Source organism: Lipophrys pholis (assembly GCF_963383615.2).
Source record: "Lipophrys pholis genome assembly, chromosome: 14".
In the NCBI taxonomy this organism is placed as follows: Eukaryota; Metazoa; Chordata; class Actinopteri; order Blenniiformes; family Blenniidae; genus Lipophrys; species Lipophrys pholis.
The window spans coordinates 12,459,890-12,978,172 of NC_137633.1; the positions used below are offsets into that span (position 1 = coordinate 12,459,890).

The following is a 518,283-nucleotide window of genomic DNA, read 5'->3' on the forward strand; positions in this document are numbered from 1 at the left end:
GCCCCATCTCCACAAAGAACAATTTGAGGTTCAACATCTTAATTATATGTATGAGCACTGTTTCACTATACAATTCAGTACAAAGATGTATGAATATATATGTATTTTGTATATCCTAAATATATACATGTTGTACTGCTTCCTGTATTTTCGCTTATCCCTTACGTGCAACGTAAAACTCGAATGTAGTTCAACCCATTGGCTGTAGCTGTTCTGAGTGGACTCATCATTCACTGACCCCCTACACCCTCTACAAAACCATGTAGTACGTCTTAACTGAAGTTTTTCTTTCAATTGATGACCCATCTGTACATCTAATAGTCAGCATTTACCTGCGTTTGGAAGGTCTAACATGACATAATGGACCAAGGAAATAACCATTTTGCACATTCAGTTATTTTTTTTATATATTTTTCACTGATAGAGGCGCCTAAAAGGTGAATAATTGCAAAAAAAATAAAATCCTTCATGCTCTGCTTGAATTGCAAGAACTTATGTTGAGACGCCCACGCACCGCCTGAAACTTGCAGTAAGGCACATTAGCAAAGCAGCTCAATAAAGCTGAAGCACTTGTGACTCTGGTTTACAAGCCCTGGCTCACTTGTAATTGGGTACAGTGAACATAAAGGGGCCAATTACAAAAAAATGCAACAAAGTCAAGTTTTAACTTTGCTTCAAAACAAAGAAAAGAAACTGCCACTGTGCCTGTGCCTTGAGATAATCAGTTCTAAATCTGCGAGGGGAAAACGTTAGTGGACATTGTTGTTGTGCCAAGTCAATCCGTCACTGTCGAGCATCTGTGCAGGGCGGAAAGTTGTGTGTGAAAAGAACGGAGCTCAGCAGGAACAAAGCCCCACAAAATAAAGTAGACGCAAAACTTTGGCTTTTTCCTGCAGGAACTCGACATTCTTCTGCGGAGCGGAGATCGCCGAACAAGCTTCCATCGGCCCTCTGCGCCGTAACATGGGACCGAGTTGCATGTGAGAAATGGAGCAGAATGAACATGGCAGAAGCTATCTCACACAACTGGCATTAATATTATATTAGACCACGCCGCCAAAGGACCAGATCAGTGTTGCTCACACTCACGCTCGTCGACGTCTATTACACGGTAAGTGGAGCACTTCTTATGAATATTACACACCTCTCTGTGTTAAAAGCTCTCTATCTGCGTGACATTGCTGGCAAGCTGCTCCACAGCTGTCAAACCAGGGTTGGAAAGTGAGAGAGAGGGTGAGGAGGTGCAGAGTGTAACCGTGAATGAGTGTGCGTCTGAGTTTGTGTGTATGCCTGTGTTTGTACAACATGGTGGAGAGGAAGGGCGGGTTCTTCTGGATGGAGCTTGTCATCACCACACAGCTGTGAGGGACAGTATGACCAGTGTGTGTGTGTAGAGCAACATAAGGCATCTTAGCATGTTTATGAATATCTCACGGTTCTCCATGTTTAAAAAAACATGTGTGATAATTAAATCATTGCCGTGTCCTATATAGTTGCCTGCTACAATCCCAGAAGCACCACAAGACGACAACTGCATATTACTACACTGCATTATCACAAGTGACGTCCGAACAGCAAAAAATCCTCTGCCGAGATTGTGATACCTCGAAACGTTGGTCGAATGGCTGACATACAAAGCGCAGGACCTATTTTTGGCAGCCATGCTTTTTTTTACTCCCTGCTGTGTCTGACAAAGAGACTGATACGACTGTAATGCCACCAGCAGCAGCAAGCGAACTTGGATTAGTGGAACCACTTGAAGCAGGTGGAGACGGTAAAGCTTCCTCAAAAGTAACGCAATCCTCCGCCCGGTGCGTCCTAAGGTGACTCATTAAGGCGTTATTATGTGCCAGTTGCTAGGCAACCATCAGAAAGAAAGCTTCTGCCCCCAGCCAAGACAAAGTTGAACATCAAATACCCCACCCCCGACCCCCTTTTGTTGTATTTCAGTTTCAGTGGAAATGAATGAAAAACAAGATGTAAAATCCTGTTGTTACCTTTGGACGGAGCCAAGATATTTATTGAAGCATTAAATACTGCAGGGAGGGGAAAAAAAAAACTTGTTTAGATAAATAATGATTTGAGTTCCGTTTGAATTTGCTGAGGGGATCTACAACACCTCGACATATCGGCTCTTCTGCTGAATTGTTTTTATGAAGGAAAAATAAAATCTACCCCCTTCACACAGAGAATAATATACATGTTCATGAATGTATTTTTAAGTTCAAATATAGCAAAGCCGCCTTTTTTCAGGCATCAAAAGCAAAAATCCCAATAAGTTCAGATACGCCATGTATAGTCTCATGATCTAGTTTCACATTAAATCGTCAATGGCAGACTTTTTAAAAAGTCGATTTTGTTTCCAGCTGTTATGATCCAGAGACAATGAAAAACATGAATAATTGATTTGTCTCAATTCATTATAATTCAACCAACTATTTGTTAGAAGAAGCGGCATTTCAACTGAAACTAATTGTGATGGAGTATCGAATCAATGAACAGACTTACATAAATCCTTTTCATTTTGTTGTGTTCTATTTAGTATTTGATGAGTCTGATGGAAGAAAGGAACTTTTCTCAGGTGGACTAAAAAAACCATCATATTCTGGAGAACCAAAAATGAAGCACAACTATATTTTCTGCATTTATATCATAAAAGTGCTATAATGCCAGCCTTAATTGAGATACAGGTCTGCTCCCACTGGTTTGGCACTAAAGCTTTTAGAATAAAGCTCTCTGACATACACATTTAAAAAAATGTGCTTTCACAAAAATCAATATCACTGTAGTTTTAACCAGCAACTTCTCCTTTTGATTATGATCTCCTATCTGGAACGGCAAACAAAAAAGGCATGCTGAGAAACATCCCTCTTTCTGGTTCCTTCTCCAACTGCACAATGAGGGAAAAGAATCTTCATCATTACAGTTGAAGGAAAACCCACCCTGACTGTGAAAAAACAAACAAAAAAACAGCAAGTCAAAAGAAGCTTTTTTTAAAAAAAAAAAAAAATTTGCTCTTGAATGTACACAGAAACAACACAAGTGATTCTTCTTTTCAGCTCAGGGTTTAACTTGAAAGCTTTAGCAACAACCTCCACCATTTCCGACCCTGACCATCAACCTTACCCCATGAAGGTTTTGATGATCATCCTCAGAGACGACTATTCATTCAGATTTCCATTCCTGGAGGTTCCCAACGTTCACACATGCTTGGGGGGAAAAAGAAGAAAAAAAACAAAAAAACTCACTTTATTCACACACTTGCAGTGCTCCTCACCTCTCCTTGGCACCTCTCCTCTGAGGCCCGTGAAGGCAGCTGGCTGTGAGAGCAGGTCTCTGCTCTATTAAAACCAGACCTCATCTCATCTGCCATCTATTCCACTGTAAATACACTCTGCATGTTCACACTGCACTCTCCTCTCCTTGAGTGCTTTGACCTGTCGTCCTCTCTGCTCCGGCAGCAAAGCATACATTAGGTTCTTCAAGGCTGAGTATCCTTGAGCCATTATAAAGTGCCTTTTTTAGTGCTTCTTGCAGACGTATCCTGCTTATATCCGACAGCTCTGGCCAGCTCTGACTCAAAATGTGGCCATAAAGGACTTTGGGTTCTTCATTAACAGTCTTGAAAGGTATAAAAGAATGTAATTTACTGTTGAATTGACTCTCGTGAGGAAATATTGGCTAATTTGAATTATTAAATGAAACACAGCAGCAGCACAATACAACTCCTTCAAGTACTGTGAGATCTCAAGCAGCAGACCAAAAAAAATAAGCTCCACAGTGTTTTTGCCACCTTCAATAGATGGCTTATTTGCCTTTTTATTGATCCCTGAACTCCATTAACTTTAATAGCGTTCCGATCATGCTTCATAACAGGGTGTTTCTGCCTGTGTAATTTCACCATAATGTCTGCACCGATGCTCAGTCAAAATAGTGAATGTAACGCCCTATGAATCCATTTAGTAGACATCCAGCCCAACAAAAGGATGTGTCATTGACGCCGTGCATCAAAGAAAATAAATGTAGAATGTGAGGACATACAAAACCACACATTAAGGAGAATATTGTTGTGTTACTGGCAAGACAGCACGATGTCTGCAGAAGTCAAAAATACTCCGAGATTAAAGGATGAATATCTTCAAAGCAGGTAAATGTCGGCTTTAAAGGAACAAGTGGCGCTCTGCATGCTTTATATCACAGCATGTGCTCACAATGTGTTTTGGAGGCACATATTCATGCAACATGTGCTCGTGGAAAGAAGCTACAAAGAAATAGTGAAATTTGGCACATTGCACGTTAACAACAAAACTATAAGCAGCCTTTATTATGTGAAAAGCTCTGCAATAAAAAAAGAGCCAATTTTTCAATATGGAAAAACAGAAGCATGTTTTTGCACAAATATGGACCTACACTAGTCAATAGTCATGATTTGATTAGACAAAAAGCCCATCAATTTGAATGGTTTTCTCTTTTGAAGACGCCCAGTGCCACAATGACAGCATTTGAATTTGACTTCAATTGACTTCATTCAATTTCTTCTTTTTCAAACTGAGATCTATATAGAAAGATACAATTATTTATGTACATATGCCCGATTGATTAAAAGTTATTGCTAATAAAATAATTTGGACCCACAAAAAACACAGATTTTAGCCTTTAAAATATATTATGTATGTATGTATGTATGTATGTATGTATGTATGTATGTATGTATGTATGTGTTCACGTCCTCAGAACATAGGCCCTTGTACACACAGCTTTTACCACTGATACACTTTGATATACTATTCAACCTAACAACCAACATATGGACCAAAAAAAGATTTAATAAGACCCTCTTTGGGAGGTTTAAGCTCCTAAAGTAAAATATTGCACATTTATTAGAAATGAATGGGTGAGCCATACTGCAACATAAGCTAGTGAACATAAATGAAATGAGAGTTAGCGCATCTTTCAATTTAGAAAAAAAACAATATCCCACGGAAACATCATTTTTAGGTTGTTAGCAGTCATAAAGCAACAGAAGAGCCACAAGCAGCTTTTGCAAACATCTGTTAAGTGCTACTTGCTAAAAAGAGGCTCCCAGTGGTTGAACGGACGCGTCTCAACAAACAGGTGTTCACAGGAGGGAAAAGGGGTTGGCTGTTTGTTTAAGAACATTCTGTTAGCTCAGCCACAAGAGAAGAAAGAAAAGGACATCGGCATTACTTAGAAGATATTACTTTTATCCATTTCGATGTCTGGCAACCAGTGTCATTAACATTTTATAATGGTACCTTTAATAGAAATGTCACACTTTAAGAACAGTGGGCTCCCTTGTCCTTGAACAACTGTAAAGCAAGGAGGAAACCTATCTGTGTGATTTATTTTATTTTAAATAAAGTTGCTAGCACAAGTTCGTATTAAAATGAAACACGTGATTTGTGCACAACAGCGCAATCAATATAAATTTTCATTTAAACGATGGTATGGGACAGCCTCTCCTTAATCTTCTCTCAGACGAACAAATTACAACAACGTATTGAACTGAAGGGGAAAGTGCTTGAGTGAGGTTGGGACTAATCTTATTTTACTATGGGACATAAATCCCCGAGGTCTCTGGATGTTCCTGGGCTCATTCGCTGCAGTTTTAAAGGTTAAGAGCCCCCTATAAATAAGCAGGGCACCACATTAAGTTTCTGATCAAGATGAGGATACACGAGACCCTTGAGCGCTGTTGGAAGGTGTCATGTTGCATAAATTCCCTGACTAAATTGACAGCAATTACTCCGTAATTAGTCTGCGGAGACAAAAGAGGCGTGATGAGGGTGAACCATTTCTGTCAGTTTTAACACGCCGTCGCTGTGTGATGCTGTGAGGTGCAACCTACTTGTGTCAAATAGTGAACCATTTGTTTTGGTGTGAATGCATGCAAACAACCCAGCACGTTTAACGATTATAAAGTTTTGCTTCATTAAACCCACTTTTGCTTAGTATGTTTTGGGGATTATGGCATTTTGTAAACGGTTGTGTTTGCGCAGGTAGAACATTTGAAGTGGGAGACAATTACCAGCATCATCAAACATCCTCCTGTTTGTCTCAGAGGTCTCTGGTCATGTTTGTAGATGTGGGAGCTGAGAGATAGGTGCTACACATAGCAACTTCAGCGAGGGTGTTATATATATATATAATTAATTTTTTGATTTTTTTACCATCGCTACTCTTGTTTATGATGACTTTGCACCGAACACACTCATTATAGCGATCTGGAGATAGGCCAGCAATGGAGGGTAAATGATCAGGTTGTCAACAAATCCTCGGCTTTATTGTGTGTTAGAATATAAAGGCAGTGGTTAGAAGAAGACATAAGGGCAGTTTTCTATGCCGCATGTAGCCCCAATGTGTTTTGTTGTAAACTTTCATTACTGCCGTGGAATTTCCTCCTGGATCAACTTCAACACACAATATTTAAAATGCCAACGCTGCAGGTGTGCTTCACTTTCTGTTTAACCTCCAAGTGAATGGAGAGCGAGAATTTAGCTTAAAGCTTGTGTGATCATCCGAGTACCTTTGTTGACCTGTGGGATATACTGCAAGCCCACGTCTCAGCACTTTATTTCTATTTATTTATACCCAGTCCTCATAAAGCCAGGATACACAACAGAACTACTAAATTAGACCCGGGGGAAAGAAAGTCCTTTTTAATTTGCAGGAATGGAGCATTATTTTATCAAGAAAGCTGAATCAAAGTAAGATGTTTTTAATAGAGAGTTGGAGCTTGGGGTCTTTTCTGTGTAGTAGTTGTACGTTCTTCCTGTATGCAGATGGGTTTCCTCTGGTTTCCTCCCACAGTCCGAAAGCGTGTTTTGAGTTGATCAGTGACTGATCTGTAGATGTGGAAGCGAGTGTGTGTGATTGTGTTTTTGCTCTGTGATGGACTGGGGACCTGTTCTTGGTTGGTACAGCGATTTGTTTTCCAATTGCCAAGGCTGGCCATTCAACACCCCCCCTTTCAATCTGTTCATTGGGCAAAACACAGAACCCTGAGTTATTCCCAGTCATGTGTCTTACACATGGCAGTCGGAACCAGTGCTGTTTGAGTGTGTGTGACGGATCATGTGAAAACATGTTGAGACTCCTTAAGTAGTGAAATGCACTATATACAGTAATTTACCCTGTCTATACCCATAGTCAGCTGGGATTGGCTCCATAACACTGTGTTGGTTAAAGTGGTATGGAAGCAAGATGAATTGCATTGAAACGCCATGCTTTTGGACTTATTCCATTTCTAGTCTCAGGAGATTGTCCATCCATCCATCTTCTTTCCCGCTCATCCAATTCAGGGTTGCGTGGTGCTGGAGCCAATCCCATCCTACTGTGGGTGAGGGCAGGGTACACCCTGGACAGGTCGCTAGTCTGTCACAGGGCAACCACACACATTCACATTCACTCCTCGGGGCAATTTACTGTCACCAATTCACCTCGCATGCATGTTTGCATCTGAGTGTTCCCTCATTATATTCGCCTTTAATGTAGTTCATAGATTTTTAATCTGTAGTCTCCAAAGAGTGGTAATCTCCACTCTGAATTCAGAATGTAACATTGAAAACATACATATCACACAAATTAAATTAGTTAAAATGTACACCTTCATGTCTTCATCAAGGTAAATTAGAGTACCATCACACAGAGAGAAACACAAATATTCACAGAATGTATGTCATGAAGGCCTATTCCTCCTCTGCAGCTCCTCCATGTCCCTTGTGGTCCTATCAGAGAAGCAAATTTGTATCTGTTCCCCGCAGGGCTGTAGGAGCTTCCTTGTCCTCGCTCGCACCAACTGGCCTGAAACACTTTCGACACACTGCGGTCTTTACACTCACTCTGTTGGCTAGTTAGCCTTGGTCCAACAGAAAATCTATATGAAGAAGTGTGGGACCGAGAGAGAGGGAGAGGTAAAAAAAATCAAAAATGACGGAGGGCCTTTAAACGCTTTGTTGGCCATTTGCTTTGCTCACAACTAACGGCGAGCAGTCCACACAGAGGCGCTCAGAGGGATGATGATGATGATTATTACTCCTCTCCTTGTGGAGGTTTGGGATGACCTTCTCTGTCCATCCCCTAGTGTGCTGCTGCTGCTGGGGTTTGCTGGGCTGAACCAGCCAGAGGGCAAGCAGGCCCCACTGAGGCGGCGTGATGGATGGGACGCACTTATATATGGAGGGGAAACTCAGCGGTTTGGTTTGTTGTGGGTTTGGTATATGTGATTATGTATGCGGCACAAAAGAAAGTGATTTAAAAAAGGACAGGGTGAGGTGAAGTGGACCAGTGGTTTTGACGCGTGCTCTAACCTTGACCTTGCGTGTGGGCAGAATAAGACTAAACTGGTTGGTGTGTGTGTGTGTGTGTGTGTGTGTGTGTGTGTGTGTGTGTGTGTGTGTGTGTGTGTGTGTGTGTGTGTGTGTGTGTGTGTGTGTGTGTGTGTGTGTGTGTGTGTGTGTGTGTGGAAGCATAGCTGACAGGGTTTTAAAGGCCAGAGGATAGTCTCACCTTGGCAGAGAATAGGTTGGACACAAGCCAGCCTCATCTTCACCTTAATCCCCTTTCCTCGTATATCCTTCACAAGACCCAGCAGACACGGCGGCATATTTCACTTTATGACCTGATCATATTTCTGATAAATCTTCAGCATTACACCCCAAAAGAGCTCAGTGAATATCACCCGGTGCGAATGCGCAGAGCTGGTTTGTGACCAGCACTGCCACCTAACCCCTGTTGATGGCACTATTGAGCTTCTGGTCCCTGCACTGCTATCTTAAGCCATCCAGTGGATATAGGCTCGAGCAGCCACCAAAACTACAGTGCAGCCCCCTCATGGCAGGTTCCTGCTTCCCCAGCTTCCCGCCTCCACCCACCCCCGGAGCGCTGATGGATGTGCTTGCCTGCAAAACTACTTATGAAACACTTAACAATAATAATGTTGTTATTTCTCATTCACTATTCCACGGAGCTTCCATTTAGTCTCTCCAGCTGAAGCAGAAGGTAAATGACAAAAACCCACAGTTGTCACAAAATGCCATATAACTAATATAAATGGTGAAAACACGCAAAACAGTGGCTGCATCCATATTCCGATGGCAGCCGCTGCTGCCATGGGTGCAATGTAAACACGGGCACTGTTGAATGATTATGCATGGAGAGTAAAACTGAGGAATGCATGAAAAGTAGAGGCATGAAGGAGTGGGAAAAATACAGATTATAATGTGTTTTTGTTTTTTTCTCTCTCAAATGGGTCGTATCCGTACATCTGCTTCTTAACTTCATTTTCTATCTAGGTTTTCTTTGCATTAATCAAGATGCCTATAATCAAAAAAGAATAAAATCCTGGGTTAAGATGAAGGCAACATTAACTTCACCTCAACAGTAAAATCAGTATCTTTTTCTGTTGTAGCCAAGTATTTTGATCGCAACTATTCCAAATGAGCAATCTGATTATTCAAAATTATGCTGCATTAGTGAGTATCAAAAGAATGTTTTGTCTGGTGCAATTATATAGATCCGCCCCGGCAGTGGGCACATGTGCATTATTAATGTCTCCATATTACAGTGTTCTGCTGGGGTAAACAGCAAAGTTGTGCTGCAGAGAAGAAATCAGATCTGACAAATATCTTGTTTGTCACTGAGGCAAGCTTTCAACACTCACTAATCAAAGATGGAGGCTGAGCCGGAGAGGCAGGCTTTCTTTCCAAACAGGCAATTTTCCTCTTGCCTTAACCCTTACCCTGACCCTACCTCTAACCTCCACCCTGTCCAATACCACGGACAAAGAGCACATATTTCATGTGTTCAATCATTGTCGCTGACGTTATGGCCATTGGCTGTGCTGTCAGGCGTGACTATATACTGGCTAACCCTCAGGTCCCCACAAACACAGCGACAGCAGCCCCTCAGCCGCCCACAGTGATAGCTGCCTGGGAAATAGAAGTGCAGCTACCCTGTGATCATTCCAGGAGCCATCCTGCCTAACAGCTCTGGGCTTTATGGCTCCGCTGCTTCTGGTGATTCACACTCTGTCATATAGTGCAAGCACAGCTACACGGACAGACAGATTCATGGGGACACAAACACACACGTACACACCTATGCACAGCACCAGCCGGGCTCACATGCTGGTACATTGACAAACAAGGCACATTCCTGCACACACAGGGAAACAGCCTATACACAAGACACACCACATCGGAAAAGAAACCATCAGTTCAGCACATACTGTACACCAAACTTTAGAGGACTGTACTTCTTCAAGCTGGTCTTACAAGAAAATTGCGGTTTATAAGAACAAGAGTCTTGTTTTTGCTGTTCTGGATGGCAAAATCATTAACGATGCATTCAGACTATTACAAATCCAGACAATTTCCCCCATTATTCAAACTAAAGTAAATGTTCATATCTTTTGTCTTGAACAGTTTTGGACTTATCATTCATATTTTCCTAAAAAGGTCATATAAGGCTTTTTAATATTCATCTGAACCTGGTTTGCATGAGCTCATGTCAGATTGCCACAGATTCCTTCATATGTGCAGGACAATGAGGCTGTGTCAAATTACAAGCACTTGATGCTGCAAGCCAGACTCGTCACTTCTCCAAGGGAGGTTCTTAGAGTGCTGCAAATTATTACCATTATTCATTTGCCTCCGATGTTTGGAATAATGTAATTTATTTAGAAAACTGAGATTGTAGTGTTCTAAAAATCCTGATATTGTGAATCAGAAAACTGTGTGGTTAAGCTGGTGGTACATCCACTACACCACAGTTCATTCATAATAGCATAACCTCATACAATCCATTACCAGTGCTGTATGTACAAATCATTATAACAGGTGAAAAACCTTTTTTTGCCGTAAAAATAACATCAAAACATCTGCTTGGGCGTTGCATTGTGAAAACAAAACCAGGGGTCCTCAGAGCCGCCTTGAGTTTACCAGAGGAATCCAGACCCGAAGTGGGTGGGGCGTTTATTACTTCTGGTCGGCAACTCTGAAAAAGGCTCATAATTACAAGCCCCCAGGCAAGTGAAAAGCTGCATTATTAGGGAAGGAGGAGGAACGTAAATAGCTAAGACGGCTTGTTTCACACAGAAAATTAACAGAAGGCCATGAAGGGCCTGTATTTTTTTTTTTTTTATAAATAATCATTTTGAAAAACTATGAATCAAGAAATGGTAGTGGAATCTGAAAACATGGAAAAATGTACTAAAATAGTAGTCCCTCAAAAAATATATTAAATAACAACAACAATTTCTACTACTACTCCTACAAGTAGTAGCACTAAAACCCAATCAAAAATAATAAGAACTTAAAGTGCAATTATTGTTATCTTTTTAGTTCAATGCTAACATTAAACCGAAAGCAATAGAAGACAGAGACTTGAAGATAACGTTGAAATCAATAACCAACTTAAAATTGTCTCAAGAAGATGCTTCTGTTATATGAGCTGTCAGTTCGTTCCAAGCCACAGGACACTAAAACAAAATGCTGCTCCACCGTGGGGTTTGGATTTCAACTGTGGCATATTGAGAGTCTTCTGTCGACAAGCAGTCAGACGGGCATAGAGGAGGACGGCCACGAAACACTTCAAATAAAAAGAACAGAAGGTGCGTCAAACTGGATTTAAAATGACAAGAATAAATCATCTATCATCATTACTGTACCACCTTCTTCTTTCCGTATTTTCCCTTTGCCAGTGGATTATCTTCCAGTTCTATCTGTCCCCTGTATTCTCCTTCCCCTCGCCAATCTCCTGCATGTCCTCCCTCACTGCATCCATGAACCTCCTCACTGGCCTTCCTCTTTTTCCCTGTGCAGCCATCATCTCTCCTACGAACATAACGCATGGGTCCATGAACATCAAACATCTGTAACTCTGCCACCTCCATTTCAGTTTCTTGTCTTTTGGTCAGTACCACCATGAGATTCACCATATCCGGTGACTGCAGAAAGTGTGACGTAATCGCACATCAACGTTGAACTGCAGTTGCAGAGAGCTTGACCTCAGTGACACGGTGATGACAAGTCATGCAAACCAGATTATGTGATATATATATTGCTTCGAGTTCAGTTCTCATTCCATCTGCACTGGGAAGCCAGCTGGTTAACCATGGAATTTGTGTCCAGGTTCATAAAAGTTTAATCACAGAAGCTTCGTTTGCTTCACTGACTGAATTCATTCTGAAATTTAGGTTCGACTGAGCCAACAAAAAAAAAGAAAAAAAAAAGAGTGCGGGAGAACAGAAATCACCCTCTGCACCACTTAGTATGGAACACTCCAACACATTTGTACATCTCACACACATGCAGTCATATCCTCTAGTACACACTGTCTCCAAACAAATACATTTACTATCTAAATAACTCCAAAAGAAGCCAAACGCATGAATCAGGAAAGCCGTACTGAAGTGTAATTTTCTCCCTCACACGCGTCTCTCGGGATAATTCTCGTGTCCTTTCTCCTGCACAGATAACACAGATGTCCCGCCACTAGTTCAACATCATGTTTTAGTTGCCAAGGGAACCTCACAGCAACTTTAAGATCCCATTAAAATCAGCCAAGACGGGATAAAGCAAAAAAAATGAAAAAATCAGATCTAACAAAATCCCTCTTAACCTTTACCGGTCTCTCCCTCCCGTTCTCACCCTTCCTCCCATTCTCTGCTTCCCCAGACTGCTATTCAGATCCACCTGTACCTCTTCACCTTCATCAACCTGCATATTTTTCTTTCCATTTCCTCTGTTCCGGCGGACCATTATAACTTCTCCCCTCGTTTCTTTGCATCCCTAATCCCTTGGCTTTCCCCTCCTTTTTTCTCTCTCCGGTGCTGTTACTCCCTCTGCTCACATACTCTCTAATACAGTCCCCTTCTACCTCGCGGCTATCTCACTGCTCCCGTTTCATCCCCTCCCTTTCCCTTCATCTCTATCCCTCCATATACTCAGAGATGGAGTGGATGGACCTTCCCCGTCTATCAACCCCAGCTATGACATTTTATCCCTCTCATCCTCTCCTCCATCCCTCTGTATCACCCCCCTCTCTCTCTCTCTCTTCCTCGCTCACTCTCTTCAGAATCCCCCCCCCTGGCCATTTCCCTTTGAATGCAGATGTGAGCCACTGCATAAATAGCATAGTGTATATTTTCACTGAAGCTCTGCTGATTGAAGTCCAGCCATGACCAGCGCACCGCTTATCCCACCGCATCCCTTATCTCGGCCTGGCGGCTGTAGAAGAACAGTATCCTTCACTTTGTGCTTCACTGTGGATGTGAATGAATGATGCATTGTGATCTGCAACATCAAAGTTGTGTTGTTTAATTCATACATCTACATTATCTGACTGCCCTTGGCGTGTGTCAGAAGAGAGTGCAGTTTAGTGTCTGGGAGCAGGCCGACGCTGTCCTGCCCCGGCCACTGTCACACTGATGTATGGCCGCAAATTACGGCGATAAAAGCTTGATGCTGCTGCTGTTACCAGTCACTCGAATGCACTTAATGCAGAGTGGGAGGGAGAGAGGAAGAGGGAGCCGGCGTGTGCGTGATCCATTGCATGCGCGTTCGTGTTTGTTATTTGGAGTTACGAACTGTACATCCGTCGCCGTCCCTTCGGGAGGCCACTACAAGGTAAACTGAATGTATCTACACCTGTCAGAGTGCAGGTACAGTCTGCGTGTGCATCTGGTGGGATAATGGGATGGCTGCTTGAGTGAACTTTCTCTATCACTCGGCGTGCCACCACCGACAATGTCAGCGAACAGTGTTTTGTCAGATGTTAGAGCTTTGAGCGATGTGTAATTCTCAGTGCAATGACAGCAAAGACTGAGATGACTTTGAAGAGATGGAGGAGAGGCGAGAGAAGACGGAAGGGGAAGTTATGAAGATATGAGGAGTGAACGGGAAAGATGACAGGTAAGCAGGAGGACGGGGGAGCATGGAGGACAGGTAAAGATGGAGGGCGAGAGAGACGAGGGAGATAACTCCCCCCCAAAAAAGAGCAAAGTAAGCAGAAGAAATACACAAAAGAAAAGATGGGGAGAGAAGTTCTCGGTTTGAAGAGGAGGAGTTATAACATGCAGTCGATCACTTTCTTCAGCGGTGTAGCGTAGGAAATCATGAGGACAAACAATTCTTTCTTTATTCTCAAATTTTGTACAGGAGAATGTGTCTTTTTTAAATAAGACAAAAGAATAACAGAAGAACTTGTAGATCCTGTGGGAAATTCAAACTGTCAGCTGCTTCTATATATTAAGATTAAATACATTCCGAAAAGAATTGCTCAGATCAAACGCAATAAATGTAACTCCAACAAATACACCCTGCACAGTCAGAAAGGGCCACAAATAAGAATAGTAAAATATACCCACATAGAAATAAACTAACTACTTCAAACAAGAGCAATCTGAGATTTCTGACCTACGCCAAGGGTAGACATGGACAAAGGGAAATGACATTTATTCCACATCCAGATCGACTGCCTTCATTCATTTAATTGTTTAGTTTGGTGTTCCCATGATTTTATTTCATACTTTGACAGGACACAAGATAAGACAATATTCTTATCTTCTTCCGGGTTATCAGCCGAACCGAGAAGTCTGGCTTATTGTGGAGTTTCACTCACGAACTTGTGGCTCGTGTCTGCTGCCGAGCACCAGAGCACAGAAGGTAAACACAAACTAGACTTCCCAGAACGCAAAACATGCTATGACTACATTTCCCAGAATGCATTTGTCATTTAAAGTGACAGGCTAAGTGTCTAACACGTAGCGAAATAAAAAAACATTTTAACGATTATTTTTGATCTGGATCATCACCAAAATTGAATGGGTTCTGACAGAGCCGGAGCATTTTCAAAAAGTTCCACCTTGGGGGCTGTTTTCAAAAAGTTGTGTTTTCGGTGGCTCAGACCACCGCTGTTGAGGAAACAGACACCCACAACACAACAAAGGTGTTCCGTCTTCTCTTTAAAATGTTGTGTAAATACAGCGTTAAGTACAATTTACATCATTTCATTTTTCAAAAGTGTACTAATATAATAGATCATTTCTGTGGTCAATGAGTTCATTCTGCTAACAGTGCAAATCTTTGCTTCACATTTATATTTGTTTTACTTCCTGTTGGGTTTATATTAGACCTTAATATTCTATACAGGTACAACATTACTTTCCCAACAAAATAAATATTGTTTTACAAAAAAACTAATTAATTTCAACTTTCTAAGAAGTCTCTTCCTGTCTTACCTTGGTACTCACCTGTCTTGCACACTTGTTCTTCCTGCCTGTCCTCCCTCCAGGTGTGGGATTTTTCCTAATCTGATTCACCTGCGTCTTCCCCGCCCAAGCGTATATAAACTGTCTTCACTCGGCTCTGTATACCATATCGTCTCAGTACCTTTTGTGTCTCGACAGCAGACGTTCGATTTATTTGAACCATACAAATAAAAGCGCTGATATCCATGAGGCTTTGGGTTGAGCACGATCACTGATTAAAATAGAGAATTTTGTGTGTCTGGCAATTTTCTGCAAAGCTGTTGCTCTCCTGACGTTGACACACGATCATTTGACTTGGGAAGTCGTCGGCGGACTGAAAGAACTACACTCTGATTTCAACTTTGACTATCTCAGAACATATTACAGAGGATGTTGGCTAAATGCACTGAACACGTACGTTACAGAAATGGGTGATGTGGAGGAGAGAGGCGAGGCTGCAGCTGCCTCACTCTCTGCAGGGCAGTGTGGAACACAGGAAACATCCACACCAACAGTACCAGACTTTGCTTTTTTTTTTCAAACCCAAAAAACGTTCGGCCGCAATGCATTTCAGGGTTGGATGGTTTGCTTGATGCTGTATTGGAAGCCACAGTGTGTTTGAGCTTAAGGATGAGCTGAATACATAAAAGATAAACCTTGAAAAAGATATGGACTAATGATGGCTGAGTCAGCGATTTTTCTTTTTCTTTATCTTTTCTTTTTTTTTAACACATAATGATATGTTTTGTAATTGACAGAACTCAACTTTGTTCTTTCTTTTTCTTTTCTAAATCCCTCTTGTGCGAACAGGTGTTGCATCCAGTCGTCTGGCTCTGACTGGGTCCTGCACCTGCAGCCATTCAGCCCAGTGACTGGAGCATCCAGGCCAATAGTGTCAGCGGGCCAATAGGCTGCATTTAGGCGGTCTGTCAGTATCTCAGTTATATTCTTTTCTTTTAAAGTTGATTCAGTTCTTTCAAGTCTAAATATTTCTATTTCCCTCGTTTGTGCATTACAATGTTGTTGTTTTTTGCAAATGTTTCCAATTATCATTCAATCTTTTTTGCAGCTAATTTAATTTCAGCTTTTCTTTGGCCTTTCTTTCATGATGGTAAGTTATTATACATCACCGTCCCATCTAATTGTCTTTTAACCCTTTATGGCCTATAGGAAAACACTCATGATACATGATATCATATGAAGGTTGCGTTCACAGATGCAGCTAAAGGTGCAGTATGTGACCAGAACAGAAAGTCTTCTTAAAGCCTCCTGCTCTGTTCGTCGCTGCAGACAGTGCCATCCATATCAATTTTGGCTGGCACATGGCGGAACGACCAATTGTTTCTCATTTTATTGCTAAGCTTGTCTATCTAATGTACAGAGACGAGGGGCATGCATCTAACCCTTGGAGGGAAATTGAATGAGTACACCCTAAAATGTTCTGGTGAAGAACAAAGAAGTAAGTACATTCCGACCGCACACCTCCAAGAGATGCATGTGCAGGGTGAGACTGTAACTCTTGATGGATGGCATTTTCTGGTCTGTCTTAATGCGTGTGTGTGCAGAGTTTCAGCTTTTAACACAGCTTTGACCAAGCAATTGATTTTCCCTGGCGGTCTGTTGGGATCTCATTTGAGTTTCCAAATCGTTTAATTTGCCTGAAATTACAGCCAAATCCCCAAGACAACAGCCTGAGAGAGAATGATTCTCAGACCAAATCAAGGTCTTTCTACGTGAGCGCAACTTGAAAACAAACACCGGAGTCCATTTTCCTGGTGAACAGCCTGCAGATACATCCCCACATTTATTAGACAAACCACTGAAAGTCTTCCTCCTTTACTAACTTGATATTGAGCCAAACGGTGTGACAGCTAATTGCTTTACTGTATGTAGTGGTGTTTCATGTGGAGAATGCTAAAGACAGTGAGTGCGTGCGTGCGTGCGTGCGTGCGTGTGTGTGTGTGCGCTCTACAGCAGTGAAGTCCCTGCTTCTTAATGGTCCTGTTTTTTTAACTGGCTGGATCTATGATGGGTGTGTGTGGCAGAAAGGTGCAGAATATCAATGAGGAGAGCCGTTTCCATAGGAATGACTTTATCAGTCCAAGCCCACAAATCAACCTCTATCTCTGTGCAATTTCAATTTAATGAGCTCAATTGGAATGAAAGTTCAGAAACAATATTGCCAAAGCAATTAGGTAAAAATGGTTAGTGTATCATTTGGGTAATAATGAGACATGATAGCAGAGTAGGTTCCTCTCTGGACTGTGTGTGTGTGTGTGTGTGTGTGTGTGTGTGTGTGTGTGTGTGTGTGTGTGTGTGTGTGTGTGTGTGTGTGTGTGTGTGTGTGTGTGTTTCAGCGATATAAAAAGGACATATTAACAGTGGGAATATAGAGAAATCTGGACATGCTCTTGCACGTCAAAGATAAATTGTGTCGTACATTTATTGATACGAGTCAGATAAAAGCTTTAAAAGAAATCCAAAGATAAAAACAAGTCACATTTACATCAAATGAAAAAGAGAGTAAATACAATCATGTAAGAATAAAAACTATTTCCAGTGAAGTAATATGTCAGGCCATATTTAATAAATGACACAGAAGTGCTACAGAGAGCAAAAAATCCATCAAACGTGCAGTAATGGAAAGGAAATTTAATTTAGATTGGAAGGTTAGATAAGACTACAACTGGCAGTGCTTTTAATAAAAAAGGTTGCAACATTAGATGGAGTCTGCAACAATGTGATTGTTGTGCAGTCGAGTCGTACACAACAGTCCGGGAGCATATTGAATCTTTGAGCTGAGAGTTTTGTGTGTTCTTCCTTTGCATTTTCATTCAAGTTATTACACTTTTAATTGTATTTTTTAATCGCTTATGCACTGAAAGTTTAATATCAAAACATAGTGATTATAAAGAATAATGATATTTTGTTCAGTGTTCGTGTTAAAACAATATCAAAGAAATCCAAGTATTTTTAGTTTTTTTTTTATTTGTGACACGTGATTGTGGAAAAAATGCTTCAAAAGCTTCAGTCTGTGATGCAACTTTAAAGCTTTATATCATTAATAAAAATAGGATTTTCTTATCGTCACAGATCCCTAAAAGAACAAGTTGGTTCATTTTCATTGTCTGTCCTATGAGCCGCACATGAAATAAATTCACAGCACTTCCACTGAGAAACAGGCTCACTTTAAATCTCGACAACATCCACACGGGGCGCAGAGCTACTCTCTAAGCACATTACACTTTTCTTGGCCACATGTGAGACAGCTCATGTAGAGCGATGCGGCGCCATCCGGGAGTCGACGTAGCCCCCAACACGGAGACTTTATTAAAGACACGACAGGTGACGGAGGTCCAGGAAGACGGGCCCTGTGGACTGAAACACAATCCAGTAATACACACACACACACACACACACACACACACACACACACACACACACACACACACACACACACACACACACACACACACACACACACACACACACACACACACATGCAGGCGTACAATTCTCCATCTCCCCATCTCTCTATTCCTACATCCCTTCACACTCATTGATTGCTTTCATCCTGTAATAACCTCTCAGGCCCGCCACTTCCCTCCTCTGACTGCCATTGTCTCTCTTCAATCTCTTATCCTCCGCTGAATTTTATTTTCCTCTTTTCTATCGTTCAAATCTCCCCCAGCCACCTCCGTCTATTCTTCATTTCTTTTCCGTGCTCTTACCACCTTGTCCTCATCTTATATCTCGCCTTCCTCCTCCTTATCGTTCTCATCCTCTCAGCTCTACCTCTAAACCTTCTAAACCCCCCCTACCCCACCACCCCCACCTTTTCTCTCTCTTCCCTGGCCTTTTCTACCATTCTCCTTTGGTTTCCATCTCCCTCGCTCTGCCTTTCTCTCTGTTCTCGGTGTTGCTGTAAAGGTCAGGTTAGCTCAATGAATAAGCTGTAGATTTATGATGCTGCCATCTCCCAGGAATCACTGTGACCAGGGCCAAACAAAAACAACACCGCAATAGACCGCAATAGATCGCTGGAGCCCCATTCAGCAAACGCAGGGGTTATTAATGAGGCTACGGGCCGGTGCACTAGAGGTTGAGGGAGTGGTTAAAGCCGTGGGTAGCGCACACACACCGATGCACCTACACACACAATCCTACACACATGGCGCACATAGCAGGAGGAGCACTTGGACCTTGGATTGGTTGTTTTTTGAAAATTCTCAACATTTCTCAAAAACATATTTTTAAGGCAGGAAACAAAAATAAACAGACTTGCTGAATAAGAAATAGTGGTGATACGCTGCACCGGCATACTAACATGAAGCCGTCCAAAGCAGGCAGACTGCATCGTACAAAAAAAAAGTGTTCATATTAACACGGCTGAGAGTGAATGGAAACCATTAACGGCTGCTTTCTGAATCAAACATTTCCTGACCACCCGGCTAAAGTCAGAGTTCAAGAGTTTTGGCTTTGTCAGACGTTGCACCAGTGCACGCAAGGCAGTTTGATTAAAAACAATTCATTATATATATTTTTTCATATATATTTCACTTGATATAAGATAAATAGTGCTTTGCAAAGTATTTTCATGCGTCATCTGCATCTAAAGAGTTCAGCCCATCTTGTCCTGAGAAACAGATTTCCCTGAAATGCATGTTTTTGGGCCATGGGAGGAAACCGGAGGAAAGACAAACAAACTCCACACAGAAGCCCAGACTCAAACCAGAGACCTTGTGCTGTTAGATGAGCGAGCCATTGTAAACAAATACAAAGTTGTGTTGATTAATGCTCGCCTCGCTCGCCTCGCCTAACAGACCTTTGAGGGAAACAAAGGAAATTAAAGTATAAATGTGAGATATGCCATATGTCTAAACGCAGCATCGTATGCCTGCAAACACAGAAGCATATTTCTGGCGGCCCAAACAACCAGATACACGCTGATGATGAATATCAAGGGAGAAAAGGGACACAAGGTTCGAGCATCAGCAACAACTTACTGAATAAAAACATTAAAGGAAAAAACAAACTAAAAACAAAATTTACATAAGTCAGTCTTATCATCCTGTGTGGTTCAATCAGCCTCTGCAAATATTAACATCTTTTTTCCTAACGCCAAGCACTGTGACAGACTGATGTCCTGGGGATATGGTCAAATGTTCTGCTCACTATATGCACAAAGGGATAAAGCTATTTGTGTGCATAAGAGCTTTTTTCGTAATAACATACAACAGATTAAAGTCTTAGTGTTGCGCTCTGGGAAAGATTTGTGTTCCCTCTGAACTCTTCTATTATAAAAGAAAAATACATGTGATTTTCTTTGACATTTTCATCCAGGATTTCACTTTCCTGTCCAAAAAGTGAATGTTCCTGTCTCTTCTGACGTCCACCTACACATTTCTGGTTACATGTCGTTGCAATGTACTTTTAACAATCTGTTGAGAGCTGTATCACATTTTCTCCTCACATGCGTTTCATTATAAATGCCAGATTTTTTCCTTTTTTTCTTTTCTCAGAAAAATCTTTAGAAGTCCGGACAGATTTTCCCAGGTTCTTATGTAGTTAGGAGACGCTCAGGCACTCAGACAGATAAAATTACCCGTCTCCACCTTCCGCCAGCCTCATTACTCCCCTCTTCCTCACAATTTCCTCGGCCCGGTCCTGCACCCATCGCTACCCTCCAGCCTCCCTCTGTGGATATTTTCACTCCCCCAAGTGTTGGGTCACAACGGGGTCAACCTCCAGTCAACAGTCTGGATTAAAATTTCAGGAGAGCTCTGATGCATATTTCATTGTTCTATGCCCTCTATCCATCATGCCATTTCCTTCTGGCTGCCTGTCTCTGCTTGCCTCGCCTCTCCAGCACTGATCCCTTCTTCAAATGTGTCCATCTCCAGACTGCGGGCCTCTCGGCAGCTAAATGCACTCATAATGCAGGAGTGAGCGACGTGCTTATACACATTAAGACTCTCTTACTGTCACAGTGATAAATAAAAAGTAGCTTACAAGATTCCCTATTCATTAATTTGGAGAAGAAATGACAGTACTAACAGTAAAGTGGATTCAACAGACTGCCTCTCATCTTTGAAGGCGAGGTATTAGAGTTAAAACCTGCAAAGGTTACCCAAACACAAAGTGGAAAGTAAACAGCTTTAGAAAAAAAGAAGAAAAAAAAAGAGTCATGCAGCTGAGGTGAAAATCTTTTCTCAATGAAGCTTTATTGTGTCGGAGCACAAAACAAGGTCAATTGAAATCAATAGCAAATGTTTCAGTCCCTCAGTTTTTCATCAGCCTTTCAGATTCACAGTCGCAGGTCACTTGAATATGCCAAAAAAAGAGAAAGAAACGCAGCCAATCAGCCATCCTTTCAGTTAAGTAACAATAGACACAACAATACTACAGTAGCTCCGATGTACGCTGTAGCAACCTGGAACATACATAAAGTGAAATTTAATAGAATAACTGCAGGCTGTAATGGTTTAAAATGATGGATTAGGGTTTCAGAGTTATACTGTCAGAAAGTTTGCAAACAAAACTTTGTGATCATTTGAATCAAAGGCTTGTTGGACAAACGGTTATTGGGGGCTGCATGGTGGTGTAGTGGTGACCAGTAGTACAGACAAAGCATCCAGAAAGTATTCACAGCACTTCAATTATTTCCACATTTTGTTATATTTTGCTTTATACCAAAATGGCTTCAGGAAATTATTTTTTTTGTCACAATGCTCCACATAATGACACACACAAAATATGGGGAATTGTTTATTTGTTTAAATTCATTCAAAGAAAAAAGAAGAAGAAATCATGCATACATAGTCAGTCTTCACAGCCTTTGCTATGAAGCTCAGCATTGATTTCCCTCCTTCCCACCTGTTTCCACTGATCATCCTTCAGGAGGTTCTACTGCTGAGTGTCAGTCCACCTGTGGACAATTCGGTGGATTGGAGATGATTTGGAAGCGCTCACAGCATCTATATAAGGCGCCACAGTTGACAGTGCATGAAAGAGCACAAACCGAGCATGAAGTCCAGTGGATTGTCTGTTGACCTTTGAGACAAGATCGTCTCAAAGTACAAATCTGGGGAAATTCCTGCTGCCTTGAAGATCCCAGAAGTCTCTGGCAGAGTGGCCAGACAGAAGCCCCTCCTTAGTAAAAGGCACATGGTGCCTCGCTAGTTGTTTGACTCACAAGCCAACAGAAACAAAATTCTCTGCTGTGATGAGATAAAGATTGGACTCTTTGGGGTGAACGCCTGGTGTCCTGTTTGGAGAAAATACAAGTAATAAGAAACCATAATGATCCCAATAAAATAAAACAAACACTTTAGTTTGTCAATGTTGAAATCCTGTTTCCCGTCAGCTGTTTCTTATCAGGTCTCTTAGCCTGTTCCATCACTTTTGATTTATTTATTCAGTGGTGGCTGGTGGTGAATTTCTTAGGTGGAGCTCTTCATTACTATTCAATTTCAGCCAATGTTAACTTGATTTAAATATGGTGCATTTGCGGACCACATTACAACAATCTTGTTTTTTTTTAGATTGAGAGAGCCACCCAGTGATGAATTATTGTACTTTTAAACACATAGTGAATTGAAAGCACTTATGAAGATAAACAATTTCTGAACATATTTGCAAACAAATACAAGCAGATGTTAAATGAGTCCTTTTTTGAAAATTCTACTGACTGTAGCAGCAATATAAAAAAAATAAAGAGTCATCATTGTCTTCATCGTCCATCCTTTGAAATGTCTGTGTGCTCACCATTGTTATTTTTTTTGTTTTATAGTGTATAGATGGATGGATGGATGGATGGATGGATAGACTTTATTGTCTGCCCCAATCGGTGACACAAATGTACCTTTGACAAGGCCCCAAACAATAAAATTCAACACATATTCAAAAGATAAGACTCAAGTATGGACATAAGGAATTGTTAAACCATTAAAAAAAAAAAAAAAAAATATATATATATATATATATTTTTTTTTTAAAGAAACTGGACTATACATATATATATATATATATATATATATATATATATATGTATAGTCCAGTTTCTTATTTAATTTTGGCTAGAGTGGCTATTACATTTGGGATGAAGGATTTTTTTGTAGATGTTTTTATGGGCCAGAGGGACTTTGAAGCATAATAATTCTAAGTAATTGGAAGGAGTGATGGACGTCTTCTGTGATCAGGGCAGCTTTCCTGATCACAGAGAAGGTTGTACAGTTCAGGGGTCGGTGTTTGTGGTGAACCAATGACTTTGCTGGCCTGTTTGACAATACGAGAGAGTTTTGTTTTGTGTTTCATGGAGAGGGAACCAAACCAGGATGAGATATTGAATGTAATTATGGATTCGATGAGTGACGTGTAAAGCAGGGTTAAAATGCCTCCTGAGTTGTGCTTTTCTCGAAACGAAATCAGTGTGGTTCGCAAACCACAGGCTGGTTCTTGTTCTCTGCACTCATGTGTGGTTTCATTACCAAAACAAACAACAGCAGCCACTGGTGGCCCAACATGAGAACTACACAGTTTTCAGCTTTCCTGGCGTTTCCGTGCAAACAGGGATTGTCTTCAAAATGTTGCTGTGTAAACAAAAACACAAAAACAATACGTTTTTTGTTTGAAACGGTTTCATGTAAAGGAGCCGAAAAGTTCTCTTCTTTGAAAAGCCAGAGACATTCAAACTTCTCTTGCCCCACACTGGGCATCTTGGCTGCAGATCTGCGTAAACAAATTTTCACATCATATCGTTGTTTAATGGTCATTTGAAATAAGTTTACATTCCTTATAGGATCATCAGAAAATAACAGATTTTGTGCAAAGCTAATATCCATAAACATCAGGTTAGAACTAAATAAATAAAAAATGAGCAGGTAGCTGAAAACAACCTTATATATTGTCTATACAAGGTTGAGTTCATATTTTTTTCATGTTTTTAAACTGAATAATGCACAAAATAGCATAAATATATGTAAAAATATACAAGATTTAAAACTGGAGAGAAAAACAAAAAGAAAATCCTAAACCCACGACACAGATCCCAACAGCGGACAGACCCTCACTGTGGACCCCTGAGAAAGACCCTTGACAGCCAGCAGCTCCCCAGAGCGCCATCCTGTGGCTGCCCACCGATGGGTCAATTCTGTAAAGAAGTTTCTCAAAGGGGTTTAATAAACTATGATTAATTTAGATACAGACAGTATAAGTGCTCCTACGCCTGAAATGTGGAAAAGTTTTGAGTTTGTTTTTTAGCGGTGTGTGTGTGTGTGTGTGTGTGTGTGTGTGTGTGTGTGTGTGTGTGTGTGTGTGTGTGTGTGTGTGTGTGTGTGTGTGTGTGTGTGTGTGTGTGTGTGTGTGTGTGTGTGTGTGTGTGTGTGTGTGTGTGCGTGCGTGCGTTGACACTGACTGCCACGTTTTAAATAAGCCTCATTCTCTTGATGTGTAAAATAAACATATTTCAAAACAAATGGAGACGTGACAACTGCAGAAATATATTGGGAAACAAAACAAAAGTTCAAATCTTTTGAAAAATATTTTGTTTCCCTTTTGTGATGTTTAATTGGCAGCAACTTCCCAAAGTCAGCCGCCATTTGACTGATGTCTCTCAGCACGCATCACTTCTCAATACCAAGAAACGGCACAGCACAATGACATCTCGCATATTAATGGGAACAATGTCTGTGAGTATTTTCACTGTATCCTAACACACATTAGACCACCTCACTTGGCTGCCTTTATTTGCAGGAGAGCACAAAGACTGGGTGAGGTGAAACAGCTTGCAGAAGATGCAGCCACATTTCCATGGCCATCTTGTCACTATTATTGGAAAATGGCCTTTGTCTCCTAACTATTAATAGATGGTAATTAGAGCTGCTGCCTGTAAATGGTCTACAGAAACAGTCAGGCATTGGAGGTCCTCTTTATTATTCATAAACTCAAATTACTATAAGTGTTGCTATTAGTGTTGTAACTGTAAACCGCTGCTTACAGTAACACAGCGCACTACAAGAGTGTGTAATACTGATGTGGTATTTAGTCTAACCAGCACTATAGGGGACTTTAATAGAAATGTAAACTGATTTACACCTTAAAAGAATCCGGATTTCTGGTGTTTAGCCCGAGTCTGAATGCAGAAGGCATAGAAGATGGTGAAATGAACGATTTGAAGGTACTTGTCAGAGTAACAATCTGTTTCCAAACATTTCTGATTGCCTGAGAGGTTGATGTGAATACCATGGCTGTACGCTTCAGAGGAAGAATGGTGTAGGAAGTGATTGCTGGACATAAGAGCTGGCGGCCAGCGCGGGCTAAAGTGGGTGAAATATTTCATGTGGAGGCTGAAAAGCAATGTGTGACCTCAGCTGGCTTGTGGACGTCGAGGGTCGTGCTTTTTCTCCTGTTTAGTTGAGTGGGTGAACCTCTGGAGGGCAGGTTGCATTTAGCAAGGCTAAACTAGCTGTTGATGGTTAGAATATCCCTCCATTAATGATGGTCGTGTGTGTGTGTGTGTGTGTGTGAAATGTTTTATTAAGGAGAAGCAAAAACAATATAACAAGTAAAACAACAACTTACTGTTGCTCATGAGTAATTCATAAAGTGCTATAATGTCAAAATTGGTCAAATAAGTCATTAACTCAGGAACGACTAGGGTTAGAAGTGAGCCGTTTCCTGTTGGCCTCAGATATGGTTCCCGCAATGCTGAATATATAGGAGCACATCGAGTCCAACGTTTCTCTCACTGACTGCCTATATGGTAGAATAACTGCATGTTGGTGACGTGGTGAGCATCCAACAAGACAGCGATTTGAATTTGGACTCGGGGCCTTTCTTTTCTTTGTTGAGTTTGCATGTTCTCCCGGTGCATGAGTAATGTATGTAAAGTATTTAAAGAGTCTAAAAAATGTATGTATGTGTGCATGTTGCAGTTTGCTTCAGGGGATCAGGTGAGGAGATAACCACATGCTAAATTATTTGTACAAATATAAATGCAATGAAAATGCAATTCCCTTTGTAGCAAAGCGTCTGTATTACAAGACAATAGCTTGGAAAGACTCATTTGACTTTAAAGTAAAGCATGCTGTCGATTGTCACAGGTTAGTAGTGAAACTCAAACTTCTTCTCGGTTGTGATTTTTGACCGAATACTGTACTTCTTGGATTTTATTTTGCTATCGGTATCAATAGAAGATGAAAAAGGACCGCAGGAAGCTTGCTCAATATGATTTTAGATGTAGTCCTGCACTTGGCAGGCGACTTTGGTGGGGAGAATTAAAGCTATTGCTTGTCCTTGTCTAAACATCAGCACTGTTTGCCTTTAAGCAAGGCTCCTATGGGTGCCGAACCGTAGTCCCACTTTGCTGCTGTGATGGGTTCAAAGTAGAGGACAAAATCTCCCTCGGTATAACCGTATATATATATATATATATATGATCAATCAGTTTCTTCTACTTATGGTTTTTCTACTAAAGCTTCATTTATAACTGTGATTAGTCTTCATTACATTCAGTTCTAAAATGTGAGTCTCATTAAAATAAATGGGTTGATATCTATTCCTTTTTTATCATGATTACCTTGTCAAAAGTTACAAAGAACAAGGGATTCTGGGAAACGTGCTTGCGTGCGTTGATCTTGGCCCTGGGTGCCCTGTTTTTCTTTGGCCTGGGTTATTGTCTTATTAAAGTTGGATGAAACTTGTGGCTGGATGGATGAATGAAAATCCAAATTAGACAGAAGAAAATTGGTTTACACAGTTCCTCATCCAGGCAAAGAAGAAAGAGAAGTTGATAACCAGAGCTTGACTTCACTCCTATAGGTTCCCATGGCAAAGAGAGAGTAATGTCACTGTTAACGTGAAATTCGTCTTTGTTTTTTTCCATTCCTGAGGGCGGAATTTCACCGTTAGCTTTCATTTCCAAAGGATTAGATTCCCTGTGGATTTAATTGTGATCGCCTAAACCTTGGTATTCTCCTGTCTAACTCTGTCTCTGCGGGGGATGGGGGGGGGGATTCCACCTCAGTGGTCTTGTCTGTCTGAACCGCAGCAATGCTCCCGTTTACCTGAGCTGCACTACTGTCTGCTGCTTTCTAGTTTCTGTGTGGCTGAACTCTGGCTGACCCGACAGTAGACTGCTTTAACCCAGCGGTAACCCCCTCATCCACTTGTCTCATCACCCCCACAAGGTGGAACCCGACCGCACGCACTCACACTCACACCTTCGCAATGTGCACACCCTACATACACACACCTCTAATTCATTTCAGCACCACGCTTGACTGGCAGAGTGAATTGCCTCGCACTAAATAAAGTTCTCATCCATTTTTAATCGGTTGCGGAAGAAATGAAAGAAGAAAAAAAAGGAAAAGAGGAGGAGGCAGGATATATTCAAGCTTCAAAATACAGTACACAAACAAACAAATATGAAAGAATATGTATGCAAGCAAGAGCCTCAAAGCAGCGTGCGGTGGCTTCAGTCAACAACACACACGCTGCTGCAGGGGGGGGCTCATGGCAGTCAAAGCATATGGCTGTTTAGAAACTCTGCTGTTTATGAATGGAAATCAGTCTGCAGATGTTTGTTTGTGTCCAAATGCTCCTGTGGAGCGTATTCATTGTCCATGTTGTAATAGTTTTAGTCAGGCCAATAAGAAACTTGTGTGTTCACAGGTTCATTTCTCACCTCCCTGACAAGCGCGTCCAAGTATGTGTCAAAACATCCAAACGGATCCAAATCATTCAATCACAGCTTTGTGAGGTCACCCGCCGGCCACCGATAGCGCGGTGATGATTTCTTGCTGTGTTGAAGACGGACGCTGAAAGGTTGAAATCTGAAAATATAATCATTCGGTCCATCGTGGGTTTTTATCTGGGAGGCCTGCTCTATTCACCGAAGCCTATTTTCCTTTGTTGAAAAACCTATCTGTGCAAGATGCAGCTCCTGTCATTTTACCGTGCTCTAAATCATTTGTGCTCTCCTTTCTCAACTCACTCTAAGATGTCATCCAAAAAAACCTGGGAAAAAAAGAAAACATTATCTTTTTCCAGGTAAGATGTCGTCAAGCCACTACATCTTAACTTGTCATTACTTTTACAAAGAAGAAGAAGAAAAAAACATGATCGGGAAACCGAAGCTCTTTGCTCCTGATATAAAAAAAAAAAAAAAAGCCAAGAGTCTGATATTTAAAAAGGGAAGCAAGCACAAACACATTGCTCGACAAAGAACGCCAGAGACAGTGTAATGGCAGCAGAAGCATGCATTAAATAAACATTACAGCAAAATGACTCCTAAGTACAAACGGTAATGTTACACATGGTAGAAACTCTGAATGAGTCGCCCATTAGCTCCATTGCAAATTTGTCTCCTCATTGTCAAATAAGAGGCCTCACAGAAGAAAGAAAGGACAAATGATTGCTGCGCTGTAACAGGATGCCAGTAATAGGCTGTGAAGGCGTTGTAGTAATGGTGTCGCAGCCACACAGCCTTTCACAGTTTTCTGTGTGTGTGCGCGCATACGTGGACTACTTCCCAAGTCTAAAAAACATGAATTCTGTGTGCATGCTCGTGTCTGTGTGACGATCTACAGTAGATATGTGTGTGCGTGCTCCTACTGAGTATATTTGTGTTTGAAAGTGGCACTAAGAGTATTACATGGATGAGTGCTCCACTTGCTCCCAGCAGAGCTTTTAGACAACTCGGTATTCGTCGTTTTGTCTTGTAACACACCAGTGCACACGCACCAACACCTTTCTTGGGTCACTGTGAGGTTGTTGTCGTGTGTGTTTCTGTGTGTGAATGTAGGCAGTGGCACGTTTCAGCTACAGGAGTGGCGTCCCGACCGTTGCTGCAGAGCGGTCAATCGGGGGAAAAGTACCAAAAAAAGTGGGACAGACTGTAACTGAGACTCCTTCATTAAAAAAAAAAAAATCAAAGTAAACATAATAAAAACAGCTCATTTCCAAAATAGTCTAAGAAAAGAACTCCTGTTGTGATCAATAGATAAGTGAAAACAAGCTTCGACTCTTTTCATCAGAGCTTCAAGGCCAAATTTGAAGTCGTATCTGTCCGATGAGGAAAAAAAATGTTTGCATAAAATTAGATCAACTGAACAGAGTTGGCAAATAATAGTTCAAATGTAATGAAGACACTTTACACTTTTCAAATACAACCAAAAAATGCTTCATACAATCGAATCCTCATAATGCTGCGTGTCTTGATTTGTTTTGTAAAAAAAACAAAGGTCTGAATGTGGTTTAAATAGTTTTTCTTTACATTTATCTTTCACTTTAAAGGTCCATCCATCTTCTATACTGCTTCATCCCAGACATGATTGCAGGAGGGCTTCTGGAGCGGATCCCAGCAAACTACAGGCAAATGCCGGGTACACCCTTGTGTAGTAATGGTGATGTGAGCGGAGGAGAATGTTAAAAAAGATAAAGAGAAGCACTTTGTCCTCCTTTGGAATCTGCAAATTGCCGTTTTGGTGCAATGCGGGTGTTGCGTTAATCTTCATGTAACTTTCTATTATTATAGCAGCAGTCACACAGCGCAGTGCAGTGAGACACCGGTTGTGAAATTTCTGAAGATTAACGCCGTCTGTCTTCGGTCGCACAAGCATGACAATGTCTGTCTGAGGAACCCCCCCCCCATACTGTTCAACTCAAGACCACAACAAAAGATATTGTCATTATTTCATTTTTCTGTCGTTTGTCTGTAGGAAGCCAAAATCACACAGAGTTTGTCCACATTGTGGAAACTCCAGAAGTCTAGGACAAGCGTTTCTGGTACAGCCAATTTCTAAGCTGTCATATTGACCATTGTTTTTTCCACATAATATTAGAACCAAAGTAAACAATAATCAGTTGGAGTTTTTGCTTGCTTTTCATCGAAATATTGGAATAACCTTGCTCGTTATAATTTGCTAATAAAATATTGTGGAATGTTACCTGAAAGTCATCTTATTTCTACTAAAGATTTACGTATACAATATTATTTGCACTTCTTTTACTTGTATACATCAGATAAACAGAAACTGAGGAGCAGAAAGAGTTTTGAAAATGTGTGAGAAACTCACATTTAAAAGTAAAACTGTATGAAGAAAAGAGAGAATGCTAAAAGCACAATGGACGGCGCTGGAAGAACAAATTCACAGAGGTTTCTGGAACAGCAGCTGCTCATCGATGGAAGTCTGTGCAACGAAACATAAATGCGAACCATATATCTGTGTAATTTGAATGTGTATATACAGTATATATATATGACTTAATAGCCCTAAAATGTGGTAGTTCCTTATTAATTTCAATTCAATTCATTGGCGATATTAATCTGGCATCCAGACTGATACTTGAAGTTTACTTAAAGAGGCCTTAAGTTGTTTATACATTCAAAGACTGCATTATCTGTATGGGTAGAAATTCTATTATGAAACAAATTGATACCTCACTATAATCCAAAATACAAATTCAGATTCTCAGAGTTTCCCCAACATGCTTCATTGTGTTTAAAAAAAAATCTGCCCAGAATTTTCTGCAGCTCAATCCAGACAAGACAAGAGTGATTGTGTCATTGAAAAGTGAAAAATCAATCCAGAAATCTTGGTGTAATTATTCACTCAGAACTGAAATTTAACAACCCCTTAAAAGCTATTAATAAATATGCCGAATACCACCTGAAGAACACAGCTAGAATAAAGGATTTTCTCTCTAAACAGGAGACAGAGAAAACCTGTTCATTCCTTCATTGTCAGTCGACTAAAGTACCGTGATTATATTTTTACTTGGCAAAAAAAAGTCTTAGCAGAAACAAATCAATCAGGCAGTTTCACCTTACAAACACTAAGAAACTGGACCATATCAAACCTACACCCCCTCACACACACCTGGGGTTCCATCCTCCAGAAACCAGTGGGGGGGCGTGGCCGGCCTGACAGACTCTGACAGATCTGTCAGGGCGGTCACCTGATATAGACCGACACGTCATCACACGTCAGATGACGCTCTGAGGAAACACGTCAGCAGCAAGGTAAAATCTTTCCTGCCTCTACCTGTCGTTATAAAAGAGCATATAATATAAGTGTTTGCCCCAGTTTCACACATGGTGGACTTTGTCTCTTAAATGTCCTGACTGGGAGGGTTAATGGGGGGATTTTATCCTCCATTATATTAAAAGCAGCACTTTTGCTTTGGCAAATTATGGGCAGATGAGAAGCGAAGAAGTCTGCTCCCTCTGTGAGTGCAATAAAGCCGCCCACCAGGCAGCCTCTTTGGGATTACGTCACATTCAACAAGGTACCATAGTTCTCTGTGCAAAGAGCCGGTCAATTAAGTCACTTGCAAAACTGTGAAACTAAGAAAAAAAAAGGAAAAAGCTCCATTTTACGGAGAGGAAATCCCCAGCGTATCTACACCCGGGCAAACAGCTTTCTTGTTATTGTTTAATCAGGTATTAGCAAGAGAGAAAAAGATAGGGAAAGAGGAGGAGAGCAACAATCACGTTGATAACAGAAAGTAAAGTAATCATCAAGCTGCAGGCTTGATGGGGGAAGGAAGCAGAGTTCACCAACTTTTAGCTCCAGAGTCAAAGTCCTGCAAGAAGACGCATACATGGAGACAGACCACATGAGACATAACGTTTGTGTGAAGGCTCAGAAACTGTACGTCCATAGGCAAGCAGATGCTTTTGCTTCAAATAGTGCAAATGGAACTGCTTTTATTTTGTCCACAAGGCGCCACTATGTTAAACCAATGCAAAAAACTCTACCACTGCACCATTGGCTAAAATGGCACGTCGACTCCATGTTGAAACTTCCCTCTTCAGAAGTTGAGGTTCATATGGTGCTTGACCCCATTTTCCAAACGCGAAAGTTTCCCATAATGCAATGCAATCATCTCAAATGGTTGCCGATCTTTGTCCATTTAACAGTGTGTTGTGAAAGTTATACCAGCCAATGGTTTGTCAATAATTAATAGCTCCAGCTTGTCCAGTGGGTCCACTGATGTTTTTACCTGCCTTGTAAACAACTCGGAGTGGATTTCAAACTGCAGGCTTTGTATAAATTCTCCATCTCTTGTGTCACTTCAGCTGCTCTGACTAACTGCAGGCCACAAACCAAACTGTCAGGGTCAGAAACACCAGTTTCATAAGAGAAACAGCAACGTTTACCTGAGGCGCCTGTCATTGATACTTTATTAATCCTGCTCTTTCTTTTCAAATGCAACCTTATACATACACACACACACACACACACACACACACACACACACACACACACACACACACACACCTTCAACAAAAATCTCTCTTAAGAATTTTTGCATGACTATGACTGTGTTGGGGTTTTCTTTGTGTTCGGCACATGTGGTAGGTATGGGCTGGTTTCAGGGGAGTACCATTCGTAAAGTCTTTCATCCTTGTGTGTACCCTCTTGTTAATTGATCTGAGTTGAAACAGCCACTATGCTGTGTCAAATTCATGATTAAACACATTCTCCGCCCCGAAAAGCATCAGCCAGCGTCGGATAAAATGGAATATTTAAGCTTTCAAGCCACTGTCACACCATGCAGAAGTTCCCTAATGGAAAAGCACCAATTACAGATGGCAGCAAAAGCAGACTTCAACCCATGGAGAATCCTCCATGTTTTTTTTTTTTTTTGAGATGGCAGGAAATTCAATGCAGGTCCTGAGAATGGTGCCTTTTAAAATGCTCGAGATAGATTAAAATGAATAGAGAATTCTTGCCCTTTGAATGCTGATTAAAATGAATTCGAAATTGCTTCTCTGAATGTTGTGCAGCGTACAGTACCCCGACCGAAGCTGTTAATATTTAAAGAGGGAGCTGTGTGAAATGCAGAGCCAAGGGTGGCTCGGAGAAAAAGGGCAAGGGCAGCGCGGGGAAAGAGGAACGGTTCGAGGGAGAGGGAAGACAGAAAGGAAGGCAAATGGGGGAAAATCCTCGTTCACGTCTGCAACAAGAAAGACCAAGAAGAGAAAGAGCCGGAGAGAAGAAGAGCAATGCGTCCAGCCGCCGTTATTCATTTTCATTTGAACCTCTGAACCCAAAATGACTTCCCATGGGTAGAAACAGCTTGTCAGCGCTGTGTGTGCGTGTCAGTGAAAGAAAGACAAAGAGAGTGTGTCCACGCTTACATCAGCAGTTCAAACCCCTCATTTCACCGCCTCAGCACCCCTCAGTATTGCACCCTGTTCTCTTTACGCCCCATCTCTTTCCTTCTATTTCGCCTCCACCTGGACACCACCCCGCTGTGTCACCAGGACGGCTATTTACTCTTCCAGGGCGACGCTGAAAACACTTATTTCTCTTTGTCGGCCTGAAGCTTTCTCATTGGCCTTTCGTCAGTCAGTGAGCCTGTTTCGACTTATCTGGCGGGGTTCTCGACTGGATGTCAATCAGCCTTCTTGTCACACAGTCAGTCTGTATCGCAGACACGCATCCTGCCAGCTTAGCTGTCAAGTCTGTCTCGCAGTTTCTGAGCCAAGTGAAATAACATAACTAACCTGGTCTGGGGTTTGCCTTCAAGTCTCAGATTCTTGTTTACGTCTCTGTGACGTCAGGTTCACGTCCCTCCCTCTGCTTCTGACTCAGGGTTGTGTCTTCTCTGCTTGAGGTTTCTGCACACTGTGTGATTTTTAGCTTTCTCATAAGTGAAAAGCTTGCAACACTGTGCAGCATAGATTTTATAAACTTGGTTACAATATAAAATTGACTACACAATTGTCACTTCACACTGAACCACAACTAACACTGGCTACTACAACCTTCAAGACATAGAAATAATAATGTTTCCTCAATGCACACCATTAATACAAAATAAGCCAAACTAAAAAAGAATTGGGTCATCGTCTATTCACATGGTGGGAAAAAGCTCCGATATTGATGCACTTGCTTTAATTTAATTGTTGTATCTTTTGGATTTTTTGCGCACTGACCTTTGCCTGCTTTTTGGCTTAATTCTCAATAAACCTTTTCACACTGATTACTGTACCCGCTTAGCTCCTTGCATCTCTATTTCTGTTGATATATCTAAGGGTGTGATCATATTTGGTCCTATCAAACAATCCCTGGTATGATTGCTGTGTGCCGTCGGAAACTGTGAGACATCCCAATGCCGTCATCCTAACCCTTTCCACCCTGGTGCACACCAAACGACAAGATCAAATCTACCTGAAAAGTAGCTTCCAGTAGGTTTGATTGAGGTCTCAGTGTAACACGTACCAAAAAAAGCTGTAATCAGACCAAACAAATAATATGAAGGCCTTGTGAAGAACCATTTCCTGACAGTTTGTTGTTGATGTGCATGTCTGAGGAATTCTTGCTGCTGTTTTTAATTTGTTTTGGGACGTTTTATATGTTAGTGAGTTATTCATAGGGATGCAAGAGTCAGCGATGCCATTTAACGTATTCCTATTTGTCACGTACTCGAAGGAAAATGCGAAACTTTCATTGGGTGTTGGGTATTGATTTACAGGACATTGCTCAGAGCCACTGAAAACCACATTTTTTTAAGGTGGAACTTTTCGAAGAAGCTCTGTATCTGTGTGAACAGGGGAAAACGCAACTTTTATGAAATGCTGCTAGTGGGCATGATGCACAACAGCCCTAGTAAATAATTGTTCTGCACATGTGCAAGAAACCTTTCTGAAACCAAAACAAATTTGGACAAACATTTTGTAAATGGGGCTTTGGTGATTTATTTTGATGCAGGGCAGGTTCACTGTCATGCAGCCGCCTGCCTCTTGTCAGATCTACAAAGCCGTCGGAGAGTTTTTTTTTAACCACCAGTTTTATAACAGCATGGCTGTAAGCGAGAGAGAGGTCCTGTTGTCATAGTTTGTCAGCGTTTTCACCTCCAAAATTAAAATAAGACTAAAGGCATATAATCACTCCACTCGAGCAACGAGCAACAACATGCATTTGGATACAATCAAACCTTGGTTTTAGAGCTTAATTCATTCATGGAAGTTGGTCTGAAACTAATCATATTTTCTCCAGCTTTTGACAATGCCTTCTACCTTCTCCTGTGACTTACAGGTGAAATATGAAGAATGAGACTGACCGTATTACCAGTGCAGTTAGCAGTGCTCCTTCACTGAGGGCTGCGGCAGATGTGCACAGTGTGGATGTGATACCAGCTGTTGCTGAGCAACATGAACGACAGCAGAGTCAGTCTGCAGCAACCGGGGCATTGATGGGTTCCAAAATGACGTTCAGGAAAATGAAGTGAAGAAAACCAAGGTTCGACTGTATTACAGTGGTGTCAAGCTGCCGTCCTCGCGTCCTGCATTTGACCTCGTTCACATTTTTTTTTTTTTTCAAGGAAAGTGTCACGTTGACAAAGCAACGTTTCGAAAACAATGTCCGTTTACACAGCAATGCCAGAAACTCTGGAAATGATGTCACAACAGCGGTGCAGCATCTTTTAGTCTCATGTTAAAAAATACCAGTGTGAGCTCAAAACCAACCCCACCCAAGCACAAACTTTACCCTCCATTTTCAACTTCGGTTCAGAACCAGGAAAGTGCATGGAAAAAGTGGACGCCGCCTTAGATAGTTTTCCACGAGAATACCGTGAAATATTAAAAGAGTCGATGAGGCCCAACCTGCTATCAAGTTTTAGGCTGAGATTGATTATTTGTGTTTGGTGTGATTTTGATTTTTTTTAAAAAAAGAAAAAAAGAAAAAGCAAGGCAGTGAAAGCAGGATCAACGTGTACTCTGGTTCCAAAAATTGGCGAGAGTGATATTCCATTCCTTACATTTTTAACGATTCAGCTATAGACTTTCCTGAAGCTGCAGCACTTAACCATTTATTGATGGTGAAATATCTTTTGTATGGACTGTGAGTGAAGTATCATTAATAATGACTTTCAGGGAAAATCGGTTCTGTTCTGGCAATGAAAAGTAACTCACCAGCATTAGGGCTATATGGACTAGAGGAAAGGAAATCTGCACTGAACCACCCCCAGACAAATCATACCCCAGTGGCATTGTGTGAGCGTTGCTGCAGGGCTGAAGTGACGTTATCAGAGCATGCAAAGGAAACAAACTTTCGTTAAAGGTTAAAGTTATCTTATACAATCGCAAATGTTGAATGTTGTTCTGCACGCTAATTTGAGAACAGAGGCGTGCAGCTGAAGGCATCGGTACGCTTTGAAGTGTGTGTGTATAAAACATCTTTCTGACCGAATAAGACGCGGCGAGAATGATGACAGAAAGCAAAAACTGTTTCAATGTGCTCATAAGCATCTCGCTATTAGATTGACTTGAAAAATTGAGAACATTTGTTAAACCACCTGGACTTTTGTTCATGGGGATTTCATTCCATTTCATTTCAACTAACATCTGGATGAATAATTAGAGGACCACCGTGAGAGCTGCAAAGCTGTTCCACTTATATCAGCATAATAAGAGCTTTTCAATGGCCGGCCTTAGTTTTTTAGCAGTGTTGATTGTGTTTTAGGTTGAATGAAATTTTTTTCGACATATATAACACATACAGACTCACAAGCACATGTATTGGAAAAATAAAAAATCCAATTGTGGGTGTTTCATGATCATCATTTTGATGATAAAATTCCCAGTCTTCATCTTTAGTCTGAATCCCCATCCCACCTTCTAGCTTCTTAAAGTCCTCTTTGTGTTAATCAGTTCAGTAATCCCACTTAAACTGCACAGTTTGAGACCCATCAATTGCCCAATACAGCATGAGTTATGAAACATGTAGCTCCCATACATCTTTATCATCCAGCTCCTAATGGCACTCCGGGTGTGTGTGTGTGTGTGTGTGTGTGTGTGTGCGTGTGTGCATGTGTGTGTGTGTGTTTGTGTGTGTGTCTCGATGCGGTCGGTCAGTGATGTGCAGCCAAGTGTGTGTACGTCTGCGAGTTTGCATCCTTTCATAATTATTTACAAGGTGTAGGCTCGTGCGTTAGTTGTGTGTGCGTCTGCCTTCATACCTCATATGTCTTCATTTCACTCTCATAATTAACAATCCAGCTTCATAGATGCTCATCCTCTGTGACAAATGAGGTCTGTGTTGGCCATGACCTAATCGAGGTCCGTTGTCTGTTTAAATGCTCCAGGGAGAGACGCTGAGAAATGGGTCGGGAGAAGGAGAGGGATAGAGGACTGAAAGTGCTTGTGCTGACCTGTGCGGGTTATTAAGGCCAGGATTCATGTTATTGTGAACCCCACAGAGAAAAGACTTGGCTTTGACTCAGAGGACATTTGGTAGAAATAAGGAGGCTGGGATGCTGCTGGCAACGTAGCCGGCCTGTTTAATCTTCCCTTGATGTTATAGGTGCACTGTTGATGCTGTGATAAACACAAAATCCAGCTCTCAGAATGGGCTCTCTCAGCTCCTGTGAGATTTCATTTAATCATATCTTTTCATCTTTTAAGTCTTCTAATGTGAACACCAATTTACACAGGCTAAGGTTGAGAAACAAGGTTGGGAAAAATAAACAATTTGCAAAGGTTTCGGTTTTCTATATGGCTTTGCACTCACTTCATCTTCCACCTAATGAAAAGTCCAATTTTTGCAGCCTTTCAAGCCTTTTAATTGCTTCTTAATGCATTCGTTGTCACAAACATACAAGTTTTCCTGTGTTTGAAACCACAGTGCAGCAGTTTGCATTAAAGTCTGGTCTCCATGTTATATTTAGCGAAGTTTGATTTGACTGAATTGTGCGAGTCGCTTCCCCGGCACTAATGAAAATCAAGATGAAACTGATGATGGAGGGGAAATGTAAGACTGACAACTGTTGAGACGCAGGGATGTGAAGATAACAGGAAGCATTCGGCTCCCCTGTCGAGAAACATGTCGGGGCTCATAATGAGCTTTCCTGCCTCATATGAAATGAAAACGTGCCATTATCACAACTCGATCACTCTCACATTACAAGGGAAATTACAAGGTGCACCGAAAAGAGAGCGGGAGAGGTGTTAAGTTGAGGACATGCAATCATCACAAGACTACCTTCCAATTTCCAGAAATATTGTCTGCTTTATGTGTGTGCCGCTCCCTTGAAATGGGGAAGGGTGTGATTGTATTTCCATTCATATTAAGGCGGAATCGTTTCGAGACAAACGTTTCCTGATCACAGTGCCGATGAAAAATCCATTATTAGCTGGAAAACTTTTGTATTGCCCCCTGCAAGAAAGATAAAGTTTGAAGATGAAACACTGCCACATGTAATTACCATAAAATTCAAACAGTGCATAACTAAAAATAGACGTGATAAAAACCACGGTTATGGATAATATTTTTTGACAGGACCACTATAAGGGGAAGCAATGTGGAGAGCCATTTGTTGAGTTGGACGGTGTTTAGCTCTTACCCCTAGCTGACTCTCCACGGTCACTACATCATGGACGTCAATATGAATTATATATTGGCGTCAGTCCCGCCAGCTTTGATCTCAGCCCCACTTTATTTAGCTTATGATGATGAACCTACAGGAAACTCATCAGCACGACCAGAATGAGCGGCTATAAATGTCTTTACAAGGTCACAGAGTGATCCTTTTTAATTTGACGGCATTGTTAATTTCTTTCAGTTAATATCATTGGGCAAACTAATATCATCGGACTGGCCTCGGGGGGGTCCCTATCCCCTTTCATGGTCTTAAGTCCATAAAATAAAATAAAAAAAATATAAAGACAGTGCTGGCATGAAAAGAAGTGGGAGCAGTGAGGCATACCACAAAAAAAAGAGACGGGTTGGGACAAGTACTTCAAGCAGAATATAAAGATGCAAATTAAACAATACGTGCAAATGAGAGCAGCCCTGAACAAAATGCCGAACAATGATTCACAATCACAAATAAAAAGAGTTGTTCACAGAGGAAAAAGGTTGCATTTGACTTTGTGTCCTACAAAAACTGCCCCATCCCCCAGTCCCACCCCCTCTGCTGCCTCAGTGATACCAGAAAGAGGTGCAGGACCTCTCTGCTGACCCTTAAAAAAATTTTTTTTGGAAGAAAAGGGATTAGTTCTGTGTGTTTTGGGACATTGGGAATGGTCCAGAAATCAGCTACCAGGTTCCCACTCAGGCAATTAACCAAACGACTGTGGAGAACATGGAGGGCTATCAATCACACGCATTTAGTCAGAGTCCGGCGTGAAGATGTGTCTGTGCAGTTACAACACGTCGCACTGTTGACCGAGTAAATCAATCAAACATTTCTGTGATGCAAGCAGGAGACAAGTTTAAACTCTGAATCACTTATCAAGTTGACATGTACCTTGATTCACAGCATTGCTCAGGGTGATGATGCATCACTTGTTTAAGCTTCAGCCGTTCCGCACGCACACGAGTCTACTTTCTGATGTGCTACTGCGTCCCATGTTTGTGCCGTCAAGCCTGCACACACTGCAAAATAATTGCAATCTGCATAAACTCCTTTGCTCCCTGTAATGAGGTCTGCGACTGCATGAATCTATGGGCGTCTGCGCCGGTTTCACTTTGTAGCATCTCGACTGAAATGGAAGATGAAAAGCGCGGAGGCTGGGGGCTCCACGAGGAGAGATGGTGGTGTTTAATCAGGTCCTTCGTTCTTCTTCCCCTGCTGTGATGAGCGCTGGGCTTTATTTCTGCTCCTCCCGTCTCCTCTGGCATGCCTCTGTTGCCATGGCAAAGCCACACTTATTCTCATTCCAGGGGCATTCTGCTGATTCTGTGCCCAGCAAACACCCAAAGACTCACACATGCACCAGCAGACGCACACGTGAACGCTCGCCACCACGAATGCAGAACCAGTGACATACAAATATTTAGCAACCGGGACGGGTCTGCCATCTTTCGACTTGCGCTCATCCGGAGACTTTGACTTTCACACTGACTTGGAAACCCACTGGATTTCGCTCATTTTTAGTTTTTAACCTCCTTCCACACACACCCAGGACTCTAATCAGCAGCTGTGTGAACAGCAGACACCCTTCATGTCAACCTACCTCAATCATCTCATCAAAACCTTTATCATTTTATTACGAATATATATATTTGTTTTTCTGGAAACTAAGCAACTTATTATCCAAAAGAGTGATGAACAAGGGATGGTATTTTATAAGTTTATACTTCCTCTCATTTCCTTTTGAATGTCTTTATAATTTAAGTATCATGACATAGGAGCTGGTTTTTTTTTGTTTTTGTTTTTTTAATTATTATTATTTTAGATTTGAAATAAATAGTTTGTTCCTTTATGCATTGGGAAGAATCACTACCAGGAAATGAGTTTTGAATTCAGTAAACTGGCTCTGGACTGGCAGGATGCAGGGACGAGGAAGCCTTTGCTGATCTGTGTGAAGGAGATTTATCACAAGTCATGGGAAGGTTGAGCTGACCTTTGTTTACCTCCTCACTGTCTTCTCTGATCATGCCATCGCCAAGAATCAGATTAAAAGGTCAACTAAGTGGGGAAAAGGTTTTAAATTAATTTCATTGTGATAGATTGATAAGGACATGGCAAAAAAGGGGAAGTTGTAGTTCTGAAGGGCGACAGAACTTCATTTGTTTTGTTTTTTCCTTCCCTCCTTCAACAGAGCAGATTATATTGGCTTGTTCAATATCTGTCAGGCTTTATCGTGACACAGTTATTAGATTCAGGTGTATTGAAATTGGATGACATTCAAAAACGTGCAGGAGGCCGTCCCAGACCACAAGGACTCACCTCTGCTAATCAACAATTCCAACACAAGAAACTAACATTATTTTACATTTAACTCCATGTTTCAGGTCTATTAACAAAGTTCAACCTGCATTCAATCACTATAAATCCAAGCTCATCGATAGAAAAGAAGTCTCAATTCCTCCTCTACTTATATTTATTGAGTTTATTCTCGCAACTCACTGAGAAACATGAATTAACCTGAAACTTAAGGTATTTCTGCAAGTTAACTCGGCAAGATAGATAGAATATTTCCCAGCATGTTTTTTCCTGGTTCATTTTTTAGAAGAAAAAAATGAATCCATAATCTGTGGGGAAAGAGTTTATTTATACAGTTTCAAACTAAGTGTTGAAGGTTAAAAGAAGTCAATTGAATAGGTGATTGTAAAGTCAAATAAAAGCTAAAATGCTATAGGATGTCTGGATTTATATAACTGTGAGAGTTGAAAACAATATTTCAATTTCTTTTTAAGTTAATCTCACCAATATACAAACATCACATTGGGTTTTTTTTTTATAGCTTGGGGAGTAAAAATTGGTTCTTGATGTGAAATATGTGGATGTTTGGCAGTCAAGATAAAAAAAAAAAAATGGAACTTGGCTGAAAAAACATCATGCATGCATAACGTAAGAATGTGAGATTATTATCAAGTGCGTAAATGTGAAATTCAAACGGGTGAGACTCATAGCAGATGCACATACCGCATGCGCACACTCACACAACCTATAGAGTACACACATCTACTGTTTATCATATGTAAGCATGAAAAGCCGACAGCCTGAGGCCTCCTCTGACTTGAATGCAGATTCATGCTTCAACCATCTGTCAGCTAACAGCTCTCCATGCTGGCTTCGTGTGTAATTTGGAAGCTCGCAAGCCAATATGGCATTACGTCACATCATATATCTGATACAGGCCACTGCCAAACTGTATTTCTCAGGCTAAATAGCCCCATTCTGGGACAGCCCCCCCCAGGCATCTGCCCCTGGCTTTGGAGCTCTGTCAGACAACAGCAGGGATGGGAGGAGGTTAAGGAGGGTTGGAGGAGACACTGGCAGAGAAACAATAGAGAGGGTGGGGGGAAAGCATGGCTGCGAATGAAACGGCGAAGGTGAAGACGAGGGCATCTGCATCTACTTTATGGCCAGGTGCAGCGTGGCACCTGTATTAGATGCCAAGAAAGAGGAAAGGAAAGCAGACGGGCACAGCAGAGTCCAGAGGTTGACGGAAAAAATAGGAGGAAACGGCTTTGAGAGATCAAGGTGATAAATAGGTGGCGACAAACTTTCTATCCATTAAAACCAGCGCAATGTTTCAGTTCCTCATCCAGACGGGTGCAAAGCAACATGAGTGGTCATGAAAGAACACAATAACGGAGCGTTCATGAAGCTGAAAACCTGGAAAATTATCACTTGGGAAATTCCTACTTCACAGTTGGTTCAGAAGTCAGCCATTCAGAAAGCTGTAAAAAAAAAAATAATACATTGCTGGCAATATAAAGTAACAGGCAGGCACATCATTTTTTTTAACCTTCACTTTAACACATGGAAATACTCCAAAACTGTGTATGCAAAGCTGCTGAAGTTTGGCTTTTGATTTTTTTTCTTCCAATAAGTTTGGTTTGTTACAAATTCAATATTAGGAAATGCCATGTCAAATTTCCTGAGTAACGTGGTTTTTCCACTGTGAAGTCAGAACTTTCCCACTTCAGAATTACTCATGAAGACGAGATTAAGGTAACTTGTTGACTGGAATAATCATTTCAATTGTCAAACTGCATTAGTACCAGTACTAGTAACAGTATTCAGCATGTCACATCCTCCATCTAGATAAAGGACATGTTTTGTTTTCTGATTGCAATACACTGACCATAAAGTGACTGGGTAGAGATTTAACAGAGGTAAATATCTTTTTATTATTGATATTGTGTGTTTCACAGTGAGAGTCAGTTCAGGTGTTTTTCAACCCAAAATTTCTGTGATGTATTTATGAACCCTCTTTTTGCATATTCTAGATGAAACATGTCAACCTCTTTTTTTTTTCTTTTTTTTTTTTCGCCTTTTTCTTTTTTTTTACCAAAATCAAACTACAACCAAATACTCATATTGATTTAAATGTTGTTGTTTTGGGGTGGTGTCAATTGTTTCCCTATAGGAGCCAACTGCCAGTGTTTGCATTCAGATTATTTACTAACCAGCCACTAAAGCTGAGGGCTTATTGAGGTTTTTGGCAATATGGATGGATGGATGGATGGATGGATGGATGGATGGATGGATGGATGGATGGATGGATGGATGGATGGATGGATGGATGGATGGATGGATCTTCTTTCAAAAAGCTATCATAATCCCAGGCAGCGTCCTCTCCGTTTCTCACACACAATGGTAGTCTGTTTCCAACGTGTCTCAACCTGTTTAGTGAGTTCAGCGACAAGTGAAACAACCTTTAACTTTTATTTTCCGGCATCTGTTTTTCCCATGGCTGACTGGTGATACATCAGTGTTAATTTGATTTCTGTTCATCTGCCTACTGAGTTCACAGAGAAAATTGGTCTGCCAAATAAGCACTGATGGATGACTTACCTTTCCTAACAAGCACAGTGGTGGCAATCAGGTGATAATCATTTATCTATATTTTAAAATCTCTGAGGCAATATGGAAAAATCAAAGCATGACAAAGAGACTCAAAACAAACTTTCTGCTTTTGTGATTACCCTGGCAGAGATCTGGGAATTAGGTAGAGAAGCTGTAAGTCTCGTGAATAGAAATGGAAAACTGAAGGACACGGAGACTCTGAACCTGACGGGGCAGAGGAAGAGGGAGGACGATGAGTCAAGGACAGGAGCAGAAGGCCGTGTGAGAAGAGAAGCAAGAGGTTAACATAGAAGAGAAAACCTTCATGTAGGAAAGCTCATGTGTAACTTAAAAGAGATTTGAATTGTAAAGAAAACGTGGCATTTATATTAGCATCCACATTACCGGATCTTTCTATATCTTCCAAGGCTCTGCTGCCACAGGAGAGGCATGTAATCTTGTGTTGTCTCGGTAAACTGAACATCAGCTTGGTCTATTTTTCAGCCCCTGTCTCCGTCGTGTGCACAAATTAGCTAGGGTCAGTCCGACTGAAAAGAACCCCGCCGTAAATGTTGCACTCATTGTTCATTGAAGAGAGAAAGCCAACATCAAAACCCTGGTGCACACGAAGCAAGCTGATTAACCTGTTGGATAAAACCAGACAACAACAAACTGTTGTGGTTGGCGTTATACGTTTCTGAACAAAGGCGTCTAAACAGATGGAATACAGGAAATTTGAAATTTTGTCAAGAAACTACACTGCAGGTGCGAACAGTGGGAAACGACATTCCTATTGAAATTAAGACTAGTGGCCTAGTCTAAATATGGAAAACGCTCATAGAATTCTTTCCAAATTTAGGACCATTTATAGTTATATAAAAAAAAAACATTGTGTGTTTTGAGAGGCCTTTGAAATTTTGAATCCCAATTTTCAACAATCATACTGGACTTAAAGTCCAAGACACAAAGCAGTAGTTTGGAGGTTATTCTGGCTCAACACGACAAACCACACTGGTTTTGCAAGAGGACATCTCACCTATATGATACTGAAGCATTTTAAAACTTCTCTCTAATCTCCCACTGTCAAGTGGAGGGGGGTCTGTCATCTGATAGCTCTATAGACGCAACTAGTCACAAGTAGCTGCATGAGAGTTAAGCAGCCTTGAACGTCAATAACCAACCAACCTTTCAGGCGCTTAATAGTGAGGGGTGACACTAAAAACTTTTTAAAATCATTTTTATCACTGGGGTCCTCTCTCAGTCTGAAAAAAGACAAGATTCTTGTAATGTGGTTTATAAAGGCACTGTATTTAAATGAAGTAAACACTGGCTGAAATTGAAGAATAATGATGGTCGCCAGTGAAAATAACTATCTTAAAAATGAATGCTTTAGATTAAATTACGCATCAATCACACAAGCATCTCAATGGATAAATGCATACAAATATTGTCTCAGGTCTTCGTGGGTTTTATGAAAGTTATTAAAATAGCCATTCAGCTCTTTTAGATCATACAGTTAATGAGCACACTGGATTTAAATCTGCTTGTAATGTCGAACTGCTTTTGTTCCAGTGATTGTGTGTAAAAATGTTTGAGTGACCATTGTGGAAGTTGTAAAATGTTCTTGGGAGTGTTGGCACATATGCTTGAGTGTTTTCCCACCTGCAGGTTTCCTCTCGACCTTCAAATATCTTCACATCATCTCTTTTCTATAAGCAATAAGTTTTAGCACTGTTGTGAAGAAGATGGGATTCGGTTTGCTATTACTGCAGATTTCTGACCAACACAAGCGGTAGATGGGCTGCATCTGGTTTCTTTTCTGCATTGACTGGATTAGAGCCCAAGTTTGATCCAAAACACGGCAAGTGTAAAATAACGCATTGAACAAATAACTGCAGCAACAAGGTGGGGACAGCTGTTAGTGGGCGTGCACAAACAAATCTCAATGAGGGCAAAACACTGCAAACAACACTTTCAGATTGGGAATGTTTGAGCAGCGCCAGCTCTTGTAGGTTTAGATGATATTAAAACAGCATGAAACCAGTAATTACCTAAATCACATCCTTCACAGATATGTCAGAGTCATTATCTACTATAGTGTCTCCGCAACCTTAATTCACTTCAGCTGAGCAACTTAGCAGGTAGCTGTTACCAACAAAAAGTCAAACGGCTGGGATGTTTGTTGTCCAGGACCACTGCCTGTCTCAGATGCCTCTTCACGTTTAGAAACAGGTGGATTTTAGGTTCATGTTAATTTATTTCCATCTGTTAGTTTTTGAGGGTTTGCAGCAAGTGACCAGGAGCTGCCCATTTACCTGAACTTGGGACTTCTACAACAACTCGTCTTTGTAACAGAGACTTCTGAGGTTACAGCAGTATATGAATTGCACCATTTTCTAATCTGACTGACCCCAACAACCAGAAACAAGAAAACTGCTCAGCTGAGAAATGGGCCATTACTGTTTCTGTTACCGTGGTTCTTTATCAAATCCTCAATAATGCATAGAGGAGCAATCAGTCTGGCCAATGAGGGAAACACATGCTGACAACAGGATGAACCTTACCCCCCGGCATTTTGAAACACGGGTTCAATGTCAACATGCGGTGTGATTCTGCGTCAAAAATAAACCCATGGCGTGATGTACAGCTTTCCATGAGCGCCGGGTGTTTGTGTCCAGAGGGTACAGCAATGCTCATGTGGGGTAATAAATAGCTAATGTACACACACTCTGTTTGCCTGCTGAAATGGATATTCTTTAAACAAACAAATAGGCTTGACCTGCACCGCTGATGGATAGACAAGCGCCACGGGGTGTAGTTACTGGAGAATAGGCGCCTCTGTAAGTGATGGCTTTAACAGCAGCTTAACAACGCTTAACAAATATAGGCTTTACACAACAGCCAGGTTGCATAAATAATTCCTGTTGACCTCCGGACACTGACAGTTTCTGGTGAGCGAGTGTGCTTGATGCAGACACATGCATGGTTTCTCATTATAGGTTGGTCAATACATTGATCAGCAATCAAAAAACAACTCAATTTGTACTTGTAACTGCTAGCAACACATGCACAGAGCCGATATTCAGCTGTAACAGGTCTGCCAGCTCATGAATACAATGATAATTTGTACCACTAGAGGCCTGGACTATTGAGCGGAGACTCATTTACCTCGCCGTGTTGACAGGGAGGGCGCTCGATGTGTTTGTGCAGATGTTTGTGTGTATGTGTCGTTCTGTGTGTAATCATGCACGTGTGGGCAACTGGGACCCGGTTGACTCTGCCAAGGTCAGAGAAGGAAGCTGTATTCATTAAACAGAGCCACTGATTGTGCATTCAGAAGAAAATTTACATTGTGTTACTACAATGAAGACGTAACAATAGACAAAATGATACAGATGTGCAGATATTTCCCAGGCTCAGTGTACTGGAGGGACAGAAACTTGTGCTTTTTACTGTATAGCCTGCAGTCATCATCCTCTTTGGATTCAAACACAAATGAAACTGAGCAGTAATTGTTGTGTGTGTTTTGTTTTTTTAAATATTTACTTTTTTTTCATTTCACAGTGAGAAAACCAAAGCTGTGACCTAACTCTCAAGTTGTGTGCCAATATGGCGCTCTGAGTCTTCACAGAGGGTACACGTTCAACTCTCTTGTCAGAGAGAAAATTGGCCAATCTAGAAAAATAGTGATGTGAAAACTACTTTTGTAGAACAGACTGTGCTGCCGCACCATAGAGAGTGATGGAAAGAGAAAGAAAGCACTATTATGGCCTATGAGTCCCATTGTGGGCAGATGAAGAGGCTGAGAGAAAGAAACATGGTTTATCAATCTGGTTCAGGACACACACACACACACACATACATGCACAGTGACACACACAGAAATGCCATGAAGATGAACTGAGTTAAATGGGGAGGGGGATTGCTGGGTCCAGTAGATTAGAGATGAGATGAGGATCAGGGCAAGCCGATAAAGGATGGGCTGTTCTTTTCATCAGTCTTGTTCGGAGCTGAGTGTGACGAGGATAGAGGGACGGAGGAAAGGGGGGGTGCCAGAAAGGGGCAGGGTGGTAACAAGAGAAGGACAGGAAGGGAGGAGGGGGTGTATAGGCCAGGGGCCGACATATGGAGAGGTGGACGGAGGGACGGAGAGACAGAAAGATGAATAGATAGAGCGTGATGGAGAGATGATGACGACTACTTCATCTCAACCACAGATGAAAAGGTTTGGTGCAGTGAAGCCAACTCAAGGTCAGGCTAAAGAAAGAAAAAAAATAACGACGAGTCAGTGAATTAACATCTAATTCAAAATAATCCCATCAAGAGTCTTTTTTTTTTTTTTAAATCAAATCTCTTTTTCCACAGTCACTTGTTTCTCAGCACCGTCGACATTTTTTCCCATCACATATCTTCCTTCCCATGGCCTAACTCTTTCCCACACTTATATAGGAATGAAAAACTTCTCTTTTAACCGACTCAATGGCGTGTTTCATTCTTATCAGCCTCCTCTGCGGTCGCTCTGCTGTGAAAGCTCGCCGCTGTTCTGCTCCGGCGAGAGTGCGGAGAGGGCAGGGGGGGGAGTTCCCAGGTCCCCTCTGCCTGCCGCCACCCCCCTGCCCTGGGGGTAAACAGCAGCAACTCCACCAGCAGGGACTTTTTTTTTTTTTTTTTTTTGCCACCCAGGCCTCCAAACAACGGCTGTAAACATGCACAGCTTTTTTTTTTCTTCTTCTTCTTCTTTTTAACTAAAAGTGCGCTGGCTCACCCTCAAAGGAAAGCCGTATCAATAAATCTGTTTTCAAGTGACAGAATGAATGGGTTTGTTGTGGTTTTCACTTGTGCCGTGGACTGATCTTCAGAGACCTAAAATGAGCGTCGAATACCCTCTAATGATAAGGGGGGGGTTTGAAGCTGATAAGTTGATTATGCGATGGGGGCTTCTTCTGAGCGGTCTTTAATTTGCTCAAGCAGAAAAGAAAAGTAATTAATCTCAAACGTGCAAGATCTCTCAGGGCCTTCAAAAGCCCACTAAGAGTGGAAATCAACAAAAACAGTCGGCCTTATTGTGAAAATTTGTTTATTAGCTTAATTGCTTGATTGTCTAAGTAGCTGAAGTCTGAATCAATCTTTCTTTCTTCTGAAGCGTGACTGCGCTCTTCCTGCCAAATTTGCTGCACTACTGCCGATGAAGATGTGACAATTGAGCCAAAAATGCATTTGACATTTCAACAAGGTTGATAAGTTGTCCATGAAGTAAGTCTTTTGAGCAGCTGAAAGGAGGAGAAAGGCAGAGCTGAAATACACATGATGACCTAAAAGAGATTAGGAGATATTTAAAAAAAAAAAAAAAATAGCAGATTTCTTTTCCTGCTTTTAATCATTTGTGCTTCCCTGCTGGTAGTTCAGTGTATCTTAAAGTGAAATATCAAGCAAGGTGATAAATGACACAGAAGTGGACGCAGGAAAAATGATGTGATGAATTGGAGGATAAGACGAAAAAAGAGGAAATGGAAGAAAAAAGAAGAGGAGATGATGATGGGAGAAGGTTAGGAGAAGGAGGATGGTGGAGGCAGGATGTATGAGAAAGAGATAAAAGAGGATGAAGAAAGGTTACAAGCGGGAGGGATGCAGAGGGGACAGAGCCAGGCGGGGACAAAGGGGATGAAGGAATAGACCAGAGAGAGAGAGAGAGAGAGAGAGAGGAGAGAGAGCAGGAGGACGTCCCCCCCCCCGTTGTTTCTGACCAGTAAAGCTTTCATTACACTCTGTGCGATAACAGCAGCTGGAGATCGTCGGTGAAATCTAGACTACTCCGTTATCCCACCGCTTCCCGTATAACAATGCTGTTTACTGCTGTATCGCTTTACCCTAACAGTAACCTACCTCTTCAAATTACACCCACGGAGCACAGGCGCAACGGCGGTGCCACAATGGAAGTCATACCTGATAAGGAGACGCGACACACCGACACGCATACGGAGCAGACACACAGCAGTAAAGAGAAACTTGCAACTGAAGTCAAGCCAAAGAATCATTCAAACGACTTATTTTTTCAAGTGGAGGCTTCAGTTTGCACACAGTTCAGTCCAGGATTACTTTTCTACTTTTGAATACAGGTCACTCACTGAATGCATTTATATGGACGTTCCCGTCACATTTTTTTTTTTTTTTAAATACTTTTTTTTTCAGCAAACATGGAGGTGCACATATACATAGATATACATGGATACATGTTCTCATTCCCACATTTTCATGTTTTCTTGGGAATGGGTATTCACTACATAAAATTGTAATCATACTAAAAGTCCAAGTAAATTAATGGTCAGTGAAGCACATCTTCCCACAGTTATATTCATTTTCATCTGTAATCTTACTGTGATCTTAGAAAAATGAGACATTATTAAAAAAAAGTTTATACTGTTATGCTTGAAGCATGCAGTTCAGGTCAAGCGGCTGTTAGTCCATTTTTCTTTTTCAATTAGGAAATTGATGAAAGTTTTGAAATTATTTCCAGGTATAAATTCTGACAATACACATGCTGATATTCCAATAATTCAATCACAATATGTGGAATAGCCCCAAACATTAAACATGTGGCGAAGACCACAACATACAGGCACTGAGTAACCTTTTGTGGAAGATCTGGCACGCCACCACGGTGCCAGATGGCGCCATGATGGAAGACACAGGGCTTGTTCCTATTCAGCTGTGAAAAGAGTAAATCCACGAATCCACTTTGTAAATCCAACAATTGTAGGGTGGTGATTGCAGAGGCAGGTGTAGCTGGTAATCCTCATCTCCACATCTGCAACGAAATTAATCAACGCTTTGATCTCATGAGCCGAGTAAGTAAAATTAATCAGACCAGGCTGTTCTTCTGAGGCAGATTGTCACAAATCAGCTCATTGTTTGTGGGAATAACAACGACCATGGAAGAAGGAGACTTGAGACGTAGACATTTATTCAATTCAAAACAGCTTGGGAACCTCCAGCAGATTCTTGCTCTGGTGATATCTAACAACAAACTTAAATCCCAGGGGCTGATGTTACTTGACATGGCCGATATGATGTTAACAACAGAAAACAAGGGGAAGGCTTGATAATAAATGTGCATTTGTGAAGTGTAACAATCAGTTAACATCCCCATTGGTTGACTCACGTGATGAAGAGTCTGTCTCTTTTTCTCAGCGGCACAGCTTGAGGTCATGTTGCTTGTTTTTTATTGTCACGTTAACGTTGCAAAATGGAAATCAGGACCTTGCCAACTGGTGACTATCCCAGTTCCCAGCGGCAAGAAAACACAATGCTGCTGGATAATGAGTATCTGGAGACGTGGTTTACATGTCCTCACCTGCTGCTTTCTACTTGTCCCCGAAGAATCAACAAAATCAAATCAATGAAAACCTGTTAACAGGTAAGTAGAGACGATCAGTGTTTTCTCACTTTTTAATCCTTTTCTGAAATGTTTATTGTATTATGAAGACGACTGGACATGCTCCCAGAGATATTTCAGTTCTCATTGTTTAATTAGGTGCTGGTGAAGCCTTTTCAGTTGTCTTTGTGATGCTGTCAGACATAACATGACCTGGATGACTGAGAGTCTTCACAAATGAATTGTTGCGAAACAAACTTGTGATTTAACTTTATGTCGACTTTAGGTAAAGAACATGTCTAATCTTGTCCCAACTGCCTCATCTCACCCGAATATAAGGGGGTATCTGTGATACTGGTAGAAGTATTATCCCGGTAATAAAATCCCGCCATGTACCAGCACATACAGTCATCAGTGGCAAATCCAGTCCTTCCTGTCAATCTTAATGCATCAATTTTAGAGTGATGAAGGGAAATCAATGTGGTGGTTTAATAGGAATAAAAACATAAAAAGTACTGACGGGACTCCCCAAGCATGCGACCAAATGTGTCAGGAAGCAATATATCCTGAAGAAAACTTGGTCACTGACTAATGCAGACGTTTGCTTACCACTCTGACTCACTCAACTCCTCCATGACTCTCACGACCCTCACCACCTCACCCTCACAGTGATGGCTGTGTGTGTGTGCTCCCCTCAGCCCACACTGAGAACAAATAGACAATCTGTTAGTGGGTAATGAACATGCCATGAAAGCAACATTTCTGAAAGCACCGTATAGAACATAAATGTACACATCAGATACTCATGAATAAACTGCATTACAAAGTAATGAGGGGGCGATTTCACACATGGCTGATGTCATTTAATGAGCAATTGAAGCATCTCCCAGACTTGGATGGCCATAACACTCTGCAGGTACCGAAGGCAGGCAGAATGAAAAGAGTTCACTGTAATGTAAAGCAATGGAAAACACCATTTTCTCCTTTCAGAACAAGTTGCACAGTCCCAACAGAGACTCCTGCAGTAGGGATGCCTGTCTGTGTGTGTGTCATTATTCCTGCACAATTATCACTGCATGCCAATCAAATCTGATATGATTGGTGAGCGTTGGAGTATTGGCTGGTTTCTCCAGCTGTGGGTTTGAGCTTTGGATCCTGAGCTCAGGAGCTTTGGCTTTCACGGTCTAACCACCATCACCTTGGGGCCCATTCACAGCAATGATGAGCTCTGCTTAAGACTTCAATAGACATTCATCTGCTCCTCATTCAACACACACACACACACACACACACACACACACACACACACACACACACACACACACACACACACACACACACACACACACACACACACACACACACACACACACACACAAACGAATATACTCAGACATGCATTAAGCCAGTGTAGGGGAAGATATTCTCACTCACATGTAATTTACAGGCGTGTGTGTGTGTGTGTGTGTGTGTGTGTGTGTGTGTGTGTGTGTGTGTGTGTGTGTGTGTGTGTGTGTGTGTGTGTGTGTGTGTGTGTGTGTGTGTGTGTGTGTGTGTGTGTGTGTGTGTGTGTGTGTGTGTGTGTGTGTGTGCGTGTGTGTGCCAGGATGACATGGCTTTGACTACATTTTCCACACAGCAGATAAGGATCAGAGGCGCCCTGATAGTAGGAATTAGGAGCAGGGATCCCATTGATCTCTAATGGACCGCTACAAGCAGTCTGAGAGCCCATCAGTGTATCCAAGGGAAACACAACCCCATGCGTGCGTACACACACTTACACGGGCACAAGCACACACACATGCACACTCGCACAAAGCAAATAAGACAGACACACTCACTTGTGTTATAAATGCAAGAAATGTTTCTGCTGGTATTAGGTTACACGGCCAAAACGCCCCCGGAATCAATGATGAAGGCTTAATTACGGCGGGTGAGAGATGAGACTGTGTGTGTGTGTGTGTGTGTGTGTGTGTGTGTGTGTGTGTGTGTGTGTGTGTGTGTGTGTGTGTGTGTGTGTGTGTGTGTGTGTGTGTGTGTGTGTGTGTGTGTGTGTGTGTGTGTGTGTGCGTGTGTGCGCTTGCTCATGCACCAATACTTTTTGCTTCAGAAAATGAGAATCAGAGAGAAAGCTATTGTTTCAAGGCTGGAAGTTTAAGTGAAACTGGAAGGTCAGTGGACGAGATTGCTTGGTCGTCCCAATCCGCAGCCATAAGACAGAAGACAGAAAATCGAATTACCCTTTTCCCTCTCATGCACACGCATACACACAGTCATGCACGAGCCAAGAGTAAAGAGACGGTGAAAGATGGCCTCCCAAACGTCTTGATATTGTGTCTCTTGTCTTTCATCGCAGATGAAATGAATGTATCCCTCCTGCCTCTCTCCTCCTCGCTGCTCCTTGCTTTCGCTTGTTTTCTGCCCTACTGGGCACATCTATTACCCTCTGATGAATGACACTGAGAATCGTATCTGTGCTTACTACTCTCACTGTACAGTGTCAGCAATTCATCCAGCGTCTGATCCTCGGGGTTGTATGATCTGCTTCAATAGGACTGTCTTAATCTCTGCAGGACCAATTATAAAGGCATTATTGGAGACACTTTTCACAGGAATGTTATATTCAGTATCACCAGTTCCTGGTTTCTTTCAATGGCCAGTGCAAGTACGCATTTAAAAGATATTCACTTTTTTCATCAGTTTAACATAGTGTAAAAAATAAGTTTGACATTTTTTACTCAATGTGATTTTCATTTTACCAAGGTGTCTCCTGGGCTGTTTTTCAAAACAAGTCCTTGGGCAAAAATTATAATCATTTTAAAGGCAACTCACTTATTGTGAAATATAGGAATTGGGTAATTTTTGCAGCAAGTTGGATGAAAATAGTGACACTGTTCAGATTTACATGTGACAATGAGCTTAAAACACCAAAGATAACAGAACTCACCTAGCGTTCCCCCAAAAGCTTAAATGATAACAAATCACATTGAGTTTGTTTAATATGCACAAAACTACAACGTGCAAACAGCAAGCTGCCTTTTCCTTTGAGCTCTCTGTCTGATTAGAGGTTGCACGCTGTTCCCTGGCTGATTTCTTTGTCATTGTAAACTGCGAGACAATAAAGGCAAATGGGAAACGTAACCTTGGGCTGGTGACAAAGTGATTACTCAAAGTAATAATAATCAGTCTGTTTAAAAATACTTCATCAGATGGAAGTCTAAACAACTGGAAAACTACTTTATTCCACAGATCAGATAACTAATTCTCCATTCTTCTTGTGTCACACTTGCAAGATTTCGCTGCGGCCAGAGCTGGTCAGACTTGAACAAAAGGAATTTACCGGCTGACAAATCAACTCACCAGTTCTCATTTGAAATTATAATATCCATATATGTTACGTCAGCGCAATTTAATAGCTATTGAAACCACTGGTCAGGACTAAAGGCTCCTGAATGATCTGAGCAGATTCCCAGCTGAGCGTCTAAGTGCTACTTTTCAATTCCAACTTCCACTTCTCCTCCACTTTCCTCTAAAATTACATTGACATGACATTGTGATAACCCAGTACAACAATAGAAAAGGCTAATTATGAGTGTTTAAGCTCTTTTTGTAATTAGCCAAGTTGAAGTTTTTTACAATTCATCCTCAGAAGTTTCATTCTTACTCCCATGACACAAATGGCAATAGCTGGACCCAGATGAACTTAAGATGATCTTCACGCGCTTACTGAGCCTGCCTCACTGACTGAGAGAGTTCACATTGCTCCGATGATGGAGTTAAGTATACATGCAGTTTATGACAACCTGAGTCTTGCTTTGGCAGTTCTTGCCACCATTCCTATCAGGAGTGAGACGCTTGCCTTGAGCAGCTTAACCAGGAAAACACCAGCAAATGTGACAGAGGAAACCTTCAAAAGATAACAAAGCCAATTATTCTCTGTTCGCTGTAAACACACAAATTGCTTCACTGCTTCAAAATTAAACTTAGTTACAGTTTTGTCTCAACGTGCATATCAATTTTGTTGACACTGACATGTTTTACACTGACTTGTCAGATGACAAATGATCCGGATGAGATTCTTAGTTTCATAATATTTTCTACAAGACCATCTATCCATCTTCTAGGTCACTTCATCTTTTTCCAGGTCACGGTGCTGCAGCTGATCCCAGCTGTCTGTGGGCAGTGGCAGGCTACTTCCTGGACAGATCGCCAGTCCAGCGACTGTTCATTTGGCAGCACAGGAATGTACATTTTCCTTGTTCAGCGGGAGACATCATTGCACTCTGGAAGCCACTTTCGGGGACTCAAATTGTTGTTGTGTAAACAAAGAACCAAAACGCCACCAAAGATTTCTGTTGTCACTGGAAAATGTTGTTACGTAAATGTGCTTCACAGCCGCCACTTTTCCTCAAATGCGTTTTGAACTGTGTAGGGCAGGGGTGTTAAACATCAGGCCAGTGGACAAAAACCAGACAAGAGGCTCCAATCTGGCCAAACCACCAACAAATTATTACAATTTCAAAGAAAACATAGATTTTTTTTTTTTTTTAAACAAATTTCCTAAGAGCAGCAACACGACAGAACACTGAGACCCGAGCAGAGATATCGGTGATTCTGCCATGAAGGCAATCAAAATAGCATTCGTTTTAAAACCATGGTGTCAAGGTGAGTTTAGAAAATAAGAAAAAAGTTTTTAAGACATTTCACTGAGACGTATCATTAAAATCAGCTTCATGTTGAGATTGTAGTCGTATTTGGTATAAGTTGTTTGGTTTTGTAAAAATATGGGCTTTTTCTTTTATCGCGTAAACTCTGTGCCACAACAAAGAAAATCTTTAAAGTTTGAATTTAAAGGTTATAATGACAATATTCTACCGATCTGGCTCACTCAAGAGGAAATTGGGCTGAGCCCCTGAGCCCCTGAACTAAAATGTGTTTGCTATCCCTGGTGTAAGAAAACCAGAGTGGCACACGGAGGACACACAAACTCCATACATAAACTCCCCCAATCGGACTTGAACCAGGGATGTTCTTGCAGTGAGGCAAGACCAACATTCGGAAGAACACATATAAATCAAAGCAGCACCCACTTTATGAGGGTGACTGATTTTAACACACAAAAGTAATGGCTGTGAGTTAGGAATTATCATAACGTATGGGCGGATCCTCATCTTGATAGGACCAGTCATATTTTCTTTATGTGTTAATGGAGGAATCACAAGAGGTCGAAAGTACTGAATTCCATTTACTCACTTTACTGTGATTGAGTATTTTTTCTGTGTGTGCGTGTGTGTGTTCTTGTACTATTTTGTCTTTTGGGAACTTGGCACTTGAACTTTTGTACATCATAATAAAAGAAGTGCATTGCACTGTACTTTTAATCCTATCTGAGTACAGCTTGATTCGATAGTTTAATAGAATGAGAGTGATATGCTCCAGCACTATTTATGTGTCAGGCATCATGGAAGCTTTTTGCCCGAATCAAAGCTCTCTCAAGAGGAAACAGTTGAAGGTTTATTTCTTGTCATCCCAATGTCATCACCATAGTAGGATGAGATTAAACACACGGTTGCAACGTTACAATTACTAAACTACAATAAACTATTCAAATAACTAACTTGACTAACGAAACACAAAAAAATGCAATCACTAACAACACTACAAGACCATTAGAAACCATAATAATGGCATTTAAAGTCCCAACAACCTAAACTCCCATGGTGCATTGCAGCACAACAGTTCAGTTCTTACAATAGGCTCGGCGATCGCCACACTATAATTTGACAGGTTAAAGAATGACACAGTTTTGTCTTAAAAACATGGTGATGGTGCGTGACACAAGTGGTTGATCTTTGGATATTTCAGGAAGAGTACCAGCATTTTAACTGTTAACCATTTTGAGTTGTAGATTTACAGTTTCACTGCCATTTCAATTTAACTTGTAAAGTTGTTCCTTTCATTAAGAACAAATACTTTTAGATTTATGTCCCATTGTCTTACTGGCGCTTCTCAGGAGAGACCATTTTCCCGCTGTCAAAAAAGTAAGAAAGTAACTTTAACTCTGAGTACATTTTATATGAGCTATTTTAGATTTTTTTTGTTTTACTTGAGTAAATTCTTAGACTAGTGCTTTTACTTGTACTTGAGTAAAATGTTATCAAAGTAATTGTACTTTTTACTTGAGTAGAATATTTTAGTACTCTTTCCACCCTTGGGAATATCTACAAACTGTAATAACTTGGCGTGTTTGGAAGTTCTTCTTATAAGAAGTCAAAGATGTCCGACCGTGTCACCTCTGCTGATCCCCATCTCACTGGGTAGACTTTACTCTTCTATAGTTTCCCAATGACGGAATGAGTGACTTAGCTCTTCTCAATATGTTGAACAATAAAAACAATATCAAAGTTGCAGTGAATCATAAATCTCCTTGTGGGCATAAAACACTATTTAATCACCTCGGGTGCCGCGACACTTCCCTGTCAGTATCTGACCGTATTTTCACAAGAGCTCTGGTATATTTAACTACACAGGTTTTACAGGCGACTGAGCGAAGTTGGGAGCTGCACTGCTCTGTGGTATCATGTGTCTTTATGAATTCATAAAACAGGGTTATTCTAATTAGGCATCTGTTACATTCTTTGGCTATTATTTGTCGCTCAACCTATTGATGACTTACAGCCACCCTGACCTGCTGCGACTGTGCTGCACTTTGATCATCATCAGTTCTCATGCATCTCGTACTTGATCTGCGCCTCAGTCACTCCCTTTCATTTTCAGTCTTTTGCCACCACTTTTTCTCTGTGAGCGCCGGCTTAATTGAACGCGGCAGTTGTCTCCTTTTAATTTCAGAGCTTGCTAATGTCATTAATAATGTATGGATATTCTAATTAGAATCTGCCCCAGTCGCTTTACAGTGTAAACACTATTGATCATCTGTTAATTAAGTTTTAAATATCATTGACGCGACGTGGAATCGGAGGCAAATATGAGCATTCTCATCAAGGCCCTTTTCCAGGCAAGCGTTCAATGCTCAAAATCATACACTAATTAAAAAAAACTGCTGATCCATTCGGAGTTGATATTTTTTTGTCCCCGAGTGGTGCGACACACCACCAATGTTACAAAAACACACAAACAAGCAGTAATTTACACACATCGCACCCAACATACAAATTACAAAACGAAATAGTGCTTGTCGTTCAGTCAGCTGTACGTTGATGATGGAAAAGATCAAGGCAAATTTACAGACGTTGCCATGAGATGCAAGAAGCATCTAAAGCGATCTCGCTGTTGTGCCTGACAGCTGGTCTCGCAACACTGAAGGATTAGTTTCTGATGCAATAAGAAACGTTAGCACATACTTGAAGATCCATGATGCCACATGCAAACCTACAGAATAAACATCAATAAAGTCAAGCATAGAAGTGCCCACAAAACCCCCAGAAAAACAAAGGGAAAAATGATCATCGCGTGTGTACAAATACACACAGACACAATCACACATGCTAAGCGCAGGCAGTTAAAGAAGCTAAGAAGGAAAAGGCTTTCATGGGATGCATACCAATCAGGCAGGTACAGATGGCAAACTCAGGGCTAAATGCACCCCAAGGGCCCGTCTGCTAGTGTCTGTGTGCGCGCACGTGTTTGTGTGTGTGTTGGTAAGTGAGGTGGAGTAGCGTGTGGCAAAAAAAAGAGGAAAAGGTCAAGTGCTTGTCATATTGCTGCTTGCCACTCTCTCTTCCATGACTCAATAGCTGTGTCTTAATTTTTCTTTCTGTTCTTGCTTACAGCTCACACTTTATCTTTCTAAAACACGTAGACATGCCCCAGTGTAGCTCAGGGCCCTGTTTTAATGGTCTAAGTCTAAAGCACTATTGCATCCGTGTGTGTGTGTGTGTGTGTGTGTGTGTGTGTGTGTGTGTGTGTGTGTGTGTGTGTGTGTGTGTGAGTGTGAGTGTGAGTGTGTGTGTGTGTGTGTGTGTGTGTGTGTGTGTGTGTGTGTGTGTGTGTGTGTGTGTGTGTGTGTGTGTGTGTGTGTGTGTGTGTGTGTGTGTGTCCATTTCTGCTATTTTAAAGGCAGTTTGCATATAAAGGTTGATGCGTGGTTGAAAAGGGCTGCACACATTCTCAAAATTGTTAATTGATAAACCTAATATCAGCTAACTTTTCAAAGTGTAATTCCCAACGATGACAAAAAGCAGTTAAAAAGTAAAAAAAATAAACTAGACAAACTAAAAAAACTAAAAAAACAAAACAAAAGATGACACCAGAAAGGAGACACACCAACTCTCCTGAGAGGATCTGGCTTTTATGCAGTCTGAAGAGAGAGGCCAGCTGCCTCCAGTTGCCTGAAGATCCCTCTTATATAGCCAACCTGGGACCTGTAGCACCTGTGATGAACATAAATTACACCGCAACAACAACCACAACCCACACAGGCTCCCAGCAGGCCGTGAGGCCGTGGCAGCATGATGAAAAGGACAGCTGGAGCTCTGAACTGAGGACAGCTTTTGTAACATATAAACTGTTTCTGTGTGACAGCTCTGAAACACAAACACTCAATCATCTGCTGTCAGAATATACCTGATTCTGTACTCATGTTAGGAATAGGTATATAAGGGCATGACGGCTGTGACATGTATAAATGCACACTGCCTCACAATCTGCATTTTCAAATAACCTGAAAGCGACTCCCACCTTGGCAACTGATAATATTACGACCACTCCTTTGGTAGTAGTTGTGAATCATCTGTTGGTGTGCAGGGTACCATGCACTCTTGATGCATGAAGTTATATAGCCCCTGTTTTCCCTTGTTAAATTTTATGGCACAGAAAAATGATTAAATGCAATTATTCTTATAATTACCTCAAGTCACCAACACGACTGTGTAGCATACGTACAAATTACATCGTGTGGACCAATCAGAGCCTTCACTAACCGGTTTACATTAAATTCCATGTTGCAGTAATAGAATAACGTATTTGTCCCACATAATTTGCTCACTCATGCATAGCTCATTTCTCTCTGGTATGAAGAATTTAACTGCTATCTTTAGTTTAAACTGATATTGTGAGGAACTGTTAGTCTTTCAAATAATGATATCTGGCCCACGTTGGGAAAGAAAAAAAAAAAAGAACAACTCTGCTTTAAGTAATAAGAAATCAACTTGGCACCGACTTACAATGTGTTTTTACTTGGTCACTACCAACATATCTTCAATCTATTGCTCATTTTCACCCAAGACTCTCCTGCTGCAGTACTCCATTTAATTTTGAACAGCAAAAGTAGGTAACTCTGATCATTGTGAGTGCCAGAAAAATGTCATCCAGAATATTAGAGGGTCAAGCACTTGTACATGGAAGACTTATGAAATCTGTGGCTAATTTAATTTACAAAACCATCGAGGAGTTACATTGATTAAGTCAACGTGCAAGTGTTGGTAAAGCAAGTTCGTAAGGATATTTAGAACAATTCTCAAGGGTCAGAAATGAACAGGGGCACAAGTTTCCTGTCTGAATACAGCATGAACACCAGGCAGGACAATGACTGCTGCGTCAGTCTGAAACTTGCAAACACATTTTATTTGGGTTCTGCTTGGTGTAAAAGAGAATTCTTGGACAGACGGAAAGTTGAACAGTAAACCAGTGTACCAGTGTATTTATTTTCTGTTATTTCTGTCTAATTACCTCACTTTGACACGAGTGTCCAATTACTCACAGGAACAATAAAGGTGTGACTGTAGTCCCAAGTAGGTGCAACAATGCTAATATCATCAGGAAGGCCGTTCCAGCTAAACAGAGAACAACAACACGACCCTGGTAGATTTTTAATTAGCCAAGATAATGAATGTAACCTGGGAGGATTTACCTTCGCAGCGCACGGCTGCTGCGCTGTGGCTTCGGGCCTCCAGCGCGTCACCAAGGTAAGCAACAGATTTCCCAAATCAACAAAGCGTTCGGAAACACACATTGTCTCACACTGTTCATGAACATCCTGAAGTGCTGAAACTCCCCCGCTTGATGATGATCGCAGTTGACAGAACAACCTAAGGACAGACACAGTTAGTCTGTGGATGCTGATTGAATGAGAGAGACACAGCTTTCATGTCACTTCATTTGTAATATGAGCGAAAACCTTGGACTTATACAGAGATAATGTGTGCTCTGGTATTTAAAAAAAAAACCACGAAAGAACTGATGTGAACTCCGGATGTGCAGTTCAATCACATGTGAAGGTTTTTTCAATATCAAAATCATATGAAAGAGTTAGTCAAACCAGTGTGAGGTGGTGTTCTCTGAACATTTATAGAAATGTAAATGGACTCACCTGCATAAATACACCAATCAGTCATACCATTACGGCCATCTGCCTACTGCGGCGGCTCCCTGCTTCCCTTTGCAGCGACTTCTGCAGCTATTTCAGCCACAGTAGCTCATCTGTTTGATCGCTTCTCACATGCATCAGCGAGGCTTCACCGCTAATGACCCTGTCGCCGCTTCACCACTTTTTACTTTCCTTAAGACTAATTTTGATAGATACTGACTACTGCAGATCACGAACACCCCCGGGAGACACTCTGACCCAGTCATCAAACCACTACAATTAAGATACCAAATGTTCTGCTTCTGAACACATTTCACAGTGTCAGGGCAAAGTGAAATGGTTAATCACCTCACCTGGCAGTGGCCACAATCTTATGAGCCATTAGTGTAACATCATTGTTTATACATTCTTAACATTTCAATAGACAGTTACTGGTGATAATTGAGTCTTCCCACTCCATTATCAAGTCATTCTAGTTTTTGTTAAGACATGGCTTGAATTTATGTCAAATACCTGAGAAAAAAAGAAAGTTGTCTTTATCAATTCTGGTCCACACATTTCACAAATTGTCTCATTACTGTTTTCAAAGCTGAAAGAAGCACTGCACGCTTCTGAGCTTCTGGTTGATAATAAACAACCTGCCTCGCAGTCTTTGAATTGGTCATTTTGGTGCAAATAGAGTGGAGGCATCTATACAGTTGAGGTTTGTATTGGTGGAATTGATCCTCCTAAAGTCATGAGACTGCTCTGTGGTGAGCAGTGAGATTGCCTTGATAATTATTACTGAAAACACCTCAAGTTATTGGTGTTTAGTTTCTCTCTTTAATATTGTCCGCCAATGTCCACCAAGCAATATTTCATCAATCTATGTATCGGACGCTAGCGCTCTGCCACTTAATGACACAAACTATACAACAAATGAAAACAAAGACTCTGTGATTTTGAGAATCATTTTGAAGCAAAATCCTCATAAATCGGCTTGGTTTAAAGGGCGAATCATTTTTTGCTGTTATTTATTGACAGAACAGAATTCCACAAGTGAGTACTTTGTGTTTTAAAGGTATTAGAAGGGGTCCTCCATGAGTGGCAGCCATGAAGCATGTGTTTGATATCCATGTGGTATTTACGTTCTTCCATGTCCTCTTGTGATGAACCTTTGTGGCGCTGCGCTCCATCTCCGCCCCCGATTCTGCAACTTCACTCATCTAATTCACAGCCGATGTTTGCCAGTGCTGCTCATTCCTCGCCCTCCATAAGAGGACATCCCGCTTCCACACGGCATTGTTTTACGTTTGTGTAATTTTTTTTCTCAAGGTCGCATCTGAGGCGAGTTGAGCAGCAGTTTATAGTTGCCAAGGAGACGAGCTCTGACAAAGCGGATGGGAACAGCCGTGCCGTACAACAACTATTTTATTCAGTTTGTGGCACGTTCTCAGGCATGTCCTCCACGAGGCCTTGTTCCATTATTTCCCTTATGGTGGCGTGTTGAGATAGAGGAGGCAGTTTCATTATTATCTCTTGTCTTGAATGCCATTCGGCACAAAGGTTCTGCTCCCTTTCCGTGCATGACTCTACCACTTGAGGTCGGCATGAAGAGATGATATAACTGAGCTCTTTCTGTTTTGGCGCACACTGCCGCAGCTTCCGAGGGCGAAGTGGTCACAGTGAGCGGATCCTATGTGAGAGGATGGACCAGACCCCTTGTTTAAAAAGCAGTGGTGTCACAGTGGAATGACACTGTCTCGTCTTATGCGTTCATTTTGTTAAACAAGGCAGTTAAATGTCAGATTTTCCCTTTAAGAGAGAGCTCTGGCCTTGGGCACTGGGGACATCAAAGCACCCAGAAAAAAAGCCAGTAATCTGTTGCACGCTTATTTGAAGACCACACAGACTCTGCAGTCCTCCAGTTATAGCTTCTCCCCCAAAACTTTGCCAACGGACTAACTTACTTTTTGCAGAACTTCTTCTTTGAGTAAAACTTTTTCACTTTCTGCATGTTTATCACCGCCCATGAGATATTCAGTATGTTTAATTGTACTGTAAAACTATACAGTTTCTCCTCATTCTATTGCAAACAAAGATAGAATGATATATCTGAGGTTTCAATAAGCTGTTTTGACACAGTGTTCAGTTTGTCTCTTAAAAAGAAATACTACAAAGTTAATCCAAAAAAGTTCGCATATTTTAAATTATTTTTTAAAAAGTGAATGATTACACTTATAACTTACTTAGAATGTGTTAATTTGTGTAATTTTTTCTTTAAAAAAAAATGATTACAGTAAGTAGTCATTCCTGTAAAATGAATGGAGTTTCTTTAGTAAATATAAAGTAAACCGTTTTTTAAGTAACTCTTTTAAAAAGTAACTAGACTAATTCAATCATCAAGTTCCACTCAGCTTTTACCAATTAGTCAAATGATGATGCTCTTTAATCTGGCTGTTAGCAGTTTAAAAAAATGTATTGCTATTAACTGATGACAGTGAAAAGAAACCAGTAACATCTAGAGACACGTCACAAGTACTCTGGATATTACTCACAGTTGGACGTCTTTTACATTTGCTGTCAAGAGGACAGACTATTGATCTGCCCTAATTTTTTTTCAATGTTCCACGGCTCACTTCTTTGAAGGGGTCATGTTTTTAGTGAAGGTCGTTGGGGCAACATAATGATGGTTTGACAGCATAAATGAGTCAGGTCCACATTTAGGTAAGGCAAATTTATTTGTATTCAGACACCGTGCTTGACAAGGTAAACACATTAAAACAAAGCAAATAAGAAATGCACAGATAGGGAGAATACATTAAGTAAAAGCTTTATTGATATAAATCAAATTTTGCTGCTTCACCTGGTTTGCTTTACCCAGTGTTATATTTAAATAGTATACAGTACCTGTTGGTGGGAGTTCAACCTGATGCGGACTCTGGTAGGTAGACAGGTTAGCTGACCCTGCGTTCGAATCAGATTAAACATCTTCAGAATAATCCCGCACCAACCAGGCAGAGTATAAATTATCGGGGAGGTCAGTGTGAAAACGACACAACAAAGTTTCTTTTCAATAGAGACATTTGCTTTGAACAGTGATAACTCGAGGTTTAGCTGGACAAAGATGCAGCAGCTCTGCAGCTCTGAAACTAATGACTGACCAACACTTCACACACTGTGATTGCTTTACGAGTATCATAATTGTAATTAGAGACTGATTGGCAAAGTGGTGGCACTGTAGATATATATCACCCTTTAAAACCTGTTATTCAAAGTGCGGGTGGTTATAAATAACTGAACTACATTGGGGTTCAGTTAATCAGTTAACATGCTGTCTTACTGTAATGAAAAAATGTGAAGTGTTAACATATTTTTGAAACAGCAGGTCTTTAAGACCAACCTGCCTGTTGCCACTTTCCCGGCGTCACCTCCGTGTTTTGAGTTTTTTTCTTCCTCCATCTTTACATCCAAGTTGCTGTCTCCGCATTAACAGCAGCATCTGCTTAACCTGACAAATTGAAACTTTGCTCTTTCCTTTCCTGGCCTGTTTGATGACAAAATCAATAATGGTGAAGGGAGGGGAAGCTACATTATATTGCCTGCGAGAGCATAAGTGAAGAGATAACAACTTTTCCTCCCTCGCTATTTTCCACGAAGGCTCGGCGGACTGAGGTGTGAGCGTCTCATCGATTGGTGATGTCATTTAACCACTGCAGCATTTCCCGATGGACTTGTAGTTCTTATATTAATTTTTACTGATGCTGAGAAGGTTTGTGTCTCATCAGACTGGTATGTTTAATTAGTGAAGTCATGTTACGCCATCTCTTTTTTTATCAGTGGCAGCTATTGGCTATTGGCTATAACTGTGAGATTGCAGTTACTTGATTAGATCTAATCTCATGTTTATTTCATTTAAAACTGTATCGTTGCATGTTTGATAATATTATCATAATATAAAAGTTGTTGTTGTTTATAATATTCTGCGCGTGTAAAATCATTGAAATACACAATTGAATAGACTGAATCATGTACCAATGCTTCTTTCTTACGTCAGTGTGCCATAACTCTTACCAGAAGTCATGGTTGTGTAGTGGGGGTTTGCATGTTCTCTCTGTCTCATTGTTTATTGGTGACCCTGAATTTTCTGTAGGTATGAATACGAGTGTGCGTGATTGACTTTCTGAACCTGTCTCGGGTGTACTGCACTTTCACCACCACTTGTTATCTCGGCTCGGCTCCAGCGAACTGCAACTCTGAACTGGACAAGGCGGTATAGGAATGGATGGAAGAACGGATAACTCTTAATGATGTGGCTCGGGCTTGTCTGAGTGTTGCCATCTTTGAATTCCACACATCTTCTGTGCAGATCTAAAGGATATCCAAGTAACATTAAGAATCCCCCGTCATTTTTCGTGTCTGACCAAAAGTAAATCCAAGTTAATTAGTACTGACATTTCCAACATAGGACGTCTCTGTTGATTGTTGTGCTGTCTTAACCAATCACAACTAGCTGACATTAATTAATTCCCTTAATATCCAAAGTAAAAACCTAAAGGCTCATCAGATTTTCTCAGTGCAGAAGCAGACATGTTATCCAGAGCTCATTTGTAAGGCAATGTATCATGCAGCTTGTATGTCGTCCTCTTGTGTCTCACTCCTTCTTCCCCTTTGCAATTATTTTCTATTGCTCTACCTTTGCATTTGAGTCCATCTTAGCAGTTGTTTATATGGCATATCTGGTTTTCGTTCATTTGTGAGTCTGGTGTTGGGACCCGGTGCTGACGGAGGGGGCTGTGATTGGTCCTGTGGTTCAGCAGGATACCTGTTGTGGGCTGTCTGGTGACACCAGGCCAGTCCCACAGAAGCATAAGAGCTTAATTATTCTGTTAATGCATCATGACTCTGTGAGGGGCTCAACCCCGACTTTCCAGCCCCTCCTGTTGGTCTGCCCAGCTGGTTTGGTTTGACATGTGTTGTTGCTTCCCTCTCCGGTGGGTTTACACGCTTCAATGCCCTCTTAGAAGTTCATCAGTCATCCAACTGTCAACAAATACCCCAGAATTTCCAATGGCATTAATGTGGATTGGTATCTCTTCACTCAAATTACACTTTGAAACAACAAAATGTCTATATTACTTTTCAAACTGAATAGTTTATTCTTGATGATGAGGAAAATATTTTCATTGTGGTGATTATTTCTGAAAAATACATTGGACTGATTTCATGTCATCTGTCCAACTCCACATTCCATTAACTTTACATTTTACATTCATTCTCTTCAACTCAAATTTACTCAAACAGGTTAATCTGCTGTCCTGTCGCCCACCAGTAGGAGGGGCTGTTGTTGTGGTATCAACGTAATCCTTTAATTTCCTCTAAATGTCCTCACCTCTACCAAGGCAAAGAGTGAACCAATAATAAATGCAGGCATTCTCAAATTTCCCCATCTTATCTCAACAGTGAATCTTGGCTTTATTGCACGTCTCCCAGAACACAAACACAACTTGCCAGCACTCCTAATCTCTGGGTAAAAACAAACGCTCTCTCACAGAAAAGTTGCTGGGGTTGCAGATTTGACCAGGTGAGTGAGTGAGTGAGTGAGTGAGTGAGTGAGTGAGTGAGTGCTATCTCTTGTGCCCCAGCCGGAGCAGGTTGACATAGTGCTGAGATGCATGGGAAAGAGAGTGGCTTTCAGTGCTTGGGGGCTCAGACGAGCATGGGGCAAAGCGAGTTTGACAGGAGACATCATAGACAGAAAAACAACAAGATTAGGAGTGACCCCTCCCACTCTTGTCCTGCTCTCCAGGGACCGAGAGCAGAATAAAGGTAACCCAGGAGCTTGACCCGGGGCAACAGCCAAAAACAAATTGTCAAACCCTTCACCATCATTTCACCTTGATTATAGGAGCCGATTCATCAGAGATACAAGCGACGCCTCTTTGATGTCATGTGCTTCATATGAAAACACATTTCATATTTGCCTGCTCTGCCACATCAGATTTAACATCTGTTCATTGTAATCACAATTTGAATCATGGCAATGAGATTGATCATTAGATTGCTGTTTCTATAACAAACAATGATTTGCCTGCTTTGTTGTAAAAAGGACATTTACATGTGTCCAGGAAAACCATGTTGAAACACCGTTCTTGTTTCAAGCAGTCTTGGGAACCGGCCCTTAGGCTCCTGCACCTGTTTGTGAACTGAGAGATCGCAGAGCAGCAATTCTTTTAGATTCAATGTTGTTTGCGATGAGGTAGAAAGGTTGGGGGGACCACTGGATGATACATCATATTAGTTTTTGATTAATCAACATGTGCTTTTCATGAAGATCATTGTGCCACGCAGCTAAAACTGCCCATTCCAGAGAACATCTTCAGATCTCTCCCTCCTGCTCTCCTCTTCCTGCTGCTTTTACTACTGAAAGGCACTTCTATGTCTAAAACATAGGAGAGGCGTCACTCCTTAACTCTGCAACAGCAACGTGTTGCCAATTAAACCTTATGCCCTGACTTTACTGAACAATTGTTAGTGTTCGGCAGACAAATGCGACGACATATCGTCTGGAAATTAAAACTAATCTGCTTCACAAAGGTACCAACCCATCTGCTGTTTGCAGGTGAATTCTGCATCATAAGGACAGAAAGAGCCGACATTAAAGGATGAAACAGAAATGTTGGCAGGGAGTCTTTTGTTTGCCACAAACACTTCCTGTGGCAACTTTTCCAGCACCTTCTGCTTCAATCCCAAACAGTCAGAAGATTGCCAGGCCTTGCATTTACAGCCTGAAGTTGTGTACATTCAAGACGCCTACAAGAGATTCCTGTGGTACGACCAGAACAGCAAACACATTCGCTGATTAGCATTAACGTCACTGCCACTAACAAGTGAAGTGGACACTGATTTTTCTCTAATGTTTGTGGCAACAGTTGGTGGATTGAATATATCAAGCAACAGTTGAATGTTTGGCCCCATAGCTGATGTGTTAAAAGCAGAATATTTGGAAAGAACTGGAACAAGTTAAAATAAAAAAAACAAAAAAGGACATCTGAGTCAGAGCAAAACTACAGCATTGAGAACAGTGTGGTCTGATCCAAAAGATGAACTACTGTGGCCCGAACCGCTGCAGAAGTTAGTGCTAATTCTCATGGAAATGTGTGAGAATTCATTAAGCGTTAAGAGGAATTCACACGTTATTAGGCAGGTGGTCACTGGAGATGGCTGGTGTGTGAGCGGTTGCGTGTGTGTATTTGCGCGCGTGCATGCGTATGTGTGTGGATTTAGTGACAAGGCCACGTTACCACCAATTATTATTCATGCCGTTTTAATTACAGTATCTCTGGCTGACGAACAATAACAGCCAAACGGTGAGATGTGTTTGTGATAATAAAACAACGAATGACAATAGTAGCCAATGACCATCAAAGATTATCACAACATGTCCAATGAGTTTGGAGATACTAAAACCCGAAAGTAAAAAATAAAAATACAGTCACATAAAACCATGAGAAACACAACCCCAGTATAGATTATAGATATTTACAGATGATGGGCATGTCATTATGAAGTGGTTGACAGTGACCAGATATCGAAATGAACTCAGCAAATAGATCAGCCAAAGTTGAAGAAGTCAAAGAAGAACAAGAAGAGTAGGAAGAGGAAGAGTACGAACCTTGGGGAATCAAATCAAAGTAAAAAATAGATGCATTCAGTCATTCTGCCTTGCACTAAATTGAATGCCTCACCTCCTTTTCACTCCAGACATTTCACCGCAGTTTCTTGGTCAACACATGCTGAAAGCACTCCCCTGATTCTGCAGCTTAACTTCTCCATCATTCTAGCTTATTATGAACACCACATGCATGTTTTTATCATTATTGTGGTGAATTTTCAGCAGCTTGGAACTACACAAACAGCCTATAAAATGTATGAAGTAATTAAAAGAGTGGCAGGAACTTCCTCACATCAAATACATTAAACAGTGAAGACAGAGCGCCTCTGAAGTCTGTCACATCCTGTGTCTGGTCCGTTTACAGCTCTTTGGTCCGTGCTGCCTTCAGACATCAATCGGACTCTAATTGAACCACTTCAGAGTTGGTTTGCCAGCGACAAAGACTCACTTTTCAGCAGGGTAGGCCCACTTGTTTGGTGTGCACCAGAGGGAAGATTGCAGAGGTTCCACCTCCGCAAATGGACTGCTCTTACGTGGAGAAGGCAGCAGGGTGTGCATTAACTGGACCAAATGTGACACCGTGTGTCGACCTGAGCCTTTCTAGAGATCAACAAAGGACTGTTTAGTAACACCTACTAAATGACGTTATGTCCCTGTAAAATGTGAATGAAATGTTGATCATTTACTCTGTTGTGTCTGTCTTGAAGCAATGAAAAAACGGGATCAATAACCCGACAAACATGAAAACGCATAAAATGGCACAAAGCCCTGAAATCTCACATAAGGCCTGAACATTGTGCTTTATGAGACTTGCCGCGACTCTTAATAGGCTCTGACCGTGTCAACCTGGGTGGTGTGTGCCTCAGTTCAGCAAGTCTGTGTTGCCCCCCCCCCCCCCCCCCCCACCCCCCCCACACACACTGTTCATCAGCCAGCTGTCTATGAACTCATCTCCTCACATCACCTCACGTCTTCTCCACATTACCTCTCCACCTTTGTTCTCTCGCTCGACAGAAACCTCTCGTCTTTCCGCCTCACAAACCAATTATCCAACTAACTGACTGTCACTCCTGTCCCCAGACACCTTTCTTAATTCAATTCATTTTTACATCCTCACGTCCACTGTTTACCTAGTATTTATCTGGCATTTTTGTCAAACAGATGGTTCACTGGTTATGTAACACATTTATCCATGTAAGCGTGAATATGTCAGAAGTGCTCTGCACATGTTGGGGCTGAATTCAACATTCTCCCTCTCAAAGGAATCACAGTGATCCTCTTTGTAGAGGAGGCAATGGGAAATTTTATCAGGTGCAAGCAGAATCTGCCGCCGTTGTCACTCCAGTGAGCCATGGGCATTTCATTTCATTTTATTTCGATGAGGAGTTTTATTTGAGGGCTAATACAGAATAAACATATGACTTTGCCCGTGCCCCAACTGTCAATGAGTGCAGAGGGGAGGTGAAAACCAAACAGCAGAAGAGTCACTGAGAAACTTTTCTTTACAAGAAATCAACATTTTTAAGTGCTTTTAAACTTGCTGTGGAGAATAAGCATATTTTAGTATTTTTGTGGACTTAAAGAAATGATTCCCACTGATATCAGATTTTTTTTTGTTTTTTGTTGATTTTTTTTGTAAGTTTTTTTTTTCAAATTTGCATCCCAACCAACCGGAAACTTGGAATGTGTGTTCAAAAAGATATATTATCAGGAAATCAATAAAATATGACATTTGACCTAACAGCGGGTTCAATTACTATTTTGGTCTAACATTGTAATAAGAGGCTCCGGTTGTTGTTGTTGGGTTTTTTTTAAATAACATATTGTCTACAAAATCATGTTTTATACAGGTATGGGCTGTTTCCATTAAAGCAAATAATTTCTTCATAAAATAATGTCATGTGTGGTCACTCTCTGGCGTCCTTGCTCCCGTCCTGTCCTGTGCCCCTCATCGACTAATGACCTTTCCCTCTGACAGACAGATGACTCCATTTTACCCCCTCTGTGCAGGTGTCACAGGGATGATGAAAGAGAAGAGGGACGCAATAAAGAGATGAAGAGCCGAGCAGATTGCGGCAGAACACGGGTGGAGAGGAGCGAAGCCGAGGTGACGGACTGACGGATCTGTAAAAACAGACAGGGAGGACTACTGTTTGTCACTCTGAACTGCTCTTTGAACAAAACAACAACTTTGTTTACAGATTAAACTCTCGTTGGTTCGAACCTATGACACCTGCTGCATTGTGTACAAGACTTGACATTGTCTGTGTCGCCTCAGGGTTCAGTATTTAAACTTTTTGAGCTTTAAAAAAAATATATATTTTAATGAAAATTTGTGCTTAGTTTGCATTTAGTCATTATCCGCACCGACGAGGATATAAACACTTGTATTCAATCTTTGTCTTGGACGCTGCACTAATCGATATGAAATGTGGTGCTTGAATGAACAAAGACACAAGAAAATGATCAACTTGTTCAAGGCTCCCCACAGCTGTGAGCTCCTTTCAGCTCCTCCTGTATTTTGATAAGAAACTCTCTTTCAATGCTCTCTGTCTGAGATTGATCAAACAAATGACTTGGAATTGAGGTCATTCTATAGTCTGTTTAATTTTTTACAAGTCATCTTCTTTAGATAATGTTTTTGATAGGATTTTTCCATCTCAGCTGGAAAAAAACTAAGTTTTCTTGGAAAACAATTTAGGGCCTGTTTCTTCTTGACATTTGTCTCAAATAGAGGCACATTTGAAAACAAGAAGAATATTTTATATTGGCTTCACTGGGTTTTTGGCGCCTCATCGCAAAGTACGGAATATTTTCAAAATTTCCATATTACCAACAAAGGTTACAGATATAAATGGCTGTCAGCTCAGTTAACATAAAGTGAAAGGTGCCCTCTGCTCACGATTGTAGAATCAATATTAACATCTAATTTTCTGGTTTTCCATTTCCCAAGATCCCCAGACCTTGATGGAGGCTGGAGCGACTTAATCAGCAGTTTAAGGAAAACACTTCTGCTCCTCTGGATGACAATGAAGGACAATAAAGACAGCGGCTGTAGGTGTAGCCGTGTGACTGGAGCCCATATGAGCCCATATTTACATTTCAGTCAATAGAGTATTCACTCATCTGTTTGAATGACCTTGTAAAGTCAGTAATCCCTGCTTCACAATGAATAAATACATAAACAATGAAATTTTCATCTGCTCACAGTGACTCATTCCGAAGCAAAGTGAGACACGGCGAGAGGAGAGAGGTGTGTGACTTAGATTTACCGTAATTCACAGACTGATAAGTGATTGCATTCTCCCACAGAGTGTAAGGGACTACTGTTTGTTACTATAGCCTAGCGACCGGAGCAATGGCCAAGCCATATTGTACCGGTGCAGCAAATCGCGAGGTAATAAATGCGACTGACCAGCAAAAAAACCCTCAGACGCATGTTTTGTGTGTTTCACGTTCATGGCACAGAGTTACCTGAAAAGCTATGCATTTTGTGCGAGAGACACTTTCCTCCACATCAGTAATCGTGGCAATCCTGCAGAAGACAACAGCAAAGGCTACTGCAAGTTTCAAAGAAAAATAAGAAAGAAAAAAAAAAAAAACCTAATAGAGAAACCCACTTCTCGTGTGCTCTGCCTGCCACCTGATGTTTTATTCAGCAATGAGTTCAGTTCACTCCTCTTCTCTATAGTGATTTATATAGGGCCTGCTTGAACAAATGAGGATTTTTTTTTTTTTTCCCCCTCCTCAATGCAAAGACTAAGACAGAAGGAGGAGAGGGCTATTTGCAATTTGGAACATCAATAAAAATGCAAATAGTGGGAAACCATTTCTCAGCTGTGACAATGGAGGCGTTGTCACTGCGGCGCCCAAAGACAGCGAGACGGATGGACCCACCCGAGTCCACAACCTAGAATTCTTTATCTTTAAACTGAAACACTCAGACTTTAGAGAAGGGAGAGGGATTTATTTCTCACTGCAAGCAATGCTTTTCCCTGAAAAAATAAAAAAATAAATAAATAAAATTATATGTTTTTGTACTCCATGGCAGTGACTCTTGCTGCACAAGAGCGGATGTTTAGTTAACCTCGTGGCGGAGGTGTCAGGGTTGACGTGAAGAGCAGGCCAAGGTCTGTCAATCAATCAGAGCTTAGAGATATCTCTCTGAGAAAAAAAAAATAATAATCTTGAAGGGCTAGTTTGCTGAAAAAGACAAGCTCACAGCGGGAGTGTTGCACTGCAAAAAGAAGCAACATTTCCAAGGTGAAAATGGTTCACTAGTCAAACCTGTACGGGCCATGTGCGTCAGTTCTCATCCTAAAATCAAAATTAAGTTGGTGCAGGTACACCTGTACGTGGCACAAATGTCACACAAACTCCCGGTGAGATTTGGTTCAGATTTGCCCGGAGTGTGATTGCACGTTTGCACAATCATTTCTTCAGGTTTGTACGACAGCCACCAGATCGAATTCCACATTTTCAGTGCAGACAATTGTCTTGCAACATACCAACAAATGCACCACAGAAGACAACAGAGAATGTATGACTATGGAAACACTGAGTCAGTCACCGGGAAAAATGTTGTGATCACACATCAAGTAAAAATGGACTTTTATGCATTTCTGAGCATTCCTGTTAATGCCGTTCGTACAGGTGTTACATTTCAACCGACTGTTGATCTGTGCATCAATCAATTATTGATGAAAAGGGAAGATAACATACATGTGAAAACATAAAAAAAATAAGAAAGATATTAAGAATGAAAGATATTAATTCAAGAAGACTTAAAATTAGAAGAAACACAATTACAAAAGAGACATAATGAAAAAAGGAGAAAAAAAAAATTGGGATCACGTGTTTAGTTTTACAATGAAATCTATCTCAATCTAATATTCCACATAATCTCCAAATCTTTGTTAAACCTGCTTGATGTTGAGTTTCTCCAGTTTCTCATTCGCTGTATTTACTTGGTCACTTTTTGGTCAATCAGATTGAATTCTTTCCGATTAGAGGACAAGATTGGCCTGTTTACACGAACACTGAGTAAAGTAAACGCCATATTGGGCCAGTTTATATGCACCAAGATGTCACCCGATTAATTTCAGTGGATCAATCCCATAATCCTTTGCACTGGGGCGTTTGTGATTTGTGACATGAGCACAGAACCCCGCAACAGGCTTTCCCACACCAAGATCAAAAATTGATTTAACCAGAGTTATTACGCTTGTGGGGCTTCTTTTTTCCATTATTCTTTAAAATTCAAACATCAAAGACACCTTCTCTTAGTACAAAGTATGATCAGGAAGAGACGAGCACGGAACGATTTTTACGTGATGTGGCACAAATGACTCCACGACCTGTCCCGCCTCCTAGATGTCTGTGTTTTGAAAAACCACAGGAACGTGTACGCGGAACTGACGTCACAGACATGAACACGAAGCTCCGACTGTAGGAAATAACTGGATGAACTGTTCACACTGAACTACACCACTCCCTCCGAGTTGATCGAAATGTCAATCAGATGGTACAAATATGATCAGACGGATGTTTTAATATGAAGCAAATTCAATCATTTGATTTGTTTTCTTGTTTGACTCCAAAACCCTCAACAGTGCGTCCCTACTGAGGCTTCATTGATGTCTTCATCACAGGCAATCCTCCATCAATGTCTCCATGAGTCAAAAGCAAATGGACGCAATGTTGGTCTGAACTGCTCATCCAAACAGAATTACGTGTCTGATCCTTCATTTTTCTCTTCCTGACGCAGGGACAAATGTTATCCTTTTCTATTGATATTTCTTCTACAGCAAACGTTCCCAGAATGCGGTCCAAGGATTTGCCTGCCCTGAGGCTGTTAGAAAATTATACTTGCGCCTGTCGAATAAGACATTTTCGATCATTCAAAGCAAGTCGGGAAAACTTGCTTTTCCCGACTTGCTTCTAATTTGTGGGCACCTGCTTTTGTTTGTGTTAGTGTCCAACAGCGTTGGTCGTAATGTTCAGGCAGATCAGTGATCCAAGAAGGGGTTCAAAGCTTTTCTCAAAGACGGCCTCACCCTGTTGGAACCTACAAGAGATGATTAGCTGGTGAAAAAGTAAAAGAATTGAATAAAATCTACTTTTTTTTCTTCTTGCACAAACTCATCTATGTAATCAGGATGTGTTGTTACAACTCCAACTGGAAAAGTCTGCTTGAGACTTATAAAGTAATGTTAGTTTAAATATCAAGCTAAGCCAGGGATAAAATCTATAAGCAACAGCTGTCAATGGTGGTGGAGATTACCCAGGAATAAAAAGGAACAAAAATGTTTTTGGTTTTTTTTTTTTTCCTTCTTTTGCCAGCAATCAAAGACCCATTGTTTGGAAAATATGTGAAACCTTGCAAGTTGCAAAATAGGAGAAGAGCAAACACACAGTGTCTTTCAGTAGTTGTTATCTTTGGCACGAGCAAAGCCAACAGACATCAGCCACACAATTCATCAGTCACTCAGCGAGCCCTCTCACTCTCACAACGGCCGAGAGATTTCACCTGTGGCACATATGGCAAAATAAACAAACTCATTACTTTACAATAGAGACGCTGCATCAGCTTCTGGGCTCGAAGCGAGCAGCTGCCCGAGAACAGCAGGACCTTCAGGCAGAAGCATTAAAACGCATGTGAAGTCAATGGGAGTTTTTCTTTTCCCTGACTTGGTGTTTCTATGCTGGCTGATTCTCCCCCTGAGTAGAGTAAGTGCACAGGTAAGCGTCCAGCTTATTGGTCGAGACTGAGATGGAAGAAATTCTTGATCAGCTCTGACGCACAGGCCAATGATTTTCTTTTTTTCTTTTTTCCCTTCTGTGTGACTTTGCAAACAGAGAAGCAAACGTGGTTGTTTCTGAGCATGCAGACACACACAAAACAACCAAGTAAACACACACACACACACACACACACACACACACACACACACACACACACACACACACACACACACACACACACACACACACACACACACACACACACACACTCCGATGCCTCTCACTGAGATCAAATGGTAAATACTAACAGTCAGGTGCAAAAGTTCCCCACTTATCCTGTTATTCCAAACCACCTGTCTACAAAGTTCCCAAGGGTTTTTTTTCCTGAATATTATATTCCTAAGCAGCTTAGCAGACATTAACTACGACAATGTCACGACTCGAACATCAGCTCTGAGAGCTCGCGCTGCTCCCCACGGTGAAACCTTCGAAAACGTCAGAGCTTTTTTTGACCAACGGAGGAGTTTAGAGATTATGTATATCCTTGTTCTTTGACACAGATTTTGAAGCTTTTTTCCTTGTTTATCTATTTATGTCCTTCTTTCACTCATCTGCTTGTGTTTGTGTGTGCGTGCATGCGTGTGTTTGTTTTATATATGCAGATACAATGTGCACACACTGCATACGCATAAACTACAAATCCTGCGAGGATGCCACCTTTCTGTTGTCACAACTGTGTGTGTGTGTGTGTGTGTGTGTGTGTGTGTGTGTGTGTGTGTGTGTGTGTGTGTGTGTGTGTGTGTGTGTGTGTGTGTGTGTGTGTGTGTGTGTGTGTGTGTGTGTGTGTGTGTGTGTGTGTGTGTGCACAGGAAGAAGTGTGAGTACTCACTGGTTGGCAGTAATGCAGCAGAGTTTAAACAGAGTGAATGATCACTCTGTTTATAAGGATTTGATTGCAACCCAGAAACCAGGCCACATTCTCCGTCTGTCAGCTGCCAGCGAGCAGCCTGGCGTCAACATTTTATTCCCTGAAACTCTGCCTTTCTTCTTCCTCCTTCCCCCTCCCCCCCCCCCCCCCCCCCCCCCCCCCCCCCCTCTTTCCCAATTCTTTTCCCCAATCCTCAGTCTTTCTCATCAAATGTATTTATTTGTTGCCTCCTCTCCCTCCCTTCTTGTGCCGTATGTGTTGTGATTTCCCAGGGAAGCCAGCGGCGGCAGTAGACGCCCACCTTCCCCATTCAAAGTCATCCACACGTGCTTTAATACACATGCACAAACAACCGTGCATACATTTATGCAGACGCACACGATTGCTCTGTGGGGAATACCTGGGAATTACAACATCTGCGTATAATCATTTAAATATTTGTTTACTTTGAGCACGCAGGTCCTCAGAATGTGGTAACAGAAGTTTATGAAACCAAATTAATTGTGTGCCAGTTCCCACGAGACACTTAAAACACACAGCGCATCCCAATCAGGTACAGAAGATCAGAGTGTTAGTCCCCCCTGACCTGAAGGAATGTTTTCCACTGTGTGTATGTGCAGCAGTAAACCGTGTGCGTGTCTGTTTGTGTGAGTCGGGGTGTGCCTTCTCTTGGCACGGAGCTGTTGTTGCATGGGGGTGATTCAAATGTGTTTCACATCCACAGATGCTCCAAAGATTCTGAAATTACAAATGATGAATTTCCATCTTTATGCCGTTTAGTTCGACACGTGTCATCGCACTCACTGAAACTCTCGCTGAGAGGGAAATCTCAAAATATGTCAAACAAAACATAAGTTTGATGAAATGTACCGGTTGTGAATTATGAAGCAAACATGAAGGAGGTGTTACATTGGAGGGAGACTTCTATTATTGCAAATACTATAAAATAATACAAGATTGCAAACAGTCGGTGCAGGTCTTTATCTTTATTCTTAAGTACCAAACCTTTTAATAAATTAGAAAATAACAAATTGGTACTCTGTGATGGAAAGTATTTCACTAATCTTTTCCTTATGTTAAACCAAACAAAATAGTATACAATAATACATTTTTCAAACCTCTTCTACTACAATCAATTTACCTGCTTCTTCTATTGCTGCTTTTTTTTTTTTTTTGGTGAATAGTTACTTTTGTTCTTTAAATAATCTCCTGCTTGGTTTCATTTTCTGCTGCATATTTTTGATCATGTTTAGTTAAAACTCTGCTGTGTAGCGTGTTCTATTTGGCAGCATTGTGCTCGCGCTGTCAGTAAAATACGGTAATAATGGAGGTTTTTCAGATGTACTGTAGCAGATTTCTGTCACCATACAGTGGCATCGACTGGAAAAGTTTATAGTATAAGCCACTTCTGAATATAAGTGGTATGACGAGCCAAGCAACTGGAGAAAAAGGTCAACTTGACCGATGTGTCAAAAGTGACCAGTCAGTCAAACTCCAGTAAAACCAGCTGAAAAAAGATGCGTCATACAAAACCACCAGATGGGATTTCTGATTAAGGCGGAAGCACATTTCAGAAACATGTTAAAAGTATGTTTTAAAAACCTACTTACCCCAAAAGACAAAAACAAACTTTCATTCTGGGAAATACGGTAATAAATCTTTTTTTTTTTTTTTTTGTCAAATAATTGCATTTTTCTTTCTTGTTTAAAATATTAACATTGCATCATTTGAGTTTACGGTGTGATCATTTACTGCAGATAACAATGAATTTACAATATACGCACCAAAACAAATAATGAATGTGCAGACAGTTGTACAGTATGGTTTTAATTTCATTCCTAATTTGTTTTTGGTCCTTCATGAGCCCATAGGGGGCAACTAAAGGGCCGTGCAATGCCCAGGTCTTTTCAACACCCAATATCTGAGTAAGGAGCTCAGAGGGGAATATCGGTGAAAGGCATGGCGCTTCTGGACGGGTCACTAGTCCTTCACAAGACAAACGCAGAGAGACAGAAAACCACTCACACACATATGCACCTACGGTCAATTTGGAGTGTCCACTTCAGTAGGTTTTCTTTAAAAGCATACCTTTAGATTGTGTGAGTAACAACAGAAAACTCACAGGGGCACAGAATGAATGTCAAAACTGTGTCCCGAAAGTTCCTGCCTCGGAACTGAAGCCTGAGTGTTCTTGCTGTGAAGTGACAGCGTGAACTACAGCAGCAGCGAGTCCACGTCAGCATCAGGACGTGGCTTTTGTTCTGTAGTCAAGACTGTTTATAATGCACTAATGATTCACAGAGGGACCGTTGTTTTATTATTATCCATTCCATTTAGACTGAAATCTGTTTTGATGTTTCTGAAGGATAATTCCAATCAAAAAGAAAAAAAAACTAACTAAAAAGGTAAAGCTAAAACAAATCACGGGTTTCAGATGTGAAGACGAAAGTGCCACATTTTTGACAGAAACAGTTGTTTGGAAGCAGACCGGCAACTTTAAGAGAAGTCAGTAAGAAAAACTCATTTCACAGCTTCACTTCTTGTTTATTTATTTGTTTCCCTATTGCCATACACAAGAAAGCAGCTGCCTATGTGCAAATAAGCAAAGCCTCACCTCTTCTGGTGACAACGAACAGACTCTCATGAGACTCTGAAGTTCCTCCGCTACATATGACAACAGAGGTTAAGCTGATATTGGTTAACAGCTAATGTGAAATACAAACTAACTTCAGTTGACCGCAATGGCCCCTTGAACATTAGAAAAATGATTACTTATAGCATAGCGAGGTGCAGAGTAAGTTGAAATCTCAGAATTTAACAAAATGATCAATTATTTCATGGAATAAATACAAAATGTTCACAATTTTTCCAAAGACATACGTGCAGTTTGATCACGATAACGAAGAAGAAACAGAAGTTCTACTCCAAAGGCTTACCGAGACACTATGGATGGATAGCATGTGTAGATATTTAGCATAGACTGAGAGCATAGCAAGCATACATAGAGGGCATAGATAAAAGTAAAGCCTAATAACCATGGTGTGATTCCCTAATGTGTTAAATAGCAATCATAGATAGAAGACAACGAGCAAACATAGAGAGATAACACAGATACATAGCCAATAGATGGCATCAATAGAAATAGAGCCATTGGGTAATCTATGTCCAAATCTAATGCAGCAGGGGGTTCTACCCCACCTCTCCTCAATCCATCCATCCTTCTTCTAATATCAATTAGAGCAGATTGAAATTCAAAATCCAAAACAAAAACAGAACATTTCGATTGGTGAAGCACTTCAGATGAATCGTCACAATGAAGGTTTCAAAAAAGTGGAAGTCAGATGAGTAGGCTCTTTGAGTTCAAGTTATTTTATTGTTTTAAATTGGTTCTTGCAATGCAATCACCCCACAGTCAGCAGATGTTCAGACGAATGTTCTAACTTAACACGCCGTGTTATACAAAAAGATTTCTCCATGGCTCATATTTGTTTTAGTGTGTGTTTTCGTGTTTGTCCGTGCGTCTGCACAAGTGCTCTCGTGTGATTTGATACGAGTGATCTGGACATACAGACAACACTTCCACAGTGTTCATGCTACATATACACCTCCATCGAGTTGAGCAACAAAACACAGAGGAACCCACTGGGGCTATCATCCACTCCTACAGAGCCAGAAATAGTCCTGCATCCCTTCTCTGCTGTCTCAACACAACATTGATATACGAGTTAGCTGTGATGTGTGAGGTTAAGTACAAAGACAGTTGATGCTGACGGCGGCTCATGGTGGGCGAGGGGGTGCCGGGTGGGCAGGTATGCAGAGAGGAAGAGGTTAGGAGAGTGGGTGTCCTAAATGATTCATGCAAGCTACTCCCAGAACGGCTGCTGCTGTACTCAACATCAGCAGTGGGATATGATAGCGCGCGTCTCTTGATGTACAGAGTTTTTCACTGCGCCCATGCTGGAGGGTTCAAAGTTATCGATTTGGCCAGAGAGTTCACCCGGAGTAGGTGTTCCAGATACCTGGCCCACCGGCCAATTTTATTTTTACACGGCAGTCGGACCATCAGTCTACCCGCGCAGTGGGATATCACAAAAGGAAGCCTGACTCCTCTCCCTCCTGCTCCATTTTTTTATTCATCAGCATTGTTTCCCACCTCTGCCGTCCTTTCCTGCTCTTGTTCACCCTGCTGACGCCTTCCAAGGCCATGCATGGTGCCAGATAAAGAATGACAGAGTTGGGTACACAGGGTAGGCTGGCAGGATCACTGTTTATGGACGTTTGAGCCCAGTCTCTGAGAAAGGTAATTTCACGCTTGGTGGCACTGACTCCAGTCCCAACGTTGTCCCTGTGATTAATTAGGCTTTTTAAACGAACAAACCAGGAGCCAGGTGAAGATGTTAATTATCCCGCCGTTATGCAGATAGAATATAGTCCTGAGTCTGCAGTACCACTTAGCACATACATACACACACACACACACACACACACACACACACACACACACACACACACACACACACACAGAGAGACACACACACGAGCATGCACTCACAGACAAGTCTATATGAAGAAGATGAGGCGAAAAGAAGGAGACTTCTCAAATCATTTGCAACATCAGTGCCGTTACATCTGTCTGAGTAAACTGGGTTCACCTTAAAACTCACTGCAAGCATCCTTACATCATTAGAAAAAGAGGCGACACCACTCTGACTTAAACAACATCAGTAATGATCCAAACTCACAACAAAGTGTCATCTCGGAGCCATCCGGAGAAACAAACAAGCATTATTTTATAACAGCCTTGAAACCTGAATCATCCACTCACAGTCATCCTTATTATATAACCACAAGAGATATAGAGGCTATGTATAGACTCTGTGTGTGTGTGTGTGTGTGTGTGTGTGTGTGTGTGTGTGTGTGTGTGTGTGTGTGTGTGTGTGTGTGTGTGTGTGTGTGTGTGTGTGTGTGTGTGTGTGTGTGTGTGTGTGTGTGATGTTTTTCTTTTTTTTTCCAACAGATTAAATTTTGCAGCTTCTCTTATGGATTTTATTTGAATCAGGAAGTTCTTGCTCCATGTTAGTTTCGGAAAACCACCAACTTTGCAAACTGCATCTGCAATTGGAAACAACTTGATCATGTTGTCACCTAGTGGGGGTCCAGGTTGGACTTGGGGCGGGGGTGCAGGGTGCAGGGTTTGGGTGCACTGACATCTCGTCCACGACAAATTTTCTTTCAGCATGGTTGATTTGAAGAATTGGATTTCAAAAGTATATCTGATACATTTGGAAGGATTATTAAGTATATTTGACACAAACACATGCCAGTGTATTAAGGTCGATATTATTGTTTATTTTTAGCGTCTTTGATATGGCAAAGAGAGGATTTGTTGGAGCATAATAATCAGCTTGATTTATGAGTTGAATGGCCTTCTTCTTCTGAAGTAAAATAAAAAAGAGGATCAATGCTTCCTTTATAATCATTTCCCCATATTTCCACACCTTACCTCAGATATGGAAGAATGGAAGATTTAGCGAGTTATATAATAAGTTGATTAAATTTTAATCTAATACTGAACTGATTTTACACATTTTGCCAAAACTTTTTGCTCATTTTGACTTCAGGATATGTATATACGGCTTCCAACTGAGCAGTAATTCCTAAAAATGTGTTTACATGCACTTGTTCAATTTTTTTACTATTAAGAGAACGGTAAACAAAGAGAAACAAAGCAATATGATATTAAACTAAATATATATAACCTCATACTAGATGTATAAAAAATATATAAAATATCAATTAGAAATAACAATATGTAAAAGTACATCGAACAGGATTGATTTTGTCCAGGGTTGCCGTTTTGTGGACGAGTTGTCCTACAATCCAGGGTTTGGATTTCTCCCCTTATATAAGTGTGTGTTTTTCTCCTGGGATTCTGCTTTAGTCCCACAGTCAAAAATATATACACTTGAGTCAAATGATTATGTTAATGTTCATGTATTTCTTTGCCCTGTGCTGGATTTGTTGGTCCAGGGTGAACCCCCGCCTTCACCTGAAGTCAGGTGAGATCAGCTGCATTCGAGTACAGAAGATGGTTAAACCGATACTTCCAAATCAAATCATTGAGCACTTTTAAAATTTGGATCTGTAGGAAGGACCCTCATGCATCAGATTAAGTCTTGAGCTTGGCATCTGACAATTCTTGGAAAAAAAGGAGTAGAATAAACAGACTCTTTAGCTCAGGTTGGATCCAGGGAGACTGAAGCTGCTGTTTCTATACATGTTTCTATGTTCTCGTTTGTCCAAGTTCACATTTCACAGGACTTCCAGTCCTCGTCTTCCATCCCACATTACCTCGTCTGTTTGACCTGACTCCATAGCTTTGAGATTCGCCCGCTGACAACTGCTGCATTTGTGTGGTTCATTTCTGGAAGTTTGTAGGCTTTCCTTTTAAACTCTGCTGCAGACCAAACAATTGAATTGAGTTTGAGTGAAAACTAAGTCCCGCAAACGAACTTTTTGTGCAGTTTGAATAAAGTCTGATTGAATTCTGAAGGCAGTTTGGACCAAAGACCTCTGAATGAGCCAATTACAGAGTGTGGAGGGCTTCTGAAGCATCACATCTGTCAAGCAGATCATCTTTGAAGAGCAATATTCACAACTTCCTGCCGCAGTTTTGACTTTTATATTTTCTGGAGAATCCATAAGAGTGTGTTTAGTGGACAGCAGTGAATTGGTTGTCGGTTCAAATCTCGGCCATGTGGACATTGCAGGTTAATTGGTGACTCTAAATTGCCCGCAGGTGTGTTTGTGCGTGATTCTCCGGTTCTCTGTGTTTGCTCTGCGGTGGAGAAGCAAGCTGTCAGTGTGTATCCTGCCTTCACTCAGCTGGGATGGCTCCTGCACCCTGCGACCCTGAACAGGATACAACGATATAAAAGATGGATGAATTAATATTCTAAAGAATGATGGTGAGTTTTCAGCTGGTAAAACTATCAGTTTATTCCTGTATTTCATTGTATTTAGCCCAGCACTGACGCAGTAACATTTGTCACAGAATATAAGTCACAGCAGCTGTGAAGTATATCTTTTGTTCATATACTTTTATTAAGCTGGACCACAAGAATTCTGGCCAACCCGATGAGGGAAACGGGCCAACATCAGTTGAATTGTGACCCAATGAAAGTCTTTTGATGTTTCCTGGCTACATAAAAACAGCCACACGTTTGGTACCTCTCCGTTGCATGGAGCTATCTATTCTCTTTTGTGTTTGAAACTTCAACAATACTACATCACACAGACGGGCAACACAGCCCTGCAGGGTGTGAGTAGCAGACATCTTCTAAGAGTCGTAGTCAATACCAACAACTTAAGATATGTCTGCCGTTGACGTCTCAAATGTCAAAGAAGTTATCTCTTGTACAAGAATTTAATATGCGCTCATTCCTTCAATATCATCAAGTATTGTATTTCCTACCTGTCTGAGGCTGATCGACACATTCACATTCTTACTTTGTACTTGAGTAAGAAGCTGCTGATGACCAATCTCTGAGCAGATATGACACACACACATCAATTTTTCCTTTTTTTTTTTTTTCCTCCTATTTTTAGAGAGGACATTATTAAAAAGAAATAAGAATAACTTTCAACTATTTTGTTACAAAATAAAAAAAAAGATCAATTAAAGTTCTACAATATAGTCTAATCCAAACACAACAACAGGTTCAAGCTGTATATATGAAAGCAACTGACGTTAAAGCTTTGTAATGAGGGTTTAGCTTCCAAAACTTTGAGAAACTCCGATTTTTACTTCAAACTGGTTTGCTAAATGAATCACCAAGTCAACCGTATGACTCTGTATGAAATGTCAAAACGCACTATGGCGTTTTGACATAAAAAAAAAATAACCTTGAACCTCAATGTCCATGTGAGTCATGATGTGGCAGAACCCGAACTTTACAGAAAACAGCAACTTTGGAGGCGTGTTTCCTAACTTCAGTTACACACACACACACACACACACACACACACACACACACACACACACACACACACACACACACACACACACACACACACACACACACACACACTCCGGGATCAGCTGTGCCTCAAACATTTTGTCAAATTTACTCTTGCACAAAAACCATCCGGGCCGCCTCCCAAATCAGAGTTTGGACGGGTCGGAGAATTCTGGACTTAACCTCAGGCTGCACATGCATCATTGAGGCTTCAACTCCACAAAGTGTCCGCTCACAACGGGCATCTCTCAAGACATGCAACGCCAAAGATGAAAACTCCAACACGGTGGAATGTGCACCTTTCAGGAGGCCAAGTCCGACACGTGCCAGAACAGACCGAGTTCAAAAGGCAGTAAGCTGCGAGCTCGCATGTTACCACTGACGGCTGACATATACAAGGAAGAGAAGAACCGAGCTTCTGTATCAATTTTCTGGCAGCCTGTCAGAAAAGCCTCCCGCTTACGAGGCCACAGTTTCTTTCAGTCCATATCCAACTTGTCTTCACACGCGAAACCCTTTACAAACCATTCATCTGTCGCCCTCAGAGTTTGCTTATATGAACCTACACGGGGTGCAAATTGCAAAGCTGCGACGCCATGAAAAGGTTTTCCCTTTGTGCCGTTTTTAGACGGCATGAAAGGCTGACTGAGTTACAGCAAAACTCACAACACTTGTTAGTCACACATGCGTACACGCAATCGTATCCAATCTTTTTCAAATTAGAAGCTGTTGTTTCAGGGTAAAAGGTGTCTGACATTTGATGCATGCTCCTGCAAAAACACATTAAAGACACCAAAGGTTTGGAAAGATGATTTTGAAAAACAGTTTACAAAGTTCTCATTTATGCAGTTTGTTTTTTTAATTATTATTATTGTAGAATGTGCCTGCAAGTGTCAAAAAGAGTCAATACAAAAACGGAAGTTTTTTTTTTTTTTAGGTGCTTTCAGTTTTGCCTAATTAAAGAGTTTGATAAAAGGAGGACATGCGAATGAACCTGAAGCATGTTTTTTGAAATACTTTTAATTTGCTCATCTCGTTCACTGACCCATGTACCAGGTTTTCACACAAGCTTGATTTAATTCCAGTGCTCGTGTACAAAATATCAGTGTAATAATTAAAAACTGATTAATTCTTTATATATAGAGCCATTCAGATCCTCTGCTGAAATTGCAGTATTCTCTCTCTCTCTCTCTCTCTCTCTCTCTCTCTCTCTCTCTCTCTCTCTCTCTCTCACACACACACATCAAAGTTAATCTAATTTTGAATAATAAGATTTTTACTGAATAATCTCATCAGAAGCACTGGTTTGTGTGTAACAATGTGTCATTGCTTTGCTTAACAACATCAGTGAAATCACTTCATATTTGACATTGCGTATTTATTATTTTCCTTTGTCAGGTTTACTGCAGGGGAGTAAAACTCGAATCAAATACCTCACAACTTAAAAAAAAAAAAAAACACAGAAAGAAAGAAAAGAAAACAGCCCACAGCTCTAATGAGCAGGTTGTCTGATCTCGCCTCAATCAGTCCGACTGCATCTCCAAGAAAAGGGAATGTGGGTCTTTTTTTAGAAAAACCCAGAAACTTTATTACAGCGCTTTGTGTCCGCGATAAAAGAAACGGAATTCATTTTGAGAGTGTGAAATTACCAAACAACATGCGAAGGCTGTTTATCCAGCCGTGTACAGTAGGGTGACCTTTCCAAACGCGTCCAGCTGGCAGTGGTGTGCAGCTTGAAGTGTGACTCGGCTTCTCTCAGTGGGAACCAGCAGCGAGCAGACATCAGACAGCCTATTAAAGACTCAATTAGATGTTCTGCGTATTGGATTCCTGTGGCTATCTGTCCTATTGAAATACCATTACAGAGAAATGGAGAGGGGGGGGAAATGAGAGATAAAGAGCAGAAGATAGAGACAAACACACACATGCACACCCGGGCACGGAAAGGAAGAGATAGAAATAGAGAGGCTGATAGAGACGCAGAGGGAGAGGCTAAATGAAGCGCCTCTGGCATCAAAGAATGATTAGAGCTCGGCCGATATAATGTGATCTCTTGCACACATAAGTTATGGCCTGGGTTTTTCTCATGTCGCGGTACAAAAGCAGACATTGCCGATAGCCGGCTGGTAATCCAGTAATGCACCGTAAGGATGATACAGACGTTCAATTCAATAAGAGCCCTGCTGATTTATTTTGTTGACTGAAAACGAATTAGCGTCGTATGAAAAAGCGTGTGCACACGTAGCACAAGATGTGAAGGTGAAAAAAGAGAATCCATCCAACCCCAAGACAACATATGTATTATCAGTGTGGAAATTTCGCAAAGTTTAGGGTTTTTTCTCTCTATCACACCTTTCTCCCCGTCTTTCTCCCACTTTCTTTGTCTCTATTTATGTCCTTTAATTACCACCTGTCCATCACTCTGTTGTCAAACTGCAACTTCCCTGTGGACATTTCTTTTTTTTTGTTTTGTTTTACTGTTTCACAACATACTGTAGGTGTAATCAAAGCGTGAGCTTTTTCATACAGCCAGGCTTATTTCTTAGTTGGTGTTTTTAAATCGTAGTGCTACATTTTGGAGGAGGCATGTCCTTGATCCAATGTCGCTGGCGTTGCAATGCGGTATTTGTCATTATTGACAGTTTACTACGTTACTTGAAGAGCAACAGGTGGAGAGGAAATGTGATGCGTGAAAAAACATTTGACCATTTTCATACTGAAATTTACTCTATAAATGTGTCTTACAAGTTCTGAGCTATGAATGTTGAATCTTCAACACAATCTTCTTGCTCCTTGGTAGTGGCTATGGTTGTAAGCGCTTCTTAATGACGTGTGGGGGACTCGATCCAAATATATGAATTGCATTTTCATCCCGTCCCAGTGTTTGACGCGAGAAGCAAAATTCCTGTAATTTAAACTGTTTTTTAGTAAAATGACTGTCTCGGTTATTGGACTTTGATTGAATATAACACCCAGAATAACCTTTGCATTAGCGGCGAGGTGATAACAAACACCTAAATTGCTTGGATGACACGGAAACACTTCGTTGTGCTCTCGTCCATGCTTCCATCTAAAAATTCCTTAAACTGACATTTTCCATTCACTGGGCCGAGCAACGTGCCCTTGTCTCTTTCATGGATCACGTTGGATGCTACTGTTCTTTGCTGTTTCTGCATAAGTTTTTGTAGCGTGAAGTGTCTGACGCATCGGTATGGTCGGTATGCCAGGAACTGAAAGCAACTTTCTCCGGTGTGCTTCGAAATCAGAGTCTGACCTGGTGTTAACTCTTTAAGGTCAGCTGATGCAACTTTCTATCATTAAGGCCTTAAGATTTTTAGGACGTTTTCAAGTGAAAGTGGATCGCTTTCCTTTCATTTTGGGTCTCGGTTTACTCAACAACTGCCGAACAAAAGCCGAACTTTTGGAAAATGCTCCGTCTTCATGGAAACGGGGAGAATGCAAGTTGTTTTTTTAAACGCTGCTCCTGCACATGTGCACCACGGCTATAGTAAACGGTTCTTCTCCACATGTGCGAGAAGATGAACAATAACAACAATGGCAACCTCCAGAGTGTCATGGCTCCCGGTCCATATTCTCGAAGGAATTAGACGTTTTTTTTATTCGAGTCAATCATAATAGCTGTCCAACATAGTTGACAACTGCTCTACAAAACAAGCAACAGCTGCCATGAATAAATCAAAAGTAAACAAAAGAAAATGATGAATTTTGAAAATATGTCAAGGTAAAGGCACAATATTTATCCATTTATCAAAAATGTGCACTCAATTTAGTGTAAACTGCACAGGTTCGTTCTCCCTTCTTCGCCATTATATCGTCTTCTTTGTTCATCACTTTGAGAGAAGCCTGATTACATCCACTGCGACTCGTTGTTGTAGAACAATAGAGCTTGAAAAAGTTGGGACACAAAAGAAAACTCAAGCTCACACTTCTTAAGATCTTTCAACCTTCCTGCTCTCTATGTTGTGTTGCTCCGCTCCCCTCCTGCCCCCTGCTTTAACACATTAAGGCTTCCTTGTTCCTATAGCAACCCATGCTCATCTCTCTATCAGGGTGTATATACATAGCCAGTCTCCGGGGTATTCGTTCTCCAGCCCAGCAGAGATATTAGCAATTATGTGCTTGTTAGGAGTGGGCTGGAGATAAGAAAGATGTGTCTTGTGTCTGATTACTTTAGCTGTGTGTTCCTGAGAGAGGACGTCCTCCGGGGGACAGTGCCGAACTGCCTTTGCCAGTTGCAGCCCTCGTGGAAATATTGCACTTCTTCTGCCTGTATTGGATTATTCATGCATGACATATTGAGTAAATGGGAATGTAGAGAGCTCTTATGTGAGGTAATAGTTGTGACCATTAGGCAACCTCCGCCCTCTTAATGTCTTTTTCTCTCTTTTTAGACAGTTTAAACATGCATTTATGTGCACCGACACTCCACAGGCTCTGCTGTGTGCAAAAGGGAGCGACGGGAGTTTTGGTGTAAATCTTTGCTTGATATGAATAAGGGGGTTTCAATTTCTTTGGAAAATTCAAGGTCAGAACATCACATGGAGCGCTCACAGCAATCACACACGTGCCAATGTGCAGACACACATACATGCACTTTAACTATCAAAGCCGGCGCTATGTGTTGATGAGACAGGAGCATGAGAGCTGTATGTGCATCGCTAATGTAATTCCATCTCACCAGATGGCCTGTTTTTTGTTTTTTTTCTCACCAAAAAACAGATTTTTTTTTCTTCCTTTTTATTCTCCCTTCTCCTCTCATCTGCTTCCTCTTTGCTCCTCCTCCAGTCGTCTGCACCTATTGTTCTCTCCCTCTCTGGAGCCAATCCTTCACACTCTCTTTCCTCTAAACTGTCTGACTCAGTTTTCTTCCTGTATTACATTTGGAGCTTCACCTTTGCTTCTCCATTGCTCGTTGTCGTTATTCTTCCACACAGTTTTTTTTTTTTTTTTTTGTGCGAGTCATTGCTCTCTCTTTCAGTTCCCCCGCTCCTCCCCATCATGTGATCTTAAGCGAGGCTTATTATCATCAATCAATGGCGGAAGTTCTTACACAGCAACTCTGGCTCCAGCTGAGTATTCTGCAATGCTGATCGGCTCACTCAGAAACACGCGGTGAAGCCCCCGCTCGGTCGTTATCTGTGTGGCTGTTTGATCAGTCAGATAGAGTGCGTGTCAGACATTACTGACTGACATGTTTCCTATGCTCAGGGCTTCCCTCCAGAGGCCCGTCGATCAGAAAAGCTCATTTGATTGAACGGATGCTACGGGCTCGGAGCACAGGGCCCAGCAGAGTGATAGCTGTGCTGATTATAATGCACCGCAGCATGTGTCAAACACACCAGCGACACAGTGGGATGAATTCCAAAAGCAAGGATGGTGCTTGTCCCCTTTACCTGCTGCCCTTGAGCAAGCACACGTGTCAGAACTCATTATCAGCGGAGCAGGAGAATCAACCGTGAGAGGGGTTTTCTGTTCTCTGGCTTGTCGTCAAGAAGCACCATTAGGGGTTGTCTCGTCAAGGGTACAGTGAAGGAGGCTTTTGTTTTGGATCGCAGCCACGCATCAGAATATTCAGGGGAGATGGGGGATTTGAGTAGATTTCCTTTACACAGCAGAACAAGGTGGGCGATAAAGAGATTTGCCTCTTTTACTGCGCCTTGGCATTATCAGTCGAAAAATGTATTTTGGTTGATATAAAAAAATAATAAGAATTTTAAAACGAAAGAAAAGAAGAAATATAGAAAAAAGGAGACTCCAGTGGCCTTTTTATTATTTACCTCTTGAGCTTTCCAAAATAGTTGTAGTGCTTTCTTATCAAATCTGGAGTGTGAGCTCCTTTACTCAACATCCCTGCAGAATTACCAACAAACTTCACGAGTTAAGTGTTGAGTTGTCTTGTGCTCTCATTCTGAATAAGCAAAATAAATTTTGAAAATCGAAAGCAGTTGCCAAATGTTTGAATATTGTGACTTTTCTCTGACGCTTTACCTTAAATACGAATACCCGCATAGGCATCTGTGTGTGTAATCTGCGTTTTCTACGTCCAGATTTCCATCTGTTTTAGAAAGTGACAGAACGTTGCAGCGCCACCATGAATTCATTGGGGCACTGTTGAGATAACTGTTTTCCAACAGTGGCTCTATGGCATGGTTTGTGGTGCTCCAACAGTCTCACAGACCACCACTTCCTCTGCCTCTTTATAAACAGCCACCTACTCGGCTGTCTCCATGTTAGTTATCGTTTGAGCCGTATAATAAATCTCAAACTTATCATTATTGCAATAATAGGGATGCACAATATACATATCGTAAACACTGAGCCATTATGAGTTACATTTCTAGGCCCTGTGCGTTCGTGCTCTGTAAATTCAACGTGACAGAATCTATTGTAATTAACTCACAAAATGTGTCCAGTGAGCTAATGCTGGGGGAAAATTAGTGGCAAGAGAAAGAGCACTGTTATTTGGAATCTCATAGCAGAAAGATGCTAATGTTGATCACTGAAGTGCTTGAATTTATTGGGAAATTGTGTCGCATATCATTTGGTTTTATCTATTATCCTGCAGCCCTGTTTATTGTTGACTCTCTTTTTCTTTGTAAGAAATAATCTAACTACTCTTGATTTTGGTATTTGGCTGGTGTGTTCATTGAGAGTGGGGTTCTCCGGTGGATTGACTGCCCATTTTAATACGATGGACACACGGAAATCTCTGAATATGTTTACAGTTTTCTAACTATAGTTTTCTGCTTCTTGTGTGTATGTAGAGCCTTTACTGAATGCATTTTCTTCTCATAACTAAACCTTGGAGGAGCGTGTCATAGCTGACTCTGGACTTTCATTGTGTTTACAATTTACCCTCCAAGGAAACACATAGACTGAAACAATATCTTTGTTAATCCATTGAACAGGAGCAGAGGTCTACTATTAATGCTTGCCACATTACTCCACCCCCATAAATCAAATGTATTGTTCAAAATGTAAAATCGTTGTTATCTAGACCTTCATCAGACCTCCCTGTCTTGCCTCCTCTCGTTCCCTTTTGTAAGCTTTATTCGCCTCCGATTGCTTCCTGCGAGACTTGAGCTCATTTCATACACTGTGCACAACTGTTCGACACTCCTTACACATTAATGCTGGAATTTACACTCTGTAGAGCCACAAGCGAAACACATTTATGTACTACTAATTTGGTTTTTTTCCGAATACGTGCTGGAGAAAAAAAAAAACAAAAGCCATGTGGATTACAAGCCACATTTTTAGCAGTCCAGGATATTTTAGCTCTTCATGCTGCGTGGGCTCAGCAAGGATTTGTGTCATTGTATTCAAGGAATAGTTCAACAATTTGCAGAACTCATATTTCATTCCATTCATTTAATCCAAACAGAGATAAATCTCCTATTATATACTTGTTTGTTCAGAACAGAAGCTGAGAACTGTGATTTTTGAGGATGACACAACTGGCAAACTCAACAGGATGTCATCCATTTGCTTTAACAAACGCAGAATATTACCTTTAATGTTGCACGTCAGCAGTGAAAGGTTTTATAGAAATAGTGAATTAGATGTATGCAGACTTGTATGATAAGTCAGGCAGTTTAGAAAATGTACTGTAGTTGACAAGATGAAAAACTAGGCTGGAAAAAAAAAGTCCGTTTTGTTCAAACTGTAATCAGCTGAAAAGCGTTTGAACTATTGAAAATTTCCAGTATTCAGTACAACGATCGCTCAGTAAAATAAACACATTAGATGTATTCTAGTTGCAAGAAGGGCAGCTTCGTATTTCCAGCAGAACATGTTGTATGCATGAGTATGAATGTATGCACACTCATTCTGTCTCTGGAACATATATAAACCAAGACACACTCTCCAGCCACAACATATCACATATGAGCAACTCAATGCATAAAGGCATGCTCGCTGCTACCTTCTGTAGTCTGAATTAAACATCAGAATGGAGAAAACACTTTGCTTCAGATAGTTTTAGCGTGGCACGGCTGTTTATGACAGACAATGCTGGTATGAGTCCACAAAGTGCTGATCTACAGAGATTTTCTGTCTCGGGCTGAAGAAGAGCCATGCAGTGAGCTGCAACTATTGAGGCAGAGATGTCTTGCTGATGCTTCAGGTCAGAGGGGAATGGACACTGGGTTGAGATGACAGAAAAGGCAACTGTACCTCCAGTAACCACTCATAACGACAAGGTTATGTAGGAGGGCATCGCTGGATGTACAATGTAAAGCATCAAAGCAGAGGGGTTACAGTGAAATGGACCACCGCTGTCAGCTAATAACAGGAAACTGAAGTTATGGGGTCGCTAAGAGTGGAAAATAGAAGATTGGAAAGATGTTCCCTGATTTGATGATTCTCAATTTCGCAGTGAGGAAACATTAATTCAAATGAACTTTCTTGATTCGATTTGGGCCCTTTGGTCGCACTTGTTTTTGTCAACCCCACAGCCCTGCTGTGTATTGCTGCTGTTTTATACTTGTTCATCCTTTTTCGACCACAGTGTGCCAGCCTTCTGATTGCTACTTCTAGCAATAATTTGCCATGTCAAAAAGATCCAGTCATCTCAAACTGGTGACTTGAACATGGCAATGCATTCATTAGACTAAAATGGCCTTCACAGTCCAGACCGTGAGCCCAATGCAGCACCTTCGAGAGGTGTCTAGGTCACTCACTTCAAATATGAGCAGCGAACAAGAAGCGGCCATTGTGCAACGTTGTCATGTCAGACTGAAAATCTCTGAGGAATGTTTACAACACCTTCTTCAATCAAAGGATGAACTGGGACGGCAGTCCTGAAGTCAAACGTAGGTCCAACTTGTGGCTGGAAAGGTCAGCCTCAAGTCCATAAAAACACATCCACATGTGCATCACCTGTGAACATGTGAGCGCGAGTGAATGCAGACACTCTGACACTAGATACACACACACACACACACACACACACACACACACACACACACACACATAGTCAAAGGAAGCCAATCAGTGGAGTCTGTCATGGCTGAAGCAGAGAGCCAGTCACGGCTCTCCCTGAGGCCAGATGAAAATATATGAGATGTACACTCAAAGTTCACTCTGAAATCCCCCTCGCTCGCTGTCACTCCACATGAGTCATCCCATCCCTCTACTCCTATCTTTATATTTTCCCCTCAGACACACCTTTACATGAAACACACTAGTCCATGCAGGCGCATACATACACATATCTTGTTCATATGCCCTTAAGAACATCAAATTGACTTGTTCTCTTCTCACATAACAAACAAATCAGCTCCTTTAACCCCTAACATAAAATTAAAATACAAACATGTAATCTCCTGAAAAATCAACAATTTTCCTTATGATTATCTCAATATTTGTCCCACAGAGACAAGGTGGAGTCAAGTTGATAGTATAGAAGAACAAGAACACGGGCATGCAGCCTTGTTTCGCTTTCATCTGAGGACATTAATTTTCTGCAGACATTTATAAACCCCAACAACTTGTGTCATTCTAACACTGTTTCTCACCTTAAAACATGTCTTTGCTGGAAAATGCATGGATTTTCCTCGTGGAGGTGTCGCACGATTTGTCGCGCACGCGCACGCGCACTTGTTCCAGTGGTAGAATATTTCTGAGCCAACACAGAAGAATCCATTGTATTTCCTGCACATCTTTCTTACTGTACCTGGAGACGATCCTGCATGCCTGAGCCCTTTTTAATATTCTCTTTCTCTTTCCTGGCTGTCTCGTCTCTCTCACCGCCTCACTCCATCTCCTTTATTTTATCTAATATAATAGGATAATCGTGTCAGTGACCCTGACTGCACAGAGCTCTGAGGTGATAATGAAGATGAAACAAAGTAGTTTACATAATTCTGTTGACCTGTCAACTTTTGTGTGTGTCTGTGCTCGTGTGCATGAGTGTGCGTATTTGTGTGTGCACTACATACCAGCATTTCCCTTTTAATGGTATATAATGTGTGACCTTGTGTCAAGGAGTTATCAGCATTTTCCTACTTAAGCCAACTTACCTGAATACAAAAGAGGTCTGTTAGACCAGGGAATACAAACACAGGGTAACCCCCTCCCCTCCTTCCCTCCTTCCCTCCCTTATCCATGGGTCTCTCCCTCATGGAGTGTGTGAGAATTAGCAAGGTTGTTTTTCAGAGCTGCATAGTTTCAGGCTATTATAGAAGCAATACCACCCAGGGGATGGAGGCATTATGAGTATTGGAACAGCTAAGAGCCAAGAAACAGATGAGATCTCCCCTGACTCTCTCTCTATCCATGCTTCACGCTGCTCCTGTGGGCATCCAGCCTCCATAAACATACATGCTGTGAAAGGCTATTGTGAGATTTACCCAATACCCCCGAAACCGCGCACCTCCAAGACTAATGTTGTTTAATACATTTGCGGCTTTGGCCGTACATGTGTGTTTTGTTAAGTAGAGAGAAGCCATGTCAACACATTGCTTCGGTTCAGTTATTTATGTAGTTGGCTATGCAGGCGGCATATTTTTTTTAAACGGTTATATATTTATGTCTGTGATTGAACGGTAGGCATGCAGTCTGTTTTGAGAGGCTCTAATATAGTAGGATCAATGAGCGGTTTGTAGTATTATTCTGTTAATTTTACTTTATTTTTTTTAATTGACTATTCTTTCGAATGCACAGAGGCAAACAAATGATATAAAATACTGACATTTAATCATTGTCATTTTGATCAAATGTCTCAATATCTCCAGGTATATCTGTTTGATTCATGTCTATTTATCTGCGTCTAAAATTCCTCTCGTACGATTCACCATCATTGGTAGACCAGATACACTGAAATTTTTAATGTCTGTTGTGGAAGAAAAAGGGCTGTTCTGAAAGCAATGAGATACACAGATGCAGAGATTATAGCCCAAATGACATAAACTTAGATTTAATAGCTATTGTGGTATACTACCACTGCACACCATTTCATTTCCCACATGACAGCTTACACATTAAACAAACCTGCTTCTTTATAGTGACCTGCATAACAGCAATTAATAAAGAATGGGGAATTCAGAGTTAAAAGATTTGTGATTTAACCAATACTTTCTTACATGAGCAAGCAACTAATGACTTAAGTTGTTCAGTAATTGATTAATTGAGCTTCATTTGTAAAGTCTTTCAGAGAACATGTGCACAATTTGTCCCTGTAGCTTTTGAGAGTTCCTGTATTTGTCTGCTGTGCTGTCCTCCAAGTCGTTCCCAGTTCCCCACGCTCCGGAAATTACCTGATTGTCAATTTTGTCGTCACTGTTCCCCATTCAACGATCTTCTGCCTGAGTGTCCAAAGCCAATCAGCTCTGCTACTTTTCCTTTAAAATTCACTGAAACCGCTGACGTGCAAACCACCTACTCTTCTTTTTTATCCACTCTTGCTTGCAGAAATTCCCTCAGTTCCAATTTTGTTTTTGTTTTTTTGGATACACAGAAATTCTTCGGCACAAGCAAACATCAAGCAATGTTAGACAGACTACCCACAAAGTTTAAATGCTCAGATATGCCTTTCCAAGCATAATGCGGAAACTGTAGCAACCCTCTAATGTTCAATACATTTAGTTTTACACCTTGTTATTAATTGAAAAGAAATGTCCAATGCTGGAAGCTGGGCCGGCTTTTTTTTTTTTATTATTATTACCAGAACTTTTAAGGCCAGCAGTAACCATTTGCATACTTTAATCAAGTGGCAGCTTGCAAGCCAATACCTTCTTTCCAGCATGTCCTGGTGGACCCGACAATGCCAACGTGCCAGACGCATCAGACAACAAACCCCCAGGTGGCGAGCAGCTAAGAACAGCAGCAAGCGAACAGATGTGATCCGTGAAACACATGAGTTCCCACCACTAACTTTTATCCAAGGAAACACACTTACTGAGCCTTCGACTTCAGACAGGTTTCCTATATCTTCCACCTATTCCATAAGATTTTATATAAACCGGAGAAAGCAGCAATGAGAATCATACCTCATTGAATCATTGAAAAAAACGAAAGTGATTCGGCCAGGCGGCAGATTGAATTTTTAACAGTGACATCCTGAATGCAGTTTATCAGGTCCAACTCAAGCTAAATCAGACGACACATATCCCAGAACCTTCTCTCCACGGCTAAGAAAATTATCTTTAGAGTGACATTGTGGTTTAATGCAATTTAGCTGCACTGAACCTTTTGACTGGAGATTGGGGTGAGATTGGTGATTGGAGGAGTTTCTTTAAATTAAAAAATAAAATAAAAGTTTAATTCACTTCACAACTGTTGGGAACAAAGCTCAACTGTCAACGTGTTCAGCCTGCAAACGACCCCATAGTTTGCCACCCACAGCTTATAAAACCATGCAGAACTAACCACACACTTGACAAACACCTCCTCACCTGACCACAGTTTGTCATGTTTCATTCTGGAGCTTTTAGCGGCAAATACAAATGACAACTCTAAGCAACTGTTTCTCTCGTTCTCTCTTTCTCTCTCTCTCTCCCTCTTTCTCTCTGTCGCTCTCTCTCTCTCTCTCTCTCTCTCCAATCTCTGTAGGCTATGAACTGGAGAGGGTATAATTTATCATGAACATGACAAATTACTTTTGGTGGTGTTGAGGAGTGAATTGGTCGACCGTGTGTGTGTGCGTGTGCGTGTGTGTGTGTGTGGCACAGGGTCTATAAGATGATATGCAGCATCTTGGCTCTGCAAGGTTGAAGGTTGGACTAGATTAGAATTACTGCTTTGTTTTTGATGTGCTGCTGCGTTAAGAACAACTCTGGTCACATGCTGCGGTCACAGATCACAATCGGCCTGCATGCTGCACAAGCATCGGTGTGATTTGCATCTCGCCGTGTTGTGAGAGCCTGCATGTGCTGCTGTTGCATTATTGTGCTCATTGCCTTTTGTCGCAGGCCCATAATAATACGTGTCTGAAAATATATCCCTTAAAATTGAACAAACACAGTGAGGAAAGTGGTGCATTAGAAACCGTTTCTGCAGACTTGAAGAGATAGTATCTTTATTATTCTACGGCTTTCTCTTATACATCTTTACATTACCCAAAATGGAACTCAAGTACTGACATAATCCAGCAAATGAACGCAGCTCCGCTCCAAGGGCCGAGTGAGCTCACGTCTTTTTTTATCTCCACCCCTTAAGATTCTTTCTTATTCCAAGTTGTATTTGGGACTGACGTCAATACAATCACCAGGGACTTTCCTTAGCTCCCTTTGGATTTCGACTTTGATGTGCAAAATCAGCACAGTTCCCCTCATTTAAGCTAAATAAACCATTCAAAAGAAGGCAGTGACTTATCTGAAGAAAAAAAAAAAAAGCATAGCAAAGCTTAAAAACCTGGCTGTTGTTCTTGATCCGTGCAAAGTTGGCATTTTCCAGACTGAGGAATGTGAGAATTGTATGTCCATGCATGTGTCAAGCCTGAATGTGCTTATCTGCATCCAGTTGGGCCGCCTATGTTTTGGCTTTCGCAGCAGTTCTTATCGTCCTCTCTCACCTATCATGTGTTAATCTTTCCCCAACAGGTGTGTGCTTTTGTTGTGCAGATATCGCTTTTTCCATACGGGAGTGTTCAGCTCCATAACAACAAGGAGTTCCTGAGGAACTAGCTCTCCAGTGCCAACATAAACAGTTCAGATATGAAAACCACAACAGAGGTCAGGTTGAAGGGATAATAAGACCTTTGTGATGAAATACACTGAAAGTCTGCTTGCCCTTCTCCCAAAAGTTTCATTTGAACCTTTTATACAGCACTCACTAAAATGTGTAAATAGGATTGTTGGGTGATATTTGTATTCTTCAAGTCTTTAAAGACTAGGTTCTCCTATTAATGTCAATTGCACAATGAAATCGCTTGAAAAGTGGCAATTCACACACATTCTTATATGAGCGTTGTTCTAAATTGGCTTTAGTCCTGCTTCAAGAGTCTTCCTGGACTACAATACAATGTGTTAGTTTGGAAAAAAACAAACTAAATATGAGTTACAAGACTTATTGGTTGTATGTTTAAAACAAGGTTTTCTTATACATTCTAAAAAAAAAAAAATCTTTTTTTTTTTTTTAAGATGAATACACTAGCTGGGAATATGAGAAGCTTTCTTGAACTGTCACAACAAAGTAGTGTTTATATCCGGTTTTAATCCACTCTGCACATATCACACGCACACAGTGAAAACACAGACATGCACCAATCACCAAACGTGGTCACACCCTCAAAGGGTTAAGTAAATACTGTGGCAGACAAGAAGTAGAATAATCCTATATAATTATGCCAAAGGAAAATTTTTGTTTAGTATTGTAGACAGTGACGTACATTCAGAGGAAATGAATATACAAAATGTGCACCAAAGGTTTTCTTGATTTTGAATTGAAGGAGCTGTCCTCAAATCTTTACTTTTCAGAGGAGAATTTGAAGTTTTGGTCAGAGGGCAGCATTTTATTCCAGTTAATTCATAATTTGCTTGCTGCTGATCCTTTGGATTGATGTGAGAACCCTGAAAATGTTTTTTTAAAAAACATCTTCCCATTTACTTTGCTTTTATTTTCTTCTGGTCACAGAGAGTTTCCAAGGTCCTGTTGAGTTCAATAGAAATTGAAATAAATATTTTCTGGGGACAATTCAGCCAAACTATTCAGCACAAAAATAAAAAAGAAAGCAGCGCCAACAGATATCGGCACACCTTTTATTGCTTCCTCAAACAAGATCCTTTTTGTAGAAGTGCAAAACATATTTATGCATTTTGCACAATTACAAAAAAATAGTGTTGTCAAACTGTGAAAGCAAAATAAAATAAGCAATCTAGATCCGAATACAGTGGTCTAATGTTGTCTAACTGTCAAACTTGGCAGGCCTGTTTGGAAAATTAGCCTCAGTTGCCTGTTCTCAGCTGTCACTACCATGTTGGAGTGGTAGCCAGAGTGGTTTTCTACAGCTGTGGCCAATCTGCTTCGAGGCTCACTGTGTTGTTCAATCGTCTGCATACCCCAGTTGTAGTCTGGGGTTATTTTAGTTGCTGTTGCTTTCCTGTCATCCCAAATCACTCTGGACACTCTTCCCTGACCTGTGGCATTAATAAGACATCTTCACCCAGAGAAATGCTGCTCTTTTGCAAACCTTTCTCTGTAAACCTGAGCGGCAGTTGTGCAGAAATCACCCATATCAGCAGTTTCTGAAATGCTTGGACCAACTACCACTCGATTAAAAGTCACTGGAATCACGAGTTCTTCTCACTCTGATGCTCCATCTAAAAGTCATTAAGTCATCCAGACCATGTCTGCAGGTTTAAATGCATTGTATTGCTGTCATGTAGTTTACTAATTAGATGTTTGCATGAAGAAGCAGTTTAACAGCTGTAATTAATGTTCTTCAAGTTCACAAAGATTTATGAGGAAATGATATTTCTGCATTTAGGAGCTTTAAGAGAGCTCATATAAATACTGTACATGAGCACAAACAAACCTCCGATCAATATATAAATATACAATTATATCTCATATATGATCATGGCACTTTGCTGATGTAATTCATCACTTTGAACCTCAAGGCTCATCAATCTAACCTCCAGGTCACTGATAAAGACACATCCCATTGATGAATATATAGTTTTTGATCAATTTACTAATTATTCATCGTTAACTATGTTTAAGTGCTGAAACTTCATTTTCAAAGTGCATACGTCTCCTCGCATTAAATTATGTATTCATTATTTTAACTTTAAATTATTCCTGGTGACAATGAAGGGGGGGGGGGGGAGATTACATATTAGGTCCTATAAGAAAAAGAGCACAATTATTTGAATGTACGAATCCCAACACTCAATAACATCTTAGGTAGTTATTGATTCATCCCAATTAAGACAGAGTTTACGATACTATATCGAACATTATCACATGTTTACCTAATATCATGCAGCACTATATAAAAGTGTCTTTTAGAGCTATTCATATTATTTTGAATTGAATTCCCAAAAATATCGTTTGAGCAGTTAATTTGAACATGAGCACTCCCGCAGAACAACAAACGCTCTTCTCACAGCTAATAAATTTCACTCTTACAAACACACAAAAGGTATAGGAAGCAATGTGTTGGGCCAGAACCTATCAACACCCGTCGCTTTCTCACCCAGAATGGTGGCGGTGGTGGTGGCGGTGGCGGTGGTGGGGGTCTGAAGCATGAGGACAGACAGAGAGGAGAAGGATCGATACTCCAATACTCCCCTGTCTGCTCCACTGGCCCTTAACGTTATTCCACATCATCGCAGCGGACACAAAGAAGACAAATGACTCCCATGCCAGGTACATGGGATTGGTGGAGGGGAGGGTGGGAGAGGAGGTGTGATGGAGGGTATTTGCGGGCTGATGGGACACAAGATGTACTGTATGTCCCTAACATCAGTGCTGACAGTGACGATGTCTTTGCAGGCTTGACAGCGCGAGCGTGTCGCAAAAATCAGAATGACAGGAAAGAGCCTGACTCTGCTAAAATAATGTGGAGGAAGATTGCCTGCGAGAGGCAACTTAAAGCATATGACCCAGAAATGAGAAGACAAATAGACAAAGCAGAACAGACCGTGCGTCTTTATCAACTGTGTACCGACGCTGGAGTTGTGCAAATTGCACCGAGTGCCACAAAACCCTCGAGGGGCGCGTATATATACGTGTACACATGCATAGACACACTTCTCCGCACACTGAGTCAGATCTCTCCCCTGCGGTAGGTAGATGGTTAGATACTGCAGGTAGGTGAGGAAGGTTGGAGGCTTGTCGGTGATATGTGACAGTTCAGAATGACAGACTGCGTGCGAAGAAAAGGTGCAGAAACAGTCGAAGATGGATGAAGGGGGGAACGTTCCCTTTGTACCACAAAGAGGCCTCTGTTGTTTTTGATCTGCGCTGACTTCAAAGTGCAAAAGTCTGTTTTTATTCCCAGCAGAACTCCTTCTGTTGCCTTATCACACATCTCATTTGTGGGGCTCCAGACAAACAGACAGCCGCACGGGGTTGAGGGCCCTGCTAGACTGCGGTTTGACAAATTAGATTCTGCAAGTGATTGATGCTGAATCAACAGCTGTAACACAGTTGAGATGGAAGGGTGGCTTCAGAGGAAGGGGCTGGATGATGTGAGGGAGAATTAAGGAAAGAAATGAAGGGTGGACAGATATATGAGAAAGGAAACCCAAAAGACCGGATCAAAGAAAATGTTGCGCAAAATTTGCATCTTTCATGTCACCAGAATTCAGCCAGGCAGAATGGCACCCATATTTATTGACAATGTCAGATCGCTGTTGTAATTTGTGGGCCGGGTCTCAGGGGCGTTTTGAGCGGAACTTGCAATAAGATTTATCGAAGCTTGTGTGTTTGTGCGCGAGTGTACGTACGTGTAATTAGAAGTTATTGAAATGTGGGGTCCCTGCAGCCCAACTATTACAGCTAAATCAATATTAATCAAAAATGCAACTGAAAGAGTGACGCATAAAAAATGCAAGAAGATTTAAAAAAATAAAAAAAAGTTGGAGTTAAAATGAGGAAGAAGCAAAGAAAGACAGAGAGATGTGAGACACTTGGAGAAACGGCAAAATAAAGAACTTCAGTATTAAATGGTGAAAACTGAATTAAAAACAAAAGAACAAGAGCATTGTCTATTTGATGCAGCTCTTTTTAATTATGTGGCCGTGAAATTATTACAATATGTGGATTTTCTCATTAGGGCGAAGAAGATCTGAACAAAGTTTTCAACATTCAGTTCTTTCCCTCTGATCTTTTACTTTGTCTTCGTACCATTGGCTGATACCACAGACGGCATGGTGATCAAGTGGTTAGTTCTGTCCCAGATTCGATCTGGGCCAGAGCCTTTCTGTGTGGTGCCTGCTCGGGAGTTTTGTTTTTTCCTGCCTCTACTGTTGCTTTCTCCCACAATCCAAACACGAGCTTGTCTAGGAAATTGACGACTGTTGATTGACTGTAGGTGTGTAAGGTGTGATCTCCCACCTCCATCATCAGTCTCTCTGTGTTAACCCTGGGTCAGTTCATAATGTCTAAAACTATCACTGTGTATGGGCGAAGGCAAGGTACAGTCATATCCACACCTATGTGTAATTTTTGAGTCACCAATTGGCCTCAAATGCATGTTTTTAGATTCTGCACAGAATCTTCGTCCGTGAGACGAAGGTGTTAATCACTACATAACCTTGCTGCCTTTGTCATGAATGTACAATTTAAATGGTGAGAGATGAATAACTATGTAAATGCAGGTCTAACGGTCTGATCTGGGGCGATATGTTTGGTACATTTACAATAAAGTTTCATATTGCTGAAATCTGTTTCGTGTGTACAGCAGAGATGGCCTACCGGTGGCTGGTGGGCTGAATGGAACCCTCATCCCGATAGATTCTGCAATTTCAAAAGATCACCAAACTATTAATTGTGAGTGAGTGTGGTAACCTGTGGATTGACAACCTAGTCCTGGGTTTACTCTGCTCTGGCCATTAGTTTGCTGGGATGGGAACCAGTGACCTTGAAATGGATAAAGGATGGATGGATGGATGGATGGATGGATGGATGGATGGATGGATGGAAGGAAGGATTCACAAGTAATTGGTAACATTACTTCCTTTTCCTAGCTTTCATAACTTATAAATCTTTTTTAGTTCGAGGTGTTCAGTCACAATTTGGCCTTCGTGTAATGTGTTTGTATTCTGTCTTCAGAAAAGCGAATTTGCAACAAATTTGTCAGAAACGCAATTTGCCAGTCCCCTTTCTGTTGCTGAAAAACAAAAGTGAGAAGACAGTGAATATGTCAAGGTGCCACCTAAAGAAATCATGATCATCAATAAAGAGTGACTGTAGTTCATCTGTCAGGGTCATTAGGAGTTAGAAAAAGCCTAAACAGCATTGCGGTAAACTTTTTGGCGCATTGCTTTTCCACCGACAGAAGATTACTGACGTGTGTGAGTTGTGGGGAAAATCAGAGAGCTTCTCAAACTCAACACGTTGAGGAATGTAGCGAAATTCTTCAAAGATACAGTCTTCAGTCTCACCGTTACCTGCTTGCTTTATTTTTCTTACTTTTTTTTTTAAAACAAGAACCCCCACCCCCCACCCCACACCCACACCCACACCCACACACACACACACACACACACAGTGTGTGTGCGTTGCAGCTGTGACAGGGCCAGCTTTTCTGGCTGCTTTATAGGGCAAGCGGACAGAGTCTCGTTGCCAAGGTCAGACTGACAGAATGCATTATGGGAGAGTAATTCATGAGTTTACAAAAGAGTGCATTTACACATTCAGTGCAGTCTGCAGGCTTCGAATGACTCAGTCATATCTAAAGGGTGGCATCTACAGTACAGTACGTAGCCATTGAGCCATTTCCGTAAAGCATACGAACACCTGCTCCAGCGCGAGATTGTTTGTTCACACGCGTGTTCTGACATTTGGTGCAGCGTCTGATTAATTATCTTGTATAGCTTCGCATGGAATCTGACAGGTGTTCGTGATTCCTGCAGGGTTAGAAAGATGGAAGGATGACAGAGTAAGACCCAAAGGGGGGGGTGGGGGTGGAAGTATGCAATTCGTGGAGTTGAAGATGAACCCAACCTCTCCAGAATATCATGTGACAAAGACTGCGTGAGCAATGTCGGAAAGACACCCCCCTCGCTTGTTTGGAGCAATTATCTCCATTCCAATCAGTGTCGATGAATGAATATAATCGTCTGTAAACACTAAACACGCCTCGACCTGGTTTAATGAGCGTGCCGCACACATAAGTACACAGACGACACTGAAGTGCACGCGCCGGCCATTAATATTGTCTGCCGACACCGAGGAGCGTTACCAGCCCGTCTTCCCACAGCGCTGCCGTGTCTCCCTGCAGAGGGAGGGGAATTGGGGGAAGTCAAAGCAGCCAGGTTGTTTGGTTACGATGGCCCTCAGCACCCCTGTTTCAAATAAAAAAAGGAGCAGCTGCACTTTTGTATTTCTTTCCCATGAAGAACACTTTAAATCTCGTGTCATATTGTCTTGACTCGGCAAGTTTCTGAATCAGTAAACAAAAAAACGTCTATAAGCTAAGTGGTCTCCAGCAAAGCCTTTTTTTTTTTTTTTAAACGAAAAAACATAAACACTCATTATTCAACAGAATGGTAATCCAAATAAAATCCACGTTTTCCCTCTTTTAAAACTTTTTGCCACATCTAGAGGACTTTTCCAACAGATGGCGTTTACTCATCGAGTCGGTGAAGTTGGTTTACCACAAGATCTAAGAGTGACGTTTGAGTAACGATAATCTCTCAAGCCACGGGTAGAATGCAGTTTGTGCACGTGTGAACGTCTCACAGTCTGAAGGCGATAGTATGAAATGTGTTTTAACACAGGCTTCAGGGGAAAACAAGTCGAGTGGCATCCCAAATTTGACGAATGAAGCCAGAATTCATCTCTAACTTACGACGCGTTCGACACTGAGTAGAGGAATCGGTTCTTCTCCTCCATTTTTTTGGCAGGAAAACCGCTGACGATGTCGTGAAAATTTAGTAGAGTGTATTCAGGCTCATCCTGTTTTATCTACTTCCTAAAGCCTTCCTCTTCAACTGAGCGAAGTTTAGTAGTTTTTTTGTTTTGTTTTTCCCAACACAGCCTGCACGCTACCTTTTTTAAGGATCTAGATGAAAGTACTGCCAATCTGTGCTGTTTCAAAGACTCTGTAGCCACAACTTGTGGCAGACAGCTCCATGACAGTTAACTGCTCTCGTATATGAATTAAACACTAATTGGTTAAACAGACTAATATTTGTGGCGCTGATCAGCAAGGAGGAATTCATTCTTTACCCACTGATAATCAGAACATGATCTGTTTTGAATAAATCTGCAAATTTCGGACAGTTTCTGTGCAAAGAGTCTTTTCCTTTCGGCATCGTTCAAACTGGTTTGCTTTATAGAATTTAAGACCATTTGAAAAGTGAACGTCCACATAACTTCATATTGCAAATTGGAACGGCTATCCAGGTATTCTTTAATATGTCACATCGTGATGACAATACAATGAAGAGGACTATAAATGTTTAATGCCACCCCAGAGAGCTTTTGGACCACTGCGGCGATGTTTAATGAACACGTCTCTTTTCTTTTGCCAGCACATGCTTAAGAACGTACATGAAAACCACGAGCAATTCTACTGATTGCACAGCATGATAGCCGCTGACATAGTAAAAGGTGATAATTTGCCGTTAACAGAGATGAAGAGGAGACAATGACTTTCAAGAAGAGTTTGCCAGCGATCTTGTGGAGAAGAAAACCCACTCGCTGTGTTCGTTAAACCTTGGAAATGGTATATCTCAGTGAGAGACCATGAACGTATACAAACTGGTGATTGTTTACAACAAAACATTCCACAGAGGACCGCAGAATAGAGCTATTTTACAAAGGAGCGTTGGAAACGTTGTCATTTTGCCTGAAATCGTGTCAGGAAATTGTTTTCTTTTCTACATGATTCATCTCCATGAACTGACGTTCGTCTGTTAAGTTTTTCTGTTTAAGCGAGCAAATTCAAAGATTTAGTGCAAGGTAAGCCAAACAAGACTTTTGCTCGACAGCTGATTGCAACTCGGGCTGCCACCACGAGAGCCATTTTCACGTCAAATCTTGGTGAGTTTGAGGACCAACCTCGGTGTGGCAGGCGAGATGTGAATAAGGACCCATTTACACAACATTTTCAAGTAAAAATTTAAAACTTTTCTTGTGTTTTGGGTGTCAGTTTACACGGTCCTCGGAGGCAACTTTTGATAACGGCTTCAAAGATGCAACTTTTCGAAAACACTCAGACTCTGTCTCCGTGTAAATGGGGGACAACGGAACTTTTTTTTCAACGCACCAATTCTGCAACTTTTCTTAAACACCGCTACTGCGCATGAGCTCCACGGCCGTACTAAATCGTTGGGTAAATGGACAATAACAGCCATTGTTAATGTTTATAGCGTATTGTTCTCTGCATGCATATGTGTATGGTTTCATTACAGAAACAAATGACAGCACCCTCTAGTGGCCCTTTTCAGTGTTTCTGCCATTGTTGTGTAACTGGACGTCGTTTTCAAAATGTTGCCATGTAAACACAGAACTTTTCCGAAACAAAAAACGAAGGAACAATGTGTTTCACTTGAAACGTTGTGGAAAAGGGGCCTGACTGTCTAAAGAATACTTTTTTTCTTCTTTGTTTCATTTAAGAAAAAAGTCTTTCCCAAATAATCCACAAGGGAGGAAATATTTGCTTCATGTGTGTGTGTGTGTGCGAGATATATTTATTATTTATTGTTTATATTATGATTGGATGCTAGAAAGAGCATGATTTAATTGTAGAAACATTAGTATTTCCCAGCATGAGTACTGGGAATCTCTGAGAAAAGATTTTAATTGCATGATAAAACTGCTTTGGAACTGAATGATGAAAGTTGGACAATAAATATAGTGATGACAAATTAAAAGCTATAAAAGGTGTATGATAAAACTGTGACTCTAATCGGTTAGACGGTCGTAAACAATAAATATGGGAGGACTGTCATCCTCAAAATAAATGGCATGCAATTTGCACATAGTAGTTTGTTGACATCCTCTTTTACTGCTGCTTCGGGTGAGAAAAGGCATGTGTGGGATGAAACTCGGTGTTTAAAGTGAACTGCGTGAGTCTCACGCTCAACGCATCAAAGATTTCTGTGACCTGGTTACACTGCAATTCAAGAGTGTTCTTCAAGAGGCTGCTGAGCGGTGCAACGTTTGACGCCGTCACCTCAGAGTACGAAGGCGCAAACATGCTTTCCTCTGTAGAGTTTGCATGTTCTTTAAGCGTTTTGGGGGATTTCTTTTGATATTCTGAGTCCCTGTCAAAGACATGCGTGTGCTGTCTTTTTAGTAGATCTCAGACAAGTGATTGCAAACACACAAGCAGAACTCTGTGTTATCACGGTATAAAAACTAAACACCGTCTACCGCTACAGCTACAGTGGCCTTGAGCTTTCTTGCGAGGATCTGCTGCACAGCTCAGTGTCTCTATGCAAAATTATGAGACGAAGAAGTGGGTTAATGTTGTGAAATGAAGAGCTGAGGATTACCTCCTACACCTGCATCTGTGCCGCTAACTTTACGCAGGGTGGTTTTACTTTCGCAGCCTTGTCTGCCGTACCTGCTAAATGAAACGACTCTCTCCAAAGCCTTCGTCCTCCCCTACAGGCAACATCTGGCTCTATTGTCAGAAGTAGGTGTCCGCCTCACACTGCGAGGGACCGCATGTGCATCTGATCGCCACTAATTCTGTGTGCTAATTAGGTGACTTGCTTACTTGTTGACCTGATTTATATATTTGATCTTCACGGTTATAGATTTTGGTCTCAGTAGTATGCACAACATGAACATTTTCAGAGCAAAAACACGGCAGGTTCTTTCAATATTTTGTTACCTCATCATTCAGTTATATATCTTCAGAGTTTATGATGATAAAAGACGTTTCCTTAGACTGGATTTAGATTAGGGGTGTCAAGTATTGGGCCATTGGGCAAAAACTGGCATGCAAGAGTCTCCAATCTGCCCCACCAAACCACCAAGCAAATGGTCAAAATTTTTAAAAAAAACAAGTGATTATTTAAACACATTTCTGAAGAGTGGCGGAAACAATATTGATAAAGTTGTTACACTGGCCTTAGCTTCAAAGTGATATTGTCTGGGTGAGATTTTAAAAAACATGCATAATGCAAATGTTTGGGGAAGTTTTATTTTTACATTTTTGGACATTTCACTGTATTTTGCACCAGAAGCTATCATTGAACGTGGCTTTGTGTTGAGATTGTAGTAATTTCCGTACTAATTGTGGAAAATACACACCAAAGACGAAGGAGTTTAGATTTAAAGGTTATTATGGCACCATTTTACCAGTCTCGTCCACTCAAGATGAAATTGGGCAGCATGTGTCCCCTGAACTAAAATGTGTTTGGCCCCCAATGATTTAGATCCTCATTCAGAAATTTAGACATCACATTCCATGTGGGTGTTCTAAATCAGGGGTGTCAATAGGCCACATACAAGTCAGTTCTATCTTTATAGAGGTTGACAAGAAAAACGACAGCACACAGCATATAAATGATAACTGCTCCATTTATTTATTTTTGTTTGTTTGTTTTTTAACAAAACCTAATATTAACCGAAACTTAAGAAAGATAAGTGCGATCTGGAGCTGTATCTCCCAATGTCTTTTTCTTCAGACTGATGTCAGCAATAATGTGTTGCTTCTTTGCCTTCATGCTTTCTGAAACAGCATATTTTTACGAGCCCAACCTCGAACATAGCGGCCACCTCCTGGGGACAAATCAGGAAGAGCCGTTCATTTTCTCATCGCATTCAATGAGTTCTTGGTACTTTTTACACAGTGTCATGTTTCATGCTTGGTTTGAGCCTCTGTTCTAGCTTTGGCCCGTGGGATGTATATTTCACGCTGTATGTTTTGATCAGGCGACGTTTAAACCACTGGAAGTTTTGTCCATAAAAGCAGCAGATGTTTTACAAGTGAGCATTGTCAATATGAGGAATGAACCACGAGCCTCGCCATTTAAAGCCACATGGTTTTGTCCTTGAAGGAATCTAAAGTTTAATGGGAACAGTGAAAACTCATAAATCATGTGACTGAGTGCTTTGGTTAGTTGAACATCATGCAGGGATCCCATCGTCATAACGTTTCAACTTGAACAAAAAAAGTCTTTCTTTTATCTTTGATCCTCCGTTGCCAGTATCAGCTACTTTTTGGAGTTTATGTCATGTTTAGGCAGCATGGCGGTTAGCACTCTCACCGCACAGTAAGATTATCCCCAGTTTTGGGAGCCTTTTTTAAGTTGAGTTTGCATGTTCTAGCTTCCAACCACAATCCAGAAGCACTGGTTTGATTGGAGATTTCAAACTGCAGCTGAGATAACGTGCACGTGAGGTTAATTGGTGACCATAAATTGCCCTAAAGTGTGAATGTGTGTTGTTGTCTGTCTCTGTGTGTAATGAACTGGTGACCTGGCTGGATGGATGGATGGATGGATGGATGGATGGATGGATGGATGGATGGATGGATGGATGGATGCACTATAATAGACGGACAACCTCGCCTCAGTGCACCTTGCCTTTTGCCCATTCTCAGCTCGGGGAGGCTCCTGCTCTTGTTGCCCACAATTGTGAAAAATGGGGTGTAGAAATTGGACTGACATGCATTTCCTTCTGAAAATCTGTCTGAACTGTTTTCTTTTGAGTTTTTTTTAGTGGTGTTTTATGAAAATGTACTGTACGTGCTGCTCCCAGACACTCTATGCGTCTGCTTTTGATATTTATGTGTGGCTGTCTGACACAGTAATAACAATAATAACATGAGACCCAAATAAAAAATCACTGCAGTCCATCATTATGAATGAAAGGGAAGCGATCAGGTGCTTTACAATAAATAACATCTACATCAGTGGCCGATGATGAGAAGTCATCATCATCTTGGATGAGGATCTGTCCTGTGACGCATTTTTCACCTGTTTAGAATGCAGTGTTATCGGCTGGTTAACCACCCACTGCCAGGCTTATCTTCCCTTCCTTCTCAGCTCTTCTCTCTATCTTTAGACATGCCTAGCAAACTGTTTCATGCTCTGTCTCCTCAATGCCTGAGAAGCCCTCTCCCTCTCCCCTCTCTCCCCGTCTCTCTCTTTCTCTCTGTCAGCCCTCCTGTAGAGAGAGACGCTTGGCTCTACCATTACCTCTTCCTAATGGAAACCTGTTTTTTTTTTTTTTTTTTTTTTTTACCAAGCAATATCCCACCAAAAAAATCTCAATTTCAGCAAATCTGCGTCTTCTGAACGATCAACTCTCAACTCACACACTTCTACAAGCCTGAACACTTTGTGTGTTTGTGTCTTCGTGTGTTCAGCATATTAGCAGGTTGGGTTCAGGCGGAATCGTGTTGGACCAATTAGACGCTTTCCAAAGTAGACAGAGAGACGAGAAAGAAAAGGTTAAGAATATCTTAAAGGCCAATCAAAGTCATTTCCTCATTTTGTGCGTGTGAGCGTGCACGTGTGTATGTGTGAGTGATTGTCTTTGCACTATGGTAAGTGTACGGGGGTGGCTGAGTGTTGACATGCAGAGCACAATGCCTCCATAAGCAACAGGATAATGAATGCATTTGGGCTACGTTCAAACACAACGAGCAAGTCTGTTTACTCTTTTAACAGACGTCGTTCCATGTTTTTCTAATTTCCCTTTGTAAGTGGCCAACCAGGTGTGTTTGTGTGGGTGTGTGTGTGCGTGTGTGTGCGCGTGTGTGTTGGGGGGGGGGGGGCTTCAGTTCAGAAGGGGCCCGAGGCGGCCGTTCCTCCAGGCTCACGCCGAGGATGGCTCACATTTTTACCCCGTTATCAGAGCTCCTCTCTGGGCTGAGCCTGGCGGGAGAGCTGGCTGCCTCACCGTTCCTCCAGGCAAGACAGATAGCAACCAATCACTGGCACCAAAGAGACCAGCCCACGGCTCTCTGTGCAGACTCACATTAGCATATTCAGGTGTGTGTGTGTGTGTGTGTGTGTGTGTGTGTGTGTGTGTGTGTGTGTGTGTGTGTGTGTGTGTGTGTGTGTGTGTGTGTGTGTGTGTGTGTGTGTGTGTGTGTGTGTGTGTGTGTGTGTGTGTGTGTGTGTGTGTGTACTAATCAAAATGCAGTTGAGAAGGGCTGCTTAGTGTGCAATGTGTGTGGGCTTACCCTGAGCTTAATTCCGTAGCGTTTGATCATATTTGTTTACTTTTGTCGCCTTTATCATCTGAAAACTATACATACGCACACATTCCAGCACACGCACGCACGCAAACACACACACAAATCGACAAAGCTTAATCACAGCAGCCCATGTGCACACTACATTCACTGGTGCTTCTCATCTATCTCATAGCACATGATTTATGTGAAAATTATTTGTGGCTACAAACACACTCACGCCAGGATGTGCACACGCTAACGCACACAGTCCGTCATCGCATTTATGACAGCGGGAACACTGTGCCAAGGGGATATTGGACTTTCTCCTCAGTTATCAATGTTTCGGTTTTGATTGATGACCTTTATTGTAATTATTTATTGAAAGGCAGGAATAGGATAATTAGAAAAGGTCTGGAGGGGAGGAAAGTGCTGATCCAGTGGGAATTCTGAGGAGGAAACCGGAACGCTGAAGGTGATAAAGTTCACAGATCTCCTCAGAATTCCGTGTCAGCGAACGAGGAGGAGGGAGGGAGATCTGCAGGAGGAATCAATGATCAGAGCTAATGGCATACTAATGATGTAACTACTCATCCATAAAGCACAGGCGGGGGAGAGGGGGAGGAAAGTGGAGGGAGGGAGACAGCAAGAGGTGGGGAGAAAGAAAGAAAGAAAAGAAAGAAGGACAGAAACATTTACTTTCTTTCTATCTGTATGTGCAGAGAGACAAATATTATTGACAAACAGGGGTCATAAATTGACCACTAATCAAAACAAGGCAGAGACACAGTGAACCAGAGATCACGCTGGAAGGAGAAAAACAAGAGGAAAATTTAAATGTGCTATTTTCACTCTGCTGGAGGAAATAGACTGATCATCAAACAAATGTGTTTATCAAAGTCAAATGCCACGTATATGTCAGCAGTTAAATGGCATTTTATCTTCTATATTGCACATTTGGAGCTGTAGTTATTTCACTGTAATCACAAATGTGATGCCTATGATTTTCCCTCACGCCATTACAGATTCACGTGATTATTAAAAGTGGGGACATAAAATAAAGTAATGCAGATGTCACAGCTGGTCTCGGAGCAATCACTGGCGGAGGTCATGACTTCCATTTTTCTTTCCTCTACTTGCAATAAGAAACTGAAGCAGCTCTCTGCACAACAGCTCATCTCAAAGCTGGCAGGCTAATGCATGACACTTTTGAAACTACTTCCAAAGCATTAACTTCTTCCCACAGCAGTTAATGTGACATAATGAGTCTGCAGCATGTTCGCAGGTCTCTGAGGCTGCAAACAGAGAGATAACTTTGTACGGCGGTGATGTAAACATGCTGATGCTTAACAGGCTTAGTTTGCCATGCTTGTAATGAACCAGACAAACCAGTTTGAAGGCTACTTTGAGCTGAATGCCATTAGAATGTCAACATACCGACACTTAAATGTTGTATGTTTGTGCGTTCATGTGCATTTTTTTAAATTTCTAGGACAAGCTTCAGTCTTGAATTACCAATTGTTTATCACTGTGAATGGAACTCTTTGAAATCAAGCTCATTTTTTATTCTTCTGCTAAGGAGTTATATATCCTCATCGTGGAAGATGGTATACCATCCGAAATATGGCAAGTGGGTTGATAAAATGAAGCTACAAGTGTTTTGGTGTTTGATCATGCCTTTGGTTGTTGGTATAGTTGTGTTTGGAGCAGCCAGTATAAAGTGTTATGATGAAAAAAATGTTTTATAACTGAAAAACGTATCAGAAGCTGTATAAATACAATGTCATCCACTTGTATGAGGAGACCAGAGGGATTTGTTAAATCTATAAATTTACATCCATCCATCTTGGGACCACACTTTATCCAGGCTGCAGTCACATGGAGCTGGAGTTGATCCCAGCTGACACTGGGCTAAAGGCAACACACACCCTAGACAGCACATCAGTCCATCATAAGACTAACACGAAAGGACAGACAGTCACACTCACAAACACATCTACGACTAATTTAGAGCCGCCAATTAATCTTACAGGCATGTTTTTGCGTTGTGAGCTGAAGCCACAGCGTCCAGTAACCAATTTACCATTCTACCGATGGTCTCAGTTCTGATGAGGGCGCGCACACCAGCGGCTGGTTTAAAATGTCTACTTAATGAAACAAATTGAGTCATTTGGCAGTTTTTACTGTATGGTAAAGCAATCTTTTCTGGACACTAACTCCAGATTGGTTTTGAATTGTCACCACAAATGCACTGCAAAAATTACATTCATTCATATTTAATCCCAGATTGTTTGTAGAGGCAGGGTCACCAGTCCATCACACACACTCACATTTGCATCTCGGGTGTAATGGTGATTTGGGAGTGTCGCCTCAATTGTATGTTTTTGGACTTTTTTTAAATTAAATTATTAAATTAGACATTTTTCTTTCCTTAATTCACTTAAATCCATAAGGAGGAGGTGCTTGATCGTTATTGCATACCATGTTTGTGGCTGGTGAAAGGAGACTAGAACTCAGATCGCCTCATTTTGAAATGTCAAAATTTAAATTCATGCAAGCAATTTATGAACCTATATTTTTCTTTTGTTGGTTAAAGTGCTTTTCTCTTTTTCTCTTACTCAAAGAGTGAAAATAAGAGAAGATGAGTGAATCGAAAACAGTGGGCCCCTATAAAATGCAAACCCAACTGTGGATGCACAACAAAATGAGAAGATATCTGTATCTATAATGCTTCCTCAACGAGACCCATGGTGTTCCACATAGCTGCAGAGAAGCTCATTCTGGAACAAAGTAGTGGACGTTTCATTTACAGATGCTGCCATCCACAGAAAGAAAAACCAGCCAGAGAGGCTCTTTAAAGAGCAGATTGTGTTCATGATTCACAGGGAAACATGTTTCAGCTGTTGCCCTCTTACAACCCTTCTGTGTCATCATTATCTTTACATGGAGCAACTGGCAATTAACAAGCAATCATAACTCAGCCTAATTAGATAGGAGCCAAATTGCATAGGTGACCTGTGAAAAAAAAAAAGTGACTCATTTAATAGAGCAAATCAATTCATATTCCTTTCCTTTTCTTTATTTATAAGGACAATATTAATTGTGCCAGCTGGCCAACGTCCAACTGCAATCCTTTGGCATGTTGTTCTGAAAAACAGACGGAATAAGAGACACGTCCAATGCTGAAATCACATCGAGTGTAACGCAATCAACATTTTCAAGGTGGCAAACAAACACACCAAGGCAAGGTCTCGGTGCAGGCGTGTCAGAATGCACTGTTCAATCACGACAAATATACACTGCTAAACCTTATTTTATCATTCAAGGATGATATTGATTAATTCGGATGAAACTGTCTTGAAATGTCAAAAAAAAAAAAAAAAAGTCTGTGTTGACGTGAGGATATTTTTCATTATTGGATTAGATTTTTTTTCTCTACTGTCACAAACATTTGTATCATTTTGACGTCACCACAGTGAAAGAACAAACATTGAACATATTTACTGCTCAGTTTACAGCTAGTTTACCTTATTTGTGTGCAGCATTTGTCACGTCGGTAGCAACTGTGAGAGGAAAGCCTGCATGTCATGTGTCTGCATTGCTGCCACACTAACACTAGAGGTATGGTTAAACGCTGCCTCAAGCCAGTAGCAAAGAATTTATTTACTTTTACTGCAAACTCACGAATGCAAAATGATGACAATACACAATGAATTTGTGCGAATTCCTTAAAATATCACCGATTGAGGAATTTATTGGGGATCTGCCTCCTCTCTGCTTTATGTATTTCCCTTTCTGCTGAAATGTTTTTATCTCAGGAGAATAAAATCTATCTCCTTCTTGCACTGTACATTGATATCAGTGCTGCTCGTTGTCGAGCTTCGCAAGTGAACTTCGCAGTATAGAGCCAAAGATCATGTGTGTGTTGTGTAATTATGGCCTTAGAGTTTGTTTGTTTTTTGACTGTGTGAGGAAACCGGAGGGAAAACTTGAGAATGAACAAGGAGACCATGAAAACAAACGCCACAAAGAAAGGTCCGGAAGCTCAACCCTTGATACTATAAGGGAAGAACTCGAACCGCTGCAGCACTGTGAGACCCGCCAGTAATAGTTAGTCTTTTAGTGGAAATAACACAAAATAGTGTATGATAGTGTTTGATGATTTTCAATGGTTTGACAAGAAATAAATATAGCATCTCTCCTTCACAATTCACAACAATAAGTTTTGCAAACTGCATTTTATCCTAATTCAATAGATTTGAAAAGTTCAACATTTTTATTCATATGGGCCATGTCTTGTTAGTGCGGAATCCAGCGGAGTGGATTTCTTTCCAACAAGCCTTATCGTATCGTGACGCTTGAATAGACTTAGAAAAAAACACCTTCTTATCCTTGCCGTAATTCCTATACAAGGGCTGAACTTCGTTGAAGCTTTTGAAGAGCCTAATAAGCACATTTCAGTTATATTCATTCTGTTTATGCAACATAGACAAAGCAAAGCATGACAAATAGTTACAAGCCGGTCTATGTTGTTTTTTTTCCCCCCCAGAAAAAACCTCCAAACAGAAACTTCTATTATGTGTTAAAAGCTTCCCAGCATTAACTAAAGCAGCGACGTCAGCAACCACAGGATCACCCCAAACAAACAACCACTGCAGGGCACACCACAGTCCGCAAGGTCACAGCTTTTCAGCATCAGTTATCTGCAGCGGGGTCTGTGAAGACCCCTAAAGATGTCCAAACTCAAATCACAAGGCCCAGTAATGCATACACATGACCAGCAAATGTGATTTCTGCAGCAGAAAGCAGCTTATTCATTTTGTTGACGTTCAAGAATTCGGTTTATTGCAGACAGGTTAAGCTATTTGTCATTTGATTTATTTGAGTGTGGGGCCAGGCGAGGAATCTATTTGTGATGCACATTTCAGTAAAAATGCTATTCAAATGCTTTGCAAGAACAGACATGAACTTTACAAGTGCAGAACAAGAGCAAAGGTTATAGGGTAAAGGATTAAGCAAAGCACTGGATAAACAGTTTAAACTTTCTTGGAGAGTCAAATTGATTGTCTTTAAGCGGACGCACAAACAGCTTAGTAAAGCCAAAGGAAATAGACATATTTGGATAATCATGGGACACATGGTCACACATTGGTCCTCTGGTTGGAGTCCAGCTGGTAGACTTACTGTGTGGAGTTTGCATGTTTTCTCACGATCTCAAAACATCCCTATGAGGTCAACTGGTAGTTTGAAATTGCTCCTATGTGTGATTGTCTGCCTCTCAGCGTTTGCCCTGCAATTGACTGGCGACCTGAGCAGGTGTTCTCTGCCCTCACTCAGCTGGGATCTACTTCTCATAGCGGATGGAAGATAAAACATTTATAAATCTCAGCCTGTTGAATGACAATGTATTGCAAAAACAGCACAGCTCCTGTGCAAAAGGTTTGTGGGAACCGTCTTTGAATATGGCATGTGTGTGGGTTTATAGAATACATGTATAGAGCTTTTATACGGCTTTGCCCAGTTTGGGGTCATTGAGTGACGGTCATTGAGTGGGCGGTCATCAGGCTTTAAAAGGATTCAATATACACAGTGAATCAAAAGGCCTCACAGCCTTTTTTCTTCTCGCACTTTGAATCATTTTGAATTTGCCAATAGTGGTTCATAACTTGTAGTTGGATGACGAACCAGATGTTCCTGTTCTTTGCCTGATCAATCGGTGTTTAACTGTCATCTGATTGCTCCCATGCTTCATATTGACAAAGGGACATCTATCAATGCTAATTAACTCCCTCTAAAGAGAGAAGGAACTCCCTTTGGGTATCTGATGGCACTCTACTGCTACATGTGCCCCCTGCGTTCTTTCTTCGTTTGACTGGAGAAAAGGAAATGAACACGAGGGGGAAAACAGGAACTCCCCTCATCTGGTTCATGAAACGTGAGAAGGATGTGGTTTACAGATGATTTTAAGTGGTGAGCAGTGGACTGATGGAGCAAAGATGTAACCAGTGCAGTTATTGCAACTGAAACTACACATGTGTGAAGAAGATAAAGGATGAAGTTCAATTGAAAACCACGGACCAAAAAACATCTGCTGGCTTCCAGGTATAACACACTGCCCACTGTAGGGGGGCTGGTAGGATCCAAACTGTTGCAGTGAAGTCTGGTTTGTGGTCAAAAATCTCCATTCTGTACCTCAGCATAACATTGGTTAAAGACCTGATCTAAATCTCCTATCTGTACCGATTTGCACTAAAGCGTCTTAAAACAACAACCAAAATGTTGATATTGATTTTAATTGCACGTCTAAAGTTTACAAGTGGTCTTTCTTTTCTTTCTTTTTTTTCTTGTGACTGAATCAATGAAAAATGCATTGGAAGTAAACAACTGGTACTTGAATCAGGCCCTTTGATTCTTACTGAACCACGGATTTCATCCTGTCACAAAGCAAGCACTAGCCTAATCTCGTCTGAATGAAGTTCACCCCGTGGCAATAAAGAGGTTCATTTTCTTTATCTCCAGGGGTACCATAGTTTTGATGATTTCCTTATTGCTTTCATAATGAAAAAGTGTAGCTACTTGCTGTTTTATGAACTGGGACACATTATTTTTTTTTTAATAATATGATGATTTCACAGACTTTAGACAGAAAATAGTAGCAAAACACTAAATTAACAATAAGATTTGGACACCCTCCCATGCCACAATATAGTAAATAAACAGAAATGAAGTATAAACACAATAAAAATCATTAATTTCCTCTGAAACACACTTATCTCTTCAGGAGTGGGAGGTGAGATGAGATGAAGACTGCAACAAAAGAAAATCACAGAGGTACACCCATTACAGACACGGCAGTAGCACAATCACAGTCTTACACCAATATTTTTTTTTCCCCAGTTCTCTGTATGAATGCTTACTTCCTGAATAGCGTGCCTCCATACCAAAACAACTTTTTCTTCATTTTGTTTTATTCTTCCACAGCTTTTATCTGACTCTCTGTTGAGGGAAGGCGCATGTGGCTGCCTCAGTAATGTGACATTTAGACAAATTCACAAGACATACTGGCGGGATTCTCCCCCCACTGCGCGCGAATGTGTGCAAATGTCTGCAAATACGCCTCTCTGTGTGTGTGCTGAGTGTGTGCTGCAGCTCTCTGTGTGTGAGTGGTATTCTTTTCTTTTTTCATTTCTTTTTTTAATATGCATATGCGAGTTCTTAAAATGGAGTTGACAGTCTACCTTAGTGTGAGAGGTACAGCCTTTGCTTTAGATGCGCACGCACGCAAGCGCACACACACACACACACACACACACACACGCTGCTTCTGCATTTGGCACTACACACTGCAGCCCTTTTGATGTGGCTGCTCTCGGTGGTGAAAACAGCATTTCTCTTTCAAAATCTGCAGGACCCACCTGTGTTGCTGGACCAGCGGCTATTATCTCTTCGCAACAACATCAATTCAGTACTTCCTGCTTGTCTTTTGCTCACGCTCCCCACTGTCGCCACAAAACTCCATAACCAGATCAGTCTGGATGTGAACCCTGAGCAGCTTGAGACAGACGCTCATGACGTACAGGCAATGTGAGCAGGCTGGAAACATGACAGCCTTCTGGGTATTTTGGTTTTATGATTGTTTTTTTTTTTTTTCGTTTTCTTGTTTTCTTGGTGGCTTTTAAAATCAAGGTTACCGTATATCCACAAATGTCTGTTGCAAACTAAGTGACTGAAGTTACACCATTGGTTGCACGCAATCCAATTTATAATACTGTTCTTACTCCCTACATGGTCCAACGTTTTACTATAAGTTTGAACCAAATAATCTTCCAGCTTCCAATTTCTGCTGCAAGGCAGCTTTTGAGAAAAGGTTAGAAAACATGAGACGCTACCAAGCAGCAATATATCACAAACGGTATAGAAGTACACTGCAACGAGGGGGTGAGAAGAAGGCAGGCACTGAGCAGATGGAAATGAATTTGGATACATCGATAGAGGAGAGACGCATTGCTATGAAGTTAGGATGGAGAGGAACGGTTAAAGAGGACACCTTAACCCCACCGAGAGGAGGGAGAAACTTTACCAAGGGAGAATTTCGAGGAAAAGAGTGAGTATGTGTGCGAGAGGGGGGCAGCCAAGTGTACCGAATCCAAAGTGTTCGTACCTCAATCAGCGAGAGTTCAGATGGAGGGTGACACAGAGTGTGGCAAACGGGGATGAGGAGGAGGAGGAGAGCGATTTAAAAAGGAAGGAAATAAGACGGACCAAAGCGGGCGTCTCTCGGGTTATTTTTCATCTTTTGGAGTCAATTTTACTCTATTGCGTGTGGACTGTTTGTCCTCGATCACACCGCTTCTGAATCATACGCAGGAAAAGAGGCTTGACAAAAAAAACAAAAAAAAAAAGCATCATGGGAGAGAATTTAATTTCTCAATCTCCAAATTGATTTAAAGGGAACCTACTGCAGGCTACAAACTGACCCCTGAATACGGCTTATTGTGCGTCTGCCGCGCGCTGTCAAACAGACGGGATTTCAGATGAGTGCAGAGTTATGACCTGACCATGCTAAGATGATAAGATGATTAAATATCTAATTCACTTTAGATCATTAACTTTAATCTGCTTATACTTAGAGGCAGAAGAGGCAGCGGGGGGAGGGAGGGAGAGGCGAGGAGGGACTCGGCAGTCTGGCTCGCCGATTCCAATATCCATCAGTGATATCGTTATGGTTCATCTGACTAAATGAAGAAAACGAATCAGGGAAAAGAGGAAGAACTTAGGAAGAAATACATCCGGTGTCAATAGATTGACTAGAGCCTTCATCACCATGAACCGTCTCGTGATTTTTAGGTTATTTTATTTCTCAAACAACTGTTTGAGTAGATTGTGTGGCTTGGTGAGGAAAAGTCTAACCACTTTCTAAACTGTGACTTCTTCATTAAAACCACCAAACAGAGCCTTGAATATTGCTAACTAAGATAAATGAGTGTTTCTGTGTAACAGCTGGATAATTTAGTCGTAAAGGCAGATTGATTTGAATTATATGTGATGGTGAGAGTGCAAACATGCAAGATTTAAGAGTCAACTGCTCAACCCTGCCTGCTCGGCTTTTTTTTTTGTGTGTGGGTTTTTTTTTTTTTCCCTTTTGTGAGTTTTATTCTCCATCAGTGGAGCTCGAGATCCAAAGCTGTTCTGAACTCGGCTGTCACAAATCAGACGTCACAACTTCACTCCAGCCTTTTCAGAAACATCCTTGAAGGATTGAATAAACATGTTGCTCACTGACGTGCACACCACAATGATGCAACTCTCATGAAAACTGTTCCCAGTTACTGATACTAATTTTGGACAGATTTCAAAAAGACTGTCAGTAAGAGACCATTTAATACTAATGTCTGATTCCTTCTGTAACATTTTGCGGCGTGTCCTCTTACGCTCGTGTCTCCATCCATCCGTTTGTCTCCTGGAGCAGGAGCCCATTCCAGATAATGAAGGGCAGAGGGAAGGGCAGACCTGGAACATGTCGTTAGCCAATCACAGGACTCAGAAGGACACACTCTAAAGAGGGCAATTAACCCAACATGCATGTTTTGGGATTGTGGGAGTCGACCTTGTGAAGCAACTCGGAATGTTATAATTGACTGATTATGTAATGAAATCGTAGGCATATAATGTAATAACTCAAATATTGGCTTTCAATTGCTGCTCACATTGAGTAAAAAGTGTTGAATTATCGGCATTTCTACCTCTTAGATGAAGGTGAAAATAAACTAAAACACAGGGTTCTATTTATAATTAATTGCTTTCTTACACGTCCTTCCTCATAGATAGATAGATAGATAGATAGATAGATAGAAGAAGAGATACTTGAACAGAAACCCAAATGCATCAAGTTAAATTTGTTGCAGGATAGGATGTGGCAACAATATTAGAATAACTTCTTGGAAAGCGTTTGTGCGAGAGGGAGTGATGAAACAATCTCAATTGGAAAATATCTCCCACTGAAAGAAATTTTCCAAACTTTAAATTTATAGATACGTACTGATCTTTATTTTCACTTTTCTTAAAAAAAAAAGACACCAAACTAAAGAGTAGCCTGACATACCTAATCATTATCAGCGCTTTCTGCCAGAGTCGCCCCTGTAAATCACTCAGAATTACATGTTTGATTTGGCCTCAGGTTTTACACCAGATATATTTCCTGTGGTGATCAATCCAGTGACCTTCCATAACCTCAAATCACAATCTTTTTAATCGTAGCATTCATCAAAGCTAACATAAATGATAACCACGCTAGAAAATGTGATAGTATTCAGACACTGGATCGGGGGAATATTTCTATTTTAATAAACGCAGTAAGGTGCAGCATGTTGGCAGTACTCATATATGAAACTACTCGAGTGCCGCATCACTGATAAGGCAGTGCTGCAGACATTTGTTTCCTTGTCCAGAGATGATACCTTGGCACGTTGGTCACACGACTGAAACCGAGCTTCAGTTACAATGTGTAATCGGCTGATGGCAGAGAGACAGCACTGAAGCCAGATTCCGCTGCTATCTTTGGAACGATCCCATATTTACCGATCAGTCAAGCCAATAATATGCAACTGACATGAGGCGGAAGTTGAGTTAGAGGGCAGGAAGGAGGGTGAAAGAGATGAAACGGACTGAATGGGGGGAAACTTGGGAATCTGAGGTGAAAACCACCAACAGCACAGTAATTACTATCCATTTATTTCAAAGGAGATAAGCGGTGTGACAGAGGATAGTGTGGATTTCTCTCTGTGAGAACCCGATGCCATGTGGCTTCCAATCAAAGGAAGTACAGACGTGGTGAGGGGAGAGAGAGAGAGAGAGAGAGAGAGAGAGAAAAGAAAAGTGATAAAAGAGACAAAGGGGAGATAGAGATGGAGGGAGTAAGGACGAGAGAGAGTGAGACCGTGTGAGGTTACGTGGCTTCCATTAGTCGTCCGTTGTCTTCCAAGAACTGGAGCAGCAGCTAGATCAGATTGCACTCCACTCAAACAAAGAGCTTTGGTTATTTGAGTCCTCTGCTATTGTACCAGCTAAATTTCCCAAGGCAAATGTTGACAGAGAAAATTGATATTGAGCGCAATATTATTCTCCACCGATCGCCGGGCATTTCCTTCACAAGCGTCGGTATCTGTGTCTGCACCGGGTTCCTCCACTTTTTCCGTCAGCCTGCAAAAAGAAAAACTACCTTCTGATGATTCTTTGGCCTGTCACCAAAAAAAAAAAAAAAAAAAATCATCTGTACCACAAAAACACCACTTATTGACACGTTTGCAGTATTGCTGACCTCAGTTTATTTGATGCATACGTTTAAAAAAAACAAAAACAAAAAAAAAACATTGCAAGTATTTCTGGCATGCCAAAGGCATAAATCAATACACTGAGCAGCCGATATGCAGTGGGCAGTGGTTATGCACAGCATTTTAAATAAACCCTTAATCATTAACAACTGCCTTTCAACGTGAGATCTAATTCCCCAGAGACACATGTCCATGGACTTTAATCCCTCAATTTCTGAGGGAGAATTAAGCGTTAAACCGACTGCACCCATGGAAAACATATGTCTTCTAGTAACAAGTTCATGGGTCAACCTGTCACTGGGAAATAACAACCCTGCAGAGACATTTACAGTTCACACACGCACAGGCACAGAAAAATGTCAACACTCACACAGAAGAATGTTTGGGCAGGGCCACGCAGATGACGTGGAGAAGATTAAGGACACATCTGCAGGCAGAAGTGTTGGTACGCATTGTAAATAAACACACACACACACACACACACACACACACACACACACACAATTTCCCACCAACCTTCTCTTAACTTAGCCCTAACTTAGCCATAGCATTCACAAATTTGACTTTTAAATGTAAGAATGGACCAGTAGTTTGTCTACTAACAGAAGGTAAATCTGTTAAATAGCTTATACAGCTGAACATGCACATTATGACTAAAATTGCTTTAAAATAAATAAAAAAATAAAACCTAAAAAAAGAGTTTAAACAGTTAGAATAGCCAAATATGGCTATAATTAAAAGCTAAAATGGTTAACACTTTTAAATAAATGTAAAATAAAAGGTAGATAATTCTGAAGTGTTTATTTAAATTTTCATGAATGCAAGAGAAACTGCAATTTTTAATACTATAATAGTAAATCGTGTTGACTGGACTTAATTCGATTTGCTTTGAGGTGCCTCCTACCTGAACAAACCACAATACGCACAGACATGGTGAAGCCATGGTTTTGAATTTATGACCTCTTTTTGTCAAAAAGGTTGCCACCCTTTGCTACAGTCTAATCCTAAACTTAGTCAGACTTAAAAACAAGTCTTTATCTTAAAAGAATATATCATTTTTTTTTTTTTTTTATCTTCTATATTGTACAGCTCAAGTTCTCTTTGGTCCGTGGCAATAAATGCTTTTGTCTTCTAGCCCTTAGTCACTTCCTAAACCTTGTCTTTACCTAAAATAGTTACTTGACTTTTCTCACAAGGATGACCATTGCCCATAATGCAATGCAGAGGTGGGCGGTCCTATGGGTGTTGCATGTTTTCATTGCCTTGCTGCTTGAATACACCTGAATTGATATTTTTTAATTTTTTTATTATCAGGAAGCTCTGCAGAAAGCTCAATAATGAGTCAGTCATCACAATGTGTTGAAGCAGAGTCAAACTACTTTTAAAGCGGGCGATAAAACTGTTTGGGGTCCAGCGATCTGACAAGAACTTTGTCTGAAACATGCTAACACTTACTGTGTGTGAGGTGGGAAAGCTCCCTGTCTGCCTGCATTAGTGATGATCCTGCTTTGGCACAGCCATATTTCTGACTTCAGGGTTATACACTACTTTTTTCTTTTTTCTTTTTTTTTTTAAACAACAGATATTTATGGTCCCCTGAGCCTGAATCCTAATGGGTTTGGTGTTTCTCCCTGATTTTTCCTCTTGCGCCGCCATAAAGCTATAAATACAGAAAAGGCTTTACTCCATGATCACATCAAACCCGGAGGCGATACATCTGTCATAAAAACCTGTCAGACCGCTTCACAGAAAGATGGAAGGAAAGAGAGACTTTACATTTTTATGCACTGTATTACAAGCAAAAGTAAAAGGTTCAGTGAGCCCATGATGACAGATAAACATGGGCACAATTATACTTCTGTAAGTAATTAGTTTCATTATGTGTTTGTCACCGGGTGGGAAAAACTGCAAGGGGGGAGGCTGATAATGAAATTATGGCTGATCTGACACCAGATCCACACACAATCATTACGTATAGACGTGCAGAGTGACATGGAAGCTGCCCATCAGCCATCACTCACATGAACGCAGCACGAGCGTCACTTTACAAGCATTACTGACGGCAGAAGAAGTCAAAGCACTTTAAGCAGAGCAGAGTTACACACAAACATTAAACGTGTCATTTCTAAGTCCCTTGTGGCAAAAGTCATCCGATCAAACAACCCCCCCCATACTTATACTTAAGTTACATAAAGCGTATAAACCCCCCCTCACATATTAATTTCGAGTGAAGGGATAAGTTTGGAGGAGCCCATTCACATCCTACTGTGCATACACACACATTCGCACAAACTGTATGAAGCACTACACAACTCTGCGCAAATCAGTATGGCACCAGTACACACACAAAAGTACACAAAGTTGAACCTAACGGCGTGTATAAACACACTTGCATGCATCCTCTCAAACGCCTTCCAGACTGAGGAATGTAGGAAATACATGGCGCCCAGTTCTGTTAGGGTTTTTTGGTGTTGTTGGGGGGGGGGGGGGTTTATATAGTTTGCACGTCCCCCTAAGGCACATCCAAAGAAAATATTTGTGTCTGGAACACTCCGAAAGGTTCAGGGAATAATTCATTTCAGGGCTTCATGATGAAAACAGATTGCTAATTCTTTTGACTTCATTTTTCTCCTGTTTACTTCGAAAATAGAAGAAGAAAAAAGAAACAAATACACTGCTGAATTCACACAAAAAGAAAGCGAGCAAAGAAAATTATTTGTGTGCGTGTGCATGTGTGCATGTGTTTGTCTGTGTGTGTCTGTGTGTGTCTTTCAGTACCTTCCTGTTCTTGTTTTTTCTGTTTTTCTAGTTGTTTGCCCTGCTTGGTGGCTGAAAGGGAAATAAAGCAAAAGCAGACGGAGCGTGTCTGAACGTGTGTGTGTGTGTGTGTGTGTGTGTGTGTGTGTGTGTGTGTGTGTGTGTGTGTGTGTGTGTGTGTGTGTGTGTGTGTGTGTGTGTGTGTGTGTGTGTGTGTGTGTGTGTGTGTGTGTGTGTGTGTGTGTGTGTGTGTGTGTGTGTGTGTGTGTGTGTCTCAGAGCGGACATTCAGGGCCTGAGAGGAGATCCCTACAAATCCAGACAATGTCAAGATAACATGAACTACATTAATGAATCCTGTTTGTCTTACATCAACAATATAACCCGTTCTGATCTTCTGATTGGCTGCGGGGTGTTTAATAATACAGTCATTCTCATGACTTTATTTTGTAAATCTGACTTCTAAACCTAATTTATCCAACCAATCCAGCGGACTGAGTGAAGACGGTGTTCAACCCGTATAGGTCACCAATCCACCACATTTGTCGATTATACAGTTACATGCACACACACCCACCCTAACATGCAACTTAGAATCATCAGTTCCCCTGTCAGGCATGTCTTTGGATTGTAGGAGGAGGCTGGTGCACCTGGAATAAAAAAAACAAAAACAAACTTGCACAACTTGTCCGTATGATTGTTCGCTCCTCTCTGTTTCTGTCTTTTCCATTTTCCCCCTCATATTCTCCCACCCGGTTTCTTCCTACTTTCATTGCCACCCTTGCCTATGCTTGTGCGTGAGGGATTGTTGGGTCTTACACTGTGAACGGACCATGCTATAAATATGTTACGCTAAACATTCAAAGTCCTCACAGAAAAGACCCCATATGCAAAAGCAAAACTCCTTTCTCATGCAAATATAATGTGCATGCTGTACGTGTGGCCATGGAGTTGTTGACATCATGTCTTCCATTCAGCCACCTGCCGGTACCCTTGACGGGTCATCCGCCCGTCACACTCATATCCAGAGAATTTGACGTTCACACTTTCTCACACTTTTTGGAATCACAGTATAGATGGAGGCAGGATCACCTGAAGATAACATGCAATCTCAAGCCAGCCTTCTGACTGTGATGTGACAGTTCACCAGTAACGCAGCCACTTCTGTATGTAAATGAATAGAACACTTGTTATCGTAACGTCTCGGGAGCATATTCACCCATCCATGTTCTCTACTGCTTTGTCCATCTTGTTCATCAACCACAAGCGCCAAACCCAGGGAATCCACTCACACATTTCACTCCTACACACAATTTCGAGTTTAGAATGACAATCAGGTATTTGCACTGTCGGAGGAGTCCGAAGCACCTGGAAAGAATTACATAGAGAGGACATGCAAACTCCTGTGATGTTCTTTCTGTGGGACGATAGTGCGAATCATTGAGTCACTAGCAGCCCGGCCTTTTCATATGTAAATAAATACAATGTGTGACTATGCATTTGCCATCATTTGTCACCCACGCACCTTTAATTTCATTATCACAGGGGCAAATGTCATTAATAAAATGGGCCTAAAATTTTCTTGAAGTATACTAGAAAGAAAGAGATACATGGTATGGCTGAAAGACACTGAAGCAGGACATAAAATGCTCAAAGCCCCTGGAAACAGTGAGGAAATATCCATCTAAACAGGATCATTATGCAAAGGCAACAATAAACTGGTTCTGATGATAAACAGACTGTCATATCTCTATACCCGAGCCAGAGGGCAACACACTCTGTGACATCCATCTTCTTTAAGTAACGCTGCTCATAATGGTGCTGCGCATGGTGGGAGCAAAGCACACGCACGCATACACACACACACACACACACACACACACACACACACACACACACACACACACACACACACACACACACACACACACACACACACACACACACACACACACACACACACACACACACACGTAGACTCTCACAAAAATCTCCCAGTATTTAATACAACTGGGTAATGCCGGAGGCAAGGCAGAAGTCAAAATCATGAGTGTGTTTAACAGCAGTGTGACAGGCGAATGCTGCTTCGGTGTAAGTAAAGAACATGTAAATAAGCCGGCTGAATTATACAAGGCTGCGACCGCCTCACACATGTGCACTGCCCTCACGGGCTCGCATCCAGTCGTGCTGGGATAATCTTGAAGGGGGGGGGTATCTGTCCAAACCGGAGACAAAGCCAGGCAGGAGCTTTATCGTGCGACAAATGTGTCTAACTCATGCGACGCGGATGTAAATGTTGTGTTTCGTGAAGTCATGGAGATGCACATGTGGTGTCCACAAGGCTTTGGCAAACTGAGGCGGAGCAGGATGACAGAGGTGGAGGCAAACGATGTAAGACAAGAAGAACTGAAGACTTCATAAATGACAGAAACAAAAAAGAAACCATTTCTGAACATTGTTTGAAGACACTCAATAGACCAAATAATGCGCTGATTAAAGTACCTTGATTTTTGACATCAGTCCAATTCAGCGTTGGACATCAGAACTTAATATTATTCACACTCAAAGTTAATCCGATTTATAAAATAGGGAACCGACTCACAAGCTTTCCTGGACTATAATTGTACACTTTTGGCACATAACTGGTTGGCTATTTCAAGAAAATTCAGAAATAAAAAATAAATGCAGACGGAAGGGCTCATCTGAACACCAGCATTAACTGACAATTCTGTTCTACAGATTTTATTCCTGAGAGACAATGAAATTTGAGGTTTTTTTGTGTCCATGTGCAGTGGACTTTCTTGAAGAAGCTGACGCGGCAAATGCAGCTGAATGAAAAGCTTGTGTCATCAAAATGTTGGTCCCAAGAAAATCTAGGTTTCCCTCGTGAAGGGCTTATGAGTGATGCCTTCTTTTATTTCTGTTTGTTAATGAATTTGCTTAATAAATGTAGCTTGTTTCAATTTTCTCTGATTGTTCCTTTACAATTTCACTCCTCTGCAGAACATAAGGACTAGAAAGGTCCACTCATGTATCACTCACCAATAAGAGTATTATATCTATCTAGAGATAGACAGATAGATCGTGTCCTTCTGACGGAGTATAAACAAAATGAAAATGTAAACAAAAGATAAAAAATGTTTATTCACATATAATTTGGAAAAAGCTTCAAAGGGTGTGAAGAACCTCACGTCACTCCAGAGCCTTGAGTTGCAAACTCCCGGTATAGAAAGTTGACATCTGTAAAAGTGACCCAATTTATGTGTGAAATAAGAAAGGAATTGAACCTTCGGCCTGCTTCATATGAGGCGCAACTGCCAACCACTTCACCGCAGTGCAGCCCAGCACATATGCAAACACAACTAATTGTTTAGGTGCAAAAGCGCCGGCAGGCTTTCACACTATATTTTTGGACTTTTTAATAGTTGTACATCTGTTTTTCTAATGATTTATCAGCCTCATCATTTTCCACTTCTCTTCCCATTCCTCCTCAGCAGGTGGGATGTAAAGCGCCGTCCCTCCCACAGCAGCAACCAAACACCAATCAAGTCAAACGTTTTTTTTTTTTTCCCATCAAGTCAGGCTGTTAAAAGTTGTAAGGTTTGAGAGGATGATTTCATCTGATGGCTGAACTTTACTGTCACATAAGAGATCCATTACATTCATTCACATTCATATACCGTTAATAAATACATGCATGTCCAGTCACATCCAACGGGGTTTGAAATATGCGTATGAAGTATAGATTTTTGTTTTCTCTTTTACTCACAAGTGTAAACTATAGTTTACAGGATTTTATTTATTTATTTATTTATTTTCTGCCATATAAAGATCTATAACCTAAAAACCACAGCTAGTCCATTCATCTTTTTTGTTTTATTGTGGGGGGGGGGGGGGAAAGGTGTGAGTACGAGGTTATGACAAGGTTCAGACTGAACTGAATATCTTTTTTACGAGACCCGAACACGTTGAAACTTTGAAAGAGAAATAAAGGCAATTTCAAGTTTGTGTCATTTCTTATGATGACTCCAGGTTCAGACTGCAGTCTCGTCTTCAGAAACGATGGCCCCAATTTGCAGATGCAATTTTATTCTTCCTCTGAATTTTTTGTTGACAGGTGACTTGTGTTTGCCGAGGATCTGAAATCCCGTCGGTGGGAGTGTTTCGTTTCAGGGTGACGCTGGCAATCGTCGGTCACTTCTCAGGGCGAGTGATTCCTTTGCAGCGTTCCGGGGTCGTTTCATGAATTCGCCATCACAGCCTGGATTTCACCAAGTGTGCGGAATCATGTGCACCACTTTTACTAAAACAGTACAATCTCCACGAAAAAAAAAGACGGCAGCTAATTTGAGGGAGAAATGAGATTTGATTGTTTTAATATTTACACGTTTGTTTGTTTGTTTTTTTGCAGGATAATAGTTTCCATGCACTCGCACATATTAGGTAATTGCAAAACTTCGTCATTGTGCCGTTAGTGGAAATTTTCTATTTTGGTTTTTGGAACGCAATATGAGCATATGTCTCTCACTGAATTTTTTTTTTTTTTCTTTTCTTTTTCTGAGCAGAGATGATTGTGAGTGAAAATCCCAGCAGATCAGCAGTCACTGAAATGCTCCGACCAGGCTGTCTGGCACCAACAACTAACCACGTCATGTTCAAAGTCTCTTAAATCACCTTCCGTCCCCATGGTCATGCTCGGTTTGAATTTCAGAAGGTCGTCTTTGCCTAAATACACTGATTTCCTGCTTGGCTGAATGTTTTTTAATGAGTATCTGAACAGGTCCACACAATAAAGTGAGTCTATATGCTCAATATTAGACAATATGTTCAATGTTTAGACATTTGAGCAGTGTTTGCAGAAGTCAGTTATTATATTTGTTTGGCAATATATGCTCATAAATTCAGTTACGTGCCTTGTGTTAAGTCAGTTCACAGATTTTCTCAGATATAAAAACAACCAAATTTCCCTAGAACATGTTCAAAATTAGTTTGTGTTTTGGCGCTAAACGCTCTATTTTACGGACAACCAAATTCAGAGGGGCCAAACTCAGAACTGTCAGATTTGACCATGTTGTCAGCATTTCTACGAGGGTGATAAGTTCAGGCAAACAAACGAGAAAAAAAAAAGGACGGGGCAACGGTTTGGGCCTTATGTTTGACACCCAAGCAGCCAAAGAGTTGAAAGGTGTTACTTAAGTGAATGTGAAAACCGTGCACACCTGGGCCGACCAAAACTCCACCGTGCATTAATTACAAGATGGCAGGTTTCAGGAGGAGGATGAGCTCAGGCCCTCAGAGATCCTGCTCCGACTGGGAAATCACGGATTCCGCGACTGTGGGTAAGCACACAGGCAATTACAGCCCGACTAAACACACATCACATCATCAGCCCAATCCACTCAAAGTGAAAAATATACCCTCATCCCTCCCCTAACCTCATTTGCCACCAGTCGCAGCCAAATGCAGTTTTCACAGCCCCAAGCCTGCTGATTGGGCTGATCTGACTGATTGAGCCTCATTTAAACAAGACATGTGGGAATCTGGCACTGCATTTACACCGCGCAGCTATTTTACTCTGACCTTAAAGAGTAAACAACTGCAATAACACAGATGCATTGAAATAGGAGAAAAGGCTCCAGGAGCAAGGGGAGAAATAAGAGAAAAGGCTGTAATGGAGCCCCACCCAGCACTTAAAACACGTCTCTCTTTTCCACTAGTAGATGTGATTAGTCAAAACATGTTCGACAGTTATCGCCCCGGGGAATCACGTAAATGCTCCTGACAAGTTAGTCTGCAGCATGGGAGGAGGCGCAGAAGAGGAGGAGGAGGAGGAGGAGGAGAGGTGCTCTTTGCTGACCACCAGCGGGAGCAACGCGAGAAGCAGCGCGAGCCACCGGGGCTGCTTGATCTCATGGATGTCGGACTTCTTTTTTTTTTTTTTTTTTTTTTTTTTTTTGCTTTCTAGTAAACGCGCGCCAGTTTGACAAACATTGTAAAGTCCAACAGTGGATAAAATATTCATTTATTTATTTATTTTTCATTTTAAACCCCCTTATTGGCTTTTATAGCATGTTCAGCTAATTTCAAATAAAATTCTGCCTCATCAATATTGGTGCATCTCGAAAAAACAATGGAAGAGCTATGGCCATATGCTCACATAATGAAGTTTGTATGTTCTCCCTGAGCATCTGGTGCTCTGGTTTCCTCCAACAGTCCAAAAAAAACAAAAAAAAAAAAAACATGCATTGATGACCCAAAATTTGCCATCAGTTAAACTGTGTATCTGTCTCTCTGACTTTGTCCTGTGGTGGATTGGAGATCTGTCCAGATCCTTTTGTAATTTCTACTTGAAAATCGTGAAAGTCCAAAATGTATCGTAATTTGTTTTAACTGAATAACAACAATTCAAATCTTCTGTGAGTGTAGAACAGACAAAAAAATTGCTTTTCAGTGATATTACATTTTTTTGAGATGCACCATACCTGCTAAAAAATAAATAAATACAAAATAAGGGATTTTTGCTGCATTCATGAGCGCTCTGAAAGTAGGAAATGTTCTGGCAACTTCCTGCTAAAAGTGAGAAGTTTCAGAAGCTTATATGATGCCACTTTCTGGAACAGCATTTGTGTTTAGAGAAGTTTTCGTTCCCGATAATGTTGCACTATGTAATTCTGTTTATAGTAAAGGCACGACTTTTAACTACCAAAAACATAATCTGCATGTGTAGGAACAACTTCATGTGAAAAATTACGTTTGTGATTTATTTTCAGATCTACATGAGTCATATATACAGCTGAGCACTGTCAAACTAGGAATTGGGAAGTGGCATGTTTCCTGGAGCGCCCAGAAGCTGAAATGTGTCACTTGTTGCAGCAATAATTGTGCATTGACATGAGAAGTCGTATTTCCTTGTGATATATGATATATTCAAGCAGAAAATGCCCGACTTCATTGTTTATGATCAATAAAGACTTTATAAGCATTATCTTATCCTTGCGCTTGCTCATATGAGTCACGATTACGTTTTCTGCAGATTTTCATAGAGTGAAGGTGTTGTGAGGAATATTTCTTGTCGTCAAAGATCCTTTTTGTGGGATATTCAATAACCAGAAATATGAAATAAAGCCTTTCATGATGAATGATGCCATTCATAATGAGTAAACTTTATTTCAGTTTGAATGGAAGCTGCCAGACTTAACATCAGACACCTACAAGTAAAAAACCAGACAGTCAGAACACACAGGATTCTCATTAGAGTTGTTATATGAGAGCCATATATGAAATTCAAGACTTCAAAGTAAGAGATTTGAATGTATTATAAGATGCACGTTGTAAATTTTCTTACTTTATTCCATATGGTAAGTCAATTTCTATCTTTAAAAGGGCCGGGCAACTAATTTAACCAAAGGGAAATGAAAAATGATCTCTACTATTGATCGCGAGACATAAGTTGACTTGTATTTATGCTCAAGATTTATCTCTTTATATAAAGAAGTTTGTTTGTCTTACATGATTTTTAGGTCCTACCGTTCCTCTGGGACACGTTATCGCCAAGTGATTGCTGTTGAAGAGGCTGACAACTGGCCGACAACTGACATTGTAATATGCGTTAATAAATACGCTACGGAATATATATAATCTTTTGAAAACAGCAAAACAGACCAAAGAGATACAATATTTAACTAATTATAGTTTTGAATAATCCAATAAAGTAGATTAAATTCACACAGGATATGTTAGAACAGTGTTCACAACCCTGTTGTCACATGTTATAAACAAGCAGTGCACTAAAATATATTATTATATGGAAACTGAAGTGCTTTGTAATTGTTATTAACTTAGATAAAGAAACTAAATAAATGTGGAAGTGACTATGTGACTTATAGAAGGTTAAGATCAGTCCATAGTTGAAATAAGAGTCAAGTAGCTTGTACTGGCGACTCCAATTACAGACGATCTGTGCGCTTGATGTTTTGATTTTAATTAGTTTTCGACTGCTTCATCTCAGCATCACTCACATTCAGTTTGACTTTTTTGAAGACCAAAATCTAATTTCTTCCTCTTTGTGGCGCCCAGATCCAGCCACTGGTCTTTGATCACGTTATTATTTCAACATATTAGGGCAGTCTGATAAAAGAACAAGTCATGCAGGGCAAAGTGGATTTAGCAGCTTCGCCTGCATGATTCTACTCCAACTCACATTTTTTAACCTTAGGTAAATATTGGCTTATGTCAACTAATGTAAGCAGATTTTAGTGGCTGAAATGCCTTTGTCTGTTTGTTCACATGAATCTGTTCTGTTTACACTGCTGTTAAAATGAAAAATGAACATTTCAGTGGGTTTACAAAGTGCTCAGGGCTCTGGAGTGTAATTAGTGTTTGTAACCACAGTGATGGCCCCAGTGACTCACCATGGGGGCAGTTTGGAGGAAACTGTGCTCGACTTGAGCAAGTCCAGTTTGAGTTGCTCAATACACGGCAAAAGATCCCCCAACTTTTGCATTAAGCATTGTTTCACAACATTGTTGCAACCTCTTTTTAGGCCACACTTTAAGTCAACTTCATAAAAAAATGTACATTATTTTATGTACAGCCAGGCTTATGGAGGATATCATTTTTAGAAAGTTCAGTCTTTAAAAACGTAGATTTTTATTACTTTTTTTTCTTTTATCGAGTCCACCTTTGTTTTACCAGGTAGGTCAGTCGAGAACCAGCGTTTAGTTCAAAATGAGGAGTTACTTTGCTGTCTTTTATAAGATGACATGACATGACATGACCACTAGTGGGCGTTGTTGTTTGTTTTTCTAATGAAACCACACACACCTGTGTACAGAGAAGAATACGCTATAAACATTAACAATGGTGAGTACACAGACGACAATGTTGGATTCGGAGTAACTTTCAACCACAAAACCACCAAGTGCCAGTGGAATATTGACTGAGAGTAATCCCACTCCGGATGCCGCCATTGTAGTTAGTGTCCATCTACTCGGGCATGTGCACAACTATTTACTATGACCATAGAGAACATGTGCAATAGCAATGTTTCAAAAAGGTGTGTTTTCCCCCATTTCCATGGAAAAGGAGGCCCTGTCCACCTATAGGCCTGGCATATGCACTACATCGTTTTGAGTTGTTTTCGTGGCGTCGTTGGATGCAGATATTTCCTGCACTGATGTCGTGTGGACGTAAAACTTTTTATAAAGGACGTGGAGAAAAAAAAGATAATTTTGGTTCTTGTGGACAAGGCCTTCTAAATATGTAAAACAATAACAACAATAGCAAAACTTAAAAAAAGAAAATATAAGTACAATGACTTAACATTATTTACATTTTTACCAGAGTAACGTAACAGTATTAGCCATTTAAAATCTATTTATAACCTTTAAAAATAGATTAAAAATAAAACTTTCCTGACATTTTGGACCATAATTACTTAAGATAATAGTTATGTTTTTCTGCACTGATTTATTGATCAGCAAATGTAGAAAAAACGAAGATTAAATTCCAAAATTTGCAGTACAAATTGCCAAAATGATCACATAAACAAAAAATATGTGAAAAGTGTTAATAATGACGTAGGAGAGTTATAGAGCACGATACTGGTGGGCGGTGTGGACAACCAATAAATTAAAACGACTCCCTCCTTTCACTTTGAGCAGAGCGCGAGAGAGAGAGAGAGAGAGAGAGAGAGAGAGAGAGAGAGAGAGAGGGAGAGAGAGAGGGAGAGAGAGAGGGAGAGAGAGAGAGAGAGAGAGAGAGAGAGAGAGAGAGAGAGAGAGAGAGAGAGAGAGAGAGAGAGAGAGAGAGAGAGAGAGAGAGAGAGAGAGAGAGAGAGAGAGGTTGAAAAGGTAGTCTCTTCGCGCTGCATCCTGGGTAGCGGGTACACAGCTCCGCCGTGATGCAGTGAGTCCTGCGCCGTGTTGACTGGAAGCTGAAGTAAAGTAAACGGGGGAGGGTCTGCCGCTATCCGGGGGGGGGGAACTGCTTTCAGCTAGTTACAATGCGTCTTTCACGGTGTTGAGCGGGTCTCGGAGAGCCATGAGCCAACTTCGCCGGTCGCCTCCAAGCGGAATGAGCCACTCTTGAACCCCGAAAACGAGTCGTTGTTGTCGGCGGGGGAGAGCGAGCATGAAGACGCCGAGCGCCGCGCTCCCTGCTGACGGCTTGACTGGGAAATGGTAGCGTGCCGTGGGGACCGCCGCACTGGGAAGGACCATGGTCGAGAGGAGCAGCAAATTCTTGTTGATCGTCGTCGGATCCGTGTGTTTTATGCTGATTCTCTATCAGTACGTGGCCCCAGGGGTGATCAATTTCGGCTCCCCGCACGGGTACTTCGCGGAGGAAGACGAGGGGGACATCTTCCCCACTCCGGACCCCCACTACGTTAAGAAATACTACTTCCCCGTCAGGGACCTGGAGAGGACGATCGATTTCCAAATCAAAGGGGAGGACGTGATCGTGTTTCTGCACATCCAGAAGACCGGGGGGACTACCTTCGGACGGCACCTGGTCCAGAATGTCCGTCTGGAGGTCCCCTGCGACTGCAGACCGGGCCAGAAGAAGTGTACCTGCTACCGGCCGAACCGCAAGGAGACCTGGCTCTTCTCCCGGTTCTCCACCGGCTGGAGCTGCGGCTTGCACGCCGACTGGACCGAGCTCACCAACTGTGTGCCGGGGGTCCTCAACAAGAAGGAGAACAAGCAGAAGAATCTGAGGTAAGCCCGGCAGACGTGTGCATCCCTCACTTTAGACCATGTGCAGATGTGGAGGCTGTAAGCAGTGGTTCAGTCAGTCTGCAGCAACTTCTCCTCCAACAATTCTGCTTCATCAGTTTGACAAGTCAGGCAAAGATATGCAAGGTGCAATAAGGTCACTGCAAAACTTTCCAGGCTTAGCATGTCTCCATGCAACTTGAACTTATTTCATTTAGATGTGAAACCATAAGGACCCTTTTATAAATGATTAACTACTCATCGTCACTCTTGCACAGCCTATACAAATTATTTTACTCATGTATTGACAAGGACATTTGTTCACATAGATATGTCAAAACTCCACGTGACTTTGGAGTTATTTTTGATCCACTTTGCTCTACAGAAGTGTAATCATGAGGCAGACGCAGGCCAAACAAATCAAAAGGCATTATAATGGTGTGAAAGCGTCATGACTGAAAACCACAAAGACGTTTACACAAGTCCCAGCAGCTCGTTTAATCACATTATCTCATCGCTATGTTTATAAAATCTTCTCTGGTTGGAATGAGGATTTCACATGAAAGAACAATGGCACTGATTGTGTGCATCTCTGTGAAATAGTGACTTGTTATTAGATAGCGGGTGGACAAAGGTTGATTGACGCTTCCACACGGCGCTGTCACAAATACCTCAGGAGCTCAGGAGTGCTTCTGACAATTGTTGATAGGTTCCTGCATCCCACTGAATCACACACAAGAGATTTGGCAGAATTTATTTCGGGAGAGTGTAATACAACCGGCCAACATTTCCACCGTGTAATAATCCCTTGCTTTGACTGCGAGGTATCCAGACGCGATGCACATTCTTATTAGGTTATAACCCATTTCTCCTTTGCCGCCTCCCCATTGTTGTTGCCCACATATTGCATCGCTCACGCAGACGTATTGACGACTGGATCAACTTCCATTTCACTGCACCCTTGTGGTTAACGGCTATGCTTGTTGAATGGGTTCCGTGTCTTTGTATTGCCTTCGGTTGCTCAGTGTTTTATTTTGGCTATAGATGATCGATAGGACAAAGAGAGTTCAGAGATGTGTGTGGACTTGTCTGTCTGGCAGTCGGGCACGCTGGAGGAGTCAGGCCAGCTGCTTTGCTTCCCATGGATGCTCAAACTGGGGATCAATGCTGCAGGCCGGGCAGGGCTGGGCCGGGCTGGCAGGAGGGGGAGGAAAGAGGGGGACCCTGCAGGGGTTTGGCTCCGCTCTAATCCGGGTGATTATTACCACTGGGACACACACACACACATACACACACTAGCGCTGGTATTTGCTCCTGGCGTCAGTCCTGACTCCTGTGGTTTCCCCCCGGTCAGAGGTGATAACGTGCTCGACCATTCTGCATGGTGAGCTGAGATATCACAGTGGACGCAGGATAAACGGCCTTTCATCACTTTGTGAGCACCGTTTCAAAGCTCATCGTTGTGTGTGTGTGTGTGTGTTTCTGTGTGTGTGTGTGTGTGTGTGTACCTGAAGAATCCACAGGAACTAAAACAGGCAGCGCGGATGAGAGAGGTTTAGGTATATACACGGGCTGGGTACGAGCGCAGCAGAGAGACGATCCCTTGCCTCAGGTGTAATCGAGTATCCGATCACTCCTGACAGGAGAAACAAGGAACTGTAAGCTTAATAAAATCCTGAAGAAAAACAATGCTGCTCCCTATTACGTACAGCACCACCTTTCAGTAGGAAGAGTGGGGAATCGCTGAAATGAGAGTCTCCAAAGAGAAGGCGAAAGCTCTCTCTCTCTCTCTCTCTCTCTCTCTCTCTCTCTCTCCCTCTGCCTCTTCCTCTTCCTCTCTGTCACAGCAGTTTGTTCCTTTTTCTGTCTCATTGCCTCTTTTTCCTCAATATGTGCTTTTGTCCTCTGTCCTCATTGTTGCCTCCTCTACTGCCGTTGCATTGCACAAACGCTACAAGCATTTCTCCTGCGGGCAGCAGCGGTGTGGCGGGCAGGCCAAAGGAAGTGTGAAAAAGATAATCTGTGTTCGCAGAGCAGCAGCGAGGGACATCTCGGCGCAGCCTGGCACGCATAGCTTTCAGATCAGCTGTGAATGTTGTCAGTGTGGTGGAAAAAAACAAAAAACAGTATGTGACACGCCATACATCTGCTCACTTCCTTTTGGACTTGAATCTACCTGCCGGAAACAAAAGGGAGCAAAAGCATTGGCCTGAAAAGGTTGGACCGTACGGCTGCAGCAGCAGCAGCAGTAGCAAACCCCGCGTTGGGATTCAGCATCTCGCTCTGCAGCTGTGTTCCCAACCGGCTGTCAAGTGGATTTTACACAAACGTTTCAAATTGCTGCAAAAATAAAATGTGAATTAGGACCATTTCCATCATCTGGAAGGAGGCACATAAATACGCCTCTTGGCTGTCAGGAGACACATATCTGCACGGCATGACGGTGGAAATCAAGAATAGCTCGATATATTTTAAAAATATAGCAATAATGGGCAAGTCGCCAGTCATATTAACTGTGTAAGGAAATTGCAGAAGTCCATCTTGGTTGGTAAATTCGGTCATTTCAAACCATTTTTTTTTTTATTATTTGGTGTCCTTCAGAGGTCACCCTCCAACTTCAAGACATTACAGTGAAGCCAAACAATGGCAACAATGACCCCAACATCCCCTCAAAACAAAAGAAATGGGTGTTTTCTTAAGCCCTCTCTGTGCATTCTCGTGTAAATCCAATTCATGATAACATCAGAGCAGACAAAGCACCCCCCCGACCCCCCTCGAACACGCATCAGGATCTTTGGCGCACCCCCAAGGGACTCCCACATTTTGGGTGGGAAAGCCCTGATTTAACTGAATCGTCACAATTATATCGTTTCTTTACCTTTTTTTTCTGGTTGAATTGAAACAAATTAGATACAAAAGTGGTTGAAACAAAACAAAAAAAACAAAAAAAAAAAGTTAAAAATCAGAAAGCAAACCAATGAATAACACAATAGCCATTTCCAAGTCCGGTCTTTGGGGTCGGCATAATTATCGATTGCGTGTCCCAAATGTTTCTTCTTCAGGAGAGCACACCAGCAATTGTTTTGAAACGTCGGCGCAAAACTGTGGCAAATTGTGGCACAGCGACGCTACGATGGATTAGGCTCCGTTTGGTTTTGTGACAAATGTGTCAGCTTTAGAGGGAGGCGCATTAGGAGGGAGCGCGAGGCAGCGGCGAGATGAATGGTTGGTAATGGGAGAGACAGGTCTGCCTTTGATTGGTGATTAGATTAGATCGAGATGAACAGTGGCATTGTGGGAGACAGAAACTCGCGCATCCAGCCGAGGAGCACTGTGGGTTTGTCATTCCCCACCTCCTATATCAGTTTTAAAGTTCCTTACGGATCCCGTGGGACACACTAATACACACGTTTGCTGGCATGTAATAGTGCAAACACACACTAATGAGTGTGTGGAGCAAACAGACCTTAATGCAAGGCCCAAGATATGGAGCCTCTAATTGGTTAAGGAGGTTTCTATCACTTTACTCAAATTAGAGCCACATACTCAGATGGGGGATACCATCTGTCCTGTGCAAGTGTGTGTGTGTGTGTGTGTGTGTGTGTATTTGCACACACACACACATCTCATGACTGTGTGTGTTTAATCCCAGTGTGTCATAGAGCATCTTAGTAAGCAAAGTGATGGGGCTAATTTTATTGCCGCGATCTCGGGTCCTCTCTCAGATCACTTCCTTTTTTTCTTTTTTCTTTTTTTTCCCCCCATCTCTCTCTCTCCAGCCTCCTCCTCCCCTCTGCTTGCCTCTAAAACACTTTCCCTCCCTCTCCCAGCCATCCTTTCCTCCCTCCTTCCGTCCGTGATGGTGTCACTCTCTAATCAAACAGCAGGCTTGCTTTCCGCTTGGTGGCTTTATGGCTGGGGGCTCTCTCTCTCTCTCTCCCCGTCTCACTCCCTCACATTTCTCACTCTCCTCTTTTCTCCCTCTTTCCATCTCTGCCCCCTTGTCTTTCTTTTCACTCCTTTTTGCCATCTTTCTATCCCTCTCCCTCCAAGCGTGACTACCGCATTAGAGGAAATGTCTTTTCATGGAAGATTTGCTGCAATTTCCAAAATGGCTGCTTTGCCTAATGGACAACTGCCTTGGTTCTAATGAATGATTACATGTATGAGTATGGGGCAAAAGGAAGGGAAGGGGTGGCAGCAGCAGGGGAGGGGGGGGGGGGGGGGGGGGGACAGACAGGGACACAAGAGAAGATGGAGGCGACGAAGAGCAATTTGAGGAAGAGGATGGTTGTGGGACAAGAGAAGAGCTGTCAGGGAATGATTGAAAAATAAAAGATGGAGGGGTGAAAACGTTTAGTTTCATTGCTGGGGAGGGGGTTAGTCAATTAGCACGGTTGTCAAGCACTGGGCATTACTCTTCTTTCAATAGGTCTGTTTCAGATTCACAGCACAAATCACTGCACCCCACGGTGTGTGTGTGTGTGTGTGCGTGCGTGCGTGCGTGCAAGCAAGCAAGCAAGCAGATGCGTATGCATGTGGGAGCACAGCATGATGCCATCAGCCGGCCAGCACAAATCAGAATCCAGATGAACTCAAGGAAGCCGCACAGGCCTGCCCAGCTGATTGGCATGTAATACGAATGTGTGTGTATGTGAGTGTGTGTGCAAGTGAGCGCACACACACACACACACACACACACACACACATTCATATGTAGTCAGGGCAGGTCGGTGTTAATCCAATCAGATTAGCCGGGTTTAAGCGCTGGCGACTAGGCGCTCCAAAGCCGGTTAGGTCCGCTCATCCTGCGGCCGCAATTGCACCACGTTCCAGCGTTCCCAACAAACATTCCCACATCCCTCCCAGCCGGTTCTTCCCTTCTCGTTTACTGGACTCAAATCGCCTTAAAGCTTTGCTGAAACCAACCTCCATTGACCTAAAACCCGTACCTGCCTTACTGCACCTGATTTACATCGAGCGTGTGAGAGGGTAACATACAATCACGAGCAGAGAAAGACATGTTTCAATTTATTCCTGGAGGCACGTTTGAATTAATGCTTAACTTTTTAGAGGACACAGAATAAATGAATTTGAACTGCGGTGAAGCTTTAGTAAAATACCAACCATATGCTGATGTCTGAACGAGTAGACTATAAAATCATTTCAGTTATTACATTTAGTTCTTGCCTTTCTGGTCCGGCGAGTCCAGTTGTCACTTAAGTAAAATGTGCACCCTGATAGCAAATAAGCATTTTAGCCTCCGTGTTACAGTTTGTTTATGTATACAAGTTATTACCAGATCAAAGACCTAGTCATTCCTGCTGAATTTTTTTTTTAGGTTTAAATTGGTGAAATAAATCAGTGATTTCCAAGAAAATGCAATCCTCACAGGATTCCCCATGTGACATCCAAATCTGTAAGGTCGTGATATATATATATATATTTTTTTTACAGGTGGCTATGGTTTGAAATGACATCTACACTGTTGCTTCCCCATGTTTTAAAGAAACTTGGATTCTGGATTTCAGAAATCGTAAACAACTGTACATTTTGATAAAAAAAATTGCTTCTGGGTATTCACGGGAGGTTCAAGCCCCGATTCGGCCTGTCTGAGGATGTGTCTAAAGGCAGGACATTGAGCCAAACGTTGCGTGGCAGCCAAGTCGCCACTGGTTTGTGTGATTGGGTAAATGTGACTAACAGTGTAAACTTTGTACTTGAGACTGCTGAAGTAGACAAAATGCTCTTTATAAGTAAAATCGTTTCACCTGCACATATTACCGTAGAATGGTAACAACAGTACTCAACCTTGAATGGATTTATATTGTGTACTTTATTAGATAATGACGGTGTGTTTGACTCTTGGTAAGATCTTAATCAACATAAATTCCACAACACCGGCTTTTAGTTGTAAATTCTTTGTTTCCATCGCAGCAATTTCTAATGTTGTTTGAAGCCAGGTGCCAGTGGATGAAATTCATTCGTGCATTAGTATATTACTCCCTCAAATGACACCCTACCCGAGACTTCAGCTTTAAATTGAACACCTGATTAGCCTGCTGAGGGCAGATAATATAGCCGAGCGAGTGGCCCTTCAAGTTGTGTGCTCTGTTCCTCACAGTATAGTGAAAGCATGGTTGACTTAAATGCAGTCTCCCGCATAAAAGGGGTGAGATATGACCCATATGCCTTTTTTTTCTTTTTTCTTTTTCTTCGGTAGCTTCAGGCGAGTGTTGACAGGTCTCTCTCAGCAACACCATTGCTTCCTTTTGAATACAGGAGTTCAACTGAGGTTCATTCTCAGGTCATCGTAATGTATAACACAGCCTCACAATTCAGAGAGAATATGCGGATACCTCGCTCGGGCCCCCTCGCAACACACACATACACAGGGGCTTTAGGTTTGACTTGATGGCATCGGGTGCGTCTGCAAACCTTTGTCAGCAGACGACAGTGTGGCTGTGGTCAATCTGTGATGCAAAATGGCCTGATTGAAACTAAACTCTTGGTGTCTTGCACTGTAGAATAAACATTCCGCTGAAACCATCCTGAGTACAAAGCAGCACGGTCAAGTTGAGTTCAGCTATTGTGGCCATTGATTTGCCCCAGCTGTTTTACCTCAACGTCTTGTGAGGACAGGATGAGGCGAGGGATCTGCTTGACCGCTGACGACTTGTCTCCACCGGTGGTCTGTGAAGGGTTATCGGAGCTCAGTCTTGCAAGCTTTCTCTATCGATGAGCTGCTATGGATCGGAGAGGCTTTTTCATTGATTGATAAAACTTGAATGATGCTAACATAGAGCAGAGTCTGTCCAAACCGATCTGGACGTACGCACAACAAAGAGGACGGACGGGGAGGGAGTGAGCGAGCCGGGAAAGAAAAGCAAGAGTGATGTGTTTCTTAATCATTACACAGCCTCTGTTACTGTGTGTGTCACTCTTCCTCTTCCACCCTCTGCTGCCGACTGTCAAATGTCAACCCCCACCGCTGCCGCCAAAGTGATTCCGCGGCCCTGTGGACAAATAACCGTGCGGCAAATGATTAGCAGACATTTCTATGGCTGGTAATGAGGGGCGTTACGCTGGAGCGGCTCCGCCAACAGGATTACCGCCTATTGATTATCCCGGGCTAGCATTAGCTTTGCTAGCTATAACTGACTGACTGATTAGTGCGCATTTCTATAGTGTTTAATGAGTTGTACTGCGGAATGCTATGGCATGCTATCCATGAGAATGGGATTACAGTCTATTAATCAGACAAGAGGCTTGCAGAAGTCATTAGCCGGCCCCGAGGCAAAGTCAGTGCATCTGTGGCTGATCCCGGATTCTAAATCGGGTTTGGCCTTGTCTCCGTCGTCTGCTCTCTACCCGCGTATCGACCCTGAGTGGCTGTCTTTCTTCCACCAACCTCACCCCGTGATACCTTATTCTTGATGGCAGCACTCATCCTTTCCCTCCTTCGCATCCGCCCCTCCTGCTATGGAGGTGCAGAAGGACAGAGAGAAGGACGCCCCCGGGGACTGCTCTCTGCATCCATTTACAGCACTGTCTTCTCCTGTCCCTGGATGTGACAGGTCCAAACAGGATGTGACCCAGGACCTCATCTCTCAGTCTCAGCGCCCCTCATTTATTTGGCAACAAACAATAAATGCTTCCATTTTCTGCCTGCGTGTGTTTATGAATAAATGCAACTATTCACCAAACTTGTTTGTGTGTGTCTGTGTGTGTGTGAGAGAGAGAGAGAATGGGAGAATGAGGGATGGCTGAGGGAAGCATGTGAATGGCGAAGAGAGGCTGACAAGCGTGTTAATTGAATTGTGGGAAAAATGCAAATCGTGTACTGCCTCTTTGAATTAGGGGGAGGAGTTTCAACTGATTAGGACTGTCTCCTCTATGTGTGCACACACACACACACACACACACATGAAGCATGCTAACTTTTTTACCATATCCCCAATAGAGAGTGAATGGTACATGCCTCCCTCCATCATCGTCATCATCCTGTCTTTTCCATAGTGCCATCCCAGGACGTGTGTGCGTGCATGCGTGCGTGGGTTCGACCCGACGCACTAAAGTGCTGATGCCATTCATGGAAAGACGGAGTGGCAGAGGGAGGTGGGGGGTAGAACACTGAGATTCCTCGTTCTGCTACACTTGGTTTGTCTGCTTTGCTCGAGGGCAGAGCTGTAGATCACCAGAGTTGCTCCTTCTTGAAACTGCACATGTTCTCAGAGAGCGTGTCTGTCTGCGTGCCCTCTGCCTTCATTTGTGCACTCAGGCAGGGTGTTGCATGTGTCCCTCTGTGAGCCGTGTGAATGTGTGGCCTGTGTCATCTGTGTTCACAAGACTGTACATTGATTTGATACGTGTGACTGTGTGTGTGTGTGTGTGTGTGTGTGTGTGTGTGTGTGTGTGTGTGTGTGTGTGTGTGTGTGTGTGTGTGTTTTTGGTGTGTGTGGTTAACTCCTGATGAAACACATCACTGTTTTCTTGCATTGCTCTGCGTGTTCGACTGTTTCTCATTTCTCACCGTGACGTAATCTGACAAAGCCTTGTTTGTGTGTTTTCAACTGTGAGCGTATTCATATGATCACATATATTTTTACAGAAAAGCAGGAGAGAAGATGGCAACAATTTTAATGTTTACTTTGACCTCACAGACAGAAGTATATCTTCAGTTGAACAGCTTATCTTAGGAGGTAAAACATTAACCAACACAACAATGAGTGTGTTCTGAGGTTTCACACTAAAACAAAGTAGCGTCTTTTGGTTTGAATCCCATGAAATTCAATAAGGGCTGAATTGTAGCTGCTTAACTATTTCTTTTGTCAGCTTGGTTTATATATTTATTTTATGCTGAGAAAAATGTGGTCACTTTGTTTAATTTCCACAAATGATCCTGGTACACGCGATACAAGATACTAAATCTTACTCGTTGAATGATTGTTTGAAGATTAAATCTTTTTGAGTCACACACTTCACTGGGAGATTGTTTGACATATCACAAGCAAAAATGTCTGAAGTCCACAGGGGGCAAAAGTCTCACGGAGTGGCTGTACATATGCGTTATGTAATAGCTCTGGAACCAAGAACCGAGATCTATAGCAGACTCTTTGGCTTATATGTGTTTAGCTTGGAGCAGTCCTATCTCCCCCTGGAGGTTTTTAGTCTGAACTTTAATATGGAGCAATATTTGAGAGTTTTTCTTTCAGTATTTGTCGTTGTCCGTGGCTCTTGACTCCATGAGGACCACCTGAGATGGGGGGGGGGGGGGGTCTGAGACGTTGCCTGTTGTGAAGTTGTCAAACTATATTTTCAAGTGTCAAAGAAACATAAGATAATTGCCGCAATTTTGTACAGACTTGTCATATTCCCTCTCGTTTGTTTTTACATGTATTTTGGGCTTCTGCTTTCGTATTTCTGTGAAAACGGGTACTTTAATCTTTGGCTTCACTGTAATGTTTAGTCGAACCAGATCAGAGGAGCCACAGATTTCAGAGTGGTGAACCTGGGTGACTGTCTCATGTGATTATGTATCACAAATCAGACCACCATTTTGGTCTTTCAAGAAAACTACCAGTCCTTTGGCAAATCTGCTGCTCGACACACTATATTAGCATGTGAGGTTTGTGGAGGCAGGATTTCATTTAGTATTTCAGTACAGTTCGCTGAATTTGCCACAGGCAGTTGTCTTTACATTCAATTTCCAGTAGCGGTATAAAACGTTGTGCGTCTTCACTTACATTCGCGGCTAAGCGGCCGACCTGGCAGGACAGCAGTTGACTCAATTTGTCTGCTCACCTGGAGCTCTCCACATGGAGAGTTGTAGAAGGCAGACTTAAGAGGTAAAAAATAGGACAGGTTCTCCTCGGTAAGAAGCAATTGAGAGAGCGAGGGGAGTGTCGCCCGGCTGAATAAAGGTCAGTGTTAAAGCTAATCCACTTATACTATTCTTAGTGTCTCTCCACCTCTTTGTCTCTTGCCGCTCTGCCTCCCTGCTCCTCCTCCTCCTCCTCCTGTTCACCCCTCTTGACTCCGTCGATCTGGGCCGCGAGTACGTACAGTTCACCTTTCTCTAGCTTTCTCTCCGCCGGATTTCTTCCTTCTCCCCCTTTCTCTCAGTGAAAAAAGAAGAAGTTTTATTTCTTCATCCTCCCTGCCACCTCACTGTCATTTTGGGTCCCTGGTGCGTGTCGGCTTCCTCCAGAGAAAGGAAGTGATGTGTCAGGATGTGCCTTTATCCGCCAGTGATCTGATCTGATGTGAGATTGAGATAAACACGGTAGGAGTGTAGTGTTCTCTCTCTCTCTCGCCCTGGGGAACTGTACGACAGAGAAGCCCTTATTTTTCCCCGTCTCTTGACTGCTTTTTCTCCTCATGCGCGCAGACAGAGAAATCTGGTGGTCTTGGGGTGATTGCCAAATTACAAAGGAAAATCAAGGAATTGTGTGTCTCAAACCTGCTCAACCCGTCACTTCCTTGAGAACTTTGTTTTGATATTTAATCCGAGGCGTTTAGGAAGTCGTTCTGTAACAGTCAGCTCAGTAGTTTGATCCCTCATGATATATGATATGTCTGCCGACAGCCTGGTGTTGTCTGTCAAAGTGTCTTTGGGGGAAGAAACTAAATTACCGCCTCCTCTCACTTTTACACCTTTAGAATACTTTTATGTGAGATCGTCCAAAAGGCTGAATGCAGATAAATCGACTGAAATGCTTTTAGGGGCTTCATGGCATGGAAGGGGGCAGTGTTGTGACATTCACAGGACGGCTGCACAGAAATGAAAAGATATCAATATTTTAGATTTTGCCCGAGGTTGCTCTAACAAGCACATATATTGGAGGTTTCGAGTTTAATAAAGAGAGAAAACCCAGTCCCACGAAGGCTGCTCTAGTTTTAAGTCACTATAGTATCTTAGATTTGAAAAATCCTCTATTTTCTAGTCAATGCACTGCCGAATGTTTCTCACATAGTTTGTCAACCAACCCTCAGAATTAGGGAAGTTTCTTTTTATATTTGGCCTATAAGGTGATGTAATAAGCATTAGTTCAAGCCAGCCTTAAAAGGTCATAAAGTTTAAAATATCTAAAGAAGTACATTTTTGTGTTTTAATCTTCAGTGTGTTTCTCAAACCAAAGTTATGGTATGTCATGTCTAACCCTAACGAAATAAGTTAAAGCTTTTCAGAAAAACATAAACTTTTCTATCTGTTTTGTTCTTTAGTCCAACAATGAATGTCTGGAATGCTTTTTCTAGTGTGTCTAAACACATCTACTTATACTTTTGCTGGTTGAACAGCACAAAAGTAAAATGTGTCATTACAATTGCCTCTACCTAAACTCCCAATTAATTTTGGGGTCGGCTCACAACATGAAATCTCCTTTAAAGGCCAGATGTGCTTCTAACTTAACCAACATACCAATGATGTAACATGCATGCTGCTGTGAATCGGTCTATATACCATAAGCAGACTTTATAAGTAGTTGCACTCGCCTCTTGGAGTACGCATTACTATTTAAATAATGCAACCGTAAAACACCAGTGAAATATTGTACCATTAAGCAAAGACCTGGTTTCTGTTGGTCGATTGCTTTCAGCTGCCTCGAGATAGCACTGCACCTTCCTGCACCTTATTTTTAAGCCCAATGTTTTCATGGGTGCTCAGGTGGATGTAAATCACTTCTAGTACTTAAAATGAGCACGGGGCAGGAAGATGTCTGTATCTATTCTAAATTAAAATTCTTAAGTCATGTAGTACTCTTTGAGGATTAATTGCAGATATCTTCAGCAGGTGGGATTTCCATCCTCTGATCACCATTAAGCATCAGAATGTGTCTGATCATCTTGCACAGTGTTTTGAATGCTTTTCTTGTGCGCCCCCTGCTACTCGTAGTCAGTTGAACTAATTAGAGGCATCAGTCTTTTTGAGGTTATTGGCCAGTTTAATACAAAACGGAACAAAACCATCACCATTGTGGCCTAGAATGTGTAATCAGATGCATGGAAACCAATCACATGGAAATACTTAGGAGCAATTTGTCATGCGCCAGCATAGTTTCAGCAGCAGAAAGTCGGAGCCCCAATAGAGCCGAGGATGTAAATTCCATGCTTACGACAGACGAGAGTTATCCTGCATCTTTGAGTTGAGCAGTGGATTATGTGCACTTTTTTTTTTTTTTCACAGCCGATTCTCCTCAGTGTGTTGGAAAATAAATAGAATCTGCCCAAATAGTGATAAGACATGTTTTGGTAGATACATGAGGAGGCAACTGCACTGACTAGTAACACGGAGAGATATTTTTAAATCATCTAGTTTTGGTTTTTTGCTTGTTGTTTGGACTTGACTTGGCTGAGAATCCCCCTGCCTAATCACTCGACAATTCAAGCCAAAACAATAACTATCAAACAGCCATCTGAAAGGCTGCTTGTCACCCTGCTAGGCTCAGAATTTCTTAAAATGTGCTGTAAAAAGCCAGGTTGCTCAAAAGTTTGTGTAAAGGGTCATGATCTGTTTAACAAGATCCTGGAGGTATTTAGAGGTGAACGTGTCATTAAAAGCAAGACGTGTTCTGAGCTTATGAGCCATTTATGCTGAATTTAAGCTTTTTAAGTAAGAGAGACACAGAAACTGACGTCTTTATATACGAGAAGTCATTGAGGTTAAGGGACAGAAAAAAAAATCATTATGAGTAAGCTAACTCGTATACACAAAGAAATATGTCTCGGTTATATGACCAAAAAGACAATTGCTTGCAGAAGGCCATAAAAACCAAAAACCCGACTGTAATGCGAGGAGCACAACAAGAAAACCCCCTGGATGTAATCTAAATAGAGTTGCGCTTATTATTTAGAAAAAAACAATGTCGCCTGTAAGCAATCTGTTATCCTGTGTGTCCATAGCAATGAAGGAGTGAGGGTCCAAGTATTTAAGGCCCATGAACACTCAAAAGAGGCACTCCAGGCAGTCCTTGTAGTCCAAAGATGTCACTCCATCACTGGGCTTGGTTATTTCCTGCTTGCGTGATTTGGCCTTTTTGCATCTCGGACACCACAATGCAAATGCTGAGAGGCACTCATGCAAAAATGCGGACCATGCTCTCTCTCACACTCTCCCTTTCTGCTGCACACATTTCACCCCCGTCCCCTACAGACTTTATGGATGTTCGCTGTTTGACGTTTTCTCTTGTTGAATGCACCCCCCCCCTGCGTGTTTTTCTCTTCCTCCCTTCCTTCCTTTTTCTCCGTTGGCTCTCTACCGTCTTTTGTCCGGCATCTCTTCACGCTTGACCAGCCTTGCTGTGACTCTTGACTTCAAAGAGCTACTTCATTCATCAGTCACTCATCAGCGAGAGAGGGCCATTCAGCACTGCGCTAAAAGAGAGGGAGGGGACGAGCAGTGAGTGTATAAAAAAGAGGGGGAACGAGTGTATGAAAAGAGGGCATGAGAGAGAAAGAGGATCCGATCTTGACCGGGGGGGACCCCGGGAGTCACAAAAGCCCAAACGAGACACACTCCCACACATCCACACACACTCACCCAATCGTTGTCACCACTCCAACACACCATCTCACAATTTTTTTCTTTTTTCTTTCCTCTGCCCGGTGGTGTGCAGATGCCCTATACATGATCTTGTTTTAGTTTTTTTTGCATCCCATCAGTGTCTCACCTTTCCTTTTATTCTTTTTTCTCGAGCTGGCAATACAAAGGGGTGTCGGGGCCTGTTCCTTCCTGTAATCCCTGGCTGCACCTGGGAGTGTGCATGAGTGTGTATTTTGTTTTTGTTTGTTTTTTTCAAATCTTTTCCACACCACCCACTCCCCAGTATTTCTAAATCTCACCTTCCTGTGTTTTCATTCCCGTCTTGCTCACTGACATTCTCCTGCTTTTTTTTTTTTTTTTGCCATTCCTCTGTATTTTGAGGTGGCTGGCAAGCCAGTTTTCAGGTCAGTGGGAATTGCTATTGCCTCCCCTCTCAGCTGGAGTCTGGCTCACAGTCAGCTGCACACAAACACACTCTCACACACAGATATGCACACTTATTGTTCATCCTGCTCTCTTTGCGCGAGTGGCTTACAACGGACATGTGCCTGTGTGGTCTTGCGTGCGCGCGTTTCCCTGCTTGTAAAAATGCGTTCTCTCGTCGGTGCGCCCGATGCTTTCTCATCCGCCGTTTGTCTGCTCATTGTTCCGTCCTTTTATTTGTGTCTCTCCCACAAGTAATAAGTCATAAATGAAAGTCTGTCACGCTCTGTGCTTCGCTCGCCCCGCGCTGTTTTTGGAGTTCTCCTTTTTGTATGAAGGAGAGAAGGTTTCTTTTATGACTCATCTTGATTATGTGTGGGTTTGTGTGATTGTAACCTCGCCACCAAATTCTGCTTGTTCTAGATTTTATTTTTTTAGCTCAACAAGCAAATTTTGATGTGAATGAAAAATAGCAATCCATCTTCTGTACCGCTTAATTCTATGAGTACACCCTTGACAGGTCGCCAGCCCATCACAGTAGAAACACGGAGACCGACAACCTCACACATTCCCAATCACATCAAGGGGGCAATTTCAGGGTCACAGAGCGAGCAAAGTCCACATCGGCATTTGAACCCAGACCTTCTCGCTGTGAGGCGAAGAGCGCTAACCACTGCGGCTCATAGGAAAATATCTGTTTATGTAAATACCTTAATGTGTCTCATTTATGCTCCTCCCCCGATCCTAAAGCTGAAGTGTCAAATGGCATTTTGTGGGGGATAAACCAACACACACTCCCCAAAGAAGTTGCCTTATTTTCCTGAAAACATCTGCTTTTCAGAGTTGTATGATCTGATTTACCACCTAGAAAATAGCCTCTATCCAAATCCACTTCTAAGTATTGTTCTTTATTGGTGGCAGACACTGTTGTGTGGAGTTTATATCACCTCACACTTTGGCCTAACAAGAGTGTCAAATAATCTGAGGCAAGAATTCACCCACTGCTATTGTGAAGGTAACACAATGATTGGATGAGCTTGTATAATCTGTACAAGATGCAGCATGAACTTTCTGTGCGCAATTCTTATTTTTCAGTGTGTGCTGACACCGTACTTGACAAGTGTTAATTGTGCTATTGCTGTGTGTGAGACGTATTCTTTGGCAGCAATGTTTTGTCCTTTTTTTTTTTTTTAAAGGTGTTTTGAATATACATCCACTCTTGTGGAGAGACACACAAGAGACAAAACATCCAATTGTTGATTGGAGCGACACGGAATCCAGCTAAACTCATTCAAGTAATTAAACGGCTGAACGCGCTGAAGAAGCTTCAAACATATTGACATGTTGTTGTTGTTTTTTTCCTCTCTGCCTTTTTAAAAGCCAGGGAATCGAAAACAAAGAAGCGAAAATTCAACCTACTGGGAATCCATCAGAAATTGGCAACAGATTTGACGTGTCCACACACTGCAACGTTTGGATTTTGGGAGTCAAATACCGTGTCCGACAATCGTTATTTGGAAAAGCTTCAACATCGACGGCACACTTGCCTTGGTTTTTATCACACACCAGCGGCCTCAAAAAGCTTCCCGAGAGCAGGTGTGGAGGCATGATTCACAGGTCTTAATAAAGCAGAGGAGGTGTGGGATGGCTAATGAAACACCTCGTCATTCACTTGTGTTTGTTACGCCGATTGCTCGAAAGAGAAAACTTGTATTGAGCTGCGTTGTGTGTAGTTGCACATAAGGTTGTTTTTTTTTTTCCTTCCAAAGTTGACAACAATATCAGTCATTGTACAAATTACCTGTAAGTACTCTGTCAAATGTGGTGAGTCAGTCTAGTTCTTGTAAGTCCGTGACACGAGCTGCAGACCTGCCCTGGCATGCCTCTGCAATACACAATTGCCGACTTTCACAGATGCGCACATATAACCCCGGCCCCAGCAGAAAGTGGATATGAAAGCAAAGAGACTGCGAGAAAGCTTTGTGAAAGTGCTGCCAGAGGAGGGAGTTGGTCGAGTGGGATAATTGCATTGAAGTAGGCAAACGGAAAGAAAGCGCTGGGGAGATGGGAATGATGGAGTGAATAGTTGGAGGTTAAAAAAAAAATTAAAAAAAAAAAAAAATGAAGAAGTGCAGTAAAATAGAAGAAAACAGAGGGCGAGAAGGTGAGGGAAAGTATCTCTTTGTCTCCCCCTCCTCCTCTGATGGAATGTTAATCAGTGTAAAGAGGTCAACCCTTTTGGTGTGTGTGTGTGTGTGTGTGTGTGTGTGTGTGTGTGTGTGTGTGTGTGTGTGTGTGTGTGTGTGTGTGTGTGTGTGTGTGTGTGTGTGTGTGTGTGTGTGTGTGTGTGTGTGTGTGTGTGTGTGTGTGTGTGTGTGTGTGTGTGTGTGTGTGTGTGTGTGTGTGTGTGTGTGTGTGTGTGTGTGTGTGTGTGATGGGGTGAAAAGGTCAGACATGGTGCTCTGGCCTTTTGGAGACTTCGCCGCAGTCTTCCTCACAACTTTCTTCACAACTCACCGCCGGCCACAAAATGTCCATAAAACGACTCATTGATTCCTTTAATTCGATAGTTTTGATAAAGTTACTATGATAGCACAACTCTGCATGTACAGTCTTGTTTGACAAACATCCGTTTTCCCGATGACGGTAAAATCTCCTGATCTGGTTTTCCCCCTTTTATTTGTGAACTCCTTATTGGGCAAGCGGCTGCATTTGGTAATTCCCAGATTTCTTCATGTTTTTCCAAAATTTGCATTGATGAGTTCATACAGGCGTTTTTCAAAGTGAGGGACAGGCCATCGTGCGTTTGTTCTTTATGCGAACATCATAACAGTAGAAAGTCCTAAAATAACCCCCACAGCAACCTGAGTATGTAAACGAGGGACCTATAAATGGTTATCGAGCTAATTTACTTAATTCTCAAGTTTCTTTAGTCACTCTTTATCAAATGTGTCGGTCAGCTCCTTTTCACATGAGGTTTTCATTTCCAGTTCTTCCACGGCTCATGCATGTTCCGTAGTGCGTTGGCAGTTTGGTAGCGTTGGCGGGTGCCACCCAGCAGGTTTCAAGTCATCGGACAGCTTAAGCATCAGAATGTGTCACCGCAGAGACGATTCAGAGTACATGATCTTTTTTATAATAGTTTCATTCAACAGGAAAGTCTCGGGGCAGTGATTGACTCGGGCTTAGAGAAAAGGCGATTGCGGTATTGACAAAACCATCACTTTTCCCCCTCTGATATGTCTGCACTGACTCTCGAAACCAAGCTTCTTCTCCATCACTCTGAAATCCTACCAATACACAACGACGGGATGAAAGTTCAGTTGTGAGACGGTGCATCTTAGTGTTTTCTTGGTGGAGATAAAGTAAAAGGCTTTTTTTTTTTACCAGCATGTATCTTTGTTTGCTGGTCAGAAGAGTCTTCACAGCACCAAATTGACTTGTATGGGAAACTGTCTGAAACAGCCTTTTGCTTTGAAAAGGGAAGAAAAAAATTAAATAAATACAGCCTCAGATGATTTGAAATAACGGGAGTCTGTATTGAATTGGCTTTTTCTTTATATGATTCATCATGCAGTCCCAGCACAGAGGCTGATTTGAGACTTGAAGGTTGCAGTTATGAGAAACTATAAACAGAAGTTATCTTCTGTCCGGGTTCTGTATTAACTTTATTGAAGCACTGAAGGACGGCACCTACAAACACCAATATAAGGCAAATTCAGTATTGGAATCAATTCAACCATTACTTTGTAGGAACAGTTTTGTTTGCTAACTTTTAGTAGACCAAAAAAAGTTTTCCCGCACAACAAATGAGAACAAGCAATTATAAAACCTTCTACACTTTTGTTGTGTTGCAGCGTTTTATCCATTGTGCTGGAAGTATTTCATCCAATTCAAAAGAGCCACATTGTCCCGCGTTTTAATCTGGAGGCTGGATTTACTCAAGTTAATCTTCTCTCACCAACTCATTTCACTCCTTTCACAGCGATTGTCATATTTCTTGGGTCACTAGTCCGATGTGCAGTGCCAGTTTGTGTCGGTCTACTCAGCCGAGGTCACTTTTACAACTAAATCAGTCGGAGTAGCTTTTTTTTTTTTTTTTCCAAAGCGAAAGCGTGTTTTCAGTTTATTGGTCCGTATAAGAAATCGGGCCGTGTAATTTCACTTGGGAACAAAACAATCAGACCAGGACCTTGTTGGGGGGGCGGGGCTGGCTCAGTTCGTCTCAGTGCGCCTCTGATGTGAGAATCGTTCGGAGTGCGGTTCAGATCATCGTGCCGGTCGCCTCTGCCAGACGCTGAGCCTTGAGGATGAAACACAAGTGAAAACGTTTGCGATGGTTCAATTAGTGCTCGAACTAACCGTATTGTGAAACCAAGAAATCGAATAAAATGGGATGAGGTAATTATACTGAATCTCATTTCATAAATAGTGGGATAATCCTTTGTTGTACATTAGGACCACATCAGGCTAAATTTGTTAGGGGAGTGTGGTGATCAGTGTAGTGATCCACAACCACAGCAGATGCTGATGCTTCATGATTGTCGAGCCGTTAAAGAAGTACAGGAATATCTTAGAGGAACGAGGATCAGATGGGCTGGTTTTCTCCCCTTCAGTCTCCGAGGAGGTTTTAGAGTTGAGGTTATAAGTAAATTTGAAATGCACATGGCTTGTTATTAACTTAAAAATGAGACTAGCATATGGTGTGCACACACACACACACACACACACACACACACACACACACACACACACACACACACACACACACACACACACACACACACACACACACACACACACACACACACACACACACACACACACACACACACACACACACACACACACACACACACTTCTGTCTTCAGTTACAGTTCTTCTGCTTTTGTGTTTTAAGTCATAACACTGGCCAGCACTGAAAATCTTTTTATAGGTAGCAAATTGTGCTTAAAAAAAAAAAAAGAAAAAAGCCAACCTTAGATTTCATTGCTTTAAACTCAATATTTGGAAGAGAGAAAAATTCAATAACAGTTTTTCATAGTGCTGAAATGGTAAACGACTTTAGCTCCTTTGTGCAGGTAAAGGTAGCAATGCTGGTCTTTCATGAATACTTAACTTGTTTAACAGTAAAACAATCTGGTGCTCTTTTGAAAATTCTTTGTGATATTCATCAGGTATTCTCAGATTTCAACTTCTCGGTTCCCGAGATGATCTTTTGGCGTTAACTCTTCAATTGTTGGGGCCCTTAAGTCTCCAGGCGAAATGAGACTGTATCACCATCGTTTTCACACATTTGGCTTTTCTTTAAATTTCATTACACATCTGTTCAAACTGAAAAAGCCTTTGCAGTGGTGGCATGATATGACGTAACTAAGTTATAACCGAATATGCACCACGACACCAACTTTAAAAAGCTGCATACAGCATGTCCTTTGTTTTGGTTTTACTTTAATTAATACTGTATTCAGTATTAATTAAATATTGTTTGTAGACTTAAACCCATCAGTAAAATGGGGGATTGTAATCATCATGTTAGAACCTCTTTACTTTCCATTTTATCCTACAAAACTGCATTAGACACACTGGCTGACATTTTTGGCCGTAACACCACCTCCGTTGCTCCTTTATTCCAGTAACTTTTTCCTCCTGAGAGCAACATTATTGTGAACATACTCAAAGAACATGTGCTACATTTTTCTGTCTTTTCCACCTGCAATGTCTCTGAATCATGGTTGCACCATATCTTTTGTTGTAATTTGCAACTTCTCCATTTTGCCTGTTTTCTTTGCTTTATTTGATTTTAACTGAATAGTTTTTGATGTGATGAACAATGTTATTATAAATAAGGTGCAACTGTAGAGGCACTAGATCCCCCCCCCCCCCAAAAAAAAGAACTATTGTAGTCTTCTTAACTTCACTGAATAAAGGCAACAACTTCTTCATGCATAGTTTCATTTTGTCCTTGAACCGTATTGATACCAGGTCTGTTTTTGACAGTGTTGCTCTGTTCCCCCAAAAGCCTAACCCTGTTGCTGAGAGCAATGTTATCATAACTACATTGTAACAGAAGAGGCACGACCTGAACGCTTTTGAAAAACAGCCACTGCCGTCTCTTTGCCTGTCGGTGTCACTAAACCAAAGCCACAGTTTGTCTTTCATTCCAAGTTTCAGCTTCTCGGTTTTGCAGATTTCTTCTCTTTTGCTATATTAGGTAGTGACCATTATCGGTTGTTGTGTTAAATCTACCAATGAGGGGAAAACCGCTATCGTTGTGGTCTGATTTTCTCTTCATATTGTCTTTACGTTGCATTAGATACACTGGCTGAGGATTTGGCAGTGTTGCACTGCTCCTGTGCTTCTGGACCGCGGTAACTTTGTTGCTTAGAACGACGTTATCACAACGGCGTTGTATCAGAAGAGGCGCTACACGAGCGCCGTCAAAAAGCAGCCACTGTCATCGGGTTGACTCCCTCCGACGCTGAGTCAAGGACACATGGGCCCTTTCTCTTTTGCTTAAATTTGATGTTCTTCACGTTTCATCACCATCTGCTTATCGTGTTATCTGTCAGTTACATCAGGTACGCGGCACAAAACTTTGGCAGTATCGCTCTGTTCCCAAGAACCTCGATACTAGTAACTGCTGCAGAGAACAATCTTATCGTAACTATGCTGTAACAAAGAAGCCGCTATGCCCATGACAAAACCTACACATACACCAAACGAAGTCCGCTGGTCTCGTCTTCAACCTCTCAATTTAGGGGATTTGCCTTTTTTTTTAAATTCAATATTGTTTGTAGTCTTAATTCTACCCGTGAAATGACGAAATACCGCCATCAGTTTGGTGTCATTTCCTCTCCGTCTTATCTTTAAACCACGTTAGATACACATGCACAAACTTTGGCAGTATGGCCTTGTTCGTTCGCTCGTATATCGTTTTAACATTTGTTGCTTGGAAGAATGTTATCATCACATAACTGAGTTGTAGCAGAAGCGGTGCTACATATTCTGTTTCAGAAACCAGCCGCTGTCGCCTGTTTGACTCCCCCCAGTGTCACTGAATCAAGGCTACAACACGTCCTTCGTTTCAAACTCGCGTCTCAAGCAGATCTTTGTGCCGGGGCTTAACCGCATTGGCCTGATAGTAAATGTTGCATTTCAATGCGTTAATACATATGTATGACCATACACGCGTTCGCTGTCGGCTCTGCCACATCTCCTTTGATTAATTTAACTTTGAGGTGAAAGTGACTCCGTCACGCGCTCGGCTACACCGCCGAAAACTCACTCGTACACACACGCGGTTTCCACGAATGGGATGTGGCCCGTGTGGAATAAGAGATGCAATCGCTACCTCTTTGGCTCTGTTGTCTCTCTCTCTCTCTCTCTCTCTCTCTCTCTCTCTCTCTCTCTCTCTCTCTCTCTCTCTCTTCTGCAGTGTTATTTAGGGTCTCCCTCTCAGTCTCTCCACATCGTACCTGTGCTCACTCTTGTCATCTCTTCATCTCTCCATCCCTGTGTGCATCTCTCTCCCTTGCTCTTCTGCTCCTTCCCATCAGATAGAAGTCGACAGCTGCCATCAGGCTTATTTCAGGCACTGGCACACACATGTCTGCCCGTTCCCTCTTCCCTTTTCGCGCTTTCTCTCCGTTTGTCACCATCTCCGGTAATTTCTCCCTCCTTCTGTTTGAGTCCATCTGAAAAGTACCTGCGTGTTTGTGTGCATGTGTGTTCTTGGGGTTCCATTTACTTTATAGAGTCAGAGTATTTAAGTATTTTTTTTTATTTTTTATTATTATTGGGACTGGGAGCATGCCACACTTGTGGGTGTTGACCTACCTTGCAGATCCTGAAAAAATAGGCGCCTACAATGTTTTACATGGTTAAAATGTGGCATTATAGCTAAGGCTTCAAATAAATTCTAATTACACGTTCAAGTCGAGATAGATAAAATTAGGTTGAACAGCTCGGCATCCAGTCAATAGGAAGCTCCCACAAAGATGTTTCCCGGAGCTTGTGTGTGTGTGTCCAACCGAGCTGGATTGCCTTCTGAAGCCCTCTTTGGCCTTCCACAGTAGAAGATCTGGACGAAGACCAAAGCAAACTGGGATTCACTCCTTTACCACTTCTTCCTATCTCCCCCTCACTGCCTCTACCTGTCCATCTGGTTGCCCACTCCAGGGAGAGGATTTCTCGCCGCGTGTTTGTGTTTCTCCCCCAGAGCGTCAGCCTCTTTGAGCACACATCTCTCATTCATTTATAATGAGATGTCAGGCCTTTTTGTCCCTGTGGCTGCACAGACTCCCTGCTTTTGGCATGCTGTTTCTGTCAATGCCAATGTGTCTGCGTGTCTGCTTGTCCGTCCCTCACTCTCCTCCCAATTTACACATCTGTCTTACCTGTCCGACTGTCTGCCGGTCTACCCGTCATTCCTTTTGTCAAATAAATAGGTCATCCAACTATCAATTTGTTCTTCTGACTGGCCTTCCACCATGTCCATCTTTCCAACTCTGTGTCGCTGTTGACACCCCCCCCCCCCCCCCCCCCCCCCACTCGTCAGTCTGTCAGATTAATTCTTTTGCGACCCATAAATGAGCCAAGGCTCGGCATTTTGAACTATTGATTTCAATCTAAGTGACTGCTTTGGGATTTTAGTCAATCGAGTCATTGTTTACACATTGTCACTCTGGTCTTAACAAGATTGCAAATCCTTATGCAACCTTTCCTCTTTGTTTTTTTCTTTCATGGCTGCCCCTTCATCATCCCCGACTTGGTCTTCTTCTCTGGAGCAGGTAAGACTTTTTTTATTTTTTATTTTTCGATTTGTAAGACTTTGTCATTTCAGTTGTCACAAGACTCAAAACTTGATGTTGGGCCGGTTTGTTAATTTCCACTACCCTTGTGATTTTCCGCACATGGACACTGTGTCCTGTGGACCGAACACACACACACACACACACACACACACACACACACACACACACACACACACACACACACACACACACACACACACACACACACACACACACACACACACACACACACACACACACACACGCACACATTTATATGTCACACCAACTTTGTTAGTCTGTCATGCACTCAATCACAGGTCACACACAAGCACAGTGTGTTGATTTACTAAACTAGTTAAATGTTAACACAACTTTGAGGGGCTGAAGGTCTTTGCACCTGTGTTTATTCTCCTTCACACTTGTGTGTGTGTGTGTGTGTGTGTGTGTGTGTGTGTGTGTGTGTGTGTGTGTGTGTGTGTGTGTGTGTGTGTGTGTGTGTGTGTGTGTGTGTGTGTGTGTGTGTGTGTGTGTGTGTGTGTGTGTGTGTGTGTGTGTGTGTGTGTGTGTGTGTGTGTGTGTGTGTGTGTGTGTGTGTGTGTGATCACCCCCTTTCGGGACATTTCAGCTCCCCCCTGATGGGATTGGTCTCTTCCTTCCTTCAATTCATGCCGCCTGTGGGACTAGTTTTGTATTTGTGTGATTTCTTTATAAGTGTGAACATTGTGTAGTCCGTGCTGGTGTGTGTCATCACCTGCAGGATGTTGTTTTCCCTGAGCTGTCTCTTGTGATCTTTTTTGCCTCTGAAGCACCTCTTCTCTAATTTCCCCATCATTCTGTATTCTCTCCATCCCCTCTGTTTTTTTTTCTGCCATCCTCTCCCTCTAGTCCCTTATCTCTTCTTTGCAGCGGAGCCACGTCCACAGTGTGTGTGTGTGTGTGTGTGTGTGTGTGTGTGTGTGTGTGTGTGTGTGTGTGTGTGTTGCTCCCTGGTGCAGTCAAGAAAGGTGTTTCTCCACGTTCCACCGCCCACTCATCTGTTTTGTCCAATTCATTTTTTGTTTTTTCTTTCATTTCCTTTCTTCCTCTCCTGCACTTCTCTCCAGGTTTTGCTGTTTCTCCCCTTCACCCCGCCTCCCTCTCTCCAGTGGTCTTTAGTTTTACAATCGAAAATCTGTGTTTCCAGCTGAGTACTCCACTTCCCTTCTTCACACTCAAGTGTGTGTAAACTCCTCTGCGTGGATTCACTGAGTATTTTCTCAGTCGCAAAATTGCATCCTGGGTGGGAGAGATCTTTCAAGCATGGTCCCTAAATAACAAAATAAAGGAAAACAGTCGATTGAAGGTGCTTTTTTTTTTTTTTTTCCATGTTGTTTTAACGGTGTCTTGCAGTCAGGCCACTTGCTGCTCTTAGTTTTTAAAAATTCTGGACCAACATTAAAAAGAAAAACAAAATTCACACATATACGTATAAATAGATTTTCCAAAGCAGCAACAACAAGAAAAAACTCGAAGATAAAACAAAATGCGATGGTGAATCTGGATAAAATAACTAGAAGTGCACTATTGTGCTAGTGAATAAGCTTAAAATTGCTTTGTGATGGAGATGTGTTTCATTTCACCCAAAAATGGTTTGATCCGCAAATGCATATTTTAAGTTGTGAGCTTGACAAAGTGTACCAGAAGATTGATGAGAGAAATGCAGTAATAGCTTTGTCACTGTTTAATTTAAATAGTTAATAAAGAAAAGTATTCACGTCGCTACCAAATCTCTGAGACAAAACACGGGCTCTGAAGCTCACAGGAGTAAGTTCAACGATGCATTTTATATGTTGCTGTTAATCTGCCGGTGCAGCATCTACGTCAGTGTTGCCGTCCTTCGTTTTTCATTCATCGTTATGTAATTGAAAAGGTTCTGCACGTTCATGTGCTCTAAAGATTGTGGGTCCTCTAAAGACAGAGAGCGGCCCTTCCCTGATTCAGACCACCAAGCGTCTCTGGTGTTTCAGACGGCATTGCTGCTTTTTTTCCGCCCGTTCGATCCACTAATGTCAGTAGGAATCGATCTTGTTCTGCGTCTTTTACTGTTTTCTTTCCTTCGAATTTTTTCTATTTAACTAACCAAGAAGGCCAACAAAATCCACCCAAACTATTGAGCTTCCATCACCACTGCAGCCAGCCGGAGTCTGTTGCTCCGCTCCCCAGCCTAGCAACCAGAACACAGGCGCAGAGCTATTTAATTGTCTCGGCATGTGGAGTTGGGAAAAGAACGGTCGCTGATGGGGAGCAGTGGAGACTTGGAGGGGTGCTGGACTCCTATCCACAGATATTTTGTCTCCCAATTGTGCTTTCTTGATTTTTTTATACATTTTTTTACCCCCACTTGCCTTGTTCTGTACCTACTGTACACCCGTAGGGAACCAGAAGAAAGGATGACCCAGATAGGGACAGAAAAGAAAAGGGGGGGAAACAGAGGGGTTGTGGAAGTAAAATAGGTGTAAAAAGTCGAATTAAGCGGGGGAGGGTGGGGGGAGGACGGGGAGCAGTCGAGAAATTTACTGGCGACACCTGCTTCATGTCAGTGCTCTGTCGAAACAGACACATTCATTCCTCTTCTTCATCTCCCCTCAATGTGTCGTCTCTTCTGTGTTTTCTCCGTCTCCGTTTTTTCCGCCGCTTGCGAAAAGAAAGGATGAGGGAATAGGAGGGGACAGACAAGAACATGTCGCATCCCGTGTGTGTGTGTGTGTGCGTGTGTGTGCGTGTGTGTGCGCGTGTGTGCGTGCGCGTGTGTGCGCGTGTGTGTGTGTTTCTTTTTAGAGACAGATTCTCAAACAGCATTATTAACTCATCTGTGTTTTACATGAGCCACCTCCCATTCTGAGACAATGCATGTGCACACACACGCACACACACACGCACACGCACGCACAGAAAGCTGTGCAGTGCATCTTGACAGCTCCCCAGGCTCCTATCCTGGAAAGGCGAGACAGGAGAGCAGCGGAGCATGCTGGGATAGTAGAAGACCCGGACGTTCATCTCTGAGCCCCCCAGCTCAGTTAATACTTAATGTCCCAGCGCGCACGCACACTCAGACACACAACCAGTCACACATAGACACACACTGCTGTTACGCAGAGCCAGCTGCATTCTAGAGAGTCATAAACATTTCTGTGCACACCCATACACAAAGGACGTATGCTCACACACACACGAACACGCGCGCACATTCCTACTATATAAAATATTCAGGAGACCATGAAATAATGATGAACATTGATGGAATGAAACTTGCTAATTTATCTGGGACCGGCTCCTTCTTTTGTTAGAAGAGGACGACAGACAGACGCAGACTTGGTTACACACTCACTCACACACACCTTTCGCGGAATTGATCGCAGCAGGAGAACAAAAGTGACGGCTTATGGGCACCAGAGGGACATTTTCACCAACTGAAGTGTGCGTTTATATATATATATTTTCTTTTTCAAGCATCTGTCCCGTTAGATGCACTGATGTGTGCGAGTGTGCACATGCTCACTTAGTACATATCATAGTGGCAGCATTTGAATTTTACAGTGGTTTGATTGTAAGTATATGCTGTATATATATGCGTGCCATGTGTAAGTAGGGCAGCTGTCCTGCTTCCCACAGTGCAACAGCCTTAGCAGTGAGTGGGATGTGCAGCAGCATTGCTGTAAAGATTAATAATGCTGGCTGCCGTTTGTAGCATTGAGATAGAAGTTTGGTAATCAGTTAATTAAATCAGCTAATTAAATCAGTGTTTGGAGGCGAGCGTGTTTTTCACATTTTGCTTTTGTGAATGGTTACAAACAGTGGGAGGGAGATGGTGGGACGGCTCGAGCGAGGGGAATATGAGGCCCCGTTGAAAGCTGGACGTCTTTAACGATAAGGCCACAGGACTCCGCCTCTCCGCGTGCAGGACGGCCAAGGTGTGTGCACTTGGCTCTGCACATACGTTTGTGTAAGAGATGACATGAGTTCTTGTGTGGTCATGTGTACCTCCATGGAAGTGCATGTTTGTACATGGGTGTAAGTGCCCCTGCACACGTGCACATATTCACCGAACATTATTAGCTCATCTGGACTTCGTTCTGCTCTTGTGTGTTTAACTTTAAGAGTTTCCAACAGCAACAACCTTACATCCCCCAAGTGGCAAATTGTAAGCGTGCATAGTGCACAATTTCCACTGATGTCAGCGTTTGCATGCGGAATTACCTTATAGTGAAAGTTGTTACACCGAAATGCTTTCCCCTATAACAACCAGCATTAATGCTGTGTTATCCGCTGCTGATTGTGTTCTTTGCTGTGCTCAGCTGTCAGATAGCTGCCGAGGTTAAATAAAATGTTTCCTCTTGTATTCATGACTTGCAATTTAGACAATTACTTGAGTAGCAAGAGTTGAATTACTGTAAACTTCACATTTATTGCCATTTTCAAAACACAGCTAAGAGCTTTAGACAGCAGTGAGGAAAGAAAGCCATTAAGATTATTGGTATAATGAGCTGAAACTGCTACACGTGAATAAAAAGCACAACTGCGGGAAAATAATATGTGGGCACACAGTCGGAATAAAACCAAAACTAAATCATGTGAAGGCTTGCCTGTGATAGCGAGTGAATCCAAAGGTGGCACTAATTTTCCCAGCCTCAGCTCCCCGGGCAGTGTGCTCTAAAGCCTGAGAGTCCAGACACCACATCTCAGCCCCAAGGCTTATTACTTGCTGCAGTGCCTTCAAACTACAGCACATTAAGGCTAAGATAGCAGAGTTTGTATCAGCATTACTCGGTGATTCTATTCGTCATGACTCAGGGCTGTTTGGAGAGGTAACAAGCTTGGACGTTACATGGAGAGGGAGTTCAAATTAAATTACACATCCGGCGTGCAGCAGCAAGGCTTTTGTGCGAGCATCTGCCTGCTGCAGCTCTTGTACCTGGGCAAGCTTGCACACGTGACATCGATTCACTTCGCGAGGTCTCATCCACCGGAGCTCTAAAGAGTGGGGTCCCCCGCCGCTCGGCAGATTGGCACTCCAGATCTCTGCTTGTGTCACCCTTTAATCTGTCCCCCGCGTCGCACAATAATCCCTCCCCCGCCGACCTGCGCTGACAGGTGGAGGTTGCAATGGGGTGTCCTTGACCTCCGCTGCACTGCGAAGCTGGCGTGGGACTAGATCAGACCAGATCAGACCTGACTCTCTCTGCGTATGCGTCTATCTCCGAGCCGGAAAGAGCTACAGGTATCAGAAAGGCTTTTTGGGGATTTTTCTTCTCCCAACAGTGAATGCTCTGAATCTCACTGCACCTTGTTTGATGTGTGCACATTTTCAGGCAGGATTTCAACTGATTTAAGTATATATTTTATATCCATATATTGCTGTGGGAAATGTTGGCACTGTTGAAAAGTAAAAGCTGATTTTATCTTTTCCATTAGTCAAGTGGCAGACTGCAGTGGATTTTGTGTTTGTCCTGGCCAGCTTACAGTTCTCGTATGAAACCGTGGATTCAGTCGTTTGTAAGATCACATCATGTTTTTCCAGGAGTCTCGTCTGGCAGGGACTTCCATCTTGCTGTCAGTGTCAGTCAGTCGACAGTAAGCAGAGTAACATAATGCAGAAGTCTTCTGAAAACACTCAGCCCTGGCTCAGAGAAATAACAGTAACACAGCTGCTCGGGCAAAACTAAATTAAGACGTCATGTTTACTCTCTCAGACCATCTCACTGAGACATCTCTGGGAGTTGTATTTTATGATGTATGGAAATGAAAGACTGCTGCTTATTCCTCTTTAAGGCACCCGGATATTTTTATTATTGCTGACTGTGTTAAGATCAATATAACGGAGAGGGGCAGCATTTTTCAGCAGAGCACCCAGCAGTGAGATCACATGAATCCTTTAGCCAGACTCACACATATTGAGCGATTCCCATTGCTGCTGAATAGCAGAAAGACAAAAAATAACCAGAACAGATGGACATTAATGTGTGAAAATGCTTTTCAGCATTTTTCTTTTTTTTTCTTTTTTTTTTTTAAACAACACTAATTTTCTCATGTTAAAATCTTGTTACTCTGGGGTTTTGCCCGACATGGAATTCGATTAACGTTTCCTGCTCAAAAGGATGACGAGTGAGGGGCAGAGAGGAAGCCCTGAATTTGTTTTGCACACATGTGGGACTGTAGCTTCAGGGTGGGACGCAGTCATGATAATAAACATTGGAGAATTACACCACGTTAACTTATCTGTTCATTAAGTTAAACAAAAATGACCGCCGCCACCACCCAGACTTGGCCCTCAGAGTCCACACAGTTATTTACTCAAATTAAAAAGTTCATTCTGAGAAGCGGTGGAGGAGGCGCCGCACAACGTACAAGAATAAAATGTTGTTTTATTGGGGCAGCAGCAGTCAAGCTCTTCCACTGTACATGTGCATGGGCAATTCTGAAATTAATTTAAAGCCTTGTCCTGGGGCTCGGACTGTCAGCATTGTTATCACTCACTATGATTCCACCTATAAAACTGAATTATTGTGTTAGTGCTTCTGGAGCTGGACTTTGACTCTTTAAAAAGGAGGGCATCCAGTTGTGAGGCAGACAGGCTGATGTTCCAAACATAACGGCAATTATACCACTGACTACATTTCACAAACTATACAAGAAATGTAAGCTTAGATTCCACACATTATGAGACTATAATGGGATATCATATTAGAGCAGAATACCAAAGTTGGGCTCGATTTCAGGAAGTTAAATGTGTATGTGAAAATGTTCATTCAACGGAAATCTGAAAGCAAAGTTGGACTACCACACCATGATAAAGCAATTGAATTTGGACCCACTCCTGCATATATACAATCAGACTGGACCTGCAGTCCAAATCTTGACCATCAAGCCGTGCAACATGTAAAAACATATACTGGAACTCGGCCAAAAAAGGCCGGCTGACTGCAAACCGTGTCAATTGTCAGGCCTCTGGCTATAGTTGTGTTCTGTGATGTGGTAGGTCAGTCGGAAATAGCCCAATATCGACAAGCTGAGAGAGTGCAGATCATTACTGAGTTTTGCAGTGGAAAAGTTATTCCAACAATATCGATTACACTTTTGTCCACTTATGCCGGGACAACTAAAACAGTCCAGTTAATGAATAAATTTGATCGGGTGGAAGAGTTGAAGCTGTGGTTAGTACTATTGTCTCGCAGGAAAAAATGATCCGATGATGCACTGGTGGCCAACGGTTGGGCCGATCCGTGTGGAATTTCCATTTTCTCTTTGTGCATTTGTGGGTTTTCTTTAGATATTTCTTGCCAAACCCAAGAGACATTCTTGTGAGGTTAATTGGTGACTCAAATATTGCAATTAGGTATGAGTGTGTGGCTGTGTATCTCTGTATAGACTGGCACCCTGTAACCCCATTCTTGATAAAGCACATAAATCAAATCGATAGACGTATCTTAGAATAATTTTTGCAAAGGAATAATTCCGACATTAATAAAATGTGTGAAAGCAAGAGTGGGGTTTTGCGCGTTTGTAGGCTTGGAAGGAGAACAGGCTGAACTCGAGATGTCCAAAAGGCAAACACAAAGAAGAGAAGCAGCTTCCTCAGAAGTGAAAAGCTTAAACTCGCTATCTCTTTATCTATGTGCTTGAAAAGAATTAAAAGCAGTCCCCTCTGAGTCTCTAATGCTAAGTGTGCAATGCAGTGCTAAGTAAGGGCAGTACTTCCAATCGATTGAGTAATAGATTAATTACCTAATAGTATCATCTCGGGGGGGGGCGGCTGCTGATAAAGATTTGCATTGGCTACATCAGTTACATCTGCTATTACAAAGAATGCGCCTCATTTTCCAGCCTCTGTGCACTGAATGTGAATGACCACATATAAAGAAGATTAATAAATCCAAGCCCCGTCGAATAGAGAGCAAATCCAGGGAGGCATTGATGGCCACGAGCAGAATAAATGGGAAGACTGTCCTTCAGCTGGGAGGCCTGCTCACGTAATCCCCCCCCTGGAAAAGGAGCATGTACGTGTCCTTGTGCTCAGCACTTTCAGGCTCTCAAGATACCTGTAGATATCATACGCCACAGTATTTCTATCTCAATGCTGTGGGCCATAGCTGTCTCAGCGTCAGACCCAGAGTCACCCCTGGAGAACTGAGACTACCCTAATAATCACATAATAAATGCCAGCAGCTCAAAGGCTTCAGGCTGCACGATAGACTGGAGCTTTTTAAACGTCTCCTGCAGGGGTGATTAGTGACGTGGTCATCCAGTCTGAATTCTCAGACTAAATGTCTGCTGCTTGAGCTGAGGTGTCCTTGTAGCTCAGTGATCGATTCAAATTTTAATTATATTGCTCTCTTCCTTACCTCAGATGAGTCCTTGCTCATCCTCCGAGCTGTGCATCATTGAAACAAAAATAACTTGACAAAATTAATCCTCGGATAGCTGTTTATTAATCCCCCTACCTCAACTGTTTTTACTTGAATGCTGTCCATCAACTGTTTCTTACAGAAGATAAGGATTCAATTTATTTGGTTTTATTAAATTTACTGGCGCATTGTGTCCATAATTGTAGGCGTGTCTATAAGTTGAGAAATGCCGGATTTAGACTTTGTACAGGTTTGTGCCAGACTGACCACTCTTATGTGTTATGTTCTGTTTGTCGAGGCTTTAGCACTTTTTATGCCTGTCTGCCCATTTTCATTGTGTCTCAACAATCTCTTTGTAAATACCTTTTGGCCTCTTTTTGCCCATAGTTTATGAAAAACAAAACCCCATACCCTGCTTTAAACCTCACTCTGGGTCTCTGTTGTTGCCTCAGTAATTGCAGGAAACCCTGTAAAATTCATTAGCATCGTCTTCATCAGCAGACCCCCTGGCGCTGAGCTATTGTTTTACTTCCGTCACCCCCGCCTCTTCTATTTTTCCAGCTGGCCCTTTTCCCCTTACAGGCTGCATCCAGTCCGATGGCTATGGATTTGTAGTCGATGGCGTCCTGTAGTTCTGTATTTGTGGTCACTTTGTTTTAACCCTGCGGTCACCTTGTTCACGATATAGACCCCTTGTTATCATGGGATTATTAAAGAATGAATCAATTCAGATCACTGGGAGATTTTCTGCGTGTGTCGAACTTGAGCACGGAGCCACATGTGTGCAGGGATTTGATGTAAATTCCATAGGTTGTAGCGGTGCAGTTGGTTGTGCAGTTGATGGGGAATCCATGTCTTTGTTTTTGAAGCTTAAGTTTCAAGTATCTTCTCTCCCTCTACAAAGAACATGATGTTTATGGTTTTGCCATCATTCCTTTCACCAGTAATGACTTCAGTCTGAACTGTCACTATTTAGTCTTAGAAATAAACAAGTGAACAATTTTGTGGCACCTAAATATAGTTTTCAGTTTTATAGTAGTTTTATAGTATAGTCCTGAAGTTTCTTCATTTTTAGCAGTAAGTCATAACTATCATGAGGTCTCGAGTCGGGGATACTACTTTGTACTCGGCTACTACATTTGATTTGAAACCGTTAATAAGTCATAATCTTTATCAGAGGTCAATTATTTTAGTGTTAACCCTAAATGTTTTGTGGAGCTGCCACGTTTGCTCAAAATGGAACTAAGTGGAATGAAAACTACAGGTGGCCATCATAAACCTCTTTATTCACCATAATTTTATTAATGAACAGATTAAAGCTGCCTGGAGTCCCTGTTAGACACTTTCCAACATGGTCGATGTCTGAAGATGTCAAATACGGCTTTATACTGTTGGGGTCACACTTCTGTCGCCCTAGTTAGGTAATTATCTTTGTTCTTAAAAGTGACATTTTGGTCTTGCTTTAGCATGATAAAGCTAAATATAATGATTAGCTTTATGTGGGCAGGTTTTACTTTTTGTGTCTCCAGTGTAATAATGTAGTTTTATTGGTAATTCCAATATCCAATAACTCAACAATGACACCCGTTTCTCCCAAAATGGCATTGTCATCAGTTTTTGTCCACTTGGAAAAGTAGACTAAACAGTACAGTAGGACTGTATATGTCTGTATTTTGCTTGTTGTGACCATATAATATGAACAACTTGCTTGTTTAGAATTAAACATCCCTTTCAGTTGCTCAAAAATGACCTGGGGTGTAAAGGCATGTATTTGGAAGCACAGTTTTCTCATCTTTCTTGTATAGTTGGGTTTGATGATGCCATGGCTGTATTGAAATTAATGCCAACTGTGTTTAACAGTAGCTTTGTACGCTAAAGAACCTTTACACAAACTATTTAAACTCTTGCTTTGACCGGGTGACTGATGAGGCATTGCCTTTTAAATATTCATTGAATATCTAAAAAGTAAAAATCGTCTTGCTCTTTTGACCCGTACGGTAATTACACGAGTATTGTTAGGTTTTTTGAAAAATGGTTATTTTAGACCATTTTCACTATTGACCTATAATGACCAGATGATAAATAAATTATAAATGATTTATTAGTGTGTTTTTCTCCCCTGTGTAACATGTCTTCTTATCCATGAAAACATTAGATTTTTATGTTCACCACATTTATTGTATTGACAGTTTCCCAACTGTAACACATCGGGTGCTTGGTGTTACCCTTTAGAGTTCGCTCATCAATGTTTTTTTTAAAAGTTTGAATTTCACCATGGAAACAGTCATGACAAAAAACAAAACATCACTCGATATGCTCAAACAATCTGAGGCTCCCACCTTTGGATGACATTGTTTTCCTCAACAGCTGGTTCCACAGCCAGATATGACAGAAACTGGCAGATTTCATTGCATCTGGCTTCCAAATACCATTTTCTGTTGTCATGTGGTAGCGTTTGAGATGTGATACAACAGCAAGCGTTTGTTTCTTATTGCCAGTTGTGAATGCCCGTGATGTGTCTATCCTAAAGTTCTTCCTGTGTTTTCTTTATACTGCTGCCAAATGCTGATTGAACATGCGAGCAGAATGGAATGGAACAGATTAGAAACCTACAGTAGAATTCTAATTCTCTCCATCTAATGGCCTACAGTAGAGTCAGAGTAATGTGAAAAGGATTAACGCTGGGATGAATGCACGAGAGGAGGGAGAGAGAGCCTGAGATTACAATGAGAGCTTTGTTTCTCCCACTATCGAGCCGAGGTTTCTGCAAGGATCCATTATTCTTGCTTTGATGCTGCTGTCTCAATGAAAAGTAGTTGGCGGCGATGCATTGTTTCAACAGCAAAGGGGATATCACTGCAGTGGTATTCAGCATAATTTAGCCTACCCCTCCTGCCTCCCTCCCAACACACACCCCTAACTCACTCTCTGGCTGCTTCGTTGTGACTCTGTGCAATTACCTGCGGTGCTAAATCAGAGCTTGACAGCGGTGGCTAAATATGGAGCTTCATGCCCACCTTCACCTTATCAAACTTTCAGTGGCTTGCCAGGCAGAAACCACTCCAAAAGGGATGGAAGCCCCTGATAAACGCCCCGATTACCCAGGACGATGATTGTCGTGGGCACCGTTTGTCAGCTATATGGGTTTTGGTTGTCAAGGAGCAGATTGTCACAGACCGAGGAAGTGTGGGACAATTAGAAGATGCGTGATTTATGCCACGTGATAAAAAAATAGAGCTGCTGCACTGTTTGGTGGGTGTCAACCCATCTGAGCTCCACAATCCTCAGCCGTGCGTGCTCCCATGTGCATGCAGTCGGACGTGTTGATTTGTCAGGAGTGTGACGGATATTCCTGGCTTGGTGCTTGCTACATCATTTCCCATCAGTTCGCTCCGCACAGATGTTCGACCGTACTCGCCCGATCATACACTCGTATGCATGCACGCACACACACATAGCGTGAAGCACTCTGTGCACATCCCAGCTCCAGCTGTTCCAGCAGTTAGAGGGACATGGTGGATGCTTCTATTATAGAGCTGCAAATCCCTACAGAGGTGGAGAAAAGAGATGGAGTGAGTGATGGATAAGGAATGAACCGAGAGAGATGAACAATGACCCTGGTGCTCCAAGGAGGGAAGCAGGGATTGCGCTCTGGCTCTGGCAAGTCTCAAAGCAGACATTCTGGACATTTCTGGATCCAGCTTCAGAGGTCTTAGTCAAAGTGGAGGGGGAGAGGTACACACAGCGGAGGCCTGTGGGGGTTTTGAGGAGAGGTCTTGGATCGGGTGATGAATGCTGGCGGAATGCTCCAGGAATGTCGGACGGGGCTTTTTAGAGGCGGCCTGCTCAACAAGGGCAGATGTGGCCCCAGGGGAAATCACAGGATCATCATTCCACCACTGCTTACCTTTTTCCCTCCAACACACACACACACACACACACACACACACACACACACACACACACACACACACACACACACACACACACACACACACACACACACACACACACACACACACACACACACACACACACATTCCAGTGGAACTTTCTCCGCTGTGCAGCCATCAAGGGGGAAAGTTTAAGGGAGAATTTAACCTCCAGCTGTGGAGCAGTGGTTAACTCCAACCTTTACAGATGGTTTTATTTACGTTTTACAAGGATTTATGTTTGCTAGTTTGAAGCTCCTGCCAGCTGCTGGTAGTACACTGGAGGTTAAATGCTGCAAAATAAACTAGAGGCTTGGCAAAACCCTTGCACAACAGCAGCACGCCTGACCTTTCCAGAAGTCTATATTTTACTCATCCAGTCCCCCTCCTGTGTTTCACTGTCCCATCACTACTCCCAAGGGGGCCGGGTGTGAACTGAGAGGATTGCGGAGGTGGATCGACCCCATGCTTGTCAGACAAGACAACATGGCGTAGGCTAGACGAACAGACTTCTCCTGCAGGCTTTTGTAGCGATTAACTTTCCCTACATGTCTTGGGGTCAATCTTTTTTCAGCAGTTAGTAATGTTTCCTGTTATACGGGGATGAACCAGTGTGGGTGGATTAACAGATAATCGGCAGTGGGAAGACATGGGAAAAAGACACAGGGAGCTTTCAGCATGGTGACCCAGTGTGGGAGGTATGCAAGCAAGCTCTGATAAGGGCCAGACTGCTAACTGTTTCTTCCAGTTCCTCCTGAATGCTAATCAGGAGGAGCAGAAGACAAGATTGGCCGGTTTCTCTTATTTTCGCCATGCAGCGTCTGCCGCTTCCCTCCCCTATCCATCTCTTGTCCTCTCCTTTAGTTCTGTTTTCCTCTCGTCTCTTTCCTTTTCCTTTGCTGCAGACTGAGCCCAGATAGCTGTTACAAGGCTTTGTCGATTTAGCATGAAAATGAGGGCGAGTACTTGGCTCCTCGGTGTAGACATGTTTTCTGTGTGTGTTGAGTGTGTAGTTGACTCACCATATGGAGGAGCTTCATTACCATAGTATATTGTTCCCTTGCCACATGGTCTCCTGTGTGTTTTATTCTTAATACTCTCTCTTATAAACGGCACGTGAACATAGAACCTCTTCACTATGACCTCTACACACAGCATGCCCCCCCCCCCCCCCCCCCCCCCCCCCCCCCCCCCCCCCCCCCCGTTGCCCCCCACTATCACTGCATTTGATCCGAGGATTTGTTTGGGATTCTCTGGGATTCGCCCCGACTCTCATTTTATCGATGTGCCTGTGCGCTCTCCTGTACATGTTTTCTCTGGCTGGGCACATGAATATAATTGCATATCAGCCTCCTCCCACGCAGTCTTTGATATCTTCCAAGAAGACAAAAATGTGTATTGTTAGTTTTAGTGAGGATATAATGTGCTGCCACACATTTCCACACACCAATACTATTACTGCGATGCTGACATTCCATTCACTAATATCCGCTCCAAAACATAGGACGTGGCTGTTACAATAAAAGCACAATCCTTTTGTTCAGTGCAGTGTGCAGCATGTTGCGCTTTGCAAGGTGAATCAAACTGAAGGCGAAACCACATGCACACCGTTCAAACCAATACTGTGACAGATGTTTTGTTTTGTTAAAAGCCTATAGCATGATTTACCTTGATGGGTGTGATGGTATTCGTGTTGGGATGAACACATGAGGAAAACTGACGACAGTTCTCTCATAATAAAGCAGGGCGTCATGGTGATACTTCATCTTATCATGTTATGACATTTCTCTTACATTTTGAATTCCACAGTAATGAGCTATAGTGCTCCATTTTCCTGATTGTAAAGGCTTTACCGCAGTAATTATTTTTGATCAAGCTATGCACTGGTCAGTCCTAATATTATGGCACCTGTTAATTGGTGGGATGTACTTGGCTTCATCTAAACATGTTCTCAAAGTGTCTGTGTAAGAAGTTAGGATAGAGCTACTTCAAAACCTGTTGGGGTGTTCTAGCAGTCAGTATCTATGAAAAGAGGCGAACTATTAAGAGATTCATGGCGGCCATGGCTCATTGTTGCATGTAGTCCAAGTGTGACTGCACTTGAACTTTCAGGACTTAAAGGATGAGCTGCTAACGCCTTAGAAACACATGTCCATGACCCATGCCTTCATGGGTCAGAGTTGTTTCAACAATAAAAGGGGGACCAAAACAATACAATGGGGGTGGGAGTGTTTAAGTTTGCAGTCATGCTTTTTATTTTAGCTTATAAATTCAACCTATAAACCTGAATGCATTAATGATTCTACATATAGCATATCATGAGAAACACTGATATTCTTAAATGTGCATTGTGATATACATTTCTTGGCCACATTGTTTAAGCTTTCCCTGTAATAAACAGTACTTTCAGGAAACACCCAATCTGTGGCAGAATATTTTGTGTATAATATCTTTTTTCAAGGTTTTTCAAGACAGGAAGTCAAATGTTACAGCATTGAACAAGATGGTGTTACAGAATGGAGAAATTCTCTCCTCTGCCAACGAAAACAACCACATGAGAGCCCATACTTTTAACTCTCGCTTATCATTGTAGAAAGTGATTATTTGAGTCAGTATCTGGAGGCAATATTTGTCAATCTATTCATCCATCTTCTCTAAAGTATATTCCAATTCAAGTTTGTGGGACTGGAACCGATCCCAGCTGATTAAGGTGAAGGCAGGGTCATCAATTAACTTCACGTGCATATTTTTGGACTATGTGAGGAAACACGAGTACCGTGAGAGAGAAAAGAAAAAAAAAAACACACATACCCACACAGGGAGAATTTGCAACCTCCGAACAGAGAAGACTCCAAGCTTACACTGCAACCAAGAATTTTCTTGCTTTAGGGCGGAAGTGCCAAACATGGCAGAACTGTATGGCCGGGGAATATTAGTTTAAGATTTTAAGTTTCCCCAAACTTTAAATTCTTTCAGCTTTTTTTTTTTTTTTTTAAGATCTCTTGAAAAAAATTCTAGTTTTACTTTCATTAATCACAAAAGAAAAAGACGAGCTCTTGGCCGGTGGAGCTGAAAGTTTTGCTTGCACACGACACCATTTTCTAGCTACTTACCTATCTATCTTTTTTCCTTTCCTAAAAGCATGTGTTTTTTTGGCTTTTTCCCTGTGCTGAGGGCGAGTTGGTCCTCTGGCCATTAAAGACAATATTTATTCAATTTCTACTCATCTTTCTTTTCCCCTCTTGAAGCAGCACTCTGGCTTTGACCGTTGGCCTATGTTTACTTTCATTTTACAGTGTAAGATAAGCCTGTCATCTGTGATGTATACTGTTATCCCATCAGGCTTTAACTTGTTATTTTTCTCTTCTTTTGCAAGAGAATCCCAGAGCGGGGGCTCGGTCTATGCCGACGGAACTGCAGCCTTATGCCAGTTTAGTTCTATAAGGCAAACGGGTGGATTTCCTGCCAAATCCAAACAGGTGGCGTAAATTGTGAAAGAAAGGCGCAGTGGATGCTGTCAGACGCTGCCAGGTTCTAAATTAATTTAGCATTGATTTATTGATGTAAAAATGTTCCAAATGCAAGACATTTACATTTGTCGTGCGTGTTCACTTCTGACTAAACCTTTCTGGGTGGGGTCCTGGGCTCAGTTTTTTTTAATAGTTACTGAGGACGTGAATGCCTCTTGGAGCTGTAACACACATTCACACGCGCACGCACATGCACACACACTCGCCCTGCATGTACACTGTGCGCCGCTGAGTTGAATGTCAGGGTTTTGATGCTTGGTAAGTTTCTTTCCCGCTCGCTTGCTGAGGAGCATTGCCAGGCGGACAGCTGCTCCAACTCCACATTCCCCCGCATGTGATCCCAGATTGGAAACTCAAGGGAGCGTCTGCCTGGGATATACTCGCACAAACACAAACACACACACACACACACACACACACAGTGAAAAAGAACACATGTACTCAGAGGCCCACATGCACCGGCTTACACACACACACACACACACACACACACACACACACACACACACACACACACACACACACACACACACACGCACACGTGGGAGGGGGGCTGGAGAGCTGGAGAGGGTAGATGTCATGGGTCTTATAATAGAGGGATGCCCTCTTAAGCCGCTTCACACCAGAGCCCAGAAAATCAAACGGTCATATCAATGAGCAGCTCACCCTAAAAAAGAGGAGACAACAAATCCCCCCTTTCGTCCTCACATTTCTCTCCTCTTTTCTATCGCTTTCCCTCCTTTTTCTCCCCGTGCCTTTCCTTTAGAGCAGGTTTGAAGTTTGGGGGGGGGCTGTCAGATGCAGCTTTTCAATTATTTTCAGTATCATGCCTAATGCTTTAAGATGGAGAGAAAAGAGAGAGAGAGAGGGATGAGACCAGAAGAGAACGTAGTATCTGGCTGGGCAGAGCCGTTTGTGTTGTTCTAAATGGAGATCTAATTCAATTTCGGCCATGTCCAAAGGCCAGGTTCCTTCACTAAAAGCCTGCTTGCATCAAATGCAAACACATCTGTTTTCTTTTTTTTTTTTAATCCCTTTCTTCTTTTCAGTCAAAGACAGGAACATCAAAAAGGGCTTGGACTTTGATACCCCCACAACCTCACATCATCTGTTCTTTTTCTAATTTCTCTTAAAAGGTTATTCGATAACGGCGCTTTCTGCCGCCCTCTACGTTGGATTTTGTGGAGAATTAACAACCTTTTGAATCTCTGAATGCACAGTCAATATGCACCCAACAGATGGTGTGTGGCTCCTCTGCTTTCTCTTTCCCCTCTCGCTTTTTATCCCCCTCCCTCTGTACTACTCGGTAACAATTTGCCACTCTGCGTATGTTAGCTGCATGTTGCTCGCCACGTGATTCTTCTGCTCTCTTTCTCTCTTTGTCGCAGATGTAGCCTGAAATCACGTCTGTCACACTGGCCTTAATCTCGGGGTTAGCAGCTGCCAGTTGATTGTGTGCGTGCGTGTGCATGTGTGATCTTGTGTGAAGAATACAATGAGCATTTAAAATCCCCACAGTGCTCTGGTCACCTGAACGTGTAAACGTCTGTTTTAAGCCACTGGTCAGTTCATGATTAAATAACATCACATGGCTTCTCACTGTGAGGAATAAGCACTTTCTGCGTTCAAGATTTGTTTTAAAGTCAAAGCCGGACGTCGAGGTAAATACAGCATAAAGTCAAAGGAAAACAAATATTTCTAGGAAATAACCAATCTTTCTTAAAACTCACATTTTAGATTTTTCCTCACTATTATTATTTTTATCAGGTGTGTTTCAAGAAAACTAATCAGGACAAAAATGATTTACCACGAGGTTGTTAAAATAACAAAAGCTAATAAAAAAACGAAGAAAAAAATGTTATAAATGAAACAAAATACAATTACTCTTCCATGTTTTTCACCATTAATTTTATTATTGTTCAATTATATTGTGTGGTTATTTTAGCATCATATCTTCCATACAAAAAAAAACTATGCGTGAACGCAACAAGTTGCGGTTCTGGGAGGAGTTGTGTGTCAAAATAGTTGTTGATGGTGGAAAATAATGTCCTCAAGTGTCCTCTGTTTGAAAGCATGACTTCAACAGCAAAACAAAACTTGCTTTATTATACTTCCTCCAATACTGCACTAGTGGGAGACTGCAGGAGAGAATCTGGAGCTCCTGGGAATGCCTTTTTCAAGCATGATTCATTATTATTATTATTATTTATTTATTTATTTTTACTTATTGTTCACCCTAAAAACAAATGCAACTACTAATTACTACTAATTATTGCATCCATCCATATTTTACACTGTTTCAACTTGCGCTTATTTTTGGATATGAAATCCAGAGTACCTGGAGAAAAATCGGGCACGGGGAAAACTAGACAGAAAACGACCCAGCCCGGTTTCAAACCTTCACAGTTCAACTAAACATAAAAATGATGAAACAGAAACTATTGCAGGTATTCCGACACAATCGCAATTGTTGATTTTAGATAGATAGATAGATAGATAGATAGATATAGATAGATTAACTTTTTTAATTCAGACGGATATTCAATACCTTGTCTGTATGAGTCTATTGAGCTACTAAATCATCTCTCAGAACAATACATCCAACTGCTCCTTCAAGAGGAGATTGAGCCAGATTGAAAGTGAGAAAGGAGTAATTGAGGACAGAGGGAAGGAAAGAAGTAAGGATGCCACAGCCTCGCAGCTCATTGGAGGCGGAGCTGGTGCTGTAAGCTTGAGTTACACTGAGAGACAATGGGCTTCTTTCACCCAACTCTCACCCAGAGACACACAGAACACAGCCTTTCTGTCTCTATAACTGTTGTTGCTCCTGTTGCACAATATTTGGCTCTTCTTATTTCATTATGCCCCCCTCACGCTCCTGCTCTCCTGTCTCTACATCTAGCACTGGGTTGAAGATTCATGGATCCCTTGTTGGTGTGTGTGTGTGTGTGTGCGTGTGTGTGCGCGCGTGTGCGCGCGTGTTCGTGTGTGCAGTTTCTTGTCACATGTATCTATGCTGTACCATATGATTGCCTATGATAACAAAGGGTAATTTTAGCTGTGAAATCCCTCTGACATTGCGTCTCCACATTGTGGCTGCATAATGAGAGAGAGCGGCGAAGGACAAAAACCTGGGGAATGTCATCTTTATTCCGTAATTCCCTGGAATTTTCTTTCCCATTTTCCCTCTCTGCCTCACTGCCAGTCCTTCCCTCCAGGCAGTGCTCATTAGCCCCTTGGCCTTCTCTAAACAGGTGGGGCATGTTTGGCTCAGCCCTCCGACATGCAGTCAGGCTTAATTGGGCTTGGAGGACCCCTTAACCACACACACACACACACACACACATGGGTGCATGCATGCGTCACTCATATAGTCGTGCCTCCTTCCTCCCCCTTCACACTTTTCCCTCCATTCTTAAAGAGCCAATTGTCCCCGTCCTATTCCCCAGGGTGGGGTTGTGCTTCCTGGGCCGGACAGAGTAAATCCAGCTCCAGGCCTGTCTCCAGGCTTGTCTCCAGGCCTCGCTGACTGACTGACCTCCTGGCTGCCCCTTCGTATCTCCCGTCCTTCCTTTCTCTGTGAAAGAAGATAACAACCACCACCCATGCAGGCTCCATTGATATGCATACGTGTCCCTGAAATGTCAACGGGCTGCCCCCCCCCACCTCACTGTTACCTCTCCTCTACCTCTGTGTGTTCATTTCATTTCATTTCCTTTTTCTTTTTCTTTTTCTTTTTTGTGCCATCCTTGGCTCTTTCCCAACTAAACTCTTTGTGTCTTGGTTGCTGGTGATTGGAGGTTTTTTTTTTCTTGTTGGAGCAATATCCCCCACCCCCCCACCCCCCTTTCTGCGTTTCTTACGTTTGCTTTTCAAGGATGCTCTAAGATGGATAGTTATCCTCATGTGACTCCGCTCTTTTGTGTTTGTTTGTGCTGTACCTGTGCATGTGCTCAGCTCTCTGGGTAAAAACGTGAAGCATCGCCGTACCTATCAATGTCTGCATGATTACAGCCACAACTGCCTGTTAAGATTTTTTATTTTTATTTTTTTTTCCTCCCCTATTTCTCCCCTTTTTCCTGGGCAAACACTTCACGCTGCCTAGACAGTGTGTTTTCTTCAAAAGAAAGAAAAATCCCGTTTTTTTCTGCCTCCTGTCTTTCTCCCAGGCAAACACATGTGTATCCTCTCCAACAGTGCTACTGGCTCAGAGATATCTCATTATCCAGTTTATTCATACAAACAAATGGCTTCTTTTTTCTTTTTTTCCTCCTAATACATAACACACAGATAGCCACTCAGAAGAGGGGTTAAGAAACTGGTGTGTGTGTGTGTGTGTGTGTGTGTGTGTGTGTGTGTGTGTGTGTGTGTGTGTGTGTGTGTGTGTGTGTGTGTGTGTGTGTGTGTGTGTGTGTGTGTGTGTGTGTGTGCCTTAGTGGTGTTGCGTAGGGCAGGTGGGGAGGTTTGAATGTTAAATGCCTTATCACTCCAATTTCACACTCTCGCCTCCAGTCACGCACTCACGCACACACACACATACATACAAACACAATGCACACTCACAGAAACACCCTGTTGCCTCCAGTCTCGTATGTGACGACTGATTAACGGGGAAACGGGGAGGGGGGGGGTGTCACACACACACACACGCACACACACACTAATCCCAGCCAGAGGGGAGTTTTTTTGTGTGTGTGAGTGTGTTAATGAGTGTGCACGACTGCCTCTGTAATGGGGCCACCTGTCTCCTCATTAGCCTCGTTACCCGGCCTTTTAATTGCCCCCAAACTCTGCGTTGTGTCTCCTCCTGCCTCTTCTCCTCTTCCTCCTCCTCCTCCTCCTTTCTCTGGTGATTTCTCCTCAACGTGGTAAATGAACTGTGGGGACATATCAATAATCTGACATCACCACATACAGAGCGGATTATGTCATGACCTGCAGGTGTGCTCATTTGTGTGTGTGCTGTGTGTGTGTGTGTCACGGGGTGGGGTTTGTGTATGTGCTGCATACCCATATGTCGGTGTATTTGGAAAGTGATTGCTTTGACCTCAGTATCATGACGCTTGTGAACATGATGCAGGATGTAGGGGATTTATATGTGCAGTACCCACATACATGCTGAGATATCGGGTTGATCTGTCTTACCTTGAACAACCTAAAAGCCCCCCAACCCCCCCTAATATCCTCCTTTCTGGCTCATATTTCCCTTGCTAAATGGCTTGTGTACCGCGTGATTATAAAATCTCTGAATCTCCAATAACACTGTGCTCATACTTGTAATTATTAGTCTTAGCTTTGCAAAACTATACCAGATTGTTTCATTGGATTTTCTTTCTTTTTTTTTGTCGGGGGGGGGGGGGGCTTAGTATATGATTCCCATTTTATTTATTTCATCATGAGTGCAAGTATTTCTCAGTTGCTGAGAGTCCCCACCAACATCCTCACTGTCTTTATACTCTCATTCTTGTCCTTTTTTTCTTGTACCAAATTCAGTTAATAATCACTGCTTTATTACTTTGGGACACAGCTCGAGCCCAAAAGCAAACCTAGTACCAAATCTGCAGTTATTCCTCATCATTTGTCTTAAAAACGGAAGATAAACTGAGATTTTGAGGGGGAATTATATTTTCTGAAAGTCGTGCTAATGCGTTCAGCTTTTCCAGCTGTAACTTCTGTTCTGCTCACATGGCGACATGAGCTCAATGTCTCATATTTCACAGATTAGGCATATCCGAAAATGTCATTTCATCTAACAAAATGGACAAACATCAAGAAAGTCAGTGCTGTCTGTCAAATCACTGTAAATATCACCTAGAGAAAGGTGTGAATAAATGTGCGCTTAAAAGTTGACTAATGTACCGGCTCATCTGTAGAAAATAGGAGACAACATTTAATCAGATATCAACAGAATAAGTGCATATTAGGATGCTCATATTCCAGAAATGTTTGACAGTTATACTAAAATACCCATCGCATAATCAATCAAACAAAGTGAACTCGGGTCATCATACTTTCCTACTCCATCAAGTAAACATAACTTTGAATTGCGAAAACTTGAAAAATGTACAGTGATTACTTGTGCAACCCTCCTTGTCCTCCACCCATCTCCGTCTCAGCAAATCCATCTTTTCCCCTCCCTCCCTCCCTCTGGTTCTCCGGGCCTCCTGTCAGACAGCTCCCTGGGCTGTTGCCAGTCAAGTTACATGAGAGAACAGGCGGCCGTACATTCCTACTGAACATAACTTTGCACTCAGGGGATTCCCTCCCTTGTCTCACTCTCATTCTTCTGCCCTGTCTTTGTTTTTGTCCATTCCCGCACTGTAACGTCCAGCTCTGTGAGCCGTTGGCTACACTTCCATCCTCTTCTTGCCTCTGCTCGCTGCCCCTCTTTGTCTGAGGGCCACTAAAAATAATGCTTTGTTGGTGCTGAAATTCGATGAACCATGCTCCGTTTTGCACTCATTACATTTGCCGTTTTTCACACGCTCTCGGTTATGCTGTCCCCCTTGCATTGCCAACTTGTCTTTTTTTTTTTCCTAATGTGACAAACCTGTAACATGAAGAGATGAGCTTGAGTGGAAGGACTCCAAACTTTATTATGATTGAAGAAACCTCACTGTGAAACGACCAGACCACTCCCTCCACTGACATTGCAACTCCACTGGTAATCTTCGATGTCAGTTGGTGTTATTTTGTAAGACAAGCAGCCTATACGACGCTCAGAAGTCCTCACAGTTCCCCAAAGCCAAGTCAACAACTTTTCTTAGCTTGTTTTGTCCGAGAAGTAAAGTTCAAGATATAAAAAGAGTGAAGACGCAAATGTTCGCACTTTAAGAAGGTGAAAATGAAAAGAATCGCACAGATAATTAATTCTCAATTTCCTGTTCGGATCCATTCATTAACAAATCATGAAGAGTCTCAAGTTGTTGTTTGCAATAGGCTGGCGCCGTGGGTGGCAGTGGTCAGCAATGTGTCCTCACAGCGAGATGGTTTGGATGGAAATCCAGGCTCAAGCCTTTCTTTGCGCCGTTCACATGTTCTCAATGTGCATTTGGACATAATCCAGAGAATAACAGGATCTTCTCCCACAGCTACTAGCCTGTGGGGTTAAATATTGGTCAACAAGGCCTCTACGCTTTGTGTAAAGTGGATTATAAGCCATTCCATTATAAATCTACTTATCCTAAAGCAAGTATAGCATATGAGTGGATGAAAAGTTTCTGTATTTGTGTAAGAATCAGACTTTGTCGAATCTTATTTACGCATTGATTCAGGCAGTCATTATGAGAACTTGTTCCCCAAATCAAAAGTGAAAAGTGCTGGCAAACCACCCGTGCCAAATATTTGTCTCGTAAAATTCAATTTATAATTATGTAAGAAGCCACAAGTGTTTGGGGTTTTTTTATGCTTGAAACTGTCAGTATTAAATTAAATTTTGCTGTGTGGTTTTCGTACAAATCATGCAGCCAGTCACTCAGTTACTCATTTCAACATTATTAGACTGAAGTGGTGACATTTCTTCATTTCATGATAATAAAGTGTCTAATAAACAGTGACACACTGGATTGATATGATCTGATTGAGTTGTGAAATAATGACAAGTTGTCTCATAAAAGACATGATTCACTGCTTTCTTGTGCCTGATATTGGGAAGGGAATATTGTTTGGACTTTTTTTGGATGTGTTGTTGGGCAAAACTCACTTTCTTTTGGAAAAGGTCAAGATAAGTGATAATTTTTCTACATTTTCAACAGAAATAAATTACTTGCTTAACAACTCATGAAAATGACTGTCTTACTTTAGTACTACCAGTCGATTGTACTGCAATCCACAATGATATTTATCTCATAATTTGTACTTTTACAAAAGTTTTTGATGACATTGTACTTTTGTCTGTCTTCTATATGCGTTTTATTCGGACTTGAGCCGACTACTGACATTGAGTGAAAGGTAGGCCTCTCCTCCGACAGGTTGCCAGTCCATCACAGGACTAACGCAGAGAGACAGTCAATCACCTCCCCACACAAACACACAAGCATGTACATCTATCCATCCATCTTGTATGCTACTTTGTCCAATTCAGGGCGTCAGGGTGCTGGATCAGGTCCCAGATGACTGCGGGTGAAGGTAGAGTAGTACACCCTAGAGAGAGAGAGAGAGAGAGAGAGAGAGAGAGAGAGGCAAACAGGCACATTCACATGTGGAAGAAAACCCAGAATAGAAAGCTCAATCCAAAACCTAACAATGCCACTAATATCTTACTTTTTTTAATTAGAGTGAAGGTTCGACACTTGTGCCCCACGGTGGGAGGAACCCTGGTTTGATCTGGTGCTTGAGATCTTTCCTGTGTGCCGTCTGCATGGTCTCCCCGTGCGTGCATGGGTTTGCTCTGCGTGTACCAGTTTCCTCACACAAGATGTGTATGAGGTGACATTGTTGTAGCAAGACATGTCGATGCAGAGACTCAGTTCTTTCACTCTCACAAATAAACTGGCTGTGCTAGTTATACTTGTATTGATGATGATGATGCTATTCTAGCCTTCTGATGTGTGTAGGGCTGTTGGTCTGTTGGTCATGTTGGCATGAAAGGTGTTTCTAATATTGTACATCAGACACGCCTCTGACTAATGTAGTTTGGTTCTCGCCAGCTTTAAACCAGAATCTGTCATGTGTTTAAGTTTAAAATAATGCTTGACTAGTCAAAATGAATACTATCATTGTTTGAAGAATGAACTCCTGACGTGGCTCACTGTCCACGTAGCGGTTTCCTGCGTATGCAGTCGTTTCTCTTGCCACACATCCACGAGTCCACTTGAGACGAAATGTTTTGCTATACAGAAAATGTGTACAAGTGGAAAATATTCAGAAGTCGTAGCTACTTGGCGAGTTCAGATTTTCTTTTGCTGCGAGAGAACAAAGACTTTCCGCCTGTGTCCTCATATTTAACCGCACTCTGTTGGATGCTGGCTGCAGTCTGTCGTGGCCCCTTTTCTGTCCCTGCACTCCAACACTGTCGCCACTGTCTCCAGTTACTCCCCTTCTCTCTAACTCTCTCTTTTCCTTTTCACCCCGTCTCTCATACGTCTTCTGTGTTTAAAGTCCAAATTGCCGAGGCAGCCTGCCTGAGTCCCGAGGCTGTTATTGATCAGCTAACAAAGAGAGCGGCGCGGGGAGGCAGAGTGAGCCGGGGCAGGCAGAGACGACGCCGAGAGAGCTTGTCTGAACCGGAGGGGTCTATTTCTGTCTGTCTCGATGCGTCATTATGGGCCAGAAGACGCTCAGGATACAAGGGATGAGATGACGGATGGTTAGCGGAGGAGGGGAGAGCAGGAGTAGGAGGCAGGGCACAGGGTGAGGTTTTGTCTTAAGGGGGAGTGGGGGGGGGGGGTCACCTTTTCAGAGGGACTGAGAGGTGATCGGGGCCAGTTTCAGTCTGCCGTGGGTGTCTGTAGCCCGAAGCCTGTCAACTCCCAAACTGCTCTGTTTGTTGTCTGATGCATGAGGTCAACACACGTTCACCCCGACAGTCTATTATTTTTGGCCGGCGTGTGTATGTGTGTATGTGCGTATGCGTGCGCGTCTGTCCAAATAATTGACGTGTATTACGGCACAAAAAAAGGGGAACGGGAAGGAATTACTAGCAGCCTCCTAAAAATTCAAGCCCCAACATGTTGCTCCTTGCTCTCCCTTTTCTCAGCACACACAGGCCGCAACCACACACACACACACACACTGATATCATCTGAATTTACAGCCAGCACATTCCTTGGGTCCAGTCCTGCCTCTGCATACGGAGAGGGGATATCAGGGCTTTCCTTGGGAGTTACACATGCCTCAAGATATCTGCTGAAAGGTGTTTCAGTTCCCCTTATTGACAGCAGTTTGTGTTATAGCTTGAGTTTTTAAATTAAAAAGAAAAAAAATGTCTTTAAGCTGGTTGTGACTGGAATGTGCTCATAACATTTGTATATAACGTTTGTATATAATGTAAAATGTTCACCTCAGGGAACTGATACTGTCTGTATCTTTAATTCTCCCCCACACATTTACAAAGCCAGAACCACATCCAAAGGCATGCTGTGTATTTTCTGTAACATAAGTTTCACAACTTCCACAGTACCACAGTATTACTATGGTGGTCGCTGTTAGCACAGTCAAACGACTGTAAACCAGACAACAAGGATATAAAAGATTGATGGATGAACTTACCAACAGATTATAGGATGTATGGGGGTGTAAAAAAAAAAAAAAAAAAAGCTAAGCAGTCTTTTGTTCATTGTGCACAGAATCACTAAGAAAGAGCTTGTATCAGGATGTATCACTTCAAAAAACCTGTCACATCCTGTTTTCGGTCTGTTTTCGAGCTCTTTGGTCGGTGCAGCACTCATTCTCCATTTGAGTTTGCTTGTCAGTGTACCGAAGTCTGCTTTTTTAAATAGACCTGCCCAATTTTGCACAATGGGGTTCGGAGTGTTCACACTCAATTGGAAAGTACCAATTTAGCGCTCGTTTCATGGTTGGTTTTAATCCAAACAAACTTGACGAGAGTAAACATACCCCATATTACCTGTTTGTGTGGTCAGCTGGAATTTTCTTAGTTTTTCTTTCTTTCTTCTTTTTTGTTCTGTCTGACGTCTGTTCAATGTCTTTTGTTCTACCCTGTGTACTTGAACCACCTGTGTGAAAGACTTGCTCTCCTTTGTGTATATGAAATGAATGTTGGTAGAAACTGGAGAAATCACACGTGATTTGTTCCTGGTCTTTTACTTAGCTCGCTACTCCATATACAAACAGCTATGATGAATTGGTTCTTCTGATTTGTTGCTTTTTCTGCGGTTGCCAACCTTCATTCAGATGTCCTGATGAATTGTTGGCACATTTTGGAGTCCAGCAGTGATTTTTATTAAACAAAAAAAAGAAAAAAACATAACCTGCCACCAGTGATGAATCTCACTCTCTCGATATGGATTTGAATATTGTCTGTATTTGCCAATTGTGGTTTCAGTCTGGCACAGTTTACTATCTGCGTGATTGAACTTCGTTCTCCCAGGTGACGACCGTGTGATGTTTCCCCCCCCCCCCCCTCCCCTTTTTTTTTTTTTTACTCTTTAAGTGGGTTCAGGCTCCATTTTTAGAGGTGGGAAAGAGCTGTGTTGTTGAGTGGATCTGGTTTCAGCAAACATCCGTGGACTATTAATAAATCATGGTTGTTCTATGCAGTGTGGAGGGTGGGATTTTGGCGTCACTCTGTTTGTCTGTCTGAGTGCGCGCATACTGAAATTGTACAAGCAGCGCCGGGATTCTTTTCAAACAAGACTTTTTAAACTTCTCCTCACTCTTGGGAGAATGAACGACTTTGTACCTCTTGTATATTGCAGCATCAAACCTCTCCCCGCATTGTTTGTGCTTCGACTAGTCCTCTTGTAGCTTCATATTGCTTAATTTGCACAAAATCCAAAACAGTAATCAACATATGTGGAATGCAAACCTAATCCTAATTGATGATTCTCTTGTTTTCAAAACCATTTACAAAACAATACCGAAGCGTTGCAGGAAAATTAAAGTTTGCAGTGCATCCTTCAAGACATTACTCAAATGTTTTGAGATTTTAGCAGAACTAATTTGCTGGGAGGGAAAAAGCACTGTCATCAGACTCTGAGGGGGAGAAAAGAGAGGAGCAGAAAGTGCACTAACAACAGAAAGGCAAAGATATAAACTGAAGGGAAGGAGAGGTTAAAGAGGGGAGGTAAAGGTTCTAGAAGTGGTGATTTGCGACGCGCAGGAAAAGGGCACTTTGTTTCCCCCCCCGTCCTGAGCTCTTGAGAGCCCATAACAAGTCCAGGCGCTGTGTGTTTCCTCTTGATAACGCTAACCAAACCTCGGATGTGCTCAGGTCAGCTTCTGTGGCATGACTGTGAGGCCATTAGAGGGCTGATTGTGGCCATCTCTCTGTTTTAAGCTGCTCCGATTTGTTTAAGTTTGTCTATTGTCTAACTAAAATGGTGGAGAATTACAAATAAACAACATTTCCCAACTTATTATTTGTGCACGTGAGAAAAATCTGGCGCCTTTTCGTATCTGCAAATGAAAAACCCACGATTGTGGACAATAGGGTCAAAAAGTCTTCCAAACGAGACGGAGTTCTGTGCTTGTGTAACATGTTTTCTGGTTTTAACAATCAGACATTTGGTTTGCTTCTTCCTGCACGTAAAGCGTCGGGATTTGAATTTAGTTGTAGAAATCAGACATGGGGGGGGGGTAAAGACAAAAATGTCCTTATTCAGTTGCAATCCTGACAATAGCTTCATCACACCTCTCTCTGCAAAGCACTCGCTTTTTTTTTTTCTTCCTGTCAGCATACTCTTCACACCAGATAGGATGAATCAATAAGACGATAAAGCGTCAGCCGATTAGTCGACAAGTTTGATAACTGAAAATGCAATTTCGAGGGCTTTTGCGAGAGGTGTTAAAGACATTCCTCCACTTCTCTTTTGCTGATAACATAAAAAAAAAGGGAATACAGGGGGAAATTTTAGGGGAAAAATGTATCGCACGTAAACGTAGTCTGCAAGAGGGCCCCTCAAGGTGCTGTTTCCAGACTGCAAATTCCAGCGCTCAGCTCGAGGACGATGTTCTGAAATCTCGACAGTGAGAGATTGAGCGGTGCGCATTAGCTTTGAAGTTAATTTGACAAGTGTGCCTATGTTTCGACTGTAAGCAATATCACCTGGGGGAGGGGCGTATCGGCTGTAATGTTCAGTCATCTCATCGTCTGTGTGTGAGGAAGTGTGAAAGAGGAAGCGTGCGTGTGTGTCCGTGTGCGTGTGCGTGTACGTGTGCGTGCGTGTGTAGTTTGAAACGCCATTACCTGGGGATCTGAGTACACGGCCAGACATCATTAGGCTATAAGGCGAGAAAGTCTCCACGGCACCAGTTCTGCAGTCTCCCTGACCCAGCAGACACGAGAGGCTGGCATGTCGTTTAAGATCATTTATTCGGGTTTGCATGTGTACCCTTGTGTGTGTGAGAGTGAGGGAGCGTGTGTGTGTGTGTTATTTATTTATTTATTTATTTTTGCCTGGTAATATGCCTGAGCCTTCATTATAGCAGGAGCCATAACTTTGATAAATCACTTGGGCTTGGGGCCCTCACTGCTTTCACAGTATTAGAAAACTAATTGAAATTCTCTTCCGCCCCCTCCTGTCTCTCTTTTTTCACTCTCCCCCATTCTCTCTCTCTCTCTCTCTCTCTCTCTCTCTCTCTCTCTCTCTCTCTCTCTCTCTCTCTCTCTCTCTCTCTTCACCTCGTTCTCCCTCTTCCCCTCCGTTGCGAGGGCCAAACAGTGCCATGTTTTTTCAGGGGAATGGAAGCCAAGAGGGGGAAAATGTCATCACTGATTTAATAGGCGTGTTCTTACTCAGAAGCACACATCGGCCTCACACACACTCACACGAAAGCACACACACTGCACTCTGGGGAGTGTTAGGAATCCTGATAATGTCATCATGGGAATCTCCATAATGTACCCCAGTCTCCTGCAGGCTCCAGTTTGACTCTGCCTACTCTGTTTTTGATTAGATGGGTGGGGGGGGGGGGGGAGATTTTAGGTTTAGGTTGATTGGATTTAGAGTTTAGATACTTGTTTCTATGGCTGTGATCCCCCTGCTGTCACCCGGATTGAGGGTCTGTTTGGTTCGTTGCCTGGGATCTCCCAGCTGCCACTGGATTGGAGCTTTAGTCGTTTTATTGTCCGTGATCCCCCTGCTGCTACTTGATTTGTTTCGTTTGCAGCAATCTCCCCGTGCTGCAGCCCAAATTGAGGGTGTGGTTGTTTTTTGTTTTGCGCAGGATCCGCCTTGATGGATTTTGTTTTGGAGCAGTTTTAGAGTCCGGGATCTCCTCTGGCTGCTGGATTTAGGGTTTGGTCGCTTTATGAGGCTCCATCTCTCAGCTGTCAGTAGATTTAGAGTCTGCTTGTTTTGTTGTCCAGGATGTCCCTGCTGCCGCTGGGTTTCCGTGAAGGGGTTTAACCAGTTTTTAATATCCAGACACTGCTACTGTTTGCGTGACACTTGGGGCTTTGCCTCCACACAGCAAACCCCACTCCCCCTGCCCAGTGAGCTTTGCAGGGTGAAGCCAAAGATTTAGCGATGAAAGGAGAGAATCTGTGTGTGTTTACGTGAGGCGGCTTGTGTGAACCAGGCGATTTCGTGGAATCCTGTCAGTACACAAAATTCTCTCTGCAAACATTCCTCTGACGCGATGCAAGCCCAGGAGACGAGGGCAGCACATGTGCTTCGGACAGGCGGCGTGCGGCTGTTGCCTAGATAAATCTATACATCACACTGCAGGCGCATAGTCACACATAAGAGCGCGCACTCACAGGATGACTGTGTGCGCGACTAATGAGGATGTGTTGATTGATTAGACTGCAGTAATTAGCCGGTGTATGAAGGCCTGGAAAGGTCTCGGCTCTGGTGGGAGCGTCCCCTCTGGAGGGACATCGAACTGTGCTATGCACCATTACATTACACACACTTGCCACAGAAACGGTCTCATCCAAATCTCAGATGCGGGATGAGTCATCTCTCTGAGGCAGACCTAATACTTGGTGCAAGTGTGAAGCAAGAGGAAGGATGTTTGCTGTGCGCCTGTTTGTCGTAAGACACCAGGATGTGTGCGATGCAGATTTGTGTGTTACACCATGAGATGTGCTTGTGCCAGCAGCTTCTCTTCCCGCTCAGCATGGCCCCAAATGCTGACCTGAGACTTGCACATCAACTCTCTTCCTATTTTCTTTTCTCCTCCTTCTCATTTGCTTTGTGACTTCCAGTGTTCTCCACAGGTTCTGTGTGCACGTCACAGAGCGGCTTCTCGTAAATGCAAATAATATCGTGCTAAGTGTGACAACCTCTGTCTTTAGCCCCAAGCCAGGGGGCTGTAGACTGAGCTGCTGTAGCAAACCATTGCATACACTGCCACCACATGGGCAACTGTGGAATCACATGTACATTTAATGAGCTTGTTGCTGCACTTCTTGAGATAACTTTGCTCATCTATCGGCACTACTTGATCTGTACAAAAACATTGATTTAATGAAAGCAGCAAATTCACTCCTCTCATTATGGACACCTCTTTAGCTTGAATTTCTTAAATGCATCAAAGTAGAAGTTCTTACCCTTTTAGATCTATTGATTTTGCTTGCATCCCTTTTTCTTTGCAAACAGTTTGATGATTTGTTAATGTGAACCTTTTTCCCCCCCTTCCGTTCCTCTCTTTTACCCTCGATTCCCCTCCCCCGTCCCTCTCTTCTCCACACTTTTCTTTGTTTCCACAAACAGAAAGTTCTACTACATCACCCTGCTGAGGGATCCCGTTTCTCGCTACCTCAGCGAGTGGCGACACGTGCAGCGGGGAGCCACGTGGAAAACGTCACTGCACATGTGCGACGGACGCACCCCAACGCCCGAGGAGCTGCCCTCCTGCTACGAGGGGTCCGACTGGTCGGGGTGCAACCTGCAACAGTTCATGGACTGTCCCTACAACCTGGCCAACAACAGACAGGTAGAGAGGAAAACACTCCCAATTCTGCGGCGGTGAATCAAAAGAACAATATAACTGCACGGGAGCTGTGTCGCAGGCTTGTGATAGAGAAACCGATGCAGTGATTAAAAATAGCCTCGTGGAAAAGGAAAGAGCGCCCGAGTCCTCTGCCATCAGACTCCGTTTTTTAGCCATTTGTGCTAAAAACTGTGCTTTATGGCCCACTCTCAAAGAGCAGCTGATTTCAGCTATTTATCACAGCTACCCAGCCAGCCAGCATCTCTATACGTGACCTGACTACTCCGCTGTCTCATTGACTTCTTTTTTATTTTATTCACCATAAAGATTATTGTACAGACACTGTCTGGCAGTACCAGGGAAAATTACATCTGTGCTGAAAACAGATTAAAGCTTAAAAATGTAATTTTGTCTTCTGTTGCCGTTAAAGAGGGGGAACTTGAATTCGATTTTTATTTGATTTCTTACATTCAGACGGGAAAACTGAATGTATAAGATGACAGCCTTTTCCTCCGTCTCCCAAACACAAACGCACATTTTACTCGTACACAGGCAGGAGTTCGCCTGCTGGCCATAAACACCTCAAATTCACACCTTCTTTTCTCATGCTATCTCAGTCTTCCACCTCAACGTGTCGGTCGGCTTATCTCATCTGAGCCTGAGGGTGTTATTACTCAGGGTCGTATGACTTATAAATGTGGCACATACACACACTAACTTGAGGGCTCGTGATGGACCCGGCAGGCAGGCTGAGGTGCACACAGTGTACTCTTGTGAATCCAAATTGATGGTGCGTTCTCTCCGTTACTTTACTGTAAAGGCCCCTGAATACACTCTGTGAAGAGTTTGGAAATGGCTCCTGGATCGTGGACTCATAATGGACAAAAGTAGCAAATTTTGCGATCATTTCATCGTCCTTGATTCATTCATTCTATGTAAAGAATATTCCCAAACTAACCGGAGGGGGGAAAAAAGCTGCAAATGAACCAGAATTAGTCCAAGCCGGCTCGTTTTCATCTGTTGTCCCTGGCCAGTTGTTAAAATTGGCAACGTGAAAATGGAATTAGAACAAAACAAAATACATAAACAGACTACATACTGACGGATTCCTTGGCTGATTCCATATTATATCCAACAAACAATAACAAATATATTAAACAAACCAATTCAGTCAAAAAGAATCTGTCAGTACCGAGTAAATCATACGGAAAAATCCTTTCACAACAAGCTGCGAGTTAAGTGAAAAAGAAATGTTTACAATAACTGTGTTTGCATGTTTGTGTGCTACGTTGTGACGTTAATGACAGTGGATTTTTATAAATATTCTCTTGTAATTGTCAATCTCTGGAAAATGAACGTGAACCAGTAACAGTAGAATGTACTTTGCATCTTTATAAAAGGGATGTCTATTTATTTACTTAAACTTTTTTAAATTCAGTCCAGCAGATCAAAAGTATGATTTAGATATTAATCATTTCATCATCACTCCCCGAGGGTCAGATTGTGCCCGAGTAAGTGTACTGCAATGATATATCATCATTTTATAAGCCTGTTTGTGGGATTCGATAAAAGAAAAAAGATTAATTAAGGTCTGTGTAATTAATTAATTGCAATAAATCACATTTTAATCTTGTCTTAGTATTTGAAACAACGAGCACCAGTTTTCAATACTCAGTGATTCTGGTAGATGTATGCGAGTCTATTAATTATTCATTAATTCATCATATTGCTTTGGTGATATGCAAATGCTTTGTTGCATATTTTGCACACAGCCAATGCTCTCATCAACACTTCCGTCCAACGATTTATTGAATTGAATGTTCCTGTTTACCAAAGAAACATTTGTCACTCACTGGATGAGGACGCACCAGAAAGAAGAACGGAGGATTGGCAGACTGCCACTGTATTGAGGGCTCTCTGTTGGCCCTAACCACAGCGATATCAAACCCAAGCTTCCAAGTCGATAACTTCCAGCATTTTTTCCAGCACTCGACCGGCCCGCCTTTCACCACCTTTCAAACACGCCCCTCTGGGCTCGCCCTCGAGCCCCTCGGCCAAATCAATGTCTTGGCCTGGCCCCGGCAGGGTAAACAACATTCAACATCTTATTTCGGTTATTAACAAGTAATAGATCTGCATGCATGGGTGCTCAAGTATGATTTGTAGGCTGGAAACTTAAAGGAACCTTTTTTTCAGTGCGCTGGGAAATGGTCCTTGTTGGACTGTCATAATAACACATGATGAAATGAGTGATTTCTTTTAGCACATCATTTTTTCCCAAATAATAAGTTCAAATGTAAGTGTTTAAAAGTAGGTGTTTATTCAATTATTGGTCCCTCCCTAAAGCCCTTTACCCCCAAACTGCTCAATGCTGCATCACAAACGGCATCTAATGTAAAACACAGCAAGAGGGTCCAGGTTCAAATCCCGGCCAGGGGGTGGATTTCTCCCCGGTACTCTGATTTCCTCCCACAGTCCACAAACATGCACGTGAGGTTAATTGGTGACACTAAATTGCTCATGGGTGTGAATGTGAAAGCTTGTGTTGTTGTCTTTTGTTGGACTGGTGATCTGGGATGGATGGATGGATGGATGGATGGATGGTGTATTGTGTATTGTGTATTGATTTTTGGAAATGAATCCAAATCATTTTGAGTTTAGATGGTTAATTCATCTCTAGCGAAAATAATTCTCTGTTAAATGGTTGATGAAGATGCCCGTTAGTTGCTGCCCTGACTCATGTTTCATCATTTATTCACAAGGCAATCTTTCTCCTTTGCTTAAGGAAGCAAAATATCATAATGGTGCTCATCAACATTAATAAGTGATAAGATAGACAGACTCCTTCACGTTTATTTTCCTGCCGTCTGCAGGTGCGAATGTTGGCGGACCTGAGCCTCGTCGGCTGCTACAACATGTCAACGGTGCCGGAGAAGAAAAGGGCCCAGCTTCTCTTGGAGTCGGCCAAGAAGAACCTGCGAGACATGGCCTTCTTTGGCCTGACGGAGTACCAGAGGAAAACCCAGTTCCTCTTTGAGCGGACCTTCAGGTTGCGCTTCATCAGGCCTTTCATGCAGTACAACAGCACCCGGGCAGCAGGGGTGGACCTGGACAACGCCACGGTCAGTGCAACATCTCGCTCACAGATAAAATAAAACCTCGAGAGTAATTTACTTACTATCTGACACAAGACATGATAACAATGACAAAGTCATGTTAATTAAAACTTCAACTACATTCTCAGAAAGACTATCATCATGTAACATTGAAATCTATATTTTTTAATATTGACATAATAAGAAAGATTACCTGAATGAAATGGTGAAAGAAAAGAAAAAAATAGGAAGAGAGGAACCACAGAGTGGAAACACTTTGTTCTTATATTGCTGTGAAATGAGTTGGGACGGACTGTCGCCGTTTAAAAACAGCAGCTTCAAACATGTGCTTCACACTTTGATTGGTTCAGTGTGGGAGTTCTTAAAACTCAATTCCCAGATAAAGAAAAAGAAAGCAAAATATCCTCCAGTGCTCAACAGACTAGTGATTTATACATCAAACTCAGCTGGGTGGTGAGAAAATAAAGTATGCACAGTAGAAAGAGACACCGCGGAAAGGTGCACCAGTGGTTGTTATCGCCAAAACAGGAAAGTTTGGCTCTGCTCCTGTCAGACTCCAGCCTGAGTGGCCTTTTGGATGAAGACGGGTGTTTGATTCAACAATCATATCCAACCCTCTAAGAGCCTGTGAATGAAATGAAAGGAAATCAAATCATTACATCAGCAAGTTTTCACAGAGTATTTACTTGAGACTTTGCCGCAAAGCCACTGGAAGCCCATTCGTGGCTTCAAGATCCCAGCAAGTCGTTTTTGATTAAAACTGGTTGCTAAGTTATTTGACGGCCGCTTTGTGAAAGATGACATCTTTGTGATGAGGACACGAGCCGCGCGCCGTCTTCCTGGCGTTGTGCCAGCGTCCCCCCACGCCGCTGATCAAACATCTCTAATTTTTCCGACATCAGTGCTGCATGTCGCTTCCCTCTGTTGTTGTGCGTATCACTCACAAATGATATACAACCCTCCATCACAGATTTCAAAAGGGATTTTCCTAATTGAAGACATCTCCTTCTCCGCGCTGGATTCAGGTTCAGCAGATTATACAGTCCAATGAACCCATCTGCACCACCCATCCCAGCAGATGACAGGTTTTGTTCACTGTCTTCAAGTTCAGTCTCTGCAGAAGCCCCAATAAAGCATTGATCCAAATGCCGTGATATCAGGTGTTTATGCAGTAACCACTGCGAAAACATAATCTACATACCTGGGACCTTTACCTCCGGTCAGGCTGATGACGTATAGAAAAGTAAAGAAGAAAGAAGAAAAACTCTTTTCGAGCAGCTGCATGGTTTTATAGACATGGCAGATAAGATACGATACGGCGAGTCGTCATCCAATCAGATATGTTAAATCCTGCAGAACCCCAGAGTTTCTGAACTCTTCAAAAGAACTACCGACCAAACAGTGGGTGAAGAATTCAAAATTTTAAGAGCAACAACCTCCAAAAACAATTTTTTTTTACAATGACGGGGTCCCAGCAGGTCCTCAAAATGTCTGTGAATACAATAGAGCCGTCCAACAGTCGCCATGATTAAAAATAAATTTGTGATGTGCGACTGGTTTTCGGGGCAGTTCTGAAAGTCCCGACCCTTTAAGGTTGGAATTCCCGCCAGCTTGGAGCAGTCTGGATCTCCATTTGAAAAGGCAGTGTGACGTGTAACTACAAGCAGTATCTTTAATCACCGTGAAATAGTCCAAAAATGTCTCATCCATGACTCATACGCACAGTTTCATACCGTAGGAAGTCACTTTGTTCTTGTGACTAGAAAAAGGTGCTTAATGATTTTATTTATACTCGAGTGCAAAAACAAATTATCTGGAGGCGTCCATATTGTTTCTCAACTTGCAATGTTGTGATCCGCGTGAAAGCTACAACCTTTTTTTTTTTTTTCCCCTGAGAAATTGACGCAATTCCTCTTTTCTGGATTGAATACAACTGGAACCGTACTGGTTCACTTTTTCTTCCTTCTCTGCTTTTTGTCTTGAATCTGAAAATGGAAACATTTCTTCTCTGCGTGAACCTCCGCAGGTCCAGCGCATAGAGGAGCTGAACGAGCTGGACATGGAGCTTTACGACTACGCCAAGGACCTGTTCCAGCAGCGTTACCAGTTCACCAGGCAGCAGGAGAGGCGGCAGCAGCGCATCAAGAACCACATGCAGCAGAGCCACCAGGGCCTGGGGCTGGGCGTGAGCCTGTGGCCCTCCCGCAGCCGGCAGAGCCTGGTGTCGGCGCTGGAGGACGGAGAAGGGGAGCGGGAGGAGAGGGAGGAGGGCGAAGAGGGCGGCAGAACGGAGGAGGCGGGCAGCAGGCTCCCCACCGAGGACTACATGAACCAGATCATCAACCGCTGGTAGCAGCAGAATGAGAACAAACAGACATGCATTTGTAATGTGAAAATACACACACACTCACACATATTTACATTTACAGAAAGCGGCGGCTGCTTCAGCGACCCAAAACTGACTGAAAAACAGACTTAACCAGGGAGCCGGGCTGCAGGAATCAGTGTCCAAGTGGTTGTGCTATGGAAACCTGAGCTTGATTGATTGCATCGGCTCACAATATTGAGGTTTGCCCCGTTGTTATTAGCGCCTGCTTGCCCTCCCCCCCACCCCCCACCCCCCCCTCCCCTCTCACCTCCCCTCTGCGTTTCGTTGTCTCTCCCATCATCATTACTGACTGAGCGGAGGAGAGATATTTTTAAAGTTGCTGACAGCCGAATATCTCAACACCTCTCCCGCCTCTGCTCCTCCTGTGTTCCTTTCGTTCTCTGTGGCCTGATATGGAGCATGAGGAAATCAAATTACGTCTGTGAATTCCCGCTAATCCCTGCAAAACGGACCGGTCTGCTTCCTGGACGCTCCAGTTTCAAAGGAACTGGGAAAAGTGTGAAAGTGTGCCGACGGCAGGGCTGAACAAAGAAGCCGGTGGGAGTACATGAGAGACTGAGCTTGAAAAGGAAGGAAGAAGGAGAGAAAAAGTCTGACTCGGTTGTGTAATAAAAGCTTTTTCTGCTTTAAAAAAAACAAAAAAACAAACAAAAAAAAAGTCGGCCATTTCAAACGTGAACACGCTTCAGTCATGAAATCGTGACATCCTCATTCTCATTTTAGGATGATTTCAATTGTATTTTACTTTTTTGTTTATGCTTTTTAAAAAGCAGAATTGTAATAACACTGAGACCAATATTGCTGCCTAAAGAAAAGTGATTCCTTTATTTCTTTATTATTATTATTATTTGTTTTATAAGTCAAAGGTAATGGATCGGATTGATTTACAATGGACCATAGCCATTACTGAAGCCTCGCTTCGAGGGGGGGGGCGGGGGGGTCTTTTTTTTTCTCTTTACTGTGAAAGGTTCCCAAAGCTGCTGTCACTTAAGGAGTTCATTATTTCTCCTTTTCTCCCTGTTTTGTGGGTCTTGGTCCTGCAGAGAATGACAGCCAATTACAGATCCCAACCTCATACAGGTGGGAAGCAATCAAAGGCAGGGAGAGGGGAGGGGATGGGTGGGGGGGGTCTGCTATAGGTTGTTGCCAGGAACTGTGCAGCGTGAGCAGCAAGCGCTTTGGGAACCTTAACTCAGACAAATGCCTAAGATGGGAGCGCAGGAACTACTGGTCACCATGGCAATGTAAGTCCTTAATGGCATTTTTCAGTTTCTCCCATTTTTATTTTCTTTCTTTTTCATTTTTTCCTTTTTTTTTTCTTTTACCCCGACGGCGTTGTAAAAGCAGCAGTCTCATACGAGCCGCTGTCTCACCTGCTGAAAGGGCACCCGTGGCGTCGGTGACCTGTAGTTCCTCCGAGCGAGTCGTGTGTTGAGTCGGTTCACCCTGAAGAACGGACAGGGCGAGGTAGCAGTGCCTCCACGTACTGGGATCATAGTCTACATACATATTGCCAGATATTACGTCTGCATTATACTACAGTAATTTCTCTGACTACTCTGTGTGCGTGTGCGTGTGTGTGTGTGTGTGTGCGCGTGTGCGTGTGCGTGTGTGTGTGTGTGTAAATAGTATGTACAGTATGCCTTTGATTGGCGTATGTGTCTGCCTTTGTAAATAGTGTGCCTGACTGACAGAGGATGGTTGATGTGAATGACTGGTTTCATGACCAATTATTTTTTTCTTTTTTTGTTTCTTTTTCATGGAGGGAGGAGTAACACAGTTTCTCCCGCAGCGTGTCACTGCAGCGTGACCATCACAGGGATGCAAGCCAATAATACCCCCCCCCGCGCTCCCTCTTGTCCTACACCATTTCTTTCTCCCTTCTCTAGTCTCCTTCCCATTACGTGTGCACAAATCAGGACAGAATCACTAAATTCACCTAAAGACATGAATTACGTTTTAATGAGGGAAGAGTTGTCAAGTGACTTTTCGGTTATTTCTTCTTCATGCAGACCATCTGAAGTAATCGAGTTCTTTTTTTAAATTTTTTCTTATAATTATTATTCTCCACCCACAGCTCAAATCCTCTGATGTATTTTTCAGGCTCCAAGAAGGTGAGCCGTTTACCTGGGAAGATAAATTACTACCCCCCCCCCCCCCCCCCCCCCCCAGTAGACCTGACGTTTTCCCACAGACTGTACTGGATGATTGGCACTTGTGCCAGCAAGCAGGAAGTCTGTGAAAAGCTGACGGTCGCCGTTCCAGATGTTGCAATAGAACGGAAGAACAAAACCTGTTTTTGTAACGCAGGTCCAAAAGACAAATGGGCTCAACATGCCGAAGCAAGGCTTCCAGTCATATAATCAGTGTTTTAAAAATTGTGCCCACCTTATATAAAAATGAGGCGAGACTGTGAACCACAACTGCTCAAGGTCCAGAAGTAGTCGGGTCCATCCTGTTGTGTTGCTGCAGTTCCAGCTGGGGAAAGTCACAATTGTGAACATTTCTCTGAAAGAGAGAGAAAAAAAAAAAAAGTGATTACGGATTTATGAGTTTTTATTATTTCCCTAAATGACTTGCAGATTTAATTGGATGCAATACGGGATTTCAAATGAGTTTGATGAATCCCCCTACCCTCGATCTACAAAACAAAGCAATAAGAAGAGGAAACCAATGATAAAGAGGAGAGGAGATTGTATAAATGGGACGGGAGGAAGACTTGTCACAGAAGGATCTAATTAAACTGAATGTAGTCCAGGTTCAACGTCATTACTCAGAGGGTGCATGTGACAACAGGCTGCTTTGGTATTCGGATAAATAACAATGCAATCCAATTTTAAATGTGGACTTTTTTTTTTTTTTGGTCAAAGGAAGACTAAAAGAAAAAAAAAGACAAGTTAGCTGCACTTGTTAAATTTCAGCTGATCATTGTGGCTCCTCCGGCTGCCCTCCGTTTGATGATCTTGAAGGGTGATTAATGAAGGGGTGGAGGGAAGAACGAAAGATGTTGGGACACATCCAGAGTCAGTATGGTTTTGGGTTTTATTGTTTGTTTGTTTTTTGTTGCCTTCTAAGTAATGTAACGGGCAGAAAAATGGATCCAGAGAGAGAGAGAGATCTACCTTTTATTCACATCAACTGTCATTGTTATTCTTGAAACTGGGGACTTAAAACAAACAGCGCAGCTCCAGGCAGTTTGCCCAAAACATTTTTATTTAATTTAATTTTTTTTTATCTTTTGCAACACTCCATGTTTGGGCTCCACACCAAGATTTATCTCTATTAGTGGTCAAAGATTGACTACAAATGCAAATCTCTGTTTTGAGAGTATTTTATTTTCAGTGTTCCAGTTTTAAGTGACCGACAGGCTTCAAGTGGTCCTCAGAAGAAGAAAAAAATAATGTCCCAGTACCTCAACAGTGTGTAAGAAGAAGAAAAAAAAACTCGATCCTTTAACTGAAATGATTCCAGAAATGGTGGCTCTGCTCAAATATTTGGTGTCTCACCACGATGTGTATCTGATGTCTTAACAGCATTTCTTTTTGTGACAATGAAAGCAACCCAGGTGTCGCTCGAGCACCATCCCATGCTATTTTTTAAAAGATGTGTTAAAGAGAGTGTGATAGAGACTTGTTTTTTTTTTTTTTTTTTTTTTTTTGATTTGGTGTGCAGTCTGTCTCTGTCTCTTTCTGTATGCATCTCTCTGGGTTTTTGTTTCTTATGATTGCAAAAATGAATCATCAAGCCACCAATTAAAATATTTCATTTTTACAGACCTGGCTGTGTTGTGGTTGTCACTGCATGTCATTAATGATGTTTCCTGCTCTGTCAATCTCTTCTTCTTCCTTTTTTTTTTCTTCCCTTTTTCCATCGAAGGGACCGTACCGCATTCATTTGAGACACACACAGCGATTTTATTTGACAACTTGTGTGGGTGCTCTGCCCTCAAGGTTTCTTCACTCTCATTCATAGAGTAATCTGTAACTAGAGGACATCTCTACCGTTCGCCTACTCTAACCACAGGACCGTGACCCCATAAAGAAGTCTGTCCCCCTCCTCTAATGACGGCCTCTGTCCTGTCAACAGTGATCTACAGCCTAATTCAATCTGCGGACACCCGAGGCCCGACTCACGCCCTCGTATGCGCACAAACACACTTCCTGCTCTGCGGCGGCAGGTAGGCTTTCCGGAGAAGGAGAATGGTAACTTCAGGCCGGTATAAATATCATTCCCTGTCCTTGGCAGATCATACAAAGGAGAGGGAGCACAGCGCCGGCCCTCACCTTGTCTCATCAAGACGCCAGCGAACTTCAACTTTGGCCCCTGCAGGCACGGCGGAAAAATAATTTGCCCGGACAGTGACGGGCTGCGGCGATTGGCTGAGGGGGATCAAAGCGGTCACACAGCACGGGCAGGAGCAGACGTGCAAAGGAGAGGAGGAATCAGAGAGGCTCTTTATGTAGGACACGGGGAAAGAGAGGCTGCATTTTTCTTCCCAACATATAGCGAGAGGGATCTTTGGGGGGGGGGGGGGGGGGGAGAGGGAGGGGAAAAGGAAGGGCTCTGCAGCTTCTCTGGCAGCTGGTAAATGGTGTATTAGACAGAACGCAGTCTTTAATCCTCCCCGTTGCTCTGGGTCGCTGTCATTTCAAGTGCAGCTGGACTATACAAACAATAATGGCTCAGCTACTGCAGAGGGCTGCACAGCTTTTGTTGAGCCGAAACATGCGAGTGTTTGAGAGAAAGTGCTCACTGGCTCCTGCTGCGGGAGTCGAGTCCTGAGTGATTGTATGGACTCTGGCTGCAGTCCATTAATAGGAGGTCAAACCGGCTGCAGGGCCTCATTGCCGATCCTTTGCTTGTTTCATGCAAACAAAGAAGCTCTGGCATTATTATTGCTTATTTTCAGTGTGGAACTCTGTAGATAAATTCATATTGAGTGCCTCCCTTACGTGCATCACAGTGAGGCCATTGTAGTTCTGGAGGCTTGCCCTGTTGGCGCTGGCGCTCGCACCAGTCACGATGGAGTTTGTTCTTTTGTCTCCTGTTGAGCCATTTCCAGCAGTGGCCAGGCTTAGACCTTCCTCATCAAATATTCACCGTGGAAAAATCTCTATGCACAAACAATTTGCAGAGTTTCAATACCACGTTTTTGTCAGGAAATAAATGCAGAGGGCAGTGAGAGAGTGCAGTCCACTGCGGGAGTACTTTTTTTTCTTTTTTTTTTTCTTCTTCGGCAGTAAAATAAATATGATTAGATGGGACATCTGGGGCTGCGATCTGACCTTCCGCTCTGGGCCTGGCTAATCTCCCAGGTCAACACCAAATCATCCCTCATGATATCACAGGATTGAACACAATCATTGAAAGTCTCAGGCAATGCTCTGCTGACTCCCACCAGGAGGAGTCCGATCTGAACACACCCTCACAATCCTATTACGGTCTAAAATGTGTGTTCATTGTGTGTGTGTGTGTGTGTGTGTGTGTGTGTGTGTGTGCGTGTGTGCGCAAAGCTGTGAGCCAGGAGCTCATAAAGACCTGATCTGCTGCAAACTTATTAACCTCAACACAAAAAGTCTGCTCAATGTTGATGGAGAAGAAATGAAGCAGGATAGAAACCCTGGGTTGGGGCCAGACATGAAATATACGGCTGTCGGCGTACTAAATATTCCTTTATTTACATGTTGTGACATTTACACGCACAAGGAAACATAAAAATGAAAGTCAAACACAAAACATTCATGTATGCATGGCTGTTAACAACGCCAGCGTAAACAAAAGTGCCCTCCTCTCCAGCTGTATTTAAGGCATGAGCTCGGACCAGCCCCGGTGTTTGGTGGCTGTAACGTGGTGAATTAGCTTCATGTTAGAGACCCCGGCTGACCCCCATTATACAGTCAGGGACACATTTAATTAGCAACAACTCACGTGAAACGACAAAATGTATTAATATTAATGGAGGTTTAATTGAGGTCATTTTGGTCCCCCGCCGAGGCTTTCAACCTCTAAAATGGCTGATGTGTGATAGTGCGAGGAGAGAGAGCCCACCGCCCGGGTTCGCCATTTCGAATGTGACCCCGGAGAAGATGACAACCGTCTCCCATAATTCATCTGAAGATGTCACCTTCTTGACAGATGAACAGGCCCCATGGGCAGCCTCGGTGTGTGTGTGTGTGTGTGTGTGTGTGTGTGTGTGTGTGTGTGTGTGTGTGTGTGTGTGTGTGTGTGTGTGTGTGTGTGTGTGTGTGTGTGTGTGTGTGTGTGTGTGTGTGTGTGTGTGTGTGTGTGTGTGTGTGTGTGTGTGTGTGTGTGTGTGTGTGTGTGTGTGTGTGTGTGTGTGTGTGTGGTCAGACTTAGTGATACTAGAGGGGACTCTGTCCTTTTGAAGAGTTGATCGGTTCTTTGTTCTCTGACTCTGTTTAATCAGATTTAGAAGTACCAGCAGGGACAGTTTCCTTTTGACGATTCGGTCTGTCCTCACCATGATCAGACAGATTTTTGTGATGGCATGTGTGTGTATGTGCGCACGTCTACATGTGTGAGGTGTCCGCACTTGCGCGTCAAAGTGAAGGTCAAATCCAACAGGATAACTAATGTCGGTGCTTTTTATATAATGTTAAATCAAACCCTGGAACTGCTCCCTCTGGAGGATCAGCTGTCCAATTTAATTTAGGCTGCAGAGCGAGTAAATGAAAAGGCAGGACCCATGTCTCTGCACCCTGGGAATCTTCTTTTTGCCGAGACCACACAACAGGTAGACAGAAGAGTCTGGCACATTTTACCAATATTTTCCAAAGGGACAATTTCTCCTCAAAAGGTGTCACACGGTCTCAAGGTAAAGATTTCAAAAATAATCCCAGATGTACATTGGAAAATAAAGAGGATTTAACTTCAACACTACTGTTTTTATTACCACATGACAAACACTTTTAACCAGGGGGACAGCTTTGTCTTATTCCAGATGCAGGATTTATTTCCCATGGCTATCACACAGTGCATAAAGCAGACCTTATTTCCCCTGAGTTACTATTTAAATTAATACCTGCTGCCCCTTAATAGTCACCATCACCATACTGTTGCATACACATGTAATTACTGTTGTGGTTTCTATGGACTCCAGTCCCCTATAAAGCGGTGCTTCCAAGGCTTTTTTCTTCTTCGAAACACCCCTCGGATTGCCTCTAGAGGTTGTTGATAACTACGTACCTCCACCCCTGATAGTGAAGCCAAACAATAGCAGCCGCGCCTGTTTTTACAATTGACAGATTTAAGGCCCCTTGCCGCTATCCAGATCTGCTGGAAAATGTCTAAAAAGTTTTTTTTCATTGTTGTTTCTTCGACATGTACAAATGTATTGATGAGAACCTGATACAAGGCAAAGCCTCAGGGTCCCCCATTGATCTATGATGGCCACAAAAAGGGTCCAAGACCCCAACTTGAGAACCACTGCTTTGAAGTACAGCCCTGATGTTGTATACATTTATAAGATGTTCTAGGGCAAAAAATTGAAAATAAAATCATTGGACAATGTATGAGGAGAAAGACAAAAGGGGAAAAAAAAGACTCTTTGGCTTGAGCCCAAGGTGAGCTGTCTTGACTGTCAACATCACGTTCTACCCACTTGGGTCATACAGTGTTCAACGTTAATTACTCACATTATGAATCGCACACATTTGCACCGTCTGGACCATGTTTGTGTTGATATCCATTCTTCTTATTTATTTTTTTCAGTTGATACACAATACACATCTGTACATATTGCAGAGAGTGTATTCCTTTTTAATTTCCTTTCCTTTTTTTCGCACCAGGAAGCAGCATATTTCCATTTGTTGTTTTCTGCTACAATCCCCCGGTTTGGGATCAATAAAGTACATCTATAGGAAACTTGTCTGTATTAATGAGGTCCTGCTGGTTTTGAAGGTTTGTGCTTTCATCCAGGGCCTTGACTGCAGAGCACCAAATCCCAAAGTATGTACATCTGTAGCAGCTGGAATACCAACATACTTTTGTAAGTTACTTTTCAAAGAGACCGCTGTGGTTCACCTCACAGGTTATGATAAGAAAGGAAGATTAACATTGATGAAATAGGGAGGCAAATGTCAAGCACTCATCCTGTTTTTCTTCAATTTGAGGAATTTCTTTAACAAGCACCCACTAACAATCTGATGAGGGTAGTTTGGGTTATGAAAGGTTTCTGCTTCGTACAAGATTTCAGCTGTTTCTGCAATTTCAGTCTCATTTGTGTGAGTTTTATCACATCTCTTTAGATTAATGACAAAGACAAGAAGGTGTCAAAAAAGTGAATTGTTTTGTCAATTATTTCTAAACTCATAATATATCAACCCAAACAATAAAATTTATAGAAGGTGTCATTTTCAAAATGTTGATTGTGATAACAGTGGATTTCAGTTCAAATAAAATAGCATAATAAACAAATAAAAAACAAATGTTTGCAATAATTGGGATTTTTTTTTGTGTGTGTTAGTAAATACAATTATAAAGCACAAAATAAAAATGGTGTGAAATGTCATTAATGAGAGGAAACACTATGTCACATCTGCAGATCAATCTCACTTGAAATCAACAACATATTTCTGATGGGAACATCAAAACCTTTCTTCATATTTTACACAAATAATGTTAATGCACATTATTTTCAGATTCCTCCTTTAGTTCCTTCAGTTTCAGAGCTATGGACTCTTCCCTTTTGGGAAACAAGTGCTGCCAAAAACAATCCATCCTTTATACTTACTTTAGGATCATGGGGTACTGGATCCATCGTCAGGTGATGTTTGATAAGAGGCAGGATACACCCCGAACATGTTGGGACACTCACAAACATGCAGGTTGAATCACCAAATAGCCATGCACAGGGAGAACATGAAAACTCTCGTAAGAGCCCTGAATCTGCAATCAGACTGGGGTGATTTATTCGTGAAGCAGGAGTGCTACTCACTACACTGCTGTGACGCCTTAAGAAATAACGAGAATTTACAATTCAATTAATTTGAAATTGTTTATCCTAGGTGCTGAAAGTTTTAATTGTTTGACACCATTCCACCGTTTACTCCAAGCATTTTTGAGGGTAAATACTGTGCACATGTTTACTTCTTTTTCTAATTATCCGTGCAGTTGGAAAAAAGGTTATCTAAAAGTAAAGTGGATTTAAACCAAGTTGGGTTATTTTTATTCAATTTTAATTTGTTTTTTTTTTCCGAAGCCAGCTTGGAAGCCAGAGGTTAGGCAGGTAAAATAATTGCTTTTTAAGGTTTTAATTATCTTTGGGTGAAATGAGCTGCTTTGTGGTCAGGTCACGTCACAGTGTTTTTGCACAGGATGTCAGTAGTTTTGAACAGGCAGCGATGTGGCCGCCTAAACCCGCCTGACAGGACCCTCCCTCTCCCAGTAGATCATGGATGCAGGAAGCTCCAGAGCCGGCTTCGGTGAGCACGAATCTCTCTTTATTTGGACGTTTTCATCGCTGATGAGGGCTGCACTGAAGGCGGAGCATTGTTGTTTAGCGGAGGATATGGTATTACATTCACGTGGTGAACAGGAGCCATCTAAAGCGTTTAGTTTCTCCTTAATGCGGATGCAGTTAGCTGCTGTGGCTAATTTAGCTAGCGTTGCTTTTGAGGTGTGAGTTTTAACGTCTTACAGAGTCTGGGGGAGAAAGTAACGGACTATTACAGCTTCTTTACAGCAGTGCAACCTTAACATATAGTGAAGCTGGTAGGATAAAGCAGATAGCTCACGATTGGGGCTAAAGTGACAGCTCTGGGTCGTCATTGAAACGGTGCGGATGTCCAAAAGCGAGCGCTCATTGGACGGAGGAGACACGCTGAACGCTCCGATTGGATGAAACCCTTTGTTTATGGTCAATGTTGATGTCCGGCTAGTAACAGGTATTAAGCGGATCGATGAGGTTGGCTGCTAATGTTATTTATTCATTTATTTAGATTGAATGGGAAGTTTGTAACTCTTTCTCAAAAACATGGTTGCAAAATTACTTGCTTTCACTTTGAATCCAACTCACAATGTTAAACTCAAAGACCAAAAAAAAAATAAATAAATAAATAAATAAATATATATATATATATATATATTATTATTTTATTTTTTATTTTTTTTCTTCTGGCAAAAGGAGAGTTATTTTGGATTTTCCAGCACATTACACCTGAGCTTCAGTCTCTGCCCCAGCTGCCTCTGTGTCAGAGGGTTTACTCCAAAATCTTACTTATTGTTTATGAAACTTTGAATGGTCTCGGGCCTGAATACGTCTCAGATTTACTTGTAGAATATGAAACATCCAGACCACTGAGGTCCTCGGGAAGAGGTTTATTAAATGTCCTCGGAGTCAGAAGAAACAAGGTGAAGCATAATAGTTCCTCACTTTTCGAATAGACTTTCCTCAACACCTGAATAATGCTGACACTCTCATTTCTTTTGAATCAGGCCTTAAAACACTGTTATATGCACGGGCTTTTCAATATAAATATAAATATAAATATATATATATTTTTTTCTTTTCTATTCTATGATGGTGTTCAGGCACTCGGTCCAGTTGCTATCATTCTGAACAGCCACTCCTATCACTCAAATATTTACATTAACTGCTCTCCATCAGAGCAGAGTGTCATGTGTTTTTGCCACATTGCTAAGCTCTACTCAACATACTTTCAAATTATCAACAGAGAAATTCTATTTTGTGTTTGTCTTTAATATCCCACCCCTTAAAAAAAAAAACTTGCATTATCAAGTTTGAACTGCGTGACACGTGAGTTCATTATTTTCTGACTGCAGAAATGAGATGAAAATTAAAGTCATGATATTTACATCAGTTGGCCACCTCACTCACTTATGTAAATAATAATGTTTACCAATAAAAACATTTTGAATCAGGAAAACATTACGAATGAATTATGAACTCGGAGCTTACTTTTACTATTACAACAATCATCAGTCGGATCACTATTGCAACAATCATCCGTCGGGTAAAACTAACCTGCCTCACGACGGTCTAAACCCAGCTCGCGTTAAACTGAAATCTCTTTATAGCATACTCTGAATTTAAATGTTTGCAGCTGCACATCAAGACAATGTTTTCCCAATTAATTTGGAATAGACTGATATTGCTTCTGTTAATCATTCAACTAAAAAATAAACAGCTGCTGCTTTGATAAAGGCTTAATACTGTCATTTGTTGAGGAAAAAATAGTGAAATATTCAATCTTCTAAAGTAAAAATCAGTTGCTGAATAACTGTGTATGACCAAGCACCTTAATTCTGAAAACTGTTGTAAAACTGTAAAACTGAAACGCTGAACTTTGTTATTCTATAATGTGTTTATAGAGTTGTTGCAGGCAGAAATTCAGTTGTGATTATGAGGAAGAACGTTTTTAATAGTAAACAGGTAACAAATAAATAGAGCTAAAGCCTCAAAACCCAGGTGACCCCCTTTGCAAAGCAAATGCTGACTATATTGGATTGATTCCAGAGAGAAACTGTAGCTTCATCTTGGACTGAGGAGTTTGTGTGTTACAGGGACTGCATGGCGCCATCTTTGTTTAGTTGGAAATAAAATGTTCTTCAAAATAAGATAGTTTAGATTCAGCATTGATAGATTCTTCTGAAGACTGCCTTGATTTACAAGCGTCTCCAGTGAAAACCGATCAACAGATGCAGCCTTCTGTTCATATTCAGCAGTGATTTATTCAGATAAAACAAATGTAAACACTTGCACATTCAGTCATACAGCTACGAAAGAGGATTTGGCAGCCTGCCGTGGGTGAAGGCTTCAAAACCGTGTTTGGGGTGTTAAGCAAATTAACAGTATCCTACTGTGTTTGGCAAGTTTGTCATGTTTGGCGTCACTGCTGGAGCACCATCACAATGTTAATAAGGACATTTTGTGACACTGGTATGTATCAACCATTGAAGCCAGCGGCAGATGTCCCACTCTTGTGTATTGCATGAATCCAGACCAGATAAGATACGTGGAAGGCAAACTGCTGTATTTTGGAGATGCTAAAGCCTAGTTGTCTAGTCGTCACTATCTGGTCACACTGGCCCATTTTTGTGCTTCAAACACATCACCCTCGAGGGTAAAGAAATTTCCTCTGGCTGCTAATATATATATATATATTCTCTCCACTGGCTGTCATTGATCATAATGTTTTGAAAAGTTGGTTTGCATGTGTCTGAGGGCGATTGGAAAAAAACAAGTCAGCATAGTAACACATTGATCTCACTACAGAGGAGACTTGATTCTCTTTGCCCGTAGGTGGGAACAAATATGTGCCGATATCACTATTGGCAGTCGGCCCAAAGAGTTTGAAAATATGGGCATATCGAATATTGGCCGCAAAGAAAAAAAAAAAAAAGAAAAAAGAATCCAATATTGTGGCCCCTGGCTTAAAGCTAAATGCTGTTTACTTGCTGTGCTGAAGAAGAACCCATATTGAATTGTGTCGAGAGCAAAGAAAATGTGTTTTAAATCTCGGGGGGGGGGCGAAGAAAATCCCTCCTTTCCCCCTGCTGCTTAAATGCATTTATTTTGGGGTATATATTCCTCTTTGAATTGAATGAGAGGTTAAACGGATAGATCGTTGCAGGCTGTGCAGGTTCTTTGTTCCCTTGAGATGCATTCACTCTGTTGACGTGAATCACACCGACTGACCCGACTCGGCGGCATCGTTAAGGTTTGCATGCTAACTGGTTTGCGTGTTGCTTTCAGCCGCATCATGTGTTCTGTTTTCTCTGCAAACGCCGCTCTGTTTCCTTGTGCAGTCCTGCATCTCATTACCCATCTCCGCTCCCCAGGTGTAGGACTGAGGATGTGGCTCCTGTGCGTCGTGCTGCTCTCGCTGTCCTCCGCAGTGTCCGCCGGCGCAGACTCAAAGGCTGTCACCACCACTCTCGCAACCAAATGGGCTGATACTCCTTTGCTGCTGGAGGCGAGGTATGACTCCGCACTGCTCAAGAGTAGCTGTGTTTTGGCCGCAGTACATCTGACATTAAATTTGGGAAGCAGATAATAGATAAATCGATGTCCTGAGGGTCATTAGAGAGACTCTCCTCTAAGTGAGTTTAAACCTCTGTCGCGCTGACGCGTCCTTGAGCAAGAGGCTGAATGCTTAACAGCATCAGATGCTGTACAGTTCGCTGGAGCTGACACTGTTCTCTGACTTTGGCAAGTGAAATGAAAACTTTTCCTGCCACAGTGTGTGTTGCATGCACGGTTTATGAAACTGCCACCTTTGTATTTTTTTTCTCTCTCCTTCTCCTCCTCCCCAGTGAGTTCCTGGCAGAAGAGAGTCAGGAGAAATTCTGGGACTTTGTGGAGGCCAATCAAGACATAGAAGGAGAGCACGACGGTAAAGTGAAACACTTTCAGACTCTCCAGAACAGATTTCACTTTTAGTGTCCGTGCTGTGAGCAGCTGAATTTATGATGCGTTTGCAGCGTCTTGGCAGTAATTGCAGTGTCAGTGTTTTGCCCGAGCACTCGAGCAAGCAATAAGACAAGAGAGAGATAGCAGCAGATTGTATTTTGTTCTGCTGCTTTGCATGATCGCAGCATTTACACCATCTCTAATATGAAAGTTATGTCTAAAGGTACAATTTTGTAATGTTAATTGTAAATTAATCAGTGGTGGGGCTTGATTAAAAACAAATTAGGGGCTTTGTAATTAATGAATCACAATTTAATTGCTTCTCCGAATTAAAAAGAACATTCAACATGTTTTAAGTTAAACCAAATTTGTTAAACATTTGAATCAATAATTAAACTTTTTTTTTTTTTTTTTTTAAACTTCCATTGTTGCAAAAACAATATGTGTTGTTTGAATATAGCTTTAGGATTAACCATTGTGTTATTTCGGATGTTATATTTAAACACAGATAGCCATGTCCAAGCTCGCAGCTACATATTTAGAATATTTAAAAGACTTCATTGATTTTTAAGCCCTTTGCTACATTTCTTGCATACGACTGTACTCTTATCCATAATTTCATTTTACTTATTTTTTTTTAAACTGAAACTTTCTGTATCCTGAATCACGTTGTTTATCCTTCTACACGACTTAGCTGCGTTCCACGCAGTGCTTTGTCGTCTTGCATCACTCTGCGCTGACGCGTCGGCATGATCAGTTTGACCCTGATGCGCTGAGAAAGGTCCCTTGTTTCGATTGGAAGAATAAAGCATGCTTACGTATGTTACTATTTTTAACACATTAATATTAAGTTTAATGTAATTAATGGAGATCGACATGTTAAAGTCCCAGCCCTAAAATAATATAACCTCAACGTTTTGGTGCATTAACAGTTTGTACCACTAGATGGTGTGTTGAGTCAAATGACAGAAGTGTTTTTTATATGACACTGCTGTGTAATCAAAGTGATTATCGGGTTTTACATTTACTCATTCAACTTAGTTTGGACCACCAATAAGTGCTGTGTGGTAAAGTTTCTTAGTCTTATAAGTATTGAAGAGGCTGCTGCCTCTTTATTACAAGTTGGACCTTTTCTGCTGAATGTTATGTCATGTTTCACAAACTTTACCTTTTTATGTGCGCAAGAAAAATTGATTCAAATGTTAAATTATGCACAGATATTTTATTTAATTGCTGTGTAATCAGTTTACTACTGTGTGGTAAAAAGTGTCACATATATAGGATATTAGGCTGTAAGAGCCCCACTGTTATCCTGCTTCTAAGTCTTGTCAGTGTGGTAGTTTCTTCTTTGTAATATCATATTGTAAAAAAACTAAACTAAGAAATTATTAAAATACCCCCCCCCCCCAAAAAAAAAACCAATCACAATATTCACAATACAGATGGTAACAGAGGAACATCCACATGGATTAAGGCCAAAACCTTATCATGTATATGTCACGAGTGGGAAGGCTTCAGTTAAAACAGATGTGATAAGAGAGGCTACAATAAGGTCTCTTCTGCTTAAACTTTTATAGCTCAATCCCGTGGAGTCATTTTTCTTGGTGATCATTAAAAAACAGCGTCCAAATAGCCTGTTTGTTTGTAGTTGCTTTTGATTTTCCTCATTTTGCAATCATGTAATTTAAAAAAAAAAAATGTTCTCCTCAATTCTCAAACTTAATCAGTAAACCAAAACCAAAATAATCCATGAGCAGGCTGACCCTTGTGATTTCCTCGCACAGACACAGATCGGGCCTACTACGAGCTGATTGTCAAGAAAGCCAGCGCCCTGCTGAGCGCCGTCCAGCTGAACATGCTCAAGTTCGCCCTCTCGCTGAGAGCCTACTCCTCCACCGTGTACTCCTTTCAACAGGTAACAGGACGGTTCCGAGAGTTTTGGACAGCTCACGTCCACGTGTTTATGACTTTGCCCTTCTGTTATGTTTTCAGATTGCGTCCACTGAGCCGCCGCCCTCTGGCTGCTCAGCTTTTCTCAGCATCCATGGAGTGAAGACATGCGATGTAAAAAGCTTGGATGCACTTTTAAAAACTGCATCTGAAAGGTAAATATAAATAAAGTGCTGGAGATCAGGTGGCAAGGGGGGAGTCAGAATTTCATAGATGATGCCATGGTTTGTCTTTCAGACCGAAGCCGTACCTCTTCAAAGGGGATCATAAATATTCGCAATCAAGTCCAGATGCACCTGTCGTCATTGTTTACGCCGAGTTTGGGACACCACATTTCCAGAAGCTTCACCAAGTCGTATCATCCAAAGCCAACGAAGGCTCAGTGACCTATGTGCTCCGCCACTACCTGGCTGTAAGTGATTCACACGCAAGCACCTGTTTCACTGTGATCCAGCGGACACCGTCAGCTTTGTTTTTGTTGGCTTTTGTGTTACGCCTCCGAGTGCATTTTAGTGTGCAAACTTGTTCTCCCCAGGTCGGAATTTCATGAATAATAAAGACTTCACTTTTATAGAAGTCATCAAACCGAGAAAACATTAGTGCAGGCGTCAGAAACGTAGTTATAACAGCAGCTCCTCTGGTTTAAAAAAAACAACAAAAAACCAGCAGAGCTTCAGAAATCACAGTATATCATTTACATATGAGCATGCGCCTCCACTCGAGGTGGAGCTCCATTTGTAGAAGTTGTCAGACAAACTATCAACAAAAAAACCCAAAGAAGTTTATGGAGTCGTGCAGCCTCACGCCGATCTCCTGCCTCGCTGGTTTGGCTCCAGCTGCCTTTGCTGTCACGCTCTGTTCCCTCCTGCTCGTCCCATAGTGTGTCTCCCTCACTGCTGATCACCAAACCACCATTCACTGTGCACGCCTGACGTCTGACAGCCTCAGTCTGTTCTGCTAATCACATCCAACGTGTTCCTCTTGTTTTTGAGGCTTCCGCGCTGGTGGAGATCGGCAATCTCGAGATAACGTGAAAAAAACCTTGTTATGTTCACACCAATATAGTAATATTATCGAACGAGCATCCTCTTCCAAGCGACTTACTAGATTTTGACACAAGTGAAGTCGTGGATTGTTACAGTCTGAATTGTCGTAATCTCCACAGGGACGTTCACAGCTCCGCGACACACTCTCATCCACTTTTGCTCGAGCACACTTACTCGTCTGCCGGCTGATTTTGCATACACTTTTAGAAATATTTGCCGGCGATGACGGCAAAAAGCCGCTGCCTGAGGTGGGGAAAGACCAAGTTGGTCCCTGTTTTCATGAAAAGAGTACAGCAAGATAGATACCTGAGTAAGAGAAAGTATTTTGACACGAGTTTTTATGAGGAAATCAGAATTTCTTTTTTTTTTTCATGGTAGAAGTACTGCTTTTCTTGTAAGCAGACATTCATCTGGTTTCGCGCTTTAAGTTAGGCTCGGGGCAAATCAGAAAACAAATGGAACAGATGCTGCCAACTCGCTCTCGACGACTCAAATGACGGCAGCTATCAACAATTTACTCTATTTAAAAACAGTTGTGTTTGAGCAGCGCCCACGTGCAAATGTACTTTACGTACGTGTTGGTAAACACACGACGGAACGATTATGTCAGAGCTTCTTGTCTTTTCTGTTATCTCCATCTTTTTGAGAAAAAAAAAACCATTCTGCATTTTAATTGAGCTTCTCATTTACACCTGGGATGCAATGCACGTCTCCACTTTTCACAAGTTGGATGTTAGATTGCTTCTCCTCTCACATGCAAATACAGTCAATAAGTTTGTTTTTTTTCCCTCCTCTGATTATGCTAAATTATGCTCACCATCTGTCTGTTAAGCACGAAGTCCCCGGCTCTAGAAAGGCTGTAACACTTAACTCTTCCTCTTTACTTGGTAGCTGAGGGGCCAACGAGGGGACAGTGAGGGTCTTCAGTACTTAGCAAGCAACAGCTGCTTGTCTGCACTTGAGAGCTGTTGCTGGAGTGAGCGGGCACATGTTCATAATACAGAGGAGTTTTTTTTTTTTTTTTAAAGAAAGCCAACGGAGCCTTTTGGAATTCCAGAAATATTGTTCAATCTTTCGTCAGTGCAGCCGCAATAAAATGAGTTTGACAGCTCGATTGTAGTCTTACAAGCTCAGCAGTGTTTGTGCCTTTTGACTGCGTTTATGCAGGTATTCAAGCTTTCTTTGCATCCTGCAGCAGCCCATCGAGGAGTTTTGAGCGCTTGCGACACAGAGAAAGACGACTTCTCCTCTCTCATCTTTATTTATTTTATTTCTTTTTATACTTTCTCTATTTCCCCTCCAGAATTCAAGCGAAAAGAAAGTCTATCTGTCTGGCTATGGAGTGGAGCTGGCCATCAAAAGCCAGGAGTACAAGGCCAAGGATGACACACAAGTCCAAGGTGTGCGCTCCCACAGAAAAACACGCCGTCAATGCACGCTGGCATACGTTAAGGCCGTCCCAGAGGAGTCCTGATGTGAATATCGAGCTAATTGATTGTGGTTTCAGGGGCGGAGGTGAACGCTACGGTGATTGGAGAGAATGATCCAGTGGACGAGGTCCAGGGATTTCTTTTTGGCAAACTGAAGTAAGTCACTCGGTGTCAGGCCACGATAAAGATTCAAAGCTTTGGATTTGCTCCAGGAGCTGCACTCGCTCAATCTATGCTCTTTTTTTTTAATTTTGTCCCTTCTGTCCTTTTTTTTTTTTCCTTTGCAACTCTTCATTCCCCTGAAGCACTGACCATATCTCTGCTAAACTAACCTGAAAAGGGCTAAATCAATCTGGATGCGACTACTCTTTTAATTAGAAATGTAGTCATGTAGCAGTTGTGTTTACACTTTGTTGTCCTGCTTCCCTCTCTCTCTCTCTCTCTCTCTTGCTCTGTCTCTCTCCGTCCCTCTCTTACCAGGACGATCTACCCAGAGCTGAAAGAGCAGCTGAAAGAGTTGAGGAAGCATTTAGTAGAAAGCACCAATGAAATGGCACCTCTGAAAGTCTGGCAAATGCAAGGTGGGCTTCCTTCCAATTCGTCTCCTCCTCTTACAAGCATAAGCAATTTTTCTGTATTTTCCTGTCGATGAAAGACCGAATTTGTCAATACAAAGTCGCTATCTGTAGAAGTATCACTTCATGGCATCACACTTGTCATAAATAATGGTACAACAGACAGAAACAAACACGTCCAAAGGGATAGAGCCAATATCCTGACAGGCTACCGAAAACAGAATGCGAGGCTCGGTCATTTTATAGTTACCACCTGTGGACATTATTTCTATCACTTAACCTTTAGGGAATCAATGTTATGATCACATAAATACACCTGCGGGGCTCAGACTCAGTTCTGTGTCTATTATTTTCGTAGCAATGACAGACAAAAGACAATTATCTAACAGTTGCAACCCCAGGTCCTCATTCCCATCTGAATCAAATTAATTCTCCCTTGACCCAGAGACCTTCATGTCCCCACAATTTCATTAAAAATCTGGTCAGAGTAAGTTTTAGAGATACCTTGCCTATTTCCAAAACGAATAGGCACAATGAAAGCTTCATTTTCTTTTCTTTTTTTTTTTTCTTCTTCATCATTTTCTGCACATAAGAGATTATTTCGGTCAGCCTCCCTGATCCCTTGCATATGATGTCGTGTACATATGATGCCAATTTAAAAGGAAGAATCAGAACGATTGTTTTTTTTTCTTTAATAAATGAGTGCTTCCCTTTTTAGTTGTTTTAACTTGAAAGTTTCCATTTGAAAATGAACATAAAAAGTTGCTAGATTCCCAATTTTCCTCTACAAGATCATGATGACGCTGAGTGGCTGAGGTGTGTTTACCATACATCTATTGGTAATTGGAACACGTAATTAGAACCCGGGGTCTCGTATCTTATAACTCCAGACTCCCTCCCCCAGGTGACCCAACCAGCAGTGACCATTCCCAGCTTCAGTTCAGGAGGCATCAACCGATCTCTAAGCCACAGCCATGTTGGCGGCCTTCTCTGCAGCTTTGAAGGTTCTGCTGATGGTTTTACTCTTCCGTGCCTCAGTGGTGCTCAGGAGGCTGTAGGTCTTCCAGAGTGATCTATCGGCAAAGCCTTTGCTCTTCACTTGAGTGGCCATACACCCGAATGCAGCAGGCCATCACCGGGTCTGTGTGTTTTTCCTTTTTTTTTTTGTGCTGGCGTCCTCCAGCCTGTGGATTTTTTTTTAGGGGGGGAGGATAGCGCAACATCTGGCCAAGACTCTTGTGTGTGATGTCTTCCGGTAACTTGAGTTGTTTCCTTGGGTTAACCCTCTTCTCCCAGTCATCAGAGTGTTCTCCACTTTGAATAAATGTTTTGTGGACTCTCGGCTCAGCTTTGGCGGCGTGCAACACCCACCTTGAACAAGTCCGAGTTGACGCCAGGTGTGTGCACACTGCAAGCACAGTGACTGGATCGCATGCAGAAGATGTCCTGGTACCTGGAGGTCATCCCAGGAAACACAATCTTAAACTTTTCCATTTCTACAAAACACTAGTACACAGGATTATCAAAATCAAAATCCCAGGCCAACTCTACAAACTGCAAGCAAATGCTCTATTATCTACTTACATTACTGTATTTGATCTCCTTTATATATGTGGTTTGAAACATCTGGAATACTGACTGCGTCACACATGATTACACTCTGAAAGGTGGAGAATCTGCATCACTGTGGAAGCTTCTTCTTTCTTTAGGTTGATTTATCTTGTTTACACTTTGATCATAAACAAAATTAATAGTATCTCCTGTTGCTTTTCCAGTGATGTATTTCTGTCAGTAAATCGAAGTAATGGAGTCGACCGCGGTCTTCGTGATCCCCCTGCTCCCTAATATCTTAAAGATTTGACAGCTTCGTCTGCTGCGACATAAAAGCTTCATTGATTCGGATTGCATCAGCGATGATTACATCATTTGTTACATATTCAAAGTTGTAATTTAGACGCTTTAAGTTTTATCTTTTTTTTTTTTCCTCTCTCTTCTTCTTGCCCACATCCTCCCGCAGTAACTGGCTCTAATTGTTGCTGCTGTTTGTAGCTTATCCCTGTTTATACAAAGCGTGCATGAATCATTTTATTTCTGTCCTGAGGTGTGGTCAACATGTGAGCGCGGCTGCTTTGATTGTGGTGAATAAAGCGCGCGAGGGTGGCGGCGGGAGGTTGAGCTCGGCTGTCAGGCCATCACGCAGGCGTCTGTCTTTATCTTCTAACCCACTGGGGCTCATTAGCTCAGCCTGTTTACAAAGAGAGGGAGACCTCCAGGGGCTAATAATCACACAGGCTACTACACCATTACTGAGATGCTCGGTGCATCGAAATAATCCTCGCCACAGCCGTCCTAAAGCTCCGTAGGCCCTTTATCTCTTTCTCACACAAGAATGCCTTCAGAGGCTTGTGTATACTTACCACAATAAAAAAAAATAAAATTAAAAAATGTTGTGACGTGTGTAAAATGTAAACAACAGGATTTAAAGATTTGTACACCATATGTTTAGTTCCAAATAGGATATTAAACATGTCATGACAGATTTGAATTATTTTGATCAGTCACTCATGCTAAAAAAAGTTAACAAACAAAAAATGCAAACCTCTCATGCATCACCTTTTATACCTATAATGTCTCTAAGTCTGCATGAAATGCTTGTCTTAGACTTTCCTTCGTTTTGAAAAGTTCACATTAAGTCAACTTCAGGTGAAGTTCTTCCTGCCCGCAAACACGTATTCCCTCATGACTCTTTACACGGAAAGAGTTCAAAGATTCATGTCCTAGGACAGTTTATATATTTGCCCGAAGTCCAGATTTCTTTCTTAAATTAAATGAGATTGAAAAAGGTTCCTTTGTTCACATCAGCACTTTTTCCTCCAACAGGGTTGTCAGACAGATGATTGTTTTCTTTTTATTTTCTGTTTTGTAAAATTCATTTTTTTAGCAGAAATCCCTGCATTCCTCTGTACTGATAAAGTAAAAGATGAACTCATTTCTCTTTTATAAGAATGCCAAATAATACAAACATTTCCAGTAGTGACATATGATTTAAAAGTCACCAGGTAGATTACATAGTTTTTAACAAAATAAATAAATCTAGAGGTACTGAAAATACTGCTCACTTACAGTGATGTCAGTTTTTGCAGTTGATTACTCGTATCACTTTTTATTGGACAGAAATGATTGGTAATTAGATTACCTAAAGCATCTTTTTAGCGTGTCTTATGTGTTCAATAATTCACAAACACATTAACGCTTGTAATTGGAGTAATCGTGAATACGTTTGAGTTTTCTGTGCGTTTCAAGTGGTGCAGGTGTTTGGAACGGCTCATAACAATCTGTTTCATCTCTCTTTTTTATTGCTATGAACATGCTGATACTCCAAATTCGATTCTGATAAGAATTATACTTGCTAAGCATCTGCTTATTGGCCTCGACTCCAGTTTGAGTCGTTCGCAAAAAAAAAAATCACTGCTGTGCTGAGGTGGGAAGTCTCGAGTTTCCAGCATGAGTCCTAACTCTCTCTCTTAAAAGATGAGAGAACCGTTGCAGTAACAACCGGGGTTCTTTTTATTTTAGGCTTGGTGTTCGTGAAATTTGAGCCCCCTCTTCATTTAATACAAGTACAGACACTGACAAATGCTTTGATTCTTCTTCTCTCTTCTCCCTTTCATCGTATCCTCTTGTGTCCTCTTGTCTTTCCTCTTCTCCTCACCGCTTTTGTCCGCTCAACTCGTTCCCACTCTTGCCCTCTGCGCCTGCCTACCCATCCGCCCACCTTTTCTTTGATAGATCTGAGTTTCCAGACAGCGGCTCGCATCCTCGCCGCTCCCGCTGTTGATGCCCTCAATGTCATGAAAGACCTCAGTCAGAACTTCCCCACCAAAGCCAGGTAGAGAGAAAACACTCCCTCACACATCCCCGGCTGCAAGTCGGCGCTCGGGGTTGTGTGGATATCGACTCATCTGCAGGTTCACAGCTCAGTCGGCTCCTTATTTTTAATAATTTCTTTTCAGGTCCATCACTAAAACAGTGGTCAACGCCGACATCCGCAAAGAAATCGGAGAGAACCAAAAGGTACATGTTTGCAATTTATCTTTAATTTCTTCAACAATCAGCCATGTTTTTTTTGTTTGTTTTTCTTCTACTATCACGCAAACAGATCATCATTATATTTTACATTATGCTGGGGTTATTCTTTTTTTTGTACAATATGTTTATTGAATTATTGCACATATAGGAAAAAAAACTACCAAAATGATACAAAAAAACCCAACATTTAAGGCTCTTAGTACTAATTAAACTATGCACTAAAGCAAAGCAGTTTTGTGTGTGGTCTATCATTTCTTTGTTATAACAAAGATTGTTGGCAATAAACCTTGTAGCTTGTTTATTTCCCTTTTTCAATAGTATCACATTTTTTAACATGCATCTGTGGGATGAGCAGCAGAGCTCTGAATGTGGGTTGTACCAGTGAAAGAGTTGCCATATCTCAGCTGATTCCAATTTTCCTTCCCTGTTTTTTTATTTGAATATATATTTATATTTGACTGGTATAACAGATGAGAGAAGCAAACAAAACAAGTTGGGGGTTATATGGCATAATTGTCTAAACCGCTAAAATCCACAACATGTGATGGTAAAAACAGTGCGTAGCTCCGTTCAGATAAACCGATTACTTGTACAACATGTAACTTTAGCTGATTGTCGCCAAATGTGTTGCAAAAAGTAAAATTTTTATCATATGCTGGTATTTTCAGTTGGTAGTTGGAATCATTCACTCTGTGATTAATAACTTCTTATCCCATCCTATTTTTTGACATCTAATCTGCTCATGGTCACCGGCTAAGAGAAGTAGTGCTCAGGAATATTTTTAGTTTAGCCGTCTACCAATATAATCCAATAAAGAAGAAAAAGAAATGAAAAAAAAAAAGAAGGAAGAAAACAAATAGTGTTATTGCATGCAGCCACAACCGTAGGCCCTCAGCCTCTTAGCTTTTTTTTTGTCTTCGGGGAAATATCTCAAAATGAGAACTGCCCTTCCTGTTGTTGTTTTGCTCTTCACCTTTTATTACGTGATAAACTGTAAACAGCATCTGACTTGAAAAGCGTTCACTTTTTGACAATGTGTTTGGCTTTGCTTTGCTAATGGAATAGGTAATCACCCCATTTTCTTGTCAGTGGTTCTATTCCCCCCCCCCCCCCCCCCGACTCTCCCTGCTGACGCCGTGCGTGCATTATCTTGGTGTGCAGGCTTGAGTTTGGGTGGGTGTTGGGGTGAGCAGACAAACATCCTAATTACCAAATCAGTGATTCATTCAGCAGGCGCACCGAGTCCTGCAGCGAGAAATGATTATTGATTGAAGGAGTTTGGACACGTGCACTCTCGCGCGCACGTGCACGGACACACACAACGATGCCGTTTAAGTGGGATGAACAATATTTGCGTTAATCATGTCTTTTTGTAATTGCAGTGTTTGGAGTATGATTAATCTGATGTCTTTGTCTTTCTGTAATGAGATTTGACGGCAACCAGAACGACTTTGAGCTTTCCCTTTTACTTGTGCACGCACGCAGAAAGTCGTAGTTTCTCACACACACACACACACACACACACACACACACACACACACACACACACACACACACACACACACACACACACACACACACACACACACACACACACACACACACACACACACACCCTTTCTCTAATAATTAGATTTGTTTAGTGTGGGGTTTGATTGCTCTAAACAGAGTGACTTTGAACAGAGCTGTCAGTGCTTGTTTGGAGCTGTCAGCGCGCCTCGCTGCAGCTTTGTGTGGACTGTTGCTTCTAGTTTTATAGTATAATTAACTGCGCCGTGGCTGGCTTTGACGTTACGTGGCGCACGGTGTGGCAATCTGCTCGGTTGGCGCTTAATGGAGAGCTGAAGGTGTTGATGTGAACATGATATTTAGTCCCAATTGATGTTTCTTTCCCTGCACAGTATTTCAAAGGAACTCTGGGGTTGCAGCCTGGAGATTCGGCCCTCTTCATCAATGGCCTGCATATTGATCTCGACACACAGGACATCTTCAGGTACTCGCACTTTATTTTCATTCAGGTGATAAACTCTCTAACTTTCCTCTCGTTGTCATTCTGACACAGAGATGTTGCAGCCTACAAATTCACTGAGAAAAATCCTCCTTAAAATGAAGCAAATATTCCTATATGTTTTTTAGATGACCATGCAACCATTGGTACATACTATCTGTGACCACTAGATGGCATTTTATGACCCCAGAATGCTGCTGCGGTACCTGTGTCTTATTTTCACTGAAACTACAGACGTGTGAAGGATTTAGACTTGAGGCAGGTTCTTGGATGAGCCTCCCTCTTTGCTTCCTGCAGCGTGTTCGAGGTGCTGCGCAGTGAGGCCCGGGTGATGGAGGGTCTGCGCTCTCTGCAAATCGAGACGCCGTTCATTCACGACATCCTGAAGCTCAACGTGCAGCCTTCTGACTCCGACTACGCCGTTGACATCCGCAACCCTGCAATCAGTGTAAGAACACACACTCGGATATCCCGCCCCAGCAGGTGATCTCGACTCGTACAACTGAACAGTTGAGGAACATTTTGTGGGATTAAATAAATATACTTAAATTGTTTGTGAAACTTTTTTTTCTGTTGTTTGCTTGAGTAGCCAATTATATGCCGACTTCGCCCCGTGTCCTTCTCCTCTTTCAGTGGATTAATAACCTGGAGACAGACCACAGGTACAGCTCGTGGCCTTACAACGTGCAGGAGCTGCTCAGACCAACGTTCCCTGGAGTCATCAGGCAAATCCGCAAGAACTTTCACAATATGGTAAAGGAATAATTAACCCCTTGTGTTGTAAACAGATCTGAATCCAGGTGCACTCCAAAATACTAGAAAATATTATATTTTGATCAAATTCTCTTAAAAGTGAAATGTACCTGGCTAGAAATGTTGCATTAAGACTCGATATGTTGAAAATGAAAAAATAATAACATAGATAAGGGAATGCTACTTTTTTTTTTAAAGAACAAGTAACTTTCGTATAAAACTTTTTTTTACCAACACGTACGTGTCTGTTGCAGGTAATCATCCTGGATCCGACCCAGGAACACGCTGCTGAGCTGCTGGGTGTTGCGGAGATGTTTTACACCAACAACATCCCTCTCAGGTTGGTGTTTGTGTCATCAGGGCGGCGGTAGACTGTCACTTCTTCAGATTGATTCTTTGGAATATTCGACCGTAGCTACTAGTTTGTCTGTGGCAATTAAACTTTACAGGCGCTGAAAACTTAGGATACAATGGAAAACACAGTTTTCCCATAATTTAATTCAAACTGTGAACCTTCCATGTATTTTAGATATACTGCACATGAGCTGCGTTATCTCATCATCCTTGATGATTAGTGAGAAGAGCTCCATTTTTCTTTTTCTTTTTTTTGAACCAGAGGCCATAATTATTCCAGTCTTGTTCGCTGAGATTGGCTTTATGTGACTGAAATTCTGATCAGAGGCGGTGTTGTAACCCTGTTTATGATCTGATCAGAGTCCATGTGAACAACACATTTATTATTTCCCACTGTCGGACCTTTGTGCTCACGTCTGTTACTTCACCCTGTGAAACTTCGGACAGTGTTTCTAGAATTAAACGTCATCTCTTCCTGATGAGATTCTGAACATTTTTTTCGCTCGACTTCGAGTAAACAAATTTTTCTTTACATCAATCTGATCGCTTTATTTAGAGTTGATGTAAAGCTGAGCTCTCAGTTGATGAGAATTCAATCAGATTTACGGCGTGACCGAAGATCCATGTAAATGCAGCTATTGATATTTCATTTCTTTGGATGCACCTGTATGTGTTTTTTCTTAAGTTTAACACACAACATAACATATTTTTTCCCACTCCAGAGTTACTGCACAGAGCAGAATACTAAAAAAAAAAAAAAAAAAAAAAAGATCCCCTAATGCAGCCGTAGCCAAACGCCATGTGTAGTTAAAATCCATTTTAATTTAGAAGTTTTGTCAGGCACTTTTGGAAGACCTTTTGAAACCTCGCCGCATGTGGCATCTGGGGAGGGTCAGTTTGTTTGAATACTGATGAAGCAGGCAGCACTCACGCTGCATTTCAACCGATCTCCGGACACTTGTCTGATCCGTGTTTGTGTTTCAGGATCGGGTTTGTGTTCGTGGTGTCCGACGATGACGACATAGACGGTATGCAGGACGCGGGCGTGGCGCTCGTGCGAGCGTACAACTACATCACGGACGAGGTGGACAGTCAGAGCGCGTTCGAATCTGTGTTGTCGGTGAGTTCACCGCCGAAAATCATCCAGATCCGACTCCCGACTGCTGGGAAGCAAAAGTGCAACGCCACAAGAAATATTGTGCGTCTCCCGCTGATCCCGCAGATGTTTAACCGCGTGCCAATCGGTGGAAAGCTGAGTGTGGGGGACGTGGTTAAAGTTCTGGAGAAAAGGTTTCCCTACGTGGAGGTCAGCAGCGTCCTCGGAGCCGATTCAACCTACGACAGCAACAGGAAGGTGAGTCGGGCCTGAATGTGGCATCACACTTAATAAACATTTGAACGTTTCCATAAATCGTTGTTTTCATGACACGTGTTTCCATATTTCAGTTATGAACCAGTTCCCACTGCACAACAATAAATAAATGAGCAGTGATGTCTTTTCTTAGGGACCCCCTGCAGAGGAACTGAAGTGTTTAGAGTAGCAGATCATTGTTCTGTATTTCTTTGACTTGCCCTAAATATATATATATAAATAGTTTTTAACCTCATTACTAAAATGTGTAAACGATTGCTGTGTTACATATCATTTGACTTTTTCATCTGTAAACACTTCTTTTACATCAGATCCCGATTTTGTTTTCGCCTTTTTTTGTGGTGTTTTGTATATTTCAGCTGATAATCTTTGCTCATTACTTAAGTTGGTTTTGGGTTGTGGCTATTTCTGTCCCGTTTCATTTGAAGTGCTGCTGTAATTCCTTTTAGAAAGGATCAGTAAAGTTTTATCCTCTCTAAGCTATTGTTGACGCACAATAGGCAGATAAAAGAACAATTACGGAGCCCGAACATCAAAGTAATACCGAGATAGAGGATTAACACAAAGGAATAAATGCTTCTCTTGCGTCTCTGTACGAAATATCAACCTACAGCTGATCAGCACAGAGAATAAACCTGCTTTTCCTCTTTTGTTCCTCATGAGAGTGACAAATGATAAAAAAAAAAAAAGGCAAGTGAGATTACAGAAAACAGTGAAAACGTTGTTCTCAGTTTTGAACCTGCTCACCGTTAGACTCTGTTTCTACATTATTTATGTTTATCCCAAGTGTGCCTCATGCATTAGTAAAACGGAGCTCGTTTGGTTTCTGTACTGATCTCACCAGATGACACACGGTAAATGAGCAAAGAGATTTGAAAGGTTTCTGAGGTGAAGCGGTTTAAAATAAATAAAATGCCAAGGAAAAGAAAATATATATTTTTTTTCTTTTTCTTTGACCTCCTGAAAACAAATTCCAAAGAGTGTGAAATGCTAACGCAGTACCCGCAGACCCAGTGGATCAATACAAACGTAACTTTCCAGAAAACGTCACCATTTGTTGGAAAATGTATTTATTTGAAACAAGCTGAGATGAACATTAATAAATATTGTATGGTCAGATTGGTATCGTCTGCTCTCCACAAACACTCATGGTTGTTGTCATGCAGGGTGAAGCACACCGCCCTTTGTGTTACTCTGCAGCCTTCAAGTGGTTTCAGAAAGATTGATGACCCTGGGTATTTTATATGTTTAGATTGATCTAAAAACAGACCGTCACACGAGCCTAATGGTTCAGGTGCGTGGTACACAGCCCGGTGTTTGCATAGTTCTGTAATCACATTTTCATTTCGTTGTTGTTGTGGGGGAAAAAAAAAAAACATCTACCCATTGATTTTTGGATCTTAAGTGCCATGAAAAGACTGATGGTGTTGTATAAATAGAGCTGAATTGAATTGAAAATCCAAACTGAGTAAGACTATTTTTGTTCTTGTCTCTTTCAGGAGGGACGGGCGTACTACGAGCAGACGGGAGTGGGCCCCCTGCCCGTCGTCATGTATAACGGTATACCGTTCCAGCGGGAACACCTCGACCCGGACGAGCTGGAAACGGTCACCATGCAGAAGATCCTGGAGACCACCTCCTTCTACCAGAGAGCTGTTTACCTGGTCAGTAATCGCAAACCATAGCTAGAAATACCGCATGCGCACACACGTCTTTCTAGTTTGAACGTTTAATGCTAATATGACAAAAACGGTCCCCGTGTGTGTTTTGCCGCCTAATCCCTGGTTTTTCTAGTTTGGTGAATCCAGAAGCTAATCCATCCTGAGTCCATTCATTAAACCTGAGTAGCAAACACAACAAACTCTGCAGCTCTTGGTATTTACTGGGTAGCTCAGTGACTCAATGCTGCCCCCTGATGCACAAAAGTGGCATTGCTTAAATTGTGCATCCTACACCTTTTAAGTTTTTCAGGCAGTGAAAACAGTAAAACACTTTTTAACTCATTAATACCAGTACTGTACCTCTCTAAACGTACATGCAGACCAGTTCATACTGTATCTGAATACTATACTGGCATTTGATTTTGTACATGCGCATTTGTGTTTTTTAATTTGCGCGATCGATGTAGAAGCAGCATTTATGAATTATAAAATGAAAAACAAAAAAAAATATATTTTCACATAATTCCTTTCTTTTAACTAAAGTTTTCGAGAAGGTTATTTTGTGCCGAGACGCTGTGCAGGATGTTCATGATAAGTTAATTACCCTCTCATGCAGGATGTCTGTGAGCATGCCATCTGTCATTTTAACTCTTTTAATGTCCAATTAGAGCCAAATGTTTGAATTTGTATTTCCAAGCCATATAAATGCACCGACCAGTCGGCAATTTAGTCACTCCAGCAGTTTTGCTCCTCGACGTGGTGTTAGTCATCACATATTTTCTCCTTTTCAAAGTCCAGCTCGAACTGAGACTTTCAGTCAGTACGCAGTCGATAGAAGCTGCAGGGGAAAAGCTCTCACCCCCTCGAGAAGGCTTCTTAAACTGTGACTTCATGTGTGGCGGGCAGGCAGAGAAAGACCTCCTTCGTCACTGTCAGCTCGGCTTGAACGGTGAACAATGTCCAATCCGACACCTTCTCTTTTACGTCCTGGTTTCTACCTGGTTGTGGCTCCTCAGGGTGAGCTGGCCACAGACCACGACGTGGTGGACTTCATCATGAACCAGCCCAACGTCGTTCCTCGCATCAACTCCCGCGTCCTGTCCACCAGCAGGACCTACCTGGACCTGTCCGATACCCGTGAGTACACGTCACCAGTGGAAACAAAGCCTGTTCATTAATGGCCGCATGAAGAAAATATGGAAATGTGTTTGTGAGTTTGTCACACCACAGAAAGTGGTGTTTCTTTACCACCCAGTTCGCTTTGATTAATTCAAAAAATAAATAAATAAATTCATAGAGAATATAAATTTAGATCTAAAAACTCGTGGGTGTCTCGGGTTATTTGCTCTCAGATTGAGGTGGCAAAGTAAAAAAGTTACACCCCAAACACCCATCAGCTTAAAACCGTTTAGCAAAGTGATGCATCGACTATATTGGGACATTTTGATGATCTCCAACAAGCATCCGAATACATTTATGCTTCCTGCCGCACACGACCTGAACTGTTTCTCCTTCTGACATTTGTTCCGACCCCTCACTTGTTTTGTTTTTTTTTCTACTCTTCTGTTACAGACAACCACTTCATCGATGACTACGCTCGCTTCTCCACCCTCGACACGAAGGAGAAGAGCACTGCTGTGGCCAACAGCATGAACTACATGACCAAGAAAGGTACACGTCATGTGATTCTTTTTTTTTTTTTTTTTTACTGTTTTTGAAGATAATGTAGCCATCTTCAGGCCTGAACTTCTTATGTGCTCTCCCTCTGTCCTTTCCTCCTCTCCTCCTCCTTCTTCCTCGTACTCATGTGTTTTTAAAATCTCCCTACATCAGGGATGACCACCACCAACCGGCATGGTAATCACCCTTTTACTCCACGGTTTTATTCCCTCTGCTCCTCCTCCTCCTCCTCATCACTTGATCTTTTTATTTTTCTCTGTTATAACCACATTGTTGGCAATGTTTAGACGTGTTTGTGAATCCGCCACCACTCCTCCATCTGTGTTGCATTTCCCAGTGGACACAAATGACTAATTATGCATGTGATAATTGTGCTGCAAGGTCTAAGTCTAAATAGTAAAATGTGTTTACCTAACAGCTCACTACGCTCTAACATTGTTTTTGTTTTTTTCTTGAGTTGTTAAAAGCATGACAGTCGTAGGAGCCGCATGGAAGGGAGACGGTTAAACATGGCAGAAACTTTGGAGGGAAACATTTGCAGCGCAGAATATGTAAAGGCTCATAATTGTCTTTTTATTTCTTACAGCTCCGTGTAGAATTTATTTTCCTACGTACATTTATTAAGGTTAGCGTGATCTGTTTGCCTTGGAAGCTCACTGAAAAGCACAACCATCGACTCTTCCTCTTCTTCTGTGGTTCGTAGATGACGGCTACATCCGTCCCGTGACTTTCTGGGTGGTCGGAGACTTCGACAAACCCTCAGGACGACAGCTCCTCTATGATGCCATCAGACACATGGTACAAACAGGCCGCCTTGTTGTCAAACTTTGTAACTTGTGTCAGAGTTTGTTTGGAACGGTTGTAAAAGTATTTATACCCCCCCCCCCATAAATTGGCACAAAGAACCGTCTGGTATTTTTTAGATTTTCAAATGCATAGTCGATGGTTATTCTGAAAAAGATGTGTTTGGTGTTTTCTGACAACTTATTTTGTTTAGAAGTTACTGCACCCACCCAATAAATAATCTTAACCCCCAATTAAACCACAAGTTGACATTTTAACAAACCGGAGGCAGCCGGAGGAATTTGAACCACTTTTAAACCTGATTTGAATCGTCGTGACAGAGTTTCTGTTTTATTGCTGAAAACACACATGTGAACGTGTGAACAACAGCAACTGTTCAAAGTACCTTGAATTAATTTAGTTACTTTCTAACTTGGTGTTTCACACCATCACCTTCACAAACGTCACGTAAAAGTCCAAAACATTAACAGATCCGGTCAACTGATCAATGTGGCTGCACACTTTTGACAAATGCGCACCGTGTCTGGTTTTCAAAAAGTGAAATTTATTTGTTTATTTATTTAAAATGATTCATTCCAGGCGTTTGACATTTCAAACGTGTGCAATCACATATGTACAGTGACGTAGCTAAAGCTTATATATTCCATATACAGACATACATATCTATTTCCATATATAAACTTCATATTGAAAATATAAATAAATAACTTTATATTTTAGAAAAAAAAATACTCAGACAAAGCAGATTATATTGGAGTTTCCACATACATCCTATATCTAATGCCTGAAAAGGGGTAGGAAGAAGTAAAACGTATCTAATTCTACCTCTTCCCCAATATTCCATTGTGATATTATAGAATTATCTTTCTTTATTGAAAATATAGTTGTATATATGTAAGTATATACTGTAAGATTATCATCTAATGTAGAAGACAAAATAAATATATATATATATATACACATACGCTATTTACACGTATACATATATGAACACACACATCTCTCTCTCTCTCTCTCTCTCTCTCTCTCTCTCTCTCGCGCTCTTATTCTGCAAAACAATCATAATCCACCTCCAATAGGCAAGTAGTTCATATACATGATTAACTACAAAACAAATTGCATGTGATGTAATTCTTCTCTCACCCAGTTTGATCAAATGAATAATTTGGAATTGATGTCATTTAACATTTGTGAGTTTTTAGCAGAAATAGTCTTAAATCTGTTTAAATAATCACTTTGATCGTATTTATCGTCTTTTGTCTGCGAGAGTTTTGCACAACAGGAATTAAACTCTCCTGTCAAATACAAATAGTTTAAATCGGTGATGATCGCAAACGAATGTTTTGAGCTTGTAAACACATGTCGGGGGGGAATGATGACTGAAGTTGTAAAATCTCCACGAACAGAAAACCAGCAACAATGTCCGTCTGGGGATGATCAACAACCCGTCGGAGAGCCCGTCTTCTGAGACGAGCCGCGTGGCGAGGGCAATCTGGGCCGCCATGCAGACGCAAACTGCCAATAACGCCAAGAACTTCATCACCAAGATGTCGAAGGAGGAGACTGCCACGGCCCTGGAGAAGGGCAACAACGTGGGAGACTTTTCTGTCGGGGTGAGGACGGAACAGACTTGGTCCTGCTGAGGAAGAGACATTTTCATTGTCGGGCAGATTGAAACGCCTCCACGTCCTCGTGATCTACCCCCGACTTTATCCTTTCTATCAGATGGCTTATAACACACAGATATAATACTTCACGCTGTTTGATAAGCAGCCACCACTTATCATAGGACCTTTAAAAGATATGAACAGAGTGAAGCTAAACAGTGTAAAGTGATCACTGCACAGGCCGGTGTCGGTGCAGATCTCCTCCATCAATGCTGCTTTTTACCCAAATGAATCCTCTGTTGGTTGCTGAGAGATTTTCCTCTTCAGGCAGAGTGATTCACCTCCAACGCACTCATGTTTTATTCCTAATATCTGCTTTTATCAGCTGCCTGCAAGTGATCTCTCCTTCCTCCAGGGTATGGATTTGTCGTCGTTCAAAAGTGCGTACGAGGGTCCCAAATTTGACTTCCTGCTCTCCCACGCCGCGTACTGCCGAGACGTGCTCAAACTGAAGCGAGGACAGCGAGCGGTTATCAGCAACGGAAGAGTGAGTCACGGCTCTGCTTCTTATTGTTGTACAGGACTTTAAAGTTCCACTAACGCCGAGCTGCATCGTGAGCAAATATAGCGTTCTTTTCATGAGAAGACCTGCACACATTCCCACGTTCACCGCCGCGGATCTTTGGGTATTTTTACTGCAGATCATAGGTCCGCTGGAGGAGGAGGAGGTGTTTAACCAGGACGACTTCCTGCTTCTGGAGAACATCATCCTGAAGACGTCCGGAGAGCGCATCAACAGCAAAGTGCAGCAGTTTGGGATTGAAGAGGATAGGTATTACACCTCATTCTCACCACTCAGTCTAACCTTTTTCTTTTCTTTTTTTTTTCCACGCTCATGCGGCTACTTTGCAGGTGAACTTTTTCTGATTGAGTATTTCTGAGTTAACTCCCGAGTTCCTTTCAGGGCCAGTGACCTTGTGATGAAGGTGGACGCTCTGCTCTCCTCGCAGCCCAAAGGAGAAGCCCGGGTTGAATACGGCTTTGCAGATGACCGCCACAGGTACTGGTTGTAATTCTCGCACATAATTTAGGGAAGCAAGCCTATCTTATTCCATGTGGAGACGCTCTGTGGGGGATGGTTAAAAAGTCCATTTTCCTCCTGGAATGTAACTGCGTTTGTGTTAATTTGAAAATTTGGAAAAACCAGTTCATCTTGGGGGAACGGGTTATAGCGTCTGACATTTTCACCTTAAAACTGTGAATTATTGAAATCAACTTGTTTTCCGTGGACACACACACACACACACACACACACACACACACACACACACACACACAAACACAAAAAACAACTTTTTGTTTACTTGACTTCTTAATTGATTTGCTGTTTTTTTTGTTTTTTTTGTTGTTGTTGTTTTTTGCAGTGCTGTGAAGATCCGCCCGAAGGAAGGAGACGTTTACTTCGATGTTGTTGCCGTGGTGGATCCAGTGACCAGAGACGCACAGAAACTCGCTCCACTCTTATTGGTAGGCTGACGGCGGCGTCCCATCAGATTGAGGGATACGTCCTTCGTTTTTCCACTTACACTTGAATTCATCAGGTCCCATATCGGCTCTAGTTACATAAGTAATCCGATTAAATGCTGATCCGATTAGAGTCGCATCATGTAAATACTTCTGATCAGATTGGAGAAGGCGGAATCGCGTTCCTCACCATCTGATCAGTTTCCACCTGCGCTTTTTGGACCCGTGACATCACAGTGCAAAGCATTATGGGTTTGAACTGAATCGGATAAACTCCCATTCGGCGTTCATGTGAACGGGCCCGTCTGATCTGTTGACTGGGAAAACTTCAGTAAGGTCGCTGGAGAAAAGTGAACGCCGCTCGCGATCCCGTAAAGCTTCACTTCTGATCGGTGTCATGACCCCTGCAGGTCCTGAAGCAGCTGGTAAACATCAACCTGCGGGTCTTCATGAACTGCCAGTCCAAGCTGTCAGAAATGCCTCTGAAGAGGTGAGCAGACACACACATTGTTTTCCTCCTCAGGTCTTCCAGGAACCTCAGTTTTCACTTGAAATATCGGATTCAGCATCTTGGGTTTTTTTTACTCTCGATGAAGCACGGAATCGGTGAAATGTTATGAGGCTGTGTTGATACATGAAAAACGTGATTTGACTTGTTTGATGTTTTCAGTCACACTATAGATGGTTTATAATACCATCTCAGGTTAGACAAACTAAAGGACCTTGTTTGCATTAATCAGTGGCAGAGAGTCCGCCTGCCGCAGGAAACAGAACTTTCACATGCAAATTAGTTTTAAAATTATTCCAAGACATTTTTTTTTTAAACTTTCAGGCATATCTAAAGTCATCTCTGAGCTGGAAGCAGTTTGCAGAAGTCGTGGAAATGCAAACTTTGTGATCGTTAAACCATTCATCTCTGTCACTTTTGGACTCGACAGTTTAGGATCCGGAGCAGCGTGTGCTCAGTTTTCACCCCCACAGCCAGAAGCAGCGTGAATATATTTTAAATGATTTCATACTGCAAAATAATTTTTGGGATTTTCTTTACCTCAAGGAGGCCAAATTATCTACAAACAGAACAAGAGCATGTACATAATTGAGTTTGTAAAACTTCAGAAACATCCTAAAAACTACAGCTGAAAATAGTTTGTCAGTTTTGATTCATTGAATTCTTTAGTTGCTTAAACTTCACTTTCTGCTTAAAAGTCTGATTTGTGTTCATTTTAAATAAGTGTCAGTACAAAAGAATTGTTGAATTGTAAAAGTAGAATAGTTAATAGCAAAAAGATTATCTGTACACAAACTGTATTTATAATGTGTTTGTTTACGTGAGTTTTATGTCTGTTCATTTATTTAATCCCACTCCGGTCACATCAGTCAGTATTTACGAAAAACCATACTTCTGTAACTGCAGTTGAATTGATAGCATTTCTATATATATTTGAGCACATTTCCATTCATCTTGTGGTAAAATCTTTCTGTTGGTCATGCTTGAGTTCAGTTTTTTTAACTTAAATATCACTATAATTATTTCAGCTTTATTCCTTTACTGTGCATACATTAAACCAAAAAGACTTTTATTGTCATTATTTTCTTCTTCTGGGGAATTTAATAGTCTTTGTATTGTTTATATGGGAAAACTATCAGCAGCTTCAGTCCACTCAGGCACAGAAAATCTTTTTTATTTGTCATTTTCTGTGATTCAACTAAAATATGGGTGCCAAAGGCATAAAATACTAAAATTAAGTTTTCATGATTACTGAAGCCAAAAATCTTCAACAAACAACTTCCAGAAACTCTTGTGAAAGGACAAGAGTTTCCCTTCACAACATTGCCATCTAGTGGCTGTAACGTACATTACACTGTAGTGGTTGAGCGGGATGAGGCCAAAGCAGTTTGGATTGTTTTATTATGACAATTTAACCACAGATGAAGCTCAAACATGCAGTTGCAGAACCGGTTGAAGTTTAAAATCCAATTGATTTGTGGCTATATAAACCAATTACATCACGTAATTAATAATTTATTAAGGACGTGTCACTTTTTTGTCATCAAAGCTGTAAATTGGAGGGAAATCAATCAGGATGATATTTGTTCTGTTTCCTTTGGGATCTCCGCTGGTATTTAACATTGATGTGCAATGTATTGAACAATATTAACTCAGGACATGGAGCTTTTAGACTTCCTTACCCCCATGTCTTGAAGGATTTAGAAACAGCCACGTGTCATGAAAAGATGCGTCAAAAAAAGAGATTCTAACTTTGAAACTAAACTTTCAGTATCAATCAAACACTTTAACTCTGATAGCATTCATTTAGTCAGTCTTTGTATTATAATAAGTTAGAATAGCAAAAGAAGATCTAACAACAGAATCACACAACGACCACAGATAAAAGTTTTATTTTTTGTTATTTGTCATAAAAACTTATTTTGGTGACAGAAGTGAAAACGAATTAAATACACTTGAGAGGAAAAGGATTACTTCGAAGTTTATACAAAAGAGATACAACTTTTAAACACCATGTTTATGATAATACATGATACTACTTGGAAAATATATGTAGGAATGACTTTTTTTTTTTTGACATCATTCTCATGGCTGTGAGACAGAAGAGATTCCTTGTGACTGCACTTTATTATTTATGTAACTTATAAATATATTCTATGACTGTAATGTTGTCGCTGCCGCAACAGATATTGTTGTTTTCTAATATAATGAGAAAAAAAGGCTAATTATTATTTTTAGGAGTGGCTTTTTTCTATTGTGGTAAAGAAGCTTGTGGTAAGGTTGAGTCCTGCAGGCTTGAGATGCTTCAGTTTTCGCGGCGTATTTCTTCCTGTCCTGTGCTTGGCGAGTGGCAGGAATACACGTGGGGGGAGAAAAAAAATTTGTGTTTACCCAACCCATTCCCTCCGAGGTGTCGCCTACTTTTGCGCTAAATCTGGAGGTACAAGACGTCAGCCGGTGTATTTCACAGACCCTCCTGTTCTCCCTTGCAGTTTCTACCGCCACGTGTTGGAGCCGGAGGTGGCCTTTCAAGCCGACGGCAGTTTCTCCCCGGGCCCCCTGGCCAAGTTCCTGGACATGCCTCAGTCTCCGCTCTTCACCCTGAACCTCAACACTCCGGAGAGCTGGATGGTGGAGTCTGTGCGCACCCGCTACGACCTGGACAACATCTACCTGCAGGAGGTACGGCCCTGCCGCCACTGAGGCGTTCTGCGGCGCTGAGCTCTGGAGCCTGTAGATCTTTGTCCCGCTGACAAGAGAGCGAGCGTCAATGGACGCCGTCCGTCTTACGAAGGACACTGACCTTTTGAAAAGGTTGTGTGATCATAGATGTGGTATGAACGGTTTCACTTGATTGCTGTTCTCCAGTTAAATCCTCTCTTCAGACAAGTGAAGGTTGAGTTCAGCCTCAGCAGCTCCGAAAGCTTCCACGCTCTCTCACTAGTGTCAGTACAGTGTGTGTGTGTGTGTGTGTGTCTCGTGTTTCCAGGTGGAGAATATCGTGGCGGCCGAGTACGAGCTGGAGCACCTGTTGTTGGAAGGCCATTGTTTCGACGTCAGCTCCGGTCAGCCACCGCGCGGACTCCAGTTCACCTTGGGAACGGCGTCCGAGCCCGTCATGGTGGACACCATCGTCATGGCCAATTTAGTAAGTCGATGCTTTGAACGTCGCCGAACGCAACAAAAGCACACGATGGAAAAATGAGATTAAATATTACGATACCCGTCGTTACAATACCACATGGATACAACAGCCCCCCGCTCTGCCCTGCAGGGCTACTTTCAGCTCAAGGCCAACCCCGGCGCCTGGATCCTCAAGCTGAGGAAAGGACGCTCCGACGAGATCTACAAGATTTACAGGTGAGGCTGTGGGAAGGCAGCCAGCCAGCCAGCCAGCCAGCCAGCCAGCCAGCCAGCCAGCCAGCCAGCCAGCCAGCCAGCCAGCCAGCCAGCCAGCCAGCCAGCCAGCCAGCCAGCGCTCCTCCACAAACTGAACTCTGTTTGAATGTTTTCACGATGGTCTCCGTCTTCCTTTGCAGCCACGACGGCACGGACTCTCCTGCGGACTCCGACGATATCGTGGTGGTGCTGAACAATTTCAAGAGCCGGATCATTAAAGTCAAGGTCGGTCCAGCTGAGCTGAAGAGACGCCCCAACACAGCCAGCCAGCTTTTTGATTTGTTAGTTCCAGACGAGTCCCGAATGAAGACGGACTGAGAGCAACACCCCGGCTGCTCAAGTCTTCATGTTTCTCTTAAACTGTGACGAGGCTCCCGTCTCTGTGGAGACATTCCGTCTCCCAGCTGGAAATGACACAGTTAAAATCATACGGCCGACTTTAGCGTCGTCACTGCGGCACCATGTTGGACCGAGCAGTTAAAAGGACAAAAGACACATTGAGACTTGGTGTCTCTCTCATGTGTCACTGAACAACTACGGCAGCATAAACATCAGATTACATCCAAAATACATACGTGTAATATACGTGTGTTTCCAGGTCTGTGGGTTCGGATGTGAGAAAAGTAGATTCTCCTACTGTTTTTGTTTTTTGTTTTTGTTTTTTATAAAGTTGTTTTCTTTCATAAACTTGTCAATCCGAGCCTGAACGGAGGAAAACTGAGGATGAAGACTGGCTTTGAATTGTGTGTCCGTCAGGTCCAGAAGAAGCCGGACAAGTTCAACGAGGAGCTGCTGAGTGACGGGACGGAGGAGAACGACGCCGGCTTCTGGAAATCTCTGGCCAGGTACGCTGATGCTTTACCAACACGTGAAGTGCTTTTCATTCTTGTTCCTGCCTCAGTGGCAAGGTGCAGCGATTACTGCATTATCCTACATGGCCATTTCATTTTTTTTTATTATTATTTTCTATTTCATTTTATTTGTTTTGCGAGTAACTCGTCCGGCGCCGCTGGGAGCACGGACTCAATAAGCTCATCAAACGTGTGGAACGTTTGGGAAAAGGTTGCTCTGATTTTTGTTAACGATTCGGCAAAGCGTTTCTAAATAAACTGTGAAAAAGTGTCTCACACGGAGCGGATGGGAGAGGTACCTCAAACGAGAGCCGCGTCTGTTGCCATGGAGACGCTCAGATCTAAGGAGAGAGACGCAGGTACACCAAAGTTCCTCTGGAATTCTCTAGTCCCCTCCTCTTTAAGTAAAGAGTATTAATAAAGCGCTTCTCACTGACATAAATCACAAAGTGCTGAACATAAAACAGGAGAACTAAAATAAAAATTTCATAAAATCTTTAATCTGCAGAGAAATAGATTCGCTCATATGAGCAGTTGCAGGAATTAAAAAAAAACAAAAAACATTTTTTATCATCATTTTGGGGATTTTCAGCCTTCTGAGCCGTCGGATAACGACATGTTCTGTTTTCATCTTCCAGAGGATTCACAGGCGGCGGAAAAGCAGAGGAGCCGAAGCAGGACAAGGACGACGTGATCAACATCTTCTCGGTGGCCTCGGGGCATCTGTACGAGAGGTTCCTCAGGTGAGCGTCTGAGATGTGACCAGACAGCAGAACGTCCTGCGGCGCTCCAACCTCTCCCTCTCATGTGAACAAAGTCTTGATTGATTCCTGTGTTGTTCCCCCCACCCCCTCTCTCAGGATCATGATGCTGTCAGTTCTGAAAAACACCAAAACTCCCGTCAAGTTCTGGTTCCTCAAGAATTACCTGTCTCCGACTTTCAAGGTAGCGTCTTTTGTTGTTGTTTTTGTTTTTCCTCCCTCTCTGCCTCTAGTCTGACTTTTAAAAAGCAGACGGCGTCTCGTCCGGGCTGCAGAGATTCTCGTCTCTGTTGTGGAGTTGTCAAGATGTGATGTTTTTGTGATGTGTGTGTGTGTGTGTGTGTGTGTGTGTGTGTGTGTGTGTGTGTGTGTGTGTGTGTGTGTGTGTGTGTGTGTGTGTGTGTGTGTGTGTGTGTGTGTGTGTGTGTGTGTGTGTGTGTGTGTGTGTGTGTGTGTGTGTGTGTGTGTGTGTGTGTGTGTGGCGCTCTTGTCTTCTCTCAGGAGTTCATCCCCCGCATGGCGAGACAGTACGGCTTCCAGTACGAGCTGGTCCAGTACAAGTGGCCGCGCTGGCTACACCAGCAGACGGAGAAGCAGAGGATCATCTGGGGCTACAAGATCCTCTTCCTGGACGTGCTGTTCCCGCTCGCCGTCGACAAGTTCCTGTTTGTGGACGCCGACCAGGTCCGTTGGTTCACAGCATATTGGGTCATATTCAGCTGTAAATTCGGTGTTGTGATTCTACGTTGGTCTCCCCGCCTGCAGATCGTGCGCACAGACCTGAAGGAGCTGCGTGATTTCGACTTGGAGGGAGCGCCGTACGGTTACACGCCGTTCTGCGAGAGCCGGAGGGAGATGGACGGCTACCGCTTCTGGAAGTCGGGCTACTGGGCGAGCCACCTCGCAGGGCGCAAATACCACATCAGGTAGGCGGAGCGCTCAGCCGCCGTGCCACAAACGGCGCTTTTAGCGTCAGATACCTGGATACCTCACACGGCGATGCTGCTCCTTTCATTTTTAATTTTTTTAAAAATTTTTATCCATGTGTGACTTGTGTGCAGCGCTCTGTACGTGGTCGACCTTAAGAAGTTCAGGAAAATAGCTGCGGGAGACCGACTCAGAGGACAGTACCAGGGGCTGAGCCAGGACCCCAACAGCCTCTCCAACCTGGACCAGGTGGACCTCTCGCCCGTCTCTCACACTTTACAGTCTGCTTGACTCCAGGAACAATGTCTCCTCTTATATTACAGATCTGTCTGTTTAGTTCACGTTACCGACGAGTCTGTGGCTTCACGACCCTCCAAAGTTAAAGTCAGAGTTTTCTGGCCTCACCAGTAAATCACTAATAAATCAATCAGGTTCTCAACAGGAAGTGTTTTGCAAAGAGCAAATCAGTTGTGGCCTTGGAGGCCTCATCCGCAGGACCAAACCAAAAAAACTGCTTTCCTGTTTTTCATGTTGTGGAAACGATTTCGTCCCAACATGTCATAACTGGAGCTTTATGAGTTGTGAAATTCTCCAGGTTCTTTTTCCCCATTTAATTACTTGTTGTTTTCTTGTTCTTGCAGGATCTTCCCAACAACATGATCCACCAGGTGCCCATAAAGTCTCTTCCTCAGGAGTGGCTGTGGTGTGAGACGTGGTGTGACGACAGCACCAAGAAGAGCGCCAAGACGATAGACCTGGTAAAAACACTTCACCTGTGTTTGTGGGCTTTTTTTTTTTTGTTCTGTTGTTTTGTTTTTTTGCAATGCCCCTTAATGGCCACCAGAGGGCAGATGTCTATTTTGTGTTTTTGAATGCATATGGGAAGTTGCAACAGTAAGAAGAATTATACACAGAAGGGTTGATGTTCTACCAGTTGACACTGTTGAAGCTCCTGTTGTAAAGGAACAAAGCAAGTTTTTAAATGTTTTTAAATTATAACTGCTGTCAAACTCCACCGAGTTCACTGAGAAGACGTGTGATCGCTTTCATCGCTCCGTCTTTGTTTCATGTCAGTGTAACAATCCGATGACCAAGGAGCCCAAGCTGCAGGCGGCGGTGAGGATCGTGGCCGAGTGGACCGACTACGACCAGGAGATCAAACGTCTGCAGACCCGAGTGCAGGAGGAAGTGATCCGCACGCCGAGAAAGACCAGCACAGGTATCCAGAAAGTCCCACACCTGAAACCAGTCCCGCTTGTTTTTGAACTCGGTTTAGATTCGATCCTTTGAAGCCGTGAAGCTCTTCTGTTTCTACGTTCGATGACACGCAGCTCCAAGTGACCATGAGTGTTTGTGTGCTCGTGTCAGAAGGCCACACGGAGCTGTGAGGATCCACCGGGACGAGGCGATGAACGCTCGCTGCTTGAAGAGAAGCCTCTCCGCTGACCGACCGACCGACCGGGTCCCGGTGCTGAGAGCTCCAAACCGCGTCGTCGCTGATCTTTTTTTACAGGTTTATGTGTCTGTGTGAGTGCAACCAATGAGAATGTATTATTGTGAAGCGAGTCATGATTATAAATTGTATTTTTTTTTTTTATTCCAAGAGATGGACATGAGTCTGTTAGTTTGCACTGATTGGGGTTCTGGTTCTGGTTCTGGTTCTGGCTGTGGTTTAAAGCACAAAGGGAAAAAGAGGACATGAGATTAAATCATACTGCAGGTTTCGCCCTCCCGGTTTTTCTTCTTCAAACTTTTGGACCTTCCAGGGACTTTCACTCGCTGGGTGGACCTCTGACAACTTCTCACATGTTTCGCAGTTTCTGGGGAAAGAAATCAAGATCAAGAAAAAAATAAATAAAAATAAACCTCCAGTTTTCCTCCCCGTTACTGCGCCTCTCAGGTCGAGATGCCTGAAGCTTCTCTGGGTCGCCACACAAAGTACGAAGCAGCAGAGACAGTGTGTGTGTGTGTGTGTGTGTGTGTCGGACAGCACACAATCAGAGGATTTTCTGTTTCTTGTAACATTCATTGTTTTCCAATTTCAACTGTCAACAACAACAAATTCCTCAATAAAGAGACGATCCAGTGTCCACTGGTGTGTTTTCCACTGACGCATCTGCAGCCACAAATTACAAACAAAAGCAGTTTCTAAGTTATGAACGCATTTGATGCTTTTTAGTGACAAACGTGTCGAACCTGGAACGATCAGGAAACTTAAAATTGGGAAAACTGCTTTGAAGTGAAACAATAATAAAAAAGAAAAAACTACAATGGGAAAAGGCAAAGTTGGTTAAACCAATAATTATAATGCGTAAACTATTAAAAATTCCATTAACTAATTACTTCCCAAAGCATTGAATTGTGGAGGTTTGGAAGGTTTCAGACTTTTATTGTGATCCATTTGAAAAAAGGTTTTACAAAAGTAACATTCAATTTTTACATCAATTCATTAAAAAAAAAAAAAAAAAAAATCACTTAAAATAAGGTTTCGATACAACAAATTAAAAGGTAACTAATGGCTTCTATAAACAAAGTGAAAAATAATATACATGTAAAATGAATGCTACAAACATGAGGACAAACTGAGGGGGAGGGGGGAGGGGGGGGTTACATGAATTCAAATTAAAACAAAGACAATGGCATGATTGTTTTCCTTTTGTGGGACATCTGGTCAAAATTACCAACAGAGCAGTTTATTTTATTGCAAAACGAATCCCACATCATCTGGAGTCCAACTGGAATGTTGAATGACAGAAAGCGTCCCACCCCCCAAACCACCCCCCCACTCACACACAGACACCCGCTCGAGGGGGCCGATGATTTGTTGCATCCGTTTTTCTCGATCACGATCATGTGGCTTTGATTCAAACGACACCGGCAAAGAGACGAGAAACAAAAAGCAGAATTTACACATTTAAAAAAAAAAAAAAAAACGGCTAAAAGGAGAAAAAGACTTTGTGTTTCTAAACGTGGACGAGCGGCCGACTCGTGAGGACAAGATGGGACATTCTGCTCGGAGGCTGGAAGAAGTTGCTCTTTTCTCTTTCTTGGAGTGGCTTGCATCTCGTTCCCGCCAACAGCGGCACTGCTGCCCCGACGCTCCGCCCGTGGGGCGTGCGGCGCCATCAGTTGGCTGACAGTGTGAGAGAACCTGTATGGCTGTGTGGGGGTCGGCAGTCGTACCATCGACATAAAGACAAACGTCCATAAAGCATCTCAGATTTTCAAATCTGAGCGTGGTTATGACGTGGCGGCGGCGGCGGCGGGGGGAGGTGGTGGGGGTGAGGGTGGGGGTGTTAGTTCCTAGAGCAGCAGCTGGTTAGACGACAACCTTCAGACCTTCCGTTTCTCGCTGCTGATAGAAAATTAAAATAATACAGTAAAAATGCTGAACTGCTCCTTTAAAAAAAAAATAATAATAAAAAAATAAAATAAAACCAAGAGTGAAGCAACAGGTCGGCGGACGCCGCGCTGCGTCAGACAAAGCGCTCCGTTTCATCTGAACTGTCCCAGAGAGGTTCAACCACTTCCTTCTCCTCCTTCCAGAAGATTCTCCTCCTCCATTCACAAAGTTTTCTCCATTACAGTTACATCTGCAAAGCTTAAAAAACACATGCACCTCCAGCATTTTATACAAGAGTACTATACAAAATAAGGCATTTCATTGTGTTGTGAGTGTTAATGTGTGTGTGTGTGTGTGTGTGTGTGTGTGTGTGTGTGTGTGTGTGTGTGTGTGCGTGTAAGTGTGTCTATTTACGAGTGTGTACATAGCAACCACATTTTAATGTTATTTCATTTTGCCCGCCTATAAAAAGACTGCAAAAAACAAAACATAAAGTCAAGATAACTCTTACTTAAAATATATATATTTGTCATATATATTTACGTATATATTCATATGTAAAAAATAAAAGAAGAAAAAATTAAAAATTAAAAAAAAAAAAAAAAAAAAAAAAAAAAAAAGGTAAGAGAGGGGAGAGAAAAGCCCAAGAGGTCCCTGTGATAGGCCAGTTCTCAGAGCGCACGCTCACTCCAGCACCTCGCCGGGCGCCACGGTGACCAGCTGCAGCGGGATCTCCTGATTGGCTACGAGGTCGTGGGCGGCGGTGGCCTGGAGGATGAGCGTGGTGCCGTCGGCGGTGATGACGGTCTCGGTGGTGGGCGGAGACGTGGAGGAGGGGACGCCGCCCTTTTTGTTCTGGTGAGTCTTTATGTGCTTGGCCAGGTGGTCGCTACGCATGAACCTCTTGGAGCACTCCGTGCACACGAACTTCTTCTCCCCTGCGAGGACGAGCACATGGTCAGAGACCCAGCATACCAATTTCACACAAAATATATTATCTTGTTTCAACAAGGACAAAACTGTATTTTCTATTAGTAAGAAAATGACAATAAAGGCACGATAAGAAGGAGCGCTCTGGCCTCACTGTGGCGCTCAGTGTCCAGTCAGGACTCTGTGTGCAGTTTGCATGTTCAGCAGGAGCGCTGCTCGCCTCCCACTGAAGTGATTCTGTGTGTGAGGCGGTTTTAAAGATGGACGGACCCTCAACAACTCCTCTTGAGCGGTGCAGTAATGAAGATTTACCAGAGTCCCACTTCTTCCCACACTGATAAAAGTTATTTATTGCTCTGTCAACAAAACAGGTTTAAATTAAAGCGGCGCTCGGTGTGAAACGGCCAAAGGCCACAGCGCCTTCCTGTTTCGGGTGCACGTCGTTTCTAAACAAAAGCGGGAATATAAGTATGCGGAATACTTCTCACAGGTTCGGTTGTTTGCTTTGATCAGGTGTGGCTGGCGTGGAGCCAGAGGAGCAGCGAGCTGGTTCAACAGCTACAGAAGTGAAGCCGATCGGTTTGATCGGGTATGAAGCAATGAACCGGCGCCAGAGTTAGATCACGGCCATGAATGGCTGGATGATGTTTTCTTCTTTGCAATCATAATGTTTGTACAGCTGCAGAAATGTCACTAATTCCTCGGGGGGATTTGTCCCCTGAGGGATCAATCAAGATCAACCTAATCTAATAAGCGTGCGCTTAATGTACAAAAATGTTGTTGTGCAGTGAATGTTTCAACTCCAAAGGCCCCTGAGAGGTCGAGTCATCTCTGTAATCCTCCTGTTCACCTCTGGGAGTGAGCAGGGAGGGTTTAGGAGAGCGTCTGACCTGTGTGTGTCCTCCTGTGTCTCTGCAGCTCGTCGCTCCGGGTGAACCTCTTCCCACAGAACATCCAGTTGCAGACGAAGGGTCTCTCCCCGCTGTGCCAGCGCAGGTGAGCTCGGAGGTGAGACGTCTTCCCGTAGACTTTCCCGCAGCCGGCGATGTGGCAGATGTGCTGCTTCTTCTTCCCCATGCCCGAACCCCTGTGAGACGGACACAAGGAGTGAGTGAGCGAGCGAGCGGGCAGAGAGAGAGACGCAGGGTGGTCGTGTGCTCTCGGACACTCGCCTTCCTCCGGACTCTTTGCAGTTGGGACATGTGCAGGCCACTCTGCGCAGCCGCTTGCCCTCCCCGGTCGGGGTGTCCATGTCCTCGTCCCCCATCTGGACGCGCAGGTTGTTCAGGTCGCTGGGATTCAGCGTGGAGTCGCCACTCAGCTGCCACTCCTCTGAGTCGGGCTCCTCTTTGATCTGAATACCTGGAAGAGACATTCGGAGGAGGAAGTCAGAGATCCAGGTCCCAGAGATCTGCTGGGAAAGAGGAGCAAGAGTGTGTGTGTGTGTGTGTGTGTGTGTGTGTGTGTGTGTGTGTGTGTGTGTGTGTGTGTGTGTGTGTGTGTGTGTGTGTGTGTGTGTGTGTGTGTGTGTGTGTGTGTGTGTGTGTGTGTGTGTGTGTGTGTGTGTGTGTGTGTGTGTTCGTACCACACGGACTGCCTGTGTCGTCGCCCTGCGAGTACTGAACTCCAGCCTGAGTGACGGAGTTCACGGTGACCGTCTGGAGGTTGGGCAGGCTGACCTGGCCGCTCTGGCCTATGGGGAGCGTCTGGACGGGGGCGAGGGTCAACTGTTGGGCCTGGCCCTGCCCCTGGGGCAACTGGAGCCCCTGAAGAGACTGGACACCTTGAACCTGAGGAGAAACGGGATCGTTGCCACCGTTTGGAACAAGTCATGTCACTGCGGTGACCTGTGACGCTTTGAGCCTCTCACCTGGAAGGTCTGCCACTGGATCTGTCCCGTGGCGGTGACGGTTTGGGCCTGGATGAGGAAGGTCCCCGGGTTGACCAGCTGCACGCTCTGCAGGGTCTGACCTGCATTCATGTCCTGGCCCTGAGCCACCTGGGCTACCTGGGCCTGACCGTCCCCCGACAGGTGCAGGATGGGCTGCGAGAGGGTGGAGGCGTTGGAGGCCGACACCTGCAGGAAGGTGGATTTCACGCAGAAAGGTGTCCATGGTTAGAAAGCCCCGCGGGGGAAAGTCTTCTTCCGACATGGAAACCAGTTTTGTCAGACAGGCAAATAATGTGGACACGTGACGCTCCGCTGCTACAAACCGACTGCACGTGAATTCAAAACTAAATGAGCCGAACGCATCAGTGAAAACTTACATCACATGACAAGATGTGACCTTAAAGCTGTGGCTAATAGAAATATAGAATTTGTTTGTAGAGTGAGAGAGCCTTCTGTGCCTTCTGTGTTTGCGGCTTTTTGCGCCTCAGGCGATCGTGACGACGACGACGACGACGACGACGACGACGACGACGACGACGACGACGACGACGACGACGACGACGACGACGACGACGACGACGACGACTCTCAGAGGAAGCTGAAGACTTCACCTCAGAGGACTGGAAGACTAATGAAGTCAGGAGCTTTTTACTGATTATCAACCAGGCTGGATCATTAAAAAGACTAAAGAGATTAAAGTCATAGACATCTGCAACATTATCCTGTCAATCCTTCAGTCAGACTGGATCATTATTATTTAACAAATAATCAATAGAATCAAGTGTTTTTCTCCGGTTTGTTCATGCAAAGAGTTATGAAATGTTTACCTTGTGACTGACACTATATGAATAAAGGTGAATTTCCTTGAAAACTCAAAAGCTGCCATGAAGAAAGCTCAGGAGCCAGTAAATGTTTCTGACATAGGAACCTAAAGGTAATAAGAAACGTCACGTTTGCTTTGTGTTTCAGCTCTTTTCTTCCACAGCAGATCATCTCCACGCGGGTTTGACCGGATTAGGCCGAGCATTTGTGGGTCAGGGGTCACGCTCAGGAGCCACAGCAGAGGGAGTTGAACCAGCAAACTTCCAGTTACAAGCGAGCCTCTCTAGCCTCTTGAACAAACTCAAGGTTTTTAAAAAGCGCAGCAATTCCTTTGTTACTGGATTTTATTGGTTATTGTAAATGAAAAATTCTCATTTTGTACCAAATGTCACCAAACATTTGCACCTGTTCTTGATTTCCTCTTCGCATTTTGTCCGAAATATGAGTCGCTTTGTATTTTAATTTGGAAAACATGGATCTTGCAGACGAGCTGGAAATGTTTCAGCTCTTTTCCCCGATTTACCGAGCTTCGATTGCTGTGAAAAAGTTTGAGTGAGCACTGTCCATTAAACAGAGCAAAACATTTGGAAACTCCTGTGGCGGGCCGCCAAGGGAAGATGACAGTTTCTCATTTACATCATAGAAAAGATTGTTTATACTACGAAACTACATCGTATATTTATAAAGAAGCCCAAAAAGCTAGATTTTATTGATCACTCCTGTGCATCAACTTTTTGTCTAAAACTATTCTTCCATATCTTATTATTCTGACCTCTGATTTGTATGACTGTTCAGTAAATAAAATGTCATCAAGTTTTAGCTCATTAACATAAACAGCTCTGCATCTTAAGTACTGAACAAGTACAGATGTTTTGTCTCGGCTATATTTGCAGTGTGCATAGAAAAGTGTGTGTGATGGAACGTGCAAAGAGGGAGGCCGACCTGGATTTGCTGCAGGTGATTGTGGGAGTTGTAGTTTTCCGAGGACGAGGGGTCGGACACGCCTGCAGACACGGCGGTGGCCTGGGTGAGCACGCCGGTGCCGTCGATGGTCTCGGGCAGATGGGAGGAGTTAGACGAGGAAGTGGTGGTTGGCACGTAGAGCTCCTGGTTGGCGTTGGGGTCGCTCACCGTCACCAGCGAGTGCTTGGCGCCGGCGCCCTGGCTCTGACTCTCCAGCGCCTGGCTGCTCATGATCAGCTGGCCCTCGGGTGTTACGCCCGTCGCGATGGGTACCGTCTGAGCTGTAGTGAGCCCTAACGACTCCAGATCCAAACTGTTTATTGGGACGAACGTTATGTTGCTCGACAGCCCTACGGGCAAGCCCCCGGTGTACGCCGAGCCTCCAGCCAGCGAGACGCCCTGGATCTGCCCCGCCTGCGTGAGGAGGTCTGTGGTCGTCGTCGAGGTGCCGCTGATCCCGATACTTCCCTGGCTGCCGTCTTGGAGGAGATGGATATGTCCCGAGCCGTCGTCCAATCCCTGTGTGGAGAATCCTGTAATTGTCCCATCTGCGTTTTGGATTTGGGGGATGACCTGGAAGACGGGGCGAACTCTTTAAACGCAATCCTTACTTTGACCTTCTTAATGTCTGAAATGTTGTGATTGACTTTACCTGATACTGAATGCCTGACACTCCATTCGCTGTAGCCTCAGTCCCAGAAGCTGTAACGTAGATCGGCTGGCTGGGAAGGTTCCCAATAGGGAGCACGTACTGCCCATTGGATGTGACAATCCCCGAGTTTGGAATGTGAACGACTCCCTGGTCCTCCTTCCCGGTGGAGACGGGGGTTAACACTTCCCAGCGGTCCGAGCCCGTCAGCTGAATGGCCGACATGTCTGTCGTCTAGGGGGACAATTGGCACTAATTAACAAGGACAGATCACACTTCAACCTGGAGACAGCAATTCACCTCATGCCTGGATAAAAGGAGAAGGAAACGAGCTGCCTGGCTATTGTCTGCAAAACTGTTATTGAGCTGATTTATCAAAAGCCCACCCACTGTTGAACTTCTACACAGGCAGAAGAAGAGAACAGAGCAAGTCGTAAATGACACCAAAAGACGGAGACCTGCCCAAGTGAAGCGTTTTACGACAGGATAGACGGTTCGGATTGTGTCTGTATAAGACGAAGCAGTGCATGAACGTGTTACACAGTTCCACACACACTACAAAGAAATATAGAAGTTAATCCATTCATCTTCCGTACACACATTATCCAAGTTAGGGTCACTAAGGCAGAAGTATGTACCAGACAACAGGGTGCAAAGATGAGACAGCATCCAGGACAGGGTGCAAGCACCGACACACACCGACAGTTCAGACCCAACGACGCCCAGATACATCATGTCGGTTTCATTCACAGACTCTAAGCATAGCACTGTACGCATGAAAACATATATGTTTTGAGGAGTAGTAACCGGTGCGGGTTTGCCAAAGATTAACTAGAATAGGTTTCAGTCTCGGCGACACAAACATATAATAAAGCAGAAATAGAAGAGAGATGCAGCGGTGAAGACTGGTTTCCTAGTGAGATGGTCTGAAGTGAATGTGTGTTTGTCCTGTGATGGACCTGCAACTGTGTACTCCCTAAGTTGTACAAAGTGGTACAGCATACGGATGGATGTGAGCAGGGACAAGGAAAATCCTTCAATACTTCTTATACAAGTTTTGTTGGGTGTATTCCTGATTTTCACATAAAATAAAAGATTAGTATAAATGCACAAAATCAGTTCACTTACAAACGGCTAAAAATGCCCTTGCTGATAATATGCTGGATTTAAGGCACCATAACACAATGACTATAATTTAAAGGTTAAAACGGAATGCATAATTGTACAAGAACTCCACCTCAAATTGTCATAATTCAACCAGCCTGGCAACGTGTACTATAAATAATACAATGGGTATTAAAAGCAAGGCTGCATATCAGGGCAGACATTTAATATCAGCCTTTACTAAGTGTTTGCGGAAGCCAGCCCTAATTATCCTCTGTTGGAGTGGATCACGGAACAGATTTGTGATCTCGTGAAGGGGGTGAGAGGCAGATCGTGATGGAAAGAACAAATGATCAAACATCCAGAGGACATGCAGCCAGCAGCAGCCGCAGATAGCAGGCTGGGAGCTCGGTGTGGGGGATGGGTGGCTATTACAACACAATTGAACGCCACTTGTTCCGATTATGTGCAACCATATCCCGCTACACTATCGCAACCAGCGCATCCTCCGAGCCAAGACACGGCGGCTATCTTCCAGCGAGCCGACCCGAGTGACTGCCTCCAGTGTCCTACCCACTATGGGCGGGTTTTACGGGGGTAAAGTGGGTGGCCGTTATTGAGGGGAACACAGGAAGTGTACGGCTTTCACCCCATGCCATCAAAATGTTAAAACGTGTGAACTTCATCCTCTCAAAATCACAAGCAAGAACTCGAAAGCGAGCGAGAAAGACGAGCAGTGAGATGCGGGGGATACCTGTGTCTCCGCGGCGCCGCCGGCTTGCAGAAACTCGCTTTGACTGCTGTCCACGTCCGCGGACGCCATTTCTCCTTGTTTCAGAGGCTGCTCTGGCGCTAGCAGGGAGAGAGGGGGAAACTCAGCAAAACTCTGTAATCTTCAACTCCTGCCTGCCAGAAACGCTCGCAAAGCATCCCCACTCTCCAGTCCGAAAGGAGCCGAATGTGAAATGCAACTTTGCGGCGGAGATTGTCGGGCGGTTCGGGCCCTGGTCGACTGTTTACTTTGTGAACTCCGCGGCTAGCCAGCTAGCTCGGTCAGCTAACCATATCGAGCTAGTTAGCAGCGGAGCAGAGATAAAAAGACGCAGCTCGCCGCGCTGTAGCTCCACAAACTCACCGAGTAGTCGCGCGCTTCGATGCCCTAAATGTTTACGTACCAGTCATAGCGTGATTGGTAGTAACCGGGAGGATTATCGGATCAACTGAACTCCGAACATGATTATTTTATCAAAGGCGGGCTAGTGTTGATCGGTGAATTCGGGTCGATTTTTTTTTTCTATTTTGATTGACGGTGCGGGAAACACAAAGAGGCGGGACTAACGCGCGTTCGCCGACCAATTTGCATCACATTACAGGAAGTCCCGCCCTTCTTCTCTGAGGCGATTGGCCAATCAGGGCGCTGCTGAGCTGTGATTGGGTCAGCCCCACGCCAATCGGATTTTTTAACAGCGCGTTGTGTTTCCTGTTTGTTGAAGGAATGCAGCTGTCGTGTCGAAATCCCAACAGAGTTACCTGGAAAAAAGCGCCTTTTCTATTCAAATTACACACCAAATTTCAGCCAGAGTAACGACATATGACGAAAATGTATGTGTCTTTGTTGCTGGTGTAATTTGTTGTTTCTATTGCGGCAATTTTACACGTAAACGCCTGTGTTTGGTCGTCTAAGTTATGAGTTCTTAGGCACTGTTTCACATATCTTGAGTCAATTACTGAAACCTCAGCTCCACAATAGTTGGTACACTTTGTACAAAATGCTCTAAAAACCTAAACATATCGAGGGGACATCATTTAAACTCGAAATATAGTAGACGAAAATAACTACAACTCAACAGATGCATTTTATTGCAAAGGTTCGTTGAAAACAGTCTAATTAAAACGTTCCCGTTTCAACTTAACTCAGGAGTGCCTAACCAGGACCGATTTCAAGTCGACCGCAAGGGGTGTGGAAAAAGAATTAAAATAAATTGGGGTGTGTTTGTTATATTTTGTATCAAATGTACACTACAGCCTATCGTAAGTCCTTGCCAGCGCACCCCATAGACATAATAGGGAGTAGACGCCGCACAGGCTGCCGCGGAGCAGGAAATACGGCCGCCATCTTGGCCCGGTCGTCAAGTCCGTAAACACAACCTGCAGCAGCAGAGAATCCAAGACACCAGAGCACCGTGTGGAGTATTTCTGTACAAATCAGCAGACTGTAGAAAGCAGGGCTCGGGGGATTACTTTTCACAGGTAAGATGGAACATTACTATTGTTTGAATTTTGCGAATATGAACCTATTGTTGTGTATTTCTGTCCACCGGTGAACTTATAGCAGCTGCCATGAGTTACACTTTGTTTAAATCTTGTTCACCTGCTACTAGTCCAACTGAGACTTTATAATTCACATGTTCCACAGACTTTGATTACAACTGACTCAAGAATGTTATTGTAGCAATAAACCAAATATTGCAGGTATAACATTGACCAGCACATTTTACCAGGTGACACAGGCTGTATTGTTCACATGTAATTCTTTCACCCTAACAGAAGTAAGATTCCTCTCATGTCTCCTCCTCCTCACTGACTGAGAAACACTGATATGTGACTGTAAATAGATTGATACAAGCTCACTCAGTTTCAGCAGCTTTGGTTTATTATCAACATATATGCATCAAAATAGGGGTTTTGTTGAAGAAAAGGTTGTAAGAAATTTGAAGGAAGAAAACAGCAAAGAAGGAGATAAAGCTTAATCTCCTTTTGAAAAGGTTTTTGTTGTGACTCTCAAATCTCCCGCTTTCATTTTGAAGGTTTCCCAAAGACAAAGATTTGAGGAAGAAGAGGGAGGAGGCTTTGAGGAGGAAGGATTCACTGAGTGAGTTCTGTGGTTTGCAGGGAACATTTCATACTGGAGGAGTTCGTCCTCCATATTCATCTTCCCCTTGTGGTCACACACACACACACACACACACACACACACACACACACACACACACACACACACACACACACACACACACACACACACACACACACACACACACACACACACACACACTTTCTTAATAATACAGAAAGATATTTGTAAGTAAAACTATGGAGTATTTGATAAGTTTTATTTCTTCCTTCGCCTATTCAGGCATGTTAATTACATATATGAGGTATGTACGTGTCTATGTTTATATGGGTGTGGGTACACTTATAGATTATTTTCTCAGAATATATTTTCATAAGGTATCGATTTATATTATCATCATAGGCTGTATATGTATGTGTGTATATGCAGACTATATGGATGTTGGCAAGTATGCGGTTGTACACATGTGAAGTGCCATATGTCTGAAATGAACTAATAAAAAAAAATCTAGATTTTGTTCTGATTGATAACATGTCTATTTTGTTGTCTTATATATGGGTTTATAATGTATTCATATTATTTTTTCAACTTATTAAAATGGCTGAGTAGGGCACAATCTGCTTCATATCTTTCTGTGTGTGTCTCTCTCCAGGTTTAAATGATTTCAAAGAGAACAAAGAAAGTTAGACCATTAAGCAGTTTACATTCAGCACTCCATCCTCTGTTGAGATTTGTGTGACATGAAGAAGATTGAGAAACACAGAAACCAAAGTTCTGCTTGTTTCCTTTTATTGAAACATGCATATTGCGAAAAATGATCTTTATATCTTGGGTCCCTTCAGGTTAAAACAATTTGATCCACAATGTGAGAACTTCTTTGACAAGTAGATGAGACATTGTTATTGTGGAGGCAGTGAGGGAAGGTCAAACAGAGTACTTTGAATATGTGCAGTCTTGAAAATCCACAGTGAAGCACTGTTGTTACACAGACCGAGTTCTTAATACGAAGTGCCTGGATTCCTTCTCACACCAGCACAAAGCAAGTCAATAAAATCAGTTTTACGCATCACTGTTCATGTATTTGTCGAGGCTCTATCAGGGAGACTTCTTTATAAAATATTCCTGATACTCAGAACACAATCCAGTCCAGCTCCAAGTGAAACACTGATGACCTTCACTCTCTCTGAGAAGCAAAACAATCCTTTTTAGAACACCACATATTTTTGCATTTTCCTTGTTAACACCAACTTGCATCATAAATAATGGAAAAGCATAAAATGATGAATGAAAAATACTGAAGTTTAACAGTAAACTTCACCTGCTGCAACCGTTAAGATTACAACAGGTGGTTTATGAATCATCTACGAGCTTTGCACTGATTAAAATCTTACCTAACCACTATAATGACAAATGTCAGATAAAGACCGAAATGCAGGAATCAGTCAGGAATTAAAAGAAAACCCAAAAAAATCCCTTCCAACTCAAAAAATACCAAGGAAAACTCTTTAAAATGAAAGAGTTGTGGTGTAAATGATTAAAAAGGCCTCGTGTGTTCAAACACAATCATGGAAAAGCACTGCATACCTTTGTATTCTGTTTTCACTTCTGGTAATATTTCCATCAGTTACACTTCTTCCTTGATGTAGAAAAGCTGAAACATGATGAACTAAAAACGAAACGGATTTCTTTTGAAGATCTGAGGGATTAATGTGAATGTAATAATTTCAGTAGTGGAAAAAAAAAAAAGAAGCCGTGACAACAAGTTGATGCTTTGTACTCGGAAAAGGATAAAAACCATCACAGTGCAACACTGGTGGAAAAAAACTGAATCGTACTCGAGTGAACTCCCCGGAGATTGTGTGGGCCTCTATTTCTTTTTGGGTGCGTTGGGTGTGTTGAATTTGAAAAAGATAATGTCTCCGTCCTCCACCACGTAGTTTCTGCCCAGTTGCCTGTACTTCCCTGCAGCCTGGAAAAGAAGTGCGAAAACAAAGATGAAAAAACCACAACGATGACCTTTGGCTCATTTACCAGGACGCGAGGCGTTAGTGCCACAAATTTAACGGCGCAGTCCTTCTAAGCTTCCGAGCAGCCTCGACGCACACACCAACCTTGGCGGCACTCTCACTGCCCTCCTCTTTGAAGTCGCTGTACTTCATCACCTCGGCCATGATGAAGCCTTTCTCGAAGTCGGTGTGAATCTTTCCTGCAGCCTGGGGAGCCTTGGAACCTTTCTGTTGGGGGGACAACAGAACATCCCAAAATATATCAACACAATCCCACCTTAAGGGGGTTCAGCGCAGAGAAGAATACACACGATAAGGAGCTCGGAGAAAAATCAGATCTCATAAAAAGCTTTAAAGCTGTAAAGCCTTGAAGCAAAAAGCCATGAGATACTAAAAATCTGTCTCGTTTCACACGGTCCCAGCAGCCTGGTCATTTTACTGGTGAGTGGGCTGCTTCCAGAACTCCTTCGTCTGTACAGCAGATTAATATTTAGTGAAGTGGTGCAATAATGACAAGGGAAATAACCTGCAACCTGTACTTGAAACTCCAGATATAACTGATGTGTATAGATCAGTAATAAACAATGTTTACACTGCATGTTAAGCTGCTCTGTAATGGAGCCACATGGATTAGAGGACAAGCAATACCTGGGAAAAAAAGTGAATCTGGTTTAAATTATGAATTTGAGTTAAATATTTCAGGTGTTATGTCATCGCTCACCCTGATGGTCCATGCTCGCACTTCGTCCGGTCCCGCTGTGAAGAAATACTCCAGCTGTAGCGCCGCGTAGCCGGTCTTTATCAGTTTGGTCAGAGAGCTACAGGCACACCAGAAACAAACGTGAGCAGAGATGACCACGTTTAAGCTGACGCATCAGCATTTAAAGCTCAAGTTTCTTTCAACATTTAGGGTGATTTTACTGCATTCATCAGATTCTCGTTCACACTTTTGTAATTTTGTGGATTTGCAGCTTTCAGCCTTTGTTTCACGTCTACAAACCATTAATTAAATTTCCTTCTTATTGCTGAAAATAAATCTTTAACAAGTCTGACCTCTGTGTTTTATGTTCTTCGCAGAATTTATTCCTCTCGTCCTCCTCCATGTCGAACAGTTTGGACTCCACAGCGCCACTTATAGGAATGACCAGCGAGCCGGGATCATGAGCATCAACCCACTCCTTGATTTTTGCCAACCTGAGACCAACAAAAGAGATGAGCTATTCTGAATAAACATGAAGCACAACCAGGAGCTTTAGTCGGTGAAAGGAGGATGCGAACGCACCACTTGTTCTTTTTCCTGATGTAGTCCTTCTCCGACAGATTAACCAGATAGATCATAGGCTTGGATGTCAGAAACAAGTATTTGTTCAGCACCTCGATCTGTGGAGAGAATTTGAAAAGCCATTAGTCTCAATAACGTTTATAGAACTGATGAAAAAGCTACCAGACATCGGTTTTTACAAAAACATTACATTTTAAACTTAGTTAAGCGTATTCTGCCACTGTTGAAAGGATAGGAGTACAGCCAATAACCACAAATCATATGATATGGTTGGAGAACGTTCGGTGCCCAGATACTCGTCACCACAGAAGTCACTGAGATTTCTGCAGTACGACTGTTGAGATAAAATTCAGTAGAATGTAACAAGCTTCTCATTTCTGACAAGTCTACAGCCAGAAACTCAATATAAATCCAATCTGAGTAGATATAATTGCATCCATTGGATGATTATGTAATAGTAAATACACAAAATGAAAGGAGGAAGTAGAAGCTTACTAAGACAAACTTGCCTATCACATGTTTTTTGATGAAGTTCCTTTGAAGACCGTTTGTTTACTGTAAATATCCAAACGCTCAACACCATTACTGCCGTTTTGTGACGAACGATAGTCTGAATTGTTTTGTTACATGTTAGTGGTTAGCACTCCCACCTCACAGCAAGGTTAACATCAGTTATGGCGGCAGGGTTCAAATTACAGAAAAATTAAAACAATTCAGCAAAGAGTCTTGACATACACAGGTTCCTACAATGCAGTAATCTGGATTACACACACATATATATATATATATATATAAATAAAGCTAGAGTCTCTGGGGCTGTTCTGTGTAGTGTTATTATCAACTCTGTTGGTTTTCTCCCCTGGGTACTACACTTTCGTCTCTTAGTTCCAAAACATGATATTTGACGTTACTTTCAGACTTTAAATTTCCTGTAAGTGTGAATCTGAGTGTCTCTGTGCGTTTGCACTGTGATGGATTACCAGGGTGTAATCTGATTCAACACCCACACTCAGCTGTGATTGAAGAAGTGTCTGATAGGTTAGGTTAGAAAATTGCGAGACGACGCCGCCGCCTGTTGAAAAACTCTCTCTGCTCTCATCTTTACCTCCTTGTCATTCCAGTCGAGGTAGAATCGGATGTGTTTCTTCTCCTCGACCAACCAGGTCTTGACCTTCAACATGATGTCCTGAGGAAAATCAATCAACAGATTACTGAGCTGAATCTTCCTCCTCCAGCAGAACTCGTGGAAAACTCTGGCCTTACATATTCAGGTTTGAGTTTTTTGTCTCCGCCCCTGACAGCAGTTTTCTCCAGCTTGTCAATAATGGGAGCGATCATCTCCTCGTCTTTTAGCCGGAGCTCCTCGTGAATGATCTCAATGTCCCTCACTGGGTCAACGTTTCCCTCCACGTGGATGATATCCTCATCATCAAACGCACCTTCAAAAAAAAAACCCCACAAGAATCAGCAGTCTGGTATTATAAGAATTCAATTCATGAATAATGAAGAAAAACAAAAACAAAAACAAACCCACATATGGCAGAAAATGACTTCAGTTTTAAAGTGGAACAGTAGATAATTATACAAAAGTTGCCAGTTTGTTTTTGAGTGCATCAAGAAAGTGACTGGTACGTCTCTTTATCCATGGACGCATATAAAAAAAAAATTAAAACGGACATGTTTCTGTTTTGTTTTAACAGTGACACTTCTGTAGATTCTAGATTCATTACACAAACTGAAATAAACTCCTTTTATTCCTCAGGTCTTTAAAGAGATTCTAGTCATTGTGTTTATTTACTCACGACTTTGTCCACAACAGTTAAATCAATAAGCAGCTACTGTAAAATGAACAATTTCAAGATGTCTGAAACCGTTGATAAAATTCTATGCAGCTGTTTGCTAATTTTTTTAAAATCTTATTACACTGTGTATAATTGTTTGTGATAACTAAAGTACTGAACTTAAACCAAGCTGCTTCATGACAAGTTATTGGTCAGAGAAAATACTCAGCACCAGCTTTTCAAAGTAGTACTTTGAAGATGTCTTTCCAAACAATAAGCAAGCATTTCCTTAAATATTGATTAAAATATTATGAGCAGGAGAATCACTATAGTTATACAACAATGCAAGTTCACAGAACATGTGCAATCATTTATTTCATTGTTCAATTATAGTTTCACAACTGAAATATTTGCTAAAACCACATTGTGTATGATTTTATTTTTATGTTTTTACTTGCACCATGAAAAATCTCACTGCCAATATAACAAACGATTGTTTAAATCTCCTGTGTGTTGGCCGCCTGCCTTTGCAGTGAAACTTTCTACCACAAGGCACATGTAATGAGTCATTCTCAGATCTCCTAAATTCTCAGTCCAGCAAAAACAAGGAGGAGTTGACATTTGTAGAGTGGCAATAAAAAGAATGGCGGAAGATTTAAACTCGCCAGGCAAAGTTGGGCTCACCACCGCCATCCAGTGGACAAACATCGAACCACACCCATTTTCACTTGCATGAGTTCAGCTGTCTCAGACAAATAATGAGCAATATAATGATCACGGCTTAAAATCTTTGGTGCTAGCTCATACAGTGAGACTGCCTGGCCCCATTTCCAAGCTCCCATTTTTGTCCAAAATTTTGGAGAAAATTTTTTTTATTCAGATGAAGTCATTCTTGGATGAAGATGAGATCCCTGAGGTTTTTCAGTCTGGTTTTAAGAACCTCCACAGTACTGAGTCAGCTTTATTAAGGGTTTTTAATGACATTTTAATGTTGAATGATTCTGGCCATACTGTGGCTCTGGTGCTGTTGGCCCTAACTGCTGCGTTCGATACAGTCGACCATGAAATCCTCCTGTATCGCCTTGAAAATCTGGTTGGCATTCGGGGATGTGCCTTAAAATGGTTCAGATCCTATTGAACAGGGAGGAGTTTCTGTGTTAAAGTTGGGGATTGTGTTTCCTCCACAGCCCCCCTGTCGTATGGAGTACCGCAAGGGTCCATCCTTGGTCCTCTCCTGTTTTCATTGTACCTGCTCCCGCTAGGATCTGTTCTCCATAGATTTGGGGTGTCATTTCACTTGTATGCTGATGACAGCCAAATCTATGTGCCCCTGAAGCGTGAGAATGCTTTCAGTGCCACTCAACTTTTGGAGTGTATTGAAGCAATCAAATCCTGGATGTCTGCTAACTTTTTACATTTTAATGACAGAAAGACTGAAGTCCTCCTAGTGGGGCCGAGCACTTCTGGTACTGCCGCCCTGGTGAACCTAGGATTGCTGACACGGCGAGTTTTTTCCATCTGAGGCAACTCGCAAAGATAAAATCCTCACTTTCAAAACATCATTTTGAAATCCTGATTCATGCTTTTGTCACGACACGGCTGGACTATTGCAACGCCCTGTACACCGGCATCAGTCAGTCCTTACTGACACGCCTGCAGCTGGTTCAGAACGCTGCAGCGCGCCTTTTGACTGGCTCACGAAAACATGATCATGTTTCACCTATTCTCTTCTCTGCACTGGCTCCCAGTACAATTTAGAATTGATTTTAAAATTCTGTTATTTGTTTTTAAATGTCTTAATGACCTTGCCCCTCGATACCTGTCCGACCTGCTCGTGTCGTACTCCCCAGCACGTTCACTCAGGTCAGCTGACCAAGCGTTGCTTTCGGTCCCCCAGACGCATCGCAAACTAAGAGGAGACCGAGCGTTTTCTGTGGTTGGTCCCAAACTGTGGAATGAGCTTCCTCTGTTCATTAGACAGGCTGACTCCCTTCATGTTTTTAAATCACATCTCAAAACACGCATGTTCTCTCTGGCTTTTAACCAGTGTTGAAGTTGACTTTTACTGCTCTAAGTGTATTCTGTGCTGCCACTGTATTGTTGTATTTATAATTGTATTTTTATATTGTTGTACAGCACTTTGGTCAACTGAGTTGTTTTTAATAGTGCTTTATAAATAAATTGGATTGGATAATGTACTGACGGTGTCTCAAAACTGGCAATCGCCCCCTCACTACACTGCACACAGCTGCTGTGAGCTACAACAAGAAAGACAATCAAATCGACAGCAAGCAGTGCTGCACCAAAAACAATCGTTTACTGATCATCATGGAGATAAATACACCCGTTTTTCCCCCCTCAGTGACAAATGTCACTGGCACAACTGAATTATTGGTTCACTTCACTTATTTACCGAGGGGATTAGTGGCCTACAGAGATGACATACAGAATAACTTTATTACAGTCAGATATACTGTTGTACACAAGTTTATGAAATTGTATACGAGTATTTACAGACTCTACCTTTAAATAAATTCTACTTATAAAATGCGTTCCTGCGGTACAGCTGATTTCATAGGCACCCATCCTATTGGTCTCTCCAGGCCTAAAAAAAATAACTTGACTAAAATCCTTTAAGTGAGCCAAAATTGCTTTAGGAATCAGCCGAGTGTGAGCTGAAGCGACTCCGACAACTCACGAGTCATGTGGAAGATGCCGTCACAGGCACTGATGTGGGAAAGGAAGGCGTTTCCGAGCCCCTGTCCTGAGTGCGCTCCTTTCACCAGACCAGCAATGTCCACAACATTCAGGAAAGCAGGGACTTTACTGGAGAGACAAAAACAAGAGTCTGTGAACGCAGGGTCAACTACAATTAGCAATAGAAACACATTGACAACACTCACCTGGCTGGTTTGTGGTACTGACAGAGGAAATCGAATCGCTCGTCAGGAACAGGCACCCTGCTCTCGTTTGGGTCGATTGTGCAGAATGGGAAGTTCTCTGCAGCGGCTTGGCTTTTAGTCAGCACATTGAAAAATGTAGATTTGCTGCAAAACAGTGGGCAGTAAAACAATCAGGCTTGATTCATTCACTTAGTTCCTCTATACAACTTCTAAAAAGGGTTATTACATACTCATTGCAATTTAGACATTTTGTCTCACGTCCTAGAAGAACGTTAGATCCTGAATATAGGAATAATTTAATTCAATTATTTAATATGAGTAAGATAATTTTTTCAAGATAAGTACTGTAAGCTTTGAAAGTATTAGGTTTGGGGGTAAGACATATAGAATTGTTTATGCACATTTTCACATACATTCACAAAATCAGTCAAAAAGGTTGACATGTCCTTGATTGCATTTTGACTGTTTGCAAAAATTTACAATTATGTCATCAAGCAATTATCTGATTTAGATAAAAGAAAAAGAAATTAACATTTCCCTCACAAATGCTAAACCAGTTTTCTAAAACATTGACAAAATAAGTCAAAACAAAAGCACTACATGTCCTAAAATAGTTTTATATTGTGAATGAAGTTTTGAGGCTCCACCGTGGTATGGTGGGGAGAAATCAGGCTTCACAGTAAATCTGGGTTGGACTTGGGGGGGGTCTTTTAATGTGGCGCTTGCATGTTCTCCATGTGAGTGCGTGTGGTGGAGGAAGTTTCAGGCACTCCGATTTCCTTTCACAGTAGAAAAACATCTGTTCAGGTTAAGTTCGTCGCTCTTAACTGTTCGTAGGTGTGAATGTGGTTGTTGTCTGTTTGCAGTGTGATGGACCGGTGGCCTGTCCGAGGTCCACCTCCATCTTCAGCTCCAGAGCATCCTCACCCTGAGTTGTGAAAAAGTGCTACAAAAGAGGGATCCCTCTTTCAGATCTTTCCTTATTTTGCGGATATATGAAGTATTACATCAAAGTTTGAGTAAACTTCACACAGGGTACCTAAAAATGCAATTAAGCCACATGACCACACACCAAACCTACATAACATACAGACCACCTACCCATCATGCACACGACTCAATGGATCTCCCCTGCAGCAGTTTAGAAAGTTTAAAAACCATCTTGTTTTGGGCACATACTCACCCAACATTGGGTAACCCCACGATTCCAATTTTCAGTGACGTTCCAAACCGTCCAATTAATGGGGGCTGTTTCGGGTCTGCCTTTTTTGGTGGCATCTGCAAGAATGAAATCAAACCGTTTTATATTGTAACATCTGTGTCAACCTGTGCCAAAATAGGTCTGAGAGGACCTATGTTCGTATATTAGTCGCTGATTAGGCTGTGCTGAAAACGTGTGACTTCACTCATTGAAACATGCTAATGCTATCAGGCGGCTAACTGACACCGCTCCTCCCGACTCGAGAGCTAAAATAACACAGTGGACAAACGCTGCTGCCAGAGTTTAAGACGGCGGAACCGGAGCATGGAAGCTTCCACACACACGGAGTGACTCCTTGGCTACCTTTAGGTTTGTTTGGAGCCTGTGGGCTGCGTACGGTCCACTCCTCGTCGAGCTACCCTCAGCGGCGGCTCCACTGGAAAGACAGGCTGAGAGCAGGGCGGAAGTACTGTGACGTCGGCCGTCTGTGATTGGTCGGAAGAAAAGCTGGACGACGCGTCAAGTGAAACGACAACTAAATATGAAGCACGTTTATTAACTCAGCTTTATACTCAATTGCAGAACCAATATTTACGTGGTATTTTTTTCATGAAATGTTTGATTACGCTCACTCCGTCACGTGAAAAAGTAGAGGGTGGTGGTGGTGCAGGTCCAGGAGTTAAAGGAGTCATATTGTTTCTTGCCCCAAATCCAGCTTTTCCTTGATTTTCAATCATTTGGATATGGCTGCTGTGTCCGTGTGAGCTGGACTGACTCGTCCATACAGCCCCATCTTGTGAAGAGGAGGAAGTACTTCCTCTCCTGGTGCCATGTGCCAGAGCAGAGCTGCTGAATTGTGGGAGGGTCAACGGGAGGGCCTACCTTGATTAGGATTGGCTAAACCCCGATGACGCTTTATAGAGTTTGATTTCTGATCTACTTGTTGGAGAGCAAACATTTTAAAAACTGAAACAAGCCAGGGAGAGAGAGAGATTACATATTTTCTTCACTTCTGGGGCGCCATCCCCAGGTATGGGGCTGTATATTACCTTTGGAAAACCATTAGAAAGTGAATTTTGCATAATATGATGGCTTTAAAATAAAATCCATACACATTAATTTACAGAATATAGAATAAATGTCAAATAAGTAGATACATGTTAAGGCTCGGCAATAGATACTGAGAGAAACGGCTCAGGATTGACCATATGCTTCTCTGTGAGTCCACCAAAATCAATACATCTTTTACAATAATGTACCTCATTTTCAAGATTTCTCAGCCAAGTAGTGTTTATTTTTCAGGATCCCTATTCTTCCTGGCGTCCAGAAAGTCATCCCTTACATAATGCTCATATAGATTACCCTTGAGATTCATTAAAAAAACATCCAATAAGCATAGAAATGACCAGTACCGATATTCACAACCAAAACAGAAAAAAAAAAATCATTGTGGCTTTTAACAAAATCAGAATTAGATCAAACACAATTTCCTTATTCACAACTGCACTTAAAGTGTAGTGATTTGTGGGTAAAATACTCCAGTGTGAAAAATCTCTATAGAGAATTAAAAACTGCTTTATTCAAGCTTCACTTTTTCACCAACATAGGAAAAATAATAAACAGAAAGTGTGATTATATCAACACAATCCTGCCTTTCCTTGTAACTACAGGTTTTATTTAACAGAGGGGTCATTTTGCCAAGTTTTAAAGTGACAAGTCAGTAGTTTTGTTGAATCCACTATTCCTCCAGGGAGGTAATAAAATTTATGACAGCGAGTAACTATGCTGAAGAAATTAGAATTTGAAGCCAAATGATTTGAATCAAACTCACACTTTGTATTTCAAACCCGGCTAATCCAGACTGTGGTTATAAAGAGCCTGAATGTTTAAGCCGGTAAAATTTGAGTAATGGAGCAAAAACTCTAATCTGTAAAAGAGCATCGAGTTTAATGGAGAATTGAAGTATATAGACATTTCAAGACTTAAAAAAAAAGGTCATCTTCTTAAAGTAAATTGAAGTTCCTGATAAGAGCACAAAACCAATGAACTTTACAGAAGAAAACACTGATGGACCGCCAGGGAGTCAAACATTTTATTGCTGAAATACAACCAAGAAAAACGTACTTTCAACTAGGTAAAACGATAAAAACAGAAACATGCCATTTAAAAAGGTATTGAAGAGGAAACTAAGATTTTAATAGTTTCAGAAGACCCCCACACACAGCAGGCAAATCATGACACAGACAGAAATTCCTGCCGATAAAACAAAGTGTTGAGCTAAATAAGCCCAACGTTTCATTTACCACTGCCAAGCAGACATGAAGAAAAAATAAAACAACATAACGCACATTGTATGCAGATCTGAATCACAATTTAAAACCCACCAATTCACATTTCCGGCTGAAGTCTTCTTCTTGACACTTGCTGCAAACTTCCAAGTAATCCATTACTCACATTGCAATGCTCATACAAAACTTTCCTTTCCAGATTTTTTATTTTTTTTTGTTGAATGTTTGATACTGAAAAAGATTCATCACATATATATTATGGTCAAAACATGAAGAGAAAGGAGTATCCGATAACACTCTTCTCTTGCTGCTCAGTAGTGACCTGAAAGTGAAATGACAGGATAAGAGATTAGATAATCTATTCTGGTGACCAGGTGAAGGTTGTATACAATGATACTTCAGCCCTTTCAGAACACTTGTTGAATTATTTTCATATCGAGTGTTTTCACAACGACTCTCAACAGTTTAGAGAAAGTATTTCTTATATACGATCACTCACAGAATAAAGAGTAAAGAGTTGTTAAATAGATTTGTTGTTGTTTGATGAGGAATAAAAAAAGGTTCAAACATACGTGGTGAGTAGGATCGTGATCGAGATCGGGAACGGTACCCTCGACTATAGTAAGGGGACGGAGATCTGCGCCTGTGGGGAGGAAAGTCACACATTTGAATGGTTTTTAATTGCTCGTCAAACCAGACTGAATCTCTAAATGTTTTTAAATGGTACTGATGTTGCTCAGTTCTGGGAAATAAAGGCAACAGGAGACAGAGCTCACTTGTATGAACGGTACTCTCGATCGTCGTAACGGTCATAGTCGCGATCGTAACTTCTCTCATAGCCCCGGTCGTGGTCCCTCGGGAAGCGGCGTGATCCACCGCCACCGCCGCCGCCACCGCCACCACCACCGCCGCCGCCGCCGCCGCCGCCACTGAAACCACACAAAGATTACAAAAGTTTTATCACCATTGCAGACAGAAAAACAACCCCATGTGCTGTAAAAGTTAAATCATACTATGTGGGCCGTCCCATGTAGATTCCAGGAGTGGGGGTGTGGGCACGCTTGGTGATAGAAAAGTCCACTCTGATCTGACGCCCATCCAGTTCCATTCCGTTCGCACGCTCCTTTGCCTAAAACACAGTAAAGACTTTAACTCATGATGTACTGATTTTTGTATCCTTTCCTTAGAAGAGTACCAAAATTAGATTTATAGTCACATCTCTACTGGATCCTTGTTTATGTCAGCAAAGAATCCAAACATCAATTAGAAATGAGTAAAGAAAAAAAAAAGTAAAATACAAATATATAAAATTACTAAAATATTCAGGCCTTCATGATATACAAATGATTTTGTGCCAGAAGGTTTGCAAAAATATCATATGAAACCGTGTGTTTTTCTTCTCAATCTTACCTCTTTGGAGTCCTCAAAGTTTTCAAAGTAGACAAATGCAAAACCCCTTGATCGTCGTGACTGCTGGTCATACACTATGTTGACGTCAGTGAGGGGGCCGTACTTTGAGAAAACATCCCGCAGGTCCCTCTCAGTGGTGTACAGGCTGAGACCAAAGACACCCAGACAGTTGTTGGGATCTGGGTTGACCTGTGTGGTTAAAAAGAGCAAAACTCATGAGTGACGTTTTCTAGAAATGTTAGGCTGTGTGTTAAAGACTGAAGAAGTTAAGTGCTACTTTATTATGAAGTATACTTTGCTGAAAGTTACTAGTGTGTGCATTATACTCTGTTTCCAATGTGTCTGCGACGAGTTGACATTGGGGAGCGGCTATGGCTTCGACGCCGACGGTCATCGGAGCTGCGGGATCGGCTCCTGGAGTGGCGTCTGCGGGAGCGTGAACGGGAACGGGAGTAGTGCCTACGTGAGCTTCTGTGAGACCGAGACCTGTGGACACAAGTTCCACAAAAGTTTTCTCGGGTTAAATAGTTGTTTTTAGAAGTTCTTGTCATCACACAAACGCCGGAACTGCAGTCTTACCTGGATTTGGACCTGGATCGGGACTGAGATCGAGACCTGGAACGGCGTTCTTTAGAGCGTTCAGGTGAATGCCTGGTGGATTTCACCGAGCCCCGGAGGGAGGCACTCCTTGAGCCAGCCCGCGAGTCCTGAACAAATTGCACACGCTGAGTTGAGGAGCGCGCTGGGGCAAACAGTGTCTTGCAGTAAAAATACAAGTTCGGGAGTTGACATCGCTCACTGCCAACATGGCCCTTTCGTAAGGGTTTCACCATACTTATGCATTTAGCAGGATTGAAAAAAGTAATTTTTTAAATATTGCACATTAAAAACACAAGATAGAAATTAGCTTAGCTGAAATCCACAAAATCAATTTTAAGAAAAGAGAGATTGACCAGTGATGTGGCTGATACGAAGAGGAGAAAAAAATTGAGCATGCGTAAGAGAAAGCAACAGGATGACAAGTAATAACATAGCAGGCTATTAGGAAATTACTCATACCCTGGTAAACTTCTGATCTTAACTTCACAACTTCATAACAACCCTTCATTTCTTCTTTCTTCTGTTTGAATTTATGACTTCTTTCTCTTCCTCTTCCCCCATTTACCATTACAACACTAGAAGCTGGGGACAGATCTGGATCGCTTCTTTTCAGCATCCCACACATTAGCATGCATCAACACCATCAGCTGCAAACAACAACAACTTCACATCTGAAAGGTCTTCCGCCTTTTTCTTTCTTCCAACCTCTGCCTTAACAAAGAACAAACAGGAATAAGGCATGTTGGCTTTTTGAGAAAACCAAGAGGCACAAAGAAAAACAACAAAGGCAGCAAAAATTATTCTCACGTTAGCTTGAATAAATGACATAAAAATGAAACATTAGGATAATTAACGTGAACTTGTTTAAAGGCTACTGAATGTGATGGTTAAATTTAACAGTAGTGACTATCAGCAAGTTCAATAGTCAGAAAAATAGTCAATGATCACTAAAGATGAAGTAACGTAACCGGTGTTTCAGATTAACTGGTTTCCCTGTTAACTGGTGACCGACTTCCTTTATCGCCCGTCGTTGCTGCTTGTATGCACATGTTAAAACAAGACTCACACGAGGTACGACACTTAGAAACATTATTGTAAATGCGGCGTGCGCCTGAACAGCAACAGATTTTGGTCGGGTTTTTTTTCTTTAACATCTACTGTCTCTAGCAGCAACAAAGAACGCCAAAGGAAATCCGCCACCAGTTAACGGGGAAACCAGTTAATCCGAAACGTCGTAGCAGTCTTTAACGGGCGCTAACGCCCCCGATAATACATTTGCGTTCAACAGTTTTCATTTCAATGTATCAACAATTACAGTCAACTTTTAAAGTACACATATTTATCATGTATATCAAAAATAACGGCTCGGTTAAACACATTTTTACTCGATGCAAGCCCTACAAAGCAGCTAACTGCCAAGCTAACTTCTGGCGAGACGCTGTTTTATCTTAAATTCGAAACTCACCTGCTCTCTGTAATCTTTCTCGTTGCTGCTCATTTTCACTCAATGAGAGGTGTCTTTAAAACGAATTACTGTGCGGCGCAGATGCGATAACGACTAAATAATCCGTTTGCCGAGCGGATGAGTGCTAATGCTAGATAGGAAAAAACTATCACGTTGCCAGTCGGAGGAGCGACTTCCGGTTCCGCTCCGTCGTCGGACGCGGGACTTTCTGTTTAGCTGCAGGAGTTCAGAGAATCACGATCTGCGAACAAAGAGCGCCGTTCGGAAACCCGAAAGCTAGTAAGCTGGTCAATCTTGCTTGCTTTGGAAATGAAAACAAATTATGGGGTTAGTGTGTTCAATATTTCAATTCTGTGGAAAACCATTAAAAACCCAGTGAAACAGTGCACTACCAGGAGGCCCCTGGAGGGATGATTTGATCATTAATCTGTTTTTCAGGTCAATGATCGGAATCATGCAAGCTGAAGGACTAACCCTTCTACAGGTAGAGGTTGTCCTTGGCCATGGGAGGCTGTTTTAATTTGATTCCCTGGACAACCACATGCTTTGTAAAATGTAAATAACAATGTGCCATGATTTGTAAATTGTTTTCAAGGTATCATCAGGTCAATGAAGTACAACGACAAGCTATTTTATGTTTTATGATTCACTTTAATGGGTTTTGAAAATATACACTTGTACACTTTTTTTTTTTTTAAATAAAACTGAATTGAACTGATTTAACTCCCATTTGTTGTATTTTCCAAAGTGTTTACAAGCCTGTGTAGCATCCTTTGCACAATGATATAGGTATTTAATGCACTTCCTGATACACTGCCGCCTGAGGGGTCAAAGGTCACAGCCATTCAGTGTCGAGTTTCAGGCTTGCCCCCTACGTTCTGAGTTTTCTCTGTATCCTCTGAATCCTTTAATGATACCCTGGTTGTAGATGCTGAAACCACGCTGAAATAATTTGAATTCTAGCAGAAGATGTCCAAGTGTCTTTCTTTCACTAGTTGTTTACGAGCTCTGCAAGCTCATAATTGTATTTACATTCAATTTAATTTACGTGTTCATTGTAAAAAAACAATTAAACGCCACATTTAAGAGAATTGGCAACTTTCAAAGGACAATAATTTCACTTTGATACTTTTGGAAGACAAAATGTATTTACAATTTGCCAGCTATGTAACTATTTAAAATTGTTTTCCAAGTTGCTGGCTGCTTCACGCAATATATATACACGATGGTGTTTAAAACAAAATCACTGGCTACTTCCTGCTGAATAAACACAGAAATGTGCAAAGATGACGACTTCCTGTATAAAGATCCCGTGACTCTGTGGGTGCATCCGAATAGTCCCTATCTCCTTTCGTATCCACTTTTTTTTTTAACTTCGTGGATGATGTCACAGAGTTAAGGAAAGGTGTTAGGAGACTTTCTAAAGGAGTTAGGGGAAAGGTGGTCATGTTGTTTAGACAATCGGACTGCACTTCCACTAGGCAATGTAATAATAATAAGAGCAGCGCAGGTTAGTGACGTCTGCTGTGGTGAAAAAATAAAATCTTCTGAAAATGGACTACAAAAGGCACATTTATAACACTTTGCCCTGTGCCTCTAACCACTGACATAATCTCAAATATCACAAGGTTTCAATTGAAATCAAACGACGAGGTTACGAGGAACAAAAGTGAAATGGCTGCCAGGTGAATAATGAATGCAAACTGACAATAGGTTGTACAAAACGTTTACAGTGTTCATTTTACATCATCTGCATAACATTCAAAGTTGGGATCTGGGTTTTAGATTATTTAAAGTTTTTCAAGGCATATTATTCCATTGGTAATTTACATGATCATTGTGAGTTTACCTGAATGCTCAGATGAGCGGGTCCCTTTAAATGTCACCATAAGGAATTGTGGGGCAGCATGATCTTGTCTCCTTTGGTAATGGATGCATCAGTGTTTCCTCGGCTCAAGAAGGTTATAAAGGAAGCATTGAGCCGCCTTTCCTTAGCTTATAGGGAATTCAAATGCTCCTTATCATGGCTGCCATTTAAACACTTCGGGGGTTAAGGAAAAGTGGATTCGAAAGGAGGTAGGAGGGACTATTCGGACACACCCCCAGTGTCAAGAGAAATGGAGGAGCAGTAAAGCCCTCTTGGGACTTCACTTCCTTTTTTGTTTTTTTAAAGACACCAGAATTTATTTATTTATTATTAAGAGATCATTTGATTGAGGAATCGTCCTAAAAAGATGACCGTTTTGCTAAAATACTCGGGGATCAATAAATATTTCAGCATCCATTCATTACGGTTAACTTGAACTGCAGGCAGTAATTTTTTTTTATACTTTTCACTTTCCTGTAAAATAATTCTCAGTTCTGCTGACAACGATCTTTCTAAAACTGTTTCGCGAAGACTATAATACTTCAGCGGGTTTAAGTTGCGTTGTCTCATTGTCAGCTGGTCATTACCAGCCATAAATAATCTCAAAGTCACAATCTTGTCATATAAGATGCTCACTATAAGAATTCATTGAGTCACTTTTCAGTCATAATTATAAAACAAAATACTTTATTACAGACAGGAAAACAAATTCAGAGTTTCAAACGTAAGCACAAGCATGCTTGAGTGTACAGTAGTTCACTATGGAGTAAATGATATCGTAGCTCTGTAGCAATCCTGAATGTTCTCCTCCAGTGAGGTCATTGGAAAAGAATTCACAGCTCTAACAGCATTTCATTGCAGACTCGAGGTAACAACTAATTTTACTCCACTCAGAGGAACAAAACTACACACACACACTCCAAAAACACATTCTTACTCAGGCAATCCATAAATAAAACAAACTTGTTATTCATCATCAACAATCCTCAATCATGCAGTCCTTGTAAGAAAACTGAGGAGGTATATTAATTTTCAATACTTTACAGAGAGATTAATTAGGCTTCTTGATGGAATATTAGTGTCGCTATTTGTCATTCATACTGCCTATCACATTTGGCAGCGGTAACAGCCAAAGTGTCACCGTCCCACAACAGTCAAATTCAAAGTCACGCTTCTTAAGTCTGCTGCTGGGTTGTAAACGACAGAGTAACTTCCCAAAAAACAAGACATGCTCAAATCAGAGCGAGGATGATGAAGGCACTTCAGGCAGAACTTCAAACAATAAAACTTAATCCAAAGTTAACATAACATAAGCCATTCAGTCAGTAGTGCCAAAGTCTGTGTAGATAAACACTTCTCACAGACCAATAATGTCTCTAAATACAACTCAGAGATTAAAAATGTCCCCGGCAAAGAGACGGAATCCTTTCTTAAGACTGGCGACGTCTCCAGATGAGTAGAGGGAGACTGTGTCACATTTCAATCTGAAGTTCACTTCTTTGGCCCATTTCTTGTTTTCGTCTTTCACACAGTCACTGTACACAGAGGCTGCTCTCGTAGACAAAGTCACTGAAGCGTTACAATTAATTGGAGATTAATCTTATAGTAGCTTCTTATTGAGGATTTCCCACATCATCAGCTTTCTGAAGAGAGGCATGTGGCACTGTGGAGAAAGATTTACTGGTTAACTGCAGTTTGTTAATACAAGAGTAGGAAAAAAATATATAATTACCATAATGACATGCATTTGTAAACTCGGACATTTAATTTCAATGAAATCTATTGGGAAGTGTGAAAGTGGTGGTCACTTGCAAGATAAAGGGTGAATTGGAGTTACAAATGGCTGCCATATTAAGTCTACGGATCAACAAATAGTGGGAACGTGTTGAGATACAGCACTATACACGTCAGCCCAGGAAGACACCAAGCAAGTGAAAGCTGAAGAAGATAGGTACATTAACATGCAAATATTGAAAGTAAAAGTGTCAAACACTTCCCAGAGAGCCTCTGTCCTACATGTTTCAGGTCTTCGTGTAAAAGGGTCCAAACACATGCAGGACAGAGGATCTCCAGGACTGAGGTACAACACCTGTGATTTTTAAAGACAAAAAAAAAACCTGGAAATCCAACTGAGAAGCTCGAAAATACTACCCACGGTTACTCCTCATGCTTACTAAAAATCATGTAAATCTTATTTTTTTAATTACCCAATGGAACCCTCCCTGCTATGCTTCAAAATTGATTATGTAGCAAGTACCTGTTTAAAGGTGAGCGGCCTCCCTCTTGCAATGTAGTCGGCATATTTACAGGCAAAAACACCACAGTCACTGCCATTTTTCTGTTGAGGGATTTCCTATAGAAATGAGATCATGAGTCTCACAGTCAAGAGAACACATAATGGTTACATCAGGGGCTTTCAAAGTGTTTGAGGATGGATTTCCTGACAGAGCTTAAATTACATTGTGAGCCCTAAATCTCACGCTGGTACAGAGTCTCATGATGAACAGTATTTTTTGCATGATTGCCAGAGTTTCTAATGTATTTCATATAATAATATAGTTAATGGCTGTTGGATCTATAGGCAACAATAAAAGCAGAACTCGACTTGTACTTGTTAGATGTTGTTCATTTTGTATTTCTAATAGGCTGTTGTAGCGATCACATTCATGGTTTCGCACTGAAGCATATTTAATTTTGACCATTTATTCATATTTTGCTGATATTTAATTGATTCACAAAACTGTATCTTGAATAAAAATAAATATATTTTTTAATCCTCCACTTATTCTCAATTCTCAGATGTTTGCTGTGGCTGTATGACACCCTAATGCTCCCTGGCGCCCCCCAGTGGAGGTCTGTCCCACACTTTGAAAAGCCCTGAGGTGTGTAACGTTCAGCAGTCTGACTTACTGAAGCCCTGAAGCTTCTCACAGTCCATTTGGTGCTGTCGAGCTCTCTACCCTTCTTTGCTTTGTGCTCCTCTTTAAGATAAAGTCTGAAAAAAACAAACAAATATGAGACTAATAATCAAGTTAAAACGAACACAGAGAGAGAGAGAGAAAAAAAAAAGTTCCTGGTGGTCAGACTGGAGAAAACTGGACTCACAGTAAAAGACTGCAGATGTCATCATGTCTCTGTCCCATCGAGTCAAACGACTTCACCGTCTTGGTCCTAAAATCTATCACCTGAGAAGAAAATGTTGAGAGTGGCTAAAAGCAGCAGCGCTTCATGAAGAATACCCAGCTGGTCAAACACATGGAGCTGAAGACAGAAATTGGTTCTCGGATAATATTTTGGGGGAAAATGGCCTAAAATGGAACGATGATATATTTACACTTGAACCAAACAGTGTGAACTCACAGCCAAAGCCCAGTGGACCCCGAGGTGCAGGGGGACCAGGATGAGATCGAACACAAAGAGGTCGACGGACTTGGTCCAGCGCTTCACGGCTCCGTGTCCTCCAGGTTGTCCCGCTCCTCCACCCTGAAGCTTCGGGAAGAAGAAGGTGCTGAAGGAGTAGACTCTGAACTGTCCGGCTTCGCCACAGCAGCGCTCCATGACCAGGGAGAGGTAGAAGTTCATCACCTGAGAGGAAAGAGAAAACAAGATACACCATATGAATACATAACAGACCAAATATTCTTCTTTCCTAAAACTCCACTGCTTGTAATTTTGAACCTAAGAAAGAAATAAAAACTGGACAGATAATCCATATTGTAGTTTGGTCCACTTTTGCATCCATTTCATTGTTTGTGTGTTTCATGAAGCGCAAAAGGGGAAGTTTTACGATAAAGTGGAATTGAATTCATTGGTTGACTTACAGATAAGCACAACAACAACACCACAATTGTATTAAGACACATTCTACAAAGCTAATTTTGGGAAAGTGGGTCACACAAACACTCGCAGTCCATCAATCACAGCCACCAAGCAGACAGTGGAAATCCTTTTAGGCTCCAAAATAAAATCACACTCACGATCTCACCTCATCGTTGAGCCAACCTCCTTCCTGCAGTGTGGCCAGGTCTCTCTGTGTGATGCGAAGCTTGAAGGCTGCACTGAGAACAAGGTTGGGATCACTCTGAGAGAGCGCCGCACCCACCTCCGCTGCCATTCCCTACAAACAGTGAGCGCAAGTCAACTTCACTTCTCGACGACTACCACACTCAGCTGGACAATAATATCACAGAGTGCAGATGAAGTAGTTCTACAGCTTTCAAACATGACGGTGTATCTTAAACAACGTGGGATGTCACCTTGGTCAGCCGAGGAATGTCCTCATCGCTGTGCCTTGTATGTGCAGAATGTGTATCTGGAGCGATGACGGGGGCGTCCACAAGATTCAGACGAGTCGCTACTTCGGTGGAAAGGTCCAACTCCGCCGTTTGCTTCTGCTGCAAACCAGATCAACCGATTTGACAAGAAATTAAAACTTTGTACAAAGAATTGGGACTAAATTAAAGCTTGGACACGTGAGGAGGAAGAGGAAGCTCCACCTTTGTGCATCTGACAGGTTGTACATCCTCAAAGGTCCCACTGACCGGCTTGGTGAAGGTCAAGCCCCACCTGGAGACAAATTACAAAAGAAGAGGAAGAGGACATGCACTCTAAGACCTTTTGAAAAGCAGAGTCCACTTCCAAATGCTTTCTGTAGTAATTGGAATCAAGTTCAATTCAAGTCTGAACACAGAACACAAAGAGCTGCCGGCTGACACCACAATACACCGGCATGCATTACATTTACAACAACACACAGTGCTGTGTGGTCCAGTGCATGCATTTTATTTGACCTATTTTAGTCCAAAGCGGGTTTTTTTTCTGCTCTGACAGCAACACTGAGCGACACACAAATTGAAAAGGGATACGACACCAACCTGTCCTTGGGTGCAGATCTGTTCTTCCACGTAAAAACATTCGGCGTGGCTGAGAAGCAGAGAGCAGCATGTTAGAATCATTGAAACCCGTTTATGAACTGAATGAAATTCAACCAACTTTGAGGCAAATCTATCAGAAGACTATCAAGTAATAAAAATCAATTACATCAATGGTATTTTAAAGTTTATTCAAAACAGTCCTTACACACTCATAAATTGTAGGACAAGAATAGACTAAAACAAGAGTATAAACTGACAAACAGATGTTATTTGCAAACTTAATCTGGGCCTACAACTGAGAAGTAACAGCAGTATTTAACAATTAACACCATGAATTTGTCAATCTGCTCATAGTTTATACGAGTAAAAAGTGTCCCACCAAGGTGCAGCGTCTTTCTTGGTACTGATTCAAAGGTTTTTCCTGAGGCAGCAGTTTTATGATCAACCTGTGACAGCGGCTTTCTGGAAACAAAGAGAGAACAAGTCAGACTAATCATCTGAAGTTTCTGGGTGCAATTGGCCTTGAAGCTGCTTTTAAAAGCTACGCATTAGGATGAGATGTACTTACTCTTGTGGCTTGGTTTGGTTGAAGGGGAGTGGTTGGCTTTTGCTGTATTTGTCCGTCACCATCTCCAGCAAGCGCCTGTAATGTTCCTTATCATTTTCCTTTATGGCCTACAGGAAGAGACACACATGACCAGTGCAGGTGTTACATCCAGATGCCAGCTTCGAGATAACTCGCTAAACTTTCACGGTGCAAATGTGCCAATACTACATGCATCTAAAGTTAAACCAGATGCCATTACTCATTTGTTTTTGAGTGCAAATGCATGATGCGATTTATGCAAATGATGGTGCAATTCACCTCTTCCACTGTCAGACTGGGCTTCGAGCAGCGGCTATGTCCAAAGCTATTGTAGACGAGGTCAGGGTGAGCTGCTCCTATCCTAACCGCAGGCCTGGTGGGCAGCAGCGGGAGGGAGCTTCTCCTCTCCCCATCCTTCCCTCGTTCTGACAGGCCTGTAGGGGGCGCTGCTCCACTGGAATTAAATAAGAGATAAGAAAGTAGGCAATGGAGTTTTGTCAAAAGCTGTCATTCATATCATTCATTCCTTTTTATTTCAGACATAAGTGAACACAAAATAAATTGAAGTTGAAACTCTAGATAAAAAGGCGTTTGTAAAGGGGTAGGAGGAAGCAAAAGCGTATTAAATGCCCTCTTCAGTCAATCTATTTGCAACCAATCACATATTCACAAAACAAAACAAAGCAAGTGAGTAAGTATCGGATAAGTAAGCAAGTTGTCCCGGTGAAAACAGCTAGTGGATAGTTGCCTCTTCTTCCCTACACCCTGTGAACACCACTTGTTTGTCATGACTGAATCCGGAGGACGGAAAACTGAAACAATCCATTCGATCACACACCTGTATTTCCTCATTACAGGTAACGAGCTCTGGAAGAGATTCTTCCCACCCCTCTCATTTACTCCGCCAATGGGTTTATCTGGGAGCAATCAACAAAGGGAGGACAAGCACAGGTGATGGATGACTCCACAACAAAGAAAAATGTTGGCGACACAAAAGAAAATAAAGGTTTAAAGGTTTTTCCTCGAGGATTATCTTCCCTCACTTACCCATTCTCCACTCAGTAACGTTCGGCCGTGAGGTATGAAGCTCATCTATGCCCAATAAAGTCACAGCCTAGTAGTGCAAAAGAGAAAATGGATGGTCATAAAATACAAAAAGTGCTATGCAAACACTATGTGAATGATAGCAGCACCCACCCGCGTCTCCTCGTACAGCCGGGGCTTCACACACCTTGTGTTCTGAGGTTTACGCAGCCCGAACAGACCTGCCACTCCAGCCACAGTCTTCTTCAGAAAGCTGATCACTACATCTGAATAAGACAACAACAGCCAGTCACATTTGTGTCACAGTGTTTTAGGGGAAAAAGAACAACAACCATCAAGAGGCTTTTAGGATTCTGAACAAACCTCGCCGAGGTCGTTTCACCTCGACCTGTTCATTCTGGGAAACACTGTCTGCAATATGCACGCTGCAACAGAGGAAAGCAAGGTTTGAGACAAAAGAGAGCATTGTCCTCTTCTCACTCCTGCAGTGCTACAAATATGTCCACATATAAAAAAAACTCAGATTGTGCCTCTCAATTTAACAGGTTACAGAAAAACAAGTGCAAACTGAAACTGTTGTCTTGGTTTACATGTACGTGTGTCGGTTTTCTCCAGGTATTCAGGTTTCCTCCAACAGTCCAAAAATATGCATGCAAGGTTAAATGGTGACCCTGAATTGCCCTTAGGTGTGAATGTGAGTGGGGTTGTCTGTCTCTGTGTTTGCCCTGTGTTGGACTGGTGACCTTTTCAGGGTGTATCCTGCCCTAGCCCATAATAAACCGGAGTCGTTACCCTGAACAGGAATAAGCGGTATAGAAGGTGGATGGGTGCATGACTAAACAACCTCTTTAATCTTTAATTCTGCATTAGTTTATATGAAGTACATCTTATATCACATATCTCAAGTACTACCACTAATTACAAAATTATTTGTACTGATATCATTTTCTCAATTTATTGTCCGTTGTCATTATCATGGATTTAATTTAGAAAGAAAAAGACACCCGTAACTGTTAAATATTGCAAAATAACCGGAAAACCTATGTTTTACGTAGTACTCAATATGATTGAATAAGATTTCCTTGGGGTCTTTAGACCAAATTCTTCCTTTAGACATCATATCGTACTCATATGAAGAGGTCACATTAACCATAACACAATACAGGAAAAAACTTTAATAGTACTATAATTTTTAATAGTACCATAATTTGTAGTACCATTTAAAGATATGTAAATTTATAGTTCATCTATATTAAAGTTAAAATTTATTTAATTTTGCTAACTACCTTTGGTTTTTAATTGATCAATAACAATAATTAAAGAAGTAATTTTAAAGACTGAAGACAACGTCAAACTAAATATGCTGGGAGCGATCCTAATGTAAATAATACGGACTTTTAGTTTGATCAAATAAGTTTGTTTATTCAGTTGCTGGCAACAACGAGTGAGTTAGTTTTATCTGTCCAACATGATATGTAATGCTGATGTTTACAGAGGTTGACGTTAGCTCGCCTTTAAGCCGTTTAATAGAGACAGACAACAAATCTTAAAATAACCGCGGGAGGACGGTGCCGTGACGTCTGCTTGACTGTAAACTGTTCATAAACCTTCCGACCACCACGGACCACCGACCTCTGGTAGCTCCGTTTAGCCGGTCTGCTGCCGCCCTCCTGCCGCCGCGGTCCCGCTCTCACGCAGGGAAGCGTCGGTATCTCTCCGTTAACGTTGCCGTGCGAGGACCACTCGGCAGGGTTTTGCCCCGAAACGGGCTCAAACAGCGATGAGAATCCGTCAGCTATCCATTCAAACATCACAGACAAATAGGATAAAATGGAAACGGGGTCCTCTACGCGGTCCAGGACTGATCTTGACGTATAAATAACGATCTACGACACACCGACTCCCGTTGCCTTAGCTTAGCATTAGCGTCAACGTGCTTCGAAGCGCAGGAACGTGCGTCACCCCGTGTTGACGTTTCACGGAGTGCGAGCGTTATGTTCCTAAGCAGGGTCCTGGTGGGCGGGGTTTCTGCGCGTACAGCCGCTTGTGAACCAGCGGCGTCTGCGCATGAGATAAACAAACGCATCGGTGACCCAGAGGCCAAAGAGCGTCATGTGCAGCTCGGACTCTGATTGGCTGAAACTGCTCCGCTCAAATACCAATTCTCGTTACATAAGTACGACCTGAGCTGCTCCATCGCTCGCAGTCTGGGAAATGCTGAGAAACAGATAGAAAAACATTACAATCTCAGTTTCAGACACTCGAAATATGACTTAACTCAAACGTTTCATTTCCATAAATATTTTTTGCTTAATTATGCTGTAATTTCCCCTTCAATTTCATCTCAATGGGTTGTCTCTTACCATAACTTTATCTTATATATTGAATGAATATGCGTCAAGACGGGGACGTTCAATAACTATCAATATGGCATATTTAGCAAACAGTTTTTATGAGCCAATGTTTTGTGATGAAAATTTCAAAAAGTATATACTCTTAATTGGGATAACCAAGAACTTGAGTCTCAATAAAACAATGCCAATCAATCGTCATTTTTAAATGTACCATGAAACTGAATTGTTCTTTCCCCTCCCCTAAATTAAACAAAATCAAAAAAGTGGTAAAATGCTCACGTTTTGGTATGCAATACTCATGTTGTAACAACAAAGTCTTAATTTTAAAGTGGTGGCATTTGAGCTCTGTAGTTATTTTCTTTGAACCATGTTTTGATTATTCATATCCCAGACTGCTATATTTGATCATTCTCTAAATTATTCTTGTTACATTATAGGATTTGTTTGAATAGATAACGCCCACATGACACTTGTTCCCACACATTCTCAGTGAATTCCACACAATCAAGATTTAATTGTCAGAAGAACTTCATCTGTACAGGATCGACATCATGTGTGCACATTGAGACCCAAAATGAATCCAGTCTGGCGAGTAAAAGCAATTAAAATATTTATTGACTTTGTAGAAACAGATCATACAAAAATGCATATGATTCACATTTGTGCAATGAAACACCTACTGATTACATTGATGTTTGAAATCTGTACAAACACAATGAACACAATGTGTACTATTTACATAGCACAAAAAGATCGAAAACAAACATTGCAAAAATAACAACAGTACTATTTAAAATAACCAAAAGCATTTGTTCTTCCAGCATCTCAGGAGCGACCTTCAAAATACTGAGTTACAGGGATTAGAAAAATGACATGACAGGTATAAAAAATAACTTATGTGTTTAAAAAAAGAAAATGACATGTAATCAATTTTCCAAAGCACGTGTAAATCTGGACACGTTTCTACATGGAGGATAAGGCATGGACAATTTCATAACGAAATGCAGGCGGGCGACATTCAGGCTTTCAGTGTATGGACTACTTGGGGTCGGGCTGGAGGGAAGACGAACCTGGTGAGACACAAAACACAAAAGCAGCATGTAAGAAAGAGGGAAAAAAAAACCCGGATGATTTCTGGATCGTATAAATTTCAAATACAAAAACACCACTACTATTGCTGTCACTTAAATTTGCATGAGGATTTTATTTATTTTTTTTTAAATGCCAGGGAAATGGCACAAATTATTAAATACTTTTAAATTTTAGTCTGTTTTCTAAAAGATCATGTACCTTAATTGGCACTGAAATTAATGTACAAGGATGTCAAATAAATAAAGCTACTACTTACAATATCTAAACATTTTTACAAACAAGACCAATAGTTCAAAAATGTTTAACCAGCCAATATAATAAAACTTACTAAAAGTCACAGAATGCCATGAAATAATCAAAATACAGTTATGTTATCTTTTTAAAGCCAACGATAAGAAAAAAGGATTTTTATTTATTTATTTTAAGGAATCCACTGGCAGGGAAATTGTAGTGATATTTCTCTCCAAGTAGCTTAAAAGTAGTGAAACACGTTGGTCATAAAATTGAGAGGAAGGGAAAAAACATGTTTGCAAGATGTGAACAGTATAAATACAGCAAACCATAAAATATAAGAAAATTGGAATTAGGCTCAATTAAAAGGCAGAAGTAAGAGGAAACAAAAGAGCCATGTGAAATGCTCGTGTTAAAAAAAAAAAAAGCAATTACACTCGGGTCATGAGGTGTTGATGTTCTGCAGGATTTTGTTGATTTGACCGTTTTTAATCCACAGCAGTGGCTCGGGCTCGATGTAGCATAGCAGCCACGTTTCAGCTGAGAAGACGACTTAAACTGATCGATTTGAGAGGAATATAGTATATATTTGGCGGCCTTGCACGTAATCGGTATTGATAGTTAACGATCAACGTGTCAATCAAACCTGCAGCACATGCACACTCCAGACCAGAGGGTCATCACCTGTAACGGCCGCTGAGAGCAGTGACGGTACACCATGCTGCTTTATTGTTGGTGGAGTGAGCGTGCTACGCTCACACTCACCTGTGCCGTACAGGTAAAGGGGCGACAAGCAGCTCAGGTACAGCCACGTCCCATTTTCCTGCAGCCAGCGTTGCCGATACCCAATCATGTCAGGGGAACAGGTTGGTCGTATCCTCCTTTCCTCGTTAGGGGGCGGGGCTAAATGAGACTCCCTCTCTAGGTTGGGAGATGATGGAGCACACAGGGCTTGTTGCTTTTTGCCAGACACAGTCCCACAATGCAACAGATCACCCAAACCAAAAAAATCTGATTCTGTTTTGTGATAAAATGAAAAATAGTGACTTAGTGGGACTTGTGTTTAATACGGAGACCAAACTACTCAGCTGGATCGTAGACAAAATACTGAGTCAGATTATTGGAGCCAGATTCTTGCCAACATCAGTGAATATGAACGTTTTTCATATTCATAAGAAACTGCCTTTGTAAGACAAGAGCACTTGAAGCTCTTCTACTTTGGTTTGTTTACTTGGCTGACGTGTAGTCGGATGTCAGTATAAGATAAAACAGGTGCATCTAAAAAGAATAGAATATCATGGAACATGAAGTATTTTGCAAGTTATTTCTACATTTACAATATAACTGTAGAAATATAATATTTTATCAATTGATACAAGCTTACTTGTGATAATTGTGGCCCCTAATGAAAATTTATGTTTTGAAATACTGTGTTCTTGTTAAGACTTTACAGTAGAAAACAAAATATCTTGTACCATTTCACCTAATGTGCAAAACATTTAAAATATAAGGAAGTACCCCTTTTTGAATAAGTTATGGCAACACAATGAACTTTTCTATTGCATTCTAATCGTTTGAGATGCACCTGTAACCCCAGTGGACTGTACCATCTCCCAGTGTGCTGCAGGAATGGAGTCCTCAAACCTGGACGCATAAAACGTCCACTTCCGTCATCCTGATTTCAGAAGGTTGCACAGTCTGTGCCAATTCACTGCTTTTATTTCGTAACATCCAATAAATACACAACTTATGGTAGTGACGTTTTTATGTTTTTTGAATCAAGTATTTGGGGACAAAAGCCTGAGTGAAACTACAGAGGCTGTCAGACATTAATTGACCCTCAGTTTGCCGTCCAATCAGAGGAAACCCAAACTTTACAGACTTTTCAGTTTGTATCAAATTCATAACGTTAAATATGCAGCAGGTTTTCAAAGCATGGGGTATTGAGTTTTATTTTCAAAAATTAAAAATCCAAGCGTTATCCAAGCTACCCCCAGGGAAGGCTCGCCCCACATGACAGACCAATGGCTCATAACGTTTGTAAAAGGGGGCTGAAATTAAAAATGACAAGCGGTGATTTGCTCATTCAACTGCAGAGTTGGAGGTTTAATTTTTCGGCTATTACACGTTAGAGCTCAAACTTTCACACAGGGATTATTGACATGAAAGAGTTTTAAATGGACTTTTGTATTCAAGCAGTAAAAACTCTTGAGTGGCTTTTTGTAAAGTGACTTTATACAGTCTAAAATAGCACGTCATCCCTGCAGCATTCAGGTTCATGTGCTCAGAAACCAGTAAGCTGTGTGTGATAATACTGCAGTGTGAGCTCAAATCCTACATCTTGAAGTGCTGGACACCATCACCACAATATTTGCTTTGTAAGAAGAATGTTAAAAAAAAAAACACAGACTAGTGGAAAGTTCCTATCTGAACCAGTAAACACAACGCTGAGCATGCATCTCGTGAAACACCAGGAATTGAGTTGAGTGCACTATACAAGACAGTGTCTCTTAAGTCATCCTGAACGGCACTCACCTTGTAGCGCTCCGCCCAGACGCTGCTGGACTTTCTCTAGATGATGGATGTATTCTGTCAGTGATCGCTCGGGATCCTGAGCGCATGCACTCGAAGCTGCAGCCATACTGGCTAAAGACCTGCAGCCAATTAAAGTAACACAATTCCATTCGCCAATCTTTAATATGGAATGATTTATTTTAAAAGAAATGTTTTGAACAGGGAGCACAAACCTGTTGTGCAATCTGAAGGGAGATTTGCTGGGAGGTATGAGAGCTGAGACGGTCTCTCTGTGGACGGCGACGCCGTCTCTGCTCTGTGGGGACTCAAGATTTGATCTTGGCTGCTGCTGTGGCCTTAAAACCTCTGGTTTGTGCCCTGTCGTATGAAAATTAATTAAAAACCCACCGTTCACATGTACACAGTGACCTTCTGCTAATAAACATTATGTCCACAGAGCTGACCTGGAGCATGTCCATTGACAGATCCGGTTAATGAAACTCTCCTGATTGCTTTTTGCCATTTCCTCGTCAGGAATCTCATCCTGCAATTAGAACAAAGAAAATTTCAGAGATGCATTTTGTTCAAATTCTAAACCACACACGGACAACAAAGCCTTTCGCATACTCTGTTAGCTTCTGAAAGGACCACATGAATGTGCAACATGTCCGCCAGTGTTTCACGACAAGCACACGTGCACATGAGCAGCTTTTAGTGCTTTTAGAGACAAATGCAGACATGCTGAAACAGAAGTTCAGTTTAAAGTTGAAAATATTTTTGTTCATTTCCATTAAATTAGCAGTTCTAATTCTCTGACTTCTCCTTGTTCCGTTTCTGAAGCTTTTGAAGCTTCTGTGGTCAAAACTGCTCGGCAGTAGAATGAATTCATCATCGTCATAGTTCATACCTCGACACTGCGATGACAACTCGAACCACAGCCCTGAAACGTCCGAGGGGTCGGCGCTGGGACGAGGGAAGGGGTGACGGTCGCGCCCCCATTCGAGCAATGAGACACAGCGTGGCCTGCTCGCATTCCTGGAATCCTCCCAACAGCAGCAGCAGGTAACGCTTCTGGTACACCAGAGCTTTCCTGAAGCTCTCAGCACGCAGGTAGCGCTCATACAAACGCTGCAGCTGCAAAATGGTACACAACTATGAGTTCTTTTAAACCGAGTTGTTTCTTGTTATACGCTACCCTATTTTTAATCCAATCCCAAACTTTTTCAGAATGCTTTTTGTTCTGACAAATGTAGAACATGCAAGATAAAATAGGAAAAAGAAAACAATGTTGATGTTTCACGATGTAAGGCAGTTTGAATTGCCTTTTCGCTGAAATTTGCCATTTTAATAAATTCACCTTGCCATACACAGGTTCTAAATGGCATGGAAAGCTGGTGCACAAACAACTAATATGACTACTACATAAATCATTCATCATGTGTATGTGCTCCTTACTGACCTTGCTGTTGCTCATCACATCAGCGGCGGGTCTATTTTCTGTTTCCGAGGTGACCTTGGCGAGTTCGTTCTCAGTGTGCCGCAGTTGTCGCTCCAAGCCGGTGAGTTTAAGTTTGAATGAGGCTCTCTCCTGTCTCAGTGACGTCACACGCTCCGTCAACTCGGAGTTCTTCTTCACCAAGGTCTCCAACATGTTGGACGATGAAGTGGATGGCTTCTATGGTGAAGAAGACATTTCACAGTGCATTTATCTCATTAAACAAGGGGCATCATCACAAATTTTGAGCCACCACAGTGACAAATCCTTCAAGTACCTGCTGCTGCTGAGGGCTGCTGGACAGGGTGCAGTCAGGCTGGATGAGAAGCGGAGAGGATGCAGCTTTGTGCGGCTGCCCGCTCTTCCATTCCGACAGCCTCTGTGCAGCCATCTCCCTCTCATCTCGCTCAAGCTCTGCAAGAGTTTGCTGCAGCTCCTGCATGCGCCGCTGGTCCTGCTGCCTCAACAACTCCAACTCGCACTGAAGTCAAAAAGGCATATAAATCAGGGGTCTGTGTGTGCATCCAAAACTATCTTACAGTTGTCTAAAATAAATATATTACAGGGGGCGAGCATAGCAAAAACATTTGTGTCGATTAAGTCTTACCAGTTTATTATTGGTTCTTTCCTGTCGTCTCTCCCTTTCCATCTGCTCTTGCCTCCCCTTTCTTTTCTCTCTCTCCCACTGCTCTTCCCTGTCCCTCTCTTTGTCCTTCAGTAATCGGAGTCTCTCCTTCAGCTCTGCGAGTTCCACCCCTTGGCGTCGAGACTGCTCTCGCTCCACCTCTAGTGCACGGTTTGCTTCCCGTTTCTGATCCTTCAAAGTCTCCGCAGCAACGCGATGCCTGGTGGCGGCCTCCTGCTCTCTCTGGAACTCAGACCTCCTTGTGCGTTCCTCTTCTTCCCATTTCCTTCTGCTCTGCATGAGCTCAGCCCTCAGCTTGTCTGTCACAGCAGCCAGGTCCTCTCCCTGCCGTCGCTCCTGCTCCAGCTGGGAGCGCAAGTCTGAAATGAACTTTGCATCTCTGCCAGCATCAGCTTCGTGTCTGCGGCTGAGCTCGTCCACCTGCCTGGAGAAACGGTTCCTCTCTGCATCGAGCTTCCTGCGAGCATCTGCAAGCTTGGCGTGAACATCGGCCGATCGAGATTCCACTTCATTCAGGAGACATTCAAGACGGGTTTTGTCTTGCAAGCTGAGCTCTTGCAGGTGGGCATAACGCTGCTGTTCACCTTCGAGCTCCTTATGGGTGTCATCTAGGCGTTTCTCCAGCAACACGCTTCGAGACTGTTCAATCTGCAGCTCTTGTTTCAGATTGCTGTAGGCCACTTTCTCCTGCTCCACTTGACCCTTCAGAGACATGACCTCTACCTTCTGCTTCTCAGAGGACACGTGTACAGCCTGAAAAGGGAGAGGAGTTATATTTCAAGGTTAAATAGGTTATACTACGGATCTTTAAACAGACGCATAGTAAATCTATAGGGGTAAATAATTGAGCATATACAGACACATAAACATTAAAAAGAGAGTAAGTCTTTAAGTCATTGTCTTACCTCTCTTCTTTCCTCGTCTTCTCTGTCTTTACAGAGACTCAAAGCTCGCTCCTGCTCCAGTTCTTGTTGAAGCTCCTGGACTCTGGCTTGTTCTCTCCTCAAAGCTTCTTCACACTTGTCCACAGTGAGCCTGAAGAACACCACAATCAATACTAAACCTCATTTTCAGTCTCGTTATATTGGATGTTGTACTTGGGTGAGAACAAGCCAGGCACATCATTCATTAAGGTGTTGCACTGGTGAGTCATGTGGGATTATGGGAACATTTACTTATAGAAATTCAAATGCAGCCATGCCGTTACAGAGAAAGGGCTTTTTTCGTGAGTTATATACATTGTCGAGCAATGCAATATACCTGAGTGACAACATCTTATTCTTCTGCTCCTGCTGAGTATCGTGAGCACATTTGAGTTGTTTTTGGCTCTCCTGCAGCTCTGTTCGCAGCTGGGATTCGACTTGTCCATCAGTCTGTGACACTCTGTGCCAGTTATCATGACCTCTGTTGTCGCTCTGAAAATAAAGAATGTCATGAAGACACCTTCAAGCCAACTAAACCATAAGTGAATGGATGAAGTTCAGTTTTTCTCATCGTTTTAAACTCAAATAAAAAAAAAAGGTTAAAAGGCCATATCTATTAGATTGGGTAAACATAATCTTGAATGATCTGAAAGAACATTCCGTTTAATGCTTATCGTCTTGAAAGGTATTTTCTGGAAACTCACTTGTGTGTGACTCTGTGCCATTCGACAGAGCAGCTCTCTGAGAGCGATCACCGTCTCCTGCAGTGCTCGCTTCTCCTGCTGCCAGCTCATGGGGGGATGAGATGAAGATTTATCCTGGTGGTCCAGTGGAACAGAGCAGTCTTCAGAACGATGCTGCGACTGACTCAATGCAAAGGTTTTCAAGTCTGCAACCCGTTGTTGGGATGAGGGAGGTACACGACGCTGGGACAGAGTGAGGATTCTGCAGCTCTCTTGATACACTTTCTTTAGCAACTCCTGTTAGAAGATGAAGGGACCAAGTAAGATTTAAGCTCACTGATGGACAAAATAAAAGGCAGTCAGTTTTATGTGAAGTCTACCTGAAGCTCTGGTGACAAAAGGTCATCGCTGTAGCTCATGCTGCCTGCAGCACTGTCCGTGTTCGCTGTGGGATTCATTCCTCTACAACGTAGATACTCAATGAACTGGGCATCCAGTCTTTCAGTGTGCTCCAGCTCCACTCTCAATCTTGCACCCAACTCTGAACTGACATCTGAGCCACAGGGAAACAAAAGATTTACTGCAAGTGAATTTCCGTATTACAACCAACTTTAAACCAATTCAACTTTTTTGGGGGGAGTTTGAGACTTGGATTACTGAACATATTTAGATAGAAGCAGTCATATGGATGTCAACACTCACTGCTCCCATATCCATCACTAGCCCATTCTGCTGGTGACAAGGAAGAAGTGGAGCCAAGTGGAGATGGGGGTGCTGTTAGGTCGTTAAGTCCTTCCAATTCTCGCATCTAAAATAAACATTTGCAGAGATGAAAGAAAATTTAAGGCCGGAAGCTTGAGACACATTACGGATGTTAATAATATAGCATCTATAAAAAGTGTGAACTACATACTTTGTCAGTGTCCAGTGAGTCGATCACAGAGAAGTTATCAGAGATGGACACAGAGACTGGAGAGTGTGTACTCTGTGTGGCTGGATCTGGAGTGATGGTTCTAGAATATGAAGGCTCCATTACTGCCCTGGGAGAAGTTTTGACCTGGTGAAGGTCTAGGCCGGTGCTATTCAGCACACTGAGCTCAGACAGACGAGAACCGAGAATGGAGGTGTGGAACCGCTCTGGGAGTCTGTCCTCGGAGGTTTCGAGCCTCCTCAAAATCTCCGGAGAGCTCAGGGAGACTTCATCGCGGGAGACAGCCACAACATTCTCAAAAGCTCTTTGAGGAATATCTGATGGTGAAAAAAGATAAAACGTGTTGGTTGCATCCTCATTGACTTTAAAATAGATGATCAATATCACACAAATTGGTTAGTCTAAGTCATAAGCTTACGTATCTCAGTATGTTATCTGCAAATGACTTGTTTTGTTGAAACAAAACCACTCAAGCCTTTTGTATACGGTATATTTTAGAATTGATGTTTGAATTGGCCCCAAGCCAGACCCTCCCCTCTCTCTACCAACAGAGAAGGAAAGATTCACATTCTTTTACATCCGAGCTGCTGATAAGAGGACTCTACATAACATCAACAATCTATATGCCAGCAGAGATTCGGAGTACAGAGTCATTCAGTACATACCCTTCTGTGGGTATTCCTGAAGGTGAGAGTGTGTGTCCTGTTGGTGCCACCGTTGTCGGGGCTGCTGTAGTTGTCTTTGTTGATAAGCTAGTTCCTCCTCCTGCACAGCCAGGTGGTCTTGAAGCCTTCGAAGCTCTGCCTTCAGTCGCTGGTTGTCCGTTTCCAAGTTGACAAGCGCCAGGTCTTTGGTCTGGCACAAACGAGTGACAACAAAAAAAATCCATCTGTCACCCTGAAAGCACTTCAGGCGCAGCAGATTATCTTACAACTTCACAAAGCTAATATTCTGCTCCGATGATCATACCCGTCCTTCTTCCTGCAGTTTTTCTGCTCTTTCTCCGCTGGTGCTCAGCCCCTGTTGCACTGCAGTCAGCTCGGCACTCAGACCCTCTTGTTCTGCCGTCAGCCTGCTGATTTCTGCCTCTTTCTCCCTCAAGGCAGCGTCGGCTTTAGCAAGGGTCACCTCCGCGTGGGTCTGACAGAAAGGGTAACAACCACAGTATTAGCAAGTGTAATCACAACTGCACTTTGTAAACAAGAGGACTTTAATAACTTGAATCAAGTGATTTCTTTGCAATACAACAACATCAAAATTACATATGTAGTACACGTTGCTTACAGCTTATACATATGTAAACCTTTCCATATACTCTCAAGAATTACAGCAGTGCATTCCCATTGCATTTCCCAAAAGCAGCTGCGGACGAGTTAAAACAAAGTTCTACAGAATGTAAAGCTGCAGCCCAACCAGTACGCTACAACCTCCATGCTCTACTTAACCCCCTCCCCCCAAAAAACAGCACCTTCTTACCACATCCTTCAAAGGCAGAAACTCCCCCCGAAAAATAAAGTGCAACAAAACTTTAGAACGACAGTCTAAAACAAATTTTCCTCCTCCTTCCTCATTTTAATGCCACTTCCTCTGCGTGAGTAAGATTCTGCTGTCTGACTGCTGGAACACGTCATTACAGCGACGCCCCCTAACTATAACCAGATGTGGTTCAGCCTGCAGCCACCAACAGCTCCCCGCAAAGAAAAAAGGCAGAAACACCAGAACCCGAGGCTTTTAGGGGCAGTAAGACATGTAAATACAATATATTATAGCAGCAATGTTTGACTTTTTCAAACTGATTTTAGTTGCTAAGTATTTAAAATGATGATTAAAAAAAAATTATTTTAACAGTTTTACCTACATCTTTTATATAAAGGTAAAAGTGCAATTCAAAAAACAATGAATAGCGGAAAACTGTCATACAATGTTTATACATTTGTGATTGTTAAAGTGATAGAGATGAATCTTTTCTGAAAATGCAGTTACAGCCTAAAAAATAAAACGCTGACATTTGATATTTTGGATGGGAGCCAAAAGAAACAAATTTATACTAAAAACAAACATTTAGACTCACCAACACTTCCTTTTGAGCCTCTTCTTGGCTGGTTTCCTTTTCATTCAGCTTTATTGTCAGGTCCTGAATCAGGGCTTTCATTGAAGTTGACTCTTGTCTTAGCTTTTCAATTTCCTCTTGGAGACGAGCCTCCCTCCTTCTGAAAGCCTCTCCTTCAGCGGAAAGCTCCCCCTTCACAGTCTCAAGCGTTTTAACCTTTGTCCGTTCGACAGAAACAAGTTCCTCCATGTCCACCACCTCTGCACGCACCTCCTGGACTTGTCGCTCCAGAGTGAGACTCGTTTCTCGAATTACCTCGATTTCCATTTTCATTTCATGTTCTTTTGTTCGGAGCGTCTCAACCTCTCTCACTCTGTCCTGTTCTTTCTTCTGCAGTTCCAAAACCAGAGAGTTCAGCTGATTTTTCTGCTCATTCAGGGTACTACTCTCCTTAGCCTTGACCTTTAAACTCGCTATCTCTTCCTCTGACTGTTTCCTCATCGTCACCTCATCTTCTACCTGGGATTTGACCCCCTCCAGCTCAGCCTCCTTAAGGATGAGCAGACCTTGGAGTTCCTCAGATTTTTCTCTCATGGCTTTCACTCTCTTTTCAAACTCCTGACCGTGGCCTCTGTACTCTTCCTCCTGGGTGAGCAGTAATCTTTCCAGCCCCTCTTTTTCGGCCACGGCAGTCTCCAGCTGACTCTGGAGGGCTTTGAGATGAGACCGAAGAGAACGAGAGGAGGAGAAGGAGGAGGTGTGAGTCAGACTGAGCTCGTGCTTCAGGCTATTGGGCCCGGCCCTCCTCTCCTGCTCCTGGTCAGCACAGTGGTGGGGCTCAGGGCTGGGAGCAGGTGAAGGATTGATGCTGTCTCCATCCTGAGAGTCACTGACTTCGTACAGGTTGGGGCCCGACGTGGCCAATTCTGCCTGCAGTGTACTGATGACCTCGTGAAGGCGCTCCACCTCTTCCTGTTTGTCCTGGCGCACTCGCGTCACTTCAGATTGGAGATGTTCCACCTTAGAGCGAAGATCCTCGAGCTCAGCTTCCAAAGCCTTGTGTCAGATAAAGAGTAAATTAATACCTTTCTGTAAAGAAATTAGTTTCATCTTGTACATGCACACTCCATCTGCCAAAGTGTTGGATACATGCCTTCACACCCACACTGTTGTTCCTGCCATTCTCCAGCTCTTGTTCCAGCCTTTGGATTTCACAGCTTAGGTGGTCAATTTCTTGGTTTTTCTCCTGAAGAAGTGCTGAGGGGAGGGTCTCGTCCTCAGTTTCCTCCGTCACCTTCTGTACTTCTTTGTCCTCCTTAAGTACAGTGAGGACAGACACATTGTCCTGCAAGAAAAGATGTGCATACCAAATAATGTTAGTGTTACTAAACTGAGAAAGTGAAGATCAATTCAAAGTACTGAAGACTAAAATGAAGGGATGGAAAGTACAAAAACAGCCCCAAAAGACAGCTGCTAAGGAAAAGGTCTCAAGGTAATTTGACCTTTATACTTTTATAACCGAAAACGGCAAATAATCACAGCTAATTTGAAATTGCCTTCAACCGCTTTATATGGCATTGTTACAAATCTCATGATTAGGTGCATATTAAATAATGTGAAAAAGGATTAAATACACCGTCTATTACACATTTTGAGCCAAGAAAGTGGGTCTCACCTTCAGGGCTGCAATCTGCTCTTGAAGCTCACTAACATGCTCTGCGTTTTTATTTGTTAGAAGCTCCAGCTGCAGTGTGAGGTGTTTGAGCTCCACCTCTTTGATGCTCAAGTTGCTCTGCACGTTTTCCAGTTGGCCAACCAAGACATCGACCTGAAATGTAATAAAAACATTGCTGAAGATACAATTACGGGAAACTGATGGCGTTAAGTCTTTATTCAATAAGTGGAGGGGTGGCAGTGCAGTCAGAATAATTAAAAGAAAAAAAAAGCAAATCTGGATTTTCATACTTCTCCCAAAAGGTGGCACTGCAGTCAAAGGTGTTCATCTTCAAGCACAATCTCTTCTTAAACACTGACCTCTTGTTCTTTGTTCTGAAGACTTTGCTGAGCAGCGTCCACAGCATCCCTGAGCTCTTGGGTGGGGTCACGGGCATTGTCGTGGTAACAGTGTCTCGTCTCATCCACTTTGGACTGCAGGGCTGAGATCTGAAGCCGATTGGACAGCTGCTGCTGCTCCAGCGCCTGCTTATCCTGACCGAGAGAGGATAAGTGACGGCTTGAGAGAAAATCAGAAGTGTGCACACTGACATGTTACCGAAACTCAAAGAGGTTCTTACTTGTGTGAGCTCCTGTTCTCTCAACTTTGCTCTGTGCAGCTCTTGTTCAAGTTGACTGACACATCTATTGCTCTCTGCACTGCTGAGCAAGGCTTGCTCCAACTCCCTGATACGCCCAGCTAACTTGTCTATCTCCTCATTCCGCTCGTCGAGATCGCGCTGGGCTTGCTGGTTGGCCGCAAGCAGAGAGGCATGCTCGTCGGTTTTATCTCTAACAACAGCTTGAAGGCTCTCCACCTGTGGAGACGGGAAACATTTCCAAGTGTCAGAGTTATATTCTCCATAATATTGGTTTTGCCAAAGGGAAGATTACACTGAAGAACTTTAATGACACAACACAAAGTCAATAATTGAAATCAATTGTATTTACAAATGATGATTCTTTATCATCATGAAATATTTGGTCCAATAAGGATTAAATCAACATTACTATAGCAGCTGGTCACCCGCAACAAATTGGTACCATAAAACAGCAAATCCATGCTTATGGGGTTGCCATGTTGGCTACATCTTCTGCCCACTTCAGCAATATGCTTTTTTTGATGCATTAAAAAAAAAAAAAAAAAAGTTGTGTAGTTAAAGTCCTTCTGTACACATATTTAATGCTAAACAAGCCATTTCCAGTTCAGCAGCCACGGATGCAAACACAGAGGTTGTCATTTAGGAGAGTAGCGATGAAAAGACGAAAGACAAACTAAATGTGAGAATATCTAATGAAGATTAACAGATGGATGATGAAATGGGAATGAATGTTTAACTCATGTAAGGATGATTGTGCAGAGATAATGATGCAGAGCACACACCATGCAATAGAATCAAAAGAGCTAAGAGAAGTATGGTACAGTTAGATGTCATACCTGCAGAACCAAGTCCTCAAACTACAGCAATCCAAACAGCACGGGGATAAACACATGGCAGTGGTCAGACAAGCATTCATCACTTCAACCTCGGTAAGTTGTACCACAGTCTTCAGTTAATTGGTTTATGATCCAATTACCAACACAATCACAGCAGATGCATCAAAAGCCAAGAGACCATACACAACAACCTTTTACCAACTTTATCATAGTTTTCAATACAAGATTAGTGAGTAAAGTGTAATAGAATATATTATTCCAACTGCTTCAGAATTCATATGTTAAACTGAACATGCATTGGTGACACTATTCGTAACGCCACCGCTACTGGATTCAATCACAGTGCGTTCATCAAGTAAACAGAGAACCATGAAAACCAGATTCAGCTTATGGCTTGATGCCTCTTTTCCACAAAGAACGCTGTGTAACCGAATTACAAAGAGAAAACCGAAAGAAGGTGACGGGGGGGCTTACCCTGCTTCCTTTGTTATCTCCAATGTTTGTCTGTCTGAGCTGAGCCTCCAGCCGGCGGATCTCCTGCTGGAACTCATCTCGCTCATGTTCGCGCTCCACCGCCTGCTCCTATTTGGTGAAGAAATTATGTAGAAGTGTTGTTTATCAAGCCGCAGCATGACAAATGCTCTTATACTCTCAAATAAATCAACCAAATAAACATCTCAGCTGTTAAGTCAAATGAATGTTCAGCTAATAAGGACCTTTAAAGAACAACTAGTTGTGTTAGGAAATATTTAAAAGTCTTGTGTTTCAATTGAAAAGCACGCACTTCTATGAACTGCCGATCGTGTTTCAGCTGTTTCTCCAGAGCGTGGACATGCTGACTGAGGTCCTCAGTGTGAGTCTTGTGCTGCAGCTCTGCCTCTAGGCCTTTAGTTTCCTGCTCCTCTAGTTCTCTTTCCAAGTGTCTGAGGCGCAAGGACAGAGTCTTGTGGTCTTTCTCTGCCTGCCGCTGCAAATCCAGCCTGTCTCGGGACAAACGCTCCGTCTCTGTCAACAAAGCTTTTGAAAAAAAAAAAAAAAAAGAAGCTTAGGTTCAGAGTATATGCAACCATACAAATGTTGGACGTCGACAACACATAAATGTGAAGAGTAATACCTACAATTACACATCTTGTGTCAAAAGATTGAACATGACACAGCAGCCATAAAACACCTTTAACAAGCTAATGGTAATGAAGGTTTTTAAACAGCAACCACACACAGCACTGCAAATTATACTGCATAGCCATCTTCCTCTTCATCACACACACACACTCATTCCACACTCTGACCCACAAACCTGAGTCAGGATCTAAATTGAGCCAATGGCCTACGGAGAGAAGGCACATCTGAGCACAAAGACATTACATAAGTGTACGGTCAAGATCACGTCACATTTTCGGGTGACACATTCACATTGGTGCCTTTCACACACCTTTCTCTCTGTCCCCAAGTCCAGCTGAGAGATGTTCCTTCTGACGGAGAAGAGTTGCGTGCTCCTCGCTGAGCTCTTGATGCTTCACTCGGAGGCTCTCCAGCTCTGCGGCGAGGCCCTGCATCTGGTGCAGCTTCACCTTCAGGTCCTCCAGTTCCTCCACCAACTTCTCTTCTTGAATTTCCTTCTGCTGCAGAGACTCCTCAAGGACGGCCTTTTCAGCCATGTACCCTTCACCTAGGCCTGAACGCAACATCATGAAAATGCAAGATCAAAACTAAAATGCATTTCTTATTCTCATGCTCGGCCTAAAGGCGAACACAGTTTCAGAGTACAGACGAGCATTTGTAGTGAATGGAGCATAAATGAGTCACTTTATATATAGCAAATGTGTGTATAGTGCTCACCCTGCGCTTTGTGTAGCTCCAGCTGGAGTTGACTCTTCTGCTTGGCCTCCTGATCAAGTTGCTCCAATAGGAGCTTGTGCTGCTCAAGGAGCTGGGTGGAGTCTTCCTTGCCTTGAGAGAACTTCTCCTCTAGAGAAAGATGGACGTGGTGAGTCTGTTCCAGCTGAAGACGGGTGAAATAAATTAAAAAAAAAAAAATATTACACAGCTGAATACACCATAAAGACGGGATGAGTGCAGTGTGCGGACATTCAAATTCTTCACCTGTGTATTGGCTTGGCTCAGAAGATCCAGCAGTGTGTCTACTGTGTGCCGTAATCTGCTGCATGCATTCAGAGTAGCCTCTTCTCCTCCAGGATTGATCTGAGTATCTGAAACCAGCAGACTCTCACAGAGCAGGTGGGTCAGCTCCAAGTCCTCTGAAGACAAGTCTGCAGCTGCAACACCTGAGAAAGAGCGCATCAAAAACATTTAGAAATAATACAAAATATTCTGAGATGACTCATGAAATCTGAAGCACAACAGACCTGAATCTTTAGCATCTTTGTTCCCAGCAGAGGTTCTCTGTTGGGTCGCTTTCGGGTCCAAGGTTTTGGTTCTGGCACTGATCTTTTGTCCAATCAGCTCTTCTGTGGCAATGATGCTGCGCAGCATTTCAATTAGCACCTTTTTCAGCTTATCATTTGCATGGTGTAGTCTGTGCCTAGGATAAGAGTGACACAACAGATTTATAGAGAATTTGGAAATGCATTGACAGAAAGTTAAAAAGAGGATTCAGACTAGATTATTCTTAATATCATGCTGCTCATAAATGTTCCCAAATATTTATTGTATCATAATAAGTCTTAAGTCACTGACTACAATTTAGCAACTGAAAACTTACTTCACAAAACTAAATTAGTTTTACATTAATGGGGCAATTTAGTGTAGATGACATCACTTACTTTTCCTCTTTGGCAATCTGCAAGTCATCTGTGAGCATCTTCAGAAGGTTCCCGCCCTCCTGACCCTCTCGTTCCCTTCGTTGAAGGAGGGTGTCGAGGGTCTCCATTTCTGCCCGTTTACCTTCCAACTCTCCCTGCAGACACCCGACTTCGGCTCGCAGCTAAAAACAACCCAAAAACAAAAATAACACGTTATCATTTTAATACTACCAAAATGAAGAGACACCTATCCCTTTACTCTCACATATTGAGTAGAAATTTAAATATTCTCTCCTCCATTGTGGAGTGTGCAAAACTCACCCACATGTAAAAAGTGAATTACAGAAAGGGCAGGGGTCATAAAGATGGCAAAGTTGATTAAATTGAAAGTCAAACATGACAATTAGAAAAAGCACAAAGACACACCGATATCCTGTTTGAAGCATAGAGAAATAAACTTTACAAATACTTTTTGATCTTTCTCTACCTAACTCTTCATTACAAAACCTCAAGTCTTTGACCGTTTTGGTTCACATCAGTACTCAATGTGAAGAGTCACTGATAGTGAGAATGCACAGCAAGCTCACTTTATCCAGAAGTCACAACCCAAAGCCCACTCAATGCATCCTTCTGTAAAAGAAACAAACTCACTCCTTTTCCTTTCAAACCAATCCAAATCTCTCAGACACACCGACTGTAATCACCACGCATCCTTGGCAGTAAACGCGCAGCTTAAAACCAATTCAGCGCAGCAGCGCTGAAAGCCAACTTCTGGAATCACTGCCATGTAATCAAGAGTAGGAGTTGTACAAGATTTATTCCACATCTGCAGTTGTTCTTACCGTTTCCTCTTCATTCGCTCCTTCTCCTTTCACTATATCTTCCCTCTCATTCTCCCTCTCCCTCCCGCGTCGGCCCAACAAACACGTCTCTTGCAGCCACCTGCCTCAACTAAACAATGATGTCACCATGACAACAGTACCCTCCCAACCCCTCATAAGCTCTCCTTACTAACCTCGTGGGGACATGGAGAGTGAATGTGCGTTATCTCGCTAAATATTGAAGCTGGGCAGGAGCCATGGAAACTAAAATATACAAGCATTTATACAGATGGATTATTGGTGTAAGAACTGGTGGAAGCTGCACGTTTATGAAATAAATCTATTGCAACAACGGCCTCTTATACACCCATTATTCTTTCTCCAGGGGGTGTGAACATTAAGCACATATTTAAGTTTGCTTAACAACAGCAATAATCATAACACTACTTCTTTCCATCTTCCAGAAATAACAGAATTTGATATAGTGCAATATAACAGGGCAACCAATTGATACATTATATTTGATCATTTGAGACTTTACTTTGCACTTCTATCGAACTAGAATTTGGACGATACATCCAATTCATTTAAATTGATTCAAGGTCACTGTCTTCTTATGCAAGAACAATCTGACTGCAGAATACTTAAATATACAAGATGTGATCATCTTATTTACAATATACCAGATGATAGAAGGGTATGGGAGAAATATAGTCATTATATAAATACACTTCAGTCACTCTTAATTCTTACACTTTCAATATTTGGCATACGCTTAGCTGCCCTGAAATAAAAAATTACTTCCCAAGCTCGTTTTCTTGAAACAGGTCACATCACATTCAGTTTTTTCAGAGAAAAAACAAAGCTAAAACACATTGCTTTTTCTTGTACCTGGGCCACCACAGCATCTAGTTGCTGCAGCTGGGCAGTGAGCTGGCTCATTTTGGTGGTGTAGCTCTGTTCCTTTTCCTCTTGTTCCAACTTGAAGCTCCGCCTCAGGCTTTCAAGCTCCGCCTTCTTCTGCTCTTCAGACACAGTCTTCAAAGAAAGCAGTGATGGGAAGACAAAAGAAAAGACATAGATGACCTGAAAAAAGCTGTCGCGCACTGCAGGTTCCCTCAACCATTAGATCTTTTGCAGCATTTCCCTGGCGTACAAGCCGGCTCCCACATTTCAGCTGGGCAAAAAGCTAAATGTCTGAAAAATAAAATCACCTTCAAGCTTAAAACCTTCTGCATCAGAGGATAAAAAGCTTAGATCCATCCCATTTAGCCACTGTTCAGATGGTGGCAGCAATACAAATACATGCACAGCCCAGCAGCATGCAGCTCGAGAGAACAGAGACAGACGGACGTGAACACTTCTACATATATGATGGTGGGATTATGAGAAAAGTGGGTTTGAATAAAGCTCCAGTGGGACAGGTTCCAAAGGGGAAAAAAATAAAAAATCCTTAGGAATGAACTGGTGCAGCTGGAGCTTAGAGAGGGCAATGCCACCCCTCACACACACACACACACAGCTCTCAATAATCCAGTGCGATTACATAATCATGTCACACACACACACAAAAAAAATAAATAAATAAATAAAAAAAGCCAGCCAAAGTTAAATACATAACTTCCAAAATCATAAACCATAACTGACAATAGCATAGTTACCTCAAAATCAGTTTCAAATTTGTCTAATCTCATTAGAAAATGATAAATAAGATTGCTTAATGAAATCATTCCAAAGTATGTTCGTTTACCTTAAGCTGATTACTTCGGTGATGCAGACGCTCCTCTGATTGGACTTTGAGGAGCTCCACCTCTTCTACAAAGTGTTGCCTTTGCCTTGACGCCTCCTCTTCAAGCTCCCTGCGACATGCTTCCAATTCCCGCGCAGATATGCCCTTCAGTTCCTTCAGCGAAAATAAGAATTGCTTAAATGCCAGTGTGCGGTCGGTAAAATGCTCACAATTTCGGTGCTTCTGGGGAGAAAATCCAAATAAATACTGTGCCTCAACACACAGACATGCCATTATAAAGGATGAACAATGACTCAGTGTAATCCGTCTTCTAATGGGCTCTAAGAGTCACTGAGACAAGAACTGAGTTGCAACCATTAAAAGCAACTCACATTTTAAAGCATGGGATGTTCACTCACCCAGTTATGCCCAAACAAAGATCACGCCGACTGAGGCAACGTGATGCTTATTCATGTATTATACTCATACCTGTAGCTGGAGTTGATGCTGTTTCATCAGTTTCTCTTTTTCAGCTGTGGAGGTGAGTGAGAGCTCCTGCAGAGCCATGCTGTGGTGCTGCTCCAGGGATAAAACCTGAGGCGGAGCACAGGATGTACAAACACCACGACGAGAAAAGGCGAAATTAAAAAGTTGGCAAATAGACTCCATACATCTTTTCAATCCATCAACACAAAACTCAAATCTTGAACTAGATAAGAGAAAACTGTGCTGCTAGTTGATGTGCTCTAAACAAAAATATATAAGTCACTAAAAATTCTGACACTAGAATCTCAAATGTGATGTACCTGTTGTTTCAGTGTTTCTAGGGCGTTGCAGTGGTCATTATCTAAGGCCTCTTGCAGAGCAGTGAGCTCAGTCTACAAGAATAAATCCAAAAAGTACATAATTAATATCCACTTTCATTTTTTATTCGTTTGATAATTGAAGAACTTCTTTGGTAGGCGGCCAGTGGTCTGAAAACCAAGTCTTTATCTCACCTTGTGCACATGGTTAAGCTCTTCAGCCATGGCTTTGAACTTCTCCATGTGTACCTGAGCCAGCTCTTTTCTCAAGTCCTCTCCGAGACGCTCAGTTACTAGTTTGTGTTCGGAATTGCAGGAACTCAGGTCCTGACGATGATTCTCTTCAAGCTGAACCAGTTCATCGCGTAGTGTCTTAGATTTGAAAACAAAGAAAATAAGAAATGTATACAAGCTGGGAAACTAACATTAAAAATATATTTTGAAAGCCTTTCAAGAATCACCTAATGGTATTAAGGATGTTTTATACTTTGAGTTTTGTGTCTTACTTGCACTTCTTTCAGGTATGTGGCCTCCAAAGTGTCCATATTTCCCAGCATCCTCTTTTCAAGTTCATCCCTCTCTTTCTGGTGATTGAGAGTCAGTTCTGCTTCTAAAGCCTCCAACTGACTCTGATTGGTCTCCTGGAAAACGGCTTTCAAACTTTCAAGGTCTTTCTTTTGTTTGGAGTTGAGGGCTGCCTCCAAGGCAACAAGGTCAGCGTTGTGCTTGGACTCGAGCTCAACCGTCATAGCTGCAAGCTGATCTCTGTGACTGGCACTGAGTGCATCGAGTTGTGCTTTGTGTTTGGCATCGAGTGTGTCCATTTCTTGGGAGTGTTTGTGCCGGAGCGCTCCTCTCTCATGTTCCAACTCTGCTTGGTGTTTATTTTCTAGCTCTGCTATAAACACTTCAGATCTCTCGACGAAACGCTGCTCCAGTTCTTTTTTCTCCTCTTGGAACCTGAACAGACAAAACCCAAGTACACAAAATTATGAAAGTTTTCAAAAAGGGGTCTAGCAAGTCATTCTTTCCCCCCACAGACCTTTTATTGTACGTATATATGTCATACATTCTATCGCATGTTGTTTAGGTGCAGTGGTGATTAGTCTGTACTGTTTGGACCAATACAGTAATGACACCGAGAATGCCATTCCTCTATTCAACATTTGTTCATCAGGACAGAAGTTAGAAAAAAAAAAGAAATCTTGAAAGTAATCTGAAAGAAAGATCCTCACATTCTAGATGTTCTTCGATGAAACAAAATGAATACTGGAAAATGTACTTTACTAGATCCCTTCCTACTAAAACATCCATTTTATGGTTCTCATCTGATTCAGACCTCACCTTTCTAGCGCTTGATGTAGCCGCTCCTCACCTTGCTGCTGAAGCACAGCAGTAAGCTCCTTACATTCTAAAAAGACAAAAGAAATAAAATCTGATGACAAAAAAAAACCAACTGAAAATAGACAAATTGTCCAAAAGCTTGTGATCTGAGTGACATCTGACAATCTAAAGGAATCTTGTTGACTTACTGTCATCGTTGTCCAGTGTAACCTGAAGAGAGTTTAGTTTTTCTCTTTCATCAGAAAGGGCTTTTTCAAGAAGTGCCTTCTCTTTCTCCATCTCCTGGTGGAAGTTCGACCTCAAGCCAGACATCTCAGTCTCATGTTTCTCCTTCAGCCTCTTCATGTCCTGCTGCACAAGCTTCTTCTCTTGGTTCAGAGCTTCCTCAAGATGGATAACCTCCTCGGCAAACTCCCGTTTCAACTGCAGGCAGTGACCGGGAATGCGTTAAAATACCATGATTTTCCAAAATCACACTGCATTATAGAATGTCAGTTTTATGTTCCTCCATTATGTTTTTAACCTTCTTGGTGTTCTGCATTTCAGCATCATGCTGTTCAGTCAAGTCAGCCAGTCGACTCTCCTGGGTGTGGATGGTGGTCATCGCTGTCTGCATCTGTTCTATGTGACACCACGTCCTTTGTTCAACCTCAACCTGATCCCAAAAAAAGTCACCAAGGCATTACATTAGATAAAATAAGTACCTTAGAAATTCAATCCCGATGCCGAATGGCAATGCTTCAAAATATGCCTTCTCACCTCAACCTGCCGTGCTGCCTCTAAACGGATTTTGGTGAGATCTATGACAAAGAATAAGTAGTCAATAGATAACTCATCAATACCAAATGATAAACCTGTAGTTTTACAAAATGACATAGGATGCACACCTCGCAAATGGCTGTCAGAAAGTTTGGCTCTGAGCTGCTCAAGGTCCAGGGCATGACGCGTCTTCATCTCCTGGAGCTCCTCATAGTAACGGTCGGTGAGGTCCGAGCGTGCCTGATGGACAAGTAACACAAAAGAAGTCAAAGAGTAGAAGACATTCTGTACCATGAGCAAAATAATGAAGGAGTTGATTATTGTTCAAGCAGCTGACCTGTCGGAGCTCCTCCTTAAAGGAAAGTGTCAAAGACGATTGTAAACTGGAAATGTCCTCAGCATGTTTCTCGTCCAGGTGAAGCCTCAAAGTGTCAAACATTTCCTGTACAAAAATAAAATGCGACTCAAATATGAGGTAAGAAGTACCTCTATGTTGTTTCGAACTTAGAAAAATTCAAACTTGAAAGCAGCTCATCCATTATAGTACATCGTTTACCTCTGGTGTTTCATGCTCAATCGCTGAATGATCCAATTTTTCCTTTATATCGTGAGCCGAAGACATTGTACTGAAACAGAAGGACAAAAATATAAATTCTAGACTATAACTCATGAATCCTATTTTACATGTAGACTAACAGACATACCTTTCATATGTGGTTTTGAGCACCGACTCCTCCAAGGCACCTTCAACCAGCCTCAGCTGCAGCAGAGCAATTTCCTCTCTGTAGCTCTCCTCGGCTGCACACAACCGCTTCTCAAAATACCTGGACGAGTAGAGCGAAAACATCATTACTTTGGTGAAAGGACACAGCAACAACAGGCTGAGGACACTACAAATAGACCTCACAATGCATTAATATGCAATAAGTTGTGTTTGTATTGTCACTTCTCCAGCTATATAATCTAAATAAACCCAGGCGAATTGTCAAATGTGCAATCAGTGAGTGCTTCTGTTTCTTTTATCGAGATAACTCCAATATTACTGTGTGTCGTACAAATGTGAGACCTTGTCTCCTCTTAGAATCCAATCCACGATTGGATGGTCATCCCGATGAAATCCTATAGGCGGCTACAATGGTGAGTACGAACATGGGTGCAAAGTTCTGTTTCCCTGCTTTCTGGTAGTGTTCTGAACTGTCAGCCAGGAAGCTAGATGTTTTTTGGGTTTTTTATGTGTAATTTTCATAATCATGTCAACAATGACAGGATAGAGATGTGAGGGTTAAAATGCCAGTTTGTGCTCTCATACTTTCTCAAGCTTTCCATCTCAGCCTCATTCTGCTCTTTAATTTCTCGTTTTTGTTCGTTAAACTCAGTTTTCAGGCGTTCGATATCATCAACGCGAGATGTGCGGGCAATGAGCTGCTCTTTAAGCTCTGAAAGAAAACAGAGTGAACAAAGAGAAAAAGTTTAAATCTTAAGATTCAAATCAATTCAACAAAAGCGACTGCATCAAATCCTACCTCCCAACTCTTGTCGGCTTGCTCTCATGCTCTCCAGCTGGGTCCATAGCTGACCTATTTCTAGTTCTGAGCTCTGCTTTTGTGACGACATCTCCTCCTGGAGGCGCGAAACCTGGCAGCCAAAGAGCAAACATGACCATCGTGAAAAATGAACTCATTTTAGACGTCAGTAGATGTAGATCCTGTGATTTGAGACAGGGAATAGCTCTAAATGTAAATACTGCAAGTGTAATGGTGAACTGACTTCTTGCTGCAGTTGATGTTCTTTCTCCTGTAGTTGTCGGGCTTGCTCCTCCTTCTCCTCCAGCACAGTGTTATGGCTAGAAACCAAGTCCTCCAAAGAACCTGAGAGGAAGGAAAGCATTAGAACTTCAAATAATTTATGGAATTTTGAAATCACATATATGTGCATTAAAATCTGGAGACTGAAATAAAGAGTGGTCCAAAGATGATGTGGGTTCAGTTGTTTTGTCAGCATGATTGTTTATCATGAAATATTTTAATCCAGTGGCGAGAGATCAACAATTGGTTTTATCCAACTGTGGACTTTGTACCTGTAATGATTGTAAAACATGTCCAAACAAGGAAAGGGAAGCAACCTACATTTAGCAGCAACTCTGTCAGCCAAGGCTCGTTTCAGCTCCTCTTGTAGGTCCTCCAGTCTGGCTCGAGTTTTCTGCAGCTCCGATTGAGCTTCAGCTAAAGCATTGTTTGTCTCAGTGAGAGAGGTCTGCGCGCTCGCAAGTTCTGTTTGTGTGTTTTCAGCTTTACTTTGCCATTGTGCACTAAGAGTCTGAAATCAAACCAAGACGAATAGAAAATTTCAAAAAGTTGCAATTAGGTAAAAAACTATTCCTTATTGAAAAGTTCGGAAATATGGAATTGTAAAAAGGCTTCACCTGTATCTCTTCGGCCTGGATTGCCTTCGCCAAAACTCTCTCCTCTGCAACTCGAGTCTCCCACTGCTGCGTCAACTCATCTGAACACGCAGAAGAAAAAAGGAGCAGTTACCAGGTGCAACCATTGTGCATGCTCTACTTTTAATAATGATGTAGTAAACGATTATGGTCAATCATCCACGGTCAAACCAAATGTACATGCTAAGCGTTCTGCGTAGGCTAATGACACCATGTATACAAATAAAACGTCTGCACTAACCCATTTCTTGACTATGCTTTTCAACCAGCTTGTCCTGCTGCTCCTGGTTCTGCTGTTTGATCAGGTCCAGTTCCAACTTATGGTTGGCCTGAAGTTGTGCCGTTTCCAGGGCCAATGCGTCATTCATGGAGGTCTGGAGCTGCGTCACATCAGACAGCTCCAGTTGCTGTGCCGTTTGGATTGCGGTCATACTGAGGCGCAAAGATTCAAGCTCCAAGTTCTTTTGAGTCTATAGGAAACAAACCACATGGTGAAGTTTTTGTCACTGTATAGACGAGCTGAATTACAGTGAAGTGGCAACAGACCTTTTTTTATTTTTTTATACTACATTTTGAAAGAATTAAAAATCGGTAAGTAAAGAGACAAAATGATGTTGCCGAGGATGCGTTTGTATTTAATTTACCTGAGCTTGCTGCAGTTCCACCTGGTGAGCAGCCTCCATGCATTCCCTCAGCTCTAATGTCACCTCGGTCCTCAGCTGACTGAGCTCCTCATCGTGCTTGTCTTTCAGCTCAGACACCATCCTCTCGTGCTCTCGCTCCGTTACCTGAGAGTAACATGAAGAAAATGACTTGCATAATTTTACCCTGTCCAGTAAACCTTCTGAAGAACTTCAGTCTTAGCGAGAAACATTGAAGATGTACTTCATTATACCTGTTTGATTAGGCAGAGCTGTCGCTTTTGTTCTTCTTCCATGCTGGCCTGCTGCTCCAGAAGCTCGTTCTCCAGACGAGCATTCAACTCTGAAACCTTGATATTCATCCAAATTAGTATTGGAAAATTTTTTTTTTTAAAAAATCATATGTATGCTAATGATTAAACAATCACTTAACACCGGATATTAAATTATGAAAAACACATCAGTGAAATTTGTAAATTCCACCTCTTGCTGATGTTTCTCCATCACGTCCTTCATCTCCTGCAGGTGAGATGTCTTCAGCCTTTCTATAGCCTCCTGAAGAGTCAGGGCCTGCTTCTCCATGAGAGCCTCCTTCTCCTTCATTTGTGCTTCTAACAGATGTCTCACATCAACGAGCTCTTTGTCCTTCTCCTGCCGCTCATACTCCCACTTCTCCCTCTGTTCAACCAGCTGTAATGATTTCGGGTTTCAGGCTCATGACTCAATTGCAACATCAGAAGAACAGAACCAGCCAAATGATAATCTTACCTCAACATCCTTTTCTTTCAAAATGTTCTCAAACTGTTCAAGCTCCTCCTCGAGGACTTGCTCGATTTGCTTCATCTGCTTGTCCATCTCCTCTTCCTTTCTCCTGTGCTCCTCCCTCTCTTGCAGAGACCGAGCATGGTCCTCCTCCAGACTGGCCAGGTTTTGTCTCAAACGGGAGATTTGGGATTCCAGCTCATTTTTCTCTTCTTCAGCACACTCTACCCTCTTATAGCTCTGTTGGAGTTCTTCCCGCAGCTGCTCCACTTCTGTTTGGACATGTTGAACTTGCCCACGTGTAGTTTCAAGCTCCTTCAATAGCGTGTCCAGCTCGGTCGTCTTTTGATGCAACAGGTTTGAAGTGGTTTTATGTCCCATTTTTGTTTCCTCGAGCTCTGACAGGAGACGTTCACATTGGATCTATTAAAAAATGAGAGGAAAAAAAAAAAGATATGGCTTAAACCTTTCATGGAACTTTTTTTCCAATGAATGCATAGTTTCCATTTGAAGTCAAGCATTTAATATTTAAGAGGTTGTTAATAAGCAAAGCTGCTTAATATATCTGTGTACCTGCAGTGTTTGCAACTGGTTGTCATCTCTGGATAATTCTGGGCTCTCTTTGGCAGAAACAGCAGCCTGCTTCATCTCCTGCAGAGAAGATTCCAGCAGCTCCCGCTGCTCATGTTGTGAAGAGAGAGTCTCTTTCTCCTGCTCCTTTGCCAGTTTATCCTCTTCCTCTGATAAAAATGTGGCAGGGACAAGCAGGGAAGTGTCATCCATTTCTCCTGTCAACATTAGTATATTCTCCTTTCCTCTTCCCTCCAATAAGGCACCAGTTTTGTTCTTAACGTTGTCTTGTTCTGCGGCTTTCAAGCTCGTCTCCTCCTCAAAACTTCTCTTTGCTTTTTCCTCCTCAAGCTCCCACAGAGCTTGTCTGAGCTCCTCCGTTACTTGAGACCACCTGAACAGACAAAGGAGAACAACATATTCTAAATGAAACATCAACACAACACTTATTAACCCGAGTGAAATAGCCATTTAAGTACCTACTCTAAAATATGACCATGTTTTTATTTAATATAAATATCTTGACACTACCACTGTCACTCGCACAACAAAAAGCAGGAAGTTACCATTAGTTACAGCATGTTATTTACATTAGGTAAGCAGTTTTTGGGAGGGGGGAATTATTATTATTTTTATTTTTTTTAATTTCCCACTTTTGGGGATTTCTTTCCCCACCTCAAGTCTGATTGACTCAAATTGGATTAAAATATAAAAACTAAGCTATATTAAAAATTAGAGTTGAATACTTTCAACCTTGCATATAGACTAGTGACAGTATGCATCTAGTAGGTCATTTTTAGAACACTGCATATTTTTAAATAAATCCAATGAGACATTCAAACAGTGGTTTTTAAAAAAAAAAAAAAAAAACATTCAAAATGTTAAACTTGGTCTTCCCTATACATCTTTCATATAAATGAGATGGCAATATGGCTATCTTCACTAACTTTAAAAAACTTTTAATGGGTCTTCAACAACAGCTTTAAAAACATTAAATTCAAAATATGTATCCAACAACCGCTCTATGAAAGGGTTAAAGGACAATATAAGAAATAGGAGCACAAGAGAGCTACATTAAAACAACATTAACTAGACAAAATGAAGCATTTCAGAATTGAGGCGACAAAATGAGAACTACTTTGTTGGGGTTAGCCACCAAAACAAATTCTTTACCTGCTTCTTGCCTCCTCCAGTTCTTCGGCACTTTTAACAACTTCCTCCTTCAACACATTCAGGTCCCGCTCCTTCAGAGCCAGCTCGTCTCGCAGTTCCTCACACTGCTGAATCAGCAGTTCTTTTTCCAAACTGGTTCCATCATACCTCTGCTCTGAGTTTTTACTGAACTCCATTTCACCAGAGGTGGAGTTGTGAAGCCACAGAGATGGGGCCTCGGACTCATCAACAGGGATAAAATAATGTGAGCCAGAGGTGTTGTGGAGGTCGTCTTCTTCATGGACTCGATTTGAAATTGACAACAGAGGCTGCTCTCCGAGCACTTCACTGTTCAGCTCAAAACTGAAAAGATGGATACAAAGTCAGTATCAGGGATTAAATTATCAGGCTGCAGAATAATAAGGTCTATATGAAAAAGAAAGTAGATTTATAACCTGTGTTCTGCTGAAATGTCCAGCTGACTGCCGTGTTCAAAGCTTTCATTCCCCACTGATGACTGTGATTGTGCAATGGGAACCGACGACAAGTAACGCTCCATCAGAATATCACCAGGCATTGATGCATCTACACCATCTTGATCAGCTTCGCTTTGCAGATTAGCTTCTTCTACACTGATCGTCTCATCAGAGCCAAAGCCGGCTTTTGCTTGGTTCTGCTTATTCTTGGACGCTTTGAGACTGATAACTTCTTCTTCTCTGAACTTTAGTTCCATCTCTCTCTCATCCAACAGCCGCTTTATTTGCTCAACCTCCACTCTATGCTCTTCTTTAAGCCTCATCACCTCCTCCTCCTGCTGCTTCTGTCTTTCCTCCTCAAGACCCTTAGCACGGTTGGCGGTGTCAACCTCCTCACTGAACTTGCTGATGGCATCTTGTTCCTCCTGCAGCCTTTTCCTCAGCTCCAAAACCTCCCTGTTTAGTTTCTCCTTTTCTTCCTTGTACTGCTGCATTGCAAGGCACTGGCTTTGGATTTGGCTCAGTTCAGTCTGGAGACATTGCAGCTGTGCCTCCCTTTCTTCCCTCCCTTGCTTCTCCCTCTCTAGCAAAGAAAGCACATGTTGGTTTTTCTCAATCTCTTCAGCTAATTCGGCAAATATGCGTTGGCTGTTCTTCCTTTCCTCTTCGAGCTCAGCTCTCAGCTTGTGCAGGACAAAATCTGTCTCAGTGCCGATACTTTTAGCATCTGACAGGGAGACAGGGCTTGTACTTCCTGAAGTCTCTGGCGGGGCATCCTTGTGATTTGTGTTTGCATGCTGGGTAGAAAGTCCATGTTGTGGCTGTTGTCCATGACTGTTCACAACGTCTGCTCCAGATTGGCTTTTGAGTCGCTGAAACCCTTCACTGGTCTACGACAAAAGGCATTGATGGGATTATAAAAATGCAAATGGAAAAACATTCCTTAAATAACTACAAACCCTGAGTGGTGCCACATATTTGATTGTATTGAGCAGCACTTACTTGATGGAGTTGTCTCTGCAGAGCCTGAATCTGTCCTGTGAGTGACTGCGCCTCCAGCTGTACCTGGTCTCGACTAGCCAGTGCCTCTTGCAAGTTGGAGCTGAGCCTGGCAATTATTTCATTTCGCTTCTCCACAGCCTGCTGTAATTGCTGCAAGAATAATAAAAAGGGTGTGCCAATTTTATCAAATCATAGGTGGAAAAGAAAATCCCTGTGTGGCTTAACAGAATCAAGACAGATGTATAAATATTAAATTAATCAGTATTAAATATACATGACTCTTCAAATAAAATATCAGAAGTTATTAGAGGAGAAAACAATTGAAAAAAAACTCATGGTTAAACCAAATTTGCATTCACAGTTTGCAAACAATGTACAACGTTTTCAGGCCTTGGAAACACCTTCATATTAAGGGAAAAATTGCTGCAGTTTCAGATTGAAGCAGTCATGCAGAAGAGGGGAAAGTCACATCCCCCAAGCTTTGTTGATACTACAAAAATTCACAAGTGTGCTGAATCAAACACAGAGTGTGTGTACATAAAGGCCACTAAATTATAACAAAAGCCAAGTAGAGTTTTGTCAATCACTACACAGAACATTAAATTACTTCAGTGTGCTAGCAGAGGATTGGAATAAAATGGACAAAACCAGTTCTGCCAGTAATCTCACGTCACATAGACCAGTCAATATCACATACAAAGGCACAAAAGATGGCCACAATACACATGCGGCCCTCTCCTGATAGACCATTGTGCAAACAATTAAACGTCTCTACCTTGAGCTGCTCTCTGTCAGTGAGCGCAGCTAGCTCCTCATCTCTCAAGTTTTCTACGGGGGAAGGACTTTGCTCTGGGGTGAGGCGTTGATCCTGCAGTTCTTCATTCTGGTGACCCTCGTATTTCTCTGGGTTTTGAGCTCCCTGCAGGATTGAATCACATTTTATTTACATTGAAATTTAACTATGTGAATAAAAAATATCAGTACAAAGTACAGCCATGTTCCAGAAAATATTTTATTTGTTGTTGGTAAACCCTCTCTGAAAGAAAAGAAAAAAAAAAGAAAGAAAAGCAAAGCAATAAATAAATGCCATAGTTTATCATGAATGGGTTGCTATGACAACCTGGCCATCAGGCAGTATGATGGCAAGTGACACATTTCTGTACGTTTATCAGACAGGAGGTACTGACAATGTGCAAACAACATGAGACATATGCTCGGAGGTCTGGTGACGTGATCCGTTAAAATGTAGTACGGTCACGGGGTAATTAAATATGATGAAATCAGAAGTCTCATTTCAAATGGTTTTCTTATAGACCACACTAGTCAGAATTATGCCTTCATCATAATTCAATAACCAATGCATGGCTGATCCCTGTGTAAATACAAATTTACCTCATGGGTGGTCTTGAGGTTAAGCTCTGAGGGAGGAGCTGCTTCTACGTGGCAGTCTTGCGCCGAGCTGTCATTCTGCGAGTCATTCGGGCCCTTCCTCTTCTGCGTCTTTTTCGGCGCCCTCTCCCCGTCGCTTTTCGCCCGCTTCTGTCTGTAACTAGCAAGCTGCGCAGGAAGGACAGCGAGAGGTAGATGGACACATAGGTCAGGACCACGGAGCACCACCACACTACCAGCATGATGATTCTCAAGGAGCACAGGCGAGAATAAACTGAAGTTCAGAGTTATCTTTCCAAAGTAGCGGAAATCATAGAAAGCATTCAAATTATTAATGTGAAACAACAGTTAGTCCAGTGTGCAGGGAGGAAAGAATTGAAAGTCCTTTTTTTGATTAGTCAGTTGTCCTTTAAAAAAAAAAAAAAAAAAGCCGAGCCAAGTTCAAAAATCAAAAATAGTATCCAAGTTCAAAATGAGGTGACGGTGCTATATATTCTCAAATCTCCAGAGAACTATAGCAGGCCCATGAACGTGCAGATTTTTGCGACACAGATTAGAAACATCCCTTTTGAACGGACCAGAAACAGAGTAAATTAAAAACACACATCTGTCACTTCATTAATGGCATTTCAACAGGCTGAAAAATACAGACAGATGTGGACTTGAGCTTTCAAAAACAAATTGAAGGCACGGAAGCATAAAACCCAAGGACCAGAGTCTGAGGTATTCACCTGAGAAAACTATATCCACAAGAGAAAAGCATAGTTCAGTATTTTGAGTGCTTTAATTCCAGAACGAAAGATAAGCAGTAAATTAATCCAAGCTGTTCCTCTTTGAAAAACACTTTTATTGCTGCCTCTGTCTCCAAGCCTGGTTCTTCTTTAAGCAGCTTAAATCAGATTACAGCAGTTCACATTGTCAGATGTTGATGGAGAGCTTCATGAGGGTCTCTGTCAGTCAGTTGCTGTCTTTCTTGCTGCTGGTTGAATCTATAAATTCTTCCTTGTGATGGTAGTTCCTTTATCATGTCCTGGTTTAGATCTTGAAGCCTGCAAGCAGCAGCACAGCCCGAGGTCTCATCCTAAAACTTGCCACCAGAGCCAACGTGCAGAGCAGAGGGATCCACAAAGTCTGGATAGGGGATGGTATCTGTCTAGACTGAGGAAAGAGGGTGGAGACTGGGAGATGTATCCACGCGCAGAGGAGGAGACAGAGCTCTGTGGGTGTGGAGAGCAGCATCACATTGTGTGTGCTCAATTCAATTTGAGATTACAAGGCCCCCGGAGACCTACTTGTTGCTTTGTGCGATGAGTCACATACATGCTTGACAAGACTGTGTGTGCATGTGTGGTAATGTTTGATAATGTGTAACGTGCCTGACCATCAAGCCATATAATGGGTTTGATTTGGATGCATCCACAACCCAACAATAATCCATTTTTACTAATGGGACTGAGTGAAAACTTGTAAAAACAATTGTTCCTCTCACCTCAAACTGGTGTCTTTACCATACTCATTGTTTTATTTAAAACCCTACACATCCTTCGTTTGCCACTCTTTTCACTGCCTCTGCCTGCCACTAAATGCATCACAACTCAGAAAAAATATCAGCCAGATGAGCCGTGTTTAGCCCAAGGCCACTTCCGTTCCACTGAAAGTCTGACTAACTGGCTGGAGCTTACAGAAAAATCAGAGACAACTGGCTGCTGCACCCTGCTACTGTGTTCAGAAACACTAAGGCAGGGTCATTGCATGCTGCTGTGCTGAATGTGGGTCAGGTGTTTGCCCCCATCCATGTGTGAACTGAATTTCTAGACATGTGGGCTCCTTTCAATGTGGGAGAGAAATCAGAGCTATTTGATGCAGCAAACAGAGCAAGGGAAACTGACGGTGCTGTATTACCATAGCAACATCATCCATGTGAGATGCAAGCACAACATATTCAACCTCATTAAATCCCATGGGCACACTGCACCACCTGATGGCCTGCAACCAGCATGACAGTGCATGGAAGGTGAATTTTCACTTCAGGCATTCAAATTTATGATGCAGATTCTTCAACGATTCAGCGTAGTGACAGTCCAAATTATAAATCATTACTCAAAGAGAAGGAGGATTGATCAACAGCAACCACACCATAATGCAGAAAGGCAGTAGAGAGTAAAAACTTCCCCCCCCTTTTTTTTTTTTTACAAAAACAATTGGAAGACAGAAAGAAAACAAAGATAAAAGGCCCAAGCACCAACAACATCTCGACAACATTAAGAAGCTATGCCAGTCATCACCCTGTCTACTTACCGACTGGCTTCCAGGTATGTTGGGAGATTTCTGTCGTGAGGAATATAAATATATCAGCTTCGGAAAATGACACATGCTTATGTACAACTCTGGGCTGCGGCTATTACATAAACTAGCTACTAAGAACATGTGACCCAATTCTTAACCTGGTTGTCAGCCAATGTGTATTGTGAAGAGGTCATTGTTAAGTATTGACCATTACTAATATGGCCTCCAGCTCAAGTAAAATGACTGGTTTTGGTTTTCTGTAATGTCAACAGCACACTACCAATGCTCAGCCTGGATAAATACTTCATAACCTCGCCCCCTTCTCATAAAGAAATATTAAAGAGGTTGGCAAATGTAACAAATACAGTTGAACATCACCTGCCTAGAAAAACTATAATAAAGAGACATGTCACGGCGAAACAACTACAATTACCATTCCCAATAGACCATGTCCGTAGGTTTATGTATATTTTGCAGTGACAGATATAATATTGCAGAGTAAAAACAAATCCATCTAAAAGACATTGAATTGAGACTTGAGATGGAGTCATAACTAAGCGTTTACAGACTAATCAGCAGATCAGTGTAAAATGAATTGATATAGGTTGATGTTGGAAGATGTACTTTGGAATATTAAATCATGCGTATCCAATAACATTCATTGACAACACCTGGACTACAAACTATCGTGACTCAAAGACAGTAGGCGCAAATCGCTATCTAAACGAACTTTCAAAAATAACTAAAAAAGTTGCCCCAGAGTTTACAAGCAGATAAAGGTTTTAATAATTAGAGACTTTCGTGACTTTCAGTTGATTGCACGTAGTCGCCACTTAACACGCTCAACAAACATTACTTTGTAGCATGTTACATCCAACGACAAAGAACACGCGGGGATCTGCACACAGATTGGCTGCTATGGGCCGGGCAGACGGACTCCAGGCAACGAGAAACACACGATATTTTAAGAGGTGGGTGTAGTTAGCAGCCAACAAACGAACGCTGGGACAAAAGAGTTCGCCAACTGCTAGCCGCCAGTATTAGCATGCCTTGAACGTTAGCAACTAACCTTAGCTCTCCCAACGTCAATTTTCCTCCGCCGTTCATCTTCATCCATGACTCGGCTTCAATGGAGTCTTCAAAAGTTCAGGACATATGTCCAAATTCGGCTGAAACGCACAGCAAGTGTCGACTTTAACAGTAAGTTAGCTGAAGGAAAATCTTTGGGCTGCCCTGAACACAACTGTCAACAGATAATATTCAGTATGGCCGCCAAGGCAGCTTAGCTCCGCCCTTATCGAGGTGCCGTGGGATATAGATCCAATCAGAGTGCGAGGTCATAGCGCTGTCAGCCAATAAGATTCACGTTTCACCTCGAGTTTCCCGCATAATTCAAAACAGACTCCTGCGTCTTGTCCGTCTTTCAGCGCTGGCTTTGATTGGCAGCTCTTACAGCCAATCAGAACAGGCTAAGCCAATGCCATACCTCTTGTGTTTTGAAAGTACAGAAGTAAACAGAGGACTTTTCCTAGCTCAACAATATAGCACGTAAAGGTTTTAACTGCACTGATTTATGATTTTTTTTTTACTTGTGAACTGTCTTTCAAGAAATGTTTTTCATGAGGGTATCAAATATATGGCTCTGGAGCCAAAACGTGCTCCTCCACAGGGTCCTGTAGATACACGGCTCTATATATCAGTGTCAATAAATGATCACAGCCACTTATACTTGCTTAGTGAGTGCATGAAGGTAAATAATGAGTGGATGTGGGCAGAACTCTACAACTTAACCCAGAAGAAAATGGAGGTAGTTAATTGTTTTTGGCTCCAAAGAGGAAAGCTTGAAAGTTAGTGCTTGTGTTGACTCCATCACTCCAAACACCAAATCAAGGCAGACAGCTGGGTGTAATTTTGAACTCAGACCTTAAATTCAACAACCACATTAAGACAATAACAAAATCAGCTTACTACCATGAAAAAAACGATGCAAGAATTAAAGGATTTATGAAAGAACAAGATTCACAGAAACGTGTTAATGCATTTATTGTAAGTCAGCTGTTACAGTTGCTGCAGTTCATCCAGAAGGCTGCCATGTCCCCTGTGGTCCTGCCCCGACCTGGAGGGCCCAGGTCGTTTGACTCTCACAGTGCATGTCTTTGCCCGGCACACACACACACACACACTCAATTGTCCTTTACAATATTTCTTCTCACAACAAATTTCAAAAATTGGGTTTCCAGGACAGTTGCCGAGGAAATCATTTTTTTTGTAAGGCCACATGTCAAACAGGGTGCAAGTGCTGTACATCATCATCATCATCACTTTAGCCCTGCCCCTACAGCGCCACATCTGCCTCCTCTAAACAACTCAACAAACCCACCAGGCTCATCATCAGTCCCAGGAGGACCCGCAGAGGGACAAGTGCCTTTGTCTCATCATGCAACTGCATCTGTTACACCCCCACCACTATAATGTGCATCCTTTATAGATATTAACAGTTGCTGGCTACCTGAATCAGGAGATTTGGAGACAGCATCAAGCTAATTTCTTATTCATAAGCCAATAGGGGACACTAAACGACAGAGACAGAGAATGCTTGCAAAAGATACTTGTATTGCATGTTGTTACCCAGAAGAGCATTGGTAGACTTGTTCATCTGTAATGAAAGGTATTATGTGTGGAAGTTAACTTTATTTTTTAGCTATACATAAGTGAAATAGTGCAGGACTTTAGAACTTTCAGAAGATTTGGTCATTTTTGGCATGAATTCTTAATTCAGTCTCAAAATTCAAAGAAAAAGTCAGAATTTTGATTGTAATCTCAGAATTCGCAAACTGTCTGGCTAAATTGAGAAAAAAACTAAAAAAGTGTCATAAGTCAATTCCGGCTTATGAAACTTTGGGTGACACAACCAAAGAGATTACATTTATGAGCTCCCACCATTAAATTGGACGAGCCAGCATAGTCATAGGAACAGCATGAAGTGTTGAAAGCACTTGGATTATTTTGAGATGCCTCTGATCTAGATACAGTAGAATATGAAAATTCTGACTTTAATCTCAGCAATCTGACCTAAATGTCAAACATTTGACATTACTTAATCTCAGAATCCAATTAATTCAAGGTATTTTTACAAATTCAACCCAGTCTGTTAGAACTTCTGGGAGGAGGCTCATGGGCTTTTGTACCACCCCTCCTAATATGTCATTTTTTTCTCTGTGAAAAATGTCATGTTTTTCCTATATTATTTGACAAGTCTTGATAATAATACTGAGAAAAAAAGTGAGACTTTTGTGGGGTGGTCCTAATGCTCTTATACCGTTTCTCTAAAGATATCATAAAGACTTATCTGAATGTGGCAACTAATTTACCAATTCAAAGGAAATGAGAGTAACACATGGATATGACTGTATTTTCAGGCATTATTTATTTTCTTTCAAAATCTTGATTTGCTTTCAAAATCACATATGGTTAGGAGATTGTAAAAAAAAAAGTAGACTGATCCAGTTACTGTTTTAATATAAATTTAAATATTTGAAGTTTTTGTTTATTGCTAGTTATTAATTCATACATCTCGAGTGTGTGTGTGTGTGTGTGTGTGTGTGTGTGTGTGTGTGTGTGTGTGTGTGTGTGTGTGTGTGTGTGTGTGTGTGTGTGTGTGTGTGTGTGTGTTGTCTGTATGCCAAGAAGGAATCTGGATTAAAATCAGTTTCCAATTATCACTTCTGTGTATGTATAGACTCTTTTTAACGACAGGTAAATGCAGGAAAAGTTTTTTACCTGGCGACATATTTCGGCTGCGTTTGCAGCATTCCTCATACCGTGTGGGAGAGGAAATTTAAATTTAAGAGTATGAAGATGTATAGTGTGGGGCACGTTGGATAGAGTAACTCCAGGATACACTGTTGCTCCATCATGAATTTATTTGTAACTTAATTTAGATTAACAATGCATGTTAAATTTCGATGCCACGTGATGAAACGTTGAAGAACGGACGTGAAGTGTCGTTTAATAGACCTCACAGTGTTACAATATTCGTCATTTGAATAACTAAAACGGGTAATTGCGTTTTTATTTCAAACATAGGATATCACAGTGGAAAAAAAGATGTTCGCCCGAACAGGGACTTGAACCCTGGACCCTCAGATTAAAAGTCTGATGCTCTACCGACTGAGCTATCCGGGCTCTGCCACGCAACTGCGCAATGTCATTGAAGAACGTCTGCCATAACTTTTGTTGGGCTCGACGACGACGTTCGTAGTTCCAATTTAACTAAAAAATTGTACTCAAGTCGATCAGATAGGCAGCGAAGTCGATTCAAGCTCTAATTTCTCCTGTTTCCTTTTTCCTTCTCCGACTCCCTTTCGCCCTTTTCCCCTGGAAAGACAGATAATCGTGTGATCCACTATCTCAGAGGACCAATGAGAAGACCAAGACATATCACATGGCTTTGATTGACAGCTCCTACAGCCAATCAGAACAGGCTGAGCCAACCCATACCCCTTGTGTTTTGAACGTGAAGAAGTAACTGAGGACTTTACACAGCCTAATAATGAGTGGTGTTTAGATAAAAGAGGATGTACAGCAGGTTTCAGCTGTACTGATGCTCATTTTGCAAAGCAATTTACAATTTTTATTATGGCCCAAAGTCGCATTCCGTGCGTATCACTAAGCTTAATAAGAGGTGGTGAAAATTTCTCTTAGTAGCTGGGATCGAAATGACGACCCTTGCAATCACAGCTTAACCTTGAGCCAGTCGATCACAGGCTTTGCCTAATTTTTGGAAATTTAAGAAACAAATTGCATTGAAGTGGATTGGAAAGGCAGCAAGTCGAAAGAAACTCTCAGTTCTTTATCCCATTTTTCTCCTCTTTCCTTGTCCTCCTTTTCACTCCCCCCCAACAGACTCATGTGATCCTCATATATTGATCACAGAAAAGCATAGTATGCACAAGTATGACAACACACAGAATCATTGTATTATCTTTAATAGGTGGATTTACAACTGTACAAAATTGTATTTTACAAACTCCCAACAACGATTTCCAATAATATAACGAAACCAAACCAGATCGCTGCATCCTCAACCGCGATATCAGTTTGAGTTTTTCCTTCATCCAAGTATACAACACACAACACATCCCTGATTCCCAACTGTCAATCATCATGGCACTTCCCTTTGATAAATAAAATAATAAAAAAATATGTATATCGAAAAATATACACACATTACACACAGTCCATGTTAAGTGACACCCTCTGCTTTGACAAATTACTAAAGTGCATCTTGGAAGAAATTGGTGAAAGGATAGAGAAAGTTTTGCCATGTTGTGGTGAAGCAGTATCTGGCACAGTGCACTAATTCTACTGGGGATTTTTCTACTTTTGGTCGTCGGAAGGATGAGTAGATTATATTCATGCACTTGGGTCTTTTTGTGTGTGCCAGAGAAGTCAATATTACATGCTTGAAACTGCCTTGTTAGTTTAATGAACCCTAATGAAAAATAAATAAATGGTGAACAGACAATGAATTAAAAAAAAAAAAAAATGCATGTATAATGCAACTCTGGTTACCAGCCACATAACACTGGCCTAACTCCAACGATAGTCTGTTTTAATTTGAAATATACCATTTGGCTGCTGCAAAATAGTCTGAAAACATTTATTTACACAGTGCGTGGGTGTGCATGCAGAATACCATGATGTTCTGTACAATTTATCCTTCAAACAAACATCTACCTGTGCAAACACAACCAGATTGCAGGCAAAGTTTAGTAGTTCAGCAAAAAAAAATAAAAGATCCCCTTGGAAAGCAATGAAGGCAGAAAAAGTAAGATCTAATGTGTGAGTTTTACTCGCATTGAGACTTTTGATGGTGGAAAGAGGCCAAATGCAAGCTAAAGTACAGAGCACAGCATAGGATTCAAAGCTCCTTACTATTGGAACAAAAACATATGTAATGAAAATCTCTGTTATCAGCATATTTTAAACACATATTCGTGAATGCTTTTCTTGTCAAAGAGAATGTTCTCGTGTCATCTGATTATTTTTTTTTTTCTTCCGATGGTAATGGACTAAGCAGTTCTCCAAGAGTGCTGAAGGTTTGTAACACTTTCATGACACAATCTTTTGGTTCTTAGAAATAACTTAATGCTTTAGGTCCTCTGCTGATGAACAGTGATATACCCTGTACCCATGAACACCACTGTTGTTTATTGGCCAATGGTGACGTCAATCGAAAGTTGTCAAGGTGGTTTCAGTACTTTAAAAGACCATGTGACACGCTTCTTGCCCATTTCCATTGTTGTCTGACAAATCAGATGGTGGCAAAAGGTCCATTGAAAGATGAGGATGTGTTTAGTGAGTCATAGAAGATGCTTTTTCACGTGACTTTGTTATGTGACCTGAAATGGGAGAAAGAGTACAAACCAGCGTTTTACTTGCAGTGCACACAGCCACACTGATATTGTCATTTGAGTTGTGTAACAAACGTTCACCTTGTGCATGCGAGGAGGCATCTCATCCTCTGAGCTCTCTTCTGGAAGTGCCTCATGGTGTCGTGGTGCAGCTTGACCCTCCTCCGCCCATCCTCCCATTGGCACATGAGCAGACCGGACAACTTTTGCTCCTGCTCCAAGTGAGTCTAGAAGAAAAGATGCAGATGTTCGGAGATGAAAGGTGAGAGGACTGTAGCTGTAGATTGATGTGGATTGTACCCGTCAAGATACTATACAGTAATTTGTCTTAAAGTTGATCTAACCAGGTTGTGTGAATTTATTGAGGAAGACTATTCACTTAGTTAAGATTCATATGATGTTTTGTATTAAAGGGGACATATCATGCTAAATCCACTTTTTTAGCCCTTAAATGCATGTTGTTGTATATTTAGAGTGTTTAGAAGTACAGAAAAGTTCAAAGTAGTCTCTTCAGGTGCTCCGTTGATATCTTTATATTCTGTTTTGGTCATATTTTGCGATCGGTTTCGATTTTTCTATTCTCTATTACGTTTTTTGAACAATGACGTCACAGTATTCTCAGCGGAACTGCCAAATTAGGACATCGACGTTTCGAGCAATCCGCCATTTTTGTTTCTCGCTGCGATTTTGTAGTCCAACCGAAGTTACGAGAGGATAAGTCGAAATGTTCGGTTGTTGGATGTAGTAACCCACAAGCTTCGTTACACCGTCTCCCAGCATCAGAACCTTTTCGAAGTGCCTGGTTGAGTTTTATTTTTCACAGAAATGTACCCACATCTGTGGGTAAGGTCATTTTTGTGTGCGCGAATCACTTTAAGGACGACTGCTTCAGCAACCTCCGCCAGTATAAAGAAGGATTTGCCGAAAGACTTGGTCTGATTGAGCGGTCAGTTCCTTCTATCTATGGAGACGACGAACAGAGCACTTCGGTAAGCTGTATATAACGCTAAAAAGTGTGATGATAAGACGTCCCTGTCATTGTTTTGTTAGCATTAGCAGTTGCACCGTCTTCATATGTTAGCGCTGTGTGCTCGTTTTAGATTATAATGTAACTTCTGTGTTAAATAGTCGTTGTAATACAGGCAGTATTGTAGTAGTGGGCATGGATGGAGAAGTTAGTGTAAATATAGTAACACACCATTGCGTTACATCCATATGAAGACGTTGTTCTGTAGGTGCATCATCGTCATTTTCATCTCGCTCCGCCGGGTCCGACTCTGGCTCCAACATGTATGGCTGGATGGACAAATCTTCCGTTGTTGACATTTTGTAAATAATGTGTGAATATAAAGTTTCTGCGCCGCTAGATAATTGTATCTGTTCTATCAAACTACAAAGATGGCCGAACAGGGTGACGTTGAACCGAGTGTGACCTCTGCAACCTGGAGAGGAGGCGGGGTATGAAGTGTCTCATTTGCATTTGAAGAGACCGCCCCAAAACGAGTTGCTCTCAGAAGCGCATCAGAAAAGGGGTTGAAAAGGGGCCTGTGGAGCTCTAATAATGAGGAATTCAGACCCAAGCATTGCAGTTTCGCGTTGTATAGACCACAACTGTATGATTTATATGTAAAAAGGAAGGATTTAAAAGCATGATATGTCTCCTTTAAAATATGAATAAAACGGGAAATAATAGTAAACAAAACCTGTGGAGGGTCCACTGTGCCGCCGTTGACTGCTGCTTTGTTTCGCCCCCTCCTGGCGCAGGATGGTATTGCTGGTGTCTGAAGCCGAGGAGGGAATGGTACTCGGGCTGGGAACCGCGTTGGGGAAGGTGTGTGAGCGAGGGAAATTCCTGGAGAGAGGGTTTGGCTCGCTTCTCACTTCATCAGGGACGCTGTCACTGCTTTCGTCACTTGCTTGTCTGTGCCATGTGTGGCGGGACAACTCGCCATGGGCTTGCTGCTTGTGGAGCTTTAGGAAGATGAAAATCAGGGTAAGTTACATAGAAATTCAAGACCAGTGAAATATTCCTAACACCTCTAACATGCATATTCACATTTACCTCATGCATGTAAAGTGCATGGATGCTCATCTCAGTGGAAGCGTACTCTGATAGCACCAAACTGGTAAGCTGACCCTCCCATGCACTGCTGCCTGAGCTCACAGTGCGAGCATCAGTCCTGCAGGGAGAGAAAAATGTGGAGGAAATTGCATAAGAAAACTGGATGAGGGCATCACGGTGAATATTGTTTGGAGTTAAGACAAATCAAAGTGACCGTTTTCTTACCCGGAGCCTGCCATTGATTTGGCAGTGTGTCCAGTGCTCCTGTGAGCAGCACTTAAACTCCCTCTCAGGTGAAGACTGGCACTGGTTGGGGAGAGAGAGCGCAAGGCAGACGCCCCCTCACTCAATCCAATGGCATGATTGATCAGAGAGCAGTCGCGGCCAAAATGAACAGAAGCCAGCGTTGAGGGTCCTCCCAAGAGGTTTGCGACCAGACTCCGAGGCTAGAAGAAAGGGCAAGGTATGAATTTATTTCTACCCGTAAAGATGTAGACAACTTCATTTACACTTGAATTTCCCCACAGTGATACTTGAGCGTCAATGTTAGTTTGCCATCATACTTCCGACTCCGAGAAAGACATTGGATGCATCTCTGAAGGAGCCGCTGTGGCTTCTCTGTGCACTCGTTCTTTCAGCTGACTGATGAAGTGAGTGGTCTCCCGAGGAGGCTGCCACTGAGGGTTGGTTATGGCAAAGTGCATCAGTGATAACTCCGTCTTTCCGTCTTCGGCCTGTTGGTAAATCGATGCCTCCGTCTTCCCCTCAGACATCCACTACAAAAGTAGAATCAATTGTCAATTAATTAAATCCAAATCATGCCACACAGTCTGTGCATTCATTCTCACAGTACGTGTCTAGAAACTGTTTGTGTGGCTACTGTTGTTGTGGCGCTTGCTTACCGCAGGGTGTCCATGCTGCCTGATGTCCATCTGGGCAAAAGAGCAGGTGTCTCCTACCCCAACCACCTCCACAGTGAAGTTCCTGAAGAAATCAATGATCTCCAGAGACTTTCTCCTCAGACAGAAGATAAGGATGATGGGAGTCACCAGCGGACTTAGCAGCTCCTCCAGAATACACACCTTGATAAAAAACAAATTGGAAAAGTTAAACTTTACAGTCACTGGAGCAGAAATGTGTTCACAAGCATATCAAAAGTTCAGTTAATTGTTTTAAAGAGAATAGTTTGAACTGAAAATCCTTTGGTGGAGCGTGAACCTATTTCCTTGACGAGCACCAACATAATGCTGGTATGTAGTAATGACACCAAAACATTACTTTTGTGGATAGCCATGGACAGAGATCTGTTATATTTATTTTCTCTAAAAGACAATAAGTGTAGAATTTAACAGAAATGAAAAAAATTCAAAGAGAAGTCACATACATTTGAAAAATAATTGATTTGATGAAAATTATTTTTAAAATATGTGAGAATAACTTATACCTGAAAGGTTTTTTTTTAACTTTTAACTTTTTCTAAGTGTTATCAACAATGGCTTTTTTTCCAAGGGGCTGCATGGCCATGTGGTAAATCGCACTTTTGTCTTACAGAATGGACGTGATTTTAATTCTTCAGCAACTCTAAACAATAAAAAGCAAATGTATTCAAATCTTATTCAAATCGTTCCTCCTTACTGCTTTGTACTGAAAGAGCTGGGAGAACTGGTCTCGGGTCTCGTATCTGTGCGCATTGCCCTGCCAGTGGTCGGGCATGTAGTGGATATGAGCCAGGATGACCCGTAGCAGCTGCTCAGGACAGAAGACCAAATGCTTATCAGGAATAAATGACCTGCAGAGACAGAGAAAGACAGACACGGGTGTGAGAAAACTGAGTTTTGCATCTTCAGCTCCTGTCAGATGGGACAAACAGGGTAATGACAGGTTGTCATTGCAGCTTTACAAACTGGGTACTCTGACTGAAAGAACTGAATGAAATCAATTCATTGTGTGCTATAACCCTCAGCCGTAGCTTTGAATGACTGAATTATCTAAAATTGTTTGAAGTAACATAAATAGATTAACCTACTTAAATTATGTACTTGTTAACAGCTTAATAAACCAGACAGAATTACAATGAAGGGATTCAAAGATGTGTATTTACTCCTGAATGGAATACTTTCCCTTTAGAGTCAAAGCAGAGTTCAATGTCCGAAGCTACTTATGAAGGGAAAACATCTTACATCCAGAGCGGTGAGTCAGCTTCCAAAGAGTATCAGAGGGATTATAACTAGCTTTAAAAGTGCAGTAAAAATGGCTCATGGTTAATGTTTAATTATGCATATTGTTCTACACAATTTTATAGCTGAATCAAGTTTGTGTAACTGAAGTATCTGTTGCACCGTATATTTGAAGCAGCAAGTGGGTGACTTGTGATGTATTTTAGCCAAAGTTTACATAAGTGCAGTGATGAGCTGCAGCAGGCTTCGTCTCACTCCTCTGCTTCCTCACTTTATTTAACCATGATGGAAACAGACCTCTGCACTTTGCAGTGTTATTTTAACAAATTCTGATATGATCGTTTTGTGTTTTTGGATAACGTGGAGGAATATAGTATTTCCAACAACTGATGCAGGAATAATGCAACTTAATAAATTTGTTCTTTCTTTTGATTTTGTTTGTGTTTGATCCAGAACTATATTGCATCTTCGCTTGATTGAATTTTCATACGAAATAAAGGCAATTGATAAAAAGGCAACCTGCAGACTGTGATGCACACTCCGAGCAGGGTGATCGATGAAAGAACGTGTTCCACTGCAAGAACATCCTCGTCATAGATGGTCAGGGCGATGAGTACAGCCAGAAGAGAGCCCGCGAAAAAAGCTACATTTTTAGCGAGCACAGTCAGCAGTGGTGAGAGGAAACAGTTCATATACTTGGATGCAGCCTGAACAAAACAGAAACAAAGGAAAAAAACTATGAAGAAATAAAATAAATTGCAGAAAATATTGTGCTGTCATGTGTAGTACAAAAAAAGATCCACAATATTTGACAATTTTGTAGCGATTATCAAATTGCAAGGACTAATCTGGTGTTTGAGCTTTAGTCAGGATTTATGGTTTTCTTAAGGTTTAATGGCTATAAACTTTATTCCTGAGGGGTGCACTGACCTTGTAGCCTTTGCTGAGGCGGGACATGAGCTCATGGTCCAATTCGTTGAAATGACGCAAATAGCATCGGCCATAGAGAGACCAACACCTCGCCCCAAGAAAACCGGGCTCTCGCTTTATAACCTAGAAACACATAGACGCCGTCACATCTTGTGCCTACAAGTGGAGATTGTTTGGTGTGTTTTGGGTGAGCGCGACAGATTTACCTCCGTGTAACTGAAGAAGGCGTAAAGAATCTGCCACACCAGAATGACTGGACACAGCAGCAGATTGGCGATGCCAATCCACAAGATGCGGGACGCGAGTCTGTCTGCGAGCTCCAGCCTGTTACCTCCTCTCTTATACTCCGGTTTTAGACTCCACTCATTCTCAAACAACGAGCCTACAGTGTGAAAAAAGGGGTAAAACAAAAAATTGGCTTCTTTATAATTGCTGCAGCAGAAGTACATACACATTTCCACACAATAGACACATAAAACAGACACAAAACAAATAAATATACCTGGCCCCCAAAAGAAGATGAGTTCAAAATTATATTTTAGACCCCGAGTGTAAAACACACTGTCCCCAAGAACAGGAAGTCGAAATCGCACAGGAAGGAGTGATTTGTTCACCATGGCAACCTAAAAACACACAGGAAGAAAGTCTTATTCATACGGTCGCCCCATGTCTTTGGATCCGCGACTAACTTTATCAGATATAAACAATGCAGTTATCAGTGGCAGCAGCTCACTGCTGATGAACGCACCATGTAGTTTTTGAAGCGGAGGATGCGATGGTAGACATCGAGCTCCGTCAGTTCTTTTTTATGGATGCAGATCTGATGTTCCTTCTGGATCTCAACTATCCTGGCTTGAACCTCTTGCCATGTCGCATAAGGTAGCTCGGACTGATGCACACAAACACAGGTCGGATTGTAAAGTTAATAATCGACCGATTTGATGAATCATTCCGATGTATTTTTTTGTGCATCTCACCATACTCATCCTAAGGGCGTTGATGTAAAACGATCGGATCTCCCAGTAGCAGCAAACATTGTAGATGAATTTGATCAGCCGATGGAGCCAAAACACCCCAGAGATTATCAGCACGAAGATCACAAATGCGTTGCCTCGGATACTGACAGAGAAAATATTTAAGGACATCTGATATAAACAGGTTTTATATTGCTTTATCCTGAAAACAAACACAGTGGAATTGAATGCGTTATTTGCATTGTCGTTTCCACTCTCCCACGCCAAATGTACAAGGCACTTTCTTCACTTGCAATCAATTTAAAATTGTCTTTCAAATAAAAGAAAATCAAAAATCAAAATGCAGCACATTCACCAAACAGAATGAGACTCACTGGGCACTGCAGACTTCCACGGGGTAAATCGCATCGGGCAGCGTGACTTTAGATGAATTCGTGTGATTTACAAGTTTGTTGGCAAAGAGGACGTCATAATCCACACAGTTAGCGAGGAACACCGTGAAACCAACCACAAATAGCAACTGACTGTACAGAGGAGAAAAAAAGAGGGAGAAGGCACAGATTAATAGTAAACAAACATGCTATTAGACACAACAAACAGAAATATATGATTGATACATACACCAGCTCAAAGAGTTCTCCCAGTAACATACAGGTGAATCCATTCTTCTGATGTAGATTATAAATGTAATGGACATTAAGGAATATCAGAATTGCATTTGAGGTAGGAAATTACTTTTGCACTTTGATATTCACTGCACAATAAGGGAACACACAATTCGCTTGGTAGAGACAATCACAAGAAAACACACAAGATAACCAAACAAAAACTACGCAAAAGGATATTCTCTGGAAAAACAGATCCAGGTTCTCTATGTGGTGCCACTGAGCTGCAAAAGAGTCATTTCATATTAGTCATCACTTTGCTGTCAGGAGGCAAAGCGGCCACTATAAAAAATATTGCGGTCTATTTGTGTCACTTACATTTGGACCCTTCTGGCACATGCATCAACAGGTTCTCCTCTCCAGGAGGAGAGTCATTGTAAGACGCCTCGAGCGGCTGATACTCTGTGTCAAAGTGTGCCATGGTGGCAGCAGCTTCAGTCTAGGTACAGGAACAGGAAGCTCAGCCGATTGCTACAAACTGGAGAGAAGAGGGGAGGGGAGGAGGGTTGATGTGAACATTAATGACCATGAGATGGTGAGGAGGTCATAGAACTCTGGTATTCACATACTATACATTATGTGATTACATTACAAAAGTGTCTTGTCTTGTAGTACAAGGTACAGCATGCCACAAAAGAATTTAAAATTAATCTTGCATGTGGCTTGATGTGGCTTGACTCCAGCCCATCTGAAAGAACGTCAAAAGTCAGGACCAGCAACAGAGCAGCAACTCAGCAAGTCTGGAGCGACAGTCATGCTGACAAAGAAATCTTTCGGGTACATTTCCCCCATTTGATAATAATAATAAAAAACATATTAAAATGTAAAACATTTCCAATCAATAGTATATCTGAACTGTCAATAAGATTGTAAAACCATTTAAAGAAATCCACTTGATAATGCAAACTATTTAGTTAAAAAAAAAATAAAGCTATAAGCTGTGAGATTTGACAGACACTCCCTTGCACTTTTTTGCAGAAACATTATTAATTATACAGTCAAATAGTCAAAAAACAATAAAGAAAAGTTTAGAAAATTTTACTTTTAAAGGAATTCGCCAAATGCCCTATAAAAAGGGGAAACAAAAGAAACCCTCACAAATCATCTGATCTCCAGTCATGTGGCTAATTTTAATATAGTTTGAACAGAAAAGCCCTGCTTTGTATCTGCTTGTGTTTACAGGGTGTGATCTTTATAGAATTGCTCTGTGGATGTGCTTTGAGTGCAGATTTTTTTTATTATTATTAAGAATTTAAGTGAATGTCTGCTCTAGTCAGTGCAATTAAATGAGGTTAAAAAGTAAAGAAATTGTTCAATGTTATTTACAACATCATCACATCTTGAATACGCATTTCCACTACTCTTCAAACCTCTGAGCTAACAGGTAAAATAAAACAAATATGTCTTTTGTCAGCTTACTTCCATGTCAGTGCTGCAGATCCCATCCAGATGGGCAGGCAACATTTCCAGCTGCAGGAGGAGAAAAGGACGAGTTGTTGTTGTTAAATCGGACTCCTTCTCTAATGTAGGACTCCCAACAACGAGAAGACTTCCGTTCACAGCGTTGAAACGTCAGCTAAAATGTCAGATTTGTCAGGTAATTAGCAGAGACATGAACACAGGAAGCCAGAGCAGGAGGAGGACTGGTCCAGGTGTTGTTGTTGTCGTGTTATTATGACAGCACAGGCCTCCCTCGCCCGGAAAAATAGTATGACACCTTTCAGCGCCCGCAGGGCGAACAAGCCCTTACCGTGTGGCCCAGCCGCCCCCGCTGTGTCAGAAGGAAAGACTCGGCACTGCTCACAGTTTTTTCTTGTACATAACGACCGTTTTATTTTCGTTTCCTTGCGTGTCTGAGTGACAAACGAGCTAGTTTCATTTTCGCAACAGCTATCGGTGGGGCGTCCGTCACTGCTCACGGACAAGGACGACATCCAATCAGAATGCACGGCTTTTCTGACAGACAATCCCAGTAGCCAATCAGGTTTGTAGAAAGGCGGGCTCTATGGACGCACAGTGGGATGGGCAGAAACGCCCTGGATGAGCCGCTGATGCCTCACGCGCCATTCACGATGTTGGTATAATTACACGGCAGTTTACTACCACCGCCTGGTCGTTTCTAGTAGTACTACTGTCATGTCAGAGAGTAGTGCAGCTATATGGATCCACTCCACGCTCATTACAACAACGATGCTCTGTGAGAGATAATTTCACTGCATATATAACATCAGACTACTCTGATGCCTCATCTGCAGGTGGTTGTAAAGTACATACCAACTTCAGGGCAACAGTAAGGGGTCGACTCGAGAAAAAGGAATACATGATCTAAAATAAAACATTTTCAAAACTAAATGATAACTGAACAATAAAACAGGCTATAGTTTAATATCACACGTTTGACAAAGTAGACATTTTCAAGCTATATGAAGAGAATCACAGCTATTTTAAAAGGTAATGTTTGTATACCCAGATGTCAGTGTATTCTTCTAATTGTCAATGGATCCCAATGAAAATTAACAATAGTATATTGTATTATGAAATATTTTAGGCTATATTAGTATGATTATATAAGGAGGCATACTGACTTTTGTTTGTGGTAACTTGTTTTTGCTGACAGTGCCAAAGATAATCCCCTTGTTCATATTTAATGTTTACATTGCTTAGTTACTGTTTGCATGAAACTGACAATATTCTTAAACCTTGCTTTTATTACATACTTGACTGAATATTCAGACTGAATATTCAGGTAAGGATGAAAATTGTTTTTTAACATGCTAGAAACTTACCTGTAAGTGAAAAGTCATTATTCCTGGATAAAGTCTTGAAACACACTTTTTACATGATCGCTCACATTCACACCTCAGCAGACGGGTGTCATACAAGGCGCTCTCACACCTTTAGGTGAAATGTGGGGTTTGTTGTCTTGGACAAGGAAAAATCAGCACATTACTGTAGTGAGACCTCATTCAGTTACATTTTGGTATGCATTTTCAAAGCGTATCACATATTGAATCCAAATATAAAAATAGTAATTAAAACATGGGTAAAATGTCTGTCTGCCTACATGTCCCTGCTTTAATGTTGCATTCGTTTTTAATGAAGAAATGATATGTGGGTGAGACGTAAGCAATGCAAGATTTCAATGCTCTTTGCCAAATGTTGGGTTTCTGACTAATTGTCCTGAAGCTATATTGTGGCTGCAGGATGTTTCAATGATCCTACAGTGAATGAGGTGCAGATGCTGACTCCAGAGAACAAAAGTGATAAAGCCAAGCTTTCCTTCTGTTGCTGTACAAAGCGATGAATATTCATATATGACTGTTAAGCCTCTGGAGAGGCAGCTGGGCTTTTGTTCAGTGTGTCACTGCATTTGTTACACTATTAACACCACTGACTATGTTTGTGTGTGTCCCCTGAGTATTAAGCATAGTAATGATGATTTCATTAACCTAACCCCCCCACACAAACTGTAATTGATAAGTAAGGAACTGTACAGGGACCACACAGATGTACAAGATCCAAAAACAGATAAAGTCATTATCATCTGCAACTTTTCTATTTTTGCATTTACATTTCATCTTTTTATCTTCTCATTCACCTCCACCATTCTCATCCATCTGATATAATAAATCCTCTCTTTCTCATCAGATGAGACTTTAAATGGGCAGGGGGTGTCTTGAATCAGGAGGGAATCTGTGTAATCCAACTACTATTGTGATCTGGGCAATTTAATCTGTTCTGATTAGGATTAGGATTTTTCAGATTAATCTGGTCTGTCACAATGAATTTCAATAGCTGATAAATACTAAACTTTAACTGAGATCCACCGCTGCCTCAAACTGTAACTGTGCGTCTGCTGTTACACAGCTTTTACACCTTCATTTGACTGTATTTTAGTCAGTCAATAATACTTGATGATGGAGTTGCATTTGAGATGTTATAGATGATTTGAGAAAATGGAGAGAATTTTTTTAATTTATTATTATTATTATTATTAGTCTTTTACAGTTTTTTATGACATCACCATGAACATGTAATGAAAACCAATCCTAAATTTATTACACGTGCACAACCACCAGTATTTGCATTGGGCTGCAGGCAATAGCTCACTGATAGAATTACCCTCTTGTCTGTTGGGAATAAGGGGAGGGGGTTGCACTGATGGCTAATTTAGACCAACGATGTAGCTGTGCAACCAATGGGTGGTGCTCTAATAGTGGGATGGGGGGTGGGGAGTGGCTGGTGGGGGTGCTGGGATGATAGTTTGAGTGGGGGCAGGAGAAAGGGAATCAGGATGAAGTCATCTCTGGGAGTGACTTAATTAGATCGAGCTTCTTCCGGTACATGCACCCATGTAAAATCAGCACAGCAGGTATAAAATCTCCACACCAGGGCATTCATGATCCACACTGGATGCAACACAACACCCCCAAACCCCCCTTTAAAACACAAATCATTGATTGTACTCCTGTTTCTGCTGGTAGCCCTGGGGCAGTCCCCACTGCCTGGCTTCCAGTAAGTGACTGGATTAATGTATTGGTATCATTAGCTCAAATAATGTTGAATCGTGATCGGGCTGTTTTCTATCAAATGATGACACCACAAGAGCAAGGTGTTAGATTATGAGTTTAACTGTTTTCTGCCTGAATGAGCTGTTTTCACTGTGAATCTTCCAAATGACTATTCAAAAATAAAATCTTTGTGGAGTATTTACAGCAGAGCTTCAAACCTCAACTGCCATTTTTGGTTGCAACAGAACTGCATTGAGTACAAAAAGATATAAGAAGTTAGGGTGCAGTCAATCCATATATTCAGAGACAGAATGTACAATATTTTCTCACCTTTTCCACCTACACAGAGTTTAAATGAGCTATTCTTGTGTTTAAAATCTTCATTGGTTTCATGTCATTTGTAAAATAAAATACGGGATCAAAATACATTACAGCATGAAATCAATTTCTAGTCTGTGTTTTATTCATATGGTGATGATTCAAATCAAATAGCAGAAGATTAGTGATTGAGTGATTATTTTGTCTTGTTTTTTCTGGTGCATGAGTTTTATGTGCAATGAAAAGAAACCTGAAGAAAGACTGAGGATGAACGAGACCGACATGAAGGGCAGACTATTTTTTGCGGAGCGGGATACAATGCATTGAAGGGCACAAGTATTAATCACACAAGCACAATAAGCCATTAAAAAAAAACTTAGCTCAGTGAAAAGTTAAAGAATAAATCTCTTGAGCAGTGGTATCACAGCAGAATGGATGAGGAGAGAAAGGTCAAACTTTTAATCATGATTTGCTCATAATAGCTTTGTTAAGACTTTCTAAACTTAACACTTTTTATGTAAAAAAAAAAAAGGCTTGTTTATTTTTACATTTATTTGGTCCCTTTTTGTGTTTTCTCAGAAGGGACTTCACTCTGTTGCAAGGGCGATAAACTATTGAATGAGTCATTCAGATTGAGTGACATCATACAATATATGTCACTGTGTGTGTGCGTGTGTGTGTGTGTGTGTGTGTGTGTGTGTGTGTGTGTGTGTTGGGCGGGGGGGGGGGGAGTCCATGAACCATTATATCATTCTCTGTACGAGTCCCAGTAGAGTGCACACAGACATCCGACTATATAAACTGTCCTTCAGAAGGACTACACCACCTCAGCACAACTTCCTATTTTTACTACCATTCTGTATTTACCATTAGACTCACATATGCTTTTGGACAGATTATCGTAATTTAAAAGTGTATTAATTATTTTCACGATAAACCCTAAAATGAGAAACAGAATTGGTCTTTCTGAACATAAATATCAACATTACTTTTACTTATCTGACAGCAATTCCAAAGTTTGACTGAGCAGATTTTATTGTTTTTATTGTTTTCATGAGTTTCAACGTTAAAGCAAAAAGCTCTTCTAAAATCAGTATTTCTTCCCTGACTAAATAATTTAACTGATGTATTGATGAGAACCTGACTGATCAAATAGAAATGAACGTTTCCATGTGCTGGCAGAGAGTCAATATTGGTAAGTATTTCAGAATATATAAAATCACAGTGGACAAATACTCATAATTACATTTATGTGTGTTTGATGGCCTTGGCTTTGAACTTTGTGTGAGTTTACCAGTGTTGTGTGAGTTTAAGGTTGAAATGGTAGAGTTTTTCTATGGGTGTATTGACAGCTCTGCTTCAGTTGGATGCATAAATCCATCGACTTGATGCGTTTTGTCCGGTCTGCTGGTGAAGTAGCTTCAATCACTGTGAGAGGGTGATGGGTTTCGCCCTCGCATCCCCTTCCAAATGCATCCCGTCCTTCAGATTTAATCACAAACTGTCTGTGATTATATAGTTTAGCAATAGTAAACTTTGTCTGCTGACAGATAAAAAACTTTGCTCATTTAAACATGTTTGATATCATTGAAGTAACCCCTCAATGCTTTTTTTTAGTCCATGTATCAGTATTTATAGAGCTTGTTGATAACCAAATTTTGCCCTCGGGCCCTCTTTTGGATTGCCCCATTTCACCAGTTAACCAGCACAGTGTGAGGTTGATGAGTAATCTGGGCATTTTACCCTGATTAGCTTTCCACCGCTTCCATTCATCACATCCTCTCAGACAGCCATAAACAGATGTGTCTGGAGCAAGAAGCCACTGGAGAAGAGTGGCCGGGAGAGAAGGAGGGTAATGAAGAGATTTATGGACGCTCTGCTCATAAAACTGATGGACTGTGACATTGTGAGTGATTCTTATTAGAATGTCCAACACATGACAGACACACACACGTTTGCTCATGCACATACAATTTAGATACATGCAGTAAAAGAAATGCTTATTAGCAGTGAATACATGCATGTTGATTGCATTGATTTGTACACATGCAGACATTAAAACTCATGCATCAGGGATGGGAAGGCTCAGCTGGAAGTATATTCTACCCTCCACACACACACACACACACACACACACACACACACACACACACACACACACACACACACACACACACACACACACACACACACACACACACACACACACACACACACACACACACACACACACACATCCAGGGTAACAGTAACAACAGAAGGAGACATCAAGGAGAAATGAAAGAAAAGACAGAGCATTGTGGGCTGATGAGTAAGCAGAGTTCTTCCCCTGCCTCTCACAGGAACCAAAATACATCCCATCATTCACCAGTGAGGGTCACTCAGTCCTAGTGTTGTCATGGTAATGACAATTTAAGACCTCAAGCTTTCCAGTGTGTGTGTGTTTCAGTGTGAACGTGTTTCTATACACGCATCAATGTCAGATGAGAGTCTGTGGGACTGAAGGATTTGAACCCTATGATAAGGAAAAGCAGTGAGTCTCCACATGGAACTGGACTCTGGGACATTCACAATACATCATGAAAAACATATTCCCATGTTAAAGCGGTTGATTTGTTTGACACTTATTAAACATAGGATCAACAGGATGCATCCATAACTTATTTTATTTTGTGTGTCTGTATATGATTGATACATGCAATCGGAGTAATCTATTTAAGACAATCAGTTACAGTTAGGAGTTTTCTTTCCCCTGGAATTAAACTATATCAGTCCTTCAGAGAAAAGCCTCATTAAACTTTAAAAGAAGCAATCCTGGGAAAACAGCGATCATTTGAGCATCTATTATCATTTGTAAGGACCGCTATAGACAGCCTAATCACATTGAAGATGCTGTAACCTCTGTTAGTCCTGTGTCAACAAACTGGCACTGACATTTGAAAGCTTGTTATTTAACCATTTCACAGATTTAAAATACCAAAGTTCGCTGGAGATGAAATATGTGTGAATTATGTTTGCTTACATAGATATACTGTATCCATCCTGTAGCCCCCTTCACTGTATGATATCTTATGGTGAGCCAATGTGAGAGTCATGGTGTGTGGGGCACAGCAGATCAGGTTTAATTTCATGAAAGTATTTTTAGCCTGTGTGGATATGTGTATGTGTGCTTATAGATGTCAAGTATATAACCAGGGTGCTATTTGTGAAAGCAGAGATGGTGAGTGTGTAGTCGGACAGACATATACACTCTTCTCACAGAAGTGGGGCTCTTTTGTTGGATCTAGCTTTTGAACTGTCTCCCTGATGAAGATGGAGTGTACAGCTAAATAATACTTCCAAGCGGCCATATAGAAGGCACGCCCCACCTCCTCTGTACCTCCAGGGCTCCACGAGGGAGCAGGCTGAGCTTTACAATACTTTACCCCAGAGAGGCCTCAGCCTGCTGGGCTTCTGATGACTGCACCTGGCCCCTGCAGCCCCGGCCTCTGAAGGGAAGAATAAAAGCCCACACGATCCACATCACATGAACCAGCTGTCTGTCTGTTTCCACCTCCGTCTGACAAACTGTTGTCTTTGGGGACATGAAGTGTTAATCTTTGTGATTTCAAGGGCTTTTCCCTTAACTCTTCTGGTCATGTGTGTGCATGGGGAGATATCATCTTTTACTCTGCAGCAGCACTGACTGGCCCTGTATTCAAAACTCTTTCCATACAATGAAGGCCTTTTTTTTTCTTCTTGGTGGAGAAATGTTACCTCTTCCTCTGTGTGTTTGCACTCTGGTTTTTTTTTAAAAAATATTTGGATTTTAGATATTAGAGCATCTTATTGGGCAGTTTAGGTGCCCTTTATTTCTTTTTAAAAAATATTTTATATTTAGACTACCTAGCCTATAACACAAAGTAATATAGCCACCAACAAATTAGTTTACACTCAAGGATGAGCCCCCTCCTCTCACAGATCTTGTAACACACCGTGCCTCCCAACTGTCACACTGCATATGAATTGTCTCATATCACTTATACATTTTTAATTGAAAGCCAGCCTTCAAGTGTTTTTCCCAGTATAATCTTTTTGAATTGTTGCTATCCAGAGCCAATAAAACGTAGAACTCTTCTCATTCTAGTCTAGTTCAATTTGAAATATCTAGTGAGTTTTTATATATAGTCTGCAACTGTTGTAACTGTTAGACAAAGTTTAGCTCTAAACACATTTCAAAATCTCAATTTGTGACACATGACCCAAAGTGCATGAGTACCAAGAATAGCAGAAACACTTAGTTTATTCAAGTCCAGGGAAAAACAGGGTTCGCTAGGAATCAGTCCAGAGAAGCAAAGATCTAAAGATGCAAGATGGGTTTATTAGTAAGCAAGGGTAAACACAAGATCAGGACAAACTTGGAAGAGGTAATTTCAAATAAAAGGTGGCAAGGGCACAATCTGGCATAGACTTGGTGAGCTCAGAATCAGACACCAGCCTGAAACAAAAGGAGAGTTACTAGGGAGCGTAGTCAACCACAAGATGTATTGTCAATACATATAACATTGGAGGGGGGGGGGGGGGTAGTAAACAATAGATGACCACAGAATCAGCTACAAATTAGTTTTGTTTTTCTAAAATAAAAATCTAAATTGTCTTACCCTCATCTTATTTTTTTTGATTTTGATTTCTTCTTGGAAATGTAAAAAAAACCCTGGGAAAAAGTTTCACCTGGACCCCTAGAAATACCACTTCCTAGTTAGACATGTGCATCTAAGGAGAGGCAACCAGGGGAGCATCCTAACCAGATACCTGAAGCACGTGATGATGATGATGAAGAAGATGATGAAGATGATGATGATGATGATGATGATGATGATGATGATGATGATGATGATGATGATGATGATGATGATGATGATGATGATGATGATGATGATTACTTTCTAATTTTTTGTAGCAGTTATGGAGAAGGCTGATTCAGTAATATTTGTCAGGCAAAGTAAGTTGATCTCGTTTGTGTTCTATTACAATGGACTTTATGTTTTGAAAAAGAATTGGGAAGCTAAACTGTTGAGTATATTATGATCATGTAAGGAAACGTTAGTTGTAAAAAAACTGAAACCTTGTTTCTTTCTTCTTTTTTTTTTTTTTGCAGTAACAAGCATTTGAGGATCGACACCTGTAAATCTGCCAAATCAGCCGCTCCCATCTGTCATGATTGACTGAAGCAATTGCAGGAGTATTTGAGACGTAAATCTTTTTATTTCTTTCCTTTTTTTTCCTGTCAAGTAAAGTATCTACATGTTGGTTCACCATAAACAGTGAGCCCACAGCTGTGCTTATGCTTTGCTTTCACATCTGCATGTGTGAGCTGCTGTAAACGTGTGTTTTGTATTGGAGGAAACGGTTTCTGCACCTCCCCGTCGGTGTGTGTGCGGTGGGCAACGTCAAACACGTTCTGCCCCCGGACTGGTCCTGTCTCAACCCCACGTACCATGCTCACAAGCTCACAAGCTCACACACACACACCCACACATATACATGCGCGCTCGCGCGCACACGCCCCTGCACAGACGCTCACAATACTCACTGACACACACCGAAACAAGGCAGACCTGGAAAACCGGGGCGCTTCAATTAGCGCTCCTCCGACGGATCCCGGCGTGGACATTTTTAATGTTTCATTACAGCAGTCTTGGATTTTTCTCATGTGAGTTTTCTTTTTGCGCATAGAGCCCGGACGCCGCCGAGGTGTGTTTGAGCAATTACAACCTTTTCGGATATGAAAAGCAACGCTCGTTGAATGGGAAACAGCAGCACGGACTCACCGCTACCTTTCCCCCATCTTGACAAACACGCCGAGCCGTCGGTCGGTGAGATTTGCGCACCGGAGACCGGAGCCGGTGTCTGCGCTCTGCCGGGCCGGGCGCGCGTCGCCAGGGAGGTGTAGGCAGGATGGAGGCGTTTTTCACAGAGGTAAGCCATTGAGGATATGTGTCACTGTTAACAAACTAAACATTAATGACAGACTAAGCCTTCACGGCGTGATAAAGCCTTGGATTTGCACTGATGCATGTCTACACAGCGTGATGCTTTTTACGCTTTTTCTTCTCGATTCACTGCGCGTGCGGTTATGGCAGGTGTTGCTTTGCCTCCCTCGTCTGGATTAATTCCTCCTCAGACCCAAAAGGACCACATGAAATACTTAGGCCTTTATTGTGTCCCACGTATATGTGCATATTTGGTTTAAAAAAGAGAAAGACTTTGATTATTTCAGTATCACTGCAGAGCATCAGGGCCCGGCTGCGCGCCTTGGTGAATTAATTTAGAGCAGAGCCGCTAAAAATTGGCCAAACGAAAGCTGACACGGGCTTTTGCATCCATAAGGCTCTCGGATTAAAGCCAATCTGTTAAACGAGGATAGACCGTACTGGCCTTCAGCAGCAGCCCTCTCACACCATGCTACTGTGAAGGGACCCTTTCATTGCTCTTTATTGCGCTTTGAATGGGATAGGGATGGGATCATGGATGGGTATGGGCCGGTACCTAAGGATGAAGGAAGGGGAGGAGGAGGAGGGTGGATAAGTGGAGTGTGGAAGGAGGAGCAGGATGAGGGATAACTGGTTTGTGTGTGTGAAGGTAAAATGAATGAGTGAGGCAGAAAGGAAATAAATGAACTGCTGTCCTAATTAAATGCTAGGTGAATCAGATAATTAATTCAGCAGCCACTACCGATGGTAAAGCTTTTCACATGTTAGGCTTACATGTTTTGCTATGGCAGACTCAATCTCATGTCTCCTGTCGGACCCAGAACGGTGGCCACACGCCTCCTATGTTGCTTTATTTCTTTTCCATACATGGCAACCCCCATCAAGGGATGCAAGCCTACTACCACTCCCTGCCTTCATTTGCTTTTTGCTCCACACTTACAGGCTGTGACACAGACACACTGACACACACCGCCTCATGGACCTCGTCTTGTCTACCGACAGTGATGCCATGTATCTGTGCTCTCCAAGCTACTTATCCTCCCCCATCTTAAGTTAATCTGATATGGGTTTAAATGCCTCTCACATTGGCAGTGATGTCATGCCACTTATTAGTGTGCATGTGCATGTGTTTGTGTGTATAAGTGTGGGCATACGTGAGTATCAGACCCTTTGATATCATTCCTGCCCATGCAAAATCCTAATTTTCTCTTTATGTGAGGGACAGCCAGTTTTTTGCTGAAACATTTACGTGTCATACACTTCAGAACTAGCATCCAACAACTGCATGAAAAGCATGACAAGCCTTGCAACAACCAGTTCTCTTGCTCCATTTCCCCTCATTCTGTATGTAATATATTGATCATAGCATTGATTTAGGGACCACCATATAAGCAGCCCTGCAGCCCCACAAAGCACAGACACCGAATGATCAAAAATGGAATGACTTATTGGGTTAAAACGTTTGGGCCAGCCGTCCTGCCTGAGCTGCTCATTTGATAACCAGAAAAACGACTTAATGCAGTGTGGAGCTGAGTAATCAATCCACTTGGGAGGTGTTGGTCCCACGTCCACTTAATTTCAATCTCTCTCTGACCGTCTTTCCATGTATCACTCTTGCATCCCTACATTCCTACATTTATCACTCCATCTTCTAAAACCGGTGCGTGAACAGCTGACCTCTCTCTCTCTGTTTCTGTCTCAACCCAGGCAGAAAACGTGATCGCTGGCCAGCCAGCCAAGCATGAAATGTCAGGTGGCATTAGGCTACTGTATAATCCCCTCATATTCGAACTGGGTTGGTTAGTTGTGGAATATGGGAGTTGCAGTGACACTATGTGCTCTAAATACAAACAAAAATCAATCCCTCTCTCGACACGGACGCCAAAAAATGAGCTATGAAAGGATATTACTGTTGATACATTGGAAGTGGCAGCAGGAAAAATCAAAAAGAAGATCAACAATATTGCCGGAAAATTTGTCACGTTGATCAAGGATGAATTTCCTGAACTTACTCCATCACATATTCTCTCATTAAACCTGTGAAATAATTATTTCTACAATTAATTCTACAAAAAAATAAAGGTTTTTGAACCTAAAACAGAGAGAGCCACAAGCAGACATCGCTCGATTCATGGACAATTTTAGAAAAACCAATAACACAATCATGGATGTTTTGGACAAAAGCGAAAACTGAAGTGCCCGGAAAAAACCTACAGATGAACTATAAGAACATGTCCATCCACAAACTAAACAAAAAGCCCCACAACCACACTACATCACAGTGTGGACACATTTAGGTAGCAAAAGTAGGTAAAACATGTTTTGGAAAGTATTCGTGCAGTTTCATTGGAAATATCTAAGTCTTCTAATAAAAACTGACCATATCATGTCTTTGGCTTCTATCTCACTATTGTGCAAATAGTTTAAGACACACAAAAAAGAGAAAATATGCAAATTAAGAAGGTTCACCAATTATAAAAATTTGAGTATAAATCCCATCTGATGTGTGTCTCTAAACTTGCTCAACCATCATGCAACATTTTCCGGATGAAACGATAAATTACAATAGACACATCAATGTTGTGCAACAATTGCACAACAGTAATTCTAAAATAATTGTTTTTTTACTCGATAAAGAAGGAGTCGCTCCCCATTCAATTTGGAAACATTCAGAATGTGAACTATGTATCTGTGATGCTTTGGGAGCCACACAAGGAAATTGCAGGCCTGTGCAAATATTTTGGAAACTTGTTTTCCTTTTGTGATTTGTCACAATCCAGTGAGATTGAAGCTTTATATTAAAAGCATGCAACATCTGGTAGTAAAGAGTTTCCCAAGTTAGGAATAGAGAACTTGTGAATGGGACACATGTTTGTGTGACTGATGGAGTTGCACTAAAAACCATCTGCATGACCTTGTGTGCAAACGGCACCTGTGCAGTGTAATATATGTTTCTTGCACCTTAAGATACTGAATAGCTGTGTAGTTTTATGTGTGACTGAATGAGATGGATGACATGTGGTCTCAGGGGGCTATTTTGCATTGGAGTTGATGTGTGTGTGTGATATATTTGGACTTGAATTGCAGGTGCACAGCAGTGATGAACCGATAACCGCTAAGAGACAGACAGGTGTGACTGTAGAAAGAGCAGCTTAGCCATCTCCGTGTCTGAATCCAATCTCATTTTCTCTTTTTGTCCTCCATGTCTTGCTCAGTGTTTCTCCTCCGAGTCATTTACAAGCAAAATAAATCTTCATTTACGACTCTGCAATTTGTTGAGTGGCCACAACATCCCATACAGTGAGCAGTCGTAAGCTTTCTCACTTGGATGTTGATTTTTCATGCAATGCATTTGCTCTGTAGTAAAAAATTCTGAATCTGGAAGCATTGTGAGTGGGTGTTTGGACGTACAAGCCACAAAAATTGTATCTAAATGCATCAACAAATATCCAAGTGGTTAATCTTCCTAATTGCAGTTTGATAATATTAAGTGTCATGCGATTTAAAAAAAAAAAAAAAAAGTGTTCCTTGTGCACAAATATGTTTGTGTTGAAAAAACAATGGGCTACATTTGGTTGAGCAAATGAACTGTGTCCTTACATTGTTGATTTTGCGTGAAGTGCATAATGCAGGACGCTCGTTCAGTGGAGGGAAGGCAACAGTCGCTGGAGATGTGTGACCTATATTCAGCAGCTCCAAACACATTTGTTCTGCTCAGGAGCTGCATCAGCTTTGCTTCTCTGTCTCTCTCTCTCTCTCTTTTCCTCTTCCTCTGATACTCTCTCCCTCCCTGCGGCCACTCTCTTGGTGCTTCTCCATCTCGCTCAACCAACCACTTTCTCTGTAAGTCTCCCTCCCCTTCCCCCTCTTTCTTTTTCTGCTTCTTTTCCCTCCTCTTTTTCTTTTCTTCTTGTCCTGCTTTCGTCTGCATGTGTAGGTGTGAGGATACAGCTCTAGTTAAATCGCTTTTACGCTTTTTTTTTTTTTTTTTTTTTTTTATTACAGTGGGTGAATCTCCTAGAATCCTACTCTCCCGTTAGAAAATAGCTGAGATGAAATTGACCCACATTTCAGGAAGACTTAGGTGCCACGACTGGCTAGAGAACAACAAATATTTATGTTGGGACCTGTCACCGGTCAGTGTGAGTTTGACCATGTGTCTCTCTGTGTTCTCCCTGTGATGGGCTGGCGACCTGTCCAAGGTGAACTCTGCCTTCACCCATCGTTGGCTAAGACAAACCTGCAACCCTGAACTGGTTAATGTGGTACAGAAGATGAATAGATATTTCTTTGATAAAGTATGAATATGCTTGGGGTTCTGGGTTAGACTGTACCCTGTTGCATGACTTAAATCAGCTTTTATGGTTGAAACTACTGATTATACTACACATTTATTTTACCATTAATTTAATCAAATAATTAGTGCACTGTTTGGTACATGCTTCCTCAATGAATCTCAATGAATAGCGTTACAGATTAGTAGCGAATTCATAAAACTCAATATGACATTTTCCTATTTTATTGTCATTACTTAGCAACATTCCTGATCTCATTATGTTGACGTTTTAATGCTATGACAGACAGAAATACAAGAATCAGTGATTTCCAGAATCATCAATCACCAAATTAGGGGCAAATTAAACATGAAGTATTTGAACTTTTTTTTTTTTTCATTTAACAAAATAAAGAGCAATAGCTATATTGTTTTTTCAGTTAATGTTTACTTCATAGAAAACTGCAACATAAGTAAATATGGTTCGTTTAGAGACTTTTACATGATAACAAATACATTACCATGTTTGATATTTATCAATGACCAATAAAACGCTGCATCTGATATAAATGAAGACATTTCCTGGTATAGAACAACAACGGACAGCATATCCCACAATCCTCTACACCCAAAACCAACTCCCAGCATCCTCCGATGCTTCAAGGAGGAGAGGCTGTTTCCATGGTTGCCCTGTTTCCACACTGTTGCCGTGGAGCCTTGTTGCCAGGGTGTTGTTGGGGGTGGGGGTGTGCGACTGTAGTTTAATCCAAGATGAGAGAGAATGTGATAATTAGCAGACTGCTCAAAGAGGTTTTGCACTGTAAAAAAAAACACATAAAACACACACACACACACACACACACACACACACACACACACACACACACACACACACACACACACAATACCATTAACAGCTGCCTCTATCTGCAGCCTTTATCCTTTTTTTGTAACGTGGCGGTTGACTCTGATCAGGGTTACTTTGGATAAATCACTCGTGTTTGTTTTTGAAAGCAGGTCAAAAGGTTATGAGTCCAAAGATTCAGATATTACAGAATAACAATGAAGTACCCAAATATAAAACCACACAAAGCGTATTATAATTCAGAGCACTTCTGTATCAGCACAGCTGCTGAGTGAGGGAGCTTCGACCCACTGACTTCTCTGTGTATGTGTATGAATGCCAAATGTGTTTGTAAATTGGAGGAGATGCTCTCTTGGTTGGAAAAAAAATGAACTGGGAAGCTAATTATGTGGGTTAAAAACACAATAATCCTAATTAAAGCAAAGAGTGACCATGAAATTCTTCATCAATATAATTAGATTTTTCCTCCAGGGAAAGAAAGAGTCTGGACCAAAAACAACAATCACCTGGAGATAACCTGCAGCTTGAAAGAAGGTGTGACGTTTAGAATGTTGATACGTTCTTGAGTAATTCCCTTTGCTTAACACAGAAATCTATTATTGGTTAAACGAGTCGGGTTAAGTTCAGGTGATTGCATACAATATCAGCGCTCAGAAAGGAAACTCTTGTGATTGTTTAATATGGCTACAAGATGTTCTTGAATGCTTTAAAGGTATATGGTCCCATTTACATGTGCACACTGTGTTCTCATCTACACATACTAGGAGCTGCCATGGTCCAGTGCCCAGGGAGCGGTTGTATTCAGGGACTCTGCTCAAGGAACCACACTGATAAACTGTCAAGCAGTGGGATTCAAACTTGTGAACTTTCAACCCCAAGTCACCAATCTCTAATCTCTAGCCTGCCGCTGCAATGGCCATGATGCCATTGGCCCTCTGATGGCTCCAGCCCTCTCTACCTCCATTAGATAAGCAGTAAAGAGTATGGATGAGTATCGATGGAAGCAGAGGAAATAGCTAATGAAAGTATGTGTGTAGTAGATACAACTTAACGCTGATCCCAGATAGTAATGGGCGAAGACGGTCATCCCGGTGAAAATCCATCACACACAACATGAAAACATGCCTTGATCCAGGGATATTCTCACTGAAAGGCCAGAGTGCTAACCACTGCACGCCCTATCACAATATTTCTCTTGTTCAATATATTTCTGACATGCAAAAGTGAAGAGTAAATATTTTATGTGTTTAACGGTTCCACTGAAGCTTTTACATAGATTAATAATACATGTATATTTTAATCGATGCCATCTAATCTATGTTGCATGCAAATTTGAATGCTGAATTCCAAAATACTAAAAATGTCTTAAAATGTATAGATCCTTCAAATCAGATCTCTTCAGAAATATATTTTTCAGGGCAAAAAGGGCTCATAAAAAAATTAAAATGAACAAGGACAGAGAACAAAACAGTGTGGAGTGCTGGAACAATATGCTTATTAGACAAAACAAACATAACAAACACTACAACCTTTATATACTTAATTAGTCCGATTAAAAGGAAAGGGAGCATCCACATGGTGAGCTGTCATCCCCAGGTCGAGTCTGCTGGATTGCCTTTCTGTGCAGTTTGGATGTTTTAGCTGTGCAAGTGTGGGATTATCTCTGAGTATTTCACCCACAGTAGAAAAATACAGGTTTTAGGTGAAATGGTGACTCTAAATTGACCGTAGGTGTGTTTGAGTCTGTCTCTGCGTCAGCCCTGTGTTGGATTTTTTTCCATGGTTGATGGTCATGTAAAAGATTAGAAGGGAATGAAAGAACATGCAGTGCTACTATTAAGAGTAGTGGAAGTCACTGTGTTGATCCTGTCACCTGTTTCCAAAGAGTGAGTGGCAGTATGATGGTCACCAGTAATTTCAGGGTCCTATTGATTGAAAAAGGTTAGTTGAAGAAAGAAATTGTATTTATACACAGTGTGGGCATCAGCAATGTGCATGGTTTGAAGAGTGACACAGCTCCCTCTGATGGGGTCAGTTCATAAGCCGTCATATAAAGCTTTGGCTCGATGTTTACTGATAACCTAAAAAATATGAATTTTAATTTGTTATTTAGGTTGGTTTAATTATACACCAGCTTTTTGTTTTGTATACTTGCTGCATTGCATTTAAGCTGTAACCTCTTTCAGGGACAGATGTGACTTTTGTGCAAGTGGGTGACAGACGTACACACACACGCATACACACACACACACACACACACACACACACACACACACACACACACACACACACACACACACACACACACACACACACACACACACACACACACACACACACACACACATGTTGTTGCACTCCTTCCAGCTGCCATAATCTGCTGAAAGCCTCGCTGTCCTGATTGAATTATCACCTATAATGGAATATTACTGACACAGTTTAGGTCCATGAGAGCGGCTGGCCTGGCTGCACTGAGGCCACTGATCAGACAGCTTCTTCTTAATCATGTCAGAAGGAAGATGGAAGAGCTAAAATTCTCTTTATAGTTACTTCATACCTTTCATGGAAGGCCACAGGGGTTTTCCGTTGGAGTATTTATGGCTATGCAACATGCCACTGAAAACTAGTTAAAGAAAAATCTAAATACCTAGTTGCAAGCTTGATATTAAGTTCACTCACATACTCTTAAATGCTCTTTAGGCGTGAAATAGGAGTTCCTGCTGGTTTTAAAACTCTGCTTGATCCAAAATGTTCATTTTGTTCATAAATGAGAAGAGTAAGTTCGCACAAGCGGTGTAACTTGATAGAGACAGAAATGTTTATTGTTGTCCTAAAAGCAAAGTCAATAAGGTTGATGCCTTTAGAGGGGGCGAGACATGATAATTATGAGACTTAAATAGTCAGACACAGCTTGTTTGCAGGAGCTGCATCCAAGCAGTAATGATACCGACCTGTAATCATTGTGCCATGAAAAGTTGCGCCTCAAACTGCTGGGTCGAGTTGTCACTTTTTTTTCTTTACGTTTGTTTAAATTATGTCACGATTCAATATTGTCTTTGATTATAATCCATCCATCTGTTTGTGCTGCCCTTATCCAAATCAGTATCACAGGGGGCTGGAGCCAATCCCAGCTTGCGATGGGTAAAATGTAGGATACACTCAGTCTATCCAGGGCAAGACACAGCAAGACAGCAAGCACACACTCACACTCACCTCCGCTCAATTAAGACTTTTTCCCCTATTACCAGGAGTACCCACACAAAACCCATGCATGCACAGGGAGGACATGCAGACTCCAACACTGGACTCGAACCACTACACCACATGTAGACACAAATATGTAAATTGATTCAGAGGTTTTTTTAAACTTTATTTCATGAAATTATTTTTCAGTGTAAGAAAATGATTAAAACAAACCAATCATTAAATAACATATTCACACCTACAGGCAGATTAGGTTCACCAAACAACCAACAACTACTGTCAGCTGTTTAGTGCTTCCCACTGCACCATGGTATTGCCACTTAGTTTTTAAAGATGCACAATCAAATGTCAGTCTTCGCTCTGTTTTGAAGAGACTTTCAATCATCCTCAAGGGTGAAAAACAGCGACACAGTTTGCTTTATGTAGAAGTAAATATACTAGTTTAAAGAAAATGTGGTAAAAGTTGAAGTACAGGTTTAACTTCTTTATTTAAGCAAAATGTATAAAATACCCTACATGTTAAAACAAGTTAAAACCGTTCACATTTACTGTGTTGATTTGTTGCTATGTTGTGTATTTAAGTTGATACCGGTCTTGATGATGAGGAGACACGCACTGACAAAAATGTAAATTCAACTAAAAGAATCAAAGCTCTAGTTAAAACATAAGCTCTTCAATATAGAGATTATTTTGTTAAAATGTAAGAAACAGCAGTAAAAGTATAGCACAAATACTGCTCAATGCTGGTTCCCTACTTCAACAGGGTAATGCTTTATTTTTGAATGAGTTTCACTTCTAATTGTTGCCATTTACATCAGAACACGTTACATAACAAGGCTGGAAGAACCATATACCATCGATTATAGTTCAAAACTAGCTCTCTGCATGTGATTGTCAAAGACCATAATGGCTCTCCTCCTCTCACCTGATTAACTCTCCTAAGCACTTACAACCACTCTGCTACCCAATATCCATCAGTATAAAGAGCGCAGAAGCTGTGTGGGTGGAGGACTGGGGGCTTTCCAAACAAATATGGTGGAGTGAAATATGATCTCTTTTTCTGGAATTAAAGTTAAAACTGATGGAGGATAGAGTGAGTGTAGGCAATAAAAATCTCATGTACGTGTGTTAGGTGTTGTTTGAATAGTGTTAAAGATGTAGCTTGATGAAGTGGCAGACAAACATTTGAAAAGGTCTATGTTGACCTCTGACCTTTAGTCTCTGGAGACGCTCCGGTGCCCTCCCGCCTCCACGCTGCTGTTTAGTTTTCTACCATTAGCTGCTGACCAGTCAGCTGCTTCCATCATCATTTATTCATACGTGTCTTGTTTCTGTCACTTTGTGTGAACTTCAACCTTCTCCCCTCTAACATTTTGTACTCTGGATACTTTTGACAGATTTCAGTTCCACTGCTCATCTTCTCCTTTTCTCAGTCTCTCTGGCTTCAGTCCTTGATTTCGTTTTCTCCTCTGCAGCTGGAGCAAACACCTCTTCCTCTCAGAAGATGGTGTTAAACACTAGAGCTGCATAACATATTTCATATTCATTGTAAAAATCAAGGAAAATGACCAGAAACATACAAGTCAATGAACTCATTCACCTGTGTGTGTGTGTGTGTGTGTGTGTGTGTGTGTGTGTGTGTGTGTGTGTGTGTGTGTGTGTGTGTGTGTGTGTGTGTGTGTGTGTGTGTGTGTGTGTGTGTGTGTGTGTGTGTGTGTGTGTGTGTGTGTAAAAACAGGTCATTCACAACTGCTGTAAATTAGGAAAAAGAAAAGCTGTTCATTATACTATCATGCTGGATATTATTTCAGAGCATAATGAGCTCCTGCTGTTGACATCTGTATGCAGCACTGCTTGTGTTTGTTTCTTTGAGTTTTGCTTACAGATGCTCGGTTGAGCACCACGAGTTGAGTGACTGTTGAATGTGTATTTCTCTCTATAACATGTGTACGCCTGCAGACATGGGCCGTATGTACGTCTGCAGTGAGGAGTTATCTGTGTGCATTGTGTTTATTGGGGTGTGAGAGTTTCCCAGCGGGCAGGTGGGGGTCTTTCAGACGCTGTCTCCAGGGTGAAGCCTTAATGAAATGGCACAGGCGTCCATGTAATCGCCAGAATAGAAACAAGGCCTTCAACACACATACATGCAGGCACGCCCGGCTGACATTTGTCGGGGCTGAACGCTTTCTTCTGTGTTTGATAATGAAAGATTATTAGATATCCAGGATTTTCATTTTGGTTTAATGAGCTTTTGCAGTTTTTGCTTTTCAAAATCTCTGTGATAGACTGACGGATTATTTGAGAAAACATAAATATATTGTAGAACCACATCATTTACAGAAATGACCACATCTCTGTGGTTGTCTTTCAGTTTGGGTTTCTCTCCTGTGTTTTTGATGCCATTTTCAAGTTTCTATATCAGCCCCTAACCCTATTTTGATGTACTTTTTGAATTTTTTTACAATCATCCCAGATGAAAAGAATTAAAATGCATTCAAAACAATTTTTTTTCATTTAATCCAAAAACGCAGTTTTTAACAGATTTTAATCTAATTGTCATGAGGACAAACTTAAATAGGAATACAAAGTAATGTACCTGCTATTGCTCACCTTATTTTGTTTAAATCGCCAAAGACACAGTTCATTAATAATCAGCTGTCATTCAAATCCGTCTCATCCACGATCTGGAGCAATCTACAAAAATATTAAAGCAGAACAATTTCATCAGTATCCAAGGTCATATTATGTTCAATGAAGGTTAAAATGATATAGAAAAATGTACTGTTTAGGGGTAGCTGTGGCTCAGTTGGTAGAGTTGGTGATATTCCCATTCTCTCATATTCATCACTCCATGTGTCAAAGTGTCTTAAAACAAGACACTGAACCCCAAATGGTGTACAACTGCCATGCATAGCAGGTGTTACCATTGGTGTGTGAATGTGTGAAAGAAAAAATGCCTTTAATCCTCAGCTATTATTGTTTCAATGAAGCTTAACTGCAATCACAATCTTGAAATTATGATAACCATTTAGGGATTTGAATATTTATTCCTACTATGCAACTAGAAATTCACTACGTTTCCATTCTTGACATAGGGTGTTTCGGCCCTCCTTCATCAACGTAGGGCAGGGTGTGAGACTTGAGGTCAAGGGTCACGTTTGAGGCTAAAATGGCAATCAAAGCTGCCTGACATTTAATGGAGCTTGACGAAATGGTGATGGACGATGCTGGAGGCATGAAACTGGCTGGAGTCTGGTTTGAATTTCATAGCGAGGTGAGACGCCTTAGGGAAACTGACTGGGGGGGGGGGGGGGGGGGGGGGGGGGTTAAAAACGTGGTGTTGGAGCTATAGATTTTAGCCCATAGAGGACAGGGGTTTGTTGTCATGCATGGCCATCCCTGACTGTCTGGGCCTGTAATGAACAGGGGGGAAGGGAAGAGGACATAAAGAGGAGGAGGAGGGAGTCTGTCTATGAGGGTGGTGGTGGGTGTAGGTTGTAATGCTAGCAGGTCGTTTATAACCTCCTGTCGCCTCTACGTTCTGCTCGGCCCCTGAAGTGGCATATCGATCTCGGTCAAGAGGCCGATTTAGTTACAGTAAAATAGAAACGCATATTAAGCTCTAGTTTACAGTGAACGTTAGAAGTTTTGATGATGCTGCGTTTGCGTCTTTATGTACTGCGGGAAAGTTGCTTGGAGCACCAGTCTGAATGGTTTAAGAGGGGGTCAGAGGTCAGGTTATCAGTTCCAAGAGGGTTTAGTGAAGTACTGGTGAACAGTGACTATGGAGTCTTGGGGTGAGGAGGTCATTATTTATTGGCTTATTGCGCTGGAATCTTACAGGCAGATGAGCTGGAGGCAGGAACAAGGCAGGCTGTCTGAGTAGAGAGGGTACATAAAGGATCCAGAGAAAGGACTACATAGGAAGAGCTGCCAACAGCAGGAAAAACAGGCTCTTACATTAATGCAAAGGACGAACGCTCACAGGTTTTATTTGGCATAAGTAAGCAGTGATAAAGTCTGCATCCAAACAGAACCAGACATTTACCCTCCCAAGCTTTACCTTCAGCTACCCGCTTGTGTGTGTGTCTATCTATATATAGCACAACAGCCATGTGTGTGTGTGTGTGTGTGTGTGTGTGTGTGTGTGTGTGTGTGTGTGTGTGTGTGTGTGTGTGTGTGTGTGTGTGTGTGTGTGTGTGTGTGTGTGTGTGTGTGTGTGTGTGTGTGTGTGTGTGTGAGTGCTTTCTGCCTGGTTTACCCTGTCGCCTGAGGCATGCCTGGTGTTTTTGTCATCACCACGCTGTATGTGTACAAGATTGAGTGTAAGACAAAGGCTGAAAAACAGGAGAAAAAGGGAGGGAAATGAAAGAGCTAAATGTAGTCGGGGATGAATGCTGGAGGGTTTGGGGCCATCTGTTGCTGAAACAATTCATTTCTGTTTTTCCCTTGCTGCTAACGTCTTTCAGATGCACACATCTGTCGTATCATGGAGTCTTTTTCAAGGCCCTACAGCTTCCTTGGCTCTAGAGTGACACGTTTGAGTCAAGATTCTTCAAGTTTTCCAAAAGAAAATTTGTGCATGATCAATAACGCAAGTGCCTTTCCATTCACTCATTCATCCTTCTTCTATATCACCTTGCCCAACTTAATTTTGCGCCTGGGTGGAGCCTGTCCCAGTTTACAACTCACGGTTCATAAATATGCATTTGAGGTGTATTGATAGTGGATGGATGAATGATATAAAATAATTGAATCAGTTCAGTTCAGTTTTGTTGCATATTTGGCCCACAGTTGTGTTCTTATCCACACATGCATTTGCTCGTTGTGTTTTCACAATGTCAGAAAGGGAATGTCACTAACATTCTTCTCTCGTTACAACACAAAAGTAACACTGCAGCTTTGGACGACTTATCTAGTTTATATTGAAATATCTGAAGATCTACTCATGTCTTCGAACAAACATAACAACATAACAATCAGCCATAACATTACAACCACTGACAGGTATGAAAAAACACTGATCACACTTTAATGGATGTGATAAATTATAGAGTAAGACCATTTTACACCCCCCTCAATGTTGCTGTGGTAGAAGCAGAAAAATAGGCAGGTATAAGGATTTGATTGAATTTGACGAGGTTCAAATAATCATGGGTAGACGAGTCATGGTGACTCCTGTCCACTGTGATCAATGAATGAATAGACTGACGAATCACATCCATGCGGATGTTAGTTTGACACTTAACACATACCTTACCATAGTTGCTGATGCATGTCATATCATGGAAACTATATTCCCTGTTGGCCTCTTTCACTGGGATGATACACCATACCATAATGCAACAATAAATGTACTCATTTCATGAATTAGGACTTATACGTACAGAAAATTCCCTATTTCGATCCTCAAATCTGTGTTTTTCCTAAAATTGACGCTTTGGGAAAATCAAGCATTAGTGACATGCGATAAACCATACAAGAGGACATGTGGTGATTCTGTCATCTTTACAGTGCTTCAATTGCTTCATTAACTGTAGCCTTCTTTTCTGCCACCATTTTTCATCCTGCTCTGTTTTGCTGAGCCCCCTTTTTAGTGGTTTCAGGTCGGAGGTCAGCGGCTGTATGAAAGACGACATTGTCTGAGAGGAGCACACTTCCTCTGACCTCTGAGCGTGCGCGAACACACACACACACACACACACACACACACACACACACACACACACACACACACACACACACACACACACACACACACACACACACACACACACACGCACACACACATACACGAGTTTCGAGTACTGTTGTTTCCTCTTGGGAGGAGGACCAGATGTTGGTCTTTAGTCTCCCAGTAAATGCACATCTGTGGCATCTGCCAGCTCTCTCATCATTTAAACATTTAAAAACAGATATGTATATTAAGTGTTTAACGTTTTTGCAAAGTTCTGTGCTTTTCCTTGCCATTGTTTCAACTGATGTATTGAACATTCAATATTGTCTGTTGCCATTTTAATACTCTATTGGTAAATAGTGACCTAAACATCGGTACCAGACAGAGTGATTGAAACATATCAGCAGTTAACATGGATTTTGTTTTTGTTTTTTTGGCAAAGTCAGATCAGATTCAGACAAATTTATCAAAAAGTATAACGACAGTAATTGACCACAGAGACGTACAAGAGTAAATCAAACTAAACTCCACATGGGACGAAACAATTTCATATCTAAACAGCACAGATTTCACATAAACAATTCAAGTTTTCAATTTAGAATTTGGTGTTTTATTAAGGGTTAAATCTTATCATGAATTTACCCTTTTTACCCTTTCAAACATATGCAGAACTTCTTTTTGAAGTGGCAGATATGAATGAATGTGGTGAGATTTGATAGAGTCGAAAACTAGAAGAAGTGCCTCGAGGCTTCCTTATATTCCATTATCAACTGAAACTGAGTGTAAATGTGTTTTTCACTCAGTCTGTTTTCTGTGTTTTGTGCGATATAGGGGGCCCGAGTTTGGGTCAAAGAGAAGGAGCAGCTGGTTCCCGCCACCGTCAACTCCTGTGCAGACGGAACACTTGTGGTCACAACTGATTATGGACAGGTAAGAAATGTAAACAAACACACACTCACACACGCCACTTGGGTCGGTCTCTTTTACACCACATTGATGAAAGCAGTCAAAGCCAGAAGAACAATTGTGAGCCTGTTAAGTGTTACAGTGTTTACAGCCAACACCGTTCTACACAAGGATTTTCATATGCATGTGAAGATTAACAAAACTTAAACGTTGCTTTAAAAATGTGGTTGCATGAAGGTTGTCCACGAACCTCTCTAACTGTGTGAGATGTTAAGCCATGATCAAACATTTAGGCTGAACTAATGCGGCTAACAGACGTGGGAACAAGTGGGAACAAGTGGGAACGCACCCTAATCTTGTCACTTCTGAGGCGACGACGGATAAATGACATTGATCTGGATTAAAGTGCTGTATAATAATTCTCACAGAATGTACATTCAATCAGTCAAACTCTTATGATTTAGAAATAAGTTATTTAAACATGATTTTAAAATAGTAGTTGTTACTGATTACATTGTTGTACTTAATAGTGCATTCAATGAAGTCTTGGAAAACGTTAAACACTATCAAATTATCATTTAGCTTCATATTAAGAGGGCTGTTTGTTTATATCAGAACCAATCCTGCTGAACAGACTAAAATAAAAAAAAAAGGGATGACTTTTAATCAGACATGAGAAGAAAACAATGTCAGCATTACTGGGAACAGTAAACTGTAGGACTTGCATGCAACGTGGCATCTGCACCGCACTGGCATTCACGTAAAGGTCAATGTGAAGGTGAAGCAGCTGTGCAGGTTCATCCTCTCCTGTGACGATCAATAGAAGCTCCTGCTTGATGATGCTCCACTTTTCGAAACCTAGTTTCTTCCGCGTCCTCATCTTCCTTCTCATACATATTCAGAATTTATCCCTGACACATATTCAGCCTCCAGAGGCACGACGGAATAGATCAAAGACATCACGGGGGCATGTATCCACGCGCATGCATTTCAGCATGTCAGTTGTAAGGACAGGGATGCTTTCAGTTGTTCCAAATGGAAAACCTGAATGGGGTTTCCGTTTCCAACCCTTCACCTCCAAAAATAATGAACCTGAATGTTTAAAGGTTGTTACAAGTGTGTGTACTCATTTAATCCTCATCTGAGGAAGAACATGCACACATTACTCTTTGGATCTCATGTTTTTTGTTGGTTGATGTGTTTGGCACACAAACTCACACTCCTATGCGCTCCAGTTGGCAGCATTTAAACATGGAGCTAATAATAGACTTATTTTTTTCCCCACCTAAAATACAACAGTCTGAATCCCTTATTCATACCCCTAAAGCACATCTACCCCCTTCTTCATGGATGTACAGTGAATTCATGTTTTTGTGGCTTATCCACCATGCACCGCTCAAATTCGTCTCGAAAAGCCAACTCTCTTGCTGCAGCTGCGTCCGGGGCAACAGCAGGGACATTCAGACGTTTCCCAAAATAGAGGATTGGTTATAGGAGCAGGCATTCTCTTTGCACTGGATTATAAATGTCCTCAACCTCCCCAACCCCCACCCATCTCTCCCTGGCTGCGTCTGCCCTCCCTCTCTGCCACAGCCGTTGGTGTTACAATGTTGACTCTGCAGGAGGTGGTGAATATTTGATGGAGAATCAGCAGGATGGGAAGGTATACCCTGTTACTACAGGATATGACCCCTGGAATGGGGTCCCCGGCTCCCCACCCACCCCGGCTGGTCTTCACAAGTTACCCTTTGTCACAAATAAATGTTTGACCACATCACTCAAACAGCCTCAGGACCCTATTTGATGCTGAGCCGTAAAACTGATCAACGCGGACCAGATGAACAGAAAATTATATTTTTTCCTGCCATTTATTTTCTTATATAATATTCTCTGCTTCTGTGTCAGTCTGGTCCTGTAATCTCCTGACCCTGACCCAGTTCATCACATTACCCCCTTTCGTTCACAAATGCTGCGGCCGCAAAACTACAAGCCTTCACGTCAAGTCATCTGCTCTCACAGCTACCAGGGTTATATGCAAGCCTTTCACGTCATCATTCTTATGCTGCAGTTTCTTAAAATTTTAAAGTGGAAGACAATTTGTTCATCCTTTCTCTGCCCTCCATTGAGGATCATTGAAACTTCATTGTGACAAACCTACAGGCGTTTACTACAAAATCACACAATTCTTTCCTCAATAATCATTTGGTTGTCTTCGACAACAGTCTATATGGGGCCCAGATCCACAGCAACACATGTTATTAAGAGTTACTTAAGCCAGCAATTGTTTCTCTTTTTTTTAGTGCAAGTTTAATTCCACCAGACATACCTGTTGTTTGGATCTTATGTCTGATTCTACTATATGTTCAATATGACAAAAAGCAGGTGGATCTGACTTGAAATGACCATAAATAAAGGATGCAAAGTGAATTTACTGTCGAATCTGAAGCTAAACTTGCCTCCATGGATTGATGAAACCAAACCAGAAGAAATATATCATCCACGATGGAAGGTTTTACCCATGTTTTTTCTTTTTTTTTTCAGATCTGTATAGATTATGTAGGGGATATGATTAGATTAGATCAGATTATATTGTATTAAACTTTAATGAACCTATGATGAAACTGGGTCAACAAATATCTAGATTGTTAAAGATAGATTCAATGCAATGCACTGGTGATTATACGTGGAATAAATGTACCGATAACATAAAAAAAATTATAATAATTATCCAAATTTATGATGGTGATTTACTTTTTTTTAAGTGGTGCATTGTTAAAATAGTATGTTTAAGTGACAACCTTATGTTATTGTCAGACTAAACATCTTTTTTGGTGTAATGGAGCAAGATTTTGATTCTTCATTTACGTTCATCTTATTAAAAACAAATTATTTTCACCTACTGTGCTGTTTGATGATAATGAAACTATCATGAAGCTCCTCCTTACTATTGACTTAACTGTGCTGTTGTACTTTAGTCCTGCCTTGGACATGATTCCCCATCCACCTGTACTTTGCCCACTCATACACAAACATGTACACACACAAAAAAAACACACACACACACACACAGAGGTCACGTTTGCGATGAGTTATGGACGATGTTTTGAGTGACCTCGATTTCAGAAGCAAGCGTGAAAGCTGCAGTGAGAGCTCACGCGAGCACAGAACATGCTGCAGGGAAACGTTGCTCCTTGGACACACAAAACTACTTGGAGTCACACCGAGCAGCACACTCTGTCCGATGCACCTCACAAAAAGTGCAGAAGTGACGTGTTTGGTGTGATTTGGCAGCGGATCAGGCTGATGTTGTTGTGTGCTCTCCTGATCCACATTCCTACGCACAGATTCACATTTCCAAACCACCGAGGACCCCCTTGTTACGCACTGGATTGGTATGATACAATGGCATTAGCATTCTGCAACTGGCACATGAAAACACTGATGCACAAACACACGTCTTCCTGCAGTACTTTCTATTCCTTTTTGCTGTCCTCTGTTTTGTCATTCTCACCTTCCATGTGTTTTTGCAGTGTCCTATATTTGTGAGGAGAGAAGGCTGCCTCCCGCCTCAGGGTGGGATGATTACCACATCTTAAATAGTGATGACATATGAAGTGTGTTATTGACCCCTGTGCTGACCGGGTGCTGCGGGGATCTAAATAGAATTAATACTCGTCGCTTGTTGTTAACCTCATTTTCTTAATCCAAGTTATCAAGATTGGTCGTGTAGCACACACATGTTCTGTATTAATTTAGACTCTGGGAACACCAGTGTTGGTTTATTGGAGGGAAGTATTGTAACAAATACTCAGTTTGAAAAAAAAAAAAAAGCTGTTCATTTATTTGAATATTTTCTCCAATGAAACCCTGATCTCTACATGTTAATCTGACATTCGTCAGCAGCAATCAGATTGTCCTCTATTCATGAGGCTGTGTGAATTCAGAATGTGACTCACTTCATTAGATCTAGTACGATCAGGCACAACAGTATCACATTTTCTGTCTTTTCAAATGTCTTAATTGATATTCATGTGTTCATTTTAAACATGTTTGCATTGGTCTTGAACTTGATAGTAAATGTTAATTGGCCAAAATACTGCAAACCCCCCCCCCCCCCGTTTAATTTGAGATAATGTGCTTTGAAGAATTCCGGTCACTTTCTTTCACATGTACCTTGGAGGTCTTCAACCCCTCCACCTGTCTCCTCCATCTGTCAGGAGCCAACTGCTTGGAAACACACTTATAAAACACATTGTTGCCTGAGCAGAGCCACACAAACATGTTGTCTCATCATATTGTGAACGTCACACAGAAGAGACCACCACAAAACGTTTCCACTCACACCACCTTGAAATACATCATAAATGTGCAGATGTGGCCCTTTTTTAATAGTCTTATCACTCATACGACACATTCAGTGCAGCATGTCCTGAACTATAATGTTGTGGATTTGCAAAGAAAAGGTCTTATTTCACTCTGGATTTGACATTTGACTTTAAGGAAGTTTCCCTTGTAACTTTATTGCAAATCAGAGAATATTAAAGGAAGTGGCTCTACCCTTCATGCGTAGCCACATTTCAAGTAATAGACATGTCAAGCTCTGCAGGCTGCAGCTGCTCCCAATACACTTTGGTCTCAAGGATCAGATTACACCAAAGACCTCCTCGATGTTGCCCAAACCTAATCGGTCTTGCGGAGGTCTGACAGATCAGAGCCAAGGTCGGTGAGGAGCGCTGCCGGTGCTTACAGTACTGTGACATACTGTATCTTGCACTGGTGAGCAGAGGTCTGCAGAATGTAGGTCATTGTGCCCAAAGCTCTCTTCTCTCTCTCTATCTCACTCACTCACTCTCTCTCATTCTCCATCTCTCCATCTTTATCTCTCTCGCTGCCCGCGCTCACACTGGCTGCAGCTAATACATGAAGTCAGATGGAGAGGCTTGTCTCCCCTGGCTCTGATCGTGAATCATGCAAAGCAGCTTCAGACATCAGAGAGCTTCACAGAACGACTGCTGTATGTGTGTGTGAAAAGTGTGTTTGCATGAGGAGAAGCAGGGTAAGATCTGTAGCCATTTCCCTAAAAAGGAACGGCAGGAGCAAAAAATGAAGACGAGAACTGGAGTGGGAGAAAATCTTTTCCCACAAATCCTGGACAGTGAAGTCCTCAGTATAAAAAGAAAAACCCCAGGGTACAAATGCATGTTAAAGCCATTTTCCAGTTGCATTCGTCAAACCTACCTGACAGAAATGTTATACTTCTGTTTTAATCAACAATTCATGCTAATAGCAAATGAACAGAGCAAATCAGTGGCTGATTTGAGTGATTTTGCAAATTGCAGTTGTAAAACTAAAATTGAATAAAGATCATTTTATAAACTCTTTACAGAGTACTAATGAAAATAAGGCATGCAGTGTAAAAAACATTTCACACTAAATATGACCATTTAAAAAGTCAATTAGTTGTATTTTGATCCCTGTGTCATGATGTATAGATACTGAATTTTGTCAGTACAGAGTTATGCAGTGATACTTTACCTTGGAATCCCTCAGATTTGTTCTCGATTGGCCAAAACATTACAGTGAAGCCAAACACTATTGGATACGCCTGCTCTCATCTGAGCAGGCTTAGTCTCAGGGCATGTGAACCACTGCCTGCGAGCACTCATACAAGACATTTTATCCAAGGTAACATGCATCTCGGAGTTCATTCAGCACTTCTGCAAGTACATGATTTGACTATGATCGTATCCTTCTGTATGGCATTTTAAAAGATGGACATCGTCAGTGATATCTGTACTAAATGTCAATTATAGTGAAGTCAGAAAGCACACAGAGATCAACAGACACATTATTCATTCCTTTGATGGGATTTATTGAGAGTAATAGAGTCTTATCTTTCAGTTGTGTCTCCGTGTTTGTGAGAAACGTAAAAATCGAGACCAATTAGAGACATGTACAATGTTCTGTCGTTTCTCTCATTCTGCACCTCTCACATGGTTTTTCCTCTGCTAACTAAAGTCATTTCTCTGTTTCGCTCTCAGACGGTGAATTATTTAATGAGAAGTTTCCCATTTTAGACCTCTGCATCTGCATCCCATATGGTACAGTCTGAGCGTGTGCGTGTGTGTGCTTTAATTTTCAGTGAGACACTGTGCACAGAGTGTGAGTTAAAACCCACCAGAGGGCAATGGAGGAAGAAGACAGATACATTTGCAAAATCTCTTTTCTTTTCCCTTCCACTTCAGCTGCACTTCATTTCAGTCACTGACATACTTTATGTCTCTACAGCATTTTCTCTCTCCGAATCTCTCGAGATTCAAGTTTTCCTGAGCATATCTCATCATCTGCTATATAAGGTCCTGGAATTAACAGAACTGCATGATCTGATGGAGAAATCTCCAGCCATTTTTTTGTAACTGATTTAAACTACCAGCTGGGACGTGCTTTCATTAGAGAGATTATATTTTTTTTTAACAAAAAATATGCATTACAATTCAGAACCATGGAAAGAGGCTGCATGTAAAATGCACTGAAAAAATGTGTGTTGAAATGAAGGTGCAATGAAAGCATTAGAAATCTCTGTTGGAGCCATTTTGGCTTTTTCACCCCTTGATATGGACACAAAACAACATGTTTGATAATCTGATTAAATTTAGATAAAACTGTCAATAGTAGCAATACAGAATTTGTGATTTATAGAAGGGAGTATGTCCAAATTATAATTTGCAAACTCCTTTCTTTTACCATTAATATATTCATTTGGAAATGAATGTAGGCCGCGCTATGATGTAGTGGTTAGTTCACTTACTTCATAGTGAGTCAAGTTTGCATGGTCTCCCTGTACTCTGATTTACTCACAAAGTCCAAAAACATGTATTTGGTGTAAATTGCTCATTCCAAACATGTCCATAAGTGTGAATGTGAGTATGTGTGATAGTCTGTCCCTTTGTGTTTGTCCTATGATGGACTGGGTCCCGTCACGGGCATACCCGGCCTATGTCTATAGCCAGCTGGGATCAGCCTACGGCCCTGAATTGGACGAAATGAACTGATGGAATTTAATGCACTTAACACGAAGTCCTGTCGGTGGAATCATCACATACACACTCGCACAATTACAACTGCAGGACATTTTGGGTGACCAGTTAACCTTAAACACATGTTTTTAGACTTTGCAAGTACATCTGAGTGTAGGTTTAAACCCACGCATGCACAGTTAGAACACACAAAGTCTAAACAGAAATACTCCCAAGCCTGGATTTGAACCAGAGATATCCTCACTGTGAGGTGGGAGTGCTAACCATTCCCATTTTAGAGCCAGTCAAATGTTTCTCCAGAAAAGCCTGAAAGAAAACTATGGAAAAACAGCTGAAAGCTAAACAATGATTAAAATGTTATTATATTTTAGACATACTTACTGACTTTCAGGCTTTGTTTTACGTTATATAGTGAAATGTCACATATGAACATATAATAGCGATACATAAATGTCAAAATTGTGAATATCAATAGAAATGGCGCAGAGAAAAAACATTTTCCTGTGAAGTATAAAATAAAAGGAGATTTGATTGTGATTATTGTCACGTGGTTTAAATAAATAAAAGCAAAATGACACAAGTAGAAGCTCTGAGAGTTTAAAGTCACAGAGTTCCATTTGCATCATCCCTGTGTCATTTTTCCTCTTACCACTGATGTGTGGCGTGTGTTTGTGTTTGTTTGTGTGTAAGCACCTTTAATTAAAGAATTTCCCCCAGGGGTTAATGAAGTCATTCTAACTCTGATTCAAAGCCTTATCTTTTGATACACTGTAATTTAGCCCCGATCGCACAGACATGCTTGACTTACTGATTGAAGCCGCTCTCAGTAGAACGTCACTGTCAGGCAGAGGTGAACGATTGACCCGTTTAGACATCGTCTGTGTCAGTGATTTGTGCACATTCTAGACACTTGTTTTGGACTTTGAGCGAAATAGGAAATAGCAATGGGAATCCACCAGAAACAATATGAAGGCCCAGATCCAGCAATAAAAATGGAAGCTAGAAAAAACATGGGGAAATGAAAGTGAATGTGTGGGAGGTTTCAATGTGGGGAGTCTAGTGAGAGGTAGCAGAAAGAGAAAGGTAAATTAATGAAGAGGGCGAAGAAGTGAGAGAGAAGGAGACCGAGAGAGCAGAGAAGTAAAAGACTGGGGGGGAAGGGATGAATGAGGAGTGACATACAAAGAGAACGAGAGATGAGAGAGAAAGAGGAGTGATGTTGGAGGCATGAAGGCACTCAGGATTCAAGAAATACAAAGAGAAAGACAGAGCGGCAGAGAGTGATTTAATAAGATGGGAAAGTCCTAAAAAAAAAAAATGTAGGCAAAAGAATTGCCTTAATGATACTGAGTTCGTTTTGAAGATTCTATGAAGGCCTCTCTGCCCGTACACGACTGTCAGTGCATCTCATTACTCAGACATCGATAAGACAAAACCACGCACGCATGGTAAAGGTGCAACTTTGTCTCCTTAGTGTCGAAACTTGAGAACCAATCTGCAACAGATCAGCCAGCATTCAACTAAAGCATGAATTTCCTGGTCTGTGTTCATTATTGTAGTCCAAAATAATTTTTAAAGAAATTATTTCCTGATTTGTTCCAGTGCTGTCCAATTCTAGACCTCCTGCATGTTTCCAAAATAAATTGGATCTACCACATGTCCATCGCACCCAGGCGTGTTGGAGCAGGGACACATTAGAAACCTGCAGGACAGCTCCAGTCTAGAAACTATTCTGAAATGCCGGCGATCAGCACGTCCTCCCTACTGGCCACTTTGCTCATATGTGTAATTGTTCCTGGTTGTAAAAGGTGGAGACAAAAGGTCAATTGAGTCGGGTCATAGTGAGGATGCTGAGCTATAAGCTGCTGATGAGTAATGCTTGTTCTGACCCTTCAGGAGTTCTGCCCTTTCCGATGGAGGGTGGGGGGGTAATTTTATCACAGCTGAGTGGATGGAGAAAGGTTGGCGACTTTGTGAGTTAGCTCGTCATCAACATTTACCGATACGTCTCTACGCTGACACTCAGGAGGCAGGAGACAGCGCTTGTACTGCAGTGTGTAGCTCACAGGTCGCTTCTGTCAGCCGCAAACACCTTGATACTCGCAGACAGTTGGCAGAGAACGATACCATGTTGGGCTTTTTTTTTTTTTTTTGCCCTGAGTGAGTTGTCTGCACGCTACAGCTCAGCGCCGAGACTGGAGACTGGAGTAACTGGAGTGAAATAGATTGATTTAAGAGCAGGATGTCTGAATGCCTACAGCACACCCTCAACAGACTTCAATCAAATCTGTTAGGCAACACACACACACACACACACACACACACACACACACACACACACACACACACACACACACACACACACACACACACACACACACACACACACACACACACACACACACACACACACACACACACACACACACACACACACACACACACACACACACACACACACACACACACTGCCTGTGAGACTAAGCTGACATATTAACGGTCCAGTGTTGTAAAAGCCGTACTTTCTTGGATGATTTCACTGAATTGAATGAACGACCTTCAAGCTGAGACCTCATTATGTCCGTTTGCACCATTAAGAGGAACGGAACCACACACAGGTATGGTCGTGGCTGCTCGTGCTTGTGTTTGACCTGAATACGCAGCGAGATGCTTCCACCTGTCAGGTCCTTCCGGATCAGAGCTTCAACTCCTCTCTCCTCAACTCTCCTCTTCTTTCTTCTTGTCCTCACTCCCACTTTCCCTCCTACGTCTTCTCTTTCTGCTGCCGGTTTCCCCTCCCATTTCGTCCCCTGTTCTCCAGTTGCCATGGCAATGGATGACATAAATGAAATCTTGGGGTCTGAGGGGAACGAGAGATGTAGAGCTCCACTCTCATCGTGTGGGTTTTCGTTGTGTTGCATCACAATTATAACATGTTAATGTCTTTTTTTAGGTTTTTTTTAAATCATCTGTGTTTGCTTCTCATATTGAGCACCATGCTTTATTATGGAGCACCGACGTCTTCACTGGCTTCTAACTGACACTCGTGTTGTTTGGATCTAGTTTTTCTTTGCACTGGAATACAAAATGGGAGGGAAGAGAAACAATGACAGCTACCATAATCCAAAAAATTACCAGGATTGCATTTAAATGCTTGGAACCTATTTTTTAAACAAATATATCTGTACATACAGTATCTGTATATAGTGTTGAATTTTCAAACTTTAATGTTTTTCCTTGGAATAATGTTTTTGGAGCTTTTTCAATGTCTCATTGATACACATCTGTTCACAAGCATTTAAAGTTACGTACATGGTAAATGGATTTAATTATATAGATGTTTTCCACCGCTTGAACAGTCCCCATAGCGCTTCACGCTGTTAATCACATTCACCAATTCACACATACATTCACACCAATGGAGACGGCTGCCATGCAAGGCGCTCAGTCCATCCATTTGGAGAATTTTGGGGTTGAGCGCCTTGCTCAAGGACACTTTGACATGTGGACAGGAGGATTTGGGGAATCGAACCTACAAGATTACGATTGACGACGGCTCTACCAACTGAAGCCACATTCTTCTCTTGAATGACACTTTTTTTTTGGGGGGGGGGACTATGCCCTCCAAATGTTTCTGAACTTTTTTAACTCAAGACCGAAAACCGTCACATCTGAATCCAGACTGATACTTTCATACATACTGTGAGAAAGTGGCTTACCACATTCAGTAAACAGTTTAACGAGCTGATTGTGTTGCTGTGTTCCAGGTGCTGTACTTGCAGACGGCTGAGGTCACCAGGGAGCAGGTGTACGCCATGCACCAGTCCAGCATCGATGGGGTGGAGGACATGTCGGCGCTGGCTGAGCTGCATGACGCCGCCATTATGCACAACCTGTACCGGCGTTACCAGAAGGATAACATCTACGTAAGTGCATTCGGACAGCAAAAGGTTTCCGCCCTGTATCGGGTTCTGCATGTAGAAGTGTGCATGTATGCATAGAAGCGCTTTGCGTGCACATCATTTTTTGATGAGCTCCGTCTCTTCTTTTCCTGGAACCTTTACATATGTGTGGCGAGACAGAGAGAGAGAGGGAGAGGGGGAGAGAGAGAGAGAGAGAGAGAGAGAGAGAGAGAGAGAGAGAGAGATCATATTGTGACAATATGTCAATAAGTGTGAAACTTAAAATGGGGGGATGAACCACCCCCTTTGGCCTACGTATTCCTTCTTCGTTATTTTGACAGTGGGAGGGATCAAATGTGTCTCCCCTGCATAGTACATACTATGATTCATATAGTTTTTTAAACGTTTGTCTTTTTACCATGATGTCACTCCCTGCCTTCACCCAAAGTTTTCCTAAGTCTTTATTTACCAAAGTGTTTAGGTTGATTAGTGATTTATCAATGCCATTTTTGTCTGACTAACATTTTAGCCTCATTATTTGTCTTTTGAATTAGTTTTATTCCAACAATAACACAAAAACAATATGTAAACAGCCATTGTTTGAAGAACTAAATGAATTCATCCAAGTGGGATTAGGCTCAGGTTTTAAGAGCTTTCTTATCTTTTGATGTTTACCTCCAGTATAATATTGCAGTGGCATTGTTTATATTCTTTAAGGTCAAAATCAGGATTTACTGCTGCAGTTTTCGGTTATTTGCAACATGTATTATCACTGATAGCTGGAGATAATACACAGTCCTGTTTTGTTGAAAAAAAACTATTGATTATCACATGCTATGACTGCAGGCCATACAGATACACAAACGCTATCATTTCTTGAAGTCTTGAAATTAAATAACTTTCAAGTATAAGTGCTACAAGTGCAGCCTTATAATCTAGACATATAAACTGATAAGCACAAGAGAAACTGATTGTGGCTGTAATTTATGTGACTATGTGTAATGAGATCCGATGATCGCTGCTGTCCATCATTGTAAAATAAGCATTAAGCGGAATTAATTATAATCAAGGCAAAGATTTTATTCTTTGTTATGATTTTTTTTATTATAAGTCAGCATTTGCAAAAGCCTTGAAGGCTGATATATTACCAGACGGGGGACAAACAATAGCCTCCCTGGGTGTGACCTAGATAATGAAATATTGTGCATATGAGGATTTTAACTTAAGCTGATCATAACAATTTTTCATGTGTGGCTCAACTCTCTGTGTTCATGCTCTCGTGTGTCTTTCTGCCCAGTGTCATGTGAATATTACACTAACTGCACAGGCGTGGTAATATGACACGATCGAGAAAGTGCTGACTGGACGTTTTGGTTTCTTTTGCAGCAGAATCGAAACCAAAGTGAGCGATACATCACAAGCTGCCTCTTACTCATCTATCATCTCACTGATTCCACTTTAGCTTTCCACTAAAAATCTCTCCAATAAAAATCCCTTGTCACTCCCAATGTCATGTCTACACCCTGCTGTGATCCTTTATCCTCCAATGCAGATTAATATTACCACACAGCTGCTTTTGAATTGGACTCATATGTTTTATTTATGTTGCATATTGTTTCTCTATATCTGTTAAAATATGTACAGGTGCTTCTCAAAAAAAATGTATATCATTGAAATGTTGCTGTTGATGTTATTTAAGGCATTTATTTTAAATTTGAATTGTTGAATAATATCTCATTTTAATAAATATATTAAATATTTTGATCTACTATATTAATGATATTTAAAAATGTTAAAAAAAAACCTAACAAAAAAGGCTTGAAATAAAAGGAGTTTTCACAGTTCATATTTAGGAAGAAATGAACTTTTCTTCGTGTTTGCTTTTATGACATTTTAGTATTTGAAAGAAACAAGAACAAAGTACAAAAGAATATTTCCATTCAAAAAAAATCTTCTGGAGGCCCCAAAATGTCCCTTCTTTGCTCGTTCCAGACCAATATCGGCAGCATCCTGGCAGCTGTCAACCCGTACAAGCAGATCGCGGGTCTATACGACCTGGAGAGGGTGGACTCGTACTCAAAGCACCATCTGGGGGAGCTCCCGCCCCACATCTTCGCTGTGGCCAACGAATGCTACCGCTGCATCTGGAAACGCCACGACAGCCAGTGTGTCCTCATCAGGTGAGTTTCAGCCAGCAGGGACGTGGTCACCAATCCGCCGTCTATTTTATGTAATTTGCTTGTCCAGTCGGAGGATCCTTTATCTATGTATCAGTCTGAGTCTAAGCCATCAGTTCATCCACCCATTTTCTAAATCCTGTGACATGACTGCAGGCTTTTCCCAGCATGCATCAGGTCTGGTTCGGTTTGTCCTACTTACCCAGTGTGACACATGCATTTTTCATTTCCCTGCATGCATTTTGAATGTATAGTTAACGGAGGAGTTTATCACGCAAGAAACCACCAAAAAACATCAAAAAAAGATCTGCCACTCCTGAAATACTCAAAGCATTCACATTGGAAACAACAGCCAAACTATGTTCAAAAAGAACTTGCATTTCATCCCTGGGCTTTATCTGCATATTTAAATGCTTTCATTTGACTGGCTGATGAGATATTTGTGTAAAAGAGTAGCTGCTTGGAAAAATATAGAATTGAAGATCGATGACTAGTTTAACTTTTCAAACTATTAATGTAGAAATGATCTAAAATCATTACAATGACTTTTCCCTGTCTCGACCACATGCTTTGTGCTATGAGGAAATGGAGAAAGGAGAATGTAGTCATGCTCTTTTCTTCCTTTGTTTGCAGCTGAAGTCTTTGCAGACAATGACACCTAATGAAAAATCAAGGTTAATTCCACAAGAAGCAGACGACTGCTGCCACATTTCAGACATATTGATTTCAGCAGATAGTTTGGAGAGAAAAGGGCAAAGTTCAAGTTGGAGCTGAAGAAGAATTAGAGAATGAGATCACGGTTGTGTCTCACTTCATTGTGAATATTAATAAACATATTAAAACGGCGTGTCGTCATTTACCCGCTAACTGTCCTGCTCAGGTTGGACATCACGTCGCGTTTTCAATTACACTCAGCCTTCATCTCTCTGGGTCTCCTTATTGAAAAAGACTGAGGGCTAATGAAATCTCTTTGAGGCTATCAATTAGGTAACCAGACCAGTGTGTAATGGGAATGTCACAAAAGGTCACTGTGTGTGTAATTAAATTGCGTGTGTGTGTGTGTCAGTGGTGAATCAGGAGCAGGAAAGACGGAGAGCACCAAACTACTGTTGCAGTTTCTGTCGGTGATGAGCCAGAAGTCGGCCGGGTCCCCTCCTTCAGAGAAAACCACACGTGTGGAGCAGGCCATCGTCCAGAGCAGGTACAACTTGTACAATCTTTCAAATGTGGCAAACTTCTTTTTCAACTCAGCTTTCTCTCAAAAGTATATCGCTAAGCAAAATGTGGCCATTGTTTGTTTTGTTTTTTTGTATGCTAACGTAGAGGTTGTAAATATGTGTGAAAATATGCACGAGTACAGACGACAATACATTTTCCTCTTATATATATACTAGATAAGGCCAAAATACATAGAAATCCACAACGATGGTGCAAGTGGAGACCTGCGGAAAACAGCAAAATCAGAGACAGGACACAATAAAATGACAATAGTAATAAAACAAACAGGCATTGAGTGTAGTGGGCGTTGTGTTGTGGTGACTCTCACACTCCTTCACTTTTGACTGGGCTTTCTGGTTATAGTTCTAAAAACTGAAATAGACTAAATTAATCAAATCCTGAAATGTTGAAAGTGTGCAGGGCTGCACTGAGCTGTCAGGTTTGATCTGACAGTGTCATCTCAGTGGTTTTAATCACTGTATCATAAGAGGAGGTAAAACTGTGACCTGAAAGCAATTTGAACAGGAAAGGTTTGTCTGGACTTATTGTGTTCTCGATATCGCATTAATGATATTTCTGTTTTTCTTTGGAAATTTTCTTTTTTTTTGATTAAAACAAACAGAAATAAAATCTCCATAAAATATTTATGGGTCACTTGTGTACAGGTAAACACACACAAGCACGATACATAAACTTAAAGTTGTTTTTTTTTCTTCCTCGCAGTCCCATCATGGAAGCATTTGGAAACGCAAAGACGGTTTACAACAACAACTCCAGTCGCTTTGGGAAGTTCATCCAGCTTCACTTCTCTGAGGGTGGAAACATCCAAGGAGGCTGTGTTATCGATTGTATCCTTACTTTCATACATTCGACATGAGATGTGTGCACAGACCTTTATGTGCAGAGCAGTATAAAGATGTGTTTACTGTTTCCTTGACTCCACCTGTCAGATTTACTGGAAAAGGTAAGCATGTCTGAGACTTTGTTTGAATTTGTCAGGACTGTTGTGACAGCTTTGCATTGGAAGTCATGAGGAGATGTTAATACTGGCTTCGCTGCATTGATTTTCCTGCAGAATCGAGTAGTTCGACAAAACCCTGGAGAACGAAACTACCACATCTTCTACTCGCTGCTGGCGGGAGCGAGTATAGAGCAAAAAAGTATATAGAAAAACTCTTTCCGTTTCAGCAAATTTTCTAATAATTTTTTGTATGTAAACGTCCAATATATGTTTACAGTTTTAGTAGTAACTTATATTAACTGCTGATGTGAAAACATTTGTTAATTTATATTAAGCCTGTTTCATATTTCTTAATAAGTTACAACTACATAGAATACACACTGATATTTCATATATCCTCTTTCAGGCCAGTACTTTCTGGAGGATCCTCCTGAGTCTTTCCACTACCTCAGCCAATCAGGATGTATGAAGGACAAGAGCCTGAATGACAAAGAACTATTTAACAGTGTTATGGTAAGTGCGCTGTTTCTTTCCTTTTTTTTTTTTTTTCTTTTTTTGCATCTTGACGTTATCATAAATAAAAACAATGCAGTCATCAATTTCTAATATTTGTTGTCTTAATCATTTTCTGGTTATAGTTTCTTGCAGTACCACTTAGGATTCGAAATAATAACTTTGCAGTGTGATGTTTTTCTAATAATCAAAACTTTTGAGGAAAACCTAACAATGTCACATGAGCTAACATAGACAGCAGTGAAACAGAACGGCCTTTACCAGGAAGAAACACGTGCACATCCAGACACAAATATGGCACCATTGTGTTTGCAATAGTTGGGAATAGGGGATAGTAAGAGAGATACAGGTTGGACAGCAACACAGACTGCATTCAATGAGTTGATAGCAGATGTCATGAACGTCTCGGTCCACAGCCATTGGAGCCTGCAGGAAGATACAGAGAACAGACTGCAGCAAAGAGACACATAATGTTCATGACACGCATGTAGGACAGAAGAGAAAGAAGATCTCCCGGCCGTCTAAACTTAACTCAGCCCAACGAGGAACATGGTCCAGGTTGACTTGAGCCAACTCAAACTACAAAAGTCGCATACAGGAAGAGCCAACCAAGACACAGCCGAACAACACTCGGGTGTAACACTTGAAAGGCAGTGAAAAACTGAGTTTCAAAGCACTGAGACAAAGACATGACAAAGACAACACATCTACAAGAACTCTAGATACAGAGAACACTGAGAACAGGGTATTAGGACAGCCAGAAAACACAGAAAAGCGTAAAACCAGAGATGAGCCTATTACAATGCAAGGATTTATGTATCGTAACGCACTCGGTTGTATTGCAGGTATTATTAAAACAATAAATGTTTGCTTTGACCGTACAAGATGCTTTGGTCACTTGGGTGTCGACGCTTTGCCTGCAAACAGCTGGGAATAGAAGGACCTAATCACGTTTCCTGTGCCTCTCTTTGTGCAGGAAGCGCTGAAGGTTTTGCAGTTTACAGAGGAGGAGATAAGAGACATGTTTAAGCTGCTGTCGGGAGTCTTACAGCTGGGCAACATCGAGTTCATGACTGCAGGAGGGGCTCAGATCACCACCAAGCAAGGTCATTGTGCTGGTGTGAATGAACAGCTGAGATGGATGCACTGCAGAGGTGTAACCTGTTTTTCTCTGTGTTTCCAGTGGTCAGTAACGCCAGTGAGCTATTGGGCCTGGATGTCTTCCAGCTCTCTGAAGTCCTGACTCAGCGCTCCATAATCCTCAGAGGGGAGGAAATCTGTTCCCCACTCACTATCGAGCAGGTCAGCATACATGCATGTATATTTATATATCTTTTTATGGATATATGTGCTTGTATTCGCAATCTGACACAGCTATCCTAACTTTTCCTTCTCCGTTGCAGGCGGTTGATTCCCGGGACTCTGTTGCGATGGCGTTGTATTCCCAATGCTTCTCCTGGATCATCCTCAAGATAAATCAGAAAATCAAAGGAAAGGAAAACTTCAAATCTATCGGCATCCTCGATATCTTTGGCTTTGAGAACTTTGAGGTTCGATCTGTTTGGCAGATTTATTAACTATACACAGAAATCATGATTTCTCTTCTGATTCCCGCTAATCCTGTAATACTTATGTTGTAGACGAGAGTACTTCATTTGAGTTACAGAGCCAGTAAGCAGATTTATAATACTGTCGGGCTGAGCTCATGTATGTAAGATGTGAGTCAGGGTGTAGGAACATCAGCCCAACGACAAAAAAAAGAAGCATAACCCTGATATGATGGACTCGATTTTAAAGATAATAAGTCATGAACGGAGCAGGAAAGAATACAAGTCATTGACAACATGACAAGACATGGAAAATCAAAGCACAAGGAACCAGGAGGGAATCAGACATGAAGGAACAACAACTCTGACTGTATTAAAGCATGCCTCTTTCTGATTGAAGGTGAATCGCTTTGAGCAGTTTAACATTAACTACGCCAACGAGAAGCTTCAGGAGTACTTCAACAAGCATATCTTCTCCCTGGAGCAGCTGGAGTACAACAGGTCAAGATTTCACTCTATAACAATCTGCAGGTTTTCTTTAGATATTTGCAGATGTGGCATTAACGCAAAGATGCTTTGGGTTGATGCAGTATTTTTCTTGCATAATTATTTTTGGGTATTTTTCACAGGGAAGGTGTTCAGTGGGATGCGATTGACTGGATGGATAATGCAGAGTGTCTTGACCTCATAGAGAAAGTAAGATCTATTTGTGTCATTAGTTGTGATGGAAACAGTTTCTACTGTTGTAATGTACATACTAGTTTGTAAGTAGAAGAGAAAAAACAGAAATACATTTTTTTTTTTGGGGGGGGGGGGTATCTGGGTGCCTGACTGATTTGAAGATAAGACCAGAATTGACGAAGCCATTAACCACAGCAGCAACCTTTCCTAGTCAGATATGAGTTAATTTGAATGGAAATAAACACTACAGATCTTCTCTGTCTGTTAAAAGCCAATTTGGAAGTCTGCCTGAGATGAGGTCTGGGAACTGATCTAATGATAGACTGATCATAATGGTACTGGTTTTATAATACGGATACAATCGCATCTTTTTTTCCCCCCCCTGATTCTTAGAAACTGGGCTTGCTGGCGCTTGTGAATGAAGAGAGTCGCTTCCCCAAAGGCACAGACTTCACTCTGCTGGAGAAGTTGCACAGCAGACACTCTGTGAGCTCTTTACATGTATTTGTTCATGCATATTCCACTAAACGATATTACACGTCATGCTAAATATTCTTATCTTTGGGCAGACAAACCCTTACTATGTCAAGCCAAGGCTGGCCGATCATCAGTTTGGAATCAAACATTATGCCGGAGAGGTGAGCTATAAAACTGAGCTGCTTGTGAACGGACTTCCTTAATTTGATGTGTGAAATCTAAAAAAATGTCTGTCGGTCACAGGTTCTGTATGATGTTCGAGGGATATTGGAGAAGAACAGAGACACCTTCAGAGATGACATCTTGAACATGCTCAAGGACAGCAGGTACTTCTGTTAATTCATAATGAATGATTGATGGGGAGCAACTCTTAGCCTGCAAAAATGTGCTAAAGTCAAGCTGCTTTATACTTTGTGGTGTACAGAAACTATTCTTACTTCCATATCATGTCTTTACTTCAGAGCATTGTGCAGAAGAAATACAGATTCAAATGGGATATTTTTTATTCTCTCTTGGCAGATTTCACCTTATTTTTCCGTTTAATGAATAATCAATAATAATTAGAACTGCAGTCAATAAAGTAGAGGTTGTAGAGGTTGTTTATCAGTCATTGGAAGAAAATCTTTGATCTGAGTTAGTGGGTTAGTTAGTTAATGGCGTTATTTCAGACAGAAAAAAACGGATCTAGGAATTATTACATATATGAGCATAAAATATAAATCTCTGAAACTTATGTGAAAACATGTCTATGTGTTGTTGAGTCGCTCATAAAACTATAAAAACTATCTTAAATCTCAAGAAGCTGCAGGAACAAAAGTGAGTCACAGAAACAGAAATCTTCAGTCGGACACTTGTGTTTTTTCAATGTGTTGGTTGTCTCCAGTTCTTCTTTCTTTGAGATAATGACTGATGCGTTTCATCCTTCGTGCCTCTGCTGCCACACAGGCTGGACTTCATCTACGACTTGTTTGAGAAGGTTGGCAGCAGAAACAACGAGGAGAAAATGGGAACAGCCCGACGCAAGCCGACTGTGAGCTCCCAATTCAGGGTGAGTGACACTTTTATTTTACACTCAGTAAGCGTGTGATGAAAGAAAATATTAAACTTACATACGGACGACAAGCAAGCATCCTTTAACAAGGCTTTAAGGATTGGAGCTGATGGAAGAGTTATGCATGAAAGAAAGTTCCATCAACAAGTGTATTGGTATTCAGCCATTTCAATGAGTTAAAACAAGGTTTTCAGATGTTGAAATGAATGTTTTTCTCCTCAGGATTCTCTTCATGCTCTCATGGCGACTCTCAGCGTATCTAATCCTTTCTTCATTCGCTGCATTAAGCCCAACATGGAGAAGGTCAGTGAGCGTCTCCTTTATTTGCATTGGATGTGAAATTCATATTATTCTCTATATCTCAGAGCATAAATGCACATGATCTTGAAAACTATAAATTTAATGTGTCATACTTTTCTTGTAGAATCCAAATGTGTTTGACCCGGAGGTCGTCCTGAACCAGCTGAGGTATTCTGGGATGTTGGAAACGGTGAAGATCCGGCGTGCTGGGTTTCCTGTTCGCAGAACTTTCAAAGATTTCTTCTCTCGGTAATATCCTTTAAATCTTCATCCAACTCAGTCATTTTGGTTTGATATGTCAGAATAGTAGTATTACCCTTTATTATGTCTCTGTGATAGGTACAAGATCATTCATAAAGAAAAAGTACCGACAGCAGGGGACGACAAGAAGAAGACCACAGATCTTCTTACCAAATATGACAAGACCAAGAAAGAGTGGCAGCTTGGGAAAACCAAGGTGAGATTTAGCCGTCTCGTGGAACAGCCATGGGAGATTCTCAGCTGTCTTCAGTGGGATTTCAAATATTTTAAGTAATAAGTTCAACCTGTGCCCTTTACATTGTAGGTGTTCATGAAGGAGTCTTTGGAGCATCGTTTAGAGAAAGACCGGGATGATGTTCGCCGTCAAGCCGCTATGACAATTCGTGCACACTTGCTTACTTTCTGTGCAAAGTAAGATCAAGTAAAAATCAATAGTTTAAATATTTAGGGCAAGATGGTGGTGTACCGGTCAGTACTCTTGATTCATAGTGAGAATACTATTTAAGGCTGGGTTGGTGCTTGGGGGTTTTGAGGTGTTCCTTAAGTACAAAACGTGATGGCGGTTATCTTTAACTCTGCATGTTTATCTACAGGAAGTACTTTAAACGCGCACGAGCCAGCATCATCACCCTGCAGAAGCACTTGCGGAGGCACATCCAGCGCAAACGGTTCACGAAGCAGCGCAAGGCCACGCTGGTGCTGCAGAAACACAGGCGAGGTCAGGTGGCGCGCTCTCACGTCCGAAAACTCAGAGAGGAGAAGAAGAAGAAGAAAGAGGAGGAGCAAAAGAAGAAAGAGGAAGAAGAGAAGAAAACAACCGGCGAAGAGAAGAAGGGAGACGACGAAGGAGACGAGGATAAAGAGAAATCGTCAGAGGCAAGTGTATGTGAAAAGTTTTTGGTTCAAATACGGGAAAACATTTTCTTTTAAGGCAACCGAACTTCCTTGTTTTAAACTCCCAACAATTGAATTAGTGTGCAAATATTTAAAAGCAAATGCTTGTCAATTAAATATTAATGGGATTCACATATTAGATGCTTAATGCAGCCTTGCCCTGCTCTCTTTGTGACTCAAGGATGCGACTCGCCAGATGGAGGAGATCCTGCAGCTGGAGCGAGAGATCGAGCGCCTGCAGAAGAAGAGGGAGGACGAAGTGTCTCAGCTCTGCGAGTCCTCCAAGCAGGAGCTGCAACTGCGCCGGGATGCTGAGCTCAAGCGGATGAACAAGGAGGCGTCGCGCAAGGCCACGAAGGTCATCGATCTGCTGAACTTTGGAGGCGTGGATCCATCCCTGGCAGCAGCTGGAGCTAAACCCGCAGCCGCGGCGAAATCTCCGAAAGGGGCAAGCAAAGCTAGAGGTGCATCCAAAGAGGAGGAGGTAGACGAAGGTTTCCACGCCGAGGAGGAGTGTATTCCCCTGCCGGACTTCCCTCCGCCCGCTGAGACGGACGCTCCGATAGATCAGGAAATATTCGGCCAGCTCCCTCCTCCTCCGCCTGCGTTTGCAGAGGGAACAGTTCCTCCTGCACCACCTCCTGCACCTCCCATCCCCACAGACGGCGTGCCTGGAATCCCCCCTCCGCCTCCTCTCCCTCCACCTGGAGACGGCACATCCGTTCCCCCGCCTCCACCACCTCCACCTGTTCCAGGGGACGGCGAGAAGAAAGAGCAAGCAAAGACGGAGCCGGAGAGAAAAGTCAGCATGGTGGAGAGTTTGGGGGACGGAGAGGAGCCGATCTACAGCATGCCGGCCGACACCGAGTCAGACTACGACCAGGAGGAGGAGGAGGGGTCCGTCACGGCGGGAGACGACAGCTCTGTGTCCGGAAGCAACCGCGGCAGCGCCGCGGTGGCCGACGAGGAACACCCGAGGAAGTCTACCTGCACCAACGCCAGCATCGAGTCCTACAGAGGCAGCTCTGACTCTGTGAGGACACACACTTACACGCATCCTCACACGCGTGCACGCAGATATGTATGAGCAGCCATGGAGTGAACCTTTCAACATTTTGGTTATCATTCTGCGAAATCGTTGATTTAAACATTTTGCATTTTCTTGCAAACCACAGTAATAAACTAAAGCCGCTGTGTGCTGTTGCAGTATGCAGATAGTGACGATGAACACGACGGGATGATGGACACCGACGAAGAGGTGACCAACGGCAGAGTGACTCTGCTCAATGGAAACGGGCCGCCGTATTTCCACGGCTACCTCTACATGAAGGGTGTGTAGGTTTTCCTCTGTGCTCCTGAACTCATAAAACACTTTCCACAAAATATTATAAACTGACCGGTGCCCGATCAGATTTTACAATATCTCTGTAAATCTATCATTCAATGTGATTAAGTAAGTAACTAAGAGAGTAATCTGACTTCCTCAGCTGGTCTGATGATTCCCTGGAGAAGACGCTGGTGTGTGTTGAAAGATGAGACCTTCATGTGGTTCCGGTCCAAACAGGAGTCTCTTAAGTCTGGCTGGCTCTACAAGAAAGGAGGAGGACTCTCCACTCTCTCACGGAGGTTGTTGTAGTTTTTACTGAGTGAAGCGTGCATGCTAATGAAATGAAATCACTGCATCCCAGTTTGCATGACTTCATCTAACTAGAAATGCTCAAATCTAACGGTTCCTTTAACTGTAAAAAATAACAGGTTACTCTCATTGTGAAGATTAACCATTTCATTGTCACATACCAGTTGAATGTGGATGAACACATAAGTTGACTTTGTGGTGTGTTGTGTGTATATTTCTCCTAATTCTTTTTAAACCTTGTACTCTGCAGAGCTGCAAACTACAGTGTGGTTTCCAGGATGAAGTATCTTTGACGCATAAATGCTCGACTGAGTTGCTAATCTATGAAACAATACAAGCCATGCATGAGTTCTCTTTAGGAAAGAGGAGACATTTCTTTTATTCATGTATTAATGCTGTAGGCACACTGTAAGATTAAATTGTGAAAGAGGTCGAGTCATGCAGGAATCTTCTGTGGTTTTGTGACTGTGGTTTTCATTGTTTTGGTACGTTTTCTTTTTTGTTCTCAGAAACTGGAAGATGCGCTGGTTTGTACTGAGAGACAGTAAACTGATGTACTATGACAACGACAGTGAGGAAAAACTGAAGGGAACCATCGACATCCGAGCAGCCAAGTAAGACGTCCAACGAACAGCTGCAGCCATCGATAACGTGAATCGCCATCACTGTTTGACTGACTTCTGCCCTGTGTCCTGTTTGTGGTCTTGCAGAGAGATTGTGGATAATCACGAGAAGGAGAACGCTCTGAACATTGTGACGGACGAGAGGACTTACCAGGTGTTTGCAGAGTCGCCAGAGGATGCGAGGTACGAGACGATGAAGAAAGTGGAAAACAAGCTTCTAATTCTGTCTGTATTCTAACATGGATCTAACTGTGTTTATCTCTCCGTGTGTGCAGTGGCTGGTTTAATGTGCTCAGTAAGGTCCGAGTGTGCACTCCTGAGCAGCTGCTGGAGATGTCCCATGAACAGGCCAACCCCAAAAATGCTGTGGTCAGTCTCAAATTAGCATCTCACCCTGAGCCGACTTTGCTCTCAGTTTATTGTTTAATATGTCTGTTTGCATGTCTCTTATGGCAATATGAAGGATTTTTCTTGACGGCAAAATAGATATAGTTTGATGACATTATCAGTTATTTGTCGTCGGTGCAAAACTGCATCGGTTGATATTTTAGATGTAAACATTTTTTCTATAATTCCTTTTCAGGGAACTCTTGATGTGGGCCTGATTGACTCAGTTTGTGCGTCAGACAATCCTGATCGGTAAGTATTGCGTGTAACACAATGTTAATACAATGAAAAGGTTTCATTCGCACAGTTTTTATAGTTTAGATGTGTTACACATGATTTTCTTCTTTATAATTGCATCATCAGAATCAGAATAAATGTTTGTGAGTCAGATGTTTTTCCGTTTTCTGATGAGCGAATGTTTTTCTTGAAATGTTAAAAAGTTCTCATTTAAATATGACATATGTTTACCATGCATAGGGTCACCCTGTTTTTAATTGACTTTTTTTTTTCCTTTTGTGTATTTAAAACAACGTTAAAAATTATTTAATGAAGATAAAGATTCGAATTTACTATCATTTAATACTTTAAATACTGCATTTTGTTTGTGATCAGAAAGTTAGAATAAATGCTGTGCAGGTTCCAGGGAGTGAGCGAGGAATTTATCAACAGCATCTTAATAATTAAAGTGTCAATAACGGACAGCGATGCGACAGAGCCGCTGATATACTTTATGAATTAGTTATGAGAGAATTAGTTCATCTTTACTCTCTCAAGCTGATTTTACATGTTTGACTCTTTTAAATAGATGTGAGCTCATCACAAAAAACAGCTTCCTCTCCCCTATTGGAAAAACTGAAACCTTTGAAGCATCAAAGTCAGGGTTTTCCTCTACTTTAAAGTCTGTCACTTCACTGTTTCAGGCCCAACTCTTTTGTTATCATCACGGCCAATCGTGTGATCCACTGCAACAGTGACACTCCAGAGGAGATGCACCACTGGATCAGTCTGCTGCAGAAACCCAAAGGAGATGCCAGGATTGACGGGCAGGAGTTCCTTGTTAGAGGTATGACGCTGTTTTTAATAACAGCATAACAGTCGATAATTCATTAATCTGTTTCTTTCAAGAAGCACAAACATCCTGGTTACAGACCAAATGACTTATCTAATCATGAAAGCAACACTAATAATTCAATCACTTTGTGTGTACATTTTTATTTCACGCTAAATCAAACAATCTGCCACTTTCTCCCAATCCCTCCTCCTCCTGTCTTTCAGGCTGGCTTCAAAAGGAGATGAAGACGAACGCCAAGAGCACTTCCCTGAAGCTGAAGAAGCGCTGGTTTGTCTTGACCCACAACTCCCTGGATTACTACAAGAGCTCCGAGAAAAACTCCTCCAAGATGGGAACTCTGGTCCTCAACTCCCTCTGCTCTGTCATTCAGCCGGATGAACGGGTGCACAGGGAGACAGGTGAGAGGAGAGAAATGAAAGGAAGAGAGGTCGTGGGTAGTCGTAATCAGGGATTATACCTGAGAGGTTAGGGACACATGCAGGAATCCTGTTTTATAATTAAATCCATCAAAAATGTATTTATTCATTAGTGGTATTAAAATAAAATATATTAGAAATGACAACCTACTTATCTGCCAAGTGGGACGATTATTTATGTTGTTTTTGACGAAACAATACAGATTGGATCCTGTTTTTGCAGGCTACTGGAACATCATCGTGTACGGGAGGAAGCACTCCTACCGCCTTTACACTAAGATGCTGAATGAGGCCATGAGGTGGACGGCTGCTATCCAGGGGGTGATAGACAGCAAGACCCCGATAGAAACGCCAACTCTGCAGCTCATCCGAGACATTAAGGTACAACTTAAGATACTGCTCAGATACATGAACCGTAACGTGCTTTTCGGATGATTTCTTCACCCTCATCGTGTCCTTTCAGGAGAACAGCGTGAACCCAGAAATCGTGGAACAGATGTACAGGAGGAACCCCATCCTCAGATACACTCAGCATCCTCTGCACTCCCCTCTACTGCCGCTCCCGTATGGAGAGGTCACCAGCTGTGAGGAAAACTCCTTTCACTCCTCTGAATCATGCATAGCAAGGCTTCTCTCCGTGTTGTTGCTCTGCTCAAACCAAACTTTTAATGCACACAAAGCCACATGTTTGAACAAGTGCATCTTCCTCTGTAGTGGTTCCTTGCAGTTTTCCCCACGATGTCCCATCTAGATTGACTCGATTCAGACTTCAGAACCCATCGACAATCCCTCATTTTCTATAAAAGGGAAGCCAAATAATGGCAGAGTATATAAAATCAGGTCTTTTAAGAAAAGCGCAAGCTGTTGGTTGTTTTCAAGGTCTCTTCTAGTTTGTAGAAAGTGTCCACTTATAGTATTTGTAACGTATACATATGATATGTATACTGATTTTGTTCAAATTAGATTAGTAACATATCTAATTGTAACCATATCAGTGCATCTGTTATTTCCGATATCAGATAGAAATCAGTTGTACAGGATGGATAAATTTGTGTTGATGAATAAATTTGTGTTGTCATACTTCGGTTCCACAGTCAGCTTCTTTACAGTTCATCAGACAGTTTGAATGCCTCACTGAGTATTTCTGTGTCTTATTGACTTTTCCTCCCTTTGGTTTTTCCTTGCAAGCAGTACAAAGGCAGCAGGGTTATGCCAGCCTGCAGGATGAAGCAGTGAGAGTCTTCAACTCACTGCAGGAGATGGAGACGCTGGCAGACACCGTGCCCATCATTCAGGGTATCCTGCAGACCTGCCAGGACCTGCGCCCTCTCAGGGATGAGGTACTCTCATTTTATTTAAACCTGTGAGAGAAAAAATAGTGAATCCAATAGTTTTACATGCTGTAAGCCAGAATTTAATCTGAATATCAAGGTGTTTCCAGCACTTTGGTAATAAAGTAATTTGAATGCTTTTTCATAATGCATTTGCAGATTTGTTGTAACACTCCTGAAACCTCTTGTTTTCTCTCTGCAGGTATATTGTCAGGTGATCAAGCAGACCAACCACGTGCCTCAGCCAAACAGCCCAGCCAATCGAGCGCACTGGCACCTGCTCACCTGCATGAGCTGCACCTTCCTCCCGAGCCGAGCCATCCTCAGATACCTCCGCTTCCACCTCAAGAGGTGCCCGACCGCAGCGTTTGTTAGGCGGCTGATTTAGAACGTAACTTCACACTCAAGGTGTTGCTTGTGTTCGTGCTTGCAGGGTGCGTGAGCGTTACCCCGGCACAGAAATTGAGCGTTACGCCAGTTTCATCGGGGAATCCCTGAAGAAGACCAAGACTCGTGAGTTTGTTCCCTCTCAGGAGGAGATCGCCGCCCTGCTGGTGAGACAGGAGATGAGCACTACCGTGTACTGCCATGGAGGAGGCTCATGCAAGATCTCCATCAACTCACACACCACAGCTGGAGAGGTATACACACACACACACACACACACACACACGCAATTTAATTACACATAGTGACCTTTTGTGACATTCACACATTTCGATATTGTTAAGAAGATTAAAATTACAGTACTCGGTTATACTTTTCAATTTCTACAAAAATAATAGTAAGACAGTACAAGAAAAGTAAATGATGTTGATATTTACTTTTTCTGGGAAATAAATTCAGATATTTAAAAAGAGTTTTTATTATTTTGTTTTGCTTTTGTAACATTTCAAAGTCAGTATAGATAAACACGAATATATGCCATTAGTATATAACCTTGTTCATGGGAAATTCACCAAGCAGACACATTTCACTACTTTCCCAGTGAATTAGATATATTTTTCATTAGATTTTTGTAAAGCCAATTAAAATCCTGTCCCTATCCCGCTCATCCTATACAAGACTGTGTGCTATTGCTAGGTACTGTAGAAAATAAATTGTCATCAGCAAATAGAACATATTTGAACTTAATTGATGCTGTAAACATATATTTTTAAATAAAGTATAAATAATGCTGTTCCCAAATCTGAACCTTGTGGAACACCACAGGTCACTTGTCTACCGTGAGATTCAGTGTCATTGATTACAACACACAACATGACATGGACCTGTCATACAATAATGTTCCAGTTTGTGCAATGCCAAAAGAATCAGTGTTTTAATGTTGTTGCAGGTCGTGGAGAAGCTGATCCGAGGTTTAGCAATGGAGGAAAGCAAGAACCTGTTTTCTCTGTTTGAACACAACTCCTCCACAGACCGAGCTCTGGAGAGCAGGGTGATTGTGGCAGACGTCCTGGCCAAGTTTGAGAGGTTTGTTTGATACAACTACAAATTCTGATTTCGATTGGTGTCAGTGTAGAAACTCACCCTTTTCTTGTTTCATCTGATGTTCAGATTGGCCGGCAGCGAGGAAGAGGAGGAGGAAGGAGAGTGGAAACTGTACTTCAAGCTGTACTGCTTCTTGGACGTGGAGAGCATGCCCAAAGAAGGGGTGGAGTTTGCTTTCATGTTTGAACAGGCAAGGCTCACTCCACATTTCCTTCTTATAAAACATCACAATATTTCTCATTTCTTGCTTTTTCTTCTTCCAGAAAATAAAAAGCAACTCAAAGTGCTTCACAAGTAATAGACAAAAGATTTAATAAGAAATTGATGATTCTTTATAAGTGCCATTGGGGTTCTTCATTTAAATTCTGATGTTTTTACAAGCAAAATAATGTTTTGCACTTGACAGTTTGTTGTAGAGCAAGCCATTTTAATTTATTTCTGAAGACATAATCAGTGTATATGATCATTTGCAATATTATTATATTTATCAGTCCTTCTCATATACCCACATTAATTTATGTCACGGTCAAAATGAGCTGTGTACATCCTGAACAGGATATCTGTTAGTCAATCACAGAGCAAACACACACACTGATTCAATTAAATGCTAGCAAATGCTTCAAAACAAATGGTAAATATGTGACATTGGATTGGATTTTGTGAAAAAGCCTGAATACCTGGAGTAAACCCCCTCATGTACAGAGAGAATCTCCATACAAAAAAGCTTGAAATGGAACTGAGTGGACAAGTTGTGAGACAAGAGTGCCGACTACTACAGCATCATGTGGCCTGGCATTAAATTACCTTAAAAAAGAACTGAAATGTATTTTTCTTTCCACTCTCTCTCTCTGTCTCCCTCTCGCCCTCTCTCTCTTTCCCTCTCAGGCTCATGAGTCTCTGATAAGTGGTCACTTCCCAGCGTCAGAGGAGACTTTGCAGCACTTGGCTGCTTTACGTCTTCAGTATCTCCATGTTGACGGGGCAGGCCGGGCCGGGTGGAGCCTGGGAACCGTTTACCCGATCGGACGTCTTCGCAACCGCATCCTCCACTCCACCAAGCCGGGCGTGGGGGCCGCAGGAGGAGCTGGAGGAGCTGGAGGAGGAGGAGGAGCAGGAGACGGGAAAGGCACCGCGGGAGGACAGGGTGGCATCGGGACCGGGGTAGAGAAACGAAAGACTCCCAGCTTCCTGGATGGCACGCTCAGGAGGAGCTTCAAAACGGGTTCACTGAAGAAGCAGAAGGTCAGTAGTGTGAGAAAAACTGCTGAAATTGCAGTGCTGTAAGAGGCCACAGAAGTTCTAATAAACTAGGAACAAAATATATATAATGTGTAGTTTGATTGTTGATTTGTGTGTGATGGGTCCAACAGTGGCAGCCCCAGTGGTAGTGGCAGTATTTAGCAGGACAAAGACAAAAGAGGATTATCTGTACAAGAAGTAAACATCCAAGTCAACATATTGCTTTAAATAAAATCTAATGTTTGAAAAAGCCCAAAATAATAAAAAAACAAGAACTCCAAAGTAACTCATGTCTGACTGATGTTCAGCTCCATCGTCATAAAGTCCTACAAAGAAATGATAGAAACAATCCTATTTATTGTCTGGAAAGTTAGTAAATGCCTCATAGTGCAGGAAGAGTTAACATTTAGTTTTTGTACAAGAAGAAATCACAAGGGAATATTAAATAAAAATGTCCTAAAAATAGACTTGACTATTATGTAGCTTAAATCAAGCAACAACAAAAAAATGTAAACCTGTCAGAAAAATGTTAAAAGATTAAAGTGTTTCTTTCTCTTCACGGGACTTTAAGCAGAGTCCAGAGCCATTGAACGCCAAACAATGTGAAGTTCTTTCATCAGTCTTTAGTTCACTATAGTTTTGCATTTCCACCGGATCTCAAAGTAAAAATCTAGTTCATATACTTCCAATTAGTTTACCAGCACCTCTCCAGTCATAAAAATATAAATAATAACTGCCATATTTTATCCCAAAACTTAGATGTAATGGTTATGTAACTTTGTTTGACCATTTAGATAAGTTATTACATGTTCTTTGTCACAGTTGTTGTATTTTGACTACACTTTCAAAATTTACTCAGTGAATCTTTTCCGTATTTGTTTGGACACATTTGATCATTTATTGATATATTATTTATATGATAGAGACATTTCTTCTTAATTTCGGGTACTGAAGTAATCAGTAGGTAGAAAAATGTATCATTTTTTTGTTTTTTGGATACTTGTGTACTGTAATAGTACCAATAACCTTACTAACAGACTAATATTCACATTCACAGACATCAGACATAAATTCAAGCTTCAATTCACATTTTGTCTGTTTGAGAAATTTTTTCTGCTTGATCAAGTGAGTTGAAGCTAGTTTTGATGTTGGTGGGTCGTTCAGCCTTCAGTGATTAAACCTGAAGCAGTTGGATTCAATGACTCCACCTGTAGTTCCTGTTCATCACCAGGCGGGGGCACAATCTGAGCCTTGCGTTGCAACAGTGATTTACATGAACCTCTGCATCCTTTAAAGTTCAGTCAAATCACCTTTCTGCTTCACAGATAGAGCTCCCAGCAAAACGGATTTCTGTCCACCTGAGTGACAGACGGATTGTTTGTTTGTTGTTTCAGGTGGAGGAGGAGCAGATGCTGGAGATGTGGGTGAAGGAGGAGACTTCGGCCACACGGACCAGCGTACTGGAGAAGTGGACTCGCCTGCAGGGCATGCCGCAGCACCAGGCCATGCTTAAATATATGAGCATCATTAAGGAGTGGCCGGGATATGGATCTACTCTGTTTGATGTGGAGGTGGGAAAGCATAAGAAGAGAGGGTGATGGAGTTCAGGGATATAACTCGATTAGCTGACATATCACCCTTTTATTTCCACCATCTTCCTCCTGCAGTGCAAAGAGGGAGGCTTCCCCCATGATCTGTGGCTGAGCGTGAGCGCCGATAATGTGTCCGTGTACAAGCGCGGTGAACCCAAACCACTGGAGACCTTCCAGTATGAACACATCACCTTCTTTGGGGCTTCGCAGCCCTGCACCTACAAGATCATCGTGGACGAGAGAGAGATGTTCTTTGAGACTCCTCAGGTAAGTTTCATCAAATGTCACTTCCAGCCCCGAGGGCACGTAGTTTTTTTTTAAGTTTCCTGTAAACATCTGCATGTGAGGTAACAAGCTGCCGGCGTCTTAGAATATGATATGATGACGTCCACTGGAGATACAATAAGATCTTCATAGTCGTCATATTCATGAACACTTTTCAGAAATTACTCTCCAATCTTCAGATGCAGTTTGTTAAAGATGTTGAACATCTTCTCATCTTTACATCTGAATTGTTCCTTTTATTTCTTACCTGCTGCCTGTTAATCTAAATTAGTTTCTTTCAATTAGCTTCTCAAATTAGTTTTGATTCATTTACATTTACTTTTCCAGCCTTTTGTTGCCCCTGTATCAACTTGTTTCAGACGTTACAAAAGTTCTCACATTTTACTGAAATTGTGAAACACGATCATGTGATTTATGTTCTGTTGGGAATCGTTTGATTTGTCCTTCATTCTGTTTGTATCTACATCTAACACAGCGTCTTGCTTGTTGCTGTTTCCCGGTTCAGGTTGGAGAGATCACCAAGATCATGAGGGCTTACATTAACATGATGGTGAAGAAGCGTTGCAGCATCATGTCTGTGACCAGCGTTGCGAGTTCCTGGGGGAGGTGATCGCCACCAGCCAGCCAGAGCCTTCCGGTCATCCATCCAGCTCCATCAGACGCCTTGCACCCGCGCCTCCACCCTGCATTGGTTGGTTTGATGTGGGGAGTCCAACCAATCAGCTGAATCCTCAGAGTTGGATCAAGAACGGTGGATGAGCATCGTTAGAGCGAGAGAAAAAAAAAAGTGGACACTGAAGCCAATCGCACACTCCTCTGGCCGGGGGTCCACTTGGGATGAGGGGATGGAAGGGATCTATTTAGCATGACATTTAAGTGAACAGCCTTTGGTTTTGGGGCTGACCCATCAAATGCATAACCACCAGCCGTAGTCCTGCATGTAGATGTTCAAGCACACTCCAAACCTCTCTTGGTTCCTTTCTCCTCCTCTGACAAACTCAGTTTAGTAATAACAAGCACAACTCAGCCGCCCCGCCCCGCTCAGTCCCCCGGTGGCTCCACCACACCACCACCACCACCACCACCTCCTCCCTCAGTGCACTGCCAAACAGAAGAAAGCCACACTTTTTCAGTTGAACTTCTCTCACTCTTCCTCCAGTCTCTCTCTCTTTCTCTTCCTGTATCCTCACTCTTGTTGCATCTCTGTTTGCTGTTGGTATTAAGTTACGATGCTTAACTCTTGGTCTTGCTTGCTTTCTCTCTGTCTTTTATCTGTGACTTCCACTGTATTATCGTCTTGAGAAAAAGGACTCGATGGTGATTCCTCCTCCATGTAGAGTTCACCCGCTCACTCGTCGCTGCCACCATGTGGCCACAAGAACAAACAACATGGGCCAGATTAAATGCTTGAGATATTTCAGAGTATCATAGAGATATAAGAAGGATGATTTTCTACTTTGTTGGCTATCTGGTTGGGTTTGGTTTGACATGGAGAGTCTATGCATGGCTGACGGCCTCACTTGGCTTGACAAGAACAATGGTATTATCCAAAATAGTATCTGATAAAAAAAACATTTCCCTATTTAGGTCTACATGTAACACCCTCTGCATAAATCTGTATATTCACATACATGTACACATATACGGAAATAAACATGTAATGTTTTGTACTGAATATCGCACATTATAGTAGGAATTATTGACAATTTTGGTGTACACTGCACTGTACAGTATATAAATGCAATGTGACGCCTGTTGTGTAAAATACATGCAAGTGAATGGAGTTAAAAATGACCACTGTATGTCTGATCATGCCAATACTGTACATCATTCACTGGCCGTGCCGTTAATGTGACTCACGGAAAGCGTAAGAATTAGTCAGAACAGAGAGCATATTAAGAGTGGCTGCTATGGTGGTCATGTTTTCACAGCGTTTGGATGAATTCGTCATTGTTGTCATCAGCTGGACAGCATTAACTGGAGCCATACAATGCCGTACATCCCCTGTCCGGTCGGGCTCTTTCTCATTTTTTACTTTGTACCGGGGAGATCCGGAGACGTATGCAAACATGCATACAAACTCCAGTTTTTCTGTGTTTCCAGTCTGTTTTTGAACATGTGAATTTTATTATTGATAGAACTAATATTACTGTATGACCCCCCTCCCCACTATCTTAACCACCCTAAAGTGCTGTGTCTGGATTGCTGCTGTATGTGTGTGTGTGAGTGTATCAATAGTGTAATGTTGGAAATGGGAAATGAGAAAAGAGAAGTGATTCTACTGAGTGTACTCCAGGGAAAAGAGATGTATTTACATGACTAACCTTTTGCAGAGAATGGTGTTGTAATTGTAAGGTAAAGGAAAAAGCATGGAAATTTAATGGAGGGTTGGTAGTGATTTATTTATTATTGTACTGTATGTGTTACAAGGTCAGTTTGGGAAGATTGAACACTCACAGGATTATTTTAGTCTCGGTGTAAGAGGAGCAGATAAGACACTGTGACGACATGGGCACTTGGTTCGCTGGAAGCCATCACTGCTTTGTGTGCAATTGTGTGTTTTTGGACTGAAAGTGAAGTGACTGTTTTGTCTTCGTCACCTGACACAGAGGACTGCTGCTGGATGGCAGCATCCATCAAGTGCAACACCTCCAAAGGACAAAAACCCAGCAAAAAAAAAGTGTTTCCCACCATCAAAAGATCCTTTGTGAATACTTTTTAACCCAGAAAATGTGTAAGTCCACTGTCAAAACATGGCACATTTAATCATCTGATCGGGTTAAGCTCAAGTTTCAAAACTTGTTTCTTTAGCAATAAACAAGTCAGCATTTGCCCCAAAGACAGTTTGGCTTTTCACAGCAGATATTTAAGTGACGATTTTAAGATCAAATATTCTGTTGTTTATCAGGAACGCTGCATAGTGCACAGGGCTGGAGCAATGACTTAAGAAACTGATTGTCACTGAGAAACATTCTCAGATTTTCATAAGAAAACAAAATGTTTACTTTTATCTGGCAGCAATATCAGCAAAATTCATTGTATGGAATTTAACAGTTTTAAGAAACTGTGAAAATCACAGCAATGTCTCATTACAAAGGCAGCAGTAAAGAGCAAAACCTCACTTAAACGTAAAGAAACAGTCATAAAATAATCAACATTGTGCAAAGTAATGGGACTGAACCACAATTGAGTTGCTCTCAGCCCCACATAGTGAATTAACTTTCCAGACATTATATAAGTAACATTGAACCACTGACCCCAATTCTGATATCTCAAGTGCCAGAAGTGGAAAAAAAAAAGCCTAAAATATTCACCAAAATGTGGAATGAACACCAGCTGAGTGAAAGAAAAGAAAAAAAAACAAGGATATGACTTCAGTGTTTTAATTTTATGCTCTAGTCCTTAGTGCAACATACACACAGCCTGCTGGGATCCTGCCCTATAAAGTTAGAATAACCAGAACTCACTCTGAGGTTCCAGTTTGAGCCTTTGGTTTTTATGAGAATAAGTGCAAAACTGGGGGGGGGGGGGAGAGTTTATAAGCCATAAATGTGAGCAACTGGAGCGGTCTGCTTTGGTTTTTCTACTTCTATGGTTCTGTATGTCACTGCTATTACACTGAAAGAGAGAACTTGCCCTGGAATCGGCTGAAATGTGATCAGTATGTTTCCTGGGGGGTGAAATGAAATGAAGATTTTTGAGGCATGTGATCACAAATCTGCCTTCAAGGGCAACTTCATCACAAAGGGTCCTGTTATCAGCCGCAGGCGGCCAGAGTGGGGCCCATTCTTATCTTACTTTATGTTTATTATTATCATCATTACATAGTAAAACTTTGTGCTTGTTGGAAGAAAAAAAAAAGAGAAAGAGAGAGATATGTGTGTTGTTCTTTTTTTTTGTAACTGGCTTTACAAAATTATGCTTTAATAAATTATTGAAAATTGTCCTCTACTTGCTGTGATCTTTGAGCGCCTGTCTTGATTTACGCATGTAAGGCAAAATACTTTCATTTTTAGCACTGGAGTCACTCACAACTGCTTAATTCTTCTTTTTTAATGTAAAAGATGCTGATTAATAGTGATGGCATTACAAAGAAATGTCGACATTTTTGATCCTGATGTGTAGACCCTTTTTCATTGTTTTTCTCTGTTTCAGGAGCTTCTGATTCTCCGATTAATGTTAGAGTCAGAACAACCCATAGGTGGGGAATTAGTCTAATGACTGTAACTGGAAGCTATTTTGAGAATAAAAACCAAAGATTCAATTCAATTCATTAAACCTACTTCACATGTCGACTCTAACTTATTTTTAAATAAGAAAACAAAGAACGTATTCACCTAAAATTATGTATAGAGACTTCCCCAGTACCTTATTTGAATGAAGTATCTGGAAAACATCCGCACTTCTTCCGCCTCCCTCTCTTTTGTCTCTCTGTGCGTAAAGTACGTGCGTCAGGACTTCGCCTGTTACGCCTTTAGTTCCTTCTGCGCTTTTTTCGGTCTCGAGTTTCACCGACGACCGGGGCAGGCGAAACAGTTCCTCCTTCTTCTGCTGTCGCTGAACTTTCTCTGATTCTTTCAGGCATAAATATCTTTTTAAATTAAACGCAGTCTCGGTGGCTGGACGATGGATTTGCGGACTTTCCTCCCGGCTCTCCTTCTTGTCTTCGGTTTGGCCGCAGTTTTGGCGCAAACTACCGCACCTGGTATAGGTAGGAATGGGAAATCAGAGGCTCTGGGGACTTGAGAATTCATGTTATTTTGTTTATTTTTTCACAAATAACAACGGGTTGATTTTTAACGTGTTACTGTTTAGATTTAGATTGAAAAAAAAAACTATCTAAAGTGAATTTTGTTTAATGTTTGGTTTCAAATATTTAAAGGTTAATTTCCCTTTACGAAGGTTTTACGCAATGGATTGTTTTAAAAGTACTCTTTCTGAAGGAAAGATTAATGAAAATGTCCTATTGTATTTTGGTTATTGATATGCTTATGTTGTGTTACACCCTCTCAGCAGTCTCCTTTAAACTCCCTTCCCTCGTGGCCCCTTTTTATTGTTTGAGAATAAAAACACCAGAAGGACCAGCTACGTTAATGGACCACACCAGACTGTGACTTTGTTTGCAGTTCCATTTTTACAGAAGCATGGCCACAGTGACTCCAACTCAGCTGTTGTCCTGCTGATGATAATGTGACTGGCTCAGCCTGTGTTTACTGTGCTCTGTCTCCATGGGAAAGGCCTCAGGAGGATTAGCAATAGTTAGAAAAACCACAGTGAGCACAAGTCTACAGGCCTCAACTAATCTTCCCCCTCATTGTGTTTTCAGCTAATCTCCCCATTTTTAAAGCCCCTTGTTCAGGTACTTGGGGGAGAAAGTGTTTGCAGCTCCCAGGGAATCAGGTTTTCTCCTTCATTTCCTGCTCAGTGAGTTGTTTTAACGGAACTTGGTGACCCTTTTTCTTTTCCCTGCAGCGTGCGAGGCGAAAAATGCCACAAACTGTGAGGATTGTCTGTCAAATGTGACGGTAAGTCCTGAGAAAAAACCTTTGTTTGCATCCGTGCTTTACTGATTTAATTCTGAGTTTACAGTGTCGATGTGGAGGCTCCAAGTTGCCCCTCCTTGTTACCACTCCTGTTAGACTGGTTTGGGGAGTAACTGAGCCGCCAACCATACCTGCACTCCTTCTCCATTTTCTACTTTTTTTTGTTTATCTTTCTGTTCAGCCTGGGATTGTTCTTCATGCTTCCAGATTTGTTGAGTTTGTTTATGTGTTGCTGTTTTGGTGTGTTCACAGTGCTTGTGGTGTATCACGACTAAGTCCTGCTTAACATACCCGGTGAGGACCATCCTTCCACCTCATGCACTCTGCCCCCTGAATGATGCGCGGTGGGGCCTCTGCTGGAGTAAGACACACACACACACACACACACACACACACACACACACACACACACACACACACACACACACACACACACACACACACACACACACACACACACACACACACACACACACACACACACACACACACACACAGCAAGCCATTGCCTTCGTTGTATTTTATCAATCTTATCTGTAATGCAGTGGCAAAGAGCCAGATGGGCAAATAATATCCACCCAATTCACGCGTGTTTTGTTCCAAGAAGCTAAAAATATGCTTGATGTTTAACGATGATGTGTGACATTGGTAAATTAAGTAGTGTGACTGCATGCAGTGTTGTATGGTGTAGCGAAGCAGACAAAATAAGTGTCTCGGGCCAGAGGAAGACACAAAAGCATGCACACTAACCAGGTGCTGCCAGTCCTGCTGATAATCCATTACTAATGACTCTGTCCTCCACTGATCACCCAGCAGCTATACTGAGGGTGCTAAAGTAACCACATGTAATCTAATATATTTTTTTTGCTTTTTAAATTACTGCTAACAAATATTAGTTTGACATTCCACATATCACACAAAATGAACTTTGAGTATTGTTTTTTTTTTTTTAACTTTGAAAATCTTGAATGATCAGATGAGACAGTCGTGACTCTGAAAAAATATTCTGTAAACCAAACACGGCTTTCCTGTAGTGGTAAATATTTGTTTATGGCCCAGCTGAAGCAATGAGACTGTTGTCTGGTACTTTGTGACCAGAGAGGATTTCTTTCGGCAGGATGTTTGCTGTGATGATGCGCGGGGTGCAAAGTAATTCTCCCACTTTCACGCAAAATAACCTTGGAGTATCTTTCTTTCATCGGCTTATCAAAACATTTATTATTCCTATTTATTATTCCATTGTCATACAGTGGGGCCTCCAGATTTCAAAAACGGATTTGAACACGTCAAAAAACTAACAAAGAACAACCAAAAACACATTCAGTACTATGACGGGACGACAGGATATTATCACTCCTGCTGGACTGGAACAAGGATGAAGTTGCAGTTTTTGTAATTATTTTTTTATTCAGAGTATGTCTGTGTGCCTTCGATCTTAATGTAGAGATGGATTCTCTGTTTCGTGTAAGAATGGATGGGCTTTTGTAATTATTGTACAATATTGTTGATTGGACATAGTCCATTGTAAAAATAAAAAATGGCACTAATGTCAAGTTTGTTTGGATTTGTGTTAAATATCACTAAATCACAAAACGGCTATTTGAGAGGGATTGACAAATCAACCAATCATATAGACAAATCTATCAACAAAACACACAAACAGTACACATGCTTTTGAGCTGATTTACTTTTAATTGTGTAAAATCTTGAAATTGACTTTCACTTCGATGTTTCTAGACGACATAGTTCTTCCAACTATAACCGATCTGAATATCACTTAAGGTCATTGTCATCAGACATACCTTTCCTAAGTTGGCAAAATAAGACCATAATCTTATGAACATTAACACATCATCTGTTTATGTGTGTGAACCAACAACATTAATGCTGACACATGGGGATCTGTGGCAGAAGCAAATGTTTAAAGACAACAAATAGCTTTAAGTGCGAAATAGAGTGAACTCAACCTCTTTTACAACTGGAACATAGTAACAGAGATCCTACCAATTCCATTGCCAACAATCAGAGTGTCAAAACTGTAACAACAGATGCAAATCCAGAATTGGTCAGGTTACATCTACAACATTGCACGACGACCACGGGTGCTGCTCTATAGTTTTCACCATATCACTGCATTTCCAGTCATGTGATTGAGAGACAGTAAAATAGCTGCTAAACAAAGAGGTGGAACATGTTTTCCTTTTTCCATCTTGAGTGTAGATCTGTGACGACTTGCGTCCTGCATAACTTCATCATTGTGTTTTTGCATCTCTGCAGTGAACTTCCAGACGCTGATAATCACCTTGGCCGTGCTCGGTGCCGTTCTCATCATTGCCATCATGGTGTGTCTATTCTGCTGCTGCAAGTGTGAGAACTTTGGGTGAGTGTGCAGTCGTTGGCTGGCTGAGAAAAATGTGTTTGTTCTCCTGAACTTTTCAGGTTTTGTTAAGTCATTTGTGCCCGAGGGGTTCGGGACACATTCCAGTAATGCATGAAGGCCTTTCAAAGGCTTTTAAGAGGTGCAATTATCTTTTCCTGTCACGGCTTTTTATTGAGAGGGGAAAAAAGCATTCACAGTTTAAAGAAAAGAAGAAGAAAAAAATATGGCAACACCAACAAAAATGGTTTTAATTATGCCAGATGTGGATTGTGTTTGACAGTAAATTATTGTAAAAATCACTTACGCTAAAGGCAGTACAAATTCCCTGTGAATCACATGTCCTAGTGTATCATGTATGGTGGTTAATGTCGTTCTTAACCCTTTTCTAATATTATCATGATCCCATCTCGGTCTCATTCACTCCTGTTTCCACATCACCTGCTTTCTGTTTATTGTGCGAGCCTTGGTGTGGTTACCCTCAGGTGTCTGCATGACAAAAGCACACCTTGCCTACGTACTGTGTGCTTGTGACCTGAATAAATCAGAACGTAATGCTGGTCTTGTGTCTGTGTGTCAGATCTCAAAGGTTTGAGGCCAAAATGCAGAGACAGGCCCAGAAGACGCAAACCAAGCAGGAAGAAAGGTGAGGACATGTTCACCTCTGATGCTGCTTCTTGGTCTATAATTCTACTTATAATGAGACTTTTGTCCATTTCTATTACCTGACATGCGTCACAATTTCGATTCAAACCACAGGCCCTCTTGCAGTGAGGCAAGTGTGCTAACCACTGCACCAATTTAGGGCTTTATAAATGTCCTAAAGTAAATATTTCTGTTCCCCGTTTTGAGGCCGTCTCTATATAGTCTTCATTTTTGTATTTCTTTGTTTCGCTGTGCGAACCGGCTGCCTCTGTTGCAATGCCGGCCGCGATCGGTACTGTTCCTCTTGATTGCACAACACAAATGAGGGAGAAATGCACACGTCACACTGTTATTGGCTCAAACTGGTTTCTGGCCACTTGACTACTTGAAATGAGATTTATTATTAGTCACTGTGGCTCACGTAAAAATGTTTTGTCTCCACAGGAGGACAGAGATGAAGCAGAGACATGATGAAATCAGGCAGAAATACGGTGAGCTTTTCCCCACAAGCCTAAATAGCGACGGTGTACAGCGAGACGTGTTTCTGCTCCTTTAAAAGAAACCCTGCATGTGTACAGAACTTTTGATAGATGTAAATAGTTGATCTTTTCTTCTTTACTGCTGAGAGTGGCAGGGTAAACTTAGGACTTTGCATGTTTCCACGGTCCTGAATTAACCGGTGCTTTCAGGAGATCAGCTTTAGCTTAGGGTGTCTGTCTATAGGGGAAGTCTGCAGTGTCACTAAATGCTCTTCTCAGGGCATTTTGATATTTCTCACCGCGTCCAGCAAATGTTTTTGTTTTTTATATTTTATATATATTCATAGACTTTCGTGCAGCTGGTTATAGTAAAACGACTTGACTATAAAGAGAGAAAGAGATATCCCTTTATTTGTCAAGCCAGTCAAATTTGACCCTCTGCATTTAACCCATCCCGAATAAGCTGTTGGCAACTATTGTGTGGAGCTCGGGAGCATCCAAGGGGCCACAGAGGTCCAGGGATTCAAACCAGTGACATTACACCTAAAAGCTTGCTACTCTCCCCTCTTGGTGGCTTCCCCTATAATATATGCTAGTTAGAATAGATTAGATTATACGACTTTGCAAGATTCATAAGGGCGCTAACTACCTTAAGAAGCTTGTTTAATTGTAATTTACTGGTTTCAGGAGATTGTTTGTTACTATCAAGAGGTTTAAAGGATGGCTAGTAGATATTTTGTTGTGATTTTGTTTGTGTTTGACTGATGATTTCACTGTTTTGTAGGTCTGAGTGGCCAAAATCCGTACTCCAGATTTGCATGAGAGAGACCCGTGATTTCCACTTTCAACCCTCGAAATCAGCAATGTACATCCATGCACAACTACTGGTTGTTATATAGGTGAATAGTTTGTGTAAATTATGAAGAACTTTTGGAATAGTGAAATAGTTTCGTTGAGTCAGCATCAGTGTGTCATTCAGCCTTTTGAACAGGTCCATTTCATTAATGTAATCTGGGATGCTGTATCATAAAGCCAGAAATGACATTTTGCTTTAGTCTTCTTTAACACTGCCATTTTTCCATCTTAAATTGTTGACGGCATTGTTCAACGTGTACTATATATCAACGTATGCCTGTAGGTTTTTTGTATGGCCTGGAATTAGGCCAGATTGTTGAACAAATCTCTCCTTGAAGAAAACATATATTGGAGCTGAATTTTCAGTTTCTTTTGCTCTTCTGAGTTGCTGCTGCTTTTAGAGATATATTTAGAGATAACCCAAAAAGCTTGTTCTGGATAGCCTCATTCGTTGTTTGGATTGCAATTATTGTTATGGCTGGATTTTAAAATGATATAGAGAATATATCCATATGCTGAGGTCATAGTGAATAACTGAAGAAGTTATGAAGAAATCTAAACTTGAGTGGAATATTTTGATGCTTTATTTAATTCAGATGTCTTCAGCTGTTTGTACATATTATGTAAAGACATTAACAGAAAATAAACAAGTGATTTTGTCTCTCTTCTTTGTTCATCACTGGGCTTTTATTTGACCCAAATTCTGCTCCAAGTGTAGCTTCTGAGTTGGTTTTACTCCTATTGTGAGTAACATATACAAGGAAAAGGCATTGATATATGCTTCTTTAAGGTTAGCTCCCATACATTAGTTCAGATATAAGCCCCATTGTTCCATAAGGTTAATAAGATTTGATTGTTTCTGTTGTTTATTTCTATTTTATTGTGGGAAAATATAATCTTTTTATTAGACTTCTTAGTTAGATACTAATGTATTCTTTCTTCTTGACCCATTTATGATAAGCCGATTTGTTAGGAGAAAGTAACGCATCAATAAATCTAGGAGGAACTGACATTGTAGTATAAAAGTAAATGTTTTCCATCACTTTATTAAATTAATGTAACTTCCACATTACATTTTTATTACACATAACTGAATGAGCCGATGTCAAGTGTTTGCTTCACTCTTTGTTATGAATGTAAAATTGCACTCAAACCTACTTTTTTCATAATACTCTATTTATTTGCACCTCCATTGTTATCAAATTGCATGTCTTGTTCATAAAGTGTATTGTACCACAAAGTTTTCTCTGTATTTAACAAGGTTTATCCCCGATTTCCCGCATTCACATGCGCCTCTTCAGTTCGCGTGATCGAGTATTTATCCCCAAATGCGCGCTCCCGCGTACACGCGCCCGTGATTGGCTAACCACGTGGTCCCTCGGAGCCAATCGCGTATTTGCGACAGTGGTTCCAGGCGCGCCCCCGACAGCGAGGAGAAGAGAGGACCGAAGGCGGCAGAAAGGCCAAAATAAACCCAATTAGCAGCTTATTGTGCCCGCAGTTCCACCAAATCCAGCCGAGATGTCGGATGAAAAGCCAAAGGTAAGACACGGAGGTCTGGGCCGCTGTGTGTTCGCAGCGATGGCTGAGCGCAGCTCCTCAAACCGTTCCTCAGATGTGCAATCTAAAATGGCCTGGTTTGCACGTTTCTCCTGAATCGGCGCAGTGTTTGTTTCGCAAATGAATGGAAGCCCGCAAAAATCATGAACTCCAATCTTCCAAGCGCTCTCGTCGCACGGTGTGAACCGAAATACAGAGAGATGTGGCCCCGCGTGACGATGTTTCGGGAGTTGCGAGTAGAAACGTTCATTACAGCATGATTGCAGTTTGCGGGTTTTTTTTTTTTTTTTTTCCTCTCTCTCTTTGTCGGAGCGGGACCACGCTTCGTCCGCAACGCCGCGAATGCCGCAAGTGAAGAGGCGGCAAAAGAGCGCAATGAATGTGACGCATTCTCTTAAAGACGAGTGTATTGGTGGGATTGTTGCGGAGTTTTTGCGATGCCGGCGCTCGTTTGCACCACAGGACGACAAACCCCGGCTGCTCGCCTCGGTAGCCAGCGGCTAAAACGCACAAACCGTCGGCGCTAACCGTGCTAACGTTAGCATCTTTAGCAACCTGCGTCTTTCTGCTTCGCGCGACCTCTTATTCACTGACGTTTCTCCCTCACCGCAAGTTACTTGCTGCAAGTTGTTGGTCGGCGTGTGAGATCATCCTATTAAAAGTCGACTTCATCCCCAGTCACACTTGGCTTGCGGCTCTTACTTGATACTCATTTACTGTGATTCCCTCTGAATGAAATCCAGGTCAACCAAGAGCCTTCACAAGCCACGGAGTTAGTAAATAGATAACACCTGTGTGAAATCTAGTCTGAGTAAACATGTGGGGGAACGTACTCTGGACAGTGGAGACCAGAGTTGAACTTTATGGAATGAACACAAAACTAGCACTACACATCACCCTGAACATGGTGGAGGCAGCATCATGCTGTTGGTGGGATGCTTTCCTACAGGAGGGAGGCTGGTCAGAGTTGAGGAGACGGATGGAGCGGAAAAGAAAATTTTTTGGAGTAAAACCCGTTACCCTGCAAAACGCTCGAGTCTGGGGTTGGACAAACATACAGCCAGAGCCTCAGTGGAAATGCTTGGATCAAATTATAGTCATGTAGTCCAGACCTTAATCCAGTTAAAAATCTCTGGCATGATTTCAAAACTGCCGTCCAAAGATGATCTCCATCATACTGTGACTGAACTATTTTTCAAAGTAAAACGGACAAAGATTTCAGTCTCTGCATGTATAAATCCGGTTGCAATGTACCCAAAGGACTTGTATATATGATTGCAGCTCCACAAAGTATTGTGTGTGTTTGTGGGGGGGGGTGCCACACTCTGTTTTTATTTTTCCAAACAAAACCCTGTCATTTTCCTTCAGCTTCACAATTATGCAGCACATTGCGTTGGTTTATCACATCACATGAAATGTAAATGTTGTACTTCCTTTAACAATAAACGTGTTTGTCTCTGCAGGAGGGAGTAAAAACTGAGAATGATCACATCAACCTCAAGGTTGCAGGGCAGGACGGGTCAGTTGTCCAATTTAAAATCAAAAGGCACACACCGCTCAGCAAACTAATGAAGGCGTACTGCGAACGACAGGTGAGCCGAAGGCCAAAGTTACTGACCCCCAGACTCCTCCGGCAGCATATTATTACTGAACGGGAGAGGACCCCTTCTCCTTTTGCCTCTGGGATACTTTTGTTGACTCTTCGCATGTCTTCATCTGCAGGGTCTTTCAATAAGGCAGATCAGGTTCCGGTTCGATGGCCAGCCTATTAATGAGACGGACACGCCAGCACAGGTACGAGAGGAAACATCCTCTGTGTGAGATTGTAACGGAAAAATCTCCCATTAGGTCAGAGGTGCAAGGCTGAAATAATCATGCATCAAAGATCCATACTTCCATTGTTAATCATTGATACTCACTATATGGTGCTTTTTTTTTGTGTGTGTGTGTGTGTCAGCTGGAGATGGAGGATGAAGACACCATAGATGTTTTCCAGCAGCAGACAGGCGGGCACTGCTAAGCCCTACCTTCTTCATTGATGGCCACCTTCAGACCACACCCTCAGCTACCTTCCCGATTGCTCCTTTCAGACTATTATTATTATTATTATTATTATTTCTTCATTTTAAAACTGTTCCTGTCATGGTTATTCATTGAGTGTGTGTGGGGGGGCCTCCTCGGCTGTTTCTGTGCGGTCTCCACCAGGATTGAACTTAAGTGTCTCAACACCAACCTGGGCAAGGTTTTTTTTTTTTTTTTCTTCCTCTCTCTTTCTTTTCTCCTCCTCCCACACACTGTAGGCTGCGATCGGACCAACAGCTCAGTGCGATGGTTCCTCCGTTGTCACTGCTTTTCATACACTGTTCAACAGAAGTTTAGGATCCAGTAGTCCGTCATTGGTGTTCATCAGGGTTTAATGTGAGGCTCTGCAGGTTTTCTTCCAGGGGTCGTGGTCTGTGTGCAGGACCAGGTTTTTCTAGTGGAAGCGCTGTCAGAACTCATTACACACCTGCTTTCCATTTCACTTGGCTTTCATGTGTTTTCTGTCTGAATGGTGACTTCTGCTTTTTCTGTCAATATTGTATTTTATCTGCATTTTATGTGCTTCTCCAATGTTTTTGTATTTTTGCCTCATGTTCAGAAGTATCACCCATAGGGATTTATTTTTTTTGTTCCCTCCCACCTGTACAGAAGTTTCAGAATGGGTGTTAGATAAAATGTTGTGGGGCTTGGACCAATACTCCAAAGACCGAACCTTCGCTTCATAGTTGATGTACTTCTCTCTAAACCCAAACCTCGAAGTCAGAACTGCCACATTTGAAGGCATTTGTATTGCATCAATGTCATTTGCTTCCTCTATTGAACGCTACTAATTGAGAGCGATTGTGGGTGTCTGCGATACAGATTGCTAATGCTGAATGCCTGTTTGGGGAAGAAGATTCATTTATACCGAGTTGGTGGGTCTGACTGTAAGGATAGTTTCTTAATGCGGAACACACATACCTTTTTCTGTTGATTATCTGCCTTTGTTTTAAGACGAAGTGGGCCAGTGACCAGTCCCCCATTGTATGCTCCTAAGAGGTTGTATTGGATGGGTGAAGGTGGGGAGGAGCTGTAAAGGTGTTTCTTGATCCTACTTTGGAGTTAGCAGCAGCAGCTCTCTGCTCAAGACAGGCTTAGCGACTAAAGACTATTTACTGCTGACATTTTGCAATTAGACTGTGTTCAAGTGACGATATCTCAAGTCGTAATGACTGTTTTCAAAAATTTCACCGTCTGGAGGGGGACATTTGCAGTTGGTTGCATATCAGGAGGGCAGAGAGGGCGGCCCGGGGGGGTTTGGGAGATACGCGTTTCTGTATCCACAAGGCCCTGTTCTTCATACATGGATTACAGTCGCTTTTAAGGCCTGATGTGATGTTGGGGTTTTAAAAATTCAGTCTTGTGTTGCAAACTGTGTGTAGAAATGGCTCACAGTCACTGTTTTAAGTTATTTTTCTTAGAAAAGGCCGCGCCGTTCTTTAATAGCACTTGTGTATTGTAATTAAAGGTTTTGCTTTCTTCAATTGCCAACTCAAAATTAAGCTTATTTAAAGGAAATCCAGAAGATATTCCCTTGGCTGTAAAGAAAGGTGCCCGTCTTTTCTTTTTAGTGTCATTTTTGTACTATAAACATGTTTTTCCGCTTTTTCTCAAGACATATTTAGATGATGCTTCTCCCATCGATTGAACACTTTCTTATCGCATCCCATTTATTTATACTGACTTACTTTCACTCATGAAAGGAAATGTAATCTTTAGACCATGTCCTGCTTGTTCGGTCATCAACCAACACTTCATCAACCCTTGTGATGCGGAGACATGTTTGATCTCCGTACAGGCTGGGTCAGGGAACAGTTAAGACTTCCTTGCAGGAAATAAGAGCACAGTAAACTCCCACAAATCAGCCTTCCATTTGGATTTGTAGTATCTGTCGGCTGTATGAAGATCTCGGAAGCTGACTTTTTGACTGAACTAAGCTAATGTATGAAGAACGGGGCCCTGGTCTTGTCATGTTTGTTTCTCTACTGATTTGTACATTATTTGTGGTCTTTTACTACTGTATACAATAAATATAGTTTGGTACTCAGATCTTCTGGTCCAGTCTTCAATCTTTTTGTCTGATTAAAATGGGCCAGTGCCTTTTGTTTTGTTTTGGCTCATCCCTTTATGCTTTGGGGTTGTGTTTTTTGTTTTTGCTTTCATTAAGCAGGAGTTTTGATCCAATGAACTTTTATAAGCACTTCATTCAGGGATGGAGCCATTACCAGCCAGCGTAGGTTGAGAAACATGGGGTTGAATTTTAGGCATTAGTTATTTACAGGCTTTTGAGTCATTTAGAAGCCATTCAGCTGATTACGGCTGAAGGCAGGTAATCACACAAAACTTGAGACGAACGCATTAATACTGATGACCAATTTATTGGAGAGAATTGACCTCAGATGCATATTTATTGGTTGTGGGAGGAAACCCACACATGCAAAAGGAGAACATGCAAACTCCACACACAAAGGCTTCCGGGACTCAAACCAGGTATATCTTAAAGAAGAGCAATATGAAGAGAACATAGAAAATGCAAAACCACTTTTGGCAAAGTTCCCCCTGCTCAAATAACAATGGACACCAGATGGCGGCATTGAATCTGGCAAATCACTGATTTCTTGTTTGATCCTAATTTAGTTTATTAACGCACACTTGTTTGGAAGTCTCTTTGCCAAATGATCATCTGAGGTAAACCTTACCTATGCTTCGGCTGATTATTTTAAATGAAAGAAATCCCATCAAAACAATTGTGATTATCTGGAACTGCATCACTTCAGGGAATTTCTTATCGTCAAAGTCCTCTTTTAGAACCAAGAATCTCATCTGATAAAGTTATTTCAATGGACACATTCAGTGAAACTGGAATGTTGATAAGATTAATGACAGTGGTCGATGAGTCAAACCAGGAATAAGGAACATAATGTTGGAGTTAATCTACTTTTCTTCATCTAAGCAGATCCGGTTGCGAAGCGTCCACACTCTGCTGTCCGATGGCGCATGAAAGCAGACAAACATGATCCAGGACGGAGTTGATATCTTGTTTCCTGATCTGTGTTCATTCTGCAGTTTTCATGTGAGTGCAATGAAGAGAGATGGAGAGCATTTGCCTTGTAAATATGTAGGTCAGTGGATGGAAGCACCCTGAGATATCTGACACAAGCTGGAAAGCTGCTGTTTCCCCACAACAAAAGCACCGAGTGACAATCAACCTGAGGCCAAACAGACCCAGAAAACCTTTTGTGAAAACCCAGGACACGCAGTACCTTTCTGTAGAGGCTGTATTTAAAAGTCTGACGTCAGTGTTCACGCACCTCCTCAGGATTTCCTCTGTCCAGGCTTGTCAAAAGTACGAGCAAATACTTTTATTTGTAAATATGCTGTTACTGAAACCTCCTTATGTCTTCACCGAATAGCAACTCACTATTTCTAAAGTATTGTAATATTCAAAAGAAATGATTGGCTTCTTTTAGTGTTTATTGTTGACGCCCCGTGGCTTAGTCATATTTGCATATGCACAGATTTTGACCCTTGAACTTCACGTCTTTGTTCGAGCACATATTTTGATTTTATAGGTAATAAAATGAGATGACAAATGTTCCCACAAATACAACTACTGGTATATTGCTCAAATTGTACTTAATTATAAGTACTGTTGAAACACGTTTCCTCAAAAACTAAAGCATTTATCACCTTTCAACCAAGATTAAGTATTTTCTTTCTTAAAGTAAAAAGTGGAGTAGACTATATTGAAAGTGCAAAATGGGAAACAAATGTAATTATAATGCACAAATTGTATCTGCTTGAATAAACTTTGTGGCTACAAAAATGTAATTTGAAAGATTGAAACATTAAAGGCAAATCATAGTCATTGAGTAACATCTTGACTTTAAAAGCATCAAAGTCGATAATGCAGTTTGAACTGTACGCAGTATAAGTGAATGAACTCCTGGAGAAAATCAGTGCTTCTTGCTGAAAATAAACATTTATTAGCTACTTTTCAAAAAGTGTACCTTTTGAGGCTGTATTGATTTTAATGTGGCTGTGAGGCAGTCTAATAATTAATTCAAACTTCAAATCAATTAGTGGGGGGAAGATCCTCTATAATCTTACAAATGGTGTGACTGACCAAAAAGCCAAGTCACCGAGACAGAAGTCTTGGTTGTGTTGAAGGAACCTCTGTATGATAAAAATGGATTTGTGTGACTGATGGATTTGTGAATTCTCTCCAGGAGCAATTGAGTATGTATCATTATTTATTAATATGTATTTAAATCCAAGAGAATATACACGGTTTGCTTGTTTTTATTGTTGCAATTACATATTGACACACTGATAACTTGTACGTCAGTTTGCATGCTTTTAAGTAGCACACACACACACACACACACACACACACACACACACACACACACACACACACACACACACACACACACACACACACACACACACACACACACACACACACACACACCGATGCGGAGCAGCTCACCCCTCTGGCAGCTCTGTGTCATCAGATTTGTGGTTGAGGGTGGATGAGTGAAAGGCTGGTGTGTGATTTGCATGGCTCCGGTGTTTAAAAAGAGTTGCAGGTGCAGGATCCTCCACACAGATGAATGGATTTCTTCCTGAACACAGATGCTCCTGGGCTTTCTCTGTTGACGTACATGAGAGTGCCTTGATGCCAGACCGGCCTCCGTTTACTTTTTGTTTTGACCTGGAAGATCTGGAAGTTTTAACCTGAGATCAAGATGACAAGGGCACATTCTTTTTGGTGTCTATTATCAGTTGAGATAGAGAATTGTTAGCAGTGTACGAGGTAATACCTTCAACATGGAGACATTCCTACCAGCTGGAAACTGAACCAAAACGACCTCCTGCAATGTCAACGCTGATGTTTGTGCAGCTCCTTCTGCTGGGGTTAAGGGTCACTGACACCACGACAGACACCCAGAGACAGTGTGCAGGTATTAAACCCTTTTCTTCTATTCTATATCTCCTAACCTCATCTGTATTCTCTATAACCTCAACTCACTTCAACACTTGTAATGTTCAGTTAATGATTATCCTGTGTATGGTTTATGGTTTCATCTAAAACCTGGGAAACCCCTCCAGCTAAAATTCTTTTGGATAATTCCAACTGTCTGTGTCTGCTTTCAGCGCAGGGAGAGGGAGAGGGAGCTTGTGTGTGTGTGTGTGTGTGTGTGTGTGTGTGTGTGTGTGTGTGTGTGTGTGTGTGTGTGTGTGTGTGTGTGTGTGTGTGTGTGTGTGTGTGTGTGTGTGTGTGTGTGTGTGTGTGTGTGTGTGTGTGTCGTACTAACTAACATTCAGATCTACAAACAAGTACAGACAGTGGATATAGTTCGGATTCCACATCAGAAGAACAGTGGAAACAGGGTGCGTTTTTTTTTTTTTTTTTAAATTAATGATGCTTCATCAGGACTTTTGTTTTCGATTCTTCTCAGTTTGCAAGGAGTGTCTCTTTGGAAACCCCAATGAAATCTCATAAAGCTCCACTGGCTCCTCAGGCTGTTTCTCACAAAGAAGGGTGGGGTGGGATGAGGGGGCTGTAATGAATTTATTAGTTTACAGCTGTTATTAGACGCGTGCAAGCAATAACCAAGTTTGAACAGTTTATTGGTGATGGCAGACGTGTTGAAGATGAAGACTGACAAGGTTCAGTATGTAAAATCATGTAGGTACAACCAGAGAAATACTAATACAAAAATATTCAAAGACAGATGTCTGATTTTTATAATTTATTCTCTTATACATACATACATACATACATACATACATACATACATACATACATACATACATACATGCAGTATTCTTTAATCTGTGCAATTTAAAATAAAATGACCTCAGTTTTATTTTGATTATTGGGGCATTCAATTTATTAGTAAGGTTGCTCATTTTCAATTTGCACTGTGTTAAACCTTTAAGCAGTACAAGCAAATACTTTATCCTGAATTTTTCTGGTTGATATGCTACTATATCTCATTATTGACCTCATGAGCCCCTCAGTGGTATTTTGTGCCCTGACTCCGGTTAGGACCTGCTGGCTTATTGTGTTGCAATAATCATCTTCTTTATTTTCTTATTATGTTCAGATATGGTCCCCCTGGATCTTCTGTCTTCTGTCCTGGAGAGGGACACCTCCAAACTTGTCCCCGGCCTGCAGATGAAGACAGCCGCGGGCAGGAGGGGCATTCAGATTCTGAGCCCAGAGCGCTCCCTGAGCTTTCCCTCACGTGAGCTACTGTTGAACTGTGACCTGTTCCCCGAAGAATTCTCCATCGTTCTGACTTTAAAATTCGGCCACATTGCACCAAAGGTGAGCATCAATAAGAAAGACAATGTGATAGATAGATAGATAGATAGATAGATAGATAGATAGATAGATAGATAGATAGATAGATAGATAGATAGATAGATAGATAGATAGATAGATAGATAGATAGATAGATAGATAGATAGATAGATAGATAGATAGATAGATAGATAGATAGATAGTTTCCTTCAAGCCATTTTTTAACAAGTTGAAACAAAACAAGAACATATAAGACTTTTTTTATGGGAACACCCTGAGTAGCTTGTAAATAAAACAGATGCACCGAAGGAATAAGTAGAACATTTGCCCCTTAAGTGTAAAGCAGTTGAAATATTACAAAACTGATACACCTACAAACTGTAAGTACATCTGTGAACAAAACTCTGAGTAAATGTACTTTGTTTTTGAATGTTTGCTTTGTTACGCCACAGGGAGATGAATATATCTTTTCCTTAACTGAGTCAAGAAAAGAGAGAAAACAATCAAGAGATGAGAGCGAGGAGAATGATGACATTGTGGAAATGACTAAAGATAAGCCTGGAGAAGAGCACCAGAGGGAGACAAAGAGGATGAAGAAAAAAAAACACAGTTCACGGCTCCTTCTCGGCCTGAAGTTCTCGAGAAAACGCCTGGATTTAGTTTTTAGAGGTCACAGAGAGGTCACGGAGCACTGGGTGTTTCGAGGCACCCGGTTGGCTGATGACCAGTGGCACACTCTCATTTTAGTCGTTGGTAGACATCATACAATGCTCACGATGGACTGCAACACACCTCTGGAAATGTAAGCTCATGTCTTTTTTCCCCATTCTTTTGCCACTGACTTGTCTGTCTACTGTCATCCTCTCTTCCTGTTCCTCCCAAGCTCCCTTGAGGCATACTAGATCCTTCACCACAATAAAATGGTGCTGCTCCAAATCTGCCTTGCACCCCACAGCCATATCATCGCTCCCTGACAGTGTGTGATAGATTGTTTTTTGTGGAAACTCCCTCTGGCACACAGAAGGGAGGAATATCAACACCCACATAGCACTTATATATGTAATAGAAATCATGTCTCTTCTTTTCCGACCTTTGGGATGAACAGGTGATACTGCTTTAATTACAGAGTATTTACTTCATTTACAGTAGAAAAAACAACTTAGTTCAGTGATTAGAAATAATTATACATATCTTGTATTGCAAACAGCATTCCCTCCAGGCCTTTTCCCTCAGACCTCAACATTCAAGGATCCAGATTCAACGTTGGCAGTCGGGGTAGATGGAAAGGCTTGTTTTCAGTAAGACGAGTTTCTTTATCTCAAAGGGTAACAAGATGCATATGAATTACCCCATGACCTCAAAAGTGATGGAAAATAAACTGTATCGGTTCCTCTATCCTTAAGGGTCTGCTCCGACAGCTGGTTCTGGTGCCAGGTTCGGACGCCACTCATCACATCTGCCCTTCCACCGACCCCCAACTGGCAGTCCTGTCAGTGCCACCACTGCTCTTAGACCTACATGTCATAGGAAGGGAGGAGGGGAGACACGGCACTCCCTCTGGTAATTTAAACATGCAATACATAAAGAATTTACAACAACATTAATACGAAATGAAGTGTGTGCGTGTGTGTGCATGTGTTTCTAAGATTGGTATGTGTTTTTCAATCAGAAACAGAGAAGCGCGTGGCTGTGGGGTTGGAGAGGTCCTGCTCAGAGGTGCATCAAGGTCAGCTGTGGTTTAATCCACTCAGAAAGGGCCTGTACCTCTGTGACCGGGATGTGTGGGTCACTGTGTTGGAAGGTGAGAATCAAACGTCTAGAGAGAGCCTCTGCTCACGTTTGTATGAAAAGTGACAAAATCTTCTCCTCTCTGTCGACACAGATCATAAAAGGTTGGACTACATGTTGGAACATCAGGTCCTCTCCACCAGCTCAGAGACACACGATGTGGAGGTAATTCTGACTTTTTAAATACTTTTGGTCTTTCTGCACATCAGAATGAGGTATTACTTTTGTGTTTTCACAACTACTACATCATTTTACCTCTTTGGGCTAATGAATATCTTGTGCCGCCTGTCACAGGTTACTAATAACAAACATTTCTTATTTCGATTAATCTCTGGATTAATGATAAGTTGTTTGGTCCTGTGAAGACACCAATATGAAACATGGGGCGCTCAATTTTCTCAACAAAGCAGCCTCAGCCTTTCTGTGCAGCGTTTGCATGTTCTCTCTGTGCATGCTTGGGTTTTTTCCAGAAATTCTGGCGTCCAAGAACATACATTTGAATGTAATTTGTGGCTCCAAATTGGAATAGCTCCAGCAACCTGTGACCCTGCAATTGATCAAGCAGTGTCGAAGGTGGATGGAAAAAACCTAATTGACCCAAAATGTATCCCAAGATCAACAATAAAACATCAACCTTTCTCGGAGTATGATGAAAGCAGAAGAGGGAATTATTTAACCAGTGGGGATAAAAATTCTCAAAATCAAAAGCATCCAACGATCATCCATCAAAAAAATGTCATTTATTGCTTATGTATCAGCCATTGACATTTATATCTTAAATCAAAACCAGAAATGGAGCACTTAGTGCGAAGGAGATGAAGTGCAGCATCAGAGTGAGGAGAGTAAATCATATATTGATGTCAGTGTGGTGAGAGGGAACAGTTTTAGTCACATTACATTGCTTAGATTTTAAAAGAACTTTGTTTGACATCATTTTGGTGTTAAATCATTTTGAAGGGGAAATACATTTTAACAGCCCCACGATATAAATAAGTCAGCAGAGGGATGTATACGTAGACAGGTTGAGGTAATATCCTGCACTTCACCTTAATGAATTGCACCCAGCACATCTGCCATGTTATGCACTAACTTTGATTTCATCCAAACTCCAGGTGTTTGAGGTTCCCAGCATGGGTCTGATGGCTGCTTTGGCTCATCGGTCCACAGTTTCTGGCTCTGCTGTGTATCTGTGGACCAGTTCAGGTTTCCAGCTCTACCAGAACATCAGCACATATGGAGCTTTAGCTTGGAGACATTTTAACATGGGCAAGAAGGTATGAAAAACACATACGGCCACATTTTGTTTTCTCATGAGGTTTTGCACCCACATCGTCTCTGTTCTGTGTCTTTCACGTAGTTGTTCCTGGTTGGGTCTAATTCCGGGGGAGATCCAGACAGGCAAATGAGCAAAGACTCTGAGGTGGACTCTTCTGTGATTTACAAGTGGAGCAAAAGAAGAAAAAAGTTTGTTAAGTTTCAAACTCTGCAGACCCACTGTGCACGAGACTGGGAGGCATTTGACATCAATCGAGAAACCTATCTTGCTGTGGCTAATCATAGAAAAGGTAAAAACAAAAAGATCCATTACATGACTTCATTACCTCGCATAGTTCCTGACATGCCCTGCTATGACGGCATAGTGTTGCATTTATTTCTTCCTGGTTCATCTTTCAGGTAACAATAATCACACTATAAACAGTGTGATTTACAAGTGGGACGGATCAACAAAGTCTTTCAAGGCTCACCAGATGCTGATGACTTCAGGGGCCTATGACTGGGAGTTTTTCACTGTTGGGCCTTACCATTTCCTGGTGGTTGCAAATGCTTTTGATGGAGTGACCACATCTGTAGACTCTGTCATCTATGTCTGGGTCAATGGAAGCTTCCAGGTGTTCCAGACAATTAAAGTAAGCAAAGGCTGGCCGAGAAATTCTGAACTACTCTTAAAAAAAGAGCTTAAAAACTCAATGTACTGATCAAAGATGAAAAACAGAATAGCTGTTTGGATCAAAAATGAAGGAAGCCACAGATTTGAATGGTATTTGAGCATCAGTGGAAATTTAACCTATATTAGCACTTGGAGGTAATATTTTGCTGCAGGATTTCCATGCTACTCATCACTCTGAGATGGTTAGAAAAAATGAGGATCTCGTCTGTACACAAAGAAATGAGAGGCGTACAAACAGTGAGCGATTAAAAGATTATTGGAAAAGTGATGGCGAGCAAGGAACAGGCGTGTCTGTGTGTTTAACACAGTGCCAAATATAAAGCATGTGGTTTGGCTTCATTTGCCCCCGCTGAAGCAGTGCTTTGACATGTAACAGATAGTAAATCGTATATTTAAATCCAGCCACATTTGATGTGAGAGTGTTGACACATTGATAGCCATGTGAGAAGCCACGAGGAGATGGGTGATTTAGGGGAACTCCACAGCTGGTTGTGAGAACTCATAGGAACACCTTAAGGGGCTGAAGGAAATTAATAACCTGAAATCATTCAGAAATAGAACAAGAATTTATGCTTTTGGCATCTTTTTGGCCAAATCAGCAATGAGACTTGGTGGGGACAACATCAACATAATAATGTAATGTAATGATGGCTTTGTACAGATATTTATTATCCTCAGAGGATGACTCAAGAGTCAAGAGTCAAAATGCAATTCCGTGTGACCCCTTCAGAAGTCATAGAACACCTCTCATAAAACACACAACACACTAAGTATCTATAACATTCATTACTATAATATCCTAAGATATCCTATAATTCCTCTTTAACTATTCTTATCCATTCTGCATCCAGATTTGAAGATGTTGCTCGTATCACATCGAAAGCTGCAGTTGAACTATATATCTTACAAATGAATCCAATGTTTAATTACTGCCAAATAATGAACTCCCAATTGGAATGGATTCAACCCTCATCTGAATAATATCCAACGTGCCCAATAACAGTATGACTTTGTAGATAACTTAACCTTTTTAAAAGTTGTGTGAATATTTCTGCCAGCACATTTGATATGGAAGGTAGATTAATGTACTGTACAGCAATCAATGAGGATGATAGTGTTGCAAACTAAATAGTGAACCTGCTGAACATCAGGGTTTTACCACTGTAGCCATGCTGGTAAAGTACGTTAAATTTCAGTAATGTCATGCTCTTTAATTGGCAGTAGGAATTTATTGTCATGCCCAGTTTGTCATCAGTGCATCTCTTTTGCACTTTAGTTCTATTTTTGGCAGTCAGCAATAACAAAGAGCTCCAGTAAAATTAATGGGGAGGGTGTGACTTTTCCAATCAGGATTTATTCTTTTTAACTATTATTGACGAAATCATTACGAAAAGAAACAAATGAAGGGTATATTTAATCTATACTTTAAGAAAACAAACATTTTCAGAACTATATTGTAAGTGTAGGGGTGGATGAATTAGTGAGCTGGTGGTTTCTCTTTGTCCATGCAGACTTTCTGTGCTACAGACTGGGAAATGTTTCAGATTGGCAGCAGAGTCTTCTTGGTTGTTGCAAACGGACACAGACTCTACAGCACTGGGCCGAGTCAATACACGATCAACTCCACCATATATGAACTGGACATGATTGGACAGCTGTTCGTCCGCTTCCAGGACATTGTCACCCACAGGTACTAATGTCACAGACACATGATTACAAAGACCATAAAAAAAAACAATTTTGACAATTTAATCAACTCGTCATCACCACACACTTCTTGTCTTTCTCTCCAGTGCTGTGGATTGGGAGTTCTTCAGCCTCGGGGAAGAATATTTTCTGGTTGTTGCTAATTCCTTTAACGGAGAATCCTACTCTCTCAACAGCATACTCTACAGGTATTCAACTTGTCAACAGCTCCCCTCCCAGAATGAAATAATTCATTCATCCTGATTACCTTGTGGTACATGTCATAAAAACTTCCAACAGACATACTCCATACGTTGTTGTAATTTAGGTTTATCCCATAACCGTGAATCAGACTAGTGAAAGCATACCACCATCTTTTGATATATTATGACAATCTATGGCCTCAGGGATGTAGACCATTAATAAGAAAGTGCAAATGCTCCACTGATGTGAGTCCTTTTCTCTATTTGTTCGCAGGTGGCAGGGATATGAAGGATTTGTTCCCATTCATTGGCTCCCGACTATCGGGTGCAGTGACTGGGAGTTTTTCAGCTCTAAGGGGGAATCATATTTGATCTACTCTAGTGCCAAAGCACCTCTCTCCAAAGTGTTCAAACTGAAAACCTACTAGACTCAAAAGTGTGTGTGCGTGTGTCTTTGTGTGTGAGGCTTCATGTATTAATTTTGTACGTGCCCGTGTGTGTTTTTTATGTGTTGCAATTTGGAGATACATTCAAAGTCATCATATCTATATAATACAATATACGTAATACATAAATTACCCATTAAAATGATCACTGATATGACCAAATTGATCAATTTATGATTTTTCTTATGAACTCCAAAGACGTGTACATAGAATTCTAGCAGGGGTTGTATAGCAGCCCTGCATACATGCTAAAATGAGCACAGATGTACCTCATTTTGTTATAGAAAAGAATAGTCTGTCGGTTAGCTGTGTGTTTGTTGTATGCCAGAAATATATAGAGTTTAATGCTTGTGAAATGTGTTTTTTTTTTCTCAAATGCATTTGGTAGTGAAATTATATTTAACATTTTAGTTTACTAACTGAAATTTACATAAAGATGAACTCCTTGTTGCATTTTGCCTCTGACTGCATGTATATAAACAGACAGTAAATTATTTAAATCACAATAAACTAAACTTAGCATGTTTTGTGCAAGATAATCGTTGTTTATACACTTCTCTTTTAATGGTAATTAGTTGTCTGGTGGGGTCTTTAAATGTGATAGACTCCTGTGTGCATGGCCTTGGGCACATTGTTGCCAACTTCTGGAAAAACTGACAACCTCAAGTTATGTCAGACTCTTAAATGACTACGGTTGAAGTGATGCCTTTATAGCCTGCAAGAACAGACATGTAAAGAGATGTAGTGAAGAAACAAATATTTGGATGACACAAACACATAATGCAGCAATTTTGAGACAAATTATGTTTTTTTAAAGTTTTGATGTTTTTTCTGCACCAGTGATATAATGGTTAGCACTCTTGCCCCACAGTCAGAATGTCATGGGTTCAAATACTGGCTGGGTCTTTCTGGTTTCCTGTGTGTCCTCCAATTTCCTCACACCATCCAAAAACATGCATGTGACTTTAATTGGAGACCCTAAATTGCCCCGAGGTGTGAATATGTGTGTGTGGTGTTTGCCCTGTGATGGACTGGCCACCTGTCCAGGTGTACTCTGCCCTTGTGACACTGAACTGGATAAACCGGTATAGAAGATGGATGGATGGACTTATTGTCTAGGTTATTCTGGATAAGCAGAAATATTTTTGTTGTTACGAAAGCTGTGTGTTTATTTGGAAATCCACAGAGCTATGTTGTTATTGTAAAAAAACATGTTTTCACATAGATTAAGCCTTTTTTTTTCACGCATACAGAGCAGAATTGTATTTTTTGTGTACCCTTTTAAATGCAATTCAGATTTTTTAAATAGTATTTTTTTCCGGAATTTTAATTGACTAACTGTCTTTAAAAAACAAAACAGTTTATGATTCATTCATAAACTCAGACAATATTTAATGCTTATCGGGAAATAATGAAAATCTCTCCATTACATTCACTTGAATGCTGAGATGAGACTACAAGTACCACAATGCATCGCGGCATTTTCGGCAGGAAGAAACATGGCTGCCTACTGTTCAGCGATGGTATCTTTATTTACGTTTCGTTTCTTTTCTGTTTTAAGACACGCTTTGGAAGAACGAGCTTCTGGCCGGGGCGACTTTGAGTAAAACTATTATTGAATTAGCTGTTTCGGTAAGGAACTGTTGTTTATTTAGCGGTTGTGACATTGACCGTCCACGGTTATCGACAGATTTTTTTTTGGTGTGTGTGTGATTTCCGCTGAGTTGTCAGTCCGCTCATCGGGCTCTGATTGCTTTCACCGTGTTTTTCTGCCACGAAAGATCAGCCGTGTAACTTGCGAGTCCCACGCATACAGGCCGAGTCCGAGTCGCAATGTTTAGCCCCGTGAAGTCCTCTTATTTCAGAGTCAGTCCAGCCATTGTCAACAGAGAACTGGGGAAGACCAAGATGAGATAGCAAGAGGGCACATCGGAGTGCGAACACACGATTTACTGCGAGGTTCAATTCCTGCAATACCACTGAGAGTGACACTGTAAAACAAGCACATAATCATGTTTGGGAATCTATTTGAGGAAGAGGAGGAGGAAGGCTACTCGTCCGTGTCCTCGAAGGGAAGAGCAGTGAAGGGGGTCGATGAGCCCCCTCCACCCCGGGGAAAGAGCAACCTGTGTGGCATCAAGAACCAGGGAGGGACCTGCTACCTCAACTCCCTGCTCCAGACCTTGCTGTTCACCCCGGAATTCAGAGGTGAGGTGAGGTGAGGTGATTACAGCACAGAGTACAGACACTTCATTTGACTGTTTGATACGTTTCAGAGGCTCTCTTCAGTTTGGGGCATGAAGAATTGGGGTGTCTGGACGACAAGGACAAACCAGAGGCAAAGGTAATTCTCTGCAAATGGACTTCATTTGTACTGCACATCTTTGCTTCAGCAGGCTCAAAGTACTTCACAATGTCAAACACATCTGCTCAGACACAAGTAAACACTAATGGTCACGGCTGTCATGCATTCAGGCTGTAGGGTTGCGTGTCCTACGCAAAGACAGAAGAAACGGACGACAAGACATGTCCAACAATCGAGCTGCGGCCGTCTAACTGACCCTATGCAGTGACTGAAAGAGACAAAGAAAGTTTCCACACTGTGGAATTTTCATTTAGGCCACAAGCGTGTCCTCAGATTAAGGAGTGGGCAAGAGTAGAATTACCTGGAAAAAAACTAGTCCATGTAGAAAATTCATAATCACAATCGAAGGAAGGTTCAGATCAAGAATGTTACTGCAAGTCGATGGTGAGGTCGACTGTACAACCTCAAACTATTTTGTTCCAATCATCAGTGAGAATTATGTGAGGTATTGAGAATTGATTTTTAAGTCTGCAATCAAGAGAAAGTGATATTTAATTTTTTTTGTATTAGTGCTTTTGTGTGAATGTCAGAGCGCGATCATTCTTACTTGTATTTGTACATGACCAAGTGAAATTCTTGCGCACTTTGTTCCCCTCGGGTTGGTGAGAGATGTTTTGCTGCCTTCTCCTGCTCAGGTCAGAGTGATCCCGCTGGAGCTACAGAGACTGTTTGCCCGTCTGCTGCTGACGGACCAGCAGAGCGCCTCCACTGCTGACCTCACCGACAGCTTCGGCTGGAACAGCAGCGAGGTCTGTGTCCATTATCTTTGACTGTGAGGAGAGGAAGGAGTGACTCAAGTTACACACCCCAGCCCAGTGTCTCTGTTGTCTTCCAGTAATATCGGCGAAGAAATGTGAACAAACCGCGTCACTAAATAGAAGTCAGGCCAGCAACCTGAGCGAAGTCTTGTTTGGTCTGGCGGCCGTTCAGCTGCATTCATACAAAATGAACATATGAAGCAAGAAAAAGAGACAGGCTTTTCCGTATGGCATGCAAGCCACATATTCCCTGTTGAAAAGTGTATACATCAAGAAGTGATGAAACCTGATGAGCGTCTCTAAAACCATCAACATGTGACGTGTAATTCAGGCTGCTGGAGGTGAGAGGCGCTACATACATAGCACACGTAGTTGTAAACAATTTGCAGTGTGTTAACAGTTTGAGTGTAACATCCTACACGTCGACTTACCTTTCACTGGCTTTTCTGAGCTGCGTCTGTCCATCTTCTACACAACTTCCTGACAGCCACTAGTCAATAACAAAGACAGACGGAGACAGCCAGTCACACACATTCACAGCAACGCTCCAAATTTTCAGCTGCCAGTTGAACCTCACATCCATGGCGTTGGTAAGGTCGAGAAAATCCACTTAAGCACAGTGAGAACATGTAAACTCCACACAGAAAGGCGTCCAAGCCTGGATTCTAACCACGTATGTTCATTCTGCTAGGAAAGAGTGCTAATCTCAGTCCTGCTCTTCTTCAAACTGGAAATAATTTTAGATTTAGATGTGTGTCACGTTGCATTTTTCAGCAAAAATTGAAGAAGTTGGAGGAAAATGGACGTAGTATTTTGAGATACGTCATGGAATATTATAGACAGTCTTTTTTTCTTATTAAATAGTAAGGTTTTTATCAGTGAGGTTTAACTGATCCAATCTATTAAATACAAGTTCACTATTATGGAGGATATAAGAATTAAGAGCAGGACTTTTTGAAAAGTGTAATTTATTGCTTGTTTCAAATATGTAATTTGTTATCTCCCCCGATTCATTTTCCTGTTTTACATTTCTTAAGGGGACAAATCAACATGATGTGCAGGAGCTGAACAGGATTCTCTTCAGTGCATTGGAGCACTCTCTTGTGGACACGAGTGGCAGTGCGTTTATCCACCGCCTCTACCATGGGACCATTGTCAACAGCATTGTCTGCAAAGACTGTGGGAATGTCAGCCAGAGACAGGTGTGTTTTATGCCTTTGGGTGTCCGGCTGTGGGGGTGTGAGTGGGTGAATAACGGTGTGAAGCGTTATAGGGACTCCTCAAGCGCTATAGAAATGACATCCAGGCTAATAAGGATAATAATACACTCAGTTCTCCGGGAAAATTTGTTTTCTTCTTCAGGAGGACTTTCTGGACCTGACAGTGTGTGTTTGTGGAGTTTTGAGCCTGGAAGAAGCTTTGTGGAACATGTTTGTGGAGGAAGAGCTGTTTGAAGGCAATAACCTTTACCGCTGTGCACAGTGTGACAGATTAGTCACTGCAGCCAAGGTCAGTGTCGGCCCATAGTCATAATACCATAATTAACATTTCAATGATTTATAGTGGGATTGAGCTTCTTGTCTTACTGATTATTTTGTGTTTCTTGATGTTTTTTTTTGTTTTTTACTTTCTCATCAGTCTGCCAAACTGAGGAAGCTGCCCCCATTCATGACCATGTCTTTGCTGAGATTCAGCTTTGACTTTGCCAAATTTGAGCGATACAAGGAGACGGGACGCTACACGTTCCCCCTCAATATCAACCTGCGACCCTTTTGTGAACTGGTACTCAATTTTCAGACACTGTTTTTGTGTGTGTTTATTTTAAAACTGTTTTTGTACTGATCTCATGAAGACCAACAACCTCCTGCTATAAGATGTTCAACGTTGTTGTTTTTCTCCTCAGACTGATGCGGAGGATTCAGATTACTCCTACGAGCTGTTCTCTGTGATTATCCATAAGGGTGGCTGCTATGGCGGCCATTACCACGTTTACATCAGGGACATTGACGAGCTCGGACAATGGGAGCCCCCGGTAAGAAACGAAGAGGAATCAAATTAATACGCAAGAACATTTATATTAACTTCCCTTTAGTCGTTCATTATTTTGCATATTATACAAGATGATATATGCCTTTGTGTAAGAAAGTGTGCATACACACAGGAGGACGATTGCAAACCTAAATCTCAGAAAAAAGCCAAGGAGGATGTGCAGGAGGTGTTTGAGCCAAAGCTACAGGAAGATGATCCATTGTCTATTCTTATGGCCATAATTTCCCAGGTACTGAAACGGCTGTTTTCTTTCTTTTTTTCTATTTGTACTTGTTTTTGTGTTGACAGTTTTCAAGCACTAAAATAATGAATGAATGCCCTGTTTTGACGTCCACTAGGAGTCCTCAAAGAGTGTCCTGTTGGACCAGCTGGGCCAGAGACTCATGGATAAAATTGGCTCGTCTTGGAGCAAAAAGTTCCGAAAACAACATGGCCCCATTGGCAAGGTATTATTGACGTGTCTTGAAATGAAGTGACCTTGTTCTAAATTTTCCTCACTTCCATCACTGTGATTCAGTTTTTTTTTCTTCCCCCCCATCCTGTAGTTCCTCCAGTCCCACAGTGATGTTTTTATGTTGGTCTCTAATGGCACTCGAGTGGCACTGAAGGTAAACCTGCCCAGCCAGGGGGCGGAGCCTTCTGGCTCCGCAGAGCCTCCAACTGCTTCAGGCTCGGGAGCTTCTGAACATCAACTCCAAGCGGACCAGAAACTTGAACCAGAGGTAATACCGCAGCAGTGTCGCCGTCTTCTTCACAGGAACAACCGAGTTTAAATAAACATCGCTGTAAAGCTCTTTGAAGTCGGCGCGATTCTCTGCTGGACATCTTGTGATCACTTTCCTGCTCCATTTCTCACGGTGTGTCTTCCTGCCTGTCAGCAGGGTAGCCACTGGTTCGACCTCAACGACTCGACTGTGACCTCCATCAGGGAGTCCGACATAGAGAAGCAGTTCCAGGGAAAAGAGAGCGCCTACATGCTGTTTTACAGAAAAACACAGCTGCACAGGCCTGCTGAAGGTAACGAATAACGTGTCTTCCAAGGATCATGTCTCCCATCATTACGCCTTCCACTGAATCCAAACTGGAGTGTATGTTGCATTATGAAATTAATAAAGGACAATTAATGATAATTGAGATTATTTTCAGTCTTCAACATTACCCTTATGTTATTGGCTAAGTTTTGCCTTTCCTTTATTTCATACCTTGTTAGTTTGCAGAATGATGCCGCACACTCAACCGCTCTTGTCAAAGTGAAGATGACATAATGAAAACATGAGAAAATGGCAAAATTATGCATAAATGACATTGGTTTTTTTTTTTTGTTGTTGTATTTTTTCCAGCTCGAAACAATCCCCAGTATAAAGTTCCCTCTCATCTAATTCAGATGGCCCAGGAAGAAAACATCAAACTGCAAGAGATGCGGTAAATCTAACAATGTTCTTATGGTGACGTTAGTACTGCATCACTACAGTCCCAATGGTGTTGAATCTGAAGAATGGTGCATGATCACTCTTTTTGACACAGCATTTATCTTGTGGCCACACTGGAGTATGACAATTGCTACGATATATATCCCGGGACACTTCAGTCAGTCTACAGCATCATACAGGACGTTGTGTAGTCGACATGTTGTAGTTCTCAAACCAATCAGGAAGGAGAAGAGAAGAAATATCCAACCCAAGTTTTACTAATCTTTGCACGGCAGCAACCCAACGACGGGTAGAAAAAAAGGAAATGTTGACAAAACAAAAAGTTTCACAAATTATTGATGTGCATAAACGTTGTTGGTGTTGCAGAGAGAAGTGTGAAGCCACTAATAACACGGTGGAGCTCTGCCTGCACTTGGCACCCAGCTACAGACTCGAAAATGGAGCCTTGCAACCAGTCAGTAAGGAGCCAAGTGACAACCCATCTCTCAGTTTCGACCGCAGGAAGACGGTGGGCGACCTGCGATTGGCGATTTATCAGGTATTGTGACTTTAGAACAACGGAAAGCAGATTGAACTCGTGAAAGTAGCTGAAATAATCAATTGTTTTGTCTGATCTTTAGATGCAGGAGCTGTGGGAAGGAGATATGGCTCTGACTGTGGCTAAGAGTCTTCCTGCTGGTTTACACCTCTACAACACACTAACAGGTTTGGGACATTTTTGCGAACACCCCTTTGGCATTAGGAATCCTTGATTTGTTCTAAATCTCAGTGTGCTTTGCTTTCAGATGACGGTATCTCCCTGAACAGTGCAGGAATCTACGCCAACACTGACCTGTTTGTCTGGAATGGCTCAGATGTGAGTCGGACTGTAATTTAAGTATTAATTTAAGGTTTAACACAAACTTGCTGAAACATCAGGTTTTTTTTTGTTGTTGTTTATTTTGCCATCCACTCAGGTGTGTGGTGCGACTGTCCTGACCGGAGCAGAGTGGGAGCCGGTCCTCCTCACCGTCGTGCGTCCCTATTTGGGCGAAGATGCCGAACAAGAGGTGGAGGATCAGGGAGAGTGTGAGGAGAGCAGAGGAGCCTTTGAGAACGGGGAGTCGGGTCTCAAGAAGGAGGCGAGAGGCTTCGCGGGCGGCGTGACCCTCGGGGAGGTGAAGGAGGCCCTGGGAGAACCGAAGGAGAGTCTGCTGTGCCAGGAGCACAAGGGGAGGGAGGCGGGGGCAGGAGAGGGAGGAGGGGCGAGCGGATGGCGAGTGTTCCCACCTGACGACATGCAGCGGACTCTGAAGGAGCTGTCGCTGAAAGATGGAGACGCACTGTTGGTGTTGGAGCCACAGTCGTTTGACAGCAGGTGGGTTTGGTACGGCGGACGATGTGTACGAAGGGATTCTGTGCAGGCGCTCGTTCCTATAACTGTCGTCTTCTCTGCTCAGCATGTTCACCCTAAACGGAGACGTTGTCACTGTGACGACGCCGTCGGACTGCCGCTGGCTACAGGTGGAGTTTTGCCCTTGTGTCAAAGGAGGAGAAGAACAAGAGGAGGAGAGGAAGAAAATCAAGGTTCCAGCCACTGGAAATATGGTTCGTAGTATGTGTTGCTAAATGTACTTTTTCTTTTTTGTTTTGTTTTAATTGGACTTTCAGCTTTTCAAACCTCCTCATAAGTGTGTTTCTGTGTGATGCTTCTGCTCTCCAGCTGCTGTGTGAGGTGAAGCAGAGAGCCGTGGAGGAGCTGCAGCTGCAGGAGCAACCGGCAGGCAAGATGAACATACAGCCAGGTCCGTCAACGTTTGGACTCTGACTCTGTACAAAAATCAAGATGTGTTTTAACTGCAGGCTCTCAGCTTTACTTTGAGGATATTTGCGTCCAAAGCAGGTGAATAGTGTCGAAAATAAAACTCACTTTTATCTGTGCCCCTCTCAACTTTTCAAGGATACATGTAATGAACCAGACCGTCAATGCAGCTCATAAAAAAAGTGGGTTAATCTAATTGAAGTATGTTAGCCAGCCGTTCCATATACTTTAACCTATTTATGGTCTCACACCTAACGGCTTAACGATTGAAGATTTCTGGTGCCGATGTTGGTTAAATCAGTGTTTTAATCAAACACAAGGCGGCTCAGGCCACTTTGATCATTTACCTGGGGACACTGGCGAGCATGCTGTCTTGACCGTGTGTTGGGTTTGAGCCAACAGAAGATGGGAGAGACATTATGAAAAACTGGCACCATCAACGTGAGATGTTCACAATCCTATGACTCACAAACATCTGACCTCATAGGTCACTCTCCACCTCCAGAAATCGATCTGAAATATCTAGAAAGCAGCAGGACTCTGGGTGAAGATGCCTTCCTTAAAGTTTAAGATATTCTACCGCCTGTTGGATCAAATATTTTTGTAGTACTTTTAAATACAGCAGAGGTTTCATTTGCTTTATGCATTTAAAAAAAATTAGCTGGGTTTTCTTTTTTTTCTGTCTTGCTGATCAGGTGCAGAGTTTTGTCTGAGGCAGGTTGACTGCACAGGGAAACTCCTTCCTCCAGGTACGATATCATTTCTTTCCAGGGGCTGTTTTTAATGGAGCAGATCACTTACAGCTGGAAGTCCCCCTATTTTTTATATGTATTTTTTAAAAATATTAAGATCCATTTTCCTTTACGCTGTCCCCTCATTAAATCTTTAATAGGTACTCCCCTTGCTTGTAATTTTTCTTCTTACGGTCCGTCTTTGAAGTTGCAGAATGCAGATATGAAACACTTTTGTGTTTTATCCTGTTTTATGTGACAGTTTGTGAGGAGTTGAGCGTTCGCGATGCTGGGGTGCGACTCATGACCACACTTACTCTCTGTCCGGGAAACAGCCCCAAGGCCTCACAGGTGTGTCTTTTTCATTTGAAGTCTTCAATTAAACCTTTTTTTTTTTTTTTTTTTTTTTCTTCTTCAACTTGCAGCTGCACCACTGAAAGTCACTCGGCCTGTAATTGCATCCTGCATTTAAAAACAAAGCGAGGTGTTGGGAGCATTAAAAGTGTTTGATAGAAGGTTTTTTCTTTTCTTTCTGCGCTTTGCAGCTTTTCTTGCACTTTACTGTGGGCACGGCTCCCTCTGCTGGCCTGGCGATGGACGTCGTCGTGGAGAAAACCTGTACCGTTAAAGAGGTTTGGGAAAAGAAAATATTGTTGTTAAAAAAAAAAAAGTTGAATATTATTGAAAAGTTAATTGTTTTCTCAATTCACAAAGCATATTATCTATCATCTGAAGTTCTTAAACTGTAGTTTTACTTTTAACTTTAATACTCACTCTAATAATGTTCAAATTTATTAAGTTATTATAATTTTAACAGTAATTATGATTATAGAAATCTGATAAATGATATTAGTTAAATTATTTAAAGAATATAACAAAAAAGTTTGAAATATCTGACTTGTATCTATTTCTAAATTATCACACAATTTGAATGAAATTATGGAGAAAATTAAATTTTCCGTTTTAATCAGATTTATATATATATATATATTTTTTTTTTAGCAGTGCCTCTTGTTATGGAAATCATTCATACTTGTTTACTTGTTTTTTGTTGTTTTGTTTTTTTTGCAGTGTCTGAAGGTAATGCTGGAAGCTCTTGGACTTGATGGTAAAGTAAACTTCAGCTTATGTGAAGTTAATATTGCTGTTGACCAACATCTTTTCCACTTTGCTAGAACTGTAATCAAACAAGCTACACATCTTCAGTTCATTGTGTTGCACTTTATTCTAACTTAAAAATCTGCTTGCAGGCTCCTGTTGGCACTTGAGGAAGCTCGATTGGTGCGAGGAGGTCGGAGAGCCTCTTATGGACGAGGTGATCATTGTGAACATTATCAGTCTTTAATTTCTAGAAGACCGCCCAGACAATACATGGCAACTCAAAGTGCTAGGGAAATGAGTGAGAAACATTTATTGTAAATAGTACATCTTCACATATTCAGAGCATTAAAATGAAACTGTCTGACACAATTCAGTCAAATTTCTCAAATATTAACATATGAAAACTAATAATTGAAACTATCCCTTTTATCTTATTTAGTCTGCGTTCTTTCACAAATCATTTAACACCACTCCCATATTGTGAACTCTGATTAATATTATTTAAAGTAAGAGTGTTTTGCAAATAAACCATAACACTAATGTGTGTTTAAAAAAAAAAAAAAAAAAAAAATCCTAAAAATCTTCATCACCTTGAGTGAAATGTCTTCAGTTATTATTGTTCCTATAAATACATGGCAGGTCCTTCTCTCATCACATCAAAAGATTAAGTTAATATTTGAAAAGGCCTCACCATGCACTGTTGTATTACATCCATGACACACTTGTGATGTTCCGGAGTTAAAAGTTTTAATGCGTTCTTTCATAATCCATATTGGACGAATGCGCTCTGCACATTGTATTAAATGAGTTAACCTTTGTGCTGCATGTGAATAACAGCCTCTTATTCTCAGGATGCTTCTCTGGCAGAGCTGAGGATCAGCAACGGAGAGACATTAGTCGTCACTGAGGGACATTTACCTCCAAAGGTACAAAGACTTTATATATATATATATATACCGTATATATATTATAATTAATGGCTTTACTTAATTGATTTTTTATCTCTGTCCGTCTCAGGGTTTTCTCACGTTGTCTGTGTGGCTGTATCAGGACCCAAAAACCATCAAAAGCACTTTTAAACACACTGACAACGGCCCTGCAGAGGAGCAGATGTCAGAGGCTTTGAGTGCAAACGAAGCACACAGTCAGTCACTTCTTGTTCTCTGGGGCGGAAACACATCGGAGCTCAGAAGCGTGGGGCAGGTAGAGATATCGGACGAGGCAACACTGGAGGATCTCAAGACTCAGGTAGAGTAATGACTTTAAACGTGTGGTCGATTTTCAGCTGTTACTCCTGATTGATTATTTAAAGTTGCTCCTTCTTGTTTTTTTAGGTATTGACGTTGCCGGCTCTTCAGGATGTGTGTCTGCCCATCACAGGCTTCATGCGTTTGTGGCAACTGGAAGGAAGCAGGCTCGCGCGAATCCTCAGAGGACAGCAGGCCACGCTGAGGTCGGGACCAATTCCCCTCACAGCTTTTATTCCTGTCAAGTGTTCATTGCAATGACGCGTGCATTGATCTCCCTTGCTGCTCTGCTGTAAAGTGTTTTTTAATTTATTTCTTTATTTTGCTCAGGAAGTTGAAGCTTACCAGTGGTGCAGATATTTGTGTGCAGCAGCTCCTGAAAGAGGAAGATCTCAGGTAATGATACATTTTTGTTGTTTGTGTGAGATGAAACCTGTGCAGCACCATAGTTTTTGAGTATGTTTTGTGCTTTATTCATCTGAATTAATTAAAATTCAACTAATTTTTTATTTTTTTTCCCAGTATATTCATTTGATGCTTATTTCCATTTGTTTCAAGACCAAAGGAAGTCCTCCTCAATATAAAGATGGGAGTGCCCGGGGAGAAGAGCTACTACCCTGCAGAGGAGATAGTTTGGGACGCGTCCCACGACTCTTCTCCTCGATCTCTGCGCTCATGTCTGGCTGCACATTACGGCCTCTCCCCGGATTCTCTGCTGCTGGCGAAACACCAACACGACAAATACACGTGGGAGGAAATCTCTAACTGGGTGAGTGCAGAGAAGAAGGTGGTCATCACAGAGAAATGTTGAGAGAAGTCACCGAGAGAAGATTTGACCTTCTCTCCTGAAATGTCAGCATTTTCACACGTTTTACTTCTTTCTCACAAAGGTTTTGATAAATACCATCTTTTATTGTCAGACCCAGCAGGTTTCCAAGAAGAAGAAGAAGAGAAAAGCTGAGTCTCTACTCGGAGCACCTTTTCACCTCAAAGACGGAGACATGATCGGCATCAAGGTGTGAATAAATACATCTTTGTTTAATGCTTATCGTCCTATACCGTCACTGCTGGAATTGTCACACATGCATTTAGAGACGCTGGCACCGATCAAAGCGAGGATGTTGAGGATTTCACCGGGTGTCGTCAAAAATAATCTGAGTTATCTTGTAATAAAGGAGACTGAAACACTCTCATTGCACATTTGACAATTCTACAGCCATAAAACCAAAATGTTGTATGTAATTAAAGCCATAAACGGGTTAATAATGACATTTCTTTCTTTCTTTATTTATTTATTTATTTTGCACTAGAACTACCGAAACTGATGTGGATGTTTTCCTTTCAGAACCTTTTGGTCGACAACAACAGGGACTTCATCACCCAGGAGGACGTACAGGGTCAACAGAGGCTCAGGGAGCAGGCCGAACAACGCAGGAAAGGGTGGGACCACTTTGCTATTCTCCTCATGCATTTTCTTTTTAAGTTCAAGACTATTTACTTACTTACTATTACATTTTTTGCTTTTTGTTGTCGTCATCACACGTTTGGGGGGGTGATGTCTTTGTGTCTTTGCTCACTTCCAGAGAGCAGCCTGCAGGTTGTGCTGCGTCACAGAAGAAGGCTGGACAAACCAAAAGCAGGAAAGAAGAGGTGGCGCTGTCAATCAACGTTGGAGTATTCAGATAGTATTCAGATATATTTTCTCCAGGGTCTTCAGATCGATCAGGACCACCTAACATAAAGCCTGTACACACAGGACACTGAAATCAGCATTGTGCCATTATTTTTTGTTGTCCTACTCTTTTGCAAACTGTCAATCTCCACAGATCTTTTGAACCCCATTATGATGATTTTTGTAACAACTGACTGTAATTTCCATTGATTCTCAGCCATAGAATCTTTTTCTTTCTTCAAACTTTAAAAATGGCTTCAGCCACAGATACCATTATTGTATCAAAACTACAGTTTTGGTTCATTTTCTGAGATGAACATGTAAGACACAGTCACTTTCCGAAAGATTGGTTTCTTCAGCATCTGAGCGTTTTATATTCTTATTTTATATTTTTAGCATTTTAGGCCTGCAGCAGTCTAATTGAAGTTTGAATTACCTGCATGGGCGCAGAGTATAAATCCAAACTATAGCCTCTCGTTTTTCTTAAATTGTGGCTCTTTAGGAACAAATTAAACTCCACCACCAAACACTAGATTACAGAATTACATTTATTAAGTTCTGTTTTTCTTAGACAAATGGTTTTACAGCAAGTGACCTCATTAGTAAAATAAAAACTTAAAAAAAAACATGTTTCTTCAGTTCAGCCGATTAAGGAGAGGAAAGATGGGCCTTAATGTGGAGAAGCCTCTGTGCTGCTCTGTCCTCCCTACCTCTCTTTCTACCTCTCTTTCTACCTCCTCTCCCTTTACTGCCACCCTGAACCATCACGGTAAACAAGTGACACACATTTAGTAATTTACCGGCAGGTTTTACATGATGGATAAACAAATAACCGCTTGTCCTTTACTGGACATACCTAACTGTTTTAAAGCAGGCTGTCTTTTTTTTTTTTTTCATGTATAAATATTTCATAATCAAATGGGCAAAAACATAACGGTTTTGTGTAACCTCATTATTTTTACTATTATTTCTTGATTCTGTGATACTGGGGATCCCTGAAATTTCAATAGGGAGCAGTTGATATCTTACTTGCATGCACTATAAGTGAACTTCAGGGAGTTAAAAATGTGTGTGTGTGTGTTTCCTTTCTGATAAATCTTATAAAGCATTACTGTGTGAATAAAGTATTTTTTAGAAGAGGATTTTGTTTTGTCACAAGACTTGTGCAGCTGCTTCATACACTAAAACGGCCTCACGAGTGCCATGAACCAATTTTCTTTTCTTGGAATTGTTAAACAAAAACAGATGCAGAAAGTTGTTTGATATACTTTGATAAGAGTGGGATTTCATGCTGTACTATGTGGTTTCAGTTGGTCACTGATTACATCTGCAGCATCTGCTGTATTGTAACAGTGGAAACCTGCTGGATTGTATTCACAGAAAATATTTTGCAAAAAATAAAGATGTACAGTAGGAAATACAGTATGTGATGTCATTTATCCACTTTGGCCTGATAATGAGATGCTGGTTTGGAGTTGTTTGTTTTGTCTGCATCCCTTCCAGGGTCCAAAAACATCTACATGTCTAAATTTACTGTTGATATGATCTGTGTGACTCTTTCTGTGTCTTTGTCCTGTGGTGACTGGTGACTTGTCTTCGTTCAGCCTGCCTGCACCCATGATTACACAAGTCATTGGATAAATGAGATGGATGTATGATTTATGAAATTAACCTGCCATGAGGATATATGATCAAGCAATTCCAGATAAGTCACTTCATTGCTTTGCTCTTTAGAAACGTCATGAGTTTTATCAATCTGGCCAATTTCAAACTCATCCAGGAAAAAGATTAATTCAAACTGGATGAATTGAGTCAAAGATGTAATTCGGCCTTCCCCAGTAGTCCTTGTTTCCCATATCCCCTCCTCCCTCTGTGAAATGAATTGCCTTTTCTCCAACAAAACAATGAACAATGAAGTACTTGCACATTCTCACAAATTCTGCATATGTTGCTTTGTTGTTCTGCACTTTGACATTGATTAATAACATACGAAATCATAAAATTATTAGTTATAAATTAATTGATAAGTGTAATTATTGTTATTAGCAACACTTTATATATACACTGTAGTTCCAGTTTTCCCACACAGGACGGATAATTCTTATTTTAATCACCTTTTTCCACACCGACCAATCAGCAGTGCTCACGGAGCGGGTGGAGCGTCAAATCAGATCGTCCCTCTGTGGGTCAAGCCCCGCCCCCTGTGGCAGTATTAATGGCTCTGCACGGGCTGCAGGATTCACTGCACAGAGCATCAAACTGTCCCACACTGACCGACCCGGACCAACAACATCTGCAACAATGGTTGAATCTTTCTGCGCCACGTGGAAGCTGGTGGACAGCCAGAACTTTGATGAATACATGAAGGCACTTGGTGAGCTCTGAGATATTTAATTTATTTATTTTACCATTAATTTATGGACTCATAGCTGCTGTCTGTCATTGTTTTGCATGTATGTTTGAAGTTAAAGCTTTTGCGAAAGACAAATAAGAATGAATTGTTGACCTAGTTAGATTCCAGTGTGGTGCATGACTAACGGGCAGGTTTGTTTGTTTGTTTGTTTGTTTGTTTGTTGTGCAGGTGTTGGCTTCGCCACAAGACAAGTGGGGAATGTCACCAAACCAACTGTGGTGATCAGCCAGGATGGAGACAAAGTGGTGGTGAAAACCCTGAGCACGTTCAAGAACAGCGAGCTCTCAGCCAAACTGGGAGAGGAGTTCGACGAGACCACTGTTGACGACCGTCACGTCAAGGTGAGCGGAGGGGGGAAATAAATAAACTGGGATGCTCTCAAGTGTTGAGTTTCAATTTCCAAATTCAATAAAAAAATTTTAACCTCCTGCAGTCAACTTTCACCATGGAGGGAGACAAATTTGTGCATACGCAGAAGTGGGATGGCAAAGAGACCAGATTTGTCCGAGAACTGAAGGATGGGAAGTTGGTGATGGTAAGACTGGATGGCTTCATATTTCATCACATCTCTCTGTTTAGCAGACTGCAGGCTCCTATAAGACACCTGAACTAACCTCGTCTGTGTAATTATGCAATAACTGTTGTTTATAACTGGTCTTTTCTGTTTTTCCTCTCGTCCTCCAGACATTAACCTTCGAGGGGGTCGAGGCGGTCCGCACATACGAGAAGGCCTAACTTCACCTTCAGCCTGAAAGAGCAAATCATCTCAACACTGCAAATTTGAAATATGATGTCATGTTCTACCTTTCTTTTTTTTTTAACAAGATAACATTTGTTCTGACTGCATGCGGTGTTTTGCACTTTTTTTTTGTAAGACCTTTTCTAAGAAATCCAGATGGTGAAGAGCTCAAAGTGCATGTGATGAAGGGGAAATAAAACTGTTGAACAAAAAAAACACTATATCATGCCTCAGTCGCTTCATTCCGTCTTCAGATCCAAACAGAGCCCTTCGCTTCGCTTGCCACTCTCTCTTTGCAACTTTGTGTTCGCAGTCCCGCATTTTTTTTTAAGATGTATCGGGCCGACCCGTGGGAACAGGGCCGTCCCTGTGACGGGTCAGTTCCAGGTGACAGCTGCAGGGTGGTGGCGCGGGCCAGAGCCGACCGTGCAGCAGCAGCCGCTGTGACCATTGAACTCGCGGGAGTGAATCTCCTCTAGTAACCTCCAGATGGTCTGAAGCTGGAGTGGAGGGGGTGGGGGATGTGAAGTCAGTCGCCTCGGGATAATCCGGTTTAGGTTGTGGTGTCATTACGTAGAGGCATCATTCGATGGCGAGGACCAACTGTGACTGGACACTGCTGCTGGCATGACGGGCGGATAATGATAAGAGGGTAGGTCATATCACCCCAAGTTAGTAGTTCAAAGACTTTAAATAGAGTGGAAATAAATCTTAGTCCAATTATTTATTTTGTGCAAACAAGAGTGTTTTCTAACCGCCGTAGGAGTTCCCTCATTTATCCTCCATGTTCACCACGTCTTCGGAAGCCGAGCTGAACCCTCCCATGGGCCCGGCGTGCTGTGTCCAGCTTACTGAACGCTGAGGCCACAAGTGGCCTTTCTTCTCATCTCTAATGCACTCACTGCCAAGTTTCTGGCCACTTCTGAATAGCTCGCGTCACAAAGACACTGTGGTAACTGGAGTGGAACTCATTTGGCGGTTGCCAGCTGAATTCATTTAAATTAAAATCTGTCTTTATGCTCCAGTTATAGTACACTAAAAAGTTGTCCTTCTCTCACACGTTCATTTGCATAAGTATTTAGGCTAAATAGATTTAACCCTTAATAGGCCATTCACTGAAATACGTCCACATTTACTAATCATAAATGAGGCTGTACATTAATGACGGCTACTGTCCCACACTACAATGTGTTAATTACAAAATAAGACACTAAATAGGCCTGTAACATGCAGTTTATTTCATGAGTAAAGTTGAGCAGATGCACAAACTGCATTCTATTTACAAAGGTTTGTTTAAAAGTAAACATGAAGAGTTGCACAAGTGTTAACCAAACACGTTCTCGTGCCCGACCAAGAGGAATAGTGGGGAGTTTCTGTCACGGTCACTGCAGCATTGAAAAGACAGATAAGAGGTGAGCTCATCGCATTTCTCGTGGGCCAGACAATAAGAGATAATAGTTTATGTAGCTTCTTCTGTCCTGGGTCATCTTCCCGGGAGAGCAGCAGGAGTTTCCTCTTTGTGAGGGATCTGTGTCAGAGGTGTAAGCTGGCCTGGAGTAACCCCGCTCTGCTCCGATTAGGGAAATACCGTATGAAGACCTAATCATCTACACACACACACACACACACACACACACACACACACACACACACACACACACACACACACACACACACACACACACACACACACACACACACACACACACACACACACACACACAGATCTTTAGGTTGATTTTCACTATATGACACTGCTACAAATAATGATAGAATTTCTGTCATACTTAATACAAATAAACAGTTCAGGGATAATATATAGTACAAAGTTTATATGCTAGTGAAGAGAAAATCAAAGACTTCTAAAGGCCTGATTTCAAAAAGTCTTTCAACCTCACAGCCATATTGGAAACCCGATGAAGAATCTCCCCTGGTTCAAGTCCAGATGGAGATCTTTCTGTCTGGAGTTTCTATGTTCTTCATGTGTGTGCATCTTGTCTGTTATGATTTGTCTCAATAAAGTGGCTATAAGTGACTGTGTTGTATTTGGCGCTATATCAATAAAGGTTTCACTGAATGAAATTCTCTGTGAAGAAACGCTGCAGTGCAGTTTGTGTTGTAAATGTTGTGGCAGGCACATGTGAAGAAAAGACAAACGCGTGCATTTCTAGGATTTAATGCCAAATTGCAACTATTCACAAGCATTTTGAGGGTGTAACTGACAAGTGTTACATATTGTGATTTGACCGCAATTAAAGTGCAGTTCTCAGTAGTAATGCATCAGGGAGTCAACTCGTTTCTTTAAATATTTACATTCAGATTATTTCAATAAAAATGGGTTTGGGAACAGATGGTAAAAACACCACTTTGAGACACATGTCAGACGTGTGTGTTCAAGTGTGTGTGTCATTCTTAAATCACCAACTAGGACAAAAAAGGTCCTTAAATACTCACACACACCATGCACAGGCCATTCAATGACTATCAGTCGATCGTACAGTGCTATGACCACTGAGATAGCAAAAAAATATATATATATTGCACATATTTGCCTCACTAAAGTGAATGTTTAGATACAAATCACAATGAAATGACTGTTTCTCCCGTATCATCATGAATAGAAATGTTGTTTGTTCTGATATTAACAAGTATAAATATTCCTAAACAGGACCATCACCATCAAACTCCAGCTGTTCATATGCTGAGCTCCCTGAGAGCCGCAGGACGAGCATCCTTCCCACACTAGAAATAACAGCGTGTCCCTGTTATTTAAGAACAAAACAACATAAAAAAAAACATAATTGGATTTGCATTATGAATGGACTCAGGATTAGCTGTAATAACTGCCTTCTATGCAGCATATGGAGCAAAATGTAACGAGCCCTACGCAGCTGGCATAGGCTGGCTGAGAAATTACATCTGCACATTACGAGCAAACATGCAAATGTTTAAACATCAGACTCAGTCTGAACGACACCGATGTTACTTTTGTACTTTCATGCCTCGGAGGCTGCGAATACACAGACTTGGCTTTTAGTGTATGACCAACATACACAAGCTGCGTATTCAAAATCCCTCCCATAGATCTTATTGTGCATCTCAAGTTTTCATATTAAAAAAAAATAAAATCCTGTTTGTATCAGGATTAGCACAGCTCAACTGAGATGTAATAACAAGCTATGCAGTGATGTTATTATATATGCAGATGGCAATAAACATGTCACGTTTCTACTTTGTGCACCTTGATAAACAGCCCGTGACTGACGTCAGTGTGTTTTTGGTCGATCAAGGAGTTACAGAGAGAAAGTGACACTTTCAAAAATGGTAAAGACAGAACAACCGAACTCCTGAGAGAACAGCGAGAGCACCAGTATCAGAAAGAAGAGCTGGTGCAGATGTGCAGATGGTACGATTTAATAAGACTTTTCAACATTTCAGGTAGTTTTCCATCCGTATGTGTGGGAGCTCTCTCATACAGTGCGTGGTCATTCCTTCTAATACTGACCCAAAAAAAACAAGAAAACATTGCAAAATGCCAAAACAATATATTTCCTTTTGTTTCAGGGAAAGAAAAAACTAAATGTCCATATCGATCACATGATGACAAAAAAATAAATAAAAGCCATAATGACACAGATTGCAGTCCACACTTTTTCAAGTAAATGTAGATTCAAGTGACATAATTCTCCCGAATCTCCCTTGTATGAATGTGGCCATTATTGTACCCGGTTTACAGCAGAGCTGCACATTTTCTCCACTTTGTTACGTCTTTTAAAAAGAGTTGCACCATTTAACTGTACCACGACTTTTTTTTTTTATAATACAGTAAACAAAGTTTCTTTAAATGTGGCATTAAAGGTTGAAAATGATCCACAGATGTTAAAACATGAGATTGTTCCACCTCTCTAAAAAAAATAATAAAATAAAATAAAATAAAAATGTAATGACAAAAATAGAGGAATGACACTGGTTGCATGTATTTGGCATGAGAGCTCAACCAATACTGGATTAAAGAAAAAAGACAACACTTGGGTCCATCACGTAAAATTACCCATCATGCTCTGCGGTGCAGAGTTTCCCGCTCGAACGCGAGCAGTTTGGGTTCCGTGGCGACGTGACCGCGTGGTAATCAGTAGCTGAGTTTAACGCATCCGACTGGATTCAGACCCGAGGAGTTCAAATCTGCAGCGGCGAGAAGGCGTAAAAGGGAAACTGGGCCTCGTCCTCGTCCACAAAGAAGCACTGGAAGTAGGGCATCTCGTCTGCAGCGCGGGCGGGAAACACAGGTCACACAGTGACAAACATCCTGCCACGGGATTTCAGTCATGACGTAAAATAATCACCTTCCATGACGAAGCTGTCTGATACGGCTGGCTCCGCTGTTAAAAAGAGCCACACTGTTATCCGTCACACGATAAAAGATACTTTTTTAAAAAAAAATCTCAGATTAGAGCAGCAACGCACGGTACCTTTGACTTTCTCCTCTTTGGCAACTTTCTTCTCAACAAGTTTTTCTGCAAAACAATTTGTGTTTAAATGATTGAAAAAGCGCTGACATATCGGAAAAAACGCTGAAATGAAATGAACAGAGTGAACAGAGCACCTTTCTTTGCGGGCTCCTGTATCTCTCTGAGAACTCTCCTTTCTTCTAAAAAAAAACACAAGAAAAGATCAAAGCAAAACTATTTTAGTATTTTTTTTCTTTTTTTTTTTACGTTTCAAACAATAGCGCTCATATAATAACTGTAAATAGGTTATTCCAAACTGCTAGAATTCATATGTGGTCCCTGCTCAGATCTTAAAAGGGAAACCTACAATCAAAAATAAAACCACACATGTGAATAAAAATACAGATAAAAACAAACAAAAAAATTAAAAAACAATCTATACAGAATCGTAGCTCAGCCACCAAGAAAACAAGTTTTGCAGGTGATGACAGATTTACCGTTAGCGTCCTCTTGTTTGACAACCTTCTTCTCAGCTGGTGTTTCACAGAGAAAACAAATAATAAGAATATTAGACATGTTATGTGTGTGTTTTATTCAATTCGAATGGAAACAAAGTATAATAAACTCTTATTTTGGGAGAATTATTCTAACAAGCAATCCTTTTCCTCAGTGTAACGTACAAAAGCACTAATGGGGTATCGCCAAGGTTAACAGGATTAACATGTTTTTATATGTTAGTATCTTTAAGTTGAAATGACCAAATAGATCATCAAAATGAGAAAACGTAGATTTTATTTTGTTTGTTGATTGAGTGGTAATACCAACAACAAAACGGAAATGAACCAACAGGGACAAATCGCTAAAACCTTTAATAATGTTACTTTGATAACATCATAAGTATAAAAAGAACCAAGTGCATGTTGTCCTGAATAAAGTAATAACTGTAGTTATCTATAGATATTTAATTTAGTAAACAACGATGCAATTTAGAAGACCTCCAGTAGAAGGTAAAGCAAGTTGGGGTAAATTATTTAATTAACTTTTAAATGATGTAAAACTCTGTGAAATATCCTTAAACTAATATTAATATGCATCATTTGATTTTCAAACTGATTTTCACAATCAGCAGGAAAAAAGTTTTCAACATCGCGCAGCAAAAGTTAAACTTTTATTGTGAAAAGTTAAATGGCTATTTTAACTACAGGTGACCAAGTTGCCTTCATGTTGTACCCAGATTACATGTTAAAATCACCTCATGTTGTAATCAGATTACCAGATGGCTTACATGAATTGCAGTTTGTACCAAAGCACAAGTAACGTGCCGTGATTCAAATGGAACAACATGACTTATTTAACATAAAATATCTTACATTTTTGAAAGTATTTTTGATAATACCACAGCATCAAATTTCAAAAGGTAAATAAATAGTCATAAAATGCTCAAGTTACATGATAATGGGACAAATTGCAGCATATTTCTGCAGTGAAAGCTGGTTTGATCAATGGTGATTTGAATGATTAGTAGTTATATCGAGAATATCACACCTTTCTTTACTGCAGCTGCTTTGTCCTTCTCTTTCGGGGTCTCCAGGTCTGCAAAAGAAGCGAAGGGTGAACTGTGAGAATTTTGCATGAAAGAGCTTTAATGTAGATAACGCGCGCTGTCCAACAATGCGGACTCAGCATTGTTTCAGCCACATGAGAAAAAGTCTCCCAGCTCGAAGCGGAGCGCGAGGCGACTATGAAGCTCAAATCACATTTTGAAAAGATTTGCGTTGTTTTGCAAAGAGCCAGAAGACACGAAGTGTTCGTCCTCCAGATTTAAAAAGAATATATGCACGTTTAAAGTCTTCCGTGGAAACGGCTTCGCTCTTGTCACTTTGAACTCACGTGTTTCTGGCTGAGAGCAAAACCTTCTCTCCTTATTGTTTTCTTGCTGTTCTGTAGAGTTTGTCACACTACAGCAACTTAAGCAGGATTTCAGGGTTAAAGGTGAATCTATCATATAGAAGGCGATCAGTGCATGCTGTATTTCAAACACCAGTCACAATGTGCATACCTAAAGTTATTTCTAAGGCTCACTGTGGGAAAACAGCTGTTTTCCGCATGACTGTTTTTTTCAACAATTCATTGTTGATTTGTTTCAGCAGCTCTCAGGCTTTGTCTCCCTCCAAGTGATTCAGATTGAGCTCCTACAAAAACTACAGCAACCTGCATTTTGCAACCAGTCACAGCTCCACACTGAATTTCTGCTTTTACAGAAACGCCACCGATGTACCTTTCTTCATGCGGATCGATTTGGCCTTTTTTCTCAGCCCGGCTGGAGCGTCAGAGAGAAAAAGCAAATAATCTGTGACCATCTTACATGTAATTATTGATCTAACACAGTCATTTTCAAAGTGTGGGACAGGCTGCCTGGGGGGTGGGGGGGTTTGTCTTTTAATCACAACTATTAATTATTGATGACTGTTACAGTGGTTTTGACCACAAGTTAGTTTTAGAGGGAGGCAACAGCAAAACCACGTGATGGTTCAAGTAGACAAATAAAAATAAAAAAAGCCACACACACTTACACACACATACACGCACACACACACACACACACTTTCACTCCTCACGAAAGGTGCTTCTGAAGTTGCTTGTTGTCTGTCATCATTTGCTCAAACTTTAAAAATCATGTTCCTCTTTTGTTGTTGCCTCTTTGTTATTTCATGTTCCTGCTTCACGTTACTGTCTAGATAGAGCTGCTCAGGCTGGTTAAATCTAGGAAATCATCTTACTGTCTAGATAGAGCTGCTCAGGCTGGTTTAATCTAATAACAGTTGGAAAGTATTTGGATGAGTGTGATTATTGCAAATAATATATGTAGCACAACAAGGACATTGTATGTTATCCCCTTCCCCCCTCACCCCTCCCCCCTCGACTTTCTTCTCTCTCTTCTCTTCTCTCTCTCTTTGTGCGTTCCCCCCCGGTCGTGTACGGCAGCCATGCCAACTTCTGACGGAGAAGGCAACAGGTGGAGACTCCAGGTCTCTCCCTGTTGCAAGACCAAAAACTGTTCTGACTCCGAAGGCTCTCAATCACATCATATTGTTGGCCCAAGCTGCCGAACAGGACAAGGGCACTAAAAAAAAAAAAAGAAAAAAAAAAAAAAAAAAAAAAAAAGTGTGGGACAGGCTGCCTGGGGGGTGGGGGGGTTTGTCTTTTAATCACAACTATTAATTATTGATGACTGTTACAGTGGTTTTGACCACAAGTTAGTTTTAGAGGGAGGCAACAGCAAAACCACGTGATGGTTCAAGTAGACAAATACCAATGGAAAAGATGAGATTAGGCACCAAAGGTGCAGCTGAAGAAATAGACAGAAATTAATAGAAAAAAAAGATAAATTAAATTAGAACAAATAAAAAATGTATGATTTATTAATCATATTAAATTAAATTAAATTAAATTAAATTAAATTAAATTAAATTAAATGTGGTATATTACCTGCTACGAGTTGGAATAAAACTACTTCAGCTTAATCTCTAATTAAATTGAAATACACTGCAATAGCCTCCGAGCTCGTCAGCAAACACGTAAAAGTAGTGTATTTGCGTAATTCTCTAGTTATTCTCTAACAACCCACACTAATCTAGGTCTTAGCAAATCTTCAATTTTTTTTTTAAACCAAAGACCCGTTAAATGGTGAATTATAGACAATACAACAGTTGACGTTAATGAATAAATATTTACAAGATAATGAAAATTGAAAAGTATCAAACTAACACAGCTGTGCTTATAAATCCTAATAATGGTTAAGATTAATGTAAAAAAACAACCGTTAAAGCTTTCAGAGGGAGAGGCGGGCTCACCAGGCCACACTTTGAAAACCTCTGATCTATCAGAAAGGACCATTTTAAAGCATCCGTCACAAATCATGACAATGTGAGAAATCAAAGTCGTTGTTGTACCTTTCTTAGCAGCTGGTTTAACTTTCTCCTCTGTTGCTCTGAGCTCTGAGTGAACAGAAGCGCAGCCTCGTCAGACAACATCAAATAACCCATCTACAGTAGATCTAGAGGTATTTTCTGTTGGTATCAACACAAACCACCAGCAGGATCAAACTACCTTTCTTCTTTGTGAGAGGTTTGGCTTTTTCCTTCTTTGTTTCAGCCTCCATCTTAGACGGAGCTAAATTGAATAAGAAATGAAGTTTTCCAAAGTTTAACGTGTCTGTGTGAGTGTGTTTACAGTATCCTCTAAACATTGTGCACATGTGATTTAATTAACTGAAATACAAACATAAGTCTTCATTAGCTATGGAACCACGGTAAATGTAAGTCTAAATTAATACCTACCCTTCTTTTCATGAGCTGTTTTGAGTTTCTCCTTCTTTACATCTAAATCTGTGAATAAAAACAAAATAAAGTGACATCAGGATGGAGCTTTTACCAGGATTATTATGATGATTCGTGAGTAAAGGCCTTAGTAGAAGCACACAAAACGTTTAGTTTTGGCAGATTTAATCCAGATTGCCTCGTCTGTATGTCTACTTTAGGATGTATAACTTAAAGGAGGGGTCCATCCAACAAAAGCTTCCACTGAAGAAATCCTTGCAAAAGTCATGTCATTGTGTTTCCTGCACGGTCAGTGTATAGTGTAATAAATGTACTTTTTTAAAGATTTAAAAAAAAATGTTTCAGGCATTATTTAAAATATCTACCTTTCTTTTCATGAGTTAATTTTGGTTTCTCGTTTTTAACAACAGGCTCTGTGAATAAAAGAAAACCCATTTATTCCAGGTGTTGGTTTGCTGGGATCCGAGAGTAAATAATGTTTCCACGTGTTTTACCTTTTTTGAGGAGATTTGATGGTTTGTCTTCAGAATCTAAAGAAAAAGATAAAAAAATTATGTGATTGATAGTTTTTAAATGTTTGATTGAGATGCGAAGGCCATTAAGATATAAGACATTTATGTTTTGGGGCGTTATAGTTGCAAATAAACTTCTAATTGAAAATTGCAGCTACAGTATATTCAATGTAACATAAAAGCAAAGTTTATTTTGTGAGGTTTCTGATTTTGTCTTTTCTTTCTTGTCAACAACAAAAAAAACACAACAAATATAAAGCTGCTCTCTTTGAAACACTGTCAGCTCAGAAAACCTTCAAAATGAGATCAGCTTCTAAAATCAGCTGATCAGTCATGATTGATGTGATTGATCAGCTGATGAAACCACCGAAGATTATGAAGAAGGGAGGAAGTGACTAATGTTAATGCTGAGTCCTCATGCTGCAGTGAAGCATTATGGTCTGCAATCTGTCATGACGTGATCATGGCAGGATTAATATCCCAACAAGTGAAGTTTGTCGGATATCACAGATAAAAGCCACGACAAACACAACATTGCTGTATACCTTTCTTCTTTTGAGCTGGAGAGGCTTTTGCTTTGGTAACAGCCGCTAGAATAATAGATGGTGACATTGACTGGAATCCTCAAATAAACTTTTTGCACACCCGAAACAACAAATCATTGAGAACGAAAGGGAACGAACCTTGTTTGGGAGTCACCGGCTCAACCCGCTCCTTCACAGCTTCTGAAGGAAAAAACAAAATGCAACAAAAGTCCATCATTCCTCAATTATAATCTAAATAGCTTCGGTTTTAATTAAAAGGTAAAGTTGAAAGTTAATTGCTGGTGCTTGCATCTCGTTGTGTCTATTCATCTCTGTACCTATTTACCTTTTTTTGTTGGTACCGGTTTGGCTTTTTCTTTTGGAGTCACACTCACTAAGACAGGAAACGTAAAACAGCCACAGTTTGAGGAAATATCAAGTAATAAAAGATTGCTGTGCAGGTTCCATTTGATATATCAAAACATATTCAGTACCTTTCTTTAATGGCACCACCTTCACCTCCTTTGCTAAGGAGACATTTTTGTGCGGTACTCCTGATTCTGGACGATGTGAAAATAAATCACACATTTTAATACACCTTTGAAGGTGTAAAGTGAGATAAGGCGACTGAAATGCGACTATATAAGCTTCTTACCTTTGAGTGTCGGTGCTGCTTTCGCTTTCGCCTTCACCGGAACAGCAACTGTGAAAAGAAATGTGACGTTCAGCCTCAAAGAAAATGAGACAAATTAGAAATATGAAACTAAATGTTAAGCGCAGGTTTACTTTTCTTCACTGGAGCTGGTTTTTGCTTCTTCTTTGAAACTTCAGCTGCTGCACAAGTTATAAACGTCACAATCAGTGAGCAAACCAAAACCCTTCAAACAAACTATTCATCACTGTACAAATGGAAGAGAAACAAACCTTTTTTGGGAGTCACTGGTTCGACTTTCTTCTCCTTGACAGCTTCAGCTTCTAAAACAAACAAGGCCGACAAAAGTGGCTGAACTGATGCTTTGATGGAGCCAAAGACTATTTTTCGGTAACTTTCACTGATTGTGAATCAATAGTGATCACGCTGTACATAAGTACACATTGAGAGAATTTTCTGAGCACAAATGATGAAATTTTGTAATTTTTGACAACTTTTTAAGAGATTTGCTTGTATAATCGGATTCAGTGGTGTGTTTTTTTATTCTAACCTTAAATAATTTGAATATAGAGATATTTTACAACACCTTAGGATTAAAATGTTCCATTTATGGATATTCTCATGAGTGCTCTGAAAAGGATCGAGGTAAAAGTTTGGGTTGACCGTTATCATAACTGTCACTTTTAGTGAATAAAGAGGTTCAGCGATTGTTGCTTGTGCTGGTTTGAAATATGTGTGGGAACTTGGACTTCATCCATTACTGCATATTTTTGATTGCATTCGCTCCTGTCACACAGTGGTGCATTGTTGTGATGGGTATGGCTGTACAATGGGTGGGGGTTGGGGGTGGTGGTGGGGGGTCAGGATGTGACGGGGCTGTGCAGTCTCGTGACCAATGAGGGGCTTGAACCTGCGACCCTGGCTGGTCCCCTGCCAAACACTTTGACATGAGCGGGACCATTTTAGGTTCGTGGTACACTGTTAAATTGCTGTTAAATACCTTTTTTTGTCGGTTTTGGTTTGACTTTTTCTCTTGAAGTGACCGGCACTAAGAAAAGAAAATACAAAACACTGAGAAAGCACTTAGAGATTATAAAAGTCTGCTTCGGAGGAAGATAGAAACATATTAAAATCATATACGTACCTTTCTTCAATGGCACCACCTTTGCCTTCTCCTTGGTTAGGGAGACATTTTGATGCGGTGCTTCTGACACTGGAATCAATTTAACAGGTTTAACAATTAATGGCGCGTTCATGTACACACTTCAGCATGTAAAGATGTTTTATGTATTCTCACCTTTGAATGCTGGTGCTGGTTTCTCTTTTACTGGAGCAGCTTCTACACAAAAGAGATGGATTCAAACCCCTCTTATACCATTTATAAAGTAAAAATGAAAAAAAGCATATTCATAGACATAACTAAGCATTAAATACCCATTAATTCCAATGATTGAAAGTCATTTTTTTTAGGTTTTTCAACTTGAAGCAAACATTGGACTGTTTAAGTAGTGTAAAAAATGGGATGCAGGTTAAATATTATTGATATATTATCAATATTGACATTATTCAACTTCAATTTATCTTTTTTAAATTTAACAATTTTTTAAAATTGTGAACCACTTTGACCTACATTTTCTATATTTGTATTTATTTATATACATAAATAATGAAACGATCCCAGACACACTCTTGACACAACCTGTTATATTATAAATGTAAATGGTGAAATAGACCATGAGTTTAGGAAGGTACCCATATATATATATATATATATATATAAATACTGCATACAAAATAATTATTGGATTAAATAAGCTTGTCCTATTTATTTTGATGATGAATGCCATGCTGTTTATTATTCCGTCTTCTGTCCCTTTTTGTCCATCTCAGTCCAACTTTTTATTTCTAATTTTATGTGTCCTTACTGCTGAGTTTGTTTTATGTTCAAAATAGAAATCTCATGAAAGAAAACAAACCCCCCCACAGACATATATCCAAATATGTACAAAAGAACACTGCTCATAACAAGTTAAATGAAAACCCAAATAGATGCACGGACACCAAATTTCAACTGAGAGAGAGAAGTGGAAAATAATAAGTCCTACCTTTCTTTGTCTTGGCTGGTTTCAGCTTCTGCTTTGAAACTGCTGCTGTATAAATCAGAAACATGATATACACATTACACAAACCCCCAAAAATGTCATGAAGAATAAATCATTTACTATTTACACCAGATACAATATATGTACAGTACAGGCCCATCTCCTCATAATGTGATTCCATACATTTAAGCTTCTATCTATTGCACAGAAAACTAAAATATCATAAGCATTTTCACTTTATTCCTAATAATTTCAGATCATAATTCATTTAAATCAAAAACGCAATGCCTAAAAAAATATCCAATTTCTTTATTCTGGGGCCACATTTGAGGTTGTTTTTGTGATGCCCAAATGACGCAAACCTTTTTTGGGAGTCGTTGACTCAACCTTTTTCTCCTTGACAGCTTCAGCTAGGAAAGTAGAAACACAAACACACACAAAAAAAAGTCAAATGAAGTGTTGAGTCAGGGGACAAGGTCACTGTTCACTGTAAACTGAAATAGCTGCCTGACTAAATGTTTTCTTTAGAATGAATTTAATTGCAAATTGTAAAAAAAAAAAATTAAAGGTTATATTTTTACGTTAACTGAAATGTTCCGTTTAAAATGCAGATACATGTTTGTTTCACGTGTGATCTATGAACATCACTGTTGTTAACAACATGTCTTAAAGTAAACATGCGACTGTAACTGATGAAAATGATCAACTAGAAACGAAAAGTTACTGGTGTTTGTCTCTCTCCGCGTTTAACTTTTTAACAACACTAGTAGTTTCTGCCACTACCTTTTTTTGTTGGTGCTGGTTTGACCTTTTCTCTTGCAGCGACAGGCACTAATAATGAACAAGTGAAAAACACACCTACTGTTTCAGCTTTAAAAACACACAAACAGTTTGTACTTTGCAGTGACGAAGGTGTATGGTTGTCTTGAAAACGCCAAAACAAGATGAATTTACCTTTTTTCAGAGGGACCACTTTCACCTTCTCCTTGGAGAGGGAAATGTTTTTGTGTGGTGCGTCTGAGTCTGGAACAAAGTAATTGAGTATAAAAGTTAATACTTTGTGTGAATTTAATCATGAGGGTCTGGTGTCCTCTCACCTTTTACTACCGGTGCCGGTTTCGCCTTTAGTGCAGGAGCTTCGACACAAGAGCATTTTATGGTCAGCATCACAGCAAACAAGAGAAATTAAAACGATGCAAGTTTCAATCATCCTTCATTACCTTTCTCTTTCACGACTGGTTTGAGCTTCTGCTTTGAAACCTCCGCAGCTGAACAGAAGAAAACATGATGTAAAGCCTTGTTGGGAGCATTAAAATCCTTTGTCGTCTATAGATCAGACACAGAATATGACGTTAACCTGTCTTTACAGAGGCCGCTTTGGATTTCTCCTTCGGCAACTTCACCACTGCAATAGAAAACATAATAACATGAAGCAGTTTGCATATTTATTCCAGCTCTACGTGGGATGTAGAGGAATGAACTGAATTACCTTTCTTGGTGAGAATTATTTGAACCCTCTTTTTCACCAGAGAGGCATTCTTGGCTGCACCTTCTTCTTCTAGAAACGGGACGTTTTGTGTTGAGATGAAATTGCATTTACACTTATCTTCATCATTTCAATTCATCTTGAGACGTTAAACATGATTACCTTTCTCCAAACGGACTGGTTTGGCCTTTTCTTTTGCAGCATCTGTGTTTTGAAAGTGTATTATTTAATGGCATCATCCACATGGTTGTATGTAATCGTTTAGTGTTTCACTAATAAAACTATGATCAGGCGATAGTATTTTATGAGGGGAAACAATACAAAGGTTACCTTTGACTGGAGGAGCTGCTTTGGCCTTTTCTTTCTTCAGTTCTGTGTCACGACACAGGAGAGAATAAATACAAAGTTGGAATTTATGTAATTTTCTGTGTGACTTGAGCATGTGGTTATATTGAGGATTTAAGTAAACATTGTTATTTGTGTAAAAAACAAAACAAAAACAAATTTGGTTAAAAAAACTACAGAAAAGGTAGTGAAATGTGAACATTTTTATAATGTTCATGTACATTTTTGCAACCCAATTTTTTGTAAATAGTCTGCTTAGTTATTATAAAATGTTGCTCCAATCCCACTGAGTCACACTAATAGTAATAGTAATAAACTAAAACGAGGTTGAAAGCACCGATCTAATAGACTCCAGTATCTTTAGTTCCCTCATGAAGATTTTGACGTTTAGTGAATAAATAAATATGCAAAGCAATAAAGTGAGAGCATAACAGACATGAAGTAAACTCACCTTTCTTTGGAGAACCTTCCTTTGCCTTTTCTTTAGAAACTGCTGCATCTAAAAATCACAATTCTTGTTATGATTGTGGAAGTTTGACCATGTTTGTGTTCACAGAGCGAGAAAACAGCATCATCCCCACATAACCGTGAAAGTTTCCTACCTTTCTGAGCAGGCTTGGGCTTTGGTGCAGTTACTTTAACTTCTGCTAAAAAAAACAAGATTACAAAAAGGGATAAATTCATAATATCAGTGACATCCATCAATCTTATAACATTTTATTTGCAAACGGGTCTACTTTTCTTTTTGGAAGGTTTTTCTTTCCCCCCATTTTCCTTCTCTGCATTCAAATATCACGTCTGTTTAACCTACTGGAACCACGACTGAAAATCACAGTCATTTATTTCAATATTCTGCTGGTTCAAGTGTTTTCAACGTGGTTTGTTCTAAGAGAGAATCAGGATCAGAAAGCTTTGTCGTACCTGGTTTTACAGGTTTAGGTTGTGTCTTTTGCTTTGGTTCCTTCTTGGCCACCGCTGGAAAATCAGGAGAATCAAAAGCTCGTAAGGTAACGCTTACTTCTATTTGTATGGCATCAGAATCACGCTGATCAGCTTGTAGTTCAGAATGTACAGTTGGCAAAAGCTATATCGATTAGGTCTGGTGTGTAAAGTGTGATGTTATACGTTGTGACAGTCATTGGGTTTTAAAAAGTCAGTGTCAGCAAAGAAATGTTATATATACGGCACAAGCCTTGAATACAGTTATGGTAATCTGAAAAGACTATACAGACTGATGAGGGTTTTTTTTCTAGTAAAGCATTTAAAAAGTTTCATCAGAAAAGAATACTGTCTTTACCTTCCTTTACCAGCCCCGGTTTGGCAGCCATCTTGGGAGCTTCTATGGTTCAGCAGACCAAAATGAAAACAACAGAGCGTGTTCACATTTATACACGTGAGTTTTATATAGGCACGTGATCGGTCATGAACTGACAGATTCAGTAGGTTTGACATGCCGTTACTCCTGGTGCTGTCACTGTTTAAGTGCCCTTAAATTCTTAAAGCGAGTGTGAGGTATCACTCTGCCCTGGTCACCTGCCATCATGTCTAATAGATACACTATAAGAGGGATTATAAGAACCACCAGGGTTCTGTGCATCTGGTAAAATAAGCAAAGTTGACTTTGACCAATTCATAACTTCCCTTCGACCTTTCAAAAAAGGCTTACGAGCTTTAAATTCATACATTGTATTAATTACACAATAAAAGAGGTTACCTACCTGCTTTTTTCTGGTCAGGAACCGTCTGCTTTTTAGAAACGTTCACCTTTACAGGCCTTGTAGGTTCATCAGCTGAAACAGATAAAAAGCAAATGTTCTTCAGGTCCTGCTGTTTTTGAATCTATACTTTAGTCACCATGGCTTTTCACCATTAGTTACTCTGTCTCACCTTCCTTTGTTACATTAAGGCGTTCCTTTTGGAGCACAGACGTAATCACTTTCCTGGCAACTTTTATCTTTCTGGCAGACTTTGGGAATTTAGAATCTGGAAAGAAATTCAAGAACCCATAAAAACAGTCAGACCAGCTTAGTAAACTACAGAGAGAGGAACTGCAGTTTATATTTATCAGAGTGAATCAAGTCAAGTACTTTTTAATCTTTCCTAAGATCTCATTCACAGTGATGAACGTAGTTCACTTGGTTTGCAGCATACCTGTCTTAGTGACTTTCTTCACTACAGGTGCTTTGTCTTCTTTGGGAAGTTTCTTGACTTCTTTGTCTTCTTTGGGAAGTTTCTTCAGTTCTTTGTCTTCTTTGGGAAGTTTCTTGACATCTTTGTCTTCTTTGGGAAGTTTCTTCACTTCTTTGTCTTCTGTGGGAAGTTTCTTGACATCTTTGTCTTCTTTGGGAAGTTTCTTCACTTCTTTGTCTTCTGTGGGAAGTTTCTTGACTTCTTTGACTTCTTTGGGAAGTTTCTTGACTTCTTTGTCTTCTTTGGGAAGTTTCTTCACTTCTTTGTCTTCTGTGGGAAGTTTCTTGACATCTTTGTCTTCTTTGGGAAGTTTCTTCACTTCTTTGTCTTCTGTGGGAAGTTTCTTGACATCTTTGTCTTCTTTGGGAAGTTTCTTCACTTCTTTGTCTTCTGTGGGAAGTTTCTTGACTTCTTTGACTTCTTTGGGAAGTTTCTTGACTTCTTTGTCTTCTGTGGGAAGTTTCTTGACTTCTTTGACTTCTTTGGGAAGTTTCTTGACTTCTTTGTCTTCTTTGGGAAGTTTCTTGACATCTTTCTCTTCTTTGGGAAGTTTCTTGACTTCTTTGTCTTCTTTGGGAAGTTTCTTGACATCTTTATCTTCTTTGGGAAGTTTCTTCACTTCTTTGTCTTCTGTGGGAAGTTTCTTGACTTCTTTGACTTCTTTGGGAAATTTCTTGACATCTTTGTCTTCTTTGGGAAGTTTCTTGACATCTTTGACTTCTTTGGGAAGTTTCTTGACTTCTTTCTCTTCTTTGGGAAGTTTCTTGACTTCTTTGTCTTCTGTGGGAGGTTTCTTGACTTCTTTACCTTCTTTGGGATGTTTCTTGACTTCTTTGTCTTCTTTGGGAAATTTCTTGACATCTTTATCTTCTTTGGGAAGTTTCTTGACTTCTTTGTCTTCTTTGGGAAGTTTCTTGACTTCTTTACCTTCTTTGGGATGTTTCTTGACTTCCTTGTCTTCTTTGGGAAGTTTCTTGACTTCTTTACCTTCTTTGGGAAGTTTCTTGACTTCTTTGTCTTCTTTGGGAAGTTTCTTCTCTTCTTTGGGAAGTTTCTTGACATCTTTGTCTTCTTTGGGAAGTTTCTTGACTTCTTTGTCTTCTTTGGGAAGTTTCTTCTCTTCTTTGTCTACTTTGGAAAGTTTCTTGACTTCTTTACCTTCTTTGGGAAGTTTCTTGACATCTTTGTCTTCTTTGGGAAGTTTCTTCACTTCTTTGTCTTCTGTGGGAAGTTTCTTTACTTCTTTGTCTTCTTTGGGAAGTTTCTTCTCTTCTTTGTCTACTTTGAAAAGTTTGTTGACTTCTTTCTCTTCTTTAGGAAGTTTCTTGACATCTTTACCTTCTTTGGGAAGTTTCTTCTCTTCTTTGGGAAGTTTCTTGACATCTTTGTCTTCTTTGGGAAGTTTCTTGACTTCTTTGTCTTCTTTGGGAAGTTTCTTCTCTTCTTTGTCTACTTTGGAAAGTTTCTTGACTTCTTTACCTTCTTTGGGAAGTTTCTTGACATCTTTGTCTTCTTTGGGAAGTTTCTTCACTTCTTTGTCTTCTGTGGGAAGTTTCTTTACTTCTTTGTCTTCTTTGGGAAGTTTCTTCTCTTCTTTGTCTACTTTGGAAAGTTTGTTGACTTCTTTCTCTTCTTTAGGAAGTTTCTTGACATCTTTACCTTCTTTGGGAAGTTTCTTCACTTCTTTGTCTTCTGTGGGATGTTTCTTTACTCCTTTCTCTTCTTTGGGAAGTTTCTTGACTTCTTTAGGAAGTTTCTTGACATCTTTACCTTCTTTGGGAAGTTTCTTGACATCTTTGTCTTCTTTGGGAAGTTTCTTGACTTCTTTGTCTTCTTTGGGAAGTTTCTTCTCTTCTTTAGGAAGTTTCTTGACATCTTTACCTTCTTTGGGAAGTTTCTTGATTACTTTTTCTTTTTTGGGAAGTTTCTTGACTTCTTTGTCTTCTTTGGAAAGTTTCTTGACTTCTTTCTCTTCTTTAGGAAGTTTCTTGACTTCTTTGTCTTCTTTGGGAAGTTTCTTGACTTCTTTCTCTTCTTTGACAGGCTTTTTAACTGCTTTAACCTCGCCTTTAAGTGTTTTGTTTAATATTTGCTCCTTTATGCCAGGTGTTTTGATTTCTTTCTTTTCGTTTGTTGGATCCTTGAACACTTTTTCGTCTTCAGTTGGTTTGACTCCTGCTTTCTCTTTAAGAGGAGCTTTAACCTGTTTATCTTCTCTGAGAGGTTTCTTTAGGTCCTTCTTATCTTTGAGAAGTTTTTTGACAAGTAGTCTTAGTTTCGGAGGTGTATTGATTGTTTCTGTAAGATTTTTGTGGAACTCTGCCTTTTCTTTAGGTGGAGTTATGATGTATTTATGTTCCTTCTGAGGTTTCTCCAGTTCTCTCTCCTCTTTAGATGGTTTTCTTACCTTCTCTTCATCCTTGACATGTTTTTCAGTAAGTAACTTTTCTTTAGATGGTGTCTTCACCTCTTTTTCTTCTTTAGGTGGTTTCTTAATTCCTTCCTCAGCTTTGGGAGATTTCTTCACTTTGGGTTTCTTGCCTGTTGCTTTTTGTTTGTCTGGTGTTTTGACATCTCTCTTTTCTTTAGCTGGTTTCTTCACTTCTTCTTCTTTAAGAGGTTTCTGGACATCTACCTTTTCTTTAGAGGGTTTCATGACTTCTGTCTTCACTTCAGGGGACTTTGTGTCTTCTTTCTCTTCTTTGGTAGGTTTCTTGACTTCTTTCACTTCTTTGGTTTGTGTTTTGACTTCTTTTTCTTCTTTAGGTGATGTCTTAACTTCTCTCTCTAATTTGGCTGGTTTCTCATCTCCTGCCTTTTCTCTGGGTGGCTTGGTGGTCTCTTTCCCTTCTTTGGCAGGTTTCTTCACTTCTTTCACTTCTTTCTGAGGTGTCTTGCTTTCTTTCTCTCCCTTGGTTGGTTTCTCCAGTCTTTGCTCATCTTTAAGAGGTTTATGGGCATGTACTTTTTCTTTAGGATGCTTCTTGACTTCTTTCTCTAGTTTAGCTGGTTTTTTGATTTCAGCCTTTTCTTTGGGTGGTTTTGTCTCTTCTTTCCCTTCTTTGGCTGGTTTCGGGACTCCTTTCACTTCTTTAACTGATTCCTTTACTTCCTGCTGATCTTTGAGAAGTTTCTTGAATTCTACTTTCTCTTTAAGAGGTTTCTTGACTTCTTTTTCCTCCTTGGCTGGTTTCTTGACTTCAGCCTCTTTGGATGGCTTCTTGACCTTTTCCTCTTCTTTGAGGGGTTTCTTGATGTCTTTCACTTCTGTCGCAGGTTGTTTGATTTCTTTTTCCTCCTTAGGTGGTTGATCTACTTCTGCTTTATCTTTGAGAAGTTTCTTGACATCTACCTTTTCTTTAAGTGGCTGTTTGGCCTCTTTCTTTTCTTTGATTGGTTCCTTCACTTCTGCTTTTTCTGTCAGTGGCTTCTTGACGTCTTTCTCCTCTTTGGCTGGTTTCTTGATGTCTTTCACTTCTTTAGGCTGTTTCTGTGCTTCATCTTTGAGAAGTTTCCTGAACTCTAGCTTTTCTTGAGGAGTTTTCTCGAATTTTTTCTTCTCTTTGACTAATTTCTTGGCATCTGCCTCATCTTTGGCGGGCTTCTTCTCTCCGGTCATTTCCTTGGGGAGTTTCTTGACGTCTTTCTCCTCTTTAGGTTTCTTGATTTCTCTCGCTTCTTTAGCAGGCTTATCTACTTCATGCACATCTTTGAGAAGTTTCTTGACCTCTACCTTTTCTTTAAGAGGCTGTTTGACTTCTTTCTCCTCTTTGACTGGTTCCTTGGCTTCTTTCTCTTCTTTAGGGGGCTTCTTTGTTTCCTGCTCTTCTTTGAGAAGTTTCTTGACCTCTACTTTTTCTTTAGGAGCTTTCTTGACTTCTTTTTCCTCTTTGGCTGGTTTCCTTTCGTCGGCCTTCTCCTTGGTTGGTTTCTTGATTTCTTGCTCATCTTTGAGAAGTGTCTTGACATCTATCCTTTCTTTAGGTTTCTTAACTTCTTTTCCCTCTTTGGTTGGTTTCTTGATCTCTACTTTTTCTTTTGGAGTTTTCTTGACTTCTGGTTCCTTCTTGGCTGGTTCTTTGGCCTTTGCCTTTTCTATGGGTGGTTTTGCGACTACTTCCTTTTCTTTGGCTGGTTTCCTTTCTTCTGCCTTTTCTTTGGGGTGTTTCTTGAGTTCTCTCCCCTCTTTGGTTGGTTTCTTGATTTCTTGCTCATCTTTGAGAAGTTTCTTGACTTCTATCCTTGCTTTAAGTTTCTTAACTTCTCTCTCCTCTTTGGTGGGTTCTTTGTCTTTTGTCTTTTCTTTTGGTGGTTTCTTGCCTTCTTTCTCCTCCTTGGTTGGTTTCTTGACGTCTTTTTCTTTAAGTGATTTTTGGAATTTCGTCTCTTTCTTTGGTGGTTCCCTTTCTGTCTCTTCTCTGAGTAGTTTTTCCACCTCTTTCTTGTCTTTCAGGTGTTTCGTCACACCTTCCTCTTTTTTGAGAGGCTTTTTCACCTGTTTCTTTTGTTTGAGGAGCTCCAGCAAGTCTTCCTTCTCCTTGAGAATCTTCATCACAGGCTTTTCTTCTAGGAGCAGTTATGAAAGTTTATAATTTAACAGAACATCTTATATATTGAAGCATTTTTTTCTTTAGACAGAAAATATATAATTTTTTGATAAAGTTGATCATTTTCATTAGTTTAGCCAAACACGAAGAGTATATGCAACAAATGATGACATATATTGTACCTTTGAGTTGTTTTTCTTTCTTTTCCAGGGACTTTGCTTCTTTCTTCTCCTTTATTTCTTTTGGTTTGATAACTACAGTTTCCTGAAGTTTAGGTTTATCCTCCTTTTTCTCCTCTCCTGTAGCGTTGACATGAGCATTAACACATATTTATAAGCAGCACCATACAGGGTATAAATCAAACTCTTGTGTTTATTGAATTATAATAAAAACATAAAACAATTATGATATATGTGACTATAACATGAGTAAAAGAAGCAAAGGATTTCAAGTTAGTAAAAACATTACCTTTAGTGCAGTAATCTTTAACTTCCATTATTACATATCGTTCTTTCCCTCTCTCAAGACTAAAGTACATCATATGGAAATATGCAAGCCAGTATTAGAATATAAATTGACAGTACTGACAAACTGAGAAATAGGCCTTAAAATGAACAATCATGCTTGCTAAAGCACTAAAAGCATTACTACAAAACACTACGGTTAAAAACACACCACACATAATATTGTTATATCATCAGAACAAACAGTATTCATGACCTTACTCAGGAATTTGCTTCTGGGTTTTTATTCAGCCCGTTAGCTCCACCTAGCTGCTGCCTTTATTAATGCCTGTAACTCAAGGGCATTTTGAAGGAGGCTCACTTTAGCACACAATTGGCACCTTGGGAAATAGGCTTTGCTGAATCATCAGGGGGAAAGAAACTCTATGGAAGAAGGTGACTTTTAATAGCTGCTGTACTCTATTAGAATGGAGATAATCCAGCGCAGCTGTTCATGCCTCAGGCAATTCATAAACTCAGCACCAATATTGTATTCATATAATCTTTCATTGTCAATAATATCAATTTCTTAAAGTTGCCTTATCAAAGAACAAATCAACTATTCAATGTCACATAGTCTTTTTCCACAGAGTGACTTACATACTTCATTTAGTTCATCCTAAAGCTGCAAACAGGAAGGACAAATAGTCCCAGTCCATCAAAAGCAAAACCTGTGATTATACACTTAATTAAATATATTTATTAATTTGAACTACAGGGTTGTTAGAAATCTGTAACGATGGCTCTTATTTTCCAGTTTTTGCAGAGATAATCTAAAGGGAAATCTTAAGCTACTGGAGTGGTGTTGAACTTTTTGTAATTTAGGTGGAGCCGCAAATAAAATGTTGACCTGTTTTTATCATGAATACAAGTCATTCGGCTTTAGACTGTGATGCTCTGTGAGATAAATCCTCCAACATGTTGGTAACCCAAAAGAGATTAACACAAAATGGGAGTAAAATGAGATGAGGCTTTGAACATGAAACAATGAAAACATGAAATATGGTCAAAGTGTATGAAGTCACGCCACGAAGCCACACGACGTTTACCGTTTATCAACGTAAGTACTGATGAAAAACACCGTGAAGAATATGTGAGGAAGACAGGGAGTGTTTGGTACCTTTCTCATATCCGTGGAGTTGATCTTCTGCGAGAGGAGCTCCGGATCTGAGCCTCTTTAGCGACACGTGAGGCTTCCTCCTTCGCTTAGTCTCAGTCTTTCTACTCTCACTGTTGTTGTTATTTTCATCCTGATCGTCAACGACGTCAGAAAACTCATCGTCATCGTAAACAAGTGGCAGGAGTGTTTTATCGTCCTCGTCGTCAGAATCAAGTGCAGCAGTGTAGTTATCAAGCTTTTCAGAAGAGAGAATGTCAATGTGAAGTCTTGGAAGCGACGGCTCTTGGCCTTCATCGTCCTCTTTGATCACAGTGAGAATACTCTCCTCTTCTTCGTCCACGTCTTCGTGAACTTCTACAATAAGATCTGGAACATCCTCACTGTCAATTAGTTGAAGTGTTTCTTCAACATGAACGTCTTTTTCTGCTTTCACCTCGTCTTCTTCTGCCAAATCTTTGGCTATTGGTTCCTCCTCCTCCTCCTCCTCCTCCTCCTCCTCCTCCTCGTCCAGATCTTCAACTAGATCTTCTCCTATTTTGGTCATCTCCTCTTCTTCATCTTCTACCACATCTTCTCTCATTGTAGTGTCGTCCAATAATTTGTATTCAATTTTAGTATCTATCTCCTCCTCCTCCTCCTCCTCCTCCGCCTCCTCCTCCTCCTCCGTCTCATCATCATCTACCAAATGGTCATCAGTTTTGATCTCCTTCTTTTCTTCCTCTATAAAAACGTCAACAGTTGTGGTCTTGTCATCCTGTTGCTCTTCTTCTAAAACATCTTTAGTTTCGTCCTGCTTTTCCTCGTCTTCCTCCACCAAAACATCTTCACTTTTGGTTTCCTCCTCCTCTTTTTCTCCCAAAACATCTTCAGCTTCAGTCTTCTTCTCCTCCTCTCCATCCTCCTCCTCCTCCTCCTCCTCCTCCTCCTCCTCCTGTTCTTCCAAAATGTCATCAGTTTTGGTCTCCTCCTCCTCCTCCTCTTCTTCCAAAATGTCTTCAGTTTTGGTCTCCTTCTCCTCCTCCTCCTCCTCCTCCTCCCCTTCTTCCAAAATGTCTTCAGTTTTGTTTGTCTCTTCTTCAATCTCTTCTTCCTCTTTTTCTGCCAAAACACCTTCAGTTTTGGTCTCGCCCTCCTCCTCCTCCTCCTCCTCCTCATCCTCCTCCTCCTCGTCCTCCTCCTTCTCTTCTTCAAAAACTTCTTCCATTTTGGTCTCCTCCTCCGTTTCTGCCAAAGCATCTAATGTTTCAGTACGCTCTTCCTCTCCATCTTCTACTGAAAGTATCTCGTCCTCCTCTTCTTCATCTACCGAGACTTCAGTCTCAGTGACCTTCTCTTCACCTTCGTCCTCTTTCTGCCGTTCTTTTGTTTCAATATCTTCCTCTTCATCTTCCTCAGTGTCTTGTGCCTCTTCTTTGGGGAAGACGTCCCCTTCTACCGCTGGTGGTTCTTCAAGGTCGACATGTTTCACTAGTGATGTGACAGCAATAGATTTAGTGCCTGTTATTGATCTTCAACCTAAAGAATGTGACTGTTAAAGAAGAAAACATGAATACCATGGTCTTCCTCTGCCTCTTTGACATCGGCTTCACTGGCAGCTTCGGTGGGTATTTCAGCCTCCACCTGCTCCTCCTTTGAGTCTTCACTTATCTCTGCAGCAGGAGCAGCTTCGTCTTTAGTGATCTCTGCAACTGTACCATGAACTCCTTATCATCTCTCTCAGCTGAACTTCACAGCTTTGGTGTTTTGCAAATGTTTGTTAACGTACAGAGGAAAATAAATGGGGTGAAATGGCAGCAATGACGAGGACCAATCTTGACATTACACTATAAAGTTTAAACCACATGTTGTTGTTGGTGACATGATTATTGTAACAAAACTAGTTTACATGGCTAGGCTGGAAATTTCCATCCCTGCAGAATAAATTTTGCCCTAAAGGGTTAATAATGTAATAAATACCAACTCTTGATGTGGTCTAGACTTTTGTGATAACGTGCACACGTAAAATGAAATATCCCACATAGAAACACAAAACATTCAGTTCCGACAACACAATATACACTTAAAACAGTTTTTGAAAGACTTGAAATACAGATGTCAGTCAGTGTTTTGAAAGGAAGATGCAGAAAGGGGCAACAAAGGAATGCAACGTAAACTGACAGAGAAGAAATCAAGTGTAGTTGAAGCAGGTGCACCTATTCGTTTTATCTTATTTTGACATGTTTCTTTCAATTGTAGTGCAAACTCCATTATGTAACAGGGAAACAAGACTCACTCACTGTGAATCTTCATGCACAATATTACACAGAACGCTATTATTTTCAAGAAGACAACCATGAAAGTGTCAAAACACAATTCAATGGCAAACTGTATTAATTCACAGTGCATTTAAATGTTTCATCAAATGGTCAGTGAGACGATTCAAATGGGAGGAATGCAATCACAGAATCCATAACAATGTGTTTGTTTAAGACATTTATTGTAAAAAAAAAAAAAAAAAAAGGGTGTACAGTGGTTATTGATGCATATTTATCCATGCCACAATGTCATCACTGCATATTGAGTTCATTCAAGTACACACAGTTTCAAAGTAGTTCAAGGTTGACAAATTACACTTAACAATTGCATGGCGTGACGTGTAAACGGAGAAATGAGTGCAAACATGCAAGATCCAGGGCAAGTCTAGGCACTGTTCTGGCTGGCAACACATTTGGATACATGTGCAGTCACTACAAAACATGGTCTTACCTTTGTCAAGTGGAGGAAGAAATTCACCTGTTTTAAAGAAGATATAAAAAAACAGCACATTTAGATTGATCCAGAGATTAGTGTCAACAATAGAAGGTAAACTGCCATCTCTTACCTCGCCTTCTCACCAAATTAATATCAGATGGCTCACCAGTTGATTGATCTGCAAAAACAGCCGCCGGCTGTGAGTGCCTTTTCATCGAAAACATGTTTATACATATATTGAAAGGAAACTTTAGAAGTAAAACCTTTTTCAGTCACGATGTTTACAACTGGAGGGGCAGCGGTTTCACCTAAAAGCAACCAGGGGAAAAAATAAACATGAATATACAAGTTCACATTTTGTGAGCAATGTTTTGAAAAACTGTATTCAATTCCACCTTGATCCCCAACAATCATGCTCGACATGTAAGCCAGGAACAAATCCTTCTTGTCTGAGAACTCCAACAGGGCATCTTCAACAACCTTCATGGGGTCAATGGACACTTCAGGCATGATTCCTGCAGAATAAACAGACAGATGAGGGAGAAAAACAACTTGCTGGGACATTAGTCAGTTGTAAGATATATGTTATCATAGTATATATTAAAAAAAAACTAAATCAAAACAAACCTTCTTCACCAGTCAGGGTTGTGGAGATGTACTTCACGATCATGTTTATCTGATCTGTGGCGATTTCTGCTGTTGTCTTCAGGACTGATGTGGGACTGAATCCCACAGCCTGCTGGACGCCTGATCACCGGAGACAGGGAAACGACCACTCGTGAGTTTATTGGGGGATAAAAAGACAGGGGCAGCAGGGAAACGTGACAAAACTGAAACTGTACCTTGTAATAAGTCCAGTATCACATCAAGAATTGCAAAGAGCACACCCTGGATGTATCCAGCTATCCCACTCACAAAGTCATTAGTAACACTGAAGGCATTTCTGCCAACAACCACAGGATCAATGAAGCTAATGTCAATTGTTCCTGAAGGAAAACGACACATTCGACAAGGTCAATGCTTCACATTTATATATTAGAAACATTAAAAACAGAGTTAGTAATCTGGCACTTAAATACATTCAAGGTTGCAGTTGTTAGAAATATATCACTTATTTTTTTTTTTAATGTTCAGTTTCAGTTTACACATCAGACACAAAGAAATTACAAAGTCATGACAAAATACAAATCAGTTTTGCGTTCTCTCTTTAAAATGGGCATTCGACACGGTTTTCAAAGTGTGTGAGGAGGATATGAAGGATTAAAATATAGTGTTAGTCTTTACAATACAGTCCATTTTGGTTTAACACATAACTGATGACTTTTAATATCACCATCTGAAAATCTGTCCTCCCTTCAACTCTTCGGTTCGCATTCCACACTTTGAAAACCACTGCATTAAACACCATAAACAGATAATAGCAACATGGATGCTGGTACCTTTTATTATGTCCAGTATGCTGTCCAAGACGGAACAGACGACATCCTGAATGCATCCCATGACTCCACTGACGGTGTCGTTTGTAACACTGAAGACATTTCGGCCAATCACCACCGGGTCCATGAAGCTGACGTCAACGCTTCCTGCCAAACACATAAGAGAAATAAAGTCGGAGTGAAGGAAAGCAGACACTCAGTGGCGAGGAGTCATTGATGAGGTGTTGAGGGGTTACAGGTTAAGCAGGAGCTAGTAAATACCTTTCACTACATCGATTACAGTGTCCAGTATGGAACAGAGCACATCCTGGATGCAGCCCACCACGCCACACACCAACCCGTTAGTAACGTTAAACACGTGTCTGCCTATCACAACGGGGTCAGTGTAACTCAGGTCAACTTTCCCTGGAAAAAGACAAGGTAGTTTGTGAGACAGTGAAAGGAAATGAACGAATTCACATGTCAAACTGGGAGTCAGAAGTCAGTATTTGTTATAACCAGCCGACCTTCAGACGACACAAAGTTTTTATTTTTGTGAAACTGAGAAAACTGAAATTAACATATTGAAATAGGAAAAACATACCTTTATTTATGTCCAGTATTGTTTCCAATGTTGTGTCCACAACGGCACACAGTGTTTCCCTGACAGAGCCCAGCACGCCCCTTATTAAGTCATTAGTTTGATGGAAAACCCGTCGACCAATAACCACAGGGTCAATGTAGCTGAGGTAAAAGGTCCCTGTGGTAAAGAGAGAGATCATAATGTAATCACTGAACACTTTTATTATGTGCATGCATGATTCTGTTACAGTGGGTGACTTGTCCTACCCTCCTCATCTGAAAAATATCGAACAAATCCGTCTTTTGCTTCAGATATTTCTTCAACCGCGTAAGTGGCTGCAGACATTGGGTCGCTTAGATCAGGTGCACATTCTGCAGAAGAAAAATTAGAAATGCATTACAGTGGTTGTGCTATTTCAATTTCAGTGTTTGGTATGAATCTTAAGCCACCAATAGGTTGACATAGAATCTTAATCCATTTGCAATGACCAGGAGTGTGTGTTTCTCTTAAATTGGTGAAACGAGTCAATACTAAGGTCAGGGGCAAATAATACAAGCCAATAGGTTTTATTGGATATAAAATGTGAGATTCTATCCCAGGATATTTAGATGATGCATGAAATCCACATGCATTAGGACTTATCTAGAGCGCTGCTGTTGTGGCATCACTCGCATACATAAAATATATTATAATATTGTTGATATACCGGATAAGATAACATGAAAGTGATAAAAAAAAGTAGCAAAAGAATGCAAACAATAATAGTTCTTAAAAACAATAACGACAGTAATAAAAACATGTGAGAAAATAATAACTGTGACAATGTTGGTAGTGATTAGAGATATACCAGAAATGATGTTATTATTGCAGAGAATAAATGAAAAATATATAATTGCACACAACAGAACAGTAATGGACATTAAGTACAGTAGTAAGTGGGACATTAGTATATACATATAGCGCTTTCATAAAATCAAGGTACCCGGCAGATTAATATTTCAACAACTCTATAAGCAGTTTTTTACTCTGTGATCTCAATGTCTGAATGTCATTAAATCTCAAATTGAAACATAAAACTAGACTTGAATTTCAAAGTGAAATTGGTTATTCTGATCAGTGTCAGATCAGCATACCATAGAGATTAAAACTGATTCTTCCACAGAGCTTCTTATACCTTGAAACTTGTTGAGTAGAGTGGAGACTTCATCCACTGCGTCGTTCACAGCTTGAATGGGATCTGAGATAATTTGCTGGACGTCTGAGGACGGAGACAGAAATGTTGACAATCCTGCACATGCTGGTTAAAAATGAGGCGAGCTTATTTAAAGCGTCTGCGGCCTACCGGGGACGGCCTTGTATTCCACGAAGTCGAACATCACCACACCTACAACCACCCAGGAGAGGAGAGCAGCCAGAGCGATGAGCAGCTCCACAGACAGTTTGAGTTTCCTGAGGAGGCCCAGACATTTTGACCTGATGGAGCCGGCCTGTGGTGCTGCTGCTCCGGCTGACCCACCGGCCGGCGTTACAGCGGCTGGTTTGGCCCCTATAGACAATAAATAAATAAATACAAAGATCAGGCTGGAAAGACATCTCTGATCTTTGAAAAACACCCAAAAAATATGTCGATATCAATATAATAATAATTACTCCAAGCTGTTTTGGGGTAAAAATCGTGTTGTTATTTTCTAATGTGTCAGAAGAATACCGAGTTCCGGTTTTGAATCTCTTAGGAAAAAAATGATCCTCTTAACTGTGGTCAAAAACCTTCTCACACAAGTAATAAATCACATGGATAAATACACGCATTGACTGTGTTAATGCAGGGGTATGACTTGCAAAAGTACACTTGCATGTAAAACAGCAGTGGATAAAATTGAAAACTTATTGTAGTTGTGACATGTTTGTTGATTTGTGTCTTCATTTTGTAAACTTGATGTTACTCCGAGGAGATCTTCGTGGGCTGTAGTTGGGAATTGTTGCTATTTATATGAGGTTGGTGTTAATACAATCCAATTAAAATAAAAAGAAATACCACAATTAATAAAGAGCTTAGATATATATTATTAGAGCTCTGTGAAAACAAATGACCTAATTTTCATGTAGAACTACGAGGACATCCATTGCAGTCATACCAATGCTGTCAGTCATACATTTTGTCCACCAGGGGGCAGAGTTAATGTTTCCGTCTGTAAAAAGTGGCTGTGGAAACCCAAACACTATTTAGTTTGAAAGTTTGCTTCTATTCCCGGCAGAGTTTCAAAGTGAATATAATTATTGTTTTCTCTAATTTGGAGACTTATGATGACTTGTGATGTGATATATTTATCATTTCATTCAAAAGTATGCTGAAAGTAAAAGTAAAGGAAAGCTTATTTCAGGTCATCATGAGAGCAGAAAACTTTCATAAGACGACCATAACCTTCTATATTTCGTGCCCTCGTGGTGGAAAACATTCCTCATAGTTAAGAAATTAGCTCTGAATTACTAAACAGAGATAAAGTAGATGCCAGTTTCATTCTAAATTCCCTTTGAGTAAAATTATCAGGATGATTTCATGACTGATGCTCTGTTTAAGAGGCCACGCACACCGAGGTCAAAACACAACACTCGCTAGAGTTTGTTCTCAGACAAGCAATATCTTTACACTCTACATGTGAAAAGCACTGAGCTCTTTCTTTTTTCATTAATTGTTTGTCTTTAAAGAACCTAAATAAGTCTCTCGCTTGTTGCATAATATTGTCTGAGCTGGAAAAACAGGATTCATCAAAATACGTGCACACACAGACACCTGTTGAGAAGTGGTATAATGATGGTGTGACGGAGTCGGAGCTGCAATATTTTTCCAACATGAACCTGCTGCCAAGGTGCAATAGATACCATCAAACTGTGAATGAACTCTGGGCATGCCTGTCTCATGACTCACTTCCTACAAATGATAGGTTGAGAAAACAGTCTAAACACTCCCTTCCTTTGCCTCAATACTTCAGGATGGACAAACACATTTAAAGTGAGTCCAAAGGAAAACAACCTTGTAAGGCGCTTACATGTTTCCCAGAGCCCCGCGGCCTCAGCAAACAAGAGATCTGGTAGTGAAATAACGCTTGTTTGAGCAAATAACCCGAGATCCTCCAGACTTTAAATGGTGAGAGCTGCATTGAGATGTAGTGATGTAAAACCTCACTATAGTCAACACTACTTTATCACTTTGAGATTCAACCACAGCTTCCAAGAGCTGTCATAGTTTATTGTCAGCATTTTCCATTTCAAACCTTTTACATGATTGGAAATGCTCCAGTGGTTAATTTAAAAGAGATAGATGCATGTGACTGTAACTCTAACTGTGCAGGACATGTTGTTGAGGTGGGACTGTGTTGACAGTTTCCAGAAAAGGATCAATGTTCTGAGCCAAATGAGAATTATTGTTGGTTTTATTACCAGATTTCAAAACACTTTTACACCTGTACTTTCTCTCGCTTGCTGGAAATTCCCCTCCCAGAAACACAGAAGTAATGTTTTGAATCGAGGATTTTCAATTGCAACCAAGTATTTTTCCAAATATTTTACACTTTTACATATTTTGCTATTGATCTGAGCTCATTCCCCAAACAAGCGTGAATAACTGGAGGTGAGCTGCAGCAGCCATGTCTGTCACAGGAGACCAGCACTAATACATCAGCTACATGATAGCTTGTATTTATAGCAACCAACTTTCAACACGTTCTCCTAAGAGGACACAACTTACCAAAACATTTCCATTTATCCAAAATGATGATTTATTTCACACAGTGGATTTGCGTTGGTGCTGATCACAGGTTCAGGTGTAACAATCCTACCTTCAGCCATGGTGATGTGGAGACTATTTCAGGTACGATCCTTTGATTTGGGGGCAAAGCCTCCTCATGCAGGACTGACTGATGTCAGCTTCAGTAAATCCAAGGAGTTTTAACTTTACATTAAGAAAGAAAAAAGAAAAACGTTCCACTTCGTGAATTATTCCATTTCCACTGGGTGATCAAGGTCTGGTTACCTCACCCATGTCATCCACATGTCCACGGGTTAAGATGATCCAAGCCTTTTATAAAAAAGAAAAAAATGAAAGAACAAAATAAAAAATAAAAATCATGAGCTTACAGGTGTTGGGGAATTTGGAGCTGCCAGTGTGGCAGCATTGGAGAGGGGGGTCTGGGGATGGTGGGGCATGGGAAAGCAAGGCAGGAGAAGAAAGAGCCAAGCTAAGCACTGGGCTGGGGCAGGGTGAGGGGCAACTGTGTTATTGGTGCCTCACATGGGTATAGGTCACAGCACAGAGCAGGGAGGCTTCACGGTAACTTTATCCCCCCCCAGAAGGTCCAGGTTATTATTAGCTGGAGCTCCACACCGGCCTGTGGCAGGCCCTTTTTTGGCGGTTGAAGGAGGGTGTGTGCGATCAGTTGGACAAATTGGAACGCACTGCTGGTTGCTGCTTTAATCTGCCCACTACACAACAAATCAGAACCCTGACAAGAGGTGAAACAGTGAAAATATGTTTAAAAAGTTATTCCCATTTGCAGGAAGGCAAAGTTTTTGCATTTGCTTATGGTTGATGCTTAGTTTGTTTCTTATGACTTTCATGTACCCAGAATAACAAATGACTTCACAAATAAAATAAAATAAAAAAAACCACTACTTATCTACGTAAAACACATGTTTTTGGACTCTTACAGAAAACTACAATACCGTATGCATGCGCAGGGATAAAATGCAATCTTCACACAAAAAGGCACCAAGTGTATTCATACCATCGATTTTCTCATTTTGAGGTAACAGTACTAACCAGTACACCACTGTGTGGTGCATTATGTTTCATTTGTCTTTTAATTATAAAGTTTTATGACATTTTGATCAGCTCCTTCTCTCTCCTGTGTATTTCTACTACTTCACTCTGGGACTATCTACTCAAGATTATAATATTTGCACACTGCAATCTATTTTCCACAGACGAAGCACACAATTTTACATTTGTTCATTTGGGGGATTAAAGTCAGTCTGTCGTATTGTCATAGTGCTATTTTAAATATAATTTCATTCACCCTAATAAGAGCTGTCTGTATGTTTATGCCAGGACTTGGTTCCTCCTTCTCATCCCTACTGGTTTATTTATGTGTTTATGTTTGAATTAGTGAATTAATACATTTTTATTCCAAACATGTAAAAACAGAAGAAAAGAAAGAAACAAGTAAAAAAGAAAAAACATCAAAATGAGTAAAGCAAAAAAAAAAAGCAAACTTCATTTTTCATATTTGGCCCCAGCTTTACATGTTTGAAAACGGGTAGAAAGAACAAGTGTTATGCAAAGTTTTGTACCAAAATAGGAAATGGCATTAAAAATATGACCTTAATTATGATTAAATTGACTTAATTGGAGCAAATCAGTTCTTAGGGTACGAGTGACGAACATGTGGCCCCGGGGCCAAAAGAGGCCTGAAAGTCGGTGGGATGAGTTCAAATGAAAAGAAAATACATTTACATTTTCAATAGAAGTAACATCTCAAGGGGAAGGAGGAAATGAGGGCGTACCCTGCTTATTGATCACTGGAAGCTACAACAGGTAACATTCGATTCAATACAATACATTTGGTTAAAAAAAAAAAAGAGTATTGAATGTGACCATTTCCAACACGTATTTTTATGCTTTTGCAATAAATTGAAGGGAAGATTTCAAAGTTGTCAGTACAGATTAACATGCGGCCCAACTGAGATGCAACGGGCTGTGACTGTCCTTCAAACTAATGAGTTTAACAGTCCTGAATTAGACACATACAGACCTGACAGCTCAGCTACTGCGTGTTCACTATTATAGCACATTAAATCAAAACGATGCTTACTTTACACACAGCTAGTTATTTTCAGATTTAGTAATAATATAAAAATAAGGTGAATCAAGTAACCTATAATTGTAGTCAATAATTTGCCGAGCACTGGTGATGATGGCTACAAAATAAGTTAATATGCACAAACTACTAAGCACACACATATATAGTCAGATTTGAGAAGCCATTTCGACGGACAACCTCTATTGGGAAGTGAAAACTGGAAAAGATCAAATATGTTGGGATATATTGTATATCAGAGAACAAGTTTAGGAAGAAAAACAGAATTTGTGGCAAAATATTCCAGCACAGAGCGATAGAAAGAGATGGGTTTTTATTTAAATATGTAAAAAAAACACTTGCAAATTGAACAAAAAGTCACATGTAGATTTTAATTGATCAGATCAGGGGTTTCAAAGTGTGGGAGGATGAGCCCTTCTTCAAACGCTAAGGGAGCCTGACGTGAACACTGAGGGCGCCTTCATGGAGCGTCGGTGGCCACAGGTCTGATGAGGAGCGTGAGGTCCACAGGTACAGGCGGAGGAACGTACCTCTCCTCCCTCAGCAGCCGCAGTAACAGATCCTCGGCGTCCTGCGGCCAGCGGTAAACCCGCGTGTTCTGCAGCCAGCAGGGAACATGCTTCTGCGTGTGAAGAGAAAAGATTGACGACGGTCAGAAGTGGGAGAAACTAAATCCATTTTGCTGAGGGAAAAACTATTTGCCAACCTGAGATGCACCGAGGAACAGAACCGGGATGAACCGGAAGTTCAAGCTGCCTTGCTGGATAAACTCATTCTGCATCTGGGAAAAAAAAAAAAAAAATTATATATATATATATATATATATGAGCTACCTGCTTCAACTAAAATGGCATTTTCAATCCAGCATGTCCTACACAGCAATCTTCCAAAGTAGAAGATGACAACACGTCTTCCAGCATTCACACTTTCTCACCATGGAGTGAATATATTTAGTGTGCAGACCATGGCTGTCCTTGACGGATCCTTCAACGTCTGCTTTATATTTAGGGCTGATGGCAATGATGATCAGGGTTAATGGCTGTTGAGAAACACACGTCTCAGACGATGTCTTCAGAAGAAAAACTATCATACAAAGAAACATTGTCTTGTGGACCAAGACACTGAATACGTCAAATCAAACTAACTGTTGAACCCTAAAATCCAACCATGAGTTTAGTGATCGCCGTGATGTTCAACTCACATCCTTGAGGTAACTGTCGTTCCACTTGTTGATGTCCATGCTTCTCACGGGGTTGTCAAACAGGTCGATCTGTCAAGGTGAAAATAACACAAAGACAATCACATTTATTCATAAAGGAGTTACTGAAGGGTTATAAAACAAGGGATGAGAATAACTGTGGCTCACAGCTGGTCGGAGTCCTTGTTTGGTGAGGACGTTGACGAAGGAAAGCATCTCTGAGGACACATCTGAGGAGTAAGTTATGAAAACCTTTCCTGAGGAAGAAGACATATAAAATCAGTTAATGAACTTAAAACACAAAATCAAACAAAAGAAATGTTGTTGATTCTTGATATGAATGTTGCTCGTTGTGGACATTATGTAGTGAAACCTGTTTTTAATAGAACAGTAAAGCTGTATTATTGGAACCTTGTTCATTTCTGAGAGGTTTTGAAATTCACTCAGAAATTATTCACCCTACAAATGATAAAATTCTAATTCAGCACAGAGTACGTTCACAAAATGAATTCATATTCAGACTTTTGGATGTGTATTTTAGCAATCAGGAGGTCTAATCTAACCATTTTAGATTTTAGAGTGCACATTTTCTGTTGTTTTTGGGGAAAATATGAGGACAGTAAAAAAAAAAGAGCTTACTGCACTCCTCGGGCAGACTGATGGTTTTTCTTTTCTCCTGTGGATGAGATCCCTGCCCTCCTGGAGACTTCAGGTTCAGAACGCTGACCTCTGACATGCACTTTGCAGGAGGGGCGGTGAACTGTGGGACGTTGACCGAGACGCCGCCCTGGGCCAAGCTGTCTCTCATCAAGGCGTCAGGATGCTGGAGCCTGAAGCAGAGAGAGAAAAAACACAGAGCGAGAGTCTCTTGTCCTCTCTGACTTTACATAACACATATATATATATACCTCACTCTTTCAGACTTGACCTTCTTTTTTCTTTTCTGAAGAAGCTGACTGCTGCAGTTTCAGCTTTAGCAGCTGGATTTCTACCTGGTGGGGGAGGCCGGCCTGGGCGGATCATCTGCTCACTCCGAAATGTCTATGCTGAATCTGCATGTCATACTTTTATCTGTACAGTGTAAAAACTATAAAAAAAAATGTATGTATGTAGGTATTTATATATTTATTTATTACCAGGTTTGAGATTCATTCCAGGGGCTTCTGTGCTGGTGAAGACCAAAGTGTTGGCATGGCTGAAGAAAGGCTGTGTCCACCGGGCCGTGGTTGTGGTGTCCTGTCCAGGCAGAGTGCCTGTCATCTGAAGTACGATGATGAAGAAGTTCTGTGACTAGAGTGACTACTTCTCTGTGATTGTGAGCAATCTGAAACGGTCATCTGTCAACATCCAGTAGTGATTTACACCCGCAATTATATTTGTGTACCTTTGCCTCCTACGAGTGAAGATGTTACTGTTTAGTAACAGCTTGTTGTCATGATAACATGGATCCTGATGAACCGCAGTATTATTTCAATAGTATCTCAAAGTTTTGTCATTGCAAGTTTTTTCAATTTTATATCTCATCTGAATACAATGGTGTATTGTTTATCTACACAGGGTGAGTGGTGGGGTGATGGGTGTGGCCATGGCGGGCAGTTGCTGAGGTTGGACTGGGATGGCCTTTCTTGCATTGTGACTGTTGGATACCTGTCACTCGTCTTCCGTGCCTCAACCCGGAGTACTCGGGTGGAGTTGAAGTTTGGGGTGTGGTTCCCCTTGAGTTCAACCGGTCCCATTGAGCCAGGCACCAACTATGCACCCCGGGGGCTTCTTTCTGTGCATGCCTTACCCAACTAACAGCCTCTATGAGGACTTCACTACAAGTGACACACTTTTTTCTTGATTTAACGTCAATGTTGTTATATCCCTACACCCAAAGATCAAATGTCAATATACAAGAGATTACAGCACATCCGCCAATCAACAGTGTGACATCAGAGCCCGCAAACCTTTGTTGTCATGACAAAACCCTGTGCTTCATTAGAATCAACTCTTTATATATTTTTTAAAAATTGTATTAAGATTGACCAGTGTTTAATCTCTTTACATAATTTGTTCCATAATTTTACACCCCCAGATGGTGATACAGAAGTCTTTCAAATTGGTGCAGACTTCATGAGTTTTTAACTTAAATTTTCCCCTTAAAGCTGTAACTTTTCTCTCTCTCACTGATCATTCTCTGAATTTTCCTTGCTTTAAACAGTTATTTGAATAGTTTTGAACACATTAAGGGCAGTGCATTTCAAACTTTTGGCCTGTGAGAACAGTGGATTAGTGGTGCGATCAGGAAAGCCTACATTATGTACAATCTTATTGCTCTTTTTTGTAGAATAATGAGTGTTTGTAATGAATTTGCATGAGCGTTTCCCCCAACCTCCACACTGTAACTTAAATATGATAGAACCAGTGAATTGTAAAGAATGTGAAGTCTTTTCTTGTCTAACAGATCTTTTAGCTTTGGTCAGGACTGAAATGCTTCTTGGCTGTTTGTATTAAACAAGTTTTATATGAGGTTTCCAGTAACTTTTGTCATTTATTACTACTTCAACCCCTTCTATGTGTACCTTTAACTGGTTATTTATTTTACATTTTCCAAAAATAGTATGACCATGTTTACATCCATACATTACCACATAAGCCTCTTGAAGAATTATACTTCACAAGAATGGAATACAATTTACCATGTGTGTTATTTTCTATTCAAATCAAAACATTGTGACGCCACACTGACGGCTCCATTTAAAATTTAAAAAGAGTATCTGTGAGAAAGTGGGAACATTAAATACTAAGATTTGCTGCAGTGACAGAATAGTCTCTCAACTGTATCAAAAACCTAAAAGAAAGTTAAGGTTCTATCTTTGCGTCCTGTAAAATGTTGCAGTGACATACATACAAACATAAATCCTGTATTTCTCACCACAAGTGTGAATAAAGCCGTGGGGGAGCAGATCAGGATTGTACTTCTTCTGCCACTCGTTGTCATCCTTCAGCGGCAAAGGTGGCTCGAGTTCCTCCTCGGCATCATTCTGAGGCCTAGAAATGAATCCATCCTCACCTCTGCGTGTAAAAAAAGAAGTTTTTATCTGTATTACTCCAAGTTAAAAACTCTGCTGCCTGTTTCCTCAGTTCCATGTGTTCCAAGTTACCTGGATGTGCTTCTGTTTGCAGGCTCAGTTGTTCCCCACTGATCTGATCTGCAGTTCCAACAGCTGCACTCTCTCCTGTCACTCCATCGGGCTGGTGCAGGATGGAGGAAACAGCCGTCAACCGGCTGATGCTGGAGATTCATCCCGGCACACTCTGCATTTCTTCTCTGTGGTTCGTCTTGCTGCTGCTGCTGCAGCAGCCGCACATGAGCTGGAGATCTCTGGACGTTTGTGTTGAATTGTCCTCCTCTGTGGAAATCATCGGCACCCTGGGAACCGGGTGGTATCCTTGTGTTCTGTTGCTGATTGGCATAAAATACTTGATTTAGACTGACTCCAGGGCTCAGGAATGGAAGGAAGTTTTCTGGTACTTCAGATTCACTCATCTCACTTCAGAGGGGAAACAGTCCTGCAAAATAAAAACAGACAGACGTTTGAAAAGTGTAGAAAAGAACAAAAAACATCCATAAACACATACATTTAAGTCCATTCTTCTTCTTATTCTTGCAGTTCACAGTCTTCTCACTTGTAGGTATTATTTTGTACAATCTGCATCAAAACACGTGCTTTTACAGTTTTTGCACACTATGGTTTGGAACAAGACAAATAGACCTGCATACAAAGTGTTAACAATGACCTACCTGCTCACTGCTGGAATCTACACTCCTGGAGGGGCACAGACTTGTGTGCTGAGCCTGTTATATGCAAATTCTTCGGGGTTGAGGCTGCATCCAATCAGAACAGAGAGCACAGTGTGCCTACGTGTGTATTTGTGTGTACATTGCTTAGCCAGATTGAACAGGAAAGCTTAGCTGACTAACAAAACACTTGAAGAGAATCCTGTTCTGAATGTTCAAAATTTGCAAGGGTCATTTGCTGAACATCCGAGACCACAAAAGGCTTCTACATAATAGCTTCAACAACAAATCTCATAAAAAAAGTTGTACTCAACAAGAATTACATGGGAGTGTGCTGCTTTCTGACTGCAGGGTAGACACCTATTATATAATTTGCATATAATCTGTCGTGTTGATTTTCATCTCAAACCCGCCCTGAAGGAAAACCACAAAGCGTCAATCACTCCTACAGACGCTGGACTCATTTCAAATGCATGCGTTTATACAGCAATGGTGGATTTGTGCCATTTATTTTCCGTGAGCGCTGGGAAAAAAAAGTATGAAGTATTATGTATAAGAAGTTACAACGGTTAACTTTAAAAAGTGTAAATAGTGGCGAATTAATGGCAAGATTGTTTATTTCAAAACCAGTTGTGTACGAGTAACAGACAGACAATAAATAATGCAGAGACCACAAACTTCTCATTTATAAACAAATGAGTGCCGCAAAATGAAAAGCTTTTGCTCACGTCTCCACCCAAAGCAACGTAAAATACACACACAAATGTTGCATTGTCCTTCTCAGCCACTGAGAGAGAAGTCTGATACTTCGGGGTGATAAAATGCTGGAGAAAAAAAAAGAAAAATGCATTCATAAAATTTAACGACATACAAGACACAAGATGTTGAGAGAAAAAAACAACAACAAAACAATAAAACAAACAGACAAAAGAAAATACCATTTGGTCTCTTAAACAACATGTTATTTCCAAATACACATCATGAAGGGACAAACACAGGTACACATCCTTCATTCTCATCATGTAAAGTGGCAGTTTCTCGGTCTGTTTGGCCGCTGAAGCAAAAAGACAATGTAGGATCTTACACAGCCTGCTGCCATACATTAATGCAACATACATTTTAAAATATCATCAGTATATTAAGCGGTCAGCCGAACAATGGCTGCAGCTGGAGAGGAATTGGCCCCCGTTTCAACTACATTAAGCTGAACTAAAAGTTACTTTAAGCCGAACTAGAAATCATTGGCTGAAGCAGAAATGCGATGAATGCACTTAATATCTGTGCAAATGCCATACAGTTTGGGTGGAAGAGTCCATGATGCACTAAGTTAGTGTGTATAAAGCATGAAGGCATTCCCTTACATTATAAGAATATTACTAAACATGAAAAGGCAAGAACAGGTGTTATAGTACATCTAAGTTCCTTGAGAAGAGGAGAGCAGTATCATTATTTTAACCTTGTGTAAGAAAGGTTAGTGGACTCCCAGAAATATTTCAGAGATACTCGCCGTCCACAATGTCCTAACTATTAACATTCCAACCATTGTCATTATCATTATCATCATTGTTGTTATTATTATTATTATTATTATTATTAAGTCAGGATTTGTAACCAACTGTGAGCCTCATACGTTTCCCTACGAGCCGTAAATCTGAAACAACTTTAACCTTGGATTAAAAAAAATCCACACATTTCCAAATTATCAAAAGCAATATAAAATGAAACCAAAGAGAGAAGTAAACAAGCAATTCATATTTACACTAAGTACAAGTGACACAACACAACTCATGTCGTTCGGCCGTGACAGTCATTTGTGACTCCCCTCCCACCTCCGACACATCCTCTGATTTGATAGTCAGTTTGCCGCCGTCGCAGCGCTCTGTCCCTGTTCGAATGAAGCTTGGAAGTCGAAAGGTCAGTCCATGGAAACTTTTAATGATCATCAGAGCCACATGATGAGACAGAGAGAGAGAGAGAGAGAGAGAGAGAGAGAGAGAGAGAGAGAGAGAGACGGGGAGCAAGAAAGAGAGCAAGAGAGAGAAAGAAAGAGAGGGTGGAGTCTGGCTCCCTCTGGTGGAGAGTTGGTACGATGACATGAGATGAGGGCGGCGGTGCTCAAAGGTTGTCCCCCGGCTGGTACTGAGGCTCAGTGGCAGTGAAGTAGTCCTCCAAAAAGGCTTGCAGGTACTCGAAGGTGGGCCTCTCCTCTGGGTCTTTCTTCCAGCACTGCACCATCAGCTCGTGCAGGGATGAGGGGCAGTCCTGCGGGCACGGCATCCGGTAGCCTCGGTCCACCTGCTCCAGCACCTCGCGGTTGTTCATGCCTGCAGGCAAGTGGAGAAAGCCACAGGACCGGTTTGCTTTAAATCACAGGCTTTGCATGTGTGAGGTGGGGCCGAACGCTTCAGCAAGACGCACCATTCAGAAGGTAAAACTATGGATCATTTCATGAAAACACACATTTTTAGCTCGAGATTGAAGCACTTGTGTTTTTTGTTCCCTATGAACAGCTGTGAACACCAAAAGCCTTGGAATTAGATCCCGCTCATCTCTGCAATACTTCTCTAAGCATCAGACCAAACTAATTCTATCAGTCAAAATTTCGCTGTCGTTTGATATCCCCCAAATATATTGATCTTTTCTTTTTTTTCAAGCAGTGGCGTAACTTAAATGACTACTTACAGCAAAGAAAAATAACTCTGGAATTACTTCGATTTGACTTCCTCAATTAGGCCTGCTTTAATTTTCTGGGTGTGTCGTGTGTGAAACGACTGCAGCTGCATTATTGTCGTTTCGTTGGGAAAAACTCGTGATTCACTCATTTTCAACTTCCATTGGTTGGTTGGAGGAAGAATCTCTACGGCATGAAGTTTTCATAATGATAAGAAATTTCTGAATTAAACGAGAAGAAGCAGGTACGAGATCGCTGAGATAGTTGAGATGGAGCAAGTTCGGAACTCTTCAAGTACAGATTCAGACGATGCTCCAGATAAAGACTCGCTCAGAGAGAGACAGCAGCTTTGCAGCTCTACAATTGTTTTATATATATATATATACACACACACAACAGAAGTAACTGTAGCTGTGCAACTAATGGGTCCTTTGTGGTCTAAATGGATCTGTATTTTTAGATTATTGATAAAATAAAAAGGACAGCACATGGCTAAATCATTTAGATGCCTCGGCTATACATCTACCACATGGTCCATAACCATGAACAGAAGAGCATTTCACATGTTCACACGGCCAGCCGAGAACGTTTCTCTTCAAAGTGCCCCGTGTAACGTACATTATGCAACACGCTGCTCTTTTTTTAGTGTGCAGGCCCCGGCGTCCCATGGAACGCTCACACATTCAGGTCGATCGCAAGCAATCATCTGGAATTGAGGAGCGATTACATAACCCCCAGAGCGCAGGACGCTCACCTGGATAGGGCACCCTGCCCTTGGTCACCAGCTCCGTCAGCAGGATGCCAAACGACCACACGTCCGACTTGATGGTGAATTTTCCGTAGAGGGCCGCCTCCGGAGCGGTCCACTTAATGGGAAACTTTGCACCTGAAACAAAGAGGTGACTTTAAATTTCACGTGGTATTTTTACTGCAGTGATTCCTGCGGAAATACAGATCGAAGCAAGGAAGCAACCTTTTTCCAAAACCTCCTGTAAGTGGGTCAGTCTTCACTGTACAGACCTTTTTTTCTTTTCTTTCCTCTCGTCTGTGTTTTCATTAGAGCAGAGTGGAGGACATCATAACATCCCACCAGGGAAATAATGGAACAGATTCATTATCTGTCTCTGCCTGGGTTTGCACTTGGCCCAGGTCGATCAAGTAGGCATTTAAATTGCTAATAAATGAATGACTGAACATGTTGACAGAGTGACTAACGGAGTCTGGACGTGCGCCTGGACGTGCGAACTGGTGCAGCCCGTGTCTGACTCGGGGGAGAACAGCGCTGAGTGATTCACAGAGTTTGACCATCTATTCCTCGTCATGTTAACTCAGACAACTGTTAGAAATTGATTTTCTTTTTTTTTGGGGGGGGGGGGGGGGGGGAGTGGATTATAAATACTTTGCGCAGGGTCCTCTGCTGTCCAAAACGCCGCGCTGTGGCCTTGTACCATATTGGGTGGCCTTTGCGATGTTCAAACCGCATGTGCTTCTTTTTTCCACCGGTTTCATCAAGACAAATTCATGCCCATTCACTGGGCTTGTTCTGAAAAAGTAGACGAGAGCGTGTCTGCTGAAATGGGACAAAGTGGAATAATCCATCTGCCAACCCACTGACTATTTTCCTCTGGCGACAAGCTGTTTAAGTACACGGAGCCGGTGCAGACGAGAAAAATACTATGAAAGCAGTTTGACAAAAGACATGGATGAAATACACCTTCAATCAGTGTACCGCGTGATTTCTAACGGACTTATGTATCCCACAGTGAAAAATGTCTCTGTTTTCTGAAAGTTTTCAAACTTGTTTTCCAAATGAAGGCGGTCACTAAAAAATTGTGTTTCCACCCGTTTTCTCTTGTATCAACACAGTTTTGCGAGGCACAATCGTACATCCAGGAAACACGAAACACGGGGTCAAGCACGAAAAGCCTCATAAAAAGTCGCCATCAATCCTACTTAACAACAAAAGTACTTCTAAAAGTACTTCTAAAAATGAAATAAGCACAGTTGATGAGGCATGTTTAGCACCTCGTACGTAAGCTCAAGTAGAAATGGAACCTTCTGCTGGCGTTTCGGGGAGTCAGAAATCCTGACAAACACAAAAATGGCGATTTAGAAATAAGCTACTTTATTCCAACTTTACAGCAAAAGCATATGAGGCGTACGATAAGAGCGAGTCGGTAAATAAAATCATGCATGTTGACGGCTGCAGAAGAAAAGCACTGGGCCACTGCCAAGTTTTTTTTGTTTCAAACATTATCAAACGTACTCCTCCGATATTCTCATCATTGCACCTTCTCAAAGTATCATTAACGTAATGACATTTTATCAGATGTAATTTTAAAAAGCAGGTTGGTATGATAACCTATAACCTGCTTGATTTATTAATAAATAAAATTGTTTTGCAGTGTGCATATCTTTTATCAGTTAGTTTTGTTAAACTTAAAAAAAAAAAAAAGAAGAAGAACGATTAAATGGCCCCATTAAATGGGTTTGAACAGTGTTAATCAATAAAACTGGCTTAATGTATTTCTCAAGGCTTTGACACAATAAGAAAGACGTGAGAAGACCAGAGAAGTGTAAAGTGCATGTAATGTTTCCCATTAATTTTAGTAAATTGGTAGTTTAAAATGAGTATTTAAGGAGGGAGCGCGGTATTTATGAAAAAAGCTGGTGCCACCCGGCGCGGCCGGCTTTACCTTGTCTCGCTGTGTACTCGTTGTCCTCGATCAGCCTGGCCAGACCAAAGTCAGCAATCTTGCACACCAGGCTGTCTCCGACCAGGATGTTGGCAGAGCGCAAGTCTCTGTGGATGTAGTTCATCCGCTCAATATACGCCATGCCAGCTGCCACCTGGGATATCAAGGTTTAAAAAAAAAATAAAAAAAATCATTAAACAGTTTTAAGGTTGTTAAATCTGTGCTGCACAAGATTTTATCACAGGTTTACGGGAATACAAAAGAAATGTGTCAAAATAAAAGTGTGATTGAGAGGTTTGTGTTTTAAGAGTTTCTCAAGAACTTTAGATTTTTTGTTGCCCATTTGGCGCTTTTATAACGCAATCATGACAACCATATACTACAACATGCATTTAGTTTTATTGTGTTTTTTTTTTTTTTTTATCTATTTTGATCTTATCTTATTTACCTTTTGGAAATGGTGGGACATTGAGCACTTGTGTTGTTTGCCTTTGTCATTCAACCAAGTATCTACATGTCTGGTTCATTGTCTGTGTTTTATTTCCGTTTGTTTGTTTGTTTGTTTTTTAAATGCCAAATGCCTCACAAGATCTTCAAATCAAATCTACCCACGGGTACAATAAAAGTGAAACTTGAACCTTGATGCAGGTTTCACAATCAAGTTCAAACTGCTGGCATTATAATCAAAACGGAATAATTAAATAAATGTCCTATATTGTAATAATTTTGGCCATTTTAAATGTAGTAAAGCAAACAGTGTGATACGACATTTGAGGCATTGCCATAATGATATTTTGCCACTAATCTAATAAGTCATTACATTAAGGAGCGGGATTTTAAAAAAAATCCTTTCAAAATGTAATAACTGCAGCAGATGTTGTAATAATACATACTTTTTTTTTTTTTCAGGTTTTGTGCCATTTCCGTATGAAAAATAGGTATAGTGGATGGGATGGTCACACCTCACCACACATGTCAATGTGTAATTTCTTTTGGCTATTCTATTACATTATTGTCAGTGAACACATCGTTGGCTGTTACAGGGTGTAAATGAGCAACACCGAGCCTTTCTGAATACACAGATTACAGCTCAGGATACTTAAAGAGGTCCAGAGTCCAGAGTACATCATCAAGGTCTTTAGCTGCACCATACCTGAGCGGCCATGTCCACGAGGTTTGGTAGTTTGAGGCCTCGTCCTTCTCCATCCTTGAGGAAATCAAGCAAACTCCCTACAAAAAAAAAAGAAAAAAGGGGTGAGAAAATCTGTTCGGCTCTGCTGTCTCATATGGATACAGATTTGATCGACTGAATTTACACGCTGCATCAATTCTGGGATTCCTTCCAAACATGCTACACTTGGCTCGGATAATTTTTCCCCAGTTATCGCTCTGGGAACTGAAGACATTTTGTGCAAAGTCACTCCCGTGCAATAATCAGTGTGATAAACCAATACACGTAAGAGATACTAGTGGCCTGTGGGACATATGAGGAGCCCGTCTCAATATAATAACACGTGAAGCTAATTTGAATGAGACTGGGTTTAGTTAAAAGAGTAAAATATTAAATGCGTGCATGTTAATTAAAATTAAAAATGAGTCCCTTTCATTGAATTAGTTGCCATAATTCCCATGAATCCTTGAGGTAAATGTGCTTAGTCACAATTTGGTATTGATGAAATTCTTCTTTTTGTGGGTCAGACAGAGACACTCCCTGCACATGTGGACAGGAGGACACATCCTGGGACTCTGCATGCGGATGCATGAATTATGGAAAAACTGCGTAGGCGTGCGCAAGAATGCACGTATGTAATATTGATGCTGGCGTCCCTTTCGTTTATCAGTTTTAAAATAGCAGTCACCTTTGCTCATGTACTCCGTGACGATATATATAGGCTCCTCGGACACTACGGCGTAGAGCTGCACCAGCTTGTCGTGTCGGAGCTTCTTCATGATCTGCGCCTCCTCCAGGAAGGACTCTGGTGACATGGTGCCGGGCTTCAGCGTCTTCACAGCCACTTTAGTCGTGCCGTTCCACGTGCCTGACATTTAGAAAGAGGGATATAAAAGGTGTTATTATTGAAAAGAAGATATTTTAAACTAACCAGGTATAGAAGACAGTAAAAGCTTATTTTCTATGTATCCATCGATCTTCTATAACTGCTTTATCCCACTTAATTAATGCCTGCGGCTGTTGACAATCCCAGCTGGTTATGGGTGGAAATGAATACACTGGACAGGTTGTCATACACACACACGCCTTTCTAGACTCACCAATTACTTAACATGCAAGTCTTTTGACGGCGAGAAAAGAAAAACTCCACCCAAAACTCTACCTAGGGCCCAAAGTCCTTAAATGAAACTGGAATAATCCCACTTGGACCATTTCACCAATGTGCAGCCCACAAACTATAATGACACCAAGTCTTTACCTTGGTTTGGTTTTAAGTAACAACAAGAAACAAGTACAATCCAGGTGAAAATAGTAAAAGTAATTAAAAATCCAAACTGGGAGAGCAGCAGTGCTCGGGAACTTTCTTTGATAATCCAACTTATTTAGACAAAAAGAGAGAGGACCAGATGTTGAGCAACAGACCAGATGTTGTGCAACAGAGCCCACAGCTGTCCAACAACCCCCCCACCCCACCCTCACCGAGTGTGCCAAAAGATACACACCCATCCAGACTTCTCCAAACTGGCCGTTGCCGAGGCGTTTGATGAGCTGCAGCGACTCCCGCGGGATCTCCCACACGTCTTTGGTTTTGACAGACAGGTCAGTCAGACGGGGCATGCCTTTGTGGCATGGCACGATCAGCCGGCAGCACAGCCCTGCGGCCCTGGCTGGATCCACCGTGCAATTTCAGTCGGAAACCATAGAAACAATGTATGAAAATATTCTCTTTCAAACAACATGTCACGTCTGGCCATATTCTTTTTTTTTTTGGGGTGTTGTAATTTTAGAAGAGTCTCACCAGAGTAGTGCTGGACCAGCTGCTGGAGCGTCTCAAACTGAGCCCTGGTGGTGATGTAGTAGCCGCCGCTGTCCAGTTTGCGGATCTTGTAATGTTTGACATGATCTCCCTTGATGTCATCCCAGTCCTGGATGGAGAGCGAGTAAGCTCCTGGAAACGAGACAAGAGCGCAAGCGACCGAACGGCCGAGCTGGGAATACAACTACTGGACTCAACTACCATTTGAAAGTACTTTTCCTCAACAATTCTCAACGAAAAAAAGTTATAAAATAATTCAATATGCTGGCTACAAACATGCAGATTAAAAAAGGTTGAATATTATGTGAAGTTGTGGAGAAACTCTAGTGATTAAAGATTTTAAAAGTAATCAAGTAAACGCGGTGTGAACTGTGTGCACACTCCAAACAAGGAAGAAATTATATAATCATGATGGTTTCAATTAGTTTTTTACTGTACATATATATATATATAATACATGAAGCTAAATATTTAGAACAAAAACATGGATGGCTGACATGACGTCAAAACAAACTTTAACTTTCGGTGGTGATGGTTTTACCATAAATAATTTGCACATATATGCTCATTAAAGTAAAATGTTCCTAAGTTTCCACTTGTGTGTATTCATGAAGTTTTGAAACCATTTATGATGTCAGCAAGCGAACTACTGCTGCTGCTGCTGCTGCTGCTCAGTCTGAGTACCTTTGGTTGTTTCGCTCTCACGGATGAGGAAAGTGCCTCTGGCATTGCCGTTGGAGAGCAGTTGCCTCTCAGCGTCTTTTCGACCTAATTTACCGAAATACCAGCTGCAAAGTGGAGAGGGGGAAAAAAAGAAAGGGGGAAAAAAAACAAAAAACAACAACCAAACTATTAAGTGGAATGTTTGTTTTTATCGTTTTCTCAAATCATCTGATCACGTGTGAAAATTAACAGGGCAAAACGAGTCGTCAGATATTCATGAAGCGTTTCGGCAGCACCTCCAGACCGCTCACACATCACAAGATACACGTTCACTTACTCCTCAGCCTGGATGGAGTCCACGGGAGCTACGTAATTGCTAGGAATGTATCCAGTTCCACCTGTCGTGAGAGAACGAGCCTCCCACCAGTCCCCCTCCCTGAAAAGAGCACCATGGATGGATGGATAGATAAATGAAAGAGGTAGGTGGGAACATACAGAGATAGATCAACATTTACATAATATCCAGACAGACACGTCTTTTTCTCTTTTTTTTCTTCCTTTTTTTGATGCGACAAATGCTCCCTTGTTTCAATTCCAACATTCAGCTGTCTGCTGCTTGTGTGGACTTATGTCAAACTGAAATTCCAAGACTAAAATCACCACTCTTTATTTTACTATTTCGGGAAATAATTCAGAAATGAATTAGCAGACGGTATCTGTGTTAGTTGAATCCATCTCCGTTGAGTCAGGGCCGCTGACTTGGAGTAGAGGAGAGCATTAAAACTAAATTGAAAGGTAAAGCCGTTATTTGAAAGCGAACGTTTGAACGCACGCATCGATATTAAGAACAGATGATAACGATTGAAGCCAACGGGCTGATTAAAAACTTTGTTTTAACTTTAAAAATGAAGATGCTTCTTCAACTCTTAATGCCATTTGTTCAGCGACAAGAGAAATATTAATAATGTTTTCTGGGATATACTAACTACTGCAGTCTGGCGTGTAAAGTTTACCGAATACGCTACCGTCTTTAATGAAAACGTTTGTATTTTCCCGTGTGTAGGAGTTTACATGGACTATTGATGTTTTTAAAGCGTCACATCATCCTTGTTTTGGCTTAAATGAGCGGTGACCATGTTGTTTGGCATTTATTTGTAAATCTTTGCGAGGCTGAATTGTTGGCGGCTTCTCGCTGGTGTGAACACACTCGAGACTCAGAAGTGTAATTTTTGCAATTTAGCGTCACTTTAGGTTATCATTATCACAGTGAAGTGTTAATTTTTGGGAGAGAATTTAACGCCATGTGACAGCTTTCCAGAGTAAATAAGTCACTTGTGATTGGATTAGCACAAAGATATGGAGACCTCGCTCTCTATTACATAGAAGGTATTTTGGATTCACTTTTGAACAGTGGGAGGACGGTTTGGACGTGTGTTGAATCGACTGGACACATAAAGGACATATTCAGCATGGAGTGCAGCAAACGCTTCCCCAATTTTTACTTGTTTTACACCAAAGTCTAACAGATCGAAATATTTCTTCTGTTTCTGACTGTACGTTTCACTAGAAGAACTTGAGCACCGCCCTTTTAAATGCCGTAATGCAGATGTTTCCAGTCTTACGTGCTGTTGAGGATCTGGAACCTCTCCCCCTTTCTGAAGCTGAGGTCATCCTCAGTCCGCGCTTCATAGTCGTAAAGCGCCACAAACAGAGTCACCCCTGCAGGAGAGCAAAAGAAACATGATTGGTTCTGGCGGTTTGATGGTGGTGAAGATTTCCCTGTTTTCCTGCTGGGTTTGGTCACCAGTTTGGACACGTGGACTCAATGTTACGTAACCACAACAACAATTGTTTATTCTTCACACCCCATCTGCTGCTTTATCTCCAAATCCTGATACAGTTTCTGCTGAGAAATCTCCCAAACGACTGCGTCTTCACTTCGGATGGACAGCTAAGAGGTCAGCTCTACAACCCCACTGCCCGTCACTGTGGACGGACTTTTAATTACCTGTAAAGCACGTTCTACCTCAAGGTCAGTCTCATATGCTCATTCCCACTCACACACCACCGGTGATGGCGGCCATGTAATCTCACAATCCCCCCAAAAAACATTATATTAGCACACTTGATTAAAATTCGTCCAGGTCCTGTTGGGACTTGAACAGATTAAGCAAAACAGACTTTTCTTCATTTCTGTGGTTCTGATGAAGGAAACACTCTTTTCATTCTTTGTTATAAATATATCTGAATATTTAGCCCTAAGCAGAACTGAGTTCACCAAAACTTTTTTTTTTATCACTTCACGGTATATAGCCAACACATCTTGTAAAATCTTTTACTTGATACCAGTCAAACATATTTGCCATTGCATCTCAGTTAGTTCCACTTTGTTCTTTATGCACAAAGAAAATATGTTGTATATATATTACTGTGAGTTTCAGCACTGATATCATGGAAAAACTAAAACTAAATAAAATAGTTTCTTTATGTAGAGATACCGAGCTGGCCGCCTCTCATCCATATCCACATATTGATGACATTGTATTCATACGGTGTCATTAAAAGTATTGTTTACAGGCTTTTAGAAGAGCCGTATAGAACGTAGTATAAGAATGACCTGGAAACGTTTTGGCTTTTTTTAAACTCGTGGCCTTGGTTTTATGGTCAACATCCTTTATGTTTAGATTTTCGCAGAATGCAGAAATGATCAGTTAAAGATCCTCATTACTCTATATTCTTTTCAATGATAATCTGTCTGAGAGCGTGTAGCCACAAGACAGGCAAATCCGAGGTGATGGAAACCAAATCAGTAATTGATCAGCAATTATTAATCAGTCATTGACGTACATACATGATATAGCGGTTGTTGTCAAGGTCAATCAATTCTTTTTGTTTGTTAGTTTTTTTCCTGATCTGGTTGGGAGCAGCCCTGGAGTCCCTGCATCTCTGAATAAGCCTGAAAACTGTAAAAATGATTTCATTTTCTGATTTGATCTAAATCCTCTCCTGGACGGTCAGAGCTACAGTGCTGCGGTACAAATCCTGCCCGTCAAAGCCATGATCCCAGAGTTTTGTGTCAGGCAAAACTGCAGAGCGTCTCTGGGCCTGACGAGCCGAAGCTGTCACCACGAGGTCAAACCAGGTTTCTGCTCTACTTCCATCCCAGTTGCTTTTTAAAATTCCAGTCATTGCTTTACAATCTAAGACATAAATATTCCTCTGCTCTGTGCTCTTTTTTTTTTTTATTCATACAAGCTGCTGGTGCTGACTCCACAGATGTACTGCTTATTTGTGACGGGATGAATCTTAAGGACATAAAGAAAAAAGGCTGAGAATAGCTGACATCAAAGCAAAGATGCTGTTAATTTATGCATCACATATTGTATGTATCTTTAAAATCTTAGGTGAGAGACGGGAAAGCCCACTTTGTTCACACTGTAAGCACAATGTCAGGTTTTTCTGGTTGTCAGACGTGCCTCAGAGAGCGGCGGTGACAATCGAGCTCACTGTTTTTATATTAACTCAGACTGCAGACGTTCATCTTCTGCGGGAGGTTTCATTCGTCAGAGCGACAAACTATTGATGCATGTGAAAAGAATACCCGTATTTTTATAAACAGAAGCAAGAGAAAAACCCTTACGATCTAAATCTAGACAGGCTTAATTAAAGATCAAGCAGTATCCGACAAACTGGAGCGGGTTCAGCCAACATGAGCGGCTGCCAGACAATGAGTGGGCTTCACTTCAGAGACGGCTTTACAACTGCCTCTGACATTTTATCTCCATTTTAATTGCTTTGCCTGTAATTTGACCCCCGACTGCACCATATTTCAGGGCTTGTATCCGTCTCGCATGAACGTGAAGTTAAGAGACAAAGACAAACAATAACTATATTGAGTGTTGTCATGCAACTTTGCATGAAAATAAATAAATTGCATAAATATATCATATAGCTGGACTGTGATTGAGTGAGTGTCTGGGTATTACTTTTAGAATTGCCTGCTCGCTCAAAAGCACGAGTGATTTGGGGGTGGTTGTGGCTCAGTTGGCCGGTGATCTTCCAATTGCAAGGTTGGTGGTTCGATTCCTCATTGCAATCTTTTCAAATGTCACAGTTACTCCCAACTGAGTGGCTCGCGTGGCAGCCTTCAACATTGTGGTGTGTGTGTGTGTGTGTGTGTGTGTGTGTGTGTGTGTGTGTGTGTGTGTGTGTGTGTGTGTGTGTGTGTGTGTGTGTGTGTGTGTGTGTGTGTGTGTGTGTGTGTGTGTGTGTGTGTGTGTGTGTGTGTGTGTGTGTGTGTGTGTGTGTGTGTGTGTGTGTGTGCGTGCGTGCGTGCGTTGGAACTGCTGAAGCAGAGAAAAAGGGATCTGCTGTAGCAGGAGTTTGCCTCTGCAGTATAGAGAGCAAAGAAGCCCAGACATCTCTTCTGGGGAGACCCCGAGCTGCTCCCAGACCAAACCAGAGAAAGGATCTCTCTCGCTCGGAGCATCTTCCCAGTTGGACGTGCCTGGTGAATCTCTAATGGGAGTTCTAATCAGATGCCCGAACTTGAACCAACCAGGGAAAAGAAGATGGATTGATTTTCTCTTGGCAGAATTAGGAAGCATCCTCTAATGCAGGACGAGTCACTGGACCACTGACACCATTTTACAGAAAGAGAAAAGTGGATTTTTATATGAAATTATTCCAAAAGAAGTTTTTGTTTGGATAATCATTAGGCTCAGATTCAAAACATCAATGGAGAAGGAGAAATGTATTTTGAACATCATCTACGTCACAGTATCCATCCAGATTTATTAGACCTGGGGAGTCAGGAGGGTTCGATCTGGCCTGGATGATCTTGCAAAGTGCAAAAGTGACAAAATAAGTAACGGCAGTGCCTAAAATGTCCACTGGGAACTGACCAGCAGACGGCAGTGAAGACGTGAAAGCGACCTTACTGCTAGCAAATAATCATTGGCATTGGGACCACACTGTGAGGATAACTTTGTGTAATCAAGCTCTGGAAGCTGCTGACATCTTGTGTTCTGACAAGGAAAACATCGTCTGAATAGAAAGACTGTGGCAGGTAAGATTTGTTATTGTACTTCTTTCTCCACAAGAGTTTACGGCAGATTTTGTGAACTTTAAATAAAATGTGAACATTTTAATTCTGTATTCTTATTTTTTTGCAGTAAGAGTAGAAAATAACTTTGGAGTAGTCAGTATTTATATGCGCTTATACTATTGTTTTACTGGTCTGGCATAACTGATACAAAATAAGTTCTGTTTTAGAATAAAAACAGTCCTTAAGTCGAAATTTTGTTCAATGCTAAACTATTCGTGCTGCATTTGAAGACAGGAAATGTGTTTCTTAAGTTCAGGCCAGGTTTCTGTTAGTGTCTGAAATAAAAATGATTTACAGAAAACAGTCTGGTTTATTGGACAAATAAAGAGAGCAGCTGCTGTGCTGCTGTTGTTGTTGAGACATTTCTATCGGAGCTACTGAGACCGAACTTATTGAACCGATTCCTGATGGCCCACCAGGTGTGATCAAACTGGTCAGTGGTTTATTTTACCGTGAACCGTCAGAACAAATTGTTCATTTCTTTGTGAATGTGGTACTTTTTAACTGGTGGTCCTTTAATTGTAAAGTGTTGTCAAAGCACACCATGTGCACTGGAGACACGAGTTCCACCGTCCAAATGTCTCCAACTCTCATCCTGGAAATCCAGCCTGTTTTCTGTGTTGCGGATGTAATAAAATAGTTTGTATCCTCAAGGTAAACATGTAAGATTTAACCATGGCTGAGCTCAGTGTGACACAAATTTGATGTTATTTTTATAGCACATGGGAGTGCATGCTGTTCTGCATGAGCTGCACAGCAAGTTCCCCGGATCTTAGTGAAATGTGGCTTGACATTTATCTAAACTCCAAAAACAAAAAAAACGGTTAGCAGGAGATCTTCTATACTGGAAATGTCCACAATGTTATCTGACAGTTGTGTTCTTTCCCAGGAGGTGGAGTCATTAGGATTCTAGAGCACCGAGCCAAATGGAAAGCAGAGTAACCCCCCCCCCCCCCCCAAGCCTCACCTGTCCCTCCCCGAGACCGCAGTGTCCCGGACTGTGAGGATGTGTGGACCCCGCCAAACACCGTCACTCCCTGCGTGGCGGCGCCGTGGAAGTTGTTGTAGTTGGGGATGGTGGTGACCCCGAAGCTGGGGTAGTGCTGCGGCGTGGGGTCGGACCCATAGCGGTAGCCCGAGTTGTGCGAAAGGCTGGTCTCCCGGTCATCAGTGAGTTTTGCTGCTTCTTTATCCTTACATTGGACACAGCCCATTCTCTACTGTCTGTGGGTGGATAGAGAGAGAGAGAGAGAGAGAGAGAGAGAGAGAGAGAGAGAGAGAGAGAGAGAGACTGGATTAGCATGTACGTAAAACAATGGCTCCAAAGGCGTCTCCATTGGGGAAAGATGATTCAATATTCTATTATTTCAGGGCTTCCTTTGAGAGTTACAGACTCAAAATCTTTCAATTAGACCGAAATTAAATGATACTTTAACTCCTTTTTTAAAAAAGAACAATGTGACAGAACCGTACGTGCAACGGGATCGCTGTGTAGCTACATGCTTTAAGACTTTAAAACCACGACTCATTATGAATTTCTTCACTGGTGAGAGGAATTCACACTCAGCCACTGCAGTTACAAGCTGGCGTGCAGTTTTTGGTTTTTGGTAGTTTTACAAGTACACACACACACACACACACACACACACACACACACACACACACACACACACACACACACACACACACACACACACACACACACACACACACACACACACACACACACACACACACACACACACACACACACACACACACACACACACACACACACACACACACACACACACACACACACACACACACACACACACTGAGTTAAAATGCAGAGAAAGACCCCTCAGCAGCAAGACGCTCCCTGGCTATACAGCGAGTGTCGTGAGGGGAAGGGTGGGGAAGGGTGGAGTGGGTGGAGTGGGTGGAGTGGGTGGAGTGGGTGGAGGGGTGGGTGGGCTCTCAGAGCATTTGGCCTCACTAAAGCACAGCTAAACCAGTTTCTCTAAAGAGCGAGGCAATCTGCTTTGTCAATTAAAGAGAGCCGCGCCGTCTTTACAGACCTAGTTAAACTAATGAACATTTCGGCTCAACGTGCCCCCCTTTCAAGCTCTGGAAACTCACAAAGCCGATTGAACGCGGGCAGGAAGAGGCCACTGACAGCAGCGTTGTCTTTCATCAGCGCGAGCAGCCAGCTGACTTCAGAGGCAGCTAATTGGAAACACACTTGTTTACAGTGGGTGTTTGTGAATGAAGGGAGAGGTGGTGCTCGGGGCAGCGGATAACGGGACACCCTCCGTCTATTAAATGGACCCGGCGATTGACGAATGGCAGCGCCGTTGCCTGATTTGGAAGTGTTCTTGCCAGTGACACAAACAAATGTGGAGATTTTCCTTTGATACAACCAGGAAAATGTCCGAACCTGATCACGTCTTAGTTTTCAGGCTTTTTTTTTTTTTTTCCTCCTGGAAACTCTTGCATTCCTGAGTGGCGTGTTATGAAGGACTCCGGCTTAATGGTAGCAAAAGCTACACAGAGTATACGACCAAACTCCTTCAGGCCTGTTTTACATTTACTAGCCAGAAAAACCCAAAAGCCTACATAAGAAAAAAAAAAAAAAAAGTGCAAACAGATGTGTCACTCGCTGCATATTGCAGACAGAGCAGCCCAGTACAAGCCAAGCCAAACACTGCAAGTGTAAAACCCATGTACATTTTTAAGTATGTTATGTTTAGCACAAATGGAAGCGAAACGCTAAAACTGTGTTTCACAAAGCGACCACAGAAGTCAGAAAATTCTTATGACTGAAGTTACACGGTACTGACAGAACGACAAAGTATAAAAGTGTAAAAATATAGTTTAACAGTCCACATTTGTCAGCTGACAAAATAAGTGATGTAAAGGTCTTATCAGTGTTGTACACAGATTCACCTCACCTAATTATCAAATTCATCAAGAACAGGTTAATTCAAGGAAACCCCCCCCCCAAAAAAAGTTTTCCTTTATAATATCCCAAAATACAGTTTTACTTAATTGTGATCATGTTTAAGAGCGTAATGTGATAATATTATATAATATATAATAATAATATAATATATATACTGTGTTTAAAGGATCCAATATTTGTTGTGAAACCAACAGAGGTGAAAGTAACAATTTATAGTCATTATTTAGTATTTTGGGGTACAAAGTAATGCAAAAGCCAGTTTCCCATGTACACCCCCCCCACACACACACTTAATTTGACAGAGTATCTCGTCCCTGTAACTGTGGGTTTCTCACTGCTTGTTTTAATGAAGAAAACCCAAAACTGTGAGTGAGATCAGAACAGAGTTCTGAATCTTGCCGATTTCAAATGTTGTTCTCCCTGAGCAGCTAAAAACGTTTTGACCACACAAAGGGTGTTGAACACTTTCTAAGAACAGTTCTAGTCATTTTGGACATTCAGTCTTGGGACTGAAAACCTCTCTGTCCACTAGGTCACTACTAAGATACTTATTATATATATACTTATACTAATTGCTCAAGTTGAGCGAGGAAGGACATCCGCCATAGAACTAATGCCAAATCGAACATGCAGGTCCTCCAATTAGAAATAAAACAAGACTTGAAATGGAGAACAACGTGATCAATGTAAATGTATTTACACCCAAGTAAAGGTCGCCTGTACCGCTTCTCCCTCCGGATGAAAAGGTGATAACGTTCAAGAGCAAATGGTAACGAAATACCCCAAAGATGTTTTTATACACCTGTATATCAACATGACAATGACAGAAGTGAGGTCAGCAGAAGCTGAAAGAGTAAAAGTCTCACAGAAATGCAATAGAGCATAAGCCTAAACAAGTATGAGGCCAATGGGTGCATTAAAGTCAAAACAATAACTATGTAAAAGTACTTGATTAGTTTCTATCACCACCCTCTCAGTCAACACGTTCAGTACTAGGAATTAAGTACTTGGTGACGCAGATGACGACTAAACGTCACCTGTGGCTCCGACAAGAGTCTGAAATGCTCATTTCTCTCTCCTGTCTGCGCAGTATTTTCTCCACTCGGCTCACCGAAGGGTTTTGAAGGCAGCCACTGCAGAGAGAAAGAGATCATAGTGATTCATTGCCGCCAATAAAAGCCCATAAAATACCCAGAAGAAGAAACGAATCCAGCAGCAGCATTACAGTATGAGCTGCGACTGAAGCCGAGGCCGGAGACGGAAACACGAGGACGGCCGGCGCTGCTTCTCCGGTCATCCTTCAGGTATCAAGTCATCGTCTGTGACATTTATATTTACATCTTCCATCTTGTTTACAGACACCACGTCTGAGCTCCTACAACACATTACGCACAATAAAAGGTTATCCGACCCTCTATTGGGTAACTGACCATATTTGGTGACTTACTCATTTCCTCCCTTTTTTTATTTCTTTTCTAAAAATCAAGCTATATAGTATTTACCATGAAGAAAAATGTCATTCCACACATTGAAAGAAGTGCTGTCTGTGTAGGATTTTCTTTTAGAATTTGTGTCATTGATGACAAAGTGAGATAGTTCTGCCTTAAATTTCTCATATTATTCCAGTTTACCCTGAAAAAGCAGCTCCTACTCCAGGTTACTACACAGGAGCACCTGAGTGACGCTTTTCTTTTCTCAGAAAATATGACAAAACATAAAAAAAATCTTAAATATTTTCCTCGTGATCATAAAATATGTAACGTTTTTGTTAGTAACTAATTGTAGGACCAAAGGACTGACTAGTGTGCGAGGTGCCGATAGGATTTACTACTGATATATCTTGAAATATTCAGTTTTCTAGTAATTTTATGATAAATAAATTTTTTTTTTTTTACTTTTTAAAAAGTCTAAGTAAATATACATTTCCATCTTTTAAAGTTTAAACTTAATATATATCATATGCACACTGATGTTGATTTCATGTGATAAATGTTCAGTTACCAGCGTGATTGAGTCCACATGACGGACAAATGGGGAGTTTCATTCAACATGGACAGACTCAATCTTTTTCACCCCGTTTATCCTCGTTTTAAAGGTTAAGCATGTTTTTAGGCTCCAGATAAACTTCCAGTGGCAAAAATGGACAGTTTGACCATCGTTGCAGCTTATTGGTGGTCCAGGGTAAGAATTGACTATTGAAATGCCCTTTAGATATCCCTGGGGGTTTTAATGTTCCTCTTGCAAGTATTTTTGGTGAGAGTCAGATCAGGAGCTCAGATATGTTCCAATTAAATACCAAATTATTTGAGCTGTTTTGTTTGTTTTTTTTAAGTAAAATATGAGGTGAAATATGCCATGCTCACAGGATCCAGTCCATCAAATGATAGGAATCATTACTTTATGTATTTCTATGAATCAAAACAACACGTACTTTAGGGATTTAGACGTATTTAGAGGTTGTTTTTTTTAAAATATATATTTTACAGATAGATTAGAGAAAATGGGTAGTGGCATTAATCTCAAACAAAACTACAGCATGTGCATAATCAAATTAAAACAAGTCTGCGGGTACCCAGCGCAACATAGCAACATCTCTGCACATGCATGAACATATTAAATGATCCGAGTGGGATGAATCAGGTAAAGTCTGCTTTGGGATGGATTTTCTCTTTAACGGCAGTGATTGAAATAGCACTGCCTCCACTCCTGCAGGGATCCGAGTAAATGAGTGGAGATCTCATGTGGTCGTGCTGCCTGTGGGGATTATGAAAATCCCCTTGCACTTCAAGTAAAAAGGCCAGCCACTACTCCAGCTTTAACATTTCTGGTGACGTTCTGCTGACACAGAATCTAGGCCAGCCGTATTGTTTATGTACATCCAGTCCGTTTCACGTGTTGTAGTAGGTTTCTTTCCAGTTTACTGAGCTTTTTATGAACATGTGCACTTGAATCATGCCCGTGTGCATCAGTGTTGTGAGATAGTTTCCCTCTAAAATGTCCACTGTGTGGGAGTCGGGGGGGAGGATCCCACAGCAGAGATGCAATGAAGAATCGAAGCAGTCTTACATAGGGAGAAGGTCCTCGCAGACAAAACACAGTCGTGACGCCGACAACTTTCTACAGCAAAGCCTGAAGACACAGATTCTGACTTTTACTGGCATTTTTGTCTCTGCTTGTGACAAGTTTTAAAAAGGGTGGCGTGCTTGGCAATCTCACCCCCGGGTTTGAAGGGTCTTTCAGTGAATGTTGTATTTTCTCCCATTTGCTTCCATCGTCCAAAACCTGACTTTGAGCCCATTGATACCTCTAAAATCGCCAGTAAGTGTGAATGTTTCTTTGCGTTTGCAGCCTCCAGTCAGCTCCAGCCCCCCACGTCTCCGAATCAAAGAATGAATCCGCAAATAAAATCTAACTGAAATCTCATTTATCAGGGGACGTCTGTTATAAAGGATGGCGAGTTGACTACAAACTAAACATATTGGTAAGACTGAGCGATTCCGCAGAGGAGAGTCTTTTTTTTTTTTAAAGCATTTACAGATTTTGTGGTCACCAAAGCTTCTTCTGCAAGCTGGAAGGGAAACCGCGAGGGGTGCAGTATTTGGTTTGATTGTAATCTGCAACCAAGCTGCTAAATGCCACTAAATCCTACATGCTGCTCCTTTAAGGAGATAAACAGTCATTTGGATTTATCAAGCAGATTCAACGGGTACAGACCGACTTAACAGAGTTTTGCCCGTAACATAATAAGAGTTTCACAAGCATTCATCATGAGCTTTCAGATCGGAGGGACAGCGATTCTCTTATTCAATTACACGCATGAGTCAATGCTATGTATCATTTCAATACGTCAAGACAAAACCCCCACAATGCAGAGATTTCGGGTCAGTGTTTTCCTTCCTGCTTTTCACCATGGAGGCACATACGCATGCTACCACGCTCGGCGCCTGACCTGCGGCACAACGTCCCCCCCCCAAAAAATAAAGCAGACGATGGCATGGCAGCCTCGGGGCTTGTTCCTTTCTGTGGCACAGGCTGGGTATCGAATGACCACCTCAGCCTCTGCGAGAACAATCATCACGCTATTTTCAGACCCAAATGAACAGCTTGCCTGGGAGAGGACCGTGATGGCGTGATAAAGGAGATCCTATGGGGACGGGATTGGAGCTATACGAGGCTTACCGGAGGAGGTAATGGGGAGAAGGCAGAGATGAGTAAAGGCCCGAGAGAAAAAAAAACAAACAAACACAGAAAGTCGGAGGGATGGTGGTGAAACTCCTCTTCTGGTGTGGAGGGAGCTGAAGGAGTCGATATGACAGGACAGTCTCCGCGTCAGCCGCCATCGCTCCACTCCGCTGGAAATGAATGAACTGGAATGACAGCATTTACTCGAATGCTGCTCGAGTGTTAATCATCTATAATAAACAACTCGGCGCATTGGAAGCAATAATGAGATACTGGGTCATTCATAGTAAAGCTGCAATCAATATACTAAATGAAAAAGGACAGACATGTCAGGGTCACACAGCGTGACTGATGGATTAAACAGGAGACCGTCAGCCAGGCCTGAGAAACACACACGTGTGCTCTATTGTGTATCACCAAGAGGAAAACACAACATAACTGGATGTGCTTAATCAGGAAAAAAAAATGTTTTACTTACTGAACAGCTGAATGGATTTGATTAGTAATTGGGTAATCAATGGGCGGAAAAGGCATCAACAATTGTTGTGATGAATGATTACTTCACAGTAGCTCATGGACTAAAACATTTCTGCGCTAAAATGAAATGATTTGATCACTTCATACGATTTCAGTGTCAAAAGGCCTTTATCGGTGACTTCAGAAATGTTATAAAGTAATAACTATCTGATCACTGAATTGCAACTGATGATTTATTATAACCTTTATTGAATCTCATTCGTTTAACTCGGAGGAACTCATTTTAAATGGTTCTTCAATGGTTTTCACTCGTACAGGCGGTTTATGTGAGGTGGTCTTATAACACAAAAATGAAAACGGGTTCGGAATTTTTTTTATTTTAAATCACAAATTCCTCTGCTCTTCATGACGGGACAGTTGTCAAGGAAAAGGAAGACGGCAAGAATGATGACAAACTGAAATGAAGGCGTTTTGGATTGAAAAGGACAGAATCAATGCAGCATCTCGGTGCGACAGGAATACATGCAATTCTTTTGGTGAATTTTTAAACTGCATTCACGACTAATTTCTCACACACCGTCTGTGGCGTTTGCATGTTTTCTCTGTGCATTCCAGGAACTGGTCACATTGTAGGTGTCAATGTGTCCAGATATGACCCCGCCTTCGACCACAGTCGGCTGGGATACGTCAAGCCCCCCCCCCCCCCCCCCCCGCCACCATGAATTACATCAATTCAAGCAGGAGATGGATGTTTCTCCTCACTGGAGAAGATGAGGCATTACTTCAACCAAAGCTGTGTAAATTTATTCCTAAAGACAATTCAGCCTCTTCATTTCACCTGTCTAGATGGATGTCTTGGAAACAGAATCCCCGTCCACAGCTTGAAAGCAACGAACAAGCTCACCTGAATCACATTTATACAAGAAATTTAGAAAAAACAAAACAAAAAAAACAGTCTTTGATTGATTTTCTGTGATGGCTCTGAGCCGTGATGAATAAACCATGTTCATGCTGATGTTCGTCATCGCCGTCATTTTGCAATTCAAGACAGTTTTTTTTTTTTTTTTAACAAGGAGCCCCGTTCAGGCTGAAGTGTACACTCGGATCATTGACATGGCACAAAACAAGGTCAAACGTCCCACACGCCTCCCACTGACACCGCACACACACAGTGACCTTATTCAACTCCAAAATCCCACTTTCTCGCCGTTCGACAAAGAGGAGGCCAAAAGGGTGATCGTCTTCAGCTGCGTGCCATTTTGAATGCACGTGAAACCGGCGGCCCTGTTCGCTGGATCGGGTACGACACTTGACAATCTCCTCCTTATGGCTGCCATTCTCCGGATAGTTACAACATTTGCTTGTGTCACACAACTGAGTTCATTCAGTGTATCAACAACAAGACAATGGAAGCGTTTCACTCCGCGACAAGATTACGGGCACAATGAAAAGCAGTGTTAAAGCTTTCAAAGCATTCTCCGCGTACTGAATGAACAGAGCTCGTTACAAAAAAGCCACAGCTGAGCTTTATACAGTATGTACGTGTGGGTTTAAGCCCAGCGGTGTGTTTAGTGCCACAGTGTTCACGGCTGAGTGTGTTGAGTCATGTTGTTTAATCACTGCGACCATTGTAAATGTCTATTTAGTCAGCAAGATCCGGGGCTCGCAGATGAGCATTTTCCAAACGTAAGAAAAGAGCTAAATTAAAATGAAGGGTTTTCTTTTGCCTGTCTGACCATCTGAACTGGGGGGGGGGGGGTTCAATGATTTCTTTCCAAAAGTCTTGCCAATAGAGAGCAATAGTTGATGTAAGAATCCACTGGAAATAATGATGTTGGCGTGTCTATAGCAATGGAGGGTGGAAGGGTTTCGGGTTGAAGTGAAATCACATTTGAATTGACGGAAAGTGCAAACCAAAAGTGGGACCGCAGAGCGTACAAGTGCTGCAGGCCGAGCGGCAACGGCGAGCCAATTAGATGATCCAGAAAAAAAATAAAAAATAGGAATCATTATTGGAGGAAAAGGGACAGAAGTGAAAGTTCTCTCTGTGTTTGGGGGATTCACTGCTTTTTGTCGTCATAAAATTCATCCGGTCAGCTGATTTGAGGGTGACACGGTCGCCTCAGGGTTGGTACTGACTTTAACATCAGTCCATTCATCGTGTTTGGAGGAAGAAGAAGAAGAGAAAAAAAAACTACAACAGTGCCAATTATTAAAATAAATAATGGAAAGTTGTGTTTTTTTTTTCCATAACGATTAAGCTATTGATTATTTGTTGGCCCCCTGAGGGTCACTCTGTTAATGGCACACGCTGTGCGTTTGAAAGTTATTGATCATTTCAGCTGTGGAACACCAGGAAACGACGACACGTGCTCCCCACAGCTTCCGGTAGCCCAAACATGAGGTCGCCGGGTGTCTGTGAGACGCTTTTAAAAAAAAAAGGGGGCCTCTGTGTGTCGTCTTCCTTTCCTAATGAAAGTCACTGACCACGTGTCAAAAGTACTGTTGGGCAAGGCCCTGGAATGGACCCGAAAACACACATCGTACATGCAGCTGTTGTCACCGTGTGAGTGATTGTGTAAGAGAATGAGAGAGGGCATGTGAAGTGTGGTGAGACTCAGAGTTTCCACGCCGCGATGACAGCAGAGACAATAGATCATGGGAATAGTTACAGGATAGTCATCTGTTGAACATTTACAGTGTTGATCATTGAGTGCAGACATGGCTGCATGTGTGACAGCGGGCCAGCAGGGCCTGCTGCCGACAACCACCGTGGCTTTAATCAGAGTGACCGCCACACTCATGCTCCACTGGCCATTTTCTACTCCGATCTAATAGACTTGACATGCAGAAGCTTAAGCGAGAGAACATCTGATGTGTAGTTTGAAGTGTATGACAGAAAGGGCCTTGGGAGGGGGGGGGGGGGGGGTCCATGAACCACAACATGCAACTCCTTTCATTCAGATTTGTTGCATATCACGCACAGCCATTGTGCAGCCATTCGTGGGCAGACTGAGAGCTTCAGGGGGGGAGAGAGAGAGAGCGAGAAAGAGAGAGAACATTTGCGAGCCATCACACTGATTGCTTAACTTATTTCCCATGGATGAGGTTAGCTCTCAGCTACAAACAGCACATCCTCCCCAGTGTTTGCCTACAAGATGGATGGCTGCACCTCTGCACCTCGGATGAGAACCGCTCTGATGTGGGATGTTTAACAGCTTGACAAAGCAATTATCTCAAAGCTCTGGTTGATATTTTCAGATGGGGGGGTGGGGTGGGGGGGGGGGGGGGGGGGGGGGGTCAATGAGGGGCTGTGGTGGAGGATTTTCTGCGGGTGTGCACGGCCTGAGCTCGGCTCGGCTCGGCTCTGCAGCAGCATCCATCCTATCCTTGCTGCTGCAACACAGGAGAGCCCCCTCTCCTGATAGCAGCCCTGCAAAACATCCTCCACATTCACTCCCCCATCACCGCTCTCTCTCTCTCTCTCTCTCTCTCTCTCTTCTGCCTCTTTTCACACTCCGCCTGGCAAACTTCACACGGATCTAAAGAAAACTACACACACGGAAAGACTCGAGGAAAACCGGTGTGATCGCAGCGTCTGGAGACGTGTTGTTCTCCCTCTCTCTCTCTCTCTCTCTCCCTCTCTCTCCCTCCCTCTCTCCCTCTTCCCCAACATGAATTCATCTCGCAGCACGAGCAAAGGGGACGAGGCGGCGCAGCACCGATTGAAATTCAGCGCAGGAAAAAAAGGAGCCAGCTTACCGCAGAAGAATCAGATTAATCCATCGGAGTTTTCAGGAGGAGTTTCGAGGTGGAAAGTCGCCGATGTTTTCCTCCTCTCTGTTGTTCAGGGTCTTTTCTTCACGCAGAGAGAGAGAAGGGAGAGAGAGAGAGAGGGTAGAGAGAGAGAGAGAGAGAGAGAGAGAGAGAATAGCGGTGGGAGAGCCGTCCCTGCCGATTCGGGAGCTCCTGTCGCCGCCGTGTGTACAGATGATGACGACGAAAAAACGCGTCAAGTTCCCCATAGAAACAGCATTCAGTTCTGGTGAATGTCTTCAAAATAAAAGCTGTACAGGAAACTATACTAGACAAATTCAAGAAAATTATACATAGATTATTTGTTTTCTAATAAATTGTAAGCAACACAATCAAGCTTAGTAGATTGACACAATTGTATTTATAAAAAGGTATTTGTTTAAGAATGGATGAGATACAAAAGAAAGGCGTTGCTATTTGTGGCTATGGACGAATCCCAATCATAATTAAAATACCAAAATGTCAAAAATAAACTTCACACAGATTTTTTTTTTAAAAGTTAGAATCAAGTAACAAAATCTTAAGACAAAAAAAAAATTACAACGTTGATGACAAGAAAATGAAAGTCGTCTGCAGGAAAACAACTTATAATCGCTCGTAAATAACATGGATGGATGCAAGATAAATAAAAACTATAGAAAAATTATTATAAAATGAATAAAACAAATATAAAATGTGTAAATCTTGTATCCATTAGTATCAATGTCACAAGTTCAAACTCAATAGTGATAAGCTTTCTTTTAACACATTTTGACCTGACCAAATTGGTTTACTGCTTTTAATTTTCAGTGATTGAAAACTTCTTTCTGTGGCCATTTTAATTTTAAAATAAACATGGGTGATAAATGAGTATAATGTGGAACGCCTTCTGATGTTTACTTTGAAGTAAAGTGCTGTGGTACATCCGGTCTGGTCTCTGTGCGTCTTGACGCAGCTGTTGTTGCGTGCGGCTGAGATGCGGAGCCGCACGGACCGAGAACTCTGATGGACACGTCTCTTCTCCAATGGCAGGTTACAATGCAGAGCGAAGGACGCCTCCTCGTCTTCGGAGTGACTGAAAAACAGGGCAAGGATGGCAAATTGTCTGTTTTTGTTCAAGTGTTGTGGAGCTCTCTGTCTGCTGCCTTGTTTTAGTCTTCCTCTGTGAGGAAGGAGCAGGCCTGCAGCTGCAAGGTAAACAGTGCACAGAAAGTCAGATGAACTTAATTAAAGTTTTAATCACATCTAATATTTGCAAACCTCCCAGTCTGTTTAATAAGCCAAGATCCTTTTAAACAATTTCCCCATTAAAGCCAGTGTATGTACACCAGCTTTCTCCCCCCGTGGACTGATAATAGCTAAAAATCACCTGCTGAGGTCCTGAGGTCTTTTTTAATTGGAATTAAAAAAGCTGGCCATCACATGAATTACTGCTGAGGAGGACTCAGATGATTGGAAAAAACACTCTACCTTCTGTTGTGAAGAAGAATCTGCATTGCCACAAAGAACTATTTGTGCAAAACAAAACACTGCAACAACAACTATTAACAGATTAACAGCTGTTTTGTCCTGCTGGGAATGTCATATTAAATATCATTAAGAGCCCCCTGTCACAAGTTGTAATGTTGGAGATGTTCTGTGATGAAACTTGACAACTAAATGTTGTGTGCCGAGCTAAAAGCAATGTGGTGGATGTTTGATTAAATACAAGTGTTTTCTCACTTATTTTGAACATCGATTGTGATCTGCTGCAAGAATAGGTGACGTCAAACTGAAAGAGAGGCGCCTATCAAGTCCTCAGTTTGGCCTGTGTTCCGATTTCAGTCTAAGCTAATCAGAGTTAGTTTAAAAAGTGTTTGCTTTTTTGGACTAAACTCCAATATCATGTGACTTTTTCTTCATTAAAAAAAAACTCCAAAACATCTTTAGATACAACGTGACCTCATCCACAAACACAATAATTACAATGTTTACCATAAAAACAAAGTCAAAGGGGAAAAATACATTGTGATTAATCATCTAAACACATGATTTTCATATATTCTTTAATGTGGTGTGATTTTTACTCTCGCCTCCAGCAGGAATAATACTGGTTAGTTTGGGCTTCGGGGCTTATTTGTGTAAAGTTTGCATGTTCTCCCAGGGCATGATTGTTTTGTTTTTTTACCCAGATACTGCAGTTTCCTCCCACAGTTGAAAGACATATATTAGCTTGATTGATAATTTAAAATTGCTTGTACATTTGCAGCTGACACCATCCAAACCTGAGACCCTGACATAAGAGAAAATGCTCAACGTGAAAAGCTGCCAGTGATGGGCAGATATGTTGTCTCCAGATCCTCTGAAGGAGAAGAGTAAGGAGTCAGCAGGCTGGTGGTTTTATTCACAGTTACTAATATAAAAAGTTGCCGTCTGACCGAGCTCCTGAGACTTTATTCCTGAAATGATACCGCTCCTTTCAGGCTCTGACTGTTTGTGTGAACTCTTAACTAACATAACATATGATCATTGCTTCAGCAGATGTTGGTTGGTTTTCAAAATGATCTAATAATTGACAAAAAATTGACTGTGAGTGTCTGACTGTCTTTCACTCTGTCTTTGCCCTGAGATGACGGCACTTTCGCCTCATAAGTTGAGAGGCTCCACCCATCTTCATAATAGAAGAGAAACCTATGGATGACTATATTAATATAATAGTGTCCAAGAAGATATATTGTATTTTAGGATAATGAAGTTCAACTTTTGGGTTCAGCTTTGTATAACAGTTGTAGTTTTTCTCGTGACGATTCCGGAAAACTAATTGCCCACCACTGATTTGGAGCAGACATACAGACGTCTTCTACCAATTTCTAACATTTTCCTTCAGACGCCTCCGGCTCCTTCTATGGATTCACCTCCATGAATGTTTTAACTCTGCTGCAACAAACCTGATCCAAACACAGTTAAACGGCTCCAGCAGGCTTTGATTTTATTCTATTTACTAATATGAATCAACAGAAAGAAAAGGGTTAATCTAACTTTATGACAGTGTTTTAAATAATTTTATCTATAGTTTCCAAACAAAACTTAAAAATGAATAAAAGCAATTAAAGCTGCAAGACAATTAAGTTTTTTGTTTTGGGTGTTTTGGTGTTTTGGTGGGGCGGTCGGATTGTTGTTGACTAATGACTTTCAAAATGACTTCAATAAGTAATCAGATGCAGGACTAAGAGTATCAGGTCTAAATACACCATGAGAGTTTGTTTTTTTTAATAAAGGAAAACATTAAATGAATTATATTTTATTGAGATGAATGTTTGCTTTTATACTCCTCGATGCATTATGCAGATCTGTTTGAGCATTTTATATTTCCATTTGGGAAAATGTCCTTAAAACGGAACATTTGTTTGTCGTATTTATATTTTCCCCTGTTTATGTATGTAAACTCTTAGTTTTTTAACCGTTTTCCAGTCCAGCAAAATTGATGAGTCATTTAAGATATCTTACTTCATGTAAATAAAATTGGAGGATGACCATTGAATGGATCATTAAAAGTGGATTTTCCACGTTGACCTCTTCACTAGTTTGCACAAATGTACATTCACCACATATGGCACAGATGGTACTTCATCAATTGTTGAAAAAAAGTAATTCAATAAAAATACAATACATTTTTGTATTTTTTTATAGCTTATGTTTGTTTGAAAACACTCTGTGCCTTTGTCTCTACCTCTACACATTCATGGCAGCTCTCCATAATAATTACAGCTTTGCATGTAATCAGAATATGACAACAATGGACGTGGCCTAGTTAGCCTGATGAAGGGAGGGTGGGTGAAAGAAGTCACCCTAATCCTCAAACCATGCGTCGCCGTGCTATCTTGAGCTCGCGCTCTCTCCACCAGGAGTCACAGTCGCTGAAGCCCCCATCAGAAAGTGTGCGTCTTCCTCTTTGCAGCCATTTTGGACTGGTAACCATGGAGATGCGGGTCATGCAGTGATGGCAGAGAGAGGAGACTTGTGGCTGGTGGTGGAGCTGGAGAAGTGCAGGCTGTCGGAGGAGGCAGGCAGCAGTAGAGAGCCGTAAAGCCTCCTTATATCTGGGTCACTGGGATGCTCCAGCTGCAACAAGCAGACAAGACACTATTATGCAAGAAGAGGGATGAGGGAAGTTGTGGGCATGGGGGCTTATAGTTACAGGGGGACGTCTGTTTACCGAGTGGGGCATATGTCAGACGGGGGCACACATGATATAACAGGAGACCAGCTGAGCTGTGCTTAGTCAACCCAGACCCCCAAAACAAGCCATTGTTTTGAGACCGGTATTCATTAGATTTTGAGCTCTCATAAATTGTCCTATTTGTTGTAGCTTTGTTTATTATACACTACATTGGTGTATTTACTCGGATAGAATTGACCTCACAGATTTGGAATAGCACAATATTTGAATATTTCAACATCATTGCAGATACTACTGGAACAATACTACTTATTGCAATACAAATGAACACAATGAGAAATACTTTATTTACAGCAGGATGTAAAGCGGGTTAACAGTTACAACATAATATGATCTTGTAGAACAGGGTTGTGAAACTCATTTGACTTAATCTTGTCTCCATTTGGCCAGAGCAATAAAAAGCCAAATAACCTATAAATAGTTACAACTATAAATCTTTCTTTTAATTTCAGTGCGAGCAATGATGAGTGCACTCTGAAAATGTACTCAATTTTGTCCATTTTGTTCTAAAATCAAAGAGAAACAACTCATCTAAAGTAGACAAGCTGGGAACATCCAGGTAACTGTAAGGAAACCTGCTCTGAAAATGAAAGAAAAAAAATGTATTTATCACCTTACAGGGAAATTCTAGTCATCATACCAGCTAACCAATACAAAGGAGTGAAGCAATATGGACACACATTTCATATTTTCATTCAAATCACTGCAACATATGTTTTTACATTATTACAGCTTCAATGACGAAACACGGGTAAGATTAGATTGCATTAGGAAAACTTCATTCATCCCACTATGGAGAGGTTTCAATCATGATAAGACTAAAAGATTTTAAAGCATTAAATCATTGCAAAATATGTTGCCTGTTGTCAGGCTTACAATGACAACACACAATGTATATGCTTCTTGTGAGGAAAAACAATCAGCCCCTGATGATGAGGAAAATCCAATCCCACACTTCTGGTGTGGGTGTAAGATTTTTTTAAAATGTGCTAATCGTGGAGGTTGAGCAGCTGGAGAAGTTTGAGCAGAGTGAATTGTGGATAAAAACAAGTTGTAGGCCATGTTGTTGTGTCTCTCCATTGTCCCTGGCCCCCCGCTCCCTGACCTCCCCGCTCTGCGGATCCCGGACTTCTGATTGGCGGAGACGCGGGCCCCGTGACGTCACCGTCGCTGTCTCCAATCAGCGTGGGACTTGGGCGTTGTACTCCGCATCTCATTTCTCCATTTACAAACTCCACTCGGGGGAAAAATTGAAAGAATTCGCGTTTCCTTTCGCTCCTTCGCTCCAATTTTTTTAATTGCAAGCGCCGATTTTTTTCCTTTCGCGTGTCCGTTTGCGGTCGTTTTGATTTCAGGCCGATTCCTCGACTTCGCTCGCAGAAGGAGGCGTCGGCGTCTGGTTGAGTTTTTTTGGGGGGAGGAAGCTTTGCGGTCTTTGTTCATTCATTTGATCGGTTGGGTTCCTTTGTTGGAACAAAAGCATGGGAGCGCAAATCTCCAAAACCGCTGGAAAAGAGGAGGCTGCGGTGGAAAAACCCGCAGAAGGTGCGGCCGTTGCAGCAAAGACGAACGGACAGGTAAATGTGTGTTTTTTAAAAGGTTTAACACTTAATTGGTTAGACGAGATTTTGCCCCAATTTAGCAATGTGTTGCGTCAATGGCGTGCTCCATGTTCCCTGTAGCGCACCCCCACGCTCACCGGCTTCCAGGGAAAGTGGCCACATGGATCCAGTTTCACTGGACATTTTTTAGTTAATTATTCATTAATCTGCTATATTTTCTCCCAAATCTTAACCCTCACTAAAATGCATAATCGTATAAATACATTTTTCTCCCCCAAATTGATCTTTTGTGTATGTGAAGATAAAGCTGCACAGTAAATGTTTAATCATGAGTTTTTATATATTTTACTTGAATTATTCCATTGCTTTTGGGTTCTGGTGTGCAAACGGTGGTTTTTTTTTTCTTTTTTTCCCCACTGATCAGATGGAAATGTTTGCAGCAGGGATTTGTGGCCGCTCTCACTGGCATGGCCATTTTAAAAAATCGGTACCACGCCTTTGTTGCCAGGTTTAAGAAAGAAGCCACGTTTTTCTGCAGATAAATCCCACAAATTGACCGAACTACCCAAGAAACATTACACTCAATGGAGAAAGAAATGCTGTGAATTAAAATATGATGCATATTAACGGTCGGTAAGGCTCATTTACAAGGGGAAAACAAAAGACCAAATTCCTATGTTTGCAGGGACCCCACGCCGAACGCCCCCTGCTGGATCCACGTCTTACTGCAGTCTATCCAACTAGCCTACTGCTGAAAGCCATAGATCTGTCGTCACTCTCCTAGTAACAGATGTTGGTGCAGTTTTAGGGTTATTTTCCTATTGGTTGCAACTATTCTGAGTGCATTTAAATATCACGGCACCCCACCTTTTACAGGCGGGGGTGCACGATTTTAATTTCATGACTCCTTAAATAAACGGAACCACTATCGAATAGGATGATGTGCATGTTCAAGAATGACATTTTATTTTGTGTGAATATTCTGTTTCTTTCTAGGAGAATGGCCATGCCAAAACCAACGGGGATGCCTCCCCTTCTGCAGAGGAAGCCAACAAAGCTGACGTGCAGGCCAACGGCAGTACTCCGACCGAGGAGGCGCCTAAAGAAGACGGCGAGAAAGTAGAGGGGGCCGAGGCCAACGGAGAGAAGGAGCCTGCCGCCACAAACGGGGAGGCTTCGGCCAAACCAGAGGAAGGCACCCCGTCTACCAGTGAAGATGGCAAGCAGAAGAAAAAGCGTTTCTCCTTCAAGAAACCCTCCTTCAAGCTGAGCGGCTTCTCTTTCAAGAAAACCAAGAAAGAATCTGAAGAGGCGGCGGAGGAAGGAGCAGCCGTGGAAGGAGAGGCTGCGGCGGCGGCCGACGCCGCTCCGGCCGAAGGGGAGAAGGCGGCATCAGAGGAGGCAGCTACCGAGGAGGCCAAGCCTGCAGAGGCCGCCGAGGAGGGAGCCAAGGAGGCTGCGGCCGAGGAGCCCAAAGCGGAGGAAGTGAAGGCAGAGGAGGCTGCAGGAGAGGAGAAACCAGCTGAAACTTCACCTACTGAGCCAGAAGCAGCGGCGGCAGCCAGTCCAGAGGCCCCCGCCGAGTAATCCTGCTGAGCGAGACACCGGAATGAAGGAGACGATGTAGCCCGTCTGAAGGAATGCGAGGACTTGTCTAAAACCAGGGATTTTTTTTCTGTTAATTTTTTTTTGTTGTTGTTTGTTTGTTTTTGTTTACTACTCTGCAACCATCTCATCCATAATGACTGCAGTGTCCCTGGCAGTGATGGACAGGAGGTGTAGAGGAGAGTGTGCTGCTTCCTCACTGCTCGTTGGTGCTTGCATTTGTGACCTGGGTGAGTGTGAATGTGCGAATGTGAGTGGGAATGTTTTTTTCTACCATGAAACCATGAGTGTCAACACGTTGCTGAATTTGACATATTTAATCAAAAAAACAAAAGTATTTGGTGCTGGGCAATTGGATGTAGCAGCTAAAGCTGTGTCTGCAAGATCTGACACATTGTGATATTTAAAGGGAAAGTCCTAATCCGAGTCTTAAATGTTGTCTTTGCAGTGCACAGTTGTTTACAACTTTCTCAAGCTCAATGCTCCTGTGGACACAAACCATTCCTGAATGACCTAGATTTAGTTAACTGTCAAAAACAATAGGTGCTCGTACCTTTCCATTAGAATTCCACCATTTCAAAACTCTGTAGTAATGCACGTTGTATAGACTTTGATATTACTGGTTTTATGACTGAGATGTACCTAAATGACTGAAGTTTTTAACAGATTACCCATTGTAAATGAAGTTTTCTTGTTTTTCACCATTTGTAAGATTGAATAAAATTGGGAGATGTTTTAAGCAAATTTTGCATCAAGCTGTGATGACTACAACACCACTTTTAAAATCTCCACTTGAAAGCACACATCGGCAGTCAGGGATACAGTCTCTAAGCAGCATTTCATGTATATAACGGGGCACACCTTACTCAATATGGAATGTAACATTGACTGCAAACTGGAAATCAAGGTGTTGAGATTATTCTGTGAGTACTGCTGAAAAATAAAGCAATGAAGTGTGAATTGGCCCTCTGAGCTCATTTATTCTTAATCAGCATATGTGGCATCTGAATGAGGGGGAAAAAGCGTCTGAGTTTTTGTGGTTTTGATCATCAACCATGTGAATAAATTGACTCCTTTCTTTATAGCGCCCTCATGTGGTGCAGTGGCGATAAGACATGCAACATTTAAGTCTCGAGTTCTTCATTGGGAGTCCACATGATAGTTGTGATAATGATATGAAATAAATCAAAGACAAGGAGTAGATGCTAAATGTCACCTCACATCCTAAATTATTTTAACACTTTTTTTTTCTCATTGATTAATTCACATTGAATCGTGACATTTTACCGGAGAGGAGTTCCCAAACCTCTGCTCAAGGTCCAAAAGAAAGATTTGGTGAATCTTAGAGATCCAAACATGACATCATTACATTTATTTATTTAGCCACGAGAACCACATTGAGATTAATAATCTTTTACAAGTGTGCTGATTAACTGATAAGGGAAAAAAATTACGGATTAAACAATCTGATACCTATTTATTACATCTTATTTATATTAGGGAAGGATGCATGTCACACAAATGACCACTACAAAGGCGTGTTATTTAACTGCTGCAGCTAACTGGAGTCCCTATGGGAAAACAAGGCAAGCACAGGGAGATCATGCAAACTGAATAGAGCCCAGGCTCGGTCCCAACTGTGAGGCCAGTGTGCTTACCACATAACCACCCATGCCATAAAGTATTTTTGAGGAAATAATTGACTTATTTTGAGGGAAAATGCAAACTCATGACAGTTTGGGCGAGTTCCATTTGAGGTAATCACAGCTTTTGGTTTTTACAACATAAATACTAGTGTTGGAAACATTTTTACAATGTTTAGAGGTTTTTCATCTACAGCAAACAACTGCCCAACTCATCCTCAGGCTCGCCATTGACATGGTGGGATACCTTCCATGACACCCCACAAAAAAACCCATAAAACTCTAAAATCTTTTTAAGAGGAGAACAGACTGCAAAAAAATGCCTCCAGGGTGTTTTTAAGCGGCCCACAGCTGCACCAGTGCTTATTTCAAACCATATATTTCCTTTGCACCCAGTTTAACCCGGAGTGCTGAAGCTCTGGCCACAAGACGGGCGTGTTTTACACATAATACTTCTATTTGTGCTTCCCCCTCTGTTTGTCCATCTTGGTCAAGTTGTTGAAGGATTCGTCTCTCATTTTGGCCCCTGGCGAGCCTCACATGCAACATACAGCCAAACAAACCCCCCCCCATCATCACTTCCTCTAATCCCCATCCGTCTTCAAACTGACGGCTCCTTTTGTATTATGGTTGTTGTTGTTTTTTTTTTCTGATCATCAACACAATCAAATAGATATGTGGATGTCATATCAGGTGAGTCTGCCTACAGGAATATATCAAAGGGAGATATTCCTCAAAACAGGGGATGATAATTTTGGAGTGTGGCTTGTGGCAGCACTCTCTCCATGCTCCTGTTTGTCCCACCTCGTGGCCCAACCGCAGACCGTCTCTGAATGGCAGCACCCTCACATGGCAATCCCCAGCGGTTTCTTTCAACCCGCCTCACACTCTTTTCTGTCCCTCGGGCCCCTCACCTAACCGCCGTCTTGCTCTCTTTCCCAAGGAAGATCAAACAGTTCCTGCAATGCCAAGGGACCATCCCTGTCCCTCATCCCACACCCAAACTATTTTCATCGCGTCCTTATTCAGACATGTATGGTAAAGTAGTCTTTGTAAACTTTGGCTGCATAAAGCAGCCGGTTGCCATCATGTGGGGAATGAATCATATTTTATGATTCTCTTTCACCTCAGCTTCCAGTGGTAGAGCTAAATAATCTGCACGCACGCACACACGCACACTATGCTGACATGATCCAATATTGAAGAAAAAGCTGAAAAACTTAATTAAGTTAATAGTTATTTGTCTTACACTAATTCAAAGGTTCCATTCTATACATGTAGGTATTTTTGCATTTGTAAAATATAGAATCTCAATTAAGTTAGGCTTAATTGCAATGTTAGAAACTACTTTGTGTGCAGTATATCAGATTTGAGGGTTTGTACATACACAGTACATTGTGAAAAGTTAGTTTGAGTTCAAAAGCATCCATCCATACATTTTCTATAATGGTCCATAATCCAGTCCTGGCTCACAGGGCGCTGGATCCCATCTTAAGGCAGCTGTGATGGACAGGTCTGCAGTCTATCTCTGGGTAAACATACACACATACACACCTGGCAGTAATTTGCAGTTACCAGTTAACCTCAAATGTGTGTTTTTAGACTGCGGGAGGAAACCAGAGTGGACGGAGAAAAAAATGCACGTGTGTACAGGGATGAACATACAATTTACCCATAGAGAGGCTGCTGAGCCCCACCAAGACTCAAACCTGGGGCCATTCTTGTTTTTGACGTTCTTACTTTTTTGTCTTCCTTTCTTTGCTATTCCATACATATCAGACAAAATATGTTTGCCATGTGATGGATCAGCAACCTGCTCTTGGAGTGCCCTGATTTTTACCCCTGCATGATGTATCAGAAATTTATTATCATCTTGCAATTTACATATCGCAAAAGCCTGACTGAACTGCCTTAAATTATGTTTCTATGCATTATGCTTTTGTACTCAACATATTAACTGGACGGAGCTCGACTCTGTTGACAATGCAGCTTATTTCAATTCAATAATTTATCATGAAGCATAAAACACAATTGTCAACGTGATCTGCTGCTCGTGAAAACTGCAGGTGTGCATATCATAGAAATAGAACAAAACGGAAAGTACAACAAACATGGTGCAATTGCCTCTGGTCAAACAGCACTGTTTTTTGGAAGAACAAATCACAGACCACATATCTTGTACTTTAAGAGTGTGTTTATTGATTGCAAGTCATGTCATGAGTGCAATACTTAACAATAATATGTCTTATTGCATACTTGTGGAGCCCTCGCTGTATGTGATAATGCATGGTGGGGATATGTAACACTATGTAACACTAGACACAATTTTAGGCAGGCACCAGCCAACAAAAGTTGGAATAATTAGCAGTTATTTTGTATGAGCACAATACAGATGTTGTAATTTTCTTATACGAGTATAATTAAATTTCTATAGGTTGAAATGTGAAACAATCTTGCCAAGAATAGAAACTAATTGCCTAAAATCGTATAATGTGACTGCACAGCTTATTCTCATGGATACAATAACATATTTAACATTTTCACCTTTTCTGAATTTGCTTACATCACGTTTTAATGTTTGTCATGTTACCATGAGTAGGAGAGTATGGAGAGGTTGAGATCTTAGGTTGAGTCTAAATGACCACTTTTCATGCAACAGATTGATTTAGATGATATCTAATTCAATCTGTTGCATGTTTCGATGTATTGAAAATGTAGTGTTTTATATAAAAATCTAAGTGATGTATGAGAAAGCATTCAAACAACTAGACATACACAGAATATTAGGTAAAACATTTATTTTGGTCATTATGTTTTACATGACATAATGCATTTCCAGGGATATAACAATGTTGCTGTTGAACAGTTTGAATTTGCATGACAGTATTCTGGTGACTTATTTCTTTATAACGGTCAATTTGACCATTACCATTTCACAATATATTCAAGTCACATTTAGTTACAAAATGTTGCACAGAAAAGTATTTGGTGTACTTTTAATAAGATTATTGGTCCCCCAAACAAAAAAACAAACAAAAAAACAAAACAAACCAATGTTGAACAAAACAAACAAAAACAGACAAACATTTAAGAGTCACCAGCGGAAATCAGTATAAAGTGGAAATGAAAGTTAGGACACAACACAATAACAACACCTCAATTTCACATGCTGTATCCATTACAAAACCTCACTGGCAACTTTGTGGATTGCTTCCCCATCCCTGATCACTTGTTATCATAAATTAGTTTTCCTTCTTCTTAAGCACCTTATTCTCGCGGTTTTCAAGTCGAGATGCGTCTATTCCTCAAAGAAGGGTGAACTGCCTGTCTGTTGGGTTGAGAAAATTGAACAGGGAGTCTACTTTGAGAAATAGATTGCAAATTTAGTTTGGTTGGCTTTTTGGGAATTACTGCATCAACGTATCACGTTGAAGCAATGAGGAAACCGGAGAAGGAGCAGTGGACATTCTCGGCGGCGAAGACACCATTGGCCTCATCGTCGGGGATCTGAACGTAGACGGTGTCCTGCTCGTCAAGCAAGAGGACAGCGCTACCAGACATCTGGTCCAGGAAGCCTTTGTTGTACTCATCATAAGTGAACATAACAGGCTGGCCATTCTTGTACAGAGCCACCAGGGCATTAGCTCCATTGACATGGATGCTGTAGGAGAAGTAATAGACTCCGGGGACCTGGCAGGTGAAGATGCCAGTCTCGGGGTCGTAGTGACTCTCAGCATTGTACACAATCTGGTCAAACTTAATTGGGCTGCCAGCAGCAGGGTAGGGGGTGGCCAGAGATGCAGTGAAAGCAGACATGGGGGACTTGACCATGACCTCGCTCATTCCAATTCCCATTCCCTTCTCAAACACAACCTCACCAGGTGGGCCAGGGGCACCAGGAGGTCCAGCTGGGCCAGCCTCTCCATCAGCTCCGTTGTCACCGGGAAGACCAGGAGGACCCTGAGGCCCGGGAACACCCTTAGCAGCCAGACCAGCAGGGCCAGGAGCACCAGGAAGACCTGGGTGTCCCTTCAGACCAGCAGCACCAGCGGGACCTTGGGGACCAGAGGGTCCTCTGGGACCTGGAGCACCGTCAGATCCTGAGGCACCTGACTCACCAGCACGGCCGGGATGACCTTTTGGCCCAGCAGGGCCAGGGATACCTGGAGCACCTGGGGTACCAGGAGCACCTACGTGACCTTTATCACCTGTGGCTCCAGTGGCACCTCTGGGTCCAGGAGGACCAGCTGCACCTGGATAACCCTGCTTACCGGGGAAACCCTGCACTCCCTGATCTCCCTTGTTTCCCTTAGATCCCTGAGCTCCAGTTGCACCTGTGTCACCTTTTGGGCCAAAAGCACCAGGCTCACCTGTGAAACCTCTTTCACCCTGAGGGCCAACAGGCCCAATGGGGCCAGTTGCACCAGTAGCACCAGTATAACCTGTAGGACCTTGCTCTCCCTTTGCACCGAGGGCACCTGGGCTACCTGTAGATCCTCTCTCTCCCTTCTCGCCATTTGCACCTGGTTTTCCATATCCGGGAACTCCTGGGGCACCGGTTGCTCCAGCAGGTCCCTGATGGCCTTTAGGACCAACTGAACCGGGCAGACCTGGGGCACCATTCTCACCTGGTTTACCTGAAAGTCCTACACCTGGGGCACCAGTGTGTCCCTTGGGTCCCTGAGGTCCCATGGGGCCAGTGGCACCATCTCTACCTGGAGTACCTGACTTGCCTGGCTCACCTGGTGCACCTGTTCTTCCTGGCTTTCCAACTCCAGCCTCACCTGGCTGTCCAGGTGAACCCATAGCTCCTTCGGGTCCTGTCTCACCCTGAGGTCCGGGAGCTCCCACCCCTCTATCACCCTTAGCGCCTGGCAGTCCGGGGATACCTGGATGTCCTTTCAGACCAGACTCTCCTCTAGGCCCCATTGCTCCAGGAAGACCTGAAGGTCCAGGCTTGCCAGTAGCGGAGAGACCAGCGGGTCCGGGGCTTCCAGAAGCTCCGGGAGCTCCCCTGGGTCCCTGAAGGCCGGGGGCTCCGGAATCTCCCTTCTCACCAGGTTGTCCGTGGCTGCCAGGTTTGCCAGGTCCACCTGGAGATCCAGGCTTTCCAGCGATGGAACGGCCAGGGCTTCCTGGAGATCCAGGAGGTCCCTGGGGTCCAGGGAGACCAACGCCATCCTGACCAGGCTCACCAGGAGGGCCAGCAGGTCCCTCAGGGCCAGGCTCACCTGGGGGTCCAGGCTCACCTGCTACTGACACCACTGCAACGAATGAGAGAATGAGCATTATGAACAGCATGAAGCCAAAGACACACTGATAGTGTTTACTGCTGTCAGATGTTACTGATGTTATACATCATCATGAGAAAACACATTAAAGGTGTAACAGATATTATGTGTATGTCCAAGATAAATCCTTCAGTTTTGCACTAGAGTGTTTCTCGACCTATTTTATACCTGAGAATACATGATATACCTGGTCAAGCTTCCACTTGTCATTATATCCTATATAAGTCACGTGTGTGGAAAAAGGAAAAGGAAAAGTCCAGCCCAGTTTTCAGATTGCATGTCATTTGATTGTCAGTGACTTGGGGTGTGTCTTGTTTTGCAGAGCAGCAACATGGCCGCTCTGCAAAACAAATGTCAGAGGATAGGCAATTTTCAGTGAGTGAATGATTCATTTGAAGTTGTTTTCATTCATTTTTGTCAGAATCAAGTTAAAAAACAGCTTGAACTTTAAGCTGATCGGTCCCATAGAGGGGGAAGAGGTCTCGGGTTTATGATCCGTTACTGATGCAGGCTCCACGTTTAAATAGGAAACAACTGTCTGAAATTATCTTTGGAAATTGGGCACTTTTTGCATTTGTTTTTTTTTAAATCGTTATACATGAATTTGCAACATACACAAAACAGAAGAATGCAGGATTTTGCATATAGCTTGTTGCATTTAATAATAGTTTTTAATAAGCATTTTTTAAGAGATGTGACTTGATTGTAAAAGAGTAGGTCCAAATCAGAGGGACTTCATACTTTTATTTGCTGCCTTCATGTGGTCACATGTGTTTGAGTGTAAAAGGCTCACTCCTTGACTAACTCCCACTTAGTTTGGATAAAGCCAAACAGATGTTTCTACTTCTGTGTCAAGCAGGCACACCCAAACAAACCGCACTGCTGGGTGACTGGACTCTAATTATCAGTGTCAAACTAAAATAATCCACTGAGAGCAACTTTCTCAAATAAAAATAGGTGTATGCCGATGTGAATCGAAGCGGCACTGAAGAATGAAGACCAAACCATAATTTATTCTTTTAATTTATTTTATAGGACTATGTACTTATTTATGTCCTTAAAACTGACTTTTAGAAGAAAAAAACTAACTTAACATGTTTTTAAACTGAACATAAGGGATAGAAAATGAACAGGTAGCACTTGGAGCTAAAAATAGATTGAATATAAGAACATATCTTTTGGAGTTGATCCTCCGAATGCCTTGAATAGAGCTGTAGCTGTGACTGCTGGATTTTAGATGAAGTACACCAGGGCACGTCAAGAAAATAAAGTTCCCAAGAACAGCTTATTCAACAAGAGATTTTGTGTACCAGAAAGAATTATGCACAAAAAGTAGTTAAACCTTAAATTGCACCCAACATTATGCTAGAATTAAAACAGAAATCCCTCACAGTAATGACAATAAACTGAAAGATGTTGCAACTGTCAGTCTTTTCTTTACTTTAATGGCTTAAATCTTTAAAAAAAATAAATCTACTATATACAGTGAAAAGATGCACTGAAGTTGAATATTGTTAGATCTAAACTGTGTTCTAAATGAATTTGTGGCGTTATTCCTGCCTCACATCTAAATGTGGTGTGTGATTGGAGAGTCATGCAAGCTGCTGCAGCCAATGAGAACACAAACTGCGAAGCAAGGTGGAGTTCAGTTTTTATAGTAAAGTGCAGCTGCAACCAGCTCCTATCTGGCTGCTTGTAGGTCTCCACAACAAAGATACTCAGGGTTTGAATTCAAAGGTAAGGTAGATAAAGTCAGTGGGTATGAAGCTGTGCTTTCTTACCGTGGCTCTTCACGTTGTAGGGCACCACCTTCTTCACCACGTACCCCTTTCCATGGGCAGCTGCGGAGGCCACCACCAGGAGGAGGATGCTTGCTACTCGTAGGTCCATCTTTCAAGGTCAGACCTGCAGGGGAAAGAAGTCACTCTTTATAACCAGCTTCCAATGCTTTTCCTTCTAGTGTTATAAGATTTTCTTAACTTTCCCAGCAAAGTGCAAGCTTTCTGCCTTTTTTGTTTTGCAGAAAGTTTGTACAAGATAAATAAAATACATTTAAGTTAAAACATTTTTTTTTCTCCAAATCAGAGCAATGCTGGATATTTCAGAGCATGCATTTAACTGGAAGCCATCCTGAGTCTCACACGCTTTCCCCATCCAGCCATCTGAATGACTAAAGGCCTGCACAGAGCCTGGATGTTGTCTAAAGTCCTCCTGCAATCGAACTGTTGAAAACAGAAAAGAAGTCACACATACCAGCATCCAATGAGAGGGAAAGCAAATCTCTTCAGCACCAGTGAGTCCTTGGCGCTGCTGTATATCCTTAGGGTATGAGCACAACTGAGGATATGCTGCCCTCCAGTACAATGATGTGGGTATTTATACTATATCTACCCCTTGCATCACTTGAAAAAAGAAATGCCCCCACCACGCAAGTACCTCCCTCTTCAGAGCCAAGCTGTAATTAACAGACAGATCTGCCCAAAGCAGGCATGTCACATCAGGGTGCCTCCATGTCTTGAATATCCAGACACATGATTATCACTTATTTCAGTCTCCTGAACTACAACACAATCATGTTCAAAGAAAATACATAAATAAATGCATAGTCAAATACTCTTGCTTTCAGCCTTGTTACACTTGTATGTGTACAGTTTCTTTTCCAGCTATATTTGAAAGAAAATATGGCTAAGGAAGCACTCATATTTGAAGATGCTCTTTTAAAACATGGAAATGTCTGAAAATAGTTGAAGCAGATCTATTAAAAAAGAGGTAGACAGACAGATCTGTACTGGCACCTGGGATGCTTCATAATGCTTGCATTGAGGATGTACAGTTCATCTCCAAATTTACATCTCGTCCAGTCGCCTGGAAGAAACTTCCTTTACCTTTACTGTCTGTCTGGGCTCCTCCACCACCGCTATGATAAACAAGGGAAATGGTGGGGATAGTTTGACATGGATGGATGGTACAGGACATTTTTGACTCAGGCTGAAATCAAATAATCAGGTTTATTCCTCATGTAAATTCCGGCTTTAATGGCTTTCCATACGTTTATAGTTCAATGTATATTTGGACTGGTACATTTCCTGGGTATTATTTGGTTGGTGTGTTATTGTTGTTCATGGAGGACAAAGCTGCCTTGATTGCACAATCTATTTCAGGATGAACATTTTTTCATGAAGTGCGTATTTTTCTAAGTGTTTCACCCTCCGAACAGCCAATTTAAGCTATGTAGGGAGTCACTGGAAAAGACATTTAGTCTTGTTTCTCTGCAGCCATGTGAATGCAGTGCTGTGTGCTAGCCATCACGTGCAATGCTCATGTTAGGACACCAGGGGGCAGGTTTTACTGATGCACAACACCTCATCTTTGAACGAGGTGTTTGCAGCAGAGGAGCCATGCCCCTGTGGTCACTTGTTATTTTTGGCCTCCTCGGTGCATATACATCATCAGAGGTTTCAGGCCTATTCCTACAATTAAAGTCGGTTTCTGTCATGATGTTGTATTTCCTCAATCAGCGCTATCCACCAGTATTATCCTCCCTCACGTTCACCCTCCACCTTGCCTTGCTTACTTTGAGATCTTCCAACTGTAATTTCTCAATTTCAACCCAGCCACATAGGAAATGCATACACCCAAATAATCACATGTTCTCAAATGCACAAGTAGCCATAAACGATGTGTAGGGTAGTTTGTATCCCATCCCAAAAAACTCTGCGAACACACAACCATTTATGGCACATCTTCTTCCTGTGTCCTTATATTGTAGATACATACTGCTGACAGCATGCGTATATTTGCAGAAATTATGATGAACAGTATGACTGAGGGCTTGACCAGGTTTCTATACCGGGCGTCTATACTGCACGTGACTGTGACAAGCGTCTTTCATCGGGGTATAATTAAAGATTCAACAGCACGGCTTGTTTGAAGCCTTTTTTTGTAAATTAGACCAAATTATCTGCAATTTTCCAAAGTGGCACCTTCTCTGAGTTATAACACTCAATCATATCTGGCAAGCATTGTTTAACATCACTCTTCTCATCAAATAAAACCTAATGTAATTTGTGTGCTTCATTTTCAAATGTTTCAAATTCTGTCTGTCACCAAAATTGGCGTGCGGGCACCCGGGCCTTTGGACAGGCTCAGATAAAGTCACATATCATGCAATCCGGACATGTGCAAGCTGATATCAAAAAAGTTCAAATTTTCATTCTGATGGCTCATGTTTGCGCTTCTTTCATCAGCTGTGGAAACGTATGTTTATATTGCAGCTGCATTGACCAGTAATTTAATCTATTTTGAATAAATTACTGGTGAATGCCACACCAGTTTGCGACCAGTTTTGATAGTTTTATTTAGGTGTACTATATCATTTTGAAATCTCTTTATGCCGGTGCCCTGAGAGGAGGCCAGGGCTTTAGTCCGATTTAGATGAAATGACAGAGCAATGGAGGGTGGAGTCAGGATTCTACATGTTTATAGGTTCAGATCATTTTGGTTTATTTATGCTTTTCAAACACGTCTAAACCGCCGAAAAAGAGGTTCTCCTTTTTTTAGTACGATGTCCTGAGAACAATGATTCATCTCTTTATGCGGGAAAAAAACCCTCCCCAACAACCTGCATCTGCATGTGAGCCTGCAAAGAGACAGAGACACACTGAGCCTTGGAGACAGAGTATACTTTGGCTTGAGGAACACTTGAATTAACAGTGTAATTTGGATGTTGTTTATAACTTTGCAGTATATTTTTTTTCATTTTCTAAACACGCCACTGCACTCATTTGAGAGGAACTCGGTGTCCCTGTGCTTATAGTGGCAGAATTGAAGACTGTGAAAGTGGATGGCTGAGCTCTCTCTGCTCTGCTCATTACACTGCCGCAGCAGCTTGATGTGGTTGGCAGGCTTCATTGTAATAACCATTAAGAATTAGGTTAACAGCTTTCAAAGTGACGTCGCCTTGCCCTTATATTGTTTTCTCTGTAAAATACGCACATGTTGGAGTTTCATGTCACTTCATACAACAGATACATGACATTAAATGGGTTTACTGAATTTAGAGAAGTGAGAGAATAATGAAAAAACACACCCAAAGTCACTGAGTTCAAATAAAGCCTCAATGGCTTGTATTTCAATAAAACTGGATGTTTCTATCTAGTTTGTGTGATTGTTCTTTTATGTAATGGTACATTTACATTACGAAAGTAGTGCACTTAAGTATAATACTACACTTTCATTGTGGATTTCCAAATATCCAAGTAAATTCGCATCTTCAATAAAACCTGTGTACTTGTGTGTTTACATGTGTTTTATTCAAGCTTTGTGACACAATTCATGCTGAGGCAATGAAAAAAAAAACAACTTCCTAAGGATTTTCATTATAACTGACGGTTGTTCTACAGTAAAAAACTCAAGTCAATACTGATTCACACTTTGTAAAGTCAAACGAGCAGAATGTTGTGAGGCTGTAATGATTCCACTAGAAAATTACCCCAGAGATTTTGTCTGATGTAGAGCAAGTGACACATTTTGTGCTGCTGGACAAAATGTTGTATTTGTAACCACTGTTGTGTAATTTATTGATGAGTTGTCATAGATTATATAACCTTTTAAGTAGTTACATTACTTTGACTTGACTTTTTTCTTTTTTTTACTCCTCATGCTCATCCTGCTGCAACCTGGGTCCCCCTCACACACGCTCAAGACTTAATGTGACATTTGTTATTGACATATTTGTTACCGTAATAAAGGTTCCGTTGTTTTACAGAACTTTATCTTTAAAGCCAAAAGATTACCAGATCAAACCCGTTCTCAAGGGTTGTTCTGTGCTGAGTTTACAATACATACTGAATATGACTGGTACCTTGTTCAGTGAGTATGAAGTCTTTCCAGCTGCAAGCAGCTCTCGCCATGTGACCCAAGTTGGATAAACTGGGTATATAAGACAGATGGGTAGATGGGTGAACTGAACTGAATATAAAAGCACTTTGAGCACTGAATAAATCATCTGTTTACTAACTTGTGTGTGATCCAACAGTGTTCCTTGAGAACCGTAACGCAGCAGCAATGCAGAAATAGACTGAGAGAGAAAGATTTAAAAAAAAAAAACAAAAAAAAAAACAAGCATGGGAACCCATGACAGGGCAAAGTGTCTCAGTTTGACCCTTCAGAGAAGACAGGCGCTGGCACTGTGAGATCCTGCTTGTGTTTCAGGCCTTCAGCTGTATCTAACAACAGCCAGTGGATTTCACTGAATTCCCCAGAGAGCACGGCTGAACAGAGTTACTGGCAATGCCAGGGATGTTACTGGTTGTAGTCCGCAATGATAACAGTGTTGAAAAGAAAGGTTTTTGCATTTTCTCTGTTTTTGTTCACTCCGCTGTCCAAGAATTGATGTTTCTGGTTTCCTCGCCATGCTGACCGAGGCGCAACCCACACCCAACAGAAAGAACATAATTGGCTGGTTGATGTAAAGGGACCCAACCGAGCACGTGAGTTAGGCAAAAGCTAAAGATACACCATCACTGCTGGGATTCAAATTTAATGTTTCAATAAACTCCATGGACCACTAAGAACTACTTTAAACTTTATGAATGGCAGACTTGACGGGGGCCCTCGTGAATGATTGGTGGGGAAATTACAGGTCCTGAAAACTAATTTGGACCCAAACTGAGCCAGAAGTGTAAAAGTAACTGAGAAACAGAGGCGGTGGGAGCCTTAAAGAAGAGCACTGATGTCTGGGAGGACAGGAAATCTGGTGGGATGGATGAGAAAGTAACAGTGTCCTTCAGGAACTCCCGGGTGTGAGTGCATGAAGCTGGATGGCTGTAAAATAGCGTGCTGACATGAGATCCTTCCCCCAACCATTATATGCCCACTTCACATTTTTTGACTTCAGTGGTGTTGTGTTGTGTACGCCCAGAATATTTGCTGTGTAATTAGGCAGACAAGTTGGACTTTTGCTGCGATGTTATCGTCAGTCTGCACAATGAAGCTGCTGCTGCTCACGTTAGAAAGTGAGGACTCATTGTCAGTCAACCGAGTCAAGTGCTCCTTTATCTGATTTGATTGTTTCTGTTTCCGTAGTTGAAGCTGCTTTAAGGTTATTTCTGGAAAGTTCTGACTCAGCTTTGTTCGAGGGAGGAAATCAGACTTTTAAGACCTGCTTCAGCTGGAAACTCAGCCAGACAGTTTATGAGGCGCACAAGGCACCGCAAAGGTAAAAAGGTCAAAAGAAGACAAAAAGATATTTATTCTCTCCTGATGTGTCCTTGTGGGAATCTATAATCTTTTCATGTCTTTTAGATATCAGAAGTATCTGCTCTTCATCTTCTTGTCTTGTCAAAGCTCTTTGAAGTAAAGAAAACGGGAAAAAAAGAAAATGACAGTCTCCGAGCAGGATCTCATTTGTGTTGTGGGATCACTTAAACATGTCAAAGCGAAATAAAAAACAACAACAACACACTAATGGGATTCTTGACACTAATGCATGGGTGGCAGAGTCCTGTATTTAAGGATAATGACTAATCCGCTACATCTAGATGTGAAAACTTTAGCTTTTCACTGTCTGTATGAGACAGCGTCAGCCCAAAACATAAAACCTGGTAACGTGTGAAGAGGTGTTTGCGAAAGACAGGAGGAGCAAGAGCACATGTCACTTAATTATAATTACATTTGACTTAAACACACACCGCAGCAGGAATGTGTGTCGGGGAATGACACTTTCTGTGCCACGCAGGGTGACAACTAGGAAACAATGTTTACACAACACAATGTCACCTCTCTCGCTGGAGCAGGTAGTTAGCGCTGCGCCATAATGACTTGTGGAGAGTCAAGACCAGGCTTGTTTCGGCGCACTATATTCAGATACAGCCATGTCTGTCTCTAAAAAAGACCTGGAGTTAAGCTGTTCTTTATTGCCCACACTGTTCACATATCTTTGCTTGTGACATTCATATATAAAGACATGACCACAGAAAGTCAGTTGAAGTTTAACATTCAGGACGACCAAAACAATGCCGAGGTCGTCTCGATCCGGTGCGGTTCAGAGGTTTGTTTTGCTGGCTGATGGACAGTGTGTGGGTTGATATTCTGACCGGAGGCTGAAACAGTAGCCCCAACTGTGTGGAGGTGGGAACGGTTCCACATTATATAAAATGTACACAAACATGATCATCCTGTCTGCTCTTTACTAACAACATAGAGGCAGTAATGATGTAGAGTCCTGTTTCATAAGTTTGGAACTGGCATTGTGGTTTGCAAGGTTTTTCTGGACTGCAAGTGAACAGTCAGTGAACTTGTGTGTATTCCTAAAATCCAATAAACACATTGATTTCTTCTTTTTCCTTTAGAAAAAAAACACATTTTCTCTCTCAACCTGGAAAATTCCATCCATCCATCCATCCATCCATCCATCCACACCCAATATATTACACCTACATCCAATTTTAGAATCAAACCTCACAACCAGCTCTCTGAAAGCCATCTTACTAAAAGAACTGGTCCAACATGCAAACTCAGCCAGGAAACAACCGGCCTGCAGCATTGCGGTAAGATGAGTGTGCTGACCATTACAATACCTTTGGCCCTCAGAAGATATTATGTTGCGGTATTTTCAAAATAGTATTTTCAGGAAAGAATTCCTTTTTTGTTTCCCCTGAAAAATGGTGTCAAATGTCTGATGGCTTATCCTGCATTCAAGGCCCTTCTTCTAATCCTGCGTGCAATAGAAATGGATGAGCAGCCAGCGTTTCATTGGCTTAAACGTTTGAAGGCGTGTACTCCACATTCAGTATTGAAAATATAAATCAAATCTAAAACAACCCCCCTTCCTTATTGTTTTTACTAGAACACCTAATAAATGTATGAAATCACTTGTAACATTTTATTGTTTTTTCTCAGGGTCTTACTGGGGAAATGCAGGACATCCAAAATTATGTCAAGAATAATTCTTCTCCTTGAGTTTTCTTAACACTGACAATGCATTCTCATTTATCAACATCCTCGTCAGCTGTTGAGCTCTGCAGAGGCTATTTCAGCGTCTATAAAATGCTTGACTCATTGAGAACAGAATAAACACAGATTCAGAATTTATGACTCTTGCATTTCAAAGGAAACACTTTGGATTGCAGCCTGCTTAGAAATACAAACTGATGCTTGTAAACTGTTCATTTTAGTTCCCAGTTCAGTGTTCGTCTTGTAGATGCCATGAGTCAGCATGCCTGCTGGTTTGAGTTATGCTGGTTTTTAAACCAAAAAAAACAGAAAGTACTTAATCTGTAGGAAACCAAATAATGACTGAAATCTACAATAAGCTCTGCAGAATTATAGTATTAAAGAAATATGAAACATGTTGTCGCGTCTCCGTTGAGCTCAGATGTGGCCAAGGTGTCTACAGCTTTGACATAAAAGCAGGTCAAAATGTTCACTTATTACTCGGTAAACAATCGTTCAGACGTGCAGCGAGTTGCAGATGTTGTGGAGTTTCTTCTTGGTAATCCATAAACATCCCGGAATAACGCTAACTGAACTTTCATTCCATTTGGTTTGTTTGGTGGTAGTTGGCTTCTGGTTGTGTTTGTTTAAAGGGTTGACAGGACCAGACTTCATATTTGCTCAATATTTTGAAGAGACGAGCCAAAGGTGGATCCTGAGTGCAAAACATTTGTGTCGTGGGAGTTTGTCCAAATCCTTCCATTGTGGAAATGGGACGCTGTCTGACACAGCATGGGTTCGAGGTACTTTTTTTGCCTGTCGTGTTTTCTTTTGATGGCCTATTATAGGGCAAACCATAGGGCATTAAACCTGCTCAACCACGTTTGATCTGAGACTGTCCCTGACGTGCAGACAAAACAAATCTACCGTCAAAGTGTAAAAAGGCTTGTGCTAAAATTGAGTGTTCTGTTTGATGGATACTTTCTCTGAAATGTGTGGGACACAGTGACTTTGTGTTTGCAGTTTGGCACGATGCTTTGAAATTAAAAGCAATTACATTTTTTTACGCTTTTTTTTTTTTAAACAAAGAAAAGTCATGGTTTGGCACATGTTCACAAGAGCTATTAGAGCTGCGTTTATATTAAATGAGCTGTTAAAAGCCAGGTTTTTAGCAGGTAACTTCAGAGCATTTGATGATGTATAACAAATGTGCACATGTGGAAGTCTGTTGTTTTTCATTATTTTCATGCACCACTCACTGACTAAATGTTTTTAAGAGTGTGAGTAAGATTTAAGTGTCATAAGAAAGTGTGACATAGGGATTTCTGTTTTATAAATGATCATCTTGGGAGGTCTTCATGATTTCAAAAAAATGACATCACAGAATGAAATCTACTCTCAGAGACAATCAACGTGTAATGACAGAAACAACAAATGCTTCCCGGTGGTCTGCCAAAGCAGAACAAAGACTTTGTTATTTTGATGAGGCAACAGTTTTTGCTGTGGAGAGCCTGTTTTACCGTGAGGGCTCGTCCCATCCTGGGCCGCGCCAACACAGAAAGAGTGTGACTCACTGTGCTCTATAATTTAGGCACGCTGCAGCTGTCCTAAGTGACCGCGACTGTAGACCTGTTAACCAGCCTGATCCACATGTAAAACTTTCCCTTCCTCTTAACAAAATAATTATAATGTCACTTCACAGAGCTCTTCCACCTCAATTGCTGCATGTATAGGTTTAACTGCAATGACAGCTTGCTGGAAGATCTTTCTAGGACAGGCCTGATGACTATTTTGGGTCTCTGACCTTCTTTCCCGACAAAGAGCCTATGTTAATCTCTTCTATAATTCCTCCACCAAATCTCCTTTTTCCCTGGATAACGCAGTGACTGTAAATACCATTTTCCAAGGTTATGGGTTTTGCGTTAAAGGCATATCTAAAACCTGTAAGTATATGTCTCTCGCTATAGCAGTTCGTCGCTGGACAGTGGAGCCTAGATGGCATAAGGTGAACTGCTAACTCGGCTAAAGCCTTTAAAGGCTTTCCAATTGGTATTTTTCTCATCTATTTACAGTCCTGTATTTCAAACAAAATCTCCAAATGTGGAAGTCTGAGGTCCTGTGGTGAAGGAAGAGTGAATTACAGTGCTAATACTGGTGCCCTTTTCCTGTGGCACTGTTTACATTGGTCTAGTCACTTTCTGGTCAGATTGCAACAGCTTGTGGTTGAATGAGGCTGCGGTCGTAGCTGCTCCTTGTGTACCATCTTGTGCCAGGCAGACAGGTGGACTGTGTCTGGAAACTATTGCAGTCGCATTTAAATGGCAGCAGCTTTCTCAAGTGGCTGTCTAATGACGGGAGAGAACATTTGATCAAACATGTTTTCCCTTGAATGGAAACTCTCAGCAGACTGTGCCGCTGTGTGCCACTCATTCAGAGAGCTAAACCAGCTTTAGCTGGCCACAGCACCCATCTGTGGCCGCTTTTCGTTGTAGCAGTAAATAAAAAATGTACATTTTATTCAAATTCCATCTGGTTCTCTGTTTAAATAAGCTTCTTTATTTTCTTCAAGCCGAATGAAATTTTTTTAAACTAGAACATGCACTCAATAGAGCGCATACCTTCGCCAACGCCACATTTGTTTGCGGAATTGAGTTAGCATCGCGAGCATGTTAGCCATTAGCTCATTCCGATGCTAACTAGCCTGTCAATTCGGGTGAGTAGTTTTTGCGAAAGGGTGGTAAACTACATACATATTATACAAACAAACTAAATAAATAAATAAATACATAAATGAGGACAAAAACACAACCTTCATTGGCAAAGGTAATGAATTATGTCAAAAGATCGAGTTTTCTGCATGAACTTGTCACAAAATGCAATCCTCATCTAAGTAAGTCACAAGTATAACAAAGTGTTTGATAAAAAGCGAAGTGATCAACATCGGCACTGTGTTGCAATGGTTAGCACTGTTGTCTCACGGCAATAAAGACACTGGCGACAAACTTGCCAGCCTTTCTGTCTGGATGCTTCATGTGGTTTTCCTTCCTCCAACAATGGAAAAACATGATCGACTCTAAGCTGGCTGGAGATGTGGATGTCAGTGTGGATGGCTTGTCTCTCTCTCTCTGTTGAGATGGACTGTTTTCCACCGAAGCTGCTAACCTGTTGATGGGATACTCTTCAGCTCCCTGTGATTGTATTCAGGATCAAGCATGAATATAAAATGCTTGGGTGAATGAACACTGCCATCAGTCATTCACTCTCGGTGTCTGTAGGCCCAGAGTAGTCTCAGTGTGAATAATGAACACATACCCAGTATCCCCATTCATCCTTATTCATCGAGATAGATGGTTCTTGTCAGTGAAGTTTCTATTTAAATAGCACCTTTTACAAAAAAGAATCCATTTTGGAAGTCAAAGTAATCTAATGCCTTGTTAAAATCCCATTGGATTGGTTGGACAGCTTTATTAGCAGCGAACAGAAAGATCTTTTTAGAGCCATTAGTCACTAAGACGCAGTTGTACAATCAGATTTCATGTGTATTGCATACTGCATGTCTCTTTGCTCCATCATGCCTGACTCTAATGAATATATCATCATCAAGCTATATAGAAATCCTGATCGCAAGCGCTTTATTAAAATCAAATGAAGACATTTAAAGCACACCAGACTGAGACTTCGATTAGAGAGGCCTGACGTAAAGCCTCTGTCTCACTCTGTTACAACAACTTGCCAATAGTTACAGACACACCAAATTTGTTCTTTGCAATTGTCACACAAACATTCCAATAACAATATACAAACACCAGGGGAAATTTGGGTTAAAGCACAGAAAACTTGTTTGAGTTTCACATGACATTCATCAGAAAACAAATTTGGCAGACGGGCTCATTTCCTATTGTTCACACATTCAAAGAAACTCCTTCACAGATTCCATTTGCTGTTTGCTATTGTTCAGATCAGAGCTCATAGTTCCTACAGACTATTTGATTTTAAAACTCTCTGTTGGGTAACTCTACTCGCTTCATAGACATTCTTTATGGTGACTCTGGCTGCGTTGTGCATCGACATGAGACAACATCACAACATCGTAGTCGTGGTAGGTGCTGGACAATACATTGTGCAAACAAGGCTTTTGCTGCCCCGCCTCCAATTTTTTCAGAAACATTTTTCAGACACACACACCACCAGCAGCCCGAACATTTTATACAAGACAGGATGGATCCATGATTTAATGTAGCTTAAATCACCATCTGACCCAACCACCTGTCTCCTGCCGTAGAAATCCCACTAAGATTCACACCAATCTTCTATTTTCCACACGATCAAGCCTGTGTGTTGTGATTCCTCGGTGTCCTGCACGGAGTTGAAAACAGGATCACTGATTTTGGTCCTCTTCTGTAGTAGCTGGTCTGCCGTTAAGATTTGCATGCCATTCATTCAGAGACGGCCTCCTGCTTTATTTGTCTTGAAACGTGATTATTTTAGTCACTGCGGCATTGCAGTCATTTTTGAAACCGTTTGATCTGCCATCAACAAGGCATTGTCAAACCGAAGTCTGTAAGTCCAGTAATGGATGTGTATGAAAAAACACCAGCAGTTTGTGAAATACTTAGAGCAGCCAGTCTGGCACCAACAATCCGCTTGTTGCTGCATTCAAAGTCATTTAAATCACAGTTTCTTCCTTCATTATGTTGCGGTGTTGGTGTCTTGAGCATGTCTACACTACATGCCTGAATGCAGTGTGCTGTAGCGACAAGTCGTTTAACAGGTGTATCTAATCTTGTGGCTGTTGCAGGTACTTTCAAGCAAGCAAAAATAAATAATAATAAGGTGAAAAGAAATCAATAATAATATGGCAAAAAGAATGTGTGATTGATCATTAACCAAAACAAAGAAACTAAAACGCGTCGCAGAAATGAGCAGAAATACAAATCTCTTTGAGTCTAATGCAGTTTTCTTCACGCTGCTTACATAGACAGAATACAAGTATTAAATATGTTCTATACAACTTGTGTTGGCAGGAGTTTGACCCAAAGCTGAGGTCATAGTTTACAAGAGATTACCCGCCAATTCGAAACGTCTGTAATCAGGCATCAAACCGCGTCTCTTATGACAGGATTGTATTTGTCTGTTGTTATGCCAGTGTCAACGGTATACATTTGCTTTTTCCCCACTGGAAATTAAGGATTGGAAATTTAAAACGAGATCACTTTTGTGTTCCAAAGCCCTTCGCTTTCACTTTACACACGGCGTGAAGCGCCTCTGTTGAGTTTGATTTTGATCTTGTCTATACCTCGCAGACAAGTGGTTTGCTTCATTGAAATTAAGCTAATTATATTCCCCGCCTCTACGCATGCAGCCACTGTAAGCTATACTTTCGCCCGCTATTATCTCAGCACGGTTTCATGACTCTGAAACACCCTCTTCAAATTAAAGGTCGGAAATGTGCCAAAACCTGACATTATAAGCTGGGGAGTTTTTTTTTTTAATTCTTTTTTTTAAAACAGTTAAAGGCTGGCCCCGTCTCTCTAGCCTGTCAGTCTACACCAGCTTGACATCAGCTGCCAACCGGGAGCTTAACGTAAGCTTCTGCATCTTTAAATCAGTCTTTTTCCTTCAGCCTGTGCAAAGAGCATGAAAGCAAAAGTGAGCACCCGCAGACATTTTGGGCTTTTCTGCCTCGTGATGAAATGCAGCAATAAACTGCAAATGTCAGTAAACACCTGGGGATAAAGAGAAGAGGGTGGTACGAGCAGTCACACAGAGGTGCACAGACACACACAGTTTGTCAGGCACATTTTCAACCAGACCTTTGCTGGAAGGTATTTTCATCTTTTTCAAACCACAATCATCTCAGATAATTAAACAGATTTTCACTTCGACTTGGATCATTTATGGTCATAATTTGAACCCTTTTTAAAAAATTTTTTTAAGTAATCTGTATATTAACATAAGATACACTCAGTACACATCAACAAGTTACCAGAACGACAGACTCGTTGTTCTATAATTTTTCAGAAGCACAGTAAAAGTTCAAATGTACATTTACATCTACAATTTCATCATACATAAAAAAAGACATTTGGAAATGTTTAAAGCACTTTTCGCCTCAGGATTTGAACACAGCGTACAGATGTACTTCCCCAGGTTTTATGGGCTTTACAAACATGCCAACGTGGGTTTAGTCACACATATAATAGCGGCTGTTGCCATGGTTTGGTTGCTTCATTAAGCATCATGTTTAGCATACACAGTGTTATGTTATAGGACTCAGAGTTGGTTTTGGGTGTTTAGACAATGGAAAGCTGCAGAGCTTTTTTTAGGATGGTTGTGATTCATGGCGCTGTGGCCACAGTGATGACTGCCTTTCGATTTGCTGCTTTATCTGGACCCACAGGGGTTTGCACAGAGTGAAAGCTAAGTGAACGTATCATTCAGCAAGTAGTTCAAAGAAAAGTACCATGGTGAAGGGCTGGACCAAGGAGTCGGGGAAAAACTTGTTCAGATCTCATGGTTTCAGGTTTTGAAAAAATGTCTTGAGTAAACTTGAGTAACAATACTTCACCATCCCTTTCCAAATGACAAAATATCTTCTGTGAAGAGAACAGAAAGTTAAAAAATGTAAGACTCTTAAAAAATATGAGATTGTTACAGGCACTATATCTGAGTTTCGATAACTTTCTCCTGAGTTGTTTTGAGTTTACCATATAAATCTTTTAATACAATTGGTGCCAATTGTAATGGTTCTTTTGGTACTATTTCCGAATCTTAGAGTTTTGTGAAACAAGTGAAACAAAGGTATATTATAGACTGTATCTGAAGAGATCATTGGAACCTTTAGTAGTTTGTAAGAAGGATGAGCTGTCAACAAGTAGGAGAGAACTTTTAATTGAGAATATTCTTTCCATATTGTTAACCTTGATTATCATGTGCTGTAGTCTTAAGAATAAGGGTATGGTTACTTTATTGATATTTCTCTGTATTATATATTCTGAATTTGATTCTCAGAGTTTATTCTATCACTCCATCCATCTTTTGTACCTGCTATATCCAGCAAAAAGTTATGGAATCCCTTTGGATTTTATGTCATTTATCTCTCCGTTCATCTTCTGTACCTCTTTCTCCAACTCAGGGTGAATGAGTGAATGAGGGAAGGCAGGTTACACTCCGAACAGTCCATCTACGGGCAATTTAGAGACACTCATGTCAAACACATAGTTTTTGAGCGCGGGAGGACAGCAGAGTAGCTGAGAAAACCCACAGGCAAAACATGTAAACTTCATACAGAAAGCCCCCGAAGCCTGAACTTGAACTCGAACCCAGGTGCCCCATTGCTCAAGGTCCAGATTTAACTCTACGCACCACCAGGGGAGATTTCAACTCCTGTTTGACCTAGTACCAGTTTAGATTGGTATTGATTCCTGCATAATTTACATAGACATTTTTCTTAATACACTTTTTGCTCAGACAAAGATCGTTGGGTTTTAACCCGCTTAAACCAACATTGTATTGATGGAACCAAATGTTGGTTCTATTGTATCTTACAAAGGCTAAAAGAATGACTTACCAACCTATTAAATGAAATACTACTTACTTGGAACTGTTACAACATTGTCCCTTTCATAGCAGGCTACTTTTGAAAAGCGAAACCACCCATCCATCAGAATCAAATCTAGTGTTTTGCAACTCACAAAGGTCCCCAATGTTTCAATTTATTTCATTACTTATTCACACACACTTTGTAGGCATGCGAGAGGCTTGACTTCAGTTAAGCATTGTGAAGCGCCCTGTCTTGTTCAAAGGAAACTTTGAAATATATTGAGGGCGAGATGGGCGACTGAACCACAAACTTTGGGATCAGATGACCACCTGCTCTAACAATTGAGCCACAATCACCCTAAAGAGTTGTCTTTCCCTTCAATCAGCTAAGTAGCTTTGAGCGAGGTACCTCAAGTAGAAACGTGGAGCAAACTACAAGCCTTCCAACCAAAACAGCTCTGACTCAAGTAGCATCAGCAGCGTAAACTGATCTCCACACAACTTTGTTTCCAGGAGCTCCAGACACGCGGTTGTACAAAGCATTTTTCATTTAATCACAATACTTACACACCGACGACAAAACCAAGTTAACATTTAAAAAGAAAAGAAGGGAAGAACATGACACATATGTTTATAGGGTTTAAGCAAATGTTAGCTTTTCACGTATACTTTTTGGTCACGGAACACGATGTACTCTGGGAATTGTTGCTTGCAGTTTTGTCGATGCAACGTGATGCTTGTGCACTCCTGAAACGCCGAAAAGTATGGGTATGTGTTGCCGCATGAAACCACAAAGTGTAGAGATGGTGTGCAGCTTCATGTCAGCTGAGAATTGTCCTATTCTTCAGGGCTCGGTGGTAGTTACAGCTCATGGAAGACTTAATGAAAGCCTTGAACCGTCCTTCATCCAATGTGTCCAGATACGTTCGATCCTTCGAAATAGAAGTGTAATTCTATGCCTGAACACAATATACCTCTAATTTGTGCCATGATTGGAGCTTTGATTTCTATATATAACTGTATGATAGTTCAGAAGACTTTTTTCTTTTGGCAGAAAAATACAGATTTCGTGAGATTACTGCGTGGTAGTCTCTGCATATTGAATCCGTTGTGGTAAGTATTGGATCCCAAAAGCCTTCAGGCCTCCGCTGTAAGTTCAGGGTGCGATAGTATCAGCAGGGCGTCTCAGACTCCAGTGGTTGATATCAGGGGGACGCGGCGACATTTTTAACTCCCTGGCCGACAGTATATGTTGTGGTGAAGGGTGTGTCCATCTGCGGCAGAGATTGGTGCTATATGTCTAATTATGCGCATTGCTACTTTCCAGCTTTCCCAGTCGTACAGTAACAGTGACTTATTGCGGCATGGCTCTGTAATCACTGATGTCAAACACCACATGAGGCCCGGGTTCGCTGATAAAGCTCCTCTGTGGTATTGAACACATGCCCCCTCTGTTGTCAGAGGAGTACCCTAACCCTTTAATTACATTCCTTTCACCCAGGCAAGACTATGGAGCCATTTTTGTGGGGCTCTATCCGTCACCTACAGCTTTCTGAATAGACATCTTTGGAAAGTAAGCTAAACAGTTGCTTCAGATTATGACCTCCAAGAGTCAACGTGTACCTTCGGTCTTCTTTTGCAAAGGACGGATACGGAATATGGAAAATAATTGGATGATTGTTTCTTTTGAGCGGTGGTGAAGCAATGAAGAGTTACTCTGCCAGATTTCACTGTTTGCACAACTTTGAGATTAACCAGAAGGTGTTTTTGTTTCTGTTCCCAGACACTCCACCTGCTTCACATGAAAGATACAAGACCTGGAAAGCAGACAGACACAATCCCCTAAGTCCATCAAAAAGCACGGAGATGACAGCAGCTAGACCCCATGGGTTTACGCACTTCACTCTCCACCTGAAAGTCACTCGGTGTAAACACATGCAGCTGCCAAAAGGTCTTGCACCCTCCAAAAACCGAACCCTCATTCGCCATCCAAACTTGACTCATTAGTCTCGAAAAGTACCTATAATTAAGCTAATGCCAATTAGGTTGTGCAGGAAAACATCTATTTATGGGTGAATTCAGGTCAGAGATAGACGTTTCGCATAAACACGGCTATGATTAATATTTTTGTAAGACTTCTCCAAAGTTCACCGCAAAAGCAAAGACTGGGAGGCTGTCTGAGAAGTAATAGGATGAGAAAGTGAGTCAAACTGTATTTCACTTCTTGCAGCAGTAATTTGTTAAAATACTGCTGATGCTGCTCGTTTGTGTTTCTTATGATAAAGGATTACTTCATTTTTTTTCAGAGACACAGAGAGAGATTGTCGTTCTCCGTTCGCCCAGTGATGAACTGTTCCAGGTTGTGCCACAATGGAGGTTTGTCTTGTCACAGGATCGTCGGTGTCTTATAATAATCTATCAGCTACCTCTCAGATAATAATAAAGCAATATTAGAGTGACCTTCACTACGCTCTACAACAGTAGCACTGTCTCTAGTCTGTTTCTCCTGTTTTTTGGGGGATTAATTGATAACTGCAGGTCCTCGCTTGCTTCATTATATTGTTTTTATATTATATTTTGAGTTTGTCGTCCCTGCTTTAGGTCTAAAAATATTGTTCACGTAACCTACACTGCTTTGTCATCTGTCCATATGTCACTTTTGCATTTAAATGAATACAAGAGTGATTATCACTAAGATATGACTTTAAGGAGATTTGACAGTAGCAGTCTTAAAAATGTATGTAAAGATGTGGCGCAGATATCTATAATCTTTACATAAAACTTTAAATTAGCTTTAATTTGTGTTCTGGTTGGAAACATTTTCTCTCAGGAATAGCTGGTGGAAAGTGTGATGAAAGTATACACTTGATGATAACTGGAAAAACAACAACTCCAAAACTGGAAATGATGTTGATTTGTATCAGTTGCACGGATAAATAACATTTTTTTTGTATATATTATATCATGGCATGTAGATAGATTTAGGAAGATAAAAAAAAACCGTTTTGCATGGATAAGTTATTATGTACAGAAAGCAAATTATAAACTGTCCCCAAATATAAAATCCTCTTAACATTTCTGTCCGCAAGACACTTTAACCATTTATATAATTTACGTCTTTGGTAAACTAATTATCTGTGAGTAACTGATATTTTTGCAGCAAAGATAATAGTTTTGTAAGTGGCAGTTGTGTAGAAAATAGAAACATATTGCATCTGCCTCAAAATACCAAGTCAACAAAACAGGTTTGAAAAACGAGGCGATGGGGAACAATATTAGCCCTGTGGACATGGGTCGGCTCCGCGTGCTGCACGGCACCATGTATAGAATTCATGCTTCGACGCAGCAGACCAGGGTGGGTGTGTGTGGTCACTGTCTCCGCTCTGTGTCTCCAGTGGGCCACCCTACACATTTCTCCCAGTGGCTCTGAGCCAAACCCCAAGGTAGCAAGCCATGCAAATGACAGTCTTGCCTTCGGAGTTTAAAAAAAGACGCGTTTTGATCATCCTCTTTGGTTATTTATTCCCATACTTTCTCAGCTCTATCGACAGAATTAGTTTTCCAGGGGGAAAGTGGCAAATAAAGTTCAATCGGTTAGGTTTTCTGCTACCTTACCATTATTGCTACCAAAAAGGCTGCAAATTAGGATTCTCCTTGTCTTTCGGTAACCACAGAGAGTGAGAAATACGTCATAAGGGACATGATACAGTAATTTGTGGCTTTGACTATAAATATGATGCATGATGCACAGAGAAGCATTGTGTATGTGTTTTCCCCATGGACTTTGTCTGGTGCAGTACCTGCTCCTATTTTTATACTGCCAAGTCATCAATGTCTTGTGTAGTTTTTTTTTTTAGAAGCAATGTCAAATAAAGGAGAAGCAAATACAGAATACATACTATGGTTCTATAATTTTATGACTTTGAATAATAAAGGGTGAAGTTGTCCCTTGTGTT

General features: G+C 41.6%; 19 protein-coding genes and 1 long non-coding RNA gene across 52 annotated transcripts; 9 read left to right on the top strand and 11 right to left on the bottom strand.

Moving 5' to 3' along the window:
* Positions 1–135,369: 135,369 nt before the first annotated feature.
* On the top strand, positions 135,370–196,449 carry hs6st1a (heparan sulfate 6-O-sulfotransferase 1a). Its single transcript, XM_080480085.1, has 4 exons — positions 135,370–136,151; positions 190,097–190,319; positions 193,190–193,438; positions 195,459–196,449. Exons 1-4 carry the CDS (start codon positions 135,652–135,654, stop codon positions 195,783–195,785), a joined length of 1,299 nt encoding a protein of 432 aa, XP_080336211.1. The 5' UTR covers positions 135,370–135,651; the 3' UTR covers positions 195,786–196,449.
* Positions 196,450–205,179: 8,730 nt separating this feature from the next.
* uggt1 (UDP-glucose glycoprotein glucosyltransferase 1) lies at positions 205,180–238,623 on the top strand. Its single transcript, XM_080480143.1, has 40 exons — positions 205,180–205,264; positions 208,644–208,782; positions 209,118–209,197; positions 210,999–211,129; positions 211,207–211,319; positions 211,402–211,576; positions 213,514–213,610; positions 213,718–213,796; positions 214,121–214,221; positions 218,005–218,104; positions 218,229–218,289; positions 220,206–220,297; positions 220,610–220,760; positions 220,946–221,065; positions 221,320–221,405; positions 222,404–222,539; positions 222,642–222,773; positions 224,291–224,455; positions 225,469–225,589; positions 226,025–226,123; positions 226,836–226,930; positions 228,343–228,549; positions 228,959–229,090; positions 229,245–229,375; positions 229,508–229,603; positions 229,968–230,070; positions 230,478–230,557; positions 233,068–233,257; positions 233,565–233,723; positions 233,850–233,935; positions 234,115–234,199; positions 234,731–234,819; positions 235,464–235,568; positions 235,686–235,770; positions 236,088–236,270; positions 236,352–236,512; positions 236,648–236,762; positions 237,155–237,271; positions 237,588–237,732; positions 237,882–238,623. The coding sequence occupies exons 1-40, from the start codon at positions 205,234–205,236 to the stop codon at positions 237,899–237,901; spliced, it is 4,593 nt and encodes a 1,530-aa protein (XP_080336269.1). The 5' UTR covers positions 205,180–205,233; the 3' UTR covers positions 237,902–238,623.
* A 1,859-nt stretch (positions 238,624–240,482) lies between these two features.
* LOC308119397 (transcription factor Sp3-like) lies at positions 240,483–247,498 on the bottom strand. 3 transcript variants are annotated; one of them, XM_080479384.1, is made up of 9 exons: positions 247,391–247,492; positions 246,970–247,067; positions 245,115–245,345; positions 244,442–245,035; positions 242,657–242,863; positions 242,372–242,576; positions 241,959–242,148; positions 241,677–241,873; positions 240,483–240,794 (listed from the first exon to the last, which is right to left on the bottom strand). In XM_080479384.1, exons 1-9 carry the CDS (start codon positions 247,395–247,397, stop codon positions 240,541–240,543), a joined length of 1,983 nt encoding a protein of 660 aa, XP_080335510.1. In that variant the 5' UTR covers positions 247,398–247,492; the 3' UTR covers positions 240,483–240,540. The 3 variants fall into 3 exon arrangements, with proteins under 3 accessions (XP_080335510.1, XP_080335511.1, XP_080335512.1); XM_080479385.1 differs by having other exon boundaries at positions 247,351–247,459; XM_080479386.1 differs by lacking the exon at positions 246,970–247,067 and having other exon boundaries at positions 247,391–247,498.
* Positions 247,499–249,841: 2,343 nt separating this feature from the next.
* On the bottom strand, positions 249,842–259,089 carry LOC308119630 (obg-like ATPase 1). Of its 3 annotated transcripts, none has more exons than XM_080479781.1 (12): positions 258,875–259,089; positions 258,606–258,691; positions 258,225–258,319; positions 257,042–257,185; positions 256,837–256,964; positions 253,621–253,796; positions 253,463–253,543; positions 252,358–252,455; positions 252,129–252,269; positions 251,797–251,893; positions 251,181–251,303; positions 249,842–251,038 (listed from the first exon to the last, which is right to left on the bottom strand). In XM_080479781.1, the coding sequence occupies exons 3-12, from the start codon at positions 258,317–258,319 to the stop codon at positions 250,937–250,939; spliced, it is 1,185 nt and encodes a 394-aa protein (XP_080335907.1). In that variant the 5' UTR covers positions 258,606–258,691; positions 258,875–259,089; the 3' UTR covers positions 249,842–250,936. The 3 variants fall into 3 exon arrangements, with proteins under 3 accessions (XP_080335907.1, XP_080335906.1, XP_080335905.1); XM_080479780.1 differs by having other exon boundaries at positions 258,606–258,777; positions 258,875–259,046; XM_080479779.1 differs by having other exon boundaries at positions 258,606–258,749; positions 258,875–259,040.
* Positions 259,090–260,321: 1,232 nt separating this feature from the next.
* Positions 260,322–264,193, bottom strand: LOC308120252 (transformer-2 protein homolog alpha-like). 4 transcript variants are annotated; one of them, XM_080480753.1, is made up of 9 exons: positions 264,006–264,175; positions 263,106–263,251; positions 262,520–262,647; positions 262,267–262,426; positions 261,941–262,129; positions 261,544–261,659; positions 261,307–261,459; positions 261,103–261,173; positions 260,322–260,852 (listed from the first exon to the last, which is right to left on the bottom strand). In XM_080480753.1, the coding sequence occupies exons 2-9, from the start codon at positions 263,169–263,171 to the stop codon at positions 260,842–260,844; spliced, it is 894 nt and encodes a 297-aa protein (XP_080336879.1). In that variant the 5' UTR covers positions 263,172–263,251; positions 264,006–264,175; the 3' UTR covers positions 260,322–260,841. The 4 variants fall into 4 exon arrangements, with proteins under 4 accessions (XP_080336879.1, XP_080336881.1, XP_080336880.1 ...); XM_080480755.1 differs by having other exon boundaries at positions 263,000–263,251; XM_080480754.1 differs by lacking the exon at positions 263,106–263,251 and having other exon boundaries at positions 264,006–264,193.
* A 2,340-nt stretch (positions 264,194–266,533) lies between these two features.
* On the bottom strand, positions 266,534–274,361 carry senp2 (SUMO specific peptidase 2). Its single transcript, XM_080479283.1, has 17 exons — positions 274,009–274,361; positions 272,740–272,801; positions 272,530–272,642; positions 272,380–272,446; positions 272,171–272,249; positions 271,612–271,786; positions 271,315–271,421; positions 271,126–271,208; positions 270,747–270,795; positions 270,369–270,438; positions 270,129–270,266; positions 269,858–269,989; positions 269,233–269,457; positions 268,978–269,057; positions 268,783–268,867; positions 268,130–268,225; positions 266,534–267,535 (listed from the first exon to the last, which is right to left on the bottom strand). Exons 1-17 carry the CDS (start codon positions 274,185–274,187, stop codon positions 267,473–267,475), a joined length of 1,803 nt encoding a protein of 600 aa, XP_080335409.1. The 5' UTR covers positions 274,188–274,361; the 3' UTR covers positions 266,534–267,472.
* A 966-nt stretch (positions 274,362–275,327) lies between these two features.
* On the bottom strand, positions 275,328–308,649 carry pcnt (pericentrin). Its single transcript, XM_080479941.1, has 62 exons — positions 308,452–308,649; positions 307,395–307,424; positions 305,100–305,264; positions 304,483–304,626; positions 303,708–303,857; positions 302,685–303,595; positions 302,251–302,592; positions 301,081–301,471; positions 300,514–300,930; positions 300,229–300,435; positions 300,000–300,095; positions 299,749–299,892; positions 299,346–299,574; positions 299,087–299,166; positions 298,791–298,980; positions 298,432–298,532; positions 298,188–298,299; positions 297,974–298,100; positions 297,369–297,488; positions 297,221–297,290; positions 297,002–297,106; positions 296,793–296,904; positions 296,665–296,705; positions 296,429–296,560; positions 296,094–296,328; positions 295,906–295,972; positions 295,068–295,521; positions 294,757–294,933; positions 294,565–294,636; positions 294,248–294,352; positions 293,780–293,932; positions 292,921–293,067; positions 291,230–291,390; positions 290,813–290,988; positions 290,550–290,731; positions 290,286–290,448; positions 289,879–290,121; positions 289,744–289,773; positions 289,231–289,463; positions 288,921–289,028; positions 288,447–288,467; positions 287,590–287,826; positions 287,330–287,503; positions 286,971–287,123; positions 286,449–286,640; positions 285,317–286,351; positions 284,215–284,385; positions 283,911–284,100; positions 283,228–283,562; positions 283,017–283,122; positions 282,695–282,867; positions 282,336–282,611; positions 281,969–282,123; positions 281,614–281,743; positions 280,670–281,461; positions 280,340–280,543; positions 280,027–280,242; positions 279,475–279,701; positions 279,032–279,111; positions 278,801–278,945; positions 278,589–278,707; positions 275,328–275,800 (listed from the first exon to the last, which is right to left on the bottom strand). Exons 1-62 carry the CDS (start codon positions 308,497–308,499, stop codon positions 275,769–275,771), a joined length of 12,333 nt encoding a protein of 4,110 aa, XP_080336067.1. The 5' UTR covers positions 308,500–308,649; the 3' UTR covers positions 275,328–275,768.
* A 3,704-nt stretch (positions 308,650–312,353) lies between these two features.
* Positions 312,354–322,504, bottom strand: atg9a (ATG9 autophagy related 9 homolog A). 3 transcript variants are annotated; one of them, XM_080480560.1, is made up of 20 exons: positions 322,357–322,504; positions 322,026–322,076; positions 320,925–321,084; positions 320,787–320,830; positions 320,563–320,627; positions 320,316–320,465; positions 319,945–320,086; positions 319,716–319,856; positions 319,470–319,590; positions 319,174–319,349; positions 318,968–319,090; positions 318,557–318,744; positions 317,496–317,649; positions 316,763–316,942; positions 316,424–316,636; positions 316,086–316,306; positions 315,861–315,978; positions 315,502–315,769; positions 313,880–314,025; positions 312,354–313,786 (listed from the first exon to the last, which is right to left on the bottom strand). In XM_080480560.1, exons 3-20 carry the CDS (start codon positions 321,025–321,027, stop codon positions 313,778–313,780), a joined length of 2,562 nt encoding a protein of 853 aa, XP_080336686.1. In that variant the 5' UTR covers positions 321,028–321,084; positions 322,026–322,076; positions 322,357–322,504; the 3' UTR covers positions 312,354–313,777. The 3 variants fall into 3 exon arrangements, with proteins under 3 accessions (XP_080336686.1, XP_080336687.1, XP_080336688.1); XM_080480561.1 differs by having other exon boundaries at positions 322,026–322,182; XM_080480562.1 differs by lacking the exons at positions 322,026–322,076; positions 322,357–322,504 and having other exon boundaries at positions 320,563–320,625; positions 320,785–320,825; positions 320,925–321,078.
* An 8,495-nt stretch (positions 322,505–330,999) lies between these two features.
* Positions 331,000–378,033, top strand: myo10l1 (myosin X, like 1; the record flags this gene model as incomplete). Its single annotated transcript, XM_080480142.1, has 43 exons — positions 331,000–331,393; positions 346,258–346,356; positions 357,137–357,295; positions 359,264–359,451; positions 360,515–360,649; positions 361,390–361,514; positions 361,617–361,630; positions 361,742–361,826; positions 362,034–362,140; positions 363,117–363,246; positions 363,324–363,442; positions 363,544–363,690; positions 364,088–364,188; positions 364,317–364,383; positions 364,762–364,854; positions 364,938–365,006; positions 365,089–365,171; positions 365,791–365,893; positions 366,119–366,199; positions 366,321–366,445; positions 366,536–366,653; positions 366,762–366,868; positions 367,051–367,339; positions 367,533–368,384; positions 368,559–368,682; positions 368,839–368,983; positions 369,497–369,601; positions 369,698–369,793; positions 369,886–369,979; positions 370,194–370,249; positions 370,918–371,060; positions 371,273–371,467; positions 371,709–371,866; positions 371,949–372,069; positions 372,677–372,825; positions 373,019–373,167; positions 373,250–373,457; positions 374,153–374,289; positions 374,374–374,497; positions 375,193–375,549; positions 376,941–377,117; positions 377,214–377,405; positions 377,929–378,033. The coding sequence occupies exons 1-43, from the start codon at positions 331,373–331,375 to the stop codon at positions 378,031–378,033; spliced, it is 6,252 nt and encodes a 2,083-aa protein (XP_080336268.1). The 5' UTR covers positions 331,000–331,372.
* Positions 371,197–374,448, bottom strand: LOC308119876. Its single transcript, XR_013935995.1, has 3 exons — positions 374,347–374,448; positions 373,102–373,364; positions 371,197–372,846 (listed from the first exon to the last, which is right to left on the bottom strand). It is a non-coding gene; the product is annotated as an uncharacterized lncRNA (long non-coding RNA).
* A 3,815-nt stretch (positions 378,034–381,848) lies between the features above and the next one.
* Positions 381,849–387,989, top strand: pttg1ipa (PTTG1 interacting protein a). Its single transcript, XM_080480231.1, has 7 exons — positions 381,849–382,134; positions 382,896–382,948; positions 383,219–383,327; positions 385,244–385,346; positions 385,924–385,989; positions 386,433–386,479; positions 387,252–387,989. The coding sequence occupies exons 1-7, from the start codon at positions 382,050–382,052 to the stop codon at positions 387,287–387,289; spliced, it is 501 nt and encodes a 166-aa protein (XP_080336357.1). The 5' UTR covers positions 381,849–382,049; the 3' UTR covers positions 387,290–387,989.
* Positions 387,990–388,734: 745 nt separating this feature from the next.
* sumo3a (small ubiquitin like modifier 3a) lies at positions 388,735–393,013 on the top strand. The gene is made up of 4 exons (XM_080480233.1): positions 388,735–388,864; positions 390,346–390,474; positions 390,605–390,676; positions 390,840–393,013. Exons 1-4 carry the CDS (start codon positions 388,844–388,846, stop codon positions 390,900–390,902), a joined length of 285 nt encoding a protein of 94 aa, XP_080336359.1. The 5' UTR covers positions 388,735–388,843; the 3' UTR covers positions 390,903–393,013.
* A 2,458-nt stretch (positions 393,014–395,471) lies between these two features.
* On the top strand, positions 395,472–403,888 carry LOC308120180 (thrombospondin-type laminin G domain and EAR repeat-containing protein-like). Of its 3 annotated transcripts, none has more exons than XM_080480628.1 (13): positions 395,472–395,931; positions 397,081–397,304; positions 397,733–398,082; positions 398,488–398,578; positions 398,684–398,840; positions 398,950–399,081; positions 399,163–399,233; positions 400,181–400,342; positions 400,426–400,633; positions 400,743–400,975; positions 402,561–402,706; positions 402,810–402,911; positions 403,180–403,888. In XM_080480628.1, exons 1-13 carry the CDS (start codon positions 395,847–395,849, stop codon positions 403,331–403,333), a joined length of 2,115 nt encoding a protein of 704 aa, XP_080336754.1. In that variant the 5' UTR covers positions 395,472–395,846; the 3' UTR covers positions 403,334–403,888. The 3 variants fall into 3 exon arrangements, 2 of the variants coding, with proteins under 2 accessions (XP_080336754.1, XP_080336753.1); XM_080480627.1 differs by having other exon boundaries at positions 395,486–395,931; positions 402,528–402,706; XR_013936019.1 differs by having other exon boundaries at positions 395,571–395,931; positions 402,544–402,706.
* Positions 403,889–404,836: 948 nt separating this feature from the next.
* Positions 404,837–417,920, top strand: usp40 (ubiquitin specific peptidase 40). The gene is made up of 31 exons (XM_080480770.1): positions 404,837–405,559; positions 405,628–405,695; positions 406,352–406,465; positions 407,512–407,676; positions 407,837–407,983; positions 408,113–408,256; positions 408,378–408,506; positions 408,636–408,752; positions 408,862–408,969; positions 409,069–409,245; positions 409,405–409,540; positions 409,864–409,945; positions 410,320–410,491; positions 410,574–410,658; positions 410,739–410,809; positions 410,910–411,310; positions 411,393–411,540; positions 411,656–411,737; positions 412,450–412,503; positions 412,748–412,836; positions 413,031–413,117; positions 413,557–413,593; positions 413,736–413,800; positions 414,438–414,512; positions 414,604–414,834; positions 414,921–415,039; positions 415,164–415,229; positions 415,392–415,602; positions 415,754–415,849; positions 416,179–416,273; positions 416,417–417,920. Exons 1-31 carry the CDS (start codon positions 405,364–405,366, stop codon positions 416,517–416,519), a joined length of 3,870 nt encoding a protein of 1,289 aa, XP_080336896.1. The 5' UTR covers positions 404,837–405,363; the 3' UTR covers positions 416,520–417,920.
* A 799-nt stretch (positions 417,921–418,719) lies between these two features.
* On the top strand, positions 418,720–419,862 carry fabp7a (fatty acid binding protein 7, brain, a). Its single transcript, XM_080480798.1, has 4 exons — positions 418,720–418,879; positions 419,087–419,259; positions 419,352–419,453; positions 419,603–419,862. The coding sequence occupies exons 1-4, from the start codon at positions 418,807–418,809 to the stop codon at positions 419,651–419,653; spliced, it is 399 nt and encodes a 132-aa protein (XP_080336924.1). The 5' UTR covers positions 418,720–418,806; the 3' UTR covers positions 419,654–419,862.
* A 1,956-nt stretch (positions 419,863–421,818) lies between these two features.
* On the bottom strand, positions 421,819–451,451 carry LOC308119938 (uncharacterized protein). 19 transcript variants are annotated; one of them, XM_080480238.1, is made up of 53 exons: positions 450,991–451,451; positions 448,497–448,700; positions 448,329–448,412; positions 447,421–447,525; positions 447,176–447,331; positions 446,854–446,997; positions 446,596–446,739; positions 445,999–446,142; positions 445,784–445,903; positions 445,552–445,671; positions 445,420–445,464; positions 445,287–445,334; positions 445,172–445,198; positions 440,986–441,102; positions 438,027–440,822; positions 436,218–437,975; positions 435,954–436,049; positions 435,785–435,856; positions 435,364–435,405; positions 434,988–435,041; positions 434,669–434,713; positions 434,518–434,565; positions 434,052–434,093; positions 433,884–433,925; positions 433,725–433,793; positions 433,593–433,640; positions 433,456–433,503; positions 433,333–433,371; positions 433,190–433,258; positions 433,019–433,066; positions 432,598–432,645; positions 432,239–432,283; positions 431,431–431,472; positions 431,278–431,346; positions 431,134–431,181; positions 430,406–430,456; positions 430,268–430,315; positions 430,137–430,184; positions 429,976–430,041; positions 429,828–429,875; positions 429,641–429,682; positions 429,503–429,547; positions 428,940–428,975; positions 428,446–428,493; positions 428,216–428,278; positions 428,059–428,103; positions 426,384–426,425; positions 425,651–425,698; positions 424,603–424,638; positions 424,261–424,305; positions 424,127–424,171; positions 424,001–424,036; positions 421,819–423,919 (listed from the first exon to the last, which is right to left on the bottom strand). In XM_080480238.1, the coding sequence occupies exons 1-53, from the start codon at positions 450,998–451,000 to the stop codon at positions 423,834–423,836; spliced, it is 7,914 nt and encodes a 2,637-aa protein (XP_080336364.1). In that variant the 5' UTR covers positions 451,001–451,451; the 3' UTR covers positions 421,819–423,833. The 19 variants fall into 19 exon arrangements, 17 of the variants coding, with proteins under 17 accessions (XP_080336364.1, XP_080336373.1, XP_080336370.1 ...); XM_080480247.1 differs by having other exon boundaries at positions 432,239–432,280; positions 434,669–434,710; positions 436,218–440,822; XM_080480244.1 differs by having other exon boundaries at positions 434,669–434,710; positions 436,218–440,822.
* A 1,868-nt stretch (positions 451,452–453,319) lies between these two features.
* Positions 453,320–458,096, bottom strand: LOC308119479 (uncharacterized protein). 3 transcript variants are annotated; one of them, XM_080479501.1, is made up of 10 exons: positions 458,013–458,047; positions 457,372–457,780; positions 457,143–457,282; positions 455,362–455,485; positions 454,865–455,055; positions 454,394–454,482; positions 454,229–454,297; positions 453,962–454,066; positions 453,734–453,808; positions 453,320–453,649 (listed from the first exon to the last, which is right to left on the bottom strand). In XM_080479501.1, the coding sequence occupies exons 2-10, from the start codon at positions 457,755–457,757 to the stop codon at positions 453,488–453,490; spliced, it is 1,341 nt and encodes a 446-aa protein (XP_080335627.1). In that variant the 5' UTR covers positions 457,758–457,780; positions 458,013–458,047; the 3' UTR covers positions 453,320–453,487. The 3 variants fall into 3 exon arrangements, with proteins under 3 accessions (XP_080335627.1, XP_080335628.1, XP_080335629.1); XM_080479502.1 differs by having other exon boundaries at positions 453,376–453,649; positions 455,362–455,461; positions 458,013–458,096; XM_080479503.1 differs by having other exon boundaries at positions 453,379–453,649; positions 457,372–457,673; positions 457,992–458,033.
* A 512-nt stretch (positions 458,097–458,608) lies between these two features.
* Positions 458,609–483,747, bottom strand: fyna (FYN proto-oncogene, Src family tyrosine kinase a). The gene is made up of 12 exons (XM_080479554.1): positions 483,499–483,747; positions 473,101–473,357; positions 468,649–468,745; positions 467,364–467,462; positions 467,048–467,151; positions 466,346–466,495; positions 466,050–466,214; positions 465,236–465,415; positions 464,530–464,606; positions 463,377–463,530; positions 461,435–461,566; positions 458,609–460,333 (listed from the first exon to the last, which is right to left on the bottom strand). Exons 2-12 carry the CDS (start codon positions 473,345–473,347, stop codon positions 460,125–460,127), a joined length of 1,614 nt encoding a protein of 537 aa, XP_080335680.1. The 5' UTR covers positions 473,348–473,357; positions 483,499–483,747; the 3' UTR covers positions 458,609–460,124.
* Positions 483,748–488,944: 5,197 nt separating this feature from the next.
* Positions 488,945–491,881, top strand: marcksb (myristoylated alanine-rich protein kinase C substrate b). 2 transcript variants are annotated; one of them, XM_080479721.1, is made up of 2 exons: positions 488,945–489,327; positions 490,309–491,881. In XM_080479721.1, the coding sequence occupies exons 1-2, from the start codon at positions 489,232–489,234 to the stop codon at positions 490,897–490,899; spliced, it is 687 nt and encodes a 228-aa protein (XP_080335847.1). In that variant the 5' UTR covers positions 488,945–489,231; the 3' UTR covers positions 490,900–491,881. The 2 variants fall into 2 exon arrangements, with proteins under 2 accessions (XP_080335847.1, XP_080335846.1); XM_080479720.1 differs by having other exon boundaries at positions 488,959–489,333; positions 490,309–491,875.
* A 3,462-nt stretch (positions 491,882–495,343) lies between these two features.
* Positions 495,344–500,211, bottom strand: col10a1a (collagen, type X, alpha 1a). The gene is made up of 3 exons (XM_080480005.1): positions 500,105–500,211; positions 499,633–499,756; positions 495,344–497,824 (listed from the first exon to the last, which is right to left on the bottom strand). Exons 2-3 carry the CDS (start codon positions 499,739–499,741, stop codon positions 495,984–495,986), a joined length of 1,950 nt encoding a protein of 649 aa, XP_080336131.1. The 5' UTR covers positions 499,742–499,756; positions 500,105–500,211; the 3' UTR covers positions 495,344–495,983.
* Positions 500,212–518,283: the final 18,072 nt, after the last annotated feature.

Coding starts and splice junctions, on each gene's coding strand:
- usp40 (XM_080480770.1), top strand. CDS start 405,364: ATGTTTGGGAATCTATTTGAGGAAGAGGAGGAGGAAGGCTACTCGTCC. Junction 407,677..407,836: donor GGAATGTCAGCCAGAGACAG/GTGTGTTTTATG, acceptor TTTCTTCTTCAG/GAGGACTTTCTGGACCTGAC. Junction 409,946..410,319: donor ATCAAACTGCAAGAGATGCG/GTAAATCTAACA, acceptor TTGGTGTTGCAG/AGAGAAGTGTGAAGCCACTA.
- LOC308120252 (XM_080480752.1), bottom strand. CDS start 262,773: ATGGTGAAACCCTTACGAAAGGGCCATGTTGGCAGTGAGCGATGTCAA. Junction 261,460..261,543: donor TACATGGGACGGCCCACATA/GTATGATTTAAC, acceptor GTGTGGTTTCAG/TGGCGGCGGCGGCGGCGGCG. Junction 261,174..261,306: donor CGAGAGTACCGTTCATACAA/GTGAGCTCTGTC, acceptor TCCTCCCCACAG/GCGCAGATCTCCGTCCCCTT.
- col10a1a (XM_080480005.1), bottom strand. CDS start 499,741: ATGGACCTACGAGTAGCAAGCATCCTCCTCCTGGTGGTGGCCTCCGCA. Junction 497,825..499,632: donor CTACAACGTGAAGAGCCACG/GTAAGAAAGCAC, acceptor CATTCGTTGCAG/TGGTGTCAGTAGCAGGTGAG.
- pcnt (XM_080479941.1), bottom strand. CDS start 308,499: ATGGATGAAGATGAACGGCGGAGGAAAATTGACGTTGGGAGAGCTAAG. Junction 299,893..299,999: donor AGCTCTGCCTAATCAAACAG/GTATAATGAAGT, acceptor TGTTACTCTCAG/GTAACGGAGCGAGAGCACGA. Junction 295,973..296,093: donor TACACTGGACAACGATGACA/GTAAGTCAACAA, acceptor TTGTCTTTTTAG/AATGTAAGGAGCTTACTGCT.
- atg9a (XM_080480560.1), bottom strand. CDS start 321,027: ATGGCACACTTTGACACAGAGTATCAGCCGCTCGAGGCGTCTTACAAT. Junction 320,087..320,315: donor GTGGAAGTCTGCAGTGCCCA/GTGAGTCTCATT, acceptor TTTCTCTGTCAG/TATCCGAGGCAACGCATTTG. Junction 315,979..316,085: donor AAATCAATGGCAGGCTCCGG/GTAAGAAAACGG, acceptor CTCTCCCTGCAG/GACTGATGCTCGCACTGTGA.
- LOC308119479 (XM_080479501.1), bottom strand. CDS start 457,757: ATGAGTGAATCTGAAGTACCAGAAAACTTCCTTCCATTCCTGAGCCCT. Junction 455,486..457,142: donor CGGCTTTATTCACACTTGTG/GTGAGAAATACA, acceptor ATCGTACTTCAG/ATGACAGGCACTCTGCCTGG. Junction 453,650..453,733: donor TGTTCCTCGGTGCATCTCAG/GTTGGCAAATAG, acceptor CTTCACACGCAG/AAGCATGTTCCCTGCTGGCT.
- pttg1ipa (XM_080480231.1), top strand. CDS start 382,050: ATGGATTTGCGGACTTTCCTCCCGGCTCTCCTTCTTGTCTTCGGTTTG. Junction 382,949..383,218: donor ATTGTCTGTCAAATGTGACG/GTAAGTCCTGAG, acceptor GTGTGTTCACAG/TGCTTGTGGTGTATCACGAC. Junction 385,347..385,923: donor TGCAAGTGTGAGAACTTTGG/GTGAGTGTGCAG, acceptor TCTGTGTGTCAG/ATCTCAAAGGTTTGAGGCCA.
- marcksb (XM_080479720.1), top strand. CDS start 489,232: ATGGGAGCGCAAATCTCCAAAACCGCTGGAAAAGAGGAGGCTGCGGTG. Junction 489,334..490,308: donor AGACGAACGGACAGGTAAAT/GTGTGTTTTTTA, acceptor GTTTCTTTCTAG/GAGAATGGCCATGCCAAAAC.
- LOC308119397 (XM_080479384.1), bottom strand. Junction 245,346..246,969: donor GCGGCGCCGCGGAGACACAG/GTATCCCCCGCA, acceptor TTGTCCCCCTAG/ACGACAGACATGTCGGCCAT. Junction 242,577..242,656: donor TCCAGTGGCAGACCTTCCAG/GTGAGAGGCTCA, acceptor GTTTCTCCTCAG/GTTCAAGGTGTCCAGTCTCT.
- fabp7a (XM_080480798.1), top strand. CDS start 418,807: ATGGTTGAATCTTTCTGCGCCACGTGGAAGCTGGTGGACAGCCAGAAC. Junction 418,880..419,086: donor TGAATACATGAAGGCACTTG/GTGAGCTCTGAG, acceptor TTTGTTGTGCAG/GTGTTGGCTTCGCCACAAGA. Junction 419,454..419,602: donor AGGATGGGAAGTTGGTGATG/GTAAGACTGGAT, acceptor CTCGTCCTCCAG/ACATTAACCTTCGAGGGGGT.
- LOC308120180 (XM_080480627.1), top strand. CDS start 395,847: ATGTCAACGCTGATGTTTGTGCAGCTCCTTCTGCTGGGGTTAAGGGTC. Junction 400,634..400,742: donor TGTGGCTAATCATAGAAAAG/GTAAAAACAAAA, acceptor TTCATCTTTCAG/GTAACAATAATCACACTATA. Junction 402,912..403,179: donor CTCAACAGCATACTCTACAG/GTATTCAACTTG, acceptor ATTTGTTCGCAG/GTGGCAGGGATATGAAGGAT.
- uggt1 (XM_080480143.1), top strand. CDS start 205,234: ATGGATGCAGGAAGCTCCAGAGCCGGCTTCG. Junction 222,540..222,641: donor CGTTCGAATCTGTGTTGTCG/GTGAGTTCACCG, acceptor CTGATCCCGCAG/ATGTTTAACCGCGTGCCAAT. Junction 235,569..235,685: donor CTGTACGAGAGGTTCCTCAG/GTGAGCGTCTGA, acceptor CCCCTCTCTCAG/GATCATGATGCTGTCAGTTC.
- fyna (XM_080479554.1), bottom strand. CDS start 473,347: ATGGGCTGTGTCCAATGTAAGGATAAAGAAGCAGCAAAACTCACTGAT. Junction 464,607..465,235: donor CACGGAGTACATGAGCAAAG/GTGACTGCTATT, acceptor TTTTTTTTGTAG/GGAGTTTGCTTGATTTCCTC. Junction 461,567..463,376: donor CGAGTACACAGCGAGACAAG/GTAAAGCCGGCC, acceptor TCTTTGTTTCAG/GTGCAAAGTTTCCCATTAAG.
- LOC308119938 (XM_080480234.1), bottom strand. Junction 430,457..431,133: donor ACCAAAACCGACAAAAAAAG/GTATTTAACAGC, acceptor TGTTTGTTTTAG/AAGCTGAAGCTGTCAAGGAG. Junction 424,037..424,126: donor CAAAGAGGAGAAAGTCAAAG/GTACCGTGCGTT, acceptor TCTTTTTAACAG/CGGAGCCAGCCGTATCAGAC.
- senp2 (XM_080479283.1), bottom strand. CDS start 274,187: ATGTTTGAATGGATAGCTGACGGATTCTCATCGCTGTTTGAGCCCGTT. Junction 272,802..274,008: donor GCTAAACGGAGCTACCAGAG/GTCGGTGGTCCG, acceptor CCTCTGTTGCAG/CGTGCATATTGCAGACAGTG. Junction 271,422..271,611: donor CCAGTCTGACAGTGGAAGAG/GTGAATTGCACC, acceptor CTCTTCCTGTAG/GCCATAAAGGAAAATGATAA.
- hs6st1a (XM_080480085.1), top strand. CDS start 135,652: ATGGTCGAGAGGAGCAGCAAATTCTTGTTGATCGTCGTCGGATCCGTG. Junction 136,152..190,096: donor AACAAGCAGAAGAATCTGAG/GTAAGCCCGGCA, acceptor TTCCACAAACAG/AAAGTTCTACTACATCACCC. Junction 190,320..193,189: donor ACCTGGCCAACAACAGACAG/GTAGAGAGGAAA, acceptor TGCCGTCTGCAG/GTGCGAATGTTGGCGGACCT.
- sumo3a (XM_080480233.1), top strand. CDS start 388,844: ATGTCGGATGAAAAGCCAAAG. Junction 388,865..390,345: donor TGTCGGATGAAAAGCCAAAG/GTAAGACACGGA, acceptor TTGTCTCTGCAG/GAGGGAGTAAAAACTGAGAA. Junction 390,677..390,839: donor AGACGGACACGCCAGCACAG/GTACGAGAGGAA, acceptor TGTGTGTGTCAG/CTGGAGATGGAGGATGAAGA.
- LOC308119630 (XM_080479779.1), bottom strand. CDS start 258,979: ATGATTGAAAATCAAGGAAAAGCTGGATTTGGGGCAAGAAACAATATG. Junction 258,750..258,874: donor CTACTTTTTCACGTGACGGA/GTGAGCGTAATC, acceptor CGCGTCGTCCAG/CTTTTCTTCCGACCAATCAC. Junction 257,186..258,224: donor GTGGGGTTACCCAATGTTGG/GTGAGTATGTGC, acceptor ACTGTTTTGCAG/CAAATCTACATTTTTCAATG.